The sequence below is a fragment of the Pan paniscus genome, chromosome 9 (genome assembly GCF_029289425.2).
Source record: "Pan paniscus chromosome 9, NHGRI_mPanPan1-v2.0_pri, whole genome shotgun sequence".
NCBI lineage: Eukaryota > Metazoa > Chordata > Mammalia > Primates > Hominidae > Pan > Pan paniscus.
The window spans coordinates 66494417-67015434 of NC_073258.2; the positions used below are offsets into that span (position 1 = coordinate 66494417).

The following is a 521018-nucleotide window of genomic DNA, read 5'->3' on the forward strand; positions in this document are numbered from 1 at the left end:
TGTGAAGCCACCACTTTAGCCCTGGGCTACCTATCTCTGAAATTATTTTATCTGACGAGAGAAATAAACTTCTATTTTGTCTCAGCTACTATTGTTTTAGGACTTGGCTATGTCACAGATCTAAAACCCACTTGATTTACTCCTGCAATCAAAATATTATATTGACACAGAAAAGACAACAAATAAATCAGTGGAATAAAACAGAAAATCCAGAAACAGATTCAAGTGTTTATGGGGACTTGATACATAAAAGATCACAATTCAAGTCAGTTGAAGAATGTTTTATTTACTAAGTATAACTGCTGACATGCTGGCTGTTTGTCAGGAATAAAACAAAGCTAAATCCTTCCTCACATCACAAATAAGATTAATTATAGGTGGATTAGCGAACTAAAGGCAAAACGTAAGTAAAATTAATAAAACAAAACTTGGAAGAATATTTGCATAAGCTTATGTCGAGGAGACCTTATTAAACAAAGCAGGAAACCTAAAACCCATACAGGAAAAGAATTGCACAGTGTTGTGTGGTAGAAAAAAAACCCCACAAAGTTACAAGACAGGTTGGGAAAAATATGTATGTAACACATTTGATATCCATTGGTTATTGCTGATGGTGGGAAACTGCAAACATTTTCTGTAAAGAGCCAGAGAGTAAATATTTGAGGCTTAAGGGTGTGAACCCCAAAAGAGGTTCATGATGGATCCGGAGTGGCTAACTAGGCCTAAATTCAAAATACAGCCAAGCAGCCATTGGCTGACTAGAGGTCACACATACTTCGGTTTTTGTTTGCTTTTTTTTTTTTTTTTTTTAGGCGGAGTCTCGCTCTGTTGCCCGGGCTGTAGTGCAGTGGCACAATCTCGACTTACTGCAAGCTCCGCCTCCCGGGTTCACGCCGTTCTCCTGCCTCAGCCTCCCAAGTAGCTGGGACTACAGGTGCTCGCCACCACGCTAGGCTAATTTCTTTTTTTTTTTTCTTTTTTTTTTTTTTTAGTAGAGACGGGGTTTCATCGTGTTAGCCAGGATGGACTTGATCTCCTGACCTCGTGATCCTCCCGCCTCGACCTCCCAAAGTGCTGGGATTACAGGCGTGAGCCACCGCACCCGGCCTTTGTTTGCTTTTTGAGACATGATCTTGCTCTGTCGCCCAGGCTGGAGTGCAGTGAGGCGATCATGACTCACTTCAGCCTCGACCTCCCGAACTCAAGCGCTCCTCCAGCCTCAGCCCCCAGAGTGGCTGAGATCACAAGAACCCGCCACCACCGCCCGCTAATTTTTTGTAGAGAAGGGGTTTCGCCACGTTGCCCAGGCCGATCTTGAACTCCTGGGCTCAAGTTAAGGGAGGAGACCACCCCTCGTATTGTCTTACGCCCAATTTCTGCCTCCAAAGAAAGAAAAAGTAAAACTAAAAGGCAGAAATGAAATCCACAAGCAGACAGCCCGGCCTCACACCCTAGGCTTGGTAAAGATGGACCCCTGACCTAATCGGTTATGTTCTCTATAGATTACAGACACTGTATAGAGAAGCACTGTGAAAATCCCTATCCTGTTTTGTTCTGATCTAATTACTGGTGCATGCAGCCCCCAGTCACGTACCCCCTGCTTGTTCAATTGATCACGACCCTCTCAGGCGCACCCCCTTAGAGTTGTGAGCCCTTAAAAGGGACAGGAATTGCTCATTCGGGGAGCTCGGCTGGTGAGACAGGAGTCTTGCCGATGACTCCAGCCGAATAAACCCCTTCCTTCTTTAACTCGGGTGTCTGAGGAGTTTTGTCTGTGGCTCGTCCTGCTACAAAGTGATCCGCCTGCCTCGGCCTCCCAAATGCTGGGATTACAGGCGTGAGCGACCGCACCTGGCCTGGGATGGACATTTTTAAGGTTCCTGATACATATTGCTAAATTGTTTTCTCGAAACGCTCTATACCATCCCACCAGCATTGTATGACGCCTACGGTTGAGATTTTTGGCTCAAAGAATTACGGTGTATTTCAAGGGGAGAACCCTCTTCTCATCTTACCCCTAAACTCTATCCTTGAGTGACCTACCTTCACTCCCAAGCCTCCAGTCACCCACTGGGAATCTCTACCTGGAAATCCCAGAGGCACTCAAACTTAACGTGTCCAAAACTAAATTATCCGTCACCGTCTCACCTCATATCCCCCCAAATGCCCCAGATTCAGAAAACATACCCATCACTGTGGCTGGCACCACGGTGATAAGCACGATAATAACCATGGCAACCAGATTCCCTACTGAAGCCATTCTTTTAGGATGAACCAAGGGCACAACAGGCAGAGATGACAAGGGGAATGGAGAAGGGGGTACAGTAAGTTTTAGTCGAAGGCACGCGCACGACAACGCCTGCGCACCACGGAACAGGGCAAAAGGGTGACAAACATGCGCCACTGAGCTTTATCGAGCAGCCGATGCCCAGAAAACAGGCATCCGCACACAGACTCAGTTTCCTTGTAGGCAACTCCCGGGCGTTGCGAGTCACAACCGGCATTCTCGCGCCGTGAGAAAGAACTGCGCAGCTGCTGACTGGCGGGCCGCCAGGCGCGTGCGTAGAGACGCCCACAGGCCCGCTGATGCGCACGCGCCCTGGGCCGCGCGTGCGCGCGTGGGGTTCCGGAATGAGCCGGGGAAAGCAAGGGGAAGGTTTGGGGTTGGTTCCCGGTTTTGCGCATGCGTGCACTGCACAAACCATTTGGCGGGTTTTTCCGGCCACTCTGTTCTGCCACCGTCACTGAGAAGCTCAGCGGTAGCTTTTGGGAAGCAGGACGTTCTCACCAGGAGAGCGTCCTCTCGAGATTTCTGCTCCCTCCATTCAGGGCGTTTGGGAGCCACCCCTTCATTTTTAAAAAAAAATATTTCTCTGTGACCGACGGCCGGGGCCTTCTGACGGTCTGAGGTCCTGCTTGGGCCAGTCACCTCCAGTCACGGTCCGCGGAGGGGGGAAGGATAAGAGGGCGAGGAGCTCATCGCTCGCCACCCCCGTGGGCTTCTTGGGCGCAGGTCGGAGCTGGGTGGGCCGGCTCCCCGGTCCCTGGCTTGGGCGACCATGTCCGCATCCGCCCAGCAGCTGGCGGAGGAGCTGCAGATCTTCGGCCTAGACTGCGAGGAGGCTCTAATTGAGAAATGTGAGTCCCGCACCCCTCCCGCCCTGCAGCCGTGCTCCACGCTCTCGCCCGAGTTCCTCGGCGCCTAGAACCGAAAGTGGAGCGCTTCCAATTTCCACTTCCCCTGGAGCGGAGTTCTCGGTGGCTGTGAGATGAAGAATCAAACTTGAGTTTTGAGATTTAGGATGTGGGGACTTTGAAATGCCCACCGGGTACCGCTTGGATGCCAAATCAAAAATAGGAATATGCAGCACGATTTTAAACCAACTCGAAGTTCCCGAAAGGCGGAATTGGGATGTGCTAGATCGAGACTAGGCACTGGTGGCACCTGAGTTTGGAAATTGTTGAAGCCCCGGTAACAAAGCAAGAGATGTGGGGGTTTTGAAATGTAGCTTTTTATTCTTGGCTCCTCCCTTTCCAGCCTACACCTTAAACCTCTGCTGATCCATCAGTTATTTTATCATAGCTGTTGGTGGTCTGTGCAAATATGAATCCCTTGAGGTAGGTTCCTAAAATTGAATTTGAGCTGTGGAAGGAGCTTTAGGGAGCTTTACAGATGGAGAAACAGACAAAGAAAGCTAATTGCCTGAGCTGTCTGTGAAGCCAGGTGTCCTGCCTTGGAGTCCCGTGCTGCATCATACGGGTCCATCGTGTTGGTCAAGCTGTAGAGCAGTGTAAGGAGTCATTTGAAGCAAAGCCTGGGAGATGTGGAAGTTCTAGAATCGGTATGAATGTGCACCTGCCTTAACCACTCAACACTTTGAACTTCTTATATACAAAAAGATAACGAAACGTTAATTTATGGTGAGAAATTCCTTTCAGAAACCAGAATACTTCAAGTCTTCATGCCCAGTGCCTTCTCTCTCTCTCTCTCTCTCTTTTTTTTTTTTTTTTTTTGACAGTCTTGTTTTATCACCCAGGCTGGAGTGCAGTGGTGCAATCTCGGCTCACTTCAGCCTCCGCCTCCCAGGTTCAAGCGATTCTCCTGCCTCAGCCTCCCAAGTAGCTGGGATTACAGGCGCCCGCCACCAGGCCCGACTAATTTTTTTTGTACTTTTAGTAGAGAAGGGGTTTCACCATGTTGGCCAGACTGCTCTCGAACTCCTGACCTCAAGTGATCCACCCACCTTGGCCTCCCAAAGTGCTGGGATTACAGGCATAAGCCAGCAGGCTCGGTCCTTCTCTTTTTAAAAGAAGACTAGCCAGGCGTGGTGGCTCACGCCTGTAATCCCAGCATTTTGGGAGGCCAAGGCAGGTGGATAACCTGAAGTCGAGAATTTGAGACCAGCCTGACCAACATGGAGAAACCGTGTCTCTACTAAAAATACAAAATTAGTCGGGCGTGGTGGCGCATGCCTGTAATCCCAGCTACTCAGGAGGCTGAGGCGGAAGAATCGCTTGAACCTGAGAGGCAGAGGTTGTGGTGAGCCGAGATCACACCATTGCACTCTAGCCTGGGCAACAGGAGCGAGACTCTGTCTCAAAAAAAAAAAAAAAAGACTTAAGTGGAAAACCTGATCATAGTCAGAAATGTATGTGGTAAGCATGAAATCAGCATGAGAGAAATTAGTTATGTGAACCAGATTTGTAAAGGCTTCAGGCCAAGATGCCAGTTGCTTTCATCTCATGGCAATGGCTTTGGAATTGTGGACTTTGGATCATCAGTAACTTCAGTGGCACCTTAATGTTTCCTGACAGTCAACCGTATTTCCCTTTTTTTTGTTGTTGTTGTTGTTGTTTGTTTTGTTTTTTGAGATGGAGTTTCTCATTGCCCAGGCTGGAGTGCAATGGTGCAATCTTGGCTCACTGCAACCTCTGCCTCCCGAGTTCAAGCGGTTCTCCTGCCTCAGCCTCCCGAGTAGCTGGGATTACAGGCTCCCGCCACCACGCCCAGCTAATTTTTTGTATTTTTAGTAGAGATGGGGTTTCGCCATGTTGGGCAGGCTGATCTCGAACCCCTGACCTCCAGTGATCCTCCCACCTCGGCCTCCCAAAGTGCTGGGATTATAGGTGTGAGCCACCACACCTGTTCTACTTTTTGTATTTTCAGTAGAGACAGGGTTTCACCATGTTGGCCAGGCTGGTCTTCAACTCCTGACCTCAGGTGATCCGCCCACCCTGGCCTCCCAAAGTGCTGGGATTACACTGCGCCAGGCCCCTGGTCTCTTTACTCTGAGTCTTCCAGATGATTGTTTTCCACCTTCTCCTGTAACATCCTTCTGTCCCACCCTCACTGTCAGCTGACAAACTTCTATTATTTGCTGAAAAAAATAGAAGCATTAGAAAACTTCGATCAGCTACCACCATTATGTCTCACTGACCCATATCTGTGGCATATACCTAGCCTTCTTTCCTATTATAATGAATAAGCTTTCCGTATTCCTAGCAAAATCCAAGCCCTCCACTTGAGTCCTAAACCCCATTCCTTCTGAGGCAATTAAGGACATCACTGGTAATTCTCCTGTCTTACATATTTTCTATTTTCCTTGCTACAAGATTTTTTTCCTACTAGTATAGAAATGTGCTTCCAATCTTACCTTTAAAATACTCTGTTGACCCTACTTCCCACTCCAGTTCTCTCCTTCCCAATTACAGCAGACCTCAAAAGGGTCGGCCGGGTGCGGTGGCTCACGCCTGTAATCCGAGCACTTTGGGAGGCGGAGGAGGGCGGATCACAAGGTCAAGAGATGGAGACCATCCTGGCCAACGTAGTGAAACCCGGTCTCTACTTAAAATACAAAAATTAGCTGGGCATGGTGGCGCATGCCTGTAGTCCCAGCTACTTGGGAGGCTGAGACAGGAGAATCGCTTGAATCGGGGAGGTGGAGGTTGCAATGAGCCGAGATCGTGCCGCTGCATTCCAGCCTGGCAACAGAGTGCAACTCTGTCTCCAAAAAAAAAAAGGGGGGGGGGCCTTGCCATCTTTAAATATTTCCTCCTTAAATCCATTTCAGTAAGTTCTTTTGTTGCCACCACTTCACCAAAGCTGCTCTACTCAAGGTCACCAGTGACCTTCACCTTGCTAAAACCAGTGATGAATTTTCAGTCCTCATCTTGAATTGAATTAGCACTGGCACTTGACACTGTTTGTCATTTTTTCTTTTTTTAAACACATTTTTCTTTTAGCTTCTTGGACACTACTAGTTTTTCTTTCTTTTTTTTCTGAGACAGGGTCTTGCTCTGTTGCCCAGGCTGGAGTATAATGGGCAAATCACAGCTCACTGCAGCCTCAACCTCCTTGGCTCAAGCAATCCTTCCACCTCAGCCCCCAAGTAGCTGTAACTACAGGCACATGCCACCAAGCCCACCTAATTTTTGTATTTTTTATAGAAACGGTTTCACCCTGTTGCCCAAGCTGGTCTCAAACTTCTGGGTTCAAACAGTCTGCCCACCTCAGCCTCACAAAGTACTGGATTACAGGCGTGAGCCACTGCACCCGGCTTACTCCTAGTTTTTCTTCAGCTTTGCTTGTGTCACCGCTTCTCAGGCTTTGCCGATTCATCCTCAGAGGCCCTAAGGCGCCCCAAGACTCAAGCCTGGGATCTTTTCTCCCTTCTAGATACGCTCACTCCCTTGGCGATCTCACCTGGGGTCTCATAGCTTTATATCCCATGTATTTACTGATGGTTCCCAAATTTATACCTCCGCCCACAACCCTTGCCTGAACTACAGGCTGGTTTGTTCAGCCTGCTGTCTCCAGTTGGATGTCTAAATGGCACCTCAAACTCTGCATGTCTAAAACTAAGCTCCTGGTATCTCCTCTCTCTCCTCAGAGTAGTTCCTCTGGCTCTTTTCCCCATCTCAGTTAATAGGGACCCCACTCTTCCTGTTGCATAGGCTAAAAATATCAGCATCATCCTTGACTTTCTTTTTCTCATACCTTACATTCAGTTAGCAGATCCCACTGGCTTCACTTCCAGCATGTAAAGTCCTATCCAGAGTCCAGCCATTTCTCGCCATCTCCACTGCCACCACCTTGATCCAAGCCACCATCATCTCTCACCTGGGCTTTTCCATGATTCTTTAATTGGTCCCCCTGATTCTGCCCTTATCCTCTTCTGTCTCCCCCCAGTGGTGAGCTTTGTAAGGACAAGGATGCTTCTGTTTTCTCATTGCCCAAAACAGTGCCTGGCACTAATAGATTCTGAATAAACATTGATGGAGTAAACCAGGATTATTTTTGCTTTTCTAGGTGAAACTTCGAGAAATGAACTAAGTTTTTACTTGTCCAATTTTCCTTTCTACAGTGGTAGAGCTTTGTGTTCAGTATGGACAGAATGAGGAGGGAATGGTAGGCGAGCTTATAGCCTTCTGCACCAGCACACATAAAGTTGGCCTTACCTCAGAGATCCTGAACTCTTTTGAGCATGAGGTAAGAACAAAATGAAAGCAAACTAATAATGTGATTCTCCATTTCTGCTCTACAGGGGAGGCATTGTGATATATTGAGAGGAGTGTGGGCTTTTGAGTCAGGCCTGGATTCCAGTCCCAGTGTGAGCTTGGACAAACTATGTCCCTGAGCCTCAGTTTCCTTTTCTGACATTGGGTCTAATAATCTGTATTTTTTATGATTGTTATAAGAATTAAATGGGGCTGGGCGCCGTGGCTCACGCCCGTAATCCCAGAACTTTGGGAGGCCAAGGCAGGCAGATCACAAGGTCAGGAGTTCAAGACCAGCCTGGCCAATGTGGTGAAACCCTGTCTCTACTAAAAATACAAAAATTAGTTGGGCATGGTGGCAGGCGCCTGTAATCCCAGGTACTCGGAAAGCTGAGGAAGGAGAATCGCTTGAACCGAGGAGGTGGAGGTTGCAGTGAGCTGAGATTGCGCCACTGCACTCCAGCCTGGGACAGAGCGAGACTCCGTCTCAAAAAAAAAAAGAAATGAGAATGGACATAAAGCACTTAAAACTATGCCCAGCAGGTGATAAGTCTTCACCAAATAATTGGTATTGTTAGGATTGTTATATGTTATAGACAGTCATGGGATGTCTGTGTTTTTAGTCTGTGTGTATCTTAATTCTTTGAGGAATGTTAGATCTTTGATTATATTTTGAATACCTTTTATTATCTCAAGGCTTTTGAAAACACCTCTGCTATTACTTGACTATGAAGTACTGTATTCACTATCTTTTCTTTTTCAGTTTCTGAGCAAAAGATTATCGAAAGCCAGGCATAGTACCTGCAAGGACAGTGGCCATGCAGGAGCTAGAGACATTGTTTCCATTCAAGAGCTGTATCCTTTTCTGCTGAAGGTCTTTGCACCAAGCTACATGTTGTATTTTATAATTTGTCTGTAGTCGCATGTGTAATTTAAAAACAAATAATAATAAGGCCGGGCACGGTGGCTCAGGCCTGTAATCCCAGCACTTTTGGAGGCCAAGGCAAGCAGATCACTTGAGCCCAGGAATTTGTGACCAACCTGGGCAACATGGTGAAACCCTGTCTCTTTCAAAAGTACAAATTTTTTTTTTTTTTTTTTTTTTTTGAGTTGGAGTTTCGCTCTTTTTGCCCAGGCTGAAGTGCAATGGTGCAATCTCAGCTCACTGCAACCTCTGCCTCCCAATCTCAAGTGATTCTCCTGCCTCAGCCTCCTGAGTAGCTGGGATTACAGGTGCACACCACCACACCTGGATAATTTTGTATTTTTTTTGGTAGAGACAGGGTTTCACCATGTTGGCCAGCTGGTCTCGAACTCCTGACCTCAGGTGATCCGCCTGCCTAGGCCTCCCAAAGTCCTGGGATTACAGGCGTGAGTCACCGTGCCTGGCCAAAGTACAAATTAAAAAATAATAATAATAAGCTGGGTGTGGTGATGTACGCCTGTAGATCCAGCTAGTTGGTAGGCTGAGGTGAGAAAATCTCTTGAACCTGGGAGGTGGAAGTTGCAGTAAGCTGAGATCAGGCCACTGCACTCCATCCTGGACGACAGAGGAAACCCCATCTCAATAATAATAATTGTAAAAATTACCTAATATTGAGATTTCTTCTAGTAATCAGCCCTTGCCTTATATGAAAGTTTATTATTATTATTATTATTATTTTTTGAGATGGAGTCTCGCTGTGTCGCCCATGCTGGAGTGCAGTGGTGTGATCTCAGCTCACTGCAAGCTCCGTCTCCTGGGTTCATGCCATTCTCCTGCCTCAGCCTCCCGAGTAGCTGGGACTGCAGGCGCCCGGCTAGTTTTTTGTATTTTTTTTAGTAGAGACGGGATTTCACTGTGTTAGCCAGGATGGTCTCTGTCTCCTGACCTCGTGATCCGCCCATCTCGGCCTCCCAAAGTGCTGGGATTACAGGCATGAGCTACCGTGCCCAGCCATTATTATTTTTCTTAACCAGTGTTCTTAGAATTGAAGTGGAAGAAGAAGAGGAAATCCTCTTGAACTCTTACACCACACCTTCAAAGGTAAGTAAACAGTGTTTGGACATTGCATTTTACAAGTAACATTTTAAAATAGTTTCACAACATTTGAAGATCTGAGGGAAAAAATCAACCACTCTCATGCATTTCCTACTATATTTCCACTTATACATCTTCCTTTCTGATCATATGTCTAAATGTTTTACATAATGGCAGTCCTTATAAACATATAGTTATCCTGCTTTTCTCAGCACAACATAAAACATTTCTATAAACATAATTTCTCCATAATTGCCCTTTTTGAATAGTTTCATAGTTTTATACTATAATTGAATAATTCAGTTCTGTGTTGGATCCCAGTGTGAAAGGTCAAGTAGGGTAGTGGAAAAGCATTGCCTTCAAAGTCTGAGTCAGAAGACCTAGGTGACCTGGAGTGAGTTGTTTTATCTCTCTGAGACAGTTTCCTTATCCATAATATCAGGATTCATTCATTCAGTTATCCAGCAACAACTATGTGGCCAGGCGCAGTGGCTCATGCCTGTAATCCCAGCACTTTGGGAGGCTGAGGCAGGCGGATCACGAGGTCAGGAGATCGAGACCATCCTGGTTAACATGGTGAAATTCTGTCTCTACCATAAATACAAAAAAAAAAAAAAAGAAATTAGCCGGGCGTGGTGGTGGGCGCCTGTAGTCCCAGCTACTTGGGAGGCTGAGGCAGGAGAATGGCGGGAACCTGGGAGGCAGAGCTTGCAGTGAGCCGAGATCGCGCTACTGCACTCCAGCCTGGGCGACAGAGCGAGACTCCGTCTCAAAAAAAAAAAACAACAACAACTATGTACTGCACTAGACATTGAGTAAACAATGGTGAATGAAACAGACATGGATGGGCTCTGCCCTCAAGAAGCTGACAGCCAGTGCACAATATCCCCCATCTTGGAGGGCTTGAAGAGGAAATAAATAGGTAAAGTATCAGGCCCTATGCAATGTATTCAGTAATGGTAACTATTCTTTATACTAACTAAATAAGTTTGTAGACATTCATAAACATGGAGTGAGCCTTAATTATTCAAAGTAAACTACATCATAAGAAAGAGGTAATTTACATTGCCCTATGCAATGTATTCAGTAATAGTAATTATTCTTTTTTGTTGTTGTTGTTGTTTTGAGATGGAGTTTTCCTCTTGTTGCCCAGGCTGGAGTGCAATGGCACGATCTTGGGTCACTGCAACCTCTGCCTCCTGGGTTCAAGCAATTCTGCCTCAGCCTCCCGAGTAGCTGGGATTACAGGCATGTGCCACTACGGCCAGCTGATTTTTGTATTTTTAGTAGAGACGGGGTTTCACCATGTCAGCCAGGCTGGTCTCGTACTCCTCACCTGCAGTGATCCACCCGCCTCGGCCTTCAAAGTGCTGGGATTACAGGTGTGAGCCACCGTGCCCAGCCCAGTAATTATTCTTTATACTAACTAAATAAATTTGTAGAAATTCATAAACATGGAGGGAGCCTTAATTATTCAAAGTAAATTACATCATAAGAAAGAAGGTAAGGGCTGGGTGCAGTGGCTCATGCCTGTAATCCCAGCACTCCGGGAGACCAAGGCAGGAGGATCAGTGACCAGAGATCATGCCGCTGCTCTACAGCCTGGGTGACAAAGTGAGACCCTGTCTCAAGAAGAAAGAAGGTAAATAGTTTAGATATGCCTGTGGAGAATAAGAGGGCCAAAAATGTGCCCCATGAAGTTGCTAACACAAAACCAGGTGCATATAATATTAAAAGAAATAATTAGGTGTTTGTTAGAGTTTCTTAAAATTGGATATAACTCATTTGATTTTCCTCCTAAAGTGGTTTTCTGAGTCCATATCCCAGTGAAGGACACCTCTGTTCTTCCATTGGCTCAGGCCAAGAACCTTGGAGACCTCCTTAAATCCTTTTTCTCTCACACCCCACATCCAACTTAGCTACCAGTCCTGTCATCCCTCTCCAGGATATGGCCACCTCTCACCATTTCCACTGCCACCACCAGGTCCACAGCATCATTGTCTCCTGAATGATTGGGACAGCCTCCTAACTAGTCCATTGGCTTCTTTCTGCCATATCCACCTCTAACCACCTCTCCACCCAGCAGCCAGAGTGCTCCTTTCCAGCAAGAGGTCAGGTTTTCTTGCTCACATCTCTCCCACTGGCTTTTCGTCTTTCCTCCTGATATGCAAAGTTTGAACCAGCACGTGTGAAGTTCTGTAGGAGCTGGCCCCCTCCTCCTTCTGTCCTCTTTCCCTGCTCCCCTTTGCTCTCTGCTTCTGCCATGCCAAATATGGGTTCATTTCCTATGTCTCCTTGTCAGGGAACAAGCCTGCCTAAAAGAACAAAGCCCTTCTTCTGTTTTATTTTCTTGCTTTATTTTTCTCCTTATTATTCTCTTGCTTTATTACCACCAAACATGTTATATACTTACTTTTTTGTTTTAGTCGGCCTTCCCTCCATTAGATGGAAGCTCCTTGAGAATAGAGACTTTGTTTTTACTTGCTGCTGTTTTCCCAGCACCCTGGCATGTTAATAGTTGTTGAAAGACCTCTGAATAAGGGAGTGTGGTTGGCTCTCTCAATTGCAATACCAATGGGACCACCACGGTTTTATCTGGTTAACAGCTTCACAGATCCAGAATTTTATGTAATTTGTCTGTGTATCCAGAATTGATCATATTCCGGAGTCTGACTCATGGTAACCCAGCTGTTAGTAGACTGATGCGTAAGCCAGGTGCAAATTTGTTTACTTTACTATTGAAGTAGATACCCTTCCAATGACTGAAATCCCATATTTAGGATACCCCATTCCTGCTATGGAAATACTTAGGAGACTAAATTGTGAATCAAAGTTTGTGACTGTGAGGCCGAGTGCAGTGGCTCACACCTGTAATCCCAGCACTTCGGGAGGCTGAGGCAGGTGGATCACTTGAGGTCAGGAGTTCAAGACCAGCGAAACTCCATCTCTACTCAAAAAATTAGCTGGGCATGGTGGTGGTGCCTATAATCCCAGCCACTCAGGAGGCTGAGGCAGGAGAATCGCTTGAACCCGCGAGGCGGAAGTTGCAGTGAGCCAAGATCACACCACTGCCCTCCAGGCTGGATGACAGAACCAGACTCCGTCTGAAAAAAAAAAAAAAAAAAAAAAAGTTTGTGACTGTGAATTCCACGCTAAATGAGTTGGAGTGAAATGTTGAGCAAACAATATGTCCGGGCTAGAGATACGTAAAATGCTTAGAACAGTACTTATCACATGGAAATTGTTCAGTCACTGTTAGGCCATGCATCAATGGCAGCATGATAAAATAGTCAAAGTGTGGCCAGGCATGGTGGCTCACACCTGTAATCCCAGCACTTTGGGAGGCCGAGGTGGGAGGATCACTGGAGGTCAGGGGTTCGAGACCAGTCTGGCCACCATGGTGAACCCCCATCGCTACAAAAGTACAAAAATTAGCTAGGCATGATGGTGGGTGTCTGTAATCCGAGCTACTCGAGAGGCTGAGACGGAAGAAACACTTGAACCCAGGAGGCGGAGGTTGCAGTGAGCTGAGATCATGCCATTGCACTTCAGCCTGGGCGAGAAAGTGAGACTCCATCTCAAAAAAAAAAAAAAAAGTGTGAATGTTGGCCTTTCCATACAAACAGTGCCAGGCTGAGGTTGCCTGACCCTTGTCAGGTCTTGGGAACAGGTGTCCCTCTGCTATAGAGGTAAATATGATATGTCAGTGATTTTAGCTTATCACTATTAAATATTTCACCTGTACAATTGACAGCTGTTCTTTTGCTTCCGTGTTCACCATAAATCTGCTGATGATTTGGCTGCCATGTCCCTAATGGAGAGAATGTGTTAGCCTGAGGACTTGACGTTCCCATACCCTTGGCAATTATATTTCTAGTAAATTAATAAACTGGCATCCTTGGTTATAATTTGATTTTCTCTGTGAGTGTGAGAATGTGCTTACCCTAGGATATGAAAATATGGTACCATTGGTGACTACATTTCTGATTAAAAATGATGAAACCGGCCACTGCGGTGGCTCACGCCTGTAATCCCAGCACTTTGGGAGGCTGAGATGGGTGGATCACCTGAGGTCAGGAGTTCAAGACCAGCCTGGCCAACATGGTGAAACCCTGTCTCTACTAAAAATACAAAAATATTAGCTGGGCGTGGCAGCGGGCGCCTGTAATCCCAGCTACTCGGGAGGCTGAGGCAGGAGAATTGCTTGAACAGAGGCGGAGGTTGCAGTGAGCTGAGATCGTGCCACTGCACTCCAGCCTGGGCAATCAGAGCAAAACTCCATCTCAAAAAAAAAAAAAGATGAAACTAGCCAGGCGCAGTGGCTTATGCCTGTAATCCTAGCACTTTGGGAGGCCAAGGTGGATGGATCACCTGAGGTCAGGAGTTCGAGACCAGCCTGGCCAAAATGGCAAAACCCCATCTCTACTAAAAATACAAAAATTATCCCAGCATGGTGGCACATGCCTGTAATCCCAGCTACTCAGGAGGCTGAGGCAGGAGAATTGCCTGAACCCAGGAGGCGGAGGTTACAGTGAGCTGAGATCATGCCACTGCACACTCCACCCTGGGCAACCCTCTGTCTCAAAAAACAAAAACAACAACAACAAAAAAACATGATGAAACTGGCATTAAGTGTTAATAATGAATCGTATGAGCTTGGTTAAAGGGAGCGCATCCTTGAGAACTGGTACTGGAGTTGGTGAACACTATTGGATTTCAGCCCTGAGGCTGAGGACTAGAACACCAGACTGTGCCTTGTTTACCAAAGTGCTGTCACCTTGCCGCGTCTTGCGAGACAGACTGTCATTCTCTTAAAATATCCCTGCCCCACAACACTGGCCGTGGAGTGTTGTAGCCCACTGTATATTAGGAGAATCTTTTGGAGGGATAGTTTGAGAAAATGTGTTAAAATTATAAAATCTTTTTTTTTTTAATTATAAAAAAAAATAAAGGCAGGGTGTCACTATGTTGCTCAGGCTGGTCTTGAACTCCTGAGCTCAAGTGATCCTCCTGCCTCAGCCTCCCAAAATGCTAGGATTACAGGCACGAGCCACCATCCCTGGCCAAATTCATAATATCTTTTTCTATCCTTTGACCCAGTAATTCTCCCTAGGGGGAAAAAAAAACTCTTCTGAAGAAATAATTCAAATTATGGGAAAAGCTGTATGCATGAAGATATGCATTTTAGCATTTTTAAATTTAAAATCTTAATTTGCCAAATCACTTTTCACCTGAGACTCAGCATTACTTGTAATCACTGAAAATTACAAGCAACCCATAATCCAGCAATAGAGAAGTAATTATGTAAATCATTGTAGGTCAGTTTAATTAAATAACACAGCTACTAAAAAGGATAAAGACCTGTAATCCCAGCACTTTGGGAGGCCGAGGCAGGTGGATCACCTGAGATCAGGAGTTCGAGACCAGCCTGACCAACATGGCGAAACTCACATCTCTACTAGAAATACAAAATTAGCTGGGCGTGGTGGTGCATGCCTGTAGTCCCAGCTACTCAAGAGGCTGAGGCCGGAGAATCACTTGAACACGGGAGGTGGAGTTGCAGTGAGCTGAGGTTGCAGTGAGCCGAGATCGCACATCGCACTCCAGCCTGGGCAACAAGAGCGAAGTGAAATTCCGTCTCGGAAAAAAAAAAAAAGGGAAAAAGATTGGGTCAGGTGCAGTAGCTCATGGGTGTAATTCCAGCATTTTGGGAGGCCGAGGCAGGTGGATCACTTGAGGTCAGGAGTTTGAGACCAGCCTGGCCAACATGACAAAACCCCATCTCTACTAAAGATACAAAAATTAGCTGGATGTGGTGGTGGGCACCTGTAGTCCCAGCTACTCGAGAGGCTGAGGCAGCAGCATCACTTGAACCCAGGAGGCAGAGGTTGTAGTGAGCCGAGATCTTGCCACTGTGCCCCAGCCTGGGTGACAGTGACTCCATCTCAAAAAAAAAAAAAGATTAAAAATGTAACAGTGTGGGAAAATGTTGATAATTAATATAGAGTGAAAAAATTCAGCACATAAAATACTTAGGTTTATATTTAAACTAAGATTATGACTATAATTTGTATATTCTAATTTGTGTATTTGTAATCTTAATATACAAATTATAAGGCACCACGCCTGGCTTTTTTTTTTTCCTCCTCAGACGTGAGGTCTCGCCGTTGCCCAGGCTGGTCTTGAACTCCTGGGCTCAGGTGATCCTCCCACCTTGACCTCCCAGAGTGCTGGGATTACAGGCATGAGCCACCACCCCTGGCCTAGAAAAATATTAAAATACTATTAAGGAATATTCAAAACTGGTTATTATATCAGGGTAGTAGAATAAGGGATTTTTTTTTTTTAATCTATTTTCCATTGCAGCTGGTCTTGATGGTTTTGAATCTGTTCTCTGGCATTCTGTCCTGCAGTTGCCACCAGCTGACCACTCTGCAATATAACTTCTTAAACTTGCAGCCAGGAGGAGCCCTAGGGCAGGGAAAGCTGCAGACTAGCTGGCTTCCTGGCTGCTATCCAGGCAAGGATTTTGTTTTCTCTATTACAGTCGATTATCCTAGACTTTAGGGAGCAATAGGTCTCTGGACTGTAGGTTTCAGCCTCCGTTCTGGGCTTATCTTTGGATTCTTGTTGATGAGTCAAAAAAAAAAAAAAAAAAAGGAGTGACCATCAGATGTTTGCTCACTCTTCAAGTATGAGCTCAACCTTGTTATCTGCCTGGAGTCATTTCCTTTGAAAATGTGTGGTAGACTTTGCCAAAGTAAGTAGTAATGTCCCATTCCTTCTCAGGAAAATGTGTACACATAGATCAAAACTATGCATTGTAAAACTCATATCTGTTTGAAAACATAGAGGTAGGGACAGAAAGTAAACATATGAAGGATTTGACAGGACACATTACCAGCCTGGTGGTCCTTTTTGGAAAATGTTTGCTTTCTCGTAATTGCCTTCAAAATAGGGACAGTGTCCTGAATGTTGGTTACAGTTGTTGAAGATTTCTTTTTGAGATTATGCTTGGATGATGGGGCCTTAAGAAGAGAACCCACCCAGTCCTATTTTGTGCCTTCGTTTGGACATGTTCTCCCTTTTCTTCCAAGGTACTATACACTTAATTAGTATTGGGTCTAGTAGGACTGAGATTTTGTTTTCCTTTTTTTTCCCTAGGGTTCTCAGAAGCGAGCTATCTCTACCCCAGAAACCCCCCTAACAAAAAGGAGTGTGTCAACTCGTAGCCCCCATCAGCTACTCTCACCGTCAAGTTTCTCTCCAAGGTATGGATCATAATTCATTCAAGTGCCATAAAGCTGGCCTCCTCTCCCCTTTCTCTGGCTATCTGAGGAAGGCTAACAGCAGAGTTATTAATTAACTATAGGTGGGCATGTACCTCTGCAGTGAATTGGCTTGAAAGCCTATTCCTCTCTGCCTTCCTTGCTCTCCTTTTCTTTGTGGAAAATTACTGTTTCTTACGGTAATTAAGGAAACTCACTTTCCACCCACTTTTCTAGGGCTCATTTCCTAGATCGGGAACTGATATCTTGTATTGAAAACAACCTGTCTATTCAGAAGTCTAAGAGTCTTAACAGGTCTTGTCAGTAGAGGCAAGTAGGTTTCCACCTGCTTCTGTTTGTGTTTTGTTGGGTTTCTTTTTCTTTCTTTTCATCTAAAGTTTTTTTTTTTTTTAAAGAAAAGCACATATCTTTGTTCATAATGTTTCTTAACCTGTTTATTGTTTCCAAGTCAGGTTAGAACTAGTTTCTGAGAGTTTTCTTGTCACTGTGACTCTGCCCTGACTTAATTGGTATTTTGTCCCTCTGCCACCATTGCACATAAATCCACAAAGATCATATGTAATTTTTTGAAATCCGTAAATGACACGTCTCGTATTAGAGAATTCCATAGGCAAGTGCTCTGCTGAGTAGATGGGTTTTTAGGAGTTTCCACATCAAGATGAGGCTCCAGAGCAGTAGTATTAACCCTTCAGGGAAACACCAACTGCCAGGAGTCATTACCTCTACTTTGGATCACTTCTAGATGAACCAGAGCTTAAGATTGTTCAACTCTATCACTTTTTTTTTTTTTTTGAGATGGAGTCTCACTCTGTCACCCAGGCTGGAGTGCAGTGGCACCATCTTGGCTTACTGAAGCCTCTGCCTCCCGGTTCAAGCGATTCTCCTGCCTCAGCCTCCCGAGTAGCTGGGTCTACAGGCGCTCGCCACCATGCCTGGCTAATTTTTGTATTTTTAGTAGAGACGAGGTTTCGCCTGTTGGCCAGGCTGATCTTGCACTCCTGACCTCAGGTGATCCACCCGCCTTGGCCTCCCAAAGTGTAGGATGTCAAGCATGTGCCACTGCTCTCGGCCTTTTCAGCTCCATCACTTTAGAAAGGTGGTGATAGAAGCTCTGTAGTCATTCAAGGTGAGTGGTCATTGGATTTTTTTTTTCTTTTCTTTCTTTTTTTTTTTTTTTTTAAGATAGGCTTTTACTCTGTTGCCCAGGCTGGAGTGCAGTGGCACAATCATAGCTCACTGTAGCCTTGGCCTTCCAGGCTCAGGTGATCCTCCTACCTCAGCCTCCTGAGTAGCTGGGACTACAGGTGTATGCTACCAAGCCCAGCTAATTTTTGTAATTTTTGTAGAGACGGGGTTTTACCATGTTGCTCAAGCTGGTCTCGAACTCCTGGCCTCAAGCAATCTGCCTGCCTTAGCCTCCCAAAGTACTGGGATTACAGGCATGAGCCAGCATGCCTGGCAGTAATTGGATTTTGAAGGACAGTTTTACTTTAGGGTAGTCTACTGCTGCTTTGGGGAGTTCTCAGGCTTTTTGGAAGAAAGCTTTCTAGACTTAAGAGCATCTTTGCAACCTGGTATATAGGGATGGTTCTTATAGACGTGCCAGCACCATTGCAGGAGTTATATTCTCCAAATGTCAGTACAATGCTCTGAAACCTGTAGATCTGTTTACAACTGTCCTCATGTGAGCATCTTGCTGCATTAAAGGGCCTGCTGTAATGGATGGCTCATGGAGCTTCCCAGGGAAGAGCTTGGAGAAGCTGGCAAAATGCTGCCTAGTCATTTTTTAATGCACACTAATAAAGCTGACAGCAGAAACTGGTTTTGTAATGTATGAAAGTAACTTCTAAACTATTCACGTAGAGGCGGCACTGGAGATTGAGATAATTAATTGAGCTCATTTTCTGTAGGCTGTGAAAAGAAAGAATGATGGCATTAATTGCGATGGTGCCCCACATAAAACTGGTTCCCGGAGAGTTTCAGTGCATTAAACAAAGCCTGTTTTAAATAGACCTCTCTGTACGGCGTGTTTACAACCAGAGGATTAGAAGACCTCACTGTCATCTAAGCAGATCAGCAATATCCATGTGTTCTTAGAGGTATAATTTACCAGTCCGGGAGTGGAAACGTGAGAACTTGGCAGTTGAGCCTAGAAAAATGGGAATGTTTGCACATCACCAGACTGTTAATTCATTACTTACCCACCTCCATAGACACTGGGGAAAGTTGATTAATTTTAATTTCATTTTATTGTTGTTTCTACCTTGAACCATATTGTGAGTTTTTATATATGCTCAGCAAGTTTTAGCTTATCCACAGTTGCAGGCTCAGATGATGTTCCAGTAAATGCTAAAAATTCATGAGAAGAAAAAAATGGGACTTAAAGTTTGCCTTTTAATCAATTCAGAATCTGGGGATCTTTTTGCCTTGCTTAGTTTTAATGCCAAGAGAACGACAACTTTTTAAAATACGTTTCTGTCTCTAAACTTCTCTAAAAATGTTTGGTATTCCTCAGCCTGGTATTCCTCAGCCCTTCGTTCCTGAAATTCCTTAAAGGTCTGGGTATGTCCAACCCCATTAAACTGATTCAATTTATAAACTATGAGGCCACCTTCCTTTTCTCCAGTCCCCATTTCCAAAGGTAACCTCATTTTATTCTTCTCTTCCTTTAGATATGAACACGGTAATATTAACCTGTTTTGCTTCCAATTAGTGCTACTCCCTCCCAGAAATACAACTCACGAAGTAACCGAGGAGAAGTGGTTACCTCCTTCGGCTTAGCACAGGGAGTATCTTGGTCTGGGAGAGGAGGAGCTGGAAACATCAGCCTGAAGGTCTTGGGATGTCCAGAGGCACTAACTGGGAGCTACAAATCCATGTTTCAGAAGCTCCCAGACATTCGAGAAGGTGATTGTTTTTCCCTTTGAAATTCTGGTGGATATAAAACCACCTAGAAGGGTGTAGAGTAACAAAGCTTCAGCTAGGCTGGTAGAACAAGTTCCAAGGTTGCCTTTCAATGTATGAGTTGGTAGATGTCCTCATGGAAGCCCTAGTAATGGAGGGACACTGGCAATACTATCAGTGATTGCTCCAAGTCACTTCCCTTTGCTAAAAAGCGCATAACCATTCCCAGCAGCAAAAACTTGAACGATGTAAAGGAATTCAACTTAAAGATATTCATGGTTCCTTCGTTAGAAGCCTTCTTCAGGTTGGCCTTGACTTGCCTAAAACCTCAGTGAGGACTTGAGTAAAGGGCAGACTTGGAGATGGGGTGGGGTTCATGCTGATTCCCTGGAATTGTGCTATGGGGTCTCCTGTGGCCAGATGGAAGGCCAGATTCAGCAACCAAATATCGGAAAATTGGCAAAGGTTTTAGAAGGTTTAAACTGGCCAGATGTCCAGGCACCCTTCCTGCTTCTGTAAAATGACTGACTTTAATATTTTACAATGTGCTGTATTTTCTCTTCTTGGCAAGTGAAATGTCTTAAACATAATACTTTTTTTCCACTTCTGGGATTGTAGTTCTGACCTGTAAGATAGAAGAACTTGGCAGCGAACTCAAGGAACATTACAAGATTGAAGCTTTCACTCCTTTGCTAGCCCCAGCACAGGTAAGAGTTGTTCTAATAGTTCTCACTAATTAATATTACGTTTTTAAATCGATGACCAAGAGGCATCCTTCTTGCTTCCTTTTTCACTTCTTGTCTGTGTTCTAGTTTGAACATCTATCTTGGTTGAATTTGGGAAAATGGGCCCTTCTGAAGAAAGATTTGTAAGTGCTGTCTGGTTTTGTGGCCAGAGAGTGATTTTCTTCCCACTTGGATTAGAGTCTTGCACATAAGCAGAGACTGAAGGCCTTGTTTCCCTTGGTGGTGAGTCAGGTAGCTCCCCGGGGATTTCCCACAAATAGAAGCATTCACGTATCGAGATAAAAGGACAGCAGCGACAGTGGGGTTTTCAGAATCTTGTTCTCTGGACAATGACTCACAGTCTCTCCCCTGGTTTGGTCTCTTGTTATAGACAAACTGCTGCCAATAGTATCTTTATATCATAGTTTAATCTGGCATATATACCAGTGCTTTCTCTCTAGAATGTTTTCTAATCTAAGGGGAAATATATTCTAGAAGTTTCTTTAAAGTACCTTTGTCAATGTTTACATTCAAAGAATGATCAGTTGGGGAAGTGATGCAGAACTGTGTCATAGAAGGAAGTGTTAGAGGACTTGGAAGGAAGTAATTGAGGGAAGGCAGGGAGGCACAATCACTGGGAAAGATGAGACTTCCTCTGTTTTCTCCCAAGAGTGGGAACAGAACAGAGGAAGCCATGGGGACAGAGATTTTAGCTCAATTAATAAAGAACTTCCTGTTAAGAGGTTGTATGGTATGTGGCTAAGGATATGGCTCTAGAGCCAAATTTCGGGTTTCAAACCCAAGCTTCACCCACAGTTTGACCTTGACTAAATTATCTAACCTTTCTGTTGCTTGTTTTCCTCATCTGTAAAATGGGTACAGTAATATCCACCCGATGGTTGTTGCAAGGATTAAATGAGTTAATACATATAAAATGCCTAAGAATACATTTTAGAACAGTGCATGGTATTTAGTAAGCTCAAGAAATGTTAGCTATTATTAAGTAGTTATAGCTGCCCAAAGATGCAGTGGGCTGCCCTGGGGTGGTGAGGACAGGGTGGGGTAGGCATCCAGGGGCAAGTTCCCCTACACTAGAGATGCTCACACTTAGGCAGCCTCCTAGGAAGGCTCAAGTGCTGGGTGGATGGGTGGACAAGATGCCCTTTCAGAGTTCTTCCATCCTGAGAGTCAGTGATGACGCGGTAGTCACCTCAGGGTCAAAGCAATGCCCTGCCAAGAAATGTATTTGTTGTTTGCAGTTTGTTTTGGTATTCACCCTATCGACTTCAGATTTTGAGCTCCTGCTCCAAAGACTGTCATTCTTATGCTGTGACCTTCCTTTGGTAGGAGCCTGTCACTCTGCTGGGCCAGATTGGCTGTGATAGCAACGGGAAGCTGAACAACAAGTCAGTGATTCTCGAGGGAGACCGGGAACATTCCTCGGGTGCTCAAATTCCAGTGGATTTATCTGAGCTTAAGGAATATTCTCTGTTTCCTGGACAGGTGAGATTGGAGGAGTTCCACCAGAATGCAGGCGCACTCTTTACCCCTGTAGTGTAGGTGCTGTGCCATGCACAGCTGCTCCTCAGTTCCTGTCTCTGCTGCCATGGGGTGCGGCTGGAGCACATGCCCCAGAGCAGACACCACTGTTGGGATTCCTGTTTCCCCCATGCTCTGACCGAGGCTCTGGGACCTGACTGCCCAGCCTCAAATCCCAACTCCCCGCTCCATGAGGTGCATGACTGTGCACAAGGTACTTAACCATCTAAACTACAGTGTCTTCACTCACAAAATGGAAATAATAATTCTTACCTCATAGGATTGTTGTGAAAATTAGATCACTTATATAGAGCATAATTATTATTACTAATGCAACGCCCTTAATTCGTTTTCTGCAAAAATGCCCTAAGTTTATGATTACAGAATGAGAGTAGTTGGACAATGCTTTTAACTGCCTCAAAATAATGTATTCCAGACCTCATTGATCTCCACTGCTTAGCAATCCTGTTTGTTTTTGTCTTTCAGGTTGTAATTATGGAAGGAATCAACACCACTGGTAGGAAACTTGTTGCCACCAAACTCTACGAGGTACACAGCGGTACCCCCACTTGCCTCTTGGTTTGCTTCAGACAAAGTATGTCTGGAAGCTGTCTGTTCTAGAAACTGGTCCTTTTTAGGAGCCCATTTATTTGTTAGTCAGTTCTCCATCTGTAAGTGGGAACCCACCCCTAGGCCAGGGGTGAGCAAACCCTTTCTATAAAGGGCCAGACAGTAACTCTTTTAGATTTTGTAGCTATATGGTCTCTGTCACAATGACTCAATTCTGCCTTTGTCTACAAAAGCAGCCATAGAGGACTCTTAAACAGATGACTGTGGCTGTGTTCCAATAAAACTTTATTTAAATAGTGGGCTGCAGCCAAATTTGGCCCAGAGGCCGAAAGGTTACCTATCCCTGCTCTAGGCAACAATCCTCCAGAGATTTTCATAGAATGCCAGGAAAAGTAGCAAGAAACCATTCTCTCCCATCCTTGCCTAGAAGTACACTGATACTTTAGGCACCTGTTTTGCTCCCACTTGTTGCTGGGTGTTTTATGACAATTGAGTAGTGACCTCCCATTACCTGGGTTTCTTTGCCCTCTGAGCAGTATAGAAAAATGGCAGGTCCCATCAGATCCAGGGAGCAAGACAGAGGCACATCCTTCCCCTGCCCTCTCGCTCCTCCCCACTGTCCTCCCATCACACACCTGCACCACCCCCAACCCGGTGCCCTCCCCTTTCCTTACCAAGGTGATGCCTGGCGCAAGACCTTACTTGAGCTTTTCCCCTGTTTTTAGGGTGTGCCACTTCCATTTTATCAGCCCACTGAAGAGGATGCAGGTGAGTTTCGGTTCAAATATTGTTTTGCCAACAATGAGGGTGGTAGACATGAGTCCAGGAGTGCAGTTTCCCGAGCCCAAGAAAGCTGCAGAAGCTGCTGAAGATCAATGTGACCAAGCAGTGAGGGTGGCACCATCATGAGTTCGTAGGTTTTTTGTCACAAGAACCCTGGTCTGAGCCCAGTGAGCGTTGGTCGTGCTGTCGCCTGAGTTCTGCCTACATGAAGCATGTTGTTTAAAGACTAATGTTTAACAGGTATTTTTGAAGGTTGCCTTGGAAAGGAAAAAGATGTACGATTTCAAAAAGAATTTATTTACATGCAGCGTGGGCAGATGCGGTGGCTCACACCTGTATTCCCAACACTTTGGGAGGCCAAGGTGGGAGGATCACCTGAGGCCAGGAGTTGGAAACTAGCCTGGGCAACATAGGGAGACCCTGTCTCTACTAAAAATTAAAAAAAAATTAGCTGGGCTGGTGGTGCGTGCCTGTAGTCCTAGCTAATCAGAGGCTGAGACAGGAGGATTGCCTAAGCCCAGGAGTTCAAGGTTGCAGTGAGCTATGGTAACACCATTTTACTCCAGCCTGTGTGACAGAGCGAGACTCTGACTCTTAAAAAAAATTAAAATTAATTAATTTTTTGAAAGTATAATGTGGCATCCTGGATTGGATCCTTGAAGAGAACGGGAACATCAGTGGAACAACTAGCAACATCTGAATAAAGCCAGGAATTTACTTTTTTATTTTTCTGGCTCTAACACTCAACCTCGAGAATCCAGGAATTTAGTTAACGGCGATATACCAGCATTAATGCCTTAATTTTAACAAATGTTCATGGTTACCTAACATGTTAAGATTAGGGGCCACTGGTGAAAGACACACAGGAACTCTGTACTATCTTCGTAACTTCTCTACAATTCTAAATTTGTTCTAAAGTGAAAACTTAAAAATAACTTCCTTTTTTTTTTTTGAGATGGAGTCTCGCTCTGCCCCCCAGGCTGGAGTGCAGTGGCAAGATCTTGGCTCACTGCAAGCTCCGCCTCCCAGGTTCAGGTGATTCTCCTGCCTCAGCCTCCTAAGTAGCTGGGATTACAGGCGTACACTACCACACCCGGCTAATTTTTGTATTTTTACAAAACCCCATAGTGATGGGGTTTCACCATGTTGGTCAGGCTGGTCTTGAACTCCTGACCTTGTGATCCGCCTGCCTTGGCCTCTCAAAGTGCTGGGATTGCAGGCATGAGCCACCATGCCCGGCCAAAAAGAATTTCTTTAAAACCCTAGTGTTATGTGGTAACTAATCTAGTTGTGGAAAGGCAAAAAGAAAGTTTGACAAACTTTGCTTCTAAATATTTCAACATAATTTCAGCACTTCACAGGGCTGAGGTGGGAAGATCACTTGAGCCCAGGAGTTTGAGACCAGCCTGGGCAATATGGCGAAAACCTGTCTCTACAAAAAAAAAAAAAAAATTAGCTCGGCATGGTGGCATGTGCCTGTGGTCCCAGCTGCTCAGGAGGCTGAGGTGCGGGGATCACTTGAGCCTGGGAAGTCAAGGCTACAGTAAGCCGTGATCATGCCACTGCACTTCAGCATGGGTGACAGAGTAAGACACTAGATAGATAGATAGATAGATAGATAGATAGATAGATAGATAGATAGATAGAATTTATTTATTTCAAGGTGGCCAGGTGTGATGGCTGACTTCTGTAACCCAGCACTTTGGGAGGCCAAGGTGAGAGAATTGCTTGAGCCCAGTTTAAGTTTAGCCTCCCGGCACATAGTGGGTCTGCATCTCTACAAAAAATAGAAACAAAAAAAATCAGCTTGGTGTGGTTGTGCACACCTGTATAGTCCCCACTACTTGCGAGGCTGAAGTAGGAGGATTGCTTGAGCCCAGGAAGTCAAGGCTGCAGTGAGCCATGATTGTGCCATTGCACTCCAGCCTGGGTGTCAGAGTGAGACCCTGTCTCAAAAAAATATATGTATGTATTTATGTATTTCAAGGCATTGTTTTTTTTCTTTTTCTTTTTCTTTTTTTTTAGACAGAGCTTCACTCGTTGCCCAGGTTGTAGTGCAAGGCGCCATCTCGGCTCACCGCAACCTCCACCTCCCGGGTTCAAGCGATTCTCCTGCCTTAGCCTCCCAAGTAGCTGGGATTACAGGCATGCACCTGTAATGCCTGGCTAATTTTCGTATTTTTAGTAGAGATGGGGTTTCTCCATGTTGGTCAGGCTGGTCTCAAACTCCCAACCTCAGGTGATCTGCCCGCCTCGGCCTCCCAAAATGCTGGGATTACAGGCATGAGTCACCACACCCAACCCTCAAGGCATTTTTGTAAGCACAGTGGAGCACTGTTAAGGATTAGCAACCAGATCACTGATACTAGCATGTCGTCAACACCCCATGCATGTAACAGTGGCCAGAGCCATTCTTGGAGATGACCTAGAATCAGGAGTGAAATTTAGGACCTTGTGATATTGCACATTTTATCAGAAAACACAAGTTTGGCCGGGCGTGGTGGCTCATGCTGGCGCAGGAGGATTGCTTGACCAGGAGTTTGAGAGCAGCCTGGGCAACATGGTGAAACCTCATCTCTACAAAAAGTACAAAAATTAGGCCAGGCGCAGTGGTTCACCCCTGTAATCCCAGCACTTTGGGAGGCCGAGGTGGGCGGATCACACGGTCAGGAGATAGAGACCATTCTGGCCAACAAGCTGAAACCCCATCTCCACTAAAAAATACAAAAATTAGCTTGGCTTGGCAGCGTGTGCCTATAATCCCAGTTACTCAGGAGGCTGAGGCAGGAGAATCGCTTGAACCTGGGAGGTAGAAGTTGCAGTGAGCCGAGATCGCCAATGAACTCCAGCCTGGCGACAGAGCTAGACTCTGTCTCAAAAAAAAAAATTAGCTGGGTGTGGGCATGGTGGCATGTGCCTATAGTCCCAGCAACCTGGAAGGCTAAGGTGGGAGGATCACTCTCCTGAGTCCAGGAGTTCAAGGCTGCCATGAGCCATGATCATACCACTACTGCACTCCAGCCTAGGAGTCAGAGTGAGATCCTATCTCAAAAAAAAAAAAAAAAAAGAAAAAGAAAAAAAAGAAAATACAAATTTATAGGGGCAAGGGTGGCATGCTGGTATTAGGTCAACTTCAGGTAATGAAATCAACCTGGCTGAGATACCAGGAGCCTGAGCTGTGTACCAGGGAAGCCTTTGGAAACAGTTTAACAGGTTGTTAATGAACTTTTGTACAAGGAATTAAATGAGGCACTCATGGAGATACAGAATAAGACATGGCCCTCGCCCTCCAGAGACTCACTGCTTACACTGGGGCTCACATCTCCTGTAGGCTTCTCAGAGCCAAACTTAACTTTGTCCCCTACCCCACCACCACATGAAACCTGCTCTTCGCCTTGAATGCTCTGTCAGTTCATGGTATTATTACCATGATAGACTGAATCATAGCCCCAGGAATCCCTGGAACCTGTGAATATTTTACCATTTGTGGTAAAGGAGACTTTGCCCGTGTGATTAAGTTAAGGCTGTTGAGATGGGGGATTAGCCTGGATTATCCAGTGGGTCCACTATAATCACAAGGGTCCTTATAAGAGGAATGGCAAGAGAATCAGAGTCAGAGCTTAGAAATGTTAGGCTGCTGTGATTTGAGGAAGCCTAAAGAAAAATTTTATTTCAAAATAGAGAAATCTTAGGCTTCTGGCTTTGCCGCTGCAGGTGGGGCCATGAACCAGGGAATGCAGGTGGCCTCTGAAAGCTGGAAAAGGCAAGGAAATGGATTCTTCTCTAGAACCTCCAGACAGGAGGAACTCAGCCCTGCCCACACCTTCAGTTTAGGATTTTTGACCCCTGGAACTGTAATATAATAAATTCGTGGGCTTTTTTTTTTTCTTTTTTTTTGAGACAGTCTCACTGGAGTGCAGTGGGCATGATCACAGCTCACTGCAGCCTCAACCTCCCAGGCTCAAGCAATCCTCCCACTTCAAGTAACTAGAACTATAGGCTCAGGAGGTACGCACCACTCTGCCCAGCTAATTTTTGTATTTTTTGTAGAAACAGGGTTTCATTATGTTGCCTAGGCTGGTCTCGACCTCCTGAGCTCAAGGGATCCTCCCGCCTTAGCCTCTCAAAGTGCTGGAATTACAGGCGTTGAGCCACCACACCCGGCCAAATTCGTGTTGTTTTAAGGCACTAAGTTTGTGATAACTTGTTATAGCAACAATAGGAAACTAACACAACAGCATGTTAAGAAGCCAGGGATCTTTGGATTTTGTTGTTGTAAGCCACAGAAACTGACTCAGACTAACAAGAAAGCAGGAATTTGTTAGGGGAGATCCAGGTAGCTCACAGACTGGACACGTGGCTAGAAACCGAGGCTTGGAACCAAGATGAGAGCCCAGGAACTCTAGCATCCAGGTAGCAGGAATTCCCCAGCTGTCTCATCTGGGCACCTCGGCTGGAATAGGTTAGCTCTAATCTTTTTTCTCTCCTTGGATCGTTCACCTCAAGATTGCAGACCCTGGGAGGAGAGTGTGAATGGCCTTGTGCCATTCTGGGTCATGTGCTGCCCTTGGCTAGAGGAAGACAGAGCACCCAATTTACAGCCCCATATAGACTGCCTTGTGGAGGGATGGACTGATTCTCCAAAAGGAAAGCAGCTGCTGTTAGGAAAAAGGCAAAGCGTGATGGGTGGCCCCTGCACCCCATCACCCTGGAGTCTCCCGTTCCAGTCTCCCATTCCCCGGCCTGTCTTTCTGGGCTCTTCAGTACCCCACATTCTCCAGCCACACTGGACGACCAGACATTTCCTAACACTGAGCACACTCAGGTCTCAATGCTATCCTGTACCCTGCCTTGCCCTTGATCCCCAAAAATTCTCAAACGTGTTAGCAAATTCCACCTTGGTAAATTCTTTCCTGACTGCCACTTTCCTCGAATCTTTCATGTGCACAGCTCATAAAGTTTCTACTGCGTGTTCTAGGTATTCGTGTACCTGCCTGTCTCTGTCTCTATCACCTAGTGGAGTGTTCTTGGAGGGTGGACATGAGGTCTTCCTTACCTTGGGTCCCCAGAGTTTCACACATAAAGGACTCAATGAGTTAAATCCTGTGGCATTTCCCATCATTGTCCTTTCTCCTCCCACCATTCTAATACTAGTCCTCTTCTAATCAAGACCTATAACCTCTGTCTTAGACTTTGAGCAAAGCATGGTCCTGGTTGCCTGTGGACCATACACCACGTCTGACAGCATCACGTATGACCCCCTGCTTGACCTGATTGCTGTCATCAACCATGACCGGCCAGATGTCTGCATCCTGGTAAGAGGCACCAGTGGGAAAGCTGAGGAGTCAGCCTTGGAAAATGGCTTTAATGAAGTTCTAAATTTTTAGGAAGCATGTCAGTCCCTCCTCCTTTTAGAAAATATCTTTTCATTCTTAATCTACATCTTTGGAGAGGTATATATATCTATGGGCCTTTGCTAGATTTAAAAGCCCAACTTTGGCCGGGCGCAGTGGCTCACGCCTGTAATCCTAACACTTTGGGAGGCCGAGATGTGTGGATCACTTGAGGGCAGGAGTTCTAAGCCAGCCTGGCCAACATGGTGAAACCCCGTCTCTACTAAAAATACAAAAAAATTAGCTGGGCGTGGTGGCAGGCACCTGTAATCCCAGCTACTTGGGAGGCTAAGGCAGGAGAATTGCTTGAACCTGGGAAGCAGAGGTTGCAGTGAGCTGAGATTGCACCACTGCCCTCCAGCCTGGGCAACAGAGTCAGACTCCATCTCAAAAAATAAAAATAAAAGCCCAAATTTTTTTTTTCCACCCTTCGTTGATTTTACAGTATTCTTACTTCTTTCTCATTACTCCAACTTCTGAACTAATCTCTTTTTAAAGCTCTAAATACTATTATTAGTATGGTGATCAATTTACCTTGCTAGATTTAGAAAGTCAGAAAACCCAGTGTGCATTTTTATTGTTCGTTTGTTTTTTATTTTTTTTTTTTGGGACAGAGTTTCACTCTGTCACCTAGGCTGGAGTGCTGTGGTGCGATCTCGGCTCACTGTAGCCTCCACCTCCTGGGCTCAAGTGAGCCTCCCCTATCCTCCCTGAGTCTTCCGAATAGCTTGGACTACAGGCACACGCCACCATGCCCAACTAATTTTTGTATTTTTTTGTAGAGAGAGGGTTTCACCATATTGCCCAGGCTAGTCTTGAACTCCTGGGCTCAGGCAATCTGCCCACCTCAGCTTCCCAAAGTGCTAGGATTACAGATGTGAGCCCAGTGTTATAGTGGTTATGGGGCTCTGGGAGCCTCCCTCCATCTGGGGCACACGTGTTTCTGCCTGTGAAATTGGCTTGGCGCGCCCGCCAGCCCATCTGCTAACTGTCCCCAGGCTCTACAGGCAGCCTTGGAGGGACAGATGAGCCCTCCACAGAGAACTGCCAGAGGAGGTATCTGAAGTCATTCACAGACACAAGTGATTCTGATTTGTTCTTTTGGTGTCTTTGTTTCTCCCCTTGCAGTTTGGCCCTTTCCTGGATGCTAAGCATGAACAGGTGGAGGTGAGTGGGCTGGGGTGGGAAGGGGTCCTGGGTACTTGAATCCAGTCAGGCTCTCACTTTTCATTTTTTAGTGTTTATCCCACATCTGTAACAAACACATTAAGTCCTGTGGCTAATCAGAAAATCATTTTAGCAGAGCACTTTATTAATAAAGATCTGGAATCCAAGGGCCTCCTTTCACCAGAATACAAGGCTGTCTGGAAGCTGGGGGAGGGACATATAAGTCCTAATGTTCCTTTGTTTGTGATGCCTGCTGCTAAGGCACAAGAGCACTAGCACAAATGCAGGTGTCTGGCAGTCACGGGCTGCCCTGTGAAAGAACCTGTCCTGGCCAATACCCCAAGCTTATAACTCATCTTGCTGTCCTTTGCATAAAACACGAATGGTCCTTCCTGGGACATCTCCATGGCTGAGGTCTGGGACCTCCAATCCTTTGTCTCACGATACTTTACCTTCCATGGAAAATATTTCAAAGTACTCTTTCTTTTAGTCTCTCTCAGATTGCATTCAAGAGGGTTAATTCCCACATCTCCTATCCTCCCTTCGACTAGACTTAGCTCCTTAAGACAAAGACCATGTCTTTTTCATCTTTGCGTCTCCTTCAGCTCCTAGCCCAACAGCTGACATCTATGGGTCACCTAACAATGTTAAACAAGTGAATAAACACCAAACATCTGCCGTCTAAATCTGTCTCCTTTCCTTTCTTGCAGAATTGTCTACTGACAAGTCCATTTGAAGACATTTTCAAGCAGTGTCTACGAACAATTATTGAAGGCACAAGAAGGTCAGATTTCAAAATACTGGACAGAACCTTAAGCTTCTTAGGTTTCTCCAGAGCTTCCCATTAAGAAACTGAAACTGCTTAAAAGTCGTGGCAGGGCCAGGCTCAGTGGATCACACCTGTAATCCCAGCACTTTGGGAGGCCGAGGTGGGCACATCACCTGAGGTCAGGAGTTTGAGACCAGCCTGGCCAATATGGTAAAACTCTGTCTGTACTAAAAATACAGAATTAGCCAGGCGTGGCGGTGGGCACCTGTAATCCCAGCTACTTGGGAGGCTGAGGCAGGAGAATCACTTGAACCTGGGAGGCAGAGGTTGCAGTGAGCCAAGATCGTGCCGTTGCACTCCAGCCTAGGCAAAAAGAGCGCAACTCCATCTCAAAAAAAAAAAAAAAAAGCCGGGCGTGGTGGCTCACGCACTTTGGGAGGCCAAAGCAGGCGGATCACCTGAGGTCAGGAGTTCAAGACCAGCCTGATCAACATGGTGAAACCCTATCTCTACTAAAATTACAAAATTAGCTGGGCGTGGTGGCACATGCCTGTAATCCCAACTACTGCGGAGGCTGAGGCAGGAGAATCTCTTGAACCCAGGAGGCAGATGTTGCAGTGAGCCGAGACCACACCATTGCACTCCAGCCTGGGCAACAAGAACAAAACTCCTTTTCCAAAAAAAAATCATGGCAGTTCCTATTCTTTCCTTCCTTTTGAACTACCGAGATCAGCTAGAACCCTTGAACTTCAAGTGCAAGTTAAGGGGCATCTCTGTAAAACACAAAGATAAACATACTTGAAAGGACAAGGCTGCATCGGCTCTCACTCTTTGGTTGCTCTTTCTCTTCTATACTTAGTTCCTTTTCTCACTCCCTTTTGTATAAACTAATATTCCACGGGAATCTTCCCAGGATGGTTTTGAGAAGTGTTTGATGACTTACGCAGTGAAATCCTGTGAGACCCCAAACATCTTGTTGTGTAAGTGATTGTATTGGGTAAGCCCAAGTTCCTCCCAAGTCAGTGCTTCCCCAGGGTGCGTGGGAAGCCGCCAGTGGCTACAGCTGGTGGTGATAGAAACTCTCAGTGAGGGTGGGGCCTTGAATCCTTGCCATAGACCAAACGGAAGGAACTGTGAGAGGTTACAGCAGTGATGAGAGAGCTGTGCAGTTCTCATTTGAGAGGAAAGTCACTGTTCCAGGAAGAGGCTAAAGCCGGAAGTGGAAAGTTATTCAGAAATCTGACATCCTCCATTCCTGTCCCTTTTCCCCAGTGCCAGGGTTTGAAAGAAGTTGGTATAGGTGGTAGATCTCCTCACAAGATCTGCATGCTTGTAGCTGAGCTAATAAAATACAAATATTCCTGAGGCTAAGCATTTAAAAACGAGTCTGTCACAAAGGTGGTTTTTAAAATAAGATGTCTAACCTTCCGTCTTTTAGCCATGAGAACTGATCCCAGAATCAATAAGTTGTAACACTACCTTCTTGTACCAGCAGTGTGGGCCAGGATGGTAGATGTCACAGCTGGAATAAAGAACATCCCCCAACTCACCCCAGAATCAGAGACTTGGGTTGTGCCAGTGACAACCATGGCTGGTTCTGCCCTTTCCTCCCCTGCCTCCCTCAGATGAAGGTGATGCAGGTGCCTTCCCTCTTCCCCAGATTTGCTGTGATCCTGGTCAAGTTCATCAGGCCTGGAGAGTGGTTGGAACTCCTCAGGAGATAGACCCCCAAAACACAGGAGCAGGGCTGTGTTCTCCTTTTGTCAGCCCTTGGGGATAGGCAGGGACTGTGTCGTAGTGCCCTAACACTGGCTGGGTGCTTTCAGTTTGAGGTCGGGTTCTGTTTTTGGTTCCTTACCCCATGTGGTATTGACAGCAGTGATAGAAATAAAGCACAGATGAGGCATTGTCACACTGGGGATGAGAGCCCAGCACCACCAGGCACTTTCATCTATGGCCAGTGTGTGCCACAGGGCAGGGGGAGCTGCCCCACCCTTCTAGAAACAGTATATAAACAGTTCTTGGGCAGAGAATTTCTTTGTATTCCTGAGAGGTCAGAAATGCAGAGCATTAAGCTGAGTCATCATTAGTAAAAGTCAGAGCCAGGCTAAGCACAGGGGCTCACGCCTATAATCCCAGCACTTTAGGAGACTGAGGCGGGCAGATCACTTGAGGTCAGGAATTCAAGACCAACCTGGCCAACACGGCGAAACCCCATCTCTACTAAAAATACAAAAATTAGCCAGATGTGGTGGTGGGTGCTTGTAGTCTCAGCTACTCGGGAGGCTGAGGCAGAATTGCTTGAACCCAGGAGGTAGAGGTTGCAATGAGCCGAGATCGCACCACTGCACTCCAGCCTGGGCGACACAGCAAGACTCCATCTCAAAAAAAGAAAAAGAAAAAGAGCCAGTGAGAAAGCACCTCAGAGAAAGCGAGCAGAGCCCGCGGTTCTCGTCCTGTTTGCGGGAGCAGCTGGAGGACCCTCCCGCTGTGACGTACGAGGTTGTGCAATGCTGAGCATAGTTGGGATGTTTTTCTGATCCCTCCTTCTATAGCCGCTTTCTAACCATGAGCAGGAAGGCTATTTCCTCCTTAACTATTGCCCTTCCAAAGCCTACACTGAAACAGGGCAATTTTGTCCCTTGAGAGCAGCCAGCTGCACCTCAGTCCTTTGTGTTTATCACAGACGTCAAGCCCTTGAGATGTGGAGCACAGATTGTCCCATTCAAGTTACCCTGTGGCCTGTTTGCCAGACCCTGGCACCCAAATGGTGGACTGGATCACCCTAGTGAGCCTCTCAGTGTCAAAGGGACAGTAATGAATATGCAAACACCTTTGGTCTCAGGATTCTGATTTTCTGTTATAGACATCTCAGTTCACACTCTGAGAGGACACCACAAACAGTGATAAGGGTGACAGCTGTCACCAGCACCTTTTCACATGTGAAAGTGTATGTATGCCTGAGAAGTCCACATGTTTTAAGCAAGAGACGGAGATGGAAGTGAGAGCTATTGGTGGATTTTCAACATGCCCGCAAAGTAATACCTTATGCCTATTTGATTTATAAACGGCCCCTCTGCCAAGGTCATCTAAGGGAACCAAGGAAACGGGGCTTTCTTTCTCTTTTGTGTGGCTGGGAAAAATAAATAGTTGGCCCCCAGAGTTACAACTTTCTTCTTCACTTGTATGTTGTAACCCTAGAGATTCTCCTGCTCCATCAAAGGAAACATCTGCTGTCATCTGTGCTTTTACTGTTGCTGTTAAATATTTCTTTCATTTTTGCATGACAGCCTGCTGAGAAATAGAAACTCAGGGCATTATTTCCATGTGTGAGAGGGGAGGGATGCGATGGCTCAGGGAGGGGCCGCTTGGGCTTTTCTGCCTCCCACTGGAAATGTCTGTGTCTCGGTTGTCCAGTAATTATGGCCCAGTGTTCAGTCAGTCAGAGGGTTTCAGCTGGATCTTCTAAATACGAAGCCAGGCCAGGTGTGGTGGCTCACACATGTAATCCCAACACTTTGGGAGGCCAAGGTCGGTGGATCACTTGAGGCCAGGAGTTTGAGACCAGCTTGGCCAACATGGTGAAACCCTATCTGTACTAAAAATACAAAAATTAGCTGGGTGTGGTGGTGTGCACCTGTAGTTGTAGCTACTCGGGAGGCTGAGACACAAGTATCACTTGAACCCAGGAGATGAGGTTGCAGTGAGCCCACATCATGCCACTGCACTCCGGCCTGGGCGACAGAGTGAGGCTCTGTCTCAAAAAAAAAAAAAAAAAAAAAAAAAGCAGTCTCAGGGTCTTTTTAGTATGCCTGCCTTCTCCCTAGGAAAAATGCCCCAGCTCCATGCACCCTACCAAGGTGTGGCAGGGACACTGTTTAATGCCTGCAGGCTACACCTGCTTAGAAGGTGTAATGAGTCCAAGCTGTGGTTTAAACTCTGGCTCTGAGGCTGTGATTCTTTATTCACATCCTTGTCTTTCTAGACTTTCTAGATCTCCGTTTCTTTGCCCCTTTTTCTGCCAAAAAATAGTCTCCATCCTCTCAGTAGAAAGCCACACAGAGCAACAAGAAAGTGTCCCAGGCAATCGAAGCCTGTCCAGATGGATGGGTGTGAAGTAGAACAAACTGTCCTTTACTCCCAGTGTCCCATGGGAAACAGCGTCTCTGTTCATAACAGAGTGCAGTTCTGAGCTGCCTCCCTGGGGGTGGGATCTGCCTCCAGCCTGAGGCATCCCGCCTGTTGCGCAGCTGTTCTAACTCAACTGCACTCACTTTTCTCACTTTTCTGTTTGTTCTTTTGCCATACTAGCTCCGGCTCCCACCTTGTCTTTGTCCCGTCATTGAGAGATGTGCACCATGAGCCTGTGTACCCCCAGCCGCCTTTCAGCTACTCCGATCTGTCTCGAGAGGACAAAAAGGTAGCAGCACCCACTCCTTGACCAGCAGGCAGCCAGAATCCAGCATGCCTCTGCCACTAGCTCTGGCCCCGAAGGGGAGGGTGGAGAGGCCTCTTTAGGGTGTGCGTACAGCCTGAATCTTAAACTCCTTTTTTTAAACAGGCAAATGTGTCCAAAAGCTTGATGTATGTTGGTTTGGTCCCCCTTTCCGTGGTCTCCCCAGCCCTGAGACAACCCCCACTTTCATGGGAAGATGTTTCTAGCTTTGGCATACAAATGTTTGTTTCAATCCGTTCTCATTTTAGCAAGTACAGTTTGTGTCCGAGCCCTGCAGCCTCTCCATAAACGGAGTGATCTTCGGCTTGACGTCCACAGATCTGCTTTTCCACCTGGGGGCCGAGGAGATCAGTAGGTAAGAAGTGTGTTCCAGGCCCCAAGCAGGATGACTGGCTTTCTGGTCCCAGCCCTTTCTGCAGCCAAGAAAATCAAGGGGCTGCTTGACGGTCTTGACCAGAGAGAGCTGAAAGCAGCAAGCTGTGCCAGACCCTCTAGCCATCTGAGTTACTCTGTACCCAAGGCGAGGGGTTGGATGCATTAGTTTCTGTTACCACTTCTCTAAACTGCGTTTGAGACCCCAAAGAACCACGTCCATTCTGTCTTTGCACTTAAAGGCATCAAAATTCATCTACATTTTCTTTTCTGCTCCCCTTTTTTTCATTTCCCAAATTTGTGACCTGAAAACAAATGTGGACATCCTGTTTGTGGAGGATAAACTGGGAATTTTCTCTGAAGGATTTTCTTCACTACCAGTACAACATCCAGCTCTGCAGAGAATCAGGCCCTGACAAATTTGTTGAGTTGAAGTTGGGCAGCTCCATTCTGCCGTCATCCTTGATGGGAAGGGGCGTGTGAAGCGACTCGCGTGTGAAGCGAGACGGGTGCGGCTCCTTGGCTGAGGTTTGAGATTCAGGTCAGCCTGGCTACACACCCGCCTCATGATGGTGCCAACTTTGCATCCTCTTGCACAGTACAGTGCTGGCTAATGGCCTTCCTTGATCTTGATTATGAGGGATTCCTGTGCTTTCCCTTCTCAACCTGGTGTCCTGCGTCCCTCCTCATGTGGGGACAGACTGAGCTCCTTGTGGGTGGGTCTTTAAACTTCCCCAGAGGCATCCTCCTCTTGTTGCTGTGCCTTGGCCATTTACCTTCTCTCTGGTTTATTAAATTCTCCAGTCCTCCCTGAAGAGAAATGGGCTGAAAAACAGGGTTCTGTGTTCATGCTTTCTTTTCTTTCCCAGTTCTTCCGGAACTTCAGACAGATTCAGCCGAATACTCAAGCACATCTTGACCCAGAGGAGGTGAGCTTGCCGCTGGGACCCCCGACTGTGGAGAGAGTGCCTTGGGGTCATGGAGCTATGACAAGCATGACTGTAAGAGCCTTCACCAGGTTACCAGCAGGGAACTTTACCCTGTGATGACAAGCCTGCATTCTGCCCTACACACACAGAGAAAAAGTCAGTCTGTGGACGCCAGCAGCACGAAAGCCAGTACCTAGGGGAACGCTGTCTGAGAAGGGGGCCCCCCGGTCAGCTAGTGCTGACAATTTCTCTCTGTCTCTGTAGCTACTACCCACTCTACCCGCCCCAGGAAGACATGGCCATTGACTATGAGTCGTTCTATGTTTACGCACAGCTGCCTGTCACCCCAGATGTCCTCATCATCCCGTCAGAGCTGAGGTACTTTGTGAAGGTAGGTTTGAACTCTGCTTTTTCCCAGAAACACCAGAACCCAGTCTTTGACTTGCCCTTCTAGACCACCCGGCACTCACCCCTCGTGGGTCTGCTGATGGGGATGGGGCCTCTAGCACCCTGCCCTGTGGCCTTGTTTCTTTGGGGAGGTGGTGGGACCAGAAAACAAACAACTCTGTCAGTAAAATGCTTGAGTAAACAGTGTCCTCTCCTCCCTCCCCAAGAGAACGAGAGCCCAGGTGACTAGGAAGGCCCTCAAATGAGGGCTTTCACCAGGCCACATAGAGGTGACCTGGGGAAGATTTCATATGTACACTTGCCTGTCCTCTGCCTCCCAAATTCTGATATGACCTCCAAGTGGGCTCAGCTGGGAATACCTTGAAGAAGCTATTGGGTCATTTTGATCTCTCCCACCCTTTAGCCCTGCCTGCCTTGGAGTTAGGTCCCTTACAAGGAATCTGCCTAGACCAGTCCTCCTCTTGCCAAACAAGAGTTAGTTCAATCTCAAGAGGTTAAAAAAAAGTTTTTCACATGAGAAAGCAGTAAACAGCTAGATCAGGTTTGTCTCCAAGTTTAGGAGTTGATTGTCATTCTGCCAAGTCACCTCATTCTTCTGTTTGAAAGACTTAAAAGGAATTCAAAGCTTTCTAGTGACAAGTTAACATATGTGACTGAGGCCGGGCGCAGTGGTTGACAATTGTAATCCCAGCACTTTGGGAGGCCGAGGTGGGTGGATCACCTGAGGTCAGGAGTCTGAGACCAGCCTGGCCAACATGGTAAAACCCCATCTCTACTAAAAATACAAAAATTAGCCAGGCATGGTGGTGTGGGTGCCTGTAATCCAAGCTACCTGGGAGCCTGAGGCAGGAGAATCGCTGGAACCTGGGAGGTGGAGGCTGCAGTGAGCTGAGATCTCACCACTGCACTCCAGCCTGGGCAACAGAGTGAGACTCCATCTCAAAAAAAAAAAAAAAAAGTGACTGAAAATGTGTCTGGTGGTTTGGTTGCCTTCGTTTCCATTTTCTAAAACCCTCTTTGGGGTCCAGCCATCTGATGGCACTTCTTTTTCACATTGGTTCCCAGTTAGTTGAGGCTCTCCAAACCTGTCACCTCTCCTCTCCTCCCCAGGATGTCCTCGGCTGTGTCTGTGTGAACCCTGGGCGCCTTACCAAAGGGCAGGTGGGAGGCACCTTCGCCCGACTCTACCTTAGGAGGCCGGCAGCGGACGGGGCAGAGAGGCAGAGCCCATGCGTTGCTGTGCAGGTCGTCAGGATCTGAGGCTTCTGTCCTCTGCTGTTCTCTGCTGTGTGGGCCCTTAAAGTCTTAGCCAAGAGCCAAGACATAGCCCTGTGACAAGGTGAACAGTTGGGTGGGAAAGGAGAGAGGAGCCAGCCAGGGAGGGGCAGCTGCAGTGACCAGGCCCAGCAGGGAGGACTTGTGCAGCCGGGCCTGCCTGTGAGTGGTGCCTCTCCTGGAAGGAAGCTCTTGCTTCTCAGTCCATGCTCCATGTCCAGAAGTAAGCCAGCTGTGGATCCCGCCCACTCAGAAAAGGCGAGAAGGCTTTGTGATTTTCTACATGAATCAAACACAGAAACAACTTTTGGAGAAATTAAATTCTGAGTGTGACTTCTGAGTTTGACCTTTCTTCTATTTTCTTTTATTTATTTATTTTGTTTTTAGACGGAGTCTCGATCTGTCGCCCAGGCTGGAGTGCAGTGGTGAGATCTCGGCTCACTGCAAGCTCTGCCGCCCGGGTTCATGCCATTCTCCTGCCTCAGCCTCCTGAGTAGCTGGGACTACAGGCGCCCACCACCACGCCTGGCTAATTTTTTGTATTTTTAGTGGAGATGGGGTTTCACCATGTTAGCCAGGATGGTCTTGATCTCCTGACCTTGTGATCTGTCCGCCTCAGCCTCCCAAAGTGCTGGGATTACAGGCGTGAGCCACCGCGCCCAGCCCCTTTCTTCTATTTTCTTTATCCTGGTAGTAGACAAAGAATGTTGCCTATTTGACCTATGTCCAGAGAAGGCAGAGTGTCAGTCACACTGGGTTTCTGTCCAGCCCCAGTCCTGTCCAGTGGGTAACTCTCAGCCCCACTCCTCATCCCCCAAAGGCCCCAGCGACCTCTATGCTGCAGAGGTGCACTGGGTGGGCCCTAGAGCTGGGCTGCAGAGCAAGCAACTGGCCGCATGCCTGGGCCTCCCTGCGCAGTTCCTCACATGCATGCTGTGGTCCCAGCCTGACCTCTCCATCTGGAGGGGGCCGCCTTGCTGGGCTGTTCCAAAGCTGGAGTCCTGGTGGCAGCTGCTTTGCCAAGTCGCGCAGTAGCCAGGGCTTGCCTGCAGCCCAGAACACTCAGACAGGGTCAGGCCTTCCAGGGTTCACAGCACGTCCCATGCCCCTATGTCCTGGCATCTGGGGAAAAGCTGTCACGGCCAGACGTGGAGTGGCTTCCTGCCCTAAGCTGGCAGGCTGTCCTGCCTCACATGCCAGAGCCAAGACCGGCAAACCCCAGCTGTCAGGGCAGGGAAGTGGGCAAGGGGGCAGCAAGCTGCTGGTGTCTATGCCTTGACTCCGAGATAAATAGATGACCTAACAGTGGCCAACTCTTGCCTCTCACCTTTCTGACGGTGAAATGGAATCGAGCCCCAGACCTGACCAGGGTACAGTAAAAGGTCTTCCTTTAAACACAAGGAGCAGCTGTTTTATTTCATTAGTTTTATAGGCACCTCCCCTGAGGCCAAGAATTAGAAACTCATCCCTGCGTGGGGAGTGGATTTTTCCGTTCTCCCCCAGCTCCTCCACACATGAAGCAGCCAGCTGTATTCCACGGGGGCACCATGACTTGTCAGCCTCCGGATGTGGAATTTTGGGAGCCCAGGCAATGGTTGCCTGGATACCAGTCGTGTGACTGTTGGAAATGATCTGGGAGGGCCGGGAGGGCTGGAGCAGGCATTTAAGAGTCAGACAAAGAGAAAGCGGGATGCGAACACCAGAGCAGACAGGTCTGGCAGGCGTGCCTCTGCCACCAGACAGTTCCTTTTTGCTCTTGTCAGGAAGGTGCCAAGTGACTGCTGGCTGACCGTCCCTAGACCCCACTTCAGCTGTGTCACCAGTTTCCCCAGGCATCTGTCATCCCAGGCATTCTCAAGCAGGCTCTGGGGGCGTGTCAGTGACGGAGGGTGGAGGGTGCCCAGGAGGTCAGGCCCGTCTGCCTCAGCCCCCTTTGGTGGCCTCTCCCTGATCTGGTCATGGCCCCTGCCCTTGAGACACCAACTAGACGGCCCTGAAGAAATAGTCCCGAGCTCTTGCCAGGATTTGCCTCCCATGCCCATGCCCCCGCCCTGCCTCTGCCCTGGCAGAAGGAGCCGCCCTCCCTTACCCGCCTCGTGGCTTCCCTTTAGGGTTCCAGTCTCTGAGAGGGAGAGGGAGAGCTGCTGAGGGAACAGAAGCCACTCCTAGTTGCTGTTCCTGGGAACCCAAGTGGGTGCCAAGAATGCAGCGAGGGAATTAGGGCCTCGAGGGGCACCCAAGGTTGGGGGCCGGCAGGGCCATGGCGCGGATCCTCCATCCAGCTCTGCCTTCTGCAGCCACTGGGGCTTGGGGTTTCCTTTCCTTTGACCTCGGGGCACCCGGCCCAGCTCAACCTGGCCTTGCTGCTTCACTACTGCTGGGAGTAGCCATCTGCGCTGATTTCTCACTCCACCAACCCCACCCCGACGGAGTCTCACTCTGTCGTCCGGGCTGGAGTGCAGTGGCGCGATCTCGGCTCACTGCAACCTCCACCTCCCGGGTTCAAGCGATTCTCCTGCCTCAACCTCCTGAGTAGCTGAGATTACAGGCGCCTGCCACCACGCCCAGCTAATTTTTGTATTTTCAGTAGAGACGGGGTTTCGCCATCTTGGCCAGACTGGTCTCAAACTCCTGACCTCAAGTGATCCACCCGCCTCAGCATCCTAGAGTGCTGGGATTATAGGCGTGAGCCACCATGCCCATTTTAAAGTGTACGATTCAGTGGTTTTTAGTATGTTCGTGGTGTTGTGCAGGCCTCGCCACCATCTAATTCCAGAGTATTTTCATCACCCCAAAGGAAACCCTGCACCCATTAGCAGTCTAATCCCATCCCTTGGCAATCATTAATCTAATTTCTTTTCTGTAGATTTGTCTATTTTGGGCATTTTGTATAAATGGAATCATACAATACATCCTCTTTTTTTTGAGACAGAGTTTTGCTCTTGTCACCCAGGCTGGAGTGCAGTAGCGCAATCTCGGCTCACTGCAACCTCTGCCTCCCGGGTTCGATGGATTATCCTGCCTCAGCCTCCTGAGTAGCTGGGATTACAGGTGCCTGCCACCATACCTGGCTGATTTTTATATTTTTAGTAAAGACAGGGTTTTGCCATATTGGCCAGGCTGGTCTCAAACTCCTGACCTCAAGGTTCAGCCTCCTGAGTAGCTGAGATTACAGGTGTGTCTCAAACTCCTGACCTCAGGTGATCCACTCGCCTCGGCCTCCCAAAGTGTTGGGATTACAGGCATGAGACACCGTGCCTGGCCCATGCTCTTTTCTGTCAGGTTTTGTTTGTTTGTTTGTTTGTTTGTTTCTGAGACAGAGTCTCACTCTGTCACTCAGGCTGGAGTGCAGTGGCACGATCTCTGCTCACTGTAACCTCCACCTTCCGGGTTCAAACGATTCTCCTGCCTCAGCCTCCTGTGTAGCTGGGATTACAGGCACCCGCCACCGTGCCAACTGATTTTTGTATTTTTAGTAGAGACAGGGTTTCACCATGTTGCCCAGGCTGGTCTCGAACCACTGACCTCAAGTGATCCACCCACCTCGGCTTCCCAGAGTGTTGGGATTACAGGCGTAAGCCACTGCGCCCGGCCTGTCAGGTTTGTTTCACTTAGCATGATGTTTTCAAGGTTTGTCCCTGCAGCAGCATGTATCAGTCCGCCATTCTTTTTTATGGCTAAGATCCCACTGTATGGCTATACGGTATTTTATCAGTGCATCCACTGTCGGGTTTTTCCCCTTGTGGACTATTATGAATAGTGGACGCTTGTGTGCAAGCTTTGTGTGAACACCTGCTTTCAGTTCTCTTGGGTATGTTCCTAGGAATGGGGAGGGGCTTTAGATTTACGAAGGAAGACAAGGCAAAGAGAGGGAGGGAGGAGGGACAGAGGGCGAGAGAGGGGTAAAAGAAAAGAGGGAAAGGGAAGGGAGGCAGTGATGGGCCCGGAATGGTGCTTCAGAGCCAGATTGTGAAGTCTTGCTAAGGCATTTGGACTTGATTCTTTCTGCCCCAGAGAATCTTGGAAGGGTTTGCCTCCCACCCCCTGTGCCTCACCCTGACCACCCAACAAGGACCAACTTAAGAGGAGTCCCAGGTGCAGCCCCAGTACCTGGTAGCACGTAGCAAAGGGGTGGTTTGAGGGGAGAGGGGCTCAGGGGAGGGGCCTGGGTCTGTTGGGGCAGGTCGGGAGGAAGAGGGGCACCAAGTGGGCCATTGGAATACTGGAAGCAGCACTCCAATGAGACATGGGCATTGGAGGGGTAGATGTGGGAGTCACTGCAGTCAAAAGCCACAGAACTGGGTGCTGCGAGGGTGGCCGAGAGATGGATGGGCAACATCCGCACCATGGAGAGGACTCTGGCCAGCACTTGCACTTAGCATCACTGATCAACAAGGCAAAGGGTGGGACTGGCCTGGGGGCAGGGGAGGGAAGAGGGATGGCAGCAGAGAGGTGCTGGGATTTCTGGCTAAAGAGACCAGAAGACACCCATGGTTGTTCATGGCAAGACTCCCAGCTGCATTCAGGCATTTGGGACCTTCTGTCACTGTCCTTGGTCATTCTGGGTCTTCAGTCCCCAAGCGACCATGCCTACTGCTGCTTTCTTGGGTCAGCCCTGGAAATGCCCAGGGGCCTAGGGGCTGGCCTGCCCTCAGACCCAGCTGGACTGCCGCCGGCTCTGAATTCCTCCATCCTGCCCCGCCTCTTCCCGGGCCTCTAGGCTCCTCCCCACCCAGAGCCTGCCTGACAGCTGAGGCCCTGCAGCTGCCCAGGCCAAGGGGCCCCTGGGAGGTCTCAGGGACAGCTGCTGCCCATAACCCTGCTGACCCTGGCCCCTGCACACTGCTCCCTGAGATTCCAGGCTTCTGCCCAGCAGCCAGCAGGACCCTACCAAGCCCCATCTTCTCTGCTCACTCCCATCGCTCCCAGATCTTCCCAGGGGCTGAAGCATTTTGGGCTGAGCATTTTCGTGCTGAGTCAGCAGGCCCCACCCAAAGAGTGAGAAAAGCTGCTGGGTAGAGGCACCCCTAGCCCCGCTCCTGCTTCAGAGGAAGTGCCTTTCAGGGGTGGATGAGGGGTACACCTGCCTCCGTCAGGCAGGCTTGGCCCTGTTCAACAGGGTGGGGACCCTGCCCTCCCACCACCTGCCTCCCACCACAGAACAGGGCACAAGGGTGACACAAGGGGAAAAGGGAGAAGGCACCATCACTCCTGATTCCCAGCGAATAGGGGGAAAAGGCATACTCACTCCTGATTCCTGGCAGCTTCTTCCCTTGAAGGTCCACTTTCCTCCTGAGGACTTGAGGCCCCTTCAAATTGCCCCTTAGAATGTTTCTAGTAATAGTAGTTGCCTCTGGGGACGGGTGTCCAAGGGCTAGGGGTCAGGAGTAGGAGGGCTCGGAGAACGATTTGTCATGTCCACACTCATCCTGTTTGAATTTTTTTTTTTATTTTTTTGGAGACAGAGTCTCACTCTGTCGCCCAGTCTAAGTGCTGTGGTGCCATCACAGCTCGCTGCAGCCTCAACCTCCCAGGCTCAAGTGATCCTCTCGCATCCGCCTCCTGAGTAGCTGGGACCACAGGTGTGTGCCACCACACCCAGCTAATTTTTGAGTTTTTGATAGAGACAGTTTCGCCATGTTGCCCAGGCCAGTTCAAGCAATCCTCCTGCCTGAGCCTCCCAAATTGTTGGGACTACAGGCATGAACCACCACACCCAGCTGTGTTTGAAATTTTTTACCATGTGTCTGGATTACTTTAAAAGAAGGTGGGGGCCAGGCGCGGTGGCTGACGCCTGTAATCCCAGCACTTTGGGAGGCCGAGGCGGGTGGATCATGAGGTCAGGAGATCAAGACCATCCTGGCTAACACGGTGAAACCCCGTCTCTACTAAAAACACAAAAAATTGGCCGGGCATGGTGGCAGGCACCTGTAGTCCCAGATACTCAGGAGGCTGAGTCAGGAGAATGGCGTGAACCCGGGAGGCGGAGCTTGCAGTAAGCGGAGATCGCACCACTGCACTCCAGCCTGGGCAACGGAGCGAGACTCTCTTCCAAAAAAAAAAAAAAAAAAAACGAAGAAGGTGGGGATGGGCACAGTGGCTCATGCTTATAATCCCAGCAATTTGGGAGGCTGAGGCAGGAAGATCACTTGAGCCCAGGCAGTGGAGATTGCAGTGAGCTGACATTGTGCCACTGCGCTCCAGCCTGGGCGATAGAGCAAGACTCAGTCTCAAAAAAAAAGAGGGGGTAGGGTGGTGGGAATAGACATATACAAATGTTTATATGTCGATCCAGCTTTCTGTAAGCACTCCACACCCCACAGCTGTTGTAGCATCCACCTCCTTGGGAGGCAGGCTCTCAGAATCCCTGCTCCCTGAGGGCAGGGAGTGTCATGTTCACTGTTGTCTCACTGGTCCCTAGACAGTGCTTGGCACATAGTAGGCCCACAAAGAAACTCCTGCAGAAGCAGTGCCCTCCTATGACATGCCTCCTCTCCACCTTCCAGAAGCAGGCAGCTTGGAAAGAAAAGAGGTGGGAGGCCCTTAGCAGGGACAGCACAACACCTGCTAAGGGCCCTGCAGGTTGGGGGTCTCTTCTCGGCAGCGGGATGCAGAAATGAATGAGCGGACAGAATCTCTGCTGCCACCCAGAGCTGCCACTCCAGCACAGAAACCTGTTAACAGTGGACACTGCAGAGCATCAGATGGAGTCAAGTGTGTCAGATGGAGAAAACCAGAGCAGGCCAAGGGCAGAGGTGCCTGGAGTTGTGGTGGGTGCTGCACAGAGAAGGGGTCACCAGCTCCCAACTTTTATTTCCTAAACATGTGTCTCCCATACACCCTCTTCTTGCTATCCCCAGCATCCTACCATCCACCCATCCGTCCACCATCCATTTACCTAACCATCCATTCTTCCATCCATCCGTCCATCCATTCATCTACCCACCCACCCATCTATCTATCCATCCACGTAACCATCCATCCTTTCTTCCATCCATCCATCCTTCCATCCACCCACCCACCCACTCATCCATCCATCCATCGACTTAACCATCCATCCATTCATCCATCCACTCATCGACCCACCCGTCCACCCACCCATGAACTTAACCATCCATCCTTTCATCCATCCATCAACCCACCCATCAACCCACCCATCCACCCAACCATCCACCCACCCACCCATCCATCCACTCATCCATATTCACTGGGTGCCTACCACATGGCACACACTCTGGGGGACTGGCTATGATCCAATGGAAAATGGACATGAACCACATGACAACGGCACGGAGAGGTCCATGGTCCAGAGTTTCCCACGGTATCACAAGGTGACCCAACATCAATGGGGGTCCAGAAAGCTTCCCTGAGGGGAGACATCACAGCTGAGAGCCACAGGAGGCATGGGGGTGGCCAGGTGAGGTGGAGGGAGCAAATCGCAGGGCTCATGGAGAGCATGTGCAGGGACCTAGCCCTGGAGGCTGGGCACCGCCGACAGCTGACAGGCACATGTTCAGGGCAGCAGGCATGGAGCACTGGCTGGAGGCTGAAGAGGCTAGCAGGGGCCCTGCTGCAGGTTTGTGGCCATGGCAGCACACGAACAGGGCACGTGGCAGTCAGAGTGGTGTTTTTGTCTATCACCATGTGGTGTGGAGAATAGGCAGGCAGCACATCATCCTGGCCCCCAAAACCCTTGCGGGCTCCATTCTCCCCCCACCCCAACCCTGTCACCCAAGTTATAAGCCTGGACTGGGCCTGACTCCCCTTTCTTCCTCCATGGCCCTCCATGGGGGCTAACCTATCACCTAATCTCAGCCTTTCAACTTCATCATCTCCATCTCCAGCTCTCACACCACTCTTCAGGACCAAATTTTCTCTCCCTTCTACGCTAACTGTCCCCAGAAGTGGCCTCTGCCTCTAGTCTGGCCTCCCTCCAGGCTCCCCTCTCCAAAGCTGCCCGGCACCACCTCTGCAGAAATTCTGCAGTTCATTCACCAAAAAGAAACACATGTGGCTCTTAAGCAAATGAAAAGGTGACCAGCCTCACGCATCGTAAGAGAAACGCAAACTCTAACTACACCCAAATTCCTTTGTTTTGTTTAGTTTTTGCCTTTCAGATGGACAAAAATCAAAATAGGTGGAAACCAGGGGCTGGTGAGCCTGAGGAGAAACAGCCCTGTTGACTGTGTGGGGGCCTGGTACCTGGCACAGTCTCCGAGAAGGACAAGCTGACAGAGCTGACAAAATGACCACTGCAAGCTGGGCACGGTGGTGCGTGCCTGTAGTCCCAGCCACGCAGGAGGCCAAGGCGGGAGGATGGCTTAAGCCCAGGAGGTCGAGGCTGCAGTCAGCTATGATGACACCATTGTACATTGTACTCCAGCCTGGGTGACAGAGCAGGACCCTGTCTCTAAAATAACAATAATAAGACACCACTGCATGTATCTTTTGCCCCCCAGTCCTCCCAAGTCCCTTCTGGGAATGTATTCCGCAGCAGCGCTCGTGCATGTGTGAAAGGGCTTTTGTACAGATGACTCACTGCGGCACTGCCTGTCTTGAGAAAGGGCTGGAAGCAACCTGAAGGTCCCTCTGCCAAGAAGTGCATCTGTAAATTACCATACATCCTTGTGCTGGAATACCGTGCAGCTGTGAAAATGAGGACACACTCTATGTATTGATGTAGAGTGGTCTCCAAAATATAACGTTAACTGGAAAACGCAAGGTGTCAAACAGCATGAACAGCAGAGGCTCAATGAAAGGGCTTCTCACAGTCCCGAGCAGGACGGCCCTCCGCCAGCTACCACCAGGGCCTGCAGTACTTTGGAACTCTACTTGTCTAAATATTGACATTTGTGTTAAAAAAAAAAAAAAAATGAGAGGGGCCCTGCTCGTTCATGCAAGAATATCCCTAGAAGTGTTTACAAGAAACTGATAACACCAGTTGGCTATAGCAGAATGGAGAACTGTCCCTGGGGGATAGGGATGAGACTTCTTGCCTCTTAGGACTTCAGAATTTCTTTTTCTTTCTTTCTTTTTTTTTTTTCTTTTTGAGACGGAGTTTCACTCTGTCGCTCAGGCACCCAGTACAGTGGTGTGATCTTGGCTCACCACAACCTTCACCTCCCAGGTTCAAGCGACTCTCCTGCCTCAGCCTCCTGAGTAGCTGGGATTACAGGCACCCACCACCATGCCTGGCTAATTTCTGTATTTTTAGGAGAGACGGGGTTTTGCCATGTGGGCCAGGCTGGTCTCGAACTCCCGACCTCAGGTGATCCGCACCCCACCCCCTACCTTGGCCTCCCAAACTGTTGGGATTACAGGTGTGAGCCACCATATCCAGCCAACTTCTGAATTTTGAATCACATGAAAGCATTACCTCAGCCATGCGCTTTGGCTCACCCTTATAACCCCAGCACTTTGGGAGGCCGAGGCAGATGAATTGCTTGAGCCCAGGAGTTCAAGACCAGCCTGGACAACATGGCGAAACCCCGTCTCTACAAAAAATACAAAAATTAGCAAATGGCATGTGCCTGTGGTCACAGCTACTCAGGAGGATTGCTTGGGCCCAGGAAGTTGAGGCTGCAGTGAGCAGTGATCACGCCGCTGCATTCCAGCGATAGAGCAAGACCCTATCTCAAAGAAAGAAAAAGAAAAGAAAGAGCATTACCTAATCAAAAAGTAATTATTATTATTATTATTATTTTATTATTTTGAGACAGAGTCTCACTCTGTCGCCTAGGCTGGAGTGCAGTGGCACAATCTTGGCTCTCTGCAACCTCCGCCTCCCAGGCTCAAGAGATTCTCCTGCCTCAGCCTCCCGAGTAGCTGGGACTACAGGCACGTGCCACCACGCTTCGCTAATTTTTGTATTTTTAGTAGAGACGGGTTTTCACCATGTTCCCCGGGCTGGTCTCGAACTCCTAACCTCAGCTGATCCACCCGCCTTGGCCTCCCAAAGTGCTGGGATTACAGGCGTGAGCCACCGCACCCGGCCTCAAAAAGTAATTTAAATGAAAGAAAATGCAGTTCTGATGGTGTTGTACCTCTACACACAGATCATCGTTGCCTTTCCCACAGCACTCGGCAACTCTCATGAGTGATCACCTGCCTTTAGCTATTCTGCAATGGGCCCTTCATTCTCAGTGGCAAGTGACAGACCCAACCCTAACTGTATTAAGCCAAAACTGGAATTTGTTGGCTCGTAGAATAGAAACTGCTTCAGGCATGACTGGATCCAGGAGCACAGGCAATGTCATTGAGATTCATTCTCTTGGTGCTGTTTTCTTCTATGTTGGCCTTATTCTTAGGCAGGCTCCCCCCTTAGGGTGGCAGAGCTGGCCACCAGCAGTTCTGGGCTGGCATCTTGACATTTGTGACCCTAACAGTCCCAGCAAGTTCCTGGGCTGATGCTCTCTGATGTCATATGCCAGAGCCATTCCCATGACTCAGACTGGCTAGGCACAGGACTCAAACCCACTTTTAGAGCTTGAGGGTTGGGGGCCAGTCACACTGGAGACTAGAAAACTGAGGGACAGTCACCAGAGTGAGAGATGGATGCTGGGCAGGGAAAACAGTGCTTACCCACTATCCTCTTGGCCTGTCCCCTCTCCTATGCCATGGGCAACTGGACCTCTCTTGTTTTCTGCTCATACCATGACTTTACTTGCAATCCTCCTGGCCTTTGCCTTGCCAGGCCTCTGCCTGCTTCCCCTGGAATGTCCTTCCCTTTCTGTGCCTGGCAAACTCCTATTCATCCATTTATGCCCTGTTCACATATCACCTTCTCCTTGAAGCCCTTCTCACTCTCCCATCTGCTTTCCCACCCGTAGCAGACAGATCTCATGGCTGTTCTCTTTGGTTTTTCATTCAATTCCCAGTCATTGGCTGAACCCCTCCGTGCTGGCCCGGGAGGGATAAAGGGCAGAATCAATTATTTGTTTCTCACGCAGGTTATCTGTTCCCTGAGGGCTGGGTCCAGCTTTGGCCACTTGTGTCTTCTCTAGTCCAGCATAGCCCTAGGCACAAGAGAGATGCAAGCCTAGGTTTTCAGAATGAGGAATGACAGGATACCTGGAAGGCACAGAAAGTGTGGAAGACAGCCTCTGCTGACTCCAGAATTTACTCCCTACGACAAAATGACAGCCTTGGGGCTGGGACACTCCCAGGGGGCTCTGGGAGGAAGTGCTTGGGCTGGTCCCTGCTAGGACAAGGCTGTCACCACTCTGGAAACCCCCATAGCCCTGGGCCTGAGGCCAAAATCCAGATGCGAAGGGAAGTGCCCCCAGCAAGGCCCTGCCACCCAACTCCCAAGGAGGGGTCCCAGGCAGAGGCAGCAGCTGGAGCCAACTCCGAGGGTGACCTCTCATCTCAAATCCCAGCCTCCAGTGGGTCACAGTTCTCTGAAGTGGGGTGAAGAGCGAGGAGGGCAGGGCTGGAGTTGGCAGGAGTCCAGGGGAGGAAGGAAGCAAGAAACAAGGAAAAAATCCAACCCAGGTCTGGGGTTGGCTCAGGCCACAAGGCCCTGCAGGCTGAGCTCAGGCTGGGACGTCGGAAGCTTCCGGAGGGTGGCTGAGCACCTTCTCAGCTCCCTGCCACCCTGCATCCCAGCAGAGGGACTGGGGCACCTCCAGAGACCCCTGTCACTTCTTAGCACCTCCCCTAGATGCACCCCCAAGATGCGCCTCCCCTAGATGCCACCCTTCCCTGTGACTCTGCTCCCAGACCCCAAGTCCCTGTCATCTCACCTGCCCCCCAGGGTCCTGGGTTCCGGGTTTCGTGGCCATGGAGAGCTGGCTTCAGCCTCTCTGGGGGTAGGAGGGAGCTTCCCTGCTGGTCCCTCCAATCTGGCCAGTGTTGCCGGAGGGGGCTTCCAACTCCATCCCCCAGGTCCCATGGGGGTGCTATGGCCGCTGGTGATGGCAATTTCCAGGAAGGAGAGGCTGGGAGGGGAAGGAAGGGCTGAGTCAGTCCCTGTGTAGTGATCACAGTCGGGGAGGCGGCTGTGGGGTTGGTTGGGGAGCCTATTGGGCCCATCTCAGGACAAGGGAGAGGCTCCAGGCTGAGGAGACAAGCCAAATACCCTGCTCTGGGTGTTTCTCCATCGTGGCCTGCTCTGCCCCTCCCAAATGCCCCTTTTTTTGTTTTTTTTTTTTTATTTTAGTTTTTATTTTCTTAGACGGAGTCGCGCACTGTCGCCCAAGCTGGAGGGCAGTGGTGTGATCTCAGCTCACTGCAAGCTCCGCCTCCTGGGTTCACGCCATTCTCCTGCCTCAGCCTCCCAAGTAGCTGGGACTACAGGCACCCGCCACCACGCCAGGCTAATTTTTTGTATTTTTAGTAGAGACGGGGTTTCACCGTGTTAGCCAGGATGGTCTCGATCTCCTCACCTCGTGATCAGCCTGCCTCAGCCTCCCAAGGTGCTGGGATTATAGGCGTGAGCCACCGTGCCCGGCCTTTTTTTTTTTTTTTGAGACAGAGTCTTGCTGTGTCACCCAGGCTAGAGTGCAGTGGTACAGTCTTGGTCACTGCAACCCCTGCCTCCCAGGCTCAAGCAATTCTTCTGCCTCAGTCTCCCAAGTAGCTGGGACTACAGGCGTGTGCCACCACGCCTGGCTAATTTTTGTATTTTTAGTAGAGACGGGGTTTCACCATGTTGACCAGGCTGGTCTCGAACTCCTGACCTCAGTTGATCCGCCCACCTCAGCCTCCCAAAGTGCTGGGATGACAGGTGTGAGCCACCACATCCAGCCCCAGATGCCCTTTTGGATCCTGCCCCTGAGGTAGCAGGGTGTCCAGGAGCCCTTCTGTCCAGGACAGTCCAGGCCCTGGCTGAGGCATCAGACCCTAGGGTCCAGGCTGGGGGATGCTGCGCTTGGCCTGAGTGTCTTGGGTCAAAATGGAGGCCACGCTTCCCCGTGGCTCAGGCTATTCCAGCCTCCCTACCCACACCCCAGGCCCCTACATATAGCCTGAGAACTTGCACAAAAAAGCCAAGTTTAGTAAATGAAATCCTGTTTTATACATGGCCTTATGAATGGCAGGGCTCCCATGGCGATGCTGGGTGTGCACACAAAGATCCTGTCCATTCAGCAGAACCTCCTCAGGGATCCCCTGGGCCCCAGCCAAGTGACAACCGCATCTGTGAATGGGGAGAAGGAAGCGCCCTCCCTGCATGCTTGCACAGCGCAGAACCCAGGGCCAGGCGCCGATCACTCCTGCGATGTGGACTTGGTCGGGCCCCCTGCTCTGAATGACAGCAGGAATGGATTGAGCGGCAAGGGGACTGGCACTGGGCGGAACACGTCACATCCAGGTGGGTTGAAAACAGTCCCCAGAGTGCAGATAGCATTTCTAGTCCTGGTTGGAAGGCTCAGGGAGGAAAGCAGGAGCTTGGACCAGGTTTGCGGGCTCTGCTGCTCTCTATCCCTACCCGAGGGACCCCTAATCACCCACCCCCCACAGAACTTCTTCAAAGAGCTCCGGGGTTGGTCCCCAGCTGTGTGTGGCCTTGGGTGAGAGGCTTTGTTTCTCCATCTTCCATCCCTGTAACTCTGTTTTGTCCCCAGCTCTGAATGGAGTGCCTGACCCTTCCCTGACCCCTACCCCCCAATGGAGGACTCTCAGCAGATGGGCAGGGGATGAGGGCTTGGCCTGAGCCTCATTCCCGCAGGCTTAGGTGGCTTCATCATTACAGCCATTCCGATCAAGCAGCACAGCCAGCTGGCCAGGCCCCAAAGCTCTTGTCTAATGGTTCCGTGAAACAATGCCACCTGAGGGGCTGCGTATTCCCATGAACAAAATACATGCATGTCCATCCCTTATCTGGTTTGGGACTTGCCTGACCTGATGCTACTACCCCATATTATAGGCAAGGAGACTCTGGAAGGGAAAGTCCTTTGCCTGTGGCCACAGAGCAAAGCAGCAGCAGAGACAGCTCAGAATCTGACTGATGGCTCAGAGGCCGGGGCTCAAGGCACTCAGCTGCCCCTCCTCTCTGAGAGCTGTGTCCTGGGGATGGGCAGGAATGATGCCTGTGGGGTTAGAAGCCTGAGAGGAGAAGCAGGGGCCAGAGCCCACATGCCTTGCCACTTCTAGGCTCAGCAAATCACTGTCGGTGCCCTGAACTTTAGTTCCCATCTGTAAAATGGGGATCGTGATTCAGGCTCTGGCCACGTCACTAGGCACCCCCAGGAGGATGTAAAGAATTCAGGAACACGAAGCAATGGGTAAAGGGCACAGGGCGGCCTGGCAAAGTCCCATGGCAAGAATGGGGAGAGGCACACCCTTTACTCACCCCCACCACAGCTTGGCCCAGGGCCATCATCGCCACTTACTCAATGGTCCAGGCCTGTTTTCCTCCCAGCTGCCAGGCCATTCCTGGCAGAATCCACCTGACCAATACTCCCTGCAGAGTTGAGGGCACACTCAAGATTAAAACCTGAACCTCCTTGGATTCGTTTTCTATCACTGCTACAACAAATTATCATGGAATAGGTGGCTTAAAACAACAGAAATTCGTGATCTTACAGTTCTATAGGTTAGAAGGTCAACATGGGGCTGAGTGAGGTGGCTCATGCCTGTAATCCCAGCACTTTGGGAAGCCAAGGTGGGTGGATCACTTGAGGTCAGGAGTTTGAGAGCAGCCTGGCCAACATGGTGAAACCCTATCTATACTAAAAATACAAAAATTAGCCAGGCATGGTGGCGGGCATCTGTAACCCCAGCTACTCGGGAGGCTGAGGCGGGAGAATCGCTTGAACCTAGGAGATGGAGGTTGCAGTGAGCCGAGGTTGCACCACTGCACTCCAGCCTGGGCAATAGAGCAAGACTCTATCTCAAAAAAAAAAAAAAAAAAAAAGGCCAATGTGTGAGTCTCACTGAGCTAAGATCAAGGTGAGGAGGTGAGGGCAGGGCTGTGTTCCTTCTGGAGCCTCTAGGGTAGATAGGGTAGAACCTGTTTCCTTGTATTTTCCAGCTTCTGAAGCAGTTCCTTGGTTTGGGGCCTCTGCCTCCATCTTCAAAGGCAGCAACACATCATTTCTCTGGCCCTTCAGTCATCACATCTCTCTCTTTTTTTTTTGAGACGGAGTCTTGCTGTGTCACTGCAGCTAGAGTGCAATGGCACAATCTCGACTCACTGCAACCTCTGTCTCCCAGGTTCATGCGATTTTCCTGCCTCAGCCCCCCAAGTAGCTGGGACTACAGGCACGTGTCACCACACCCGGCTAATTTTTTGTATTTTTAGTAGAGACGGGGTTTCACCGTGTTAGCCAGGATGGTCTCGAACTCCTGACCTTGTGATCCACCCATCTCAGCCTCCCAAAGTGCTGGGATTACAGGCGTGAGTCGTGAGCCACCACGCCCGGCCTATCACATCTCTTTCTCTGTCTCCTGCTTCTACTTTTAAAAACCCTTGTTATTACACTGGCCCACCCAGATACTTCAGCATAAGCTCTCTATTTTAAAGTCAGCTGATTTGCAACCATAATTTCATTGGCAATTTTCTTTTTTTTCTTTTTTTTTTTTTTTTGAGACGGAGTCTCGCTCTGTCGCCCAGGCTGGAGTGCAGTGGTGCGATCTCGGCTCACTACAAGCTCCGCCTCCCAGGTTCATGCCATTCTCCTGCCTCAGCCTCCTGAGTAGCTGGGACTACAGGCGCCCGAGTAGCTGGGACTGCAGGTGCCTGCCACCATGCTCGGCTAATTTTTTTTTTTTTTTGTATTTTTAGTAGAGACGGGATTTCACCATATTAGCCAGGATGGTCTCGATCTCCTGACCTCGTGATCCACCTGCCTTGACCTCCCAAAGTGCTGGGATTACAGGCGTGAGCCACGGCGCCTGGCCCTCATTGGCAATTTTCATTTCCATTTCCCATGTAACAAAACATATTCGTAGATTACACAGGTTCGGATGTGGGCTTTTTTTCTTTTCTTTTTTTTTTTATTACATGGGTTTTTGCTCTATTGCCCAGGCTGGAGTGCAGTGGCGTGATCACAGCTCACTGCAGCCTTAACCTCCCAGGTTCAAGCAATTCTCCCACCTAAGCCTCCAGAGTACCTGGGACTACAGGCTTGAGCCACCATGTCCGGCTAATTTATTTGTTGTAGAAACAGGGTCTCACTATGTTGCTCAGGCTGGTGTCAGTGACAAACTCCTGGACCCAAGCAATCCTCCCACCTTGGCCTCCCAAAGTGCTGGGATTATAGGCATGAGCCACAGCACCTGGCTAGATGTGAACATATTTAGGGGGGCTGTTATTTTACCTACCATGATCCCCTTCTTCCCATCCGGACCTCCCAGCTTGTCTGGCATCTTCCCCCACCCCCAGCATCCTGCCTCCCCCACTGAGGTCTTCCGGGCTCTGCCTCCCTAAAAGCCCTTCCCACACTGACAGCATTGAAGCCAACCATCCTGGTCACACTGAGCTGGCATAGCTGTCATCCTCTAGAAAGTGAGGTCTGTCCACCCCGTCACTACCCACCACTTCCTCTGCCCCACTCTTCTTAGCACTTACCCACCTGGAAGGGTATCATGATGTACCTGGGAACTTGGATTTCCCCCATTTCCCTTCTCTGGGCTGCAGGTCCCAACCCAGAGGCTGAATCCCCAGGGACAAGAACAGCGCTAGGCACTTGGTAGATACTCAACAAATCTCTCTTGAGTCACTGAGAGGTGCAGTTTCCTTCAGTCTGTCTCCAGCACCCTGTGCGGTGCCTGCCCTTCAAAACATGTTTCTGGGCCGGGCGCGGTGGCTCACGCCTGTAATTTCAGCACTTCGGGAGGCCGAGGCGGGCAGATCACTTGAGGTCGGGAATTCGAGACCAGCCTGGCCAACATGGAGAAACTCCGTCTTTACTAAGAATACAAAAATTAGCCGGGTGTGCTGGCACATGCCTGTAATCCCAGCTACTCGGGAGGCTGAGGCAGGAGAATCTCTTGAACCCAGGAGACGGAGGTTGCGGTGAGCCGCACGCCATTGTACTCCAGTCTGGGCAACAAGAGCGAAACTCTGTCTCAAAAAAAAAAAAAAGTTTCTGGCCCTGTAGGAATGACTGACTGACTGACTGAAAGAATGAATGGACCAGGAACTAGTCTGAGTATGAGCCCCACCTTCACTCTGGAAGCCTGACAGCAAAGACGGGGGTCCAGGCCACGCGGCCTCCGCCTTCCCATACTCTCTTTTCTAGTGGGAGGTAAACTGATCAACTAGCTTGTAAGTTTGTAGTATTCTAACGTAGGCGCTTCCAAGGAAGTCGCTGAATATACTTGTGCCGGCGCTTCCCCGACGCAGCCCTGCAGGGAAGGATCCGGTCCAAGGTCTCTCTGCGGTTTCTGAAGAATTCGGTCTTCCCGGAGCCTCTCCCCCGGCTCTTCTAGAATCGAAGGTTTTAGTTCCCATGGGCACAGCCGGAGTCCCCGGAGGCCGCCTGCGCCACCCGGCCCTCAGCCGCCAGAACCAGGACAGGACTCCAGGGCGCGCGCGACCGCTGGACCCGGGAGCGGAACCTCCCACGCCGGGAGCCCCGGGCGGTGCCCGGAGTGGGGCGGGGCCTGGGCGGGGATGGGGAGGGGCTTGGCTGGCGCGGCCCCGGCATTGGCTCCGCGGGCCGGGGCGGGGCTGCGGGGTCCGCGGTGCACTCTAAGTTCACCGCCGGTCGGGTCCGGCTGCCGCGCTGTCCAGCTCCTGAGACCTTGCTGTCCGCCGGTCCGCCGTCTGCGCGCCTCACGGTGAGTTCGGGCTGGGATTTTCGCAGCTTCGCGGGGGTCCCCCGAGAGGCCCATCTCTGTGGCGCCCCGCCCCAGCTCGCGCCCTGGCTCTGCCTCTCACCTCACTCAGTTCCTTTCGAGGGCTCCTAGGGCTCCATGGGGCTTCCCGCCCGCATCTGGGTTCCCGCAGCCTCGCCCGTGCCCGCCACGGTCCGTGGGGGCGCAACGCATCCCGACCCCGAATTCCCCGTTCTGCCCTCCATTTTGTATCCGGGCCCCCGCCCCCCTCCCGAGACCCAGGGGTGCCCCGCCGCCCAGCATCCCCACCGGGGCTGGGGGCCGTATTTTTAGCCGATGGTGAGTTGTTCTCCTATCTTTAGCTGCGGCCGCGAATGTCCTGAAACGGATCCGGGCTGGGCTGGGCTCCGCCCGGGTAGGAGTGGGGAGGGGTCGGCGCAGGAACCCGAGCCGGAGCTAAGGAGCCGGACCCGTGGGAGGGGCGGGGGCCCGCACGTCCGAGCTCTGGCCCTGCGCCGAGCGGACACTAGGACATCGCCCAGGCCGGAAAGCACAGGGGGGAGGCTCCTCCCAGAGCTTGGAGACTAGGGCAGGGTCCCCAATCGCGCCCTTTTTCCCGATTGTGGGACCAGAAACCCCGAAGCAAAAATATCTCGCAGGTAATCCCCATCTGGTACTTGAACGCGCAGCTCTTTGGGGACCGCCTGCCTGGAGCCCGGGGGGAGGGGCCCTGGAGACCCCGGTGCGCTCTCGGAGTCCTCCGGGACACGAGGCGATCAAGGGAGCACGCGCGCCACCTGGCGGCCGCGGAGCCGGGCACCTCTCCGGAGGCACCGGGACCCCGGGAGACCCAGCGGCCGCTAGAGGGTCTCTGCATCCGCGAGGTCTAGGAGGGCGGGAGGAGGTGGACGCCTGGGGTCAGGAGCCCTTCGTTTTTGGTATTGTTCAAAGCACTGGCCCCGGAGAATCGAAGTGCTTGAGGAAGGAAGGCCTTGTAGATATTTGCTGAATGAATGATAGAACCTACAGTGACCCGCTGAACCCCGCTATTGTACATTGGCGCTCTCACCTGCAATATTGCAGTGGGATCTCCAGTGGCCCTTTAGTGGTGGCTTCGTTGTCAGCCCATTTTATAGATGGGAAAGGTGAGACCCAGAGAGGAGAGGCGTCTTGCTGAAGGTTACTGAGGAAGTCCCAGGTGGAGCTGGATTTAAGGACAGTCTCCAATCACAGAGAGCTAGGATGCTCCTATCTGCTCCCCGACTGCTGCAGGGAGCTCCCCTCCCAGCTCCCCACAGCCCTGTCCTGATGGAGACCTCATTCTCATATCTCTGGACACATGAAAGTTGGGCAGACGGGGGCAGCCAAAGGTCAGGATGTAGATGGAGGAGGTCTGGGAAGCCACTGTTCCCAGCCTAGCTGTGAGCCCGTTTCTCTCCCGCTCCCCAACCATATTATGGAAGTAGGCGTGGCCCACTGCATGGGAACCACATGGACCAGGCTGGGTACCCACTCTTCCACTTCCTAACTGGATGACGTCGCCAATGTTACTTAACATCTCTGAGGTTCAGCTTCGACTTCTGTAAAGGGCCGTAATGACCCCACCATGCCGTGACTGGGAGCATTAAGATGAGAAACTGTGCGTGGCAAGCTGGATCCTAGGGTCTTGCAGTTGCCAAATCTAAATTCCTGGGGCGTGAGGGTTGTAATTCCCAGCTCTCCCCTGGGCCGCTGATGCTGGCCTCACCCTCGATTCTCCCCACATCTGGAATTGGGTGTGTACATCTGGCTGTGAGTGAGACAGCTGTCAGGGACGCCCAATTTGTTGTGGAAACACTCAGGCTGTCTTGGCGCCGCCGTGTGATGGGGTTGGGGGTGCGGGGAGGACCTGGCCCAGGCTCTGGGTACATCCCACCAGTCAGCCCCACGCTCCATGAGTGAAAAGGAAGACAAGCCCCCCCCAGGACTTCTCTCCTGACGAGCGACAAATTGCATGTTTGTCAGCATGGCCCCCAGGCCTGGCATGGTTGACACAGGATGAATGCGTGACGGGATTCCAAGACCTCAGGGTGCCCATGCGTCCCCACCCTTCCCCCAGCTCCTTGCAAGCTGAGCTGGATTTCCACCACGGGAGAGTCATTCCTTTGTTTCCTGTTAAGCTCCAGGTGCTCTGGGAGGGGTAAGATGTCCGGCCTCTGTGGCTCAGTACGACTGACCCGGGTGTCCGGTCCTGGGGTGGGGTTTCCTGAGCAAGGGCCTCAGCTGGTGGGGGGAGGGGGGCAGTTGGACTCTGCTTCTCCTGCATCCTCCTTCCTCCTTCCTGCTCCCGCTTCCCAACCCCCTCACCCCCACCCTCACCCTGCCCAGAATGAAAACTGAGGCAACGAACTGGCAAGAGCCACCTTTGGTGAGCCCCTGGCTGGGCCTGGGGAGGGAGTGGTACAGGAGGGTGGGCTCATCTGGCTTGAATTCCCATGCTGCCCTTACTCACTGGGTGACCTTGGACAAGTTTCTCTCTTTGCCTTTTATGCTGAGTCTACATCTGGGCTCATGTGTACTGGACCAATCAGGTCCCATGTGCATCCCCCACCCTCAAGCAGAGGGAGTGCTTGCTTCATTTCTTTTTTCTGTTAAATCAGTATGACACCCCTTCGTAGCTATTTATTTTTACACATTAAAAATAGCTTAATTTTTTTCTGACTACATAAATATTATGTGCATATAAATAATACATTGCTTATTAGTAAGAATTTGAATTCATAGAGGTCTGAACAAGAAAGGAAACATCAACCTGAAATTCTACCACTTTGAGAAAACCACTGTTCTATCTTTTCATATTTATATATATTACACACATTTATCATGTCATAGTCATGGGACCAAAATATTATGGGTTATTTTTATTGATGACTCCTTTCCTCCCATATCAGTGACCCCACCCCCCATCCCTGCTGTGTACCCTAGTCAAGGTAGCCCATATGACAACCTAGGGCTGGCCTTCTAGATTTTTCTCTGTGTTTTTAATTTTTTTTTAATTTTTTTTTTTTTTTGAGGCGGAGTCTCACTCTGTCACCCAGGCTGGAGTGCAGTGGCACGATCTAGGCCCACTGCAACCTCTGCCTCCTGGGTTCAAGCAATTCTTCTGCCTCAGCCTCCCGAGTAGCTGGTATTACAGACTTGTGCCACCACACCTGGCAAATTTTTTTTTTGAGACGGAGACTCTCTCTGTCGCCCAGGCTGGAGTGCAGTGGCGCGATCTAGGCCCACTGCAACCTCTGCCTCCCGGGTTTAAGCAATTCTTCTGCCTCAGCCTCCCGAGTAGCTGGTATTACAGACCTGCGCCACCACACCTGGCAAATTTTTTTTTTTTTTTTTTTTTTTTTTTTTGAGATGGAGACTCTCTCTGTCCCCCAGGCTGGAGTGCAGTGGTGCGATCTCAGCTCACTGCAAGCTCTGCCTCCCGGGTTCACGCCATTCTCCTGCCTCAGCCTTCCGAGTAGCTGGGACTACAGGCGCCAGCCACCATGCCCGGCTAATTTTTTGTATTTTTAGTAGAGACGGGGTTTCACTGTGTTAGCCAGGATGGTCTCGATCTCCTGACCTCATGATCCGCCCGCCTCGGCCTCCTAAAGTGCTGGGATTACAGGCGTGAGCCACCGCGCCCGGCCTAACACCTGGCTAATTTTTGTATATTTAGTAGAGATGGGGTCTCCACATGTTGGCCAGGCTGGTCTCGAACTCCTGATCTCAGGTGATCCGCCCGCCTCGGCCTCCCAAAGTGCTTACAGAAGTGAGCCACTGCGCCTGACTTTTTTTTTTTTTTTTTGTATAGGACAGAATTCTACACAGACCTGTACCCATGCAGTTACACAACATGCATATATGTCAGAGCAGGGAGGCAGGTAGGTAGTCAATGCTTTCAATAAATGGATGATCTATATTATGTTTTTGCATTTTGCTTCTCTCTCTCTGCAATGCCCTGTGGAAATCCTCCAAAATTTTTCACCTGTAGGTTCACCTCAGGTTCAATTTTGAATTTTGACACCTCTGATTTTTTTTTTTTTTTTGACGGAGTCTTCCTCTGTAGCCGAAGCTGGAGTGTGGTGGGGCGATCTCGGCCCACTGTAACCTCCACCTCCGGGGTTCAAGCGATTCCCGTGCCTCAGCCTCCCAAATAGCTGGGACCACAGGCATGAACCACCACGCCTGGCTAATTTTTTGTACTTTTAGTAGAGACGGGGTTTCACCATGTTAGCTAGGATGGTCTCGATCTCCTGACCTCGTGATCCACCTGCCTCAGCCTCCCAAAGTGCTGCGATTACAGGCGTGAGCCACTGCACCCAGCCCCAACACCTCTGATTTTTAAATAGGGTTGATAATAGGGTGGTTGTGTTGATTAATTGAGATGTGTCTGCAAAGAGCGCAGAAGAATTTCAGGTACAGAGCAGAGGCCCCCTCAACTAAAAAATATATGTACTCCCCACTCCACCTTCTCTTTAGATGCCAGGGTAGGGAGGAAGGCCAGAAAGTATCCTAGACTCAGCCCCTACCCATAAGGAACTCTTAATAGGCAGAGGAGAAAACACGACCCCACCTCCAGGTGGGACATGATTGGGTCAAATGGGAAGTGCCAGCCACCCACCACCCTTGGCCAAACACCTGCTGTGCTCCAGGTCCCCGCCAGGCTTGGGCAGGAGAGACAGTGGTCACAAAGCTCTCTGTCCTTGGTCAAGTAGGGAGTCAAGGCCATTTGTGAGGCCTCCCACAATCTGGCACTTACATTGTGGGGCACAGGTGATGTGCAATGGAGGTGGGGGGTATGGCATAAGTACCTGGATAAGGGTGATGAGACCTACTTTGCCGGGGACCCAGGGCAAGAGAATAGAGCAGGACTTTCTGTGCGACTTTGGACCTGTCATTCAGGTTCCCACCTCAGTTTCCCACCTGTAAGGGGAGGAGCTTGGCCCTGGTGGTGAGTCTCTAAGATGCAGTAGGTCTTAGAGTGAAGACATGCTTCTCCCAGTACAATTCCCTGCAAGGGGAGTGCCCCACCCCCTCAGGATCCCATGGCTACCACAAGAGGCCCAGAAACAAGATAGATGTTTCTGGCCAGGCACGGTGGCTCACACCTGTGATCCCAGCATTTTGGGAGGCCGAGGTGGGCAGATCATTTGAGGTCAGGAGTTCAAGACCAGCCTGGCTAACATGGTGAAACCCTGTCTCTACTAAAAAAAAAAGCAAAAATTAGCCAGGCATGGTGACACGTGCCTGTAGTCCCAGCTACTGAGGAGGCTGAGGCAGAAGAATTGCTTGAGCCTGGGAGGCGGAGGCTGCAGTGAGCTGAGATTGCGCCACTGCACTCCAGCCTGGGTGACACAGTGAGACTCCATCTTAAAAATAAAAAAGACGTTTGCATCTGACCTTGGTCCCGCTGTCTCTGACAGGTGTGCACCCTTTGTGTTTCAGCTCCTCAGCCCTGGACCGGGGACAAGTAACCCTCGGTGACAAGACCAAAGTGCACTGCTGCCCACACAGTTCCTACCTTTCTGGCTTCAATTCTTCAGAAGAGTTTGCCATCCTTTGGGGAGAACGTGATTTTCGTTATCTCAGCCCACTGACTTCATTGATCTCTAATCTTTTTTAATTCCTTGGGCCAACTTTGTTCGTGCCCCCACACTGTAGCCAGAAGCCCGTTGGCGAGCTCTGGCACCTGCAAACCACCCCGTGGAATGAGTGTTTCCTCTGGCTGAGGGTTGGAGAGGAGGTGTGGTCTCAGCAGGCGGCCCGTAGCCTCACAGCCAGGCCTGGTGGTGAGGTCACCATGTCCACCAAGGTGCCCATCTATCTGAAGCGTGGCAGTCGCAAGGGCAAGAAGGAGAAGCTTCGGGACCTGCTGTCCTCGGACATGATCAGCCCACCGCTGGGGGACTTCCGCCACACCATTCATATCGGCAGTGGCGGCGGCAGTGACATGTTTGGCGACATCTCCTTCCTGCAGGGCAAGTTCCACCTCCTGCCGGGGACCATGGTGGAGGGGCCTGAAGAAGATGGCACCTTCGACCTCCCCTTCCAGTTCACCCGCACCACCACCGTGTGTGGGCGGGAGCTCCCGGACGGCCCATCCCCTCTGCTCAAGAACGCCATCTCCCTCCCGGTTATCGGTGGACCCCAGGCTCTCACCCTGCCCACAGCCCAGGCTCCACCCAAGCCCCCTCGCCTGCACCTGGAGACCCCTCAGCCTTCCCCACAGGAGGGAGGGAGTGTGGACATCTGGAGGATTCCAGAGACTGGCTCCCCCCACAGTGGGCTGACCCCGGAGTCAGGGGCCGAGGAGCCCTTCCTGTCCAATGCCAGCTCCCTGCTGTCCCTGCACGTGGACCTGGGGCCTTCCATCCTGGATGATGTCCTGCAGATCATGGATCAGGACCTGGACAGCATGCAGATCCCCACATAGGACACGAGGCTGCCTAGGCTGGGGTCCCAGGTGGGGCCCAGCCAGGAGGTGGGGTGTGGACCCGGCCCTGGCGGCGGAGTCAGGGTCCCAAGATCCCACCTGTGTGGTCGCTGGCCAGTGATTCTCCTTCTGAGCCGTGTTTCCCCTCTCCCTCCCTCTCCGCGTGGGCAGGGCAGGCCCCATCGCTTTCCTCTGATAACCACATGGACACGTCCTGAAGTCAGCCCAGGCGCCCTGAGCATCTTGGGGCACCTGGACCCCATCACAATACTCCTTCTTCCTTCAGGTCCCTGGGTGAAGGCTTTGCTGAAACCGACCCCCCTTTTCACGTCCCTTCTGCCTCTGCCCCGTTGGATGCCCTGACTGGGGGCAGGGGAAGAGACAGGGCACAGCTGGCCACAGGGCTCAGCCACTGGGCAGGCTGTTCCGGGCCTTTGGCTTTGCATCCTGGACGGGGAGTGTCCTGTCAGGGACCAGATGTGTCCTGCCTCATCCTTAGCTCCAATCCCTTCCCCACGTGACCGGGGATTCTGGTTGCAATAAAACATGCTGCTGCTGGTGGCGGAGCTCCCTGTCCCTTTGCCCCAGGTTTCCTCCCGGAGGCAGACAGTCTCCCAGAGCTGAGGGCTTGCCTCTGGAGACCCCAGCCCCAGAGGGCTTTGTGGAGGACAGGCCTTGCCCTCAAGAACGTCGTACCTGACGCTGAGCCTGTCGTGAGAATGCAACAGGAGCAAACCAAGTGTTGCTGTGACATTGATTCAGATGTTTGGCAAGAGGTGGCTGAGCACTTGGGTGGGCTTGGCACTGTGCCAAGCCTGGGGCCAATCCCTGCCCAGTCAGCTGGGGTCTGGTGGGGGACACCCAAGAATAAAAGAATAACCACAAAGTATGCAAGGGACCAACAGCTTCTCCAGCTTAAGAGCACCGAGGGAGCATGCAGGAGGGATGCTTGGAGCTGGGAGGGTCTAACAGTGCTGCTTCAAGATTCATTCCATCCACGGCTGTTTACTGAGCATCTCCAGTACACAAGGCACGGCTCCGGGTGCTGGGGATACAAGGCAGATGCCATCCCTGCTCTCTAAGAGTTTAAATTCTAGTTGGAAGGGGGATATTAAATTGGTAAACAAATAAGAGATGATTTCCAGCAGTGGTAAAGGCTATGAAGAAAACAACGTGATCAGGAATGCCTAGCAGGGAGGTCAGAGAGTGTCAGGGCTCATTAATGTGATCAGATGTGATTCTGAGCCAAATCGGAGCTACCAGCCAGATAACTCATATGTAAGCACAGGCACTGAGGAACCAGACTGAAGACAGAGCAGACACCACACAGCAAAAGAGCGTGGACCTCCGAGTTGCACCTGGCCTGAGACTCAGTTTCCCCATCTCTAAAATGGAGCAGGCCAGGCATGGTGGCTCACACCTGTAACCCCAGCACTTTGGGAGGCCAAGGTGGGTGGATCATGAGGTCAGGAGATCGAGACCATCCTGGCCAACATGGTGAAACCCCGTCTCTACTAAAAATACAAAAATTAGCTGGGCATGGTGGCACGTGCCTGTAATCCTAGCTACTAGGGAAGCTGAGGCAGGAGAATCACTTGAACCCGGAAGCTGGAGGTTGCGGTGAGCCGAGATTGCGCCACTCCACTCCAGCCTTGGTGACAGAGTGAGACTCTATCTCAAAAAAAAAAAAAAAAAAAAAAGAGCCACTGATAGCTACCTCACAGGGTTATTGAGAAAACTAGGGATAACATTTATACTAGCCACAGGGAAGGGTTTTTTGTTGTTGTTGTTGTTGTTTTGTTTTGTTTTTTTCTTTTGAGACGGAGTCTCACTCTGTTGCTCAGGCTGGAGTACAATGGCACAGTCTCAGCTAACTAACCTCTGCCTCCCGGGTTCAAGCTACTCTCCTGCCTCAGCCTTCCAGGTAGCTTGGATTACAGGTGCACGCCACCATGCCCGGCTAATTTTTTGTTTTGTTGTCTATTTGTTTGTTTTTGTGTGTGTGACAGAGTCTCACTCTGTCACCTGGGCTAGAGTGCAGTGGCACAATCTCGGCTCACTGCAAACTCCGCTTCCCAGATTCAAGCAATTCTTCTGCCTCAGCCTCTCGAGTAGCTGGGATTACAGATGCCTGCCACTGCTCCCAGCTAATTTTGTGTATTTTTAGTAGAGACGGGGTTTCACCATGTTGGCCAGGCTGGTCTCGAACTTCTGACCCCAGTTGATCCGCCCGCCTCAGCCTCCCAAAGTGCTGGTATACAGGCATGAGCCACCATGCCCGTCCAGGAAAGGTGTTACAAATGGTTGCAGTGTGTGATGAAGGAAAGAACTGGGGCTCGGGAAGGGCGGGACTGTGAAGCTGGAACACAGGCTGGCGGCAGCAGGGAAGAGTTTCGCTGACCAGGCTGACGCTGAGGCGATGGGGTGCTGCTGAAGGACGTGAAAGCAGAAGAGATAGGTGGTCAGATCTAGACCTGAGGAACGACATCACCCACGCCAGGTCGGGGATGGAGGTAGCCATGGCAGGCATGAGCAGGAGGACTGGACCCAGGTGAGGATGGTGCATACAGAGAGGAGGGGAGTGGCCTAAGGTGGGGCCCGGTGGCCCCTTCTTCCACCCTCAGCCAGTTCTTTTCTACCTGTGTGACCTTGGAATCCCAGACACCCACCACTCCCCCAGCCTTTCACAAACATTACACAGTGTGTGTGTGTGTGTGTGTGTGTGTGTGTGAATGCATTTTTTTCTTATTATTTCTGGACATTTTATTTATTTATTTATTTATTTCGAGACGGAGTCTTGCTCTGTCGCCCAGGCTAGAGTGCAGTGGCACGATCTCAGCTCACTACAACCTCCGCCTCCCGGGTTCAAGCGATTCTCCTGCCTCAGCCTCCCGAGTAGCTGGGATTACAGGTGCCTGCCACCATGCCCGGCTAATTATTTTTGTTTTTGTTTTGAGATGGAGTCTTGCTCTGGTGCCAGGCTGGAGTGCAGTGGCACGATCTCAGCTCACTGCAATCTCCGCCTCCCGGGTTTAAGCGATTCCCCTGCCTCAGCCTCCCGAGTAGTTGAGACTACAGGCATGCACCACCACGTCCAGTTAATTTTTTGTATTTTAGTAGAGACAGGGTTTCACCATCTTGGCCATGTTGTGATCCTCCTGCCTTGGCTTCCCAAAGTGCTGGGATTACAGGTGTGAGCCACCGCACCCGGTGCCCAGCTAATTTTTGTAGGCCAATTTTTGTATTTTTAGTAGAGACAGGATTTTGTCTTGTTGGTCTCGAACTCCTGACCTCAGGTGATCTGCCCACCTTGGCCTCCCAAAGTGCTGGGATTATGGACGTGAGCCACTGTGCCCGGCCTTATTTTATTATTATTATTTTTTTGATATGGAGTCTGGCTCTGTCGCCCAGGCTGGAGTACAGTGGCACGATCTCGGCTCACTGCAACCTCCACCTCCTGGGTTCAAGAGATTCTCCTCCCTCAGCCTCCCGAGTAGCTGGGATTGCAGGCACATGCCACCGTGCTCGGCTAATTTTTGTATTTTTGGTATAGATGGGTTTTCACCGTGTTAGCCAGGATGGTCTCGATTTCCTGATCTGATCCACCTGCCTCGGCCTCCCAAAGTGCTGGGATTACAGGCGTGAGCCATCGTGCCCAGCCTTTTCTTTTTATTTTTTGTAGAGATGAGGTTTTGCCATGTTGCCCTAGCTGGTCTCAAACTCCTGGGCTCAAGTGATCCTCCCGCCTCGGCCTCCCAAAATGCTGGAATTACAGGTATGAGCCACTGCACTCAGCCCGCATTTTTTTTTATTGTGGTAAAATATATATAATATAAAATTTACCATTTTAAGTATACATTTCAGTGGCATTAACTACATTTACGTTATTTTGCAACAATCACCACCATCCATCTCCAGAATTGTTTTCATGTTTCCAAACGGAAGCTGTGTCTCCATCAAACATTAGCTCCCATTCTCCCCACCCCCTAGTCCCTGCAACCACCATGCTACTTTCTGTCTCTATAAATCTGACTACTCTAAGTACCTCATTGTTAGCATCATGTCCTCAAGGTTCATCCATGTTGTAACGTATGTCCCAATGGCCTTCCTTTTTAAGGCTGAATAATATTCCATTGTATACATGTATATACTACACTTTGTGTATCCATTTGTTCGTCCATGGACACTCAGGCTGGATGTACCGTTTAGCTATGGTGAATAGTGCTGCTATAAACAAGGGTGCACAAATATCTGTTCAAGACCTTGCTTTCAGTTCGTTTGGGTAAATACCCAGAAGTGGAATGGCTGGATCACATTTTTAATTTTTTGAGGAACTGCCATATTGTTTTCCATTGTGTCTATACCAATTTACATTCCCACCAAACTTTATGTTTTTGTTTCCCTGTTTTTTCTTTTTTTGAGACAGAGTTTCGCTCTTGTTGCCCAGGCTGGAGCGCTATGGTGCAATCTCCACTCACTGCAACCTCCACCTCCTGGGTTCAAGCGATTCTTCTGCCTCAGCCTCCCCAGTAGTTGGGATTACAGGTAACTGCCACCATGCCTGGCTAATTTTTTACATTTTTAGTAGAGACAGGGTTTCATGATGTTGGCCAGGCTGGTCTTGAACTCCTGACCTCAGGTGATCCATCCATCTTGGCCTCCCAAAGTGCTGGGATTACAGGCATGAGCCACCACTCCCAGCTAACTTTTTGTTTTTCACTTGAATTTTTTGTCATCACATGGAGACTGGAGATTTGATATACTATCAGGAATGGGATTTAAACCCAGGTCTGTGGGACCCCACAGCCTGTATTTGACTGCATCTCTCTGTCCCTACAGGGGTTCAGCTTCAGGCCCTGGTAACGTTTGTGAAGACAGAGGGTCGGGGAACTGAAGGGCCAGCACCTTCTTACCTGTGGGGCCCCTCAGCACTTGAGTGGTTTATCTCCTGCTCTCTGGGGAGGGGAAGACAAGAAAAAAGGACACCATCCTTAGAGCTTCACCCAGTGGAAGGCAGCAACTCACCCTGGACCTGAGCTGAGGCCAGAGTAGCCATGGAAGGAGGAGATTCTTGTCCTGGGTCCCCAAAGTGCTCTCAACTCACCCTGCATCAGGCACCAGCCACAGGGCCCTGGGAAACCACTCGGGGCTGGTCTGCCCTGTTGGGGTGGAGAAAGGGAACTAGGCAACAGAACTGAAGCACTGGATTAGCAGCTCAGGATACCGCCTTCAAACAAGGTAGCTGGCCGAGCGTGGTGGCTCATGCCTGTAATCTGAGCACTTTGGGAGGTCGAGGCGGGTGGATCACCTGAGGTCAGGAGTTCGAGACCAGCCTGGCTAACATGGTGAAACCCCCTCTCTACTAAAAATACAAAAATCAGCCAGGTGTGGTGGTGCGTGCCTGTAATCCCAGCTACTTGGGAGGCTGAAGCAGGAGAATCACTTGAACCTGGGAGGTGGAGGTTGCAGTAAGCCAAGATCATACCACTGCACTCCAGCCTGGGTGACAAGAGCGAGACTCCGTCTCAAAAAAAAACAAAAAAACCCAAACCCTCCCTTCCGCCCAAAAAAAACAAAGTAGCTAAGGTAGAGAGAAGGACCTTCCCACTTCGGCTTATCTAGACACTATACTGCACAAACACACCTACAAAGGAATTCCCCAAAATAGGCAGAGAAGTTGTTGGACAATCAACAAAATGACAAATGCCCCCGCGGTGCACTGTTTTACATGCCCAACAGTCATCTATATCCCATTCTCTGTCTTCAAAAAACAGCAACAACATATCTGGCCTATGTAGTATAGTGACTCTATCCCTCTTTCTGTCAAAAATACATTCACTCGGCCGGGCACGGTGGCTCACGCCTGTAATTCCAGCACTTTGGGAGGCCGAGGTGGGTGGATCACCTGAGGTCAGGTCAGGAATTCAAGACCAGCCTGGCCAAGATGGTGAAACCCCGTGTCTATTAAAAATACAAAAATTAGCCGGGCGTGGTGGTGGGTGCCTGTAATCCCAGCCACTCAGGAGGCTGAGGCAGGAGAATCGCTTGGACCTGGGATGCAGAGGTTGCAGTGAGCAGAGATCATGCCACTGCACTCCAGCCCAGGCAATAGAGCAAGACTCCGTCTCAAAAAAAAAAAAAAAAAAAAAATTCACTCTCTCCGAAGGGAGACAAGTCAAAGTCTTGCTAATTATCATATCCACTCCCAAGTCTAGCATTTCTGGATGATGTCCATTCCTCCTGCAATTCCCTTATCATCCATCTCAACATTTTGCAACCTATGAACTGTATCGTAAAGTTAATTACTACCAATACACCCTACGTACAGGAGCAGAGGGAAATAAAGAAGAATGAAGAATTAAAATCTATTAAAGGCCAGGAGAATGGCTCACACCTGTAATCCCAACACTTTGGGAGGCCACGGCGGGTGGATCACCTGAGATCAGGAGTTTGAGACTGGCCTGGCCAACGTGGTGAAACCCCGTCCCTACTAATAATACAAAAATTAGCCAGGCGTGGTGGCACGTGCCTGTGATCCCAGCTACTCGGGAAGCTGAGGCAGGAGAATCTGGGAGGCAGAGGTTGCAGTGAGCTCAGATCATGTTATTGCACTCTAGCCTGGACAACAAGAGCAAAACTCCTTCTCAAAAAAAAAAAATCTATTAAAAATATACTAACTGAGTGCAGTGGCTCACGCCTGTAATTCTGACACTCTGGAAGGCCGAGGCAAGCAGACTGCTTGAGTTTAGGAGTTCGAGACAGCCTGGGCAACATAGCAAGACCCCACCTCTACTAAAAATACAAAAAAAAAAAATAGCTGAGCATGGGTGTGCAACAGTGGTCCCAGCTTCTCTGGAGGCTGAGGTGGCAAGGATCCCAGGAGGCAGAGGTTGCAGTGAGCCAAGATTGCACCACTGCACTCCAGCCTGGATAACAGAGCAAGACTCTGTTATCAAAAAAACACAATTTTCTTTTTTTAATTCAGCTGGGTGTTGTGGTACATGTATGTAGCTTCAGCTGCTTGGGAGGCTGAGATGGAAGGATCGCTTGAGCTCAGGAGGTCGAGTCTGCAGTGAGCCAAGATCGCACCACTGCATTCCGGACTGGGCAACAGAGAGAGACCACAGCAAGAAGAGCAATAATATATGGAGAAGCTACAGGCCAGGCGCAGTGGCTCACACCTGTAATATCAGCACTTTGGGAGGCCGAGGTGGGCGGATCACCTGAGATCAGGAGTTCGAGACCAACCTGACCAACACAGCAAAACCCCATCTCTACTAAAAATACAAAAATTAGCTGGGCGTGGTGGTGGGCACCTGTAATCCCAGCTACTCGGGAGGCTGAAGCAGGAGAATCGCTTGAACCTGGGAGGCAGAGGTTTCAGTGAGCCGAGATCGCGCCACTGCACTCCAGCCTGGGCGACAGAGCAAGACTCCATCTCAAAAAACAAACAACAACAACAACAAAAAGAAATAATTTGAGGCCTAGGATTACAGTACATTCCTTCAGGAAGGATGTTACTTGGTACCAAATATGCTTGCTTTTGTCAGGTAACTGGGAACATTTCAAAAATGGGTCCATCTTGGGCCAGGAGGGGTGGCTCACGCCTGTAATCCCAGCATTTTGGGAGGCCAAGGCAGGTGGATCATGAGGTCAGGAGTTCGAGACCATCCTGGCTAACATGGTGAAACCCCGTCTCTACTAAAAATATAAAAAATTAGCTGGGCATGGTTGCTCGTGCCTGTAGTCTCAGCTACTCAGGAGGCTGAGGCAGGAGAATTGCTTGAACCTGGGAGGCAGAGGCTTCAGTGAGCCGAGATCGTGCCACTGCACTCAGCCTGTGCGACAGAGACTCTGTCTCAGAAAAAAAAAAAAAGAAAAAAAAATGGGTCCACCTTAATCCAAGTTCAAGGCTGAGCTTTCCTCTCCCCCTTTCCTGGACCAAACAGATAATAGGATTCTGAACTATAAGTCCATGGAAATTGATTTGTATCTTACAGCACATACGTGTCAGTAGTGGGGTATCTGACTTCCTACTTTGAGCAAGCTCTGGGTTTTTATTTTCGTCCCTCCCCACAAAGACTGCCAAACAACAGTTTAACTTCATGGTTATATCTTCCAGATCAGTAAATGCCTCCAGGACAAAAACTGCTTCAAAAGCTGAACTTACCTCTCTGGGTTTTAGCTTCCTCAATGTTGGCACAATAATTCTTCACTGTACTATTAGCTTTTCAATGCTTTTAAGATTTTTTTTTCACTTCCTCTTCTTTTTTTAATTTGTCTTCAGAGGGAAGGTTGGAATCAAGTATCTAATCAGGAGCCTATCTCCCCTTACCTACCCGAATAAAATATTAAGAAGAGCCATCCCAGGGGAGTTCCTTGGATTTTTCTCCCTGCCCCCACTGGGTAATAGCAATCTTAAGCTTTACAATTGGAATTGATCGCCCCAGCCAACAGTGGGACCCGCTTTTTATTTTCTTGCCTAGTGGCATGTGGAGTGAAATATGGCCTACTGACGATCTGATCGTGATTTAGAGAAACTTACTGCGCCCCCTGGTGGAAGCATTATTCCCTTGGGTCTTAAAAGCTCTAAATCAGCCAGAGCGCAGAGTTGAGATTCCAAGAATGCGCATGTAAAATTCCTACTCCGTGATTCCTGTCTGTCAGAGAAACACTACATATACTGTTTTCTATATACAGAGAGTACCTGTTGTTCGGCGACGTAACATGTCTTTCTTTCTTTCTTTTTTTTTTTTTTTTTGAGACAGGGTCTTGCTCTGTCACCCAGGCTGGAGTACAGTGGAGCCATCTTGGCTCACTGCAAACTCCACCTCCTGGGTTCAAGCGATTCTCATGCCTTAGCCTCCCAAGTAGATGGGATTACAGGCACCACCACCACGCCCGGCTAACTTTTGTATTTTTTGTAGAAACTGGGTTTCACCATGTTGGCCTGGCTTGTCTCGAACTCCTGGCCTCAAGTGATCTGCCAGCCTCAGCCTCCCAAAGTGCTGGGATTACAGGCGTGAGACACCACGCCCAGCCCGTAACAGCATTATGTGTAATAGCTCCAAACTGGAAATAACCCAAATGCCCATCAGCAGTAATATGGATTAAACAGCAATGTAAGAACTATTACCACAAAAGGACATGAATGAATCTCAGCCAGGCATGGTGGTTCGCGCCTGTAATCCCAACACTTCAGGAGGCCAGAACGCAAGGAATGCTCAAGGCCAGCCTGGGCAACATAGTGAGACCCTGTCTCTATAAAAAAAAAATCAAAAATTAGCTGGGCATGGTGGCGTGTGCCTATAGTCCCAGAGAGGCTGAGGTGGGAGGATTGCTTGAGTCAGGGAGGTAGAGGTTGCAGTGAGCCAAGATTGCGCCACTGAGATTTTTTTTTTTTTTTTTGAGACACTGTCTTTTTTTTTTTGAGACGGAGTTTTGCTCTATTGTCCAGGCTGGAGTGCAACGGCACGATCTCAGCTCACCACAACCTCCGCCTCCTGGGTTCAAGCAATGCTCCTGCCTCAGCCTCCCAAGTAGCTGAGATTACAGGCGCACACCACCACGCCCAGCTAATTTTTTTGTATTTTTAGTAGAGACAGGGTTTCACCATGTTGGTTAGGCTGGTCTCGAACTCCTGACCTCATGATCCACCCGCCTCGGCCTACGAAAGTGCTAGGATTACAGGCATGAGCCACCATGCCTGGCTGACGCTGTCTTAAAAAAAAAAAAAAAAAAAAGATTAGTCAGGGTGTAGTGGTGCGCCTGTAGTCTCAGCTACTCGAGAAGCTGAGGTGGGAGAATTACTTAAGCCTGGGAGGTCGAAGCTGCAATGAGCCATGATTACACCACTGCACTCAGCCTGGATGACAAAGTAAGACCCTGCCTTAAAAAAAAAAAAAATCTCAAAAATGTAATACTGTAGACAAAGCACTGTGGGGGCTGAAAAAAAAAGGAAAAAATTAATATTGAACAAAAGAAGCCAAATTCAAAATAGGACATATTGTATGATTCCATTGACATACAGTTACACAGACACACTAATCTTTAGGGCTAGAAGCATGAGATGGCTACTGAGGTGCTAGTGATGTCTTTTTCTTCATCTGGGTAGTGGTTACACAGGTTTGTCTATTTTGTAAAGATCAATCAAGCTACAATTATTTTGCATGGTATACCTGCATCAAACCATCTCGTGTACCCATAAATATATACACCTACTATGTACCCACAAAAATTAAAAAATTGAAAAAAATTAGTCAAGCTATGAACCCAGAAGGCGGAGGTTGCAGTGAGCCGAGATCACGCCATTGCACTCCAGCCTGGGCAACAAGAGGGAAACTCCATCTCGAAAAAAAAAAAAAAAAATTAGTCAAGCTACATAAGATCTATGTGCTTCTCTTTATGTATATTTCAATTAAAAGTTTGAATTTAAAAATAGTACTAATAATAAATAGGCTAGTTGCATATAATTGGAAAGGCAGCTTATGAACCCAGCATCAATAGCTTTCAGTTCTTTTAGGATTGTTTAAAAAAAGGTTACATCAGCTGGCCGGGCGAGGTAGCTCATGCCTGTAATCCCAGCACTTGAAAGCCTAGGCGGGCGGAACACATGAGGTCAGGAGTTCGAGACCAACCTGGCCAACATGGTAAAACTCTGTCTCTACAAAAAATACAAAAATTAGCTGGGGGCACCTGTAATCCCAGCTACTCGGAAAGCTGAGGCAGGAGAATCACTTGAACCCAGGAGGTGGAGGTTGCAGTGAGCTGAGATAGTGCCACTGCACTCTAGCCTGGGCTGGAAGAAAGAATTTGTTAAGGAGCGACAAGAGCAAAACTCCGTCTCAAAATAAATAAATAAATAAATATAAACAAATAATGTTGTTACGAACATTCTTGTACAGCTTTTTTTTTTTTTTTTTTTTTGAGACAGAGTCTCGCTCTGTCACCCAGGCTGGAGTGCAGTGGCGCGATCTTGGCTCACTGCAAACTCCGCCTCCCAGGTTCACGCCATTCTCCCACCTCAGCCTCTCCAGTAGCTGGGATTACAGGCGTCCGCCACCATGCCCGGCTAATTTTGTTTTTGTATTTTTAGTAGAGATGGGGTTTCACCATGTTAGCCAGGATGGTCTCGATCTCCTGACCTCGTGATCCGCCCATCGTGGCCTCCCAAAGTGCTGGTATTACAAGCGTGAACCAATGCTCCTGGCCTGTTTTTTTTTTTTTTTTTTTTAAGAGACAGGATCTTGCTATGTTGCCCAGGCTGGTCTTGAACCCCTGGGCTCAAGTGATTCTCCCACCTCACCCTCTCAAGTAGCTGGGATTACAGGCATGAGGCATTGCACTCAGCTTCTTGTACAGCTTTCTTGTGTGTATATCCAGGAGTGGACTTTGCTGGGTCATAGGGTATGTGTATTTTCAGCTTTAGTGATTATATTTATATATATATACATATGTATATATATACATATGTATATATGTGTATATATGTATGTATATATATACATATGTATATATGTGTATATATGTATGTATATATATACATATGTATATATGTGTATATATGTATGTATGTGTATATATGTATATATGTGTATATATGTATATATGTGTATATATGTATATATGTGTATATATGTATATATGTGTATATATGTATATATGTGTATATATGTGTATATACATATGTGTATATATGTGTATATACATATGTGTATATATATATGTGTGTGTATATATATATATATATTTTTTTTTTTTTTTTTTTTCTTGAGATGGAGCCTCGCTCTGTTGCCCAGGCTGGAGTGCAGTGATGTGGCTCCAGTGGCTCACTGGAGTCTCAAACTCCTGGGCTCAAGTGATCCTCCCACCTCAGCCTCCCTAGTAGCTGGGATTACAGGCATGCACCACCATGCCCAGCTAATCTTTTTTTTTTTCTTTTTTTCCTTTATTTATTTATTTATTTATTTTTTGAGAAGGAGTCTCGCTCTGTCGCCCAGGCTGGAGTGCAGTGGCGCGATCTCGGCTCACTGCAAACTCCGCCTCCCGGGTTCACGCCATTCTCCTGCCTCAGCCTCCCGAGTAGCTGGGACTACAGGCGCCCGCCACCACACCCGGCTAATTTTTTGTATTTTTAGTAGAGACGGGGTTTCACCGTGTTAGCCAGAATGGTCTCCATGTCCTGACCTCGTGATCCGCCCGCCTCGGCCTCCCAAAGTGCTGGGATTACAGGCGTGAGCCACCGCGCCCGGCCCCGGCTCCTGCTCCTCTAAATATTAGAGGCAAGCCTCGAACCGGAGCTCCGGGATGCAGGCCAATCTCCGGTTGCGCCTGCGCGTCGGGCTCCCGTGGGGTCCACGCATTTCCTACCCGGCCGCCGCGAACAGGCGTAAAGCTCTTTCTTCAGTGCTCGCTCTAGTGCGCGCGCCCGGACGGCGCCTGCGCAGAGGGCAAGGAACCTGGTACCCCGGTGCGGTCCCGGCGCCTGCGCGCTGCGGACTGTGGGGCCTCTCGGCCCGAGGCAGAGGAGCTGGGAAGATGGCGGCTGTGGTGGAGAATGTAGTGAAACTGTGAGTGGTCGTTTCTTTCTCTCCTAGGGCGGCAGGTTTTGTAAAGGGCCTGGGAGTAGGGGGCGGTGGGGGAAGGGACTAGGCGGAGAGAGGGACATCCCCGGGAAGGCCATGTTGCGACTCCTGGTGGGGAGGGCAACAGGAGACTCCGGAGAAGACGTTGCGCTTCTTTGGAAACTTGTGGAGGCCCTGATGGGGGCACACTGGAGCCCCGACGGGCGGCATCCCTGCGGGGCTGTGTGGCCTCAGCGTTCCTCGGGGCTGACGGTTTCCAGAGCATGGCGCCCTGCCTGCACGCGAGACTCACCGTCCCGGTCCTCTCCCGAGACGCCTCAGTCCGGAGGAGCGGGGCCGAGGCCCGGGCGGCCCTACGGCTGGCCCGCCGCCCACCCCGCCCCGTCCCGTCCCGTCCCGTCCGCTGCAGCGACAGGCTCGGCGGCCCCTGCGGAGTGCACTGCGGGGCTGGCTGTTTCAGTTCCAGGCAGCCCCGTGATGTTTGGGAGGATCTTGGGTGGCAGGTACCTAAGACTACAAATATTCTTGGGAAGAATTTGTCGAGGAGCGGATCCAGAAGGGAAGGAACTTCAGGGGAGTGGGCCTTGGCCCCGTCCAGTAGCAGCCATCAAAAACCTGCAACTGGACCGAAGCCGTTCAGGACAGCTTAGCCTAAAGGGGCATCTAGGTGGGCATTCTTCCTATTATACGATACCATTGTGCTGGTCAGATTTCAAGCAAAGTTAAAGTTAATAGCTGTTGGGGCCATGGACGCTGGCCTATGAACTGCTTCCTGTGAGTTAAAGATGCTTTGGGACTTGATTTATTCCTACAGAAGAATCAGAATGAGTTTTAGATTGGGTTAATGCACGGTGGGCGAATAGAGCTTCTTTTAATGGGTATGTTGGGCTTGGTGCAAGGGTGGGAAAATTGAGTGGTGTCTAGCTGTCCAGTCAGGGTTTTTGCATTTTGACTGGATGACGAGGTAAAGGTTCGGTAACTTCTAAGGGACTCACAGCTTCTCATCTGTCTTTGTCGTGGCCTGAGCCCCACTCTTCCTAAGAGCCTTTTTAAAGAGTAAGTTGCTTCTCCCTCCTGCCTGAAGCCTTTTCTTTGAGAATGCTTTCCCACTTCCATTAAGCTAAGTGCCTTTCCTCCTCTTGTGGTTTTTTTTTTTTTTTTTTAAGTTGCTTTCTGCTCTATTCTGCTGTCTCTTTCAGCCACCCCTCCTCCCAACACTATTGTCTTTCTCTCTGATCTGCCCACTCCAGTTTCCCCAGCTCTTTCTTCAGGCTGACATTTTTCTCAATTTAGAAATGACACTGTTGATCTACCATTTATCCAGTTATCCTTCCTGACTCAGATGTTCTTTCTTTGTTTCCCTGCGTCTTTGTTGACTTCCCTCATCCCATTGTAAGGGGATGTTTTACACAGGTTTCTCCAAAAATAAAAAGAAAGATTCTCATTGTACTGGGGGAGTATCAGACTTGCCTAGGTTTTGAGAGTTAGACGTAGTGAGGTTCTTCGTGTTGGAAGATTTTCCTCAGAGAAATAGGGTTGCCAGTGCTTTCAAGTTGTGTCATAAGTGAGGGGTTGCCCATTTAAACAGAGCGTGACATCTTGTTTCTCTTTGAAAAACTGTGGAGATTGTGAGCATCACCAGCCACTAATTCCTGAATGCCAGTAATGAGAAACCAACTCTCTCCTCCTCATTTCTAGCTGCACAGGGCCTCAGATCACAATTAATACGTACTCCCGCAGAATTATCCCTTTAAGAAGGGGCTTCCATTCTTCCAGTTCATTTGGAGATATGGCACTTCTCTTGATTATAGTGTGCCTAGTCTTCTGACAGCTGATGTTATACATTGAGTACATTCAGGTCAGGACCACTAGCTCATCTTTTCTTTTTTTTTTATTTTTTTAGACAGAGTCTCACTGTTGTCGGCCCAGGCTGGAATGCAGTGGCACGATCTTGGCTCACTGCAACCTCCGCCTCCCGGGTTCCAGCAAGTCTCCTGCTTCAGCCTCCCGGGTAGCTGAGATTACAGGTGCCCACCACCACACCTGGCTAATTTTTGTGTTTTTAGTAGAGATGGGGTTTCACCATGTTGGCCAGGCTGGTCTTGAACTCCTGACCTCAGGAGTTCACCCGCCTCGGCCTCCCAAAGTGCTGGGATTATAGGCGTGAGCCACCACGCCCGGCCCCTCATCTTGTATGACTTGCATCTTGTCCTGGGAAAAGAATTTTCTTATTTGTAAATTTCTATCCCTTCCGAATGTGATGTCAGAAATGAAAGTCTTGGCTGGGTGCAGTGGCTTACGCCTATAATCCCAACACTTTGGGAGGTTGAGGCAGGCAGATCGCTTGAGGTCAGGAGTTCGAGACCAGCCTGGCCAACATGGTGAAACCTCATCTCTACTAAAACTATAAAAATTAGTTAGGTGTGGCGGCGCACACCTGTAGTCCCAGCTACTTGAGAGGCTGAGGCACAAGAATCGCCTGAACCCAGGAGGCAGAGGTTGAAGTGAGCTGATATCACACCACTGCCCTCCAGCCTGAGTGACACTTTTAAGACTCTTTCTTAAAAAAAAGAAAGAGGCTGTTGGGCGCGGTGGCTCATGCCTGTAATCCCAGCACTTTGGGAGTCCGAGGCGGGCAGATCACAAGGTCAGGAGATTGATACCATCCTGGCCAACATGGCGAAACCCCACTCTACCAAAAATACAAAAATTAGCTGGGCATGGTGGCGTGTGTTTGTAATCCCAGCTACTCAGGATGCTGAGGGAAGGGAATCACTTGAATCCAGGAGGCAGAGGTTGCAGTGAGCCAAGATCGCACCACTGCACTCCAGCCTGGCAACAGAGCAAGACTCCATCTCAAAAAAAAAAAAAAAAAAAAAAGAAGCCGGGCACGGTGGCTCATGCCTGTAATCCCAGCACTTTGGGAGGCTGAGGCGGGCGGATCACAAGGTCAGGAGTTTGAGACCAGCCTGGCCAAGGTGGTGAAACCCGTCTCTAGTAAAAATACAAAAATTAGCTGGGCATGGTGGCGTGCACCTGTAGTCCCAGCTACTCAGGAGGCTGAGGCAGAAGAATCGCTTGAACCCAGGAGAGATCACACCACTGCACTCCAGCCCAGGCGACAGAGCGAGACTCAGTCTCAAAAAAAGAGAGAAAGTCTTTAAGCGTTCTTACTAGGAAAGTAAAATAATAGTATAGCTGTAGCTGCTGATTGGTTTTGAAACTTTCTAGGCAAAATCTAGAGGCAGGGCGCGGTGGCTTACGCCTGTAATCCCAGAACTTTGGGAGGCCGAGGTGGGCGGATCATGAGGTCAGGAGTTCGAGACCAGCTTGGCCAACATGGTGAAACCCTGTCTCTACTAAGAATACAAAAATTAGCTGGGCGTGGTGGCGCATGCCACTCGGGAGCCTGAGGCAAGAGAATCGTTGGAATCCGGGAGGCAGAAGCTGCAGTAGGCAGAAGCTGCAGTGAGCCGAGATTGCACCACTGCATTCCAACCTGGGCGGCAAAGCAAGACCCTATCTCAAAAAAAAAAAAATATATATATATATATATATATATGGAGAACAATGTTAATGTTAACTTGACATTTCTTGGTATCGGAGCCTTAAGTTTTTGTTATTGCTTTTTTTTGTTTTAAGAGACAGAGCCTCCCTCTGTCCCCCAGGCTGAAGTGCAGTGGTATAACCTTGGTTTACTGCACCCTCAACTTCCTAGGCTCAAATGATTCCCCTACCTCATCCGCCCCAGGGGCTACGTGGAACCACAGGCATGCATCACCAAGCCTAGCTGATGGTTTTTTTGTTTGTTTGTTTTGTTTTTTTTAATGTTATTTTTTTTGAGACAGAGTTTCGCTCTTGTTGCCCAGGCTGGAGTGCAATGGCGCGATCTCGGCTCACCGCAACCTCCGCCTCCCAGGTTCAAGCAATTCTTCTGCCTCAGCCTCCCCCGTAGCTGGGATTATGGGCATGTACCACCACGCCCGGCTAATTTTGTATTTTTAGTAGAGACAGGGTTTCTCCATGTTGAGGCTGGTCTCGAACTCCTGACCTCAGGTGATCCGTCCACCTCAGTCTCCCAAAGTGCTGGGATTACAGGCGTGAGCCACTGCGCCAGGCCTTTTTTATTTTTATTTTTTAACGTTTTGTAGAGATGGGATCTCACTATGTTGCCCAAGCTGGTCTCTAACTCTTGGTCTCAAGAGATCCACCAGCCTTGGCCTCCCAAAGTGCTGGGATTATAAGCATGAGCTACTGTGCCCGGCCTCCCTTAAGTTCTTAAGAGCTCACTGTCATGCTGTCTTGTTCTCTCTTCATGAGATTCTCCCCCCACACTTCAGTGTTTCATTCCCAGCCCTTTTACCCCCAAGACTGTTTGCCTGCCTTACGTAGCTCACAAGAGCCCTGACAGAACATCTCTCATTCCCCTCAAAACTGTTTCCAGCCTCCTTGCTCTGACTTTGCAGCACTCGCCAGCCTGGCCCTGCCTTCCATTTGACTTCCAGTGTCCGTATCAATTCCCATCAGCAGAAACAAAGGAGCTGCCGCACTCAACCTTGTTTATCCAATTTTATTCTGTGTGGTGAAGACGTGGCTGCCTCCTAAAGGTGAGCCCACAGAGGCAAGGCTGCCTTCTCCATTCTGCTCTCCAACGTGAGATTCGTGCCTACCTCAGATTACAGTCATTACAGCTCATTGAATTACGCCAGGCTATATTTGTGGCATTGCCGTCTCTGTGTGTGGTATGTGTCTTTTTTACTTGCTGGGCACATGCTAAGTTATGCAGTGGTCTACTGTGGCTGCTCACTGAAGGACCCTGTCACATTCTAGAGCAGGGTTTGTTGGTGTAGCCCGAGTTACGGACAGAAACCACAGAGACTTAATCTGTTTGCTGTCTCATCCCCAGGCTGTTTCTTGTAAAATGCTGATATGTCAAAGCTCATTTGGTCCAACCTCCTCAATCTATAGAAGAGTAACCAAGGTCCACCTGGGCTGACTGAATGTCCATGTTCATGTGGTGACTTGCAGGCAAGCCAGGTCTTTTTACTCTCAAGTCAAGTCTGACTGTATCTCAGACATCGTCATGAGTATTAGGGATACTATGAGAAATAAATCAATTCTGCCCTTGGTTTAAGATTGATTGACGCCAGGTACTGTGACACATGCCTCTATTCCCAGATACTTGGGAGGCTAAGGCAGGAGGATCACTTGAGCCAGGAGTTTGTGTCCAGCTTGGGCAACATAGTGAGACCTTGTCTCTTAAAAAAAACAAAAACACAAGATTGATTGAATATAAGATCGAGTTTGTTAACCTCCATTACCAAAGTCCTTGTTAAACCCTGCAAGATGAGAACAAGATAGGTTCTATATACACGCTTCTTAGAACCAGATAACTCCTGGCACTGTGCAGTTTTCCACTTAAAGGTTTACCCTTGATTCAGATTTCAAATTGAGTCTTTTGAGACCAAGAAGATTTTTTCCTATATAATTTTATTTTGTGAGAATGGAGAAGAACCCTAAGATGGGCCTTAGAGCAAACAAGTTTCTTATGAGTGATGGTGCTCAATAAAAGCTTCAAGGAACTTCAGGTACTTGTAGACATTTTCCATAAATGTAAAATTAATTAGTTGATTAAAAACCTAGTTCAAAATTCAAAAGATATAAAAAGGCATATGGAAGGAAGTGGCCTAGTCACCCACTTTTTCTCCCCGCTGACCTGCAGTTTCTTTTCCATTTTGTTACATAAATGATAGTTTTATTTGACGCTTCTCAGCAGTGTACCTTGCTTTGCTTTTTGTCCCTAGTTAACTTGAAATTGTTTAATATCAGTATGTGAAGAGCTTCCTTCTTATGGCTAAGTAGAATTTCATTGTATGGATTTACCATAGTTTGCTAAATACATTTTAATAAGTCCCCTAGACTTTGAACTCTTTCCCTCTGGAGCAGACCTTGGGGCAAGGATGTGGGAGCATGTAGTTTATTTGGGAGGTGATTGTAGGAAAGAGGGAATAAGGAGGAACTTAGGAGGGACTGTCATCTGCTTCTTAGCCTCATAAGGGTTAAGAGAAATAGCATCTTAACTAGCACAGGGCTGGGCTTGTGAGACACGTGGAGTGAACATTCTTTCACCTCTTTGGGGGTTAAACTTAAGTCTGATTAGACATATGATGAAATCATGTGTTCCTGATGGTAATTTATTTGTAAAGTAATTCCTCATGATGGCCTAGAAAAGGGGCTTCGTGTCCCATGAGGCAGAAGTGGAGGCAAATAGAACGGAAGAGACAGCCTCCCAGTCCCTTGAGCCTTCTAGAGAAGCAGATGGCAGGGGAGAGGAATAGCTCAGCACTCTATGCCCCCTGCTCCAACATACACGCCTGATTTCTATCTTCCCTGCAGCCTTGGGGAGCAGTACTACAAAGATGCCATGGAGCAGTGCCACAATTACAATGCTCGCCTCTGTGCTGAGCGCAGCGTGCGCCTGCCTTTCTTGGACTCACAGACCGGAGTAGCCCAGAGCAATTGTTACATCTGGATGGAAAAGCGACACCGGGGTCCAGGTGAGGGTCCAGACTTGGGAGAAGGGGACTCAGGAGCATAAGGAGGAAGAAGCCTCCTCATCTTAGGTGATGAGACAGTTGATAGGGTTTTCCCTACTGCCTTCCACCTATGGATGAATATGGTCTTCCTGTGATTAGAAACCCAGGGAGGATGAAGCAGATGTTTGATAGCAGCATCTTTGTTTTCTGCCCTGCTGAGGCCATTGTGTGTCTGGAGAACTATGTGTTAGCCAAGGCCCCGAAGCTTATATATCTATTTTTCTTTTCCACAGACTATTCCACCTAACCCCCTAGGCCCTCACTGTCAGAATTTCTCCCTTGCTCTAGAACTCAAAGGGGGGCCTACTTAATTAGAAAGTGTTTGGTATTATTTTCTAATACTGGGTTAGGGCCTGACTTCTATCTTTCTTCCTGCCACAGGATTGGCCTCCGGACAGCTGTACTCCTACCCTGCCCGGCGCTGGCGGAAAAAGCGGCGAGCCCATCCCCCTGAGGATCCACGACTTTCCTTCCCATCTATTAAGCCAGGTAAGGCACATACTTCCTGAGCAGAGGCGTGGCCTGCTGCATGGTGAGAGCCTGCTAATCACTGTGATATACCAGGCCCAGTACTAGATCCCAAATATACTCAAATGAATATGATGTGATTCTTTCCTTTAAGGACCTCAGTCTAGAAGGGGAGACAGGTAAACAGATAAGTTATGGTGCCAAGTGAACTAGGGTGTCTTAATTCCTGGGCGTGCAGAGAACAAAAGATAGTGACAGACCTTTGGTAAGCCCCAGCATTATGTGGACTTACAGCAGTCTGCTTTCAGCCCTTCTGAGCCTTGCTTTATCCTGACCTTGCTTGCAGACACAGACCAGACCCTGAAGAAGGAGGGGCTGATCTCTCAGGATGGCAGTAGTTTAGAGGCTCTGTTGCGCACTGACCCCCTGGAGAAGCGAGGTGCCCCGGATCCCCGAGTTGATGATGACAGCCTGGGCGAGTTTCCTGTGACCAACAGTCGAGCACGAAAGGTACAGGATTATCCCTGTGGCTAAGGGAGCTTTGATGGAAATCAGCCTCCTCTTCACTGGGGGCCACCTAGTTTCTAGAACTGAAACAGAAGCTGGAGTCCAGGAAGCAGGCCCCTGCAGTTCTGTTCTTACTTCAGTCCCTGATTATTGTCAGGTACTGACTGGCTTCTCTGTTGCTTCTAACTATAGACTCTCATTCATTCACTTTTATCACAGAAGGTTATTATTATACACATATATAATTTTCATTAAAAAAATTAAAATAGGCCAGGTGCAGTGGCTCATGCCTGTAATCCCAGCACTTTGGGAGGCCAAGGCAGGAGGATTGCTCAAGTCCAGGAGTTCGAGACCAGCCTGGGCAACAAAGTGAGACCCCATCTCTACAAAAAATAATAATAAAAAAAAATAGCCAGGCATAGCGGCATGCGCCTGTTGTCCCAGCTACTAGGGAAGCCGAGGTGGGAGAATCACTTGAGCCTATGAGTTCGAGACTGCAATGAGTCGTGATCATGCCACTGCACTCCAGCCTGGGCAACAAAAAAAAAAATTAAAACCAGAAGGTGCAAGAGTAGTACAATGAAATACCACATACTCTTTACCTAGATTTATCAATTCCACATTTTGCCACATTTGCCTTATCTGTCTTTGCTAAACTATTTGAGAGGAAACTTCAAAAACTTTTCAGTCTAGGCAACATAGCAGGACCTTGTCTCTACTAAAAATAAAAATAAAAAATTAGCTGGGCATGGTGGCACATGCCTGCAGTCCCAGCTACTCAGGAGGCTGAGGTGGGAGGATTGCTTGAGCCCAGGAGATTGAAGCTGTAGCTCTGCTTATGCCTCTGCACTCCAGCCTGGGTAACAGGGGGAGACCCTGTCTGGGAAGGGAGGGAAACAAACTTTTATCCCTAAGTGCTTTACTCTTTTATCACAAAAGTTTGTGTCACAGTTTTTTGGTCCCTGAGGTTACACAGTGAAGCACACTTAGTCTCTGCCAACAGAGAAGATAAGAATACATGTAAAAATAACAGCTATAAATATGCCAGTATTGGGTTAGTGCCTTTTCATGCCCTTTCTCCTTTAGTCTGTACAACCTTATGGGGTAGGTCCTGTGTTCCCCATTTCACACAGAGGCTGAAACAAAGCAGTTTAAAAACTTCCCATGGGTTGGGCACGGTAGCTCACGCCTGTAATCCCAGCACTTTGGGAGGCCGAGGCAGGCGGATCTCAAGGTCAGGAGATCGAGACCATCCTGGCTAACATGGTGAAACCCCGTCTCTCCTAAAAATACAAAAAAATTAGCCAGGCGTGGTGGCGGGCACCTGCAGTCCCAGCTACTCAGGCGCAAACCCGGGAGGCAGAGCTTGCAGTGAGCCGAGATTGCGCCACTGCACTCCAGCCTAGGTGACAGAACGAGACTCCATCTCAAAAAAAAAAAAAAAAAAACTTCCCATGGCCGGCCACGGTGGCTCACGCCTGTAATCGCAGCACTTTGGGAGGCCGAGGCAGTTGGATCACCTGAGGTCGGGAGTTCGAGACCAGCCTGACCAACATGAAGAAACCCCATCTCTACTAAAAATCCAAAATTAATCAGGTGTGGTGGCGCATGCCTGTAATTCCAGCTACTTGGGAGGCTGAGGCAGGAGGATCGCTTGAACCCAGGAGACGGAGGTTGCGGTAAGCCAGTATTGCGCCATTGCACTCCAGCCTGGGCAACAAGAGCGAAACTCTGTCTCAAAAAAAAAAAAAAAAAAAAACTTCCCACAAGGTCACACAAATAAGCAACAACATTTTAATTTAAACTAGGAGGCAAGTGTCAGGACAGAACCACCAATAATGTGCTCCCAGGGTGGCCAATCAGAGGCAGGAGAGGGCATGGCTGCTTGTGGCATCAGGGCAACCTTTTGGAAGCATGCTATTTGATTTGGCCATGTGGCATGGTGGGGAAAGCATTTCAGGCTAAGGAAATAACGTGAAGCACAGGGGAAAGATATCCCAAAGTATGGAAGGGAGCAGGAGCAGGATTATAGCATGCTTGAAAGGCGTTGGTGAGGAATGAGGCTGGTGTGGGTGGGACCACGTCACAGAGGAGGTTCTGGGTGGCCTTGGCCAGTCTCATCATAGGGGAGCTTTTGGATGCACATATTTCTACCCATGCTAACCCTCCTGTCCACTCAGCGGATCCTAGAACCAGATGACTTCCTGGATGACCTCGATGATGAAGACTATGAAGAAGATACTCCCAAGCGTCGGGGAAAGGGGAAATCCAAGGTGAGGGGCCAGCGTGCTGCCTGCATCTTGGGACAGGGTGGCCTAGGGAATTCCTTATTTTATTTCAAGTGAGATTAGCAGCCACTTCCAAAAGAGTCTAACTCCTCAGGCCCAGCTACCAAAATAAGGGTGTCTCTTTGCTCTTCTTGGCAGGGTAAGGGTGTGGGCAGTGCCCGTAAGAAGCTGGATGCTTCCATCCTGGAGGACCGGGATAAGCCCTATGCCTGTGACAGTGAGTGCCTCACAAGTGGGTGGGTAGACCTTGCCTTGGACCCAGCTCCTGCTCAGGATATGAGAGGAGGGAGGGTTGTGTTTTTGCCCAGAGTATTAAAACAAACCTGGGCTCTTGTCCTGCCTGCTGACTGCTTCCGTCTGAGACCCCTGGGAGGCCTGGGTCCCTGCTATATGACGGGTGGGACCTGCATGCTCTGGGAAAGATTTCTGCCATCCTCTGGGGTGGGGTTGCTTGTGGGGGCCACAGCAGGCAGGGTTGGCCTCTCAACAGATGGCCTGCAGGTCTCCTGGCCTCAGTTAAGCCAGGGCCCCAGGGGTCTGACACTGAGTTTTTCAACGTCTGTTCTCTTTTTCTTTCTGTCTGCCTTGCCCCACTTCTGTCCCTCTACCCTGGGAGCACCATCGCCGCTGGGGTTTCTCTCTCGTTTGCTCCGCTTTCCTGCTGCTGCTGCTCCTGTCTCAAGTGTATCAAGGCCTTCTTCTCATGACTTTTCTTTCTGTCTTTCAGATAGTTTCAAACAAAAGCATACCTCGAAAGCGCCCCAGAGAGGTAGCTCTCTCAACTTTTCAGACTTGTGGTTTTCCTTTCCCTTTTTCCCTCTTCCCTTGTTCCTCCTGCCTTTCTCATTTCCTGGGATGCTAGCTTTAAAATCTCTGGAATGGCATGGGGGTAGGAGCAGTGGAATTTCTGCTGTGCTCTACTCCTCAAAGTCCTGGAGGCTGCCTTTACCACTGCTTGTCTCCCACAAACCTGCTCCTAGAGCTGCTCGGCCCAGTGCATGGGGTGGCTTCAGAAGCATTATCAGGAGCCCATTACAATCAGACCCTTCCGCTCCCTTCCCAGACCAGGCACCTGGTGGTCAGCTCATGTTCCCCACTGCCCCACCACCTCCTCCTGCCATCCTCTCTCCCCACTCCTTTCCTGCTGGCCCCCTTGCCCTTCTTGGTGTTACTTCTCAAGGTGACAAAATGCCTCATGGGGATCTGCTTTCCTTGCTGATTGGCAGGCCTGGACAGGGCAATTACGTGGGAGTGTGCTTGAATTTCTTTGGGGACCAACTGCCCAACTGGCTTCATTGATAGGCTATCCCCAAGAAACCCATCCCCTGCTTGTTTACCCACATTCAGGGGAGATGGGCTCCATGGTGTGTGTGGGGTAGCATGAGCCTCCCACATTTACTGAGGGGTAAAAAAGTTTGGAGTCTTATCCACTTTTCCCCCTTCCTGCCACCCCAAAGATACAGGAATATCCTTCCCTTTCCTGACCTGGAGCGTCCCAGACTGTTAGTATATCCCAGAGCAACTAACTGGTGATGGGGCAAGGGCTAAGCCCCCCAAAAGTCAACATGGAAGAGCAGTGGTGACCATGGGGTTGGAGTTCAGGAGGGAAAAGAGCCCCAAAAGCTAGAGAGCCCCACGGCCTGATGCTCCTGGCTGAGGGGAAGTGGCCGTCACTCAAGGCCTGTCCCAGAGTGGAGCTGCTAGGGGAAGGGATGGTTGCCCTCTGCCTCAGGTGGAGCCCCCACAGCTTGCAGGGATGGGGACATGGCACTCTTGTATCCTAACACCTTTCTCTGCAATCTTCTTCCCACTCAGTTTGTGGAAAACGTTACAAGAACCGACCAGGCCTCAGTTACCACTATGCCCACTCCCACTTGGCTGAGGAGGAGGGTGAGGACAAGGAAGACTCTCAACCACCCACTCCTGTTTCCCAGAGGTCTGAGGAGCAGAAATGTAAGCTGAGGTGTCAGAAGTGGTGGGCAAGCAGAAGTTGGCCTGGTTATGAAAACCACTCCTTGCATGGGTGTTGAGTGGCTCAGGGACCCCCATGGGTGTCATCAAAACTCTTTCTCTCTGTAGCCAAAAAGGGTCCTGATGGATTGGCCTTGCCCAACAACTACTGTGACTTCTGCCTGGGGGACTCAAAGATTAACAAGAAGACGGGACAACCCGAGGAGCTGGTGTCCTGTTCTGACTGTGGCCGCTCAGGTACTGCCTCCCGTGAAGGCTGCTGCTTTGCCCAGTCCCCAAGGGGCTCTTGGCTTGCTGGCCTCTAGGGCTGTCATAACCAGCCCACCTCGCTTTTCCTAACCAAGAGAAGATGTAGCCACAGGCAGGAGCTCCTCTCTTCCCCCCGCGTTTCCGACTGTCTGTCTCACTCACCTCCCCCACTACAGGGCATCCATCTTGCCTCCAGTTTACCCCCGTGATGATGGCGGCAGTGAAGACATACCGCTGGCAGTGCATCGAGTGCAAATGTTGCAACATCTGCGGCACCTCCGAGAATGACGTGTGTATCCCGCCCCCTCCTCAGCATGGCTCCTTCTGGGCTTTTACTGCTGTTTGCACAGTTCCCTCTAAAGTGAGCTTTCTTTTAAAAAGGGAGCAGGATCCCTCCCACATGCCACACGCCCCTCCCTAGCATCTCAGTCAGAACTCTGATTTGTTGCCAGATATATATTGAGTGCTGATTTTATGTCAGACACTGTTCTAGTCACTAAAGATGCTAAAGACAAACAAGGTCCCTGCCTCATGAGATTTACATTCTTACAGGAACAACAATAAGCAAGGATGTAAATGAGATTTGTATAATGTGCCATGAAAAAAACGAAATCAGTACTGTGGCAGAGAATAATTGCATAAGTGATCTATTTTGATGGTCAGGTATGGCTCTTCTGGGAGGGTGATGCTGGTGTTGAAATTTTGGTGATACCAAGGAGCCAGTCAAGATTTGGAGGTAGAGGAATCCCAGGAAAGGAGCAGCCAGCGCCAAGGCCTTATGTTGGACAAGCCAGATGACAGGGCATGGGAGAGTATGGCGGGCAATGAGATGAGAGAGGCAAGCACTGCCAGATCTCTGGGGCCTCGGGTTTTATTCTAGGTACAACAGGACACTGTTGAAGGGTTTTAATCGGGAAGTGACATGGTTATTTATGTATTTATTTATTTACTTTTTTTTTTTTTTGAGATGGAGTCTTGCTCTGTCGCCCAGGCTGGAGTACAGTGGCACAATCTCGGCTCACTGCAACCTCTGCCTCCTGGGTTCAAGCGATTCTCCTGCCTCAGCCTCCCAAGTAGCTGGGATTACAGACACGTGCCACCACACCCAGCTAATTTTGTATTTTTAGTAGAGATGGGGTTTCTCCATGTTTGCCAGGCTGGTATCGAACTCCTGACCTCCGGTGATCCGCCTGCCTCAGCCTCCCAAAGTGCTGGGATTATAGGCGTGAGCCACTGCACCCAGCTATTTATTTATTCTTTATGTATTTATTTATTTATTTTGAGACAGAGTCTCTCTGTCACCCAGGCTGGAGTGCAGTGACGCGATCTTAGCTCACTAAAACCTCTCCCTTCAGGCTCAAGCAGTACAATCCTCCCACCTCAGCCTCCCGGGTAGCTGGGACCACAGATGCACACCACCATGTCTGGCTACTTTTTTATATTTTTGGTAGAGACAGGGTCTTGCCATATTGCTGAGCTGGTCTCAAACTCCTGAGCTCAAGCAGTCCTCCCACCTTGGCCTCTCAAAGTGCTGGGATTACAGGCATGAACCCACCATGTCTGGCCTTGTCTTATATTTTATTTTATATTTATTTATTTATTTCAAGATGGAGTTTTACTCTTGTCACCCAGGCTGGAGTACAATGGCGCAATCTCGGCTCACTGCAACCTCTGCCTCCCAGGTTCAAGGAATTCTCCTGTCTCAGCCTCCCAGGTAGCTGGGATTACAGGCGCCCGCCACCACGCCTGGGTAATTTTCAGTAGAGACAGGGTTTCACCATGTTGGCCAAGCTAGTTTTGAACTCCTGACCTCAGGTGATCCACCTGCCTCAGCCTCCCAAAATGCTGGTATTACAGGTGTGAGCCACCGTGCTTGGCCCTTGTCTTCTATTTTAAAAAGATGACTTTGGGTGCTGTGTGGAGGGTAGACTGTAGGGACAAGGATGGAGGCTCATGCCTGTAATCCTAACACTTGAGAGGCTGAGGCGGGAGGATCACTTGAGCCCAGGAATTCAAGACCAGCCTGAGCAACATAGGGAGATCCTGTCTCCACAAAAAAAATAAAAACTTAGCCAGGTGTGGTGGCACACACGTTAGTCCCAGCTACTTGGCAGACTGAGGTGGGAGGATTGCTTGAACCCAGGAGTTTGAGGCTGCAGTGAGCCATGATCACACCACTGCACTCTAGCCTGGGCAACAAAGCAAGACCTTGTCTCAAAAAGAAATAGTCACTGGGCATGGCGTCTCACACCTGTAATCCAAGCACTTTGGGAGGCTGAGGTGGGAGGATTGCTTGAGCCTGGGAATTCAGGACCAGCCTGGGCAACGTAAGGAGATCTTGTCTCTCCAAAAACATTGAAAAATTAGCTAGGTGTGGTGGTGTGTGCCTATAGTCCCAGCTACTTGAGAGGCTGAGGTAGGAGGATCACTTGGGCCCAGGAGGTCAAGGCTGCAGTGAGCCGTGATTGCACCACTGCACTCCAGCCTGAGTGACAGCAATACCCTGTCTCAAAAAAATATACCATAGAGCTTGGGCTTTAGGAAAAAAAAAAAAAAAGTGGAGGTGATTTGATCAATTAGGAGCTCTGAAAGGACCCAAGTGAGAGATGACAGTGACTGGATCTGCGGTGGAGAGGGGCAGCATGGTTTCCCACATAAGATTCTCACATCTGTTCTTACCTGCTACCTACCCCTCTTGGAAATAGCAGTGTCCTGTAGTGGCCTGAGGCACATCAGTTATTCAGTCCCCATCCTCTTCCCTCTTGCCTACTTCAGGACCAGTTGCTCTTCTGTGATGACTGCGATCGTGGCTACCACATGTACTGTCTCACCCCGTCCATGTCTGAGCCCCCTGAAGGTAAGTTACTCAGATCTTTTACTCAGAACAATTACTTTATTAGTTACTTGGAAAATACTGAGTTCTATGTTCTTTATGTTATCACTTATATATTCTTCCAAATTAGGGAGTAAAGCACCTTGCCTTGGCTCAGTTTAGAATGCCTTCCTAACATTTCAACTTAAAGGGTTTAGTGTTTGCACATTATCAGCTACATTTACAACAGAAAATCAACAGCCCGGAAGAAAGCAGATGCTGAGCCGAGATCGGTCACCCAGAAGGAATGATTTATTTTCTTCCAACCAGTCCAGAAAACTCAAGTGGTAGATTATCTGATGTGAAGCTTCTGCAGTCAACTCTTGAAATTTGATAGATTTGAGCATTTATTTCCTATCCCTTCCCCTTCTGAACTGGGAAGGGACTTGACTTTGGAGCCTGAATGGGTCAGTCTGCTTCTCCCATAACTTACTGTAATAATGGTCCAAGTTTATTAAAGCTATTCACTGAAACCAGTGGTGGCACCAAGAATTGGTTGCATCTCCACAAGTCCCTTCCAGCTGGATTTCTGTACATAAACACCTCCTGTACAGAAATTGAGTAGCAGCTGGGCGCGGTGGCTCAAGCCTGTAATCCCAGCACTTTGGGAGGCCGAGGCGGGCACATCACGAGGTCAGGAGATTGAGACCATCCTGGCTAACACGGTGAAACCCCGTCTCTACTAAAAATACAAAAAAATTAGCCGGGTGTGGTGGCGGGCGCCTGTAGTCCCAGCTACTCAGGAGGCTGAGGCAGGAGAATGGCGTGAACCCGGGAAGCGGAGCTTGCAGTGAACCGAGATCATGCCACTGCACTCCAGCCTGGGCAACAGAGCGAGACTCCATCTCAAAGAAAAAAAAAAGCCAACAGAAATTCAGTAGCTTACTCAGAACACAAATGCCCAGGAGCTGTTACTGTGCACAATGGATGTGGGCCAGCATTACAGTCAAGAGAAAGTGTTTCATTGTGTGATGTAAGCTGACTTGTAACATATCGGTCAAACTGCTGTCACCCCTCTAGAGAATGAGGCCACTGACAACGTCTAAGAGTCCTTTAACATATCGGTCAAACTGCTGTCACCCCTCTAGAGAATGAGGCCCCTGACAATGTCTAAGAGTCCTTTAGCAGCTGTAGGGGAGTACTCAGCTTCTGTCAGGCCCAGTTTATGAATCTGCTTTGGGGAGAAGTCGCATGTTTATGTTTTGTTTTGTTTTGTTTTGTTTTTTTAAACCATCAAACAGATGATCTATGTTACAGAATGGCTTTCCTATTAAAGTTCTGTGGGACATCAAGGTAGTGGAGAGCTGCAGGCCCGAGTGTCCTTACTGTAGTGTTAAGGCAGCTGAGGGGCAACCCCTAGAAGTATCAGATGTTCTAGGTCAGGGTCAGCAAGCTACAAGCTAAAACCTGTGGACCACATCCAGCCACAGCCAGCTTAAATAGCTTGCAAGCTATTTTCTTTTCTTTTCTCTTTTCTTTTTCTTTTTTTTTTTTTTTTTGAGACAGTGTCTTGTTCTGTTGCCCATGTTGGAGTGGAGTGGCATGATCTCAGCTCACTGCAACCTCCGCTTCCCCGGGCTCAGGTAATCTGGTAATCCTCCCACCTCAGCCTCCTGAGTACCTGGGACTACAGGCATGCCACCACACCTGGCTAATTTTTGTATTTTTAGTAGAGACAGGGTTTTGCCATGGTGCCCAGGCTGGTCTCGAACTCCTGGGCTCAAGTGATCCACCCACCTCAGCTTCCCAAAGTGCTGGGATTACAGGTGTGAACCACTGCGTCTAGCCTGAAGAAAATCCCCTTAAAAATGTAAAAACTGGCTGTGCACTGTGGCTCGCGTCTGTAATCCCAGCACTTTGGGATCTCTTGAGCCCAGGGGTTCAAGACCAGCCTGGGCAGCATGGCAAAACCCCATCTTTACTAAAAATACAGAAATTAGCTGGGCGTGGTGCTGTGTGCTTGTAATCTCAGCTACTATAGAGGCTGAGGCAAGAGAATTGCTTGAATCTGGGAGGCAGAGGTTAGAGTAAGCTGAGATCACACTGCTGCACTCCAGCCTGAGCAACAGAGCGGAAACTCTTGTCTCAGAAAAAAAAAAATGGAGTTAAAAAAAAAATGCATGAGACTGTATGTGGCTCACACACCCTAAAATATTTAACACTCTGGCTCTTTACAGAAAAGTTTGCCAACCGTATTGACCTTTGGGTTAGAAAGGACTTACATTTTTGAGTCACCTATTTCTGAAGAGCTGATAAAAGCTGTGGATCCTTTCCCCTAGAATAATGTCCAAATGCGCATAGGTATAATTTTGCTTATCATTTCAAGGCATTAAGGACTAATTTTATTCAAAAAAATTAGAAGAATTCAGCCAAAGTCAATATTAATAAACAAGGAATGACCCAATTGTTTTTCATATAAGGGACAATTATTTTGTGTTTTTTAGTGAAACTACACAAGTCTTAAAACTGAGGTGCTTGACAAACTTCTGTCTTCCCAGGCCCTCTTCCTACTCCCAAAACTTCTGATTTAATAGGGCCAAGAGGGCCTGGGCATCAGTATTCTGAAGTCCTCTAGATGATTATTTCTTTCATCTCCATAGAGGATGATATTTCACAATATTTGAAGACTTAGAGGTTTATCCCAGCTCAGGAAACCATGGAACTTTCCTGCTGCAGAGCATCCCTCGTCCTACCTGTAGCTGATCCTGCTATAGAGATGGGGTATCAAGAGCAGAGGAATTGCAAGCAGGTGGGGATTGTGTGGGACCCATCCTGACCCCATTTTGCCTCTCTGCAGGAAGTTGGAGCTGCCACCTGTGTCTGGACCTGTTGAAAGAGAAAGCTTCCATCTACCAGAACCAGAACTCCTCTTGATGTGGCCACCCACCTGCTCCCCGACATATCTAAGGCTGTTTCTCTCCTCCACTTCATATTTCATACCCATCTTTCCCTTCTTCCCCCTCTCCTTCACAAGTCCAGAGAACCTTGGGGTGGTTGTGCCAGCCTGCCTTTGGCAGCTGCAAGCTGAGGTGGCAGCTCTGACCACCTCTGGCCCCAGGCCCTCAGGGAGAAAGGAGCAACACACTGCCCCTAGGCGTGCGTGTGGCCCAGTTTCTCTCTGCTCTCCATTAAGTGCATTCACTCTGCTTGCCTTGGGCCCAGGCCCTGGTGATCACAGGGTTCAAACAGTGTCCTCCTAGAAAGAGTGGGAGAGCAGCTCACTTCTCTGTGTTCTGCCTCCCCTCTGGTCTCCAGAGTTTTCCTGTCCTCTAGAGGCAAGCCAGGCCGGGGAGCTGGGAGCGAGCAAGCTGAGGCCACGTCCACAAGGAGCTTTTCATGCCCCTGTGCCGCATAGCCTCACCTCTTTCCTCCAGAGTGGCTCTCTGCGGCCCTGTGTTCCTGCTACAGAGGGTTCTTTTCTGGAGTCAGGATGTTCTCGGTCACCCTCCTGGTTCTGCCCTGTCCCACTCCACCCCACCCCAGGGGGAACAGTAGCTTCACCTTGTTATTCCCATTGATCTCCTGGCTCTTATGGGCAGTCTCCAGTGACTGAAGCATTCCCCACCCTTGGAATTTCTCATCTTCTGCCTCCCTTCCTACTCCTTTTGGTTTTGTGGGGAGAGGGGAAGGATCAGGGGGCCAGGCCAGCAGCTCGGGGGCCACAGGGAGATGGATAATGTGCCTGTTTTTTAACACGACAAAAAAGCCTACCTCCAAAATCCCCTTTTTGTTCTTCCTGGACCTGGGCATTCAGCCTCCTGCTCTTAACTGAATTGGGAGCCTCTGCCACCTGCCCCGTGTATCCTGGCTCTCAGCTCATGGGGAAGCCACATAGACATCCCTTTCTTCCCTTGCACGCTCGCTAGCAGCTGGTAAGGTCTTCACACCCTGATTCCTCAAGTTTTCTGCTTAGTGGCACTGACATTAAGTAGTGGGGGGACAGTCCATGCCAGGACACCCTGGAGTAGCCTTCCCCCTTGGCCGCGGGCAGGCCCTAACTCACTGTCGCTTTGGAGTTGAGGTGTCTTTTTTTCTTTCTTTCTTTAGTTCCTGTATTCTAAACATTAGTAAAAATAAATGTTTTTACACAGAGCCCTCTGCTGGATGGTTTATCTCCTGCCTCTCTCCATTAAGAAGGCCATTTCATCCTAAGATTTCCATGATGGTGGTTTTTTTTTTTTTAATGTTTTGAAATACAGCTTTTTTCCCCCCAAATTAAAATTTTTTTGTGAAACCCCAATATGTAAAACGAATATAAAATTGGTTATTTTGTTTTGTTACATAAATTCAAGTTTATAACAATTCTTTGTTACAAAGAACAATGAAGCTGTTTTGATCAATACAAAATTTGGGTTAAAATCAACTTTAACATCTATTTTTGTGTTTCAGTTGATTTGGAGAATTCTCCTAGTCTTGGATACATAGATGGAAGTGATGACAGGTTTATAACAGTTGACCTTGCAATCTCAGACATTTAAAACAGGACCAGAAGTTTATATAAATATAATTAATAAGCAAACTAATGACATCACCATGGGACACACACAAAAGTTCTTGCAGGAGCAGGGTCTGTGTGGCTTCAGTTGCCTGCAGCGCTCCCAGGCCAGAGCAAGTGCTCTAGGATCTGAACTGCCCGCAGTGCAGCCCTGCAGCCTTTCCCAGGGCACGTTGATGTGCACACAGTTTCCCGGAAGGCATAGTGAACATGTGGAGAGCTTACGTGGCAGCGCGTATGTCTTCAGTGTGTGTTTTAGAAGTCCAACTGTTGGCCGGGCGCGGTGGCTCACGCCTGTAATCCCAGCACTTTGGGAGGCCGAGGCGGGCGGATCACGAGGTCAGGAGATCGAGACCATCCTGGCTAACACGGTGAAACCCCGTCTCTACTAAAAATACAAAAAATTAGCCGGGCGTGGTAGCGGGCGCCTGTAGTCCCAGCTACTCGGGAGGCTGAGGCAGGAGAACGGCGTGAACCCGGGAGGCGGAGCTTGCAGTGAGCCGAGATCGCGCCACTGCACTCCAGCCTGGGCGACAGAGCGAGACTCCGTCTCAAAAAAAAGAAGTCCAACTGTTGTTTTTATGTTTTTAAAGGAAAGATTTGAATCAAGCAGTTATGGGCCCCCTGAAGTATCCTTTTTTCTAGAACATTCTGAAAGTCATCCTTGCCTATGGGAAGCCTAGGCCGGCCTGCACTGTTATGTTCAATAAATAAGCAGGGTGCTCTGGGCTGGGGATTGTGTGAGGAGCAGAGCGCAGCCCGTCCTCATGCTTTTCCACTGAAGTAGGCCAGGCGGAGAGGGAGTACAGCAATGGATGCGCTTTGGCAGCTGAGTAGTCCGAGAGCCAGAAAAGAAATGTGGAAAATAAGAACGCTGTAGCAGGCCTAGGTGAGGAAATTTAGGAAGGGTTTGCGGGAGGTAGGATTTGAGATGGGTCTTGGAGAGTTGGACAGTGTCAGCCGGTAGGACGGGGGTGCGGACGGAAGCCTGTGAGGAAGGCAGAGGATGCGGAGCTGTGAGCGGAGGGAGCAGCGAGGCTGGAGAGCAGCTGGGCTGCGGGTCAAGACGTCTGCGTTTAATTCGGGACTGAAGGTTAGCAGGGAAGGGAACGATGCCAGATCTTGAGTTTAAGAACTTGAATCTTGTACCAAATCTAATAAAATACTCGTCCTAAATCATTACTGGCCCAAGGATGCAGTGTTTCCGTGGCCGACAGACTCGAGCCAGCGCTGTCCATGGTAACCAGCTTTTGTGTGGCTTAAAGCTTGCATCCATTTTCTCCTTTCATCGTTTTCCCAAAACAATTCCGTGAGGGCTGTTAGCCCTGCTTGGTAGACGAAGAAGCCGATGCGGCCTAGGGTCACGGCCAGGGAGGCTTTGGGACGCCAAGTCAGCTCGGCGGTCACACCACCTACAGGGCTCGTCGGGCCCTCGGGGTCGGCGGCTGCTGGAGGCGCCCGGGGGAGTCCTGCTGGTTCCTGGCTCCGCCTCCCGCCCCTCCGCGCTAGAAGCCCCGCCCCCAGAGGGGCTCGACGAACCGCCACTTCCGCAACGTCCAATGAAACTTAGCCAGGGGAGGGACGGGGCGCCACTGAGGACCAATCTGCTTGGGGTGGGGCGGGGCTGCAGCGGGTGGGTGCAGAGGGGCCGCACGGCGGACTTCGCAGCCGGGAGAGAGCCCGGCGCGGGCGGCGCGTACGGGACTCTGCTGTGCGCGCGCCCGCCCGCCCGCCGTCTGCGCAGGCCCTCGGTCCGCTCTGCCCTCGGGGTCGTGGCGCCCATCCCTCCCCTGTTCTGCTGTCGCCGCCCGGACAGGGGCTCGGGAGCCGGGCTGGGGGCAGGGGCTGGAGCCGCGGGACCAGCGCCTGAGGTGGGTGCGGAGCGGGAGGCCGGGCGGGCGGGCGCCTGGGGCCGCCCCGCCGACATACTCCGGGTCGAGGGGGAGTGACCGGCCAGGGCACGGAGTCCGGCTGCCGGCCTGCCTGGGTCCGGGCGTTCGTTCCCGCGCCCTGGGACCCTCCCAGGCCACCACCCTCCCCGCGGGGACACCCCGCCCCTCCGCTGCCCGCAGCCTCCTCAGGCCTCCCGCCCTTTGTCGCTCGTGCACCCGCGCCCTCGGCCCTGCCCTCTCGCTCCCCTCAGGACTGACCGTCGCCTAGCCTCCCTCTCAGGACCCGGCAGGAAATTAGCCTCGCTCCTTCAGACACCCTCTGTCCCCTTTGTCGTCTGTACACCTGTCACCTCAACTCTGTGCATCCACCCACCTCCCGCCCCTCAGCGGCGTCATCTGAATCCAGCCCAAGCCGCCTCCCACTCCCTCCCGGGGGCTCCTCCCCCGCAGCCCCGTAGCCCCACACCTGCCCCCTCGGCCCCAGTCCCAGGCCCTCGCCCGTCCGTACGCCTTTGTTATCTCTGCAGCTGTCCCCTGCACTTTTCATCCTTCTTCCCGAGTGAGGCCAGACCCCAGCCCAGACTCGCCTGTCCTTCTGAGTGGAGAGACGCCCCCTCCCCAGCTCTGCCCTGGCATCCTGGGGACGGGGCCAGCCGGCTTCCACTCGGCCTAGCCACTTCCTCTTTCGGCGGGTCCAGTCTCACCCGGTGCCTGCGCAAGTCCTCATCTAATCTCTTTTCCCTCCTGCGCTCCTTTCCTAGCTCTTCCGGCCTCAGATTACTCTACCCGCTCAATCTTTCCTCCCCGCACAGGTGCCCCAGAGAGGCCATGGAGCTGAGCAGCAAGAAGAAGCTTCACGCCCTGTCCCTGGCCGAGAAGATCCAGGTGCTGGAACTCCTGGATGAGTCCAAGATGTCCCAGTCGGAGGTGGCCCGGCGCTTCCAGGTTTCCCAGCCCCAGATCTCGCGCATCTGCAAGAATAAGGAGAAGCTGCTGGCGGACTGGTGCAGCGGCACAGCCAACCGAGAGCGCAAGCGCAAGCGGGAGTCCAAGTACAGCGGGATCGACGAGGCTCTGCTCTGCTGGTACCACATTGCCCGGGCCAAGGCCTGGGACGTGACGGGGCCCATGCTGCTCCACAAAGCCAAGGAGCTGGCCGATATCATGGGCCAGGACTTCGTGCCCAGCATCGGCTGGCTGGTCCGCTGGAAACGCCGAAACAACGTCGGCTTTGGGGCCCGCCATGTTCTTGCGCCTTCATTCCCCCCTGAGCCACCTCCCCCGGGGCTCACATCCCAGGCTCAGCTGCCTCTTTCCCTAAAAGACTTCTCTCCAGAGGACGTGTTTGGCTGTGCTGAATTGCCCTTGCTGTATCGGGCAGTGCCCGGCAGCTTTGGTGCATGTGATCAAATACAGGTGCTGCTGTGTGCCAACAGCAGGGGCACCGAGAAGCGGCGTGTACTGCTGGGTGGGCTCCAGGCTGCCCCGAGATGCTTCTTTGGGATCCGCAGTGAGGCTCTGCCTGCCTCCTACCACCCGGACCTGGGCATCCCCTGGTTAGAGTGGTTGGCACAGTTTGACCGGGACATGGGACAGCAGGGCCGACAGGTGGCTTTGCTGCTGGCTGCCCGAGTGGTGGAGGAGCTGGCAGGCCTGCCTGGGCTCTACCACGTGAAGCTCTTGCCTCTGGCCGCCTCTAGCACCACGCCTCCCCTGCCCAGCTCAGTGGTCCGGGCCTTTAAGGCCCATTACCGACACCGGCTGTTGGGCAAACTGGCTGCCATCCAAAGCAAGAGGGATGGCACCTCGCTGGCCGAGGCCGGGGCAGGCATCACCGTGCTGGACGCCCTGCACGTGGCGTCTGCCGCCTGGGCCAAGGTGCCTCCTCAGCTCATTTTCAGCAGCTTCATTCAAGAAGGGCTGGCTCCCGGCAAAACGCCCCCGTCCTCGCACAAAGCCTCTGAGATGCCACCAGTCCCCGGCGGGCTGAGCCTGGAGGAGTTTTCCCGCTTTGTGGACCTGGAGGGTGAGGAGCCAAGGTCTGGAGTATGTAAGGAGGAGACAGGCACTGAAGACGAGAAGGGGGACAGAGAGGGTGCCTTTGAGTCCCTGCCCACCAAAGCTGATGCCCTCCGGGCCCTGGGCACCTTGAGGAGGTGGTTTGAATGCAACAGCACTTCTCCTGAGCTATTTGAAAAATTCTACGACTGTGAGGAGGAGGTGGAGCGGCTTTGCTGCCTATGAAGGCGCCTTCACTGCTTGCCAGAGCCCCTTCCTCTCTTGTTTCCCATGGAAACGTCCTCTTCAGAAGGCAGATCGGGCTGTCTCTTTCCTGTGGAAATAGAACTGTCGTAAAGGTGTAGAAGGGAGAGAAGTTGGGACACCAAGTCTGAGCTTGGAGTGGCAGTCGTCCAAACCCCAGGAAGAGAGCTCTAAAGATGGGGCTTCGGGGGTAGGAATCCAGGATGCTTAGTTTCTAAACCCTGCTTGAAAGTTCTAGAGCCTTTGAAAGGGAGTTAGTCTAGAGGCAGCCACTTAGAAAGGTGGAATTTGGGCTTTTTGGACAGACTGCTTCCTTGAACTTTGTGTTAAAAACAGTTCTGCTTCTGAAAATAAAGTTTTTAATCAGAAAAGAGGCCAGGGTGTTATTTTCATGGGAGAAGCGTAAACATTTTCCATTCAGATTTGGAAAATTAATTGCTGATGGTCGCTGCGGTGCAGCTGTCTGTCCATGACCAGTAGGGATCCTCCTTTTCCGGATATTCAGCAGCAAGGACTCTCAGGGCATGGGCACTGCTTGTGGGCTACCCTCCTGAGAGGGAAGCTCCAGGACAGACAGATCCCAGCTACTGCCCCAGATAAGCTGCAGCTCCAATAGTTTCGCTCTCAGATTGTGTGTTTGGGGTTGGGCAGGCTACGGACATGTCAGGGAAACAGAAAGGAGCCGGAATTGGAATGGAATAGTCATTCATTCATTCTTTTTTTTTTTTTTTTCATTTGCTCATTTCACAACATCACTTCAGCAAGGCCTCCTATGTGAACAAGGTTGCAAAGATGATGTCTCTTCTGGACAGAACCTTGCAGCCAATGACAGTGGAGTGTGATTAAGGCTGTGATAACGGCTGTGCAAAGTGCCTGGCCCCATAGAGCTAGGGAGACTCCAGGGGGAGGTGAGCTTTGAGCTGCAGTTTGAAGGGCGTCCCAGGCCAAGGGACAGCGTGTGCAGAGTCTGATTGGAGTGAAGGAGCACAGTGTGCTGGGGGCGGGGGCAGGCAGTTCTGCCAGAGCATAGCATACTTGCGGAGGTAGGGGCAGAGTACAAGGAGAGACCTGGAGAGTAGGAAGGGCCTTTAGCCAACCAGGCTTAGGGGTAGGACACCATCAGAGGGTTTTAGGTAGGCAGGAACAAGTCATTCTTGGGGTTCTAGAATAACGGAGTCTGTGTAGGGTATGTCAAAGATGTGAAACCTAGAGGCAGAAAGCCTCTGACTGATCCAGGTGAGAGAAGGTGAAGCGTGAGCCAGATCCTGGGAGTAGGATGTAAAGAAAATGGTTTACCAGCAGGGCGCGGTGGCTCACGCCTGTAATCCCAGCACTTTGGGAGGCCGAGGTGGGTGGATGACCTGAGGTCAAGAGTTTATAAGACCTGCCTGGCCAACATGGTGAAACCCCATTTCTACTAAAAATATAAAAACTAGCCAGGCGTGGTGGCACATGCCTGTAATTCCAGCTTCTCAGGAGGCTGAGGCAGGAGAATCGCTTGAACCCGGGAGGTGGAGGTTGCAGTGAGCCAGGATGGTGCCACTGCACTCCAGCTTGGGCAACAAGAGTGAAACTCACTCAAAAAAAAAAAAGAAAAGAAAAGAAAAGAAAATGGTTTTACCTGGAAAGGATATGGGCTTTGGACGCAGATAGACTCTAGCTGGTAAAAATACAAACTGCAGGCCGGGCACAGTGGCTCATGCCTGTAATCCCAGCACTTTGGGAGGCCGAGACTGGTGGATCACTTTAGGTCAGGAGTTCAAGAGCAGCCTGGCCAACATGATGAAACTCTGTCTCTACTAAAAATACAAAAATTAACCAGGCGTGGTGGCACACACCTGTAATCCCAGCTACTTGGAAGACTGAGGCAGTAGAATCACTTGAACCCACGAGGCGGAGGTTGCAGTGAGCGGAGATCGCACCACTGCACTCCAGCCTGGGTGACAGAAAAATAAAATAAAAATACTGGCTGGGCACGGTGGCTCACGCCTGTAATCCTAGCATTTTGAGAGGCCGAGGCGGGTGGATCACCTGAGGTCAGGAGTTCAAGACCAGCCTGGCCAACATAGTGAAACCCCGTCTCTATCAAAAATACAAAAACTAGCCAGGTGTGGTGGCGAGCGCCTGTAGTCCCAGCTACTCAGGAGGCTAAGGCAGGAGAATCGCTTGAACTGGGAGGTGGAGGTTGCACTGAGCCAAGATCGCGCCACTGCACTCCAGCCTGGGCGACAGAGCGAGACTCCCTCTTGAAAAAAGAATAAATAAAATAAAAATACAGGCTCCAGGCCAAAATCCTAAGGGTGACCTTTCAGGCTTCACCATTGGCAGTCACAAGACTTTTGCCTGGCAGTCCTCATGGAGGGAAGCTGCTCTCTCACCCCAGCTTGGTGCATCGCCTGTGCATTGCAGGTTTCCGGAGAGAGTTGCAGTCAAGGACTCCAGGCCCCCAGACTGCCCTGTTCCTAAGCTCACCTGCATTCCTAGCTGGGCACCTCCATTTGGGGACCTGGGCTGAGGCAGTTTCCAACAGCCTTTACCAAGACCTCCTTACTGGGAGCAATGACTGAGATCCTTTCTCCGCTTCGACTCAATACCTCTCATTCCATCCTTTCTCCGCTTTGATGCAGTACCTCTCATTCCATCCTTTCTCCGCTTTGACTCAGTACCTCTCATTTCAGCCCTTCTCCCCTGCCTCCCTACAGCCCACTTCAGGTCAGGTCTGTAAAAAGGCAGGAGCTTTTATTCTTTTTATTCTGAAACTCCTTGACGGTGAGACTGTTCCTGTTTGACCCTTGTCTCGTGCTGCTCTGTAAAATGGAACGCTGGGGAGCTGGGGCCTGTTTTTGCCCCTTGCTTGTAGGTTTTAGTGAATGAAAAGAAGCTTTTGTGTTACTTTCAGCTTGCTTCGTTGTCCTAATTGACCAACTCCACACCTGGCAGCTCGAACTAACAACTCCCTTTCAAACACTTATGAAGCCACCTGCGGGCCTATCATTTTCTAGGCTGAGATCCTAAATCATCTAGCCTTTCCTCACAGAAGTCTATTTTTTCTACCCTGAATTCATATAAATTGTTCTTTTCTGAAACCTTTCCAGTTCTGACGTATCTCATTTTATTTTATTTTATTATTTTATTTTATTTTATTATTTTTGAGATGGAGTCTCCTTCTGTCGCCTAGGCTGGAGTGCAGTGGCACGATCTTGGCTCACTACAACCTCCGCCTCTCGGGTTCAAGTGATTCTCCTGCCTTAGCCTCCTGAGTAGTTGGGATTACAGGTGTCTGCCACCATGCCCAGCTAATTTTTGTATTTTTAGTAGAGACAGGGTTTCACCATGTTGGTCAGGTTGGTCTCAAACTTCTGACCTCAGGTGACCCGCCTGCCTCGGCCTCCCAAAGTGCTGGGATTACCCAGGCGTGAGCCACTGCACCCGGCCTATTTATTGTTTGTTTGTTTTGAAATGGAGTTTTGCTTTTGTTGCCTAAGCTGGAGTGCAATGGCACGATCTTGGCTCATCACAACCTCTACCTCCTGGGTTCAAGCAATTCTCCTGCCTCAGCCTCCCGAGTAGCTGGAATTACAGGCACCCGCCACCACGCCGGAATAATTTTGTATTTTTAGTGGAGACGGGGTTTCTCCATGTTGGTCAGACTGATCTCAAACTCCCGACCTCAGGTGATCCGCCCGCCTTGGCCTTCCAAAGTGCTGGGAATTACAAGCGTTAGCCACTGCGCCCAGCCCATATCTCTTTTTATTTTATTTTATTTATTTATTTTTTGAGACGGAGTTTTGCTCTTGTTGCCCAGGCTGGAGTGCAGTGGCGCGATCTTGGCTCACTGTAACCTCTGCCCCCAAATTCCAGCGATTCTCCTGCCTCAGCCTCCAGAGTATCTGGATTACAGGCACGCGCCACCACGCCCAGCAAATTTTGTATTTTTAGTAGAGATGGCGTTTCTCCATGTTGGTCAGGCTGGTCTCAAACTCCTGACCTCAGGTGATCCACCCACCTCGGCCTCCCAAGTGCTGGGATTACAGGCGTGAGCCACTGCGCCTGGCCCTATATCTCTTTTTAAATGTTGAAATCAAAATTACAGGCTGGGCGTGGTGGCTCACACCTGTAATCCCAACACTTTGGGAGGCCGAGGCGGGTGGATCACCTGAGGTCAGGAGTTTGAGACCAGCCTGACCAACATGGAGAAAACCCCGTCTCTACTGAAAATACAAAATTAGCCGGGCGTGGTGGCGCATGCCTATAATCCCAGCTACTCAGGAGGCTGAGGCAGGAGAATCACTTGAACCCGAGAGGTGGTGGTTGTGGTGAGTCGAGATCACGCCATTGCACTCCAGCCTAGGCAACAAGAGCAAAACTCCATTTAAAAAAATAAAAAAATACACAATCTCTACAGGTCTTACCAAAGCAACAGAGAGCAGATAGATTAGCTCTCTGTCCTCAGGTGCCCCACTCCTGTCAGAGTAGCCGAATATAACACAATGCTGTACAGCTGGCCTCTTCCCGGAGCTTTTTAAAAAGAGCCATAATTAATCTCTCCTTCCTTGAATCGCTATCATATGGCAGACATTTCCCAATTGCAGGTAACTTCATCTGCTCGTGCAAGCAGTATTCCCGAATGCTTAGCTTGTGGCTCAGGCCCTATTCTGGGACCTTAAAGTCAATGGTGAACAAGACAGAGAGGATCCCGTCTGTCAGGGCCCTTACTTTTTTTGTCGTTGTTTGTTTTTTGTCTTGTTTTGTTTTGCTGTGTTTTTTCAGACAGAGTTTTGCTCTCGTTGTCCAGGCTGGAGTGCAGTGGCGCCATCTCAGCTCACCACAACCTCCGCCTCCCAGGTTCAAGTGATTTTCCTGCCTCAGCCTCCTGAGTAGCTGGGATTGCAGGCGTGCGCCACCACACCTGGCTAGTTTTGTATTTTCAGTAGAGACAGAGTTTCTCCAATGTTGATCAGGCTGGTCTTGAACTCCCAACCTCAGGCGATCAGCCTGAGTCGGCCTTCCAAAGTGCTGGGATTACAGGCGTGAGCCACCATGCCCAGCCAAGGCCCTTACTTTTTAGAAGAGGGAGAGCAAGAGCAGACATTAAACCCACGAGCACAGTCATTTCAGACAGCGAAAGGTGTCAAGATGAAAATAAAATAATGATGTCAGAGAGAGTGACAGGGTGCGTAGTCAGGAAAATGACCTGTGAGCTGCGTTGTGAATTTCTCTGCAAAGGGAACTGTGGGTACCAATCCAGGTGGTTAGAAACAGCTTCACAGGGTTAAGAAACAGAAAGCAGTGCCTGTGGCCGCAAGTGAGGGAGGCCAAGGAGGGGAGGAGGTCAGAGAGGTGGACAGGGGCCTTTCACCAGGGAGTGTTTAGGTTGCATTCTAAGCAAAATAGGAAGTTGGTTTGCCTTTTTTTTTTTTTTTTTTTTTTTTTTTTTTTGCAGGGTGGGTTGGGGCTGTGTGGTTTAGATAAAGGAGGAACAAGATATTTTTTTTGTTTTGTTTTTTGTTTGAGACGAAGTCTCACTCTGTCTCCAGGGCTGGAGTGTAGCGGCGCAATCTCAGCTCACTGCAACTTCTGCCTCCCGGGTTCAAGCGATTCTCCTGCCTCAGCCTCCTGAGTAGCTGGGATTACAAGTGCCCGCCACTAAGCTATTTTGTGTGTGTGTGTATTTTTAGTAGAGACAGGGTTTCACCATGTTGGTCAGGCTGGTCTCAAACTCCTGACCTCATGATTCGTCCATCTGGGGCTCCAAAAGTGCTGGGATTACAGGCGTGAGCGATCGCGCCCAGCCGCAAGATATGTTTCATGTGTGTGTTTTTGGTTTTTTGTTTTTTCTTTAGAGACAGAGTCTCACTTGGGTGCCCAGGCTGGAGTACAGTGGCACAATCATGGCCCACTGCCACCTCAAATTCCTGAGCTCAAGCAACCCTCACTTCTCAGTCTCCTGAGTGGCTGGGACTACAAATATACAAGTGTGCGCCACCATACCTGGCTAATTAAAAAAATTTTTTTTTGGTAGAGAGGGTGTCTCTCCATCTTGGCCAGGCTGGTCTCAAACTCCTGGTCTCAAGCAATCCCTCAGCCTCCCAAAGTGCTGGGATTACAGGTGTGAGCCATTGCGCCCAGCCTATGTTTTTGTTTTGTTTTGTTTTGTTTTGTTTTGTTTTGTTTTTGAGACGGAGTTTCACTCTGCCACCCAGGGTGGAGTGTAGTGGCCTGATCTCGGCTCACTGCAACCTCTGCCTCCCTGGTTCAAGCGATTATCTTGCCTCAGCCTCCTGAGTAGCTGGGATTACAGGCACACGCCACCTAGCCTGGCTAATTTTTTGTATTTTTAGTAGAGACGGGGTTTCATCATGTTGGCCAGGCTGGTCTCGAACTCCTGACCTCAGGTGATCCACCTGCCTCACCTCCCAAAGTGCTGGGATTACAGGCGTGAGCCACCACACCTGGCCTATGTTTTATGTTTTTAAAAAGTCTCATTCTAGTTGCTGCGTGAAGAACAGATCGGGAGATGGGGAGCAAATGTGGAAATTCAGGACCAAGTAAGTTAGGAAGCTCCCACAGTTGCTTGGACATCCTAAGAGGTGGGATAGAAAGGAAAGAGAGGCAGCAAAGGCAGCATCTACTATTCCCAACAGACCTCATCTTTTATCAAGGCCAGGCAATCCTATCCAATTATGCAAGTGTTGCCACATGCAGAGCAAGGCAGGGGAGGGAAGGACAAAGACATTATGTGTTATTTCAGTGTATTTCCAAGCCTCTAATGAACACCCTCTATGTTCAGATGGCACCTAAGGCTCCCAGGCAACAAAGATAAGGAAGACACAGTCCTGTTCCTAAACTGCCCTCAAACTAGAGAGAGAAATAGAAAATTACCTGTAATATACGTCAGAGAACAAGACAGGATCGCTCCTCTTAAGGCCCTTTAAACAAATCAATATTTCTAAAGTGCTTACTACTGGCCAGGCACTGTTTTATTTATTTATTTGTTTACTTATTTATTTTATTATTATTATGTTTTTAGATGGTGTTTTCCCTCTTGTTGCCCAGGCTGGAGCGCAATGGCGCGATCTTGGCTCACTGCAACCTCTGCCTCCCAGGTTCAAGTGATTCTCCTGCCTCAGCCTCTCTAGTACCTGGGATTACAGGTGCACACCACTACGCCCAGCTAATTTAGTAGAGACGGTATTTGACCATGTTAGCCAGGCTGGTCTCAAACTCCTGACCTCACATGATCCACCAGCCTCGGCCTCCCAAAGTGCTGGGATTACAGGCATGAGCCACCATGCCTGTCTTTTTTTTTTTTTTTTTTTGAGACAGAGTCTCACTCTGTCTCCCAGGCTGGAGTGCAATGATGCGATCTCGGCTCACTGAAACCTCTGATTCCCAGGTTCAAGCAATTCTCCTGCCTCAGCCTCCTGAACAACTGGGATTATAGCTGCCCACCACCACGCCCAGCTAATTTTTGTATTTTTAGTGGAAACAGGGTTTCACCATGTTGGCCAGGCTGGTCTCAAACTCCTGACCTCAGGTGATCCACCTGCCTCCGCCTCCCAGAGTGCTGGGATTACAGGCATGAGCCACAACGCCTGACCCAGTCCCTTTAAATATATACCCAGAAATGGAATGGCTGGATCATATGGTAGTTCTATGTTGCATTTTTTGAGGAAATTCTACGCTGTTTTCTGTAACAACTGAACCAAGTACGTCCCTACCAACAGCCTGCAAGGGTTCCTTTTTCTCCACACCTTCACCAACACTCGTTATCTTTTTTTTTTTTTCTTTTTTTTTGAGACAGAGTCTCGCCCTGTCGCCCAGGCTGGAGTGCAGTGGTGCGATCTCAGCTCACTGCAAGCTCCACCTCCCAGGTTCACGCCATTCTCCTGCCTCAGCCCCCCGAGGAGCTGGGACTACGGGCGCCCGCCACCGCACCTGGCTAATTTTTTGTATTTTTAGTAGAGATGGGGTTTCACTGTGTTAGCCAGGATGGTCTCGATCTCCTGCCCTCGTGATCCGCCCGCCTCGGCCTCCCAAAGTGCTGGGATTACAGGTGTGAGCCATCGCGCCCGGCCGCTGATTTTTTTTTTTTTTTTTTTGTATTTTTAGGAGAGACGGGGTTTCACCGTGTTAACCAGGATGGTCTTGATCTCCTCACCTTGTGATCTGCCTGCCTCAGCCTCCCAAAGTGCTGGGATTACAGGCTTGAGCCACCACGCCCGGCCTATCTTTTCTTTTCTAGGCCGATGGAAGGTAATATTGTGGTTCTGATTTCCATTTCTCTGATGATTGGTGATGTTGCACACTTTTTTGTAAACTTGTTGGCCATTTGTATGTCTTCTTTCAAAAAATATCTGTGTAGTTCCTTTGCCTTTTTTTTTTTTTTTTTTTTTGAGACAGTTTTGCTTTTGTTGCCCAAGCTGTAGTGCAATGGTGATCTCAGCTCACCGAAACCTTCACCTCCTGGGTTTAAGTGATTCTTCTGCCTCAGCCTCCCGTGTAGCTGGGATTACAGGTACGTGCCACCATGCCCAGCTAATTTTTTGTATTTTTCGTAGAAATGGGGTTTCACCATATTAGCCAGGCTGGTCTTGAACTCCTGACCTCAGGTGATCTGCCTACCTCGGCCTCCCAAAGTGCTGGGATTACAGGCATGAGCCACCTGGCCACCCATTTTTAAATTGAATGATTTGGTTTTTGCTATTGAGTTGTGTGAGGGAATTTTTTATTAGTTGGACTTAATCTCTGGAAAACCCGAAGATCCTGATTTAGAATGCGTCCTGTTTGAAAAATGTGTAGTTGCCGGGCGCGGTGGCTCATGCCTGCAATCCCAGCACTTTGGGAGGCTGAGGCAGGTGGATTACCTGAGGTCAGGAGTTCAAGACCAGCCTGAGCAACATGGTGAAACCCTGTCTTTACTAAAAAATACAAAAATTAGCCAGGCATGGTGGCGGGCACCTGTAATCCCAGCCACTCGGGAGGCTGAGGCAGGAGAATTGCTTGAACCTGGGAGGCAGAGTTTGCAGTGAGCCAAGATCGCACCATTGCACTCCAGCCTGGGTGACAGAGCAAGACTCCTTCTTGGAAAAAAAAAAAGAAAAGAAAAAGAAAAATGTGTAGTTACTCCCACGAGACACAAGGGGACACTACTAGCATGATACATTCGTTTCCTAGAGGCCGACATCCCAGACCTGAAGGGAGTACAGGGAGCAGGCACGTGGTTCTGAATTCATGGGTCCAAGTATTCCTAAGTTTTTTCCACCACAAAGGAAAGGGGCAGGGTTTGTTTATCAATTCCCTTAACTGGTGGGTGGAGGTTTTCTGGTCTACCTTTCACTGCATGGGTAGCCCCTTCCAGGATCCATAGGAATCTACTATGAGCCTTGGTTTCAGCTGCCCCACCATATGTGGACTCAAGGTCTAATTTGTTCCCCGTGGTTCCTTAATCTCCAAGGTCATGGAGTTATCAGCATTTGGCCCAGGGGCTGCCCCAGTTCCAACACCCTGATTTACACCCTTTCTTGTTTTGAAGGGATCCTTGGGAAGTTCCCTTACTTTTTGCAAAGTTAGCAATGGTTTTAAAACTATGTTTGTTTGTTTGTTTATTGAGACAGGGTCTCCTTCTGTCGCCCAGGCTGGAGAGCAGTGGCAAGACCACGGCTCACTGCAGTCTCAAACTCCTGGCCTTAAGCAATCTTCCTGCCTCTGCAGCGGGATAATTAAGGAATCAGAGAGACCCAGGGGTTGAAGAGGATTTATTTAATTATTTAGGTGCACCGACCCAGTCGGATTAACATCCAAAGGACTGAGCCCCGAACAAGGAGTCCGGTTACCTTTTAAGCATTTAGTGGGATGGGGGGAGATTTGTGCAGGGGGAAGCATATTACAGAAACGAGAAACAAAGACAGTTATTTAAGACATGCATTACATTATTTCTAACTTTTCAAGGAACAGCATGTTTTATGACCTGAGATTATCTGTTTAGTGACCTTGCAGCTGCACAGCTAGAGAAACAGAGTTCACAATGCCTGGGAAAGGGAGAGATAAGGCTCACTAGCCACAGAAAAACAGGCAGTCAATTTTTTTTTTTTTTTTTTTTTGAGGTGGAGTCTTGCTCTGTGGCCCAGGCTGGAGTGCGGTGGCGCGATCTCGGCTCACTGCAAGCTCTGCCTCCCGGGTTCACGCCATTCTCCTGCCTCAGCCTCCCGAGTAGCTGGGACTACAGGTGCCCGCCACCATGCCCGGCTAATTTTTTGTATTTTTAGTAGAGACAGGGTTTCACCGTGTTAGCCAGGATGGTCTTGATCTCCTGACCTTGTGATCTGCCTGCCTTGGCCTCCCAAAGTGCTGGGATTACAGGCTTGAGCCACCACGCCCGGTCTACCAGCTAGAGTTTTGACAAGAGCTAACACAGGGGTCTCTGCTTCCCAGACCTCATAGTTTAGAGGAGAGACAGATATAACCCAAGGGTTACACAAATGAGAGTGTGTCATTATAGAATGATGAAGGGGGACAATGTGAGAACATGGGCCAGTGGTTCTCAAGGCGTTGCTCTCAGCAGCAGCAGCAGCAGCATCTGGGCAACATAGTAAGACCCTATCTCTAACATAATGGAAGGCAAATCTTGGACCTGCCCCAAGCCTACTGAACCAGAAACTCGAGGGTGGGACCCAGCAATTTGTAGTTTCACAAACTCCCCAGGTGATTCCAAACAACAGGCATAAGTCAAAGGAATGTGATCAAGGTTTCCATAAGGAAGTGTGGCTGAACTGAGAGCTGAAGGCTGGGTGGGAGGCACACAGGCAGGCAGAGGGCATGTGCGGCTGGGCACAGTGTCTCATGCCTGTAATCTCAGCACTGTGGGAGGCCGAGGCAAGACGATCACTTAAGCCCAGGAGTTCAAAAACAGCCTGGGCAACATAATGAGACCCCATTTTTACAAAAAAAAAAAAAAAAATTAAAAATTAGGCTGGATGCAGTGGCTCATGCCTGTAATTCCAGCACTTTGGGAGGCCGAGGCAGGCGGATCACCTGAGGTCAGGAGTTTCAGACCATCCTGGCCAACATGGTGAAACCCTGTCTCTACTAAAAATACAAAAAATTAGCCAGGCTCGGTGGTGGGCACCTGTAATCCCAGCTATTGAGGAGGCTGAGACAGGAGAATTGCTTGAACCAGGGAGGTGGGTTACATGAGCCGAGATCAAGCCACTGCACTCCAGCCTGGGCGACGAGCAAAACTCTCAAAAATAAATAAATAAATAAATAAAATTAGGCTGGGCATAGTGGCTCATGCCTGTAATCCCAGCACTTTGAGAGGCCGAGGTGGGCGGATCACCTGAGGTCAGGAGTTTGAGACCAGCCTGACCAACATGGAGAAATCCCGTCTCTACTAAAAATACAAAATGAGCCGGGTATGGTGGCACATATCTGTAATCCCAGCTACTCGGGAGGTGAGACAGGAGAATCACTTGAACCCGGGAGGTGGAAGTTGCGGTGAGCCAAGATCACACCATTGCATTCCAGCCTGGGCAACGAGAGTAAAACTCTGTCTCCAAAAAAATAAATAAATAAATAAAATATAAATAAAAATTAGCTGGGCAAGGTGGCACACACTTGTAATCCCAGCTACTTGGGAGGCTAAGGTGGGAGGATACTTGAGCCTGAGAGGTTGGGGCTGCAGTGGGCTTTGATCCTGCCACTGCACTACAGCCTGGGCAACAGAGCGAGACTGTCTCAAAAAACAAAAAAGAAGGGCATGTGCAAACGTCTTGTGGTGGGAGGGAGCCTGATGTGCTTACGGAACCAAGAGAAGGTGCACGCCTGCAAGCCTTGCAGGCTGCGGGAGGGAGCTTGCCCTGGTTCTGCAGAGGACTGGGAAGCCACTGAGGAGCAGGGAGACTTGGGGAGAATTGTACTGCCAAAAGTTAAAGTACGTGGGCCAGGCGCGGTGGCTCACGCCTGTAATCCCAGCACTTTGGGAGGCCGAGGTGGGCAGATCATGAGATCAGGAGTTCAAGACTAGCCTGGCCAAGATGGTGAAACCCCATCTCTACTAAAAATACAAAAAATTAGCCGGGCGTGGTGGCGGGTGCCTGTAATCCCAGCTACTCGGGAGGCTGAGGCAGAGAATTGCTTAAACCCAGGAAGCGGAGGTTGCAGTGACCCGAGATCTTGCCACTGCACTCCAACCTGGGCGATACAGCAAGACTCTGTCTCAAAAAAAAAAAAAAGTTAAAGTACATGTTCAGATCTGAGACAGGACCAGGGCTGTGCTGTTAGGATTGGTAAAGAGGGAGTCGAGGCCAGATGCGGTAGCTCATGCCTGTAACCCCAGCACTTTGGGAGGCTGAGACAGGAGGATCACTTGAGCCCAGGAATTCGAGACCAGCCTGGGCAGCATAGTGAGACCCCCATCTCTAAAAAATTGGGAAGGAGTAGAAATCTTTCAAAGGGTTAAGAGGAGTTAGAGACTCTTTTGGCATGGCGGGGGGGAAGAGGGAGAGCTCCTCTGAGGCATCGGCCTGGGCTGGGAGCTGAGGGCAGCAGGGCGGGCTGGGGAACTTGAGGTGCCTTTGGGACATCCAAGGATGTGTGACCAGAGACAGCAGTGTGGGCCTGGCACTCAGGAGCCTGAGCAGGCTGGAGACACCAGTTAAGTCACATTCACAGCATGGACCCCCTTGGCTCAGCTGTTTCCTGAGTCTGGTCAAAGTTATTTAAGCCAGAGTCATCTCGTGGTTGTGTCATTTCCCCCTTTCCCTGCGCATGTAGCTTTCCCCAGGCTGGAGTGTGCTGGGGAAAGCCACAGGGAGTGTCACTATACACATAAGTTAGTCTCCTGGAATTTCTTCAGCTGTGGTCATTGCTAAAAAAAGAAGTATGACGCTGGACAACAGGAGTCCAATGGGACTTTATTTAACATGTTTGCTCAAGTTATCAGCTCTTTGCAAGTGACTGACAGACACCACCTCCTTTGTAACCTCAAAGCAGGTTCACAGACTATCTCCTGGTTCTTAGGGATTTCTTCTGTCGAAAAGAGTTCTCAAAAATAACAGCAACCTGAGATACCATCTGTTAAATCCTTAAGCAATTTCGCATGCCTTATGAGACCCTGCTGATTAAAAACATCTAGTTTTGTTTTCTTTTTTTTGAGACGAAATCTCGCTCTGTCATCCAGCCTGGAGTGCAATGGCGCGATTTTGGCTCACTGCAACCTCCGCCTCTCTGGTTCGGGTGATTCTCCTGCCTCAGCCTCCCAAGTAACTGTGACTACAGGTGCGTGCCACCATGCCCGGCTAATTTTTTGTATTTTTAGTAGAGACGGCGTTTCACTGTGTTAGCCAGGATGGTCTCGATCTCCTGACCTCGTGATCTGCCCACCTTGGCCTCCCAAAGTGCTGAGATTACAGGCATGAGCCACCAAGCCCGGCTAAATTTTGTGTTTTTTGAGATGGAGTCTCTCTCTGTCACCTAGTCTGGAGTGCAGTGGGGCAATCTCAGCTCACTTCAACCTCCACCACCCGGGTTCAAGAGATTCTCCTGCCTCAGCCTCCTTAGTAGTTGGGATTACAGGCATGTGCCACCACGCCTGGCTAATTTTTGTGTTTTTAGTAGAGATGGGGTTTCACCATATTGGCCAGGCTGGTCTCGAACTCCTGACTTCAGGTGATCTGCCCACCTTGGCATCCCAAAGTGCTAGGATTACAGATGAGAGCCACCATGCCTAGCCAACATCTAGATTTTTAGAATCTCTCTGGCCCCTTCCTGCCCCATCTTTGTCTTTCTGCCCTCCCCTCCAATAGTGGCATCTCCTCCTGGGGCCGCTGTGCAGGAGTGAGTTATTTGCTCACTAATCACACCATACTAAACCCTAAACTCACTCCAGGACTGTTCTCCCAGCCCAGTGGGTAGCCTTTGCCACGGATTGGTGGAAGGAACTTGGGCCTGGAACTCCCTGGTCCCACCTGAGTCTGGCCACTCTCTCTGGCTGTAAAGGTGGAGTTTAGAGGACGGGCACTCCAGGCTCTTTAGGAGACTCCTCTAGATAGAACCAGAGAGGGAGAATGGGAGCCCATTTAACTAAAGCCAAAAAAAATAGATTTTTTTCATTTTACTCCCTTGCTAACTGTTTTGTTGTTGTTGTTTTGAGTTTAGGAGCAGAGGTTTAATAGGCAAAGGGAAAAGGAGAACAGCTCTCTCTCAGACAGAGGGGCACCCAAATGGGAATTCCCGCTAACTGGTAATTTGATGAGAAATAGCAAACAACAGAGGACCACTCTGACCTGCCCTCCTGCCTACTTCCTGCACTGTTTATAGGAGCCCACCTCCTCCTCCTCATGCGTCCTGTTTGCTTCCTTCCAGCCACGGGCTGCCCAGTGGTGTTCTGACACCTGCTGTACCATCGCTGCAATGTCCATCCTGGAATCCCTGGCGCTGCGGTGGTGCTGGATGGGCTCAGAGATGGTCCGATCAGAAGGGATCACAGAGGAAAGCTGGGGGTGGTGGCTCACGCCTGTTAATCTCAGCACTTTGGGAGGCTGAGGCGGGTGGATCACTTGAGGTCAGGAGTTCCAGACCAGGCTGGCCAACATGGCAAAACCCCGTCTCTACTAAAAATACAAAAAAATTAGCCGGGCATGGTGGCATGCACCTGTAGTCCCAGGCAGGAGGATCACTTGAACCCAGGAAGCAGAAGTTGCAGTGAGCCGAGATCGTGCCACCGCACCCCAGCCTGGGTGACAGAGCAACACACCATCTCAAAAGAAAAAAAAAAGGGATCACAGAGGAAACTGAGGCACAGGAAGGGCAGTGCCTGCCTCAAGGCACCTGGGAACCGGCCTCAGGTGGACCTTGTGTTTTCCATAGGAGGAGCAGAGACTGCTAGAAACTAGGAGTTCGAGTCTCTTCCACCATACACCTTTCTCAGCCCGAAAGGGCAGCACATTCCCACGATCAGGAGCCCCCAGAACACCGATTCTTAAACTTTAGCATGTGTAGAAATCCCTGGGAGAGCTTTTCACAACACAGATTCCTGTGCCCCATCTTCAGAGATTCTGATTTGGTAGGTCTGGGGTGGGGCCTGAGATGCTGCATATCTTTTCAAAAATTATTATCATTATTATTATTTGAGACAGAGTCTTGCTCCATGACCCACGCTGGAGTACAGTGGCGCAATCAAGACTCACTGCAGCCTCAACCTCCCAGGTTCAAACAGTCCTCCCACCTCAGTCTCCCAAGCAGCTCTGTCTACAGGCACAGTGCCACCACACCTGGCTAATGTTTAAATTTTTGGTAGATACAAGGTCTCACTATGTTGCCCAGGCTGGTCTTGAACTCCTAGCCTCAAGTGGTCCTCCTGCCTCGGCCTCCTAAAGTGCTGGAATTACAGGTGTGAACCACTGTGTCTGGCCAGATGCTGCATTTCTAATAAGCTTTGCTCCATGGACCACACTTGGATTACCACTGACTTAGAAACTCACAGTACCTTACCCACTGAGTCAGGGTGAAGCTTGCTAAACTGTTGCAACAAGGGCCTAAACTGTTGCAACAAGGGCAGAGCCAGGTGCCTCACGCCTGTAATCCCAACGCTTTGGGAGGCCAAGGCGGGTGGATCACATAAGACCAGGAGTTCGAGGCCAGCCTGGCCAACATGGTGAAACCCTATCTCTACTAAAAATACAAAAAGTAGTTGCAGATGGCCTCCAGCCATCTGCAGCACATGATCTGGTGAAGGAGAGCTCTGATGAGCACGTGACGGAGTATGGTCCCGGCAGGTCTAGCCCAGGGTGGTGTGGGGGGAGTTGAACTTAGGTGACTCGCAGAAGACCCCCATGTGCCCAGGTGGAGCAGGGTAGCTAAGTAACTGGACACTGTGGCTGGAAGCTCAGAGGCATCTAAGCAAATTGTATGACTTACCCGCGGTGTGACCTAGGACAAGTTACATAATGTCTCTGAGCCGAGGCTGCCTCTCTATCAACTGTGATCATAACACTGTGATTGTTTCTACAGGGAGCCCCCAGTAAATGGCAGGAATTCAGGTCACCATGAGGTGGACTCACGTTGATCTCAGACCAGATAGGGACATTAGTGGGTACAAATGGCCCTTGATGCTCAATTTTGTTGTCAGTTAAAAGAACCCTCTCAGCCAGTTTTTAATTCCCACTGAGCAAGTGAGATGGGTAAAGAAAACAACAGTGGCTCACACCTGTAACTCCAGCTCTTTGGGAGACCAAGGTGGGAGGGCTATCTGTGCTCAGGAGTTCAAGACGGCCTGGGCAACATAGTGAGACCTCCTCTCTACAAAACAATTAAAAATTAGCCAGGTGCGGTGGCACACACCTGTAGTCCCAGCTACTCAGAAGACTAGGGTGGGAAGATCGCTTGAGTCCAGGAGTTCAAGGCCACAGTGGGCTATAATGGCACCACTGCACTCCAGCCTGGGCAACAGAGTGAGACTCTGTATCTAATAAAAGAAAAAATAGAGAAAAAGAAAAAGAAAAAGAAAACAAGCACCATTGGCTGGGAGTGGGCAAAGCAGACAGACCCCCAGCTCCCAGCATCCTCCACTGCAGGTGACCTCGAGAAGGGTCAGAGCAGGAAAATGGGGGCTGGGAGGTTCAACAGAAAGCTGTGTGGCAAGACCAGGGAAGCAGGTGTGGCAGCTGGCGTGAAGAGACAGGTCAGGAGTGCAGCGGCATCATTTAACGAGCATTTATTGCACACGTCTGTTCAAGCACCAGGCTCAGGCTGGAAACCATCCAAAGCGCAATCCCTGACCTCAGGCAGCTCACAGTCCAGTGGGGAAGCCGAGAAGCAAATTAATGACTCTGAAGAAGCGCAGGCAAGTGCTATGATCAAGGCATGTGTGTGGGTAGGGTGTCTGGGAACCCCAAAGTCAGCCTCAGGTAGGGAGGTAAGTCAAGGAAGGGTGAGGAGACTGGGCTCAGCCTGGGTCTCGGAGGAGAGCGGGGCCAGCCCCGGGGATGGTAGAGTCAACCTGCCAGGCACTGTGCACTGCTGGCCAGGCCCGGCCAATGAGAGCACAACTTGTTCAGGGTCCAGGAAGCAACCCCAGGAGAACAAAGCCTCGTGGGGAGGGAGGAACCTGGAGGGTGGAAGGAGTTTGGGCTTTTCCTGAAGGTGATGAGAGCCACTGAAGGATTCTGGGGGAGGAGACATAGGGTTATCCTGGGTCATGGGGGAGAGAGCTTTGAAAGGCAGGGAGGTGGGAGGCCGCAGGGACTCTCAGAAGCGGAGTCTCAGAGCTCCTTAAGAGGTGAAGGCGGCCGGGCGCGGTGGCTCACGCCTGTAATCCCAGCACTTTGAGAGGCCGACGCGGGCGGATCACAAAGTCAGGAGATCAAGACCATCCTGGCTGACATGGTGAAACCCTGTCTCTACTAAAAATACAAAAAATTAGCTGGGTGTGGTGGCGGGCGCCTATAGTCCCAGCTACTTGGGAGGCTGAGGCAGGAGAGTTGCTTGAACCCGGAAGGTGGAAAGGCGGAGGTTGCAGTGAGCCGAGATCACGCCACTGCATTCCAGCCTGGGTGACAGAGAAAGACTCCATCTCAAAAAAAAAAAAAAAAAAAGAGGTGAAGGCACAGGACAGGAGCTGGGATGTCACCAGCACCACTTGCCAGCTCACTTGTGCCTCATGCTCCCTGTTTCACAGATGTGGGAGGCAAAGGAGTCAAGGCCAGCTACACAGGGAGGCTGCACAGGCCCCCTGGCTTCCGGCTCCCACAGGTGTCTGCCCAGCCCAGATCTGCGCGGGTGGGAGGCACCTTGGTTAGGAAGGGCTGAGCCTCTTGCACTGATTTGCAAGCTTTCAACCTGGCCTCCAATCTCAAACTGGCCTCCGGGCCGTGGGCCTGATGGGGAGCTGCTGGCATTGCCGCAGGGCTCATCCCCACCAGCGGAGGAGATATTCGTAGCTGAGGAAGGTGACAGCATTGACGGGAAAGGCGCGGGCACTGTTGATGGTGACCCCCCGGAAGAAGACCCCCAGTCCTTCCTGCCGGACGCTGCTCACCATGCAGTCCAGCATCCCCTGGTACACTCTGCGTCTCAGTCCATCCATCTGCATCCGGGACTTGATCACGTCTAAGGGCGTGGCTGCCACCCAGGAAGCAATGCCTGCAAAGCCTCCTGCCACCAGCACCGTGGCTGAGCCTGGGGCAGAGAGAGCCCAGAGCAGGGGTCAGACCCAGAACAGAGCATCCTCCCCAGACCCTAGTTTCCTTCCCCAGTCCCCGCTGGACCCTGCCTGCTACCCACACCTCTGTCCCCCATCCTCTCACGCCACTTTACTTACTGGGATTCTGGCCTTCTGGTGTGTACTGGCGACAGAGCCCTTCATAGGTGATGAAGTAGATCCCCACCGTGGGGGTGTCCCTCAGCGTCAGGGCCCAGGCTCCTCGGAACAGCCCCCGGGGCCCCTCCTCCCGGAAGATGGAGGCTGCACAGTGCACGGGCCCCTGGTACCGGGGTGGGGGGCTCCCTGGCTGGGCCCTTGGCTCTGTCTGGTTTTGTAGCCGGACTTTGATGAGGTCAAAAGGAGCCAGACAGTAGGCCTGTTGGTAATGAAACATGAGGGCCCCGGGTGGGGCTTTGGGCTGGGAACTGGCCCCTTATATTCACAAGAGGAAGGAGGCAGGCAGGGGGCCACATCTTCCAGTCCCTCAGGAACCCTGCCAGCACCCAGCCTCTCACGTGCATGTGTGGCTGGGATGGCCAGGATGTCTGCATGCGACCGGGACAGGCTACCTCCCTTGGCATCAGGCCCAAGAGTGAGAGGCACTGCCCCCTCATGCAACAGTGACCAACTTGCCTGGCCTGCAGCAGGCACTCAGAACAAGCCTGGATTCTTTTTGCAGGAGCAGGTTGGTTTCTGGCCTCCCTAAAGCCGGCAGTGAGCATACCTGTACGGTGGGCAGGGCCAAGTGAAGGATTCAGCCTGTGACTGTGAAATAGCAAAGAAACCACCCTTTCCCAGGGTGAAGGAGGTCCCCTCGTGAGTGCTGTTCTCCTGCGCCCACCTCTCAGAGGCCCGGAGGGGCACAAGGCCAGCCCCTCCTGCCTCCAGAGAGGCAAGACTCCTTCCCATTAGCATCCCACCAAAGAGGCTTCTGAGTGTGGGAAGGTGGGTAATGGGGGGACTTGGCAGGTGCTAGGGCTCTTAGAATCGGCAGAAGCAGATGCTACACAGATTTGGGATGGAATTGGGGCTGGAGTCCTGGTGAGGGTCAGTGCTGGGGGGATGTAGAGGGCGATGGGGGCAATTAAGGTTTGGGTCAGAGATGCCACTAGGTCAAGATAGCTTTTGGAGTCCAGGTGAGAATCGGGGTCCATGTCAAGGCTAGCCTGTCTCTGAGGGATTTATCTGTTTTTTGCTTGTTTGTTTTGTGACAGGTACATGGGCTCAGTTCCTCAGCCCTGGAGATGGCTGATGGCAACGGGGGCTGGCGGTCGCCTCCGGTGGTGGGTGGTGGTACTTAGGGTGTGGCAGGCCAAGTCTTCGCTTGTTTACTTTGGCCCCAGGAGTAAGGGTCGTAGGTTAGGTACCATCCCTTGGGAGATGGGGCCTTGTGCCACCCTCCAGAGCGTGCTGGCAGGGCTGAGCTCAGGGCTTCAGGAGGTGTTCTGAGCCCTGAGCTCCTGGGGGCTGAGGACAGGGCTAGGCTGACACCAGGTGACAGACACCCCCACAGGGGTGGTGGAGTGTCAGATGCCATTTCAGAAGATCAGCTTCGGCGAAGACCAGGGCAACGTCTGTGCCCGTCAGAGGCTGTCAGTCCCTGCCTCTTCTTCCCACTCCACACTAAAACACATTTTTCCTTTAAGACTCTGTTAAACTAAAGCCACAGGTTTGACTGTAAACCCAGGCTCCATCAGCGGCCCTCACAGTCCCCACTTCTGCTTTCCAAAGAGCTGGAGGGGGCAGGGTGACTTAGAAGCTGGGCCTGGCCACTTAGCTTAGGGCTTCGGTTCTCTTCCTTGTGTTTGTGGGATGTGGCTCGCGGGGCTCAGGAAACCTATAGGTAGCGCCTCGCACAAGAAGGGGCAGAAGAAAAGCCGGGGCCTCCGGGGGTCTCATTAATCATTAATTCATTTGAAGGAGCAGCCTGACTTTGTCCTTTGTCCTTGCTCTCTGCCCCATGAAGTGTGACAAGGAACTGGGGGCAGCTGCCCAGGAGAGGGCGACCCTGGCTTGCGGCTGGGGTGTCAGTGGGTGCCGGGCGCACCCTCTCCCTGCTTATGCTCACAGGACCCATTCAGCACCGGCTCCCACTGGCAGCGGCTGGTCCCTTTTCCCTCCATCCGCCCCTCTAAAGCCCAAAGCCCAGATGACGGCAGTGCCTGAATGGTTAATGCCCTGCTGGGCTGGGCCTCAGGTGAGGCTCCCAGGTCATGGGCACCCAAGCACTGCAGGCAAAGTGTAGAGCCAGGCGGGGCCAGGGGAGTGTCAGGACCTCATCAGGACCCGGCCAGAGGGGTTGGGCTCACAGCTCTGCGGGGTGCTGGTGGTTCTCCAGGGTCAAAGGTCTCCTTGGGGAGTGGGCTCCCCACAGCTCTGAGGCTGGCAGACCCCTCTGGAGGGGGGCAAGCCCCATCAGCTGGAGCGAGTGGCCCAGGCTGCTTCTCCCAGCACCCTCTTGGCACTGCCCACCAGCTGTCTCTGCCTTTTGCCCCCTCTGTTCCCCACAGCCCTCCCCCAAAGGCCTGCAGCCTGGAAGGCCATAGCACAGGCCTCTTGTTCCCCTCCAAGAGGCCTGTGCCTCCACAGCTGTGGGTCGCCAGGGCAGGGTGGGAGAGGACAGATCGAGTTGACCATCCCTATGACACCTGTGTGTGCCCACTCACTGCCCCCTCACCTGCAGGAACCCCCCGGTGCAGCCCGCTAGGAAGATGTGCGTGTAGCTGGGTGGCTGGGCCCGCCGCTCCTGGTGGGAGGTGGCCGTGAGCACCAGCAGGGTGTTGCTATAGACCCCAAACAGGACAGAGTTGACCACAGCTATGCTGGCAATGGGGAAGCTCATTCCCTTGAAGAAGCCCAGGAGCTGCAGAGAGACACAGTGGCAGCGGAGTAGGCACCGTGGGGCCTCCCCTTTGTCCTCTCCACCCCTGGCAAGGCAGCCTCTGGCTGGAAACTGCTCCCAAGTCCTGCCACAGGGAAGTGGGGACAGGCAGGGACGGGCTGAGGCTGTGCCTCTGGGGTGCTAAGCTACCACCCAGGCCCCCCAAGGATCCCAGACTTGGTCTTCTCTCCTCCAGGAGCAGAACCCTGCTGGAGAGGGAAGCTGGTACCAACAGCCCCAGATGCCTCCCCGAAAGGGGAAGGACCCCAAAGGAGTGGGCCACTCACGGACTCATGGCGGTAAATCTTGACCATGCAATCAACGATGCCCCGGTAGGTGGTCTGGGTCTGCAGCCTCACCTGGGTGGGAGGACAGAGCAGGTAGGGTGGCGGGATGGGCAGGTGGGCCAACCTTTCCCTCTGCCCCCTCAAGCGGGATGCCAACCAGCAGGAGAGGCAGGAAAGGCAAGATTAGCCAGGCCTGATCTCAGGGCACCCTGACATTTGGGTCAGGTGAGATCTTTCATTCCTCTGGCAGCTCTCCTAAACTCACCTTTACAGTGTCAAACGGGTGTCCCAGGACCAAGCCCAGAGCGCCTGTGGTGACAAGAGGGTGCTATGAGTGAGGGCCCTCGTGCCAGGCCCAGGAAGCAAGTCTGTGCCAAGAGGAAAGAGGGGTTCAGGCAGGAGGAAGGAGAGCAGGGCCATCTCAGACACATGCAGCCACCTTCCTGCCAAGCTCTAGAGACTCCAGCTGCCCCTGCCACCCCCTCCACACAGGCACTGGGCCAGGAAGGCACTGGGACAAGGGAGTAAGACCCCAGGCCCCACCTGAGGATGCACACCCAGGAGGGAAGAGCCAGCCAAAGACGTACGTGTCCTCGCTGGAGCCCATACCCGGGTATCCCACCACCTATGAGCCGCGGGACTCTGGGAGAATCACCCAGGTTCCCACCTCTCCGAGAGCTTTACTCTTGTTTCTTCAACTCATAATGTCGTCGCCGGGATCCAGAGCAGGCCCTGCTGCCAGCTGGCCACACAGAACTGCAGGGCCCTGATGGGGGTCATGCCTGGGCACCTGCAGAGGAGCTTCTCCCCTCCCCTCCACCTGCCCACTGCCTAGCCCTGCCCTCCACAGCAGAGGCTGGTTCTGGAGTTTGGGGGAGGTCGCACCCCCAGGAGGCAGGTTCAGAACGTCCCTCTCTTTCTCCTAAGAGGAATGCCACCCAGAAGCTAGGCTGGGACCACAGCACAACAGGCCTCAGGGCCAGGGACTGCGGCCCACAGCCAGGTGGGGCAGAGGCCCAGAGGGGACTCAGGACAGCAGGTGAGGTCAAAGGTGAACTTCCTTTGTAAGCCCAACAGGGTGGGCCTGGAGAGCAGGGCTCAAGGTATAGGGTGTTCACCTGGCTCTCCCGCCCTCTGCAGGTGTCAGGCAGAGTGGCCTTGGAAGGCAGAGGCAGCACCCTCCCACCTGTGCCTTCCTCTCTTCTTCCCATCGGCCACTCCCCGGAGGACTGGGGACAGCTGGCTCTGGGGTGCTCCACGGAACCCAGACTTTTTTTTTTTGACACAGGGTCTTGCTGGTGTTGTCCAGGCTGGAGTGCAGTGGCATGATCATGGCTCATTGCAGCTTCAACCTCCTGAGCTTAAGGGCTCCTTCCACCTCAGCCTCTGGAGTAGTTGGGACCACAGGCGTGCGCCACCGCGCCTGGCTAATTTTTGTATTTTTAGTAGAGACGGGGTTTCACCATGTTGGCCAGGCTGGTCTCGAAATCTTGACCTCATGATCCACCTACCTCAGCCTCCCAAAGTGCTGGGCTTACAGGCATGAGCCACCGCGCCCAGCCTCTCATTTCTTATAGAGACAGGGTCTTCCTATGTTGCCCAGGCTGGTCTCAAACTCCTGGCCCCAAGTGATCCTCCTACCTCAGCCTCCCAAAGTGCTGGGATTACAGGTGTGAGTCACCATGCCCTGATTCTTTTTTTTTTTTTTTTTTTTGTGGCAGGGTCTCATTCTGTCACCCAGGCTGGAGTGCAGTGGTGCAGTCATAGCTCACTGCAGCCTTGAACTCCTGAGCTCAAGCAATCCTCCTAAGTAGCTGGGACTACAGGTGTGAGCCACCATGCCCAGCTAATTATTTTGATTTTTTTGTAGAGACAGGGGCCTCCCTATGTTGCCCAGACTGGTCTCAAACTCCTGGGCTCAAGTGATCCTCCCGCCAGGCCGGAACTCAGACTTTGGTCTCTGCTCCTCCCATGTCACCCATCTTCCCCAGGAAGTGACCTACCATTGGGTGTGATGTGACAGAAGGAAGAAAAATGTCTCACCAGAGATCCAGCCAGCCACAAATTCCTCCACCGGCATTGTCTGGGCTTGCGGGAACTGGCGGCTCCAGCAGAGGAGACAGAGTTGAATTCCCCCCTCTCCCTCCCCTGGCCCACGCTGATAACCTCCCACTAATGTTTAACCCTGGCGGGAAGGTGAGAATTGGCCTGGTGCCCAGACCTCCGGCAACTGGCAGAGGAGAGCGAGCCAGTTCCGGTGACCCTGGCCACCTGGAGGAGTCGTGCAGAGTACAGTCTCACGGGCCAGGCGTGCCGGGACCACAGAGGCCCTGATCCCCGAGCCCGGCCAATGATCCTCGCTCTGAGGATGGCAACTGGGTTCCTGCCCCATGGTCGGGCCCCTCCAGGGCTGCCATAGTCAGCAAGAGGCAAGCCCCTGCCTGCCCAGCCAGCCCAGCTCCACTCCCATTCATCTCCACCAAGGGGCACGGCCGCCCCCATGCCACAGAGAGAGGCCGGGTGCGGAGGGAGCGTGGCCACCAGGGGGTAGGCCCAGCCCGCAGTTGCCGCTGCGTGGCAGGGTGGGGAGGAGCCACTCCCAGGAGTGACTCACCAGGCCTGGCTGTTCTCTTCAGGGTTGTTTACGACTCCCCCGACTCCCCCGTGTGAGTCAGAAACACAGCCTTCCTCGGCCTCCTCCTTCCCAGGGGAAAGATAGGGGTTTTGATTATTTAAAGTGCGTGTTGATCTGCAATGGCACCATTATGCTCAGTCAAAACCAAAACCCTTTCAAGGATCTGTGAGCCACAGGGTGCCGCCCATTCTCCTCTGACCTCACGTCCTGCCACCCACCCCCTTGCTTTCTCTGCTGCAGCCACCCGAGCCTCCAGACTCTTCTTCAGTCAGCCTTCTGTCTCCAGGCCTGTGGACTGGCTCTTCCCTCTTCCTGGACACTCTTACCCTGGCACCCCTCCAGCTGGGGCTCAAATGTCACCACCTCGGTGAGGTCTGCCCTGCCTCCCCAGCCGGAGGCACTGCTGGCTCTTCCTCTCTTTCTCCATCACAGTTATCACCCCAACATACGATGGGAAGAACTTGTCTGTCTGGACAGGGATCTCTGGGTGTTCTGTGCACAGTGGGTGGCACGGGGTGGGCTCTCAATAAATCCTGAGTGACTGAATGAACGGAAATGTCAGCCAGCAGCATCAGCGGCAGCCTGGGGCTCCAGTTCCCTCTTCCCATCACCAAATGGCCCTGGGGAACATCAAGGCCCAGTGACACCTGCACCCTCCCCTCCAGATCTCCCCGCAGCTCCTAGTCTCCCATGGGGGACGCCCAAGGCCCAGTCCTTCTCTCCCTTCTCCTCTCACTGTGGCCAAGGCAGAACCCAGCCACCCCTGCTGCTTTCTCCCGGGTGGACAGATTCGGGAAACAGGACCTCCTACCTCCTGCCTCTGGAGCTGCCTGGGGCTCCTTGGGCCACCCCCAAAGATCATCCTAAAAGACCATCCCCAAAGACTGGCCTCTCGTGGTGGCTTGGGCTGCAGTCCTGGTTCTGCTTCTTATTCCTGAAACTGCCTTTGCAAAAACTATAACTGATACAGGCCGGGCGCAGTGGCTCACGCCTGTAATCCCAGCACTTTGGGAGGCCGAGGCGGAAGGACCACCTGAGATCAGGAGTTCGAGACCAGCCTGACCAACATAGTGAAACCCCATCTCTACCAAAAATACAAAAATTAGCCGGGTGTGGTGACGGGCGCCTGTAGTCCCAGCTACTTGGGATGCTGAGGCAGGAGAATCGCTTGAACCCGAGAAGCAGCTGTTGCAGCGAGCCAAGATCATGCCACTATACTCCAGCCTGGGCAACAGAGCGAGACTCCGTCTCAAAAAAAACAAAAAAAACAAAAAAAAAAAACTCCTGTCTCTCGTACAGCCAGCTCTGCATGAATTAAACTCTCCTTATTGCAATTCCCGTCTTGACAAATTGGCTCTGTCTAGGCAGAGGGTAAGGTGAACCCAATGGGCGGTTACATTATCTCCCTCAGTGATGTTGAGCAACCTATTCTGTGGGCCTTGGGGTCTATTATTGTTTGCCAAAGTAGGACAGCAGTCGGGCTAATTGATGTCTAAGCCTCTCAGCTCTAAAGGCTGGAGGCCGCCTCCTCCCTCACTTCAGAATGGGTCTCATTCTCTTTTCCAATCTCACCGCCTCACCCCAGTTCGAGAAAGACCCTCATTCCCACTTCCCTACAGCCTTGCTGAAGGGAAGCCCACCTAAGCATGGCGTCATCTTGTGAATCTCTAGCTCACAACCTCCAAAATGTTCTTACTGTCTAACACGCCTGCCCCGTATCTGTCATCCTGGGGTTCAAGGCCTCCCCCATGGTGCCACCCACCTGCTATGCTCTCACACAGCGGGGGTCTTTCCTGGGGTCCTAACCATGCTCGTGCAGTTCCCACTACCTGGAATGCCTTTCCTTCCCCACCATCAGCCTCCCGGACTCTCTCCCAGTGCCCCTCCTTGACTAGACCCGGGTTCTAGCCTCCCCACCACCACCGCAGACACTCCCAGGTGTCAGTCTTTGACATAAAACAGAGATATGATACTCACCTCTTAGTGAGTTCTAAGGATTAAAGCACTTTAAAAGGTGGCTGGCACGTAAATGGCAACTGCTAATACTTATTTCCACTCTCAGGACGCATGAGAATGACACAGGAAACAGGGGAAAGGGCCTGGCCCAGTGCCCCACACACAGCAAGTGAGCAGAGACTTTTCCTGCCTGTAGCATTTCATAGTTCTTAAGGCAATGCTGTCATCTTCTGTGGTTTTATTTATTTTTTTGGAGACAGAGTCTCACTGTTGTCCAGGCTGGAATACAGTGGCAGGATGGCGCTATCAGAGCTCACTGTGAGCTCACACTCCTGGGCTCCAGCGATCCTCCCACCTCAGGCTCCTGAATGGCTAGGACCACAGATGTGTGCCACCACACCTGGCTAATTTTTGGGTTTTTTACAGATGGCGTCTCACTATGTTCCCCAGGCTGGTCTTGAACTCCTGGCCTCAGGCGATCCTCCTGCCTCGGCCTCCCAAAATGCTGTGGTTTTAAATGTGCTGTTCTCCTGGGCTTCTTTCTCTTTCCCCTCTTCCTTAACTCACCAATTAAACCACAACAGACACTTTCTGAGGGCAGGGCCACGTCTCCCCTCAGTCTCCATCCCCTGACCTAGCACAAGCCCCGCATCCAGTAAGCATTCAAAACAACACTGAACTCTTCTGCTCCCGCTTCACTCCAGCTGGGTCAAGAGGCCATGGAGATACAGTGTGTCCTGGTCTGAGGGTCCCAGAGCTGAGAACCAGGAAGGAGATGCCTGCCCCCACTGGACACCCTTCCCTGCAGCCCACATCTGAGCTTCCTCAAGTCCTTAAGTCACATTGGCAAGGCAGATGTGATGTCATGGGCTCAGCTGTGGGGCAGTGTGGATCATAGGAGGGCAGGCAGAGCTGGTTCACATACCGAAGAAGGCTGGACTGGGTCAGGAGCTAGAGCTGCTTTCCAATCCCAGGGAACCAGGGCAAAGTGAACCCACTGCCCTCTGTTCCTGATCACCAAGCCCACTGCTGTCACTTGGGACAACTTCTGGTTCCTCTGGCCCCAGAAGGTGCCCCATGGACTTATTTTTCTCCCTGAGTTCCACATCTCAGATGCACACACGTTGCATTACCAGGACATGTCAGTGACATGGCCCTGAGGGTAGGTGGTTTCACACCTGCCTCTTTGGGGCCCCAAGTCTCCTCCCAGCCTGGGAAAACCTCAAGGTCTCCCAGGCTGTTGTGTAAGATAGTAAGGGCTCATGTCACTGCTCCCTGGAAAAACAGAGTGTCTGTCCTGGTTTTCTGATATAGACATATATATATATAAATTTTTTTTTTTTTTTTCAGACGGAGTCTCGCTGTCGCCCAGGCTAGAGTGCAGTGGTGTGATCTCGGCTCACTGCAGGCTCTGCCCCCTGGGGTTCACACCATTCTCCTGCCTCAGCCTTCCCGCGTAGCGGGGACTACAGGCGCCCGCCACCTCGCCCGGCTAATTTTTTGTATTTTTAGTAGAGACGGGGTTTCACCGTGTTAGCCAGGATGGTCTGGATCTCCTGACCTCGTGATCCGCCCGCCTCGGCCTCCCAAAGTGCTGGGATTACAGGCGTGAGCCACCGCGCCCGGCCGACATAGACATATATTAATAATCATTTAGAGAATAGGGATAGTCCTTGGGGGTCATTCAGTTCAACCACCTCATTTTACAGATGAGGAAAACTGAGGCCCAGAGGAGAAGGGACTTGTCCAGGATGAGTCTGGGCCAGGACTCATTCTCCTGACCACTGCCGAGAGCGCCACGGTACAGGCCGCTGCCAGCGCCGCATGGATCCCTGGCATGTGCCAGGAAGTGTCCATTTCACAGGCAGGGAACTAGCCCGAAGACCCAGCGTGGGCATGCCAACGCCCCTAGCCTGATTCTCGAATCTTTGCCAAACCCTCTTACAGGCCAACAGTCGGGGCCTTTGTGAAGGGAAACTCGCCCTGGGTCACTCTGGTGGTGGCGGGGCTGGTACGTGACGAGGCCACCCCACGGGCGTGATGAGACACGCGAGGCTGGCGTCCGGGCATGCGCGGGCCGCGCGGGGCGGCCCTGGGCTCCCATTGGCTCCCCCGGGCCGAAGGGGCGGGGCCTCGGGCGCCGCGCTTCCTCCCGCCGCGGCTTCCGCGTCGCTTCCCGGTCAGCTGCGTCCTTAGCGGGAGCCCGAGTGCGGGCGGTGGCGGGCTTGGCGGCGGGGCAGGATTCCAGGCAGGAGCCTTGCCTCTCAGGTGGCGGGCTCTGCGACCCTGCGAGGTGAGAGCACAGCGACGTCTGGCCCCGGCCTCCGTCCCCGGCTGGGGGTGCGCCTTGCCCTGCCTGGGCATCCGGGTCGACCCCCGTTCTTGACCGTAGCAACCCGCACCCCTCCCACCAGCGCCCGGTCTGCACTCTTGGCCCCTCCAGGCAGCGCCGCTCAACCTTGCGGAACCAGCCTGGGATCCCTTACCGTACTCACCGAGAGCTTGAGGAGACCTCCAGCCCCCCATCCCTGGCTCCCGGTAACTGCTGTTCCTCTTTGCCTTTGCAGATGGACGGGACGGAAGGCAGTGCCGGGCAGCCCGGCCCCGCTGAGCGATCCCACCGAAGCAGCGTGTCCTCCGTGGGAGCCCGAGGTGGGTCCCGCCCGCATCTCCTCTTCCACACCCTCCTGGGACCCCAGCCCTGGAGAAGTAGCTCTGGCTTGTCTTCTTTTTCATTAAAGATAATTTATGTATCGACTAAGAAATAATAAGGTACATTCAGATGTGGAAAACTCACAGAAGTCAGAGGCTTTGTCACTAGTTTACTGGCCAGGTTGGGTCCTCGCTCTCATTTGTAAAATGAGCTTGTTTAACATAGCTGTGAAATTCAAATGAGATTATATGAATGAAAAGTGAAGGCTGATGTGGTTCACGCCTGTAATCCCAGAACTTTGGGAGGCCAAGGTGGGCAGACCACATGTGCCCAGGAGTTCGAGACCAGCCTGGGCAACATAGACAAAAAAGAAAGTGACACGTTCACTTTCTTTGTGTCATTTCTTTTTTTCTTTCTTTCCTTTCTTTCTTTCTTTGACAGAGTCTCCCTCTGTCGCCCAGGCTGGAGTGCAGTGGTGCGATCTCAGCTCACTGCAAGCCCCGCCTTCGGGGTTCACGCCATTCTCCTGCCTCAGCCTCCCGAGTAGCTGGGACTACAGGTGCCGCCACCACGCCTGGCTAATTTTTTGTATTTTTAGTAGAGACGGGGTTTCATCGTGTTAGCCAGGATGGTCTCGATCTCCTGACCTCGTGATCTGCCTGCCTCAGCCTCTCAAAGTGCTGGGATTACAGGCGTGAGCCACCGCACCCGGCTGTGTCCTTTCTTTCTCCCAAACAGCCTTTTGAAAGCAGGGATCAGGCTGGGCGTAGTAGCTCACACCTGTAATCCCAGCACTTTGGGAGGCCGAGGCGGGCGGATCACTTGAAGTTGAGAGTTCCAAGAGCAGCCTGACCAACATGGAGAAACCCCTGTCTCTACTAAAAATGCAAATTAGCTGGGCGTGGTGGCACATGCCTGTAATCCCAGCTACTCAGGAGGCTGAGGCAGGAGAATGACTTGAACCTGAGAGGCGGAGGTTGCGGTGAGCTGAGCTCGCACCATTGCACTCCAGCCTGGGCAACGAGGGTGAAACTCCGTCTCAAAAAAAAAAAAAAAACAGGGATCATATCATGATCTTCATTTGATAGGGAGGAAACTGGGCCCTAGGGAGGTTAAGTCCCAGGCAGGCTGTGGAAGCTCTCCAGGTGATTACATACTGCAGCTTCTGGTGCCTCAGTTCTTGCCTGAGAAGTAGATCTGAACCTGAGCCTCCTCGAAGTGATTTTGTGATCTCTGAGAGTAGCTGCTGGAGCATAACAGACTGGGGGTCCAAGGAGCACCTTCTCTTGTGTAGATGAGAAACCGTGCCCTTCCCTTCCACACACTCTTGGAGGGAGGAGTATTAGCTCTACTTTTACAGATGAGGCAACTGACAACTTAAATTGACTCGCTGAAGTTGGCCAGCGACCAGGCAAGGATGGGAACCCGAGTATGTCAGCCCCAAACTCCAGTGTTCCTTCACCATGCCTGCAGTCTCAGGGATGGGGATTTGAATCTGGTTGCTCTTCCAGGTGTCTCCATTTGGCTCTGGAACCCACAAGTTGTCACAAGGGAACTCTCAGCTATTTGGGCTGTTCTTCCCTAGCCTGCTTCGTATTGACTCCTGAGGCTTAAAGAGTCCTCAGACTTAAAGAGTCCCAAGGAAGCTGAGACCTGGAACTTGCTTTAACCTGGGTGACCTAAAGAATCCTCTCTTGGCATCTTAGCCTCAGTCAGAGAGAGACTTGCCTAAGGACAGCAGCGGGTTACCAGCTCTCGCTCCTGCCAGCCAGCCAGACTAACTGCCATAGCCTCAGGATGGTTTCAGCCTCTCTATGCTGTGGTTTCAGCCTCTCTGTGCTGTAGTTTCACATCTGTGGCATGTTCTTGTTCAGGGCAGAAGAACAGCTGAATCCTTGGGGCAGCTATGGTGGTGAGGGGCAGGTTTGCAATGGCCAGGCTTAATTTGAATCTTGGGGGATTGCGGTGGGGCTGGTCTCTGGGCAGGAGTTACTGGGTTTCTGGGTGGTTTGAGGGTGTCAAGGAAGCACTAATAGATAGCACTCGTGATAGGGTCTTTTGGGGCTGCTGGGGCTCTGCCTCTGGCGAGGACTCTGTCTCAGGAGCGTAGCCCTGGTCACCCCTGAGGGGTGTAGGGTGGGGGCTCCAGCCCCAGTGGGTGGTAGAGGGTGCCTGGTTGGCCTGGCCTGGCTGTGCCAGGCAGAGGCCTCAGCTGAGCCTGCCTGGTCTCCATCACAGCGGCTGACGTGCTGGTATACCTAGCGGATGACACGGTGGTGCCCCTGGCTGTGGAGAACCTGCCCTCGCTCAGTGCCCATGAGCTGCACCGCGCTGTCCGCGAGGTCCTGCAGCTTCCAGACATCGCCCTGGATGTCTTCGCGCTCTGGCTGGTCTCCCCTCTGCTGGGTAAGGCTTGGCAGTGAGGAGCCCAGGCTGGAGGGTTGGAAGGGCACTGACCAGTACAGGAGGGAGGGGGCAGTGTTTGGAGCCGCTGGGGAGCCGCTGGCCACTGCCCATGGGGAAAGGTGGGACTTGGGTTTATCCTGAGCTGTCCACCTGTCTGAGCACCTAGAGCCCTGAGAAGGCCCCCGCTCCTGGCCCTGCTGTCTGTCTTTCTGCTGGTGGTGGAGGAGTGGACACGCCTGCCCCCCAGGTCGTGCTGGGACTGGGTGGTCCAGGAACAGTACCGCAGGAGGGAGGGAGGAAGGGGGCCTTGTCTGCCGAGCATAACCTTTGCCACAACCTGGGTGGTGTTTGGGAACCATGATTTCACCTTGTCCTCAGGCCTAGGCCAGTCTTGCAGATGGAAGTTGTAGTTAGGGTGGTGAGACCACTGTGTGGCAGGAGCAAGACAGACCCAGGCCTGAGTGGCTTCCCGGTCGGCCTCTTTGAACTGTTCCTGTTCCTTGGGGACAGGGAGGAGAAGGGACATGGCTCAGGAAGTAGGCCCCTCTGACCCTGAGGCTCTTAGTGAGGGTGGGAAGAGTAGAGACTTGACTTCTCTGGGAGGGGGGTCTTCAGCCTCCAGCCCTGCCTGGCTGGCCTCGTGACCACCCACATCCTGCCCTTTCAAGCTGAAATTGCAAGATGGAGGGACTTAAGGGCGGTGGCTCTCTAGACACTCAGCCCAGGGTCCCTCAGTGAACAGGGTCTCTGAGCCTGCTGGTTCGCACAGGAGGGGGCCAAGGGAGAGGCTGCCCCATGTTGTTTAGTAAATCGGTGCCATGGGCCGGGCGAGTTTTCTTAGCTTACACATTCCCTTCGTTATAGAGGAATGCAGGCAAGAAGAGGGTGACCAGTCCCATTGAGGGAGTGCGTAGGACAGCCTGGGTTAGGCCCAAGGGGCCCCCAGCAGTTATGTCTTCTCCTGAGGCTGCTGGTTGGGGGAGAGGGAACATTTGGCACCCCTGCTCCCCACCCTCATCCTTCTCTCCACCCCCTCCCCCCTGCCAGTAGGAGCTTCCTGCTCAGCTGCTGCTGGGAGGTGCTCGCCCACCCTCTTCCTGCTGCCCCGGCTCCTCGGCCACCTCATGCCCAGCCTGGTCACCTCTCTTTCACCTCCGGGCCTCGAGTCAGGACTGTGGGCCCCTTGGTTTGTGTCTGAAAGCTGGGGGTACAGTTCTGCATGGGTTGGCCCCTGCCTTACCTCGGGAAGCTCCCAGAGCCTGCTGGGCAGCCTGCCTCCTCCTCTCACCTCCTCCGTCTCCACTCCCTCCTCACCACATTCCGGCTCTCCCACGGCCGGAGGCCGTGAATGGGCTGCTTTGTTGCCCGGCCCACACAGGAGGATGGTGGCAGAAGACCCCAGCACAAAGTCAGCACCCACTCTGTTCCCAGGCTGGGTTCAGGGAGGCTGAAAAGCCACTTCAGCTGTGACTTGGGCCCCCCCAGAACCCTTTTCCCCCGACCCCTGTACCCCTGATGGGGTGAACCGGTGACAGATGCCCCAGGGCCGTGAGTGCCCTGCAAGGGCAGGGAGGGGCGCCGTCTTCTGGAGCTGCCCTTCATGCCGGATGTTTTGGCAGGGCTTAGCCTTCTCAATGTCGTTGTCACTCTGCATGGAACAGGGCTCCAGGGCCCTTCCGTCCCATTTGGATAACAGCCTCCAGGCAGGAAGGCCCCATCTGGAAGTGTCTGGGACTGCGGGAGTTCTGAAGACAGGAAGAAGTCTTTTGAGCTGCTGGGGCTTGGGGTTAAGGCTGGTCAGGGCTGGGCTGTAGGCAGCAGGAAGGACATCGTTGTCTCCAGGGTGTCCCTAGGCCCCATCTTGTCAGTTACTGTGCTTGTTCCACAAGGACGTGCAAAGCCTCTCTCAGGCCACGTGGTATTCTAGATGCTGGGAATACAGGAGGGAAGACCCTGGTGGAACTTAATTTAACTTAATTTTATTTATTTTTTATTTTTTTGAGACAGAGTCTCACTCTGTTGCCCAGGTTGGAGTGCAGTGGTGCAATCCCGGCTCACTGCAACCTCTGCCTCCTGGGTTCAAGCGATTCTTCTGCCTCAGCCTCCCGAGTAGCTGGGATTACAAGCAAGCGACACCACGCCTGGCTAATTTTTGTATTTTTAGTAGAGACGGGGTTTTCCCACGTTGAGCAGGCTGGTCTCGAACTTCTGACCTCAAGTGATCCACCCGCCTCAGCCTCCCAAAGTGCTGGGATTACAGACATGAACCACCACGCCCGGCCACCATTGGAATTTTAGAGCCTAAAGGATGGTAAAGGGGGGTTTAGGAAGCAGAGCTCTGTTCCTGGTTTAGCCAGTAGCCCCATGTGGCCTCAGGCACTGTGCCTTCCCCAGCTTCAGTTTCCCTGCTGTAAAGTGGGTGATCTCCATGTCCTCCAGCCCTTTGAGTTCCCAGACAGAGAGAGCATGAGGACCCCATGAGGGGCTCAGTGGCCAAGTGAGGGGAGTTAATGGAGCCCTTTCTGGAGGGAGTGGGGAGGCGACTATTGGGGGTAAATGGTGTTTCCCTACTGGAGGTGGTGACAGATGGGTGGGGCCCAGGGTCTAGGTTGTAAAGGAGGGCTGTGGGGCCTCTGGGAAATCTGGACCAGAAATGTTGGGACGAGAAAGGGCTGCAGAGGCTGGATGCAGGGGTGGGTGGAAGGGCTGTGGGCAAGGGGGCCCGTGTGGAGCTGTGGCTGCTCTTCCAGGTGGAAGGTCCAGATGGCCCAAAGAGCAGAGACAAGGACCCCTGGCCTCAGGCCAGCAGGAGGGGCGATTGGCCATCAGTGGGGACTGCCTAAGGGTAGAGCAGGGAGATGTGGATCAGGCAGCGCTCGGGAAGCTTGGAGCAAGCGCTGGCTCCTGCACCCCGGTGACGGACATCCCCGTACATCTCTGGATGAACTTGGAAGTGGCCTCACACCTCTCAAAGGCAGAGAACCCGGTGGCCACTGTTTTTTGGTGGGCGCTGGTGTGTGAGCTGAAAGGCTTTGTCCCTCCTGGCCTGAGGCATTGAGTCCTGGGTCCAGAGCAGTGGTGGCGTGGGGCAGCCTGGAGTTTGAGGGGCTGGACTGCTGCACTTGGTCATTCTGCCAACCCCTGGCGAGGTCACTGCGCCCCAGGGATACAGCGGTGGACAATTCTGCAGCCCCTGTGGGTGGCAGCAGCGAGGAATGTCAGGTAGTGATCAGCCTGTGAAGGCAAACAGATGTGGTGCCATTGGGATGATGGAAAATTTTGAGGAGGTGCTGCCTTAATTAGGGGTCCAGGGAAGGTGGCCCTTGAACTTAGACCTGAATCAGCCAGCCACGGGAGGATCTGGGGCAAAGGAGTCCAGGAAAAGAAGAACAGCAAGCGCAGAGGCCCTGGCACAAGCCAGCTGGGGATGATTTAAGGAGATTTAAGAAGGCCAAGGTGGCAGGAGCAGAGTGGGAGAGGCAGTGAGAGAGGAGATAAGGTGGGAGGGCCAGGCAGGAGCTGGGTTGCGTGTGGGCCACGGAGGTGCAGAGCTTGCAGGATGGAAGGTCAGCTGGAGCTCCTCAGAGATGTCGGAGGTGGGCAGTGACGACGGGGAGGCCCAGGCTCTGCCAGTGGGGGGGCAAGGTAGCCCCTCGGGCCTCTGGGCCCCAGTTGTCAATTTCCAGTTCTGCTTCCTGATGGCACTGAGGGTTCCTTTGTGCCCCAGCACCTTCCATCGGCCAGTCTCCAGTTTCAGCTTGCCGTGGGGCTGCAGTGAACACTTAGTGGCTGGCTCTGCCTGGAGCCAGACCCCCGTCGCTTGCTGTGTGACTGTGGACAAGGAACTTGGCCTCTCTGAGGCTGATTTGCTCTATGGGTGAAATGGGGGATAGGGTTATTGCAGAGTAAATGGCTCTGGACCCTTGGCGCCTGCTCAGTTACTATTGGTTGCGACTGTCGTCATGCTGTGCGGTGTGATAGGTGGAAGGGCAGCCGCTGGACTGGCCGGAGGCTACATGGGCCACTCCCCATCTCGTCCTGCAGAGGTGCAGCTGAAACCCAAGCACCAGCCCTACAAGCTGGGACGCCAGTGGCCGGAGCTGCTGCTGCGCTTCACCAGTGCCCCGGACGATGACGTGGCCATGGGTCAGTGCTGCTGCCTGTCTGTCCTTGCCTCGGGACCACCTGAGTCTGCATCTCTGGCTCCCAGCCCAGCCAGGGCCCTGCCAGCAAGGAGCTGCCCTGGCTGAGGGGCAGGGCCTGCGTCTCCCCCAGGCTCCGTCAGCCACCCCTGGCAGGGGAGGAAGGGGTCCCTGAGTGAAGCCCCATTGGGGGATGGGCTGGGAGCTGCCGGGGCACGTTGGGATGAGCTGCACACTCCACCCTCTGCACGGCCCTCCGGTTTTCTCAGCCCTGGTGGGTGAGGTTGGTGGCCGGGGCCTGCGCCAATCGGGAGAGGGGAGGGCTAAGCAGAGTGGGGATGCCCGGCAGTGACCCAGCCTCTCTCCCCAGATGAGCCTTTCCTGCAGTTCCGAAGGAACGTGTTCTTCCCAAAGCGGCGGGAGCTCCAGGTGAGGCAGGAGCCCTGGTGGCCCCACCAGGCCTGGCCCCTTGTGCCCAGCCTCCCTGTCCCTAGACCCCTGGACATTCGCACCTTGCCCCAGCCCAACTGAGCAGCTCTCCCTGCCCCAGCCCAGCTGAGCGGCTGTCCCTGCCACACCCACCTGCAGATCCATGATGAGGAGGTCCTGCGGCTGCTCTATGAGGAGGCCAAGGGCAACGTGCTGGCTGCACGGTACCCGTGCGACGTGGAGGACTGCGAGGCTCTGGGCGCCCTGGTGTGCCGCGTGCAGCTTGGGCCCTACCAGCCCGGCCGGCCGGCAGCCTGCGACCTGAGGTGAGGGCCTGTGTGACTTGAGGCGGGGGCGCTGGGTGGGGGAGTTTGTCCTTGGAATGGAACTTACAAGCAGTCTTCAGTCTCGCAAGGTTGGGGCAGGGTCCTGGAGTCAGGAGGCCTCAGCCCCGCAGGCTCACTCTGGCCCTGGGCAGTTGTTCCGCCCCTCAGCCTCCTTTTCCTCACCTGCCCTGGGCTGGAGCCTCAGGTGAAGTGAAGTCTGGGAGAAGAATCTGGAGCCCTGCCTCCTGCCGGCCAGGGTCAGAGGAGCTGGGCTTTTGGAGTCACAGCCAGGGACCACCCAGATACTGACCCTTTGTCACCAGTAACAGGCCAGCTTAGTTCCAGACTCCTGGGGTGTTCCCCAGGCGGTCGGCAAGCTGGCTGTCCACCTCCCAGCCCTCTCCAGGAGCCGAGTTCTCTGCTGTGTAAATTAGCAGGGCCTTGGGTGGCGAGGATTGAGTCTGCCCTGCCAAAGCCCAGGCCGGTCTCTGGTCTCCATGGAGGATTATCCCGAGGTTTAGAAATAATTCCAGTGAAGGGGCCGGACACGGTGGCCCAGGCCTGTAATCCCAACACTTTGGGAGGTCAAGGCAGGCAAATCGCTTAAGGTCAGGAGTATGAGACCAGCCTGGCCAACATGGTGAAACCCCATCTCTACTAAAAACACAATAAGTAGCCGGGTGTGGTGGCGCACACCTGTAATCCCAGCCGTTTGGGAGGCTGAGGCAGGAGAATCACTTGAACCTGGGAGGTGGAGGTTGCAGTGAGCCAAGGGCATGTCACTGCACTCCAGTCTGGGTGACAGAGTGAGACTCTGTCTTAAAAAAAAAAAAAAAAAATGCCAGGTGCGGTGGCTCACGCCTGTAATCCCAATACTTTGGGAGGCCAAGGCGGGCAGATCACCTGAGGTCAGGAGTTCAAGACCAGCGTCAACGTGGAGAAACCCCGTCTCTACTAAAAATACAAAATTATCTGGGCAAGGTGGTGCATGCCTGTAATCCCAGGTACTCGGGTGGCTGAGGCAGGAGAATTGCTTGAACTTGGGAGATGGAGGTTGCAGTGAGCCGAGATCGAGCCATTGCACTCTAGCCTGGGCAACAAGAGCGAAACTCCGTCTCAAAAAAGAAAAAAAAGGACTGAGCGCTCCAACTGCAGCTTATCTGATGGCTGGTCCACAGCCCACAGAGTACCCGCTGCCTGAGGCGGGGAACCAACTGTGGGTATGCCAGGGCCTCTCCTGCTTCATGTGGGGCGGGGGAGATGCCCTTTCTTTTGTGAGCCTGTGCTAGTTGTAGGTTGGCGTTTTCACGTTTTTATCTGGCAGAACAAAGCATTGAGAGCATTAAAACCCCTGCACCAGTTTTGGTTATAAAAGTTCCACCAGTTCAGAAATCCCAACAGTCCTGACTTGGTGACACAGATGTTGCTCTGAAACCCTCCTGCTGCAGTCTGATTCTAGGCAGGTGGGGGCTCTTTGTTCGGCCTCCAGACCTTCCCTCAGCCTCTCACCTCTGCTGTGAGCTGCAGACCTGGGCCCATCTCCTGGCCCTCCTTCACTCGCCTGGCTGCCCTGTGTGTCTGTGTGCCTTCGCAGGTGGGGGTCAGGGACCTCTGCAGTGCCGGGCACACTGCGGGTGCTCAGGGTGGTGGGTTCCTTCCCTTCTGGGGGTGAAGAGGGGCCTGGTGACTCCCCGTGTCTTTCCCTTCGGCTCCTATGAGTTTCCTGGGTGGACACGTGGTAACCAACCAGGCAGGAGGCAGGAAGGGTTGGGTGACAGGACCAGGCCCCATGGGGGCTCTTGGTGCACATGGGGCTGCAGTGCAGAGGCTGCCGGCTCAGGCAGGACTGGTGGGAAGTGCAGGAAGGTGGGGCCCGGGTTCCTGTTCCTGGATGGAGATGCAGGCATCTGGAGCCGCAGGATGAGCCTTTGGCTTCAGACGGTGACCCCGGGTCAGACGGGCAGAGGGACAGCCCCAGGTGGGCCTCATAGGGAGCCCCATCACAATCCTTGGCCTGCACCTGGAGAGCTTGTCAAGTTTTAGGGCCGGGGGAGCTCACCTGGGACAGATGGGGGTGTCACCATCCCCACTCTGCAAAGGAAGCAGGCGCAGGACAGGAGGTGCCTCTCACCAGCTGTACAGCTGCTCTCGGCAGAAGCAGACAGGCTGGCCCTGGAGTCTGCCCTTCGGAGAGGGGCTGAGAACTGAACCCCCTCTGTCTGGTGCCTGGGTCTCCCCTCGTGGGCTCCTTACCCAGCCTCTGACTTGGAAGTAGATGTGTGTCTGCTTCCTCCAGGCAGCCTTGCTTCCCTCGCCCTCCCCCTTGAGCCTGGCACCTCTGGTTGGGCCGCTAGCACCTGTCTTCCTTCCTCCACAGGGAGAAGCTGGACTCCTTCCTCCCTGCCCACCTCTGTAAGCGGGGCCAGAGTCTCTTTGCTGCCCTCCGGGGCCGTGGGGCCAGGGCCGGGCCGGGCGAGCAGGGCCTGCTGAACGCCTACCGCCAGGTGCAGGAGGTCAGCAGCGACGGCGGGTGCGAGGCCGCCCTGGGCACCCACTACCGCGCCTATCTCCTCAAGTGCCACGAGCTGCCCTTTTATGGGTACGAGCCACAGCCCCGCAGTCCCCCACCCCCTCCACAGGCTGTTCTTGGGCTTTGCTAGCACAGCTGCCAGTGAGCCCACCTCTGCTCCTGCTGAGCTGTGTCCCCATGAAGTGGTGTCTTGTCACGAGCACCTCAGGCCCCACCGTTCCAAGCTGGGCACCTGTCCTCCCCTTCCTCCTGTCAGGGGCTGGGACACCTTGGATGGGTCCTCTCCTTCTACCTGGCACAGTCACCTCGTCACTGGCCCAGCCGACCTCGCCTTCAGCCAGCTGTCTCTGTCACGCAATTGTTGTCTAACAAACATCTCTGTGCACCTACTGCACACGCGCTCCCTGGGCACTGGAGGTCCCCCTGAGCCAGAGACACCGTGCCCCTGCCTGATGAAGCTGATGTTCTAGTGGAGAGAGACGAGAACACAGAGGTTTAGGAGAGCCTGTCATTGGGCACAGGCGGCAGCCAGGAGACCAGAGGATGGGGTGTGGCTTGGGCCTTGTGGTCAGAACAGGTGAGATGGTCAGATGCAGGACGTTCTGAGGGCAGAGTGACAGGATTTGCCAGATGGATGTGCAGTGGATGAAGCGAAGGAGAGGAGGCAGAGAGGACTGGCCTAAGCCCCTGGCAGATGGCGTTGTCCTCTGCTGAGCTGGGGGCGGCACTGTGGAGTGGTCAGGGAAAGTTTAGGAATTTGGTTTTTTGTTTTTGTTTTGAGACAGGGTCTTGCTCTGTCACTCAGGCTGGAGTGCAGTGGCACAATCGTGGCTCACTGCAGGCTCGACTTCCTGGGCTCAAGCAAGCCTCCTGAGTCGCTGGGACCACAGGTGTGCAGCACCATGCCCGGGTAATTTTTTTTTTTTTTTTTTTTTGAGATGGAGTATCGCTCTTGTTGCCAGGCTGGAGTGCAATGCCATGATCTCGGCTCACTGCAACCTCTGCCTCCCAGGTTCAAGCGATTTTCCTGCCTCAGCCTCCCAAGTAGCTGGGACTACAGGCATGCACCACCATGCACGGCTAATTTTTGTATTTTTAGTAGAGATAGGGTTTCACCATGTTGGCCAGGCTGATCTTGAACTCCTCACCTCAGGTGATCCGCCTGCCTCGGCCTCCCAAAGTGCTGGGAGCCACCATGCCTGGCCTAATTTTTGTATTTTTTGTAGAGACGGGGTTTTGCCTGTTGGCCAGGCTGGTCTGGAACCCTGGGGTCAAGTGATGCTCCCGCCTCAGCCTCCCACAGCACTGGGATCATAGGCATGAGCCACCGTGCCTGGCTGGGAGCTTGCTTTGGACATGTTGATTTTGAGATACTTGTTAGACGCCCCACTGGCGACTTCGAGTGGGCATCTGGTATCTAGTGCAGTCTGAACTGGAGCTCGTATTTGGCGAATCCTATGCATATGGATGGCACCTGAAGCCTGGAGAGATGCTGGGAGGCAAGTGTGGGCCAGGTGAGAAGGGGCCCTGGGCCCCCCAGCAAGGCAGGAGGGCTCTACCCGCAGCAGCTCCTAGCGCATGCCCCGCTTGTCCTCCTGGCAGCTGGCAATGGATGTGGGCTCCAGCCTGGTGGGCGAGCGTGAGCAGGGATGGAGACAGTGAGTGTGACCAGCTGTCACAACTCTGCTGTAAAATGGGGTCAAGCAACGGGTCTTGTAGTGGTTTTGAGGGGGAGGTGACAGCCCATGTGTGCTGACCGGCAGGTGGCCCTCTCCTGGCTGCTTCGGTTTCCTCAGTGAAATCGGAGGGCTGGCCATCAGCTGAGCTTGGGGGACAGAAGTCTTCCAGAGGAGGCTGGAGCAGGACGGCCCCAGGAATTCAAGGTGGCCCGTGCTGGTCTCCAGCCCCATCCCGTCGCGTGGAGAGAGCGGGGTTTAACTTGGGCTCTGGCTCAGTGGGTGGTGAGGGCAAGGGTGAGCCTGAGGGACAGGAGAAGGCAAGGCTGCAGGAGGGACAGGTGGCAGCTCTTCTCAATGTTTTTTTTTTTTTTTTTTTTTTTGAGATGGAGTCTCGCTCTGTTGCCCAGGCTGGAGTGCAGTAGCACGATCTTGGCTCACTGCGAGCTCCGCCTCCCAGGTTCACGCCATTCTCCTGCCTCAGCCTCCGGAGTAGCTGGGATTACAGGTGCCCACCACCATGCCCGGCTAATTTTTTTTGTATTTTTAGTAGAGATGGGGTTTCACCCTGTTAGCCAGGATGGTCTCAATCTCCTGACCTCATGACCCGCCTGCCTCGGCCTCCCAAAGTGCTGAGATCACAGGCATGAGCCACCGCGCCCAGCCTCTTCTCAGTTTTGAGCCCTGGAGCCACTCCCCTCACCTCCTCGTGCTTCCCAGCAGGTCCCTGCTGCTGAAAGGTCTCCGCCTGGACAGTGGTCAGCAGGCTCTCCTGGCCACCTCCAGCAGCCCTGGCCCCCAGACCAAGTGCCAAACCCACATGACTGGCTTTGCTCCACACCTGGGGCCACGCGCTTCCCTCCGCCTGCAGTGCCCACCCTTCTCTGTGTCATCAGGCCCTTCTCCCTCCGGTCGCACACTGCCAGCTCAGATGCTGCCACCCCTACGAAGCCTCCCCTTCATCCCACCTCTGTTTCTCCCTTCCCTGGGGCGGGTTTCAGTCACCCAAACAGCAGAAGTTTCTCAGAACCCAGGTTGGGGCCTCGAGCAGCCTCCCTCAGCATTTCTGGTGCTGGCCGGAGGCTGACCCCAGTCCCCTCCCCAGGTGTGCCTTCTTCCACGGTGAGGTTGACAAGCCGGCCCAAGGCTTTTTGCACCGTGGTGGGCGCAAGCCAGTTTCTGTGGCCATCAGTCTGGAAGGCGTGCACGTCATCGACAGCAGAGAGAAGGTACTGCCCCCAGCTCCTCCAGGGTGGAGAGGATGGGAGGGGGCTCCTGACTCAGGTCTTCCTGGTTCCTCTGGGCCTGTGGGGGCCTGGGGGCAAGGTGGATGGACTGTCTGGGAGGGACCCTGCCTCCGTCGGATGTCCTCGTAGCCCCTGAGGGTGATCCTGGGTCCTCTTGCCCAACATGCTAGGCTGTGGGGTGGCCGGGGCAGGGGAGGCCGCAGCTGGGACTTCACTGCTGAGTGGAGGGAGGGCAGCAGGGCCTGCTGCTCTGCCTGGCTGATGGCTGGAGAACAGCCTGATGCTCCAGAAGACCCTGCGACGGGAGCCCTCTTGGGCTGACCGTGTCCTCTTCTTTCTGCGTTTGGTGGCCAGCCCTGGGTAGAGAGCCGCATCAGCAGCCAGCCCTGTGGGGCAGATTACCTGTCCCTGGGCAGAAATTTGCTCCTAAGCCAGCAGAAGAGTTTTGGCTGGCTTCTGGTTGTCCCGGAAGAGGGACCCCAGCCCCTGCTGCCATCTGTGTCCTGGGAGGCAGGGCCCAGCTCAGCCTCATGGTAGATGCCACCCCCGACCTCATAGAAGAGACTCCGCTTCCCCACCTGCCTCCTCCCCCACGTGCCTCCCCCGCTGTCAGGGGCTTGGCCTGCTGGTGGGACTGTTGTGGGAGAGGGGATCTCAGCTTCCCTGGACCACAGCCCCTGGCAGGCTCTGATGAAAGCTGAGGCTCTCTCCTTACAGAAACACATGAACAAATGTAGACTCAGCCTTGGAGAGGCACACACCCTGGCCAGGTGTCTGAGTGGGATGGGGTGGGGAGCAGACCTCTGCCCAGGGGTCAAGCCTGGCTCTGTGTCTCCTGCTGGCCAGCATGTCCTGCTGGGCCTGCGCTTCCAGGAGCTGTCGTGGGACCACACCTCCCCCGAGGAGGAGGAGCCCATCTTGTGGCTGGAGTTCGACGGGGACAGCGAGGGCACACCTGTCAACAAGCTCCTCAAGATCTACTCCAAGCAGGTAGTGCGGGTGGTGCCTGCACACGGGTGGGGAGGCTGGGCCCAGGTACCCTGGGTCCCAGACAATTAGAGGCACCAGGCTGGCGGGCAAGGAGGTGAGAAGCTGCCTTGGGCCTGAGGATGAAAGCGGCCTGGGCACAAGGGGTGCCTTGAGTCCTGCTGACCCGGAGCTGCCCTGGGAGGTCAGGAGGCCTGGTCTGCAGACTCCACGCCGGTGGTGGTGGCAGCTGTGGGGTTCGGGCAGCTGTTTGTTGAGGGCTTGTTGAGTGCTTTGAGACCAGCCTGCGCCCTCCCCTCCTGTCCCCAAGACCAGTGCTGTTGTGACCCTATTCACAGTCACCTGCGGTGGGCGTGGAAGCGTTGGGCCTCTCCAAGCCTGTGTTTGATTTTCCCCTTCATTCATCGTGTTTTACTCAGCACCGAGCACCTCCTCCACCCCAGCCTCCCTCCCCAGCCTCCCTCCCCTGCCCCTCCCTCTCCCACTTGGGTCACATCAGAGGCCCCTCCCTCCCACAGGGCCCTTTCAGGACTGTTCCCACCCCTTCCTCCTTTCATCTCGGGTCTCTCTGGATCCTTCATTCCACACCTCTCCGGCTTCCTTTTGGTGCCCTTCACCCCTCCCTTTGCAGCCAGACCCCACCCCTGCGCCTCCCATGCTGGGGGCTTCTTCTAGCCCCATCGGCCTCTGCTTTGCCACAGGAGGGCCCCCTCCCCCTTCTCAGCTTAACTACATGCTCCTGGAAGCTTCTTTCCGCCCCCACCAGCCACCTTCTCCCCCAGCTTCCCCTGCTGCTCCCCATTTTCCTGGCCCCCCTCGAGGGCACTCCTCTCCCTGCCTCATGGCTTTGAACTCCAAGATATTCTCACCTTTATGTTCAAAGTTCACAATTTTCTTTTTTTTTTTTTTTTGAGACGGAGACTGGTTTATGCTTTTTGTTTCCTAAGAAATTTTGCCTAACCCAAGACCACAAAGATTTTCTCATGTTTTCTTGTAGAAGTTGTATAAATTTAAGCCTCCCAGCCATCCCAAAGTCGATATTTTACATCAGGTGTGATATACAGGTCAATGTTCATGTTCGTGTTTACAGATTCTCAATTGTTTCGGTGTCGTTTGTTGAAAAGACATTGAATTGGCCGCATGGTGGATCACGCCTGTAATCCCAGCACTTTGGGAAGCCAAAGTGGGCGGATCTCTTTAGGCTCGGAGCTCAAGACCAGCCTGGCCAACAAGGTGAAACCCCCATCTCTACTAAAAATACAAAAAATTGGCCGGGTGTGGTGGCACACGCCCGTAATCCCAGCTACTACTTGGGAGACTGAGGCACGAGAATCACTTGAACTGGGGAGGCAGAGATTGTGGTAAGCCGAGATGGTGCCACTGCACTCCAGCCTAGGCAACAGAGTGAGACTCTGTCTCAAAAAAAAAAAAAGAAAGACATTGAATTGCCCTGACATCTTTGTTGAAAATCAATTGGCTGTACATGTGTGGGTCTGTTTCTGGATTCCCTCTTCTAAACCACTGATATATGTGTGTCTTTCACTGATAATCACACTATATATTGATTTTTGAACCTTTATAATAAGTCTTGAAATCAGGTAGTCTGATATCCAGAACTTTGTTCTTTTTAAAATGGTTTCCATAGAAGTTTTAGAATCAGCTTGTTGATTTGTAGCATGCTCCCCTATCCACCCCCCAAAAAAAGGCTACCTAGGATTTTTATTGAGATTGCATTGATTACTTCGGAGGTCATTGACCTCTTAAGTCTTCCAGTCCATTTATTTCTGTATCTCCATTTATTTGTCTCTGATTTCTTTCATTAACATTTTATAGTTTTCAGCATACAAAGCTTCTGCATCTTTTGTTAGATTTATCCGTTTCTTTTTTTTTTTCTTTTGGTGCTACTGTAAATGGCACTGTTTTTAATTTCAATTTCCAATTGATCATTTCCTTATATAGAAATATAATTGTTTTTGTCTTTTTTTGAAACACTCTTGCTCTGTCACCGAGGCTGGTGTGCGGTGGCGCAATCATAGCTCACTGCATCCTTGACCTCTGGGCTCAAGCTATCATCCCTAGCCACAGGTGTGCACCACCATGCCAGGCTAACTTTATTTTATTATATTTGTAGAGACAAGGTCTCACTATGTTGCCCAGGCTAATCTTGAACTCCTGGGCTCAAGTGATTCTCCCACCTTGGCCTCCCAAAGTGCTGGGATTACAGGCATGAGCCCCTGTGTCTGCCTTTTTTCTTTTTTTCTTTTTTTTTTTTTTTTTGAGACAGAGTCTCACTCTGTCGCCCAGGCTGGAGTGCAATGGCGCGATTTCAGCTCACTGCAACCTCCGCCTCCTAGGTTCAAGCGATTCTCTCACCTCAGCCTCCTGAGTAGCTGGGATTACAGGAGCCTGCCACCACGCCCAGCTAATTTTTGTATTTTTAGTAGAGATGGGTTTTCACCATGTTGGCCAGGCTGGTCTCAAACTCCTGACCTCAGGTGATCCACCCGCCTCGGCCTCCCAAAGTGCTGGGATTACAGGCATGAGCCACGGCACCTGGCCTGGCCTGGGACTTTCTATGTGGACAGTCGTGTGGTCTGTGAGTTGGGACAGCTGGGTCTCACTTTCCAATCTGTGTGCCTCTTGCTTGCCTTGCCTGACAGTGCTTCTGACCCCCAGTGTAGGATGGATAGGTGTGCGCAGGCGTCCCTGACGCACCTGGCCTGAGAGAGAACGTTGTCTTTCACTGAATAAGTGGGATTTCGCTGTGGGTTCTTCAGAGATGCGCTTCATCAGGTTGAGGAAGTTCCTTTCTGACCCTGGCTTGCTGAGTTTTATCTTGGACAGATGTTCAGCAGAGCTTCCTCTTTCGGCTGCATTTGAACAGCAGGCTTCCTGAGCCTCAGAGGCATGTTGCTGTGCAGGAGTTTTTGTTCTAGGAAACTTAGTAGGCTTCCCTGTTATGGTTGCACTCAGGACTCTGTCCCCACCGGCTGCCGTCCCCTCACCAGCCCACTGCCCTTTGGCTGGTGGAGTCCACTTGGTGAGGAGAGGAGTGTGGGTGGACTGAGCTGAGGGCAGGGAGCGTGGAGAGCCCACCAGGCCTCTGCTCTTCCTTCTGGGCCAAGCAGCGGTGCCCACCCGCCCAGCCCAGAGGGATTGTAGCTGCCCTGTGGAGAGGCAGGAGCCAGGCCAGTCTCCGCAGGGCCACTCCCAGCGTCTGACCCAGCCCCACCAGTCAGGAGCACAGGTGGCCATTCCTGTCTACTTGGCCTCACCTTATCCCAGGCCTGCAGCAGTGCTTGGCACGTGGGAGGCACTCAGGAAATACCTGTGTCCTAAAGGGTACCACCCTCTTAACACCCTCTGCGACTCCCTCAAACCCCTGAAGGCCCTGTCCTTGGTGCCCAGCTGTGCCCGCTGGCACCTGGCTGCTGCATCTTTTCTGTCAGTGTGCCTCATGCTTCACACCTGTTGAGTAGGAGTCACTTTTGAAGAACGTGCTGGCAGGGAGCCGCCCGCCCCTGCCCTGGTGACATCGCGCCCCTTCCTCCTGGCTGCAGGTTTTCCTCCCAGCCAGCACCACCCGCCTCCCCGCCCCGCTTCCCCACTCTTCATCCTCTCTGCAGCAGCCGGCTCCCTACCCCCTCCCTCCCCACCTGCTTCTGCCCATGGAGTCAGCCTTCCTGGGCTGTGCCTTCTGACCAGAATGTTCTTTCTTTCCCACCTGAACTCCCAGATCTGGAGATCCCTCCTCATCCACCAGGACTCACCTTCACAGTCACCCAAGTGGGACACCTCCCCTGCCTCCCTGCTCCCTCCCTCCTGAGTGATGTGTGTCCCCTTCCCCGCTTCCCCAACCAGAGAGCAGAGCTCATTTCAGGCTCAGCAACAGGCATGGAAGGGGGGCCTGGCCAGGCCTCACACTGCCCCCTCCTCCCCAGGCCGAACTGATGAGCAGTCTCATTGAGTACTGCATCGAACTGAGCCAGGCGGCGGAGCCCGCAGGCCCCCAGGACAGTGCGACTGGCTCGCCCTCGGACCCCAGCTCCTCACCGGCTCCTGTTCAGCGCCCCAAGCTACGGAGGCAGGGCAGTGTGGTGTCCAGCCGGATCCAGCATCTCTCCACCATCGACTACGTGGAGGACGGTGAGCAGCCCTTCTGTGCATGTGCACACACAAACACGCATGCGCGTGCACACACCGGGGGGAGTTCCTGAGGACAGGGCATTGCAGAGCAGCTCCAGACCCAGTGTGAGCTGGCCTCCATCTCAGGACACAGCTGTGAGCAGGCCGAGCCCGGGCCTTGGCCATAGTGCCTTTCCTGTCCCTTCTCACTGCTGCATCACAGACGTTCTGCAGCATTGTCCAGGATGTGATCCGGGAAACGACTCAACATTTGTTACTGAAGTGTTGGGTAGGTGGGGCGCGGTGGCTCACGCCTGTAATCCCAGCACTTTGGGAGGCCAAGGCAGGAGGATCACCTGAGGTCAGGAGTTCAAGAACAGGCTGGCCAACATGGTGAAACCCTGTCTCTACTAAAAATACAAAAAAGGTAGCGAGGTGTATGGCAGGCGCCTGTAATCCCAGCTACTCGGGAGGCTGAGGCAGGAAAAACGCTTGAACCCGGCAGGCAGAGGTTGCAGTGAGCCGAGATTGCATCATTGCACTCCAGCCTGGGAGACAGAGCAAGACTCCGTCTCATAAATAAATAAATAAATAAATAAATAAATAAATAAATAAAGCGTTGGGTAAATCACTGCTGTGACCACATCTTGGGGTGTTCAGTGCAGCTGGTAAAAATACAGTACCCAGGCCGGGTGCAGTGTCTCACACCTGTAATCCCAGTACTTTGGGAGACCAAGACAAAGAGGATCACTTGAGCCCAGGAGCTCAAGACCAGCCTGGACAACAGAGTGAGACCCTGTCTCTACAAAATAAACTTAGCTGAGCACGGTGGTATATGCCTGTAGTCTCACCTTCTTGGGAGGCTGATGAGGTAGGAGTATCTCTGAGCCCAGGAGTTGGAGGTTTGCAGTGAGCTACGATTGTACCACTGCACTCCAGCCTGGGTGACAACAATGAGACCCTATATATATATATATATTTTTTTTTTTTTTAAATTAATTAATTAGTTAATTATTTTTGAGACGGAGTCTCACTCTGTCGCCCAGGCTGGAGTGCAGTGGCATGATCTCAGCTCACTGCAACCTCCGCCTCCCCAGTTCTAGTGATTCTCCTGCCTCAACCTCCCGAGTAGCTGGGACTACAGGTGTGTGCCACCACACCCGGCTAATTTTTTTTTTTTTTTTTTTTTGAGACAGAGTCTCACTCTGTCGCCCAGGCTGGAGTGCAGTGGGCGCGATCTTGGCTCACTGCAAGCTCCACCTCCTGGGTTCACGCCATTCTCCTGCCTCAGCCTCCTGAGTAGCTGGAACTACAGGCGCCCACCACCATGCCCGGCTACTTTTTTGTATTTGTAGTAGAGACGGGGTTTCACCGTGTTAGCCAGGATGGTCTCGATCTCCTGACCTTGTGGTCCATCCGCCTTGGCCTCCCAAAGTGCTGGGATTACAGGTGTGAGCCACTGCACCTGGCCCTAATTTTTTGTGTTTTTAGTAGAGATGGGGTTTCACCGTGTTAGCCAGGATGGTCTCAATTTCCTGTCCTTGTGATCCACCTGCCTTGGCCTCCCAAAGTGCTGGGATTACAGGCGTGAAACACCACACCAAGCCCGAGACCCTGTTTTTAAAAAGGAATACCCTGGCCGGGTGCAGTGGCTCACGCCTGTAATCCTAGCACATTGGGAGGCCAAGGCGGGTGGATCACCTGAGGTCGGGAGTTCAAGACCAGTCTGACCAACATGGAGAAACCTCTTCTCTACTAAAAATACAAAATTAGCTGGATGTGGTGGTGGTCGCCTGTAGTCCCAGCTACTTGGGAGGCTGAAAGCAGGAGAATCGCTTGAACCCAGGAGGCGGAGGTTGCAGTGAGCCAAGATCACGCCACTGCACTCCAGCCTGGGCAACAAGAACGAAACTCCGTCTCAAATAAATAAATAAATAAATAAATAAATAAATAAATAATAAAAAGGAATACCCTAAATGCATCTTGTGTCAGATCCTGGAAGAGAGGACATTTGTGGAAAAACTATTGAAGTCCAAAAGAATTTTAGTTAACAGATACCGTGTCAGTGTTCATTCCTTAGCTCTGATGTGGTGACAGAACATGCTGTCATTGGGAGAAGTTGTGGCGGTATTCTGGAACTCTCTACACCTTTACAGCTTTCCTAGAAATCTAGAATTATTCCATGATAAAAAGTTTTTTAATGCAGTAACAAAGATCTACATTCATTTATTTATTTATTTATTTATTTATTTTGAGACAGAGTCTCGCTGTGTCACCCAGGCTGGAGTGCAATGGTGTGATCTTGGCTCACTGCAACCTCCGCACCCTGGGTTCAAGCGATTCTCCTGCCTCAGCCTCCCGAGTAGCTGGGATTACAGGGGTGAGCTACCACGCCCAACTAAGTTTTGTATATTTAGTAGACACGGGGTTTCACCATGTTGGCCAGGCTGGTCTCAAACTCCTGACCTCAAGTGATCTGCTCACCTTGGACTACCAAAGTGCTGGGATTACAGTGTGAGCCACCGCACCCGGCCAGAGATCTACATTTTACATGGCAAGATGTTCACAAAATAATATTCAGTAAAAAGAAATGGCCAGGCGTGGTGGCTCACGCCTGTAATCCCAGCACTTTGGGAGGCCAAGGTGGGCAGATCACAAGGTCAGGAGATCGAGACCATCCTGGCTAACACGGTGAAACCCTGTCTCTACTAAAAAAGAAAAAAAATACAAAAAATTTAGCTGGGCTGGTGGCAGGGCCTGTAGTTCTAGCTACTCAGGAGGCTGAGGCAGGAGAATGGTGTGAACCTGGGAGGTGGAGCTTGCAGTGAGCCGAGATCGCGCCACTGCACTCCAGCCTGGGCGACAGAGCGAGACTCCACCTCAAAAAAAAAAAAAAGAAAGCAATGGTAGGCCAGGTGCGGTGGCTCACACCTGTAATCCCAGCACTTTGGGAGGCCGAGGCGGGCAGATCACGAGGTCAGGAGATCGAGACCATCCTGGCTAACACGGTGAAACCCTGTCTCTACTAAAAATACAAAAAGAAAAAAAATTAGCCAGACGTGGTGGTGGGTGCCTGTAGTCCCAGCTACTCGGGAGAATGGCGTGAACCTGGGAGGCGGAGCTTGCAGTGAGCGGAGATCGCGCCACTGCACTCCAGCCTGGGCGACAGAGCGAGACTCTGTCTCAAAAAAAAAAAAAAAAGGAAATGAGTAACAGGACAGCATGTGTGCAGCCATGCGCATGAGGAGGGCGGGCCCAGCTGTGGCCGTCAGCGGCTGTAGCTTTGACTTTTTCTTTGTACTTCTTGGAGCACGTAAATCTGTTACAATGAACATGTCATTTTTATAGTCTTGTAATTTTTAGAATAATTGTTTTTTCTTTTTTTTTTTTTTTGGAGACGGAGTTTCACTCTTGTTGCCCAGGCTGGAGTGAAATGGTGCGATATCGGCTCACCGCAACCTCCACCTCCCTGGTTCAAGCGATTCTCCTGCCTCAGGCTCCCAAGTATCTGGGATTACAGGCTTGCACCACCACGCCCAGCTAATTTTGTATTTTTAGTAGAGACGGAGTTTCTTCATGTTGGTCAGGCTGGTCTCCAACTCCCGACCTCAGGTGATCCGCCCGCCTTGGCCTCCCAAAGTGCTGGGATTACAGTCGTGAGCCACTGCGCCCAGCCCTAGAATAAGTTTTATAATCAGAAAAAGCAAACTTTTTCTACAATGTAATTTGGACCACTGTGTGGCATTCCTTGGCATGGTTTTTGCACACTCATTTTGACCCAGTCCTCTGCTTGTGGGCATTACAGTTTTCAGCATTCAGCTCTTCTAAACAGCACACCTACAGCAAAGTCCTTCCTTAGAATCTGAAATGTTTCCTCAGGATACTTTCCTAGAAATGGCCTTGCTAATGTAAAAGTGTGCAGATTTTTTTTTTTTTTAAATAGGATTTCACTCTAGTGCCTAGACTGTAGTGCAATGGCCTAGTCAAGGCTCACTGCAGCCTCAACCTCCCGTGCTCAAGCAGTCCTTCTGCAGTCTCCTGAGTAGGTGGGACTAAGGTCATGAGCCACCACTCCTGGCTAATTTTTAAATTCTTTGTCAAGGCAGCGTCTTACTATGTTGCCCAGGCTGGTCTCAAAACTCCTGGGATCAAATGATCCTCCCACCTCAGCCTCCCAAAGTGCTGGGATTACAGATGTGAGCACCGTGCCTGGCCGATACGCTGATTTTGAAGAGGCTTTTCATACCTGCCACCTTCCAGAGAAGTTGTGCCCAGGTGTACCCTCCCCAGCAGAGAAGATGGTGTCTGCCTCCCATGCCCTCACCCACAATGGGTGTAATCATTCCGAGCCAAAGGGAACTTGTCTTGGCTGGTGTTTGAACACAATGAGATTGGAAATTTTTTTTTTTTTTTGAGAAAGTCTCGCTCTGTTGCCCAGGCTGGAGTGCAATGGCATGATCTCGGCTCACTGCAACCTCTGCCTCCCGGGTTCAAGTGATTCTCCCTGCCTCAGCCTCGCAAGTAGCTGGGATTGCAGGTGCCCACCACCATGCCCGATTAATTTTTGTATCTTTAGTAGAGACAGGGTTTCGCCATGTTGGCCAGGCTGGTCTCGAACTCCTGACCTCAGGTGATCTGTCCGCCTCAGCCTCCTGAAGTGCTAGGATTACAGGAATAAGCCACCGTGCCCAGCCGATTGCAAATTTTTACGTGCTTGATCATATTTAGATTTCCTTCCTGAATTACTGATGATTTCTTTTGCTCATTTTTCTTCTGTTGCTTGACTTTTTAAAATTAACAATCTGGCCAGGTGAGATGGCTGTAATCCCAACACTTTGGGAGGCCGAGGCAGGCAGATTGCTTGAGTCCAGGAGTCCAAGACCAGCCTGTGCAACATAGCAAGACCGCATCTCTATTTAAAAGATTAGCAGGGCATGGTGGCTCACGCCTGAAGTCCCAGCTAGTTGGGAGGCTGAGATGGGAGGATCACCTGAGCCCAGAGGGTTATGGCTTCAGTGAGTTAGGATCACAACACTGCAGTCCAGCCTGGGTGACAGAGTGAGACCCTGTCGCAAAAAAAAAAAAAAAAAAAAAAATTAACGTCTTGGCTAGGCTCACACCTGTAATCTCAGTACTTTGGGAGACAGAGGCAGGAGGCTCACCTGAGGCCAGGAGTTCAAGACCAGCCTGGGCAATCGAGCAAGACCCTGTCTCTACACAAACTAAAAAAACCTTAGCCATGGCTCACACCTGTAGTCCCAGCTATTGGGGATGCTGAAGTGGGAGGATCACCTAGGCTTAGGAGGTAAGGCTGCAGTGAGCCGTGATTGTAACACTGCACTCCAGCCTGAGCAACACAGCTTGTCTCAAAAAAAAAACCACAAAGGCGGGACATGGTGGCTCACACCTGTAATCCCAGCACTTTGGGAGGCCAAGGCAGGTGGATCACGAAGTCAGGAGTTTGAGAGTAGCCTGGCCAATGTGGTGAAACCTGTCTCTACCAAAAATACAAAAATTAGCCAGGCACAGTGGCCCACGCCTGTAATCCCAGCACTTTTGGAGGCCAAGGTGGGTGGATCACGAGGTCAAGAGATCGAGACCATCCTGGCCAGCATGGTGAAACCCCGTCTCTACTAAAAATACAAAAATTAGTGTGCGTGGTGGCGCACACCTGTAGTCCCAGCTACTCAGGAGGCTGAGGCAGGAGAATCGCTTGAACCCAGGAGGTGGAGGTTGCAGTGAGCCAAGATCGTGCCATTGCACTGCGGCCTGGGTGACAGAGCAAGACTCCATCTCAAAACAAAACAAAAGGCCGGGCGCAGTGGCTCACGCCTGTAATCCCAGCACTTTGGGAGGCCGAGGCAGGCAGATCACGAGGTCAGGAGATCGAGACCATCTTGGCTAACACGGTGAAACCCCGTCTCTACTAAAAATACAAAAAATTAGCTGGGCGCCGTGGCGGGCGCCTGTAGTCCCAGCTTCTCGGGAGGCTGAGGTAGGAGAATGGTGTGAACCTGGGAGGCGGAGCTTGCAGTGAGCCGAGATAGTGCCACTGCACTCCAGCCTGGGCGACAGAGCGAGACTCCGTCTCAAAACAAACAACAAAAAAACAAACCCAAAAAAACCCAAAAACTAACATCTTACAGCAATATGGTACTTTTGTTTTAATTAATGACCCGGTATTGCCATTATTAGCCAAAGTGCCTACCTTAGTCAGATTTCCATAGTGTTTTCCAGACATCCCTCTGTGCCAGGATCCCACCAGGACCCCACATTGCATTTAGTTGTCACGTCTCCCCAGGCTTCTCTTGGCTATGAAGGACCCTCCTTGTTTGTGATGACCTTAGGTCGGCAGTGTTAGGGAGCGCTGCTCGGGGTATACTGTAGCATGCTGAGGGGAGCTGAGGCTCGGATGAGGGGAGCTCAGTCTGACCAGGCTCTGGAAGGAGCCGTCGCGCTGGAGCCAGAACCTGGCTTCCTGGGCCTGAGCCCCCTCACACAGGGACAGCGCCTCTGCTCAGTGTGCCCTCCCATTCCCTCGCAGGCAAGGGGATCAGGCGAGTGAAGCCGAAGCGCACCACATCCTTCTTCAGCCGGCAGCTGTCCTTGGGCCAGGGGAGCTACACCGTGGTGCAGCCCGGCGACAGCCTGGAGCAGGGCTGAGGACGCTGCACCCGGCAGGAGGAGGGCGACTGGGGGCCCTGGCCCGGCACTGTCCTCCTGAGGGGCAGGCGCCGGCTGCAACAGTCTCATGGGTCACCACGTGGGGAGGGCTGCCTCAGCAGGTTTCTCAGACCATGGAGAAGTGACTTTTGGGCCCGGGGCCATGCCCGGGCTGTGCAAAGCTGGCCAGGGCCTCCTGTAGGGCTCCTCTGCAGCCTGCCCTCCCTTCCCACCTTCCCCCGGACGCTGGGCCCTGCTGCTCTCTCAGGACCATCCGATCAAGCTGCAGCTGCCACCCTCACCTAGAAACATGCCTTTGTGCCCACCTCAAGATGGGCAGTGTCCCTGTTCTGAAGTGCCCAGTGGCAGCTCCAGTGGTAGAGGACCAAGGATTGAGGGTTGGGACCTGAAGCTCCAGTGTGTGCCTTTGGCCTCTTCCCTGGACTTGGGTGACCAGTCTCCGCCTTCCTCCTGCTAGTGCTCCACCCCCTGGACTTGGATGACCAGTTTCCCACCTTCCTCCTGCTGGTGCTCCATCCCCCAATACCAGGCTGGGCCACCACTCTGAGGAGGGTGGGAGGGGCCTCCCTGGATTGAACCGGGACAGAAACATAGTGAGGGCCCCCACCACACCTCCCTGGTTGAATCAGGAATGGAGGGAGCCAGGCAGGGCCCTACCTGGGGTCCTGTGCCCCTCGTTCTGGTCTCCTTTGCAGGCACGAGATACCAGAAAGAGCATGCCTTTCTGATAGCCTTTGGTGATGTCACTGCTGGGAGGTGGCTGTCCTGTGGACCACCTGGCCTCCAGACCCACACTCACAGTCTGTGAAAAACTGAAAATCCCCTGGTGGGTACTCCCTGGAGCCCAAGCAGCTCCCCTAGGGGACTGACCGGACCTGACCTCTCCTCCTGTGTCTGGGTCTTCAGGTTTTAGTTTGGTCTTTGTTCATCTGAGTTGTGCTGGGGCAACGCCAGGAAGTGCCCTGGGTAACCTCTGCTGTGCGCTCCTTCCCAGGTGGCGCCATGGATTCCTCTGGGGGCTGGCGCGTGCCCGGAAAAGCCTGGGCCACACGGGACACTCTCTTCTTTATCGAGGACACTTGGAAAGGTGACTGATATGGGTGCTTGGCTTCTCTGGTCCCAGCTTGCCCTCCGGGGAGCAGGGGCTCTGTCTCGTCCCAGATGAGCTGAGAGCCCCTGAAAGGAGGGCTTTCCCAGCCCTGGGACCCTCCGAGGTGGGTGTGCGGGTCTCACAGGTGCTTCCTGGGACTTCCTGTGGCTGCACAGGGCTTGGCTTTGTCTTCGTTCCCGGTGGAAAACCGTGGGAGAGGAAGCTTGGGCCTCTACTCCAAGTATCAGAGCCTGTTCACCCTCCTCCCTTTGGTAGCTTGTGAATGTGCCAGGTGTTTTGAGGTAGGCTTGCCTTCTGGCAGCATGGACTTTGTTAAAATAATAGGCGGAAAGAAGAGGCCTGGGAAGGGCCCCCAGTCTTTTGGAATGTCCTGGTCACAGGGTCATGTCAGCTGCCAGTTCTCGTCTCCCGTCCTGGAGTTGCTCGGTCTTGCGGAGCTGCCCGCCTGCCTGTTCTGGCGGCTCCAGCGCAGGCTGTCCCTGCTGCTTTGATTCCAGGTGATTTTATTTTTTTTATTTTTTTGAGACGGAGTCTCGCTCTGTTGCCCAGGCAGGAGTGCAGTGGCGCATCTTGGCTCACTGCAACCTCTGTCTCAAGCGATTCTCCTGCCTCAGCCTCCTGAGTAGCTGGGATTACAGGTGCGTGCCACCAGGCCCCGCTGATTTTTGTATTTTTAGTAGAGATAGGGTTTCACCATGTTGGTCAGGCTGGTCGTGAACTCCTGACCTCATGATCTGCCCACCTCAACCTCCCAAAGTGCTGGGATTATAGGCGTGAGCCACCGCCCCCAGCTGATTCCAGGCGAATTCTTCTCTGATGGGCGGGCGAGGGTGTGTTCGTGTGATGGGTTGGAGTGTGTGTGTCTGAGTACACAGATGATGTGTTTTCCCTTCAGCTTACGTTTTCTGAGCATCCATTGTGCCTTAACATTTTCTGCTTGTCGTTTGGGACAAAGCAGTATTTTACTCATTCTTTGAATGTTCTCATTCTTTTGTATCATGTGACTTATTAAAATCAGTTTCTAACAAACTCTCGGGCAGCTCATGATATGAAATAATGAGGGTGTGTCCATGACAGTCCAGGAGTTGATTACAGGCTGCATGTTTGGTTTTCATGAAACGTACGTCAAGGTGTGCAGCCCTCAGGCCGGCCAGGTTGATGCCCACGGAGCACCCGAGTGAAGCTGTCTCATCTTGGCGGCTTGTACTCCCAGCCCCACGTTGCCCAGGAGGGGCTCTGGGGTTCCTGTGGGGACCAAGGTGGGTAACTGCAGATGCTCATGCCCTTCCTGAGGGCACCTCATGCTCCAGGCCTAGCAGGAGGCCGTTTGTTTCCCACAGATTCTGCTGTCAACACCTACCTGGGAGGGAAGGGACAGTAGCAGACCCCTGGAGGACTCTGAGCCCTGCAGCAGCCACCCAGGACCTGGGCCTGCAGGATGAGCACCACTGGGGGATTGGGGTTCACAATGTTTCCAGAGATGGGAGGAGTAAGCCACCTGTCCCTGTGGCAGCGTAGTCCTGGGAACAGGGCCGTCTCCTTGGGTGTCCATGACAGTGAGTGGCACCTTGTCCTCTGTGTGATCATCTTTGCCTGGCAAGGCAGCACAATGCCATGACCATGGGCACCTGTGACCTTTCGTGGGAATAACAGTGCCCAGGCCAGGCACAGTGGCTTGCTACTGTAATCCCAGCACTTTGGGAGGCCAAGGCGGGAGGGTCACTTGAGCCTAGCCTGGGCAACATGGCGAAACCCCATTGCTACAAAAACAAAAAAAATTAGCCAGGCATGGTGGCACAAGCCTGTCGTGCCCAGCTGCTTGGGAAGCTGAGACTAGAGGATCGCCTGGGCCCAGGAGGTCGAGGATACAGCGAGCTGTGTTCACACCACTCTGCACTCCAGCCTGGGCAACAGAGCAAGACCCTGTCTCGAAAAAAAAAAAAAAAAATCCGAAAAAACAACTCACTTCGGCCAGGTGCAGTGGCTTACGCCTGTAAACCCAGCACTTTGGGAGGCCAAGGCGGGCAGATAACCTGAGGTTGGGAGTTTGAGACCAGCCTGACCAACGTGGAGAAGCCCTGTCTCTACTAAAAATACAATATTAGCTAGGCATGGTGGCGCATGCGTGTAATCCCAGCTACTAGGGAGGCTGAGGCAGGAGAATCGCTTGAACCCGGGAGGCGGAGGTTGCAGTGAGCCGAGATCGTGCCATTGCACTCCAGCCTGGGTGACAGAGCAAAACTCTGTCTCAAAAAAAAAAAAAAAAAAAAAAGTAAACTGATTGTCTCACAGTTCTGGGGGCTACGAGTCCAAAATCCGGGTTTCAGCTCAGCAGGGCCGTGCTCCCTCTGCAACCCATAGGGGAGGCCTTCCTTGCCTGCTCCTAGCTTCTGGTGCCTTGCTGGCCGTTCAGGCATTCATTGGCTTGCGGCTGCACAGCCAGTCTCTGCCTATGTGGTCATCTGGCATCTTCCTTAGTGTCTGTGTCTTCACATGGCTGTGTTCTTACAAAGACACCAGTCAGATTAGACTAGGGGTCCACCCTACTCCACCATGACCTCATCTTAACTAATAACACCTGCAATGATCCTGTTCCCACATCATGTCACATTCTGATGCAGTGAGGGTTAGGACTTCGACATATCCTTTTGGGGGAACACGATTTAACCCTTACCACTACCCTACAGATGATTGTCTTGGACTTCTTTGGGGTTCTTTAATGCCGGAACAGCTGTTATCTTCAAATCCTAGCTACACTTGGGTTGCACGGGGCAGCAGGAGTGACTTTGCCACCTGCCAGCCTGGCACACACAGCCTGGCTCAGCCAGCACCTGGATCCAGAGGCCCGAAGACCTGAAGAGGCTCTGCCCAGACTGCCCCTGAGGACAGTGCAGTGGGACGAGGTCTTCACAGTCCCCAGTCCCCAGACGCTCCCTAACTCTTCAGAATGCAGGAAGCAGAGGTGACCAGAACAGTCAACACATGCGATCCTACTGTCCCTTCTGAGGCTGGGGTTTCCAGGTCATTCTCCACTTACAGCAGCAGCTGGGGCATTCCTGCGAGCTTCCCAACCCGGGGCTAGCTGGACACAGGAGGCTCCAGCCACAACCTGAGCCCAGCAAGAGGCTTGCGCAGACCCACAGCTGAGGCTTCATGTGGCCAGCCCCCAAGCCAAGTGGCAGTGCATGGAGAGACCCACGGGAGGCCAGAGGTGCTGCTGGGACTCAGAAAAGCCACAGCGACCAAGGCGACCCAGGACGCTGTCATGCTCAGTCTGAAAAAACAGTGGTGCAAGGGGCACAGATAAAGCTGGGAAGGAGAGGGCTGGGGTGGATGTGCCAGGGGCCTCTGACACTTGTCAGGGAGCAGGAGTTCCAACTGCTCCCCGCACACAGGGTTGCAGGATTAGCAACGGAGTTACCCATGGAGACATCAGCTCAGAGTCCAGGCAGCTTTTCAGATGACACCGGGGATAAGAACATAAAGACCAGGAAAATGGGTCACTTTGCACACACGTGATGCCCCAACAGATGTGCAGGCCACCACCCAACACAAAGACAGACAGACAATAGACTGGGAGGGGGAGCAGTGATCAAACAAGGCTTCCTGGAGGAGGGGGCCTGACAGGCTCAGTAGGATACAGGTAAATGCAGCAAAGAGAGAGGGCATGGGATGGAGCAGGGACAGTCAACCAAAGCCTGTGACTTTGAGCCTAAGGGACACTGACAGTGCTGAGCCTAAGGGACACTGACAGTGCTGACCCAAAGGAGGTGCAGGCCTCGGGACAGATTCTTATCGCTTATTCTTCTCCTTTGTGCAGAGGACTTTTAGAGCTACCTGGCATTTTTCTCCCTGTCCTAATCCACCCCACATTTCAAAGAAAGTAGGCAGACTACCCAACTTCACCCAGAATGGGGGTGCAGGGCTGGGCCTGGGTCTGAGGACTTCAGTTTTAAGCAGCAAGTCCAGTGCCGTGTGGTGGCCCGGCTCCTCTCGCCCCCACTGGGCGGACAGCGTGGGTGGGGCGGAGCCTACTCCCATCTGCAGGTTGCTGGTTCGGCTGCGGCCAGCAGGGGGCAGCTGAGCTCACCCTTTCCTCCTGCCGGGCTGCAGGGACAGTGACAGCAGCACCGCCCGCCCAGGCAACCTGGAACCAGGGTCGTGCCCCACGACAGAATCTCGGGGGCCTTGGGTCTGGCGCTGCGGGCTCACCCGCTCTCAGAGTGGGAGTCCTGGCTCCTGACTGCCCTGACCTTCTTCCTGCCACTGGGCCCACGATGGGGGTCCCCAACTTTCAAGAACACAGGGTAAGGGGTTTGTTTCCCTGGTGGTGGGCGGGGGCATTCCTCAGCTTTGTGATGGGTCCTGAGTTTTCCAAAGGTCAGGATCCATGTCCTGGAAACAGATTCTGCTGTAGATGTGTGCTTTTCTGTGAAATGACAGCTTAGTAAAAATACTTAAACTGGGGCTATTTGGAGACATCTAAGAGGTGGAGTGAGCACAACCTGGCACTAGTCGCCTCCCTCCTGAGGCAGTTGACTGTCCAGCCTCTGCCCCTGGGCCCTTCCTCCTTCCCAGCTGCCCTGAGCCGTCTTCCAGCACCTCCTGTCCCCGCCTCACACACTAAGTCTTCCTGCTATTTTTAACTATTTGACATAATTTGCAAAAGAGAGAATAATAGTCCCAGCTCTTCCCAAGGACTTCTTTGTCCGGTGCCCATCTGACCTTGGCACTTTGTTGTGGGGGTGGCAGTGACCCTGACAAGTTCTCCCAGCCAGCGAGCGCACAGGCCTCCCATACAGTATTGTCAAGGTCAGCAGCCTCCCGGGCAGGGGGGTTCTACTCCCCGCAGAAGCCCTGGCACCATGGCCAACTTGCTCACAGAGGGCACTCAGTCAGACCAAGGTGGGTTGGGGCAGAAAAGGCTCCTTCAGAGATTCAAGGACACTCACAACTGGTGCTGTGATGGGGCCACCGGGACAAGCACAGTGCAGGCCATTCCCATCAGCAGGGACCCAAGAGGAAGTGGTAGGCTCTGGCAGTGGGGGCGGCTGGCGGTCCTGAAGACAGAGGGCTTTGCAAACCTAGTGGTGGAGGTAGTGGGATGTCAGCACCTGGGCTCCCTGCTCAGAGGAGCTGGCGCCAGGATTCCCAGTGGGTGGCCTTGGGGAGGAGGCTGGAAAGGTTAGCACAGGCGAAAGTGTGGGGCCTAGGAAAGCTGGGCTCGCTTATTTGGCCAAGGAGGGTGGGGAGGGTTGGAGGAGGTCTAGGGGCCGCTGGAGGTGCAGGGCAGCCCGGGGAGGCAGGGCTATGGGGCCCAGCCACGCATTCCACAGGCCTTCTCTCTGCGGGAACAGGAGTGAGGACACAGGCGCTCAGCGTGGCAGGGTGGGAACAGGAAGGTCTCGTGAGCGCTGTGACAGGATGGGGCTACAGGAGACAGAGGTAGCAGTGAGCTGGTGAAGAGGCAGGAGGAGGCAAGGAGGACAGGGTGTTCTAGGGTGCCAGCTCAGGCAAGGCTCCAAGGAGTGGGTGCGTGCTCAGGAGGACGGGGGACCAAGGCCTGGGGTAAGGGGCAGGTGCCCAGGCACTCTAGCATGGCAGGGAACAGGGGACAGTCCCAGGACATCCGGATGCAGGGGGCTGACACCGCAAAGTTCTTTCCTGTAAAGTACAGCCCGAGGCCTGGGGCTTGGCCCTGGGCAGAGGAAGCCCCCCTTAGATCTGCCTTGGCAATAGTGAGGAAAGGGCGTGCACAGACCCCACACAGCCCGAGGTGACGGGTCAAATGCAAGAGTGAGAAGCCCCCTCCTGAGGGTCCTCCCCTGCCTCGCCTTCCTGGTGGGCGGCCTGCTTTCCAGCACATGTGGTGGACCAGCCCACATTAGGTCAAAGTGTTAAAAATAGCCGGAGGGCTCAGTATGTCTGGGGGGGATGGGAGGTGCTGAGGGAGGGCCCAGGACAGTTGGGAAGGAGGAAGGGCCCGTGGGGCTGGGGTTGGGACAGTCGGCTCCTGTAGGTGCAGCAGCCCTGGGGCATGCTCACCTCACCTCACCTCAGCTTTGTAAACCAGGGCCATGGGAGTCCCCCCTCCCTCTGATGCCCTCTCCCTCAAATGCCTTTGCCAACGTGTGGCTGAGAGTGCGCCCCAGTTCCCCTTGGCCACCCCAGGCAGTCCCAGTCCACTGAGAGCAGCCGCTGTCCTTCTTCCCTCTGCTGCCTCCTGACCTGGCACCCCACAGAGCTGGGCCTGTCATCACATTTATGGGGTCGCAGCTGACCTGGGAACTCCCTTCCTCAGTCAGTCCACAAATATTTACCCAGAGCCTCAGGGTGCTCAGTGACCTTTACAAAACAAAGTGCAGAGTCACGTGCCAGGGCACAGCAATCCCGGGCAAAACAGACCGAAACCCCTCCCTCGAGGAGATCAAGTTGGGGCGGCGCTTTAGAGTTGTGGTCAGGAGGCTGGCTGAGTGGTGACCTTAGGGCAGAGGCCTGAAGGAGCAGTGGAAGTGGACTAGGCAGCAACTAGGTGAAGAGTGTTCCAGGAAACACTACACTGTCAGAATCAAGAGATGTTAGGGCCGAGAGGAGCCTCAAAATGGGGGAAGCAAGGCTGGGAGCGGTGGCCTACCCTGGTCACATGAGAGGTGGGGGCAGAGCAGGCCAGAGCCTCACAGGAAGAGGCCGGTTAGAGTTGGGGGTGGGGCCCAGCTTGTGTTTCCTGCACTGGCTGCGAGGCATGAAAGGCGGGCTCCCGGCCAGCACACAGTGACAGTGCAGTTTCCAGACCCAGGCCCTGAGCTGGGGGGCCTCAGGGCTCAGAAAGGGCCTAGGCCTCAGATCTCTGGTGAGCGGGGAGCCCAAAATGGCCCTGGAGGCCACAGCTCCAGAACTGGACCCGTGGAGAATGGAGGGCTGGGGCCCTGCACATTCTCAAGCAGTAGTAGCAACACTGTCATTGTCCTGCCCTTGGTATAAGCCTGAAGAACCACCCTTTCTTACCCGGCTTCTGCTCCCCTTTTCCAGGGGCTCCTGTGGGAAATCCCGGGTACTTCCTGGGACTGGTCTGTCTATATGTTTGGAAACCACAGAGCTGACCTGGCTTCAGAACAAGATGTGGGGGGGCCAGGCACCTGGGAGACCAGTGACCCTGATTGGCAATAGCCGCAAGAAAGGGCTTGGAGACAGGGGCCAGGCGCGGTGGCTACCCCTGTAATCCCAGCACTTTGGGAGGTCAAGGCAGGTGGATCACTTGAGGTCAGGAGTTGGAGACCAGCCTGGCCAATGTGGTAAAACCCCGTCTCTACTAAAAATACACACACACAAAAAAAATTAGCCAATGTGGTGGTGTAAGCCTATAGTCCCAGCTACTCGGGAGGCTGAGGCAGGAAAATCACTTGAACCCAGGAGGTGGAGGGTGCAGTGAGCAGAGATCACACCACTGCACTCCAGCCTGGGCAACAGAGTGAGACTCCATCAAAAAAAAAAGAAAGAAAGAAAGGGCTTGGAGACAGGGCCCTAACCCTGGAATCCAGATGTTGCCAAAGCAGCCCCCTCCTGTTCCTCTGTCTGCCTGGGAAGAAGCAGGAGGTGGCCACCCACACAGGCAGGGCGGGCCCTTCACCACCCAGCCCCACACCGGAATCCAAGGGCCTCTGTTTGCTGCTGTTTTCTGGAACAACTTGTTTTGATCTAGAGAAATCTGCTGACACCGGCCTTCCTGCTCTCACCCTCCAGCTGGGCAGAGGTATTTTTAGACTTATTTGTAGAGGAAGAGAGCAGAACCCAGGCCCGATGTGTACCCTCCTTACTGTGGGCACAGCTTTGGCCCCTTAAGGCAGGACAGAGATATCCATGTGGTTGTCTACCCTCAGCTCATCTCTCCTTAAATACATTCCTTTCCCGAGAAAAACGAGCTGTGTGGAACTTGGAGGCCAGCAAAGCTTCCACATAAGGACCCTCTGAAACAGTGCCCTTTTGTCCTTGAAAACCCAGGGTGGCAAAGGCAGCTCCAGATACAAGGGCACAAAGGAGACTTGGTTCCCTTTGTGACAGGGAAGCCTATGCGTTACAGAATCCTATGTTTTGTATGTCAGTAATTCTCTCTACTTAAAAAAAAAATCTATATATATATATGTATTAGAAAGGGTCTCACTCTTGTTGGCCAGCCTGGAGTGCAGTGGCACAATCATAGCTCACTGCAGCCTCAAAATCCTAGGCTCAAGGGATCCTGCTGCCTCAGTCTCCCCAGTAGCTGAGACTACAGGCAGTCATGTGCACCTGGCTTTTTTTTTTTTCTTTCATTTTTTGTAGAGACAGGGTCTTGCTGTGTTTCCCAGGCTGGTCTCGAACTCCTGGCCTCTAGGCAATCCTCCCACCTTGGCCTTCAAAAGCGAATGGATCCCACTCTTTTTTGAAAAATAAAATCTACCATAGTTTGTTTCTGGGATTTGGGAATGATGTGTGTGAATTAGAGAGATTTTGAGACCTGAGATAGAGAAAAGCAAGTTAAGACATCAACTGGGGCCCAGAAACAGCACTACAGCAGGGACGACCCACCTCTCAGATGCCTGGTGAGATAAAGAAAGGTCTGGCTGACTCCACTGCCCAGTACTGTGAAGCAGCAGTGAAGACTCCTCCATTGGTTTCATAAGCTGCCCAGCTTTCTAGAACATTTTGACAGACAATTCCCTCTTTCCACACGGTTCTTTCAGGCCAAATCACCCCACCCCAACCCACCCCTGGAGATACAGTCAGGACGAGACTGATGGGGCAGATCCTGGAGGAGGCCGCACTGCCGGAATCTTCCCCTGGCAGAGAAACAGGGCTAAGCAGCCGCCAGGGAGCAAGCCTGGACTTGCCATATCACCACCTTCTGTGCTGAAGGTCAGATGACACACAGTCACCAGTTTTCCGAGAAGCACAGGGAGGGGTGCATGTCAGGCCCAGCCCTGCCTGCTGATGCCACCTCACAGACACAGACGAAATGTCTTCACCAGCTTCCTCTCGGTTGCCAAGGGGGCCTGTTTTTAAGGGGTTGTTTTGTATGGGGTGTGGGTGTTAACCAGGGAGAGGTTCCTGGCAGGAGTTCCTGTCAGATGCCATTTTCCATTCTGGTTACTTGAACCGGGGTCCTTTTTTATCCTCTACCTCAGGGGCCAGAGCTTCCTCATCACCCTGCACCCCCTAGCAAGGGAGGTGCCCGCTACACGGTCCAAAGTCCTCTCCAGACATTCGGGCCCTGCCCGCCTTGCTGGAGGGCTCAGGAGTTCACCAGGTTTGCTTCCAGAAGAGCCAGGCTGGAGATGCCTGCTTGCAAATGCAGCAAATAAAAAATAAATAAATAAATAAAAATCACCTTTCTCCCCACCCCACCCAAATGTAAAATGAGCCGACAGCCTGTCCCTCGGCTATGTCAGATACTGCTTTCCGCACAATATCTTGGTTTTACATTATTTTGCAACGGCCTCTTCCCACTTAATCCATCCTGAACACACTTCTTGAATGTTCTACCCCGGCAGGGATGCGCATTCTCAGGAAACACGTCCCCTCGCCAGGCCCCTGGGAAGAGTCAAAACCACGATGCCTGCCCCTGAAGCGCCCGCGCGGCTCCACGGGGCTCCATGTTGTCACCCACTAGCTCCTGGACGCTATCAGCCCGCAGCAGGGTTTCCTGGCCAGAGAAACCGCCTGTTGGGGTGCGGAGCGTTCCACGTCCCCTCGCAGCACCCCGCTGGCCTTCTGGGCCGCCCCGCCCCCAACCCGCGACCGGGCGCTGACGTCATCGGCCGAGCCCAACTCGGAACCACCGCCCGAAAGTCACGCGCGCCTCCCGGCGGGACGCGCCCTCTGCAGAGATCCCTCCGCCGCCGCCTGGAATTTTCCAGATGTCCTGCCGGCCCTTCTTTCGGGCCTCGGCTGGGCGTGGTGACCTCAAGCGACCCCGGCGGCTCCCGTCGCCCGCTCAAGAGGGCGCCCCCGCCCGCCACGCCCCCAGCCCGTCTGGGGGAAGCACGTCCCCCGCCCGACCTCAACAACATCCGGGAAGAAAAGGGGTCTTCTTCCTCATGGCATTCGCCTCCCAAATGTCACCTTGAGCGCTGTCCGCGATCCCAAAAAGCACTGTTAAAGAGAAGCGCGGATACACTGGGGTCCTTGCGTGGGGGCCGCCTGGGAGACCATGCACCGCCCGGGAGTCTCTCCGGGCAGGGTCGGGGAGGGACTTTTTTTCCGGTGGCCGTGGAGGAATCGTCCCGTTGAGCAATGACCCCGGTGACGCGGCTGAGGGCTATAAAAGCAAAAGTTGTGGCCGGTCCAGCAGGAGTTAGCGACAGGGAGGGATGCGCCCCTGGGTGTAGTTGTGGGGGAGGAAGTGGCTAGCTCAGGGCTTCAGGAGACAGGGAGAGATGACTGAGTTAGATGAGACTAGGGGGCGGGCTGGGGGTGCGAGAAGGAAGCTTGGCAAGGAGACTAGGTCTAGGGGGACCACAGTGGGGCAGGCTGCATGGAAAATATCCGCAGGGGCCCCCAGGCAGAACAGCCACGCTCCAGGCCAGGCTGTCCCTACTGCCTGGTGGAGGGGGAACTTGACCTCTGGGAGGGCGCCGCTCTTGCATGGCTGAGCGAGCCCGGGTGCGCTGGTCTGTGTGGAAGGAGGAAGGCAGGGAGAGGTAGAAGGGGTGGAGGAGTCAGGAGGAATAGGCCGCAGCAGCCCTGGAAATGATCAGGAAGGCAGGCAGTGGGTGCAGGGCTGCAGGAGGGCCGGGAGGGCTAAGCTTCAACTTGTCCATGCCAGCAGCCCCTTTTTTTCCAGACCAAGGGCTGTGAACCCGCCTGGGGATGAGGCCTGGTCTTGTGGAACTGAACTTAGCTCGACGGGGCTGACCGCTCTGGCCCAGGGTGGTATGTAATTTTCGCTCAGCCTGGTGGAGCCTGGTGGAGCGTCCAGGTCTGGGTGCGAAGCCAGGCCCCTGGGCGGAAGTGAGGGGTGGTCTGAGGAGTGATGTGGAGTTAAGGCTCCATCCTCACCGGTGACTGGTGCGGCACCTAGCATGTTTGACAGGCGGGGACTGCGAGGCACGCTGCTCGGGTGTTGGGGACAACATTGACCAACGCTTTATTTTCCAGGTGGCAGTGCTCCTTTTGGACTTTTCTCTAGGTTTGGCGCTAAACTCTTCTTGTGAGCTCACTCCACCCCTTCTTCCTCCCTTTAACTTATCCATTCACTTAAAACATTACCTGGTCATCTGGTAAGCCCGGGACAGTAGCCGAGTGGCTGTTGGAGTCGGTATTGTTGGTAATGGTGGAGGAAGAGAGGCCTTCCCGCTGAGGCTGGGGTGGGGCGGATCAGTGTTGCTTGCCTGCAGAGAGGGTGGGGAGTGAATGTGCACCCTTGGGTGGGCCTGCAGCCATCCAGCTGAAAGTTACAAAAATGCTTCATGGACCGTGGTTTGTTACTATAGTGTTCCTCATGGCGAGCAGATGGAACCGGGAGACATGGAGCCCCTGGCCAGTGTGAGTCCTAGCAGTGCAGGAGGGGAGACCCTGGAGGAGAGAGCCCGCCTCAATTGATGCCTGCAGATTGAATTTCCAGAGGCTTAGGAGGAGGAAGTTCTCCAATGTTCTGTTTCCAGGCCTTGCTCAGGAAGCCCTGTATTCAGGAGGCTACCATTTAAAGTTTGCAGATGAGCTTATGGGGGGCAATCTTAAAAAGTCCACAGCAGATGCATCCGGCTCGAGGGGCCATCAGCTTTGAATAAATGCTTGTTCCAGAGCCCATGAATGCCAGCAGGCACCCCTCCTTTCCTGGGGTAAAGGTTTTCAGATGCCGCATCTTCTAAATTGAGCCTCCGGTCATACTAGTTTTGTGCTTGGAACCTTGCTTCAAGAAGATCCCTAAGCTGTAGAACATTTTAACGTTGATGCCACAACGCAGATTGATGCCTTGTAGACGGAGCTTGCAGATGGAGCCCCGTGACCTCTCACCTACCCACCTGTTTGCCTGCCTTCTTGTGCGTTGCTCGGAGAAGTTCTTAGCCTGATGAAATAACTTGGGGCGTTGAAGAGCTGTTTAATTTTAAATGCCTTAGACTGGGGATATATTAGAGGAAGCAGATTGTCAAATTAAGGGTGTCATTGTGTTGTGCTAAACTCTGGGAGGGTACAAGTTGGTCATTCCTAAATCTGTGTGTGAGAAATGGCAGGTCTAGTTTGGGCATTGTGATTGCACTGCAGATTACTAGGAGAAGGGAATGGTGGGTACACCGGTAGTGCTCTTTTGTTCTTGCTTCGTTTTTTTAAACTTGAACTTTACTTCGTTAGATTTCATAATACTTTCTTGGCATTCTAGTAAGAGGACCCTGAGGTGGGAGTTGTGGGGGACGGGGAGAAGGGGACAGCTTGGCACTGGTCCCGTGGGCGTTGCAGTGTGGGGGATGGGGGTATGCAGCTTGGCACTGGTACTGGGAGGGATGAGGGTGAAGAAGGGGGGGAGAGGGTTGGTTGGAGATACAGTGTGGGTGGTGGGGGTGGTAGGAAATGCAGGTTGAAGGGAATTCTCTGGGGCTTTGGGGAATTTAGTGCGTGAGTGAGCCAAGAAAATACTAATTAATAATAGTAAGTTGTTAGTGTTGGTTAAGTTGTTGCTTGGAAGTGAGAAGTTGCTTAGAAACTTTCCAAAGTGCTTAGAACTTTAAGTGCAAACAGACAAACTAACAAACAAAAATTGTTTTGCTTTGCTACAAGGTGGGGAAGACTGAAGAAGTGTTAACTGAAAACAGATGACACAGAGTCACCAGTTTTCCGAGAACCAAAGGGAGGGGTGTGTGATGCCATCTCACAGGCAGGGGAAATGTCTTTACCAGCTTCCTCCTGGTGGCCAAGACAGCCTGTTTCAGAGGGTTGTTTTGTTTGGGGTGTGGGTGTTATCAAGTGAATTAGTCACTTGAAAGATGGGTGTCAGACTTGCATACGCAGCAGATCAGCATCCTTCGCTGCCCCTTAGCAACTTAGGTGGTTGATTTGAAACTGTGAAGGTGTGATTTTTTTCAGGAGCTGGAAGTCTTAGAAAAGCCTTGTAAATGCCTATATTGTGGGCTTTTAACGTATTTAAGGGACCACTTAAGACGAGATTAGATGGGCTCTTCTGGATTTGTTCCTCATTTGTCACAGGTGTCTTGTGATTGAAAATCATGAGCGAAGTGAAATTGCATTGAATTTCAAGGGAATTTAGTATGTAAATCGTGCCTTAGAAACACATCTGTTGTCTTTTCTGTGTTTGGTCGATATTAATAATGGCAAAATTTTTGCCTATCTAGTATCTTCAAATTGTAGTCTTTGTAACAACCAAATAACCTTTTGTGGTCACTGTAAAATTAATATTTGGTAGCAGACAGAATCCATGTACCTTTGCTAAGGTTAGAATGAATAATTTATTGTATTTTTAATTTAAATGTTTGTGCTTTTTAAATGAGCCAAGACTAGAGGGGAAACTATCACCTAAAATCAGTTTGGAAAACAAGAGCTAAAAAGGGAAGGGGATGGGGATTGTGGGGAGAGAGTGGGCGAGGTGCCTTTACTACATGTGTGATCTGAAAACTCTGCTTGGTTCTGAGCTGCATCTATTGAATTGGTAAAGTAATACCAATGGCTTTTTATCATTTCCTTCTTCCCTTTAAATTTCACTTGAAATTTTAAAAATCATGGTTATTTTTATCGTTGGGATCTTTCTGTCTTCTGGGTTCCATTTTTTAAATGTTTAAAAATATGTTGACATGGTAGTTCAGTTCTTAATGACTTGGGGATGATGCAAACAATTACTGTCGTTGGGATTTAGAGTGTATTAGTCACGCATGTATGGGGAAGTAGTCTCGGGTATGCTGTTGTGAAATTGAAACTGTGGAAGTAGATGGTTGAAAGTACTGGTATGTTGCTCTGTATGGTAAGAACTAATTCTGTTACGTCATGTACATAATTACTAATCACTTTTCTTCCCCTTTACAGCACAAATAAAGGTTTGAGTTCTAAACTCATTAGAATTGTTGTATTGCTATGTTACATTTCTCGACCCCTATCACATTGCCTTCATAACGACTTTGGATGTATCTTCATATTGTAGATTTAGGTCTAGATTTGCTAGCTCCAAGTAAGTAAGGCCATGTAGGAGAGCATGGTAACCACAGATAGAACTGGTATTATCCCAAGTGGTCTGCAGACTGCTGAGTGGGGATGGGATCTGCTCTCTGTTGAGAGTTGGTAATCATTGGTTTGAAATGTGATGAAACCACTCAAGCCAATGAAGGTGGGCGTGTAGGTGGGGAGTACTTTGCCATAATATTTTAAAACATTACCTGGTTGGAGTTCTAAGTGGTACTTATTTTTGTTTGGTTAGGGGAAAGCCTGAATAAAAACAGAAATGGACACATAATATGCATATTCCATAGTCTTTGGGAGGCTGGGATTTGGGTCTAAGTGTATGCGTAATTCTTACCTCACTAAAGAATTTGCCTTGTTTTTTTCCTTTTGGTGAGTGACTAAAACGTCTGGGCTTCCCTGTGTGCGTGCTACAGTAAGCAAGCAGAGGCTGTGCAAAGGTGTGAGCAGGATCACGTGGAATCTGGAGGATACATCTTGGCTTGCAAACTGCCTCTGTGTCCTGGGTGGGACTGTTCTGTCCTTGCACTGCTGTTCTGTGTTACCTCTTGGGGTGTAAGGTTTTGCTTACAGGAGACAAACTTTGGGCGTAGAATGGAAGCCACTGCCAGCCTCTGTGCTGAGAAGGAAGGTGCTTGTTTCAAAGGGAGCAGCAAGGGAGGCTTGTTCTACTCACCTGGGCCTGTCTGCCTGAGAAGGGGAGATAAGGGCTGAACTGGGACTAGCCACCACACAAATGGTGGGGGATCATTGACCTGAAGGATTCTTTCCTTCCCATGAGCTGCGGGACTGGTTGCCATCCTTGCAACTGTGTCTTGTTTGCCTGTGCCGTTGTATCTTGGTGACCCCTCCACGTGTACACTACTGACAAACGGGTGGAGTGCTGGGGAGAAGTCACCGTGCCGCCCACCTAGTAAACCTTCTGTCTGTGCTCATGGCACCTCCAAGATGGGGCACTGCTGTGTGCAGAATCCAGGGTCCTCTTTCTGCTTGCAACTCCTTTCCCTGGATGCCCCAGAAACAATCCAGGCCTCCTTTCCTATCTTACCCCTTTGCTTTTTACCCCAGCACCTCTATAACCGCCTTCTCTTCTTTTCAGAACTCCTTGTTTCTCGTCCTGTTTTTTATGATTACAAAACTCTTGCTTCCACCCTGGAAGATAACTGCTATAGATGCCTGTATGTAAATGGTGCTGTCTCCAGCAACTGGCATGCTGAAGAAGAATTGATTCACGGGGTATAAATGTCGGGGATTGGAAGTGGGGATGAAATGGCACTTGTTGATACAGGAGCAGAGAGGTGAGGCCGACTGCTGAAGACAGCTCACCACCCTCCTTGCCTCCACTCCAATCCAGGGGCTGGGGCCACATTCTTTGCCTTCATTTATCCTCAGATCGGGTGAGATCGACAGGAGGTGTTGATGGCAGTGCCAGCAATTATTGCTAATCCGTTTGCATCCTTATGCATAGATCTGAATTCAGACTTTGTGAATTTCCAGAGGCGTGGGTAGTATAATAGAATTCAGTGAGTGGGCATGGCTGATCTTGTGCAAATTAGAAGTTATGGAGCATAAGAATAGCAAAAGTTGAACTTGAGCTTCTTTTAAAAAGGAAAGTACCCTGAGAGCCAGTATTGGTTGAGGCTCTTCAGTATGCCCAGGTTGGCGGCACTGAGAACCGCAGGAACGGCCTGTTGTTACAAAAAGGAGATTGACTCAGCTGCCCTTGGTGCATCTTACTGACTATGACTGCTGAGAGATTCCAAGGACCCTTAATGCCAGGGCTAACCTCTCCATGTGCAGTGAGACCTCTGGAGGAAGTGTCATCCTCTGGCTTTGTGTGGTACTCATTATGGTGCAGTGCGGGCATGAAATGAAGACACCCAAATAGGCTTACAGATACTTACGATATGTTTTAAATGTTCGTATTTAACAAAAACATACTGACGCTGTTTGGAAATGGCAACAGGAAGATAGCAAAATGAATACTAACATTACGAAAAGATGAACAGGTACATGTTCCAAGGCAGGTGGCTGTGAACTTCCTCTGAGTGAAGGCATCCCCTCCAGCACCTTTCAGCCTGCTAGTTAGGATGACCTGCTGCCACCCTCCAGGACCTCCAGCCCTGCACTGCCTTTCCTCTCTTTTAAATAATTCTTCATTGAGTTCTAATATGTAAAAAAAAAAAAGTTTACTGTAAAGTTTGCAAATAAGGAAATTTTTTATAAAAGTCCTCAGTAATCTTACCAGTAACAATTGTTATGGGCACATTTGCTTTTGGAGGATTTCTTTTGTATGCATGGGATAAGTACATTTTTAAACAAAAATGGGATTATGCCATAGATTCTATTTTGTGACTTTAATAAATAGTGAACACCTTTTTTAATGATGACGGGATGTTCCCTTGCATGGCTGTATCAATTTAAACAATCTTGTTTCAATGGACATACAGGGTATTTTCTAGTTTTTTTTTCGTCTTAGAAAATAATACTTGTGATGACTTTCCTTGTAGCTCAGACTTTTTCACGTCTGTTGTTATCTCTTTGGGAATGCTGAATACATACATTTCGAGAAGGAAATGACTGTTAAACTCTTAAGACTTCAGGTTCATATTGCTAAACTGCCCAGCAGGGAGGGATTTTTTCAATTAGTGTTCTCACTGGTGAGGCAAACCTGATGCCTTCCCCTCTTCCTCAGAACCGGCTTTATTCCTCCGACGGATTGAGTCTGCTTTCCCTGTGGATGTGAGCATTGCTTTGTCTGCTGGCGACTGAACATCTCTACCCTGTGTCAATTGGCCATTTGTGGTGTGTGTGTGTGTGTGTGTGTGTGTGTGTATGATTTTCTAATTCCTAGTCATTTTTCTATTGATTGTTTTGCAAAAGCCATTCACATCTTAAGGATATTGATAATCTTTTGTTATATTTGATGCAAATATTTTTTTCCAGTTTATAGGTTGCCTTTTAATTTTGTGTTTCAGGTAGATAAAAGTTACACGATTTTCTTAGGTTAGTTTATCACTGTGGTTTCTGAACTTGTTATGTGTAGATCTTTTCCACCCCAAGAGTACATAAATATTAATCCATACTTTCTTGTGGAACTTGTATGGTTTCGTTTTTTACATTTAAACCTTCTTCCCCGTGGTGTGGGTTGTGGAATCTGTGTTTGTGTGAGGAGGGGCATGGTGCTCTCAGAACCCACCTCCTGTGGCCAGAGAGCCCTGTCCTGTGAGGGTGGTTGTCACAGTGGCAGGGTTCAATTCAGAAGACCTTGAGGGCAGGCTGATGTTTCCTGAATGGGCCCCTGGTTGTTGCTTGTCCCTGACTCTCCATTTCCCCATCTGAGTGGATTTGGACCTAATAGGGCACTGGAGCTGGTTCGAATCCTGACTGGACTACTTGGCAACTTTATGTCTGGGAGCAAGTTACTTAACCTCCCCAAGCCTGTGTCTGTGAAATGCGGGTAAATGAATGTAGATGTTTGGCAGCAGCTACTCCTTGTTGAGCTCTCACAGTGAACTCTCCTGCCTCTGCCCTCCTTCCCCGCCTCCCCTGGTGCCTAGCGTCAGGTCTAGCCACTTCCTCCTGGGCCCCTCTCCCTTTTCTGTGGCTGGCTGCCTGCCCGCCTGGCGCTGGACCTTTCATGTAACGGGAATCAGCATGTATATTCTGGTCTGGTCTGTTTCTACACTTAATTTTGTTTCCAGTAGTATTTCCCTGTACCGGCAGAGTTCACAAACACATTTGAAGAGGCTTTTTCTCAGGATTCTTAACCTTCCCAAAGGAAGTCCCATGGATGGGTTTCTAGAAGTCTATAAATGCTCTGAAATTGTATTTTTCTGTGGAAAGCATAACTTTCATCTGCTTGTTCGTGCTCAAAAAAGATCATGAATGAATGATTGCATGATTTTATGCCATTGTGCTTATACTAAAGGATATGTAGCCCATCTCTTGAGTTGTTAAACGGTTTTGACTACTTTAAATCGTGCAGCTGTGAGCATCTCTGTAAATTTAGTGTACACGTGTATCCCCTGGAGTGGCATTGCCTCAGCAGTGAGCACTTACGGTTTTATAACTCTCTTCACAGACTCAAATGACTCCAGAAAGCTACGCTTCCTGTTGTGAGTATATGATATCCATTTCCCTACATAGCCACTAACATCAGGTTTTTACAATTTTATTTATTTCTTGCTACTTTAAGAAATTTTTGTGGTGAAATACATATAATAGAAGTTGACTATCTGAATCATTTTTAAGTATACATTCAGTAGTGTTAAGTATGTCGCCATTGTTGTACAACCAATCTCCAGAACTTTTTCATCTTGCAAAACAAACTCTGTACCCATTAAATAACATTAAACATTCCATTCCCTCCAGCCTCAGCAACCCCATTCTACTTTCTGTTTCTGCGAGTTTGACTATTCCAAGCACTTCATATCAGTTAAATCATGAAGTATTTGTCTGTCTGTGACTGGCTTACTTCTCTGAGCACAGTGTCCTCGAGATGCGTCTATGTTGTAGCATATGTCAGAATGTCCTTCCTTTTTAAAAGAGCCGAATAATATTCTTATTTTATATCTTTTTTTAATCCATTCATCCATTAGTGGACACTTGGGTTGCTTTTGGCTATTGTAAATAATGGTGCTATGTACAAATATCTATATTATTGTATTTACAAGTATAATGCTGTAATGTACACACATCTTTTTGAGATCCTGCCTTCAGTTCTTTTGAGTATATAGCCAGAAGCGGTATTACTAAATCTTACGGTATTTCTATTTTTAATTTATTGAGGAACCACGGTAGTTTTTCATAGCAACTGCACCATTTTACGTTCTCACCAAGAGTGCACAAGGGTTCCGAGGTTCCCACATCCTCCCCAACACTTGTTATTTTCTGCTTTTTTAAGATTGCAGCCATCATAGTGGGTGTGAGGTGACATTTCATTGTGGTTTTGATTTGCATTTCCCTAATGAGGAGTGATGCTGAGCATCTTTTCATATGCTTACTGGTCATTTGTATGTTGTCTTTGGAAAAATGTCTATTCAAGTCCTTTGACTATTTTAAAAATTGGGTTATTAGAGTTATCGTTGTTGTTGACTTGTAGGAGTTTCTTTCTATATTCTGGATACTAATCCCCTATCAGATATATGATTTGCAAATATCTTCTCTTATTCCATAAGGTTACTTTTTCACTTTGTTGATTGTGTTCTTTGATGTATAGAAGTTTTTAGTTTTGAAATAGTCTAATTTATCTGTTTTTACTTTTGTGGTCTGTGCTTTTGGTGTCATATCCAAGAAATCCTTGCCAAATCCAACGTTATAAGGTACTTTTAAGGTATTTTAGTTGTCTTAGTCTATATTTCTGTACTCACCTTTCTTTATCCACTCATCAGTTGATGGGCATGTAGGTTGGTTCCATATCTTTGCAATTCTGAATTGTGCTGTGATCAGGTGTCTTTTTAGTATAATGATTTATTCTCCTTTGGGTAGATACCCAGTAGTGGGATTGCTGGATCGAATGGTTTTTATAATTTTCTATTTTACCACAGTTTCTCTCTGCATTTTTCCTCTTTGACCACTAACCATGTGAAATTCTCATATTGACCTTTATAATGATCATGAACTCTTAGTATCATTGGGAAGGCCACATTTGCCACTTATGATTGTAAACCTTATCCTCCATTTTTCCTGTTATTGTTGGTGCAAAAAGCACCTATTATACCAGGACTTTAAAAATCAGTCTGATAAGTCTTTGATAAGTCTAATAATAATAACTGATAAGTCCATTGAATTTGCTTCTGATTACTTTTTCTTTAGTAGCTAAACATGTATGTACTCCTATGGTTACAATGAACACTCCTCTCCATTTAAATTAATTATTTACATTGATGAAATAGCAAAATTTTAATGACTAAATACTGTCTTGGTTTTTTTGTTCCAGGTCAGTCAATATTAACTTCTTATAATTTTCTTTTTTTTCTTTATGTGTGTGTGTGTGTGTGTGTGTGTGTATTTTTTTTTTTAATTTCAATGGCTTTTGGGGTACAAATGGCTTTTGGTCATATAGATGAATTCTACAGTAGTGAAGTCTGGGATTTTACTGCACCGGTCACCCGAGTAGTGTACATTGTACCCAATATGTGGTTTTTTATACCTTGCCCCCCTCTTACCCTCCCCACTTTGAGTCTCTAGTGTCCATTATGTCACTCTGTATACCTTTTTGTACCCATAAGTTAGCTCTCACTTATAAGTGAGAACACACAGTATTTGGTTTTCCATTCCTGAGTTGCTTCACTTAGAATAATATCCTCCAGCTCCATCCAAAATTGCTGCAAAAAAAAAAAAAACACAAACATTATTTTGTTCTTTTTTATTGCTAAGTCATATTCCATGGTGTAGAGATACCACATTTTATTTATCCACTCACTGGTTGATGGGTTGGTTCCACATCTTTGCAATTGTGACTCATACTGCCATCAAGTGTCTTTCTGGTATAATGACTTCTTTTCCTTTGGGTAGATACCCAGGAGTGGGATTGCTAGATCAAATGGTTCTTAACATTTTCTGTCTGGATCTATTTCTGGAAATTTTAGGCTCCAGTTTTTGTTGTTGTTGTTAATAAAATGCAATGGAATGTAATGATCATCACTTTTCATTATGCTTTAAAATCTGGTAAATGGAGGCTAGAACACTCCCGTAAGGCAAGAATATTCTCTCTCTGTTGGAACTCAAATACACAGAACTGGGTAAATCTCAATCTTAATCTTTGATTCAGGACACAACATGGCTCTCTTTTACTTGCTTTCTTTAATTGTTTTTTAATAATGTGGTAAGCATTTCTGAATCTCCTATCCAATACAAAAACTAGGACAATACAGACAGTAACTCCTATGGTTACAATGAACACTCCTCTCCATTTAAATTAATTATTTACACTGATGAAATTGAAATAGCAAAATTTTAATGACTAAATACTGTCTTTGATTTTTTGTTCCAGGTCTGTCAATATTAACTTCTTATAATTTTCTTTTTTTTCTTTATGTGTGTGTGTGTGTGTATATATATATATATTTAATTTCAATGGCTTTTGGGGTACAAATGGCTTTTGGTCATACAGATGAGTTCTACAGTAGTGAAGTCTGAGATTTTACTACACCTTCCACTTATGTGGTCCCACACCACCTGCCTCCCCTGCCGCCTCCTGCCACCCCCTAGGCCAAGGTAATAATCATCCTGAATCCTGGGTTTATCTCTCACTTGCTTTCTTTTCATATAATTTTGCAAAAGAATCTGATCTAAATGTGTTTTTCAGAGTATATATTTATATTTTAGTTGTTCTTAGAGAAAATTTATTATTTTGCATGTAATCTTATGGAACATTCTCATTTAATACCATGGTAAGATTCAGCCCTTGCCCAGGGGATAGTTCATTTAGTTTGTTTACTGGATAGAGCTCATCATGTGACTATACCTCAGTTAGTTTATCAGTTCTCCCATCCATGGTGACTAGGTTGCCTCTCAGCCTCTCAACAACACTGTTTCTCAGTGTCCTTGTAGAAGTGATATGTGGGTGTTTTCTCCTTACACAGAGTTGAAAGGTGACGACAACAACGTTGGCACTACCAATCCCCCACCCTCCAGAGGGGTAACCAGTGTTACCAGTTTGCTGTGTTTCCTGCTACACCTCGCCTTATTCACTTCCATTTGTATCTGAAAAACGTGTTGCATGGTTTCTTTTCTATAGAAGTGGTAAAATGCTATTGTATCCTGTACATTATTGATTACTTTTTTTCATTTAACAGTAGGGAGATGCCTGGGAGTACACAGAGAACTGCCCTCATTGTTTTCAACTTCTGCACTGTATGTCTGTGAGTTTAGCCATTCTGCTGTTAATGGAAATTTACAGTATTCTAATCTTTTGATATTACAAACAGTACTGTGCGATCATCATACACAACCCCTTGTGCACAATGCATGAGTGTTTCTCAGGGTAAGTACCAAGAAGTGAAATTCCTGGGTCATAGAGCGTGAGTCCGACATTTTCCTCCATTCTGCCCTGTTGCCCTCCAGAGTGGGTGTCCAGCTTTGCATACCTAAGTATGAGAGTATCTGTTGTTCATATCCTCTACGACGCTCCATATATGAAACTTAAGTTTCTGCTAGTTGCCGTCTTTGATCTATCATGTATGCAGTGACCTACTAAGACTGTAATTGGTAAAGTAGATTCTTGTCATCTGTGTGTGAATTTAGCATTCATGGGCTTAATGCTGACAAGGCCCCCAGGGTCCAAGACATATAATCATGTATAATTTTGTCAAGGTATAATTTTTTAAATTGCTCTTGTCATGTGTCTGCTGGGGATGCCCAACCCAGTGCTCTGCACCCAGGTCACACTGTGGCTTTGTCCTCTGCTTATGCCTGCATTGCAGCAACTGTCCTGAAGAGACCAAAATTATGCAGATTTAGGTAAGTCCATGGCTAATGTTATTATATTATGTGCTATTGTAATGGATGGGGCTGTGGAGTGTATGAATTTATAAATCACTGGTCTTGTAATTAAAATTCAAACACTATAGAAAAAGGCCATGTAGAAGATAAAAGTTCCTTTATAATCCCGGACCCCTAAGATAACTACTAATGACAACTTCATTTATATTCCTTCAGACATTTTCTGGCTGTGGATGTACTAAAATGTATCCTATTATTCTCTGCCCTAAAATGGAATCATACAAGGTGTACTGTTATTTTTATGGCTCTATAACATGTCATATTGTACGTGTTGGTATGGTCATTTTAACCATTTTTCTAGTGATGGCTTTGAGGTTATTTGCAGTTTCCTAGCCATCTCAAAGTGTGCTGCGGGGATCTCTTTTGCATCCCTCTGGGTGCAGAGCTGAGGCACCCAGAGGCAGTGTCCAGAGGAGGCAGCATCTGTAGGTGTCTTCACCTGCTCTGGCTCTTGGCACATCTGGTTGGTGACACTGTTTTGTGAGATGGGTTGAAAGCACGTGCTGCCAAAATAGAATAATGTTGGTCCTCTCCTCATGTGCCGTGGAACTGGGGTAAAACTGCGTAGTGGCTGCAGCTGCCTGTCCATACCGGAATCGAGTATAACACGGTGCCTGGCTTAGCGCAAAACAGTAGTGGGTCCTGCAGGCCCCAGAGTCTAATTCCTGGTATTCTTTCCCCTACGCAGATTAAATAAACCAAAAACAAACTATTCTAGGAAAGCGTCTGTGACATTTGTAAAAAGTGGTATTTAATTATCTTTTATTCACTTGTCTGTTTAGTTTGTTGAAATCTTAAGTGGCATCCTGGTCTGGGAAGGAGTGCTGTCTGCGCCTGCCCTCCGCTGGGCACAGCGTGGCTGCTTCAGGGGCTAAGCACACACTTTCTGTCTTCTAAAGGGCCGCCACATGCCAGGAGCTCAGGTGTGAGCCCGGCTCTGGCTCTTACCTCATAGGGTCACTCATAGGGGCACAGGGAGCTGAACATTGTACACAGCGAGGCACCACCCGGCTCGGCATCTGCCCCGGTGGACTTCCTACCTCTAGAAGGAAATACCTGAGTTCCTCTGGCCTCAGCTCCTAGAGTGACTGGTGTGCTGTCCCTCTTACTCTTCTGTCAAGGTGACAACTGTGTGACCCATCATCTGTGTGTCAAAGCAAGGCCCTACCTGGGCCTCTGCTCCTGTGCTGACCCCAAAGGCAAATGCTTTGCTAGTTTCCTTCCAGTTAATTTCACCTATGAATAGATGTGTGAAAACTGTTCAAAGCCATACATGCACATGTTCGAACTTCAAACCCTGTGGGTGATTCAGTGGCATCTTTCTCTAACCCCCAGCCTCCCTTCCCACAGAGGCCACCGTCATGGCCAGTTGCTGCAGTTTCTTTCCAGAGAACCTGTGTATGTGTAAAGCTGTACAGGCGTGGGTACACCACACAGCCTGTCTTGCACTGTGGACTGTTGAGTTACTAGTACATCTAGGTAAGCACCGCATATCTGTATTCATGTCTGCCTTGGTCTTTTCAACATGTGTGTGGTAGCCGTGTTTGAATTATCCATTCCCTTTTTGGGGAACCATTAAGTTGTTTCAGCAATTTTTACTGTAGATAAGGCTATACCGCATATCTGTGTACATGGGTTTTTATGTACATGGGCAAGTATATCTGTGAGGGAAAAGTTTCCTCAGGAGGAATTCTGGGCACAGCATGTGTAAATTTCTAAATATGATGGACACCCCCAGCTTCCACCTCAAGGAGGTTGTTCCCATTGACATTTCCCCACACCTTCACCCAGGCTGTGCCCTTAAACTTGGTTATTCGTCAATGTGAGAAGTGGAAAATAGTATTTAATTGTAGTTTGGATTTGTATTTCTATTGGGTTGTATACTTACTGATTAATAATAAGAGCTCTTTACATATTAAGGAAATTAACCATTTTCAAATACATTCCTATTTCTCACTAATCTTTAAGTTTTATTGTAATATTTTGCTCTTTAGTTTATATATATATATATATATATATACATACACACACACACATATATATACTAATTTTCTTTTATGGTTCCTGGATTTTGTGAGTAGTTTGAAAAGGCTAATCCAGCTGAAGATTTTGTTGTTGTTGTTAAACCCCATGTTTTCTCCTAACTCTTTTTATTTTTATTTTGGAGGACTCTATCTGGACTTAATTTTAGCATAACAAGTGACAGGGTTAGTTAGCCTGTTGTCCTTACACCATTTTCTGGCTAATACAGCTATTAACTATTGATCTGTCTATTCACGTGCCAGTTCCTAATGGTTTTACATAGTGTAATCTGCACTTCAAAATAGCGAAGGGAAGCCCTACCTCATTATTCTACTTTTCCAGAATTCTCCTGGCTATTCCAGGCTGCATGTTTACCTTAACCTTCCCTGTGATGTCTTCATGCTGTTGTCTTCTTATGCAAGAATAAGGTACGTCTTTCCATCCACTCACGTCTGTTTAATTTGACTTTGCATTACACAGAAAGCTGGTCTTGGTCTGTCTACCTCGGCATCTAGTTGTCCTCACTGCCCCCTAGCCGACCCCACCCCATCTGACTGACTACCCCATCACAGAGTACTTTTATTTACGTTTTGCTCTGCCTAATGGTTACTTGATACTGTCACGCCGACAGTGTCCAGTTCAGTGGTCTTTGCAGTTGAAATGCTCCTGTACACACTGTCTTGTTAAAAATGCCAGTAAGTTCATACAAACCCAGCTTGCACCCAAGGTCACATTCAGAGAGCGTAGGGCTGGGATGGGTTGTTTTCCAAGCTTCTGCCACTGTGTGGCTAGCTCTTCCCACTGGGAAGTTCTGTGTACCCGGAATGTCGGAGTGGAGTCCTGTTCTAGTGTCCAGCACCTGACCCTGTGCCCAACCCCTCAACAGCCTATTCCTGCTGTCCACAGCCTGCTGGAACTTTTTACAAAATATGTTGCCATGCTGGACCCTGGGCACTGGACATAAGCCCCCTGGCAGCCTTTTTCATGTCACCCAAAGGGGTAATTGTCCTACTGGTGGTCTGTAAGATGAGTTAGGGTGACTTGCTAATAGACATTGTAAATCTTAATATTTATGTATGTATTTTATTATTACCGGTTTTCCATTTATGATGGTAATATTGTTTCTTCTAAGAATATTTATTTTTCCTTCTAAATATTGAGATAAAATTCATGCTTTTGAAATGTTCTATTCAGTGGCTTTTAGTATATTTGCTATGTTGTGCAACCATCGACACTATCCATTTCTAGAACTTTTTCGTCATCCCAAACAGACGCTCTGTATTCATAAAAAAATAACTTCCTACCTGTCTCTCCCCCTAGTCTTTGGTAACCTTTGTTATACTGGTAAACTTTGTTGTGCTCTCTGTCTGTGTGAATTTGCCTATTCTAGGGGCCTCATATAAGTGTAATCATACAGTATGTGTCTTTTTGGGTCTGTCTGATTTCACTTAGCGGGTTTTCAGGGTTCATTCATGTTGTAGCATATAACAGTACTGCATTCCTTTTTCTGGCTGAATAATATTCCACTGTATGGATAGACCCCATTTTGTTTATTCACACATCATTTGGACATTTGGATTATTTCTGGTTTTTGGCTATTATGAACAATGGTGCTATGAACAGTTGCGTACAAGTTTTTGTGTGAACATATGTTTTCAATTCTCTCATTATATACCTAGGAGTAGAATTACTGGGTCATATGGTAACTGTATATTTTTGAGGAACTGCCAAACTATTTTCCCACGTCCATGCACCATTTCACATTCCCACCAGTAAGTAAGAGGGTTCCAATTTCTGCGCATTCTTGCCAACACTAGTTATTATCTGACTTTCTGGTTATAATCATTCTAATGAGTGTGAAGTAGCCTCTGGTGTCATTTGGATTTGCATTTCTCTGATGAGTGATGCTATCAAGCACCTTTGCTGGTGCTGTTGGCCATATGTGTATGTTCCCTGGAGAAGTGTCTGTGCTGAGCCTTGGCCCACTTTTTAATTAGGCGTTTGTCTTTTTATTACTGAGTTGTAAGAGTTCTTTATATATTCTGGATTCTAGACCCTTATCAGATACATGGTTTGCAAATATTTTCTCCCATTCTGTGGGTTGTGTTTTCACTTTATCGATAATGTCCTTAGACATATAATAAATTTGTATTTTAAAAGTGACTTGATTTGGCTGTGCAAGGTGGCTCACGCTTGTAATCCCAGCACTTTGGGAGGCTGAGGTGGGTGGATCATATGAGGAGGCTAGGAGTTCGAGGTCAGCCTGGCCAGCATAGCGAAAACTTGTCTCTACTAAAAATACAAAAATTAGTCAGGCATGGTGGTGCACGTCTGTAATACCAGCTTCTCGGGAGGCTGAGGCACGAGGATCACTTGAACCCAGGAGGAGGAGGTTGCAGTGAGCTGAGATCATGCCAGGGCAACAGAATGAGACTTTGTTTAAAAAAAAAAAAAGTGACTTGATTTAAGGGAAAAAATGACTGGCTATATTCAGTCAGATATGGCAAAAAGTCTCAAGGTGTTAATGTGAATGATTAAGGTCTTGGGGGGGGTGTCCCCTATCAGACTACAGGTGTTTAGAGGCACAGAAAAAGGTGCAGTTGGGTTCTTAATGTGAAATGATGAGAAGCACAACTCCAGTGTGTCTCTTTGTGTAGAATGTCAGCAGACACCCCCTGCTAGATGTGCTGGATCATGGGAAAGCATTTCCATTTGTTACTAGATTGTTCAGAAGTTTTAATTTATGATGGGTGCGGTGGCTCATGCCTGTAGTCCCAGCACTGTGGGAGGCTGAGGCAGGAGGATCATCTGAGGCCAAGAGTTCAAGATCAGCCTGGGCAACATAGTGATACCCTATCTCTTAAAAAAGAAGAAGAAGTTTTTAAATTTGAAATAATAATAGGTACTGGATTTATGCAAATGTCTTTTCTGCGTCTTTTGAGATGAGTATCAGGTTTTTTTTTTCTTTTATCATCTGATGATGAACTTAATGTTTCCGTTTGTATTAATGGAATACTAAGTCCCTCTGTGATTTCTGAACCAAGCTATTCCTAGGCCTGAGTTTTATTTTGTTGACACAGAAATAAATTAGAAGGCCAAGCGTGGTGGCATGTGCCTGTAGTCCTAGTTGCTGAGGTAAGAGGATTGCTTGAGCCCAGGAGTTCAAGGCTGCAGCAAGCTTTGATTGCACCATTGCACTCCAGCCTTGGCGACAGACTAAGACGCTGTCTCAAAAAAAAACAAAAACGACAAAAAAAAAAAAAAAAAACAGAAAAAATAAACTAAGGCAATGACAGTCCCTGGCAAATGCTGGGAGGGAGGCAGCAGTGGTCAGGGAAGGTAACCCTGAAGCAGGACTTGTAAAGCAAATAAGATTGGGAGGCCAAAGTGGGTGGATCACGAGGTCAGGAGATCGAGACCAGCCTGGCCAACATAGTGAAACCCCATCTTTACTAAAAATACAAAAAAATTAGCCAGGTGTGGTGGTGGGTGCCTGTAGTCCCAGCTACTTGGGAGGCTGAGGCAGGAGAATCTCGAACCCAGGAGGCGGAGGTTACAGTCAGCTGAGACCGCACCATTGCACTCCAGCCTGGGTGACAGAGCAAGACTCCGTCTCAAAAAAAAAAAAAAAAAAAAACCAAGAAGAAAAGGAATGAATTAGAACTTCTTCTGCTTGGACTTAAGGGCATCATCAGGCAGGTTTTGGGTAGGATAGCAGGGGAGGCAGAGACACAGTCGGGGTCAGTGGTCATGAGTGTGGCTTTGAGCCCAAAAACTTGGTTTCTGTTCCCTACTTTGCCACTCAGTAGTGCATGACTTTGGCCAAATTTCTTAAATTCATGAAGCAAGTTTCCGGGTGAATGAAATGGGGATAAAAATAGTGTTCAAACCTATCCGTTGGTTTGTGTGAAACTGAAATGAATAGTATCGTGCAGGTACTTGTGAGCAAGGGGAGCTGCTGTTTCCTGTCCCTTTATGATGGGAAATATCTAGACAAGTTCCCAACCCTCTGCACTGCAGGCTGCATGGCACGGAGGGTCTTGTAACACCAGCTGGGGCTGGCCTTCTTTTAGGAGCTTCAGTGGTTCTGAAAACTTTTATTTGTTTGTTTGTTTTAGTAGATGTGGGGTCTTTCTGTGTTGCCCGGACTGGTCTCAAACTTCTGGACTCAAGTGATCCTCCCCCGCTCAACCTCCCAAAGTGTTGGGATTACAGGTGTGAGCCACTGTGCCCAGCCTTGAAAACTTTTTCAGGTTCTTCCAGGGTTACTGGGCTATTAAATATTTCTATTTCATTATAAGTCAGTTTTTCAAAGTTATATTATCTTAATTACCTTTTTTATATGTATTAGTGTAGAGTAGCATTTTATATTTTGATATCCTCCTTATGCATAGTTTTTCACTTTTTATTCCTAGTTTTTCGTTTTTAATAAGACTTTCAAGAAATTTATTTTATTGGCCTTTTGAAAAAAGCAGCTTTAGATAAAGTAAGCAGTTCTGCTTTCATTTTATAATTTATTTCTACTTTTGTTTCATTAATCTTTTCCTCCAGCATGCCTTGGATTTTGTTGTGTTACTCTTTTTCTAGAGGCTCGCATTGTGTGTCTGGTTCACTTATGATCACGCTTGCCTACTTTTAAGAATGGAAGAGGGGAGGTGGAGGGTGGCTACGCAGTCGAGGGTGTGAGGCAGTCTTGCTCTAGCCCCACCATGCCCTCAGCCCGCTGTGGCCACGCTGGTTCCTCAATTGCTGGGGCATGCAGTGTCTGTAAGGGAGGCTACTGATGCCATCCGAGGAAGATGTAAGGTTTCGTGTGGGCAGCGAGAGCCTAGCAGGCATGTGGGGTGCCCAGCAAAGGGAAACAGTGGACAGTTGTTGCCTCATTCCACAGAGTTTTGATTTTTTTTTTTTTTTTAATGGTCACTCCATCAACATCCCCCATGGCCAGAGCCTGAGCTGGTCCCCAGAGACACAGGCATTCAGCTGACAGCCTCGCCTTCACGCTGCTGCTGTTCTCATGGGGGACAGGCCTCAGGTGGCAATGCACAAATCATCAGTTAAGGGCAGTTGTGACAGTTACCAAGGAGTGTAGTCCCCCGCCCCCCCGCCCAGTGAAAACAGCCCTAACCAGGGGTGGGGACCTTTGGGCTCTGACCCGAAGGGTAGGAGAAGCTGGAAGGACAGCATTCCTGTCTGCGAAGGCAGGAGCAAAGCTGCCAGGCTATGAAGGAAATGGCTGGAGCCTGAAGTCGTGCAAGCTGGGGCTGGCAGGGACAGGGCCAACTTCCAGGCCTGGGGGCCACCATGAGGATTCAGGACGTGACCCCCAGGGCACATGAAGGCCTTCCATCTGTATTTAAGAAAAGACTTTATCAGACGAGTACGGTGGCTCACGCCTGTAATCTCAGCACTTTGGGAGGCTGAGGCGGGTGGATCACGAGGTCAGGAGTTCAAGACCAGCCTGGCCAATATGGTAAAACCCCATCTCTACTAAAACTACAAAAATTAGCCAGGCATGGTGGCGCACACCTGTAGTCCCAGCTACTCGGGAGGCTGAGGCAGAAGAATCACTTGAACCCGGGAGGTGGAGGTTACAGTGAGCCAAGATCGCGCCACTACACTCCAGCCTGGGTGACAGAGTGAGACTCCGTCTCAAAAAAAACCAAAAGACTTTATCTTATTTCCTATATGTTTGTGGTTTCAGTCCTGATGTATAATTTGACCCTAGTTAGAATGGTTATCTGAGGAAGTGGCCTGTACGATTTCTGCTTTTTTAAATGTGTGGCTCCCTTTCTTCATTGATTAACGTATGATTATTTTTATAAATGTTCCATGGCAGTGGGAAGGGATTCTCTGTCACATTCCACATCTGGATCAGTTCCTCCCCATTTTGTTGGTCAAATCCGGATCTGCCATATCCTGTGTAATGACAAGTGAGTTGCATTCTCACCGTCACTCCTGGGGTCTCTCCGCTTCCCCTGAGCTGGCTCAGCAGTCTGCTCCATGTGTTTTGATGCAGGGTGACCCATTGGTATTTCCGACACTAACGCCCCCGTCTGTGGACTGCTTGCTGCTTGGGCTTCACTGTGTCTGGTGTTGACAGTGCAAACCTAAAGGTGTGCACACACACTCCGCTGTCTTCTTGTTTGCACTGGACTTAAATATCTATGAGGGTTATTTTCAACTGCTGAATTTGGAATGATTTTTATATCTTTTCTGCTTTCTGCCCATGTACATGTGTTTATTTTACACTGTTGTGATTGGTAGTTACTATGTGGGGGCACAATTACTTGGGCTGAAATAATCCACCTGTTCTGGTTGGGGTCCTCTGGGGCATTCCAGGGTGAGAGGTTGTCACTGCCACCTGGGCCATGTGGGCCGGCACCAGCATTTTGTGGTTACGAATTGTACAGTCACAAATATCTTTGGGCAAATCCCCTTCTATACCTCAAGGCAGCTTTTGGTTTGCAACCCCACTGGCCAGAGGGAAGGGCCAGTCACTTGGCTCTCTCACTGCCCTGTGCCCCAGATGGTTCTAGGGCTGCTGTTTTCCCTTGGCCCTGCCAACACCACTGTTTTTACTTCTGCTCATTGGCTGAGTGCAGTGGTTCCTGGAAGCCGGTGGCACGTTTCCCCGCGTAGCTCGCTCATCCCACAGCACACACCCGAGGGTTCTGTTGCTAACACGCTGAATTAATTCTTTGCTCATCTTACAGAGTGTGTTTTGACTGCCCCCATTTCTGAGGCCTTGTAAGGCCAGAGCTTTGTTGCTTCATCGGCAGGTTGGGACTTAGATGGCCGTGAACGTTTCCTCTCTGCTGCTGCAGTAAGTAAGTGCCCGCACCATAGTGTGTTTGGGGGCTGAAGTTGAAGCGAGGCTGTGAGGGGAGATGGACGTGTGAGGAGGGATGATGGGGCTTGAGCAAAGTGGGGGAGGGGCAAAGGCAGTTGGCCCAACACATTCCCCACCCCTTTGAGAGGTCTGAGGCCTGCAGACCTGGCTCGGAGCCCACCTGGTAGTCCTCAGACCGTGTGTGTGTGTGTGTGTGTGTGTGTGTGTAAAAGAGAGAAGTTGTGGAGAAATAGGGGGCTGATTCTGCTCAGATTCATCAGGACGAGTAGAAGGCACCCAGCTCTCACCCTGGCCTGACATGTGTGTCCCTGAGCAGGTTACAGCCCTCTCTGAGCCTCTGCTTCCCATCTGGACCCTGCTGGGCAGGGCTTCTGAGCTCCTTAGCACTAGCAGGAGGGGCTCCAGGGGCCCTCCCTCCATGGCAGCCAGGACAGGACTCTCAAATGAGGACAGCAGAGCTCGTGGGGGGCTCCCACGGACCCACCGTGGGCCCAGGGGAGGCAGAGCCTGAGCCAACAGCAGTGGTGCTGTGGACCGTGGATCCTGAGGGTGACCTGGGGCAAGTACCGGCTGAGGGTCCAGGTGGGCTTTGTGTACCTTTGGGTCCTGGGGCCCTGGTGACTTGGACCCGTCCTCCCCAGAACTTGGACTCCAGGTTAGAGTCAAGTGACAGGAGAAAGGCTGGTGGGGCCCTGTGCTTCCGACTTCATTTCGAGTGATGGCAGTTCCCAGGAAGGAATCCACAGCTGACGGTGGCTGACAGATCAGAGAACGGAAGGCAAGGCAGGCGGGCGTCTGCGTGACCTCAGGTGCTTGGGGCCCAGCAGACCCAGAGAACCATTTCCACTAGGCCAGGGTGCCGGAAGTGTCCACAGGTCTTAGATTCCCTGTTCAGATGAAAAGATTTGTGCCTTTAATGATAAAAGTGATCTGCATAGAGTCAAAAATTCAAGCCATGGGTATAAAATGCAAGTAAAATCCCTGCCCTCACCTATCCCACCCTGCTACACAGAGATGTCCTCTCAAGTTTCCTAGACTCACTCTGGAAATTTCTGTATACACACAGAAGCTTGTGCCTCTGCTCGTGAAGGCAGAGGGAGGGAGAGCTGAAGGACCAGCACCTTCTCACCTGTGGGCCCCCTCAGTGCTCGGTCCCAGAGCATGCAGGACTGTGCCTCGTGTTCAGTTTGCTGGTCTGACTTCATGCTCCTTGGGCGGGATATGCATGTGCCATGCTAGGAGACATGTGGATGTGAAGCTGGGGGACACTGTCCCCTGGCTATGCCTTTACAAGGGAAGTAAGGAAGGTAGGAGGTGAGCCTGGGAGGGAGGGAGGGAGGCGCGGAGCCGCCGCAGGTGTTTCTTTTACTGAGTGCAGCCCATGGCCGCACTCAGGTTTTGCTTTTCACCTTCCCATCTGTGAAAGAGTGAGCAGGAAAAAGCAAAAGGCGCTGGTGGTGGCACGTCCAGCACGGCTGGGCCGGGGTTCGAGTCCCCGCAGTGTTGCTGCTTCCTTCCAGCTCCCTCCTCCAGGCCTCTCCTCCCACCCCACCAGGGACATCTTGTCTCCTAGAGGGGTAGCATTGGGTGGGGCACCCCAGGCCTCTCCCAGAAGCCCTCCTGCCCTGCTATCCCCTCCCTCATCCTCTGGGGCCCTGGGAATACAGCAGGGGACGTGGGGCCACAGGCAGCTGATAACTTAGCCCCCTCAGCCACTCCTGTGGGAGGGGGAGGGGGACAGCTTGGCGGCTCTGCACCCAAAGCTGTGGGGCCTACCTGGAGTGTCCCCACCCCTCAGGGCATACTCCCCACTGCCCTCTTCTTCCCAGGATCAACTCACCGCTACCCTCCTCTCCACATCTGAGGACCAGCGTGGCTCTTCCAGGGAGGGCTTGGGGAGATGAGGTCCAAGGGGAGAGGCCAGAAATCCTGAGGCCTGGGCTGGAGATGGGTGGGCAGACAGGGCCCAACGAACCGGCCCTTGGGCAGGAAGGCCAACAGCTGGGACCACAAGGTGCCGGGTGGGACAGGGAAGTCAGCCTGTGCTCTCCAGGCACCTGGGACCCAGGAGATCCCCCCGGCTCAGCACCAGCAGAGGCAGCTGCTGTGATCCTGGGCAGGCAGTGTCCTCCTCCCTCAGTCTCTGCCCCCTCCCATCCCCAAGAGGGAGGCCAGGGGCTCACAGTCCATTTCATGGGCCATGATACTGATGCTGTCTGCAGTTGGGGCAGCTTGCCTGACCACAGGGCTCTCTAGGGAGCCCCTGCCAATCACTATAATAATCTCCTTTAACAAGTCAGGCCCCATAAGGAACAGCCAGAAGCAGGAGAGAGGTATGCAGAGCTGGCCTATGGAGGCTTGCCATCTCTTCTGACCCCACAGAGCCCACTCAGAATACCACGCCCTAGTGGGTCTTCCCAGCCCAAACTCAAGTCACAGGATGGCACAGGTCCTCTAGGGAGAGCTGGGCTCCCATGGGGTGGAGGGAGCCCCAAACCTCAACAAGGCTGAGGGGATGCAGTATGCAGGGCCAGGGAAGGGAGCCAGGAGACAGAGGGGCCGAAAGCCAGTCAGCTTTGGTGGAGAGAACCCTTCATGAGGAGCCCTGGCTTGGGCCTCCTGGTCAAGGAGTGTTTGCAGCAATCTGTAGTCCCTTAGCCCCTGGCAAGTTCTGGTGCCAGAAAATCCCCTCTGGAGCTGGTGTCTCTCTCATTCAAGGGGTGAGAAGAGGCAGCGTGAAGCCGAGGTCTTGGCCGGCCATGCCTGGGTGGTGAGGCCACAAGTCCACCCCTGCAACTGCAAGGGCAGCAGGGAGGAGCTGCAGGATCTGCTGTCCTTGGATGTGATCAGCCTGCCACTGGGGACCAACAGGCCTAGACTCATACATGAGCCAAGGCACAGAGCCCAGGACTGAAGACAGAGAGGAGCCACCACACAGCAAAAGAGCATGGACATCTGAGTGCCACCTAGCCTGTGTGAGACTCCGTTTCTCTATCTCTAAAATGGAGTCCGCCAGGCGCAGTAGCTCATGCTTGTAGTCCCAGTTACTCAGGAGGCTGAGGTAGGAGGATCACATAAGCCCAAGAGGTTGAGGCTGCAGTGAGCTATGATTGCACCACTGCACTCCAGCCTGGGTGACAGAGTGAGACCGTGTCTCAAAAACAAAAACAAATAAATAAAATGGAGTCACTGATAGCTACCTCACAGGGTTGTTGAGAAAATTCGGGATAACATTTACTGCTTGCCACAGGGAAGGTATTAAAAAGTTACATGTGGGCACGGTGGCTCATGCCTGTAATCCCAGCACTTTGGGAGGTCGAGGTGGGCGGATCACTTGAGGTCAGGAGTTAGAGACCAGCCTGGCCAACATGGTGAAACTCCGTCTCTACTAAAAATACAAAAATTAGCCAGGTGTGGTGGGGTGCGCCTGTAATCCCAGCTGCTACTCGGGAGGCTGAGGCACAAGAATCACTTGAACCCAGGAGGCGGAGGTTGAGATCGTACCACTGCACTCCAGCCTTGGTGACAGAGCGAGACTCTGTCTAAAAAATTATAAAAATTAAAAAATAAAAATGATTACAACATGTGACGAAGGAACTTGGGGCTCAGGAAGGGCAGAACTGTGAAGCTGGAACACAGGCTGGCATCAGTGGGAAGGGTTTTGCTGGCTAGGCTGATGCTGAGGTGATGAGGTGCTGCTGAAGGATGTGAGAGCAGGAGACAGGCAGTCAGATCTAGACCTGAGGAAGGACACCACCCAGACCAGGTAGGGGATGGAGGTGGCCATGGCAGGCATGAGTAGGAGGACTGGACCGAGGCAGGGAGAGTGGACAGAGAGGAGGGGAGTGGGCTAAGGTGGGGCTTGGGCCAATGCTGGCTCAGGTGGTCCCCTTCTTCCACCCTTAGCCAGTTCTTTTCCATCTGTGTGACCTTTGAATCCTAGACCCCCACCTCTTCTTTGACCCCAGTCCCTGTGGCAAAAATTTCATAGCAGAAGCTGAGTTTGACCAGGAGACATTTTGCTTGGTCCAAACAGCTTTTTACAAATACATTTTTTTAACTTTTTTTTTTTCAAAGTCTCACTCTGTCACCCAGGCTGGAATGTAGTAGTGCGATCTCAGCTCGCTGCAGCCTAGACCTCCCAGGCTCAAGTGATCCTCCCACCTCAGCCTCCTGAGCAGCTGGGACTGCAAGAGCAAGGCACAACGCCTGGCTAATTTTTGTACTTTTTGTAGAAACAGGGGTCTCGTCACGTTGCCCAGGCTAGGCTTGAACACCTGAGCTCAAGCAATCTGCCCGCCTTGGCCTCCCAAAGTGCTGGGATTACAGGTGTGAGCTACTCCACCCAGCCTCCTCCTGTTTTTTAATTTTTAATTTTTGGTTTTTAGTGTCTTGTCCAAGACAGGATGTTTCTTGGAAACTATTCACAATAGTTTGACTGTTGTGAATAATGCAGCTATGAACATTTGGATACGAGCATTTGTTCAAAGTCCTTGTTTCAATTCCTTCAAGTACATATATAGGAGTGGAATTGCTGGGTCAGATGGTAATTTTAAGATTAACTTTTTGAGGAACTGCCAAACTGTCTTCCACAGCAGCTGTATCATTTTTTATGCCCACCAGCAATTTCTCCACATTCTGACCAACACTTGGAATTTTCTGTTTGTTCTTTTTTCTTTTGAGACAAAGTCTCGCTCTGTCACCCAGGCTGGAGTGCAGTGGCGCAATCTCGGCTCACTGCAAGCTCCGCCTCCCAGGTTCACGCCATTCTCCTGCCTCAGCCTCCCGAGTAGCTGGGACTACAGGCGCCCACCATCATGCCCGGCTAATTTTTTGTATTTTTAGTAGAGACGGGGTTTCACCATGTTAGTCAGGCTGGTCTCGATCTCCTGACCTCATGATCCGCCTGCCTCGGCCTCCCAAAGTGCTGGGATTACAGGCATGAGCCACTGCGCCCGGCTGTTTGTTCTTTTTTTCTAACAGCATCCCAGGAGATATGAAGTGATATCTGCTTTTTTGTTTTTTTAACCTGAAATGTTTGTCTTCTCTTGGAGATTGAGGATTTCACTGTCTGAAGCTGGATTTGAAGCCACGTCTATAGGAATTGACTGCAACCTTCTGTCCCACAGTGGTTCAGCTTCAGGTCCTGGTAATGCTTGTGAAGGCAGAGGGAGGGAGAGCTGAAGGGCCAGCACCTTCTCACCTCCGGGCCCTCTCAGTTCTTGGGTGGTATCTTAGTCTGTCTTGTGCTGCTATAACAGAATACCTGATACTGAGGCCGGGCGCGGTGGCTCATGCCTGTAATCCCAGCACTTTGGGAGGCCGAGGCGGGTGGATCACAAGGTCAGGAGATCGAGACCATCCTGGCTAACACGGTGAAACCCCGTCTCTACTAAAAAATACAAAAATTAGCCGGGCGCAGTGGCGGGCGCCTGTAGTTCCAGCTACTCGGGAGGCTGAGGCAGGAGAATGGTGTGAACCCAGGAGGCGGAGCTTGCAGTGAGCCGAGATCCCGCCACTGCACTCCAGCCTGGGTGAAAGAGCGAGACTCTGTCTCAAAAAAAAAAAACAATACCTGATACTGAAATTTAGGTCTCACAATTCTGGAGGCTGGGAAATCCAAAATCAAGGTACAGGCATCTGGGGAGGGCCTTCTTGTTGCATCCTCACATGGTGGAAGAGCAGAAGATGGCAAACCCACTCCCACAAGCTCTTTTATGTTTTGAGATGGAGTCTCTGTCACCAGGCTGGAATGCAGTGGCACTATCTCAGCTCACTGCAGCTTCCGCCTCCCAAGTTCCGCCTCCCAAATTCTTCTGCCTCAGCCTTCCGAGTAGCCGGGACTACAGGCGTGCACCACCATGCCCAGCTATTTTTGTATTTTTAGCAGAGACGGGGTTTCACCATGTTGGCCAGGATGGTCTCAATCTCTTGACCTCGTGATCTGCCCGCCTCAGCCTCCCGAAGTTCTGGGATAACAGGCATGAGCCACCATGCCCAGCCACAAGCTCTTTTTATAAGGGCCCCAATCCATTTGTGAAGGAGGAACCCTCATGACCCAATCCCCTCTCAGAGGCCCCCTTTCCAGTATGTCATCTTGGTGATTAGGTTTCAATGTGGCTTTTGGAGGGAACACCACATGCAAACCATAGCAGGTGGCTTGTCCCCTTCTGTCTGGGGAAGAGAAGAAAAAAGCACACCTTCCTTAGAGTTTCACCCATTGAAAAGCAGCACCTCACCCTGGACCTGAGCTGAGGCCGGAGTAGCCGTGGAAGGAGGATATTCTTGTCCTGGGTCCCCAAAGTGCTCTTAACTCACCCTGCATCAGGCACCAGCCACAGGGCCCTGGGAAACCACTCCAGGGTGCTTTGTCAGGGCAGAGAAAGGGGACCTGAAGTCAAAGAGACTTGTGGGGGTCACCCCATGACCCATCCCCTGCCCTGAGGCAGGACCTTGCTGCCAGAGACAGAATGGGGCCCCTCCATTCAAGGGGGGCTGTTCTCTGGGCATGCCATGTGGGGCATGGCCTCAGTCACATCTATAGAAGTGAGATCACAGGGACAAGGTGGCCTAGGAGGAAGGGGTGTGAGGCCCGCTCCCTCCCAGCACCACACTCACTGCCAGAGTCTAAATCTGCCTCCTGCTGGAGTAGGACTGAGATATATGCTCCCATCAGACAGAGGGACTGGTCACCCTATCTAGCCTGAACAGCTGAGCCCAGGGACCCCCATGAAGCAGGAAGGAACTGGACAAAGGAGCCAGCCAATCTCCTAATTGACAAAGGGTCCAATCCGTTGCCAGACTGCTCCTGGTGGGGCTCCACAGACAACAGCAGCCTTGCTGTTGACTCCGCCCCCATCTTCCCTCCTCCTGCTGACACCTCTTCAGGTTCCCACCCCCACCCTTCTTTTAGGGCAGGCCTGGTCTCAAAGATCTCCACCTACTATGCTCCAGGAGCCATGGTTTCAGCACCTCCCCCATTCAGAGGCCCCTGGGGGCCTGTCTATGGGAGACACTGTGATGCAGGCTGCTTGGCCACTTCAAAAGCCCTTCTCTAGGGATCAGGACATAGCTACCCTCAGCCAGCGCAGTCCGCATCACCTCAATGATCTGAGTGATGGTATCAAACCCAGTACTGCACTGAGGAAGCCCTCCATGTTTTTCTGCAGGGCCAGAGAAAGGGGGGTCAATAGGGCCCAGCAGGGGCCTCATCCCTCCAGAGGACAAGAAGGGCAGCCCCTCCCGGGCCCTCACTCCCTCAGCCCAAAAGGGCAAAGACCAGAGTCTGACCCGCCCACCCACCTCCCAGATGTCTCCCCGTCTTCTCATCAAGGGGGGTGATGTTATACGCATCTGGGAGCCCCGCAGAAAGCAGCGCAGATTGGATGGAGGACTCTGCAGAAGATAAGGATTATAAGCTAATTCTCCTGAGGCCTCAACCCCGCCAGCTGAGGAGCTGACTCCTCAAAGTCTGCAGAGGGTCAGTGTACCTAGCTGGCCAATCCACCTCAATGCTCCCAAAGTACACATGTCTCTTCTCAAGGTCTTTCCCCAACACCCCCCAACCACAAGCCCAGATGTGAAGGTAGTTTTTTTTGTTTTTTTTTTTTTTTGAGACGGAGTCTCGCTCTGTCACCCAGGCTGGAGTGCGGTGGCACGGTCTCAGCTCACTGCAACCTCCGCCTCCCAGGTTCACGACATTCTCCTACCTCAGCCTCCCGAGTAGCTGGGACTACAGGCGCCCACCACCACAACCGGCTAATTTTTTATATTTTTAGTAGAAAGGGGGTTTCACCATGTTAGCCAGGATGCTCTTGATCTTCTGACCTTCTGATCCGCCCGCCTCGGCCTCCCAAAGTGCTGGGATTACAGGCGTGAGCTACCGTGCCCAGCCAGCTTTTTCTATTTATTTATTTATTTATTGAGACAGAGTCTCACTCTGTCGCCCAGGCTGAAGTGCAATGGTGCGATCGCTGCTCAAGGCAACCTCCATCTCCCAGGTTCAAGCAATTCTCGCACCTCAGCCTCCCGAGTTGCTGGGATTACAGGCACGTGCCACCACGCCCAAGCTAATTTTTGTATTTTTAGTAGAGACGGGGCTTCACCATGTTGGCCAGGCTGGTCTCAAACTCCTGACCTCAAGTGATCTGCCCACCTCAGCCTCCCAAAGTGCTGGGATTACAGGCATGAGCCACCGTGCCTGGCCAATTTTTTATTTTTTTAAATAGAGATGGAGTCTCACTACATGACCCAGGCTGATCTTGAACTCCTGGGCTCAAGTGATCCTCCATCCTCAGCCTCCCAAAGTGCTGGGATTACAGGTGTGAGACACCCTCCCCAGCCTTTTTCTTTTTTTTTCATTATAGATTCAGGGGGTCCATGTGCAGGTTTGTTTTACGGATATATTGCATAATGCTGGGGTTTTGGCTTCTGGTGAACCCAGCACCCAAACAGTGAACATGGTACCCAATATGTAGTTTTTCAACCCTTGCCCCTCCTGCTCTGTTCCCACTCTTGGAGTCCGCAGTGTCTGTCGTTTCCATCTTTATGGCCATGTATACCTATTGTTTAGCTCCCACTTACTATATAAGTGAGAACATGTGGTATTTGTTTCTGCATTAACTCACTTAGGATAATGACCTCCAGCTGCATCCACTTGCTGCAAAGGACGTGATTTCATTCTTTATGGAAGAGCCCCACCCCTACACCCCATGGTCCGCTGCGTCCGACTGGTGGAAGCAGGATCTGTGGTGAGATACCTCAGCACAAGCATATGCAGGCCTGTGGTAGAGGCCGGAAGTAGGGCCCTTTGTCTCCAAGAATGGGCAGACTCTCAACAGGTGAAAGAAAAACAGTACTCCAGGTAGGGGCCAAGCAGAAGCAACAGGTCAAAGAAAGGCCTGGAAGTGGAAAAGCCCTGGGTTCAGTTTGCTAAGAGCCCAGGAGACTAGCTGGGTACAAGGCCGGAAGAAGGGTGGGGCTCTGATGCACCAGCTTCTCCAATCTTCCTGGCTCCAGGGAGGAGATGCATTTGAACAATTCTGAAAAACTTTTGGATCCCAAGTCTGACTCAACATTGTGATTTGCTTACTCCGTGTCACTCTTCTAGATGCTTTTGAAATATATTATCATGAGTAAGTTCTATTTCCATTCTCAGAAAAGAAAACTGATTCAAGATTGTGTAACTTGCTGCTTCTGGTTGGTGACATTAAAAAAAAAAAAAGATTATGTAACTTGTTCAAAGTCATATGGATTACAAACTATAGCACAGGGACTTAATTTCAGTCTGGCTCCAAAATCTGAACTATTAACAATATTTAAAAGTGCTGGGTGGGTGCGGTGGCTCATGCCTGTAATCCCAACCCTTTGGAAGGCTGAGGTGGGTGAATCACTTGAGGTCAGGAGTTCGAGACCAGCCTGGCCAACATGGTGAAACCCATCTCTACTAAAAATTCAAAAATTAGCCGGGCGTGGTGGCATGCACCTGTAATTCCAGCTACTCAGGAGGTTGAGGCAGGAGAATCGCTTGAACCCAGGAAGCGGAGGTTGCAGTGAGCCAAGATCGTGCCACTGCACTCCAGCCTGGACCACAGAGTGAGACTCTGTCTCAAAAAAAAAAAAAAAAGTCTGTCTTGACCAGGCGCAGTGGTTCCTGCTTGTAATCCTGGCACTTTGCGAGGCCAAGGAGGTTGGATCGCTTGAATCTAGGAGTTGGAGACCAGCCTGGGCAACGTGGCAAAACCGCATCTCTACAAAAAATACACACACACACACTAGCCAGGAGTGGTGGCGCATGCCTATAGTCCCAACTACTTGGGAGGTTGAGGTGAGAGGATCGCTTGAGCCCAGGAGGCGGAGGTTGCAGTGAGCTGATATTGTGCCATTGCACTCCAGGCTGGGTTAAAAAGCCTCTCTGGGGCTGGGTGCGGTGGTTCATGCCTGTAATTCCAGCACTTTGGGAGGCCGAGGTGGGCGGATCACGAGGTCAGGAGTTTGAGACCAGCCTGGCTAACATGGCAAAATCTTGTCTCCACTAAAAATACAAAAATTAGCCAGGCATAGTGGCGTGAGCCTGTAATCCCAGCGTCTCGGGAGGCTGAGGCAGGAGAATCACTGGAACCTGGGAGGCGGAGGTTGCAGTGAGCCAAGATCACACCACCACACTCCAGCCCAGAGTCTTGCTCTGGGCAACAGAGCAAGACTCCTGGGGGGCGTGGTGGGGAGCGTCTCTGGGACAGTGTTTTCCCAGCTTTCCCGTTTTGGCTTTCTGCAGACACACTCATCACTGTGTTATGTGACAGTCCATACATTTCTCGAAATCTTTCAAGTCAATAATTATTTTTACCCAGCATTACATAATTGAAAAGTTAGGCTCAGAAAGGGCAAATTCTGATTTGGGCTTCAGACCTAGATTTTTTCCTACAATAAATGATGTAACTATTCTGCCTTAAGAATCTTCTAGCATTTCTCTTTCCAACACGACAGCCAGGGCTGGACTAGCCCCGAGAGTTGCAACGGAAGATGGGCTACAAAGCGGGATGTAATCCTAGGCCGCCCCAACATGCCCCGCATGAGCCGAACCGAACGGCTGGCTCCTTGTAGTTGGGGCCACCTACCTGGGACCTCCCCTTCCCTGTTTGCGACCTCTACACCCTGGCCACACTTGGAGCACCGCCGCACAGTCTGTGGGCGACCCCTCGCCACCTCTATTGCTCGGCACTCCAACCCTGTCTATGTTTAAGCACAGATGTCCAGAGAGCAGCCGCTCTCAACATCTACCGCATCCCACCGTCTAGCAGGAAGCCCGCTCTCTCTCCAACTCCGCGGGACCGACTAGAGTACGATGAGGACCGACTAGAGCACAGTGAGGACCGTCCAGAGCGCCCCCTCGGAGAGCCCCAGGGCTTCCAGGACGGCGCCCGCACATGCGCGGACGCCGACGGGCGTGGCGAGGGGCGTGGCTAGGAGGTGGGGCTGCTGACCTCAGTCTCCTCTGTCCTCAAGTCGCCTACATGCGCGCCCGGGAGCTGCACACTCTTGAAGTGACCGGCCTGGAGACGGTTGCCCAGAGCAAGGTAAAGATAATGATGTATCCCTGATCATCCTTACCCCAGCCACTACTTGCCTTTCCTCCTGTGGCTTCCCCAGACAACACTCTTGACTCTCCCTTTCCTTTGAAGGCCCATGTAGCATCCCTGGAGGGCCTCATCTCTGAAGATAAGGTCGTGCTTCTGGCAGGTTCTCCCTTACAGAATGAAGCCACCCTGGGTCAGTGTGGGGTGGAAGCCCTGACGACCCTGGAAGTGGTTGGCCGCAGGCTAGGAGGTGAGTGGGGCTACAGGGGCCCCAAACTGGTGTCCAGGGGCAATTCACGACACTTAGACTTACTTGGTTTGCCCTGCACGGTGTGTTACTTTTTTTTTTCTTTTTTCTTTAGTTCACAATGTCTAAAAGTCAGCTGATTTTGTGTTAAAATTCAGTGTCTGGCTTTGCTTCAAAAATTGGGAAGATCGGCCGGACGCGGTGGCTCACGCCTGTAATCCCAGCACTTTGGGAGGCCGAGGTGGGTGGATCACGAGGTCAGGAGATCGAGACCATCCTGGCTAACATGGTGAAACCCTGTCTCTACTAAAAATACAAAAAAAAAAAAAAAAATTAGCCGGGCGTGGTGGCGGGCGCCTATAGTCCCAGCTACTCCGGAGGCTGAGGCAGGAGAATGGCGTGAACCCAGGAGGCAGAGCTTGCAATGAGCCGAGATCGCACCACTGAACTGCAGCCTGGGCAACAGAGAGAGACTCCGTCTCAAAAAAAAAAAAAAAAAAATGGGGGAGATCAGGTGACATTGGGCCTGTGTTCCCACATACCAGCAATCTGCCCTAGCTGAGTGGTGGCTGTCCCTTTGGAAGGCTCTACAGTTTGCCACCATCTCCACACCTCCCTCTTCCAGGGCCAGCCACCATTTATCATCAGGCTTGCGCTGTTGTTTCTCTTAAAGAAAAGTGAATTCTCTTTTTGTTCCTATGTCTCTATCAAAAGTGGGAAAATGAAAGATGGATTGATAGCGCCGCGTGTTTCAAGAGAAGTGGGAGCAAGCATATTTCTTTGTGGAAGTATAGTCCTATGTGTTTAATATGTAACCAAACTTTGTCTGTGTCAAAAGAATACAACTTAAGATGCCATTATGAAACAAACCATGGTGAGAATTTTGACTGGTTTACAGAAAAGATGCGTGATGAAAAACTCAATGAACTTAGAAAAGGACTAAACTTTCTACAGCATTAATCATCGAATACAAATAAAATAAGTGATGCTGCTGTGAAATGCAGTTACATAATAAGTGAAAAAATTGTCCGTGCTTCAAAACCTTTTACAGATGGTGAGTTTATAAAAGACTGTCTATTGAGTGCAGCGGAAATCATGTGTCCTGAACAGAAAGAAGCATTTGCAGACATAAGCCTAACCAGAAATACTGTTGCTCAGAGAGTAAAAGATATGGCTGAGAATTTACAGGATAAGTTGTGAGAAAAAGTGAGATCATTTGTGACATTTTCTATTGCAGTTGATGAGTGCACATATGTAAATAATACAAGTCAGTTAATTATGCTTATCCATGGTGTTGCTGAGAATTTTGATATCACTGAAGAACTTTTAGACATGGTACCTATGGCAGATCCAACCACTGAAAGTGACTTATTTTTGTATGTTGAAAAAAGTCGGCTGGGCACAGTGGCTCATGCCGGTAATCCCAGCATTTTGGGAGGCCGAGGCAGGTGGATCTCAAGGTCAGGAGATCAAGACCATCCTGGCTAACACGGTGAAACCCCATCTCTACTAAAAAAAAAAATACAAAAAAATTAGCCAGGCGTGGTGGCGGGCACCTATAGTCTCAGCTACTCGGGAGGCTGAGGCAGGAGAATGGCATGAACCCAGGAGGCGGAGCTTGCAGTGAGCCGAGATCACGCCACTGCACTGGGCGACAGAGCAAGACTCTGTCTTGAAAAAAGAAAAAGAAAAAAAAGTTTCAAAAAGTTTAATGTTGACTGGTCAAAATTAGTAAGTGTGACCACAGATGGTGCCCCTGCAATGGTCTGTGATAACACTGGACTTGTTGCAAAACTTAAATCCAAGTTCAAAATGTTTCAAAAAGATACAGAACTGAAATCCATTCACTGCATTAGTCACCAGAAATTGTTTTGTACTGGAAAGTTAAAACTAGCTGGGTGTGGTGGCTCACGCCTGTAATCCCACCACTTTGGGAGGCCGAGGCGGGCAGATCACCTGAGGTCAGGAGTTTAAGACCAGCCTGTACAACATGGTGAAACCCCATCTCTACTAAAAAATACAAAAATTAGCCAGGCGTTGTGGCGGGCGCCTGTAATCCCAGCTACTCGGGAGGCTGAGGCAGGGAGAATTGCTTGAACCTGGGAGGAGGAGGTTGCAATGAGCCGATATCACGCCACTGCACTCCAGCCTGGTCGAAAGAGCGAGACTCCCTCTCAAAAAAGAAAGAAAGAAAGAAACTCCGTGTCTATTAAAAATACAAAAATTAGCCAGGCGTGGTGGCATGCACCTGTAGTCCCAGCTACTCGAGAGGTTGAGGCAGGAGAATCACTTGAACCCAGGAGGCAGAGGTTGCAATGAGCCAAGATAGCGCCACTGCACTCCAGCCTGGGTGAAAGAGCGAGACTCTGTCTCAAAAAAAAAAAAAAAAAAAAAAAAAAAAAAAATTCCTCCCTATTCAAATTATTGTGTGTTTTTTTTCTTTGCTGATTGGACCCAGACTGATAATGGTCCTGTTTCTTATCTGTCCTGGGATTCCCCTGAAAGAAGATTTGGATTTGGGGCAACAAAGAGGACAGATGTTCACATACACAGGACTTTGCCTTTCCCTGGGTCAGCAAGGCACCTAATGGAGAACAAGTGTCCCTGGCCCAATAACAGGCATACAGGCTGTTACCATGTTAATTCACGTTGGTTTTTTTGGGGTTTTTTTTTTTTTTTTTTTTTTTGAGACAGTCTCGCTCTGTCTCCAGGCTGGAATACAGTGGCGTGATCTCGACTTACTGCAACCTCCGACTCCCTGGTTCAAGCGATTCTCCTGCCTCAGCCTCCTGAGTAGCTGGGACTAGAGGCACGCACCACCATGCCCAGCTAATTTTTGTATTTTTAGTAGAGATGGGGTTCCACCATGCTGGCCAGGATGGTCTCGATCTCCTGACCTTGTGACCCGCCCACCTTGGGATCCCAAAGTGCTTGGAATTACAGGCGTGAGCCACTGCGCCCGGCTATGTTGATCTTAACTAATCACCATTGTGCCTCAATTTTTAGTTAATGATAGCAGAAAAAGGATGGGCCAATTCAACAAATATTTGTGGAGAATGTACCATGGGCAAGGCTCCTCTCTGAGGGCAAGTCATTTCTGTCACTTGTTTATTCCGTGACCTTGACCTGGTCATCTTGCCCTCTGAGTTTTGCCTTCATCCATAAAATGAGGCTAGTATCACATGTATTATCTATTGCTGCATAAAAGTTACCTCAAAGTGTAGTAGCTTAAACCAACAAATTTTTATTATATCTCTGGTTTCTGTAAGTCAAGAACCTGGGAGTAGTTTAGCTGGGAGGTTTCAGCTCAGGGTCTTATTTTTGTTTTGTTTTGCTTTCTTTGAGACAGAGTCTCGCTCTTGTTTCTCAGGCTGGAGTGCAATGGTGCAAACTTGGCTCACTGCAACCTCTGCCTCCCAGGTTCAAGTGATTCTCCCGCCTCAGCCTCCCGAGTAGCTGGGATTACAGGTGTGTGCCACCATGCCAGCTAATTTTTTGTATTTTTAGTAGAGACAGGGTTTCACAATATTGGCCAGCCTGGTCTCGAACTCTTGACCTCAGGTGATCCACCTGCCTCGGCCTCCCAAAGTGCTGGGATTACAGGCATGGGCCACCGTGTCTGGCCCAGGGTCTCTTAAGAGATTGCAATCATTTGAAAGCTTTGAGTTAACTTGTACGCAGCAATAGATAACTTACACATGTGGTCGTAGCCTCATCACTGGGGTTAGAGGATCCACATGAGAAAGAGCTCATTCACACAGCTGTTGGCAAAAGGCCTCAGCTCCTGGCAACATGGAAGCTGCCTTTCCCTGGAACAAGTGATCAGAGAAAGAGAGAGAGCACACTGATCAGCACTGTATCTATATAACCTAGTCTTGGAAGCGATACATCAACACTTCTCTCATATTCTATTGGCCACTGTATTAACCATGTCTTTGATTTTCTTTATTCTGATGCTTTGACATCTGGAGCCTTGCTGACCCCACTGGAGGGACCACCTCTCCCAAGCTTCCAGTTCTTAGGGATAGAGAACAACTCACCTGAGAGTGTGCTTTTCAAATGCAAACCAACCAGTCCAGAGCGCGCATCCCCCCACCATCTCCTTTATCATGCTTTCCCACTTCAGGCTGCCGGTCACTACCCTAATCACCCCAGGGCGCGGTACCAGACTAAAGGGACAGCCCCTATGCCCCAGAGCCTGAAATTGACCAATCCTGAAACTAGCCAGTCCTAAAACTGTTATCCTGTCCTGCCCACCCCTTCCCTCAGAAACCACAAGAAAGGCTCTTGCAGGTCAAAGCGCAGTAGCTCATGCCTGTAATCCCAGCATTTTGGGAGGCTGAGGTGGGCAGATCACGAGGTCAGGAGACTGAGACCATACTGGCCAACATGGTGAAACCTTGTCTCTACTAAAATACAAAAACTTAGCCGGGCGTTGTGGCTCACACCTGTAGTCCCAGCTAATTGGGAGGCTGAGGCAGGGGAATTGCTTGAACCCGGGAGGCGGAGATTGCAGTGAGCCAAGATCGCGCCACTGCACTCCAGCCTGGGTGACAGTGCAAGACTGCATCTCAAAAAAAAAAAAGAAAAAAAGAAAAAAAGAAAGGTTCTTGCACAGCTCCCGTCTTCCCCTCTTTCCCCTCTGACTCTTGACGAACAGCCTCCTCCACCATGGAATGCATGCCCCTTCCTTTTGAGAAATGCAACAAGCTCTCCAGTGGTCATCTCCTGATCTGTTGGCCTTACTGGCCCTCAAATTTCCTATTCATGCATTACATATTTATTTATTTACTTTGAGACAGGGTCTCCCTCTGTCGCCCAGGCTGGAATGCAGTGGTGCCATCTAGGTTCACTGCAACCTCCACCTCCCGGGTTCAAGCATTTCTCCCACCTCAGCCTCCTGGGTAGCTGGGATTACAGGCGCACACCACCACACCCAGACCATTTCTGTGTTTTTAGTAGAAATGGGGTTTCGCCATGTTGGTGTTGGCCGGGCTGGTCTTGAACTCCTGACCTCAAGCGATCTTCCCACCTCAGCCTCCCAAAGTGCTGGGATTACAGGTGTGAGCCACCCACCATGCCTGGCCTATTCATGCATTACATTTTAGAACCATCACCAATCAACTCGGTTACAGCGTGGGAGGGGACTACACAAGGATGTCAATACCAGGAGGTGGAGAATCACTGGAGCTAGAAGCTGCCCACCACACCACCTATTTCCCGTGGGAAAAATAAAATAAGATAAATATATGTAAAAGACCCTCCTAGTACAGTAATCCAAACATGCAGTTAAAAGAAGTCTGAGGCCAGGCGCGGTGGCTCATGCCTGTAATCCCACCACTTTGGGAGGCCAAGGCGGGCAGATCACCTGAGGTCAGGAGTTCAAGACCAGCCTGGTGAACATGGTGCAACCCTGTCTATACTAAAAATACAAAAATTATCTGGGCGTGATGGCAGCTGCCTGTAATCCCAGCACTTTGAGAGGCAGAGGCTGGTGGATCACTTAAGGTCAAGAGTTCGAGACCAGCCTGGCCAGCATCAAAATCCTGTCTGTACAAAAAATACCAAATAGCTACTAGGGAGGCTAAGGCATGAGAATTGCTTGAACCTAGGAGGCAGAGTTTGCAGTGAGCCAAGATCGCGCCACTGCACTCCAGCCTGGGCGACAGAGTGAGACTCTGCCAAAAAAAAAAAAAGTAATTTAGCAATGTGGCAAGTTGTAAGATCAATACAAAAATCAATATTATTTCTATATACTGTCAATGAAACACTGGAAATTGAAAATTTTAAAACATAATACAGCCAAATGTGGTGGCTCATGGCTATAATCCTGTACTTTGGGAGGCTGCTGTTGGAGGATTGCTTGAGGCTGGGAGTTCAAGCCCAGCCTGGGAAACATAGTGAGACCCTTGTCTCTACCAAAAAGAAAAAGAAAAAGAAAAAAATTATAATTCTGTCTCTCAGCAAAATCATAATTTTTTTTTTTTAATTTGGCCAGGTTTGGTGGCGGGCATCTGTAGTCCCAGCTCCTGAGCTGAGGCTGAGGTAGGAGGATCGCTTGAGCCCAGGAGTTTGAGGCTGCAGTGAGCTATGATAATGCCACTGCACTCTTGCCTGGGGGACAAGACTGAGACCTTCTCTCTCTCTCAAAAAAAAAAAAAACAAAAAAAACCATATATATATATATATATATATATATATATAGCCACTTACAATATCATTTAAAAATGAAATACTTAGGAATGAATTTGAAAAGCAATTGACCTGTTCTCTGAAAATTACAAAGCATTACTGAGAGATTACCAGATAGAGATTTACCATCTCAATATTGAGCTGAGATATACCAAACTCAATATTGTTAATATGATGATTCTTCCAAAATAAACTATTCAATGCAATACCAGTCAAAATCCCAGTAGGCTTTTTAATACAAGTTAACAAGCTCGTTCCAAAATTCTTGTGGTAATGCAAAGGACCTAGAATAGTCAAGACAATGTTGAAAATAATAAAGCTGGAAAAGTTAAACTACTTGACTTATATAACCAAGACTTAATATAAAATTACAGAAATTAGCCAGGTGTGGTGGCTCACGCCTGAAATCCCAGCACTTTAGGAGGCCGAGGTGGGCGGATCACCTGAGGTCAGGAGTTCAAGACCAGCCTGGCCAACATGGTGAAACCCCGTCTCTACTAAAAATACAAAAATTAGCCGGGCATGGTGGTTGGCACCTGTAATCCCAGCTACTCGGGAGACTGAAGCAGGAGAATCACTTGAACCCAGGAGGCGGAGGTTGCAGTGAGCTGAGATCGCGCCATTGCACTCCAGCCTGGGGGACAAGAATGAGACTTCGTCTCAAAAAAAAAAAAAATTATCTGGGCATGGTGGTGGGCACCTGTAATCTCAGCTACTTGGGAGGCTGAGGCAGGAGAATCGCTTGAATCCAGGAGGCAGAAATTGCACTGAGCCGAGATCATGCCATTGCACTCCAGCCTGGGCAACAAGAGTGAAACTCTGTCTGGAAAAAAAAAAAAAAAAATTACAGAAATTTGGGTGGGCATGGTGGCTCACGCCTGTAATCACGGCATTTTGAGAGGCCGAGGTGGGCAGATCACCTGAGGTCAGGAGTTAGAAACAGACCAGCTTGGCCAACATGGCGAAAGACCATCTGTACTAAAAATGCAAAAATTAGGCCAGGCACGGTGGCTCAGGCCTGTAATCCCAGCATTTTGGGAGGCCAAGGCGGGCGGATCATGAGGTCAAGAGATCGAGACCATACTGGCCAACATGATGAAACCCTGTCTCTACTAAAAATACAAAAAATTAGCTGGGCGTGGTGGCGCACACCTGTAGTCCCAGCTACTCGGGAGGCTGGGGCAGGAACATCACTTGAACCTGGGAGGTGAAGGCTGCAGTGAGCTGAGATCACGCCACTGCACTCCAGCCTGGCAACAGAGTGAGACTCTTGTCTCAAAAAAAAATAAAAATTAAAAAAAAATAAAAATGCAAAAATTAGTTGGGCATGGTGGCGAGCACCTGTAATCCCAGCTACTCAGGAGGCTGAGGTGGGAGAGTCGCTGGAACCCAGGAGGCAGAGGCTGCAGTGAGCCAAGATCACACCACTGCACTCCAGCCTAGGTGATAGAGTGAGACTCAGTCTCAAAAAAAATAAAATTACAGAAATTGGCTGGGCACGGTGGCTCATGCCTGTAATCCCAGCACTTTGGGAGGTCGAAGTGGGAAGATCACTTGAGGCCAGGAGTTTGAGACCAGTCTGGGCAACATAGCGACACCCAGTCTCTAAAATAAGTAAATAAATAAAATTACAACAATCAAGATAGTGTGGTATTGGCACAAATTAGACAAAGGCCGAGGCAGGCGGCTCACTCAAGACCAGCCTGGCCAACATGGTGAAACCCCGTCTCTACTAAAAATCCAAAAAAAAAATTAGCCAGGTGTGGTGGTGGGCACCCTGCAGTCCCAACTACTTGGGAGGCTGAGGCACGAGAATCACTTAAATTCAGGAGGCAGAGGTTGCAATGTGCCGAGATCACGCCACTGCACTCCAGCCTGGGTGACAGAGTAAGACTGAAAAAAAAAAAAAAAAAGAAAAAAAAACCCAAAAGAGAAATAAGCCATGTGGTGGCTCATGCCTGTAATCACAGCACTTTGGGAGGCTAAGGCGGGAGGATTGTTTCAGTCCAGGAATTTGAGACCTGCCTGGTCAACTAGTGAGACTCCATCTCTACAAAAAATAAAAGTTAGCTGGGTGTGGTGGCATGCACCTGTAGTCCCAGCTACCTGGGAACTTGGGAGGCTGAGGCAGGAGTATCACTTGAGCCCAAGAGTTTGAGGCTGCAGTGAGCCAAGATCACACCATTGCACTCCAGCCTGCATGACAAGGTAAGACCCTGTTTTGTTTTGTTTTGTTTTAAAAAAGATAGACAAATAGATTAACAGAACAAAACAGAAAGTCTACAAATATATCCATACATATATGATTAATTAATATTTGACAAAAGTCAAAGGCAATTTAGTGGACAAAGGACAGTGTTTTCTTTTTTTGAAATGGAGTTTCGCTCTTGTTGCCCAGGCTGGAGTGCAATGGCGCGATCTCAGCTCACAGCAAGCTCCACCTCCCGGATTCAAGTGATTCTCCTGCCTCAGCCTCCCTAGTAGTTGGGATTACAGCTGCCTGCCACCACACCCAGCTAATTTTTTCTATTTTTAGTAGAGACAGGGTCTCTCCATGTTGTTCAGGCTGGTCTCAAACTCCCGACCTCAGGTGATCTGCCCGCCTCGGGCAACAGAGCGAGACTCTGTCTCAAAAAAAAAAGTTTAGGCATGGTGGTGGCACACGTGTAGTCCCAGCTACTTGGAAGGCTGAGATGGGAGGATCACTTGAGCCTGGGAGGTGGAGGCTGCAGCAAGCTATGATTGTGACACTGCACTGCAGCCTGGACGACAGAGTGAGACCCTGTATCAAAAAAAGGAAAAGAGAAAGAACTTCTGTTCTTCAAAAAAAAACATTTTTAAGAGAATGAAGACGGCCAGGCGTGGTGGCTCACGCCTGTAATCCAGCACTTTGGGAGGCCAAGGTGGGTGGATCACGAGGTCAGGAGTTCAAGACCAGCCTGGCCAAGATGGTGAAACCCCGTTTCTCCTAAAAATACAAAAATTAGTCAGGCGCTGTGGCAGGCACCTGTAATCCCAGCTACTCAGGAGGCTGAGACAGGAGAATCGCTTGAACCCAGGCAGCAGAGGTTGCGGTGAGCCGAGATCATGCCACTGCACTCCAGTCTGGGCGATAGAGTGAGACTCTGTCTCAAAAAAAAAAAAGAATGAAGACAAGCCACAGACTGAAGAAAATATTTGCAAATCAAATATCTGATCAAGAACTTGTGTCTATAATATATAAAGAACTCTCAAAGCTCTTTGTGAACTCACCATGGCTATATCTTGAGAATTTGTCACTTTGGACTGGGCACGGTGGCTCACGCCTGTAATCCCAGCACTTTGGGAGGCTGAGGAGGGCAGATCACGAGGTCAGGAGTTCAAGACCAGCCTGACCAACATGGTGAAACCCCATCTCTACTAAAAAATATTTAAAAATTAGCCAGGTGTCATGGCGTGTGCCTGTAATCCCAGCTATTCAGGAGGCTGAGGCAGAAGAATCGCTTGAACCCAGGAGGCGGAGGTTGCAGTGAGCCAAGATCGTGCCACTGCACTCCAGCCTGGGCGACAGATCGAGATTCCCTCTCAAAAAAAAAAAAAGAATTTATCACTTTGAGTGGAGCTACTAGCTTCTGGCAGTAGCTAGAATCAGAGCTCAGGAACTATGCCCTTCCTGAAGTTATGGAATCACTGATCCTAAAAGGTTTTTTTTTTTCTCTCTCTCTCTCTCTTTTTTTTTTTTTTTTTTTTTTTGAGACGGAGTTTTGCTCTTGTTGCCCAGGCTGGAGTGCAATGGCGCGATCTCGGATCACCGCCACCTCCACCTCCCGGGTTCAAGCAATTCTCCTGCCTCAGCCTCCCGAGTTGTCGGGATTACAGGCATGCGCCACCACGCCCGGCTAACTTTGTATTTTTAGTAGAGACAGGGTCTCTCCATGTTGTTCAGGCTGGTCTCAAACTCCCGACCTCAGGTGATCTGCCCGCCTCGGCCTCCCAGAGCACTGGGATTACAGGCATGGGCCACCATGCCCGGTGATCCTAAAAGTTTAAATAGGACTTGTCCTTCAGGGTCACAAGTGCTGTGCTCTGATCTCTGCCAGCAGAGGTGATGGGCTTAGCTTATATCCCAACTGTTCCTTCAAACCCTGGAGGATGTGTTGCCATCCCCATCAAAGACTCCTTTCTGTTCCAAGTGCTTTTTCATTTAGCTGGAGCGGTGGTAGCCAGGCCAGCAGTGGACTCTATACCAATACCTTCACTCCGGCCAAAGCCCGAGTCTGGGAGGAAATCTGGAGAAGGAACTGCTTCCAACCCTGATGCTCTGGGCCCTGTGAAATGACCTTGACCATCTCTCATAGGTAATAACTGCCTCTCACTGCAAGTCAACCCTGTACAACCAGCCAGATATTTGTGGACAACACTTCACAGCTCAAAACAAGGTGAACCTAACTCCTCAGCAAACCACAGATGCTCCTGAAAGTCTCCAAGGCCAGAAGAAAACCCCTAAACATATACCACACTGTGGCAACCGTAGCCTAGAAGGTAACGAATGAAGAACACAGCAAATATCTGAGAGTTGCTGCCTGAAGACACAGGACAATGACCTCAGAAGGGTGGGGATGGGCTGGAAAACCTCTGGTCTCTACCCTCCTTACAGCTGTGATTTGCTTCTCCCTAGGAAGGTCCTGCTTCCATGCTTCTCCCCATACCCCACTCACTTGAGTGTCTCACACGGGATGGTAACTAGATGTAACACTTGCCAAGGGGTCATTATCACCTACTAAATACAAATAGATGTCTAGCTTGTCTGTCCACAGAGAGGTGAATGATGAGAGAATTCAATCTCCTGGAATCAAAAGAACTTTTTGGCATGTATTCTACAAATTAAAAACTCAATGACCAGCCGGGCATGGTGACTCACGCCTGTAATCCTAGCACTTTGGGAGGCTGAGGCAGGCAGATTGCCTGAGCTCAAGAGTTCGAAGGCCGGGTGCGGTGGCTCACGCCTGTAATCCCAGCACTGTGGGAGGCCTAGACGGGTGGATCACCTGAGATCAGGAGTTTGAGACCAGCCTGACCAACACGGAGAAACCCTGTCTCTAGTAAAAATACAAAAATTAGCCAGGCGTGGTGATGCATGCCTGTAATCCCAGCTACTCTGGAGGCTGAGGCAGGAGAATCGCTTGAACCTGGGAGGTGGAGGTTGCGGTGAGCCGAGATCGTGCCACTGCACTCCAGCCTGGGCAACAAGAGCGAGACTCCATCTCAAAAAAAAAAAAAAAAGTTCGAGACCACCCTGGGCAATATGGTGAAACACCGTATCCACTAAAATACAAAAAAATTAGCCAGGTGTGGTGGCGCATGCCTGTAATCCCAGCTACTCGGGAGGCTGGAGCAGGAGAATTGCTTGAACCCAGGAGGCGGAGGTTGCAGTGAGCTGAGATCGTGCCACTGCACTGCAGCCTGGGCAACAGAGTGAGACTCTGTCTCAAAAAAAAAAAAAAAAAAAAAAAAAAACCTGGATGACTAAATGAGATATCACTGCACACCTATTTGAACAAATAAAATTAAAACAATGACAATACCAAATACTGGCAAGCAGGCAAAGAAACTAAATCTCTCATACTTTGTTTGTGGAAACATAAAATAGTTCCGCCACTCTGGAAAATAGTTCAGCAGTTTCTTAAAAACCTAGACATATAATAATAATTATTATTATTATTTTGAGACGGAGTCTCGCTCTGTTGCCTAGGCTTGAGTGCAATGGCGCCACCTCGGCTCACTGCAGCCTCTGACTCCTGGGTTCAAACAATTCTCCTGCCTCAGCCTCCTGAGTAGCTGGGATTACAGGTAATTACAGATAATTTTTTTGGTATTTTTAGTAGAGACAGGGTTCCACCATGTTGTCCAGGCTGGTCTCAAACTCCTGACCTCAGGTGATCCACCCTCCTCGCCCTCCCAAAGTGCTGGAATTACAGGCGTGAGCCATCATGCCCGGCCAACATATAATTATTATACAACCCAGCCACTGCACTCTTGGGCATTTATTCTAGAGAAACAAAAACTTATCCCCACTCAAAAGCATGTACGTGAATGTTCCTAGCAGTTTATTTTATAATGGTCAATATCTGGAAACAATCCAAATGTCCTTCCATTAGTTAATGGTTAAAATAACTGTGGTGCACCCATACCATGGAATACTGTTCAGCAATAAAATGGAATGAAATGACCTGAATGGATCTCAGGAGAATTATGCTGCATGAAAAACACCCATCTCAGGCCGGGTGTGGTGCTTGCAGTGAGCTGAGATAACGCCACTGCACTCCAGCCTGGGCAACAGAGAGAGACTCCATCTCAAAAAAAAAAAAAGAAAGAAAGAAAGAAAGAAAAACACCCATCTCAAAAGGTGACCTGCTCTATGATTCCATTTGTATACCTCATGAAATGATAAAAGTGTAGAAATAGAGAACAGATGAGTAGTTGTCAGGGGTTAAGGAGGAGATAGTATGATAGGATTATGGTGGTGATTACACAGATCTACGTGAGATAATTACATAATATTACACCCAGCCAACTACATTTTTTAAAAATCTTTTTTAGAGGCCGGGCGCAGTGGCTCACACTTGTAATCCCAGCACTCTGGAAGGCCAAGGCGGGCGGATCACCTGAGGTCAGAAGTTCATGACCAGCCTGGCCATGGTGAACAAGTACACATGCACTTGTAAAATTTAAATCTAAATAAGATTCCTCGGCCAGACACGGTGGCTCACGCCTGTAATCCCAGCACTTTGGGAGGCCGAGGAGGGCAGATCCCTTGAGGTCAGGAGTTCAAGACCAGCCTGGCCAACATGGTGAAACCCTGTCTCCACTAAAAATACAAAAATTAGCTGGACATGGTGGCAGGCACCTGTAATCTCAGCTACTTGGGAGGCTGAGGCAGGAGAATCGCTTGAACCCGAGAGGCAGAGGTTGCAGTGAGCCGAAATTGTGCCATTGCACTCCAGCCTGGGCAACAGAGTGAGACTCCGTTGTAAAAAAAAAAAAAAAAAAATCTAAATAAGATTTCTGGGATGTACCAATGCAAATTTCCTGGTTTTGAAAATATACTATAGTTATGTAAGATGTTCCCATTGGAGGAAACTGGGTAAAGGTTACCAGCCTCTCTTATTTTTGGAACTTCCAGTGAATATGATAATTTCATTCCACGTTCACATTGAATGACAGCTCAAGCTCAGCTGACCTGAACCGGTTTCTCCTGCAGTGCCTGTCCACCTGCAGGCAGGGCCTCCTGATCACACCCACCTGTGGTCCACAGCACCCTCTGCAGCTCTCCCACCACTGGAAGCCTCCTGGTCCCTAGAGGGAGGCCAGCTTGAGGAAGCCCTGATTTCATAGACTCATCTTGCAGCCTCATCTCCTCCCCATGCCTTTATGAGCTGACAGTTTGAGGGGTTTTTTGTTTGGTTGGTTTTTGGTTTGGTTTTGTCTTGTTTTGTTTTGTTTTGAGATGGGGTCTCACCCAGGCTGCAGTGCAGTGGTGCTATCACAGCTCACTGTAGCCTTTACCTCCCAGGCTCAAGCAATCCCTCCTGCCTCAGCCTCCTGAGTAGCTGGGACCACAGACATGTGCCAGGATGTCTGACTAAAAAAAAAATTTTTTTTTTCTGACAGAGTTTCACTCTTGTTGCCCAGGCTGGAGCACAATGGCATGATCTTGGCTCACTGCAACCTCTGCCTCCTGGGTTCAAGCGATTCTCCTGCCTCAGCCTCTGGAGACGCTGGAATTACAGGCGCCTGCCACCATGCCCAGCTAATTTTTGTTATTTTTAGTAGAGATGGGGTTTTGCAATGTTGGCCAGGCTGGTCTTGAACTCCTGACCTCAGGTAATCCAACCTCCTCGGCCTCCCAAAGTGCTAGGATTACAGGTGTGAGCCACCGCACCCGGCTGACTAAATTTTTTTAAAATATTTTTTAGAGGCCGGGCGTGGTGGCTCATGCCTGTAATCCCAGCACTTTTGGAGGCCGAGGTGGGTGGCTCATGAGATCAGGAGATCGAGACCATTCTGGCCAACATGGTGAAACCCCATCTCTACTAAAAATATAAAAATTAGCTGGACGTGGTGGCACGTGCCTGTAATCCCAGCTACTTGGAAGGCTGAGGCAGGAGAATTGCTTGAACCAGAGAGTCTGAGGTTGCAGTGAGCCGAGATCACACCACTGCACTCCAGCCTGGCGACAGAGTGAGACTCTGTCTCAAAAAATATATATATATATATTTTTAGAGGCCGGGCGCAGTGGCTCACGCCTGTAATCCCAGCACTCTGGAAGGCCGAGGCGGGCAAATCACCTGAGGTCAGAAGTTCATGACCAGCCTGGCCATGGTGAAACCCTGTCTCTACTAAAAACACAAAAAATTAGCCAGGTGTGGTGGTGCAGTGGTGCGCGCCTGTAATCCCAGCTACTCGGGAGGCTGAGGCAGGAGAATCGCTTGAACCCGGGAGGCGGAGGTTGCAGCGAGCCGAGATTGCACCATTGCGCTCCAGCCTGAGCAACAAGAGTGAAACTCCGTCTCAAAAATGTGTGTGTGTGTATATATATATATATATATATATATATATATATATATATATATATTTCTTAGAGATGGGGTCTCCCTATGTTGCCTAGGCTGGTCTCTTAACTCCTGGACTCAAACGATCGATCCTCCCACCTCTGCTTCCCAAAGTGCTGAGATTAAAGGTGTGAGCCACTGTGCCTGGCAAATAAGCTGACATTTTGCTTGACACCTCCTGAGCCAAGGACACAGACACCCAAGGGAGAGATGTCCACAGGCTGCAGAGGTCCAGCTCCTGTGACCAGGCAGCAGCCTCAGTGGAAGAGCACATGTTCCTGGGCCCTACCACAGGCTGATGTGGAGAGTCCCTCTGATTGAAAATGCCCAACTCAGGCCACTCCTGCCCGGGGGTGACTCTGTCTTGCAATAAGATACAGGGCCAGAAGGATCCAGGAACACAGGAAGAGTTCGGCAGGGCTCAACAGGAAAACAGAAAAGAACTAAAAGCAGAGACACCATGCAAACATGAGGCACACACGCAACAGGAGACAGAGCAAACTGCAGGAAAAAAGAAGGGCCCTGTTAGCCACACACCGGCCTGTGGGCTACAAGCCCTCCAGTTACAGAGCATGGGAAATAAGGCCAGGTCATGCCTGTCCTCACCTTTGAGTTAGGGCCGAGCTGGGCAGAGAATCTGATTGCCCTTCCCTCCCTCTTCAGTTCCTGCAGATCACTTGGTTCTTTTGTGTTTTTTGCTTTTTGTTTTTTTTTTTTTTAAGACGGAGTCTCACTCTGTTGCCCAGGCTGGACTGCACTGGCTCGATCTCAGCTCACTGCAATCTCTGCCTCCTGAGTTCAAGCGATTCTCCTGCCTCAGCCTCCCGAGAAGTTGGGATTACAAGTGTGTGCCACCATACTTGGCTAATTTTTGTATTTTTAGTAGAGACAGGGTTTCACCATGTTGGCCAGGCTGGTCTCAAATTCCTGACCCCAAGTGATCCACCCACCTCAGCCTCCCAAAGTGCTGGATTACAGGCATGAGCCACCGTACCTGGCTGGCTTTGGGTTCTTGAGGGGAAAAGAAAAAGCCCCATGGCAGACCGGACCTGACTGACGGGCAGGAAATCTCAATTCCAGACCTGCTTTCACCTCCTCACTGCCGGACCTGGAGCCAGGGCTGGCTGTCTCAGGGCCTCTGCCTACCATTGCCAGGAACTCTCTGTTGCCAGTCTGTATTTGGAGAGGCTGAAGGGATGAAGGTCCTACTTCACTCTGGAGCCCTCCCCACAGGGCCCCAGCTTGTACCTCGTGCACCAGCTCCTTAGGGGGCAGTGTGCACCCCTGGAAGGACTCCCAAGGTCTGGGACTTGTGACTCAGGACAGACCATTCCCTGCAGATCATTCATCTGCCAATTTAAGAAATGGGAGAGAGACGGAGGCCCGTCTGCCTCCCCTGCCAGCTCCTGCTGATTGCTGGTGGCTGCCTCCTGAGTTCTGGGGTCCCTCTCTTGACAGTGGTAAGAGTGCCAGGAACGGAGCGCGTTTGCTGCACACCATTTGCCATTGGTGCATCGAGCACACTCCCAGCTCCAGGATTATGGGAAGACCTTTTTGGGGTACAGACTTCCCCTCCCTGCAACAAAGAGGAGCTCTTCCATGGCCCCCACCCTGAGGGGCACAGGAGGTCCACGGCCTGGAAACTTCCTATTTCCTGGGGCTGGCCCAGGGCTTCTAGTCTGGCCTTCCATAAGGCATGGGCCAGGATGCTGACCCTGGGGGCCTCTCAGCTCAGCCCCACGTGCCCCTCTGTGGACTCTCAGTCTCACGTTTGTCAGGGTTCTGCCATTTAGAAATGATCAGCCCACCTCTAGACCAAGTGCCTGCCTGGAATGTCCTGTCCAACTTATCCACCAGCTCATCCTTCCGGGCCTAATTAAGGCCCCACTCCATCTCTGAAGCCACCCCATGCTCATGACTCTCCCTGACGCAGGTTCCCGACACACCGGGTGACTCAGCTGCAGTGTTTTTCACAGTCCGTGATGCGTCACAGCTATTTATAGGTGTGCTTAACTCCCTGTGAGGAAGCACTTCAACCCCTAAACGCAAGTTCCAGAAATATGCTCATAAAGATAAAGATAGAGAAAAGCTCTGGAAAAATACACAGTGCTGTTGCTTCAGGCAGAGTCCGTGTGTGTGTGTGTGTGTGTGTGTGTGTGTGTGTGTGTGTGTGTGCTTTCACTTTTTGCCTCATACATCTCATTGTTTATAAAATGTATCAATATTACAAAGTTGTAAACAAGGTTATTTAAAAACAACAAATTGGCTGGGCACGGTGGCTCACGCCTGTAATCACAGCACTTTGGGAGGCCGAGGCAGGCGGATCACCTGAGGTCAGGAGTTTGAGACCAACCTGGCCAACATAGTGAAACTCTGTCTCTACTAAAAATACAAAAAATTAGCCGGGCATGGTAGCAGGCGCCTGTAATCCCAGCTACTCGGGAGGCTGAGGCAGGAGAATCGCCTGAATCTGGGAGGCGGAGGTTGGAGTGAGTTGAGATCATGCCATTGCACTCCAGCTTAGGCAACAAGAGCGAAACTCTGTCTCAAAAAAAAAAAATTAATAAATTTCTACACAAAGTCTTGCACATTCCTTTAATTTATTCATAGGTATTTTATAGTTTGTGTTGCCATGTTAGCAGTTACAAAGTGGCTGGGCACAGTGGCTCACACCTGTAATCCCAGCACTTGGGGAGGCCGAGGCGGGTGGATCACAAGGTCAGCAGTTCGAGACCATCCTGGCCAACATGGTGAAATCCCATCTTTTCTAAAATACAAAAAATTAGCCGCGTGTGGTGGTGCACACCTGTAGTCCCAGCTACTTAGGAGGCTGAGGCAGGGGAATTGCTTGAACCCAGGAGGCGGAGGTTGCAGTGAGCCGAGATTGCATCACTGCACTCCAGCATGGTGACAAAGCAAGACTGTTTCAAAAAACAAAAACCAAAAAAACAAAAAACAAAAAGAGTGAGGTCCCCCTGAGTCACATAGCAAGACCCCATCTCTACACAAAATATTTAAAAATTAGCCAGGCATGGTGGTTCGTGCCTGTGGTCTCAGTTACTTGGGAGGCTGAGGCAGAAGGATTGCTTGAGCTCAGGAGGTTGAGGCTTCAGTGAGCCAGGATGGTGTCACTGCATTCCAGCCTGGGAGAGACAGCGAGACCCTGTTTTTGTTGTTGTTTTTTTCTTTTTTAAAGAAAACAAACACCAAAACAATAAAAAGAGTGAGGTAGGTAGGACTCATGTCCCAAAATAGTTCTCCCTTTTTAGTTTTTTAATTTTTAATTTTTAAAGAAAGTTTCATTCTGTTGCCCAGGCTGGGGGGGGGGTAGTGGCATAATCGTAGCTCACTGTAACCTGAAACTCCTGTGTTCAAGGGATCCTCCTGCCTCATGCTCCTGAGTAGCTAGGACTACAGGCCCACGTCACCATGCCCAGCTAATTTTTATTTTTATTTTTTGAGATGGAGTCTCACTCTGTCGCCCAGGCTGGAGTGCAATGGCGTGATCTCCACTCACTGCAACCTCCGTCTCCCAGGTTCAAGTGATTCTCCTGCCTCAGCTTCCCAAGTAGCTGGGATTACAGGCGCCTGCCACCACGCCTGGCTAATTTTTGTATTTTTAGTAGAGATGGGGTTTCACCATGTTGGCCAGGCTGGTCTTGAACTTCTGACCTCAGGCAATCTGCCTGCCTCGGCCTCCCAAAGTGCTGGGATTACAGGCGTGAGCCACCGCGCCCAGCCAATTTTTTTAAAATGTCTTGGCAAGATGGAGTCTCCCTATGCTGCCTAGGCTGTTCTTGAACCATTAAAATGATGTATTTCAATTATGTATATACTATTTATACATATATTAGGATATATCTACATGTGTGATATGAATATATATACACATTCACAAGCACATTATAAATGTTTGTATGTGTATATATACATACATAGTCATGTACTGAATAATGACATGTCCATCAATGATGGACCACATATATGACAGTGGTCCCATATACTACCATTTTTTTTTTTGTTTTTTTGTTTTTGTGAGACAGGGTCTGGTTCTGTCACCTGGGGTGGAGTGGAATGGGGCATCTCTGCTCAGTGCAACCTCTGCCTCCCGAGCTCAAGCAATCCTCCCACCTCAGCCTCCCCATTAGCTGGGACCACAGGTGCATGCCACCACACCTGGCTAATTATTGTATTTTTAGTAGAGACAGGGTTTCGCCATGTTGGCCAAGCTAGTCTCAAACTCCTGACCTCAAGTGATCTGCCCACCTCGGCCTCCCAAAGTGCTGGGATTACAGGTGTGAGCCACTGTGACTGGCCAGTAGTCAACTTTACAACAGGCCTAGGATGGGAGGTGATTGTCCAACCAACTTTAACTTTACTGTTTGAATTTTAAAAGAAAATACCCATGTACTTGGGTATTATTTGTTTGTTTGTTTTTGAGACGGAGTATGCCTCTGTCACTCAGGCGAGAGTGCAGTGGTGTGATCTCGGCTCACTGCAAGATCTTTGCCTCCTGGGTTCAAGCGATTCTCCTTCCTCAGCCTCCCAAGTAGCTGGGATTACAGGCGCCCGCCACCACACCTGGCTAATTTTTGTATTTTTAGTGGAGACAGGGTTTCACTGTGTTGGCCGGGCTGGACTCGAACTCCTGACCTCAGGTGATCCACCCCCCCCCCTCAGCCTCCCAAAGTGCTAGGATTGCAGGTGTGAGTGACCACACCCAGCTGTACTTGGGTATTATTAAAAAAAATAATAAGTCACAGGATGGAGCCAGGAAGCCTGAGGCAGGTGAACCTATGAGGCAAATGTCACGTGCAACAAAGTGTAATTGGCTCTGGCAGCCAAAACCAATTGAACATCTTGGTGAGACAGTCTCCAAATGTGTCACAGGATATAATTTCCAAAGTTATAAACATGACTGTCTTTAATGTATGTACCAAAGGTTACTTCAGGTGTTAAGAAACTACTATAATGGTGGAAACACTAGTTCAAAAGGAACTGGAGAGACTGAAATACTCAGAGGCACTGAAAAAACAATGCTGGAATAAGATTGCTGAGTTACATCCAAAAGTACCTGCTGCGCTGCAGGGTAATAAGCCCATTATCTTGGGTCATCTTTTCTACCTGACAGAAGCTAGCTATATCTTATCAATCTACTCATCAGAGCCCAGCCTCATCAATGGTGAATAAGTCAGAGAGGTGCCATGCCTAGAGAATCCCAAAGGTCATCCTATGGCCACCTTTTGGGACTGGTCTTCATTTTGCCTTTTCAAATTTTTTTTTTTTTTTGAGATGGAGTCTCGCTCTGTTGCCCAGGCTGGAGTGCAGTGGCGCGATCTCAGCTCACTGCAAGCTCCGCCTCCCGGGTTCACACCATTCTCCTGCCTCAGCCTCCCGAATAGCTGGGACTACAGGCGCCCGCCACCATGCCCAGCTAATTTTTTTGTATTTTTAGTAGAGACGGGCTTTCACTGTTAGCCAGGATGGTCTCGATCTCGTTACCTTGTGATCCATCCGCCTCGGCCTCCCAAAGTGCTGGGATTACAGGCATGAGCCACCGCGCCCGGCCCACGCCCGGCTATTTTTTTTTTTTTTTTTTGTATTTTTAGTAGAGACGGGTTTCACCATGTTAGCCAGGATGGTCTCGATCTCCTGAGCTCGTGATCCGCCCGCCACAGCCTCCCAAAGTGCTGGGATTACAGGCGTGAGCCAACGCGCCCGGCCAATATGTTTCTCTTAATGGAGGAGTATCCGCAGGGCGCGGTGGCTCACGCCTGTAATCCCAGCACTTTGGGAGGCCAAGGCAGGTGGATCACGAGGTCAGGAGATCGAGATCCTGGCCAACATGGTGAAATCCCGTCTCTACTAAAAATACAAAAATTAGCTGGGCGTGGTGGCACATGCCTGTACTCCCAGCTACTTGGGAGGCTGAGGCAGGAGAATCGCTTGAACCCAGGAGGCGGAGGTTGCCGGGAGCCGAGATCGCGCCTCTGCACTCCAGCCTGGGCGACAGAGCAAGACTCCGTCTCAGAAAAACAAAAACAACAACAAGAAAAAGAGGTGTGTTATTTAACCTTTTCTTAGAAGCTTCTCTGCTGCCCCCAATCTTTCTCAGCAATCCTGAGCCTTGCTCCAGTTACTGGTTAGAGCTGGGCCAATAGTGGTCTGACCACACGTGGTGGCAGCATTCTGAGCTCTGAGGAGACAACCTGGGCTCTTGTCTTGAGGCCTAAACTGGGCCTGAGAGAGCAGGAACAAATCAGCCCTCTCCCTAAGCTCAGGGAGTCCACAGCGGGACCCTCACACCCAGTCTAAGGAGACCACTGGGCAGAGCTGAGATCTTAAGGACAAGCTGGAGTTCCCTCAGTTTTGGGAAAGGAGTTCTGGGGTGAGCGAGGAACATCAGGAGAAGCTGGAACAGAAAGGGGCAGCCAAGTCCTGAAGGGCCTGCTGTAACCCAAGAGAGAGGCCTGGCTTTATCCAGCAAGGCCAGGGTGCGGTCGGAGCAAAGGTTGTTTTATTAAAAGCTTCCTATGGCTGGAGCCCAGGAGTTCGAGGTTACAGTGAGCTATGATCACACTACTGCACTCCGGCCTGGGCAACAGAGCCAGACCCTGTGTTTAAAAAAACATCCTAAAAAGCCACAAAACTTCCTGAATGCAGACAATGTAGGGGTTCAAGGAGCTAGGGAGTACAGCGGAGACAGTGTTTGAACAGGCCCAGGCCTGGGCAGGTGGCTGCCTTGGATGCCCGAAGGGAAAAACAGAACAAAATCAGGAGGAATTGGAGCCTAAGTGAGGGAGCAGAGGATGAAGGGCGAGAAGGAGGCATGGGGCTGACAAAGCCGGGGTGGCAGCCCGTCCCACCCCACTCAGTGTGGGTTCCCGCGGTCTGTTCGGCGCAGCCACAGGGTCCTCCCACCACCCTCGCGGCCCTTCGCCAGCCCAGATACCGTTTTCCCGACTTTGGAACGGAGACCACAACACCCGCCCCGGAACTACTGAAGGCTCAAGTTAGGTCAACCCGGCAGGAAACCGGTTCCCAAATCCCAAGGCGGACCCAGGCCCGCGGTTCCCTCCCTCAAAGCTGGAACAGCGCGCAGTGGCCACCGCCGCCGGGTCTCCAGCCCCCAGGAGCGCGGCCTCCTCCCGGACTCTCTCCGATGCGGTCCTGCCCTGGGGACACGGCAGGAAGAAGGGACCTGGCTGGGGGAAGTGGCCCCGGCGCGGGGGCAGGGGAGGCAGCGCGGGACTCCCAGCGGCCCCTGCGCGGGTGCCCACCCGCCGTCACGTGACACGCCGGGCGCTGAGTCACCGGGAAGCATCTGGCTGGGCGGCCGGGCTTGGCCAATCTGCGGGACCGTCTGGAGCGGAAGGGCGGTGGTAGCTGGCCCTGCTTCTCCCTCCCCAGGATCTCTGCACTGGCCTTACGAACTGGGGAGTCCAAGGGGTTCCAGGACGGGAAGGGGAGTTTGAGACCAGCCTGGGCAACCTGGCCAGACCCGGTCTCTATTAAAAATACGCAAAACACACACACCACACACCCCACCCCACACAGCCCACACACCCCACACGGCCAGCAGCCCTTTCTGTCACCGACTCCGTTCCCCTGGCCAGTGAGCTCTCCGTCCCCTTTTCCTCCCTTTTCGCACACGTGCCTTTCCTGCCTGCTCCCACCTGGTGCCTGAGGCGTCTCTGCGCCTCAGCACTGGCTGTTCGGTTTGCGCTACGGAGGGCAGTGTAGGTTTGAAAAGGAAAGTTTCATTATATAGAACACTACCAAGGCAGGGCGCGGTGGCTCACGCCTGTAATCCCAGCACTTTGGGAGACCGAGGCGGGTGGATCACTTGGGGACAGTAGTTCAAGACCAGCCTGGCCAACATGGTGAAACCCTGTCTCTACTAAAAATACAAAAATTAGCTGGGAGTGGTGACACGTGCCTGTAGTCCCAGCTACTTGGGAGGCTGAGGCAGGAGAATCGCTTGAACCCAGGAGGCAGAGGTTGCAGTGAGCCGAGATCCGGCCACTGCACTCCAGCCTGGGAGACAGAGTGAGGCAAGACTCCGTCTCAAAAATAATAATAATAATAATTAATAAAAAAATAAAAATAATTAAAAGAAAAAGAAAGCACTACAGAAGAGTGCAGAGGGGCGCCTCAGCTAGAGGACTTAGGGATTTTCCTTAGGGGCATTTATGGACCTTAAAGAGGGAGCTTAAGGGTAACTTGGACCACACTAGCCACATAGGTCATGATAAATGATTACATTTGTAGACATTTTGGTGCCTAATGCCAGTCAGCAAGGGTTATTGCACAATGAGTTTGGACAGGCATGCATTTGCAGAGATGTATAGAAATTCTAATTACTTGGAAATTTTGTTGGACCGGAGCTAGGAACCAAATGGTATAGGGAAGTCTCATTACTTCTGAATTCCTCAGATAAAGAGTTTTGCCTCTGCCTGGTCTGCTCGATGGCCACCAGGTGACCTTTGCTCTCCTCAGGGGCTGCTGTGGGTCCAGAGCTGGAAGGAGAATGGGCCGCATCCTTTCCTCCTTCCCTTCCGGCAGCAGCAGGGGCTCTGGCTGCGGGGGCGGGCTGAGCTCCCTCCGGGGTGATGCGGAGGGGGTCATGCCGAGGGGGTGACTCCCAGCTTGCACTGCGTCCCACAGTGGCGCCTCGCCTCGCCTCCCGGAGCCCGAGTCTTCCAGGGGCGCTGGCAGCTGCGTCAGCTCCCGCTGCCCGCCCCAAGCGTCCAGAGCTAGGAGGGAGTTACGGGGCGAGGCCCAGGGCTTTTCAGGGCCGGGGGTCGTGCGGCCAGGCGCGGGTGGACTAGGCCAGCGGCCACTGAGGGGCAGAGAGGTCTGGGGTTCTAAGTTTAGCCCACTCCGCGAATGTGGATTGCTTTGTTTGTATGTGATTCCCTTTCCAGGTGACTGTAGGTTACCCCCACACTGCCCTGGCATGGAAGGGATTTAGGCTGTCCTAGGCCTTCACCCTTCCCTAAGACGAGAATCCAGAGGAGGAGCCATTTAACAGCTCCCTGGCTTCTCTCACTTACAGGGAGCTCACTACTACTACTAAAAACATTTTGAAGTTAACACCCCCTTATGCCTGGCTCATTCATGCATTCAACAGATGTTTACTGAGCACAGACTGTGTGTTGGAGACTGGCCACTGGTTTACATAACGAGCTGTGATAAAACAAAGTCCCAAGCCTCTTGGTTGATGTTCTCAGGCTTTTTTGAGGTGTGAATCACTTCTCCCTGGAAGCCCTCCTAGCTATGCCACCCTGGCTTAAGACTGACTTTTGTGCTCTAGTGGCCCCTCAGGGATTCCCCACATCAGCACTGACTAAATGTCCACTTCCATGAGCTAGAGAAGGTGGCGCCTCTTATTTGGCCTGGAGCAGGGAGCTAGGGCTCCTGCAGCCTCCAGATCCCTTACTGGGCGTCAGCTCAAGGGTGGGAAGGCCGGGGGCCTGCACCCCCTGGGAAAGATGCGGGCATTTGTTTCAAGGCAGGTGGTGGTGGCTGAAGTCTGGAGGCAGGGAGAACGGCTGCGTATTTCAAACTTGTAAGCAAAGGACAGGGGACCTATTACTGGGAAATTTCCCACATGTGCCAGGGAGAAGGAACAACCCTCTCCCTGTGGAAGGTGGGGGGAGCGAGCTCACCTCCCAGAGAGACAATCTGTCACTCTGGCGCCTCTGCCCGCCCTTGTTCTTCCCTCCATCTGAAATCTTCCCCTCTTCTCAAAGCTGGTGTATTCTCATCCTTTAACTCTCCACTCAAATGTCACCTTCCTTGTCAACCCTTGTCAAAATTGGTCCCCTCCTCTGTTCCCTTTATTCCATCACCTATATTTTCTCAGAACATGTACAGTGCTCATTCACTAGGATTGTTACCCGAATCCTCTGCTAGAATGTAAGCTCCAGGAAGGTGGAATTCTTGCCTTTTTCCTGCCTTATTTTTACTAGCTGTACCTTGCATAAAGGGTGTTTGTTGAGTGAATGAAGTTCTGTCCTAGATCAAGTTAGGAATTGAAGCTAGAAGTCAGGAAAACTAGGTCTTTCTCTGCTACTAGTATTTTTTTTATTTTTCTTTTCTTTTTCATGTTTGTTTTTGGTTTTCGTTTGTTTGGTTTTTGTTTTGAGGTGGAGTCTCAATCTGTCACCCAGGCTGGAGTACAGTGGCGCCATCTTGGCTCACTGAAACCTCTGCCTCCTGGGTTCAAGCAATTCTCCTGCCTCAGCCTCCTGAGTGGTTGGGATTACAGGCATGCACCACCATGCCCGGCTAATTTTGTATTTTTAGTAGAGTCGGGGTTTCTCCATGTTTGTCAGGCTGGTCTCGAACTCCTGACCTCAGGTGATCTGCTCGCCTCTGCCTCCCAAACTGCTGGGATTACAGGAGTGAGCCACCACACCCAGCCTCCCTTTAACTCTTTATATCAATCATTTACACAAAGAATTGGAGTCAGCTTGTCAACATACAATGAGATTGAGAGAGAGAGGTAAAAATCAAGCAGAGATGGCCAGGCACGGTGGCTCACACCTGTAATCCCAGCACTTTGGGAGACCGAAGTGGGCGGATCCTGACTTGAGGTCAGGAGTTCAAGAACAGCCTGGCCAACATGGCAAAATCCCATCTCTACTAAAAATACAAAAATTAGCCAGGCGAGGTGGCGTGCACCTGTAATCCCAGCTACTTGGGAGGCTGAGGCAGGAGAATCGCTTAAACCCAGGAGGCGGAGGTTGCAGTGAGCCGAGATCGTGCCACTGCACTCCAGCCTGGGCGACAGTGTGAGACTCCGTCTCAAAAAATAATAATAATAAAAATAAAAATAAGCCGGGCGTGGTGGCTCACACCTGTAATCCCAGCACTTTGGGAGGCTGAGGCAGGTGGATCACAAGGTCAGGAGATTGAGACCATCCTGGCTAACACGGTGAAACCCCGTCTCTATTAAAAATACAAAAAATTAGCCGGGAGTGGTGGCCGGTGCCTGTAGTCCCAGCTACTTGGGAGGCTGAGCTGGAGAATAGCGTGAACCCGGGAGGCGGAGCTTGCAGTGAGCTGAGATTGCGCCACCGCACTCCAGCCTGGGCGACAGAGCAAGATTCCGTCTCAAAAATAAATAAATAAATAAATATAAAATAAAATAAGAATCAAGCAGAGAAAATTCATGCATACCTAAAAGATAAGACCAAGGAAAAAGGCCAGAGTCCTGTACGACTGCCAGAGTTGTGCCTCAGTTATTGCTTTGAGCTTCTGTGAGCCAAAGAGAAAGGAAGAGGAACAAAGGTAGTTGCATGATTCTTCTTGCCTCTAGGGAAAAAGCATCCCAGTTCCTCAGAGAAAGGAAATTTTTTGCTGGCAGTTAATATCTAAGGAATTTCTCATACAGTTCTCCATATAGGGATGTGGTGGCTGATGAGAACAGACTGCAGCTTTCCTAACTAAGGGCATTGTTCACTGAGCATCCAAATCAGCAGCATCAGCAGAGAGTGGGATGCCAAGGAATGACTCAGCAAGGGCAGCTCTGCAAGGCTACAGAAGAGCTTTGTGGGGGCTCTGGCCAGACCCAGGGGCGATGGCTAAAACCAAAGAGGAATGGATGTACTGAATTCCCATCAGAGAAGTGTGGCTCCCGGCTTTCTGGTTTACATTTTTTTTAATCGAATGACTTCAGCATCATCTATAAAATATTCTTTAAAAAAAAAAAAAAAGCCTGTAATCCCAGCACTTTGGGAGGCTGAGGCAGGTGGATCACCTGAGGTCAGGAGTTCCAGACCAGCCTGACCAACATGGAGAAAACCTGTCTCTACTAAAAATACAAAACTTAGCTGGGTGTGGTGGTGCATGCCTGTAATCCCAGCTACTTGGGAGGCTGAGGCAGGAGAATTGCTTGAACCCAGGAGGTAGAGGTTGTGGTGAGCTGAGATTGCACCATGGCACCCCAGCCTGGGCAACAAGAGCGAAACTCCATCTCAAAAAAAAAAAAAAGAAAAAGAAAAAGCAGCCTGGGCAACATTGTAAAACCCCATTTCTACACAAAATACAAAAAAAAAATTGCCAGGCTTGGTGGTGGCGTGCGCCTGTAGTCCCAAATATTTGAGAGGCTGTGGTAAGTGGGAGGATCGCTTCACCCTGGAAGGCTGAGGCTGCAGTGAGCCATGATTGTGCTACTACCCTCCAGCCTGAGTGACAGACCAAGACCCTGTCTCAAAAAAAAAAGAAAGGGGAACCCTGGTTGGATCAAGCCTCTAGATCTAATCACTTGTTTATAGGAAATGCAGAGGGAACAGAAGACTATGTCATACCACACCACAGGGATATGATGGGCAAAATCCAGAATGTGGAAAATTCCAAAGGCAAACCACCCAGATTCTTCAGCAAATAAATTTCAGGGGGAAAAAAGGTGGGGAGAGGAAACCTATAGAGTATGCTAGAGTCTTAAGAGACATGGAAATCCAGGGAAATGTGCAGATTCCACTTAGGTCCTGATTGAACAAACCAACTCTCAAAAAATATTGAGGCAAACTGTGTATTTGAAGATTAATACTAAAAAAAAGTTTTCTGTTTGTTTTGTTTTGTTTTGTTTTCAGGCAGTCCTTGAACCAGAATAGGTTCAGAGAGGCTCCCTGGTTAATTTTTTTAGGTGTGAAAATGCTAATAGGGTTTTGATTATATAAAAATTGTTTTGCAAATTGAAAAAATAATAAAAATAGGCCGGCTGCAGTGGCTGACGCCTGTAATCCCGGCACTTTGGGAGGCCAAGGCGGGTGGATCACGAGGTCAGGAGATCGAGACCATCCTGGCTAACACGGTGAAACCCCAGTCTCTACTAAAAAAAAAAAAAAGAAAGAAAGAAAAAAAAATTAGCCGGGCGTGATGGCGGGCGCCTGTAGTCCCAGCTACTCGTGAGGCTGGGACAGGAGAATGGCGTGAACACGGGAGGCGGAGCTTGCAGTGAGCCGACATCATGCCACTGCACTCCAGCCTGGAGGACAGAGCGAGACTCCTTCTCAAAAAAAGAAAAAAAAGAAAAGAAAAATAGTTATGGTTTGTTTCAAAATACTCCAGGTAATGGGGGTTACAAAGAAAGAAGAAACACTTTCTTCCACCCTCTTACTGCCTGGCCTGAGAGCTTACATATCATTTTCAAGATAGCAGTACATCGTGAAGATGTGAGGCAAAGGGAAAACGGTTTTAAGCTTCTGGGGGCTACAAAACCGTGGGATGGTAAATATATGGGGAAAACTAGTGGAAGATCACTCTGAATTTAGTAAGATTTGTTTGTGCAGTTTCATCTCAGTGCCGACTGTCCTTTTTTTTTTTTTTTTTTTTTTTTTTGAGACGGAGTCTTGCTCTCTCGCCCAGGCTGGAGTGCAGTGGCATGATCTCGGCTCACTGCAAGCTCCGCCTCCTGGGTTCACGCCATTCTCCTGCCTCAGCCTCCCGAGTAGCTGGGACTACAGGCACCCGCCACCACACCTGGCTAATTGTGTGTGTGTGTGTGTGTGTGTGTGTGTGTGTGTGTGTGTGTGTAGTAGAAACGGGGTTTCACTGTGTTAGCCAAGACGGTCTTGATCTCCTGGCCTCGTGATCTGCGCGCCTCGGCCTCCCAAAGTGCTGGGACTACAGGCGTGAGCCACAGTGCCTGGCCTGACTTTCTGTCTTCATGGCCATAAACCTTCCTGGAAGAGGATATTTATGGCAGTCCTCATTTCTAGGAGTTTTTGCTTGTAGTCAGATAAGGAAAGTTCCAGAAAGGCTCTCTCTGCATCTCTCCGATCTCAAATGCCTCAGTTCAGAATTATCCTTATACCAAAGTAGCATTTGGTGGGGCTGAGATATTCTGATCCCCTTCAAGGGATTGGGAGTTTAGATGGAAGGGAAGTGGCAGGAGTTAGTAACTGTTGGAGCTGGGTATGAATAACATGGGGATTCATTAAACGATTCTTTTTTTCTCTCTCTCTTTTTGAGACAGAGTTTTGCTCTTGTTGCCCAGGCTGGAGTGCAGTGGCACTATCTCGGCTCACCGCAACCTCCGCCTCCCGGGTTCAAGCGATTCTCCTACCTCAGCCTCCTGAGTAGCTGGGATTGCAAGCATGCGCCACCATGCCAGGCTAATTTAGTATTTTTAGTGGAGATGGGGTTTCTCCATGTTGGTCAGGCTGGTCTCGAACTCCCGACCTCAGGTGATCCACCCGCCTCAGCCTCCCAAAGTTCTGGGATTACAGGCGTGAGCCACCGCGCCTGGCCCTAAACTATTCTTTTTACTTTTTATTTTATTTTTTGAGAATTTTTTTGAGACGGAATCTTGCTCTGTCACCCAGGCTGGAGTGCAGTGGCGTGATCTTGGCTCACTGCAAACTCCGACTCCTGGGTTCAAGTGATTCTCCTGCCTCAGCCTCCCGAGTAGCTGGGATTACAGGCATGCACCACTATGCCTGGCTGATTTTTGCATTTTTAGTAGAGATGGGGTTTCACCATGTTGACCAGCTTAGCTCGAACTTCTGACCTCGTGATTCGACTGCCTCATCCTCCCAAAGTGCTGGGATTACAGATGTGAGCCACCACGCCTGGCCTTTACTTTTTTATGTTTGAAATTTTCCATAACAAAACATCTTTAAGTATTGGAAATACTGACAAACGGTGAGCCAACTTTTCCCAAATACAAAATTATAACAAAATTACCCTGCACTGTCACCACCGTTTCATAAGAAAAAAGTCTTTATAACATCAAAGATACAAGAAGGGCTTGTGAACCCAAAATATCTGAGACAGGTCTCAACCAATTTAGAAGGTTTATTTTGCCAGCCGGGCACGGTGGCTAACACCTGTAATCCCAGCACTTTGAGAGGCTGAGGAGGGTGGATCTTGAGGTCAGGAGTTTGAGACCAGCCTGCCCAACATAGTGAAACCCTGTCTCTACTAAAAATACAAAAAATTAGCTGGGCATGATGCTGGGCGCCTGTAATCCCAGCTACTTGGGAGACTGAGGCAGGAGAATCGCTTGAACCTGTGAGGTGGAGGTTGCAGTGAGGCGAGATCGTGCCACTGCACTCTAGCCCGGGCGACAGTGCAAGACTCCATCTCAAAAAACAAAAAAAAAGAGAAAGTTTATTTTGCCAAGGTTAAGGACACACCCATGACACAGCCTCGGGAGGTAGATAAGAGACAAAGAGTGGCACTCTTTTCTTTTGAGTTTCTGATTAGCCTTTCACCTAATACGCAATTTACATTTGAGAGGAGGGCAGAGGAGTAGTCACTTTTGCTTTAGTCTGGTTTAGTGAAATCAGAGGTCAGGGGAAGCAATCCGATATGCATTAGTCTCACGTGAGCCTCGGAGGGATGATTTTGAGTTCTGTCTGTCCTTTGTCCACAAGGAATTTCCTCGTGGGCAAATTGTGAGGGAGGCATGTAGTTTTTTTTTTTTATAAATCTTTGTAGCTATCTTATTTAGGGATAAAATTGGAAGCAGGTTTGCCTGACATAGTTCCCAGCTTGACTTTTCCCTTGGCTTAGTGATTTTGGGATTCCAAGATTTATTTTCCTTTCACAGGCTTAATCTCTGAATAAAGGACCCTCTTAAAGTGGGATGTAGTTAGTTTTCTGGAAAAGTCACAGCCGACGCTCCCAGGGACTGTTTCTGGTTCACGGGCCCTAGGTTCAAACAACCCTTCCCAAACCTTGTTTGTTTCAAAGGTTGAGATCAAAGCTAGTGGGTAGCCAGTGAGGCTGTGCTTGTTCACTCTGTGACTCGGACAAGCTGGCACCTGTCTTCTCTGGGCTGCTTTCTCTCAAAGACTGAGAGTGTTTAGTGCAGAAAGGCCCTCAGAGATCTGGGTTAACCTCTTATTTATTTATTTTTATTTTTTGTTTTGTTTTGTTGTTTTTGAGATGGAGTCTCACTCTGTCGCCCAGGCTGGAGTGCAATGGCACGATCTTGGCTCACTGCAACCTCTGCCTCCCGGGTTCAAGCGATTCTCCTGCCTCAGCCTCCCAAGTAGCTGGGATTACAGGCGTATGTCACCACACCCGGCTAATTTTTGTGTTTTGAGTAGAGACAGGGTTTCGCCATGTTGGCCAGGCTGGTCTCGAACTCCTGACCTCAGATGATCTGCCCACCTCGGCCTCCCAAAGTGTTGGGATTACAGGCGTGAGCTACCATGCCCAGCCGGTTAACTTCTTATTTTTACAGATGGGAGAACTGAGACAAAGAGAGGAAGAGTGACTTGCTGGAGGTAACAGGGTGCCACTTAATGGCACAGCCTAGGGTAGAACCCAGGGCTGCTGGTGCCTCGTCCAGGGTTTGCTCCACTCAACGTTTTACCTGCTATGAACTGACCCATGTTGTTTTCGTCATTCTAGTCAGTACCTAGAAAGACAGCTGTGTGGACTAGCTGCTGGACCACCAGGCTTTAAGTCTTGACATTGCTATTTACTGGCTGTGCAACCTTGAGCGTTTACTTAACTTCTCTGGGCCTCCATTTCCTCATCTGTAAAATGGGTAGGTGCTGTAATCATGACAGTTATCTTCTGTGAAAATTCAGTGAATGCATGTGCCGCAGTGCCTGCCATGTAGAAAGGACTCAGTGCAGCATAGCTGCATTTTCACCTCCTATATGGATGGTAAGTTCCACAGATTTATTATGGAAAGCAGGCTGGCCTTTAACTTAGGGTCATGGAATGTCAGAGCTGGAAGGGGCCTCTTGAGGTAACTAGAGAGGCGTCCTTTTACAGGAGAAAATGAGTCCCTGGGGGCCTGCGTGACCTGCTGAAGGTCCCAGGGGCTTTTGGTGACAGAACAGGAATCAAACTCCAAAGGGGTCCTCTGTCCTGGGGCTCTGGGCTTGTTGAACAAGTCAGCTGCCCCATCCTCCAATTTATAGAGCCATTAGCCCAAGGGAGTGTCAGTGTTGGTCAAGTAAAGACACGTGGAAGTGCACGGAGCTCTACAGTTTACTAACAGCATTTGCAAAGTTGGAGCCTTACTCCAGCCTAGAAGGTGGTGAGTGCTGGAATGAATATTCCATTTCACAGAAAGAAACCAAGGCCCCCAGGGATGAGTTGGTAACCAAAGCCATGGGTAGAGGCACAGAAATTCCTTGACTACTCTGGAAAATGAGGGAGTTCACCTTCAAGAGAAGAAAGTTAGGTCAGTGTAAAATGGCTGACAGCCTCTTCTGCCTTCAGAAAAGTACTTCAACTGCAAAGTCAACTACTAACTTCCAAGGAGGTCAGGAAGGAAAGCAGTTGCTATGGCAACATCTTTGGCAGCTATTTTCATCCTTCTCTGGTTCAGAACAGCTTCCAGCAGGTTCCTGTGGGAGGGATGGGGGAGAAAGGGAAAGGCTAGCTCCAGCCCAGCAACTGTCCTCAGCCAATCTCCCACCAGATTCCGGTGGCAAGAGGAAGGTGGCAGCCAATGAAGAGGCTCGGAGCTTGCATCATCCTCCTGACCAGGGTGGAATAACCAGGAGGCAGGCGCACGTGACCGTTTCCATGGTGACCTCCCTTAGCAACCCTGACTGGTCCTGTTTATGAACGCTGGAAAATTCCACCCAGCCTCTGTCCTGATTTTTTTACCTACTCTGCCTCCGCCTGCTCCAATGCAGGGGTGAAGTCACTGCCAACGTTTAACCCTTTCCCCACGTGGGCCTGGCTCCAGTCAGATCCAGGGTCTGGGAGGGCTGCAGGGATCTCTCAGTCGCCAATGGTTGCAGACAATCCACTAACCCACAGCTGTTACTTGCTGCACTGAACCCTGCCTGCGCTGAGTACCAAAAGCAGGAGGGAAGGTAGCCACATCTCTTGAGCCAGGCGCTGTCCTAAGCTCCTGACATCCCCACAGGCCTGAGAAAGGGGCACCACAAACAGGAACCAGGCTGAGACTGAGCCTGTGGACCCTGGTAGCAAGGGCGCCCTCTCTCTAAGAAGCCCTCTGTCATGCTACCGATGTTGCAGAACACCTGGGGTGGAGTAGGGAGTGCCAAAGCACAGGGGATGAGTGCACAGCAGGGAGACTTCTATGGTCTGCAGGTGAGCTGAAGGCAGGCCCCTGAGGAGGTGGACATTTAGGCTGAATGGAGGACAGGGAGGTAGCAGGACCTGCTGTCTCCAGGACCCCCAAGTTTCTAGGCCAGAGCTGACGGCTGGTGGGTGCAGTCAGCCAGGCTCCAGGGAAGGCTGCTCCAGGCAGGGCTGAGTCTTCACGGTTCAGCTTTTAGAACTGGCCAGGTTGGAATTCTGGCTGGGGGCAGACAGGGAGGGCAAACCACAAACACTTCTGCCTGATCTGGCTGGGGAATCCACAGAGACCACCAGCTGGGACTGGGGTGAGCCTCTCAGAGCCCCTAGCACCAGCCCAAGGCTGCATGGGCTGACTGTGTGGGCGGATGCTGCCTAAGTCATGTGCAGAGCCGTCCTGAGCTGAGGCAGAACTATAAGAAGACATGAACTCTGTTTTCAAGACAGGTGACAATGACAAACAGCAATAAAAGCCACACACCATAGCTCAGGATAACAAGAGCTGAGATGCGTTTGGACAATGAGAAGAAAATAAAAATAAAAAAACCAGCTGATTCACCAAATGAAGGGCACAGTCCCAGGCGTGCTGGTGACGTCACTGGGCAGGGAAGGCTGCAGGAATCTGCAGCATGGACTGACTGTTCAGGTTCAAGGGGTCTTGACCTGGCTCCTGAAGTTAGGGGGCTCCCACTGCCAGGAGAGTGGCCAAGACTGTGGGGAGCAGTGGAGGGAAGTCAGTGCAAGTAGGGAAAGTAGGGATCTTGCTGCCACAAACAGTGGGGGTGGGGGTGGGGAGGGCAGGAACAGAGGAGGCTGGACTGCATGAGGTTTATGGCCTTGGCTCAGGGTGGGGCAGTAGGTGATAAAGAGCCCAGAGAGAGGAAAAGTGACCCTTTGTGACCTGGGCCCTGGTCTCTGTTGACATCTTGGGCCTCAGCTGCAGTCTTTGCTTGAGCAGAAGAGTCATGGAAATTTCCACCCAGATTCCTTTCCCAGCACTCAGTCCCCAGCTCCACATTCTTCTAGGCCCTGCTGGGCTGAGTTCCGCTTGTGAGGGCTGCAGGCTTGAAGAGGCCGAGGACAGCCTCCAGGTCACGGGGACAGCCACAGAAGGCCAGTGGAGTGGACGCATCAGAATTTCAGGCATGTGGGGCATTGAGCTGCCATGAAATACCAGAGCCATCCCCCGTGCCTGACAGGTCCCAGACGCCCCAGGGTCCCTGCTCCTGGGAGGGCAAAGAGGAGGAGTAACAGCCTCCTCCGTCACAGCAGTACTCGAGTCAGATCAGCTCATCACCAATGTGCCTCCCCCAGAGTAAGGGCAGCAGGGGTGGAAGAAGCCCAAGGGCACCTAAATATTGTGGGTTCAGCACTTCTGCTCTCCAGAAATGATCCAGGTCCACTGTTTTCTCAGGGGGAGTATTTTATATGTCTATCTCTAGAAGCTTCCAAGGGGAAAAAGTGACTTCAAGGGGAAAGAGGAGCTGGGAAGACCTTGGCAGCTCCTTCCCCTTGCCCGGCCTTCCTTTCCCTACTCTGGGCTCCAGGCTCCACCCCACCTCCTGTTAGGCCTTCCTGAACAGCAGCAGCAGCTGGGAATGCAAAATGACATCCCTATGATGTCCCTGCCCTTTGTCCAGGGTGAGAGGGACCCTCCCTCAGTGGAGTTGACACAGACCTGCCTCTCTCTCATGTCTGTACTGGGAGTGAGCCTGAGGCCTCCCTGCCAACCGGACTGGAAACTCTGGAATCCCCTTTGTCCCCTTTGATCCTCAGAGGAGCGAGGGAGCCCTGTTAACAAACACATAGTCATCCGAGAAAATGTACGCTGCCTTGGGACAGAGACTACTGATGGGGTGGTGATAAGTGGCGACTTTGGATACAGTGGCCAGAGGGGTCCTGTGCAAGGAGTGCCCTGTGGTCAGGGTGACGAGGAGTCTGCCTTCTGAAGAGCTGTAGAGGAGCATTCCCAGAAGACGAGCCAAAGACAGCAAAGACCAGGAATCTGGAAGGGCCGGGGCACTAAGAGACAGGAGGGAGGGGGCCCGCATTGCGGGCACAGGCAGCTTCAGGCCACTCTTTCACAGCCCTTCCTTTCTCTTGTCCCATGGCCACCCCCCCACTCCCAATCCAGGCCCCATGACCTCTGGCCTGGGCTATGGCACTGGGCCTCAGTGCCCTCCCCTCTGCTGCTTCTCCCAGCTCTGCCATCCTGCCCAGAGCAGCCAGACAATGCTTCCGGAAGCCAGGGCTTCTCCCAGCTCAGAAGCCATCCTTCTGCCCTAAGAGCCATGTCCATGGCCCTCTCCAGGTGTCCACGCCAGCCCAGACCTCACTGCAGTCTTCTCTTGCTTTCCTGCCAACAGCCGCACCCAGCACCCACCTGGCCAGTCATTTCCTCCTCCCCGCACAAGCCTTACCAATTTGGGGTGTGCAGGTGCAGGGCCTCTGTTTACCTATTCTGTCTGGGATATTCCCCACCCCTGCCCCTCATAAAAGTCTATTAAATCCTACACATCCTTTTTGTTGTTGTTGTTGTTGAGATGGAGGCTCACTGTCGCCCAGGCTGGAGGGCAGTGGCGCAATCTCGGCTCATGGCAACCTCCGCCTCCCGGGTTCAAGCGATTCTCCTGCCTGCCTCAGCTTCCCGAGTAGCTGGGATTACAGGCGCCTACTACCATGCCCGGCTAATTTTTGTATTTTAGTAGAGACGAGGTTTCACCATGTTGGTCAGGCTGGTCTCGAATTCCTGACCTCAAATGACCTGCCCACCTCGGCCTCCCAAAGTGCTGGGGTTACAGGCGTGAGCCACCACGCCCAGCCTGGCTTCTGGAATTTTCTAGCCAGAACACAGTCTCTCCTGGGCCCTGTTCCTGTTGTATCACTTCCTGTACTAATCTGTTCCCCTCATGGCTAGACCGAATGCAGCCTGACCCCTTGGATAAGCTTCCAGGAGAAAGCCCACAGGATGGGCAGCCAGGGTGTGAGTGTCCCTACAGCTAACTCAGGGAGATGTCCGGGGCCCAGAGGCCATCTGCCTGCATCTCTAAAAAGTGCTGTGGGAATGTAACTTTTCTGAGTCTTAGATTCTTCAATTGTAGCATGAGGGGCTACTTAGAATTATGGATTTTCAGGATTGGAAGAAAAATCTCAAGTTTTCTTGACCAGCTTCTTCGCAATGCAGGAATACTGCGGAACCCTAGGAAGGTCACCCAGCTTCCAGAGGATACCTGCGGGAATGGGAACTTGCTACCTAGAGGTTTATTCCACTCAAACACTGGGTGGCTCTGATCCACTATTACCAGTTCAGGAGAAGGCCCTGTCATTCTGCGGGCTTCTGTTTTAATCCGGCACTGTTGAGAAACACACCCCGACAAAGTGCCTGAAACCTTGTGGCCGCTACCCCCTTGTCCCAGGAGATGTGTGTCTGTGGGATGTGGGCCACACTTGCATTGAGGAAGAATGAATATACGTGTGTGTGTGTGTGTGTGTGTGTGTATGTGTGAGCATGCTCATGGAGGATGTTTAATCAGCCTCATGCTGGGTGTGCCAGGCCAATACAAACATCTGCCAGGGACCTGAAGCATGACTGAAAAGATCAGGGACACAAGAACGCGGCTGCGACTCCCTGAGAGCTTCATTGTTCCTTCAGGCCACTTGGGAAGGTTCACTCAGCAGGCGTCTCCCGCGGTGACTCATCATGGGGCAAGGACAGCAAGGGCTGAGCCGGGCTCACTACCCTGCACTGGGCAGGGGGCGGGTAGGAGGTAGAGGGGTGAATGCTCCATCAGAGCTGCATGGAAACCACAGGTGGCCTCCGGGTTTTCTCCCCTGTCTCTGTGGATGGCAGTTGGTTCAGAAGTTCTGAACAGACCTCCAGAGCAAAGCAGTTCCCAGTTTCCCACGCAGTACAGCTAGCTCAGTCCCATTCCACTCCATCCTGATGGGCATTCGAATTTACGTCAAGTCTAAATCCGTTCTGTTCCTGTGGAATGATCTGTTCCTGTGGAATGATCTGTTCCTGTGGGAGCTTTTCAGTATTCTGGTTGTGTGTGTGTGTGTGTGTGTTACAAATTCCAAAAAAGATACTATTCCAAGGTATTCATTGAGTCATTACTCAGTAGACACACATGGAGCTTCTACTGTGTGCCAGGCTCTAGTGATCTGGCAAATGACAGCTCTTTGCCTCAGTTTCCTCATCCGTCTAAGGGGAGAGCAACACCACCTCCCCCACAGGGCTGTTGTGAGGCACAGCACTCAATACACGTTACAGAAAATAAAGATGCACATGGAGGGGATAGACGGTTCTACAGACGCGGCCCCCAGGAAGGCATGGGGGACAGCCCGGTTGTGCCCCTCGATGTCAATCTGTCCTCCTACAGCCCACAGTGCTACAGCTGGGCTGCCACAGCCAGGCCTCTTGGAAGGATCCACCAACAGGCTTCAGGGCCCAGGGCCAAGTACATTACGCAGCAAATAGACCAAGGAAGGAACTAGGAGCCTGGAACTCTCAGGCAGGGGGTGGGGAATTGCTTTCTTAAGACACTTTCTCCTAAGAAAGAACAACAACAACAACAAAGACACTTTCTCCTTTATTCCCCTCCCCGAAAGAGAATTTATCTAACAAGGAATGCTTGCTAGAAGTAGAGGTGGGTACATTTAGAAGATGTTTTCTTGTTTCAGGAAGAGAGAATCTGTTTCCCCTACCCTCCTGCCCTGGTGATTCAAGGCTGCGATGGAAGAGGCCCCAGCTGCCTCTTCCGCATATCATTTTGGGAAGGTCAATGACACAGCCACTTCTAGTTTCTGTAACTCATTCTTGCTGGAATTGCCCTCAGCTCTCTGTGAAGTGACGGGCCTGTCTGCTGGGTTTCAAGGGATAATTTTACATGTTCTACAGGGTAAATTATTAGCTGTCCAAAACCCCCTAGAAAACAATGCTCTGTCTTCCATATCATAGAGCTCTGAGCTGCATCATCTCTGTAGGTTTTTTCCTGCTGTGGGGGCGGTCACAGTAGGTGAGGGAGCCTAAGTTTGTGCAGCAGCTACAGAAGGTCACATTGTTCCAGAAATCGGCTCTGGGAAGGTGGGCAGCCAGGGGACGGGATTGGGAACTGCAAATTCCTAAAATCTTTAGAAAACAAGAAAGTTTGGGCCGGGTGTGGTGGCTCATGCCTGTAATCCCAGCACTTTTGGAGGCAGAGACAGGCGGATCACTTAAGGTCAGGAGTTCCAGACCAGCCTAGCCAACATGGTAAAACCCTGTCTCTACTAAAAATATGAAAACTAGCCGGGCATGGTGGCAGGCACTTGCAATCCCAGCTACTTGGGAGGCTGAAGCAGGAGAATCACCTGAACCCAGAAGGCAGAGGTTACAGTAAGCTGAGATCCTGTCACTGCACTCTAGCCTGGGTGACAAGAGCAAAAAACTGTCTCAAGGAAAAAAAAAAAAAAAAACCAAGAAAGTTGTTTTCTTGGGACTGTCTTTGCCCTTCATTTCTGACCTGCATTTCTAGAGAGCTCTAGAAATGCAGAATTAAAGAAAAAATTACAGGATTAGATAAAATCAAAGGAGGCCTGGGAGGAATCCAGGTGCCATGAAGACTCAGCCATTGTGGCCTCTGGGCTCCAGGGCCGTAGATGAAGGATCTCTCAGAAGCTTGTCTCTTGACTAAGCCTGACTGGACTTGCTAATCAGGGAAGGGGTGGAGTGGATTCTGGCATTCTCTGGAGGTTTCTGGCCTGGCCTGAGTCAGGAGGATTAAGGTAGGGCCTTGCTGACTGTATGCTTGGAGGCTGGATGCAAAATTTTTGCCCTTTTCAGCACCCCGCCTTCTCGAAGGTACAGCCAGGAGGCCTAAGATCTTTCCTTTTTCTTTTTTTTTTGAGACAGTCTTGCTCTGTTGCCAGGCTGGAGTGCAGTGGCACCATCTCAGCTCACTGCAACCTCTGCCTCTCGGGTTCAAGCGATTCTCTTGCCTCAGTCTCCCGAGTAGCTGGGACTACAGGCGCCCTCCACCACACCCCAGCTAATTTTTGTATTTTTAGTAGAGATGGGGTTTCACCATGTTGGCCAGGGTGGTCTCGATCTCTTGACCTGGTGATCCGCCTGCCTCAGCCTCCCAAAGTGTTGGGATTACAGGCATGAGCCACCACGCCCGGCTCCAGCCTAAAGTCTTTCATGTCCTCTCCCCAACCCTTTGTTTACTATATTTTATAGAATCAGCATCATGGCTTCTTGCATGGAATCCTCTCATTTTACATATCTCAGTTGCTACTGGGAAGTTATTTGGGTTGGTGCCTGAGGTCACAGGGCTGTTTGTCAGTGGAGTAATTGCCAGAAACCAGAACCAAGGGCCTTCTATTTTTAGCCTGGGCTTTTTTGAGGGGAGCATGAGATGACTGGCTAAAACAAATTTGCCCTCTTGTATTTGTGTCCTTAGGCCCAAATGAAGTCTAGGTTTGAGACTAAAGTGAAAGGGAACAAACATGATATTAAAGGACTAGTGGAGGGGGCAGCTTCCATCAGACATTATGAAATTAAAAGGAGCACAGATGCAGTCCAGAGAAAAGGTGCTTGAAAAAATTCAGTGTTATGTTAAAAAGATCCTTAGTTCCAAGAGTGCTGAGAAGGCCACATAATCAAATATATTATTAATCTCCTCACTAAAGTACATGGCAATTTTAGGCTTTTTTTATTATTTCATTTTTTAGAGTTTTTTTTTTTTTTTTTTTTTTTTTTTTAGCCGTTGTCTTGCTCTGTCGCCCAGGCTGGAGTGCAGTGACACGATCTCGGCTCACCACAACCGCTGCCTCCTGGGTTCAAGTGATTCTTGTGCCTTAGCCTCCTGAGTAGCTGGGATTACAGGCGCACGCCACCACACCTGGCTGATTTTTGCATTTTTAGTAGAGACGGGGTTTTACCAAGTTGGACAGGCTGGTCTGGAACTCCTGACCTCATGTGATCCAACCGCCTTGGCCCCTTTATGGGTTTTCACATTTGTGGATTCAAACAACTGTGAATCAAAAATATTTTTAAAGGCCGGGCATGGTGGGTCACACCTGTAATCCCAGCACTTTGGGAGGCCAAGGGAGGCAGATCATCTGAGGTCAGGAGTTCGAGACCAGCCTGACCAACATGATGAAACCCTGTCTCTACTAAAAATACAAAAAAAATTAGCCGGGCGTGGTGGTGCGTGCCTGTAATCCCAGCTACTCGGCAGGCTGAGGGAGGAGAATCGCTTGAACCTGGGAGGTGGAGCTTGCAGTGAGCCGAGATCGCGCCATTGCACTCCAGCCTGGGCTACAAGAGTGAAACTCCATCTCAAAAAAAAAAAAAGAAAAAGAAAAAATTTTAAAAATTGAATCTGTATTGAACATATACAGACTTCGTTTCTTGTTATCACTCCCTCATTAATACAATATAAAAATTATTTACGTTGTATTAGGTGTTACAAGCAAACTAGAGATGATTTAAGGGATATGGGAGGATATCTGTAGGTTACATAAGGAACTTGAGCATCTTCAGATTTTAGCATCCGAGGAGAGGTTTTAGAACCAAGGCCCCATGGATACCAAGGGATGACTGTACAACATTCTGGCGGCTGGGCGCAGTGGCTCAAGCCTGTAATCCCAGCACTTTGGGAGGCCGAGGCGGGCGGATCACGAGGTCAGGAGATCGAGACCATCCTGGTTAACACGGTGAAACCCTGTCTCTGCTAAAACTACAAAAAATTAGTCGGGCGTGGTGGCGGGCGCCTGTAGTACCAGCTACTCGGGAGGCTGAGGCAAGTGAATTGCTTGAACCAGGGAGGCGGAGGTTACGGTGAGCCGAGATCCCGCCACTGCACTCCAGCCTGAGCGATAGAGTGAGACTTTGTCTCAAAAAAAAAAAAAAAAAAAAAGAAACATTCTGTAATCTGTCAAGGTAATGGAAATTAATGCAGTGACACTGACAATAATTTAAAGCATTTTAGGGCTCTTAACGTTCATCTCACTCGCTCTAGAGTGAAGGAGAGAGCAGAGAGTACAAAGCAGGTCCTAGGTCCTCCCCCAGATATAGAAAAACCGCAGTTGGAGAGACTGACAGAAGTGCTGGAGAGGAAGGGAGGCAGCAGGACGTGGAAAATCTGGGATTCAAGAACAGCTTCTGCTATTAATTAGCTGTGTGTCATTTCAGGCAAATCACAAAATCTCCAGGCCCCCAAATCCCCATTTGCGAAACGAGGTGACCTGCCTCAGTTTTCCTTCATCCAGCGATAAAATTCTACTAAAAAATTTCCAACCCCAGAGCAAGCATCAGGACTGTGCCTGAAGGGATCCGGCTGCATCTCAGTAATATTCCACTCTTACAGGCTTAAAAAAAAAAAAAAAGAAAACAAAAGAGAAGAAGAACAGTTTCACCAGCGTCAATTGAGAACAGCTGCTTCAACAGGCCCTGCTTTATGTGGGCAGGTGGGGACAGGGAGTTGGCCCAGAAAACAGGACCCTCATTTCCTGGAGCCCCCACGGCAGCTCCCCAACACCTTACACAACCTGCATCATTTACAGGAGCCAAAGGGGTTTTAGAAATCAACTTCATAGAGTTGCTGTATCATTGTGTTAGTTACCATCCTAACCTATACAGCGTCACTAATCTCTCCCCTCGGAGTTGACTGCCTAAAAACAAGCCATGGATACAGGTTCTAAAGACCCGGGGGTGAGGGAGCGGAGAGGGTGGGTGTCACCACCCCGTCCAGCTCCAAGCTTTGTGTGCCCTGGAACTCTCCATTTTAGGTCATTGCTTCAGTTTCTTTTCTAAAAAATTAGGCTGCTGCAAGGTCAGCCTGAGACCACTTCTGCCCCGAGAATTCTAGACTAGTAAGACCTGGTGACATACAAACGACGAAGATATTTTACAATAACGCCATGGCCCTTGATAGCTACACGAGGGTTGTGTTCTGATTTTAAATTAATGGATGACGTCGAGACTATATGGAGGAAATGACAAAGGACAGGAGAGAGGTGGGAAAGGAAGACCTAGACCGAAAATGGAAGTTGGGCAGCAGCTCCACGAAAGAAAGACCAGCCCCCAAGTGCAGTGACAGCGCAGAGTAGCGACCGAGAAGTTCCCAGGCCAGCTGCCACCCCGCCCCCATGCCATTCCCCAGAACAGGCACAGGCGTTAGGGCGGGGCGCGCGTGCGCAGTCACGCGCTGCGCCAACCGCCACAGCTCCGGGAAGGCGGCCAGGACCGGCTAGAGCCGGTTAGAACCAGTGGCGCCCGCCCACGAGCCAGCGCCTCACAAAGGGAGGGCGGCTCACGGCCCTCGCGTATCCCTGCGCGGCGCTCGCGAGCCGCCCCTCCCCCGGCCTTTGTCCCTGACGCAGCCCCACCGGTTGCGCAGTCCCTCCCCGCCCCCGCTCTCCCCTCCGCGGCCTGCAGCCCGAGACTTCTGTAAAGGACTGGGGCCCCGCAACTGGCCTCTCCTGCCTTCTTAAGCGCAGCGCCATTTTAGCAACGCGGAAGCCCGGCGCCGGGAAGCCTCAGCTCGCCTGAAGGCAGGTCCCCTCTGCTGCCTCCGGGAGCCCAGGTTTCCCAGAGTCCTTGGGACGCAGCGACGAGTTGTGCTGTTATCTTAGCCGTCCTTATAGGCTGGCCATTCCAGGTGGTGGTATTTAGATAAAACCACTCAAACCCTGCAGTTTGGTCTTGGGGTTTGGAGGAAAGCTTTTATTTTTCTTCCTGCTCCGGTTCAGAAGGTCTGAAGCTCAGACCTAACCAGGCATGACACAGAATCTGCAAAACAAAAACCCCTAAAAAAGCAGACCCAGAACAGTGTAAACACTTCAGGGTGTGTCCCTGACTGGCTGCCCAAGGTCCCTGTGTCTTCGGAGATAAAGCCATTCGCTTAGTTGGTCTACTTTAAAAGGCCACTTGAACTTGCTTTCCATGGCGATTTGCCTTGTGAGCACTTTCAGGAGAGCCTGGAAGCTGAAAAACGGTAGAAAGATTTCCGTGCGGGCCGTGGGGGGCTGGCGGCAACTGGGGGCCGCAGATCAGAGTGGGCCACTGGCAGCCAACGGACCCCGGGGCTCAGGCGGGGAGCAGCTCTGTGGTGTGGGATTGAGGCGTTTTCCAAGAGTGGGTTTTCACGTTTCTAAGATTTCCCAAGCAGACAGCCCGTGCTGCTCCGATTTCTCGAACAAAAAAGCAAAACGTGTGGCTGTCTTTGGAGCAAGTCGCAGGACTGCAGGCAGTTGGGGGAGAAAGTCCGCCATTTTGCCACTTCTCAACCGTCCCTGCAAGGCTGGGGCTCAGTTGGGTAATGGAAAGTAAAGCCCTGAACTATCGCACCTTAATCTTCCTTCAAAAGGTGGTAAACTATACCTACTGTCCCTCAAGAGAACACAAAAAGTGCTTTAAGAGGTATTTTCAAAGTTCCGGGGGTTTTGTGAGGTGTTTGGTGACCCGTTTAAAATATGATTTCCATGTTTCTTTTGTCTAAAGTTTGCAGCTCAAATCTTTCCACACGCTAGTAATTTAAGTATTTCTGCATGTGTAGTTTGCATTCAAGTTCCATAAGCTGTTAAGAAAAATCTAGAAAAGTAAAAGTAGAACCTATTTTTAACCGAAGAACTACTTTTTGCCTCCCTCACAAAGGCGGCGGAAGGTGATCGAATTCCGGTGATGCGAGTTGTTCTCCGTCTATAAATACGCCTCGCCCGAGCTGTGCGGCAGGCAGTGAGGCAGCCAGCGCAGGGGCTTCTGCTGAGGGCGCGGGCGGAGCTTGAGGAAACCGCAGATAAGTTTTTTTCTCTTTGAAAGATAGAGATTAATACAACTACTTAAAAAATATAGTCAATAGGTTACTAAGATATTGCTTAGCGTTAAGCTTTTAACGTAATTTTAATAGCTTAAGATTTTAAGAGAAAATATGAAGACTTAGAAGAGTAGCATGACGAAGGAAAAGATAAAAGATTTCTAAAACATGACGGAGGTTGAGATGAAGCTTCTTCATGGAGTAAAAAATGTATTTAAAAGAAAATTGAGAGAAAGGACTACAGAGCCCTGAATTAATACCAATAGAAGGGCAATGCTTTTAGATTAAAATGAAGGTGACTTAAACAGCTTAAAGTTTAAAAGTTGTAGGTGATTAAAATAATTTGAAGGCGATCTTTTAAAAAGAGATTAAACCGAAGGTGATTAAAAGACCTTGAAATCCATGACGCAGGGAGAATTGCGTCATTTAAAGCCCAGTTAACGCATTTACTAAACGCAGACGAAAATGGAAAGATTAGTTGGGAGTGGTAGGATGAAACAATTTGGAGAAGATAGAAGTTTGAAGTGGAAAACTGGAAGACAGAAGTACAGTAAGGCGGAGAAAAGAATAGAGAAGATAGGGAAATTAGAAGATAAAAACATACTTTTAGAAGAAAAAAGATAAATTTAAACCTGAAAAGTAGGAAGCAGAAGAAAAAAGACAAGCTAGGAAACAAAAAACTAAGGGCAAAATGTACAAACTTAGAAGAAAATTGGAAGATAGAAACAAGATAGAAAATGAAAATATTGTCAAGAGTTTCAGATAGAAAATGAAAAGCTAAGACAAGTATTGGAGAAGTATAGAAGATAGAAAAATATAAAGCCAAAAATTGGATAAAATAGCACTGAAAAAGTGAGGAAATTATTGGTAACCAATTTATTTTAAAAGCCCATCAATTTAATTTCTGGTGGTGCAGAAGTTAGAAGGTAAAGCTTGAGAAGATGAGGGTGTTTACGTAGACCAGAACCAATTTAGAAGAATACTTGAAGCTAGAAGGGGAAGTTGGTTAAAAATCACATCAAAAAAGGACTGGTGTAATTTAAAAAAAATCTAAGGCAGAAGGCTTTTGGAAGAGTTAGAAGAATTTGGAAGGCCTTAAATATAGTAGCTTAGTTTGAAAAATGTGAAGGACTTTCGTAACGGAAGTAATTCAAGATCAAGAGTAATTACCAACTTAATGTTTTTGCATTGGACTTTGAGTTAAGATTATTTTTTAAATCCTGAGGACTAGCATTAATTGACAGCTGACCCAGGTGCTACACAGAAGTGGATTCAGTGAATCTAGGAAGACAGCAGCAGACAGGATTCCGGGAACCAGTGTTTGATGAAGCTAGGACTGAGGAGCAAGCGAGCAAGCAGCAGTTCGTGGTGAAGATAGGAAAAGAGTCCAGGAGCCAGTGCGATTTGGTGAAGGAAGCTAGGAAGAAGGAAGGAGCGCTAACGATTTGGTGGTGAAGCTAGGAAAAAGGATTCCAGAAAGGAGCGAGTGCGATTTGGTGATGAAGCTAGCAGGCGGCTTGGCTTGGCAACCACACGGAGGCGGCGAGCAGGCGTTGTGCGTAGATAGAGGATCCTAGACCAGCATGCCAGTGTGCCAAGGCCACAGGGAAAACGAGTGGTTGGTAAAAATCCGTGAGGTCGGCAATATGTTGTTTTTCTGGAACTTATGGTAACCTTTTATTTATTTTCTAATATAATGGGGGAGTTTCGTACTGAGGTGTAAAGGGATTTATATGGGGAACATAGGCCGATTTCCGGGTGTTGTAGGTTTCTCTTTTTCAGGCTTATACTCATGAATCTTGTCTGAAGCTTTTGAGGGCAGACTGCCAAGTCCTGGAGAAATAGTAGATGGCAAGTTTGTGGGGTTTTTTTTTTTTTTTTTTACGAATTTGAGGAAAACCAAATGAATTTGATAGCCAAATTGAGACAATTTCAGCAAATCTGTAAGCAGTTTGTATGTTTAGTTGGGGTAAATGAAGTATTTCAGTTTTGTGAATAGATGACCTGTTTTTACTTCCTCACCCTGAATTCGTTTTGTAAATGTAGAGTTTGGATGTGTAACTGAGGCGGGGGGGAGTTTTCAGTATTTTTTTTTTGTGGGGGTGGGGGCAAAATATGTTTTCAGTTCTTTTTCCCTTAGGTCTGTCTAGAATCCTAAAGGCAAATGACTCAAGGTGTAACAGAAAACAAGAAAATCCAATATCAGGATAATCAGACCACCACAGGTTTACAGTTTATAGAAACTAGAGCAGTTCTCACGTTGAGGTCTGTGGAAGAGATGTCCATTGGAGAAATGGCTGGTAGTTACTCTTTTTTCCCCCCACCCCCTTAATCAGACTTTAAAAGTGCTTAACCCCTTAAACTTGTTATTTTTTACTTGAAGCATTTTGGGATGGTCTTAACAGGGAAGAGAGAGGGTGGGGGAGAAAATGTTTTTTTCTAAGATTTTCCACAGATGCTATAGTACTATTGACAAACTGGGTTAGAGAAGGAGTGTACCGCTGTGCTGTTGGCACGAACACCTTCAGGGACTGGAGCTGCTTTTATCCTTGGAAGAGTATTCCCAGTTGAAGCTGAAAAGTACAGCACAGTGCAGCTTTGGTTCATATTCAGTCATCTCAGGAGAACTTCAGAAGAGCTTGAGTAGGCCAAATGTTGAAGTTAAGTTTTCCAATAATGTGACTTCTTAAAAGTTTTATTAAAGGGGAGGGGCAAATATTGGCAATTAGTTGGCAGTGGCCTGTTACGGTTGGGATTGGTGGGGTGGGTTTAGGTAATTGTTTAGTTTATGATTGCAGATAAACTCATGCCAGAGAACTTAAAGTCTTAGAATGGAAAAAGTAAAGAAATATCAACTTCCAAGTTGGCAAGTAACTCCCAATGATTTAGTTTTTTTCCCCCCAGTTTGAATTGGGAAGCTGGGGGAAGTTAAATATGAGCCACTGGGTGTACCAGTGCATTAATTTGGGCAAGGAAAGTGTCATAATTTGATACTGTATCTGTTTTCCTTCAAAGTATAGAGCTTTTGGGGAAGGAAAGTATTGAACTGGGGGTTGGTCTGGCCTACTGGGCTGACATTAATTACAATTATGGGAAATGCAAAAGTTGTTTGGATATGGTAGTGTGTGGTTCTCTTTTGGAATTTTTTTCAGGTGATTTAATAATAATTTAAAACTACTATAGAAACTTCAGAGCAAAGGAAGTGGCTTAATGATCCTGAAGGGATTTCTTCTGATGGTAGCTTTTGTATTATCAAGTAAGATTCTATTTTCAGTTGTGTGTAAGCAAGTTTTTTTTTTAGCGTAGGAGAAATACTTTTCCATTGTTTAACTGCAAAACAAGATGTTAAGGTATGCTTCAAAAATTTTGTAAATTGTTTATTTTAAATTTATCTGTTTGTAAATTGTAACTGATTAAGAATTGTGATAGTTCAGCTTGAATGTCTCTTAGAGGGTGGGCTTTTGTTGATGAGGGAGGGGAAACTTTTTTTTTTTTCTATAGACTTTTTTCAGATAACATCTTCTGAGTCATAACCAGCCTGGCAGTATGATGGCCTAGATGCAGAGAAAACAGCTCCTTGGTGAATTGATAAGTAAAGGCAGAAAAGATTATATGTCATACCTCCATTGGGGAATAAGCATAACCCTGAGATTCTTACTACTGATGAGAACATTATCTGCATATGCCAAAAAATTTTAAGCAAATGAAAGCTACCAATTTAAAGTTACGGAATCTCCCATTTTAAAGTTAATTGCTTGTCAAGCTATAACCACAAAAATAATGAATTGATGAGAAATACAATGAAGAGCCAATGTCCATCTCAAAATACTGCTTTTACAAAAGCAGAATAAAAGCGAAATGAAATGAAAATGTTATACTACATTAATCCTGGAATAAAAGAAGCCGAAATAAATGAGAGATGAGTTGGGATCAAGTGGATTGAGGAGGCTGTGCTGTGTGCCAATGTTTCGTTTGCCTCAGACAGGTATCTCTTCGTTATCAGAAGAGTTGCTTCATTTCATCTGGGAGCAGAAAACAGCAGGCAGCTGTTAACAGATAAGTTTAACTTGCATCTGCAGTATTGCATGTTAGGGATAAGTGCTTATTTTTAAGAGGTGTGGAGTTCTTAAATATCAACCATGGCACTTTCTCCTGACCCCTTCCCTAGGGGATTTCAGGATTGAGAAATTTTTCCATCGAGCCTCTTTAAAATTGTAGGACTTGTTCCTGTGGGCTTCAATGATGGGATAGTACACTTCACTCAGAGGCATTTGCATCTTTAAATAATTTCTTAAAAGCCTCTAAAGTGATCAGTGCCTTGATGCCAACTAAGGAAATTTGTTTAGCATTGAATCTCTGAAGGCTCTATGAAAGGAATAGCATGATGTGCTGTTAGAATCAGATGTTATTGCTAAAATTTACATGTTGTGTTGTGATGTAAATTGTGTAGAAAACCATTAAATCATTCAAAATAATAAACTATTTTTATTAGAGAATGTATACTTTTAGAAAGCTGTCTCCTTATTTAAATAAAATACTGTTTGTCTGTAGTTTAGTGTTGGGGCAATCTTGGGGGGGATTCTTCTCTAATCTTTCAGAAACTTTGTCTGCGAACACTCTTTAATGGACCAGATCAGGATTTGAGCGGAAGAACGAATGTAACTTTAAGGCAGGAAAGACAAATTTTATTCTTCATAAAGTGATGAGCATATAATAATTCCAGGCACATGGCAATAGAGGCCCTCTAAATAAGGAATAAATAACCTCTTAGACAGGTGGGAGATTATGATCAGAGTAAAAGGTAATTACACATTTTATTTCCAGAAAGTCAGGGGTCTATAAATTGACAGTGATTAGAGTAATACTTTTTCACATTTCCAAAGTTTGCATGTTAACTTTAAATGCTTACAATCTTAGAGTGGTAGGCAATGTTTTACATTATTGACCTTATATAGGGAAGGGAGGGGGTGCCTGTGGGTTTTTAAAGAATTTTCCTTTGCAGAGGCATTTCATCCTTCATGAAGCCGTTCAGGATTTTGAATTGCATATGAGTGCTTGGCTCTTCCTTCTGTTCTCCTAGTGAGTGTATGAGACCTTGCAGTGAGTTTATCAGCATACTCAAAATTTTTTTCCTGGAATTTGGAGGGATGGGAGGAGGGGGTGGGGCTTACTTGTTGTAGCTTTTTTTTTTTTACAGACTTCACAGAGAATGCAGTTGTCTTGACTTCAGGTCTGTCTGTTCTGTTGGCAAGTAAATGCAGTACTGTTCTGATCCCGCTGCTATTAGAATGCATTGTGAAACGACTGGAGTATGATTAAAAGTTGTGTTCCCCAATGCTTGGAGTAGTGATTGTTGAAGGAAAAAATCCAGCTGAGTGATAAAGGCTGAGTGTTGAGGAAATTTCTGCAGTTTTAAGCAGTCGTATTTGTGATTGAAGCTGAGTACATTTTGCTGGTGTATTTTTAGGTAAAATGCTTTTTGTTCATTTCTGGTGCTGGGAGGGGACTGAAGCCTTTAGTCTTTTCCAGATGCAACCTTAAAATCAGTGACAAGAAACAAATTCCAAACAAGCAACAGTCTTCAAGAAATTAAACTGGCAAGTGGAAATGTTTAAACAGTTCAGTGATCTTTAGTGCATTGTTTTTGTGTGGGTTTCTCTCTCCCCTCCCTTGGTCTTAATTCTTACATGCAGGAACACTCAGCAGACACACGTATGCGAAGGGCCAGAGAAGCCAGACCCAGTAAGAAAAAATAGCCTATTTACTTTAAATAAACCAAACATTCCATTTTAAATGTGGGGATTGGGAACCACTAGTTCTTTCAGATGGTATTCTTCAGACTATAGAAGGAGCTTCCAGTTGAATTCACCAGTGGACAAAATGAGGAAAACAGGTGAACAAGCTTTTTCTGTATTTACATACAAAGTCAGATCAGTTATGGGACAATAGTATTGAATACCAGCTTTATGCTGGAGTAACTGGCATGTGAGCAAACTGTTGGCGTGGGGGTGGAGGGGTGAGGTGGGCGCTAAGCCTTTTTTTAAGATTTTTCAGGTACCCCTCACTAAAGGCACTGAAGGCTTAAAGTAGGACAACCATGGAGCCTTCCTGTGGCAAGAGAGACAACAAAGTGCTATTATCCTAAGGTCAAGAGAAGTGTCAGCCTCACCTGATTTTTATTAGTAATGAGGACTTGCCTCAACTCCCTCTTTGTGGAGTGAAGCATCCGAAGGAATGCTTTGAAGTACCCCTGGGCTTCTCTTAACATTTAAGCAAGCTGTTTTTATAGCAGCTCTTAATAATAAAGCCCAAATCTCAAGCGGTGCTTGAAGGGGAGGGAAAGGGGGAAAGCGGGCAACCACTTTTCCCTAGCTTTTCCAGAAGCCTGTTAAAAGCAAGGTCTCCCCACAAGCAACTTCTCTGCCACATCGCCACCCCGTGCCTTTTGATCTAGCACAGACCCTTCACCCCTCACCTCGATGCAGCCGGTAGCTTGGATCCTTGTGGGCATGATCCATAATCGGTTTCAAGGTAACGATGGTGCCGAGGTCTTTGGTGGGTTGAACTATGTTAGAAAAGGCCATTAATTTGCCTGCAAATTGTTAACAGAAGGATATTAAAACCACAGCTAAGTAGCTCTATATAACACTTATCCAGTGACTAAAACCAACTTAAACCAGTAAGTGGAGAAATAACATGTTCAAGAACTGTAATGCTGGGTGGGAACATGTAACTTGTAGACTGGAGAAGATAGGTATTTGAGTGGCTGAGAGGGCTTTTGGGTGGGAATGCAAAAATTCTCTGCTAAGACTTTTTCAGGTGAACATAACAGACTTGGCCAAGCTAGCATCTTAGCAGAAGCTGATCTCCAATGCTCTTCAGTAGGGTCATGAAGGTTTTTCTTTTCCTGAGAAAACAACACGTTTTGTTTTCTCAGGTTTTGCTTTTTGGCCTTTTTCTAGCTTAAAAAAAAAAAGCAAAAGATGCTGGTGGTTGGCACTCCTGGTTTCCAGGACAGGGTTCAAATCCCTGCGGCGTCTTTGCTTTGACCACTAATCTGTCTTCAGGACTCTTTCTGTATTTCTCCTTTTCTCTGCAGGTGCTAGTTCTTGGAGTTTTGGGGAGGTGGGAGGTAACAGCACAATATCTTTGAACTATATACATCCTTGATGTATAATTTGTCAGGAGCTTGACTTGATTGTATATTCATATTTACACGAAAACCTAATGTAACTGCCTTGTCTTTTTCAGGTAATAGCCTGCAGCTGGTGTTTTGAGAAGCCCTACTGCTGAAAACTTAACAATTTTGTGTAATAAAAATGGAGAAGCTCTAAATTGTTGTGGTTCTTTTGTGAATAAAAAAATCTTGATTGGGGAAAAAAGATGGGTGTTCTGTGGGCTTGTTCTGTTAAATCTGTGGTCTATCAACACGGCTCCCATAATTACAGCATAATCTTCAAGTAGGGTACGGACTTTGGGGGATTGGTGCGAGGGTAGTGGGTGAGTGGCCTACTAAAAAGCCCAGTAACCCCCACAGGAAAATAGGGAACTTCTTTTTAAGTAGCCTCCTTTCCACTATTTAGTAATTGGCTGTGAGCTGGGCTGGGGGAGAAATGGGGTGGGGTGTGTGTGTGTGTGTGTCATTGGAAAGCTCTCTGTAAGTTTTTTGTTTTTTTGAGACAGTCTCACTTTGTTGCTCAGGCTGGAGTGTAGTGGCATGATCTCTGCAAACTGCAACCTCCACTTCTGGGGTCCAAGTGATTGTCCTGCTTCACCCTCCCTGTAGCTGGGACTACAGGTGCACACCACCACGTCTGGCTAATTTTTGTATTTTCAGTTAGAGACGTGGTTTTACCATGTTGGCCAGGCTGGTCTCAAACTCCTGACCTCGTGTGATCCACCCGCCTGGGCCTCCGAAAGTGCTGGGATTACAGGTGTGAGCCACCAAGCCTGGCCGATCCTTTTAAGTTTTTAAACCAGTTAAGCTCTTTGGTTCCCCTTCAGAGTCCCAAGATCCTGGGTCACTCAGGATCACATTTTCCTTTAATCAGTTGTCACTGGTCCCCTTTTGTCCCTTTGAACGTGCTGTGGGATTAGTAGCAGCATCTGGCTGTTGGAAGGACTGGCTGGGATCTCAGGTGAAATACCCTCCCTGGCCCTCCTTACCCTTAAGATCTCCCTGAAAAGTCAGACCTTGCTTATTGGAGTTTGAGATGCATTCTAGTAAACCCAGACCTACCACAGAGAGGGACCCACATCTGAAGAATCTTCCAGCCTGGGGAACCTGTGACTGGCCACATCCTTAGCCTAATGGAGGGGCCTCAGAAGCAGAACTACCTTTTTTTTTTTTTTTTTTTTTTTAATGGTATTACATTTTGCAAATGGAGAGGTAGACTCTGATTGGGCCCCTTTTGACAACGCAGCAGAGCTGAGGTTTGAATCCTAGTCAACACTTCAACCCCTATGTTGCTGTTTCTTCAATGTCTAGAATGTTCTGATAGATGAAGCAATGGCCCGGCAGGTCAGCAGCACACCAACCCCCAACCTACCCAGCCTGTGTAGGCCTTGGCCACAGGAGCTTTCTCTTCCCTTGAAGTGATCTAATGGGGGATGGGGTATCTGTCTCGCTGGTTATGAAAGAAGCTGAGCTAGGTGCTCTCCTAAGTTGCTTAAGTGTCTTCTGAATTGATGCCCAGTCAGTTTCGTATGGAGAAAGGTCTCTGTTTTTCCAAAGCAGAAGGTTCTGTGGAAGCACAAATACTTTACTGGAGAGCAAAGGAGTACGAGTAGGAATTGGGGGCCACGCACAGTGGCTCACGCCTATAATCCCAGGACTTTGGGAGGCCGAGGTGGGCAGATCACCCGAGGTCAGGAGTTCGAGACCAGCCTGACCAACATGGAGAAACCCCATCTCTACTAAAAATACAAAATTAGCTGGGCGTGGTGGCGTATGTCTGTAACCCCACCTACTTGAGAGGCTGAGGTAGGAGAATCACTTGGACCCGGGAGGCGGAAGTTGCAGTGAGCTGAGATTGCGCCACTGCACTCCAGCTTGGGCAACAAGAGCGAAACTGTCTCAAAAAAAAAAAAAAGAAGAAGAAAGGCTGGGCACGGTGGCTCAAGCCTGTAATCCCAGCACTTTGGGAGGCCGAGGCGGGCGGATCACGAGGTCAGGAGATTGAAACCATCCTGGTTAACACGGTGAAACCCCGTCTCTACTACACACACACACACACACACACACACACACACACACACACACACACACAATTTGCTGGGCGTGATGGAGGGCGCCTGTAGTCCCAGCTACTCGTGAGGCTGAGGCAGGAGAATGGCGTGAACCTGGGAGGCGGAGCTTGCCGTGAGGTGAGATCGGGCCACTGCACTCCAGCCTGGGCGACAGAGCGAGACTCCGTCTTAAAAAAAAAAAAAAAAAAAAAGAGTAGGAGCTGGGCATTCGCCAGGGGCTACGTAGTTCCTGGAGTTGAGGAAGTTCTCCAGGATTGAAAAATGTAAAGATCAGACACTGATCACAGCAACAGGAGGAGGCAGAAAAGTAGGCCGGAAGTCATTTCCACCCTCTGAGCACAAAATGGAGAGCATAAATTCCCCAAAAGCTCCTGTCCAAGTCAAGGGGACTGCGCTTTTTTTTTTTTTTTTTTTTTTTTTTTTTTTGAAACAGAGTCTCCCTCTGTCGCCAGGCTGGACTGCAGTAGTGTAATCTCGGCTCACTGCAACCTCCGCCTCCTGAGTTCAAATGATTCTCCTGCCTCAACCTTCCGACTAGCTGGAACTACAGGCGCGCCACCACGCCCAGCTAATTTTTGTATATTTAGTAGACGCGGGGTTTCACCATGTTGGCCAGGATGGTCTCGATCTCTTGACGTCGTGATCCTCCCGCCTCGGCCTCCCGAAGTGCTGAGATTACAAGGATGAGCCACCGCGCCCGGCCGACTGCTCTTAATAATATAAACAAGCCCTAGGCATTCCCCATATGTACTCCTCCAGTTGTACACAGGGACCTCAGTTTTTCTTTTTTTTTTTTTTTTTTTCTTTTCTTTTCTTTTCTTTTTTTTTTTTTTTTTGAGACGGAGTCTCGCTCTGTCGCCCAGGCTGGAGTGCAGTGGGGCAATCTCGGCTCACTGCAACCTCCACCTCCCAGTTCAAGCGATTCTCCTCCCTCTGCCTTCCGAGTAGCTGAGACTACAGGCACACGCCACAACGCCCAGCTAATTTTTGTATTTTTAGTAGAGACAGAGTTTCACCATGTTTGCCAGGCCAGTCTGGAACTCCCGACCTCAAGCGATCTGCCTGCCTTGGCCTCCCAAAGTGCTAAGATTACAGGTGTGAGCCACCGATCCCGGCCCACAGTTTTGGATTTCATCATCCTGATAATCCTGAGTTCAAGGGGCAGCTCCACCATTCCCCAACCCCTCTAAAACCTACCCTCTCAAGCCCCTCAGACCGAGGATCAGGGGCTGGTTGGTATGGACCTGTGTGAGATTTGGTTTGTTTTTGTTTTTGATACAGGGTCTCACTTTGTAGCTCAGGTTGGAATGCAGAGGCACAATCTAGGCTCGGCTCACTGCAACCTCTGCCTCTCAGGCTCAAGTGATCCTCCCATCTCAGCCCCGGGGTAGCTGGGATTATAGGAACACCTGCCACCACACCTGGCTAATTTTTTTTTTTTTTTTTTTTTTGAGAAGCAGTCTTGCTCTGTCACCCAGGCTGGAGTGCAATGGTGCAATCTCGGCTCACTGCCACCTCCACCTCCTGGGTTCAAGCAATTCTTCTGCCTCAGCCTCTGGAGTAGCTGAGGCTACAGTTGTGCGCCACCACACCTGGCTAATTTTTTTGTATTTTTAGTAGAGACAGGGTTTCACCCTATTGCCCAGGCTGGTCTCAAACTCCTGACCTCGTGATCCGCTGTTTTCGTTTTGTTTTGTGGTTTTTTTTTTTTTTTTTGAGATGGAGTTTCATTCTTGTTCCACAGGCTGGAGTGCAATGGCGCGATCTCCGCTCACTGCAACCTCTGCCTCCCGGGTTCAAGCAATTCTCCTGCCTCAGCCTCCTGAGCAGCTGGGATTACAGGCATGCGCCACCATACCTGTCTAGTTTTGTATTTTTAGTAGAGACGGGGTCTCTCCATATTGGTCAGGCTGGTCTGGAACTCCCGACCTCAGGTGATCCACCCGCCTCAGCCTCCCAAAGTGCTGGGATTACAGGCTTGAGCCACCACTCCTGGCCTAATTTTTGCATTTTTATTTTATTTATTTATTTATTTATTTATTTTTGAGACGGCGTCTTGTTCTGTCGCCCAGGCTGGAGTGCAATGGCGCGATCTCAGCTCACTGCAACCTCTACCTCCCAGGTTCACGCTATTCTCCTGCCTCAGCCTCTTGAGTAGCTGGGATTACAGGCACTCACGACGGTGCCCAGCTAATTTTTGTATTTTTAGTAGAGACGGGGGTGTCCGCCATGTTGGCCAGGCTGGTTTCGAACTCCTGACCTCAGGTGATCCGCCTCCCTCGGCTTTCCAAAGTGCTGGGATTACAGACTTGAGCCACTGCACCTGGCCCGGGCCGAGTACTTCCGACTTCAGGAAATGGATGAAATTACCAGACTTAGGGGAAGGGAACAGTGTGGGGAAGAGATCTGGGAGGGTTCTCATTCATGGGTTGTTGATTTGGAAGACCAGAATCCTGGCTCTGACAAAGCAGTGTTCTTTACGCCTCTGTTTTCCTATCTTTAATTGGGGACAGTGCTCTGTCAGTTTACTGTGACAAGCAAGAGTAGCCACAGTAGACCCACCTGGAAGCAACTAGAAATGACTTGGCTCTTGCTGCCATCTAGTGAACAAATTGGGGCATTGCATGCGTTAGCTTTGGAATACATTGTAATACACTTGTTCAACAAACTTTTTTTTTTTTTTTTGAGACGGAGTCTCACTCTGTCACCCAGGCTGGAATGCAGCGGTGCCATCTTCACTCACTGCAACCTCCGCCTCCTGGGTTCAAGCAATTCTCCTGCCTCAGCCTCCTGAGTAGCTGGGATTACAGGCTCCCACCACCACGCCCGGCTAATTTTTGTATTTTTAGTAGAGACAGGGTTTCACCATGTTGGCCAGGCTGATCTCGAACTCCTAACCTCAGGTGATCCACCTGCCTCAGCCTACCAAAGTGCTGGGATTACAGGCGTGAGCCACTGCACCCGTCTCAACAAGCATTTTTATTGCTGAGTAATACTCCCTTGTGTGGATATACCATGAAATTATTTTTAAAAATATTGGCTGAGGGCTGGGCGCGGTGGCTCATGCCTGTAATCCCAGCACTTTGGGAGGCCGAGGAGGGTGGATCACCTGAGGTTAGGAGTTCGAGACCAGCCTAGTCAATATGGAGAAACCTCCTCGTCTCTACTAAAAATACAAAAATGTAACAAACCTCACATTCGACACATGTATCCCAGAACTTAAAGTTAAAAAAAAAATTATCTGAGTGTGATGGCACATGCCTGTAATCCCAGGTACTCGGGAGGCTGAGGCAGGAGAATTGCTTGAACCAGCAAGGCAGAGATTACAGTGAGCCGAGATCACGCCATTGCACTCCAGCCTGGCCAACAGTGAGACTCCATCTCAAAAAAAAAAAAAAAAAAAATTAAGGCCAGTCTCGGTGGCTCACGCCTGTAACCCCAGCACTTTGGGAGGCCAAAATGGACAGAACACTTGAAGTCAGGGGTTTGAGACCAGCCTGGCCAATGTGGTAAAACCTTGTTTCTACTAAAAATACAAAAAAATTAGCTGGGCGTGGTGGCACACATCTGTAATCCCAGCTATTCGGGAGGCTGAGACATGAGGATCACTTGAACCCAGGAGGTAGAGATCACGTCACTGCACTCCAGCCTGGGTACCAGAGTGAGACTCTGTTTCAAAAAAATAAAAATTAAGAGTGGCTGGGCATGGTGGCTCACGCCGGTAATCCAAGCACTTTGGAAGGCTGCAGAGGGTGGATCTCTTGAGGCCAAGAGTTTGAGACCAACATGGCCAACACAGCAAGACCAAAAATATACAAAAATTAGCCGGGCGTGGTGGCTGGCTCCTGTAATCCCAGCTATTTGGGAGGCTGAGGCATTGCTTGAACCCAGGAGGTGGAGGCTACATTAGGCCGAGATCGCACCACTGCACTCCAGCCTGGACAACAGGGGAGGAGGGGAGGGGAGGGGAGGGGAGGAGGGGAGGGGAGGGGAGGGGAGGAGGGGAGGGGAGGGGAGGGGGGAGGGGAGGGGAGGGGGGGAGGGGAGGGGAGGGGAGGAGGGGAGGGGAGGGGAGGGGAGGGGAGGAGGGGAGGGGAGGGGAGGAGGGGAGGGGAGGGGAGGGGAGGAGGGGAGGGGAGGGGAGGGGAGGAGGGGAGGGGAGGGGAGGGGAGGAGGGGAGGGGAGGGGAGGGGAGGAGGGGAGGGGAGGAGAGGGGAGGAGGAGCGACAGAGAGAGAGAGAGCGAGAAAGGAGAGAGAGAAACAGAGAGAGGAAAGACAGAGAGGAGAGAGAGTAGAGAGAGACAGAGAGAGAGGAGAGAGACATAGGAGAGAGATAAAAGAGAGAGAGAGGAGAAAGAGAGACAGAGAGGAGAGAGACCAAGGAGAGAGACAGGAGAGAGACAGAGAGAGAGCAGAGAGAAAGGAGAGAGAGAGATGGAGAGAGAGAGGAGTGAGAGTAGAGAGACAGAGGAGAGAGACAGAGAGAGAGGAGAGAGAGAGACAGAGAGAGGAGAGAGACAGAAAGGAAAGAGAGAGAGAGAGAGAGGAGAGAGAGAGAGAAGCTGGGGTAGGTTGGAGGGTAGTTAGGCCCTAGGACAGCAGATGAGTTAGGGGCTTGCCCCTGGGGAACAGATGGTGAGACTGATGATTCTGGCTGCAAGGTGGGGGATGATCACACTCAGTTCTAGCCACGTGCAGTTTGAGGAGGCTGGGCTGGGCGGGGGTCTGGGCCACGATGGGGGTGTAACTGATTTCTGAGTGGGAAATTCTGAGAGTCTTTGTTTGAAATATCTTTATTTTGCTCTCAGTTTTCATGACAGCTTAGCTGGGAATGGCATTTAGGTAGTGGTTGCCACTTGAAGATGTCTTTATGTTTAAAAAGTTATTGTTTTGTTTTGTTTTGTTTGAGACAGAGTCTGGCTGTGTTGCCCAGGCTGGAGTGCAGTGGCATGATCTTGGCTCACCACAACATCAGCCTCCCAGGTTCAAGCGATTCTCCTGCCTCAGCCTCCTGAGTAGCTGGGATTACAGGCACCTGCCACCACGCACAGCTCATTTTTGTATTATTAGTAGAGATGAGGTTTCGCCGTGTTGGCCAGGCTGGTCTCAAACTCCTGACCTCATGTGATCTGCCTGCCTCAGCCTCCCAAAGTGCTGGGATTACAGGTGTGAGCCACCTCACCCGGCCAGTTTTGTTTTGTTTTGAGACAGGATCTGGAATGGCTTGCTCTGTTGCCCAGGCTGGAATGCAGTACCGTAATCATAGCTCACTGCAGCCTGAACTACTGGACTCGAGCAATACACCTGCCTCGGCCTCCCAAGGAAATGGGACTTTAGGCATGCACCACCACAACTAGCTGATTTTTAATTTTTTTTTTTTTTTTTTTTTTTTTTTAGAGATAGGATCTCACCGTATTGCCCAGGCTGGTCCTGAACTCCTGGGCTCAAGCCATTCTCCTGCCTTGGCCCTCCAAAGTGCCGGGGTTATAGGCATAAGCCGCTGCACCTGGCCTGAACTTCTTTTCTTAGATTTATTCCTAGTAATTTATTCTTTCTTTATGTTATTAAAAATGGAGCCAGACGTGGTGGCTCACCTAAGTAAAACTTCACAGATGACATAATCTTGTATACAGAAAATCCTATGGAGTCTTTGAAAGCTATTAAAATTAATGAGTTCAGCAAGGTTGTAGGATACAAGATCAACATACAAAAATCACTATAGCAGCGAACAATCTGAAAACATTCTTTTTTTTTTTTTTTTTTTTTTTTTTACCTGACGACTCACTCTGTAGCCCATACTGGAGTGCAATGGCACGATCTCGACTCACTGCAACCTCGCCTCCCAGGTTCAAGTGATTCTTCTGCCTCAGCTTCCCGAGTAGCTGGGATTACAGGCACATGCCACCATGCCTGGCTAATTTTTTTTTTTTTATTAAGTAGAGGTGGGGTTTCTCCATGTTGGCTGCTCTTGAACTCCTGACCTCACGTGTTCTGCCCACTTTGGCTTCCCAAAGTGCTGGGATTACAGGTGTGAGCCACTGTGCCTGGCCGGGTTCAGGTGACCTTCACGCCTCAGTTCAGACTACAGGAATGTGCCACCATGCCTGGCTGGTTTCTTTTTTCTTTTTACCGTGAAAGACTGGTGGATTGGCCCGGGCCCGGTGGCTCATGCCTGTAATCCCAGCACTTTGGGAGGCCAAGGCCAGCAGATTACCTGAGGTCAGGAGTTCAAGACCAGCCTGGCCAACATGGCGAATCCCCGTCTATACTAAAAATACAAAAATTAGCTGGGTATGGTGGTGAATGCCTGTAATCCCAGCTACTCGGGAGGCTGAGGCAGGAGAATCGCTTGAACCTGGGAGGTGAAGGTTGCAGTGAGCTGAGATCGCGCTACTGCACTCCAGCCTGGGTGACAAGGTGAGACTCTGTCTGAAAAAAAAAGGAAAGACTGGTGGATTTTGTTAATTGCTTTTTCTGCTTCTATTGAGATGATCAGGTATTTTTTTTGTTTTGCTTTTTATTCTATTAATAGTATGTATTACATTAATTAATTTTCAGATGTTAAACCAACCTTGTATTCCTAGGATAAATCCTATTTAATCATGATATAGAATTTTCCTTTTTTTTTTTTTTTTTTTTTAAGACAGAGTTTTGCTCTTGTTGCCCAGGCTGGAGTACAATGGAGCGATCTCAGCTCACCGCAACCTCCGCCTCCCAGGTTCAAGCAATTCTCCTGCCTCAGCCTTCCCGAGTAGCTGGGATTACAGGCATGTGCCACCATGCCCGGCTAATTTTGTATTTTTAATAGAGACGGGGTTTCTCCATGTTGGTCAGGCTGGTCTTGAACTCCCAACCTCAGGTGATCTGCCTGCCTTGGCCTCCCAAAGTGCTAAGATTACAGGCATGAGCCACCGCACCCAGCCTTTTTTTTTTTTTTTTTTTTTTTTTTTTAACACAGGTTCCTGCTCTGTTGCCTAGACTAGAGTGCAGTGCTGCAATCATGGCTCATGTCTCACGGCTCACTGCAACCTCAACCTCCTGGGTGGGCTCAAGCAATCCTCCTGCCTTAGCCTCCTGAGTAGCTGGGACTTCAAGCATGTGCCACCATGCTGGGCTAATTTTTTTCGTAGAGACTGAGTCTTGCTATGTTGTCCAGGCTGACCTCAAACTCCTGGCCTCAAGCAAGCTAACCACCTCAGCCTCCCAAGTGCTGGGACTATAGGTGTGAGCCACTGCACCGGCTAGAATTCTCCTGACTCAGCCTCCTGAGTAGCTGGGATTACAGGCACGCCTGGCTAATTTTTTTTTTTTTTTTTGTATTTTTAGTAGAGACAGGGTTTCACCGTGTTAGCCAGGATGGTCTGGATCTCCAGACCTTGTGATCCACCCACCTCGGCCTTCCAAAGTGGTGGGATTACAGGCGTGAGCCACCCCGCCTGGCAGCTTGAAGTTATTCTTACATGCTTTTGCAGATGTTAAAATGTTTGTTTTTTAAAATTCTCAACATTTAGATCTAGGACAGAGCACAATTTAAATACTTTCTAAAATTAAATTTGGCTGTTACATAAGATTCAGCATTGTTTACAGCAGCTTTTCTGTTTCATGCGTTATAATATAAGATAAAGTAGAAAGAACACCAAAGGTTTTCCTATGGTAAGTCATCAACAAACTAAATGTGGGCCATTAGCAAGTAGCTCTTGATATCTTACAGTGGGCTGAACAACAAATACTTTCTCTTGAAGAATTTGGATCCCTGTTAGCTAAGCTTAAAGTTCCCACTATTTTATTTTATTATTTTATTTATTTATTTATTTTTGAGACGAAGTCTCACTCTTGTCCCCCAGGCTGGAGTGCAATGGCGCAATCTTGGCTCACTGCAACCTCCGCCTCCCAGGTTCAAGCAATTCTCCCTCAGCCTCCTGAGTAGCTGGGATTACAGGCATGTGCCACCACGCCAGGCTAATTTTTTTTTTTTTTTTTTTGAGACAGAGTCTCGCTCTGTTGCCCAGGCTGGAGTGCAGTGGTGCGATCTTGGCTCACTGCAAGCTCCGCCTCCCGGGTTCACGCCATTCTTCTGCCTCAGCCTCTGGAGTAGCTGGGACTACAGTCGCCTGCCACCACGCCCGGCTAATTTTTTTTGTATTTTTAGTAGAGACGGGGTTTCATTGTGTTAGCCAGGATGGTCTCGATCTCCTGACCTCGTGATCCGCCCGCCTCGGCCTCCCAAAGTGCTGGGATTACAGGCGTGAGCCACTGCGCCTGGCCACGCCTGGCTAATTTTTGTATTTTTAGTAGAGACGGGGTTTCACCATGTTGGCCAGGCTGGTCTTGAACTCCTGACCTCAGGTGAGCCATCCGCCTCGGCCTCCCAAAGTGCTGGGATTACAGGCGTGAGCTACCGTGCCCATCCAAGTGCCCACTTTTTTTTTGAGATGGAGTCTCGCTCTGTCGTCCAGGCTGGAGTGCAGTGGTGCGATCTCGGCTCACTGCAACCTCCACCTCCCAGGTTCAAGCGATTCTCCTGCCTCAGCCTTCCCAGTAGCTGGGATTACAGGTGCCCACCACCACGCCTGGCTAATTTTTGTGTTTTTAGTAGAGACGGGGTTTCAACATATGTGTAGGGTCCAGCCCTACGGGGCTTAGCATGTGTTCTCCCCCTGCGTGGAGACTAGAGATTGTAATAAATAAAGACACAAGACAAAGAGATAAAGAGAAAACAGCTGGGCCCCAGGGACCACTACCATCAAGACGCGGAGACCGGTAGTGGCCCCAAATGGCTGGGCTCGCTGATATTTATTGTATACAAGACAAGGGGGCAGGGTAAGGAGGGTGAATCTTCTAAGTGACTGACAAGGTGAAGCAGGTCAGGTGATTACAGGATAGGGGGCCCTTCCCTTTTAGGTAGCCGAAGCAGAGAGAGAAGGCAGCATACGTCAGCGTTTTCTTCTCTGCTCTTACAAGAAAGATCAATGACTTTAAGACTTTCACTATTTCTTCTACCGCTATCTACTACGAATTTCAAAGACGAACCAGGAGTACGGGAGGAGCATGAAAGTGGACAAGGAGCGTGAGCATTGAAGCACAGCACCACAGGGAGGGGTTTAGGCTTCTGGATGACTGCGGGCAGGCCTGGATAATATCCAGCCTTCCACAAGAAGCTGGTGGAGCAGAGTGTCCCCTGACTCCTCCAAGGAAAGGAGACTCCCTTTCGCGGTCTGCTAAGGAACAGGTGCCTTCCCAGACACTGGCGTTACCGCTTGACCAAAGAGCCCTCAAGAGGCCCTTATGCGGGCGTGACAGAAGGCTCACCTCTTGCCTTCTAGATCACTTCTCACAATGTCCCTTCAACACCTGACCCTATACCCGCCGGTTATTCCTAGGTTATATTAGTAATGCAACAAAGAGTAATATTAAAAGCTAATGATTAATAATGCTTATAACAATGATTGATAATTGTTCATGACCATCTCTATATCTAATTTGTATTATGACTATTCTTATTCTAACTATTTTCTTTATTATACTGAAACAGTTTGTGCCTTCAATCTCTTGCCTCCGCACCTAGGTAATCCTCCGCCCACACATATGTGGGGGAAAGGAAGCGAGATCAGACTGTTACTGTGTCTATGCAGAAAAAAAGAAGACATAAGAAACTCCATTTTGATCTGTACTAAGAAAAATTCTTCTGCTTTGAGATGCTGTTAACCTGTAACTTTAGTTCCAACCCTGTGCTCACAGAAACATGCGCTGTATTGAATCAAGGTTTAAGGGATTTAGGGCTGTGCAGGATGTGCCTTGTTAACTATATGTTTGCAGGCAGTATGCTTGGTAAAAGTCATCGCCATTCTCCATTCTCTATTAACCAGGGACACGATGCACTGTGCAAAGCCACAGGGACCTCTGCCCGAGAAAGCCTGGGTATTGTCTCCCCGACTGAGACAGCCTGATATGGCCTTGTGGGAAGGGAAAGACCTTACCATCCCCCAGCCCGACACCCGTAAAGGGTCTGTGCTGAGAATTAGTAAAAGAGGAAGATCTCTTTGCGGTTGAGATAAGAGGAAGGCCTCTGTTTCCCGTATGTCCCTGGGAATGGAATGTCTTGGTGTAAAGCCCACCAGTCATTCTATTCTGAGATAGGAGAAAACTGCCCTATGGCTGGAGGCGAGATATGCTAGCGGTGATACTGCTCTGTTACTCTTTGCTACACTGAGGTGTTTGGGTAAAGAGAAACATAAATCCAGCCTACGTGCACATCCGGGCACAGTACCTTCCCTTGAACTTATTTATGACGCAGATTCCTTTACTCACATGTTTTCCTGCTGACCTTCTTCCCACCATCACCCTGTTCTGCCGCAGTCCCCTTGCAGAGATAGTGAAAATAGTAATCAGTAAATACTGAGGGAACTGAGAGACCAGCGCCGGTGCAGGTCCTCGTATACTGAGTGTGCCGGTCCCCTGGGCCCACTGTTCTTTCTCTATACTTTGTGTCTTATTTCTTTTCTCAGTCTCTCGTCTCCACCTGACGAGAAATACCCACAGGTGTGGAGGGGCAGGCCCCCTTCAAACATGTTGGTCAGGCTGACCTGGAACTCCTGACCTCAGGTGATCCTCCAGCCTCGGCCTCCCAAAGTGCTGAGATTACAAGCGTGAACCACTGTGCCTGGCCCTCACCCCAGTTTATAGATGGGGGACCTAACGCACCCAAAGGGAACTGTGTGAGTTCTCACATCCAATGAGGGGCTGAACCGTGATTGAAACCCAGCAACGTCTCACTGTGGCATCTCTGCCCTTGAGTTATCTCCCAAAGGCATCCCAACCAGACTTTTCATAACCGGTCCCAGAATCTCACCAGTGCTCCATAGCTGTGGTTGAGGCACTGTCCCCAAGCCTGGGTCCTGAGACCCTACCAGCAGAGGAACCACTGCCTGTCCAGCCCCTCCTACACAGCTCAGGGGCTGGATCCCCACCAGTGTGATGTGCTGATTGAGCTAACACCACTCCATGGCTGTCTACACAGGCACTGAGAGATGCAATCCGTTGGCTTGAGAGCCGGGCAGCTGAGCCCAGGAGAGCAGGGTCCCCTCCCAGCCCTTTGGCCTCTTCCAGACTTGCCCAGTTGCTCCTTCTCCCTCCCTCCTTTCCTGGGGTCACTTCTTCTTCCCTCCTCAGTCTCTCCTTCCTCCATTCCCTGGGTGCCCGCCCCTGCCCCGGGGTTCTGGACCTCCTTGGAACCTTGGATTCACTCTCTGCCTCTCACCCACGCTCTTTCTCTGGGGCGTCTCCTCGTGCTTTTCTCATGGTCACTTCACCAGGACCGACTCCTCCCCGGAGCCTGGAGGCACCCACTTGCTGGTGGGAGAGAGTGTCTGGCGTGGGGCCAGTCTCCCTCTCTGGGTCTCTGCCTCACTCCTCACTGCACCCTCTCATGCCTGTCAGTCTTTCTACCTCTCCCCCTTTTTGCCTCGGTTTCCCCATCCGTCTGTCCCTTCTTAAGCTCTCATCCTTACAGTACGCTAGACGGCAGGCTCTATTATCCTTTAGGATTTAGGCCTCTTTAGATAAAAGGGCTCACAGGCTTGGAGGGTTTTAAGTGACTTACCCGGCGGCGGAGTACTGATCTTAGTACCGCCCGCCGCCCCGGACTGCCCCGCCCCTCCCTAGCCCCCCATCCCCGCCCCTCCCTAGCTCCCCCATCCACGCCCCTCCCTAGCCCCCCCATCCCCGCCCCTCTCCCGCCCCTCCCTTGTCCCCGCCCCTTCCCGCCCCAACTCAGGTTCTGCCCCACCCCGCCCCAATTCACGTCCTGCTCCGCCCCGACGTAGGCCCCGCCCTGGCCCCCGGGCCCCGCCCCCGTCCGACGCAGGCCCCGCCCCCTCTCCGCCCCGCCCCGGCTCGGGCGGCCGGAGGACCCGGAGCTAAGGCGCCCGAGCCCGCGGCGGCGGTGGGGACGATGTGGTTCTTTGCCCGGGACCCGGTCCGGGACTTTCTGTTCGAGCTCATCCCGGAGCCCCCAGAGGGCGGCCTGCCCGGGCCCTGGGCCCTGCACCGCGGCCGCAAGAAGGTGAGTGCGGCCGAGCTCCGTAGGCCGCGGTCGACCTGGGCCTTGCCTATTCCGCGCCGCCGGCCCCGTCGCGTCGCGCCCGGCCTGACGTGGCGGCGGAACCAAGGGGTAGCAGGCCGGGGAAGGGGCGGGCAGTGCCTACGTGGCGGGCGGAGGGACCGCGGGACCGACAGGCGGACAGGGCCGGGGTCACGTGGGCCCGGCGAAGTGTCCCTAAGGCTGACCTGGAGAGAGACCTGGCTGCGGGCCCTTGTCTTCCGGCCACACAACAGCTCTGGGACCATCTCAGGCCCCGCTGCCCTCCCCTAGGCCACAGGCAGCCCCGTGTCCATCTTCGTCTATGATGTGAAGCCTGGCGCGGAAGAGCAGACCCAGGTGGCCAAAGCTGCCTTCAAGCGCTTCAAAACTCTACGGCACCCCAACATCCTGGCTTACATCGATGGACTGGAGGTACCTGCTGCCTTGCCTGCCCGTCTCTGCCCCTCACGATGTCCTGGTTACCCACTCCTGTCTCCCCTCCTGCCCTGTTTCCACCCTATGTGCCCCAGCACCCCCAGATTTGGTTTCCTCTTCCCCATCTCTCCCAACTTCAAGTCGCTTATGTCTCCTTCCTCTCTGCCCCTCCGTCCTTGATAACCCTGCGTCCCCTTCCCCAGACAGAAAAATGCCTCCACGTCGTGACAGAGGCTGTGACCCCGTTGGGAATATACCTCAAGGCGAGAGTGGAGGCTGGTGGCCTGAAGGAGCTGGAGATCTCCTGGGGGCTACACCAGATCGTGGTGAGGTGGGGGGCAGTGGTGATGAGAGCAGGGATGGGGGCTTGCAGGTGCTGGGGCGTGATGGCTCCTTTTGCCCCCAGAAAGCCCTCAGCTTCCTGGTCAACGACTGCAGCCTCATCCACAACAATGTCTGCATGGCCGCCGTGTTCGTGGACCGAGCTGGCGAGTGGAAGCTTGGGGGCCTGGACTACATGTATTCAGCCCAGGGCAACGGTGGGGGACCTCCCCGCAAGGGGATCCCCGAGCTTGAGCAGTATGACCCCCCGGAGTTGGCTGACAGCAGTGGCAGAGTGGTCAGAGAGAAGTGGTGGGTGACTGGGGGCAGCACGCCCCAACCTGCCCTGTCCTGGAGGCCCCTGCAGCCTCAGGACTCCTAGACTAGTTGGCACTCCCCTGTTCCCTGCTGCCTGGCTGGGGAGGGAATCAGTGTCCCAGGAGTGAGGGACACTCCTCTGCCCCCAGGGTCCTCAGGGCGGTAGGGCAGGATGGACACAGCATTCAGGGTTGGGTGATTCTGAACTTGAAAGCTCTGTGACCTGGACAGATGTGCCTAGTTCTCTGAGCCTTGGTTTTTTTAATCTGTTAAGTGAGGCTAATGAAACCTGCCTCTTGGGACTGATGGCTCAGCTGAGGGACATAGCCAGGCCCTGGCATGCAGTGGGTGCCTGGTGCCCAAGGCAGGCTGGAGGCCTGTGCAGGTGGTTGGTGGGGCCCTAAGAGCTCTGGGTCACTGCCACAGGTCAGCAGACATGTGGCGCTTGGGCTGCCTCATTTGGGAAGTCTTCAATGGGCCCCTACCTCGGGCAGCAGCCCTACGCAACCCTGGGAAGGTAAGTTTCTTGCCCCTGGCTCTTTGCCCTGCCTCAGCCCCTCTGCCAGCTGGCTACCCCTGCCCTGACACTGACCCCTCCCCTACAGATCCCCAAAACGCTGGTGCCCCATTACTGTGAGCTGGTGGGAGCAAACCCCAAGGTGCGTCCCAACCCAGCCCGCTTCCTGCAGAACTGCCGGGCACCTGGTGGCTTCATGAGCAACCGCTTTGTAGAAACCAACCTCTTCCTGGAGGAGATTCAGGTGAGCCCCCAACCCACCCTGGGCTTCGACCCTATCTTTTTCATTCTGCCCCTACCCTGCTTTTCAGGGTACCTCACAATTGACCCTCAGGAGACAAGCATGGACTGTGGAGTTAGGCCAATCCGGGTTCAAACCCAGGCTCCAGCTCATACTCACTCTGTGACTTCCCTTGGCTGAAGTTCAGTCCCAATAATAGTACAGGTTGAGCATCCCTAATCCGAAAATGCATGATCTACTCCAAAACTGGAAACTTTTTGACCACCAACATTACAATCCAAGGAAATGCCCATTAGAGCATTTTGCATTTCAGATTTTTTTGGATTACAGATGTTAAATTGGAGCCAGGCGCGGTGGCTCATGCCTGTAATCCCAGCACTTTGGGAGGCTGAGGTGGGTGGATCACCTGAGGTCAGGAATTCTACACCAGCCTGACCAACATGGAGAAACCCCATCTCTACTAAAAATACAAAAAATCAGCTAGGCGGGCACCTGTAATCCCAGCTACTCCAGAGGCTGAGGTAGGAGAATCACTTGAACCCAGGAGACGGAGGTTGCAGTGAGCCGAGATCGTGCCACTGCACTCTAGCCCGGGCGACAGTGTGAGACTTCGTCTCCAAAAAAAAAAAAAAAAAAAAAAAGATGTTGAATTGGTATAATGCACATATTTCAAAATCCAAAAACATCTGAAATCTGAAACACTTCTGGTCCCAAACATTTTGGACAAGGGAGACTCAACCTGTACCTACTTCAAAGGGACCCAGTGAGGAGTCAGAATTGAAAATGTGTGGTATAGTGTTCTGTGCCCAGCAGGCATTTAGGGCCAGCTCTGGTTACTCCAGTCACTCCACGTGTACATTCTGGCTCTGGTCCCCAGGGGTGTAACACCCTGTACTGGCTGCAGGGGGGTGGGCAGCACGGTGTGGAGGAAGGTGAGGCGGACCTAGATCACTGTCCTCAAGAATCTAGCAAAAAGTAAACAGACCAGATCCCCACCCTTGGGAACTCTTGCTGGGGAAGAGACAGAAAACATAAAAACCATAAATAAGAGCCAGGTGCAGTGGCTCACGCCTGTAATCCCAGCACTTTGGGAGGCTGAGGCGGGTGGATCACCTGAGGTCGGGAGTTCGATACCAGCTGACGACATGGAGAAACCCCATCTCTACTAAAAGTACAAAAATTAGCCGGGCGTGGTGGTACATGCCTGTAATCCCAGCTACTCAGGAAGGCTGGGGCAGGAAAATCGCTTGAACCTGGGAGGTGGAGGTTGCAGTGAGCCAAGATTGTGCCATTGCATTCTAGCCTGGGCAACAAGAGCAAATCTCTGTCTCAAAACAAACAAACAAAAGAACACCATAAATAAGAAAACCAGCCAGTGCGGTGGCTCCCGCCTGTAAACCCAGCACTTTGGGAGGCCGGGGCTGGTGGATTATTTGAGGTCAGGAGTTTGAGACCAGCCTGACCAACATGGAGAAACCCCGTCTCTACTAAAAATACAAAAAACTAGCCAGGCATGGTGGCGCATACCTGTAATCCCAGCTACTCCAGAGGCTGAGGCGGGAGAATAGCTTGAACCTGGGAGGCAGGAGGTTGCAGTGAGCCGAGATCGCACCATTGCACTCCAGCCTGGGCAACAAGAGCAAAACTCAGTCTTAAAAAAAAAGAAAAGAAAAATCCAGTGCAGGAAGGAAAGTACTGGAGTGGGTATTCAGGGATGGGCTCTCTGAAGTGTGACATTGGAGCTGGGGCCTGAAGGACGTGACTGTGGGAGCCAGAGGGATGGTACCTGGAGTAAGAGTTCCAGGCAGAGGCGACAGCACGTGGAGAGGTACTGAGGAGGGAGCCCTCTGCTTTGCCTCTGAACCTTGGTTTCCACATATGTATAGTGAGGAGCATCTGGGTGCACTGGCCTGCAGGGTTGCTGTAGGGAGGAGGGAGGGAGGCTCTGCTCTATGCAATGCCCGGCCCCAGCCGTGTGTGGGGAAGACAGCGGGGGCTGAGAATCAGAATCAGGAGCAGGGGAGGAGAGTGGCAGACACTCCACAGACCCTGACCCAGCAGAGGTCATGGAATCTTGACTCAGATGCTGTGGGGCGGGGAGGGCCTGTGGAGGGTGGAAACCTGGAAGGAGAAGCTGCTGGAAACGCTGAGACCCCGTTGCCTCCTGGGCAGTGTCGGGGCAGCAGGAACTTTGTTACGTGGAGTTCTCCTTGTACGGCTGGCTCTGCCAGGCTACCCTTCTCCTTAAAGTGTACCCCATAGGAAATAGGGTTTCGGGAGCCTCCAGGAGAACATGGGAGGGCAGTGCCCAGGGGCCCCTCTTCCCATTGTTAGGTGGAGTGGTGGGGAGAACCCAGCTGCTACTCTCTTGATGTATGACCTTGGATGTGATTTAGCCTCTCTGGGCCTTGGCCCCGCTGAACCATGTGATCAGAGCACCAAGCCGGCCTCCCACGCTGGTCTGAGCTGCTCAAGGGCCATCTAGGTCCTCCTTGTCCCAAGCCAGAGGTCGCCTCTCCCAGGCCAAGCCGCGGCTATGGGGGTGATGGTACAACAGAGAGCACAGGGACTTTGGAACACAACACTGGGTCATGACCCCTGCCTGGCCACTCTTGGCTGCTGACCTTGACCCTCTGTCTCCTCCTTTGTGAATGGGGGGAGTGACAGCATCTTTTGAAGGGTACAGCACAGGAGAGGTGCCAAACCAGTGAGTCAGACCCTCCTCTGACTGCTTCTTAGCTGTGTGACTTTGGACAAGCTCCTTGCCCTCTCTGTGCCTCAGCTTCCTTGTTGGTAAAATGTGGATTACATTAGCACCTACCTGGTAAAGTTGTGAAGAGGACTGAGATAATCTGTGTAAAGGTTTTAGCACATAATCTGTGCCCCAGAAATATGAATTGGGGGTATTATGGCCTCAAAGGGGGGTTAGGAGGACTAAAGGAGACCGTTGAGCTTACAGGCTGGTCCATTTTGGCTCAGTGGGAGGATGAGGTCTGGGAGTAAAGTGTACCTAATCCTTGCCTTCCCACGGCCTACCAGGAACTTCCTGCCCAATCCAGCCAGGGCAGGGGAACCAAGTAAGCCCCTTCACCTCTTTGATCTTCAGTTTCCTCCTCTGTGCTCACATCCTGGGTGGCGAGCAGTAGAGGCAACACCGATAAAGGGCCTGATGCCCTTAGTGATGCCTCTGCTGCCCCTAGTGGCTGCTCTCCCAGCAACAGGTCAGGTAGCCGCAATGGCAGCAACAGTCCCTAACCCACCGAGCATCTGCCGTGTGCCAGCCTGTTCTGCAGCTTTTATGTGCATTTTCTGGTTGAATCCCAGAACTATCCCGTAGATGGTAGAGCTGTTATCCCATTTTACATGGCAGGTAAGTGGGACAGTTGGGCTTTGAACCCAGGCAGCCAGGCTCCAGAGCCCATAAGGCCCATAAGCATCACTTCTCCTTGTCTTCACCCATGGCTGGGTTTGGGCTGCAACCAGGCTGGTCTCTTCCCCGGGTCCCGTCCTCACTCCCCCAGATCAAAGAGCCAGCCGAGAAGCAAAAATTCTTCCAGGAGCTGAGCAAGAGCCTGGACGCATTCCCTGAGGATTTCTGTCGGCACAAGGTGCTGCCCCAGCTGCTGACCGCCTTCGAGTTCGGCAATGCTGGGGCCGTTGTCCTCACGCCCCTCTTCAAGGTGAGTGGAACTGTGGGGTCCAGAAGGCTGGCTGGGTGCACAGGAACTGCCAAAGAGAAGGCCCTGGGGTAGGGCAGGCTGTTTAGGGCAGACCCAAGCCCATATGAGCAGGAACTTCCTGCCAGTGTCTATAAACAGGTACCTGACCAGCTGTCCCCTGGGGAGGAGAGACTCTGCCGCTAAAATCCTTTTTTCCACAAACCTCTGGCTTCACAACCCTCAGCCCTTCCTCCATTTCTCCGGGTCTGACCTGTGCACCTTGGTTCCCAGGGCCCAGGGGATTACCTACTCACCACCCCACTTTGCCATCCTCCCTCCTGACTGCTTAGCACTCAGCTCACCTGACTTCTGGGGGCTGGATCTTCCACCCTTTCCTCAGACCCCAGCCCGCCTTTTTATGGGCACCTGGCATTCCCTGCCCTCCTCACCTTGGGGAGAACCCTTTCATCTGAAAGACTTGCCAGGAGGGGAGAAGACAACAAGCAAGTCCTGTATAGCTGAGAACCCCCAGAAATTGCAGGCAGAATTTCTGCATATGGCATAAAGGTACCTGTTTGTAGGGAGGGGCCCAGAGCTTTCATCAGCCTCCTGAAAGAGGCCTTGGCCCAGAAAGGTTAAGGGCAAGGCTGAGATGGAATATGGGTACAGGAGCTACTGAAGAAATGCCTGCCCCCCCACTCCGCCATCACTTCATTCCCACCCTGGGATATCAGCCCCAGGAATTTAGATGAGCCCAGCAAAGTCAGCCCATTCCTGTGAGCAGCTGAACCCATCTTCCTGCCCTTTCAGGTGGGCAAGTTCCTGAGCGCTGAGGAGTATCAGCAGAAGATCATCCCTGTGGTGGTCAAGATGTTCTCATCCACTGACCGGGCCATGCGCATCCGCCTCCTGCAGCAGGTGAGGCCTCTGTACCAGACTCTGTGGTGGTCCACCCAGACCCCACCCTGGTGGCTGGGGAGGCACCTGCCCTGGCTGCACAGGGACCCCAGAAACCCCACCCCTGAACATACACACAACTGAGGGACCCACTGAGGCCAGGCTCTCAGAAAGTTGGCCACATACAGGGCTCCTTGGCAGTTTTGGGAATGGCCAGCTTGCCCAGGCTGCAGCGCTCTAATGCCCCCTCCTCTCCTGGCTCAGTCACTCTGGCCCTCTAGAGTGGGGATACAGTCTTTCTCCTGCAACCCCAGGGCAGCTGGGAGCATCAGACAGGATGGATGGGATCTAGGAAGTACCAGTGGCTCCCAGTGCCATTCCCTCTGTGACCACCAAACACACCAGTCCTCCTCGTGGCACTGTGGGCAGGTGGGGAGGAGCAGGGCAGGGGTGATACCCTCGTTTATAGAAGAGGCTCAGGCTGGGCGCAGTGGCTCATGCCTGTAATCCCAGCACTTTGGGAGGGCCGAGGCAGGCAGATCACCTGAGGTCAGGAGTTTAAGACCAGCCTGGCCAACTTGGCGAAACCCTGTCTCTACTAAAAATACAAAAATTAGCCAGGTGCGGTGGTGGGTGCCTGTAATCCCAGCTGCTCAGGAGGCTGAGGCAGGAGAATTGCTTGAACCTGGGAGGCAGAGGTTTCAGTGAGCTGAGATCGCGCCACCGCACTCCAGCCTCGGCGACAGAGCAAGACTCTGTCTCAGAAAAAAAAAAAAAAAAAAAAAATAGAAGAGGCTCTGAGAGGGTGGCCAGATGAGCCGGACTATGAGCCAGGCCTTCCTAGCGCCCTCCTGGCCTTTCCTCACTCCTCCACCTGGGCCTGAGGCCAAACACCTGGGTGGTGGCTCAGGAGGTTGACCTGGCTGGCCAGTGCCTGCTGGGTGGAAAAGCTAAGCCAGGAGTGGTTCCATGGCTATGGGGATAGAGTGGGAAGGGCTGACCATGTTGACACATCCCAACCTGGGCCACAGATGGAGCAGTTCATCCAGTACCTTGACGAGCCAACGGTCAACACCCAGATCTTCCCCCACGTCGTACATGGCTTCCTGGACACCAACCCTGCCATCCGGGAGCAGACGGTCAAGGTGGGTGTGGCCAGGCCCAGAGTGGCTACCCCTGGTTTTCCAAGGCTTGGAGGGGCTCACCCTAGACACAGAGGCCTTGGCTTTGGCCCATGGGTCCAAGCAGACACTGTCCTTGCTGTGTGGGTTCAGGCCGTGGGTGCAGCTCGGCAGCTGGCGGGGGAGCACGTCCTCCATTCAGCAGACAACGAGCATCTGCCTGTTCCTGGCCCAAGCCCCATGCTGGGAGGCAGCATGCATGAGGTGCCCAGCCCCCTGCACTCATGGAGCTTCCTTTCCAGGGCACAGAGGGTGGGCTTGCCAGACAATACAACAGAATTAGAAAATATGTATTGTTGGCTGGTCGCGGTGGCTCACGCCCGTAATCCCTGCACTTTGGGAGGCTGAGGCAAGCGGATCACCTGAGGTCAGGAGTTCGAGACCAGCCTGACCAACATGGCGAAGCCCTGTCTCTACTAAAAAATACAAAACCATCTGGGGATGGTGGCGCATGCCTGTAATCCCAGCTACTCGGGAGGCTGAGGCAGGAGACTCAATTGAACCTGGGAGGCAGAGGTTGCAGTGAGCCGAGATCATGCCGTTGCACTCCAGCCTGGGCAACAAGAGGGAAACTCTGTTTCAAAAAAAGAAAGAAAATATGCATTGTTGGAAAGTGTGGGGAGAAGAGTTTGTGGTTTTAAAAACAGTGGTCAGGGGCTGGGCGCAGTGGCTCACGCCTGTGATCCCAGCACTTTGGTAGGCCGAGGTGGGAGGATCGCTTGAGCCCAGGAGTTGGAGACCAGCCTGGTCATCATGGCCAAACCCCATCTCTACAAAAAAATACAAAAGTTAGGCACGTATGGTGATGCACGCCTATAGTCCCAGCTACTCGGGAGGCTGAGGCAGGTAGGTAGCTTGAGCCCAGGAGGTTGAGGCTGCATTGAGCTGTGATCGTGACACTGCATTCCAGCCTGGGCAACAGAGTGAGACCTCATCTCAAAATTTAAGAAATTATTTTAGGCCGGGCGTGGTGGCCCATGCCTGTAATCCCAGCACTTTGGGAGGCCGAGGCGGGTGGATCACCTGAGGGGATGGGAGTTTGAGACCAGCCTGGCCAACATGGTAAAACATGGTAAAACCCCATCTCTACTAAAAATACAAAAAATGGCTGGGCCCGGTTGCTCACACCTGTAATCCCAGACTTTGGGAGGCTGAGGTGGGCGGATCACAAGGGCAGGAGATCAAGACCATCCTGGCTAACATGGTGAAACCCCGTCTCTACTAAAAGTACAAAAACAATCTAGCCGGGCATGGTGGTGGGCGCCTGTGGTCCCAGCTACTTGGGAGGCTGAGGCAGGAGAATGGTGTGAACCTCGGAGATGGAGCTTGCAGTGAGCCGAGATCGCGCCACTGCACTCCAGCCTGGGCAACAGAGCAAGACTCCGTCTCAAAAAAATAAAATAAAATAAAAATACAAAAAATTAGCTGGGCATGGTGGTGGGCGCCTGTAATCCCAGCCACTCAGGAGGCTGAGGCAGGAGAATTGCTTGAACCCAGGAGGCAGAGGTTGCAGTGAGTAGAGATCACACCACTGCACTCCAGCCTGGGTGACAGAGTGAGACTATCTCAGAAACAAAAAAGATACGGAGACGAGAGTGGCTCTGAGGCTTGTGGCCTGAGCAACTGGAAGGTTAGGAGTTGCTATTTACTGAGATGACACAAGCATGTTGGGCCCCATCGTGGCTGTTTCTGTTAGGCAGCTGGATGGAGATGTCGAGTTGGCCACTGGTTATGCATGTGTGAAATTTAGGGAAGTCTGGGCTAGGGGTATGTGCCTGGGGGTTGTCAGCTCACAAGATGGCATTGAAAGCCATGAAATGGCTGAGATCACCTAGGGCAAGAGTGTTAGATAGAAAAGAGCCCTCTAGATTGGCTCCGGGTGTGTGAACGTTAGAGTCTCAGCAAAAGGAGCAGCCAGCCAGGTCAGAGGAGAACCAGGAGGGGCTGGTGTCCTGGAAGACCAGAGACCAAAGTTTCAGGGAGGGAAAACTCAGGGGTGTCAGAACTGCTGAGGGTCAAGTTTGGTGAGGATGGAGAACTGGCTGTTGAAATTAGTACCAGGGAGGGCATCAGTGACCTCACCCTGAGCCAGTTTGGCAGAGTGTGGGGCTGTTTGTGTGAGTCTAGGTAGAGTGCCATCAGGAGAGCAGAGCAGAGGAAATGGGAGACAGGAGTGCAGATGGACTTTGGAGGTTTTGCTGTAAAGGGGGACAGAAATGGGGTCCCTTTCTTCAACATGCTGGACAGGGCCAGGCCCAGGCTGGGAGGTGGCCTTGCGGGCTTTGATGGGTGTGCTCTGGGATGAGGGCTGCCAGGAGGCTGTTCCTGCACAAGGCCCTTTGCCCGCCACAGCCCACAGTTCCCACTCATTTCTGCCCCACAGTCCATGCTGCTCCTGGCCCCAAAGCTGAACGAGGCCAACCTCAATGTGGAGCTGATGAAGCACTTTGCACGGCTACAGGCCAAGGATGAACAGGGCCCCATCCGCTGCAACACCACAGTCTGCCTGGGCAAAATCGGCTCCTACCTCAGTGCTAGCGTGAGTGTCCTGCACAACTGCTGGAGCCCGGTCCCTGTCGCAGGACCACAGCCTCCTCCAGGGCCAGGAGTCTTGTGTGTGGGGGCCTTCATTCTCCCAGAGACTTAGACCCTGCATGCTGTTGGCCCCATATCTGGGTTCCCAGAGGAGGAGTGAGTTGGCTGAAGTCACACAGCCAGGAGGGATCTGGGATCTGAATCCAGGCGTGCTTGGCCCCATGGCCTGTGTGCATACCTTCAGCCAGGGTTTGTAAGTTCAGTTGCTTGCCGTGCCCAGACAGTTAACAGGAATGAACGGTCAGCTGGGCAGGGAGGAAGGGAGCCTGTGTCTGAGCCCTGGGGACAGCTGCTGTTGTGGTCCCATGCCCTGAGGCAGTGTGGAGCCCAGTGATTTGGGAAGAGAAGCCCAGGTCCAGAGTTTTAGGTCAACTCTCCCCATTTAAGTGATTCATTCACATTTTTCAGATTCTGGGGACCTATGGGTGGTCCCATTCTGGGAAGTAAGGGCTGGTGGTTCTGGGTCCCAACATTGACCCTACACTCAGGAGCCCTCTTTCCTGCCCCATCGTAGACCAGACACAGGGTCCTTACCTCTGCCTTCAGCCGAGCCACTAAGGACCCATTTGCACCGTCCCGGGTTGCGGGTGTCCTGGGCTTTGCTGCCACCCACAACCTCTACTCAATGAACGACTGTGCCCAGAAGATCCTGCCTGTGCTCTGCGGTCTCACTGTAGATCCTGAGAAATCTGTGCGAGACCAGGTGAGGCACAGCTGGGCCTGGGCCCTGGGCTGGGGCTGTAGGGGATGTCAGGCCCTAGCTGGCCTGGTAGGTTCTTGGGAACCCCAGAGACCCCAGCTCTGCCTCTTGTTACCCCACAGGCCTTCAAGGCCATTCGGAGCTTCCTGTCCAAATTGGAGTCTGTGTCGGAGGACCCGACCCAGCTGGAGGAAGTGGGTGAGTGGCCTACACTCGTGTTCCCTCTTTCCCTGCCATGTCCTTGACTGTGACCTGTTTGTGTCCCACCCCCACTGGAGTTTCTGAAAGGTCCTAGTGAGCAGACTTGACTCAGCTCCCCCTTCACAGATGGGAGAAATCAGGCCTGGAGAAAGGAGGGGCAGCTGCAGGGCACTGTCAGTTCCTGCTGTCCTGTCACCCATGGGTGCCTGACGTGCCCATACCCACCTCTCTCTCATGCCACTGCCCAGAGAAGGATGTCCATGCAGCCTCCAGCCCTGGCATGGGAGGAGCCGCAGCCAGCTGGGCAGGCTGGGCCGTGACCGGGGTCTCCTCACTCACCTCCAAGCTGATCCGTTCGCACCCAACCACTGCCCCCACAGAAACCAACATTCCTCAAAGACCCACGCCTGAAGGTGAGTGTCCTGGCCTGGCTCCATCAGTGGCTGAGAGGGCTGAGAGCTGCAGGCACCCAGGAACTCTTACTGTCTGACTCCCCCGGGGATGGTGAGGGGGATATAGGAGCTGGGTAGGCTCCAGTCACCCTGTGGGCTTCCTTGGTGCCCCTTCCCCCCAGTAGCCCCCTTCCCCTAGCAGCCTCTGCCCTGTCCCAAGACCCCCCTGAAAGCTCAGTGAGCCTCTGCTCCCCAGGAGTTCCTGCCCCGGCCCCCACCCCTGTTCCTGCCACCCCTACAACCTCAGGCCACTGGGAGACGCAGGAGGAGGACAAGGACACAGCAGAGGACAGCAGCGCTGCTGACAGATGGGACGACGAAGACTGGGGCAGCCTGGAGGTGTGTGGGGCTGAGGGAGCCTCCCCAGGGGACCCCAGCTCAAATCCACAGGCTGCCATTCAGGGAGCTTCTGTGGGGCCTGGCTGGAGTTGGCCTGTCCTCATCAGCACAGCATCCCTGGCACGTAGGCCTCATGGAGTGGCCATTGTAGGCCAGAGCCAGCAGCAGGCCCCATTCAACCCCAGCGGCCCCAGGGAGCAGGCTGGGCAGATGGTGCCTGGGGCATTCCCTGAACTTCCTCACTCTTACCCACACCGTCCCCCTTCCCCCTCCTCCAGTGCCCACCCAGCCATGGGGGTCAGCAAGGAGAGGCCACTCCTGGGTCTAGAACCAGACCAGTTCTGCTTGGGGGATGGGCTCAGGTTGGGCTGAGGGAGGACTGGGGCTGTCCTCAGAATGGGGCAGAGCTGGGGGCCCAATTTCCCCATCTGGCTGACAGCAGCAGTTTCTGGCCCTCAAGGCTGTTGGAAGGGGCATCTAGATCTCATTCCCCAGCCTTAAAGAGGGGTGAGGGCAGGCCAGGGTCAGCGTCCATTTAATAGATGGGAAACAGGGCCTGAGGAGCAAATGAGGAGGAAGGCAAAAGACAGTGGTGGGGCCCGTGGCTGGGATGATGCTGGGGCGGGCTCACTTGCCCTTTAGCATGGGGTAGGAGTCAGTGGTCCCTTCCCACACTGCAGCAGGAGGCCGAGTCTGTGCTGGCCCAGCAGGACGACTGGAGCACCGGGGGCCAAGTGAGCCGTGCTAGTCAGGTGAGCTGGGTCTGGCGGGGAGGTGTGTGTATGGGGCTCTTTCCTCCTTGGGCCCAGGGCTACTTCCCCCTCCCGCTCTTCTACAGGTCAGCAACTCCGACCACAAATCCTCCAAATCCCCAGAGTCCGACTGGAGCAGCTGGGAAGCTGAGGGCTCCTGGGAACAGGGCTGGCAGGAGCCAAGCTCCCAGGAGCCACCTCCTGACGGTACACGGCTGGCCAGCGAGTATAACTGGGGTGGCCCAGAGTCCAGCGACAAGGGCGACCCCTTCGCTACCCTGTCTGCACGTCCCAGCACCCAGGTACCCAGCACAGGTCTGGCGAGAGGGTAGAGATGGTGAACCTCAGCCAGAAGTGGGCCCCACTGCAGCCCACACTTCTCTTTACAGCCGAGGCCGGACTCTTGGGGTGAGGACAACTGGGAGGGCCTCGAGACTGACAGTCGTAAGTGCTTCCCCTGGGTGGGCTGAAGACTAGGGCTCCCCGACTAGCCCGCCCCTACAGGCCCCCGGCAGGCACTGGCTGGAGAGCTGAGACCGGGGCTCCCCTTCCTGACGCCAGGACAGGTCAAGGCTGAGCTGGCCCGGAAGAAGCGCGAGGAGCGGCGGCGGGAGATGGAGGCCAAACGCGCCGAGAGGAAGGTGGCCAAGGGCCCCATGAAGCTGGGAGCCCGGAAGCTGGACTGAACCGTGGCGGTGGCCCTTCCTGGCTGCGGAGAGCCCGCCCCGCAGATGTATTTATTGTACAAACCATGTGAGCCCGGCCGGCCCGGCCAGGCCATCTCACGTGTACATAATCAGAGCCACAATAAATTCTATTTCACACCCCTTGTGCCGGGCTCAGTCTAGCCCCTGGGAGGCGGCTGGGGTCTGGCGCCGCCCTGCGCAGCCCGCGCCCACGTCAGACGTGAACATCAATTTGCTTCGAAAGCCAAGGGTAAAGAGGCACGATCTGATTTATCAGTTTCTAGGAAACACCCTCTGGGAGGAAGGCAGGCAGCGCCCGCCGGAGACCTTACAACCGCCCGCTAACCGGGGAGGGGGGCCGGTAGGGGCGCCTCGGGTCTCAAGGCGCCGGGAGGGTCTGCGGGCCCCGAAGGTCCCTGGGTCCGAGCCACAAGTCGGGGCAGAAGTGAGGCCGAGCTCGCGGAAATCCCTCAGTGATCACCGAGGTCTGGGCCGAGGGCGGCGTCAGCGGCGGCGCTGGGGAACGCAGGCCCCGTGCGGGCGGCTGCGCGCGAAGCCGGCTTTGCAGACGCAGCGGAAGGAGCCGCTGGTGTTCACGCAGCGCTCGCTCTTGCACAGCAGCCCGCGCTGGTTCAGCTCTCGGCACTCGTCGATATCTGAAGGTGAGGGCGACGGGTGCGGCTTCGCTGAGCCTCCAGGCGGCTCCTCACCGGCGGCTCCTCACCACCGGCCCCGCCCCTGCCCCTGCCCCCACCCCCGAAGCCCGGCTCACCCACGCAGCGGGCGCGGGAGGCGTCGAGCTGGAAGCCGCCAGGACACTCGCACACGGCGCCGCCCGGCCGCGGCACGCAGCGGCCACTCACGCAGCGACACTCGTCTGAATCCTCCTCTGAACTGTCCTCATCTGCGTGGCCCGGAACAATATGGACTTCAACACTGAGCCCCGGCCAAAGGCTACCAACCCCGCCACCGCCCGACCCGGCAGCACTCACCTCTTGGGGGCTTCCCCAACAGCAGGGGGCTCGTGTCCCAGAAGGAATTGCTCTCGCTCTGCGATGTCGGGCAATGGGACCCTGGGAGGAGCAGAACTGGTCAGCGACGTCCGGGTCCCCGGGCCCTGGCCCCCATCCTCGCTCCCGGCCAACTCCTCCCCGACTGCCTTACCCGCGCCGCGCGGCGGGCACGGTCGGCATTGGGCGCCCCAGCCGCGGCCCTGGCGGCAGCAGCAGTCGTCGAAGGTGAGGGCAGGCCCGGCCAGGGGGCCAGCGCACATGCCGTCCTCTCCGCGCTGGCTCCAGCACACGTCGCGCCGCTCCGGGGCACGCTCTGCGGAAGACACCTGGCATCAGGGGAGGGGCCCAAGGCAGGAACCGCCCGCCTCCGCCCCCGCCCCACCCCACCTGCGCGGGGGCCACGTGACGGACAGGGCCCCGGGGTCGGCCAAGGCCAACCCTCGCCCTCACCGGCCGGGCTCTCGGGGAGCTGGCAATCGCGGCCGGAGGGCCCGGGCACCCAGGGCGGGCGACACTCGCAGCGGTAGGAGCCCGGCAGGTTGACGCAGCGGCCAGGGCGGCAGGCTGCCGGGTCCTGGCACTCGTCCACGTCTACGAACAGCGAGGGGGTGGGTGGGGGCCGTCACACCTCGGCCCGGGCCCCGCCCCTCCCGCGTACCCCACTCCCCGGCCCGGGCCTCACCCATCTCTTCCGGGCTCAGGCACTGGCGCTGCGCGGGACTGTACTCGGCAGGGGGCGTGCAGGCACAGCGGTAGCCGCCGCGCGTGTTCTCACACACTCCGTTCCGGCAGTTGGACTCGTCCAGGCACTCGTCCACGTCTGCAGGGAGGAAAAGCGTGGGTAGCAGGGGCAGGCCCGGGATGGGCGCGGTGGCGCGTGTCTCCCTGCCGCTTCCCCACGGCCGCCAGGGGGCGGAGCTCACCCACGCATTCCAGCAGGTTCCCGTCGTAGTAGAAGCCCTGCTTGCAGTAGCACTCGTAGCCAGGCTGCGTGTTCACGCACTTGCCCTCCTTGCAAATCTCCGACCCGAACAACATGCACTCGTCGATGTCTGCGGGGTGACAAACACTGGCCGCTCCGGTCCCGCAGCTGCAGCCCGGAGGCGTGGGCTGGGCGCACCACCGGAGCGAAGCCATGCCCGGGCGGGGCCTACAGGAGGGGCGGGGCCTACAGGGCGGGGCCTGCGAGGAAGGTGCGGGCGGGGCTTACCCGGCGCGGGCAGCTGACCCAGCGAGCCCCGGCGGGATCCGGGCGAGCCCAACCCGGGGTGAGAGGGCGCGGGGCGGGCGGAGCCGCAGGTCGCTTACCACGGTGGGCTGGGATGCCGTAGTTGACGATATTGTTGTCCTGGGTGTAGCCCTTTCCGTCTGGGCAGAGGCTGTGGAACTCGGCTGCAGGGGCAGGGCGGCCGTGGGGAGGGAAGAGGCAGGACTGAGCGCGCGCGTGGGCTTAGGGCTGCAGCCCGCCGCCTATTTCCCAACTGCCAGGGGGCGCCATTTCCCACATTTGGCTTCCAGATGAAGAAACTGAAGATCTGGGAAGGGCCCTGCCCGGCTCCTGACCTGAGCTGTAGACTGGGCAGGGGTAGATTTCGCAGTGGTCGCCCCAGCCGGCCCCCAGAGAGCAGCAGCACTCCTGCTGGGTCACGTTGGTGGCCAATACGCTGTCGCAGAACACTGTGTCATCGAAGTTCAGGTAGCACTCCTTCTTGTGGTGGGGCTGCTCCACCTCTGAGGGGCGGACGGCAGCTCAGGGTCGTGCACAGACCCCCCTTGGCCCTGTCCACCCTGCCCACCCACCACAGGTCTTTCCCCCCACATTCCCTGGCTCCCCTTAGCCTCCTCCTGAGAGTTGGCTCTGTTCTCAACGTGGTGTTCTGGGCCCTTCATGGTCTGGCCCCACCAGACTCCCCCAGCCAAAAGGGATTTCTTCCGGTTCCCCAAATTTAGGAGGGTGGGGCCAGGACACATCTCTGAATCCTAGCTGCAGCTCAGGGGAGTTGTCCAGTCCGAGGGAGGAGCTGGGAGGACACTCACCCTCACAACCGTGCTGGTCCTGGGTGGGAGTGAAGCCCTCATCGCAGACACACACATAGGAGCCCTGAAGGTTCTTGCAGGCCCCATGGGGAAGGCACAGGCTCGGGTCCTGGCTGCACTCATCTATGTCTGCGGGGCAAGAGTAGCGCAGCTGGAAACCCAGCCCCTCTTTCCCTGGGGCTGCACCTCAAGGGCCTCACACAAGTTCAGAACCTGAATTTCCACTTTGGTTTCAAAGTATGTACAGCAGGAAGTATGCTGTGTCTGTGCATGTGTCTGAATGTGCATGTGGACATTAGCTGCTGTCCTTCATAACACCTTCAGTGGCTCCCACTAACCTTACAAAACCTAAAAGTATCAGAAGCCCAAATGGAAAGGCCTCAAATTGCATTTGAGGCCTTTCAAATTGAGCTTCCCATACCTTTAGGTCTCATCACGCCTTACTCTAGACCACCCTCCACTCCCCAACTCTGTGCTCAGGGCACCCTCCCCTCCTCTGTAAACACAACTAGCTCCTTCCAGATCTCTATGCTTTGCAATTACTGCTCTTTGGTCCTGGAATGACTTCTCGTGCCTTGCCTTTCCCATGCCTAGGGAACTCCTACTTACGTTTCAGTCCAGTTCAACATTCACCTCCCCATTGCAATTAATCATTAGTCTATACCTTTCTTGGCACCCAGGACCCTGAACTGTCAGAATCAGTTTACATGTCGGCCTCCCCTAGCTGGGAGCCCTGGGTGATTGCTGATTACCTAGTACAAAGCACAGAACCTGGAAAATAGTAGGTGCTCAATAAACTTTTTCTTTCTTTTTTTTTTTTTTTTGAGATGGAATCTCACTCTCTGCCCACGCTGGAGTACAGTGGCGTGATCTCGGCTCACTGCAACCTCCGCTTCCCATCTTCAAATGATTCTTCTGCCTCAGCCTCCCGAGTAGCTGGGACTACAGGCGTGCGCCATCACGCCTGGCTAATTTTTGTATTTTTAGTAGAGATGGGGTTTCACCATATTGGCCAGGCTGGTCTTGAACTCCTAACCTCATGATCCGCCCGCCTCAGCCTCCCAAAGTGCTGGGATTACAGGCGTGAGCCACCGCCCCCAGCCTGAGCCACTGCACTCAGCCTAAACTTTTGTTGGATGAATGCATGTGTATGGGTGAGTTGATGGGGAAGACCAATACATTAATATCTGTAAAGAGCTTAACAGAGTGCCTGGCACATAATAAGCACCACAATAGCACTAACTGTCATGTTTACTGTGATCATTGTTATTCTAGGTGAAAGACCGGAAGGCTGAGCAGATGGATGGGTGGGTGAGTGGAAGGATGAATGGAAGGATGGATGGATGGAAGGATGGAAGGATGGAAGGATGGAAGGATGGATGGATGGATGGATGGATGGATGGATGGATGGATGAAGGATGGAAGGATGGATGGTTGGATGGATGGGTGGATGGGTGGGTGGGTGGGTGGATGGATGGATGGATGATGGAGAAAGGCCACAGTGTGTCTAGGGAATTACTGCTCCCTGCCACATCCCTCAGGAACCCTCAGCCAGTCCCCCATACCTTGGCATTTCCTGCCACCCACCAGCCGATGCCCCTGGGGGCAAAGACATCTGTAGGAGCCATTGGTATTGATGCAGTCACCCCCAATGCAGGCTGCAGGGAAGTCACACTCATCAATGTCTGTAGGGGATGGAAGGGGTGGAGAATCTCAGGGGCTGATCACCAACCCCAGCCTGAGGCAGCCAAAGCTTTCTCCCAGAGCCCTGGGTCAGTCCCACGCCCCTATGCCCCAACTGAGATCTGGATTAGGACTGGACCCTGGGGGGTGGGGGTCCTGGGGTAGGGAGGGACAGGTCAGCACCCCAGCTCTAAGATCCCTCACCCTCGCAGTGGCTCCGGTCCCTGGACAGATGGTAGCCAGAGAGGCACTGACACTGGAAAGATCCTGGCGTGTTGCTGCAGATGCCATTGTCACACACGTCCCCAGCCTCACACTCGTCCACATCTGCAGGGCACAGGGGATGTCAGAGGACCAGGCTGGGTGGTCTTGGGTTTCTACTACTGTTTTCTCACTTCTGCGCATGGCCTGGAGCACCAGAGCTGAGGCCAGCAGCACTCAGAAGCACAGGCCTCACCCTGCTTCTGGGTGGCACACAGTGCCCTGACGACCAGGTCAGGTGCTGCCAGGGTCCCTAGGCCAGGTCTGATGCTAAAGAGCCTTCCCAGCCTCCCCCGCCCTCTCTCCCTGCCCCAGCCGCTTTCACTGCTGCTCCCACCCTTCCCTCACCTGCCATGGCTCCCTTTTTCCTCTGGGGATAAACTCCCTATCCTTGTTCTTCCCACTTTCTTCTGCTCATGCAGTAAAGGAACTTGACCCTCCCCCGGGACACACTTTCCTGAGGCCTCTCTGGTGGAGCCAGTTGTTGCCCACATCCCAGACCCCTCCAAGCCTGAGCTCAGCCTCTGAGGTGCCGCCGGCCTCCTGCAGCCTCAGTCCTCCTGTGGCTGTCAGCACCCACCTTCCTCATTCCTCCTGCTCTGTTTTTCTCTCCATCCTGGGAGTTTCGAACATCCGCGTGGACAACCAGGTCAGCCTCTGACCTCACATTCCTGGATCTCTCAGCTTCCGTGACCTTCCCCTCACTCTCAGGGTCCCAAGGGGATTTTCATCACTCAGATCTGCTCCACCCTGGGGCCCTCAGAGGCTGCCTTCTTTCCACTGTTCTCAAGTCCTCACCTCCACCTTCTCTCTCACAGGGCTTGGTGGCCTCCCTCTCAGTCCTCCGAGCTTGCCTGACACCCCCAGACTCTGATAGTTCCCAGCTGGAGCCCAGGGCTTATCATCCCTAGGACTCCCATCCCTGATCCATAAACACCTCTCCTTCCTCCTCACTGTCTGGCAATGCCCAGTCTCTGGTCAGAGCTGTGGCCTGTGGATCCTGGGTGCGGAGTGGGACTGGAGCAGCCACCAAGCTGAGCATGCTGGAACATACCCACAGGCTTCAGCCTCAGTCCAGCAGAGCCTCGTGTGGCTGGCACCTCCCTCTCTGACTCCTCTAAAGCTTTGACTTCCATAAAGCCCCTAGGCAGCCCCATGCCCTGGGATACTTCCAAACCGCCACTGTTCTCCTGAGTCCCCTACTCAACCCAGGCCCTTCACTGTGTATTGAGAGAATTAAAGGTAATCCCCCTTAACCCACTGAACATCGTTATCTACATCCATTCCCCTCCTGCTCCTGTTACAGCAAGAGATGTCCCTTCCGCTGGCTCTCCTCCCTCCTCTCCTGACCCTGCTGCCCTCGTCTCCTGGTCCACTCTCCTGGCATCACCTCCTCAGCCTATACCAAAGCCCCACTTTGGAAGAGCAAGAGTCCCCAGGTCTTGTTCTTCTTCACTTTCTGCCCACATATCTCTGGCCTTTGTCCCTATCATATCCCAAAAGCTACCCTGCCAAGGCTACCAGGGACCTTCTTGCCAAGGAAGGCATCACTAGGATTTCCAGGTAGGATTAGGGGGCAGACCCCTAAGTCTTGTCCTAAGACTTATTGTCTCACCAGTTATTATTTTACAAGAACCTCTCTACTGCACTTGGCTCATCCTCCTCCTTCCCTGGAAATATGTCTTCCCCAGCTTCCCAGATGGTGCCCCTCAGGCGCCCCTGCCATCCCTCCCCCACCATCTCCTCCAACGCCTTCCCCAGCCTGCCCCTGAACTGTCAGTGTCCACAAGGCTCTGCTAGATGCTCTGCTTACCCAACCCACCTTGGGTTGGCTAAGCAGGCCCACCCAAGACTCCATAGCTCCCCCGGTCCATGGTCCATCATTCCAGGTGGGTATGCTGGCATCTCCTGCTGAGAGGCTCACAGGCACAATCCATTCAATTTGTCCAATGTGGAGCTCAGCATTTTCCCTCCCAAACATGCCCACGCATGAGGACCCATTCCCAGTGAGCAGCACCACCCCCTCACTCACCCAAACTGGAAACGGGGAGGGGTCATTATCACCCTCGCTTTCACTTGACATCCAGTTAAAAAACCCAGGAGGTCTAATAGTTCTCCAATATCATCGTCTCATGGCCATCCTGAGCCCACCACTCATCCTGTCCACCACTGTCTCCGCCCTAAGTCTCTGCAACAGACCTCCCTCCACAATCAGCAGCAGGGAACGTTCTAAAACAAATGGCAAATCTTGTCACTCTTACACTTAAAATGCTTCAGGTGCCCTCTAACACCTTCTGGGTGAAGCACAACCTCCCAGGCAGGAATTAGGGGGCCCTCCAAGGGATGGGGACCTATCCCTCCCCGGCCAGCCTCAGCCCCCATAGCCTGATCATTCCTTACAGTTCCCCAACACCCCATCCTCTGTCTCACCTCTGATCTGCCAGTGCCAGCCCCTGTGTCTGCCATGCTGTTCCTCTCCTCCTTTCTTGCCCAATTCCTAGTGATTCTTTAAGATGACCCAGGCCTCCTTCCTCCCATCCCGCTGTGTCTCCAGGAAGCAGCCCAGCTCCATCCAGGCCCAGCACTGCATGCTACAGTCTGTCTTTCCTTCTCCAGTTTTCAATGAGTCCCAGCCCCCAGCCCCGCCTCTTGGCGTATAATAAACAGGAGTGCAGGGGGGAGTACTATCATCTGCCCTCATTCTTTGATATCTTTTTTCCTTCAAATTTAAGTAACATGCTTTGCAAACGCAGCTTCGAGCTCTACTCCCTGAGACCCTTCCTACGTGGAAATTCTAGTGGTGCCTTCCTTGGCAAGGTTCGTTGAGAAAATGAGTGAGCAGAGTCACCTGGGGATGAATGAGCCACCTTCCACCCACTGTTTACAGACAGCGTGACCCGCTCCCCGGCTTCAGCGCGTAGGGGGCGGCGGAGGCCCGGGGCGGGGGTGCTGGCGCTCACCCAAGCAACTGCGGCCGTCGGGCGCCGGCGCGTAGCCCTGGGCACAGGTGCAGCGGAAGGAGCCCGGGAGGTTCTCGCACCAGCCAGGCGAGCAGGGGCTGCCCTCGGCGCACTCGTTCACGTCTGCGGCGGAAAGACCTAGCCTCAGACTCTGCCCCACCGGAAGGCGGACCGCGCACCTCGCGGGGGTGTGGGTCTCTTCCCTGGAACGCGGGGTTGAGAGGGCAGCCTCTACTCCCGGAAGGCCCCGCCCCCAGACGCCAATCACCACCGCTACCCCGCCCCGCCCCCAGCGGAGCCAGACTGGGGAAGGCACCCGACGGCCCCACCCACTCGGCTCCGGGCCCCGCCCTCACCGCGACAGGCCCCGCCCCCCTGGCTGCGGTAGCCAGGCTGACAGGCGATGCACTTGAAGCTCCCGGGCTTGTTCTCGCATTTGCCATCCGGGCAAGAGCTTGGGTCCCGGCACTCGTCGATGTCTGCACGGGAGGGAGAAGGAAGAGGACCCATCTGGGGACAACGCGGGTGGCCCGGCTCCCAGCGTCCACAGCAGGGACTTCCTCCCACACAGATCAACGAGGCTCCCGGACCCCAATCTCTGAGAGGCCCAGAGCCGAGCATACAGGCCGGGTGCGGTGGCACACGGCTGTAATCCCAGCACTTTGGGAGGCCGAGGCGGGTGGATCACCTGAGGTCAGGAGTTCGAGACCAGCCTTGCCAACATGGCGAAACCCCGTCTCTACTAAAAATACAAAAATTAGGCGTGGTGGCAGGCGCCTGTAATCCCAGCTACTCGGGAGGCTGAGGCAGGAGAATCGCTTGAACCCGGGAGGCGGAGGTTGCAGTGAGCCAAGATCTCACCACCGCACTCCAGCCTGGGCGACAGAGTGAGACTCCGTCTCGGGAAAAAAAAAAAAAAAAATGCAGGCACCCCAGCCCCACCCCAGGTGGAGAGACAGCTAAGGAGCCCCTTCTTTGGTCTGAATGGGGTCCCCTCACCTTCGCACACAGGAGGCCGGGAGGCTTTGAGCCGGTAGCCGGGGTAGCAGTTGCACTTGTAGTGACCGGGAAAGTTGATGCAGAAGCCGCCGTCGCCGCACAGGTGGGGCTTGGCGCATTCGTTCAGGTCTGTGCGGGAGGAAGGGGCCACGAAGGGGGTGTAGGAGGCGGCGGGCAAGGGGAGGGATTACACGGCGGTCTGGAGGAGAGCCCGTCCCACCCAGGGCCGCCTCCGCCCTGGCGGCGCTCACCCACGCACGAGCGCCCCCCGGCGCCCACGTGCAGGCGGTAGCCGCGGTTGCAGTGGCAATTGTAGGAGCCGCCGGTGTTCATGCAGATGCCCCTCCCCGGGCCACAGGGCTCTGCCTCGCACTCGTTCACATCTGAGAAGAACGGGTAGGCCGAGAAAAGTCAAAGGAAGCGTCGTTATCTGGGGTCCCCCCCCACCCACCTGCACGCCCGCTGCCTGCCCTGCGCTCACCCACGCAGTAGCGGTGCTGGGGATGTGACCGGTAGCCGGGGTTGCAGTGGCAGGAGTAGTCAGGGGGGCCCGGCACGCACTCTCCGTGGCCACAGATGTTCTGGTTCAGTCGGCACTCATCAGTCTCTGCGGGCATGGCCAGGTCAAGCGGCGGAGCAGGGAGCGCTCACCTTCTGCCATATCCCCAGGGCAGACCTCAACACCCCAGTCACACCATGACCTCAGGTTCCTGTACGCCCATACTCCAACTCCAGGATGTCCTATTTCTCTCTTTTAGATAACCCCAATATCAAGACCCCAGAAAGCTCCAAACTAGGACTCCAGGCCCCTGACAGCCGTATCACCCCACGCCCAGGCCCGGATACTTCCATTCCCGGTTCACTCCAAGACCCTGACCCCACTCACCTCAAACCAAACCACATCCCCTCAGGGCCCCTCAGTCGTCCCAGTACTCCCACCCAAGGGACTAAAACTCCTTTCTCCCCAGTCGCCTCAATACCTTAAACTCTATAGCCTCGGTCACACCAGTGTCCTCTAGCCCAGTGACTCCATAAGCCCTTGCCCCAGGGACCCGACCCCCTATTCCAGAAGGGTTGATTACCCCCTCCCAAGACTAGCAGGAGCTGGTTTCCTGGGAATCCTAACTAGTGCCAAAGCTGTGCACAGGCAGTCAGATCCAGGAACCACCCCCCTCACTCTCTTTGACACCAAGCCCAGGACTCCCTGCCTCCAGCCTCTCCCTCCTTTGGATCCTCACTGCTCACCAGTTTCATTTCCCACACCCCTTCCCCCTCACTCCTGCCATGCAGCCTGGGCCATAACAGTGAACTCTGCTCTGCCCCAAACTCACCTGGCCAGTGGGCTTTGCAGGCTGTTCTCTTTGCCTGGAGTACCTCTCCTTAGGCTTCCTTAACAGCCCCTCCTTTGAGGGGCCTTGTCCACATTCCCAAAGCCCCCAAGAACAGCCATCTCCCACCTGAGCCCTAACCCCAGGAGCTCATGGAGGATCAGGGTTTCAGCTGGGTTGGCAGTTCCCTTGTGCTTTTGAAGCCCACACAGGCATGGGCTTGAACACGGCTCAGCTGTGTGACCTGGGGCAGGTTACTGAACCTCTTTGAGGCTCAGCTTTCTCATCTGGAAAACGAGGCTAACAACGCTCACTTTGCAGAGTATGAGAAGGTTAAATGGTATTTAGAACGTAAAACTCTTCAGACAGTACCTGGCACAGAGGGACTGCTCAGTCTGAGCTAGCAATTATGATGCTCAAAATCCTGCAGACACTGCCCATAGCCTCTGGCATTAAACTCAAGCCTCCTTGACAAGGCTCAGTGCACTGGACTTCCCCTGGTTCAGAGACACTGGCCTGTGTGTGGGTTCTCCCTCCTCCACCAGTGTTTCATGCTTCCATGCCTTTGCCCAACTTAACTTCCCTTGTGATATCCTTTTCCCAACCTGAATGCCCCTCCCTTCCTCATGTCTCTGGCATTTCTAACCATCTTTCTTTTTTTTTGAGATGGGGTCTCACTCTGTCCCCAGGCCGGAGTGTAGTGGCACGATCTCGGCTCACTGCAACCTCTATCTCCCAGGTTCAAGTGATTCTCCTGAGTAGCTGGGACTACAGGCATGCACCACCACGCCCAGCTAATCTTTTTTTTTTTTTTGTATTTTTAGTAGAGACTGGGTTTCACTATGTTGGCCAGGATGGTCTCAATCTCTTGACCTCGTGATCCACCCACCTCAGCCTCCCAAAGTGCTGAGATTATAGCTGTGAGCCACTGCACCCTGCCACAGTTTCCCAGTTTTCACAGGAAAACTCCCCAGGCCGGAAAAAAAAAAAAAAAAAAAAAGAGCATGGTGGCGCACACCTGTAATCCTGGCACTTTGGGAGGCCAAGGCTGGAAGATCACTTGAGCCCAGGAGGTCAAGGCTGTAGTGAGCCATGATCCTGCCACTGACTCCAGCCTAGGTCACAAGGTGAGACCCTGTCTCAAAAAACAAACTAAACAAATAAAAAGAAAGAAAGGAACCCAAATATTTCTTGAGCACCTACTATGTGCCAGGCACTGTTGAGGTGCTGGGGATACTGCATGAACAAAAACAGACAAAAATTTCCTGTCCTTGCAGAGCAGACAGGCAACAAGCCGATCAATAAGCAGAATCTCCTATGTCTTATAAATGCTATGAAAAACTAAATCAGGGCCAGGCGTGGTGGCTCACACCTGTAATCCCAGCACTTTGGGAGGCCAAGGCGGGCGGATCACAAGGTCAGGAGATCAAGACCATCCTGACTAACATGGTGAAACCCCGTGTCTACTAAAAATACACAAAAAAATTAGCCGGGTGTGGTGGTGGGCGCCTGTAGTCCCAGCTACTCAGGAGGCTGAGGCAGGAGAATGGCGTGAACCCGGGAGGTGGAGCTTGCAGTGAGCCGAGATCGCGCCACTGCACTCCAGCCTGGGCGACAGAGCGAGACTCCGTCTCAATCTCAAAAAATAAAAAATAAAAATAAAAATAAAATCAGAGTAGAAGGAAGGAGTTCTGAGGGTTGTGATAATAAGTAGGGTGGCAATGATAGAAGGCTTTCTGAACAGATTTTGAAAGATGGTTATGGGCTGGGAACAGTGGTTCATGCCTGTAATCCCAGCACTTTGGAAGGCCGACACGGGCGCATCACGAGGTCAAGAGATCGAGACCACCCTGGCCAACATGGTGAAACCCCGTCTCTACTAAAAAAAAAAAATTAGCTGGACGTGGTGGCGCATGCCTGTAATCCCAGTTACTCGGGAGGCTGAGGCAGGAGAATCGCTTGAACCCGGGAGGCGGAGGCTGCGGTGAGCCGAGATTGCGCCACTGCACTCCCGCCTGGCGACAGAGCAAGACTCCGTCTCAAAAAAAACAAAAAACAAAAAAAAACTGGGAAACCTGCTAGACAAATTCTAAAAGACCTGTAACACTAATAAGTATTTGTTGAATGAATGAAATCCCTCAGAATGGGCTAACCACCATGCTACCTGGATCGTTTAGGGCAGTGGGATCTCTGGTGCTCACCAGGCTTCCCCAGTGCTCAGCCCTGGATACACGCTAGCCTATTAGCGCTAGGGAATGCCAGGGGGCGGGAGGGAGGAGAGAAAACTAAACTGGGGGCGTGGCCTAGGCAGGGGAGGCTTTGCTGGGCGGGCCTTACCTGTGACCTGAGTGGGAGCGATCTCTACGGCGCTGCGGGAAGGAGGCAAGTCCGGCAGGAACCAGCGCATGGTCGGGGGCGAGGGACGGGAGATCAGCTCTGCGGGCGGCAGTGCACTCTGGTCAGAGACGATATTGACTGAAGCCTCCCTTTCCACTTCAGTCTTGGCCCGGCGCCCCACCCCAGCTTGACTGTCCCCGAGTACTTAAACTGTGAACTCCCCGCCCACCCAGTGATTCAGCCCTTGAGGACTCATCCCTACAGTGCCCAGCTCACCTGGGTAGGGCCGGGCAGGAGTCGTGGTGGCAGTTGGGTGGCTCTGCTGCACTGACCTCTCCTCACTCACCGGCTGCGGGTGACAGCAGCATGAGCCCTCCTGTCCCTCGCCTGCCCACCCCTCCCATCTGGGTTCTCATACTCACTGAGTCCGTGGTCACCCCTAAAAGGGAAGAAGATGGGGCCATGAAGTGTTGGGGCGGGAGAAGGGAGTCAGATCTGGGATCAGCAGCTGAGTATTTGCAGTTAGGGTCTCTGGGAGTTCAACAATCATGTCTCCAGGTCAAGGGTCAGAGGTTAGATTCTGGGGTTAGGGTGTGTTTGCATAGTAGTCACATGATGAGGTTGAATGGCCTTGGGTTACAGGTCAGGCTGTAGAAGGCTTAGGAGGTTATAGCTCAGGGTCAAATATCTGGGTCAGGGGTCAGAGGGTCAGGTGGGAGGTCAGTGGATGGGTCAGGGATAAGGAATTGGGGGTTAGACTGTGAGGTCAGATCTGTGGATCAGGGGTCAAGGGGTCAGGCCTAGGGGCTTGGCATGGGTCAGGGATCAGAAGGGGTCAGGCTAGACCTCTCTCTTCCTCGGTGTCCTCAGGTGGTGGAGCCTGGCTAGGGCTCTCCGGAAGCTGCTGGGGCTTGGGTGGCCCGTCAGGGTGCAGGAAAAGGGAAAAGTCACTCTCGCCCTGAATGGTGAGCGTCTGGTGGGAGGTGAGAATGTGGTATCCCTTCCCAGCTGGGCAGATCTCCTTGAACGCAGCTGCAGTCAAGACAGCAGACACAAAAGTGAGCATTTCCTGGACAGGTGCATGGACCTATGAACCCCTACCCCCGGGTAACCCTGACTCACCGGTGCCATCTGTTGGGCAGCGCTGACACCGCGCGCCCCAGGCCTTGCCGACACTGCAGCAGCAGAGCTGGCGGGTCAGGCGGGTGGTCAGTGGGTGCTGGCACTGGTGCTCAGGGCTCACCAGGCGGAAACACAGGCTCTTCTCCTCCGGTTTGTCTGCTGCAGGGGCCAGTGGGGGGCATGGGCACCTGAGCCTGCACATTGCCCACGTCCCTCTGCCCAGCTGCTGCAGATCTTGCCTCTCCGGCCCAGACAACCCTTGATCCCCCATGTGGTCTCTGACCCCATATGACCCTGAACTCATGTGACCACTGACCCCATTGACTCCCGATTCTAGCTATCCTGGACTTCACCACTCCTACTCATCAAGCCTATGTTCTGCATGACTCTGACTCTATGTAATCCCTGACCCCAAGTGACTGCTAATGGCAGATCTCATGTGACCCCGGACCCTGCTGATCCCTGATCCTATTGGCTCTGGGCCTTGTTCCTCCTGCAGTCAACCCTTAACCCCACTCTGATCTCTTGCGATCTCTGATCCTTGCTCCCACCCATGCCTTGTGACCTCCCAGGAACCTGAGCCCCAGGTCTCACCAATGCACTGTGTACGGGAGGGGCCTAAACTATGGCCAGGTGGGCAGACACAGCGATAGGAGCCAGGGTTGTTGAGGCAGTCACCATGGCGACACACGCCCGGCATTGCGCACTCGTTGATGTCTGTGGTAAGTGGAAGTTTGGCCCCTCTGGTCTGGGGCCATGGGGTGACAGCAGGCTGCTCCAAGAACCTCAGGGTCTTGCCCCAGCCCCACCTCCTCTCTCGCCCACCTTGGGACCCTCCCCACCCCCAGTGATGGCTGGCCTGCCCCTCCAGCCCACAGAATCTCCTAGCTGGCCATACCCTGGCAGTGGGTGCTGTTGAGCCTCTTGTAGCCCTGGGGACAGTCAGCGCCCACTTCCCCACGTACAGGCCCTGGCTTCTGCACTCCTGTGTCTGCAGAGAGAGGATAGCTTGGCAGGGGAGGGTGAGGAGGGAACTGGGGAGGGGCAGAGCAGATGTAGAGAGGAATCTGGTGACCTGGGGACTCCCACTGCAGGGACGGGTGGGGTGGGTGGGGAGGGGCCACCAGATAGGGAACGCCCCCTGAGCCCAAGCACTCACACTGCAGCTGGGGACACTTGTGGCACTTGCTCTGGCCCCAGGCAGTGCCGATGCTACCGCAGCAGTCTTCCTGCTTGGTGAGGCCGGGGAGGGGGTTGCTGCCACACTAGGGGAAGGAGGGGGAGGTGGGGTCACAGAGCACCCCGCCCCGCTGCCGCCTGTTAGGGTTGGGCCTTTTCCTCTTCCCCCGCCCCTCAGTTTTCTGCTATCCGAGTGAGTTGGGGCAGAGCAACCCTGAGAGAAGGAAAGGCCGATCCCGACTGTGGATTCACTCACGGGCTGCTTGGGCAGAGTGTCCTGGAAGCAGCGGCCCAGGGGCTTCTGGGTGGGCGGCCGGGGGTGCGAGGGCTTGGGGTGCGGCAGCAGGTGCTGGGAGGGGGCTGCGCCCTCGGCGTTCGAGCTCTCAATGCGGTGCACCTGGACCGAGGCCTCGGGCGGGTGATGGACGCGCACATTCACCACGGGGGGCGGGGCCTGCACTGGGGGCGGGCGCAGTGGCCTCAGGGCTGCCCGCACCGCGCCGCGGGTCACCGCGCTGAGCTCCTCCAGGGCTGAACCTGCCCTGCCCTGGCCACCCTAGTGCCCACCCACTGGCGACCTTCCCGGGTTTGCCAGTTGCCTGGTACCTTCTGCTGAGATCTGTCCCGGGCCTAGGGGCACCAGGAAGGCTGCGTGCTGGGCAGGAGGCCCCTCCCCGGGCCCAGGAGGGTCAGCGATCACCTGGACGGCGTAGATGGCGTGCTTGCTGGCCACAGAGTCGCCCTCCGGAGCCAGGGGCGGCAGCGCCCCTGTGGACAGGGCCCCCGCCCTGCTCAGGCCGGGGCCTGAGCCGCCGGTACCCCCACCGGCTCCTCCTGCGGGCACCTGGCAGAAGCGCCCAGTGAAGTCCGGGGGACACAGGCACTGGTTTCGCGAGGAGCACTGGCCGCCATTCATGCAGGGGAGAGGGCACACCACTGGGGAGAAGAGTGGGGTCAGGCCCTCACCCACATCCTGTCTCTTTCCCCTCCTCCCTACTTCCTTGCCACCCACTGGCTCTGTCCTCTTGGGAAGCCAGGTTTTGAGATACATCCTACATAGGGAAACTGCCCTCTCTAGGTTCCCCAACATCCTTACACCCATGTTGGGTTCTGGAGTCTCAAGTCCAGGATTTAAATCCTCACTAAGCCATGTGCCAGCTGTGCGACCCTGAGCAACTCACGCCCCCTCCCTGTGCCCCAGCGTCCTCATCTGTAGAGATGTGTGGGTTAGATGAGGTAAGGGCTGTACAAATGCTTACCCCAGGAGGGCCTGGTACACAAAGGGTGCTTAATAAGTGGTAGCAAATAATTATGGTGATCTGGCTTTCCCCTTGGGCCTTCCAAAGGTATTGGCTCCGTCCCTGGCGCCTCCTCCTCTTCTCCCATAAACCCTTCCCTCCTTCAGGCCTCAGTCCTCTCTGCCTGCTCTCCACCCTCTCCCTCTTCACCATCCTGGGGCGCCCACCTCACCACTGCCAAAGATGTCCACATCTCAAGACACAGACACAGCCCCCAGCCTTTCCAGGGCTCTCTCAGGCACCTCTGCCCAGGACATACTGTCAGAAGTCAGCATCCTGCCTCCCCACCTCCTCTTCACCTGGCCACCAGGCATCCACAGCTGAGCCCCCACGGCTCCGTCCCTCCTGCTCTCCCCTGCCCAGTTACAGCCTCTAATGTCCCATGAACCTGCCTCCCCTCCTCCCTAGGGCCACTGCTCCTGCCCTGGCCCAGGCCTGGCCACCCAGACCCCTCCTTGGCTTCCAGCCTCTCCTGCTGGTCCACAATCTCAGTGTCCCAGAGAAACTTGCCTCAGGCAGAAGCTCACTCCATGGACCAGAACCTTTTCAGCCCATCCCCCTCTGCTCCTTCCCTGTGCACTGCACACCCCAGGACCCATCTCCCTCTTGCAAATGTGCCTGCCTCCTGCCTCCTGGCCTCATCCATGCCCTTCCCTCCACAACAGGGCCCCAGGTCCCCCCCTCTCTACATATGCAGATCTCATCCTTCCTAGCTCAGTGTCTCCACCAGGAGGGAGGCTTTCCTCCTATCCGGCCCCCCTGAGCTCCCTCTCCTGCCTTACCACCCACTGGCCAGCTCTGCCTGACACCTGCTTGGCTATGTTCTTGTCTGTCTGCCTCCTTATAGAGGGTGTTCTGGAAGGCAGGGCCAGGCTGGCCTCAGCTCTGGGTCCCACAGGGGGTTCGGGGGAATGAATGAAAGAATGACTGAGGGAGAGGATGGGACCTCTGTCTGTTTCTGTCCCATACTCACCTTCAACCTGTGCTACTACCAGCCTTGGGGCTCTGACTTATCCCAAAGCCCCAGCCCTTCTCCTGCCCATCCCATGGCTGCCCTCACTTCCCAGGGCAGGAGGGCAGGAGGGCGGGGGTGCTGCTCTCCTGGATGCCAGAAGGGCCTCACAGGGACAGCCCATATCCATGGCCCTCAGGGTCAGGCTAAGCACATCCCAGCCCAGCCCATCCTGCCTGGCCTCTTGGGGCCAGGCCTCACAGAGCAGAGGGGTGTGTCCTGGGCGGGGGGAGGTAGGATTCTCTTTTTCCTGTCTCCCAGTGAGTCACTCATAGCGGTGAGAGTGACCTCCCAATGACACCCGCCCACTGTGGCCTGGGCACCGAGCCTGGGGGATGTGGGCAGCACAGATGGAGACAGCAGCCTAGGCAGGATGGCCAGGGAGCCTGGGAGATGGACACACGTACACTCACACCCACAGTCCTCTTGTCACACACACACAGAGACTCATCCTGACACCAACACAGGTTCACATAAACATTCCCATACATTTGGCCGGGTGCAGTGGCTCACACCTGTAATCCCAGCACTTTGGGAGGCCGAGGCAGGTAGATCACTCGAGATCAGGAGTTTGAGACCAGGCTGACCAACATGGTGAAACTCCATCTCTACTAAATACAAAAAAATTGGCCAGGCGTGGTGGCGCATGCCTGTAATCCCAGCTACTTGGGAGGCTGAGGCAGGAGAATCACTTGAACCCAGAAGGCGGAGGTTGCAGTGAGCTGAGATTGCGCCATTGCACTCCAGCCTGGGTAACAAGAGCAAAACTCCATCTCAAAAACACAAAAACAAAAACATTCCCACATACTCTCTAACAGCGACTAGAGACACACACCCAAGACAACACAAAGACGGGTACTTCACAGTATGCCACGCCATGCCCATGGCATGACCCCAGACACAGGGGCAATATGCGCACAGACACACGCACGCATACCCCATCTCATGACAAATGTGAGCCACATGAGTGGGGTTCCTTAGCTCTGTGAGTGGGCGAGTGAATATAGGAATGTGTAAGAGGGGCTGTTTTGCTGGTGCCATCCTGGGCCTGGCCTAATTACCCTGTCCAGGAGGGTAATTACTGCTGGGACACCTCCCCGAGCCTGGCCCACGGGGCCTAGCAGGAGGATGACTGAGCCCCAGGCCTGGCCCTTTAAAGAGAGATGCTGGGGAGGGGGTGGACTCCAAGCTGAACTGGGGAGGGTGTAGGGGCTTGGGGGAGGATGAGGGGGGCCCTGAGGGCCTCTGAGGCAGGATGTTAGGAGCTTATGGGGAGGCATTGGAAAAGGAGAGGCTGAGAACCCCGAACTAGTCCCTACCTTCAGGCCTGCACCCTACTTTTAGGCCCCAACACCCTCCCTACTCAGACCTTGCCAGCAGCCGGCTCCCATCCCCAGCCCTGACCTTAGCTCCTCCTCCCAGGGAATGCAGGTGTCTACTCTGGCAGGCCCTACTTTAGACATTTTGTAAAGACTTTTCTTGTTTCTTCCAGCAAGTCTGCTTCTTGGGGGAATATTTAGCCCTTCTCTGAGGCTTCCTGTCCCCGGCTCACATTCCTCAAAAACCCTGTGTGCTCCTGCTCAGAACTCAGCACCTTCTGGGAAGCCAGTGTCATCCAGGACCTCTGCATTTCCCCACCCCTTAGGCCCCAACCCTAACGCAAAGCTTCAAAGTCCAGGCCTCCATGCAGCCCTCCAGCTCTGGCCCCCAGAGTTCCAGCCTCCCAAGTTCCCTGAGGCCCCTGGTCCCCCAGGCCCTCGGATCTCTGCCCTTTATACCCTCAGCCCCCAGTCTCTAAGGCCAAGACCCCACTAGCTCTCCCACCGGGCCTGGTGCCTGTCCTTCCCCTGCCCCCAGCCGTGCCCCCGGCCCTCACCCACGCGGAAGCCGGAGCCCGTGAGCGTGTCTGTGCTGTGGCCGTTCTCTCCGATGAGCGTCATGTTGGAGCCCTGCTGACAACTGTCCCGACACTGGCCCTTGAGACAGGTCCGCTTGCAGATCACCGGCGCAAAGACCACCTTGAAGCGCTCGCGGGCCAGCGCCCCGCCCCCGCCTGCGCCCCGCTCGCCGGCCGGCCCCCCCTCGACCCTGCCGCCCAGGCCCAGCAGCAGCAGCAGCAGCGCCAGCAGCCCCGCCGCCCCCGCCCCGCGCATCTCAGGGGCCAGGCCGCCAGCAGCCCCTCGGGGCCCGGGCATCCGGGGCCGCAGGACCCGGGGGAGGGGGGGCGCGCCCGGGCGGGGCGAGGGGCCCGCGCCCGAAGGGAGTAGAGGGCCGGGAGCCCCGGGAGAGGGTAGGGGGCAGCGAGGGAGGGCAGCGGGGGAAGCGGGCGGGAGGGGACCGCGGGGGCCCGGCGGGAGGCGCGGAGATGCAGACTGGACAGCGGGGAGCGCAGAAACTTCCCAGCCCCAGGACGAAGCCCAGACCAGGCCCCGAACTCAGGCAGGAGCGAGGAGGCCGGAGCAAGTTGAGGCGGAGAGGAGGAGCGAGGGAGAGGAAGGCCAGGCGGCCGGCCCGCTCCGCGCCTCCCCCTGGCCGGGCTCCTCTCCCGCGGCCGCGGGGAGGCAGGGAGCGCGCGGGGAGGGCGCAGGGAGAAGTGAGCAGTTGTTTTCCCTGGCTGGAGCGCGGCGCGGCGGCGGCGAGGGGGGCTGGGACGCTGGCCCCGGGCCAGGGACACAGTTTTTTTTTGTTTGTTTGTTTAAAGCGTCGTCTCTGCCGCCTGGAGAAGCGAGGGTGTGCAGGCTGGCGGAGGCTGGGGGGTGGGGGGTGGCGCGGGGACAGTCCCCACCCCAGATGCCCGCCCCCGCCGGAACCCGCGGCCGCGCTGGGCCCTTTCCAGAGGGCCCTCACCTGGGACCGTCGGGCCGGCCGCGGATTCCTCCGGGCGGGGCGGGGCGGGGCGGGGAGGCCTGCGTAGAGCGAGATACCGAGGCTGAGGGAGAGAGGTGGCCCTGCCGGGTCACACTGACGATGGAGGCCGGGTGGAGCCGGAGCCCAGGCCTTCCAGCTCTTTCCCAGCCTCCCTTGCAAACGCGGGGGTCTCAGGGCCCCAAAGTAACTTCTCGTTAGTGCTGGTCCAATCCCCTCTGAGGAAAGGGCTAAAGGGTGGGGACAGCCTTTGGCCAGGGCTCACGGAGGTCCCAGGAGGAAGTCTGTGGGGTCCAGAAGAGGAGCAGAAAGAACAAAGCTAGAACCCAGCTTCCCTGCCAGCCCCCTCGGAATGGCTTCCTGGTGCCCACCCTGCCACCTCCCCCCTTTCCTTTCGTGTGGCCGTGCTGGCGGGGCTGGCTCTGGGCCTCAGACACTCTGGAATCGCCAAGGTCTGAGCTCAGGGCCTGGCCCCCTTCCCAGGCTAACAGCCGGGAGGAGGGGGGCGCTGTTCGAGGGCCCAGGGGCTGGAGAGGGGCACAACAGAGCCCCAGGGCAGGGGCTGGCAGCGGCTGGGGGTGGGGGTCTTCAGGTTGGCCATGGCTGGAGAGGAGCATAGTTCCAGACCAGGCTTGTCCACTGGTCTGGAAGGAAAGGCTGCAACGTGCGGGGGCCCAGGCCTTACTGTGGGGCCTGCCAGGAGACCCCAGGGTTCCGTCTCTGACTCACAGAACTCAGCAGGAGGTGGGGACGGCTAGGGCACATCCAGGAAAAGCGCTGCCAAGTCAGGGCGGCACCAGACCCTCTCCCGGACAGCACCCGGGGCAGCAGTCTAATTGGGGAGAGGAGGTTCAGGGACTCACTTTCAGGCACACCTGTCCAAGGAACTCTGTTTTTACTTTGAGCGTAAGTTGATGTGGGTAGCTTTAGGGGGACGCTTAGTAAGTCCCCCTTACTAAGCGGTGCAGGGCTGGGAGGGACAATCACATGTCCCCAGGGATCCCTGCTGCCGGAATCCAGGATGGGGTGTGAGGGGCAAGCCCCCGCTTCTTGGGGCCCTGGTCCACACGGAGGCAGGGAATAATGCTAGGTGCTGACCACCTGCCAGGCACAGGGCTGAGCATTGTATACTCATTTTTTCCTAACACTCATCTGAACCTGTCCTGACTCTGCCTAGAGCTGGCTGTGGCTCACCATGGAGCACAGCACAGTCAAACAGTCCAGGGTTGGATTCTTACTGTCTCTAAGCCCCAGTTTCCTTGCTTGCGAGATGGGTATCTATTCACTCAACATCTATGTTCAACTACTGGTAATAAAAAATAAAAAATTAAAAAATAAATGTAAAAAATTCACTCAACAAACTGAGACTCCACCACGTCCTAAGCTCTTGGCCACAAATAGAACCAGTCCTGCCTTCCTGGAGCTGCTGTACTAGGGGAGCTGGATATGTGCCAGATCAATTCACACAGAACTGTGGCTACAACAGAGGCTGGTACGGTGACAGAGAAGGGCAGGGAAGCAGGACAGGAGAGGGCTGGGACCTGGGAGACAAAGAGAGTCTTCCACTGGAAGCTGGAAGATGAGTAGGAGTGAGTCACACCTGTGGGCATCTGACCTCAGGGGAGGCTGCAGGGGGAGGCTATACAGAGAACTGAGGGAAGGCCAGTGGAACAACAGGGTGTGGTGGAGAGGGAGAGCCGAAGGTGTAGTGGTGGTGGGAGGGGCCAGCCATGGTGAGGAATTTGCTTTTATTCTCATTGCAGTGGGACTGTGTCAGGGCAAGAGCGGGCACTCTGCCTTCATCCCAGGAGAGAGATCTCACTTGGCCCTGGGAGAGATGTATTTGGGAGGGGAGATGTAAAGACTGGGTGAAGTAGGGGTGCTGGAGAGGTAGGTGGCATGAATGGCCCCCAGATTCCTGGCCTGATCTCTGGATGGGCGAAGAAGAGGGGAGGCAGAGGAGCTGGAAACATGGGGCAGGGTCCACAGCTCTGTTCTGGTCCTGCGAGTTTGAGATGCTTGTGAGTCATCCAAGTGGAGGTGCCCGAACCCGGGAGTCTGCAGCTCAGACAGGATGTCTGGCCTGGAGACAGAGGCTTGGGGTTATACAGGGGGCATCTATGACAGCGGGAAAGGGTGGGCTTACTATGGAGAGAAGAGAGCCCAGGGTGCCCAGGGAGATCACTGTTCCCGGGTCAGGGAGAGGAGGCGGAGTCAGGCAGGGAGAGGAGGCGGAGTCAGGCGAAAGACCAGAAAGAGCAGCTGGAGGGAGCAGAGAGGAAAACCAGGAGTGTGGTGGGGAAGAGCCAGGAGGACGGTGTGGCCCTCGGTGTCTAAAGCTGCTGCCAGTATGATGGGGGGATGACAGCCCTTCTTCAGGGGCTGATGAGGGGACTCAGTGAGAAGGATCAATGAAAGTGTCCAGCCCAGTAATGATGCCCAACTCAAATGATATCCAACCAAATTCCTTCAGCTCTCAGGGCCTCCGCAGGAAATAGCTGAAACCACTGGGGCTAGCAACAGAGGGACATCACTCCAGTGCACATTGCTCCACTGGCATAACCAGGGAGGGTGCCTGAGAGGTGTGGCCTGAAGCAGAGCAGCAGCCCCTGGCCCTCTGCAGCCTGCAGGGAGGGCACTGGGGGAACAATTATCACCCTAATCTCTTCCTAGCCACGGGTCTCCAGCTGGGCCAACTGTGGGCTGAACCCAGAAGAAAGCCTGTGGGCTGAGGGGCCTGGGGGTACAGCAGGTGGAGCTTAGCTTTCCAGCTCAGCAGGGAGGTCAGGAATGCAGAAGGGGTCTGCAGGGCAAGCTGACAAAGCCCAACACACATGGTCTCTTTGGCCTGAACATCTTTTCTAACCTCATCACTACATGTGGTACCTCATTTGCCTAGAATCTGCCAGCACACTTTTTTTTTTTTTTTTTTTTTTGAGACAGGGTCTCACTCTGTGCCAGGGCTGGAGTGCAGTGACATGATCTTGGCTCACTGCAGCCTCAACATCCCTTAAGCAGCCTCGAGGGATCCTCCCACCTAAACCCCCCCCTCCCACCGCCGCCTCAGTAGGTGGAACCATAGGTGCACAACCACGCTTCGCTAACTTTAGGATTTTTGGGGTTTTTTTGGATTCTTTTGGAGACAAGCTCTTGCTCTGCTGGAGTGCAGTGGTACGATCTCGGCTCCACTCTGCAACCTTCATCTCCCGGGTTCAAGCGATTCTCATACCTCAGCATCCCCAATCAGCTGGGACTACACGCTCATGCCACCACATCTGGCTAAATTCTTTTGTATTTTTAGTGGAGATGGGGTTTCACTATGTTGGCCAGACTGGACTCAAACTCCTGACCTCAAGTGAGCCACCTGCCTTGGCCTCCCAAAGTGCTGGGATTACAGGCGTGAGCTACCATGCCCAGCTGCCGGCACACTTTTATTCCTCCATGATGTACATTCTCCTGTAAGTCCAAGGAGACCATGATCTTCCTGATTACTTCAGATCATTCCTGGCAATAACAGGTCTTCCCACTGCTACTCTGCATCATCTGGTCCCTCCTCCTCCTGGTGCCGGAGTCACCTTTCAAAACCTAATTCCACCATGACTCTCCTCCTTAAAATACCTCCAGTGATTTCCCTTGCTCACCCGAGCCTGCCAGATCCACTGTGCCTCAGAGTGGCTGAGCTCATTCCTCTGTCTGGGGATGCTCTTCTGCCAACTTCATGGTCCTCATGTCAGGGTTCCTGCAGATGCTTTTCTCTAAAACAGCCATCCCTTGGCCAGGTGTGGTGGCTCACGCCTGTAATCCCAGCACTTTGGGAGGCCTAGATGGGCAGATCAGTTGAGGTCAGGAGTTTGAGACCAGCCTGGCGAACATGGTGAAAACCTATCTCTATTAAAAATACAAAAATTAGCTGGGCTTGGTGGCGGGCGCCTGTAATCCCAGCTACTTGGGAGGCTGAGGCAGGAGAATCACTTGAACCCGGGAAGCGGAGGCTGCAGTGAGCTGAGATCACACCACTGCACTCCTGCCTCAGTGACAGAGCAAGACTGTGTCTCAAACATAAATAAAATAAAAATTAAAAAATTTTAAAAAATGAAATAGCCATCCCTAGCCCTCTGGGTCATATCACCTGTGTTTTTCCCCGGTATTCCACAAAATCTGAAGCATTCTTTGTGGATTTGTTGACTTGCTTATTGTCCAGCTTACCACCCTCTCAGGGAGGGACAACCTTGTCTCCAGATCCCAGAACAAGGCTTGGCACAGATAGGGTGCCGAAGTTTGTTGATTGACTGCACAGAGAGGCCACAAGAGTGCCTGCCATCTACCATGCACTTTACACTGTGGGGTCACGTCATCCTCCCAGTGACCCTGCAAAGGGAAAACCAAGACTCTGAAAGATGAAATGGCTAGACTCAGCTGGGCGCGGTGGCTCACGCATGTAATTGCAGCACTTTGGGAGGCCGAGGCAGGCGAATCACGAGGTCAGAAGATAGAGACTATCCTGGCTAATACGGTGAAACCCCATCTCTACTAAAAAAAAAAAAAATACAAAAAAATTAGCCGGGCATGTTGGCGGGCGCCTGTAGTCCCAGCTACTCGGGAGGCTGAGGCAGGAGAATGGCATGAACCCGGGAGGCAGAGCTTGCAGTGAGCCGAGATAGCGCCACTGCACTCCAGCCTCGGTGACAGACCGAGACTCTGTCTCAAAAAACAAAAACAAACAAACCAACCAACTGGACTCAGGTCACCTGGTGATTGAACCCAAGCCTGCCTGATCCAGAACCTATATATACAATGATCCTGGGGAGAGGAATGAGAGGTGTCTTGAAGGCATAAGGAGCCCTGACATTTGTTCACAAATGTCCTGAAGATAGGTGGGTAGGACCCTGAGGGCAATGAGGGGCTTTGCTGGAATGGGACAAGGAGGAGGAATAGGACCCAGGCCCAGGGAATGTTCGGGCTAGTCAAATGTTCTTGAGGTTCTTGGGTTCTTGAAGCCCAGAGAAGATATGGGACTTGACGAAGGTTACACAGCCAGCCATCAGCAGAGCCAGAACCTGAACTCAGGGCTCCTGATGCCATGTTAAGGGATTGGCTGGACAGGGTGACAGCAGCTGCATGATGAAAGTTCTGTCTCAGGAGGCAGCATTGCAGTGGTTGTTTTCTAGCATTAGATCATACTGGCTGTGTCATGCACCAGCTAAGTGAATTGGGAAAATTCTTCAACTTCTCTATGCCTCAGTCCTCAACCCCCTACCCTTCCTTTTTTTTAGAGACAGTCTCTGTATATTGCTCTGTCAATATAGAGTCAAATTCTTGGCCTCAAGTGATCCTTCCCGCTCAGCCTCCTGAGTAGCTGTGATTACAGGCACACGACCCTGCACCTGGCTTTCCTCATTTTTAAACAGGGAATGAGGCCAGTCTCAGTGACTCATGCCTGTAATCTCAGCACTTTGGTAGACCGAGGCGAGCAGATTGCTTGAGGCCAGGAGTTCGAGACCGGCCTGGCCAACATGGCGAAACCCTGTCTCTGCTAAAAATACAAAACATTAGCTGGGTGTGGTGGCGCACACCTGTATTCCAGCTGCTTGGGAGGCTGAGGCACAAGAATCGCTTGAACCCAGGAGGCAGAGGCTGCAGTGAGCCGAGATGGCGCCACTGCACTCCAGCCTGGGTGACAGAGTGGGACTCTGTCTCAAAAAAAAAAAGGCCGGGCACGGTGGCTCATGCCTGTAATCCGAGCATTTTGGGAGGCCGAGGCGGATGGATCACAAGGTCAGGAGATTGAGACCATCCTGGCCAACATGGTGAAACCCCATCTCTACTAAAAATGCAAAAATTAGCCAGACGTGGTGGTGCGCGTCTTAGTCCTCAGGAGGATGAGGCAGGAGAATTGCTTGAACCCAGGAAGCAGAGGTTGCAGTGAGCCGAGATTGCGCCACTGCACTCCAGCCTGGCAACAGAGGAAGACCCCGTCCCCCCTACCAAAAAAAAAAAAAAAAAATTAACAGGGAAGTCCGGGTGTGGTAGCTCACACCTGTAATCCCAGCACTTTGGGAGGCCGAGGTGGGTGGATCACTTGAGGTCAGGAGTTCGAGACTAGCCTGGCCAACATGGTGAAACTCCATCTGCCAAAAATACAAAAATTGGCTGGATGTGGTGGTACACGCCTGTAATCCCAGCTACTCAGGAGGTAGAGGTTGCAGTGAACCGAGATCGTGCCACTGCACTCCAGCCTGGGCGACAGAATGAGACTCTGTCTCAAAAATAAAAATAAAAATAAGCAGGGAATCAGTGGGCTGATATTTATGAAGCCCTTAGCAGATGCCTGCCAAATAGTAAGCACTCAGGATATGTGAGACCTTTTCATCATTGTCTGGATCTGCAAGCCAAGATGGGCAGGGTGGTGAGAGACGGGCTGCTGGTGGAGAGCCACCGTGCCACGAGGGCTGACTGTGTGTCAGAGGCTGTGCCGCCTCCATGTGTTGTCCCTCTGAGTTCTGAATGTCTTTGGGAAGCTTCTGGGCTCTGAAGAAAGAAATGGCTCTTGGCGAGGGGGTGGGTGGGTAGAAGGGAAGGGGGTCACACTCATCAGTTTTTTTTTTTTTTTTGAGACAGAGTCTCACTCTGTTGCCAGGCTGGAGTGCAGTGGCACAATCTCAGCTCACTGCAGCCTCCACTTCCTGGGTTCAATCGATTCTTGTGTCACGGCTTCCTGAGTAGCTGGGATTATAGGCAGCCACCACCACCACTCCCAACTAATTTTTGTATTTTTAGTAGAGATGAGGTTTCACCATGTTGGTCAGGCTGATCTTGAACTCCTGGCCTCAGGTGATCTGCCCGCCTCGGCCTCCCAAAGTGTGGGATTACAGGCATGAACCACTGTGCCCGGCCTTGCTCATCAGCTTTAAAGATGAGGGATGGAAGTGATGAAGGCCTGGAGGGGACGAGGTTGCCCTAAAGCATTTCTCTCCAAAGACACTTTACTGAAAGTGGCTATTAAACCCCTCTAATGTGCCACTTACTGTGGGTAGTAAAACGATGGACACTGAGAGTTGGGATTGGAAATGAGATGAAACTACCTTCACGCTTGATAAATCAGGGGGCCCTTCTGCCCTGCCACTCTTCCCCGCCTTTTGAGCACGGGAGAAATCTACTGGTAAGAGCTCAGGCTCAAGAGGTGCACTGGCTGCCAGCCGGGAGCCCCAGCCCTGCCACTCCCAACTGGGTGACTGTGGATACATCTCTCACTACTCCAGGCCTCAGCCTCCTCATTTGCAAATTGGGAATGATGATAAGACCTAGCTGCCAGTGTTGTCCTAAGGAATAAGCGAAATACTTCATAAAGAGCTCTTAACACAGTGCCTGGCCCAAAGAAAACACACACACCAAGTTGAGTGTGATTATTTTTATTGTTGTATCATCCAGCCACTTCCTGTTTCACAGAAATGTCAAGGTGATTCACATTGCAGTGAAAACCAAAAAAAAAAAAAAAAAAAAAGAATAGCTGACCCCTTTTCAGTACCTATGTGAAAATACAAATGATAAGTTACGTTTTTCAGAGGCACAGCAACATGGCATAGGCCACTTGTTGCCATGTGAACCATCCCCACCAAATCAGCCAGCCCAGGGGGAGCTGTAATTGAGCTGTGCATGACTGAGCTGCTGTGGGGTGCTCTATCACCCAGAAAAGAGCCTAACTACAGCCATGTCATCAGTGCCACAAGGAGGGACCAATTTGGACTGGCTCACATGAAACTGTGATTCCCTTCCCTCCCCCTCCCCCTCCCCCTCCTCCTTTCCCTCCTTTCTCTTCCCTGACTCCATGCTCTGTTGCCCAGGCTGGAGTGCAGTGGCAGGATCTCCACTCACTGCAACCTCCGCCTCCCAGTTCAAGCAATTCCCGTCTCAGCCTCATGAGTAGCTGGAACTACAGGCTCGCACCACCATGCCCAGCTAGTTTTTGTATTTTTAGTAGAGACGGGGTTTCACTATGTGGGCCAGCTGGTCTCGAACTCCTGACCTCAAGTGATCTGCCAGTCTTGACCTCTCAAAGTGCTGGGATTAAAGTTGTGAGCCACCATGCCTGGCTGAAGGTGTGATATATTGTCGGCAAGGGAAGGGTGTGAAAGAGCCCAAGCCCATTGCTCCACAGACACTGGCCTGTCCACTGTGACTGCTGCAAATAGGTTTTACCACCAACACCTGTGAGCACCTTCTATGTCAAGGACTGTGAAGCATCTGAGATCTTACCCACTTGCAAGCTACCAAGGTAGCCCGTCAGGTTCAAGAATGCTGGCAGAATACAGGAGAGTCCTGGGTCAGAGACAAAGGACTTGATCGCTGTGCAGCAAACAGCATGAGCACCAGCATATTTCCGTTAGTTCCTTTTGACCCTAAGTCCCATGGGGGTGATGCTGATGGGCTCAGGCAAGTGTGGGCACACAGAGTGAATTACATTGTGGGAGAGGATCCTAAGCTTAGGAAACTCAAAGCCAGTAAGCATGGCTGTCCTTTGCTCTGGAGGGAGACACTATCTCCATCTTCCATAGCTGTTCCCTAGATAAACATCTTTGAAGCTGGCGCGGTGGCTCAGGCCTGTAATCCTACCACTTTGGGAGGCTGAGGCGGGCAGATCACCTGAAGTCGGGAGCTTGAGACTAGTCTGGCCAACATGGTGAAACACCGTCTCTACTAGAAATAAAAATTTAAAAAATTGGCTGGGCGCGGTGGCTCATTCCTATAATCCCAGCACTTTGGGAGGCCGAGATGGGCGGATCACGAGGTCAGGAGATCGAGACCATCGTGGCTAACACAGTGAAATCCTGTCTCTACTAAAAATGCAAAAAAAATTAATCGGGCGTGGTGGCAGGCGCCTGTAGTCCCAGCTACTTGGGAGGCTGAGGCAGGAGAATGGCGTGAATCCAGGAGGCAGAGCTTGCAGTGAGCCGAGATCGCACCATTGCACTCCAGCCTGGGCAACAGAGCAAGATTCCGTCTCAAAAAAAAAAAAAAAAATTAGCCAGCTGTGGTGGCGCATGCCTGTAATCCCACTCCAGTGGGTGAGGCACAAGAATCGCTTGAACCTGGAAGGTGGAGGTGGCAGTGAGCCGAGAATTGCGCCACTTCACTCCAGGTTGGGTGACAGAGACTCCATCTCAAAAAACAAACAAGCAACAAATAGGCATAAGTGGCCCCATTTTTATTTTGAGTCAGGGTCTCGCTCTGTCACCCAGGTTGCAATGCAGAAGCCTGATCATGGCCCACTGCAGCCTGGATCTCCTGGGCTGGGAGCAATCCTCCCACTCAGCCTCCTGAGTAGCTGGGACTACAAGTGCATGCTACTGCACCAGCTAATTTAAAAAATACATATATTTTTTAGAGATGGGTTCTTACTATGCTGTCCAGGCTGGTCTCAAGCAATCCTCCTGCATGTCCTCCCAGAGTGCTGAGATTATAGGTGTGAGCCACCACACCTGGTCTACTGGCCCTGTTTTACAGATGAGAAATTGAAGTCCACAGCGATGAAGTAAACTACTCCAGGTGATACAGTAAATAGATCCAGGATCAAACCCAGGCCTGCCTCATTCCAGTTCTGCGTCTTGTCCACCCTACAGTGGAACTTAAGATGGTGAGAGGCCCTGAGAGGAGAAAAGGGACAAGAGTCCTCTTGAGCAGTGGGAGAAAAGGGATGCAGGAAGGATGGGAGATGTGTGTGCATCTCTCTATGTGTTGTCTGGATTTGGGGGGTCAAGGACCAGATTTATAGGACCTTGGAGACCATAACAAGGACTTTGGATTTTTGTCTAAGTGTGATGGGAGATGCCAAATGGCTTTTTTTTTTTTTTTTAGATAGAGTCTCACTCTGTTGCCCAGGCTGGAGTGCAGTGGTGTGATCTCGGCTCACTGCAACTTCTGCCTCCCGGTTCAAGCAATTCTCCTGGTTCAGCCTCCCTAGTAGCTGGGATTACGGGCGCCCGCCACCACATCTGGCTAATTTTTGTATTTTTAGTAGAGAAGGGGTTTCACTGTGTTGGCCAGGCTGGTCTTGAACTCCTGATCTCAAGACATCTGCCCGCCTCGGCCTCCCAATGTGCTGGGGTTACAGGCGTGAGCCACAGTATCGGGCAGCCAGATGGTTTTTAGTACAAGAACGACACTGTATTTTAAAATAATTATTCAGTTTCCTGCTTATGTGGGGATATATAAGGTTGTCATGAGGAGTAAATTGGAGAGATTAAGTGAGAGGACTCATGTAAGGCTCTTTGTAGGTGCGAGGCAGAATAGACAGTTGAGTGGATATTGGCCATGATGGTGACATAGTCGGCGCACTGAGGAATTCAGGGTAGGGCTGGGAGCTGGAGACGGTAATAACCTGGGGGTCTGTGCATACAGGCTGGAGTCCAAGACATGGTTCAGAGACAGTTCCTCTAGTCAGCCTAAGGCTAGGTGCTGTGGCTCTTCGCTGTAATCCCAGCATTTTGGGAGGCTGAGGTGTGAGGATCACTTGAGTCCAGGAGTTGGAGACCAGCCTGGGCAACATGACGAAACCCCATCTCTACAAAAAATACAAACCAAACCAAACAAACACACAAAAAACGGTGGCTCTATTCAGCCTGATAGAAACGACTTGTGGTACAGACCCTAAGTTAGGTACGCTGCTGCCCAAGAGCCTGACTGGTAGATGGAGATGTGAAAGGGACACAGGGCTCTCCAGGTAAGCAGGAGGCAGCAAGAATGACAGTTCCAGGGGTTCTAAGTGGAAGGAAGAGGGGGCCAGGAGGAAGGGACTTCAGGTCAGATTGAGGGGGCATGTGCCATCCGAAAGAGGAGAATGTCGATGTAACTGTGAAAGTCCAAGTCCTAGCTGCTTTTCCACTGCCCTGGTGTACAACCTCAGGCCCTGCAGACTGCACATCTGAGGACCCCTGCCTGCCCTGTCTGGCTTCTCTGAATCTAATATGGGAGAAGATGCGTTTGAAAAAGAACACGGAAGAGGGAGACAGAAAAAAAGCACCAAGGTCCATGTTCAGAGAGCCCTGGTAATTTTAACTTGCAACTCACCCAAGAAGAGCCTAATGGTCGCAAGAGTATGTAGGAAGGCCCCAACCCGACCCGGCCCAGCACGCAGCACCCAAGGGCGGCTGGAAGCGCAATGCGCGTGCCCAGTACAGCGCTATTCAGTCTGCAGGCTTTTTGAGGATTTCAACTTCAAAGAACGGTCGGCTTCGGGGCGAACTTTGCTTCAGTCCCAGGCCTCGGGAGGCAGCGAGGAAACAGACTGGGACACCGAGCATGCAGAAGGGGAGTGGTCTTGAAATACGCGGAAAGCGAGAATGCACCCCTCCTGGCCAGCCTTGCCGGGCGAAGTGAGAAGTACTGAGGCCTGAGAAGGCTCCACGCGTGCGCAAAGGGCCGCTCGCTGTGATTACTGGGGTGGCGATGGTTGTGATGACGCCGCTGCCCCGCCTGCGCCGGAAGGGAAACCCCAGGGGAGGCGGAGGCCAGCGGGGATTTCTGAAGCCAAGTGGTCCCCTTCATCCACGACGGACAGGAAGGGCGACCCCCTGAGGCCACTTCCAGGTCTTGCGACCAGAGGAGAGTTACCAAGGAGACGCTCCTCCCGAGGCCTCGCGCGTCGGAAGCTTCTGTCCCCTGGATTCCGGTTGACGGACGCGTCCCCCGAGCAGGTTCTCGGTAGCAGCCGACACGCCCCACTCCGGGCACAGCGAGGTCTGAGGACCACGCTAAGGCATCACGTCCGCCCTGATCCGCGGCCGCTATGGAACGGGCGGAGCCGCAGCGGAGGGCGCTCCGCTTTGACGTCACTTCCTGTGAGCCCGGCGGTGACAACGGCAACATGGCCTTGAACGGAGCTGGTGAGGACCTGGGCGGCAGGGGTTTGTGGCTGTGAGGTACGGGAGGCAGCCCGCTCCGGCAAGACCCCCAGTCCCTATGCCTCTCTTCCCCAGAAGTCGACGACTTCTCCTGGGAGCCCCCGACTGAGGCGGAGACGAAGGTGCTGCAGGCGCGACGGGAGCGGCAAGATCGCATCTCCCGGCTCATGGGCGACTATCTGCTGCGCGGTTACCGCATGCTGGGCGAGACGTGTGCGGACTGCGGGGTGAGGCGAGACTCGGACGAGTGACCGGGGATGGGTCCGCGGGCCAGGCCACTCAGCCCTTCCCCGGCCCTCCCCTCTGGACCCCATTGCCGGCGTCTCATTCCGGCCCCGTGTGCTTTTTGGTCCGTAGACGATCCTCCTCCAAGACAAACAGCGGAAAATCTACTGCGTGGCTTGTCAGGAACTCGACTCAGACGTGGATAAAGATAATCCCGGTAAGAGTAAAAAATAATCCGGGAGAGGGGCCGGATATGCTTAGGGGGGAAGCGTGGTTAAGTGGTGATAGAGGCCCGAGAACAGTAGGGCTGAGAGGTGACAGTGGAGTCTCTGGGTGGGGTAGAAGTAAAATTATTTCTCCTTTAGGCTCTAAAGAGGACCCTTAACTCAATAAGAGCACCAAGCACCTCCTGTGTGCCAGCCACTGCGCGAGAGTCTGAGTTCAACCAGGCCCAGTACTGATGGAGAATTGAAGCTAGGGCATAAATGTGATACAAAGTAGAAAGTGGATGAGTTGCCTTATAGAGGGACAGGGAAAACACCTCAAGCACAGAAAGAGCAGAGCAGAAAAGGAGATGGCTCAGGGCTGAGGTGGGCCAGGCATCCTGACCATTCCACCCACTTTCTCCTCTTTTTAGCTCTGAATGCCCAGGCTGCCCTCTCCCAAGCTCGGGAGCACCAGCTGGCCTCAGCCTCAGAGCTCCCCCTGGGCTCTCGACCTGCGCCCCAGCCCCCAGTACCTCGTCCGGAGCACTGTGAGGGAGCTGCAGCAGGACTCAAGGCAGCCCAGGGGCCACCTGCTCCTGCTGTGCCTCCAAATACAGATGTCATGGCCTGCACACAGACAGCCCTCTTGCAGAAGCTGACCTGGGCCTCTGCTGAACTGGGCTCTAGCACCTCCCTGGAGACTAGCATCCAGCTGTGTGGCCTTATCCGCGCATGTGCGGAGGCCCTGCGCAGCCTGCAGCAGCTACAGCACTAAGAGAAGCCCCTGAGAAAAACCCTCTAGAAAAACAGCTGTTCCTCTGTGTGGTTTGTTCTTTTCCTGGTTCCAAGTGTGCATGCCAGCCCCAGCTCCACTCACCTTTTTCCAGCTTTTGGCCTCTTCACCTCTCCACTCTCTGCTCTCCTTGACGCCCTGAGATGAGTTGAGCTTGTTTCTTCTCAGTTTCCCCAGTCAGGATGAGGGAGTAGGTAGAGGACTATGTGATGCCCCTTTTCTAAGGAAGAAGCCATAGCCTTTTCAAAGGTAGCAGTCAGAGGGGTGGACCCTAGCCTTGTCTCTGGCAGCACCTCTGCAGCCTCTTCCGCCATCTGGTGTCCATTCCCCACCTGGAAGTGAGGTTTTGTGTTCCGATCCCCTTGATAGATTCCCCTCCTTCCCCTGAGCATCCTGACCCTATCAGCCTATCCCATCTCATGCCCACCCCAGGTACTCAGACACCGACAGGAGTTTGTGGTGACCCCAGCGTCAGGTGGCACGTTAGGCACCAAGTGTGGACTTGCCAGTCTCCTGACTCCACTGTTAGATCATTTTCCTTGGGAGGGTAATGGGCAGAACACTGTGTGGGGGCGGGGCGGGGCGCGGCGGGGAGACGGGGTAGCAAAAAGAACCCTGAAGAAACCACGCCTGCCCCCTTCAGCCTTTTCCCCCCTCCGCCGCATTTTTCCATCTCCCCTTGAGTGAGTGGATGTCCCGTTGCCTTTTCTCAGCTTTGCGCGACGTGGTCCCACAACCGTTGCCTTTTTAAGAGAGGCCCGGCCCATCCAGAGGGGGTGGGGCAGAGGCGGAGTCTGAGGAGCTGGGGAAGGAACAAAGCGAGGCCTGCGGGCGGCGGCTGGGCTCCGGCGGGGCCGCGGGGTGCGGGGCCTGCGGGCGGCGGCCCGAGCGGAGCGTTGGAGGGAAGGAGGTGGCATCGCCGTCCGCGCCGGCCCCGGCCATGAACGGGCTGCCCTCGGCAGAGGCGCCGGGCGGGGCGGGCTGCGCTTTGGCCGGGCTCCCACCGCTGCCGCGCGGCCTCAGCGGCCTCCTTAATGCGAGCGGGGGCTCGTGGCGGGAGCTGGAGCGCGTCTACAGCCAGCGCAGCCGCATCCACGACGAGCTGAGCCGCGCCGCCCGCGCCCCGGACGGGCCCCGCCACGCCGCAGGCGCCGCCAACGCGGGACCCGCAGCCGGCCCGCGTCGTCCTGTCAACCTCGACTCAGCTCTGGCCGCGCTGCGCAAGGAGATGGTGAGTGGGTGGGCGCCGGGCCAGCTGGGCGGGGGGCTGACGCGGAACGCAGGGGACTGGGACAGGCGGCCTGGGTCTCAGAGGACTTGCAGGCACCAGTTGGGTTGCAAGGGTTATGGTAACAATAATTAGTGATAGTTACCAATTATGGCAGTAGTTACCATATATTTTCAAATGTTGCTGACGTTACTTCATTTCATCCGGCTAAATGGATAACCCTATTTTTTGGGTGAGGGTCATGACTAAAGTTGCATAGCTTGCAGGTGGTGCCCGATGTCCACAAAAACTTCGTTTAGGAAGGTGCGGGGAAGATGGGCTGGGGCCCACTATTCCAGGGGGCGGGGCGGGGCTGGGGTGGCCTGGACCCCAACTCCAGCCCACCCTCAGTTGTCTGCAGGTGGGGCTGCGGCAGTTGGACATGTCCCTGTTGTGCCAGCTGTGGGGCCTGTACGAGTCAATCCAGGACTACAAACACCTGTGCCAAGACCTGAGCTTCTGCCAGGACCTGTCATCCTCCCTCCATTCGGACAGCTCCTACCCACCGGATGCGGGCCTGTCTGACGACGACGAGCCTCCCGATGCCAGCCTGCCTCCTGACCCGCCACCCCTTACTGTGCCCCAGACGCACAATGCCCGTGACCAGTGGCTGCAGGATGCCTTCCACATCAGCCTCTGAAGAGCTGGGGGGCAGGGGGCATGCACCCATGCAAAAGGCTCAGAAACTCCCCCTCCGGCAAGCCCTCAGACTGCGGAGCCTGCGCCTTCCCCCCTACCGCCTCACCTCACAGGAGGGCCAGGCATGTATTCCTCAGAGGCGAAACTGCCAAACCCTTTCTCCTGTCTTGGGTTGGCTGGCACTGGGGTGGGCACCTAGGGTACAGCCTCTGCTCATGGCACTGGGCCTCCAGTTCTTCCACATGTGTGCACCCCCAGCTTGGCCAACCCTCAGCCTTGCGGTGGGGCCTGAAGCATCTTCCCTTCCGCTTGGTGTCTCTGGGATTGGGATGAGTGCCTGGCTCCCATCTCCTCCTCACCTTTTGTTGCTATCGGCAGCTGCTGGCTCAGGGGCATCCCACCTCCGGGCTCTGGGTTCCTCTGCCCTGGAAGGGCTCCAGGACCCGTCCCAATAACCACCCACGGCCAGGAGGGCCAAGGCCCCGTGCTGGATATTTAAATTTAGGGGCCGGTCTCCAGGGCGCGTAGATAAATAAATACACTCAGCGTCGTTGTGCTCTGCCTGGCTGGCTCTGGGGCGGGAAGACCGCGGTGTTTGTGGCAGGTGCGGCCCCGCGCTCTGCCAGCAGGTGGCGCCCGAGACACCCTCCCCCCCGCCCCGCGCCGAGTGAAGGCCCGGCAGTCCCGCCGGGGCGGGGCTGGGGGCGCTGCCTGCTGGTCGAGCCTGGCTCAGCCGCCGGGTGACTGCGGTCGAGTCACTTCCCCTCTCTCGCCCGCGACCTCCGAGTACCCCGCTCCCTCCTCCCAGTTCGCTTCGGGCTTTCCCTGCCTGCCGGGAAGGAAGGAGAAGGAGCCGCCCACCTTGAGGAGGGAAACTTTCCACCCCGCGCGGGGCGGGGTTGAGGCGGCGCAGGAAATGGGTGGCCGGAGTCGGCGGAGCAAGGGGCCCCGGCGGGGGCGGGGGAGGCGCCTCCGGGAACGGCCTGGGACCTCACGCCCCGCGGGTGGGAGGGAGGGGTGGCAGAGGCCGAGGGGAGTGAAGTCGCGGCACCTCGGGCCTTCCCGGAGGCCAGGCATGAGACTCCGCGGCGGTGAAGTTTGATTGGGGTTCCAGGGACCCGTATTCCCCGCTCAGTCTGTGAAGACCGCCGGCTCTCCCCACAGCACTAGCGGTCTTTACAGTTATCTGTGGAAGGTTTCTTAGGAAACCGGGGACCCACACCGCTGGGACTGAGAACCAAACCCAGTTGTCAAGCCCACCGGAAGAAGCCAGCACGTTCGGAGACAGTGGGTACTCAGCCCCCTACACGCGCACACGACACCTCACAACCTCCTGAAAAGAGGTGAAGCCGCACACCGAGGTGTGCGGACGAACAGCACATCCCCGCGCCCTGCTGCAGCCATTTGCCTCCTGGAGATGCAGCCCAGATGGCAGTCCTGGCACTCAGACATCCCGTTAAACCAAGTAGCAGTCACGCACCGGGCTCCTGTCCATTTACACACCTTGCAGAGCAGCGGGAAGGAACAAACTGACCTGTTGCCCCAGGGCAGCTGACACCTGCAGAGGCTCATTATCATGCAGGGCGGGTGGGTAGGCGATAAGGGCTCTAATCTAGGGGTTCACAGCTGCTAACGCTCCAGGCAGGCTTTCCTGGGGAGGGAGAGTAAACATACACAAAAATGACACGTTTTCCCCATCCATTATAGCGCATCCCATTTAATAAGGAGGCATGGCAAAATCAGCCAGGCTTTCCGATAAATGCCTTCTGAGGTTCATCCTCTCAGGGATTCCCTAAAAGGCGGAACTACAATTATCCCCATTTAATAGACGTTGAAACTGAGGCTCAGAGTGTTAGCGCTTTGCCCAAGGTCACACTTGGTTGGAGGTCAGTTATGATTCTCCAGCTACTTGTCGGGGTTTGGGATTATCTTCCCACTTGACAGCAGAGTCAGGTTCTGAGGTTGGACCACCGAGGTTACTGACGCCTTCCTGCTCTGGTTAAGACGTGGGTGGCTGCACCTTGGAGTTGAGAGCTGGTCCTCGTCCACATTCACAGTATGACTCTGAGCAAGTCCCTTCCCCTTTCTGGGTCTCAGTTTTCCCAGTCGGTGAAAGGGGGCCAGTAGTACGTACCTCCCAGGGCTGCGGGCAGGAAGGAAGGCGGCCGGGCAGCGCTCTCTAGGGTGGCACCAAGTTGCTGGTTGCCCTCTCTCCACGCAGCCTCTGCGCGCACCGAGCGGGCACTGCGGTCGGGCGACACCCCTTCCACGCCCCCCTCCCCCGCCCCCGCTCCCGCTCCCGGGTCGCGGCGCGAGGCCCCGGAAGCCGGGTCGCCCCGCCCCCGCGCTCCTGCCCCGGCCCCCGCCCCGCGCCGGAGCCCCGCCCGCCTTCCGACGGGGGTGCGGCTCCAGGAAACGGCGCGCTCCCAGCTCCGCGCTCGGCCACCCGACGCGCCCCAGGCGACCCCGCAGACTCAGCCAGACCACCCTGCGGGCCCCAGCGGCGGCAGCGGAGAGCGCGGTCCCGGGTCGGAGCCTGGGACACCTCCGCACGGACGGGGCGGGCGGCGCGGACAGGCCATGGGGACCCGGGCCGGACCAGCGGTGGCGGGCCAGCGGGAGCCCCGGGCCTGAGAAGTGGGCGGCGGGGCGGCGGGGGCCATGACCTCGGTGTGGAAGCGCCTGCAGCGCGTGGGCAAGCGGGCGGCCAAGTTCCAGTTCGTGGCCTGTTACCACGAGCTGGTGTTGGAGTGCACCAAGAAATGGTGAGTGGGAGGGAGGCGGGGGGGCTCCCCCGAACTTGCTGGGACCTCATCCGGCCCTTTGAGCCTGAGAGGACTCTGCCCCCCAGCCCAATGACCAAATGGGCCCCCACCCCAGCTTGGGCCCTGGTTCCGTTCCCAGGCTCGGAGATTCAGAAGTGCCCTTGCAATTTGTGGGACCCCTGGAGTTGGGGGCGTGGGCAGCTTTCCCTGCGCGGGGGTCAGGACTTTCAGGCCTGAGGTTCTGCCTGTGTCCACTCCTTCCTCAGCTGCGGTCAGGGCTGGGGGAGGGAGGCCGCATGTCTTGTGCCAGAAAGGTGGTTCAGGGTGGCATTGGAAAAGGGATCAAGTTTTGAGGTCTGCAGGTGGCTAGGGCTGGGGCAGGAGCCTCCCTGACCTTACTTAGTCCAGCTAAGAACAGAGATGTTGCCCCCTCCTCCCCTGCCATCTTGTTGAGCCAGAAGAACCCCTCCAACTCCCGCCTCTTCAGCCAGAGTGCTGGGAGGCTGGAAACATCTCCACAATGTCCTTAAAAGGGGAAACTGAGTGCTGGGAGGATTGAGGAGGGAGGCGGGGAACAGCTTAAAGGGGCCTGAGGACCTAGGAGGTTGTGGGTCCGGGAGGAGAGGGTTGCGGAGGGCAAGGTGGCAGGGTGAGGGGTGATTCACGAGAGGGTGCAGGCCCCAGCCCGGACTACCAACAGGTTCAGGGGCATCTCGTTCACATGCCGCCACCCATAGCTGCCCAGGCCCCTGTGTCACACCCTAAATATACGTGCTTGCTGGTGTCAGCTTCCCTTGGCTGGATTAGGGCACAGCTGTGGGGGCCTCACCCGCCAGGCGGGGCTAAATTTAGGCTCCCCAGGGGAAGGGCTGGGGCAGGAAGGGACCATGGGGTCCAGGGGGAGGGGAGTAAGCAGGAGGCTGGGGTCCCTTGGGCAGCTGCCATATCCTTGGCCTTGCCCACACTGGGCCTGCTAGAGGGCCATTCACATCTTTCAGCAGAGCCTGGGAGAACTCTGGCCTCTGGCTCCTGCTCCAGCATCCTGCGGGAGGCCAGGGAAACACTGGGCACAGCAGGCTGAGGGTGCCGGCAGTGTCAACGCAGCTGAGTCACAGGCAGCTGTGGGTAGGGCCTCCTGGGCTGCTTAGCCTGGAGCCCAGGCCGGGAAGCTGCCCCTGCCCAGGTTGCAGCTTCCCAGGAGGGCGTGCCCAGCCTGAGTCAGGCTGCCCAGCCAAGCCCTGCCCTCCCTAGGCACCCCCTGTCCGCTTCCCCTTTCTGGGAAGGCCCCTTAGTTACCCTTGCTCTGCCATCGCTGGCAATTTGGGCTTGGGGAAGGGAACTTGGCTCTGGGCTGGAGGGCTCTAGGCTCAACCGTGTAAACTTGTTTGGCTCCAAACCTCTGTGGGCCTCAGCATCCTCAGGGTTAACAGAGAGGCACTTATCCTGGCTTGGCCTCAGACGAACAGTGAGCTGGGCAAACCCCAGCATCACGAGAGGGTGCAGGCATGGGGCTGGGTACAGGCAAGGCCAGTTTGCGTGCTGCCCTCGGCCGGATCGTCCCCTCAAGCATCACCCCTCCTGGGCAGCAGTTGAACATTCTAACCCCAAGGGGCCCTCTGCCCCCAGGCCCAGCCATGAGTCCGCTCAGTGCCTGGGAATGGGCCCTGCGCAGCCATCTCTGTCCTCTGGCTTTGCCTCTGCCTCTCCTCCATGTCTGACCTGGCATATGCTGTTCAGCTTAGATGTCACCCCCTGGAAGTCTTTTCTGATTGCCCTCCAGGCTCCACTGTCATCATCTTGCCGAAAGCTGATCCTCCTTGGGACCCCTGCGCCCAGCAAAGGGCTGGACATGGTGGGCGAGGGATGGCGGTGTTGGTTAATGACAGGCTGACCCTCTGCTGCTTCTCCGGCCTCACCCGCAACTCTCTGCCCCTCTCTCTGATGTCACCCTCCAGCCGCAGACCCTTGGACTTGCCATTCCCTCTTTCTCCAGATCCTCACACAGCCCATCCCCCTGCCACTCATCTCTGCCCAGACACCCAACCTCAAGGAGACCCCCAAGGGGTTTCCTCACATCACCCTGGAGTTCGCTTGTTAATTTATTTTCCTTCTTGACTGGTAGTCTGCCCCCACCTCCATTGTCCTCACCGGAAAGGTCTTGTCTCTCTTTTGCCCTCCTCTGTCCCCAAAACTGGGCTGGGTTTATGGTGGGCGCTCCACAAACATCTTTGTGCGAAGGGACTTCTTTTATCCCTCGTCTTTGTCTCTCCCTGTGTTGGAGTCTGCGTGTGTGCACGATGCTCACATGTGCATCTGTGTCTGGCATCTCTTGCCAGGTCCTTGTGTTTCTGTGTGTCTTGGTCTCTGTATGTGCCTGTCCCTTTCTCTCTTGCTGTCTTTCCTCATAGTCCCTGCCTGCCCACACTCTCTGGGCCTTTGCCCTTCTGCTCTGGCCCCACCCTACCTTAGCAGCTCCACCCTGCACCCTGTGGCCCCAGATAAGGGGCTGCCCAGGCCCTCTCCTGGAGGAGGGGGAGGTGGGCAGAAGGAAGACCCTGAGGGAGCTGGGGGAGGAGGAAGAGGAGATGGGGAGGCAGGTGAGCCTGACCAAGCAGCCTGCTCCCTTTCTCCCTCCCCTTCCCCCTCCCCCAGGCAGCCAGATAAGCTGGTGGTGGTATGGACCCGTCGGAACCGACGCATCTGCTCCAAGGTGGGGAAGGATGGCAACTGGGGATCCAGGTTAGGGATAGGGGCCGGTGGGAGGCTGATGGGGGCTGATGGGGGAGTGGAGTGAGGTTCAAGCACAGATCAGAATCCACAGAGGGGAGGGGAAGATGGTGTCAAGGTTGGTGATAGGGGGTGCAGGTGGGAGGGAAGAGTTAAGATGGGGGGAGGACTCAGATTGTCCCTTGTAGGCCCACAGCTGGCAGCCGGGCATCCAGAACCCATACCGGGGCACCGTGGTGTGGATGGTACCTGAGAATGTGGACATCTCTGTGACCCTCTACAGGGTGAGTCTCTAGCCCTCCAGCATGGATGGCAATTGCAACACAGGCAGTTGCAACAATTGCAACACAGGTCTCCTGGTAGGTTGTTCATCCAGATAGAAGAGGATGCGGGGGGTGAGGCCAAGAATTAGGGGGGCCTGCTCAGCATCACTGGCCCAGGAGGTCTCCTTGGAGGAGGCAGCATTTACCCAACACATGCAGCATGAGAGGCAGCTGGGACCAGAACTTGGGGTGCATCCCAGGAGGAGGTAGCAACCACCGCGTGCACCTGTAATCCCAGCTACTCGGGAGGCTGAGGCACGAGAATTGCTTGAACCTGGGAGGCAGAGGTTGCAGTGAGCCAAGATCGCACCCCTGCACTCCAGCCTCGACGACAGAGGAAGACTCCATCTCAAAAAAAAAAAAAAAGCCACCACTACCAAGCACCTCCTGAGCCAGACAAGCTCTGCTCCCTTTGCTGCTGCCCCAGCAGCCCTGTACTCACCAGCACCCTTCTTCCCAGGACCCCCACGTGGACCAGTATGAGGCCAAAGAGTGGACATTTATTATTGAAAATGTGAGTGTCTGGAGTGGGCTCAGGTCTGGAATCTTGGGGACCCTGGGACAGCACTGATGCCCCTTCTCCTGGTCTCTCCCCTGGCCCACAGGAGTCTAAGGGGCAGCGGAAGGTGCTGGCCACGGCCGAGGTGGACCTGGCCCGCCATGCAGGGCCCGTGCCTGTCCAAGTCCCACTGAGGCTGCGGCTGAAGCCGAAGTCAGTGAAGGTGGTGCAGGCTGAGCTGAGCCTCACTCTTTCCGGGGTGCTGCTGCGGGAGGGCCGTGCCACGTGAGTGCCTACCTGCCCTCCTTGATCCTGGCCTGTGACCTCTGACCCCACCCTCACCTTTAACCTCTGCCTCCCAGGGACGATGACATGCAGAGTCTCGCAAGCCTCATGAGTGTGAAGCCTAGTGATGTGGGCAACTTGGATGACTTTGCTGAGAGTGATGAAGATGAGGCTCATGGCCCAGGAGCCCCGGAGGCCTGGGCTCGAGTCCCCCAGCCAGGTGGGCTCACAGCCTGCTGTGGATCGAGACTGCCAAGACCTGGGGAGGGAGGGTTACCCGGGCCACCAGCCACTTGCTGTGCCCGCCCTGTGATGGGAACTCATTACTGCCCAGGCAGTCCCAACCAACCCAGCAGCCTCAATTGTCCCAACCTGGCTGCTGGTCCCACGATAGCCTTGGTCTTCAGCTGAGTCCTGGAGGATGGGTTCCCAATGTCTCGCTGGGCTCCTGGGTCCTCTCCTCATCCCTTTGTGGTGCTTGCCAGGCCCGTACCTGACCCAGGACAGCTGGGTCAGAAGCCCGGCTCCTGATCCCTCACCACCAGCCCTCCTGGGCCAGCTGGGGCTTCCTCATCCCTCCCTGCTGCTTGTCCAGGCTTTTTCTCTGTCCACTGTTGAGGTTCTCTCTCTCTTTCTCTCCACATCTGTGGGCCTGTCTCTTCTCGCAGGCCGGGGCGGTGCCCTGAGGCCAGGGCGTTTCCCAGGTAGGACCTGCACTGTAGTTGGGGGAGGGGGTCAGGCCTGTGGGGCCCTGCCCTGGGCTGACTCTGCCCTTCTCCCATCTCCTACCATTCCCAGATCCCTCTCGAGAGCTGAAGACGCTTTGTGAGGAGGAGGAGGAAGGCCAAGGACGACCCCAGCAGGCAGGTGAGACCCAGGCTGGGGTTGGGGGTGGAGACTGGACCCCAGGTCACTGGGCCCAGGCCACAGTGTCCCCCTCTTTCTTCTCAGTTGCCAGCCCTTCTAATGCTGAGGATACCAGCCCAGCCCCTGTGAGTGCTCCTGCACCCCCAGCCAGAACCTCCCGAGGCCAGGGGTCAGAACGAGCTAATGAAGCGGGGGGCCAGGTAGGCCCTGAGGCCCCAAGGCCCCCGGAAACCTCACCAGAGATGAGGTGAGCTTTGGAACCAGCCGCACCCCCCATTGCCCCCTGATAGGAGCTGCAGTCCTCACCCCCACCAACCTGTCTCCAGGGCCCCAACAGTCTGAAGGGTGGCAGATGGTGCTGAGAGTTGGGGCCAAAGCAGCCCCCCAACTCCCCCTCCTGCTCTCTTCTCAGGTCTTCAAGGCAGCCAGGCCAGGACACGGCCCCCACCCCAGCCCCTCGGCTCCAGAAAGGCTCTGATGCCCTCCGGCCCCCAGTCCCCCAGGGGGAAGATGAGGTCCCCAAAGCCTCAGGGGCTCCTCCAGCAGGATTGGGCTCTGCTAGGGAGACCCAGGCCCAGGCATGCCCTCAGGAAGGGACAGAAGCCCATGGAGCTAGGCTGGGCCCGAGCATTGAGGATAAAGGTTCTGGAGACCCTTTTGGAAGGCAGAGACTCAAGGCTGAAGAGATGGACACTGAGGACAGGCCAGAGGCCAGTGGGGTGGACACTGAGCCCAGGTCAGGAGGCAGAGAGGCAAACACTAAGAGGTCAGGAGTCAGAGCTGGGGAGGCTGAAGAGAGTTCAGCAGTTTGTCAAGTGGATGCTGAGCAGAGGTCAAAGGTGAGACATGTGGACACTAAGGGACCAGAGGCGACAGGGGTGATGCCTGAGGCAAGATGCAGGGGGACCCCTGAGGCTCCTCCAAGGGGCTCTCAGGGGAGGCTGGGAGTCAGGACCAGGGATGAGGCTCCCTCAGGCCTGAGCCTGCCCCCAGCGGAGCCTGCAGGGCACTCTGGGCAACTTGGTGACCTCGAGGGGGCCAGGGCTGCTGCAGGCCAGGAGAGAGAGGGTGCAGAAGTGAGGGGCGGAGCACCTGGTATTGAGGGGACAGGCCTGGAGCAGGGCCCTTCTGTTGGAGCAATAAGCACCAGGCCCCAGGTGAGCAGCTGGCAGGGGGCCCTGTTATCAACTGCCCAGGGGGCAATATCCAGGGGTCTGGGAGGCTGGGAGGCAGAAGCTGGGGGTTCAGGGGTCCTGGAAACAGAGACTGAGGTGGTAGGGTTGGAGGTGCTGGGAACCCAGGAGAAAGAAGTTGAGGGGTCAGGGTTCCCAGAGACTAGGATACTAGAAATTGAGATATTGGGGGCCTTGGAGAAAGAAGCAGCAAGATCAAGGGTCCTGGAGTCAGAGGTTGCTGGGACAGCACAGTGTGAGGGACTGGAGACCCAGGAAACAGAGGTGGGGGTCATAGAGACCCCAGGGACAGAGATTGAGGTATTGGGGACCCAGAAAACAGAAGCTGGGGGTTCAGGAGTTTTGCAGACAAGAACTACGATAGCAGAGACTGAGGTACTGGTGACCCAGGAGATATCTGGGGATTTAGGGCCACTGAAGATAGAAGATACAATACAGTCTGAGATGCTGGGGACCCAGGAGACAGAGGTGGAAGCTTCTAGGGTACCAGAGTCAGAGGCTGAGGGGACAGAGGCTAAAATATTAGGGACCCAGGAGATAACAGCTAGGGATTCAGGGGTCCCAGAGATAGAAGCAGAGATAGCAGAGTCTGACATATTGGTAGCCCAGGAGATAGAGGTAGGACTTTTGGGGGTTCTGGGAATAGAGACTGGGGCAGCAGAAGGTGCGATATTGGGGACCCAAGAGATAGCATCTAGGGATTCAGGGGTCCCAGGGTTAGAAGCTGATACAACAGGGATCCAGGTGAAAGAGGTTGGGGGTTCAGAGGTTCCAGAGATAGAGACTGGGACAGCAGAAACTGAGATATTGGGGACCCAAGAGATAGCATCTAGGAGTTCAGGGGTCCCAGGGCTAGAATCTGAGGTAGCTGGGGCCCAGGAGACAGAGGTGGGGGGTTCAGGGATCTCAGGGCCCAAGGCTGGAATGGCAGAGGCCCGAGTACTGATGACCCGAAAGACAGAAATTATAGTTCCAGAGGCTGAGAAGGAACAGGCTCAGACTTCGGGGGTCCAGGAAGCAGAGACTAGAGTTGGGAGTGCTCTCAAATATGAGGCTTTAAGGGCCCCAGTCACTCAGCCAAGAGTTTTAGGATCCCAGGAAGCAAAAGCAGAGATTTCAGGAGTACAAGGGTCAGAGACTCAAGTTCTGAGAGTCCAGGAGGCAGAGGCTGGGGTTTGGGGGATGTCAGAGGGCAAATCTGGGGCTTGGGGGGCCCAGGAAGCAGAGATGAAGGTTTTAGAGTCTCCAGAGAACAAATCTGGTACTTTTAAGGCCCAGGAAGCGGAGGCTGGGGTCTTGGGAAATGAGAAGGGGAAAGAAGCTGAGGGAAGCCTCACAGAGGCCAGCCTGCCTGAAGCACAGGTGGCCAGTGGGGCAGGGGCTGGGGCGCCCAGGGCCTCTTCCCCAGAGAAGGCTGAAGAGGACAGGAGGCTGCCGGGCAGCCAGGTAGGGATGGGGGCCGCCGAGGGCCCAGTCTGCTGCTTCCCACTAACCTGGGGCTGAGCGAACGGCGGCTCTGCACGGACCCACCTGGTGGAATGGGATCGGGTGGGGTGGGGGGCTCAGCTTGAAGGAGCCCCCTCATCCCCTCCTCTCTCAGGATGCCCTGGCTCTCTTACCCCATCTTCCCTGGGCCGCATGGAGCTAGACACCTCTAAGCTGATTTTCTGGGCTGACTTTGAGGTGTGGCTGCTGGTGACCTCTGATCTTGTCTGGGGGCCACTGACCTTTTAGGTGACCTTGGCAGATAACCCTGGATCTGGAAACCCTTTTACCTGGCCCCAAGGCTCTAGCCAGTGGTCTCTGGTGACCCCTGCAAGCTCAGAGATGGGGCTGTTGTGTGCCAGGCATGAGCTTCCCCAAGAGGCAGAGGGCACACATCCCATTTATACATTCCCTAAGCCCACCCCTGTGTCCTCAGGCACCACCTGCCCTGGTCAGCTCCAGCCAGTCCCTGCTGGAGTGGTGCCAGGAAGTCACCGCTGGCTACCGTGGCGTCCGCATCACCAACTTCACCACATCCTGGCGCAACGGCTTGGCCTTCTGTGCCATCCTGCACCGATTCTACCCAGACAAGATGTGAGCTGCCAGAGGGGTGGGAACGAATGGGGGAGCCATCAGGGAGGGCAGTGTGGACCCAGCCTCTGACCAGCACACTCTCTGCAGTGACTATGCCTCGCTAGACCCACTCAACATCAAGCAGAACAACAAGCAGGTGAGATGGGGTGGGGGGCTGCCTGGAGGGAAGGAGGGTCTGGAGAGCCAGGCTCTCAGTGTCAGATTTGGAGAAAGTGGACTGCCGGGCCCAGCAGTGGCTTCTGGAAGTTCTGCCACCTTTTACCCCTTTGGTCATTAAATTTTTTGTTTTCCTTATTTTCGTTTGTTTGTTTTAAAGCGTTTTTCCTCCCTTAGATGGTTTTTCCAAAACCACCCTTTGGTAACGGGGTGGACGGTGTGCCGTTGCTAAGCAACGCGAGGGCGGGCCCTGTTGCTGGATTTCCCTCGCTAGGAGGGGGCGGTGTTGCTAGGCAAAACCCGGGGTGCCAATCCCGGGGACCCCCTCCGTGGGGCGGCACCGCAGCGTTGCCGGGTGGCGCGGGCCACCGCCGCCGCTGACCCCGAGTGCACCCTTCCCCTAGGCCTTCGATGGCTTCGCGGCTCTGGGAGTGTCGCGGCTGCTGGAGCCCGCGGACATGGTGCTACTGTCGGTGCCCGACAAGCTCATCGTCATGACGTACCTGTGCCAGATCCGCGCCTTCTGCACCGGGCAGGAGCTGCAGCTGGTACAACTGGAGGGCGGCGGCGGCGCTGGCACGTACCGCGTGGGCAGCGCCCAGCCCAGCCCGCCCGACGACCTGGACGCCGGAGGCCTGGCGCAGCGGCTGCGCGGTCACGGGGCCGAGGGGCCCCAGGAGCCCAAGGAGGCCGCAGACCGCGCGGACGGGGCGGCCCCGGGGGTGGCCTCCAGGAACGCGGACGCGGGCCGCGCCTCCAAGGACGGCGGGACCGAGGCCCCCCGAGAGTCGCGACCCGCGGAGGTCCCGGCCGAGGGGCTGGTGAACGGGGCGGGGGCACCGGGCGGCGGCGGCGTGAGGCTGCGACGGCCCTCGGTCAACGGGGAGCCCGGGCCGGTGCCCCCGCCCCGCGCGCACGGCTCCTTCTCCCACGTGCGCGACGCCGACCTGCTCAAGAAGAGGCGCTCGCGGCTGCGGAACAGCAGCTCGTTCTCGGTGGACGATCCGGACGCGGGAGCCGCGGGAGCTGCGGCTGCAGTGAGTGTCAAGGCTCCTTCTTTCTTCCCCCGCCGCAGCGCGGGGTCCCGGGAAGATGGGCAGAGAACGGGCGAGCCCCCAGGGGCCCCAAGGACAGAGCTGGCGCGAGGGTGACGGTTTCAGAGTGGCGGGGCTCGGCTGGACCCAGGAGGGGCTATCTGATCAGAGGGACCCTGGTGCTGTGGAAGAGTCCTCTGGTGTGGTAGTGAGCTCCCCGTTAGGGGACGCATTTGAGCCAAGGCCCACCAGGCAGGGTCCCCAGCTTTGCGGCCAGCCTGGGATAAGTGCTGAGGGTTTTTAGTGCTTGGCACTTGGTGTGGGGAATCAGGCTGCAGAAGTTCCCGGAGCATCCACATTCCTGGCACTCTGCCCAGTGCTTGGTAGGCTGGAAGGTGGGTTTGGGCATTTCTTTCCCTGCAGGTGGCTCATCGTTAACCAGCAGCCACCCTGCCCCATGAGCTGGGTGCAGACTATCTGTACTCAAGGGGGATTCTCCAGGGCCTCCCAGCCCCAGGACTCTGGCGTACATCTTTAACCCCAGATGCTGGAGACCAGTCTCCTCTTTTCTTACAATGGAAGGTTGGAGATGTGAGATCGTGAGGGCCCGTGTCCCTGCTGTCATCCCCTATGGGTTGTAGGTCATCTCCTAGAGTGTCGTGTCACTGTGCTGAAGGGGACATGGTCCCAGAAAGAGCAGGGATTTGCTCAGTGACCCACAGCTGCTGGAGTCCAGGACACGGGCTTTCCAGCTGGAGTCCCAGCACTGCCCCATCCTGCCTGTCAACCAAGGGGCAGCTCTGTCAGGCTGCTGCAAACCTTCAGCTGTCCAGGAATGACCCCTGCATTTGAAGGAAAGGAGTGAATTCATTGGGAAAGTCTTTCTGGAAGAAGCCACCATTTGAGCTAGGTTGATAAGATGACCAGGTTTTTCCCAGGTGAAAAATGAGTGGGGTTCTCAAATGGTGGGAACTGCATTAGCAAAAATGTGGCAGCAGGAAAGTTCAGGCCTCGTTTAGGGAACAGCCAGCCATCTCCCGGAAGGTCCATAAGTGGCAATGAGGCCAGGCTGAGAGCAGGAGTCCTGGGTGTAGGGTCAGAGGCACAAGCATTGAGCCTGTGAGTGAGAGACAGAGGGCATGGGTGACACCCACCTGTAGAAGATGTGATACGCAGGAGTCAAGAGGACAAGGCCAGCTTTGGCCCATCTGTTGGCCTCATTAATGTGTGTCAGTGGCTCTTTAAATCTTAAAGGTGAGGTGCCCCCTCTGGGCCCAAGTTCCAGCATCTGGTCTTTCCAAGTCAGGCCTTCCCCCAGCTCTTGTCTCACAGGAGATATCTGACCCATGGGGCTGGAGGGGACTCCTCATTGGCCACCCCCATCCCTCATGCCCATTGTGTGCAGTGGGAGGTGGTCTGGCCTGGCCCGGCCCTTGGGAGCTCCCAAAGTCCTGGTCTTCCTGGAGGAGGGGCCAGGCATGAGGGTATTGAAAGAGGAATTTGAGGCTGGGCACCGTGGCTCATACCTGTAATCCCAGCACTTTGGGAGGCAGAGGTGGGCAGATCACGAGGTCAGGAGATCAAGACCATCCTGGCCAACATGGTGAAACCCCATCTCTAGTAAAATACAAAAAATTAGCCGGGCATGGTGGTACAGGCCTGTAGTCCCAGCTACTCAGGAGGCTGAGGCAGGGGAATTGTTTGAACCCCGGAGGCGGAGGTCTCAGTGAGCCGAGATTGTGCCACTGCACTCCAGCCTGGCGACAGAGCAAGACTCCGTCTCAAAAAAAAAAAAAAAGAGGAATTTGAGTTAGACATGAGGAAGCACTGGAATTCCCACGAGGCCTGGCATGCGGAAGCTCTGCGCTGCTGAGGCTGGATTTCTCCACTCTCCTGCCTCTGCCTGTCCCGTCAGCTCAGCACTCTTTATGTGCCTGGCCTGCCCATGGACTCTTAGGGTGTGTATGAAAGCATTTTGCAAGGTGGCATTGAGGCCCCCTGCAAGTTGCTGTCAAAAAAGGGGAGATGTGTGTTTCCCTAGATTCCTTTCTAGAAGCCCTGCAGCATCCAGGTCACACAGGGCTGGGCTTTCTCCCATTTTACATACAAGGACACAAACAGAGGCCCCAAGGGTGTGACTGGCCCCGAGGCACACAGCAAGTTGGTGGCCAAGCTTGGGAACAAACTGCTGGGTTAGACAACCCTGGGCCCTAGACCAGACCCTTTAGGAGCCTCATCTCTGACCCTCAGTTTCCTCATCTGTAAAGTGGGGAGGGTCGTGGTCCCTGCCTTACAGGGCTGTTGGGAGGATTCAGTGAGTCAGTGCACATAAAGTGCTTTAAGTGCCCGGCACAGAAACACTTGGTAGATATTAGCTGCTGTTATTAGTCAGTGTACCCTGACTGTATTTTTTGGGCCCAGCTCTGTATAAGGGGGAGACATGGGAAACCAGCAGCTGTGACGGGGTGAGTGGGGGTTGGAGCTGTGATGGGGGAGGCCATGGGAGCAGCATCTGCCCAGCCTGGGGATCAGAGGAGGCTTCTGGAGACATGGAAGTCAGGGAGGGAGGTGGGAAGAGTGTGGGGGCCCCGGCAGGGGGGTCTCTGGAGGAAGTAGGGCTGGGCTGGGTTGTGGAGGTCACGTTGGTACCAGGCAGCCCAAGATGGAGGCTGACTCCAGGCTGAGAAAGCTATTTTGGGAACTGAAAGTCGGCCACTGTGGCCAGGGGGCGGTGTCTAGGCGTGGCTCAGGGTGGTAGGAACATTGAGGCTGGGGCTGCCTGAGGCTTTGGCATGAGGCTGGGGGGCTGAGGAGAGATGTGAAACAGTTACACCGGGGGTGAAGGTGTCAGAGAGGCCTCTCAGTTTCAGCTTGAGTCAGCAGGCAGGCCATGGTGGTGGCTGGTGGGGAAGTCACCACTGCCCCAGGCCAGAGAGGATGGCCTCTGAGCCAGGGATGTCCAGGGCTGCCTCTGAGAGAGGTACAGGTGGGAGTGGACACGGGCAGGTCAACCACTGTCCCTGCCCCATGACCCTGACACAGGTCAGATGACCCAGATGTGGGGGGCCAGGGCAGGAGCAGTTGAGGGGCCAGGCTATCAGCTGAGTCGAAAGTTGGGGACCCCCAGGGCTGACAGTCCCAACAAGTCACTAGGGGCGGGCAGGTACATGGGGTCAGCCCTGCCCTTCCAGGCTAAAATTCAAAGATCCAGCCAGCCTGGCTTGTCCTGTGTGTGTGAGCATGCAGCAGCCGCTCCTGGGTGTGGGAACTGAAAAGGCAGCAGGGCACCCCCTTTTGGCCAGGAGGTGGAGGTGCTGGCTCAGGAGGGTCCAGGTCTGGGGAGCCCTGAGGACAGAAGGGGAGGGAGCCTGGTGGGGCCTCTGCAGGAGGCAGGGCTGGGCTGGGTCACACGGATGGGGCCATGTGGGGCAGTGCAATGGTCACTGCATGGGGCCCTGGCCATGACGGAGAAGCCAGCACTAGGTGACAGAAGTCAGAGGTGGCCTGAGGGAATTCCATGGAGGAGTAGTTGAGGCCGGGCGTGGTGGCTCACACCTGTAATCCCAGCACTTTGGGAGGCCAAAGTGAGCAGATCACCTGAGGTCAGGAGTTCGAGACCAGCCTGGCCAACATGGTGAAACCCCGTCTCTACTAAAAATACAAAAATTAGCTGGGCGTGGTGGCGGGTGGCTACTTGGGAGGCTGAGGCAGGAGAATCACCTGAACCAGGAGGTGGAGGTTGGAGTGAGCCATGATCCTGCCACTGCACTCCAGCCAGGGCGACAGAGCGAATCTCCATCTCAAAAAAAGAGAGTAGGGAGGAAAGGCCTGGGCTGGGCCCTTCACAGGCTCTCATCCTGTGAGGCCGGAGCTCAGCCCAGCCCCAGGAGGGGAATTGGGAGGCTCGGAGCCTGGGCGTGGATGGGCCCAGGGCCACAGGGCCACAGGGCCAGGAAGGATGAAGGCTGTGGCCTTTGCTTGAGGAGGCATTTCCCTTGGAAGGAGGTGGGCCCGGGGGTTCTGTGCATGCAGGACTAGAGGAGGGGCAGGGGCGGGCAGGAGCTGGGATCAAGGACCCCTCCTCCCCTCTGTATGAGTGGCTCTGGCTGGCCCCAGGCCCAGGCTGGTGGGAAACCCCTCCCAGCCCTCACTGGCCCCTTCTTCCACAGGAAGGCCAGGCCCCTGACCCCAGCCCTGCCCCGGGCCCACCCACAGCTGCAGACTCTCAACAGCCCCCTGGTGAGTAGCAGGAGTGGTGACCATCTCAGTTCAGGCTGCTCACAAAGCCTGGACTGGGGACTTCCTGGGGGTGGGTGGTGGTTAGGGGGTGCCTTATCATCATCTCTGTCTGCAGGTGGGAGTTCCCCCTCGGAGGAACCACCCCCAAGCCCAGGGGAGGAGGCTGGGCTGGTAAGGAGGGCTAAGTGGGAGGAGCTGATGGGTGAGCACCACCTATTCAGGGCCTGGGCTGAGTCCACCCTGTTCTCTGCCTTTTCCACCCCCAGCAACGGTTCCAGGACACAAGTCAGTATGTGTGTGCAGAGCTGCAGGCCCTGGAACAGGAGCAGAGGCAGATAGATGGGCGGGCAGCTGAGGTGGAGACGCAGCTGAGGAGCCTCATGGAGTCAGGTGGGGCATACATCTGGGGATCCCTTCCCCAACACATGCCACTAGGTCTGTCCAGCCCTGCAGCTGTTCCTGACCTTGGGAGGAGCTGGGAGGAGGCACGGCTGGCGTCAGCGTTCCCATTTTACAGCCAGGCATGCTGAGGCCCTGAAGTGGCTTCCTCGAGGCACACAGTTCTGGCTTCTGGGATGTCACAAGGGAGCAAACCCCCTCCCCCAACCCCCAGCTGCCCTACCCTGACACTAGGGGCAGGGGGCAGGCCTGGTGACTGTCCCTGTCCAATGCAGGTGCCAACAGGCTGCAGGAGGAGGTGCTGATCCAGGAGTGGTTCACCCTGGTCAACAAGAAGAACGCTCTCATCCGGAGGCAGGACCAGCTGCAGCTGCTGTGAGTGCTGGCCCCGGGCCAGGAGAGCAGAGGGACTCTTAGCTACTTTGGTTAGAGTTCTTCACTACTTTCTTCTTCCTACAGAGATCTTTTTGACAAACGATTCCTCTTCCATCTTACTGTTTTTGTCCTAAACAAATTGCTGTTTAAAGTGTAAAACTGGCCAGGCACGGTGTCTCATGCCTGTAATCCCAGCACTTGGGGAGGCCGAGGCAGGTGGATCACCTGAGGTCAGGAGTTCAAGACCAGCCAACATGGTGAAACCCCATCTCTACTAAAAATACAAAAATTAGCCAAGTATGGTGGCACGCGCCTGTAATCCCAGCAACTTGGAAGGCTGAGGCAGGAGAATCGCTTGAACCTGGGAGGCAGAGGTTGCAGTGAGCTGAGATCAGACCATTACACTCTAGTCTGGGCAAAAGAGTGAGACTCTGTCTCAAAAAATAAAAATTAAAACAAAAATTAAGGGTAAAACTCTTAAATTAGAACTATTTTTACTAATAAGAAAACCGGCCGGGCGCGGTGGCTCACGCCTGTAATCCCAGCACTTTGGGAGGCCGAGGCGGGCAGATCACAAGGTCAGGAGATTGAGACCATCTGGTTAACACAGTGAAACCCCGTCTCTACTAAAAATACAAAACATTAGCCAGGCGTGGTGGCGGGCGCCTGTAGTTCCAGCTTCTGGGAAGGCTGAGGCAGGAGAATCGCTTGAACCCTCCCGGGGTTGAGAGATTGCAGTGAGCCGAGATCGTGCCACTGCACTTCAGCCTTTACAGTAAGGAAAACAGAAGCCCAGAGAGATCTGATCTGGTTCCCATGTGGGGTCCGAAGCCACTCTGCTGCCATTGCCTTTGTCATCCTGCAGGGTGGAGACAGCTTTGCCTCCCTTTTGCGTTTGGGATCATTTTTCAGAATAACTGTAGCCAGTGCTTCCTGTTTATGAGTACTGTTCATCCAAATAATCCTTCGGGGGTCCTTCTGGGGGGGTGTGTGGGAGGAGCAACACAAACACCCAGCAATTGGAGAAAACAGAAGAAAAGCGATAATGTGGTCTGGAGACGAGAGGATAGCTCTGTGGTCAGCCCTGCCCTCGGGAACTGCTGGGGAGGTGGGATGGGGTCAGGGAGTGGCCAGAGCCCTGGGCACTCTCTCCCTACGCCCCTTTTCCTGAACTGCCACCCCCCCGCCACCTTCCAGCATGGAGGAGCAGGACTTGGAGCGAAGGTTCGAGCTGCTGAGCCGCGAGCTGCGGGCCATGCTGGCCATCGAAGGTGGGACATGGGCTCAGGGGCCGGGAGGCAAGACAGAGCCAGGGTGGAGGCGGCACAGCCCTGGGCCCGCGCCTCCTGACGCTTAGCCGCTTCGACCCTCAGACTGGCAGAAAACGTCCGCTCAGCAGCACCGAGAGCAGCTCCTACTGGAGGAGCTGGTGTCGCTGGTGAACCAGCGCGATGAGCTAGTCCGGGACCTGGACCACAAGGAGCGGATGTGAGTGGCGCTGGGCGGCGCTGGGAGTTGGGAGGGTCCGGGACTTGCTCCCGCAGAGGGCTGGGTGTGGACCCCGCCCAACGGAGCGCTGACTCGAACCCGTTCTCCCCAGCGCCCTGGAGGAGGACGAGCGCCTGGAGCGCGGCCTGGAACAGCGGCGCCGCAAGCTGAGCCGGCAGTTGAGCCGGCGGGAGCGCTGCGTGCTGAGCTGAGGCCGCCAGCCCGGGTGGCCCATAACTTCTCGCGTCCCCGGCGTCCGCCGCCGCCCCGGGCCTGCGCTGCGGACGACCCGGCCGTCCCGGAGGCCGCGCGCGTGTCCGCTAGGGGCCGCCGGCGCCCTTCCCCGTACAGGGCAGGGCGGATCCCCGACCCCACGGGCGGGGCGGCCGCCGTATTTATTTGTCACCGAGGGTGTGTGCGCGCTCGCGGCGGGTGCGGGGTCCTCCCCGACGGCCCGGCCGGGCCGGCGGCCTCGGTGAGAGGGATGCCTGGGCACTACCGCCCCGCGCTGGCTTGCCCTCCTGTTCTCCAGAGCAATAAAGTTGGACGAGACTACCCCAGCGCCGGCCTTTTCTCCGCTCCACCTGGGCTCTCAATAGGCGGAGGGGAGTGCGCCGAGGCTGAGGCGGGCGGCTCTGCCATCCTAAGCCGGAAGGTGCGGTTTCGAGGTTCCCAGGGCCAGCGGAGGCTGGACCTCGGCCTTCCCGGGATGGTGGCCGGTGGCTCAGGGAAGTCCCATTCGAAATAGTTGAAAACAGCCGAAGTCGTTGCTCATTTTATGATTAACAGTATTCCCTGAGGCCTCCCGCCCACCCCCACCGCGGCCCCATCTCCAGATTCTTCCCCAGCCACTCCTGGCTGCTTCCTCCTCAGGTGCCGCCACCTTACGGAGCTGAACTCGGTCACCTGACGCTTCAGCAAGCAGGGGCTTGTCCTGAAGCTGGGGCCGCGGGCGGCAGGGTGCTCAGAGCCAGTTCATCCTGCCCTAGGATGCCACCTTGGTCCTCAGCAGTCACAGAACCACTGGGTCTGAAGAACTTCCCCATGGCACGGACCTGCGGCAGCTCAGAGAAGGTCTCCACTGCCAGCAGCATGGCCAAGAGTCCTAGAAGCAAGTAACCTGGGGAGGAGAAGGTGCTGGGGCAGCGCCTGGGTTCTGGTGATGCTCCCCGCCCACCTCCCAGCGCAGTGACTTGCCCTGGCAGCTGGCACCACTCACCCCCTTCTCAACGCTGCCACCAGAGCTCTTCGACTACCCCTCCCACACCGTGCCCTGGAGTGGGGTCCCTCCACCTGCAAGGCCCAGCCCCCCAGTGATTTATGGGAGTCCTAGTCCAGGCTCCTCTTCCCCCTTCCCCCACACGCTGTTAGGTGGCTGGACTTACCAAGAAGTGCGAGCTGGCCCAGGTGGTAAATCACGGGGTGCAGGCTGCGGCCGCGGCCGGGCAGCAGGTCCTCCAGGCCAATGGTGCTGAGCGAGCTGAAGCAGAAGTAGACGGCCCCCAGCAGGCTGCAGTCGCCCCAAAGGCCCCACAGCACCAGCGCTGGCAGCAGCACAAAGCTGCTGGCCACCAGCAGTCCCAGTGCAACTGCCTGCAGCAGCGCAGCCCTGGCCGGTGACAGCTGCCAGTGGACCGCTACCCAGGCACGTGGGCGGCTGAGCACAGGCAGCAGGCAATGGCGCAGGGTGGCCACGAGAGCTAAGGAGGCTGGCAGCCCCAGGGCTGCATAGACCATGCAGAAGGCCTTTCCGCCTGGCGATAGTGGGGCCATGTGGCCATAACCTGGAGAAGAGAGAGTCAGTGGACAGTGAGAGCTCTGAGTGCCATGTCTGCTGGGGTCCCTGCCTACCCCAATACTGCCTTCCGCAGAAGGCTGCCCTCTGGTGGCCTTGAACGGGCCAGGCCCAGGTTGTAGCTGGCTCTGCTCCTCTTCGTCAGGGGATCCCTTACCCTCTCTAGGCCATTCTTTTCTTTTTTGGAAAATGAAAGGATGAAAGAAGACAGTTCCTCAGGCCTTTTGTAGCTGGGACAATTCTGAGAACTGCGCTGCCCTTAACAGATACTCCCGATTCCACAGCTGGTGGAATATCATCCACTCTTTCCCCAAATGTGTGTCATGTCCTGTGTGCCAGGCTTTGTACTGGGATCTGAATCAGCCCAGGCCCTGCCCCTTCTGGTGGGGGAGTCGGGCAGGCAAATCATGAAGGGCTGCAAAGAGGCAGCATGGGCGAGAGAGAGGGCATGTGCCAGGCGGGGAGGGGTGGGAGCGCGGGGTGTGCTGGGAGAACAGGATCAGCTAATACAGAGCTGCAAACGCACATGCCTACCGGAGCCAGATGGGAGACAAACAGGAGTGGTGGGGACAGGGGTACACTGGAGAGTGTGAGCTGTATCCAAAGGGCAGGCCCCATTCTGCTCCAGTCAGGATGTTGCCTTGCAGGGATTCTGGCTCAGTGTGAGTGGGTTTCCTGATTTTCCAAAAGAAGTTGGAAATATGGGCTGGGCACAGTGGCTCACACCTGTAATCCCAACACTTTGGGAGGCTGAGGCAGGTGGATCACTTGAGGTCAGGAGTTTGAGACCAGCCTGGCCAACATGGCAAAACCCCGTCTCTACTAAAAACACAAAAATTAGCCGGGCATGGTGGTGCATGCCTGTAGTCCCAGCTACTCAGGAGGCTGAGGCAGGAGAATTGCTAGAACCCGGGAGGTGGAGGTTGCAGTGAGCCAAGATCGCGCCACCGCACCCCAGCCTGGGTGACAGGGTCAGACACCGTTTCAAAAAAAAAAAAAAGTTGGAAATACAAATTCCAATTCAAAAAATACTGAGACACTTTGTGGGGCAAAAAATATGAAAACCCAGGGCTGTGGGTCTCATTGCTACTTTTCCCTGGGCCTGTGCCCACGCGATTTCTCTGCAGGACTCCCTCATCCCTGTCTGTGCCCTCCTGATCCACAAGCATCTCATGCCGACTTCCTCCCCTATCTTCCCTCACTCCCCCACCCGAGGCCATGGTCCTGATCTGTCCTTCCCAGGTTCATTCTATTTGCTTCCATCCAAGAATCCATCCCACTGTATTGTATCCCCCATCTGGCCACAGGCTGTGGCATCTGGGCAGCTCTCCTGGGTCTCAAAGGGTGCCTGGGGTGGGACTGGGGAGGCCACACCCTTCCTGGCAGTTGAAGTGGAGGCACCAGTTGGGGTGTGTTGGTGGGGAGCCCCAGCTGTGATGTCAGGCCTCACAGGGCCTGGGCTCCATCTGGCTCTCTGGGGCTGAAGGAAGGGCTGCATGAACCCCAAAGCCCCCAGGGAGCCATGGCCTCTTGGAGCCGCGCCCCCCGACTTGGCTGCCTGGCTCTCTTACCTGTGGTGGTGAGGATGCTGGCAGCGAAGAGCAGGGCTGAGGGAAGGTCCCAGGTCCTGCCCTCTGAGCTGTTGCCCAGGGTGGAGACCCCATGGGCCTGGGTGGCCAGGGCAGTGCCCAGCAGCTCTTCCAGAGCTCCGGGTGGCAGGCAGGCCCTATGCTCTGCCTGGAAGGCTGCCAGCTCTGCCCTGAGCTCAGCCTGAAGCCTGCATGCAGGAGGCCCCTCCAGGGCCTGGAACACCACAGCCCCAAGCCCCAGGGCCAGCAAGTGGGCCACAACCAGGAGCCCGTATCGGGACCAGGGCCTTAGACCCCCCATGGCAGGCCGCTGGGGTGCTGTGGGAACTGGCGGCTCCACCTCAGGCACCTGGGAGGGGCTGGGCAGGGCGGGGCCAGGAGGAGGTGCTGTGTGGGTGGCTGGGACCCGGCTGGGATGGCTGGGGTGGCTGGGGTGTGAACAGGAGGGAGGTGAGCTGCATCACCCTTCCCAGGTCCTGGAGGCAAGACATTTGCCCATTTCACAGCAGCTGGGATGGTGGGGATGGGTGGAGGAAGGCGGCTGCGGTGAGGGGAGGAGGCGGAGGAAGCTGAAGCCTAGAGAGGACCTCACACTTATTCAAGGTCCTCCTCGCTCAGGCACCCATACCGCATTCATTCATTCATTCATTCATTCATTCAAGTGCTTAGGGAAGAGGACAGGCACAGGTCCTTTCCTTCCTGGTGTTTACACAAGAAACCTCTTAGCAAAGAAACATGGCAACCTCACATTGTCATGAGTTCCATGAAGGAAACACCCTGGGTGATGGGAGAGCTCTGCGGGGAGCGGGGGGGTTATCTCACTGGGAAAGCTCTGCTAAGGAGGTGATATTTCAGCTGGGGAGTAAGAGGCCAGTGAAGGTAGGAATGAGCTTGGGGTGTGAGAGGAACAGAGGGCTGGCTGTGGCGGGGGACAGTTGGGGGTGAAGGGGGGATAAGGACACAGGCCCTTGAGGACAAATGTGGTCCAGGGAGACCTACACTGGGCTACTGTAGGCGTCATGGATGGAGTGATTTTGGCCTGGGCGGTGTGGTAGGAGAGGAATGGTGGCAGCTGGGAAGGATCAGGTGGGGGTGGGAGGTGGGGAGAGGACTCCAGGGTGCCCAGAGCACCCGGGCAGATGATACCCTTGCGCCCGATTGCCAGTTCTTCCTGAGAACGCTTTGTGCCTGCCCTCCTGACTCCCTGCCCCTGAACTGCAGACACAGAGTCTGGGCTGCCATGGGGCACCTGGGAGAGGGGAAGGGGGAGCCTGGGTTCCAACTCCTCTAACGTCAGAGGGGCTGAAGACAGAGGCCAAGGAAGGGACCCTGCCCTAGGGTATGGTGTGGGAGTGCCAGAGCCCCCATGGCAGTGTGAAGAGAATGGACAGAGGCCGAGGGAGGGACCCTGCCCTAGGGTATGGTGTGGGAGTGCCAGAGCCCCCATGGCAGTGTGAAGAGAACTATCAGGGGTGCCAGATGCCATGGCAAGTCACCATACTGGGAGGTGGGTGGAACTTACTACTCTTTTTTTTTTAGATGGAGTCTCGCTCTGTCGCCCAGGCTGGAGTGCAGTGGTGCAATCTTGGCTCACTCAACCTTCGCCGCCCGGGTTCAAGCTATTCTCCTGCCTCAGCCTCCCGAGTAGCTGGGGCTACAGGCACCTGCCACCACGCCTGGTTAATTTTTGTTTTTTTTTTTTTTTTTCCAGTAGAGACGGGGTTTCACCATATTGGCCAGGCTGGTCTCAAAATCCTGACCTTGTGATCTGTCCGTCTCGGCCTCCCAAACTGCTGGGATTACAGGCGTGAGCCACCATGCCCGGCCTACGGTTTTTGTTTTTGTTTTTTTTTTTTTTTGAGACGGAGTCTTGCTCTGTTGCCCAGGCTGGAGTGCAGTGGCGTGATTTTGGCTCACTGCAACCTCCACCTTCCAGGTTCAAGCAATTCTCCTGCCTCAGCCTCCAGAGTAGCTGGGACTACAGGCATGCACCACCACACCTGGCTAATTTTTGTATTTTTAGTAGAGATGGGGTTTCACCATGTGGCCAGGTTGGTCTTGAACTCCTGACCTCATGTGATCCGCCGGCCTCGGCCTCCCAAAGTGCTGTGATGACAGGAGTGAGCCACTGCACCTGGCCGAGAAGAGCCTTGAATGACTGACCAAGGCTGGTGGATTTGGTCCCAGGAGAGGCATGCAGTACAAGGCATCCAACTGCCTATTGTTGGGGCATCAGGACACCAGGGTTGTATGATAGGTTGGGTCACCTGGTTACCTCCAAGAAAGGTGACAGGCTACATGTGGGGAGACAGCTTTTGAGTTTATTTGGCTTCTGGCTTCATTGGATCCCGAGGCTAAGACTCCAACCCTGGCTGGGGCAGCAGGAAGGCACCCAGAGAGCCCTGGCCCCAGATGACCCCCAGGGCAGGAGGTCCATGCTCTAAGCCCTAGGGCAGGGGCCGCAGTAGCAGGACTTGGTCAAAAGTGCTGGTGACAGCTGAGGCCGGCCCCTCTTCCCTGCACCTCCCCTCCTCCCTGCATCACCCCAGCAGGCAATTCCCTGAGACAGGCTCTGGTCCTCCCAACCAGCTGGGTACAGTGTCGGGCCCCAGTAGGGCAGGTGAGCTGGGGGGACCTACAGGTTTCAGGTGTGGGGGCGCAGGTCCCCCTTCCAGTGTGAAGGCTTCCTGTGCAGTGTAGTGTTCCTGACCCCCAAAGGGGGGTGGGGTCCCTGGGGAAACTGAGGCAGCTGCAGAGGCTGACCCAGCTCCTGTTCCAGTGTATGCTGTGACTCCTCCTAAGGCAGCTGGAGCTCGGGGGAGTGGCCTGGCCCACTCAAGGCCCCGCCTCCGGCACCCACGGGGCCTGGGCACCCATGTCTTTGGTCTGTGCCCTGCAGTCCTGGGGGCCCCCCCGGAAGGGGTTGGCAGGTGGGGAGTCCCAGAAGGGGTCTGAGTCCGGGAACAAGGTCCAGGGTGCCCGGCGGGGTGCAGGCTGTGGTGATGGCAGGGGAGAAGGCCGTGGCCCAGCTGACACAAAGCTCCAGGGATCAATGCGGCTGCGAAGGGGCGAGGGCCGAGGTCGGCTGATGAGGCCCAGGGGTGGTGAACGTGGGGTGCCTGGGGTGCCAGGAGCAGAGCGTGATGTCCCCGGTGGGGGTGAGACAGTGCCTCCTGTGAGGATATAGGAGGGGCACAGGGTCAGGCAACCCCCAACTGCTGAGGTCCCCAAGACACTGTCCTGCTCTGGGCCTCAGTTTTCCCATCTGCACAGTGACCTACTTGACTCAACTTCCACTGCCCTTCCTGCTCCGCGGTGCCTCTGTTTTTTGTAATAGTTAGGAGTGAGGCCTCTGCAGCAGGCTGGCCTGGATGTGGATCCCGGCCCTGCCACTTACTAGCTGTGGGAGCTGTGGGTCCCTTAATCTCTGTGCCTTAAATTTCCTCATCTAAAAATGGGCATCTAGGAGCGCTTAGTTCTCTGGTTGTTATGACTAAATGAGACCATCTCGGGAAAGCCTTGCAAACAGTACTTGGCACAAGTAAGGAGCCAGGAGTTTGCTACGATTATGATTACATGTATGCTGTGTCGCCCAGGCTGGAGTCCAGTGTCATGATCACCGCTCACTGCAGCCTCAACCTTTCAAGGCTCACGTGATCCTCCCAGAGTGCTGGGATCACAGGCGTGCACCACTGCCTGGCCCGATTACTTCTGTTATTTCACAGCAGGCATTGCCCCCACCTGCCTGGACCACCTGATAGCTGAACTTAGAACTCTGCTCCCTACATGCGTCTTCAGTACCCCGAGTGCCTGGTTCAGGGTCCAGCTGATGACTGTGGTCTCGGCCTTGCCTCCTTGCATGTCCCCACCAGCCACTCCTCCCTCCCTGGGAACCCCCGTCTCCCATATGTGAAGCAGGCCGGCTTCAGGCCACTCACCGCGGGGCTCCTCCTCACGTCGGGGGCTCTTGGCTGACCGCTGGCCCGCAGGGATACCCAAGTCCAGCAACAGGGGTGCAGGAGTGGGCGGGGAGTCGGGCGTCTTGAGCGAGAAGCGGATGAGCGGGGAAGGGGGCGGCTCGGTCGGGCAGGGCGCGGGCGTTGGCGTCGGGGGTGTCGTCGGGGACTCCCCGCGCTCGCGTCCTGGGCCTCCCGGCGGCTGCAGGTCGCGGCCAAGGCCCAGCGAGGCGAGCAGGGCGGTGCCGCGCAGCAGCGCCCGCTGGATCAGCTTGGGCGTCCCAGAGCTGCTACCGCGCTCTGCGGGGACAGGCCTCTTGGGCTCCTCGGGCTCCAGGCTAGGCCGCGGGGGGTTACCTGCGGGCAGAGGCGGCACAGGTGAGGGTGTGGCTGGTGCATATTCCGGGTGAGGGCCCAAGACCTCTCCGTGGTCTTGGAACAAGGACTGAGTTCCGCCCTCTACTAGCATCTTCCCTTGTCCCACAGGTCCCATGGCCTCCCCATCACATACCCACATTCTGGCCTTTCACAAGATGGGCACTGGGAGGGGAGGGCAGTGCAGGTGGAGGAAGCGGCAGCAAAGCCCAATGGCAGCCAGCGACCCCAGACCCGAAAGATGGATGGGCAATCCCAGTGGAGGCAGGCTGGGGCCAGGTCACGGTGGGCCTCCGTGGCCTGCCAGGGGCAACCTCCAGGCCCAGGGGCATGGCAGGTCCCACTGACTGGGACCGGCGCCCTGTGCTCTGTGCCCACCAGCTTCCTGGCTTGGCAGCCCTGCCCCTTCTGCCCACCCACCCCCGCTCCAGCTGTAGCTTATAAGATGCACACAGTCAACTCTCAGGTACATGGCAGCCCTGAGGGCATAAATCCCTGTCTCTATTCTAGAAAGGAGGAAAATGAGGTTCAGAGGGGTCAGTACCTTGCCCAAGGTCACAGCTAATTTACAGAGTATGTATTTGTGCCAGGCCTGAGCTGAATGGCATAGGGGCATTATGTTGTCTGATCCTCATGCCCCAGGGGTTCCAGGCTCAGAGAGGTTGAGGGCTTGTGTGGAGCTGTACAGCCAGTGAAAGGTGGAGCCGACCTCACCCCAGGCAAGGGCTGGCCTCACCCCAGGCAAGGGCAGTAGAACCTTTGCTCTCCACCATTTCCCAGCCAGACTCTGCCCCAGATTTCAAGACACTAGTGTCCTACCTTCCAGTCTAGGGTTGGCCTGACTCCATTCTAGACCACTTGGGCAGGGATGGGGAACCCCTCATTAAGGACAAGGGACTCTAGGATGGGCTCTCACAAGCCCTGATTTTGTCAGATCCCTCCTTGGCTCTAGAAACTGCTGTGGCTCTCCACTGTCACTAGGAGAAAGTCTGGCCTCCTTGGCTGGTCCTCTGAAGCCCTCCCTGGCCTTGTCCCTCTGCCTTTCCCCTCCTGCCTGGAGTGCAGCAGCGGGTTGGATGTCGGGAGGAAGAAATACAAGGCTGGGAAGAATGAGCTTCTACTATGAACCAGGACTCAGCTCACAGTCCCTTCTGTCAGCCCCAACCCTTACTCAGACTCTCTGCCTCTTACCTCACCCAACTCCCACCCCGGCCACTGCCACTGAAGGGACAAGGGCATCCTTCTAAAATGCAAACCTGTTAAAGACAGGTCTCCGCTTAAAAACTACCCATCACTTCCAGCTTCATTCACTCATTCATTCAATCAACATCTACTGACCCATGTGCCTTGGCCCCTGTCCGCAGCCCCAGTCCTGAGACTCCTCGGCTCTCAACTCTTCTCGGAGTTCAGCCAGGTTGCCTTTTCCTTGGGTATGGTGAGCTGCATGCCTGCGCACACACTATTCACTCTGGGTGGCTGACCTTTCCCACCTTGGCTTTCAGTGACCTCTTATGCACCATCCAAGACCAACTGGGATGTCACTTCCTCTGTGAAGCCCTCCCAGAATCTCCCTGAACCTACACAGTTATTGCTCACGTTATGCCTCATACAGGTGCTACTGGACTTGTTTATGAGTCTGCCTCCTTCATCATATGAGGTCAGGGCAGTGTTTAACATGTTGATGCCTGGCTCTTAAAATGCAAATCCCTGGGCCAGGCGCGGTGGCTCACATGTGCAATCCCAGCACTTTGGGAGGCCCAGGTGGGATGATCATGAGGTCAGGAGATCGAGACCATCCTGGCTAACACGGTGAAACCCTGTCCCTACTAAAAATACAAAAAATTAGCCAGGCGTGGTGGTGGGCGCCTGTAGTCCCAGGTACTCAAGAGGCTGAGGCAGGAGAATGGCATGAACCCAGGAGGCGGAGCTTGCAGTGAGCCAAAATCACACCACTGCACTCCAGCCTGGGCAACAGAGCGAGACTCCGTCTCGAAGAAAAAAAAAAGCAAATTCTTGTTTGATGAAGAATCCATTTTTATAATCCTTGCACCAACCACGAGGTTATCATTATCACCCCCACTTCGCAGGTGAAGAACTGATCATTTACAGTGAGTTTAAACAGAAGAGGGGAAATCATGTTTAAAAAAAAGAAAGAGTTGGCCGGGTGCGGTGGCTCACACCTGTAATCCCAGCACTTTGGGAGGCCAAGGTGGGCGGATCACGAGGTCAAGAAATCGAGACCATCCTGGCCAACATGGTGAAACCCTGTCTCTACTAAAAAATACAAAAATTAGCAGGGCATGGTGGCACACACCTGTAGTCTCAGCTACTTGGGAGGCTGAGGCAGGAGAATCGCTTGAACCCAGGAGGCGGAGGTTACAGTGAGCCGAGATCCCGCCACTGCGCTCCAGCCTGGGTGACAGAGTGAGACTCCATCTCAAAAAAAAAAAAAAAAGCAAGAGAGGCTGGGAGTGATGGCTCAAGCCTATAATCCCAGCACTTTGGGAGGCCAAGTAGGGCAGATCACTTGAGGTCAGGAGTGCGAGACTAGCCTGGCCAACATGGTCAAACCCTGTCTCTACTAAATACAAAAATTAGGCCGGGCATGGTGGTTCACGCTTGTAATCCCAGCACTTTGGGAAGCTGAAGCAGGTGGCTCACTTGAGGTCAGGAGTTCGGGACCAGCCTGGTCAACATGGTGAAACCTCATCTCTACTACAAATACAAAAATTAGCCGGGCATTGTGGCACATGCCTGTAATCCCTGCTACTTGGGAGGCTGAGGCAGGAGAATCACTTGAACCTGGGAGGTGGAGGTTGTAGTGAGCCGAGATTGCACCACTGCCCTCCAGCCTGGGCAATAGAATGACACTTCATCTCAAAAAAAAAAAAAAATTAGCTGGGCATGGTGACACATGCCTGTAATCCCAGCTACTGGGGAGGCTGAGGGAGAATTGCTTGAACGTGGGAGGTGGAGGCTGAAGTGAGCTGAGGTCACACCACTGCACTCCAGCCTGGGTGACAGAACAAGACTCCTTCTCAAAAAAAAAAAAAAAAAAAAAGAAAATAGCAAGAGCAAGCCGGGTGTGGTGGCTCACACCTGTAATGCCAGCACTTTGGGAGGCTGGGGTGGGTGGACTACTTAAGCCCAGCCCAGCCTAGGTAACATGGCAAAACCCCATCTCTACAAAAAATATAAAAATTAGCCAAGCATGGCATGCACCTGTAGTCCCTGCTACTCAGGAAGCTGAGGTGGGAGGATCACTTGAGCCTGGGAGGCAGAGTTTGCAGTGAGCCATGATCGTGCCATTGCAGTCCAGCCTGGGTAACAGAATGAGACTCTATCTTTAAAAAAATAAAAGACAGAAATGAGACAAAGGGAAGAGAAGATAGGGTCCAGCAGACAAAATAAGAGTGAACAGAAGTTCCTGCAGTCAATGGCCTGAGAAACTGAGGTTCTGAAGGGTAAGGGACTTGGTCAACATAATCCAGCTAGGATTTGAATCTGCCTCTAAGCTTCCTGGCAGCAAGAGTTAGCAACTCTGTTGTTTAGGAGAAAGCTGCGTGACTTTTCTTGACCCAAAGATAGATAGATAGATAGAGGCGAAACTGCTTCCGTGAGGTCTCACAGGGAGGACATAGCCACGTAGTTATTGGCTCTAAGGCAACAAGCTTCACAGGGCAGTTGCTATCAGCGTAGCTGAGTGCACCCTGCCAATGTGCCACTCCTTGCAGCCAGCTCTCCAGGGACCAGAACAGCCCACTGGGGACAGGGTGAGGGTGTGTGTGACTCTCCAGTGGTGTGGCTTATGCCGGGGACCATCTCACAGGGTCTGGGACCTCTGTGAAGCCCCATTATTTGATTCTTAGCTGGGTTTCTGGGGGTGGCTGTGAGGTCAATGTCATGTACTTTCATGGACCCAGATGATGCGTGGAGTGTGGGATTGGGCTAGGGGAACCAGATGCTCAGCCAGCCACTGAGCTGGGCAGCTGACATCCTTTCGGGGCAAGTGGCAATCCATTTCTTCATCAGCCAGGAAGGGCATTGGTGTTGAGGCCGACATACTTATCAAGAACAGTAACTACCATGGTTTCCAGTGCTTTCATGAAACCTCAGACATGTGGCCTTCTGGCCACACATCTGCAATTTCATATTGTGGGAGCATTCACTGTATCCCTGGGGGCTGCGGCTCTCTCAGTTTGCTGGGGCTGGACCAAGAAAGAAGGCATTTCAGATTTCTATGGGCACAGATGTCTACAGAAGTTATGATGCCATGAAATACTTCGAGGAGATGAGGAAGGCTGCTATCTCTCAGAATGCAAAGTGATTTTGGAATATGAAGAATTTCTATGGGTTGAATTACTTAGAAGTTTGTCACTGACCTGAACTATTCATGAATATATGGGCTAATAAGTAGTTTCTCTTCATAAATAATTAACAAATTCTTTGGATAAAAAAACATGGGGCAAGCTTGAGAACGATGGGGCCCAGGCCCCTTGTGCCCCTGCTTCTGGGAGCTCAGGGCCAGAGAGTTCTGTGGAACAGTCAGGACCTGCTTCAGCCTACACACCTGGGTTGACAGGCTCTCAAGTTCTCCTTTGGCCCATCTGGCCTGGTACAATTTAGAGCAAGTGAATTCAAGAAGCCTCCTTGGCCTTCCAGCTCTCAGTTCAGTCCCTGCAGGACAGATGCTGGGGGCAGTGCAGCTGCTGGAGTAGCAAATGGCGGGGCGATGGAGGCCCAGGGCTCTGCCTCTGTGGTCAGACAGGCAAGAGCAGATCAAATCCCTGCTCTACTGGTTGCCTTACATCAAACCACTTAATCTCTCTGTGCCTCAGTTTTCTCTGTTGTAAAATGCAGGCCAATACTACTACTCCCCTCACAGAACTGCTTGGCACATAGAAGAGAACCAACAAAGGTTAGCTGTTGTTACAACTATCAAGTGTAGCTCAGGGAATGGTAGAGGCGATGGGCTGGGTGGGATGGGAGGAGTGAGTTTAAACGGCTTGCTGAACAGGACTCTTCTGAGAGCAGCTAAGCGGGTCCTACATTCTGGCTGTGAGCAGCAGGTGTGGGGGCTCTGAGGATGGTCCCTAGGTTGGCACAGGGACCCACAGGCAAGGGAGGCCATAACTCTCTGGCCTCAGTCAGAGCTGGGCAGTGTTGAGCTGAGTGAGCCCTCCTCCCTGCAATGCTGGAGCCCTGCCTTCTGCCTGACCCTCTGGCTTCCTAAGCAGTCTATACGTGAGAAGCCCTTTCTTCAAGTGAAAGCTTCTGAGCTCACTACGAGAGCATTGGAGCTGAAGCCTCTCTGGGTTCAAATCCTCAGCTGGGGGTTTGAGGTAGGTTACTTCACCTCTCAGAGCCTCAGTTTCCTTATCTGCAAAATGGGGTAATAGTAGCCCCTCTTCATCAATGCTTAGAGGGAATGCCTGGCACAGTAGGGCAGTTACCGTCGTGGAGAACAGAAAGGCCCCGAGCTATCCTGGATGTGGTGAGAATGGGTCCTGGATCCTGCCTGCTCGGCCTTCTCATTCTCTTCTTCACCTACAGGCTCCCAGAAGGGGCTCTGAGAAGCACAGTGTGGCTGACACTTGTTTGGCTCCACCCCACACAGGCTGATTCCTTCCCCCATCTGGGTCCAGCTTCCCTTGGGTACCAAATGCCAGGTGGGCTTCCTGTCTTTCTTTTCTCCCTGGAGCCTGCTAAAGGCACAGGGGCTGCCATGGGGCCAGGGAAGAGGCTTCTTGCAGGCCAGGTCTGAACAAGGGGATGAGACTCTGGGCCCCGAGCTGAGGCCTGGGCTGTATGCTGCTTGGTCGTGGGCCTGCAGGTCAGACCTGGGTTCCAGGATCGGCTCTGTCTTGTCTCAGCCTTGGTTTCCTAGTCTCTAGAATGAGAGCAACCAGGGCAGGACTCCTGCTTTGCCTACTAGCCTATTGTGGCCTCCCCAAGGTGCCCACGGAAGGAGCTCAGCCAGATCCTGCCGGGGGAGGAAGGCCACTCACCATTGAGTGCTGGGGGTGTGGAAGGAGATCCTAAGGGGGATGAGTCATCTGAATCCAGGTACCATGTGGCTTCGTCCATGCGGGACCTTCTCCTGGTGATGGGAGGGCAAGGAGGGGTGCTTTAGGAATTTCAGGACTTGGGGAAAGCAGATGATGCTGGGTCTGGGGGGCACTCAGGTACTCACCTCCCATTCTGGGCTTCCCCAGGCTTGGGGGAACTAGGACCCCAAGCCCAGCATGCTCGCCGCTCTCCATTGCTTGAGTCCTCCAGACGTCGGGGGGACTGGCGGCCCCATGCCTGGCCTGGCTCTGCAGGCTCCACTGCAGGGGAAACCGATGAAATCGGAGATAATCTTTATTCTCCCTCCATCATCACAGTCAGGCTTCAGGGATAACCTTTAGAGTATGGGGAGCAGGCTGGGCCCTGTACCATTCCCAGGGTGAGCTTTGGGCAAGATAGATGGGTTTGGGTCTTGGGGCCAACAGTGGGGTGGGGCATCTCATCTAGCCCTTCAGCTGAAGTTTGCTGCTTAGTAATTAGTACAGACACTGACACCAACTGCCTGAGTTTGATTCTGGCTCTTCCACTTATTAACTGTGTAACAAGTTACTTTTTTCACTTTTCTCATCCATAAAACTTAAATTAACAATAAAAATAACTACCAAATAGAATTATTGCAAGAAATTAATATTAGCAAAGCATTTAGAAAATTAGTAGTACATAGTGTCATACAATTATTTGACTAAAAAAAATAAGTAAAATTAATGCTGCTTGGGGAGTTCAGAGGTAACAGGCTAGACCTAAGGCAGGGAGCCTGGGGGCGGGGAGGAAGAGGGGATAGTGAGTGGGCTCCGCCTCCAAGAATAAGGTCTGACAGACAATAAGGAGCTGGGGGGCGGAGAGGGGCATGAGAGGTGAAGTTTCTTACACTGGATGGCTCGGAACCGGGGGAAGGTGGGCGAATCCCCAGGCCCGACCTCGAAGACGTTTCTCCTCCGGTCAAGGCCGGGTGAGGCCTGCACGGTGATGCGGTGCTTGAAGTCTGGGATTTGGGTTGGGGGGAGCAGGGTTCAGGTTTGTGATGAAGTAGAGCCAGGACCCCAACCTGCAGGGGCCCAAGGCCAGCTCCCAGGCCACATAGGGAGCGGCACGGTGGCTGTGAGACTGTGACCAGCCTCACTGCTTTCTTGAGCCCTTGGGTCTGGATAAGGAAAGCTACTCGTCTGAGTCGGAGATGCCCTGCCGCCGGCCGGCCCCGCCCCCTAGACCTTCCCAGAACTTTCGTGAACCCCACCCCTTCCCGATCCCAGCCACTCCCAGACCGACATGCAAATACTTCCGCCAGAACCCGCCCACAGACAGAAAAAAACCACTCCTGGCTCCACCCCTCCCAGCCTTCATCTCACGGGCCCACCCACAACACCCTAAACCAATCCCAGCGCGGTGAGTACACAGGCCTGGCTCCACCCCCACTCCCGCAGCCAATGGCGGGGGACGCCCCGGGGCCCGCCCCTCACCGAGTGGCATGCTGATACGCTCGCCGCCGTCGCGCGCCCGGAGCTTGCTGCGCTTGAATGTCCCGCGGCGGCGGCGCACGTGCGGTCGCTCGCGGTCCACCTGCTGCAGCAGCAGCGTCAGCTCGCGCTCGAACACCTCTAGCTCCCACTGGGCCAGCAGGTGCTCGCGCCGCCGCAGCTGCTCCGCCTGTGACCGCTGCTCGCGCGCCGCTCGCGTCAGCTCCTCCTCGCGGCTCAGTAGTTCCTGCGCCCGAGACAGCGAAGGTGGAGAGGTCAGCCTGGCACCGATCCCGGCAGCGCCCGCCCCGACTCTGCCCCAGGGAGATCGGGGAGACACTCCTTCCAACGCTGGGTCCCTTGATTCCTCGCACCTTTTCCTTGGCTCGCAGCTCGTCGAAGAGACCCTGGATCTCGCGCTTCCAGCCTTCCTGCATGGAATGGAAGGAGTCCCGCGGCATTTCCCGTAGGACCTGTGCCTCCAGCGCCTCCAACTGCTGCAGGATGGAGGCGAAGTCGGGCCTGCGGTGGGGGTCCTGCGCCCAGCAGTCTAGGGGCACGGCGTGCAGCGGGGACAGAATAAGAAGGGGTCCGTGGGTGGATGTGTCCTGGGCCAGGGAGCTCTGTACCTCACCTGCCCTCCCTGTCCTCTTACCGGCCATAAGCTGTGCGAAGGGCTCGGGGCAGGTGGATGGGATGGGCAGTGTGAGCTTGTTAACAGCTACGCCATAGGCCACAGCAAGGCAGTCAATGCCACGGTATGGCACCTCCCCGGTCAGCAGTTCCCACAGCAGCACCCCAAAACTGTGGGCGAGACAACAGGTCTGTGTTCCCTTTTCTCTCCCAACCCCCACCCCCTTACTGCCACTTCACCCAAAAGCAACTAGGAGCCAAGTGGTTTGGGTCCCTGTCCCTGGACTTGGCCCAGCCCTAGATTTAGGCAGCCACCTCTGCCCTCTGCAGCCCCGTAGCAGCCCGTCCAGCCCCACCGAGGGCCGCACCTCCAGACGTCACTGCCCTTAGAGAAGGTAGAGGCCTTGATAACCTCAGGAGCCATCCAGGCGTAGGTGCCCGCGGCACTCATTTGTGTGGTTTTGTGCCACTCTCGGGCCAGGCCAAAGTCGGTGATCTTCAGGGTCTTGTGCTCCATGTCGTCACCCTCAATGGGCTGCAGCAGCAAAACTAGAGAAGAGGGGCCAGATTGTGGATGCTCCAGGATCAGGTGGTGGGGACAGGGTAAGAGCTGGGAGCAAACTCATCTGACGGACATCCTGGCTGGGTCCTGGGGGCACAGAGGTGACTTGGTCTAGATCTTGAGGACCTACTTGAGGTCAGACATTTCTTTTCTTTTCCTTTTTTTTTTTCTTTCTTAAGATAGAGTTTTGCTCTTGTTGCCCAGGCTGGAGTGCAATGGCGTGATCTTGGCTCACTGCAACCTCCACCTCCTGGGTTCAAGCGATTGTCCTGCCCCAGCCTCCCGAGTAGTGGGATTATGGGCATGTGCCACCACGCCCGACTAATTTTGTATTTTTAGTAGAGACAGGGTTTCTCCATGCTGGTCTCGAACTCCCAACCTCAGGTGATCTGCCCGCCTCGGCCTCCCAAAGTGCTGGGATTACAGGCCACTGCACCTGGCTGAGGCCAAACATTTCACACTCAACCCCAGCACTCAAAACCATTTATGAGCTAAATAATATTTTTCATGTTTCACAGATGAGGAAACCAAGCAGGGAAATGACTTGGCAGAGGTCATACAACAAATACAGCAGAGATTACAACCTGGTCTGTGTGGCTCTGAAACCAGTGTTCTAGCTTTTCCCTAATACTACACTGAAGCAAAACTGGCAAGGTGGCAGCTCTGGGCATTTATGGCTTTGATTTCAAGAGAGATCTGTGAGTCTCCTGTCATTTTGTTGAGGCAGGAGCGTGAATCAGAACCCCCCTTGGAGTGGGGAGCAAGAGGAAAGCTCTTGGTGAGAAAAGAAGCCCAGCAGGTACCACAGGCCCCTAGTGCCCACATCACACTGTGGCAAGTGCAGCCACTCCCAAAGCAAAGACTCCAAAAGATACCTACCAATGCAGCTGGAAGGGAAGAGAAAGGGTGGGGTCCAAGAAAGTGATGGTTCTTGGCCACAAAGGAGGAGCTTGGGGTAAATGTAGGCGTGGATGGTCAGACTTGGCAGGGGCTCATGGCTTTAACCCAAAAGGGGCCACCGTACTTGGTACAAAGAGGAGAAGCAGCAACTTGCATATCTCTCACCAGGACAGGAATGGCTCAAATGAGAGAAGTTTTCGAGGAATAGAAAGAGGACAAAGTCATAGAGTCATGAAGGGTCTGAAGGGCCCCTCTACTTTTCAGGTTACAGCCAACTGCACTGTGGAAGAGAAGCAATATCAAGTCAACCATGTTTCTGGACCCATGTCAGGGCACACCTCTCAGCTCTCCTGCCCTGTATGACACGGCTGTCATGGGGGCAGCATAGGGCACAGGGGGTGGGGCAGATGGGAAGGGCACCTAATACAGCCTGGTGAGTCAGGGAAGACTTCCCAGAGGAGGTGGCAGAACCAGGGTGCTCATTTTTCAGGGCTTAAAGCAACAAGCCCTGATCCTGCTGCTGGCCAGGCCACCTGGGCCTTGAGGAGGCATCTGGCACTGCTGCCAGCTGTCCCCGCTGCCAGCTGTCCCCGCTGCCCCACCATCCTCAGCCTCCACAGCCCCTGGCTGCTTGGCTCTGTTTCTGTGTCCTCCACCTTCAGCCATTTCGGCGCTGGTGCTTCTCAGAGCATGACCTCTCCTCAACCTCTGCCCACTGCCCCTGGCTGACTCAGCCTCTTCCAGGTACCAGCTCCCTCTCCCCACTGGCATCTTCCACATTTGCAACTCCAGGCCAGACAAATTGGTTCAGCAGCTCTACCTGATGTCCAGGTGCCCTCCATGACCACCTTTACTATCCCGGCATGCCCAGTAGATTTTCCTGCAATTTTTCCTAATCCAGAGAATGGTCTCAAAATCTACCCACTCCTCTGAGCCAGACCTTGGAGCTGAGTCCTGAACACTTCATCAAGCTGAGGATGACAACAAAACCCTCCTCAGATGGCTGTCACGAGCATGAAACAAGACTACACTTTTAAAGTTTTTGCATGGGGGCTGCCACCTGGCAGAAGCATCCTAAAGGCCAGTTGTCCTAAAGCACTTATCGTATCTCTGCCCTCCTCTCCCTCTTCTGTCACTCCTTACTGCCAACTTCAAAACAGCCTCTGGTCTGGCTGCTGGAGGCTGGGGACCTGAGCGTTTAGCAAGCCCCCGACGACAAGCTCATTCCAAAGGGGAAACACAGCAGGCTGGGGCAGTGGGTGGAGTGGAAATGGGCACCTCCCCTGGTGCCAGGGCCCACCTTCCCCTTTGAAGACCAACACTTGCTGCTTCTTGGCCTGTCTCTAGCCACTTGTGGCACCCCAGACTGGCAAAGTGCTGTTCCAGTATCTCAGGCCGGGTGGCCACTCTCCACCTTTTTCAGGTGGGGAATCTGAGGCCCAGAGAGGGGCAACAACTCACCCAAAGTTTCAGGACTTCTTTGTACTTGTGGTCTTTCTGCTACCTCCCCGCTCCTGGCTCTGCCAGCTGCTAAGCCCCATCCTCTGCTTTCTCTCCAAGCTCCTCTCTGTGCTTTCAACTGTCCCAACTCGAACTGCTGTTCTGGTGTCTGATGTAGATCCCAGGCATGGGAGGTCAGGGGTCACCCAGAGGAGAATGGGCCAGAGACCCCGAAACTGGGGGAAGCTCTCAGTGCCCCTTTAGGGCTCCCTGGCCTCTGACAGGCACCTGGCCACCAGCTCCCTCCCTGGGCTGGCCTCTGTGGGGCTTGGGAGTGGCCTGGGCAGCTCACGCCTCTTCCGCTTCCCTCCCGTGGTCCCTACTTCTCCTTTCTGGGAGGCCTGGGCCAGGTCTCCCACTTGGGAGGGGGAGTCCTTTTGGGGAGAACTGGGGGAGGTCAGGCCCAGGCCGGGCTGGCTGGTCAGTCCTGTGACTCGTGGGCCTGGAGAATTCCCCCTCCTCTCCCCGCCAGGCTTCCTCACAAGGCCCCCATTGTCCAGGAAAATCATGCCATTGTTTCCTGCCTGTGCCCCCCCCAGCCCAGGGACTCCCCCCACCCCAATCCTGCAGACAGCAACTTGGGCCTAGGACTGGGGTCTCCGAGGTTAAATGCCAGGCTCAGGGAGGCTGAGGGCACCTTGCCTGCCCTTTACCACCACCTCCCAGACTCTGAGAGGGAAGCAGGGGAACTAGAGGGGAGTAGGGGAGCAGTTCCAGGCTCCTTCCTCCCGCAAGTCCTCCACCCCCAGCTCTTTCCTCCCCTGCAGGCAGCTGGGCTAGGGAGGGAGCAGGGGCTGGAGCAGGGACAGGAAGCCGGCTCAGGGGCAGCAGGAAACGCAGGAAGCAGTGGGGAGGGTGGAGAGCAGGGGCCTGGGCTATTGTTCCATTTTTTCTGGAAAGAAAACGGAGGAAAAACAGAAGATGGGAGTCCCCTCCCCCTGTGCCTTCGGGGAATCCCCCTCAGATTGGGGCAGGTAGTGGGGGTCCCTAGATAGTTAGAGCCCAGGGTTGAGGCTGAGAGGTGGGAACCGCACCCTACCAGGGATGAGAAGAGTGGGTAGAATGGTTGGCAGGCCTCCCCTGGCTCCCCCAGTCCTGGCAAGAACTTGGATATCTGGGGCTCAGCACTGTTTCCTGCAAGCCCCTTGTCCATGGTCAGCCCAGGCCAGGAGGCTCAAAATATCCACGCTGACCCCCCTCTAAGAATGTCTCATGCTTTTCCAGTGACCCCACTGAGCCTGGCCCCTCCTGCATTTCCTACTGCTGCTCTCCAGCCTGCACTCTGGGCTCTAGGAGGCCCCTGCTCCTGGTCCCTGCTGTGTGCTCGGTCCTGCTTCCATGCCTTCTCTCTCTAAATGCTGCGTGCACCAGGAAACCCTCTGAAGCTGTCACTCACTTCTCTTGGGCCATGATGGGCAGCGTGTCGGGGGCTTGAAATGATGGGAGATGGGGTCTCCCTTAGCCCAGCACTCCCATCCCAAGCACTGATTTCAGGCTAGGCCCTCTTGGCGATCCAGCCCTCAAATGTCCATCTCCATGGCTGAGGACCCGCTGTGGGTTGGGGATCGCAGGTCGGGCTTGCCCAAGCTGTTGAGCTGTTTCACTCTCCCTTTTTACAGATTCTGAAATTGAGGCTCCGAGTTGGAGTAACCAGCTAGAGGTCATGAAGCCAGGGAGGGCTAGGCCAGAATTCCAGCCCTGGCCTTAGCCTTGACTGCCAAGGAGGGCTTCCCTCTCTGAGATATCTGTTCTGGAGGAGCTGCCCATGACGACGGGAGGGGAGGACAGAGCACCAACTCCACGAACATGAATTTAGGGGAGGAGAAGATGAGGAGCACGAGCTTCCAGAGGACTTCCTTGAGGTGGGAGCCATGGCTGGGCAGGATGCTTATGGCCCACCTGAGAGATACCAATTTCTTAACTCGTCCAAACCGCAGCTGCAGGCTGGGGTCAAGGACTTCTGAAGCTGGCGCAGGAAGACTCTGCTGGGTGCCTGGGGCTCTGTTTGGGGGCTAGCTTGAGCCCATGGGCACCCCTGGTCAGCTGGGACCCCCTAGGGTGGGAGCTCCTACCTGCAGTAGACCCTAAGCTAGGCTCAGTGGAAGGTTGGGAGCAGGTGTGTACCAGAGCCATGCCACCCCCAACCATGCCCCCAGAAACTCACTGTTGTTGGACTTGAGATCACGGTGGATGACGGGCACCAGGGCCTCGCAGTGCAGGTAGTGCATCCCACGGGCAATCTGCACAGCCCAGTTGACCAGCACATGCGGAGGCACGCGCCGCCCAGCCAGAGCTCGGCTGAGGGGCCCACCGGCTGCATACTCCATCACCAGGCACAGGTTGGGCTCCTCCAGGCACACAGCCTTGAGGGCAATGATGTTGGGGTGTGCCAGCATGGCGAAGAGCCGGGCCTCCTGGCGAACGCTCTCGGCTGTCACACTGATGTCCTCATCGGGGTCCTGGCGAGCTGCCTTCACAGCCACCAGCTCACCTCGCCAGCTGCCCCTGTACACCTTGCCAAAGCCTCCAATGCCGATCACCTCCTCCAGCCGCAGCTCCTGGAAGCTGGCCACCTCGCAGGGGGGTGGGCCGCCACCCCGAGACACATAGTTGGACGGGAAGATGCCCACCTGGCCACCCACCTGGCCCGCCCACCAGCCCTCGTCTCCTGAGATGGCTGCGTCCCGGGACAGCACCTCCACACGGTCACCCTTCCTCAGGGCCAGCTCATCCTGCCCACTGGGCTCGTAGTCGAACAGGGCTGTCCACACCGGGTTGGCATAACCCGCTGCCTTTGGAGACCCCTCAGGCTGGCCTCCTCCACCGCCCCCACCACCCCCGCTGCCACTGCCATTCCATGACCCTAGAGGGCTCTTGAGGAAGAGGCTCTTCAAGGGCTCCATGGCCGGGAGCCGGCGTTGGGATGTGTGGAGGACCTTCTCTGGGTGCCCGTGGTCCCCACCCCCCGCTGGCTGCCGAGGCCCTAGTCCCGGAACCTGGGCATCCGGGCCCTGGCCCTCAGCCCCAGACCCACGCCTCTCTGGGGAGCCAGGAGTGTTGTCTCCCGGCCCCCCGCATCTCGGGCTTCTGGAGGAGGGCACCCAGGGCAGTGTGGTCAGGCCGGGGGGGTGGGGCCCCGGGGCCTCCGGCGCCTCACCATGGCTAGCTTGGAGGGACCCGAGCTTCCCTCGGTTCTGGAGCAGTCCTGGGAGCCTGGCTCCGGCACCCGCCAAGTGTAAGGTGGGGCCTTCAGGGGCAGCGCCTCAACTCCGGTTGGGTCTTTTTGCGCAGGGGGTGGAGGGAGCGTCCGCAGTTGGGCCGAGACTGCCTGTTCCTGGCCCCGTCTCCTTTGGCCCCGACGGCTCCGACCCCGCTCCCTTCTTCCTCCTCCCTTTGTACTTTGGCCCCGGGGGCGGGAGGCAGAGGTGGAGGGTGGAGTTTCACTTTTTTCCGCTCTTCTCCCTCCTGCAGGAAACAGCATCAGATGACGCGGGCGGCCTGCACCGCTCCCCTCCCAGAGGCTCCAGGCTGGGAGTTCCCGGGTAGGCGGGCCAGGAGAGGCAGAGAGGGAAAGGGCAGAACCAGATCCCCCATCACAGCAGGCTTTTGAGATCTAGAAAGAAAAGCCCCCAGCTGCGTGCTCTGCTGCCTAGGGTGGAGGTTGGTCTCTGCTAAGGATGGGCCATCTCTGCCCTCTGCATCCGCATCGGCGTCAGCAAAACGGGGTTACAGAACCACACTTGGGAAGGGGGTGAACCCGAGTCTGGTCTTGGCTGCGAAGTTGTGGGACTGTGCGATCCATCGATTCTGAGCCTCATTATTTTCTTTCTTTTTTTTTCTTTTTTCTTCTTTTGAGACGGAGTCTTGCTCTGTCGCCCAGGCTGGTGTGCAATGGCGCAGTCTAAGCTCACTGCAACCTCCGCCTCCCGGGTTCAAGAGATTCTCCTGCCTCAGCCTCCCGAGTAGCTGGGACTACCGGCGCGTGGCACCACGGCCGGCTAATTTTTGTATTTTTAGTGGAGACGGGTTTCACCATGTTGGCCATGCTGGTCTCAAACCCCTGACCTCGTGATCCTCCCGCCTCGGCCTCCCAAAGTGTTGGGATTACAGGCGTGAGCCACCGCGCCCGGCCATTCTTTTCATATATGAGTACGAGAAAGCTCTGCCTCGTAGAGCTAGTAGGATGGGGTGGGGAAGACTGGAGGACAGACGGAACTGGCTGCACCTCAAGCTCTTGGAGTGGATTGCCTAAGGCTCTCCTCTTCTCCTCACCTGGGAAACAATCCGCTTCTTCATATCCCTTCCCCATTGGCAGAAACCTGAGACTTGTCCAGAACTTTGCCCAGGATTGGATTCAGAATAGCTGAGTCGCCCTCACAACTTCTGGATAGGGCTGCCCCAATTGCTTTGAGCCTGTCACTTTAAAGACGACGCTATCCTATTTCGACTATTCCTGCCTGTTACGGAAGGTTGTTCTCTACACCCTAGGTCTGAGCTCTGACCCGGAAGTAGACGCCGATGGGAGCGAAATCGGTCGTGACGTACGAGGTCCAGCATTAAAGGAGGCGGGCCGAGAGGGGCGTGCTTCGGTAGTGCAGAACTCTCGCTGCTACTAGGGGAGTCCACGCCTCCACCTTTTCCCCGCCTCCTGTAACTCATTGGAAGAGCTGTGCGCCAATTACTTTGCCGTTACCCAATGGCTACTCAACTGTCTCTTTGGTTCCGCCCAGTCGTCTACCCTGGGTTGGCAACGCCTGGGTCTACGCATGCGCCCAAACGCTTTTACGCTCGAACTTGTTTTAGTCCTGGACTCTGCGCACGCCCAAAGGGCACCCCTCGCGTCCTACCGTGCCATCACTTTTCTGCGCTTGCGCATTCATGCCGTCAAGTTTTCCTTTTCCGGGTCCCAATTGGAACCGTTGGGCGCATGCGCCACTGCAGGCTGGCGGTTCGCGGCTCCTTCTTCCGGCCGCCTCCTTAGGCCGGCACCAGCAGAAGCCGGGCGAGCGCGGAGCCCCAAGCAAGTGACCTGCGACCCCGAAAGTGGACCCCAGATCCTGGGGTTCTCCCTGGTCCGGAGACTAGGGAGCTGTCGCCTGCACCCCGGGAGCACCCACCCCACGCCCACCTCTGGATGCCGCCGACGGGTACCCGGCCTGTGCCCCGCGCCTGCCTGCCGGCTCGGCCCCTCGGAGCAATTCTGGGCCAGGAGTGGGGACCCGGACCCCGCCCCTGATGCAGCCCCACCCCCGCGTCCGGGCCTTGCACCGCTGACTGTCCCGGCCGGCCCCGCCCCCTGCTCTCATCCTCGCGCGGCCGAACCCCACTCCCCCGCTGGGGGAGGCCATGGCGTGAGCGTGAGGCCGGGCCCCGGGGCCCTCAGGCGCCAGACGGGGCATGGGCCGGGGGCCGCCCCCATGAGGGTCCCGGGAGGGGGGCGCGGGCAGCAGCGGCGGGGCCATGGGGTCGCAGGTGTTGCAGATCCTGCGCCAGGGGGTGTGGGCTTCGCTCACCGGCGGTTGGTTCTTCGACCCGCACCAGAGCACCTTCTCCAACTGCTTCCACCTCTATGTCTGGATCTTCCTGCTCATCTTTCCCTTCTTACTGTACATGGTGAGACGCCACGGCCACCTGTAACTCCAGCCGGGAGAGGGAGGGCAGCCTGGCAGGGATTCGGGGCAGTGCCCTGGGCTCTGGGACGTGGAGAGAGAGGAATCACTGCAGAGTTTGGGTCTGTGTGGAAGAGGGGCCAAAGTCTTCCTTTTTTGGATCGAGTGACCTTGAACCCTACACTTAATCTCATCCAGCTAAGCAGAATACAGAGCTCTTTGTCGAGGTCTGTGTACTGGTTGTGTGGAGAGGTGATGAAATTTTCTTGTGAGTCTGTGAATCCCAGCTATGATGTTGATGGCAGGTACATCCTGTGGGGGCGAGGCTTTGTGAAAAGGGACTTGGCTTACTTTCATCTTCAGGTCCTGCCTCCCAGCTTGATGGTGGCCGGAGTGTACTGCCTCGTGGTGGCTGTCATCTTTGCTACTATCAAGACTGTCAATTATCGGCTTCATGCCATGTTTGACCAGGGCGAGATCGTGGAGAAGCGCAGCTCTACCATGGGGGAGCTGGAGGAAGAGCCTGCCCAGGGGGACAGCAATCCACCCAGGTGGGTGGGGTAGGGGCTGTGCTGGGGATTGAGGGTTTTTGGTGCCTGGGCCGGAACCTTGCAGGGTGGAGTAGGGGCTTAGGGAACATTGGCTCTCTGAGTGATTGTGAACACTTGTCCTGTGTTAGCCCTGGATTGTAAAGTGATTTCTGAAGAAGAAGCAGTGACAAAGATGGGAGGAAGTAGCATACACAGAGGAGAGGTTAGCTCAAAGCTGCTGCTCTTTTTCACCGCCAGGGACCCCGGAGTGGAGATGACAGTGTTCCGGAAAGTCAGTTCCACACCCCCGGTGCGCTGCAGCTCCCAGCACTCTGTGTTTGGCTTCAACCAGGTCTCGGTGAGTGGGCCAGGACCTCAGCTTGTCCTCCTGTCCCTCTGTGAGCCAGTCCCTACTGTGGGTGCATCCTGAGCCTACTTCTTGCCTTGTTTGTTCCTTCATGGCTCTCTCTGTCTACTCAGGAGCTGCTGCCCCGAATGGAGGACTCTGGGCCCCTTAGAGGTAGGTGGCTGCTCTTCAGGGTTGGAGCATAGTGCTGTGGAACAGGGGCTGGCGTGCTGTGCCAGGGGGTCCTGCTGACACCTCTGGGGCCATGGTTGCAGACATCAAGGAGCTGGTGCGGGAGCAGGGCAGCAACAATGTGATCGTGACTTCTGCCGACCGAGAGATGCTGAAGCTCAGCTCGCAGGAGAAACTGAGTGCGTGGGCCTTATGGGGCCGAGGCTTGTGGGCTAGACCAGCTGTTTCGTTGTTGAATCCCCTCAACTTTGGCTCCATCCTGGGTCTCCTCTGTATTCCTCTGTGGGACCTCTCCAGTGTGCTGCTGTGGCTGGGCTCTCAGGGAAAGTACAGGGCATAAGACCTCCCTTAACCACTAGTTTCTTTTGCAGAAAACCCTTTTTTCATTTTCTGTCTCCCTTTATTTTGGCAGTTGGAGACCTTCCCCAGACGCCTCCAGGGGCTGTCCCAGACCCCTCTCTTCCCAGTACAGACTCTTCAGAGCCTTCTCCCCTGGCTGGAGATGGAGCGCCCTGGAGTGGGAGCAGCATGGCTGACACTCCCATGAGCCCCCTGCTGAAGGGGAGCCTCAGCCAGGAGCTGAGCAAGAGCTTCCTGACCCTGACCCGGCCTGACCGGGCCCTGGTGAGGACCAGCAGTCGACGGGAACAACGCAGGGGGGCAGGTGGCTATCAGCCCCTTGACCGGCGGGGCTCAGGGGAGCCCACGCCCCAGAAAGCCGGCTCCTCAGACTCCTGCTTCAGCGGCACTGACAGGGAGACATTGAGCAGCTTCAAGAGTGAGAAGACCAACTCCACCCATCTGGACAGCCCCCCAGGGGGGCCAGCCCCTGAGGGCAGCGACACAGACCCACCCTCTGAGGCTGAGCTGCCTGCCTCACCAGACGCCGGGGTCCCCTCAGATGACACGCTGCGTTCCTTTGACACGGTCATTGGAGCAGGGACGCCACCGGGCCTGGCTGAGCCGCTCCTGGTCGTGCGGCCCAAGGACTTGGCCCTGCTACGGCCTAGCAAACGGCAGCCACCCCTGCGAAGACACTCTCCACCTGGCCGTGCCCCTCGACGGCCCCTGCTTGAAGGTGGGGGCTTCTTTGAGGATGAAGACACCAGTGAGGGCAGTGAACTGAGCCCGGCCTCCAGTCTCCGATCGCAGCGCCGCTACAGTACTGACAGCTCCTCTTCTACTTCCTGCTACTCCCCTGAGAGCTCCCGGGGTGCAGCAGGGGGACCCCGAAAGCGGAGGGCCCCCCATGGGGCTGAGGAGGGAACTGCTGTGCCCCCCAAGCGGCCATATGGGACCCAGCGGACGCCTAGTACCGCTAGCGCTAAAACACATGCCCGTGTGCTGAGCATGGATGGGGCTGGGGGTGATGTTCTGAGGCCCCCACTGGCTGGCTGCAAGGCAGAGCTGGAGGCCCAGGTTGGGGTGGAGCAGGCTGCTAGTGAGCCTGTTGTGCTGCCTGCTGAGGCGCGAAGGGGACCCGCTGCCAACCAGCCCGGCTGGCGGGGGGAGCTGCAGGAGGAAGGTGCTGTGGGGGGAGGTGAGTGCTTGCTCTAGAGGCAGGGGCTGGGGGACGTGAGCTACGGGCTTGGGGTTGGGCAAAGGGCAGGTAAGAATGGACCTGGTCAGTGTCAGCTCAGCCTCGGTCGTAGGCAGCAGATGGACGTGGGCCTGGTGGTGATTGACATTGTCTGCCAAACCTCTTAGACATGGGGCTCAGCCACCTGGCTCCACATCCTTGATTAGCACCTGAGTCTCTGTCCCCTGAGGACTCTCATCATCCACACTCATCCTCCCACCACCAGTGGGGTGGGGCAGGGCCGATCAGTGTCATCCTTGTTTGCAAGTAAGGAAACTGAGCATGGGGCTGTGTGACCTGGCTGGGCCTCAGAGCCGGGGCGTGGTTGTACTAGGCCTTTAGCTCCCTGGCGGAACACCGTCCCCAGCCTTACTCCCCCAGCCTTGTCTGAGTATCTGTCACTTACACTTGGGGGCCTCTCTCTGGGCAGCGGCCGAGGAGACTGGCAGGCGGGACTGCTCAAGCAGTGTGAGGCGGACCCAGGCCATTCGGAGACGCCACAATGCAGGCAGCAACCCCACCCCTCCAGCCTCTGTCATGGGCTCGCCGCCCAGGTGAGCACCTTGCCAGCTGGGCCGAGGGGCACCGGTGGCTGGGGAGGGCCCGCAAGCTCTAGCTGGCGCTGACCTGGGTCTGACCCTCTCCAGCAGCCTGCAGGAGGCTCAGCGGGGCCGGGCTGCCTCCCACTCCCGGGCGCTGACGCTGCCCTCTGCGCTGCATTTCGCCTCTTCACTGTTGCTCACCCGGGCCGGTGCCAATGTGCATGAGGCCTGCACCTTTGATGACACCTCTGAGGGTGCTGTGCACTATTTCTACGATGAGAGCGGTGAGCCTTTCCCAAGCCCGGCGGCCCGGTGCCTCCCCGCCTTCCCCCAACAGCCTGAGTCCTCCCAGCAGTGGTGCTCGCTCGGCCCTGTGGCAGGTACACTGCTAATGCTGCCAGACATCATCCTTGCAGCCTCTTTGAGGCACGGTGTCTCTGTCATCTTTTGCTCTGCTGTTGAGGAAACAGAGGCTCAGCTTACAGTACAGGGGAGATCTAAAGCTAGGACAGGTGACTGCCGCGCCCAGGCTCTTGACCTGTAGGCCCTTTCCTCTCCAGAGGCTGGACTGCCCTCTCAGAGGACACAGCACAAGGTTCTGCCTCATTTGATGGGTCTGGTGCCCACGTGAGCCGGGCCTTGGTGCTCCTGTCTCTGCCACGCTGCCTCATCTCCCATACCCTGCCCCAGGTGTGCGGCGTTCCTACACCTTTGGCCTGGCTGGAGGCGGCTACGAGAACCCTGTAGGGCAGCAAGGGGAGCAGACAGCTAATGGAGCCTGGTGAGTTCCCAAGCCTGGCCTCCCAAGCCATTGTCTTGGTGGCCTGCATCTCTGGGAAGTTCCCTGAGCCTGGAGTTTGCTCTCTTCCTGCTGGGCTTGGGCAGGGGCAGCTCAGATCTGCAGGGAGAGGATGGGGAGCAGCAAAGGACAGACCTCCTGGGGTCCCTGGCTCCATGGCACTCCGGGCAGGAAGTTTCTAGGAAGCCCAGGGCACAGCCTCGACACTCGGGCCAGGGTCTGGGAGGGAGGCACTTCTGCCACCTGACCCCAGCACTTGTCCCTTGGGCCCTGGTTGGTCTCGGCACAGACAGCCCTACCTGCCTGGCCTTGGCCTCGGCCTCGACCCCACCCAGCCCCAGGGCTCGCCCGTGGGGGGATCCTGATGGCTGCTGTTCTCACAGGGACCGACACTCGCATTCCTCCAGCTTCCACTCGGCTGATGTCCCTGAGGCTACAGGCGGCCTGAACCTGCTGCAGCCGAGGCCTGTGGTTCTGCAGGGCATGCAGGTGCGCCGGGTGCCCCTGGAGATCCCGGAGGTGAGGAGCAGCCGGGGAAGGGCCGTGCTAGTGGGGTGTGACGGGGCGGGCAGATCACTGAGTCCGGCCTGCATAGAGAGCTTGCCCAGGCGCCCCAGGAGGGACGGGCAGTGCTGAGTGAGCGCTCCAGGGGCCCTACTGTGTCTGTCCTGATCTTTGTTGTTGGCAGAGACTCTGGGTCTGAATGGCTGGAGAAGTCATTTATTTGCTTACTACGAATTCCTTTGGAGTACATTCCTAACTCTGGAGGGGCCCACAGTGAACAGGGGCCATGGGTGTTAATGATGATACTTGCGGAAGTGGCAGTGTTCTGTTGGCAAGCAGGGACCCTGTGGTGACTGTGCTGCCCTGCATACACTGTGCATGTGTGGCTGCTGGGGTGCTCTCTGTTAACGCTTCCTGTCTCAGTATACTCATTACCAGTGCTCTGTCACTCTTAAGAATATCACAGTTTGGACAGTAAATTTATATACTTAATCTATTAACACCAGAAGCGCTAAAAATGCGTGAAACGCCATCTCAGAGCTTAAAGAATGATCATAAAAGGGTACCCGGCACCTGAACCTCAAGGCCACAGATAGGTTGGGCAACCCCCAGAAGCTCCCACCTGCCTGCTTCTGGTTCATTTCTTCCTTGTAACCATGTGGGGTGGAAGCGTGGCCGGCGGCCGCCTCCAGAGGGAAGGGTTGCGTGCCTCTGGCTCGCCATTTTATCCTTGGAGCCCAGGGCAGGGCCGGGCCCATAGCTGGGGCCCCACAAGTGCTTGTTGAGTGAAGGATACAACAAACGAGAGGTCAAGTCATGTGCCCAGGGCCTCAGGGCTGGCATTGGCACCTAGGCCTGTCCTCAAGGCTGAGCCCTGCATGCATGCTCGGATGGGGTAGTCAGAGTGACAGTGACAGGCCCTGTCTGGGAGGAGGGTAGCATTTGTGCCAGGTCCCAAAGGACAAGTGGACTTCCTTGAGCTTCAGAAGAGGTGGGAGAGTTTGCCTGACTGGGGAAGACAGGCGTGGGAGCGGGTGACTCTAGGCAGCCCCTGCAGCCACTGGGCGACGTCCTGGGAACCTGGAGAGAGGAGGAGCCCTTTCGGATGAAGGGTTCTGGTGGGGTCCAGGGCCGCTAGACAGGGGCCTTTATGTGCTGATGGAAATGGTCAACCAGACCGGTGTGCTGAAGGGGGGTAACAGTAGACCGTGTGGGGGGGTGGCGGGGCTGACGGCCGCGGCTGTGGGGACTGCAGTTTGACCTGCTGGACCAGGACTCCCTGCACGAATCCCAGGAGCAGACACTGATGGAAGAAGCGCCACCCCGGGCCCAGCATAGTTACAAGTACTGGCTTCTCCCTGGCCGCTGGACCTCTGTGCGCTATGAGCGGCTTGCCCTGCTGGCTCTGCTGGACCGGTGAGTGTCCCGCGGCCTTGGCCCCCAATTCTTGGAAAGCCCCTGGACCTTGGCTCCCCAGACTCTGTGCCTGTGGAGGCAGTCATGGCAGCAGAGAGCCTGACTCGGGGGAAGCTGAGGGCCTGTCGTTGGCTGGAGTCTGCAGTGGTGGTTTCTATGGTTCATTTGTGCTGTAAAGGGGTGGCCAAGTGGGTGGTGCTGTATTAAATCTGTTTGTTCCAAAGTCCTGCTGAAAAAAACTTTTTTTGAGACGGAGTCTCTCTCTGTCATCCAGGCTGGAGTGCAGTGGCGTGATCTCGGCCCACTGCAAGCTCCGCCTCCCAGGTTCACGCCATTCTCCTGCCTCAGCCTCCTGAGTAGCTGGGACTACAGGTGCCCGCCACCACACCTGGCTAATTTTTGTATTTTTTTTTTTTTAGTAGAGATGGGGTTTCACAGTGTTAGCCAAGATGGTCTTGATCTCCTGACCTTGTGATCTGCCCGCCTCGGCCTCCCAAAGTGCTGGGATTACAGGCGTGAGCTACCGCGCCTGGCCATCCTATTCACTTTTTTTTTTATTAGCTTCTGTTGATTTGAAAATCGAGTGCTGTAACCTAGAAAAGCTCACAGACCAGTTATCTCACCTTTCCCATTTCTCAGAGGGGACACCGAGTCCCAGAAAATCCAATAGAGAAGTCAGATGACTTCTACCCAGTGTAGAGAACTTGGGCCTAGAGCCCATGTGGCTTCCCGTCCATCCGGGTTTCTCTAGGCACAGGGACTGGGTGCTGGTCCTGTGTGCATAGCGTGGCACGCCTAAGGCAGCATGCACGATGTAGCCATGTGCAGTTAACTCAGTCTCAGCTGGGGATGGATGAATCCCGGGAGTAATGGCACCCTGAGCTCTCAGCCCTCAATGTCCAGAGCAGGCAAAGATTGGGAAGGAGAGAGCAATACAATGGTCGCTGGAGCAGGTGCTGCCGGGCCGCGTCTTCGCAAAGTTATAGGTGTTCACATCTTCAGAAGACAAGGGTCTGGCATGGGCACGGTCCCAGAGCTGGGCCTTTAGGGCAAGATCCATCTTCCCCACTGCCCCACTGGAAGGTGAGGCAGGACGGGCACGCCCTGACTAGGCTGTCCCTGCAGGACGCGGGGAGTGCTGGAGAACATCTTCGGCGTGGGCCTGAGCAGCCTTGTGGCCTTCCTGGGCTACCTGCTGCTGCTCAAGGGCTTCTTCACTGACATCTGGGTCTTCCAGTTCTGCCTGGTCATCGCCTCCTGCCAGTACTCCTTGCTGAAGGTCAGGCCGGGCTCTCTCTGTTTCCTTCCCCACCCGACTTTTCCCAAAATTGCCCTTCCCACAACTCCAGTTTTAAGGAGTATAAGCTGAAAGGTAGATAATTTGTCTAAGGTTCCCTAGAGCTGGCCAGCTCTTTTATAAGCAAGAAAACTGAGGCTCAGGACAGTTCGGGGGCCTGACCTGGTCACTCATAACTGCCTAGTGGTGGAGCTGAACAGGTCCGGGGCCTCTGACCATCCCGTGGGCATCGGCTCTAGTTGCCAACGTAGCCCTGTCTCTTCCAGAGTGTGCAGCCTGATGCGGCGTCCCCCATGCACGTGAGTACCCATGGAGCAGCGCCTCTGGCCAGGAGGCCCCGGGAGGGGCTGAGACCAGGTGGGGAGGAGGGTAGGGCATGGAGGGCTGGGGCTCCCTCACCACCCCCATCGCCCCGACCTGGCCAGGCTCTCCAGCTTGGACCCAGGGCCAGGCCTGGGGCCCTTGAGTGTGTGCATGTGTCAGAGGTGTGGCCAGTCGGGGAGACCCAGCTCCTCATGGGCTGACCCCTCAGGGCCACAACTGGGTGATCGCGTACAGCCGTCCTGTCTACTTCTGCATCTGCTGTCTGCTCATCTGGCTGCTGGACGCCCTGGGCTCAGCTCAGCCCTTCCCACCTGTCTCCCTCTACGGCCTCACGCTCTTCTCTGCCTCCTTCTTCTTCTGTGCCCGAGACGTGGCCACTGGTGAGGCTGGGGCAGGGATGAGGTGGCCCAGGAGAGTGAGTCCCCGAGGGTGGGCCGCGGAAAGCCAGCAGGCTGACCAGGCCTTCGTGTCCCCTCCCTGCCAGTGTTCACCCTGTGCTTCCCCTTCGTCTTCCTCCTGGGCCTCCTGCCCCAGGTCAACACCTGCCTCATGTACCTGCTGGAGCAAATAGATATGCACGGCTTCGGGGGCACAGGTATGATGCCCACAGGTGGCTCAGGGATGGGGCCCGTGTGGAGGCCCAGGAGGGCCCTCGGATTGGGTCCTTGGCTCCACCCTTGCGGAACCTTCTCCTGCGTCTGTACTGCAGACTCAAGGTTTCTGCCTTCTCCCCTCTCCTTCCCTCCCCAGGCAAGTGGTTTATATCTGAGAATCTTGGAAGCTCTGAAGGCCGCTTGGGGCTTGGGGCAGCAGAGAACAATGGGCTGGGGGTGCCTTTCCAGGGAGGCCAGCCTCTGGGAGTTGAGGGGAAGCGCGGCTAGGGTTGAGGTGGGGTACCTGCAGGTGAGAGCTGGGCTGTACTTCTCCCTTCCACACAGCTGCCACCAGCCCGCTCACGGCAGTCTTCAGCCTCTCCCGCAGCCTGCTGGCTGCTGCCCTGCTCTACGGCTTCTGCCTTGGGGCCATCAAGGTAGGGGTGGCTTGCGAGGTGGGGGCATGCTGCAGTGCGTAAGGGTGGTTGGGGCGGGGCTGTGAACTGGGCTCAGCAGTGGCTTCTCACACGGGGGCAGCCCGGGCCCCATGCTTACCTCACCTCCCCTGACCAGCATGGATTCTCTCCGCAGACTCCGTGGCCAGAGCAGCACGTCCCTGTCCTCTTCTCAGTCTTCTGTGGCCTCCTGGTGGCGCTGTCCTACCACCTGAGCCGGCAGAGCAGCGACCCCACCGTGATCTGGTGGGTGTGCTCCGGGTCGTGTGTTTGTGTCTGCCCAGTAGGGGTTTGTGGTCTGTGCATGTGCCCGTGACTGGGGCCGGGGGGAAGGAGGGGCGGCCTCCTCCTGACTCTTCCTCACCCCCAGGTCTCTGATCCGGAGCAAGCTGTTCCCTGAGCTGGAGGAGCGCAGCTTGGAGACAGCCCGGGCCGAGCCCCCGGACCCCTTGCCGGACAAGATGCGCCAGTCGGTGGTGAGGGGGTGGGGGGTGGGGGTCTGTGGGGAGGTGGTGACAGGTCCTGGGGGTCCTGGGAGGGGCACGTCCAGCTTGGGCTGCTGGACAGCTGAGTGTCTCTCCTGGCCGGGCAGCTGAATGTCTCTCCTGGCCCTGCAGCGTGAGGTCTTGCACTCCGACCTGGTGATGTGTGTGGTGATCGCCGTGCTCACCTTCGCCATCAGCGCCAGCACCGTCTTTATTGCCCTGAAGGTTTGTGTGGCATGGGCCGCTGCTGCCTCTCGCTGTCTTGGCGGGAGCCTGCTCAATCTGAGCGCCGTGGGCAGCCCCTCCCCGGCCTGTGCCAGGTGGCCCTCTGTGGTCCCTTGGCCTGCTCCCATCAGCTGAGCCTCTGGCCTCTCCCTCCTGCAGTCGGTGCTGGGTTTCGTGTTGTACGCACTGGCTGGGGCCGTGGGCTTCTTCACACATTACCTGCTGCCACAACTCCGCAAACAGCTGCCCTGGTTCTGCCTGTCACAGCCCGTGCTGAAGCCGCTGGAGTACAGCCAGTATGAAGTGCGCGGTGAGTGCCCACCCCTGATGGCCAGGCCTGGGCAGTGGTTCGGGCTGCAGCCTGGCTGGTGGGAGCTGTGGTCCTCACGGCTTAGGAGTGCCAGCAGGGGGCACTCGCCGCCCACACTACCCTTTCTGCACCCTCCCTGCCCTCTGTGTCCGTGTTGCCCGGCTGCGCTCTCCACCGACTCTTCTCCTCGTGCCCTGCTGTGCCCTTCCCTTGCCTGTGTTGCCCTGGTCCTGCCCTCCTTCCTGTCTGTGAGAAGACGGAAGAATTAGAACCCCAGGGCCCTGAAGGGATCTCTTGTCCAGAATTAAACACTGATCACCAGTGGACCAGAGCTGCCTGGAGCACATCTTCACTGGGCTGCATAATGGTTTTTAAAAAATCCTGGAGCCTGTATTTTAGCATCTTGATTTGAGATATGAAGATCCATGTTTCTTGAGTTTTTCTTAAACGACAGAAGATTTTGCTTCCCAGACTAGCATCCCTCTGTGGCTACAACCAGCCTGAACCGAGGGGTCTGCCCTTTAGAAGGGCCCAGCTCACGGGCTCACTGTGCACTCAGGCCCTAGCCAGCCTGCTGTACGTAGGTGTTTGCGATTTCATCATTGGCCTTGTTTTAACAGACAGCAGAGCAGAGCACCTGCCATAAAGCAAGCCTTGATGTGCTAAGTGGCATGTGGAGCCCTTGCCCTGCTGGGGCTCGCTGCTCCCATTTGAGCTGCCACAGATCAGCCCCTCCCCCCAGGGTCTCCGAGGAGTCAGGACCGCACAGCCTGCCCTCCTAGGGAAGGACTTCCTCAGGGAAGGCAGGCATGTGGAAGCCAGGTGCTGAGTCCTGGCCTCTCCACACAGGTGCCGCCCAGGTGATGTGGTTTGAGAAGCTGTATGCTGGCCTGCAGTGCGTAGAGAAGTACCTCATCTACCCCGCCGTGGTGCTCAACGCCCTCACGGTGGACGCCCACACAGTCGTCAGCCACCCGGACAAGTACTGCTTCTAGTGAGGACCACCCCACCCTCAACGATCCCATCATCCGCTTTCCCTTTTGATCCATGGGGAAACTGAGGCCTAGAGAGGGAATGAGTCATGTCTAAGGTTGTTTAGCAAGCTAAAGCAGGACCCCAGCTCCTGACACGCCATCCCAGGAAGTGGTTGCTTCTTCAAAGGCAAATGTGTTCCCACCACTCCCTTTGGAAGAGCAGAGACTAAGAGTCACGGGCCCAAAAGAGCAGGGACCAGCCCAGCAGAGCAGAGGCCAGGGGTTGCTCTCCGGCCAGAGTAGGTGAGGGATGGGACACCTATACCCACTGCCCCGGTCCCCTACCAAGCACCCGATGCCTGCCCCTTGCCCACAGCTGCCGGGCGCTGCTGATGACCGTGGCTGGGCTGAAGCTGCTGCGCTCAGCCTTCTGCTGCCCCCCACAGCAGTACCTGACGTTGGCCTTCACCGTCCTGCTCTTCCACTTTGACTACCCGCGCCTCTCCCAGGGCTTTCTGCTTGACTACTTCCTCATGTCCCTGCTTTGCAGCAAGGTGAGTTGGTGGCTGTGGCCCAGACCCCAGGCTGTCCAATGGGAGCAGAGCCAACTTCTGCCTGGGTGGGAAGAGAATTTCCTGAGGGCCTGTGGCCACCGCTCTGTATCAACCCCGTGGGCCTTTGCAGCAGCCTCTTAAGGAAGGGGTTACTTCCACCCTCTACAGAGAGGAAGCTGAGGCTGAAGGAGGTTGAGGGACTTGCCTCAGGCTTCCAGAGAATTGGTGGTCAGCCAGGATTTGAACCCAGGCCTGTCTGACCCCACGACCACCTCCTCAGAAATGGTTAGGGTAATCAGGACCTGGCCTTATCCTCTGGACGCAGACCTCTGAGTTCTGCGTTTTTTTGCCACCCTGGATCCAGAGCAGTCCGAGCTGAGTTTCAGAAGCCCCTAGTGCCTGGGCGTGTATAGGTGCTCTGCCGGCTGTGGCATTGCCACGGCTTGGGGGGCTCTTTGAACTAAGGAACCATGCTCCTACACTCTACTGGAGGCCAGCAGTGGTACCTGGAACCCCAGGCAGGCCTGAGCCTTTTTCTTCCTCACGTGGGCATTCTGTTCTTGTTTTCTGGCCTGGCCCAGGATGGCGGTCATCCACACTGCGTACCCTCTGAGGGCAGGGCCTGTGGCTGTCCTCAATTTTCAGTACTATAGTCTAGCTTCAGCCTCACCAGTGACCTAGTGGCGTGACCTGAGGAAGTCATTTATCTTCTCTGTCTTCACTGAACCTCAACTTTCCCATCTGTGAAAAGGGGCCAGCAATAGGAATAAGAAGCTCACAGGGTACTTGTGTGAACTAAATGGCCACCGCCCCCTTTGAGCTCAGGCAGGGGTTGCTAATGGCATCAGGTGCCTTGAGCCATGTCCAGAGCACAAGGGCTGGCAGTGACCTTGAGTTTGGCCCCCGTGGGCCAAGCCAGTGCGATGACCCAAGCCTCTGAATGGGGCCTGGCATCCGGGGGCTTCCATGAGTGACCCTGCATGTCTTTTTTCTTCTCCCTCTTGGCCCTGCCAGCTGTGGGACTTGCTGTACAAGCTGCGTTTCGTGCTGACCTACATCGCGCCCTGGCAGATCACCTGGGGCTCGGCTTTCCACGCTTTTGCCCAGCCGTTTGCCGTGCCACGTATCCAGCCTGTGTTTGGGTGGGGGTGTGCAGGGAGGGCTGTGGCCTGGGGCAGTGGGGGGTGGTGGGGGGCTGGGAGGTCCTGTTGCCCGCCGCCTCCTTGACTGTGGCTCAGACTCGGCCATGCTGTTCGTCCAGGCCCTGCTCTCGGGGCTCTTCTCCACGCCTCTCAACCCACTGCTAGGCAGTGCCGTCTTCATCATGTCCTACGCTCGGCCCCTCAAGTTCTGGGAGCGCGACTACAAGTGAGTCTCACAGGAGGCGGGAGCATGCCCAGCAGGGCAGGAAGGGAGAGGTTTGGAGCCCAGGCTGGAGGCCACCCACAGAGGGGCCCACAGCAGGTATGGGAGGGCTTGGTCACAGTGGGGACACATGAGGTGGCAGATCCGATGCAGGGAGAGCCTGCACCAGGCCAAGGCCTCAGGCTCACAGCTTGGGGATAGTGGGGTCTGGGGATGAGCTTAGCCTCCCAGCTTCTTGGCTGTGTGTCCTGTGTGAGTCCCTTTATGTACTTGAGCCTCAGTCTCCTCATCTGCCTGCATAACGGGGCTGTCCTGGATGGCGTTGACCTTGTGGCACAGGGAGAGCATGAGCAGGGTGCACCCTCTCTTCACCTTCTCGGCCAACCGCCTTGTTGCACTCTCTCTGAACAGCACTAAACGTGTGGATCATTCCAACACCCGCCTGGTCACACAGCTGGACCGGAACCCTGGTGTGTACCCAGCCATCCAAGGGGCTTTAGGGCAGGGCCTCCCTGGGGAGGGAGCCTCGCTAACTTGTCACTTTGTCCATTTGCCCGTCTGTTCTGGGTCTTAGGCGCTGATGACAACAACCTCAACTCCATCTTCTATGAGCACTTGACACGTTCGCTGCAGCACACACTGTGTGGGGACCTGGTGCTGGGCCGCTGGGGCAACTATGGCCCTGGTGACTGCTTCGTCCTGGCCTCCGACTACCTCAACGCCCTGGTGCACCTCATCGAGGTTGGCAATGGCCTCGTCACCTTCCAGCTGCGTGGCCTTGAGTTCCGGGGTGAGCCGCAGGACCAGGCTCGGGTGGGCAGGCACGGCTCGGGCCTGATGTGGGAGCTGTGTTCAATAGCACGTGCGAAGGAGGTCCAGTTCAGCTCTGTCCAGGCTGGCGGGTGGCCTTGGGCAAGGCACTCCTCCTCCCTGGGCCTGCGTTTCCCAGTCTGAGCAATGAGGTGGCAGGGTCTCTTGGCCAAGCCCTGTGCCTGCCCCAACTTTAGGTCCCAGTGACTCTACAGGTCACTGCAGTGAGGGCCTGGGCCTGGAGGTCTGAGTTCTCACACCCAGCCTGCTCTGTGGTCTCAGGCTTGGCCCATGGGTTGGGCGCCATGAGTGAGCCAGCTCCTTCCTCTCAGGAAGACGTGTGTGTTGGATGCCCGAGAGTGCAGAGGGGCCAGACCGTGTCCCTGCTCCCTCCCGCCCTGCCCTTGGATGCTGGGAGTTGGGAGGAGAAAGGCAGGCGCTCTTTCGTGAATCTTGGCATCCAATAAGGTTGACTCCCCTGGCGTCCAGGGGGGTGAATGGCAGCAGGCCTCTGATGCCATGTTCGTCACTCTCCCAGGACAGGGCAGGTAGGGATTGTCCTAGCAGCCCCTGACTGCACACCCCTCCTGCACAGGCACTTACTGCCAGCAGCGCGAGGTGGAGGCCATCACCGAGGGTGTGGAGGAGGACGAGGGCTGTTGCTGCTGTGAACCTGGCCACCTGCCACGGGTCCTGTCCTTCAATGCTGCCTTTGGGCAGCGCTGGCTGGCTTGGGAGGTAACAGCCAGCAAGTACGTGCTGGAGGGCTATAGCATTAGTGACAATAATGCTGCCTCCATGCTGCAGGTTTTCGACCTCCGCAAGATCCTCATCACCTACTATGTCAAGGTACGGTGGGCAGGTGTGGCCGGGCAGCAGGGCCCTTGCGGGTGAGCGCTCGCTGACCAGAGGCCCCAGTACCCCCTTTCTGGGTTGTTGGGAGCCTGTTTTGTCCAAGGGAAGCTGAGGCCTCAGAGAGTTTAAGTGTCCCCTGAGGTGCCACTGCCAGACCTCAGGTTGCAGGGGCCTCTGTGCCCATATGGCTCTGATAGGTGCCTAGGCAAGGAAGGCTTGCTTTGGGCAGTGAGTATGGGGCAGGTGGGCAGTTGCAGAGGCCAGCCTTTGAAACCACCAGCCCCTGCCCCCAGCTCACCCAGCACAGAGCAGTGGTAGAGCTAACAGTTGTCACGTTAACGATCATCATGGGAGCAGCTGCTTGAGCAGTAACATTTACCACGGGTGGGCGCTATGCTGGGCATCTCTCCTGAGCTGGGTGGAGTCCCCCACCCTTTGAGAGGGGCCCTGCTATCTCACAGATGTGGAAGTTGGCTTGCAGAGGTTCCAGAATCTGAAGAAAATGGCCAAGCCAGGCCTTGAACCCAGGCTGGCCCTGAGCCACAGAGGTTTCCTGCCTTAGCCTGGGGGCTCTGAGCCAGGCCTGAGGATCTTGAGACCTCTTGGGGGTGGGAGGGGGTTGGTGAGGCAATGTGGGGTACATAAGGAGCCCTGGAATGGGGGTTCTGATCAGCCTGGAATGTTTCTTCCCTGTGTGCCTCAGCTTACCCCTTGAGAAGTGGGGGTTATTGCAGTTCTCTGAGATGGCAGAAATGTTGAGGCTTGGCCAGGCGTGGTGGCTCATGCCTGTAATCCCAGCACTTTGGGAGGCCGAGGCAGGTGGATCACTTGAGGTCAAGAGTTTGAGACTAGCCTGGCCAATGTGGCGAAACCCCATCTCTACTAAAAATACAAAATAATTAGCCGGGTGTGATGGCGGGCACCTGTAGTCCCAGCTACTTGGGACGCTGAGACAGGAGAATCGCTTGAACCTGGGAGGCAGAGGTTGCAGCGAGCTGAGATCGTGCTACTGCACTCCAGCCTGGGCAACAGAGCAAGACTGTCTCAAAAAAAAAAAGGAATTTTGAGGCTTGTGGTGCTCAGAATAAGGGTACTGGGAGTGGGGTGGCCTGCTGATCACAGTGCAGGCTCCCACGTGCCTTCTTAGGATCTACCCTGGCGCTCCCTATGTTGGGCTCGGTGGGTGGCCTACTGGGGCCCAGGTGAGCCTGCCACCTAGGTTCTCTCTGGAGTAGTTTCACGAGGCCCTGGCTGTCCTTCTCCAAAGGAAATCCTGTCCACACCACATATCAGAGGAGCTGTCATTTGTCATTCCTTCTGCCCTCCCAGCCACTCCTAGGCAAGGATTTGTGAGACCACCCCCCTTTCATCAAGAAGGAGGCTGTGTCTAGAGAGGGACATTCCCAGTCCCAGGTCACCGAGAGGTCATGGCCCGGTCCACCTTCCGGTCCCATCTTGAGAGAGGTGCCCTTGCCCAGGTTGCCCTGCTGTGCCTGCTAGGCTAGGGCCAGCAGGTTGAGATGCGCCTGGCCAGGTCTCTTGTCCCATGGGGAAGCTGACTGGCCACATCTAAGGCTGCCTCAAAGGCTGGGCAGAATTTGAGTCTGGAGGAAGTGCTTGGAGGACCTGGGGTGGCTCCGCTGAGGATGTGGACTGAGGGTGAAGCTTGGAAGGACAAGTCAGGGCTGCCAGGGGTGGGGCGGGGGGAGGCGGGTGTGCTGGGGAGCCTGGTGCATCTGGGGAAGTGTCCCAGCTGCAGGGATAGGTCCTTTCCAGCCTTCGAGGTTGGCCAGTCGAGGCGGAGCCCCTCCCGTTAGCTTTGCCCTTCCCGTGGGAGTTACTGGGCTCTCAGACCTGCTTCTGCAGCTGGGAAGGGCCACAAGAGCAGGAAAAGGCACCATGGCTTGAGGCTGCACGGAGTCTGGGCAGTGCTTCCTGGGAAGTACCTTGGGCAGAGCCCAGCTCGCAGTGAGCGCTCACAGGCGGAGCGGCTGCTGGTATTGCCCCCTGTCTTCATTTTCTTCCTGAGATGACCGTGAGTGTTGTGTCAGAGAAAAGGATGGCACTGGTGAAGGTTAACCAAGCACCTGATATGTGCCAGGCCAGCTCCTCTCCCTGTCCCTGAAGCTTTTCTTTTTTTTATTTTTTTTTGAAACAAGGTCTCATTCTGTCACCCAGGCTGGAGTGCAGTGGTGCCATCTGGGCTCACTGCAGTGTCCACCTCCCAGGTTCAAGTAATCCTCCTACCTCAGCCTCCCAGGTAGCTGGGACTACAGGCATGCACCACCATGCCTGGCTAATTTTTGTATTTTTTGTAGAGATGGGGTTTTGCCATGTTGTCTAGGCTGGTCTTGAACTCCTGGGTTCAAGCGATCCTCCCACCTCCACCTCCCAAAGTTCTGGGATTACAGGTGTGAGCCACCCTGTCTGGCTGAAGCTTTTCTTTTCTGGGTCTTTTTAGCAGCTCTGGTGGTGCCTGGATTGTAGAGGCGAGCTATGGGCAAGAAAGTCAGTCTGGAGCGGGTCTGCCCTGGCAAAGGGCCTGCCCCATTAGCTCGATCTTAGGGTGGCACATGGAATCCCCATCACCTCACTGGCTGCCCTGCCGGCCTTAACCCGCCCGTGCATCCTGGCCATGCCAGCTACCTGTCTTCCAAAGCTCCTGTACTTTTGCCCAACAGGGCCTTTTAACAAGAGGTCCAGGAACCCCCAGCTTTGGGTACCACATGTGCCCGTGGCTTTTTTCTGAGGCGAGGCCTGATGGCTGTCATGCTTCAGCTGCCTAAAGGGACCTGTGACCCAGGCGCTCTGAGGCAGGCCCACTACTTCAGCCTGCCCTTCCGGCCCCGAGATCTGGATCCCACAATGTCATGATGGGGGAGGTCCGGGGTTCAGGCGGCAGTTCAGTCTGTTCTGCCCCACTCGCTCCCCGCCCCCTGCCCATGTGACATCTGGATGCTCCCGCGCTCGGGGTTATGTTTGTGCAGGAACACCAGCTCCTGCTGCTACCTGGCCCACGGGCTGCACAGGCACTGAAGGTTCACCTGAGGGCCACACCGTAGTGTTGGGGCCAGCCAGAGGCGGGTGGGGGACAGGGTTCAGGGCAGGTGGGGCCAGCTCCACCTTGATGACTTGGAAGCTGAGGTGGTAAATGTTGAGTGTGATGATCTTGTTCTCGTTGGGGGCTGCCATTTGTTTGAGCCTCAATTTCTCATACAAACGGGGCATATTCTAGGGCAGAGGCAGGCAGATGCTGCTTGTGAGTGCTAGCCCCAGCACAGGACTTCCTGCTCTGTAAGTGGGTGCTTCCTGGCGGCTTTGTCACTCCTCCCTGGCCTAGGGGAAGGAGCCAACTTGCCTGGTTGCTCTTGAGAGCTGAGATGGCTCTAGGAGCGGGGCATCCCAGAAAGCGGACTTCAGCTCAGTCTTGGGGAGGAGCCTCTGAACCTCCATGCTTTCTCCTCCAGTGGCCAGGGCTGGGACCCCGGCCTGACGCCTGCCCCTCCTCTCCCAGAGCATCATCTACTACGTGAGCCGCTCACCAAAGCTGGAGGTATGGCTCAGCCATGAGGGCATCACGGCAGCCCTGAGGCCTGTGCGGGCGCCCGGCTATGCCGACTCGGATCCCACCTTCTCGCTGAGCGTGGATGAGGACTATGACCTCCGCCTGTCTGGCCTCTCGCTGCCCTCCTTTTGTGCTGTGCACCTCGAGTGGATCCAGTACTGCGCCTCCCGGCGCAGCCAGGTCAGGCTCCACTACCTGAGGCTGCCACCTGGGGCTGTGGGACCTGGGCTTCCCTGCTCCCCTTCTCCCCATTTGGTTTCCTCTCACTCTGAGCCTCCCTTAGCCTGAGCCCCAGCCCCCACTCCAAGGTCCCTGTCCCAGGTCTGAGCTGGGCTCTGGGATGGGGGTCCTTATGCCACAGCCCGTGGACCAGGATTGGAACTCCCCGCTGGTCACGCTGTGTTTTGGCCTGTGTGTGCTGGGCCGCCGGGCCCTGGGGACAGCCTCTCACAGCATGTCTGCAAGGTGAGTGCTCGGGTGTCCCGCGGGGCCTACTGCCGTCCCCACCCCACCTCTTCCACGAAGAGCACTGTGGTCTCTGGCCGCAGTGGCCACAGAAACTGCAGTGGCCCTTCCTGTTGGGGTACCTCTTCTCCCACGGGCAGGGCACTTCCTGGTCATGACCTTGCCTGCTCCTCAGTGCTCTGTGAGAGACATGGGCAGAGATTGGCCTCTTTGTCAAGATGGGGAAACTGAGGTTCAGCGTGAGGAAAGGCCTCTGCTTGGATCACTCTGAAGCCTTACCCCTGAGTCCTCGATACCCCTCTCTCCCCTCCCTGTTTTTCCTCCCACTTAGCCTGGAGCCCTTCCTCTACGGCCTGCACGCCCTGTTCAAGGGGGATTTTCGCATCACCTCCCCACGTGATGAGTGGGTCTTTGCCGACATGGACCTGCTTCACCGCGTTGTGGCGCCTGGGGTTCGCATGGCCCTCAAGCTTCACCAGGTTGGGGAGGGGTGTGCCCAGCAGCATGGGCAGGTGGGGGACGAAGCCTCTCTCCAGGGCAGGGGCCACTGACCCCTGTTCCCGTCTTCTCTACCAGGACCACTTCACGTCCCCAGATGAATATGAGGAGCCAGCAGCCCTATACGATGCCATTGCGGCCAACGAGGAGCGGCTGGTCATCTCACATGAGGGTGACCCAGCATGGCGCAGCGCCATCCTCAGCAACACGCCCTCCCTGCTGGCGCTGCGCCATGTCCTGGATGATGCCTCCGACGAGTACAAGATCATCATGCTCAACCGGCGCCACCTCAGCTTCCGAGTCATCAAGGTTGGGCCGGCCCCACCTGCCCTAAGCCCTGCCCCAAACCCCCTTGGGCCGGCCCCCTGACCCTGGCGTGTGGCTCTCAGGTGAACCGGGAGTGCGTGCGCGGCCTGTGGGCCGGGCAGCAGCAGGAGCTGGTGTTCCTGCGCAACCGCAACCCCGAGCGTGGCAGCATCCAGAACGCCAAGCAGGCGCTTCGCAACATGATCAACTCCTCCTGTGACCAGCCGCTTGGCTACCCCATCTACGTGTCGCCTCTCACCACCTCGCTGGCTGGCAGCCACCCCCAGCTACGGGCACTGTGGGGTGGCCCCATCAGCCTGGGTGCCATTGCCCGCTGGCTCCTGCGCAGCTGGGAGAGGTGAGGCCTCGGGAAGGGGTGACGTGTGGCGCGGGAGGAAGCTGAGGTGCAGTATGTCCCTCCTGGGTCTCAGAGGGAGGACGTGCTGGAGCCAGGGCTTGAATCCCGAGAGATGACCCCCTCCCAGAGCTGACCTGCCCCTCCTAGATGTCACCTTACCCCCAGAGCTGACAGTGGCCTTTAGTCATCAAGCACTGTTGACAACGCACCCTCAAAAGACTCTGCAAAGTAGGTGGCAGCTTCTTAGAGGGGAGGATCCTGGGGCTCAGAGGTGTTAGATGACTTGTCCTGGGGCTGAGGACTCATGCTTGTGAGGCCTCTGGCCTCAGCCGTGTCCCTCCTGATCCCTTTTCTACCTCTCCACCCCCAGGCTTCACAAGGGCTGTGGCGCCGGCTGCAATAGTGGCGGGAACGTGGATGATTCAGACTGTAGTGGGGGCGGTGGCCTGACCTCCCTCAGCAATAACCCCCCCGTGGCACACCCCACACCTGAGAACACGGCAGGTGAGCAGGCGAGGCTGGGCTGAACCCGTGAGTGAGGAGTGCAGCCCAGCTGAGGTCTCTGCTGTCTTATCTGTCTCCTACAGGCAATGGTGACCAACCCCTCCCACCAGGCCCTGGCTGGGGGCCGCGGTCCTCCCTGAGTGGCTCTGGTGATGGGCGGCCCCCACCTCTGCTGCAGTGGCCTCCCCCTCGGCTCCCTGGACCACCCCCTGCATCGCCTATCCCCACAGAGGGTCCCCGGACCTCACGGCCCCCTGGCCCGGGTCTCCTCAGTTCTGAGGGCCCCAGTGGGAAGTGGAGCCTGGGGGGCCGGAAGGGGCTGGGAGGATCTGACGGGGAGCCAGCCTCAGGGAGCCCCAAAGGAGGTACCCCCAAATCTCAGGTAAGGCACCTGTGGGAGGGTTGGGTCCCAGAAGGCTAAGGCCTGCTCACCCGCCAACCTCTCTCCCTTCCCCCAGGCGCCTCTAGACCTCAGCCTCAGCCTCAGCCCCGATGTCAGCACTGAGGCCTCACCCCCCAGAGCTTCCCAGGACATTCCTTGCTTGGACAGCAGTGCCCCTGAGAGTGGCACACCTATGGGTGCCCTGGGCGACTGGCCTGCCCCTATTGAGGAGCGTGAGAGCCCGGCAGCCCAGCCCCTGCTGGAACACCAGTACTGAGCTACCTGGCGCCCACTGGACCTCCTCCTAGGATTCAGTAACGGACCTGCTCTGCTGCCTCTCTGCTGGACCACAGAACTGAGTGGCTTTGGCCTACATGTCTGAACCCTGACCTTTGGCTGCCTTGGCCAGAGTGCCAAAACTGAGTGACCCAGACCTCTGACCTTGACCCCTGATCTCTCTCATCCCCAGTCCAGGGCCTGGGCTCCCCAGATGGAGGCAGTCAGCCTCCCAGCCAGGCCCTAAGAGCCAAACCATGGGCTGGTCCCACTTGGAGCCTGTGGCCAGGACCACTTCAGCCCCTGGGCCTGCACTGCCTGCAGGGGTGGCCCCCTTGGCCTGGACCTGGGGCCTGAATTGTGGGAAGGGTGGTTTCTTTCTTTCCTTTTTTTTTTTTTTTTTTTTTTTGGTTCTTTTTTTTTTTTTTTTTTTTTGTGCTTCGGAGACATCAGAATTAATAACACTATTTTTGATTTTGGTTGGCAGTTTCTTTTTCTACCTGGGAATGGGTACATGATAGTACAGGCGGCCAAGTTGGGATGGACAAGCACGCAGAGGGGTGAAGGATGTGGGGCTGAAGTCTAGTAGAGATCAAGGGCAGACCAAGGTGGGGTTCAGGTAGAACCGGGTCCTCTTCACCGCATGGCTGCTCCCTTTTCAAGCCTTTATCTGAAGGATATTGTCTGCCATTTCCCACCTTATGGTCAGACTTCCAGGTCTGGTGGCTCCTACATTTATCAGGCTTGTTCTTGGCCAAAGCCTTTCTCTGGACCTCAGCTGCTCCAGGGCGTAAAGAGATGACACCTATCTAAGGTGTTTTTAGAATAAATGAGAGCGCGCTAGTGGAATGGTTGCCCAGGGCCCAGTGCTTAGCAAGTGCTCCATAAAATAGTGGCAGACTCTTGAGCACCTGCTGGCCGGGAGCTGGACGCTAGGTGGCCTCCGCTAGCCCTCCCGGTTGGTCTGGAAGGCAGGCACAAGTTTCTCAGGAGAGGAAATGGCCTTAGAATGAGCACTGCTCGGTGCTGACCTCCGCCAGGCCTGGAATCCCCGCTGCTGCGCTTCCCGCCGCAGACAGCTCCCGGCCGGCCCCGCCTCCCGGCATGGCCCCGCCCCCCAGCATGGCCCCGCCCCCAGGCGGAGCCGGCGCCGGGAGCGGTAGCGGGAGAGCGGCAGCGGGACCCCAGCGCGGGCGGCGGCGGCTGGGCGGGAGCCCCAGAGGTACTGGCGGGAGCAGGGGACGGGAGGCACTACTGTCGGGCCCGACAGGGGAGAGGTGGCCTAGCCGTGGGCCCGGGTGATGTGTATGGGAGTGGGGTCCTCGCCACGTTCGCCGCCAGCACCCTCCCAACTTCCCTCCGGGCTCCAGCTCAGTCCCGAGTCAATATGTCCAGCCCCCTGTCTCTGACCAGCCATTCCTACTCTCTCTGTGTGACGGCTTAGCCTGGCCAGCCAGCCGGTGAGTGGAAGCGGCGGCTCCTGACTCCTGGTGGCGGCACTGTGACCCCTTCCCCCTCAACACTGCAAGTGTGTGCGGGGCTCCCCCTTATTCTGAGGCTCCTCTTCTTCTTAGGCGGCCTCCACCCCAGTCCCTGGCCTGGCCTGGGAGGAAACATCTGTCGCGCCCCCTGGCAGCCGAAATGGGGTCATGACCTCCAGATGTGCTGGGAAGTGGCCAGCTCCTCCTCCTGGGGCAGCCAGGCCTTCCGGATCTGTGGGGGCGGGGCCGGCCCTTTCCCCCCACCCCTAGTGACACAGGCCTGGAGGAATGTCCTGGCCTCAATGGACCCTGTGTGAAGCTTCAGGGTGGGGGGCAGAGCCCGAGAACACCCCTCAAGGCAGCGCCAGAGCCTGGCACTGGGCCACAGCAAGAGGCAGCGCACAGGCTGGGTGCACACATGCACAGATCTCACTTCCAAGCGTGCAGAGCTCAGCCCACACGGAGCGGGGCTTGCACAGACCCCCTCCCTCATGCCCTCCTACTCCTTCACACACTATAGCCCAGGCCCGAGCGCTGAATGTGCCCAGAGCTTGGCTCATGGAGCCAGGGGCTACACCCGTCACACACACACATAGCTAGCGACACTCACCTCACTCTTCTCAGTCTCTCAGCAGCCTTGGGAGGGGACAGAAATAATTAAACCCAATTTTTTTCTTTTTTTTTTTGAGACAGTCTCACTCTGTCCCGCAGGCTGGAGTTCAGTGGCGCAATCTCGGCTCACTGCAACCTCTGCCTCCCAGGTTTAAGCGATTCTCCTGCCTCAGCCTCCTGAGTAGCTGGGACTACAGGTGCGCACCACCACACCCGGCTAATTTTTATATTTTTAGTAGAGACAGGGTTTCACCATGTTAGCTAGGCTGGTCTTGAACTCCTGACCTCAGGTGATCCCCCCGCCTTGGCCTCCCAAAGTGGGGATTACAGGCCTCAGCCACCGCACCCGGCCAGTTAACCCCATTTTAGAGATGAGAAAACAGAGGCTCAAGGTCAGCATGGGAGTTTATTCAGGAGAAATCAAGGTAGAAGCACCTGGGCTGGGGAGCCGACTCTTGCTTGGTTCTGGAGGCCCCAGACGAAGGGTGTGTGGAGCCCCTCCTCCACCCCCCTCCGGCCCAGCCCTGCATGATGTTGCTGGATGCTGCATGAAGACCCACCATTAGATGCCTGTACCCCCAGTGAGGTTCCCCAGCTCCCTGTCCTCACTGCCTACTCCATCCAGGGCTTGCCTGGGCGTGGCTTCCCTCAAGTTCTCACACCACCATTTGCACCTGCCTCTGGCGTCACATTTCCGCACTTAGCAGGTCCCTGGGGCTTTGGGTGTTTCAATCTTGCATCCTGTGAGACCTTGAACCTCAACCCAACACCCACCCCCCAAAACCTACGCACACAGACAGCAGTGGGCAGGTGCAGCCCTGCTTAGGGCCTGGAGATGGGCAGACCCAGGCTCACATCCTAGCTCTGACACGGAATTGCTTCAGGCAAGAGCATCTCCTCTGGACCTCATCTGACCATCTGTCACATGGGGTTCAGACCTCCCTGTCTGCATCAGTGAGATCAGGTAGGCAGAGGTCCCTATGGGTCCCTGTCATTGTGACTCCTCTTGCCCCCAAGCCTGGGCACAGTAGCCTGCAAGAAGGTGAGTTGGCCTGTCCTTCAGGGCAGGGTGACTGGGGTCCCATGACAGCTGCTGTGACCCCAGCACCTTCCTCAGGATGTGGGGGCCTGGCAGAGGGCTGGGCCCACAGTTGGGGCTACTTCCTGTGCTGAAGGAAGTCCTCTTGCCATTCCTGCTGCCCTGCCGCTGCCCCCCTGGGAACACATGTGTCCTTGTGGTATTGAGGCCTTGAGGTCCAGGGCACTGAGATCAGACCTCTCTGGGTGATCAGCTCTCCAGGGACCCTGAAGGAAGTGGGAGGGGCAGGGAGGAAGGTCTCTGGGGACAGGACGTCCTCCCTTTGTTAAGTGGGCAGGACCCAGACACCAGTGGCCCCTGGGTTTCCCGTCCCAGCCAATACAAGTCATCTGTGCAGTTGGGCTAGGTCCTGGTGGGACCCTTACTCTGGGCCCAGGCCAAAGCTAAGGTGTGTGGGTGGCGACTGGGGGACCCTGGCAGTCCCAGGGCTGCCCAGGCTCCAGGACCCTCAGGACCAAGACCCAACAGCCCAGCCTCTAGCCCTGCCCAGCTAAGCTGGGGAGGGGGCTGGAAACTTTAGCCCTAGGCAGACAAGGAAGTGGCCTGGAAAGCGGAAGCAGCTTTGATGGTCTCGGAGGGGGCCGGAAGCCAACACGGGTGGTGGAGGACCAGGCTGGGGGCCTGGGTTCCTGTTTTCTGCCCAGGCCCCTCTGAGCAGCCCCCTCCTCCTTCAGGGCAGGAACTGCTGCCACAACCTCAGGCTGGGCACCAAACACCCGTGCCCGCCAATGCGGCCCAGCCCCCGGAGAGTCAGGCCCACAGAGCATGCCCATGTGGGCCGGCGGTGTGGGGAGCCCTCGGCGGGGCATGGCCCCTGCGTCCACAGATGACCTCTTTGCCCGCAAGCTGCGCCAGCCAGCAAGGCCCCCGCTGACACCGCACACCTTCGAGCCGAGGCCAGTCCGGGGCCCGCTCCTGCGCAGCGGCAGCGATGCAGGCGAGGCCAGGCCCCCCACGCCAGCCAGCCCCCGTGCCCGTGCCCACAGCCACGAAGAGGCCAGCCGACCTGCAGCCACTTCCACCCGGCTCTTCACTGACCCGCTGGCACTGCTGGGGCTGCCAGCAGAGGAACCAGAGCCTGCCTTCCCACCAGTGCTTGAGCCTCGATGGTTTGCCCACTATGACGTGCAAAGCCTGCTCTTTGATTGGGCTCCGAGGTCTCAGGGGATGGGGAGCCACTCAGAGGCCAGCTCTGGGACCCTGGCTTCAGCCGAGGACCAGGCTGCCAGCTCGGACCTGCTGCATGGGGCACCTGGCTTTGTGTGTGAGCTCGGGGGTGAGGGTGAGCTAGGCCTGGGTGGACCAGCATCCCCACCTGTGCCCCCTGCACTGCCCAACGCGGCCGTGTCCATCCTGGAGGAGCCACAGAACCGAACCTCGGCCTACAGCCTGGAGCATGCAGACCTGGGTGCTGGCTACTACCGCAAATACTTCTATGGCAAAGGTGAGGAAAGGCAGTTCCAGGGAGTGGAGGAGGGGGGCTGAAGAAGAGGTCCCTGTCACCTGCAGTGCACACAGTAGGGCTCATGAACTGTCCATTTCCTGTAAAGTCCCTGGCCCTGGGAGGGCTCAAGAGCTGAGCTGGGGTCCTCCTGAACCTACTTTCAACCACCTTCTTAAGGCTAATCCCTGGCTCCTCACCCCGAGCCAGGGCTGGTCCCTCTGCCTCCGTATTGGTTCATCCTCCATCTGGTTCAACCTGCCAGGCTGGGGAGAGATTCCCTATGGGCTTTTCTGTGGGGTGAAAACTCAGGCCTCAAATCCCTGCATCCGTGAACCTTGTTCGCACCAGCACTGCGGAGAGAAGGCTCCAGGACATAGAAGGGAGAATGAGGGCGTGGTGGGTGGAGCCAAGGCAGGATTTAGGCCTGGGAGCTGGCCGCGTGGGTCTAGGTCTGGGTCTGGGTCCACCTCTGGGTCAGGGTTGAGATCAAGATATTGAGCTCGGGGCTACAGAGGGGCGGGACTTAGTCTAGGGTCAACACTTTGTGGTGAGATGAAGCCTAGGGCGGGGCTTAGTGATGCGCGTGGTCGAGCGGGGGCGGGGCTGCCAGAGGGCGGGACCCCTGGCAGAATCGTTTTCTTCGGCGCGGTCCCCCAGAACATCAGAACTTCTTCGGGATGGACGAGTCGCTGGGCCCGGTGGCAGTGAGCCTGCGGCGGGAGGAGAAGGAGGGCAGCGGAGGGGGCACCCTGCACAGCTACCGCGTCATCGTGCGGACCACGCAGGTGGGCCGGGATCGCGGGATCAGGACGTGGGTTGCCTCCCCGACACCTTGTATGCATCCTGAGTGCCCTTACACCCCTTCCTCAGCTCCGGACACTCCGTGGCACCATCTCGGAGGACGCGCTGCCGCCGGGGCCCCCACGGGGTCTGTCCCCAAGGAAACTTCTGGAGCACGTGGCGCCGCAGCTGAGCCCCAGCTGCCTGCGCCTGGGCTCAGCTTCACCCAAGGTACCACGGACGCTGCTCACACTGGATGAGCAAGTGGTGAGTGGCGGGCCGCGGAGCCCCCAGCCATACAGCTGGCCCCAGTCTGAACCCAGCCTGCCCAGCTCCCAAACCCCTAGCCTTGACCCTGATCCTGGGCTGGGTGGTGACCCCAGAAGAGCTGGCTTTTCAGAGACAGGGCATCAGAGGTCATCTGGAGCCTTTCGTCTCAAAGTGAGCTCTGTAGACCAGTAGTATCCACATCATGTAGAAATGCAGATTCTGGGGCCCCACCCCAGACCATCTGAATCAGAGTTTGCACTTCATTTATTTATTTATTTATTTATTTATTTATTTATTTATTTTGAGATGGAGTCTCGCTCTGTCACCCAGGCTGGAGTGCAATGGTGCAATCTCAGCTCACTGCAACCTCTGCCTTCCGGGTTCAAGAGATTCTCCTGCCTCAGCCTCCTGAGTAGCTGGGATTACAGGTGCATGCCACCACGCCCAGCTAATTTTTGTATTTGTAGTAGAGATGGGGTTTTACCATGTTGGCCACGCTGGTTTTGAACTCCTGACCTTGTGATCTGCCCACCTCGGCCTCCCAAAGTGCTGGGATTACAGGCATGAGCCACTGCCCTTGGCCCAGAGTCTGCATTTTAAAAAGATATTTGCAGCCCTAGATGCCCTGGTCTGACTCACCCCACTGGTCCTGCAGTTCCCGCATCATTCCTGGCCAATTTCCCCCACAGCCCCTGCTGGGTTTCCTCTAACATGTGGTGCTCACAGCTTCCTGGAGCGGCTCCTTCCATCCCCCACTCCATGCTGAAAGCTGCCCATTGGCTGAGTCTTCTCCTCTGTATCATTCAACCCATCAGTCATTCAACAAACATTTCTTAGACCTTTTTGGTGCCAGGCCTCAGACTGGATGCTGGGGACAGGTCTAGACCAGGTGCTTTGCTTGAGTAGCTCACAGCTGGGTGGGAGAAAGAGACCCACAGAGAACTGCTGAAACACAGGAGCAGTACTGGAACACTGAAAGGGAATGTTGAGGGCTCCCTGGGCCACGACGGTAGTGATGAGAGCCCTTCCTTGGCCAGGGTTTTCCAGCATGGAGAACACAAAAGGGCTCAGGCCCGGATAAGCAGGTGTTTTCTGGTCAGAAGGAATAACTTGTGCAAAGGCTTGGAGAATGAGAGCATGGCACATTAGGCAGTCAGTTCAGCGTGGCTGGGGTTGGGATTGTGGGGAGGGGCGGGGGAGAAGCTTGCATTTGTTCCCGTGGACACTGGGGAGCCATGGAGGGATACGGTGCAGATCTGAGAGGGGCAGCTCTCTGGCTGCAGCATGGGGACTAGACTGTACGGGGCGGGGATGCCAGGCTGAAGGCTATTGCAGTTGCCCAGGCTAGACACAGTGGCAGCGATAGTGGAGGTGAAGAGGAGGTGACTGTCCAGGAAGGACTGGGTAGTCATGTGGCTGACTGGAAGGGGTGAAGTGCTAGGATTTCCCAGCTTCTTGGCCCCCAGGAGTGGTGCTTTAAGGAGGAGGAGCAGGATGGGGGAGTCACAGCAAGGTGAGACATTAGGCAGCCGGAGAAAAAGGCCCGGGGTTTGGTAGGCCGGTCTGAATGGGAGGCGGAGATGAGGGTGTCATCCTTGCTGCAGCCAGGGAGGGGGAGGAGCATGGGTGGAGAAGAGGCCCAGGCAGAAGAGGGCGGGGTTCCTGGGGCCCTAGGCAAGGTGAGTTTCCAGCTATCCCCAGTGCCACCTATGGCTGAGAGGGTACCAGGATGAGGCCACATCTGGGGGCCATATGGGGAGTAGGGGGTGCAGGGGGTTGGGAGGAATGAAATCGAAGTGGGGACTGTAAGTGCAGACAAGTTTAGTTGTAGAAAAGGGAGGTGACCGCTGGAGGGGAGCCTGTGCTGTTTAGAGGAGTTCAGAGCACCTTGAGCTGGGCATGGTTATCCAGTTATCCGCAGAGGGAAGAGCTGGGAAGAGGGCACAGAAATGGGAGCATGGGGGGCAGAGGTGGTGCCTGGCCTGCAGGGGCTGGGGTGGGGGTGCCTTGGATTCAGGGGTGCAGAGGACAGTCCAGCCTTGAGATAAGGAGGATGATAATGTGTATGTTTATTGGAAGGGTCCTTTCTGTGAATCACCTTCTCTACTGCCACATGGGAACCAGCCTCCTCCCATCCCTTCCTACCTGTGCCCTCCCAAGCACGAGGAGCACAACAGACTGTACTCACCTGACAGGCAAGGGCACAAGTGGCTCAGAGAGGGCTGGTGCTCAGCCCCAGGCCAGCGTCCCATCCATTCCCTAAGAGCTGGTGGGGTGGGGCTGCAGAGGACTGAGACCTATGCCTTCTGTCTCCCACCCACAGCTGAGCTTCCAACGCAAGGTGGGCATCCTGTACTGCCGGGCGGGCCAGGGCTCGGAGGAGGAGATGTACAACAACCAGGAGGCGGGACCGGCCTTCATGCAGTTTCTCACCTTGCTGGGCGATGTGGTGCGGCTCAAAGGCTTTGAGAGTTACCGGGCCCAGCTAGACACCAAAAGTGAGGCCCAGGGGCAGGAGGGGTGGGAGCAGATCTGTGCTGAAGGGGTGAGCACAAATTGCCTTGTCACTCCTTTGTCCGTACAATCCTGGGGCTGGGGACTGGAGAGTTCTTTGGGTGAGCTAAGGATCTGAGTCAGGGCTATGAGGGCCAAGCTATGGGCTGAAAAGAGGGTCTGGGACTGTCCCTCAAGGCCCAAGTACCCTACTGCCTGAGCTGGGGCTAAAGTGGTTTGGGGGCACTACCCCTCCACCAAACACATTCCAGCAGCTCAGCCTCGTGGAAGAGAGGTGCCCCTACCTCCCTGGTGGAAGGGGCCCCAGGACCCCTGGGAGGTGTTGTACTGAGCACCCCCTGCCTGCTTTTCACTTTCCCAGCATGCCACACATGCTTGGGCCTGGAGTGACACCTGTCCTCCTAGGACACCTGACCCTGCCCTCCCTCTGAGACCACTTCTCATTTCTGTCTTCATTCTATTTCAACTCTCCCATCCTGACCCCCCTTCACTCTGGCATGGGGCTGGAGCCTGTGGAGGGAGAGGAGGAGGGGCACCCAGGGCTGAGGCCCTTGAATCTCGCTGGCTGGGCATTGGCTGGTGGCATGACTGGTTGTCCACCTGCTGTTTGGGGCACAGAGGCTCCTGTGTACAGGCAGGAATGGCAAGTTCAAGCCACTTAGATTCCCCTTGTTTTCTCCTTCTGTGTCCCTAACTCCCTGGCCACAGCGGATTCCACAGGCACGCACTCCCTCTACACCACGTACCAGGACCACGAGATCATGTTCCACGTGTCCACGATGCTGCCTTACACCCCTAATAACCAGCAGCAGGTGTGAGGGGGACCAACGTGGGGGTGGGGCTTCCGGGAACCATGGAGGACCCTGCATGGTCCATGACGTTTGAGCTTTGGCCGGAGCTCTGTTGGCCCCAACAGCCCGCCCCTCTGGTGGCCCCTTCCCAAAGACAAACACCCTAGGTCTTCACCAGGGGCAGTGGGGGAGCCATTGGTGCCTTGGCTTTCTCCTGCCTGAATGAGGAGGGGTTTGGGGCACAGAAGGCCTCATCACGAGCCCCTACTATCCAACCCCTAGCTCCTCCGGAAGCGCCACATTGGCAACGACATTGTGACCATCGTGTTCCAGGAGCCTGGCAGCAAGCCCTTCTGCCCCACCACCATCCGCTCGCACTTCCAGCACGTGTTCCTAGTGGTGCGGGCACACACACCCTGCACGCCACACACCACCTACAGGTGGGCACCGGAGTGGTCCCAGGTCTCCCGTGGGCATGGAGTCCTGCCGCCCCTCACTAACGCCTCCCTCCCCGCAGGGTGGCCGTGAGCCGCACCCAGGACACCCCTGCCTTCGGGCCAGCTCTGCCTGCTGGCGGAGGCCCCTTCGCAGCCAACGCCGACTTCCGGGCCTTCCTGCTGGCCAAAGCGCTGAATGGTGAGCAGGCGGCCGGCCACGCGCGCCAGTTCCACGCCATGGCCACGCGCACCCGCCAGCAGTACCTGCAAGACCTGGCCACCAACGAGGTGACCACTACGTCGCTGGACTCGGCTTCACGCTTCGGCCTGCCCTCCCTGGGTGGGAGGCGCCGGGCGGCCCCTCGGGGCCCAGGCGCCGAGCTGCAGGCAGCGGGCTCACTGGTGTGGGGAGTGCGCGCGGCGCCCGGGGCGCGGGTCGCCGCCGGGGCTCAGGCGAGCGGCCCCGAAGGCATCGAGGTGCCCTGCCTGCTGGGCATCTCGGCCGAGGCTCTGGTGCTGGTGGCGCCGCGCGACGGCCGCGTAGTGTTCAATTGCGCCTGTCGCGACGTGCTGGCCTGGACATTCTCCGAGCAGCAGCTGGACCTGTACCACGGCCGCGGGGAGGCGATCACGCTGCGCTTCGACGGGTCCCCCGGCCAAGCCGTGGGCGAGGTGGTGGCGCGCCTGCAGGTGAGCCGGAGTGGTAAACTGGGGCCCCTGCGCGCGGCGGGGCGGAGCCTGCTTTGGACCTCTCCCTCCCGCCGCCTTTGTCCCCTACTCCTGCGGAAGGGAAAGTCGAGGAGGGCAGAGCCAGCCCCGGGGCTTGGCAAGGCCGGAACTGGTGCCCTCGGGTAAGCGACTTCTGGTCTTCATCTCTCGGGCGGTGGCACACGCGGCCCTCGGGGACTGTGGAAAGTTCCGTGTGGCCTGGGACGCAGTCCAGGGGGCGGGCGCTGGGGCGGCCCCACCTCCCGGCAGCCCCGCCCACTCGTCCCGCCCCGTCCGCAGCTGGTGAGCCGTGGCTGCGAGACCCGCGAGCTGGCGCTGCCCCGCGACGGTCAAGGCCGTCTGGGCTTCGAGGTGGACGCCGAGGGCTTCGTCACGCACGTGGAGCGCTTCACATTCGCCGAGACGGCGGGGCTGCGGCCCGGGGCGCGCCTCCTGCGCGTGTGCGGCCAGACGCTGCCCAGCCTCCGGCCCGAGGCCGCTGCCCAGCTGCTGCGCTCGGCGCCCAAGGTCTGCGTCACCGTCCTGCCCCCCGACGAGAGCGGCCGGCCCCGCAGGTCAGGGTGCCGGGGACGCGGGGAGGTGGGAGGGCCGGCAGTTGGCCACCGCGCAGTCTGCGCCTCCCGGGTCGCCATCAGCAGTTTCAGGAACCCAGTGTGGATACCTTTCCTTCTGGAAAGAATCTCCCGTCTCTTAGCCCGTCTGAGCCTGTCTCTTCCTGTCTCTGTCTCTCTCTCTTTCTCTGTCCTTCCTTCCTCTCTCTCTCCTTTTTTTTTTTTTTTTTTTGAGACGAAGTTTCGCTCTTGTTGCCCGGGCTGGAGTGCAATGGCGTGATTTCGGCTTACTGCAACATCCGCCTCCCAGGTTCAAGCAGTTCTCCTGCCTCAGCCTCCCTTGTAGCTGGGATTACAGGCATGCACCACCACGGCCGGCTAATTTTTTCTATTTTTAGTAGAGATGGGGTTTCACCATGTTGGCCAGGCTGGTCTCGAACTCCGGACCTCAGGTGATCCACCTGCCTCGTCCTCCCAAAGTTCTGGGATTACAGGTGTGAGTCACCGCGCCCTGAACCTCTATCTTCATATGTAGAATGGGACCAGTTAAGCGCGTTGCTCCCACTGCTTAAAAGATCAAATAGCAGCCCCCACTATCTTTTTTTTTAAGTATTGGCACCCGCCCACCCAACACACACACTACACGCTATTGATAACTTCCTGTGCTAAAGCCAGGGGTAGGCAAACATTTTCTGTAAATGGCCAAATAATAAATATTTTAGGCTTTCTGGACCATCTGGTCTCTGCCGCAGCTACTCTGTCGTAGGTAAATGAATAAATAAATGTGCCTGTGTCTCGCTAAAACTTTATAGACACTGAAATTTGGATTTTACATGATTTTAACTTATCATGAAATATTCTTTTGATTTTTCCACTAGTTAAAAATGTAAAATCCGGACCGGGCGCGGTGGCTCATGCTTGTAATCCCAGCACTTTGGGAGGCTGAGGCGGGTGGCTCACCTGAGGTCAGGAGTTCGAGACCAGCCTGGCCAACATGATGAAACCCGTCTCTAGTAAAAATACAAAAATTAGCCGGGTGTGATGGCAGGCACCTGTAATCCCAGCTACTTGGGAGGCTGAGGCAGGAAAATCACTTGAACTTGAACCCAGGAGGCGGAGGAGGTTGCCATGAGCTGTGATCGCGCCATTGCACTCCAGCCTGGGCAACAAGAGCAAAACTCCATCTCAAAAAAAAAAAAAAAAAAGTAAAATCCATGCTTAGCTCGCAGTACAGAAACTGGCACATCTGCTTTAGAAAAGAAAAGGAAAAGGCACAGGCTGGATTTGGCTACAGACAGTAGTTTTGGGATTTAAGCAATTTACACGTGTTATTTAAATCCTCACAGCACACTATGAGGTTCGTACTATTATCCCCATTTCACAGATGGAGAAATTGATGTTCAGAGTGATTTGCTTGGGATATACAGGGGCAGCAATGGAATTTGAACCATGGTCTGGAAAAATGGCCAGTAACCAGGCAGACATTTTTCACTGTTGTCAGGAAGCCGGGGAGCTCTCCTGCTCCTGGAAGTGAGCCTGGCGGGCTGGGGGTGGGGCTAGTGATGCAGGACGCTGGGGACTGGAGAAGTCCTGCCTGACCCTGTCCCACCCCACAGGAGTTTTTCGGAGCTGTACACGCTGTCGCTGCAGGAGCCTAGCCGGCGGGGGGCCCCAGATCCTGTGCAGGATGAGGTCCAGGGGGTGACCCTGCTGCCCACCACAAAGCAGCTGCTGCACCTGTGCCTGCAAGATGGTGGCAGTCCTCCAGGGCCTGGGGATCTGGCCGAGGAGAGGACTGAGTTCCTGCACAGCCAGAACTCGCTGTCACCACGCAGGTGCACACTCTTGGCCTTCCCTCTCCTCCAGGCCTCTGGGAAAGCGGCTTCCCTTTCTGAGCCACCCCTGCTCTCCCCAGCTCTCTGTCGGATGAGGCCCCAGTCCTGCCCAACACCACCCCGGACCTCCTCCTGGCCACCACAGCCAAGCCATCAGTACCCAGTGCTGACAGTGAGACACCCCTGACCCAGGTGAGCAGAAACCAGGCTCTGGAGCCCAACAGCACAGTGGTGACAGTGGGCATCACTGAATCTGTATCCACTTCTGTGGCACAGGACAGGCCAGGCAGTCCCAGTGGCTCTGAGGACAAGGGCAACCCGGCGCCGGAGCTGAGGGCCTCCTTTCTGCCACGTACCTTGTCTCTGCGGAACTCCATCAGCAGGAGTGAGTCTGAACCCAGGAGAGCAGGGGAGGGGTCGGGGGGTGCTCCTGGGCTTCCCTAGCTCAGCCTGCTCCTTGTGCCCACAGTCATGTCGGAGGCGGGCAGTGGGACCCTGGAGGACGAGTGGCAGGCCATCTCAGAGATTGCGTCCACTTGCAACACCATTCTGGAGTCGCTGTCCCGAGAGGGTGAGGCCACCAGGGTGCTGCGGTAAGCCTGGGCAGTGCTCTTGCCCCCTTTCTGACCTGCCCACCTGATCCCTTTGTCCCCACAGGACAGCCCATCCCAGAGAGTGGAGACCCTAAGGGAACTCCAAAATCTGATGCTGAGTAAGCTCCCCAACTCCCCACAGCCGCTTTACCTGCCCACATGACCCCCCCTTCGTGCCTGTCTGCTGGGGTGGAGCTCTGTCCTGGGCTCTGCTGCCACATATGCCTGGAAGACCAGCGGGGCCCCTCTCATTAGCTGGGGCTGGGAGTCAGCTGGTGCACTGCCCCCTGCGTTGGTCCTGCTGAGTCTTAACCCCCATGTCTTCAGGCCAGAGCCTGGGAACCTCTCAGAGAAGGTCTCTCACTTGGAGTCCATGCTCAGGAAGCTGCAGGAGGACCTGCAGAAGGTGAGGGGTGGGCTGAGCTTGGGGGGAGTCACAGGGCTGCCCCAGGAAAGGGGCTGGCGGCTCTGACTCCTGTCTCCCCGGCACCCCAGGAGAAGGCGGATAGGGCGGCCCTGGAGGAGGAGGTGCGGAGCCTGAGACACAACAACCGGCGGCTGCAGGCGGAGTCTGAGAGTGCAGCCACACGCCTGCTCCTGGCCTCCAAGCAGCTGGGCTCACCCACCGCCGACCTGGCCTGAGCCCCGACCTGGCCTGAGCCGTCTGGAACCACCTGGGCCCCTGAGGGCACTGTGGTCACACTGGGCCCTCCTCAGGAACTCTCCCTGTGCAGAGGCGTGTCTTAGCACTGCCCCCCTCCCTAGCCCCTTATTTGGTGGCGGAAGTGGCCTCTACCCCTTCCCTGTTTGTAAATATTCTGTGGAGAAAAGAGGACTTCAGGGAGTAAAAAAGCCACTGATGTCTGTGTCTGAACATGTGTCCAAGACAGGGCAGGGCAAGGGGTTTTGCCTCCAGAGGCCCCAGCCAAACTCCTCGGACCAGTCAGGACAGGCCCTGGGAACACTGGCTCAGAGATGGGCTGGCACTCACTGAGGGGTCCCTGAGGCCAGGCCACTGCTTGGCTTCTCTCCCATAACGTTTATTTGGTTCTGCAGGGAAGCAGGTGGCCACACCCGACAGCTACCCTGGCCATGCATCACAAGGCCCTGTGCCTCAGTGCAGGCCTCACTCTTCTCTCTGAAGCCACTGAGCCCCCAGGCCTTGTCCTCTCTCTACCCACCTGGCCACTTCTTGCAGGGCCCAATTCCAGAGGCGGTGGCATCTCCGCCTCAGTTGACTGGGGCTGTTTCTATGTCCTGGAGGAAACGGGCCCTTGACCCACTTCCCTCCTCACCAGCCTATGGTCCTCTCTGTTCCTCGCGAGGCCAGGCCTTTCCCCGAAGTGGCATCATCAAGTCCAAACTTGGGACTTTGTCTAAATCCTTTGGTTTCTGGACCTGAGGCCCAGATAGGGCAGACTTGCCCAGCATCTCATGCCTATTCCAGTCCCTTCCCTAGGCTGGCTGAAGCTCCATGGTGAGACCTAGGCCCTGGGTCTGTTAACTTAGGTGCTGGCAGGATGAGCTAGGCTCGGAGAAACAGAGCATCTGAGGATCAGGAAGGCTTCATGGAGGAGGTAATATGAGGGCTGAGTTTTGAAGGTTGGGTAGGAGTTCACCAGGCAGAGACGTCAGAGGTATCCTGGTAGGACCAGTCTGGCTGAGGCCTGCTGGACTAGAGCCAAGGCACACCCAGGAACCCAGCGTCAAAGAAGCCGGATCAGAAAGGGTTGTAAAGGTGCACTAGGGATCCTGGGTTAGCAGTTTCCAAGACTGCCACTTTTTCCTGGTTGTGGACTAGTGTGGAAGGCTGTGGTCACTGAGGGTGTGTCTGCAGAAAACTCGGATCTGGTCTTGTGGTTGATGTTTGAAGGGAGATTGATGGGGTGAGATCTGGATGTCAGAGCTCTTTGGCTGCAGGGAGGCGGCTGTAGCCGCAGTCCAGTGGGAGGTCTAGTGGTGACTTAAACTCAGTGATAGCGGTGACAGCGGGGAGAAGTGGGCAGATTTTCCAGGACCTCGTGGAAGGACTGGACGCAAGTTACTAAGGGAAGAGGCGGCATCTACGGTAGTGGCCAGGTTTCCGGCTGGAGCCCTTGGAAGGTGGCAGGGCCAGGGCTGACAAGGAAAAGGAGAGGCAGGCTGGGGATGGCTGAGGTCATTTGGAACAGGATGAGTTTGAGAGGCCCGAGGACGTCAGAGTGGAGATGTCCAGGGGCTGGTGCGCAGGGGAGAGAGATCTGGGTTGGATACGAGGACTTGGAGCTGCTGAGCCATGAGCATGATGGGGTCATTCACGAATGAGAGAAGAACCAGGAGAGGTCTTCGTGGGTCACGGGAGGTCGCGGGACCGAGAAAGCCAAGATGAGGGAGGCGCAGCCTGGGCTGCAGGGCCTTGGCTCCCTGGTTTCCCTCTGGGCCTCGGGTCGCGGACCTCCGGTCGGGGTCCCTGCGCAGCTCAGCCGTCGGCTTCCTCAGCGTTAGGAGCCTTCTCACCCCGCCCGCTTCCTCCCCGGCCCCGCCTCCCAGGCGCTCCCCGGCAGCTTCGCCTGGGTCCTGACCTGGCCACCGCGAGCCCGGGCTCCGCCCCTCGCGTGGGAGTTCCGCCGAGGCCCGCCCTCGCTCCAAGCCCCGCCCCTGGCCGCCCCCCCGGAGCCAGAGCCCCGGGGAAAACGCCACTTCCTCGACGGAGTTGGCCTGCCGTCTCGCCGGCGCCGCCCGTCGGAGCCTGCACCCAGGGCCTTTTCTGTTCCTAGGAGACTCGCTGAATTTTGGGACGCGTCCCGCTGACGATAACTCCTTTTCCCCTGCTATTGTCCTCCCGCGACGGTGCGAAGCCCAAACGAAGACGCCATCGGCCTCGGCGGGGATTTTCCCCAGACGCTGGACCCGGCCTCCGGTTGCTGAGGGCTCCTTGTGCGCCTGCGCAGTCGAGAAGGGGGCCCACGCCGGCCAGCGCTTTTTGCGGCTGCGCTTGCGCTGGGGCAAAGCGGAAGTACGTCCAGCTGTAGCCCTTGTGGGCTGCCGCTGGGCCTTTGTTTTTGGCTTCCTGAGGCTGTGGATTGAAGATTTCACCGTTCCTCCCAGAACAGAGTATCAAAGCATCGGTGGGCCGGGTAGATCTTTACCTGGCACCACACATTCCCCAAGAGAAGCACACACTCCCTGGGCCACCCAAGGAATTTGGCCCCATCACATCTTTCGAACATCGTTTCTCTTACCTCTGACGCTGGCTAGTCCCTCTTTGAGATCCACTCTCAGCTGATCTAAGACCTGGAGCTAATGGGGCCTCTTGGAAGACTCCTGAAACTGCTCCATCCCCACAGCCAGCGGGCTCTACTAGGCTCTCAGTGTGCTAGGACTCTTGCCTTAGCTGCCCGTTTTCATCCACTGGACGGTAACTCGGGGTTTCCAAGGGCATTCTCAGACTGCAAGCTCTCAGAGGACAGTACACGCATTCACCCAGCTCTCTACCACCAATGTCTGGCCTGATGTGACTAGCAAAATGTGTGCTCAGTGTTTGCTGAAAAAAAGCGGATCTCTAGCCAGCTTGGCAACAGATTTATTAGTTCAGAGTAGAAAGAGCAAGAGTCCAAGTGCTTTGATTGTTCAGTAAAAACTATGCCTCCTGACTGGAGAGCTGCCAGCCTGCTCTCCCCCACTCTTAACAACTTACCCTACTATTAAGGCACTTGAGAAGAGGGAGAGCAGGGAAGTCCCAGACCAAACCCCTTCTGGATCCTGGAGAGAGCCAGTGCTGTTGCACTGGTTTCCTTCAGCCATGGTTGAGCAAGGAGAGAGCCGGCAGAGACCTCTGTAGGGCAGGAAGGCCAGCCCCTCAAACGCTGGTGTTAGGCACAGGGACAATGCCAGTGCCATACAGGGGCTGGTACCTGGGGCGTTATTTTGATTAAGCTGTAATGAATCCATGATGGAAGACACTTGATAAGGCTTTGTGGGCTCAAAGGCCTTACCTCCAGCCTGCTTCTGTCTCTAGGAGAGTACCAGAAGCTGGAGGATGGGGATGGGGGACCCCAGAGTTCCCTACAGAGAAGGGAGCTGACCATCAGGACAGGGGAAAAGTTTGAGTTTCCCCAGCTCCCCCCTTTCCAGAGAAGTTAATGCTTCTGCTTAAGCACCTCCAAAAAGAGAGAGAGATACAGATACTGACAATAAAAGAATAAAATATGCCTCCCCCCTCCAAGGAAGACATCCACAAAGTTGGGGGCAGTTGGAACACACCCCACCAGAATCCGTAAGTGCTTTTGGAGGGCTTCAATCCCCTGCAACCCAGTGCTCTGGGGAGGGCAGGCGTCACCCCCTTAGGAGCTGATCTGACTCAGCAGGGCTGAGAAGTCCATGTCCGCAATGGAGGAGAAGTCTTCATCTCCTGAAAGGAGGCCATTGGGGAGCCCCGGGGCCCCCAGTGGAGCAGGAGCTGGGTCGGGGGGCCTCTGGGCCCCTGTCACTAGGCGAGTTATAGCCTCAGGGTACTCCATCAGCATGGGCTCAGTTGTGTGGGGGGCCACAGGTATGCCCTGGTTCAGCAGCTGCTGAAACTCGGAGTTGTCGACGGATGCCAGGTCTGTGAACACAGCTGGGTCTGTGCTGTTGCCAAGCAAGGCCCCCAGGTCTTCATCATCAAACTGCAGCTGCAGCAGGGCCTCTGACAGCGTTCCTTCCCCAGCCTGGGTGGGCTTGGGGGCAGGTGGGGCCACAGCCTGAGGAGGGCCTGGGGCTAGGACTGGGACAGGGGCTGGGGCCTGGGCCAGAGCTGATACCATGGCTGGAGCAGGGGCAGGGGCTGGAGCCTGGGGCAGGACTTGGGGAGGGGCCGGGGCCAAGGCCGAGGCCTGGCTGATCTGCCCGGAAGGAAACACCATGGTGGGAAACTCATCATAGTTGATGGTGCTCAGGGATGACGTAAAGGGATAGGGCTGGGGTGCTGGAGGAGAGAGAGAGAGAGGCAGGGGTCAGAGAAAGCCCTAGAGATCCACCCCGTCCTCTGTACCCCAGCCCCTCTTCATGGTGCTTAGGCTCAATCCCTCTCTAGGGAGTCACTGCCAACACCCTATCTCCTTCCTCCTACCCCATCTGACCCAGCCTGTAGGGTCCAGTTCTAGCCACACCTCCACCTTGGAGTCCTCCCTGACTACTCAAGCCCACGAAACTCTTCCAGCCTTTTAGAGGAAGGGACACTTGGAGAGATAAGCTGGACTCCTCAGTTTACAGCTGAAAAACTAAGTCCTGAGAGGCAATGAGCCCATGGAGCACCAAGTGAGCAGCGGCCTGAAGTGCAGAGCTTGTCAGTTTTTGAGCCTCACACCGGCACACACATCTTGCTAATTTAGAGGTGATTTTTGTTCCCCCAATTCAAGTGAGAGATGAGAGCAGAGATTCTGCATTTTTAACTTCTGATTCCCAAGATACCCAATATAGAATTTAAGTGGCACGGTGGTTCCCAGGCTTCAGTGTGCGTTAGCATCCCAGGAAGTCGCTGGTTCCTGCGCCATCCTTTCAAAGCCTCTGATTCAGTAGGTCCGTAATGGGGCCCAAGAGTCTGCATCTCCACTGCTCCTCAGCTGAGCAGAGCTGAACCTGTCGTTCCAGTGGGACAAAAGGAAATCCTTACCTGGCTTGGGGACAGAAGCTGAGCTGCGGGAAGGCACAGCAATGCGTCGAGGTGGAGGCCGGGGGTCGGTGGGTCCTGTAGGGCAAGGGCTAGGTCAGTTCTCAGCCCCAGGGTGTCCCCTCCCTGCCCGCTGCCTTCCTCTCTGGCTTTCCCAGTCCCCATCTCACCGCTGAAAGGACTCTTCTTCATGATGCTCTTGAAGGTCTCATATGTCCTTTTACGTTTCTCCTCAATCCGGTGACGATCGTCTGGGAAAGTAAGGGGGAGAAGTGGGACTTGCTCTCCTCAGGTGGGCCCCCGACGCTCTCAAAGGTCCCTCAGGAGGAAGGCGAGGAGCCAGGCTTTCCCAAGACCCATTCTCCCAACCTTCTCTGCCAATGAGAAGGGATGTGTGACACTCAGCAGTTCTGAGAATCCCACAGCTTTTGGAGGCCTCTGTTGGCTGAATCTGCCCCTCTAAGACCACATGGTGAGGCCGAGTACAGGGGCCATGCTCTGGGCAAAGAGGAGCCCTGGGGGGCCCCAGCCTCCAGCTCACACCTTCCTGCACTGCTCACATGCTGGCTCATTGTCAGCCTCCACCCAGGCCTGGCGAGAATTTCTTGGCAGTCTGGGGCAGCTGAGGCACAACTGCCTTAAGACTTCAGCAGAGACTCTTATTCTTATCTCTAATGGTTTCATATTTTAGTCAGAGCTTTCAGAACTGTCTTTCTAATTACAGTGGTACTTCAGTAGCTCCAAAGCACTTCAATTCCATCAATTCAAAGACAACCTCATCATCCCTCAAAAACTAGGTTCTTTCTCCTGCATTCCCTGACCATCCATCTGCCATCTGCCCTGTCACCAAAGCTAGAAACCTTGGAATGATTATCTTCTTTTCTCTCACTCCCCACCAGTAACTTGACACATATTTATCAAGCACCTACTATGTGCCAGCCCCCCTTCTAGACACTGGGGATGTGGCCGTGAGTATGCACACAAGGTGTCTGCTCCCAAAAAGTTGGCATCCTAGTGAAAAAGTGAGAGGGACACAACCATATATACAAACCAGAAAATCTCTGCCAGGCGTGGTGGCTCACGCCTGTAATCCCAGCACTTTGGGAGGTCGAGGCGGGTGGATCACGAGGTCAAGAGATCGAGACCACCCTGGCCAACATGGTGAAAACCCCGTCTCTACTAAAAATACAAAAAATTAGCCGGATGTGGTGGCGGGTGCCTGTAGTCCCAGCTACTCGGGAGGCTGAGGCAGGGAGAATCACTTGAACCCGGGAGGTGGAGGTTGCAGTGAGCCGAGATTGCACCACTGCACTCCAGCCTGGGCGACAAGAGTGAGACTCTGTCACAAACAAACAAACAAACAAACAAAACAAAACCAGAAAATCTCAAGTGACGGTGGTCCAGGGACGATATGGTGATATAACAATACTGGAAGTGAGGTCAGGACAGTCTAAATGTAGAGGGAAGGACTAATTTAGAGGTCAGGGAAGGACTGGCATGAGCCACTTGCATTAAAACCTTGGGCATTCCAAGCAGAGGCAACAGCTAGACACAGGTCCTGAGGTGAGACTGAGCTTGGTCTATAAGACGCAAAACGGCTGCAGGGCTGAAGGGTAACTGAGGACAGTGGTGGAGATGTGATCTTGCTCTGCTATTCCTTCTGTAAGGTTTGTGCCGCATCTTCTCTTCCTGGACTACAGCAACATTTCCAGAATGGCCTCCCTGCTTTGAGTCTCTCTGTCTCTGATCTTCTACACGTGGCCTCCTGAGTCAACTTCCAAATCTGCTCCTGTCACCTCTCTGCTTAGAGGCCTTCAGCTTAACCAGGCCCTCCTATCTCTGAGCCTGCTCACTGCCCAACATCAGCTCAAACCACGAAGGTGGCCCTGAACAGGCCGTGCAGTTGCCAACACCCCTTCCCTTCCAGGTGCTGGGCCACCTGCCTGGAGAACACACTTCCGTGTCTTTCTCCAGCTTCAATGCCACCTTCTCCATGCAGCTGTCTCCAGCTCCCTGGAGGCCACCGTGCCCCCGTGCTTCTCTGCGCACACCTCCATTTCACATTTCATTCCGTGACTTAAGGATCTGTTTTGCACATTTGTCTTCCTCAAGTGACTGAGACTCTGAAGGGCAGGGAGCATGTCTTACTCATTTTTTGTATTCACAATACCTGGCACAGGCCCTGGTACCAAGTGGACACTCAAACCTCGACCAAAATGTGGCTGGGCTGTATGGTAGTGACAAGACAACCAGTGTGGCAAAAGGATCCTGAAGCCAGATGGCCTGGGTTCCAACGCTGACTCTGCTAGACTCTGCTACTTACTAGCCACGTGAACCCAGGCAAGTTGGACACTATCTCCTACTTCAAAAGGGTCATGAGATTAAAATCAGGTAATCCAGTGAAGTGCCTGGAATAGGGGCAGATGTGTAGTACTAGCTCAATGTCTGAGGTATCATTATTATTAAATGAGGCAAGAAATGGATTCCAGTTTCTTGGATCCCAAGCTCTGACTCCAGCTTCTGGCCCTCAACTACAGCCCCAGACATGCAGTCTTGGCCTCTCTCTCACGGCACAGAGCCCAGCTGCCCTGATGCTGCCACCCCAGCTGTGTACCTGTATCTGGCAGGTACTGGAATTCCATGGGCTCACTGAGCTCCCGGTCGGAAGGCCGCCGCAGCTGCATGGAGACACGCACAGGAGCCTGCAGGCTGGGGTCTGCGTAGGGAGGGGTCCGGAACACAATGGCCACTTGTCGGTGCACGTCAGCTTGCGAAAAGGAGCCTCGGGCCTCCCAGCCTGGTCCCGTGAAATACACCTCAATGTCCTCTGCAGGAGATGCGGTGGCAGTGTGGGTCAGTGTGTCTAACCCTCCATGGTCTCCCCCTCAACTTCTGATGCTTGTCTTCTGATACATCACCCTTCGGCCCACCTGAGGCCCCCGAGGCACAGGAGGAAGTATTCAAAGCCAGTTACCTGACACTCCACTTCTCTGCTCAGCTTCACCCCTTGCTCCCAAGAGCCCACCCCTGCCTCCTGATGTATACCTTTCTGCACCTTGTCACACAGTAGGAAGATCTCATCCCCACCGAGGCAGCTGCCAGAGTTTCGGTTCACTCGGCAGATCTTGAGCTCGGCAGTGTTGGGGGCACCTGAGGCAGTGAAAACAAGGGAGGATGACCTGAGCCACGAGAGGTCCCCAGGGTGGCCTGCAGGAGATGCAACTTCCCTGCCCAGCCCAGAGTCAAGGTTGCCCAGAGCTTGCCACCTACACCTTTGTAGCCAAAGTCAGACCTTCTTATTAGCTCCTCACCCCAACCGATTCAACAAGTATTTGCCTACTGTGCGCTCAACACTGATCTAAGCAAGAATACGACCACACACAAAACCCAAACCTCTCTGCTCTCCCGGAGCTTATAGTCCAGTGGGTGCCAATCTGATCACACTCTTTCTCCACCTGACCAAAGCGATCTTTAAGGCCAGTCCATACCCACCTTGGCAATGAGCCCTTCCCTCCTGACCCCCAGTTTATCCTGGCTTCCCATCCTTGGGGCTCCAGATTCGTTTTATTTCCATTCATCCTGCTGGTTACTTAATTAAAGACTGCAGCTGATCAGTCAGCCCAATTCATCTGTGGGCTTCCATCACTGAATCATCATTCTCGAACACTATCTTGTTCCTGGGAGTTCATTTCCTAGAGTCATTATCGCAGTTGTGGGCACACCACCTTCTCATCACACAATACTGAAAATGCCCATCTCCCATCAGACTCTCTGCTAGACTTCCTGCCAGGCCAGAGCTACACCTCAAGGACAGCTCTGGGTCTTCTTTGCCCTCTCTCCCCAGCCAACAAAGAGCTGGGCAGAGAAGAGGAGACAAATACGCAAGATGATTGAATGAAGCCAGAGCGCCTCTTGCAGGCCACACTCACCCCAACCCCCTTCCTCCTATTCAGGCCCACCCTCTCCCCTTCCTGCGTCTCCCTCGCTACTCACGATTGTCAAAGATGGGATGAGAAAGGACAGGCGGCAGGCGGAGGGGCCTGCCTGATGGGTCCCGCACTGTCACCTGGAAGCAGAGCCGCACAGCATTCAGGTCGTAGTCCCCACGCTGCTCTTCTATAGGAACTGCCAAGAAAACAGGCGATCAGGAGAGCAGGGGAAGTGGGGATATAGGTGCTATCAGTGGGGGCAGGGAGCTCTGCGCTGGGAGGGCCGCTGGTGCGTGTGTGAAACACAAGTCCTAGAGGAGGCAGAACCCAGCACTGACTCCACTGTGGCCTGAATGTCATGTCCCCTCCTGGGACTCAGTTTCCCAATGGTAAAGTGGGAGAGTACTGAATGGGCACCAAGATTCCAGCTTTACTGTGTCTTGGCCAGTGAGGGAGATGCAGGAAAGGCGGGCTGGGGAGGGTGACAGAGGGTGCGGGTGTGGCAGGCAGGTTTGCCCTCACCTTGGAAGGGGTTGTTGTTGGTCTGGATGCGCTGACTGATAGCCTGCTCCAGGTCCCGCTTCTTCACACACTGGATTCCCAGGTTCTGGAAACTGAGCGCCCCCAGTCGTCTGTCCCACTGTCTCTCACAGAGCCCGGACCTTCCTGCCTTGCCCAGTCTGCTCCTTCCTACTCTGCCCACCCCTAGATCATCGCTCCATGCCTAACCCTCTCCAGTGGCTTCCTACTGTGCTGCAACGAACCCTGTCCCTTCACTCAGCTGACAAGCACCTCCGTGCCCCTGCCCCTGCCAGCCTCCCTGTGGGCTCCCTGCTTACAGCCACCGGGGCTCCTTTTCCACTCTCTAAACACAGGACACTCATTCCCACCTCAAGGCCTTTGCACTTGTTTGGTCGGCTTGGAATGTTCTTTTCCTACTTCTCTCCTCCTTCTCACCATTCAAGTCTTAGCTGAGGGAGGCCTTCCCTGACCTCCCAATCTAAAGTCATCACACACCAGCTCCCCTAACTCCCCCACCCCAGGTTATCCTTCTATCCTATGACCTCGTTTTATTTTCAGGACTGAAACTGTTACTCTGACAGCACCTTGTTTATTTATCTGTGTATTTATTTATTTTTAAGAGACACAGTATCGGGCCGGGTGCGGTGGCTCAAGCCTGTAATCCCAGCACTTTGGGAGGCCAAGACAGGCAGATCACAAGGTCAGGAGATTGAGACCATCCTGGCTAACACGGTGAAACCCTGTCTCTACTAAAAAATACAAAAACTTAGCCAGACGTGGTGGCAGGCACCTGTAGTCCCAGCTACTCGGGAAGCTGAGGCAGGAGAATGGCATGAACCCGGAAGGTGGAGGTTGCAGTGAGCTGAGATCGCGCCACTGCACTCCAGTCTGGGGACAGAGCAAGACTCTTGTCTTAAAAAAAAAAAAAAAAAAAAAGACAAGGTGTCGCCCTGCCACCCAAGTGCAGTGGTGCAATCATAGCTTGCCGCAGCAGTCACCTCCTGGGCTCAGGCGATCCTCCCACCTCAGCCTCCCTGGGACTATAGGCGCATGCCACCATACCCAGCTAATTTCTTATTTTTTGTAGACATGGGGTCTCACTATGTTGCCTTGGCTAGTCTTGAATTCCTAGGCTCAAGAGATCTTCCTGCCTTGGCCTCCCGAAGTGCTAGGATTATAAGCATGAGCCACTATGCCCGGCCTGTATATTTTTTTACAGCCTGTCTCTGTCAACTGCAATGCCAACTCCAGGGGAGAGTGCTGGTTCAATGGTTTTCTTCCTCAAACAAGAGACGTGACTCTGAGGGACTTGTCCTTCCAGCTACAGGGGTCAGGAATTCAGAAGTGATTAGGGACCCATCCGTATCCCCTGGAACTCATCTGCTAGAGTAAACGTACAAATAGATAATTTCAAGACAAAGGCAGTTTACTTGCAGAGCTGAGTCAGGGCAAGGAGTGAGGAATTCTGCCCTGTATCCAGAAAGGAGTAACACTGTAGCGGCTACTTCATAGCCCACCTCCTGTCCCCTCATGCTGGGCCTCCTAGCCTGCAGGGACCTCACCTGTGGATGCAGCGGTCCGGGCAGAGCTCAGCCTCATAGAAGCCATCCCGGCAGTCCTTTCCTACAAGCTCGTGGGGGTGAGGCCGGTGAGGAGGGTCCTTGGTGACCAGGGAGATGCGCACTGTCCCTGGTCCTGTGTAGCCATTGATCTGTCCAAAGTACAGAGGCCCAGACATCCAAACCTGACTCCCAAACACAGAGGGCTGGGGTTCCACAGTCCCTTCCCCGCACACCCTGGCGCAGTGCTGACCTTGATGGTGGGGTGGGTCTTGGTGGTATCTGTGCTCCTCTCGCCTGGGATGCTGCCCGCGGAGCGCCCCTCGCACTTGTAGCGGAAGCGCATGCCCCGCTGCTTGGGCTGCTCAATGATCTCCACATAGGGGCCAGAGGCCTGGGCTGGCTCTGCCAGGGGACACCGCAGCCCCATTAGGCGGCTGCCCCCACTGCCCTACCCCAGGGAGCACCTCCCCGACCGCCGCGGGGGCCACTTACCTGCCGGGAAGATGAGGGGGAACAGTTCTGAAAGGGGAGGGAGATCAGGGTCAGCACACACCCAATGCCCATTCTCACAAGGGGGAATCTGCTCTCCACGGAGAGGAGAAGCCAGGCTCCCTCCCAGGGGAACTGAGTCAGGACCTGCTCCCTAGAACCTGCGGTGAAACTAAGAGGTGGAGGAAAGGAACCAGAAACACCTGCTTCTTGAGGGAAAACGGGGTAAGGAATCCTTCTTCTCCCGAGGGAAGCTGAATCAGGGCCTGTTGTACTTTCTTAAGGAAAACTGAGGGGGAGGGCACGCCCCACCTCCCTCCAGAGAGGAAACTGAATCAGATGCGTTCTCCCCTAATAGGGAAACGAAGCCAGAGCTGCCCCCATGGACGGTGTGGAGGGAAACTGAGTCAAGGTTCCCTCTGCTCCCCCACCCAGGGAGGATGCTGAGTCAAGGGCCACCCCCTCCACCCAGAGGGGAAACTGAGTCAGACCCCTCCCCGCCTGCCCCGCCCCGCGCCACCATCCGGCAGGCCGACCGCTCCCTGCGCAGCGCCCGTCGGCGCAGGAAGGGGCGGAAAGCGGCGCGGGGGCTCCCGCCACAGCCGCGGCGGCCCCGGCGATGCCACCCCGCGGGGTCAGAGGGCGACCTCACCGTCCATGGCCGGGGTCCCGGGGGCGGGGCCGGGGTCGCAGCTGGGCCCGCGGCGTGCACTACAGACGAGCCATTCGCCAGAGGCGGAAATGCGCCGCGCGCGCCCGCCGTCGCGTCACTGCCCGGAATCCGGCCGCGCCTGCGCGCTGCCCCGCCGCCGCCCGGCGCAGGGGCCGGGAGCAAGTGCACGCCGCGCGGAGGACGAAGAGGCTGCACGCACAGCCGCTGCCGGGGGTCGGGGCCAAGTGCGCGCCTCGCCGAGGACGAAGAGGCTGGCGTGCCCGGTGGCTCGGCTAGCTCCCGGGTCCCGGCCCCGCCTGGAGGGTGGGTCCGCCGATTACTCACTTTGTTTTTAGGGGATTTCAGGGCCCCCTCCCGCCGATCGGCGGAGTTTGGTGATGTCACTCTGGGCCGGGTCTGGAGCAAAGCCAGGGCTACTGGGCTGCGGCCGCCCGCCCCGCGCAGGGAAAGGCCCGACCGGGACTTCTGCTCCGCAGAGGCCGGTTGGTTGAACTCCGCGCGGGTTTCCTAATCGCTAAAGGTGCCTTTCGGTGGTGGCTGTCTCAGAAGCACGTTAAAATGTCCTACCCACCCCAGTCTAGATGCGGCTGTGGGGGAATGGGAGCGGCCGGACCTCCCAGCCTGACAGTGCATCAAGAGCTTTGCGGAGCCTACAGCCCGGATGGGACGACTGAGGCCCTCCCGCTGGCGAGCTGGCCGAGGGCTCGTCCCTCTCCAGCTAAAGCGCCAGCTTACGATACAGCCAAACTGCCAGCTCTCATCGGCTGTGGGAGCAGGAGGCCCCCAGGGGTAAATCCCGGAGCCTCGTCTCTGAAGCCTGGCGCTTGTGTCTCAGAGGGTGCGGGACCCACAGGGACACTTGAATCAGCAGGCTCACGACCCCCCACCCCCCTGCCCCCGCCTGTGTTTGCCCTGGACCTCCAGCTAGGGCTGACCACTAATTCTGTCATGTGACCCCACAGTGCAGGTAGCTCCCCCAAGACCAAGCCCAAGGCGCGTCCGTGTGGAGGCTGGGGCTGACGCACCCCCACCCCAGGCCTCATCCCCAAAGGAGGATGCTCCACTGCAGGGGGCGGAGTCTTCTCCAGATGGAGAAAGACTTTTTTATTTTCTCTGAATTCGTCTTAAATTAGGAAATCATGTGGGAATTGGAAAAGATTGGAAATTCTGACTTGTTTCCCAGGCTCTGAAGAAACAGGAAGAGAAAAGTGAAAATAGAGTTAGCACCCCACCCACTCATTTCAGTTTCTCCAGTGGCTGGCCCTGATTAGAAAAGTGTTTACTTTTGGCAGGGGGCGAGGGAGGCCGACTTCAGTTGACAGAATGGATTAATTAAAATCTTTGGTTAATGATATACAATTATCATTGAACCTTGCATGGATCCTCTTCTTAAAATTCATGTATATTTATAACTTTTAAATTAATACGATAAACACCCATGTACCCATTGCAAAACTCAAGGGGCCACCACCATCCAGAATTCTGTATTGTATTGTATTGTATTGTATTGTATTGTATTGTATTGTATTGTATTGTATTGTATTTATTTATTTTTTGAGACACGGTCTGTCTCTGTCGCCCAGGCTGGAGTGCAGTGGCACAATCTCGGCTCACTGCAGCCTCTACCTCCTGGGCTCAAGCAATCCTCCCACTTCAGCCTCTTGCATAGCTGGGACTACGGGAGCACACCACCATGCCCGGCTAAGTTTTTGTATTTTTTGTAAAGAAGTGGTTTAACCTTGTTGTCCAGGCTAGTCTTGAACTCCTGAGCTCAACTTTCCTCCCCGCTTGGCCTCACAAAGTGCTGGGATTACAGGCGTGAGCCACCACGCTGGGCCAGAATTCTGTATTTTTAAAATTAATTAATTTATTTATTTATTGTAAATAGAGATGGGTCTCACTGTGTTGCCCAGGCTGGTCTCAAACTCCTGGGCTCAAGCGATCCTCCCACCTCAGCCTCCCAAAGTGGGATTACAGGCATGAGCCACCACGCCTGGCCCAGAATTCTGTATTTTAAAGAAAAAAAAAGTTATATCTGCATGCCTACACAATATATCTTTTGGTTTTCCTTAGTTTTGAACTTTTTTTTTTTTTTTTTTGAGACAAAGTCTCACTCTGTCGCGCAGGCTGGAATGCAGTGGCATTCTGCTTACTGCAACCTCCACCTCCTAGGTTCAAGCGATTCTCCTGCCTCAGCCTCCTGAGTAGCTGGGATTAAAGGGGCCAACCACCACGCCCAGCTAATTTTTGTATTTTTTTAGTAGAGACGGGGTTTCACCATGTTGGCCAGGCTGGTCTCGAACTCCTGACCTCAGGTGATTCGCCAGCCTCTGCCTCCCAAAGTGCTGAGATTACAGGTGTGAGCCACCGTACCCGGCCAGTTTTGAACTTTTATGAAGAGGGCATCATATGATTTGTTGTCCTTTGTTACTTGCTTTTTTCACTCAACCTGTTACTATGATTCATGTTTCACAGTTAATTCACTTTTTCACTGCTGTATACTATTTTGTTGTGTAAATATACCACAGTTTGTTTATTCATCCTGAAGATAGGCATTTTTATTTTTATTTTTTTGAGATGGAGTTTCTCTCTTGTGGCCCAGGCTGGAGTGCAATAGCACCATCTCGGCTCACTGCAACCTCTGCCTCCCAGGTTCAAGTGATTCTCCTGCCTCAGCCTCCTGAGTAGCTAGGATTACAGGTATGCATCACCATGCCCGGCTAATTTTGTATTTTTTTTTTCTTTTGAGACAGAGTTTCGCTCTTGTTGTGTGCAATGGCACAATCTCGGCTCACAGCAACCTCTGCCTCCTGGGTTCAAGTGATTCTCCTGCCTCAGCCACCTGAGTAGCTGGGATTACAGGTGCCTGCCACCATGCCTGGCTAACTTTTTGTATTTTTAGTAGAGACGGGGTTTCACCATGTTGGCCAGGCTGGTCTCAAACTCCTGACCTTAGGTGATCCACCCGCCTCAGCCTCTGAAAATGTTGGGATTACAGGCATGAACTACTGCATCCAACTAATTTTGTACTTTTAGTAGAGACAGGGTTTCACCATGTTGGCCAGGGTGGTCTCTAACTCCTGACCTCAGGTGATCTGCCCATCTCGGCCTCCTAAAGTGTTATTACAGGCGTGAGCCACCGTGCCCAGCCATGGGCATTTGGACTTCTAATTTTTTGCTGCCATAAGCTTTAGAGCACTGAGCTAATATGTAAAAACAGCAATCATGTAGTTTTTAAAACTTAGTCTGGGGTTAAAGAAGTATGTAAACAACTATGTTTTCTTAAAGATTTACAGGAGCATTGTGACTGGACCAAGGACAAAGAAGTTCCCAACCTCCTCGGACCCTCGCTGCTGCCCAGATGTCTGCCATGGGGTACTTCTTGACCACACCCTCCTTCTCTTCCCTGCCCTTAACATAGAAAGAGCCTAAGATTGTACTGACTTAAAATGGTACTTTAGAACGCTAGTACACCATCCTCTCAGTCTTGCTGGCTTTCAGAATAAATCAGTAAACCTACTTTTTCTCCCACCAACGCCCCTATCAGTTGGGATCCTCTTACCTTGGCCTCCCAGGTAGGGACTATAAGCACTCACCACCACACCCAGCTAATTAAAAAGAAAACAATTTTTTGAGGCAGGGTCTCACTCTGTCGCCATGCTGGAATGCTGTGGCATGACTCGTTGCTCACTGCAGCCTCAAACTCCTGGGCTCAAGCAATCCTCCCACCTTAGCCTCCCAAGTAGCTAGGACTAACAGCGTGCACCACCACACTCAGCTAATTTCTTTTTTTTTAATTTTTAGTAGACACAAGATCTTGCTATGTTGCCAAGGCTGGTCTCGAACCTCTGAGCTTAGGCGATCCTTCTGTCTCAGCCTCCCAAAGTGTTAGGATTACAGGCATGAACTACCAAACCCGGCTGAGTTTTTTAAAATCTTAATGAATGCATGGATTTAAATATATTAGCTGTGTTTTAATCAAATATAGTTATTGAAATTCAAATTATTCGTCTTTGGTTAGGGAGAACTTCTTCAAGTTGGTTGTTCTTCAGTCCTTTTGACACAATTCCAATATATGAGTCTTGGTGGCTCATACCTGTAATCCCAGCACTTTGGAAGGCTGAATGGGGAAGACTGATTGAGGCCAGGAGTTTAAGACCAGCCTGGTCAACATGGCAAGATCCCTATGTCTATTAAAAAAATAATTTAAAAAAAGCAATTACAGTAGCCTGTGATAGCTTCTTTGCTGTCTGGTATGAAAAGATATTTCTTTTCTTTTTTCTTTTTTTTTTTGAGATGGAGTTTCGCTCTTACTGCCCAGGCTGGAGTGCAATGGTGCAATCTCGGCTCACTGCAACCTCTGCCTCCCGGGTGCAAGCAATTCTCCTGCCTCAGCCTCCCAAGTAGCTGGGATTACGGGAGTGTGCCACCACGCCCAGCTAATTTTTGTATTTTTAGTAGAGATGGGGTTTCCATATTGGTCAGGTTGGTCTCGAACTCCTGACCTCAGGTGATCCACCTGCCTTGGCCTCCCACAGTGCTGGGATTACAGGCATGAGCCACAGCGCCTGGCCTGAAAAGATATTTCTAGACTCATCTAGTAAATTTTCTGCCCCAGATCTGGAATCAGACAGCTTTCCAAGGAGTCCTGATTTCTCTTAGTAGGAAATGATATTTAAAGACTACAGCGTGAGTACTTCGGATACTTATTGCTACTGAGTCAGTCATTGTAGATGTTTTCGGTGAATAGTTAGTACTTTTTTTTTTTTTTTTTGAGACAGAGTTTCACTCTTGTTGCCCAGGCTGGAGTGGAATGGCATGATCTTGGCTCACTGCAACCTCCGCCTCCCGGGTTCAAGTGATTCTCCTGCCTCAGCCTCCCGAGTTGCTGGGATTACAGGCATGCGCTACCACGCCCAGCTAATTTTGTATTGTTAGTAGAGACAGGGTTTCTCCATGTTGGTCAGGCTGGTCTCCAACTCCTGACCTCAAGTGACCTGCCCGCCTCGGCCTCCCAAAGTGTTGGAATTACAGGCGTGAGCCACCATGCCCAGCCAGTAATTTTTTTAAAAATGGGAGTCTTGCTCTGTCATCCAGGCTGGATTGCAGTGGTGGTGTGATCATAGCCCATTGCAGGCTCGAACTCCTAGGCTCAAGTGATTCTCCCTCCTCAGGTCCCCCAGTAGCTGGGACTACAGGCACACACCACCATGCTCAGCTAATTTTTTATTTTTTAGTAGAGAAGAGGTCTCACTATGTTGCCCAGGCTCATCTTGTACTCCTGGGCTCTAGCACTCCTCTTGCCTCAGCCTCCCAAAGTGTTGGAATTACAGGCATGAGCCACTGTGCCCAGCCTAGCTGGTAATTTTTTTTTTTGAGATGGAGTCTTGCTCATTCTCCAGGCTGGAGTGCAGTGGCGCGATCTCGGCTCACTGCAACCTCTGCCTCCCAGGTTCAAGCAATTCCCCTGCCTCAGCCTGCTGAGTAGCTGGGACTACAGGCACGCGCCACCACACCCTGCTAATTTTTTTGTATTTTAGTAGAGACGGGGTTTCACCATGTTGGCCAGGATGGTCTCGATCTCCTGTCCTGACCTTGTCATCTGCCTGCCTTGGCCTCCCAAAGTGCTGGAATTACAGGCGTGAGCTACCGCACCTGGCTGTAATTTTTTTTAAATACGAAATGCATCAGGAGTTCATACTAATGTTTCATATTCAAATTTAGAATTATAGGGTTTTTAAATTTTATTTATTTATTATTATTATTTTTTTTTGAGATGGAGTCTTGCTCTGTTGCCCAGGCTCACTGTAACCTCTGCCTTCTGGGTTCAAGCAGTTCTCTGCCTCAGCCTCCTGAGTAGCTGGAATTACAGGCACCTGCCACAATGCCTGGCTAATTTTTATATTTTTAGTAGAGACGGGGTTTCACCATCTTGGCCAGGCTGGTTTTACACTCCTGACCTCGTGATCCACGTGCCTCAGCCTCCCAAAGTGCAGGGATTACGGGTGTGAGCCACCGCGCCCAGCTAGAATTACAGGGTTTTAACTTAACCTTAGTCACTTTACATGTTTCTCCCATGTCAAAAATCTTGATTTTCTTTTGAGGGAATAGAAAAATCCACTCTTAAATTAAGTCCATATGGAGTCTCAAGGGACCCAAATAACCAAAACAATCTTAAAAAAAAGAAACAAAGGTGGAGGACTCATACTTCCTGATTTCAAAACTTACTACAAAGCTACAGTAATCAAAACAGTGTGATTCTAGCATAAAGACAGACATATAGGCCGGGCGTGGTGGCTCACGTCTGTAATCCCAGCACTTTGGGAGGCTGAGGCGGGAGTTCAAGACCAGCCTAACTAACATGGAGAAACCCCGTCTCTACTAAAAATACAAAATTAGCCGGGCATGGTGGCCCATGCCTGAAATTCCAGCTACTTGGGAGGCTGAGGCAGGAGAATCGCTTGAACCCGGGAGGTGGAGATTGCAGTGAGCCGAGATTGAGCCATTACACTCCAGCCTGGGCAACAAGAGTGAAACTCTGTCTCCAAAAAAAATAAAGACAGACATATGACCAATTGAACAGAATAGGGAGCCCATAAAAATAAAACCTTTCCATATACGGCTGAATGATTTTCAACAAGGGCGCCAAGACCATTCACTGGGGGAAAGGACAATCTTTTCAACAAATGGTTTTGGGAAAATTGGGTATCTACATGCAAAAGAATGAAGTTGACCCTTACCTAACACTATATACAAAAATTAACTCAAAATGGATCAAATGGCTGGACCTGGTGACTCACATCAGTAATTCCCGCACTTTGGGAAGCCAAGGCGGGAAGATCACTTGAGCCCAGGAGTTTGAAACCAGCCTGGTCAACATAGTGAGATCCTATCTCTACAAAAGAAAAAAAAAAAAAGAAAAAAATTAGCTGGGCATGGTGGTGCATGCCTGTAGTCCCAGCTACTCAGGAGGTTGAGACGGATTGCTTGAGCCCAGGAGTTCGAGTTCACGGCAGTGAGCCATGCCACTGCACTCCAGCCTAAGCGACAGAGTGTGACGCTGTCTCAAAAAAATAAAGAACTGGGGCCGGGCGCGGTGGCTCATGCCTGTAATCCCAGCACTTTGGGAGGCCGAGGCGGGCGGATCACGAGGTCAGGAGATCGAGACCATCCTGGCTAAAACGGTGAAACCCTGTCTCTACTAAAAATACAAAAAAAAATTAGCCAGGCACGGTGGCGGGTGCCTGTAGTCCCAGCTAGTCAGGAGGCTGAGGCAGGAGAACGGCGTGAACCCGGGAGGTGGAGCTTGCAGTGAGCCGAGATCGCGCCACTGCACTCCAGCCTGGGCGACAGAGCGAGACTCTGTCTCAAAAAAATAAATAAATAAAATAAAGAGCTAAAAAGGGACCAAATACCTAAATGTAGGACCTAAAACTATAAACTCAGAAAAAAACATAGTGCCCCATGTTTTTGATTGCTTATATGTTATTATTTATGTTTTTATTGTTTATATGTTATCATTTATGTTGTATAATATTCATGACATTGAATTTGGCAGTGATTTCTTGGATACAACATAAAAGCACAGACCACAAAAGAAAAAAATAAATTAGGCTTATAAAAATTAAAAACTTTTGTACATCAAATACAATATACTGAAGTAAAAAATCAACCCACAGAATGGTAGGAAATATTTCAAATTACATATCTGATAAGGATTAATACCCAGAACATATAAAGAACTAATAATAGGCCGGGCGCCGTGGCTCACGCCTGTAGTAATCCCAGCACTTTGGGAGGCCGAGGCGGGTGGATCACGAGGTCAGGAGATCGAAACCATCCTGGCTAACACGGTGAAACCCCATCTCTACTAGAAATACAAAAAATTAGCCGGTCATGGTGGCGGGCGCCTGTAGTCCCAGCTACTCGGGAGGCTGAGGCAGGAGAATGGTGTGAACCCGGGAGGCGGAGCTTGCAGTGAGCCGAGATCGCGCCACTGCACTCCAGCCTGGGCAACAGAACGAGACTCCATCTCAAAACAAAACAAAACAAAAAAACAAACAAAAAAAACACACAAAGAGATACCACTTCACACCCATTAGGATGGCTGTTATCAGAAAAATAAGGTAACAGCTGTTTGCTGAGAAATATGGAGATGTGGAGAACATGTGGAGAAATTGGAACACTTGTGAATTGCTGGTGGGAATGTAAAATGGTGCAGTCGCTCTGGAAAACAGTATGGCGGTTCCTCAAAAGAATTAAACCAGAATTAACACATGATCCAGAAATTTCATAGTACTCAAAACTACTGAAAGCAGGAACTCAAATTGATATCTGTACACCAGTGTTCATAGCGGCATTATTCACAATAGCCAAAAGGCGGAAACAACCCAAATGTCCATTGACGCATGACCAGTGTGATAGTTAATTTCATGTGTCAACTTGACCAGCCCAGGGAATACCCGGATAGCTGGTAGAAAATTATTTCTGGGTATGTCTGTGAGAGTGTTTCTGGAAGAGGTTAGTATTTGAATCAGACTGAGTAAAAGGATCCACCCTATCCAACATAGGTGCCATCATCGAATCCACTGAGGGCGCAAATAGAACAAAAAGGTGAAGAAAAGGTGAATTCTCTCCTTTCTTGAGCTGGGACATCCAACTTCTCAGACATCAGAGCTCCTGGAGGCCTTCAGACTCCGAGACATTACACCATTGGCTCACCTGGTCCTCAGGTCTTTGGACTTGGAATGAATTACACCATTGACTTTCCAGGTCTTCCAGCTTGCAGATGGCAGATTGTGGGATTTTTCAGCCTCCATAACTTTGTCATCCAATTCCCATAATAAATCGCCTCTTATATCTGTATCTGTTTGGTTCTGTTCTGGAGATCCCGGATTAATGCAAATGGATTAAAAAAATGCGGCCGGGCACGGTGGCTCATGCCTGTAATCCCAGCACTTTGGGAGGCCGAGGCGGGTGGATCACTTGAGGCCAGGAGTTCAAGACCAGCCTGGCCAACATGGTGAAACCCCACGAAACGCTGTCTCTACTAAAAAAAAAAATACAAAATTAGCTGGGTGTGGTGGCGCACGCCTGTAATCCCAGCTACTTGGAGGGCTGAGGCAGGAGGATTGCGCGAACCCAGGAGACAGAGGTTGTAGTGAGCTGAGATCACACCACTGCACCCAGCTTGGGTGACAGAGTGAGACTCCATCTCAAAAACAAAACAAAACCAAACCCCAAAATGTGGTATATACATGCAAGGGAATATTATTCAGCCTTAAGGAAGGGAATTCTGATACATGCTGTATTGAGGAGCCTTGAAGGCAACATGCTAAGTCAAAGAATCCAGACACAAAAGGACAAATGTTATATGATTCTACTTATGTGAGATACCTACAATAGTCAAATTCATAGAGAAAGGAAGTAGAATACCCATTACAAGAAGCTGGAGAGAAGGGGAAATGGTGAGTTAATGCTTAACAGATGCAGAGTTTATGTTGGGGATGATGAAAAGATTCTGGAGCAGGATGGTGGTGATTGATGGTAGCACACAGTGTGAATGTACTAAGTGCCATTCAGTGGCACACTTATAAATGGGTAACATGGTAGATTTTATGTTATATATATTTAACCACAATTTTAAAAATCTCAATTCTTTCTCTGTTTTTTTATTTAATTTTAGAAATGGGGTCTTGCTCTGTTGCCCAGGCTGATCTTGAACTCCTTGGCTCTGGGCTCAACCAATCCTCCCACCTCAGCCTCCCAAAGTGCTGGGATTACAGATATGAGGTACTGCACCCAGCCTCAGTTCTCAGTGACACCAACCCATTACTCATTTGCTTTATCTCACACTGTATACAAAACAGTTTCAGAATAATGATACCAACTCTACCTCCATAATGATTTCTTTTTTCTTTTTTTATTTTTCATAAAACTTATGACTCAACATAATAAGATTTCTGAAAATATATTTTTGTAGTTCTTGTCCTTAGGTTATAGCCTACTAGGGATGATAGTCAGATAACTTTGTTTTGAATCTCTTTGAATAGTTAATCTCCATAAAGTTATACCAGCAAATTGATACATAGTTTTATTTTCCCTTTTTAGGAATTGCTTTTTAAAGTTTTATTTTTCTTCATAATGATGTGAAATATTATATCGTTCCAAAGTCAAATCTATGTAACAAGATATATTAAAAGAAGTCTTGTTTCTATCCCTGTCCTCTCCAACCTGCTGTCTCCCTTCCCCTATAGGTAACTAATTTTTTTTTTTGAGACGGGATCTTGCTCTGTTGCCCAGACTGGGGCAGTAGTGCAATCATAGCTCACTGTAGCCCCAAACTTCTGGGTTCAAGGGATCCTCACCCTTCAGTCTTCAGAGGAGACTGAGGAGACTGAGGCCTGAGACTACAGGCACTCACTATAACACCCCACTAATTTTTTTATTTTTATTTTTATTTATTTATTTATTTATTTATTTATTTATTTATTTGAGATGGAGTCTCGCTCTGTCGCCCAGGCTGGAGTGCAGTGGCGTGATCTCGGCTCACTGCAAGCTCCGCCTCCCAGGTTCACGCCATTCTCCTGCCTCAGCCTCCTGAGTAGCTGGGACTACAGGTGCCCGCCACCATGCCTGGCTAATTTTTTATTTTTTATTTTTTTTTATTTTTAGTAGAGATGGGGTTTCACCGTGTTAGCCAAGATGGTCTCAATCTCCTGACCTCATGATCCACCCACCTCAGCCTCCCAAAGTGCTGGGATTACAGGCGTGAGCCACCACGCCCAGCTAACACCCCACTAATTTTTTAAAAAAATTTAGTAGAGATGAGGTCTCGCTTTGTTGCCGAGGCTGGTCTCAGACTCCTGGGCCCAAGTAATACTTCCACCTCGGCCTCCTCCCAAAGAGCTGAGATTACAGGTGTGAGCCACCACACTGAGACTGATAACCACTTTTTTCTTTTTTTTCCTTTTTCTTTTCTTTTTTTTTTTTTTTTTTTTTTGAGACAGAGTCTCGCTCTGTCATCCAGGCTGGAGTGCAGTGGCGCAATCTTGGCTCACTGCAAGCTCCACCTCCCGGGTTCACGCCATTCTTCTGCCTCAGCCTCCTGAGTAGCTGGGACTACAGGTGTCCGCCACCATACCCGGCTAATTTTTTGTATTTCTAGTAGGGACGGGATTTCACCATGTTAGCCAGGATGGTCTCGATCTCCTGAGCTTGTGATCTGCCCACCTTGGCCTCCCAAAGTGCTGGGATTACAGGCGTGAGCCACCGTGCCCGGCCACTTTTTTCTGTTTCATCATGTGTTTTCTTCCTTCTCCTTCTTTTTTTTTTTTTTTTTTTTAAGATGGAGTCTCACTCTGTGGCCCAGGCAGGAGTGCAGTGGCATGATCTCGGCTCATTGCAACCTCTGCCTCCCGGGTTCAAGCAATAATCGCTCCTGCCTCAGCCTCCCAAGTAGCTGAGACTACAGGCGTGCACCACCATGCCCAGCTAATTTTTGTATTTTTAGTAGAGGCGGGGTTTCACCATGTTGACCAGGCTGGTCTTGAACTCCTGACTTCAGGTGATCTGCCCCTCTTGGCCTCCCAAAGTGCTGGGATTACAGGTGTGAGTCACCGCACTCGGCCTCTTCTTTCTTCTTAAAAAATATATTTTATATCCAGAGTTTCTTAGATAAATTGTAGTATGAGGATGTCTTCTGAGGAACAGAAATCCTGAGTTTTAATATGGTAAAATTATTCAATTTTAAATGAATTTTTGTGGGCTGCACCTGGCCCACAGTTTATTAATCCATTTGCATTAGTCCAGGGTCTCCAGAAAGAACCAAACAGATATAGATATATAAGAGGTGATTTATTATGGAAATTGGTTGACAAGGTTATGGAGGCTGAGAAGCCCCACAATCTGCCATCTGCAAAAATTTTTAAATGAATGCTTGAACCTGGGAGGCAGAGGTTGCAGTGAAAATTCTTCTATAAGAGTTCTCTAATCAAGATCAGAAAGACCGATCTTGATTGAATCTCCTAGACTTAAGTGATCCTCCTACCTTGGCCTCCCAAAGTGCTAGTATTACAGGTGTGAGCCACCACACCTGGCCAATTTCTTTAATATACATGAATATTTAGTATTTATAGGATTATTCCATTTTTCTTGAGTCAATGGAATATTACCATTCCGGCTGCTATAACAAAATACCTTAGATTAGGTAATTAACAAACAACAAATTTATTGCTTGCTTTCCAGAGGCTGGGAAGTCCAAGTCAAGGTGCCAGCAGGTTCAGTGTCTGGTGAGGGCTTGTTCTCTGCTTCAAATATGGTGCCTTCTTTTTTCCGCCCCCCCCAAGACGGAGTCTTGCTGTGTCGCTCAGGCTGGAGTGCAGTGGCTCGATCTCGGCTTACTGCAACTTCCGCTTCCTGGGTTCAAGCAATTCTCCCTGTCTCAGGCTCCCGAGTAGCTGGGATTACAGGCGCCCACCACCACAGCCGGCTATTTTTGTTTTCTTTTTTTCTTGTTTGTTTGTTTTGAGACAGAGTTTCACTCTTATTGCCCAGGCTGGAGTGCAATGGTGCGATCTCGGCTCACTTCAACCTCTGCCTCCCGGGTTCAAGCAATTCTCCTGCCAAAGCTTCCTGAGTAGCTGGGATTCAGGCATGTGCCACCACCTCCAGCTAATTTTGTGCTTTTAGTAGAGACAGGGTTTCTCCATGTTGGTCAGGCTGGTCTCGAACTCCCAAATTTAGGTAATCCGCCCGCTTCAGCCTCCCAAAGTGTTAGGATTACAGGCGTGAGCCACTGTGCCCAGCCAATATGGTGCCTTTTTACTGTGTCCTCAAGCGGCAGAAGGGGCAAAAGTATCTTCTATTAATATAAGGGCACTAATCGCACTCTCAGGACTTAATCACCTCCCACTTCTGATCACCTTGGGGTTTAGGTTTCAGCAGGGCACTAGGTTTTCAAATTTATTTGTGTTAAGGACAGTTCTCATATGTTTTTAGCATCTTCGGCTAGACATGGTGGCTCACACCTGTAATCCCAGGACTTTGAGAGGCCGAGGGGGGAGGATCGCTTGAGGCCAGGAGTTCGAGACCAGCCTGACCAACGTGGAGAAACCCCATCTCTACTAAAAATACAAAATTACCCGGGCGTGGTGGCGCATGTTTATAATCCCAGCTACTCGGGAGGCTCAGGCAGGAGAATCACTTGAAGCTGGGAGGCGGAGGTTGTGGTGAGCCGAGATCATGCCATTGCACTCCAGCCTGGGCTACAGAGCAAGACTCCATCTCAAAAAAAAAATAATAATAATAATTAGCTGGGTGTGGTGGTGCATACCTGTGGTCCGAGCTACTCAGGAGGCTGAAGTGGGAAGATCACTTGGGCCAAGGAAGTCAAGGCTGCAGTGAGTTATGATTGTGCCACTCCAGCCTAGGTAACAGAGTGAGACCCTGTCTCAAAAAAACAAACAAACAAACAAACAAACAAACAAAACCCAACACACACACACACACACACACACACACACACACACCCCATCTGGCCGGGTGTGGTGGCTCACGCCTGTAATCCTAGCACTTTGGGAGGATGAGGCAGGCAGATCACCTGAGATCAGGAGTTCAAGACCAGCCTGGCCAATACCACAAAACCCCGTCTCCACTAAAAATACAAAAATTAGCCGGGCAAGGTGGTGCGCACCTCTAATCCCAGGTACTCCAGAGTCTGAGGCACGAGAATCACTTAAACCTGTGAGTCGGAGGTTGCAGTGAGCTGAGACGACACCACTGCACTCCAGCCTGGGCGACAGAGTGAGACTCCATCTCAAAAAATAACAACAACAACAACAAATCTGCTATATCTGTGATTACATTTCCCTTTCATTCATTAGAGTATTGATTTGTTCTTACTCTTTTTATTGTCAGAGATTTGAGGGTTTTTTTGAGAATCTTTTCACATGTTATTTCTTATCCATGTATCTTTTTTTTTTTGAGACATACAACCTTGCTGAACTCACATATTAGTTCTTATACCTCCATTTTTTGTAAATCCTTAGGATTTTCTACATAGATGATCATGTTATCTGTAAATAAAAGCAGCTTTACCTTTTCCTTTCCAATCTGAATGCCTTTTAATTCTCTTTTAAAAACAAAACAAGCTGGATGCGATGGCTCATGCCTGTAATCCCAGCACTTTGGGAGGCCGAGGCGCGGGTGGATCACAAGGTCAGGAGTTTGAGACCAGCCTGGCCAACATAGTGAAACCTCGTCTCTACTAAAAATACAAAAATTAGCTGGGCATGGTGGCAGGCGTCTGTAATCCCAGCTACTCAGGAGGCTGAGGCAGGAGAATTGCTTGAAACCGGAAGGCGGAGGTTGCAGTGAGCCAAGATCACGCCACGGCACTCCAGCCTGGGCGAAAGAGCAAAACTCCGTCTCAAAAACAAACAAACAAACAAACAAAAAAACCCAAAACAAAACTACTCCATTGGTTAGAACTTCTAGTACAAGTTTGAAAAGAAGTGGTAACAGTGGACATTCTTGTCTTTTCCAGATCTTATAAGAAAAGCGTTCTTGTTCCTCATTAAGCTGTTAATTGCAGGTGTTTCATATATGCCTTTAATAGGCTGAGGAATTCCTTTCTAGCTCTAGTTTGCTGAGAGTTTTGATTGTGATTACTGGATTTTGCCAAATGCCTTGTTTATTTTATTTTATTATTTATTTATTTATTTATTTTTGACACGGAGTTTCGCTCTTGTTGTCCAGGCTGGAGTGCAATGGTGCAATCTTGGCTCACCGCAACTTCTGCCTCCTGGGTTCAAGCGATTCTCCTGCCTCAGCCTCCCAAGTAGTTGGGATTACAGGCATGCGCCACCACACCCGGCTAATTGTGTATTTTTAGTAGAGACGGGGTTTCTCCATGCTGGTTAGGCTGGTCTCGAACTCCCAACCTCAGGTGATCCGCCCGCCTCGGCCTCCCAAAGTGCTGGGATTACAGGCATGAACCACCGCGCCCGGCCCAAATACCTTAATATGTTCAATATGGTCTTACTATATTACGATAATATTGAACATATATATTTGACTCAATAAAGTCTTAATGTAAGACACTATCTTAACTGCTCTACTCACAACCCTACAGCAAAAGGGACTTTAAAAAACAGTTTGGCTTTGAGAATAGAAACGTTATCTGAAACGTTAGTCCTTTCAAATAATCAGGCCCATTGGCTGGCTGGGCATGGTGCCTCACACTTGTAATGCCAGTGCTTTGGGAGGCTGAGGTGGGAGATTGCTTGAAGCCAGGAGTTCAAGACCAGCCTGGGAGACATAGTGACCTCCATCTCCTGAAATTTTTTTTTTTTTGAGACGGAGTCTCACTCTGTCCCCCAGGCTGGAGTGCAGTGGCTCGATCTCAGCTCACTGCAACCTCTGCCTTCTGGGTTCAAGTGATTCTTATGCCTCAGCCTCCTGAGTAGCTGTGATTACAGGTGCCTGCCACCATGCCTGGCTGATCTTTGTATTTTTAGTAGAGATGGGGTTTCGCCATGTTGGCCAGGCTGGTCTGTAACTCCTGACCTCAAGTGATCCATGGGCCTTGGCCTTCCAAAGTGCTGGAATTACAGGTGTAAGCCACCGAGCCTGGCCTCAGGTTGACAGTCTTTATCTTACCACTCATGATCTACATAGACTTGTAGCTGAATTTTGCAGATTCACTTTTGTTTTAATTAAATAAATTAGACATTGGCCAGGTGCAGTGGCTCACACTTTTTATTTTAATTTTTATTTTTTAAGACAGTCTCGCTCTGTTGCCTATGCTGGAGTGCAGTGGCGCAATCTCTGCTCACTGCAACCTCCGCCTCCCAGGTTCAAGCGATTCTTCTGCCTGCCTCAGCCTCCCAAGTAGCTGGGAGTACAGGCACATGCCACCACACCCGGCTAATTTTTTGTATTTTTAGTAGAGATGGGGTTTCACTGCGTTAGCCAGGATGGTGTCCATCTCCTGGCCTCATGATCCGCCCGCCTCGGCTTCCCAAAGTGTTGTGATTACAGGCGTGAGCCCATGCCCGGCCATTTTTTTTTTTTTTTTTGAGATGGAGTTTCACTCTTGTTGCCCAGGCTGGAGTGCAATGGCACGATCTTTGCTCACTGCAACATCTGCCTCCGAGTTCAAGCGATTCTCCTGCCTCAGCCTCCCGAGTAGCTGGGATTACAGGCATGCGCCACCATGCCTGGCTAATTTTTTGTATTTTTAGTACAGACGGGGTTTCTTTTTTTTTGAGACAGAGTCTCGCTCTGTCACCCAGGCTGGAGTGCGGTGGTGCAGTCTCGGCTCACTGCAACCTCCGCCTCCCAGGTTCAAGCGATTCTCCTGCCTCACCCTTCCAAGTAGCCAGGACTGTAGGCATATGCCACCACGCCCAGCTAATTTTTGTATTTTTTAGTAGAGATGAAGTTTCACCATGGTGGCCAGACTGGTCTGAAACTCCTGACCTCAAGTGACCCGCCCGCCTCGGCCTCCCAAAGTGTTGGGATTACAGACGTGAGCCACCATGCCCAGCCAAATATTGGGCTTGATTAAAGAAGGTTTTACTGACAGTAACAAAACAAAACAAACAAAACTAAGAAAATAACACTGGCTGGGTGTGGTGGCACATGCCTATAATCCCAGCACTTTGGGAGGCCAAGGCAGGAGGATTAACCTGGACAACATACTGAGACCTCATCTCCACAAAAAATTTGAAACATTAGCTGAGTCTGGTGGCCTACAAAAAATACTAAACTTAGCTGCGTGTGGTGTCACACATCTGTAGTCCCAGCTAGTTGGGAGGTGGAGGTGGGAGGATTGCTTGACCCTGGGTAACAATGTGAGACCCTGTCTCAAAAAAAAAAAAAGGGATGAAGGCACTCTTTATTGCAGAAATTCCCTCTGTTTGCATTGCTAGCAATGTTTCCTAGCCAGTCCTGGAGCGAGAACAAATTCTTCCCTCCATTCACCTCTCCTTCCCTATTTCTCTTAATTGATTTTTTTTTTTTTTTTTTTTTGAGACGGAGTCTCGCTCTGTCGCCCAGACTGGAGTGCAGTGGCGCGATCTCGACTCACTGCAAGCTCCGCCTCCCGGGTTCACACCATTCTCCTGCCTTAGCCTCCCAAGTAGCTGGGACTACAGGCGCCTGCCACCACGTCCGGCTAATTTTTTTGTATTTTTGGTAAAGACGGAGTTTCACCGTGTTGGCCAGGCTGGTCTCGATCTCCTGACCTCGTGATCCGCCTGCCTTGGCCTCCCAAAGTGCTGGGATTACAGGCGTGAGCCACGGCGCCTGGCCTCTCTTAATTGATTTTTAACAAGTTTTCCAAGGAAACTTAATGGGGGAAAGTTTAATATTTTTGAGAAATGGTGCTGGAACAATAGGGAAAAATAGTGAAACTTGGTCTTTCCCTTATGCCATATACAGGAAGTTGTTTCTTGTTTCTGCTGATATGCACTCATGGTCGTTTACCTTCGTGGGTTTGGTGGGTGGTTGTGAGGTCAAATAACAGTTCTGTGGGTTCACCTTGGGAACGCTTCCTTCCACAGAGGGCTTGTTTCCGCTTCTGCTCCATCTTCTGCCATTAGGACTGGTAGGGTGAGGAGGTATGGGAGCACTGGATCCATTTTGGAACTAATTTGACCTCTCTTGTGAGTTTAGCTCTAAATAACAGTCTCAAAGTCAGCATTTCATCATTGTTCTTGTTCTGGGAATTTACAAACATTGGCCTAAGGTTAACTACATTTGCTCTTTTATTTATTTATTTTTTTTTGAGACAGAGTCTTACTCTGTCACCCAGGCTGGAGTGCAGCGGCATGATTTCCGTTCACTGCAACCTCCACCTCCTGGGTTCAAGTGATTCCCCTGCCTCAGCGTCCTGAGTAGCTGGGATTACAGGTATGCGCCACCATGCCCGGCTAATTTTGTTGTTGTTGTTGTTTTGTTTTGTTGTTGTTTTTGAGACAGCGTCTCGCTCTGTAGCCCAGGCTGGAGTGCAATGGCGTGATCTCACTCACTGCTACGTCCGCCTCCCAGGTCCCGGTTCAAGCAATTCTCCTGCCTCAGCCTCCCAAGTAGCTGGGATTACAGGTGCGTGCCACCATGCCCAGCTAATTTTTTTTGGATTATTAGTAGAGACGGGGTTTCACCATGTTGGCCAGGCTGGTCTTGAACTCCTGACCTTATGATCCACCTACCTCGGCCTCCCAAAATCCGAGGATTACAGGCGTGAGCCACCACGCCGGTCCAACCCGGCTAATTTTTATGTTTTTAGTAGAGACAGGGTTTCACCATGTTGGCCAAGCTAGTCTCAAACTCCTGACCTCAGGTGATCTGCCCACCTCAGCCTCCCAAAGTGCTAGGATTATAGGCATAAGCCACTGTGCCCGGCCCACATTTTTTTTTTTTTTTTGAGATGGAGTCTTACTGTGTCGCCCAGGCTGGAGTGCAGTGGCGCAATCTCGGCTCACTGCAAGCTCCGCCTCCCAGGTTCACGCCATTCTCCTGCCTCAGCCTCCTGAGCAGCTGGGACTACAGGCGCCGACCACCACGCCCGGCTAATCTTTTGTATTTTTTGATAGAGACGGGGTTTCATCGTGCTAGCCAGGATGGTCTCGATATTCTGACCTTGTGATCCACCTGCCTCGGCCTCCCAAAGTGCTGAGATTACAGGCGTGAGTCACTACGCCTGGCCCCATTTGCTACTTTTTTTTCTTTTTTCTTTTTTTGAGACGGAGTCTCGCTCTTTCACCCAGGCTGAGTGCAGTGGCACGATCTCGGCTCACTGCAAGCTCCGCCTCCCGGGTTCATGCCATTCTCCTGCCTCAGCCTCCCAAGTAGCTGGGACTACAGGAGCCCGCCACCACCCCCGGCTGATTTTTTGTATTTTTAGTAGAGACGGGGTTTCACTGTGTTAGCCAGGATGGTCTCGATCTCCTGACCTTGTAATCCGCCCACCTCGGCCTCCCAAAGCACTGGGATTACAGGTGTGAGCCACCGCGACCGGCCTTTTGCTACATTTTTAAAAACTGTTGGCCAGGTGCAGTAGCTCATGCCTGTAATCCTAGCACTTTGGGAGGCCAAGGTGGGCAGGTCACGAGGTCAGGAGATCAAGACCATCCTGGCTAACACGGTGAAACCCCGTCTCTACCAAAAATACAAAAAATTAGCCAGGCGTGGTGGCGGGCGCCTGCAGTCCCAGCTACTCGGGAGGCTGAGGCAGAAGAATTGCTTGAACCCGGGAGGCGGAGCTTGCAGTGAGCTGCGATCACGCCACTGCACTCCAGCCTGGGCGACAGAGACTCCATCTCAAAAAAACCCAAAAAACAAAAGCAAACAAACAAACAAACAAAAAATAAATAAGTAAGTAAAAAACTGGTGAGCCAGGCACAGTGGCTCAGACCTGTAATCCTGTAACTGAAACACAGGTTCGGTTGCTCACTGCTTGCAGAGTCCAATTAATAAGAATGAGGTCTGTTATAAAGAAACTGACTTTTTATTCCAAAGCCAGCTAGGGGAAGAAGTACAGGCTTCCTGCCTTAAGGGTACCACTTTGCCTTCAGAGCAGAAAGCTGATGCTTTTAAAGATGGGGGTGCTGGCATGCTGGCATGAAATGCACGCAGGGGAGGAAGCAAACAAGTAGGGGTTCGCGTACTCGCTTCAGTGCCTCATCTACCAGGTGGTCAAGCTGGTGGCTGCTGGTGCCTTTGTGGGCAGGACTAGATTGTAAAAGTGGCCCAAAACTCTCCAAATGGGAGAGATTTTTGTAGTGGGCATACTTTGGGTTGTAGATGGACTATTGTTGTAATGTAGGTTCTTGACGCAACCTCCTGGTGGGAGAGATTTCATAGCGGGTACACTTTGGTTTGTAAGTTGACTGTTATCTGTTGAGGCAGTCCCCTGGTCGGACGGAGTTCTGTCCTGGAGCTTCTAAGCACCTAGTTAGATGAACTTGCCCTGTAGGGAGTGTGTGGTGAAGTGGAGGTAAAGGTTTATAATTGCATTTCTAAAGGGCTACATAGGAAGTGGGGAATGGGGGAAATGGAGAAAACAGAAAATAAGATAAAATAATTTTAAAATAGTAGTAATTCATTATCTTTTTCTTTGAAAACTGGGGGTACTTGTTTACAATTCCTCACCGTCAAGTTCCGTTCCATTTCTTTGGGATTTAGACACCATATTCATTCTGGCTACTTCCTGGTGAAAGGGGTTGTAGGTCATTGGGTGTCAAAGAGGAACTGAACTATTTGAAGTTGGAAATCTTCACAAATGCCCGGTCTTACAGATGATATTTGCTGGAACATTATGGTGCAAGGTGTGGAAATTCTCTGGGAAAGCCTGTCATGCAGTCTCATACAGAGGATGCCACAGCAGTAAAATCCACACTGGAGAAGTGTACCTGTTTTTGCAACTAGGGCTAGAGTAGTAAGTAGCTTCCATCCCCAGGATGGTCCTGACCCGAACCAGGATGCCATCCATGGATCTAACGACCATGTGGGGGCAGACATAGCTTTGATTTGCTGGTGCATATCTTGCAGGGCTATCTGAGACATTTCCAAATTATCTGGGATGTATACACAGCAGTTAGTCTTAATTATAAGGCAGGTTCCCCACTATCCATTGTAACCAGACATGATGACAGGTTGGCTAAATATGGATTTAACAGGTTACAGGAAAAGCTATAAACACTCATGAAGGTGATCATAAGTCCTGTCTAGTTCTTGAGAATGGATCAGTTTGGTTAAATAGTTGCATCCCATCCAGGAGGTGGCATTGCAGATGGGCTAGGCATTTACATGTGATGAAAGCAAATGGATTTTTAATAAGAGGCATTTCTGGCCAGGTGCAGTGGCTCACACCTGTAATCCCAGCACTTTGGGAGGCCGAGGTGTGTGGATCACAAGGTCAGGAGTTCGAGACCAGCCTGGCCAATATGGCGAAACCCTGTCTCTACTAAAAATACAAAAATTAGCCGGGCGTGGTGGTGGGCACCTGTAGTTCCAGCTACTTGGGAGGCTGAGGCAGGAGAATCACTTGAACCTGGGAGGCAGAGGTTGCAGTGAGCTGAGATCAAGCCACTGCACTCCAGCCTGAGCAACAGAGTGAGATTCCATCTCAAAATAAAAACAGGCATTTCTATGAAAACAGAAGAAAAACAAAGGTTAATTTTGGGCACAATTTTTCCAGATGTTAGCCTCTATGGAAACAGAAGAAAAACAAAGGTTAATGTTAGGCACAATATAACCAGATGTTAGATTCAAAGCATCTTTAATCACAGAGGAGGAAGGGGGTGGCCATCTGATGTGTTTTTCTCACCTGTATTACAAGGAATAATGTAGTAGTACTTTCATTGAGTTCAAATCAGAACAATGGAAGAATAATTTGAAAGCATTAATTTAATAACCTGTAGCCTACAAAGAATTCAAGATTTAATCCAAGTTGTGGAAAATTATAAAAACTCAAAAACAACAGACAAGACTAGAATCTAACAACAGGTTTACTATACTTTTTTTTTTTTTTTTTTGAGACAGAGTATCGCTCTGTTTCCCAGGCTGGAGAGCAGTGGCACAATCTCGGCTCACTGCAGGCTCTGCTTCCCAGGTTCAAGTGATTCTCGTGCCTCAGGCTCCTGAGTAGCTGGGATTACAAGCGTGTGCCACCACACCCAGCAAATTTTTTGTATTTTTAGTAGAGATGAGGTTTTACCATGTTGGCCAGGCTGGTCTCAAACTCCTGGCCTCAAGTGATCTGCCTGCCTTGGTCTTCCAAAGTGCTGGGATTACAGGTGTGAGCCACTGCTCCCGGCCTATAGTTTTTTTCCAAAACATAATTTTTATCTCTCTAATCCCAATTTTGCTAAAGACAAATCATAGTAGGACAAATTTATTTGCAAAATAAGTTTTAATCTTATTTTACGAAGTATTTTAACTTCAGACCTCTTGTTTGATGGAGAGACACATAGAATGCTCACTCATATTATCAACTTAGGCCAGGTTCAAAAGCCCTTCAAGCTATGGAAATAAAATATTGCCTCCTTCCACAAGAGAAATAATTACCCCCACCCCTTCAACCAGGAGGCTTAGTCTTACTAAAAATGTGGAAAGAAGGAACCCCTAAGGATCAATTACAACCAAAATGGAAGGGACCCTAACAGGTGTTGCTAAGTATCCCCACTGCTGCTAAACTTCAAGAAATAACTTGCTGGGTACACCTATCCAGGATTAAACCTGTTTTTTTTTGTGTTTTTTTTGAGAAGGAGTCTTGCTTTGTCGCTCAGGCTGGAATGCAGTGGTGAGATCTCAGCTTACTGCAACCTCCGCCTCCTAGGTTCAAGCAATTCTCCTGCCTCAGCCTCCCAAATAGCTGGGATTACAGGTGTGCGTCACCACGACTGGCTAATTTTTGTATTTTTAGTAGAGACAGGGTTTCACCATGTTGGCCAGGCTGGTCTCGAACTCCTGACCATAAATGATCTGCCTGTCTTGGCCTCTCAAAGTGCTGGGATTACAGGCATGAGCCACCATGCCCGGCCTAAACCTGTTCCTTATGAGTTGCAGGCACAAAAGCCAAGATCATGCCACTGCACTGCACCCTGGGTGACAGAGTGAGACTCCATCCCCCAACCCAAAAAAAGAAAAAAAAAGAATCAACACTCAGCCAGAAATGGTAATGTGATGCTGTGGGTGGGAATAGGAGCATTCATTTTTCTCTTCTTCCTGACTGTAATACTTCTTTTCTACTGCTTTTGCCAACTGCCTCCTCCTAGGAAACACCTACTTTGTCTTCATTGGGTATAGATGTCACTCTAAGGCTTTGCTCTCCTAGTTACCCTGATTGACTGTGACTGGGAACAAAATTCCATAGTAAGTATTTCAAAAATTATAGCATCAGGGAATCATCTTCACGGTTGATGGATTTGTCATCAACATCCCCAGGAGAGAGAGTTGTACCTTCTGTCCCATCCAGAAAATCTATCATCTCCCCAGGCTTCCTAACTAACCATAGCAATCCCAAAGTACCTAGAACCCCAACTTGTTAGGTGGAACTCTCCTCCACTTGACAGATTCCACCTGAATCCCCCTACCACTATTGCCTGGACCTGGGAAGTTGGGTATGTCTATCTCCAGTGCACTAATGATTCCGTCTTTTGCACTCACTGTTGTGTTAATGACATAAAAGCAGAAGTTTCCCTGCAATGCTCTGATCCAACTGTAGTTGCCAAGTTCCCAAGTTCCCAAGGCCTCAGCGAGATAAATGGGATTCCACTTGTAAGTGAGGAAACCATATATGGTGCCTTCTCCCAGATGAGACCACACAGGGGAAAAACAACTGCCTGGTCTAGGAAGGGGGAAGTACTGGCCGGGCACGGTGGCTCACGCCTGTAATCCCAGGTGCTGGCACTTTGGGAGGCTGAGGTGGGTGGATCACGAGGTCAGGAGTTCGAGACCATCCTGGCCAACATGGTGAAACCCCATCTCTACAAAAATACAAAAAATTAGCCAGGCGTGCTAGTGTGTGCCTGTAATCCCAGCTACTCGGGAGGCTGAGGCAGGAGAATTGGTTGAATCTGGGAGGCGGAGGTTACAGTGAGCTGAGATCATGCCACTGTACTCCAGCTTGGCGACAGAGCAAGACTCCGTCTCAAAAAAAAAAAAAGAGGGGCGTATTGCCCTTTCTGGAAAACAGAGATTGTTTGGCCACTCCTATCGCAGCAGGGGAAAAATATCTCTATAGACCCACTGGGCAGCAAAGGGTTAACATCACACCCCATAGGGCTTCTGTTTGTGACCCAACTGGTTTCATTTTTGTGTGTCAATGACTGGGAAGAAGTCAATCCTGTAACCACTCCTGAGTCCCAGGGAGTCACCTGTTCTTTTAGGAGTAGCTTTCCTTTGTATATCAAAAACTTGGAAGAGAGAGGAATGTACATTGGCTACCCCTGCCCCTCCAGGGGTCACAGTCTATAGCCCCATGAGACCTAGGAATACCAGAAATAAATGAGCAATAGGATTAATTCTGGTAGGAATTGGGTGGCAATAAGACTAGTGGCACCCTGGGGCAGCTTTGCTTACCACCCTAAAGAACTTGACTCAGGCCGGGCGCGGTGGCTCACGCCTGTAATCTCAGCACTTTGGGAGGCTGAGGCGGGTGGATCACAAGGTCAGGAGATCGAGACCATCCTGGCTAACATGGTGAAACCCTGTCTCTATTAAAAATACAAAAAAATTAGCCGGGCGTGGTGGTGGGCGCCTGTAGTCCCAGCTACACGGGAGGCTGAGGCAGGAGAATGGCGTGAACCTGGGAGGCGGAGCTTGCAGTGAGCCAAGATTGCACCACCGCACTCCAGCCTGGGCGACAGAGCGAGACCCTGTCTCAAAAAAAAAAAAAAGAACTTGACTCAAACTCTAGAATCCCCAGTTACCAACACAGGTGAGGCATTAAAGGGAAGTCAAGAGTCCCTAGGCTCTTTGGCAAATGTAGTTCTTGGAAACAGACTAGCATTGGATTATTTACTAGCTGAACAAGGTGGAGTCTGTGCAACTATGAATAAAATCTGCTGCACATATATTACCAACTCTGGACAGGTTGAGATTAACATTCAGAAGATCTATGAGCAAGCTACCTGGCTACATAAACAGGGCACTGACCCCAATTCTATCTGGTTGACTATCAAAAATGCTCTCCCAAGCTCACCTGGTTCTTACCTCTCCTAGGACCTCTGATAGCTGTCTTGTTATTACTAATCTTTGGCCCTTGCTTGTTTAACCTCTTAGTAATGTTTGTGTCTTCTAGATTACAGAAGTTCCAGGTAAAGACAATGCTGGCACAAGGCTTCCAACCCATCCAACTTCTGACCTGGAGAATAAAAACATCCTGCCTTTTGGCCCCTTAGATCAGGTATCTGGAGATTTTTACCCTTCCAGTACTAGGCAGGGCCTATGCCCATCAACTCAGCAGGAAGTTTTAATAGTTACAGAAGACGGACCTCTACCCTTCTGTAGCCCCCTTAAGAGTAAAGAGGAGTATCTAATCTCTGAGGGGGGAATGAGGTAGGAGTCAGGACTTGACTCCCGAGGTGGGGCTTGAACTCTGGACCAGGCTGAAGACCAGCTGAAACAGGGAGGAGGCAAAAGCACCTCTCCATAAGACACACTCACCAGTGCCATGTCACTTTACCATTGCCATGACTGCACCTGGAAGTTACCACCCCTTTCCAGAAATACCACCCCTTTTCTAGAAAATTCCAAATAACTTGCCCCTTAATTTGCATATAATTAAAAGTGGACATGTATATGTCTGCAGAATTGTCTCTGAGCTGCTGCTCTCGACACACTGCCTATGGGGTGGCCCTGCTCTGCAGAGCAGTTATGGAGTGGTAACACTGCCACCTCAGTAAAGCTGTTTTCTTCTACCACTGGCTTCTCTTGAATTCTTTCCTGAGCAAAGCCAAGAACCTTCCCAGGCTAAGCCCCAGTTTTGAAGCTTGCTTGCCCTCCAACGGTTTAATATACCAACTAGGCCGAATATGTCTCTTTAGGTCTTTAGGGTACCTAATATCAAAAAGCGTTAACCAGATAAAAACAAGACTTAATTTAGAATTTGACTTTGGAAAGTTTGTCATATATCAAAGGTTTAAACACTTGATATTACAAAATAGAATCCCAGGTCATTAGAAGTCATTTATGTAGCCAAAATGATAACTCAAAAAAATTTTAAAGGCAAAAATCTTTACTTCTTGACTGATGGTAGACTCAACTTTCCAAACAAGACTCTAAAGACAGCATGAGGCCAACCAGATCTGTCTCTTTTCCCTCCCCTTTTTTTCTGTTGTTTATTCAAATGACAAACAATGTTTTGGGTTTTTTTGTTGTTGTTGTGACAGGGTCTCACTCTGTCACCCAGGCTGTAGTGCAGTGGTGTGATTTTGGCTTTCTGTAGCCTCAACCTCCCAGGCTCAAGCAGTCCTCCCGTATGAGTGGCTGGAACTATAGGTGTCTGCCACCATGACCAGCTAATTTTTGTATTTTTGGTAGAGACAGGGTTTCACCATGTTGCCCAGGCTAGCAAAATGTTTTATTACCTTTTAATATTACACAAAAATTTGTTCAAAAGAGCAAGTCAAATTTCACCTTTGCTTTAGTGTACTATTAATGTTAAACCCAATTCTTTTTTTTTTTTTTTTTTTTTGAGATGGAGTTTCGCTCTTGTTGCCCAGGCTGGAGTGCAATAGTGTGATCTCGGCTCACTGCAACCTCCACCTCCCGGGTTCAAGTGATTCTCCCGCCTCAGCCTCCCAAGTAGCTGGGATTACAGGCAGGCGCCACCATGCCTGGCTAATTTTTGTATTTTTAGTAGAGATGGGGTTTCACTATATTGGTCAGGCTGGTCTCGATCTCCTGACCTCAGGTGATCTGCCCACCTTAGCCTCCCAAAGTGCTGGGATTACAGGCGTGAGACACCGCGCCTGGCCTGTTAAACCCAATTCTTAATAAAACCTTATAAACAAATCTATCTAATATTAATTAGTTTTAATAAAATAAAATTTTGGGCCGGGCGTGGTGGCTCATGCCTGTATTCCCAGTACTTTGGGAGGCTGAGGCGGGTGGATCACTTGAGGTCAGGAGTTCAAGACCAGCCTGGCCAACATGGCACAACCCCATCTCTACTAAAAATACAAAAAATAGCTGGGCATGGTGGTAGGCACCTGTAATCCCAGCTACTCGGGAGGTTTTGGCAGGAGAATTGCTTGAACCCAGGAGGCGGAGGTTGCAGTGAGCCGAGATTGTGCCATTGCATTCCAGCCTGGGCGACAGACTGAGATGCCATCCCAAAATAAACAAACAAGCAAACAAATAAATAAATAAAAAAGAGGAAGGAGGAACAGACAGGAGTAAATGGAGAATCAGATAGGATTCCATTGACTGAGGAGTTTTTAGAGGGACAGCAGGGGCTTCAAGGCACTATCTGTACACATATGGCCCAAATATCAGCTTTAATTAAGTCAGTTTCTAACTATAGAGCTCTCAAAAGAAAAACCCTTTTTAAATCTTTTATTACCAGATTTTAGCCAGCACAAATGACTGATATTTCTGACTTTTGAACTTTTTTTTTTTTAACTAAAGGTAACCTCCTACATGAAATCAATAAGCCTTAACTAAGGGTATGACTTAACCACAGGTGCACAAGGTATTTTCAAAGAGATGGCAAGCGTTTTTTTTTTTTTTTGAGATGGAGTCTTGCTCTGTTGCCCAGGCTGGAGTGCAGTGGCACGATCTCGGCTCACTGCAAGCTCCACCTCCCGGGTTCACGCCATTCTCCTGCCTCAGCCTCCCAAGTAGCTGGGACTACAGGCGCCCACCACCATGCCCGGCTAATTTTTTGTATTTTAGTAGAGACGGGGTTTCACTGTGTTAGCCAGGATGGTCTTGATCTCCTGACCTCATGATCCACCCGCCTCAGCCTCCCAAAGTGCTGGGATTACAGGCATGAGCCACCGCGCCCGGCCATGGCAAGCATTTTTTCCATGATCTAGAGTTGCCCCAGAGGTAGCTCAGAGAAAGAAAAATTTCAAGACAGGAAATCAGAATCTGTCCACGGAGGGAAAATGAATCAATAAATGGCAAAGGTCAACAAATAACAAACCAGAAAAGACTCATTCCCTAAATCATGAATTGGACCCAGGCTGCCATTGTGAAAGGCTGAACCTTAGCTACTGAGCTACAGCATGGGGGAGACACCATTGTTCTTCCCAGAAGGAGCCTAGAGCAGGCACTGGTGAGCTTGCAAAGGATTTTAACTCCTCAAAAGAATTAAGGCGGAACATGACATTATCATGTGCCCTTTTCAGACCCAAGAGTCAAAGCCCTGTGACTTAACAGCACAAGGGATTTAAAAGCAATACAGAAGGTTACATGGATGTAATAACCTTTCCAAGTCCATAATTTAAATTAGATTTTTTTTTTTTTGAGACAGGGTCTTGCTCTGTTGCCCAGGCTGGAGTGCAGTGGTGCGACACGGCTCAGTGCAGCCTCGACCTCCCAGGTTCAAGTGATTCTCCCACCTCAGCCTCCCAAAGTTTGAGGATTACAGGCATGAGGCCCCGCACCCAGCCTGAATGAGCTTTTAGATAACTTTTGAATTAGACAAAATTATTCTTCTTCTCAATAAGAACACATCTTCTTTTTTTTTTTTTTTTTTTTTTTTTTTGAGATGGAGTCTCACTCTGTGCCCAGGCTAGAGTGCAGTGGCGTGATCTGGGCTCACTGCAATCTCCACCTCCTGAGTTCAAGTGATTTTCCTGCCTCAGCCTCCCGAGTAGCTGGGACTACAGGTGCGCCCCATCAAACCCAGCTAATTTTTGTATTTTTAGTAGAGACGGGGTTTCACCATGTTGGCCAGGATGGTCTCGATCTCTTGACCTCATGATCCACCCGCCTTGGCCTCCCAAAGTGCTGGGATTACAGGCGTGAGCCACCGCGCCCGGCTAAGAACACATCTTCTTTGGCACATTTTATATAAACTTGGGAAGCAAGAAATCCTGAACTGCCTATCAGATATTAGCATTTTATAGATGAGAACCATTCAACAACTTTTGGAACATTTTCCATACGATTACCCTTTCTTAATTGGAAATGACATAGACATACGATAAGCGTCCAACATGATTTTAAGATTTTAAATTATACAAAAGTTTACTTACAAGAATGTATCTCATTTGTATGTACCCAATTTTCCCATTTTTAATCGTTTATTTAGATTACTTCTGAAAACTGAGATATTACACAAAGGTGGTCATTATTTAAAATTATTTCCCTGTTAACCATTTTTAAAGGCTGTGAGCATTGGGTGTTTAAGAATCTTAAAGTCAAACACATAGGCATTCTGTTGATAACTCAGAAGATTTAGCTGTTTTCATTGAACTAGTAATAACAAATTAGTCTCATTTGTTAAAAAAAAAAATACAGACTCACCACTTTATAAAAGATAGCTGAATCCACACTATTCTTTCATGAAATTGGAATGTTTACATAGCTAAATAAACTTTGTTCACCCTGGTATATAATCCAATGAAAGCTATGAACTAAAATTTGGGTAGGCCAGGCGTGGTGGCTCACGCCTGTAATCCAGGCCATTTGGGAGGCTGAGGTGGGTGGATCACAAGGTCAGGAGTTCAAGACCAGCCTGGCCGATATGGTGAAACCCTGTCTCTACTAAAAATACAAAAATCAGCCGGGTGTGGTGGCATGAGCCTGTAGTCCCAGCTACTCAGGAGGCTGAGGCAGAAGAATCGCTTGAACCTGGGAGGTGGAGATTGCAGTGAGCTGAGATCGCACCACTGCCCTCCAGCCTGGTGACACAGCGAGACTCTGTCTCAAAAAAAAAAAAATTAATTAAAAAAAATTTTTGGGTAAAGCAGTCTCTGTGGCGGTTTGGTCTTTAAAAACACCTCTTTTGCCCGTTTTTCCTTCAGTTTCAAATTCGTTTCTAGCATTCACATTCTAGCTAGTCCGCAAACAATGAGTCTTATCTCAGCACCAGCAGCTTAGTAACAGCAGATGTAAAGCAGGCAGAACAGAAGACAGAGAAAGCCAACCTGGCAGGCCTCTGCATAGGAGCCGGGATTCACAAGTGGGACACGAGAAAGAAAGGGGAGGAAGAAAAAAAGGTAAAGTGACCGAAAGGAAACTCATGAGCCTTCCAGCCACCATAGTTAGTAGACGTTGGCTCAGCCTTTCGCGAGCGCCTCACTTCTCACTTCCTGGACAGGAAGCACAGCAGGTTTATCCAGATGAACTGAGGTCAGGTGGTGCGGGGAGGGGCAGGGAGATGGCCATCCAGAATACCACTGCCCCCCAAGCCCGGGGCTGAGATGAGCGAAGATGTGCCTCTGTTGGGGACCAGGAGGCGGGTATTCAGGAATGCTACCTGGCACCTGGCTGGAAAAGAAAAGCCAGTTCCCTGTAAGGAGTGTTCCCAATGTTCTGTCTGTGATGGCCTTGTTATTTTATTACCTTTAGAAATTGAGTCCTGTTCTTGTTACAGCAGTCACACTGCTGGGAAGTGGCTAAATAGTAATATCAATAAATAGATGAGGCCGGGTACGTGGCTCACGCCTGTAATCCCAGCGCTTTGGGAGCCGAGGTGGGCAGATCACCTGAGGTCAGCAGTTTGAGACCAGGCTGGCCAACATGGTGAGTCCCCGTCTCTACTAAAAATACAAAAATTAGCCAGGCATGGTGGTGCATGCCTGTAATCCCAGCTACTCGGGAGGCTGAGACAGGAGAATTGCTTGAATCTGGGAGGTGGAGGTTGCAGTGAGCCGAGATCGTGCCACTGCATTCCAGCCTGGGTGACAGAGTAAGACTCTGTCTCAAAAAAAAAAAAAAAAAAAAAAAGAGTCCTCTTGGAAAACAAAACAACCAAAACAAAACAAAAACCCCACCATTCTTGTTTGTCTTCCATGAGGGAAAGTCTCCGTAGCCCATGTGGGCAGCTCTCCTGGATAATCAGGAGGGTGAAACTGAAGGTAGAGAGTCAAGAAAAGGGCTAGAGCCCACACATGGTCATACATTCACATTTGCAAACAAACAGTGTGCTTCCCAATGAGTCTCCAACTGACGGGCTGGGTAAGGCCCTGAATCCCCCTCCTCAGATCCAAATGGCTTCATGGGCAGTTGAGTTTGAGCTAAGCAAAGCTCTTATGGTTCCACATGCACAAACAAATATAAATGCATAAAATGCTCAAATGGTGTCAACAGCAGCCAAATCTTAAGTAGAGCAGGGCCCCCAGTGACACTGCAAAAGAGGTAAAGGGTGGTCAGATGCACTCCAAATAACTCACCCAGTTCCAAAGTTTGCTGTCTTCTTCAGAGGTCACTTGCTTTGTACCAGTGAAACACTGAAGGTGGCAGATGTCATGCTGGGAGGTGAAAGGAAGACTCTTCCAAAAACAAAAGCATTTTTGGCAGCTGCCGGGAAGTTCCATGATGTTCCTGTCACTAGCTATGAGCGGCTGGCACTCACAGGTGACCCCATGCCTCACCCAGGAGCATAACTAGGCTATCCAGCTCAGACTCACCTAGGGCGGGCAGCACTTCCCCATATGGGTCACCAAAATTGTAACTGAAATGCAGGTTCAGTCGCTTGCTGCTTGCAGAGTCCAGTTAATGAGAGTAAGGTCTGGTATAAAGAAAGAGACTTTTTATTCCAAAGCTAACTTAGGGGAAGAAGTACAGGCTTCCTGCCTTAAGGGCAGTACTTTGGCTTTGGAGCAGAAAGCGGGCTCTTTTAATGTGGGAGAGGAAGCAAGCAGGTGTGGGATCTGCTGACTCCCTTTGGTGCCTTATCTACTGGGCAGTCACGTTGGTAACTGCTGGCATCTTCATGGGTTGTAAAAGTGGCCAAAGACTTTCCAGGTGGGAGACAGTCTTGTAGTGGGCATACTTGAGGTCGTAGATGGACTGTTGTCTCTGGAGGCAACCTCCTAGTGGGAGAGAGTTTCATAGTGGGCATACTTTGGGTTGCAAATGGACTGTTATCTCTGAGACAGTCGCTTGGTGGGAGAGCGTTCTGCCCTGGAGCCTCTAAGCACATGGTTAGATGAACTTGTCCTGTGGGGAGTGTCTGGTGAAGGGGAGCTGAAAGGTTATAATTGCATTGCTTAATTAGGAAGTGGCGAATAGGAGAAATGGAGAAAAGAGAAAAGAAGAGAAAAGAAGAAAAAAAAATAGTAACTTATTCTCTTTTTCTAAGAAAAATGGGAATACTTGGTTAAAATCACAGTACTTTTTTGGGAGACTGAGGCAGGCTTGGTGGCATGCAGCTGTAATCCCAGCTACTCAGGAGGCTGAGGTGGGAGAATCACTTGAGCCTGGGAAGTTGGGGCTCCAGAGAGCTGTGATTGTGCCACTGCACCCCAGCCTAGGTGACAGAATTAGACCGTCTCAAAAAATAAAATAATAAAAAACCCTGAAAGTTTATTGTCATTATTGATGTACTTACTATTTCCACAAATGATCCAGTTTAACACAGAGTTTAGGTTAATAAAACAATGTAAGTATTGTCAGTAGCACAATCTAGAGAGCTTTTTTTTTTTTTTTTTTTTAGACAGAGTCTTGCTCTGTTGCCCAGGCTGGAGTGCAGTGGTGTGATCTTGGCTCACTGACACCTCCACCTCCTGGGTTCATGCGATTCTCTTGCCTCAGCCACCCTAGTAGCTGGGATTACAGGCGCCTGCCACCACGCCTGGCTCATTTTTGTATTTTTAGTAGAGATGGGGTTTCACCATGTTGGCCAGGCTGGTCTGGACCTCCTAACCTCAAGTGATCTGCCCGCCTCAGCCTCCCAAAGTGCTGGGATTACAGGCATGAGCCACTGTGCCCAGCCCCAAATAGCTTTTTTGTTGGAGATGTTTGTTCTAAGAGGGAAGAAACTAGGCCTGAAGCCTTTCTGTGTGCATAAGCGACTTGGAATCAAGATATCTGTCATTTTGTATTTAACACAAATGAGAAACATCGGTACCAGTTATGGATTTAATATCTGTTTCTGCAGCTCTTTTAAAAATACCACCTTTTGCATCTCTGGATATTGCTCTCCACTCCCCATGATTATTTGGAAGTATATGAATCCAAATTGTATGAAATTGCTGGGCACACCCCCATGGTGGCAAACGTCTACAGTTCTAGCTACTGGGAAGCCTGAGGTGGGAGGCTCGCTTCAGCCCTGGAGTTCTAGGCTACAGTGCACTATGCCCATTGGGTGTCTGCACCAAGTTCAGCTTCAATACGGTGACCTTCTGGGAGCAGGACCACCACGTTGCCTAAGAGGGGTGAACCTGTCCAAGTCGGAAAGGAGTGGGTCCAAACTCCTGAGCTGATCAGTAGTGGGATCGTGCCTGTGAGCAGCCGCAGTACTCCAGCCTGAGCAACACAGCAAGACCCTGTCTCTTAAAAAAAATTATATCATACTAGAAAAGTGCACTTTGGGTATCTAAAGAAGCACTCACGCACCTTTCTGTCTGCCAACCAGTTTGTTTACTTTACATGTGGTCCGTCCTGGTTCACTGGGCCCTAGGAACCAGCCCCCTCTGGCCCATCTCCAGCACAGTAACAATAGCCAATGTTTATTGAGTCTAGGCTGTGTGCCAGATGTTGATCTAAAATAGATGTTGCTCTAAATAATAGGCTATTGTTTGAGGCTGAGTGCAGTGGGTGATGCCTATAATCCCAGCACTTTGGAGGTCGCAGCGGTAGGATTGCTTCAGGTCAGGAGTTTGAGACCAGCCGGGGCAACAAACTGAGACCCTGTTTATACAAAAACAAAGAAACCCAGAAATGAGCAGGGCGTGGTGGTGCACATCTGTGGTCCCACCTACTCGGGAGGCTGAGGTGGGAGGATCGCTTGAGCCCAGGAGTTTGAGTTTGCAGCAAGCCACTGCACTCCAGCTTGGGTTACAGAGCAAGACCCGGACTCAAGGGGAAAAAAAAAGGTTATTATTTGAGTCTAATTCTTACAGCCAGCCTTTGAGGTGATACCATTAGTACCTTCACATTGTAGATGAGGTAACAGGTTTAGAGACATTGAGTAGCATCCCCAAATCATGCAGATTAATGGAGGACCCAGGATTTAAACCTAGATCTGTCTGACTGCCATCTCTCTCTCTCTCTTTCACATTAAAAAAAAAAAAAAAAAAAAGGAGACGGGGGATGGCTATGTTGCCTAGGCTGATCCTGAAATCCTAGGCTCAAGCGATCCTCCCACCTCAGCCTCCCGGGTAGCTGGGACTACAGGCCCACACCACTATCCCTGGCTAATTTTTGTATTTTTTGTAGAGATGGGGGTTTTTACCATGTTGCCCAGGCTGGTCCTGAACTCCTGGGCTCAAGCGATCGTCCCGCCTTGGCCTCCCAAAGTGTTGGGATTACAGGTGTGAGCCACTGCTCTTGGCTGAGAGCTGCCATCTCAATTGCCATTACCTACCACAATGGGACCCAGAAGCCTAGTTCTGGACACAGTGGCTGCAAGGACCCTCAGGGGCCCTTCAGGTCTGCTTGAAGTAAGCCATTTTCCACAGTGTCATTCCGGGTCCACCCCTGGCCCCAGCATGGTCAGCTCAGGTGACACGATGCTGTCAGCAGCTCTGGCTGGTCAAGGCCCTTTCTGTTGTAGGGCGGAATCCATCCCCCTTTAGCTTCCATGGGATGGTCAGCCTTCTGCCCTTTGGGGCTGTAGAGAAGACACGTGGCTCCTTCTCACCCTAGGGAATCCCTTCAGATCCTGGCTCGTTCACTCAGCAGATATTTACTGTGTGTCCACAGTGTGCCCAGGATAGAGGAGTGGACAAGAAGAAGTCATAAGGCCTGGTGGAGTTGATATTTTAAAGAGACAGAAAGTAAGTCCCATGTTGGCAGAGACAGGCCCCACCCCCTTGATCTAGAGCCTCTCTGGATCATTCCAGCTTTCTAGATCGGAGACCCATTGGAAATGTGGTCCCAGATAAGGTAGCCACATGAAGAATAGGGCCATGGGGCTGGCTGGGGTGACCCCACATAAGAAGCCTTGGCTGGTCCAGGGTTTGGAGAGGCCATATGTCCAGGGCAGTCCTAGAGCTTAATCTGGCCAAATTCCAGTGAAAAGGAAAAAAAAAAAAAAAATCCTGCTTCCCCATCACCAAACACTAAATAAGCAGACAGCGAGACAGGCCCAATCCACTGGCCTCCCCACCTCCTCCCAAACTCCAGAGCTCCCTCCCTGTCTGCTGCCTCCTTTAGCCAGCGCCCGTGGGCATTTCTGACCAAACTCACATTCTGCCTTCTCTAGCCTGAAATCTGGCTTATCTATTCTCTCTCTCTTTTTTTTTTTTTTTTTTTTTTTGAGACAGCGTCTCGCTCTTTCGCCCAGGCCGGACTGCAGTGGCGCGATCTCGGCTCACTGCAAGCTCCGCCTCCCGGGTTCACACCATTCTCTTGCCTCAGCCTCTCGAGTAGCTGAGACTACAGGCGCCCGCCGCCGCGCACGGCTATTTTTGTATTTTTAGTAGAGACGGAGTTTCGCCGTGTTAGCCAGGATGGTCTCGATCTCCTGACCTCGTGATCCGCCCGCCTCGGCCTCCCAAAGTGCTGGGATTACAGGCGTGAACCACCGCGCCCGGCCATGGCTTACCTATTCTCAAGACATATTCCTCCCCACTCTCAGACTCTCCCCCTATCTCAGGCCTCTTTTACCTCCCAAATCTCTCTCCAGCCCTGCCAGGGTCCAAAATCAAGCATCAGCGCTGTTCCCCGCCCGACTTCCACCCTCCCTCACTCCCCTCAACCCGATTCTAACAGACACCCAAACAGGAGAACACAGTGTGAGATTACATCACAGCACACACACACACACACACACACACAGACGCACAGACACACACACAGACACACACACATTTCCTGTTGTCCTGTGACCCTCCCACTCCAGTCCCTGACTCAGGACACAGTAGAACAAAAGAACTCACGATGCCGGTTTCAGTGTCATAAACAATAGATATGGGCCGGCACAGTGGCTCATGCCTGTAATCTCGGCACTTTGGGAGGCCAAGGCGGGTGGATGGCTCGAGGCCAGGAGTTCCAGACCCACCTAGGCAGCATGGCCAAACTCTGTCTCTATAAAAAATACAAAGATTAGCCAGGTGTGGTGACATGTACCTTTGGTCCCAGATACTTAGGAGGCTGAGCGGGGAGGATCACCTGAGCCCTGAAGGTTGAGGCTGCAGTGAGCCATGATCACACCACTGCACTCCAGCCTGGGAGACAGAGTGAGATGCTGTCTAAAAAACAGAACAAAACAAAAACTCCCCCAAACCCAAAAAGATTTGGAAGAATAAATGCTCAGATATTGAGCCAGTCACCTTACCACTGCCCACCAAGGTGATTATGAAAGGGTGAGGAAAGGGGAAGAGAGGAACAGCAGAGGTTGTAGAAAGGAGCAGAGGAGTTGGGGTGTCCCCAGGAAGAGCCCATGTCCCAGCCCCCACCACCTCACTGGCCAATGAGAGTCCTCACACCAAATGTCAAAAACCCTGGACCATCTGGGGGGTGGCCAACAGTGAATCCCAAAGACCAAGTCAGGGGCATAGAACAACTTTTTGCAGGGTCAATACAACAGAGACCTCCCACAAGCGAGTGTCCTGCTTTAAACAATTGCCCAAATATAGTTAGTGGGGATTCAAAGCAAACACTACAAAAGATATATATATTTCAGAGTGGAAAATAAAATGAAATAAAATGGCCAACAGAAAAATTAAATGGCATGAGAGGAGAAGGGACCAAGAGAAGGGGCAACAAGGATGCAATTGGTCAGGCACGCTTTGAGGGACTTTGAATTGACTATTTAGCCAACAGCCTTATTTCCTGGATCACCTGATATGGAGGAGAGGAGGCAAAGGGGACAGTCACCTGTCCGCAAGAGCCAAAATGGTGCTGGCCAGTCTCTAACATGGGGCCCAGTGAAGGTCTCCTCCCCAGGTTTCCCCAGCTTGGGCGAGCTTGGCTGCCAAAGGGGGATCAGCAGGTATACTAGCAACATGCCAGCTGGAATATTGGGTCCCACAGAAGGCAGTGCTGCTATGGCTGCTCGTCCATCTGCTTGGCTCCACTGGTTGCCAGGAAAGACAGTGGCTCTTTTTTTTTTTGAGACAGAGTCTCATTCTGTTGCCCAGGCTAGAGTGCAGTGGTGCAATCTTGGCTCACTGCAACCTCCACCTCGTGGGTTGAAGTGATTCTCCTGCCTCAGCCTCCTGAGTAGCTGGGATTATAGTTGTGCACCATCATGTCAGGATAATTTTTGTATTTTTAGTAGAGATGGGGTTTCACTATGTTGGCCAGGCTGGTCTCAAACTCCTGACCTCAGGTGATCCACTGGCCTTGGCCTCCCAAAGTGCCGGGATTACAGGAGTGAGCCACTGCGCCCGGCCAAGACAGTGACTCTTAAAAATGAACCTTTGGGCTAGTGCTACACCTCCGCAGTGTTAGAAGCTCTGCAGCTTTGATTGCTTGTAGCACTGATCACCTGCTGTCTCTTGCTGATCACTGTCTTGACATCTCTCGCCAGCTCTCTCCAACTGCCACCTCCTGCCATCTCTCTGCTGTCTCACTGTCTTGCCAGTTGCTCTCACCACTTCTCTCTAATTGCTATCTATTGCTATCTTTCTGTCCTGTCTCACCATCCCACCAATTGCTGACCAACAATTGCCAATTTTCTCCTTTCTACTGTCTTGCTGCCTGTCTGCTAATTGCCAGTCGCTGCCATCTCTGTTGTCTTTGTGGTCTTCATGGTCACCACGTGATGCAGAACAGGTGAGCCCCAAAATTGGGGCTTAGCCTGGGAGGGTTCTTGGCTTCACACAGGAAGGAATTCAAGAGCAAGACAGTGGTATTAGAGAGCAGTTTTTTAATTGAATGGTACTGCTCTTTGTGGAGCAGGGATAACTCAGGCAGTGCACATGCAGCAGGCAACCTATGGGCTCTTGGCAATGGTATTTATATTCGCTTATACTCATTTTTAATTATATGCAAATAGAAGGGTGAGTTAATGCAAATTGATGGAGGGGTTATTTAGAACCTTTTAGGAAAGGGGTGGTGACTTCTGGGTCATTGGTATGGAAAGATGCGGTAACTTCTGGGTCTTTGCCATGGCATTTGTAAACTGTCATTACACTGGTGGGAGTGTCTTATGCTAAGGAACAATGAGGGCAGCTAGGGATTGCTTTTGTCACCATCTGCTGATTCTTTCCAAACAAGACCTGCTGGTCCCCTTTCTCGATTTTAACACTATTAATTCTCTGATTTCATGTGTATGGGATGTCTTCCCATTTGTTTGTGTCCTCTTCAATTTCTTTCATCAGTGTTTTGTAGTTTTCATTGTAGAGATAGTTCACCTTCTTGGTTAGATTTATTCCTAGACTTTTTTTTTTTTTTTTGCAGCAAGATAAATGGGCTTCTTCATTTCTTTCTGAGCTAGCTCATTATTGGTATGTAGAAATGCTATTGATTTTTGTATGTTGATTTTGTATCCTGCAACTTTACTGAATTTATTATTAATTCTAAGAGTTTTTTGGTGGAGTCTTTAGGTTTTCCTAAATATATGATCATATCATCAGCAAGGAGGGATAGTTTGACTTTGTCTTTTTCAATTTGGATGCCACTTATTTCTTTTTCTTGCCTGATTTCTCTGGCTAGGATTTCCATCACTGTATTGAATAGGGGTGATGAAAGTGGGCATTCTTGTCTTATTCCAGATCTTAGAGAAAAGACTTTCAGATTTTCCCCATTCCATGTGATGTTAGCTATGGGTTTGTCATGTCAATAAATTGTTATGAAGTAAGTTCTTTTTTTTTTTTTTTTGAGATGGAGTCTCGCTGTCGCCCAGGCTGGAGTGCAGTGGTGCGATCTCAGCTCACTGCAGGCTCCGTCCCCCGGGGTTCCCGCCATTCTCCTGCCTCAGCCTCCTGAGTAGCTGGGACTACAGGCGCCCACCACCTTGCCCGGCTAATTTTTTTGTATTTTTAGTAGAGACGGGGTTTCACCGTGTTAGCCAGGATAGTCTCGATCTCCTGACCTCGTGATCTGCCCACCTTGGCCTCCCAAAGTGCTGGGATTACAGGTGTGAGCCACCGTGCCTGGCCGAAGTAAGTTTTTTCTATTCCTAGTTTGTTTAGAGGTTTTATCATGAAAGGATATGGAATTTTATTAAATGCAATTTCATAATTGTTTCAATTGAGATAATCATATGGTTTTTGTCTGTGTCTCCTGGGCTCAAGTGATCCTCTTGCATCAGCCTCTTGAGTAGTTAGAACTACAGGCGTATGGCACCACACACGGCTAATATTTTATTTTATTTTTGTAGAGATGGGGTCTTGCTACATTGCCCAGGCCATTCTCAAATTCCTGCCTCAAGTTATCCTCCTGTCTCAGCCTCCCAAAGTGCTGGGATTACAGGTGTGAGCCATTGAATTTCTGTATACCATTTAGAATCAGCTTGTCAATTTCTACCAATCCAGTCTGCTGAGATTTTGATTGGTATTCTTGTTTGAATCTATAAAACTGAATCTCAATTCTCAAAATGAGAAAGGCTTCTTGGAAGCAGTACATATTTTAATCAAATGTCTATCTAGAATATGTCATTAACTGTTGCCATGGAGCAATGTGATATAATCTGAACAACTGTTAAAATCAAACCCTTAATTCCAAAAAACGAAAGATAAGCTGTGGTGAGAATGTGAAGAAATTGGAGCCCTAGTGCCTTGCTGGTGAGCATGCAAGAAGGTACAGCCACTGTGGAAAACAGCCTGGCAATTCTTCAAAACTTTAAACACGGAACTATCCTATGATCAAGCAATTCCAATTCTAGGTATATATCCAAAAGAACTGGGCCGGGCCTGGTGGCTCATGTCTGTAATCCCAGCACTTTGGGAGGCCGAGGCGGTGGATCACGAGGTCAGGAGTTCAAGACCAGCCTGACCAACATGGTGAAACCTCATCTCTAATAAAATACAAAAATCAGCCCAGCGTGGTGGTGCGTGCCTGTAATCCCAGCTCCTCAGGAGGCTGAGGCAGGAGAATCACTTGAACCTGGGAGACAGAGGTTGCAGTGAGCCAAGATCGTGCCATTGCACTCCAGCCTGGGCCATAGAGCGAGACTCCATCTCAAAAACAAAACAAAACAAACCAAACAAACAAAACAAAACAAAACCTGAAGGCAAGAACTTCAACAGATATTTCTACACCAATGTTGATAGCAACATTATTTACAATAGCCAAAATGTGGAAACAATTCAAATGTCTATTCACAGATGAACGGAGAAACACGATGCAGTGTTTACATACAAGGGAATATTCTGTGGCAATCTGAAGGAATGAAACTTTGGCATATGCTACAGCATCGATCAACCTATGTCACATTATGCCAAGTGACATAAGCCAGACACAGAGGGACACATATTGTGTGATTTTACTTATATGAAGTACCTAGAATAGGCAAATTCATAAAAACAAAAGTAGAATAGAGATTACCAGGGGCTGAGGGGAGGGGAATGGGAAGTTTTGCTTAATGGATACGGAATTTATGTTGGGGACAATGAAAAAATTCCAGAGCTGGAAAATGGTGATAGTTACATGACGTTGTAGATGTGCTGAATGGCAGTGAATTGCACACTTAAAATCAGCCAGAGAGGCCAGGTGCGGTGGCTCATGCCTGTCTGAAAGGAATTTCTCCTTTCAGTTCTGTCAGTTTTTGCTTCATGCATTTTGAATTATTGAATGCATACTGTTATGACTTTGATGTTTTCTTAATGAAATAACTCCTTTATAAAGATAAAATATCTCTTTTAATTCTCAGTAGTATTCTTTGTTTCTCATATGGCACTCACCCATCAAGTCAAATGACTGATGTATCTCCAGGTCATCCTGTCCTTGCCCTCCAGCTCCACCTTGGATGGGAGTCTACATCTCAAAAGTTCCTGAGATTATGTTCCCTACCGCCCTAGGCATGATGGATCTCAAATCAGAGATTAAGTTTAGTTATGGAGAAAATAAAGAAATAAAATTAAGAAAGTAAAAGTTCTCTGCTTTGTTGTGTTATGACTACTGGCTGGAGGCTGCATGCTCTTTAATGTCACAGACAAGTGCCACTCTGTTCCTCCCATGCTCCCTGCATGCCAGCTGGTCCCACAGTGTCTTTCTTTCTTTCTTGGCTTCCTTTTTTTTTGTGAGGCAGGGTCTCACTCTGTCACCCAAGCTGGAGTGCAGTGGCACGATCTCAGCTCACTGCAACCTCTGCATCCCCGGTTCAAGTGATTCTCCTGCCTCAGCCTCCTGAGTAGCTGGGACAACAGGCATGTGCCATCACACCCAGCTGTTTTTGTATTTTTAGTAGAGATGGGGTTTCACCATGTTGCCCAGGCTGGTCCTGAACTCCTGACCTCAAGTAATCCGCCTGCCTCAGCCTCCCAAAGTACTGGGATTATAAGTGTGAGCCACCACGCCCAGCCACATGTGGCATTTTAATTCGGCAGGAAAGGGTGGAATTATGTAATGAGAGGCGCTGCAGTCAGCTCACTCCCTATCTGGAAGAAAATGCACCTGGGCCTGTCTCTTACACTAGCCCACAAAACAAATTCCAGAAGAGATTTATTAAATAAAAAAAAAAACCATAATATGAATCTTGTAAAAAAAAAATGTAAAATATGAGAAGACCTTCTCAACCAAGACTGGAAACGCAGAAGTTATGAAATTTGACAATTTATTTATTTATTTATTTATTTTGAGACAGAGTCTTGCTCTGTTGCCCAGGCTGGAGTACAGTAGCCCAATCTCGGCTCACTGCAAGCTCCGCCTCCCAGGTTCACGCCATTCTCCTGCCTCAGCCTTCCAAGTAGCTGGGACTACAGGTGTCTGCCACAACGCCCAGCTAATTTTTTGTATTTTTTAGTAGAGACAGGGTTTCACCATGTTAGCCAGGATGGTCTCGATTTCCTGACCTCATGATCCGCCTGCCTCAGCCTCCCAAAGTGGTGGGATTATAGGCGTGAGCCACTGTGCCGGCCGAAATGTGACTATTTAAATGTATGCATGCCAAAAGAGGATGGAGACAAACTATAGGGACAAAGGAGAAACTCAGAAAAAATGTTTACACAGCTGAAGGCAATAGCAGCTTAATATCACCCCATAAAAGGGGTTTTTGCAAATCAAGAAGTGGACAACGCAACAGAAAAGTGGGCTAAACATACAGAGGAGCAATTCACATAAGAAAAGTTCCAGTGGCCAACAAACAAAAGAAAAGGTGCTGCTTAATCTGGCTAAAAGATTGGGGAATGCAAAGTAAAGTTATACTACTATACCCATCAGCTTGGCAAGAATTAAAAAGGCTTTGTGGCCAGGCATGGTGGCTCATGCCTATAATATTAGCACTTTGGGAGGCCAAAGCAGGAGCATTGCTCAAGCCAGGAGCTGGGGTACATGTTCTCAGGACCTCCTGAGACTGCGCCTCAGGACAAAAAAAAATACATCTATATCTATATATGATATCTATATGATATATAGATATAGATATATGATATGGTTATATATGTATGATATATATATATATACTATATCTATCTATATATCCTATATATAATATATGGTTAGGCTTTGTATTCCCACCCAAATCTCATCTTGAATTGTAATCACCAGGCGGAGGTAATTGAATCATCGGGGCAGCTTCCCCCATGCTGTCCTCATGATAGTGAGTGATTTCTCATGAGAGCTGATGGTTTTATAAGAGGCTCTTTCCCCTTCGCTCGGTGCTTCTCCTTCCTGCTACCTCATGAAGAAGGTGCCTTGCTTCCCCTTCACCCTCTGCCTTGATTGTAAGTTTCCTGAGGCCTCCCCAGCCATCCTGAACTGTGAGTCAATTAAACCTCTTTCCTTTATAAATTACCCAGTCTCAGGCTGTTCTTTATAGCAGCATGGAAATCGATTAATACTATATATATACTTATATATGTTTTATGTATAATATACATATATATATGAGCTTTAACATCTATTAATGATGGGGATATGGGGAGATGGAAATTTTCATACTTTTTTGTGGATAAGAGATGTTAATTTTTTAAAACTTAGCTGATATCTAGTAAAATAGAACGGTCTTACATTTTCAGCCCAGCAATCTCATTCATGCGACTCCATCCCTTAGACCCTATGAGGAATTTATTGTTCACGTTGTCATAAAACTGGGAATAAAGCAAAGGCCCACAGAGAGCCACATTCCACACTGTGGAGTATTAAAGCCATTAAAAACAGCGGAGAATGTTCCACAAGCTACTGTTGAACAAGAAAAGTGCATTTGGTAAAAGCAATTGTGACTAAAAACAAAACACTAGACACATCCCATGTATATACATTTACAGAGACTCCAATTAGATATAGGTTTATTCTTACTTATAAGAGTATGGGTAAAATACAGAAGATACATATCAGGGTGTTAATCTGGGTTACCTAGGGATAGAGTGGGAAATATGGGTGGAGAGAGGGAGAAGTCAAGCAAGAAAGACAAAGAAAAAACAGACTGCATTAAAAAACATGTATTATGAGCTGGGCGCAGTGGCTCATGCCTGTAATCCCAGCATTTTGGGAGGCTGAGGTGGGCAAATTACTTGTGTGGGCGGCAAGCCACCCAGGCGATGAGGCAAGAGACAGAGGACACAAACTGTTCCAGCATAATAAAATATAAAACATGAACAGTTATACCAGATATAGATCTTAAATATGATTATATATATCATTAATTAGTTTGTAGCAATTACTTTTTATTCCAATATTATAATAATCCTCGCTCTATAATCATAGCCTAGGAAAAACCAGGCCATACAGAGATAGGAGCTGAGGGGACATAGTGAGGTGTGACCAGAAGACAAGAGTGCGAGCCTTCTGTTATGCCCGGACAGGGCCACCAGAGGGCTCCTTGGTCTAGCGGTGACACCAGCGTCTGGGAAGACGCCCTTTGCCAGGCAGATCGTGGTCTAGCGGTAGCGTAAGTGTCAAGGGAAAACACCTGCTACTTAGCAGACCAGGAAAGGGAGTCTCCTTTTCCCCGGAGGAGTTTAGAGAAGACTCTGTTCCTCCACCTCTTGTGGAGGGCCTGACATCAGTCAGGCCTGCCCGCAGTTATCCAGAGGCCTGTCTCCCTGTGATGCTGTGCTTCAGTGGTCACACTCCTAGTCCGCCTTCATGTTCTATCCTGTACACCTGGCTCTGCCTTCTAGATAGCAGTAGTAAATTAGTGAAAGTACTAAAAGTCTCTGATATGCAGAAATAATGGCATAAGCTGTCTTTCTCTCTGTCTCCTCTCCCTCTCTGCCTCGGCTGCCAGGGAGGGAAGGGCCCCCTGTCCAGTGGACACGTGACCCACGTGACCTTACCTATCATTGGAGATGACTCACATTCTTTACCCTGCCCCTTCTGCCTTGTATCCAATAAATAACAGCGCAGCCAGACATTCGGGGCCACTGCCGGTCTCTGCGCATTGGTGGTAGTGGTCCCCCGGGCCCAGCTGCCCTTTCGTTTATCTCTTTGTCTTGCGTCTTTATTTCTACACTCTCTCGATGCCGCACACGGGGAGAGACCCGCTGACCCTGTGGGGCTGGTCCCTACAGCTTGAGTCTAGGAGTTCAAGACAAGCCTGGCCAATATGGCAAAACCCCATCTCCACAGAAAATACAAAAATAAGCCAGGCATGGTGGTGCATGACTGGAGTAGTCCCAGCTACTCCAGAGGCTGAGGTGAGAGGATCACTTGAGCCTGGGAGGTGGAGGCTTCAGTGAGCCAAGATGGCACCACTGCACCCCAGCCTGAGCAACAGAATGAGACCCCGTCTCAAAAACAAACATGTATTATGACCATATATTCATCAGAGTTCAGAGAAACAGAAGCAATGGGAGATTTTATATAGATATACATGGAGAGAAAGAGAGAGACATATATGAAACTGGTCCACGCAATCATGGCGGCTGAGGCTGGGGAGTCCCACAATCTGTTGTCTGTAGCTGGAGACCCAGGAAAGCTGGAGGTGTAAGTTCCAGTCTGAGGTTAGGAGATTGGTGTCCTAGCTCCAGCAGTCAGACAGAGAGAGAAAACGCTCTCTTCCTTCACCTTTTTGTGCTATTCAGTCTCTGACTATGATGCTCACCTGCACTGGGGAGGGTCCTCTGCTTTCCTCAATCTATCCATTCAAATGCTAATATCATCTGAAAACACCCCACAGACACACCCAGGAATAATGTTTAATCAATTATCTGGGCACCCCATAACCTAGTCTATACTTAAAATTAACCATCAAGACTATATATGCATTTATAGAAAAATATATATGAAATGTATCTAAAAACATTTTAAATTTAAAAGTCTGCCCTCCCTCAGAGTGGTCTCACCCCACGGACAAGGGAGTTTACCCTCCAACTCCCATCAGGCATTGGCTGAGAGTTGCTTCAGGAGGTGTTAACTCGTCACACTTCTGGCCTTCCAGATGCATAGGCTGGACACACTCCTGCAGCTAGGGGAAGCCCCAAACAAAGTTGCAGGTATATGTGTGAGATACCTTGATCAGGGATGTGGGGGTTGGGGGCAGAGCACTATCAGACATGTTGCGTTTTTGCAACAATGGGCATAAGAAGGATATTTGAAAATCTTCAAGCACACTATTAGTGGTTAAGAAGACCTATTGATTTTTGGATGCCCATCATGTGCTGAATACCATGCCCGACCCCCAAGTGCATCATCTCTAGGTGTTACCATGATTGTCCCTATGATAAAGCAACCAATGTGTCTCCGTGAATTCTGCAAACTCTGCTGAAAATGGCAAAATAGAGCTGGGGTCCTCTGTGCTGGTGACATTTAGAATGGAAAGCAAGTGCTATTTTGAAGATGACTCAGTCTGAGGAGGCGCTAGTTTTCTCAAGCAAACACTTTTGTAACACCCTTCCAGCCAAAACTCTGAGCTAACGTAGAAGGGTGAGTCCTGTCTTTCTCTTTGCTATCCACTTTGCATGTGGCCCAGCAGGGATGGTGACATTGCTGAGGGTGGACAATCTATACCTGTCCTCTTCTCTCCCAAACTCCAAAAATGTAAGCGCCCTAAGGGCAAGAGGTCTTTATTTATTTTGAGACAGGGTCTGTCTGTCACTCAGGGTGGAGTGCAGTGGCACGATCTCGGCTCACTGCAGCCTGGAACTCCTAGGCTCAAGCGATCCTTCCTCCTCTGCCTCCTGAGTAGCTGGGAACACAAGCGAGGGCCACCGCCACGCCTGGCTAATTAAAAAAAAAAAATTCTGTAGAGACAGAGTCTCGCTCTGTTGCCGAGGCTGGTCTGTAACTCCTGGGCTCAAGCGATCCTCCCACCTCAGCCTCCCAGTGTTGGGATCACAGCCGTGAGCCACTGGACCAAAAAAAAAAGAAACCTAATATACAAAACAATGGCAGGGTGCGGTGGCCCTAGCACTTTGGGAGGCTGAGGCAGGCGGATTGCAGGCAGGAGTTTGAGGCCAGCCTGAGCAACATCTTTTTCTTTTCTTTCTTTCTTTATTTTATTTATTTATTTTTTGAGACGGAGTCTCCGTCTGTTGCCCAGGCTGGAGTGCACTGGCACAATCTTGGCTCACTGCAACCTCTGCCTCCTGGGTTCAAGTGATTCTCCCGCCTCAGCCTCCTGAATAGCTGGGACTACAGGCAGATGCCACCACGCCCAGCTAATTTTTGTATTTTTAGTAGAGATGTGGTTTCACTATATTGGCCAGGCTGGTCTCGAACTCCTGACCTTGTGATCTGCCTGCCTTGGCCTCCCAAAGTGCTGGGATTACAGGAGCGAGCCACTGCGCACGGCCTCTTTTTTTCCTTCTGAGACACAGTCTTGTTCTGTTGCCCAGGCTGGAATGCAGTGGCACAATCTTGGCTGACTGTAACCTCTGCCTCCTGGGTTCCAGCGATTCTCTCGCCTCAGCCTCCTGAGTAGCTGGGATTACGGGCGGATGCCACCGTGCCCAGCTAACTTTTATATTTTTAGTAGAGACGGTGTTTTACCATGTTGGCCAGGCTGGTCTTGAACGCCTGACCTCAAGTTGTCCGCCTGCCTCGGTGTCAGAGGTGCATGAACCAGAGCAACTCTATCTTGAATAGGAGCTGGGTAAAATGAGGCCGAGACCTACTGGGCTGCATTCCCAGACGGTTAAGACATTCTAAGTCACAAGATAAGATAGGTCGGTACAAGATACAGGTCATAAAGAACTTGCTGATAAAACAGGTTGCAGTAAGAAAGCCGACTAAAACCCACCAAAACCAAGATGGCCACTAGAGTGACCTCTGGTTATCCTCACTGCTGCACTCCTACCAGTGCCATGGCAACAGCAGGAAGTTACCGTATATGGTCTAAAAAGGGGAGGCATGAATAATCCGCCCCTTGCTTAGCAGATCATCAAGAAATAACCAGAAAAATGGGCAACCAGCATTGAGTTCCTTTACTTTCCTAACAAACTTGCTTTCACTTTATGGCCTCGCCCTCAATTCTTTTTTTTTTTTTTTTTGAGACGGAGTCTTGTTCTGTTCCCAGGCTGGAGTGCAGTGGCCTGATCTTGGCTCACTGCAACCTCCGCCTCCCGGGTTCTCCTGCCTCAGCTTCCCGAGTAGCTGGGATTACAGGCGCGCACCACCACGCCAGCCTAATTTTTGTATTTTTAGTAGAGATGCGGTTTCATCATGTTGGTCAGGCTGGTCTCGAACTCCTGACCTCAGGTTATCCACCTGCCTGGCCTCCCAAAGTGCTGGACTCGCCCTGAATTCTTTATTGCACGAGATCCAAGAACCCTCTCTTGGGGTCTGGATGGGGACCCCTTTCCTGTAACACTGGGATTATAGGCGTAAGCCACCATGTTCAGCCACCTTTGAGGCAGGAAAATAGGGTCTGGAGGCAGGGAACATATAAGGCGGATTCACACTTCAGTTATGACGGGAAATATCCTCTCCTTAGGGAGTACACCCTAAATGACTTTGTAACTTTACTTCATCCTCTTCATTTACATATGGCATATCCCAAATAACCAATGGAATCCTCCAAAGGGTATTTAAACTCCAACAAATTCTGTAACTGGGCCCTTGAGCACCTATGCTCAGCCGGCCCCAACACTGGAGTGTACTTTCATTTTCAATAAATCGTTCATTCCTTCCTTGCTTTGTGCATTTTGGCCAATTCTTTCTTTTTCTTTTTCTTTGAGACACAGTCTTGCTCTGTCTGGAGTGCAGTGGCGCCATCTCGGCTCACTGCAAGCTCTGCCTCCCGGGTTCACGCCACTCTCCTGCCTCTGCCTCCCGAGTAGCTGGGACTACAGGCGTCTGCCACCACGCCCAGCTAATTTTTTGTATTTATTTTTAGTAGAGACAGGGTTTCACCGTGTTGGCCAGGATGGTCTCAATCTCCTGACCTCGTGATCCGCCCGCCTCGGCCTCCCAAAGTGCTGGGATTATAGGCGTGAGCCACCGCGCCCAGCTGTTTTGTCCCATTATTTTAGATGCCAAGAACCTGTACACCCTCCACCGGTGACACCTTCACAGTTTTGAGGAGTATTCATGGGGTATTTTGTAAAATGTTTCTCAATTGGGATTTGTCTGATGTTTTTCTCATGATTAGACTGGAGGCAGCTGGGATTACAGGTGTGAGCCATCATGCCCAGTCTCCAAACCCTGTTTACACAAAAATTTAAAAAAATTAGCCAGGCTTGGTGGTGCGCGCCTGTAGTCCCAGCTACTGGAGAGCCTGAGGTGGATCACTTGATCCCGGGAGGGGGAGGCTGCAGTGAGCGGAGACTGTGCCTCGCTGGCTGCACTCCAGCCCGGGCGAGAGAGCCAGACCTTGTCTCAAAAAAAAAAAAAAAAAAAAAAAAAAAAAAAAAGCCTAATATGGCTGAGGGCGGTGGCTCACGCCTGTAATCCCAGTACTTTGTGAGGCCGAGGCGGGCGGATCACGAGGTCAAGAGCTCTAGACCATCCTGGCCAACATGGTGAAACCCCGCCTGTACTAAATATACAAAAATTAGTTGGGTACTCGGGAGGCTGAGGCAGGAGAATCGCTTGAACCCGGGAGGCGGGGGTTACAGGGAGCTGAGATCGCGCCACTGCACTCCAGCCTGGCGACAGAGCGAGACTCCGTCTCAAAAATAAATATATACAAATTAAAAAAGCCTAATATACAAAATAAAGCTAGGAATCTTCCCTGAGTCCTCTTGCCTACGGAATGAAGTCCACAGACTTGGGGGAGCGTTCGAGCCCTTCTAAGCCCACTTCCTTTCTCCAGCCTCTCGCGCCCAGTTGACTCCCGGCAACACCTCCCACCGCCACAAGGAGACGCCCGAGGACTTCCCTCCGTCAAAGCCAAAAACGGTATTGCCACGTGACCCGCTCCGCATACACGTGACCAGCTTCGCACCCGGTGGGCGTCACGTGACGGACTCAGTAGACCGCCACTGGCTGTGCACGTTATGGGGTTTCCACCTAGGGCTCGGCCTGAGGCTTGTAACACTCCGTTTTCCCCCGAGTCACAGGGGCAGTCTTGCCCCTCGCAGCTGGGTCGCGGTGTCTCTCAAAGGTCCCCCTCTACAGGGGCTTCGTGAAGCCCGGGCCCACAGGGCGCTCGGTCCCGGAAGTGACGTCTCCCAGAGGGGCCGGAAGTGGCGGTGGAGGGAGGGAAGATGGCGGAGGTGGTGAGTCCGGTGCCCGGGGCGGGGCGGAGGGAGCCAGGGGAGGTGGGTAGAGCCCGAGGCCCCCCAGTAGCCGACCCTGGCGTCGCGCTGTCTCCCCAGGGGGAGATAATCGAGGGCTGCCGCCTACCCGTGCTGCGGCGGAACCAGGACAACGAAGATGAGTGGCGTGAGTGACGTTGGGGGGCGGGACTAAGGAACCTGAGGGCGAGGGGCGGGAGGGAGTCAACTGAAATCCCGGGTTGGGGAGGGGCCTCTGGAATTATGGGGCGGGCGAGGCGCAGATAGTTTGATGAAGGGGCGTGGCTCTTAGCTGCTCCGAGAGGTACAGGGCGGGGCCTGGAAAGGGGTGGCACTTGTGACTGAAGGCGGCTTAGGAGAGACCTAAGTGCTGGAGCTTAGGGATCCGGCCTGGGGGTGGAGTTCAGGTCGTGGAAGGGTGGAGTCTCATAGCCTGGCCTGTCTAAGGCCCCTGTCTATGCTATTCTCATAGCCCTGGCCGAGATCCTGAGCGTGAAGGACATCAGTGGCCGGAAGCTTTTCTACGTCCATTACATTGACTGTGAGTTCTGGGCCTGAGGTGGGGCATCAGGGTAGGGTTGGGGGACAGTCTTTGGCATTCTGTCCTGAGCCATCCCCACTGCTACAGTCAACAAACGTCTGGATGAATGGGTGACGCACGAGCGGCTGGACCTAAAGAAGATCCAGTTCCCCAAGAAAGAGGCCAAGACCCCCACCAAGAACGGACTTCCTGGGTCCCGTCCCGGCTCTCCAGAGAGAGAGGTGGTGAGTAGGTCCCCCACTTCACCTTTTCTCTCCTGCCTCCTATTTCTCTTGTCTGTTGGCATTAGGGGCTCCTGGATGGGCAGGAGGCGGCTCCCTCTCACCCTGACTTCATCTTGCAAAGGATGGGGGCCAAATTGCACATGTAGCTCCCAGAGTCCAGTAGCTAGTCCTGTGTCCTTCAGAAGGCGAGGGTGGGGTTTGATAATTTTGAGGTGAGGGACCCCTCTTCCCCTTCCCCATCCCACTGCCATCCCCGCCCCAGAGGAAGACCCTGGACCTATCTCTACAGCCGGCCTCGGCGCAGGCCAGCGGGAAGACCTTGCCAATCCCGGTCCAGATCACACTCCGCTTCAACCTGCCCAAGGAGCGGGAGGCCATTCCCGGTGGCGAGCCTGACCAGCCGCTCTCCTCCAGCTCCTGCCTGCAGCCCAACCACCGCTCAACGGTACCCTCAGCAATTCCAGGGACCTTGCTTTCTTCTCAGGTCCCACCTTCTCTACCTTCTGACCCACCTTTGTTGGTTTCTCTCTGCAGAAACGGAAGGTGGAGGTGGTTTCACCAGCAACTCCAGTGCCCAGCGAGACAGCCCCGGCCTCGGTTTTTCCCCAGGTGAGTTCCCCAAACCATCTCTTGTTCCCTTCCTCTCTTCTACTCTCTGGTGGCTTCTTTCAGGCTCATTTCACAGCCATCCCTTCTTTTCCTACTATCTCGGCAGAATGGAGCAGCCCGTAGGGCAGTGGCAGCCCAGCCAGGACGGAAGCGAAAATCGAATTGTTTGGGCACTGATGAGGTGGGTCTGGGTAGCAGCAGAAGGGAACTGGGTGAAAAGGAAGGGATGTAGGCAGGGTGGAGAGTTATTTAGTGATGAGTTTAAAAATAAAGAAGGGGTGGTGGGCAGAGCTAGTGTTGGTGGGATTAGGAGACAGGCAGAACATGGTTCAAATGAGTCATTGGGGCCGGGCGCCATGGCTCATACCTGTAATCCCAGCACTTTGGGAGTCCAACCAAGGCCGGCGGATCACCTGAGGTCAGGAGTTTGAGACCAGCCTGGCCAACATGGTGAAACCTTGTTTCTACTAGAAATACAAAAATTAGCCAGGCGTGGTGGCGGGTGCCTGTAATCCCAGCTCGGAAAGCTGAGGCAGGAGAACTGCTTGAACCCCGGAGGTGGAGGTTGCAGTGAGCCAAGATCGCGCCACTGCCCTCCAGCCTGGGCGACAGACTGAGACTCCATCTAAAAAATGGGGTCATTGGGTGATCTTTTCCACATCATCGATCCTTTAGGGTTTCAGGTTTTTTATCTGGAAATTGGGGATTATGGTACCTCCCCCTTAGGGTTACTGTTAGGCTTGAAGGAAACCTGTCAAAGGGCTGTGAGCTGTGGTGTCCTGCTGAGCTGTCTCTTACAACCTGGTATTTTCCACTGGCCCTGGGCAGGACTCCCAGGACAGCTCTGATGGAATACCGTCAGCACCACGCATGACTGGCAGCCTGGTGTCTGATCGAAGCCACGACGACATCGTCACCCGGATGAAGAACATTGAGTGCATTGAGCTGGGCCGGCACCGCCTCAAGCCATGGTACTTCTCCCCGTACCCACAGGAACTCACCACATTGCCTGTCCTCTACCTGTGCGAGTTCTGCCTCAAGTACGGCCGTAGTCTCAAGTGTCTTCAGCGTCATTTGGTATGAGGGGTCCAGGGAGGCTGCCTTCCCAGCACCCTCCACGTTGCCCTTGTTCCTGATCCTCCTCTCTTCCCCAGACCAAGTGTGACCTACGACATCCTCCAGGCAATGAGATTTACCGCAAGGGCACCATCTCCTTCTTTGAGATTGATGGACGTAAGAACAAGGTTAGTGCTTGAGAGGCAGTGAGGCGCTGGGGTGAATCAAATGACAGCTTCTTCTTGCTCAGGTAAACACTGACCAGTCAAGCCAGCAGATCAGTCCAGCCCATTTTTATTGAGTTCCTGCTGTCTGGCAGGTGCTGGTAGCCAGGAATGAGAGAGTCTCTGTTCTCTGACAGCTTAGTCCATGGGAGAGACAGTCATACCAATGATCTCTAGCTCCCAGTGTCCTAAGTGTCATGAAACAGAGGGTAGGTTAGCAGGACCCAAAGGAGGTGGTCAGCAGAGCTTCATAGAGGGTTACCTTTCAACCTCGGTGGATGACAAAGTGGCTGAGGGGATTTCTTGCAGTGGTGTTCTGAGGAGTAGGCATGGATGCACAAAGGTGGTCTTTGTGAAAGGCAGAGATCATTCTGGCTGGGAGGCAGAAAAGGGAGGATGAGGGAAGGCTCGTACACGGGACAGAGCTTAGGTGATGAAGATGCTGTGTTAACCACTATTCTGTAATTGTTAATGTGGACCTGGGCATCCAAGTGGCAGTACCCAGCAGCAGGCGGTTAAAAAGCAATTCCTGGGCTGGGCACGGTGGCTCACACCTGTAATCCCAGCACTTTGGGAGGCTGAGGCGGGCGGATCACAAGGTCAGGAGATCGAGACCATCCTGGCTAACACGGTGAAACCCTGTCTCTACTAAAAAGTACAAAAAATTAGCTGGGCGTGGTGGCGGGTGCCTGTAGTCCCAGCTACTCGGGAGGCTGAGGCAGGAGAATGGCGTGAACCCAGGAGGCAGAGTTTGCAGTGAGCCGAGATTGCACCACTGCATTCCAGCCTGGGAGACAGCAAGACTTCGTGTAAAAAAAAAATAATAAAATAAAAAGCAATTTCTGGCTGGGCACAGTGGCTCATACCTGTAACCCCAGCACTTTGGGAGGCCAAGGTGGGCCAATCACTTGAGCCCAGAATTTCGAGACCAGCCTGGGCAACATGGAGAAACCCCCAGGTACTCAGGAGGCTGAGTTGGGAGAATCACCTGAGCCTGGGAAGTCAAGGCTGCAGTGACCCATGATTGCATGATTGCATCACTGCACTCCAGCCTGGGTGACAGGAGTGAGACCCTGTGTCAAAAAAAAAAAAAAAAAAAAAAAACCCACAATGTCTGAAATGCAGGAGAAATCATGTGCAAAGCAGCAGGATTCATAATTTTGCTGGGGTAAACCCTAAGGCAGTTATTTTGTTAAATTCCAGAATTCCTTAACTCTGTTGTAGAGTAGCAGATCAGTTCCCAGGAGGTGTGACTGTGGATGTAGAATGTTAGGTTTTTTAACAGCTAGACTCCCAAGACTGTTAGATAGGGAGTCAGTGGTCAGAGTCTCACTTTGGACACATTAGTTCGTTGGCTGCTGTTAAAAAACATTAAAAGGCAGTGGTCTCTCCTGGTCAGGCTTAGAATGGAGGTGTGTGGAGCAAGGCGGGAAACTTGCCTGACTGAGCAGGGAGGCACTCAGACACCATCACACATCTGGCACACAGGCTTTTCAACACTGAGGAGCAGCCCTGCCTAAGCTGCGGGCTGGTGGAGTGGGTCAGGCCCAGCCAGGGAAGAACACTCATCACCTAGCAGCCTGGGGCATAGCATGAACAGTGAAGCTCCTGGTCGACCCTGAACCACTGGCCAGGCTCAAGGCGGGATACCCAGAGTGGTGACAAGCCTTTTCTCTTGCAGAGTTATTCCCAGAACCTGTGTCTTTTGGCCAAGTGTTTCCTTGACCATAAGACACTGTACTATGACACAGACCCTTTCCTCTTCTACGTCATGACAGAGTATGACTGTAAGGGCTTCCACATCGTGGGCTACTTCTCCAAGGTCAGTGCCTGCCCAAGCTGTCCCTGTGCCCTGTCCTGAGCCAGATCCCCTTCCCTGACACTCACCTGCCCCCCTTCTCCAGGAGAAAGAATCGACGGAAGACTACAATGTGGCCTGCATCCTAACCCTGCCTCCCTACCAGCGCCGGGGCTACGGCAAGCTGCTGATCGAGTTCAGTGAGTATGTGTGCTGCGGCCAGGGGGTAGTGGACCCACCATCGGTGCCTCACAGGCAGATGGGCCAGGCTACTGTGATTCTCAACCCTGGCTGTGCAGCCCAGCCTCTAGGGGAGCCAGCCAGAAATAACAGTGGCACTCTCCCGGGGTTCTCTCCGTTCAGGCTGACTGCCCTGCTTATCTGGGGTAGGTTCTCAGCCCCCCAGTTTGCTCCTTGGCCAGGGTTCTAAGTGCCACTCAGCTTTCCCCAAATCTGACTTACATGCTCCTGCCTGGAGCCATGGGCAGAAGGTTAGTGAGCCGCTGGTGCTGATGTATCTGGTAACGTGTGCCATGATACGAGTCCTGGGGCAAGGACCAGTGGCTAATGTCCCCAGTTGTCGCCTGAGCCTTGCAGGCAGGTATCCAAAATGCTGTCAGCAGATAGACGTAAGCATGTTGTCCCTCGCTCCTTGTGTCCAGTGAGGTCAGTCTCTTAAAGCCAGAAGGGACTCTGACCTTCATCACACATGGGCTCTTCAGTGCCCTCCCCAACCCTGAGGCCCCTTCTTCCCAGCCTCTTACTCCCCATCACCCCCCATTCTGTCTATCTCACCACTCACTTGGAATAACCAAGCTCTGACCTGAGAAACAAGGAGGAAGTTCTAGCTGTTGACCTGGTGAAGACACAGAGGCTTTACCTGATCAAGGTTATGGTCCATTTGAGAAATTTTATTGGTTAAATGATGCCCAGATGGGGTCACATCCTCAGAACTTCTCAGCCTGGTAGCACAAGTGGATGCTTGAAGAAACTCAGTCTTGGAGCTCAGACAGCAATGGAGACGGATGTGAGTGGGACCAGCAAGGGGCTAAGGTCCATTATGAGGGTGAGGAAGGGCTTCTAGAAGTAACAAACATCCCAGGTCCCTGACTGGGGAGAATGAAGACACTGACCAAGAGATGTGAAGCCACTCAGGGCTGTGCAGGGTCTGAGGATCTCACTGGGGACGGCCTCCCAGCGGCCAGCTATCAGCACGAGTTGGAGGGAAAGAGCCATGGTGGGGGTCAGTCACCTGGCTCCCAGGAATGGTCTCCCCGACTTAGGAAGCACCTTGGTGCACCTTTTCTCCTTGCATCCTCACAACCACCCAGTCAGGCCACTCAGGTCTTACAGCAGGTGACACTCCCAAGGTCCCAGCTAGGAGGACTTTGAGAATTCAAGCATTCTCAGGTCTGGATTAGAGACAGGAATCTGTCTCCACTTCCTTACATGGCTAGACACAGAGCCCGGGATGGCAAAGGAAAATCGGAGGCCCCTTCTTCCCATGAGCCATTTTCTCTGCATCCCCCGCCCATAAGCCTTCACTGGCCTCTGATCACCCTCATGGTTGACTGCAGCTGCTCCTCTCAGTGCCCTCATGCCCTCCACTGTGCTCAGCGCACCGGAAGAGTGAATACTCAGTTCTTCCTGAGGGAACTGAGGCACAGAGAAGTGGAGGGCATAGAACTGCCAAGTGGCAGGGCCATGATAGGAACTAGGCAGCCTGCCTTGGCAACCTGTGTTTTTAAATGTTGCTTATGTTCATCTGTGACCTCTTACTCACCCTCTCCTGCTCCATTGCTTTAGGCTATGAACTCTCCAAAGTGGAAGGGAAAACAGGGACCCCTGAGAAGCCCCTCTCAGACCTTGGCCTCCTATCCTATCGAAGCTACTGGTCCCAGACCATCCTGGAGATCCTGATGGGGCTGAAGTCGGAGAGCGGGGAGAGGCCACAGATCACCATCAAGTGAGCCTGGTGCTGTCTACCTGGGGGTGCATGGCATGGCTTGTCTGTTCTGGGCTTTCTCTCTCTCTCAGGGCTCCTGGGGACAGATAAAGGTCCTCAGGGAACCTGACCTGTGCTCTCCCACAGTGAGATTAGTGAAATCACCAGCATCAAGAAGGAGGATGTCATCTCCACTCTGCAGTACCTCAATCTCATCAACTACTACAAGGTAGGGAGGCAGGCAGGGGAGACAGGTGTGTGGGATGCAGAGTGCAGTCCTCTGTGGGCTGACCACCTGCTGAACCCATCTCCTCTGCCCAGGGCCAGTACATCCTCACACTGTCAGAGGACATCGTGGATGGCCATGAGCGGGCCATGCTCAAGCGGCTCCTGCGGATCGACTCCAAGTGTCTGCACTTCACTCCCAAGGACTGGAGCAAGAGGGGGAAGTGGTGACCAGACACTGCCCACTGCAGTGCCAAGACGGCAGCAGGACTGGGGCTGATAGCCCACCCCGCCCCCACTGCAGCTCCCACAAAGCACTCTAAGGGAGATGGGGCTGAGGACAGCTCAAAAAGGAGAAGACAGGCCTGGCAGGGGCCCACTGGTGCCCAGCACCAAGGCGAGCTCTGGGCTCAGACCAACTCCAAGGTCAGCTGGCCACAGGCCCAGGCCTGCTCTGAAGCAGGGACCAGAGGGAGCCAGGCAGCTGTGTACAGTGAGAAGGGATCCGGATGGGGGAGCTCTGTACAGAGGGCTGGTGATTGTAAAAATTTCTTTTGTAAAGTAGAAGTTGGGGGTGGGGTGGGTGCTGGCTGCAAAAATTTCTGGCTTCTCTTACCCCTATTGCCCCCGGCAATAAATTGTTTCTATATGCCAGAGCCATGCAAAGTTCTTGGGGGGGAGGGGGAAAGGGCCCATGCTGGCTTAGGGGCTCTAAGGCGCCCAGACTCACAGGTGCTGTGAAGAGCTCCTTTATTGGGGTGATGGAATCGGTTCCAAAGAGCTGGTTTACTGCTGTGAAGGGATCGCAGCTTTGAATTTCAAGCTCTGGTTCTCAGTCCTCGGGCACCTGTGCGTGAATCTGCAACAGGAGTCGCCTCTACTGTTGGACTTGTAAGACAGGGCGGCAAGCTGGCCCCCATACCCGAGGAAGGACCCAGCTGTTCAGAATAACCGCTTCTAGACATGCTAGGAAGAGTGGTCAGGGAGCTACGCTTCCCACACACTACCCAGTAGAATCCTCCGGGCTCCGTCTGCGCAATTGTGCTCCCCAGCCTATCCACCCGGGGGCAAGACGGAACTCCTCGTCTACTCACCGCTGCCGCAAGGCTGGGCCAAGTTAAGGCCCCACGCACTTTGGCATCCGGGCCAGGGATGGTCTCCAGACCCCACAGGGTGAAGCGGCTGAAGTTGGCAGTGGCTCCAATGAAGCGGTCCTGGGGAAGGGGCCTGGCTCAGCATCGGGACTACAGCTCCCGCCCGCACCCCCTTTCAACCCTATCCCTTTGCTCACGAAGTCCCGCTCCAGCGGCTCCTCCTCTTGGTCGTCAGTCCCGGAATCCCGCAAGGGGTCTGGCTTCCCCATCGACACCTCCTTCTCTTCCGTCACCATCACGTATCCCACGAGGCCAGGCGGCACCGCCACCTCCTCTCCCCGTAGACAGCGGCCCCGAAACGACACTTCGAGTCCTGGAGTGGGAGGCGCAAAGGGCCTCAGGCAGGACCCACGCTGGGTCGAGCCCGGAGCTGCCCTCCCGCCACCTCCGGACGGACCACGATCCCCAGGAGCCCAGGCGATGAGAAGCGCGCAGGCCGGCGCGGGGGCTGCCGGGAGCCGTAGTCCGGCCGCAGCGCTCACCCTCGGGGCCCTGGCGGATGGCGGGCGTGAAGAAGCGCCCCACCGGGGCGGGCCCGTCTACCGCAACCTCGCAGGGCAGCAGATGCAGTGTGGCGGGTACGGCGTCGCGCAATGTGGCGGAGCGCAAGTGGACGCGGTGCCTCTCGATGGCCGCTTCGTCGCCGCTCTCCATCCTCCCTCCTACGCGACGCCAGGGCTCGCGAGCTGACACTGAAGCTGGCGCGGAAAGCGCGCAGGGCCTCTCAGGAAGCCTCCGCGGGGCCTCACGGGAAGCCGCCGCGGAACTTCACGGGAAGTGTAGTCCCCTTACCCCCTAACGCTTTCCCTGGGTTCAAGTCCTAGGGTTTTCCAGTTGTGTTTTGTTTTTTTCCTTCCTTCCTTCCCCTCTCCTCTCCTTCCTCCCTCCCCTCTCCCCCCTCCCTCCCCCTCCCCCCTCCCCCTCCTCCCTGCCTCCCTTCCTTCCCCCCTTCCCTTCCCTTCCTTCCCCCCTTCCCTTCCCTTCCTTCCCTTCCTTTCCTCCCCTTCCTTCCCTTCCTTTCCTCTTTATTTCTTTTTCTTATTTATTATTATTTTTTTTGACAGAGTCTCGTTTTGTCGCCCAGGCTGGAGTGCCAGGCACGGTCTCAGCTCACTGAAACCTCCGCCTCCCGGGTTCAAGCGATTCTCCTGCCTCAGCCTCCGGAGTAGCTGGGATTACAGGCGCACACCACCACGCCCACCTAATTTTTGTATTTTTAGTAGAGACTGGGTTTCGCCATGTTGGCCAGGCTGGTCTCGAACTCCGGACCTCAGGCAATCCTCCAGCCTCGGCCTTCTGAAGTACTTGGATTACAGGCGTGAGACACCGCGCCCAGCCGGGTTTTTTTCTTTTATTGTTTTTAATGGCACATGTCGTTGTAAAATCTAAAACGATTCTGAAGAGTACTCTTTTTATATTGATTAGTAGGTAGGTTATTCATTTTTAGTTTATTAGGGACATCAACCCTTTTCTTAAATGCATTGAAAATGTTTTATCTGTGGTCTGTCTTGCAAACCTGTGTAAAGGTGATTTTTGCTGGACAAGGACTTATTTTTGTTGTTGTTTGTCTGGTCTTTTAGACAAGGTCTCACTCGCCTAGGCTGGAGTGCAGTGGTTTGATTGGCTCACTGCAGCCTCGACCTCCCACGCTTAATCCATCTCCCAGCCTCAGCCTCCTGTGTAGCTGGAACCACAGGCCTGCGCCACCACGCAGCTAATTTTTGTATTTTTGGTAGAGGCGGAGTTTTGCCATGTTGCCCAGGCTGGTCTTGAACTCCTGGACTCAAGTGATCTGTCCGCCTTGGCCTCCCAAATCACGCTGGAATTACAGGCGTGAGCCACTGCACCCAGGACAAAGACTAATTTTTTGTAGTCAAATTTATCAACATTTTTCAGTCTTTTAGATTTCACAATTTTCTCTCTTTGGTTTCTCAGCTCTTCTCTAATGTTTATTTGTTCAGACACCCAACTTAGATATATTTTTTCAAGTTCTCACATAAAACAAACACAAAACTGGAAATTTAGATTTAAATTGCGTTTAATTTATACATCCCTGCACATCTGGGAGCTGGCCTTGGTATTCTGTTGAATATAAACAATTTCAGAGAACATCAGCATCGGACAAGGTCATTCTGTGACCGTGAGGGAGCAAGACAGAAACAGAACCACTCCATCGTCACATCTGAATGCTGGCAAAGGTGAACACTGTCCAAACCACAAAAGGCATGAAACATCCCTCTTTCTCCCATAAGAGAGTGACTGTTGTTTCCTTACCAATTACAGCATTAGCCTCCAACTAATCTTCTCTCCTTCTGGGCAAGACTCATTAAGACAGTCCGTCATAGACATACCCCCACCTCTGGCAGCATCCAAGCCAGAGAGAAGCCTGGCTTCCCTAAACCCTGACTGAAATCACTGAACATGGGCACAAATCCTCCTATAAGTCCTTTCTAGCACCCTCTTATTGAAATTCCCCAGAGTGCAGGAGTAATATACCCAATTTGTTCAACTGCAGATGTATTCCTGGTGCTCTTTCACTAGAGTGGCAGATTAATTTAGAAAAAGGCTTGCTTTAGTTTTCTATCAGGAAAGACATAATTCAATTTATTCACATCTCCTTGGATATCTGTACAGTTGTGAGGTTTTGTTCATATATAATAGTTATTAATACATATTGTAAAGTTTATTTCTTCCTAGCTTATATTAATAATTGTTTCTATTAAGAACTGAGGGGCTGGGCATGATGATTCACACCTGTAATTCCAGTGCTTTAGGAGGCCAATATGGGGGAGGATTGCTTGAAGCCAGGAGTTTGAGACCGGCCTGGGAAACATAGCAAGACTCCGTTCCTACAAAGAAAAAAAATTTTTTAAACATGAGTGGGGCACAGTGGCATGTGCCTGTAGTCCCAGCTACTCAAGAAGCTAAGGTGGGAAGATCATTTAAGCCCAGGAGTTTGAGGCTGCCGTTCAAGTCACGATTGCACCACTGCACACCAGCCTGGGTTTACGGAGGGAGACCCTTTCTCTAAAAACCAAAATTGGGGCTTTTATTTTTTTCATTTTATTTTCTGACTGATTTTCTTTTTAATCTATAGCAGGGGTTGGCAAACTTTTTCTGTAAGGGGTCAAATAGTAAATATTTTAGGTTTTGTGGACTTTATGGCTTCTGTTGCAGCTACTCAACTTCACCGTTATAGCATGAAAGCAGCCATAGACAATACATAAATGAATGAGCGTTGTTGTGTTCCAGTAAATCTTTGCAGAAACAGACAAGGGGTTGGATTTGAACCACAGGCCATAGTTTTCAGACCCCTTGTCTATAGCAAACCTGTTGATTTTTATATGTCCATTTTTAAACTAGATATCGACTGAATTATTTTGTCCCTAATGATTTTTATTTTATTTTAAGATCCCCAGAATTAGTCACCTCTCTTTCAAATAATGACAATTTTTACCTTACCATTACATCTTCTTTTTTTTTTGTTTTGTTTTCATTACACCTTGTAATTTGTTTTCTTTTCTAATTGCCTTGGCCAGTACTTGCAGAACAGTCTCTCAAATGTTACTGGTATCAGAGGACAACATTGTCTTTTTCCTGAAACTTTCACGGGAGTGCTTCTGCTGTTTCACCAATAATCATGAAACTGCCTTTGACTTGTTATATATGTCTCATTAAAGCTGTACTACTAAGAGCTTTTAAAAATTGGGAGTAGATGTTGGATCTTATTTTTTATTTTTATGTTTTTGGTTTTGCAAGTTTCCTGTAGTCTGGATATTAGTAATTGCATTCCTATAGTGTCAAGGTAATCTATACCTGTATTTTCTGTAATTACATCTAGAAGTTTAATTCGATTCTTTGGGGAGGGGAGAGGGCAAGACTACTTCATGGGTGGTTTTGTGTTTTTCCCTCTTTTTGTGAGGTTAGCAGCCATAGATGATCATTGCCTAGATCCTTTAATTCATTAGAGGTTAAAACGCGTGTGCACGCACACACACACACAGATATTTTTGGGACAGAGTCTCACCTGGTAGCCCAGGCTGGAGCGCGGTGGCGCGATCTTGGCTCACTCAGCTCAACCTCTGTCTCCCGGGTTCAAGCAATTCTCCTGCCTTGGCCTCCTGAGTAGCTGGGATTACAGGCGCATGCCACCATGCCAGGCTAATTTTTGTATTTTTAGTAGAGATGGGGTTTTACCATGTTGGCCAGGCTGGTCTCCAAATCCTTACCTCAAGTGATCTGCTCCCCTCCCTTGGGCTCCCAAAGTGCTGGGATCACAGGCGTGAGGCATGGTGCCCAGCCTAAAACTGATATTCTAAGTCCTCTCATTTCTTCTTCATTTACTAGCTGAAATAGGTCTATAAAGAAAAACTCTCCCCATCAGCCATTTGATTGCCTGTTGGTACAGTGAGTATAAGAAAGACAAAATAATTAGGCCGGGCACAGTGGCTCACACCCATAATCCCAGCACTTTGGGAAGCTGAGGTGGGTGGATCACTTGAGGTCAGGAGTTCTAGACCAGCCTGGCCAACACGGTGAAACCTTGTCTCTACTAAAAAATACAAAAATTAGCCGGGCGTGGTGGCGCATGCCTGTAATCCCAGCTACTCAGGAGGCTGAGGCAGGAGAACTGCTTGAACCCGGGAGGTGGAGGTTGCAGTGAACTGAGATCGAGCCACTGCACTCCAGCCTGGGTGACAGAGCGAGACTGCATCTCAAAAAAAATCCTTTTATTTTCCAGTTCTTAAAATAATGATTTGTTGCCCTAGCATATTTCAATGGTGACCTTTTAAAAATGTTAAATAAATATTAAATAAATAAATATAAATAAAAATAATAAATAATGGATTAACACTTTTATGTTTCACATAATTGTGGTTATTATTCTTACTGAGGTGCAAATTTCCCCATCTTCTGCCAGTGGAAGCCTCTTCAAGTTATCTCCTGAATCTTTCGATATGACCCTAGTGATCTTTTATACATATCTTTGTTTTCCAGTACCACAAGATGTTCCTGGCTCATCTTGTACATTTCCTGCCCCAGACTTGGAATTATACATCTCTCCAAAGATCGCTGGTTCCCTTCAGTGGGAAATGATATTTAGTAATCCAATCTGATACTAGATGTATTCATTGCTACTGAGTTAGCCTTTGTTTCTAGATATTTCCAGTGGACAAAGCTAGGAAATATGCATTTTTTTCCTCTCCTTTTTTTTTTTTTTTTTTTTTTTGAGACAGAGTCCGCTCTGTCAGCCAGGCTGGAGTGCAGTGGCACAATCTCGGCTCACTGCAACCTCCGTCTCCTGGGCTCAAGCAATTCTCCTGATTCTCCTGGCTCAGCCTCCCGAGTAGGTGGGATTACAGGCGCCCACCACCATGCCCGGCTGATTTTTTTATATTTATTTATTTATTTTTGAGACGCAGTCTCACTCTGTCAGCCAGGTTGGAGTGCAATGGTGAGATCTCGGCTCACTGCAACCTCTGCCTCCCAGGTTCAAGCAATTCTCCTGCCTCAGCCTCCCGAGTAGCTGGGACTACAGGCGCCCGCCACCACGCCCGGCTAATTCTTTGTGTGCTTAGTAGAGATGGGGTTTCACCGTGTTAGCCAGGATGGTCTCGATCTCCTGACCTCGTGATCCGCCCGCCTTGGCCTCCCAAAGTGCTGGGATTACAGGCGTGAGCCACCGCGCCCAGCCAGGAGGCTTAGTCTTAATAAAAACTTGGAAAGAAAGAGTCCCCCGAGGATCAATTACAACCGAAATGACAGAGCCCCTATCAGGTGTTGTTGAGTATCCCCTCTGCTGCTAAGCTTCAGGGAATAACTTGTTGGGTACACCTGTCTAGGATTAAACCTGTTTCTTATGAGTCACAGGCACAAAAGCAGGATACCACGACCTACATCTGTGAACCTTTGGAGGACCTCTGCTACCTGTTTAAAAGAATCAATATTCAGCCATAAGTGGTAACGTGACGCCGTGGGTGGGAACATTTTTCTCTTCTTCCTGATTGTAATACTTCTTTTCTGTCGCTTTGGGCAACTACCTCCTCCCAGGAAACATCTCTTGTCCTTGTTGGGTGTAGAGGCCACTCTAAGGCCCAAGTGGATACCATGTGCCACTGTTAATCCTGTTTGCTCTCCCAATTAACCTTATCCTGTGTAAGTGGGAACAAAACTTTATAGTAAATATTTCAAAAATTATAGCTTTAGGAAATCATCTTCATGGTTGCTGGATTTGTCATCAACATCCCCAGGATAGAGAATTTCACCTTCTGGCCGATCCAAAAACTCTCTTGGCTAACTCCCTAGCCCTCTTCACCATCCATAGCAATCTCAAAGTACCCAGACCCCGACCATTAGGTGGAACTTTCTCTCGTGCACTTGATGGATTCTACCTGAAATCCCCCACCACTATTGCCTGGACCTGGGAAGGCATGTGTCTAGATCTCCAGGGCACTCATGATTCTATCAAGGCATGTATCTAGATCTCTAGGGCACTCATGATTCTGTCAAGGCATGTATCTAGATCTCCAGGGCACTAATGATTCTATCTTTTGTAACCACTGTTGTGTTAATGACACAAAAGTGGAAGTTTCCCCACAATGCTGTGACCCAACTCTAGTTGCCAAGTTCCCAAGGCCACAGCAAGATAAATAAGATTCCACTTGTGAGCAAGGAGACCATATACAGTGCCTTCTCCCAGATCAGAACATACAGAGAAAAAAACAACTGCCTAATCTGGGAAGGTGAGATTACCGCCCCCTTCTGGAAAACAAGGGCTGACCTAGAGGAAGCTTCTCCATCCTTGAATCTACATCTGGTTCGGCCTGCCTACCTCCACTCCTGCCTCCATCGTGTCCATCACGGTGACCCAGAAGCCCTACAAGGCATCCATCTCTGGCCCCTGGGCTTTCAGCAGCCACTCCTACACCAGCGGTCCCGGTGCCCACATCAGCTCCTTGAGCGTCTCCCAAGTGGGCAGCAGCAGCAGCTTCTGGAGTGGCCTAGGCACCAGCATGAGTCTGGGTGGTGGCTATGGTGGGGCAGTGGTATGGGGTGGGGGTGGGCGACACAGCCATCATGGTGAACCAGAGTCTGCTGAGCCCCCTTAAGCTGGACCTGGACCCCAATATCCAGGCTGTGCATACCCAGGAGAAGGAGCAGATCAAGACCCTCAACAAGTTTGCCTCCTTCATCGACAAGGTGCAGTTCCTGGAGCAGCAGAACAAATGCTGGAGACTAAGTGGGGCATCCTGCAGCAGCAGAAGACAGCTGGGAGCAACATGGACAGCGTGTATGAGAGCCACATCCACAGCCTTGGGCAGCAGCTGGACACTGGGCCAGGAGAAGCTGAAGCTGGAGGCAGAGCTTGGCAACACGCAGGGGCTGCTGGAAGACTTCAACGATAAGTACCAGGATGAGATCAACGAGCGGACAGAGATGGGGAATGAATTTGCCTTCATCGAGAAGGATGTGGATGGAGCTTACATGAACAAGGCAGTGCTGGAGTCTCACCTGGAAGGGCTGACTGACAAGATCAACTTCCCCAGAGAGCTGTGTGAAGAGGAGATCTGGAAGCTGCAGTCCCAGATCTCGGACATGTCTGTGGTGCTGTCCATGGACAACAGCCGCTCCCTGGACGTGGATGGCATCATCGCGGAGATCAACGCCCAGTACGAGGAGATCGCCCACTGCGGCCAGGCAAGGCTAAGAGTCTGCACCAGGTCAAGGATGAGGAGTTGCAGACACTGGCTGGGAAGCACGGGGATGACCTGCGTCGCAGGAAGATGGAGAACTCTGAGATGATCTGCAACATCAGCGGGATCCATGCTGAGATTGAGGGCCTCAGAGGCCATCGCGGATGCTGAGCAGCGTGGGGAGCTGGTGGAGCTGGAGGCTGCCCTGTAGCAGGCCAAGCAGGACCTGGCGCCGGCCAAGCAGGACCTGGCGCCGCAGCTGCTTAAGTAGACAGCTGAGCTCGGCCTCCCGGGGCCTCACAAGCCCTGGCCTCAGCTACGGCCTGGGCCCCAGCCTTGACTCTGGCAGGGATTTCAGCTCCTTCAGCCGCACCAGCTCCTCCAGGACCATGGTTGGGAAGCTGGTGTCCGAGTCCTCTGATGTCCTGCCCAAGCGAACAACTATGGCAGTCCCTCCCAGCCTACCCCCTCCTGCAGCTGCCCCAGAGCTTGTGGGGGAGGCTGCTGTGCAGGAAAGCGCAGGGAACAGGAGACCCACTTGAGGCTCAGCCCTCCTCCACAGCCCACTTGTGTGGGGTAACTCCCTTGCCCATGCCTCCATCACAAAACAATTCCACTGTTTTGTTTTGTTTTTTCAAGATAAAGCCTCAGCTAGCTCTGCCAACTGTCAAAAAGCAAAAAACAAACAAAACCCAGAAAACCCTACCAGGGTTGTTTGGTCCTCCCCGTTGGAATGGGGGGAGATATCTTGTATCTCCACAGACCCAACTTAGTGGCTAAAGATAGGCATCACACCTCACAGGGCCTCTATGGCACCCCAAATGGGTTCGTTTTCATTTGTGGTCATAAGTGGGAAGAAGTCACATCCCATAACCACTCCTAACTCCCCAGAGGACCTCCTGTTCTTTTAGGAGTAGCTTTCCTTTGTATATCAAAAACTTGGAACAGGGGTGAGTGTATGTTGGCCACCCTTTGGCCTTCCGGGGGTCACCATATAAAACCCTGTAAGACCGAGGAATACCAGAAATGAATGATCAATAGGATTAATTCTGACAGGAACTGGAGTGGCATTAGAACTAGTGGCCCCCTGGGGTGGCTTCGCCTACCATGAGTTGGCCCTAAAGAACTGACTAAAACCCTGGAATCATTAGCCACCAACACAGGTCAGGCATTAAAAGGAATTCAGGGATTCCTAGACTCTTTGGCAAATGTAGTTCTTGATAAGAGACTAGCATTGGATTATTTACTAGATGAACAAGGTGGAGGCTGTGCAGTTATGAATAAAACCTGGACAGGTTGAGATTAACATTCACACGATCTATCAGCAATCTATCTGGTCACATAGATGCTGGGTCACTGACTCCAGCTATATCTGCTCGATTATCAAAAATGCCCTCCCGGCCGGGCACAGTGGCTCATGTCTGTAATCCCAGCACTTGGGAGGCCGAGGCAGGTGAATTGCCTGAAGTCAGGAGTTCGAGACCAGCCTGGCCAACATGGTGAATCCCTGTGTCTACTAAAAATACAAAAATTAGACATACGTGGTGGCGGGCGCCTGTAATCCCAGCTACTTGGGAGGCTGAGGCAGGAGAATTGCTTGAACCCGGGAGGCAGAGGTTGCAATGAGCTGAGATCGTGCCATTGAACTCCAGCCTGGGCAACAAGAGCAAGACTTCATCTCAAAAAAAAAAAAAAAAAAAAAGCCCTCCCAAGTCTCACTTGGTTCTTACCTCTCCTAGGACCTTTGATAGCTGTCTTGTTATTACTAATCTTTGGCCCTTGCTTTTTTAACCTTTTTTTTTGAGATGGAGTTTTGCTCTTTGTTGCCCAGGCTAGAGTGCAATGGCACGATCTCAGCTCACTGCAACCTCCCCCTCCTGGGTTCAAACGATTCTCCTGCCTCAGCCTCCCGAGTAGCTGGGATTACAGTTGTGAGCCACCACACCTGGCTAATTTTTGAATTATTAGTAGAGATGGGGTTTCACCATGTTGTTTCACCATGGGCTGGTCTCGAACTCCTGACCTCAGGTGATCTGCCCACCTCGGCCTCCCAAAGTGCTGGAATTATAGGCATGAGCCACCACTCCCGGCCTGCTTGTTTAACCTCTTAATAAAGTTTGTGTCTTCTAGTTTACAACAGTTCCAGGTAAAGACAATGCTGGCACAAGGTTTCTAACCCATCCATCTTCTGACCTAGAGAATGAAAGCATCCTGCCTTTGGGCCGCCTTAGGTCAGGTATCTGGAGATTTTTACTCCTCTAGTGCTATGCAGGGCCTATTCCCATAAACTCAGCAGGGAGCAGTTACAGAATATGGACCTCCACCCTTTTGCAACCCCTTTCAGATTAAGGAGGAGTATCTGATCTCTGAGGGGAGAATGAGGTAGGAGGCAGGTGGGACTCGACTCTGGGCCAGGTTGAAGACTGGTTGAAACTGGGAAGAGTCTGTGTGTGGTGGCTCACGCCTGTAATGCCAGCACTTTGGGAGGCCGAGCCGGGTACATCACTTGAGGCCAGGAGTTCAAGACCAGCCTGGCCAATATGGTGAAACACCGTCTCTACTAAAAATATAAAAAATTATACAAAAATTAGCCAGGTGTGGTGGCGGGCGCCTGTAGTCCCAGATACTCAGGAGGCTGAGACAGGAGAATCACTTGAACCTGGGAGACGGAGGTTGCAGTGAGCTGAGATTTCATCACTGCACTCCAGCCTGGCTCCATTTCAAAAGAAAAGAAACTGGGAAGAGACACTGAAGGCACCTTTCCATAAGACATGCCCACTAACGCCATGACTATTTACCATTGCCATGGCAACACCTGAAAGTTACTGCCCATTTTTGAGCTATTTTAAAATAACCGACCCCTTAATTAGCATACCATTAAGACTGGGTATAAATATAACTGCAAAAGTGCCCCTAGGCTGCTACTCTCAGCACACTGCCTATGAGGTAGCCCTGCATGGCAGGAGCAGTCACGGAGCTGTGACGTTGCCACTGCTTCAATAAAGCTGTTTTCTTCTACCCCCGGCTTGCTCTTGAATTCCTTCCTGAGTGAAGCCAAGAATTTGCCCTGCCTCACCTTGAGATACCATAAACATTTTAGGATGGTTATTTAAGAAATGTCAGTGAAAAACATCATCATGACTTTGATAGGGATTGCATTGAATATGTAGATTGCTTTGGGTAGTATTCACATCTTAGCAATATTAACTCTTCCAATCCACAAACATGGGAAGTGTTTCCATTAATTTATGTCTTCTTTAATTTCTTTCAGCAATGTTTTGTAGTTTCTATTGTATAAGTCGTTTACCTGTTGGTTAATTCCTAAATATTTTATTTTATTTTATTATTTGATTTATTTTATTTTATTTTATTTTATTTTTTGAGATGGAGTTTCCCTCTTGTCGCCCAGGCTGGAGTGCAGTGGCACGATCTCGGCTCACTGCAACCTCCGCCTCCTGGGTTCAAGCGATTCTCCTGCCTCATTCTCCCGAGTAGCTGGGATCACAGGCGCCTGCCACCATGCCTGGCTAATTTTTGTATTTTTAGTAGAGACAGGGTTTTGCCATGTTGGCCAGGCTGGTCTTGAACTCCTGACCTCAGGTGATCCACCCGCCTCAGCCTCCCAAAGTGCTGGGATTACAGGCATAAGCTACCGCACCCGGCCAATATTTAATTCTTTTTAATGCATTGTAAATGGAATTGTTTTTAAATTTCCTTTTCAGATTGTAGCACATAGAAATGTGACTTTTTATGTGTTTACGTTGTATGTGCTACTTTGTTGAAATCATGTATTAATTCTAACAGTTTTTTTTTTTTGATGTGTGGAACCTTTAGAATTTTCTGCATAAAAGATCATATCAGGCCTGAGCCTGGTGGCTTATAACAGTAATCATAGCAAATTGGGAGGCTGGGGTGGGAGAATCACATGAGGCCAGGAGTTTAAGAATGCAGTGAGCCATGATTGTGCCACTGCACTCTAGCCTGGGTAATAGAGTAAGACCCCAACTAAAAAACAAAGGATCAATATAATCAGTGAACAGAGATGATTTTACTTCTTCCTTTCCAGTGTGGATGCCTTTTATTTCTTTTTCTTGCCTAATTGCTCTGGCTAGAATGTTCAGTGCTATGTTGAATGGAAATAGTGAAAGCAAGCATCCTTGCTTTGTTCCTGATATTAGAGGAAATGTTTTCAATGTTTCACCATTGAGTATGGTGTTCACTGTGGGTGTTTAATATATGGCTTTTTATTATGGTGAGGGTGTATACTTCTATTTCTAGTTTGTTGAGTGTTTATTTTTATCATGAAAAGGTGTTGAATTTTGTCAAATGCTTTTGCTGTTAGAAGGGGAAGGGTCTGTATACCGAAAACTATAAAACACTGATGAAAGAAATGGAAGGAGGCTGGGCACGGTGGCTCATGCCTGTAATCCCAACACTTTGCAAGGGCCAGGTGGGCGGATCACGAGGTCAGAAGTTAGAGACCAGCCTTTCTAATATGCTGAAACCCTGTCTCTACTAAAAATACAAAAAGTAGCCGGGCGTGGTGGCACATGCGTGTGGTCCTGGCTACTCAGGAGGCTGAGGCAGAAGAATCACTTGAACTCAGGAGGTGGAGGTTGCAGTGAGCTGAGATCGTGCCGCTGCACTCCAGCCTGGGTAACAGAGTGAAACTCCATCTCAAAAAAAAAAAAAAAAAAGAAATGGAAGGAAACACATATAAATGCAAAGATATCCCATGTTCATGGATTGGAATAATTAGTATTGTTAAAATGTCCATAGTAACCAAACTACCCAAATCCACAGAATCAATGCAATCCTTATCAAAATTCCAAAGTCTTTTTTTATAAAAAAGAAAAAACAATCCTCAAAAGAAAAATCAATCCAAGTCCACATGGAACCACAAAAGACCCCAAACAGTCAAAGCAATCTTGAGCAAAATAACAAATCTGGAGGCATCATACTCCCTGATTTCAAAATATATTATAAAGTTACTGTAATCAAAATAGCATGGTACTGCCATTAAAAAAAAGATATATCAACACATGGAACAGGATATAATGCCCCCAAAATAAACCCATACATTTATGGCAAATTGATTTTTGACAAAGATGCCAAGAATATACAATTTGAAAAGGATACTCTCTTCAATAAATGGTATTGAGAATGCAGAAGATGAAACTAGACTCTTATCTTACACTATATACAAAAATCAACTCAAAATGGATTAAAGACTTAAATATAAAACAAACTGTAAAACTACTAGAAAAAACATAGAGGAAAAGATCCATGACATTGGTCTGAGCAATGAATTTTTGAAAATGACCCTGAAAGCACAGGCAACAAAAGCAAAAATAGACAAATGGGATGGTATCAAACTAAAAAGCCTCTGGGCAGCAAAGGAATCAATTAACAGAGTGGAGACAAAAACAGAATGGGAGAAAATATTTGCAAACCATATATCTGATAAGCAGTTGATATCCAAAATATATAACTCAAACAACTCAATGGCAAGAAAACAAATAACCCAGTGAATTAATGGGCAAAGGACCTGAACAGACATTTCTCAAAATACATATGAATGGCCAAAGGTATATGAAAAAATGCTCAACGTGACTAATCATTAGGGAAATGCAAACCACAATGAGATATCACCTCATATGTGTTAGAATGGCTATTATTAAAAAGATGAGGCTGGGCACGGTGGCTCATGCCTATAATCCTAGCATTCTGGGAGGCCAAGGCAAGCAGATCACCTGAGGTCAGGAGTTCTAGACCAGCCTGACCAACATGGTGAAAACCCATCTCTACTAAAAATTAAAAAAAAAAAAATTAGCCTGGCATGGTGATGCACACCTGTAGTCCCAGCTACTTGGGAGGCTAACGCAGGAGAATCACTTGAACCCGGGAGGCGGAGGTTGAAGTGAGCGGAGATCTCACTACTGCACTCCAGCCTGGGCGACAGGGTGAAACTGCGTCTCAAAAAAACAAACAAATAAATAAAAATAAGAAAATAAAAAAATAAAAAGATGAAAGAAAAAGTGATGGCAAGGATGTGGAGAGAAGGGCACTCTTGTACACTGTTGGTAGAAATGTAAATTAGTGCAGCCCTTATATAAAAGAGTATGAAGGTTCCTAAAAAACTCAAAATAGAACTACCATATGATCCAGCAATCCCGTTGTTGGGTATATATTTAAAGGAACTGAAATGAATATGTTGAAGAGACATCTACAATCTCATATTCATCACAGCATTATTCACAATAGCCAAGATATGGAATCAACCTATGTGTCCACTGGTGGATGAAAGAATGAGGAAAGTGTGGTGTATATAAAAAACAGAATACTAGTCATCCTTTTTTTTTTTTTTTCGTAAAAAGGGAATTCTGGCTGGACGCGGTGGCTCATGCCTATAATCCCAGCACTTTGGGAAGCCGAGGTGGGCAGATCACTTGAGGTCAGGAGTTTGAGACCAGCCTGGCCAACTTGGTGAAACTCTGTCTGTACTAAAAATACAAAAATTAGTTGGGCATGGTGGTGCGCACCTGTAATCCCAGCTACTCAGGAGGTTGAGGCACGAGAATCACTTGAACCAGGAGGTAGACGTTGCAGTGAGCCAAGACCATACCACTGCACTCCAGCTTGGGAGGCAGAGTGAAACTGTGTCAAAAAAAAAAAAAAAAAAAGGAAATTCTATTATTTGCCACAACAGGGATTAACCTGGAGAACATTATGTTCAGTGAAATAAGCCAGGCACAGAGAGACAAATACCACATGATCTCACTTATATGCAAGATCTAAAACTGTCTACCTCATAGCTAGCTGCAGTGGCTCATGACTGTAATCCCAGTGCTTTGGGAGGCTAACATGAGAGGATTTCTTTTTCTTTTTTTTTTTTTGAGATGGAGTCTTGCTCTGTTGCCAGGCTGGAGTGCAGTGGCGTGATCTTGGCTCACTGCAACCTCCACCTCCTGGGTTCAAGCGAGTCTCCTGCCTCAGTTTCCTGAGTAGCTGGGACTATAGGCACGTGCCACCACACCCAGCTAATTTTTGTATTTTTAATAGAGACGGGGTTTCACCATGTTGGCCAGGATGGTCTCAATCTCTTGACCTCATGATCCACCCACCTTGGCCTCCCAAAGTGCTGGGATTATAGGTGTGAGCCACTGCGCCCAGCTGTGAGAGGATTTCTTGAGGCCAATAGTTTCAGACCAGCCTGGGCAACATAGTGAGACCCCATCTCTACCCCCCCAAAAAAAATTAGTCAGGTGTGGTGATGCACACCTGTAGCTCCAGCTACTGGAGAGGCTGATGCAGGAGGATCACTTGAGCCCAGGAGTTCAAGACTACAGTGAGCCATGATTGTGCCACTACACTCCAGCCTGGGTGGCAGAGTAAGACCCCATCTCTAATACAATACAGTAATATAAAAATGTTGTAGAATGCAAAGTATTGTTCCTGGGTGTGTCTGTGAGGGTGTTGCCAAAGGAGATTAACATTTGAGTCAGTGGACTGGGAGAAGCAGACCCACCCTTAGTCTGGCGTGGCACCATCTAATCAGCTGCCAGCACAGCTAGATTAAAACAGGCAGAAGAACATGGAAGGACTTGACTTGCTGAGCCTTCCGGCTTTCATCTTTCTCCCTTGCTGGATGTTTCCTGCCCTCGAACATCAGACTCCAAGTTCTTCAGCTTTTGGACTCTTGGACTTACACCAGTGGTTTGCAGCTCTCGGGCCTTTGTTCACAGACTGATGGCTGCACTGTTGGCTTCCCTACTTTTGAGGTTTTGGGTCTTGGACTGGCTTCCCTGATCCTCAGCTTGCAGACAGCCTATTGTGGGACTTCACCTTGTGATCATGTGAATCAATACTCCTCAATAAACTCCCCTTCATATATACATCTATCCTATTAGTTCTGTCCCTTTAGAGAACTCTAATATACCTGTCTAACTGAAACTTTGTACCTTTTGAGCAATATCTTCCCATTTCCCGCTCTCCCATGCCCCTAGCCTCTGGTAATCTCTGGATACCTGATCTAAGGGGTCCAACAGGATATTTTCATTTTTCAGGTCATAAGACGGGATGGGTTGAAACCTTGTGCCAGCATCATCTTTATGTGGAATCTAGAAGACATAAACTTAAGTAGGAGGTCAACAGGAAAATTATAATTTGGAGGATGAGAAAATTAATGCATCTATGCCCATGGCATCATGTTTTTTATCTTTGTGTTTGTGAAACAACAGCTTTAAGTCTTATAGGAGCTCACAAGTGTAAATCATGGTGTCCTCCTCTTATGCCGTCAGGGATTCATAGGAAACAGATTTAATCTTGGACAGGTGAACCCAACTAGTGATTCCCTGAAGTTTAACAGCAGGGAAGGTACTTAACAATACCTGATAGGGGCTCTTCCATTTGGGTTGTAATTGATCCTCTGGGGATCCTTTTTAACAAAAAGTTTTTTGTAAGACTAGGTGTTCAGGTTGAACAGAGGAGCTATTTCTTTCCTATGTGGGAAAGGGAAGTACTTTGTTTTTATAATTTTTGAAGGGCCTTTGTGCCTAGCCTAAATTCTAAGGGGTGGCACAGTGAGGCATGTTTGGCCCGCTGTTTCCTGTCATGGTCTGACTTCTTTTTTTTTGAAGGCTTCTTTGGAATTCCCTTTGGCTAAGGGACTTAGAGTCAAAAGACTTATAGCCAATTAAACATCCTAGGTCAGAAGGAAATGGAGGTGAGCAGGCACTCATTTGCCCTTAAAATCTTTTAAAGCAATATAAGAGTCAAAAACTAAATGCCAATAATAAGGTTATATGTAAAAAAAAAAAAACCAGCATTGAATCAAGCTATATTCGGGGAAAACACTGTTTTCGCAGACCTCTAAGACAAAACATTTTAGTACCAGGGCCCAATAGTCAGAACCAGAGGAAAAAAAGTCACAATGTTGATGAAAAGGTTGATGGAAAGAGCCATCATCCCAGGCCTTCTTAAAGGGAGAAAGAATTGAAAGTAGTGAGACACAACAACAGTTGAATCTCTGAGACATGAATCCAAGACATTTTAAAATAAACCAGGTAGATTATTAAAAGCAAAACTTCCTGTAATTTAGCAAATCAATACCTTAAGAAAACCTGTTGCCAATATATAGACCATTCTCTAGAAAGTCTACCACAGTTTTCCTTTAGTCATAGTCAGCTTAAGCTTAATCATACACAAAATTCCCCTTCACAAACCCCATCATGACCCACATGGACCATCTACAACATGCTTGGACTTTCTGACTTGTCCTATAGGACCCCTTCCTTAAAGAACTAATCATTTTACTCTAGGATAAGAATTTACTACACAAGATCCCTCCTCATATAAAATAACTTTGTATCCTTCCTTGTATCCTTCTTTATATCCTTCCTTGTATCCTTCTTTGTATTCTTCCTTGCAAAAAGTACATCTATCCATAACTTTCTTCATATCTCTCTTTTCTACTTACTGGTTCCTTCATATTTTGAACCTCTCTTTTAATAACTTCCAAATTAGACAAAAATTATTATTTTTCCCAATAAAAAACACACTTTCTTTGGCTTATTTTATATAAATCTAAAGAGCAAGAAATTCTGAACTGCTCATCAGACATTGGCACTCTATAGATGAGAACTATTTCACAACTTTAAGATTTTCAACTATACATAAGCTCATTGTTTAAAAGCCATCCTAACCATTCTAAAGGCTACAAACATCAGAGGTTCATCTAGGTAAAAATCTTAAAGTTAAATTTTAGAAGACATAACATTCCCTTCAAACTAATAAATTTAGACTAGTCTTATTTTTTAATTTATGAATTCTCTTTTATTTATAAGCCAATTTGATAGTATGCTAAACACAACACACATCACACAAATGAAGTGACCTACACAAGACAGATGGATCCAAGTTACTTATAAAATTGGGACCTGTCTATCTCAATACATTTTGTTTGCCCAGATACGTAGGGAAGACAGGAAGAGGCAGAGAAGGGATCCCATAGCATCAAATAAGGAAGGGAGGTGGTAAACCGTGTTGCTCAAGGGGAGGTCTCAGAGTCCTTGAGCTACCAGAGCATCTAGCAGTGGAGACACCAAAGAAAAATGTTCTGGTGGCCACTTGTCTTCCACTGCAAAAAGCTGTCCATTGGGTCAAGGGTCCAGGAATCTGAGTAAATTTACTTGAGCAAGGTGGCTCATTGGGACATATGGAAGAAGGTTAGTTCTAATATTGACGGGGAGCTTTTTCCCTCGTTTGCTGGGGATGGTTAGGACATTCTCATTGTGAATGGTCCTTTTGCTTATAGTAGGCACATTGATTCTGGACCAGGAGCCAGTGAGTTGGGGGCTCTCATCTGGGCATCCCAGATGGTGATCTTGTGACACTTTCTCAGGATAGGTCATTCTAAGGTGGCAGGGGACTTAAAGTAACAGCTAACAATTGCACTTTTTGGCTATTTCTTTTCTTTTTTGAGACAGGGTCTCACTCCAGTTGCCCAGGCTGGAGTTGCAGTGCATTATCTCAGCTTACTGCAGCCTCAACCTCCTGGGCTCAGGTGATTCTCCCACCTCAGCCTCCTCAGTATCTAGGACCACAGGCATACACCACCATGCACAGCGAATTTTTTGTATTTTTAGTAGAGACAGAGTTTCATCATGTTGCCTGGGCTAGAGCTATTTCTTTTGTCTTTTTTTTTCAACTCTTTTTCCGTGTCCCTATTGTTGTAAATTCTAAAGGCCAAGTTTAAATATTGGCTCATAGGGGTTTGAGCTTCCATTGTTGCTTTTTGTAGCTTCCTCCTAATGTCAGGGGCAACTTGAGTAATAAAATGCATACCCAGAAGAGTTTGCCTTTCTGGGGAGTCTGGGTCTGCGTTAGTATATTTCCTGAGTGCCTCAACCAAACAACTTTGAAACAGAGTGGGATTTTCATCTTTTCCCTGAGTTATTTCTCTAACTTTGTCATAATTGGCTGGCTTAACTACACACTTTTTCCTCCACTTTTTTTTCCAGCATGGCACAGCAGGGAGACAGCAATACTTGCAAGTCATGGCAAGTTAAATTTAAAAAATTGCCAACAAATTCTTCCATAAACTTTTCTAGGTTTTCTGAAAACTGGCCAAATTTTTTGCATAAAGCCAAATCTGACATAGAAAATGGAACATGTATTCTAAGTATCACCCCATTTCCATCAGTTACCTCCTACAATGGACACAAGTTTTATTTTAGAGGCTAATATGGGGCCCCACTCCTGGTGGTACTGGTTGGGCTTACTACCTTGGGAAGTGAGGAATATGGGCTGGGGCTAGTTGGATAAGGGTGCCTGATAAACTTGGGGTGGACTTCCTCAGAATTGGGGGACTGAGGAGACTCCAGGAAAGATGTAGGCCTTCTAGTGGGAACAGCTAGGAGGGAAACCCTTAGGCATGGCTTCCGGGTTCCTGGGAGTAATATGAGCCAATAAAGGACCATAAAAGCCTGTACATAAAGGACCTCCTCCCATTTTCCTTATTTTATATAGAATAAGTCCAATTGTAAAATAGCGTCACAATATATAGAACCAAATCTATATATTAGGCCAAATCTCTTGGTTTTCTAATTTGTTTTGGACCCAAGTGGTGCTACAATAGAAAATGAGTTTCTTTTTCTTTAGGTTGAATTTGAATTTGCTCCAACAGCCTAAAAGACACCCTAGTGGTAAGTCTTCTGGGATGTTCATCATTGTCTCCATGTCTAACAAGGATTTATACTGGACATAGAAGTTTTTCTTTTCTTTTTCTTTCTTCTTTTCTTTTCTTTTCTTTTTTTTTTTTTTTTTTGAGATGGAGTTTCGCTCTTGTTGCCCAGGCTGTAGTGCAATGGCACAATCTTGGCTCACTGCCACCTCCGTTTCCCAGATTCAAGCAGTTCTCCTGCCTCAGCCTCCTGAGTAGCTGGGATTACAGGCGTGCACCACCATGCCTGGCTAATTTTGTATTTTTTTACTAGAGATGGAATTTCACCATGTTGGTCAGGCTGGTCTCGAACTCCTGACCTCAAGTAATCCACCCGCCTCGGCCTCCCAAAGTGTTGGGATTACAGGCGTGAGCCACTGCGCCTGGCCAGAGGTTTTCCTAAGTCTAGTGAGAGGGAAAACAACTGGGCTCTCATTATTTTTCCCTTTTAGATTCTCACTTCCTGCAGAGGTATAAGCAAGGCATTATGAAAGTGGATTATAGGCATTTTCCAGTGGATGAAGTACGACAAATAAAGTATTTTTATCAAGCAAAATGTAGAAGGAAAAGTGTAAATGAAGTGACAAGAAAAGAAAATGCTGTTACAGAAAATAACTTTAACTTTAAGGCAGAAAACAAGAAAAGGCAAGACCGAGATTCCCCTAGGGTGGGCCTCTATCCCACAATCCTGAGAGACAGTACCAATGCCAAAACCCTTGGAGTGCCCAGGGGGCAGCCAGCAGTGAACCTCAAAGGCCTGGTTGGGGCCACAGAACAACATGACTCTGGTGTCCCAGGGTCAACACAACAGGGGACCTCTCAAAGACAAGTGTTCTGCCTTAAACAACTGCCCAAATACAGTTTATCAGGGAACTAAAGCAAAAACTACAAATGAAACATACATTTCAGAGAAAAAATTAAAATAAAACAAAAGGCTGGGCATGGTGGCTCATGCCTGTGATCTTTGCACTTTGGGAGGCTGAGGCAGGTGGATTGCTTGAGCTCAGGAGTTCGAGACAAGCCTGGGCAACATGGTGAAACCCTGTCTCTACCAAAAATACAAAAAATTAACCAAGTGTGGTGGCATGCACCTGTGGTCCCAGCTACTCAGGAGGCTGAGGTGGGAGGATCGCTTGAGCCCAGGAGGTGGAGGTTGCAGTGAGCCAAGATCATGCCACTGCAGTCCAGCTTGGATACAGAGTGAGACTCCATCTCAAACAATGAATACATAAATAAAAAGAAAAAGAAAAATATTTAAAATAAAAAATAAATGAAATGGCAATGGAAAAATGAAAAGATGTTAGGGAAAGGACCGAGAGAAGGAGTGACAAGGATGTAGTTGGTCAGGTATGCCATGGGTGACTTTGAAATGACAATCTAGCCCAAAGCCTTATTTCCTGGATTACTCAATATCAAGGGGCAGAGGGGACAGTCACCCATCTGCAGGAGCCAAAATGGACTAGTCAGTCTCCAACCTGGGGCCTGGGTTAAGGGCTCCTCCCCAAGTTTCCTCAGCTTGAACAGGCTCAGCTACCATGGGGGGTACTGGCGCACAGGCCAGTGATCTGCTGGTCAGAGTGGTGGGTCCCACACAAGGCAGTGGCTCTGTGGCTGCTCACCTGCCTACTTGGCTCCACTGCCTGCCAGGAAAGGTAATGGCTCTTAAAAGAGCCTTTGGCTAGTCTTACAGCTCTGCAGCTTGTATTGCTGTAGCACCAATCACCATCTCACCTACTCTCATTCATCGCTGTCTTGCTGCCTCTCATTGCCTCTCTCTTATTGCTGCCCCTTCCCTGTCCGCCGCCTTGCCAATCTCTGTCTAGCTGATCGCCATTTCTCACTGTCTCTCATCGTCTCACCTCTCTGCCAATCGTGGATCACCAGTCTCACTGTCAATCACTGTCTCTCACCATCTGTCCACTGATTGCTGCTGTCTCTGCTGGCACATCACTTCTCTGCTGATCGCTGGTCACCACTATCTCACTGCCACTTCACCAGTCACCAATAGCTGTCATCTCTGCTGTCTTTGTCGTCTTTGTGGTCACCAGATGATACAGGACAGGTAAGCCCCAAAACTGGGGCTGAGCTTGGGTGAGTTCTTGGCTTCACCCAGGAAAGAATTCAAGGGTGAGCCAGTGGTGTTAGACAGCAGCAACTTTTACTGAATGGTGCTGCTCCTTGCAGACCATGACTAACTCATTGGCAGTGCACCCAGAGTAAGAAATGTATGGGTTTGGCCAGGCATGGTGGCTCGCATCTGTAATTCCAGCACTTTGGGAGGCCGAGGCAGGCACATCACTTGAGGTCAGGAGTTCCAGACCATCCTGGCCAACATTTTGAAACCTCGTGTCTACTAAAAATACAAAAATTAGCCGGGTGTGGTGGTGAGCACCTGTAATCCAAGCTACTCGGGAGGCTGAGGCAGTAGAATCACTTAAACTCAGGAGGCAGAAGTTGCAGTGAGCCAAGATGGTACATTGCACTCCAGCCTGAGCGACAGAGCGAGACTCCGTCTCAAAACAAAACAAAACAAAACAAAAAATGCCAGGCATGGTGGCTCACGCCTGTAATCCCAGCACTTTGGGAGGCTGAGTTGGGTGGATCATGAGGTCAGGAGTTCAAGACCAGCCCGGCCAACATAGCGAAACCCCGTCTCTACTAAAAATACAAAAATTATCCAGGCGTGGTGGCGGGTGCCTGTCTCAGATACTTGGGAAGCTGACACAGGAGAATCTCTTGAACCCAGGAGTCAGAGGTTGCAGTGAGCCAAGATCACACCGCTGCACTCCAGCCTGGATGACATGGTGAGACTTTATCTCAAAAAAAGAAGAAGAAAAAAAAAGAAATGTATGGGGTCTTGACAACTGTGTTTATATTCACTTAAATGCATTTTCAATTATATTCAAATTAAGGTGTGAGTCAATTCAAATTGAGGGGCTGGTTATTTAGAACTTTCTAGGAAAGGGACAGTAACCTCCAAGTTGTTGGCATGGAAAGGGGTGGTAGCTTCCAGGTCATTGCCATGGCATTTCTAAATGGTCACAGTACTTGTGGGAGTGTCTTATGCTAATGAATAATGAGGGCAGCCAGGGATCACTTTCCTTGCTATCTGCTGGTTCCTGCCAGTTTCCTCACTTTATCCTGTCTAGATCAGATCCTGTTTTGGTCAGCAGTGTTGTGATCAGAAAACAAGTCCTACTGGTCTCCTACCTCAGAAAGAGCATAGGATTGGCTAATTTGAATAACTCTGGTGGGTTTGGGGGCATAGGGGCTGTCCCTTGTTGTCTAGCACCTGGCCCTGATTTGATTCAGGGCAGGAGAAATATTGGTTTGGTGTTTGAGGGTTACATAAGAAAGTAGTTCAGAGTATGGGCTCTGGATCACAGGAAAGATGGAAACAACTTTAGCCATTAGTTTGGCCCTTAGGTTAATGGATGCCAAATAGACAAATACAGAATCTAAGTAATTACAGTACAGTGCTCTGAACCAATGACCTATATGTGATGTTTTTTCTCTTTTGGTCACAATACAACAGTCTAGGAACCAAGGGTTAGAGGTGGGAGTGGCTTCTCTTACTTATATACAATGACCATCTGTCTTAGTCTGTTTGGGCTGCTAAAACAAAACCTCATACACTGGGTAGTTTATAAACAACAGAAGTTTATTTCTCACAGTCTGAAGGCTGGGAAGTCCAAGATCAAGACACTATCAGATTCGGTATCTGCCAAGGACCCATTTCCTGGTTCACAGATGGCGCCTTCTTGCCGTATCCTCGCATGGTGGAAGGGGCAAGGCAGCTTTCTTGGCCCTTTTTTTTTTTTTTTTTTTGAGACGGAGTCTCGCTCTGTCACCCAGGCTAGAGTGCAGTGGCGTGATCTCGGCTCACTGCAAGCTCTGCCTCCCGGGTTCATGCCATTCTCCTGCCTCAGCCTCCGGAGCAGCTGGAACTACAGGCGCCCGCCACCACGCCCGGCTGATTTTTTTGTATTTTTAGTAGAGACGGGGTCTCACCGTGTTAGCCAGGATGGTCTCGATCTCCTGACCTTGTGATCCGCCCGCCTCAGCCTCCCAAAGTGCTGGGATTACAGGCGTGAGCCACCGCACCCTCTTGGCCCTTTTAAATAAGGGCACTGATCTCATTCATGACAGTTCCACCCTCATGACTAATCATCTCACCCCAAGCCCTATCTCCTAGTTCCATCGCCTTTACGGTTGGGATTTCAACCTGTGAATTTTAGGGAGACAAACATTTAGACCATACCACCATCTCATTACTTTTCTCAACTCTTATTGAACATAGTTTTGGACTTAGAGAGAACTTGCAAAAGTAGTACAAAGAGTTCTTAAATATTCCTCACCTGGTTTCTCCTAATGGCAGCGGCAGCCCGTCGGGAGCTACAGCTGCGAAGATGCAGGCTGCAGCGTGGGAGTCGCAGAGGAGGAGGCACAGCCGGGGTTGTGTGGCCCAAGGGGCCAGCGGGAGCTGGGAACAGGTGAAAGCCTCACCCCCTGCCGAGTTGGCAGGGCAGGAGCCAGTGCCCCTGGTGCAGCCGCAGCCACCCAGCTGCAGCTCCAGACCCCAGCATCCCTGCGCTCTTCAGGGCCCAGGAAGCCTTTTGCCCCCACAGGCTTAAAAGTGCCTGCTCCCGCTCCCTGGCCTCTCCCCACTCCTGGCACCCGCTCTGGGGTGGAGCAAAATTGTGGCCCAGCCTGGGTGCTGTTGCAACCCAGCTGGGTGTGTGCACACTCGAGGTGGCATTGACATGCCAGCCCCCTGCCACCTTGGCCACCTCCAGATTTTGGGCACTGATAAGCATGGGAGGGAGGCCAAGGCGGGGCTGGGTTCGGGCCTGCAGTCTCCCCTCAGCATGAACAGCCTGGGCACCATGGACAGGACAGCATGTTGATGGTGGCAGGAGGCAGACAGGCTCCTGGGCGGAAAGGGGTGGTCCCGGTGAAACCCTACCTTCAAGCCAGAAATGGCCTGAAGCCTGGGAGCTGGGCTGCCAGTTCTGGGTGGAGTCCGAAGTCCTGAGTGAGAATTTACGGTGCTTTTTCCAGGCCCGCCCATGGCCGTCCATGGGCCAATCAGCACGCACTTCCTGCCTTCTGATCCTATAAACACCCAGGACTCAGCCAGACTCCAACCGACTTCGGGACTACCAGCAGAGGGAAGCAGCGGCCCACTTCGGGCCTCCTGGACTCTTCAGGATGACCTGTCTGCAGAAAGGAGCTACCCACTGGGGGTCTCTCCTCTGCTGAGAGCTGGTCACTCGGGGAACAACCTGCCTGTAGAAAGGAGCTACCCATTTCGGGTCTCCTGAGAGCTGTTCTGTCGCTTAGTGAAGCTCCTCTCCACCTTGCTCACCCTCCAGTTGTCCATGTACTTCATTCTTCCTGGTCACACGACAAGAACTTAGGACCTGCCAAATGGCAGGACTGAAAGAGCTGTAACACAAACAGGGCTAAAACACGTCCCTGCCGTATCCCCCAACCCTTGCCATGTTGTGAGAGACGAGGAGAGAAGAGCTGAGGCCCTTCCGGGACCCCAGACCTAGGGGCTCCCCAAACCAGGGGCTGTGACAGCCTCTTTGGGGCTCTGCAGTTCCTGGCATCTCCAAGCTTCTGGGTGCCACTGTGTTCCCCTCGTCCAGACACAGGTGCCCGCAGCGGAAGCTGTGTGTGTTACATCTGGTCCAGCCGCAGCCTCGCATGGAGCCGGCACCTGTGCTGACACCCAGAGCTGCCTGCCCTGCGGCAGCGGCCGGTGTGCCTGTTCCGCGCGGTGGCTGGACCCCACACTCGCTGGTTCACACACCCCTGGCTTGGCCCTTGGCAGGTGTGGGATCTGTGCTGGTAGCACTAGCCAAATGCAGCCTCCCAGGCCGGGTGTGTGGAATAAGCCCAGTGGGTGCAAAACCCAAGGACAGGCGCCGCGGGCCATGGAGGTTTCCAGCTGGCAAAGCGACACCCTAAGGATACTGTGACACTAATGTTATCATCTTCCATATCCATAGTCCAATGATCAAAACCAGGAAACCTGCACTGATAAAATAAGACTAACTGATCTGTAGTCGTTACTAGAATTTTGCCAGTTTTTCCGTTAATGCCCTTTTTCTGTTACAGGATTGACTCCAGGGTCTCACATTGCGTCTAGTTTCCGTGCCTTCTAGTCTTCTGTGACAGTTCCTTTGTGATTCTGTGATGACTGTGACTTGAGCACTGACCATTATTTTGTAGAGTATCTCTCCATTAGGATTTGGTTGATGTCTTCTCCTAATTAGATGGTCGGTATTTCTGGCAAGAATGTCACGTAAGTGCTCTTGCACCCTTCTCAATGCAGCACATTACTGCTCCTATTCCTGGTGCTTTGATCACTTGCTTAAAGTTGTGTCTGTCTTCTGTCAGAGTTCTCCACTGTGAAGTTACTAGTCTTTATTTTGTAATCATAAGTGTCTTGTAGGGAACTATTTTGAGACTATGCAAATAACCTGTTCCTCACCATGCTTTTGCCCACAGATTTGAGCATTGATTCATGATTCTTGCCTGAAACAATTATTATTATGGTGTTTCCCTAATGGTGATTTTCTATTTCCATCATTCTTTCTACATTTCTTTTCTTTTTGGAGATAGCGTTTCACTTTGCTGCACAAGCTGGAGTGCAGTAGTGCAATCATGGCTCACTGCAGCCTTGACCTTCTGGGCTCAAGCAATCCTCCTGCCTCAGCTTCCCAAGTAACTAGGACTACAGGGACACAATACCATGCCCAACTAATTTTTAATTTTTTTTTTTTTTTTTTGTAGAGATGAGGTCTCATTATATTGCCCAGGCTATACATTTTAAAATTTGCATTCTGGGGCTGTTCTTTCTCCCTAATTTATTTATTTATTCAATGATTTATTTACATCAACATGGGCTCATGGATATTTACTCTAAAGATTTTAATTTAGGTCAGGCGTGGTGGCTCACACCTGTAATCCTGGTAATTTGAGAGGCTGAGTTGGGCAGATTACTTGAGTCCCGGAGTTTGAGATGAGCCTGGGCAACATGCTGAGACCCTGTCTCTACTAAAACTACAAAAAATTAGCCAGGTGTGGTGGTGCAAGCCTGTAGTCCCTGCTACTCAGGAGATTGAGGTAGGAGGATCACTTAAGCCTGGGAGGTCGAGGCTGCAGTGAGCCCTGATTGTGCCACTGCACTCCAGCCTGGGCGATAGAGTGAGACCCTGCCTCAAAAAAAAAAAAGATTTTAATTTATTACTCTCATTATTTATTTTGTTGCTCATCTTGTTCCAGATTTGGCCATTGAGATGTCTTTCAATTTTGCTGCTTTTGTACATTCATCATTAAAAAATTTTTATATCAATATTTATTTCACCTACCATAAAATTCTCCCTTTTAGTTGGGCATGGTGGCATGCATTTGTAGTCTCAGCTACTCAGGAGACTGAGGTGGAAGGATCACTTGCCTCCAGGAGTTCAAGATCAGTCTTGGCAACATAGCAAGACCCCATCTCAAAAAAAATTCCTTTTAAAGTGTAAAATTTAGTTATTTTAATATAAGATTCTGGAGTCATCACAACTATCTAATTCCAAAATATTTTCACTACCCCCAAAGGAAATGCCATATTATTTCTCACAGTTTTTTGTTTTGTTTTGTTTTGTTTTGTTTTGAGACAGAGTCTCGCTCTTTCACCCAGGTCACTTCCATTTCTCATTTTCCCAGCCTCTGGCAACCACGAATTTACTTTCTTTATGGATTTGCCTATTTTGGACATTTCACATAAATGAAACAATATAATATGTGGCTTTTTGTGTCTGGCTTCTTCTTTCACTTAGCATAATATTTTCAAGGTTTAACCATGATGCAGGATGTATTAGTATTTCATTCCTTTTCATGGTTGAATAATACGACATTGTATGGCTATACTACATGTTGTTTATCCATTCACCCATTGATGTATATTGGGTTGTGCTATGGTTAGAGCATTTGTGTCCCCTCCAAACTTCATGTTGAAACTTAATCCCTGATGCAGTAGTATTGAGAGGGAGGGTCTTTGGGAGCTGATTAGGCCATGAGTGCACTACCAAGGACCCAACAATAAGGTGCCACCTCAGAAGCAGAGACTGGACCTTGCCAGACACCATGCCTGCTGGAGACTTGATCTTGGATGTCCTAGCTTCCAGAACTGTGAGAAATAATATGTTATTGTTTATAAATCACCCAGTCTGTAGTATGTTGTTATAGCAGCACAAGTGGACTAAGACAGGTTGTTTCCACTTTTGGGTCTTTGTGAATAATGCTATCATGAACACAGATATACACGTTTCTGTGTGAATACACATTTTCAGTTATCTTGGGTATATACCTAGGAGTGTGTATCAGTTTGCTAGGGCTGCCATAACAAAATACCACAGGCTGGGTGACCTAATAAACAGAGATTTCTTTAATCATAGGTCTAGAGGCTAGAAATAGATCAAGATCACGGTTAATTTCTGGTGAGATCTCTCTTTCTGGCTTGTAGACAGTCACCTCCTCACTGTGTCTTCACATGGTCTTCTTCTCTGTGCATGTGTGGAGAGAGAGCTCTCTGGTCTCTCTTCAGTTTCTTATATGGACACCAATCCTACTGAATTGGAGCCCCATCCTTATGATTCACGTAACATGAATCACCTCCCTAAGGGCCCTGCCTCCAAATATAGTCACATTGGGGGTTAGGGCTTTAACATATGAATTTGGGGTGGGGGACCAAATCAGCCTATAACAGGGAGTGGATTGCTGGGTTACATGGTAACTTTGTTTAAGTTTTTGAGGAACTACCAAACAGTTTTCCAAAGCATTTTCATCATTCTATATCACCACCAGCAATGTATGAGGGTTCCAATTAGTCCATGTCTTCACCAGTACTTGATACTGTCCGTCCTTTTAATGGTAGCTATTCTAGTGTTTGTAAGGTGCAATCTCATTGTGTTTTCCTATCTTGCATTTCCCTAATGAATGATTTTGTGCATCTTTTCATATTCTTATTGGACACTTGTACATCTTTGGAGAAATGTCTATTCAAGTCGTTTGCTCATTTTTTGATGAAATAATTTATCTTTTTGTTGTTGAATTGCAAGAAATCTTCCTTCATGTTTTCCAGATATCAAACCCTTAATCTGTTTTATGATTATCAAATATTTTATCCCACTTTGCAGGTTGCCTTTTTATTGTTGATAGTGTTCTTTGATGCACAATTTAATATTTTGATGGAGTCCAATTCACATATTTTTATATTTTTTCTTTTGTTGCTTATGCTTTTGGTATCATATCTAAGAAACCATTGCCAAATCTAAGCCCATGAAATTTTACCCCTATTTTTTATTCTAAGCACTTTATAGTTTTAGCTCTTATAGTTAGGTCTTTGATCCATTTTGAGTTAATTTTGTATATGGTGTGAGGTGGGGGTCCAATTTTATTCTTTTGAATATGGATATCCCTTTGTCCTAGCTCCATTTGTTGATGAGATTGTTCTTTCACCCTTAAATAGTCTTGGCACCCTTGTCAAACATTAATTGACCATAAATGAGTGTTTATCTCTGGGCTCTCAAATTTTTTCCATTGGTCTATATGTCAATTTTATGCTAGCAACACTGTTTTGATTACTGTAGCTTTGTAGTAAGTTTTGAAATCAAGAAGTGTGAATCATTTTTCTAAATTTTTATTTTTAGAGCAGTTTTAGATTCACAGCAAAATCAAGCAGAAGATACAGAGATTTCCTATAGACCCTCTGCTCCCACACATGCACAGCCTCTCCAACTATCAATCCCCCACACCAGAACACCAGAGTGGTAGTTTTTTATCCTGGTGGATTCGAGGCTGGAGTTGCCCCAAAAGCTGAGGTATGGGAATTGCCCCAAACTGTCAGTTAGAATCCAAAGAAAGAAGAACTAAATGCTAGGGTGGTTAGTCCATTTCCCAGGGAAACTTACAGAGTGCTGCAGTGTATCATCACAACAGACAGCAAGAAAAAAGGATGGTCTGTCTACCTAGGCATGCCTGCAACAAGGGAGTTGCTGTATGAGTTTATATGTTGGTTTAAAGAGCCTGGCTCAGTGCTTGGGCTTGTTTCCTTCAGGGTTTTGAGCAATAACCTAAACACCTTATTCAGTGCCTGGGAATATTCAAGTCCCCGGCTTGGGGTCAAGCCAGCAGGGAAAAACATACAGATGCCAAGGCACTCTGTTTCTCTGTCAGAACAAGAGAAAAAGTGAGGGGGAACTGGGAGGTCTTACATTAGTTACAATTGATGAACATACGTTGGCACATCATTATTATCCAACATCTATAGTTTACATTGAGGCTCACTCCAGGTGGTGTACATTCTATAGGTTTTGACAAATATATAATGATCTGTATCCACCATTATAGTATTAGATAGCGTAGTTTCACTGCCCTGAAACTCCTCTGTACTCCCTGTATTCATCCCTCTTTCTCCCTTAACCTCTGGCAACCACTGATCCTTTTGCTGTTGCATAGTTTTACCATTTTCAGAATGTCATGTAGTTGGAATCCTACAGCATGTAGCCTTTTCAGATTGGCTTCTTTCACTTAGTGATACGCATTTAAGGTTCTTTCATGTCACTTAATGGCTTGATAGTACATTTCTTTTTAGCAATGAATAATATTCCATTATCTGTTCACCTACTGAAGGACATCTTGGTTGCTTCCAAGTTTTGGCAATTATAAATAAAGCTGCTAAAACATCCATGTGCATGTTTGTGTGTGTGTGTGTACACAAGTTTTCAACTCATTTGAATAAAAGGAGTGCAACTGCTGGATAATATGGTAAGAATATGTCTAATTTTGTAAGAAACCACCAAATTACTTTCCAAAGTGGCTGTACCATTTTGCATTCCCACTTGCAATGAATGAGAGTTCTATTACTACACATTCTCACCAGGTTTGGTGTTGTCAGCGTTTTGGGGTTTTGCCATTATAATAGGTGTGGGGTGGTATCTCATTATTTTAATTTACAATTTCCTAATGACATATGAGGTTGAACATCTTTTTATATGCTTATTGTCATTTGTATATTTTCTTTTGAGGTGCCTCTTCAGGATATTTTGCTCATTTTTAAATCAGGTTGTTTTTTTTCTTACTGTTGAGTTTTAAGGGTTCTTTGTATATTTTCTCTTCTTTTCTTTCCTTTTTTTTCTTTCTTTTTTTTTTTTTTTTTTAGATGAAGTCTCGCTCTGTCGCCTAGGCTGGAGTGCAGTGGCACGATCTCTGCTCACTGCAACCTCTGCCTCCCAGGTCAAGTGATTCTCCTGCCTCAGCCTCCTGAGTAGCTGGTACTACAGGTGTGTGCCACCATGCCTGGCTATTTTTTTGGTATTTTTAGGAAAGACAGGGTTTTGCCATGTTGGTCAGGCTGGTCTCGAACTCCTGACCTCAAATGATTTGCCTGCCTTGGCTTCCCAAAGTGCTGGGATTATGGGCATAAGCCACCACGCTTTGTATATTTTCCATAACAGTACTTTTTCAGAAATGTCTTTTGCAAATATTTTTCTCCCAGTCTGTGGATTGTCTTCTCATTTTCTTGACATTGTATTTTACAGAGCAGGTTTTTAATTTTAATGAAGTCCAACTTATCAATTATTTCTTTTGTGGATCAGGCCTTTGGTGTTATATCTAAAAAGTATTTGCCATACCCAAGGTCATCTAGATTTGTTCCTATGTTATCTTCTATGAGTTTTACAGTTTTGTATTTTACATTTAGGTCTATGATCCATTTCAAGTTAATTTTTGTGGAGGGTTTAAGGTTTGTGTCTAGATTCTTTTTTTCTTTTTCTTTTTTTTTTTTTGCATGTGATGCCCAGTTGTCCCAGCACCATTTGTTGCGCAGACTATCTTTGCTCTATTTGTATTGCCTTTGCCCCTTTGTTAATGATCAGGTGGCTATATTTATGTGAGTCTGTTTCTGGGCTCTTTATTCTAGTCCATAGATGGATTTGTCTGCTCTTTTGCCAGTACCACAGTGTCTTGATTACTGTAGCTATATAGTAAGTCCTGAAGTTGAATGGTGTTAGTCCTCTGAGTTTGTTCTCCTTTAATATTGTGATGGCTACTCTGGGTATCTTTGGTGGTGGTGATGTTTGTTTTAAATGTCTCCATATAAACTTCAGAATCAGTTTGTCAATATAAGAAATAACTTGCTGGAATATTGATTGGGATTGCATTGAATCTATAGACCAAGTTAGGAAGAACTGATATCTTAACAATATTGAGTCTTCCTAACCATGAACATGGAACATTATTCTATTTATTTAGTACTTCTTTGTTTTCTTTCATCAGAGTTTCATAGTTTTAAAAAAATATATAAATCTTGTACATATTTTGTTAGATTTGTACTTAAGTATTTCATTCTGGAGGGAGCTGATGTAAATGATACCGTGTTGTGTGTGTGTGTTTGTTTTGAGACAGGATCTCAATCTGTCACTGAGGCTGGAGCGCAGTGGTGTGATCATAGCTCACTGAATCCTCAGCCTCCTGGGCTCAAGCAATTCTCCCATCTCAGCCTCCCCCGTAGCTGGAACTACAGGCATATGCCCCATACCCAGCTAATTTTTTTTGGTAGAGATGGGGTCTCATCATGTTGCCCAGGCTGGTCTCAAACTCCTGGGCTCAAGCAATCCTCCTGCCTTGGCCTCCCAAAGTGCTGGGATTACAGGTGTGATCCACTGTGCCCAGCCTGCATTTTGTATATTTTTTATTTTTTATTTTTTAGATACATAGTAGGTGTATATATTTATGGGTTACATGAGATGTTTTGATACAGGCATGCAATGCATAATAATCATATTCAGGTAAATAGGGTATTCATCACTGCAAGCATTGAACATTTATGTTTCAAACAATCCAATTATACTCTATTAATTATTTTTAAATGTACAATTAAATTATTCTTTGCTATAGTTATCTTGTTGTGCTAGCAAATAGTAGGTCTTATTTATTCTTTCTAACTATTTTTTTGTACCCATCAACCATCTCCCCTTCCATCACCAGCCCCCACCGCCAACTACCCTTCCTGGTCTCTGGCAACCATCCTTCTCCTATCTCCATGAGTTCAATTGTTTTCATTTTGAGCCCCCACAGATAAGTGAGAACAGGTAATGTTTGTCTTTCTGTGCCTGGCTTATTTCACTTAACATAATGTTCCCCAGTTCCATCCACTTTATTGCAAATGACAGGATCTCGTTCTTTTCTATAGCTGTATGGTACTCCATTGTGTATATGTACCACATTTTCTTAATCCATTTATCTGTTAATGGACATTTAGGTTGCTCCGGAGTCTTAGCTATTGTGAATAGTGCTGTAATAAACATGGAAGTGCAGACATCTCTTTGAAATACTGATTTCCTTTTCTGCGGGTATATATCTAGAAGTGGGATTGCTGGATCATATGGTAGCTCTGTTTTTAGTTTTTTGAGGGACCTCCACAATGTTTTCCACAGTGGTTGCACTAATTTACCTTCCCACCAACAGTGTACAAGGGTTGCCTTTTCTCCACATCCTCGCCAGCATGTGTTATTACCTGTCTTTTGAATAAAAGCCATTTTAACTGGGGTAAGGTAATATCTCATTGTAGTTTTGATTTGCTTTTCTCTGATGATCAACTATGTAGAGCACCTTTTCATATGCCTGTTTGCCATTTGTGTGTCTTTTTTTGAGAAATGTCTATTCAGATCTCTGGCCCACTTTTAATCAGATTATTAGATTTCTTTTCTACAGAGTGGTTTGAACTCCTTATATATTCTGTCAGATGGTGTGATGGTTAATATCGAGTGTCAGCTTGATTGAAGGATACAAAGTATTGATCCTGGGTGTGTCTCTGAGGGTGCTGCCAAAAGAGATTAACATTTGAGTCAGTGGGCTGGGGAAAGCAGATCCACCCTTAATCTGGTGGGCACAATCTAATCAGCTGCCATTGAATATAAAGCAGGCAGAAAAACGTGAAAAGGAGAGACAGGCTTCGCCTCCCAGCCTTCATCTTTTTCCTGTGCTGGATGCTTCTTCCCCTCGCACATCGGACTCCAAGTTCTTCAGTTCTGGGACTCAGACTGGCTCTCCTTGCTTCTCAGCTTGCAGAAAGCCTATTGTGGGACCTTGTGATCATGTAATAAACTCCCCTTTATATATAGAGAGAGAAAGAACACTGACTAATACAGATGGGAAGTTTGCAAATATTTTCTCCCATTCTATGGGTTGTCCCTTCACTTTGTTGATTGTTTCTTTTGTTGTGCAGTAGCTGTTTAACTTGACGTAATTCCATTTATACATTTTTGCTTTGGTTGCCTATACCTGTGGGGTATTGCTCAAGAAGTATTTGCCCACTTTGATGTCCTGGAGAGTTTCCCCAGTGTTTTCTTTTGGTAGTTTCATAATTTTCAGTCTTAAATGTTTTTAATTCATTTTGATTTGATTTTTTTGGCAAGAGATAGGGTTCTAGTTTCATTCTTATGCATATGGATATCCAGTTTTCCCAGCACCACTTATTGAAGAGACTGTCCTTTCCTCAATATATATTCTTGGAAACTTTGTCAAAAACAAGTTCGCTGTAGATGTATGAATTTATTTCTAGGTTTTTGATTCTGTTCCACTGGTTTATGTATCTGTTTTTATGCCAGTGCCATGCCGTTTGGTTACTATAGCTCTGTAGTATAATTTGAAGTCAGATAATGTGATTCCTCTAGTTTTGTCCTTTTTGCTTAGGATAGCTTTGGCTATTCTGGGTCTTTTGTGATTCCATACATATTTTAGGATTTTTTTCTATTTCTGTGAAGAATGTCATTGGTATTTTGACAGGAATTGCATTAAATCTATTGGACATTTTAACAATGTTGATTCTTCCTATCCATGAACATGAAATATCTTTCCATTTTTTGTGTCCTCTTCAATTTCTTTTCTTTTCTTTTTTGAAATAGGGTCTCACTCTGTCACCCAGGCCAGAGTGCAGTGGTGTGATCATGGCTTGCCAAAGCCTTGATTTCTCAGGCTCAAGTGATCCTCCTGCCTCAGCCTCCTGAGTAGTTGGGCCTGCAGGCGCGAACCACCATGCCCAGCTAGTTTTTCTTTTTTGTATTTTTTGTAGAGTTGAAGTTTCACCACGTTGCCCAGGCTGGTCTCAAACTCCTGGACTCAAGAGATCCACCTACCTTGGCCCCCCAAAGTGCTGGGATTACAGACTTCAGCCACCATTCCCAGCCTCACTTCAGTTTCTTGCATGAATGTTTTATAGTTTTCATTGTAGAGATCTTTCATTTCTTTGGTTAATTCCTAAGTATTTTATTTTATTTGCAGCTATCCAGCCTGTGTTTTTAATTTCAGATTCCACTTGTTCATTGATGGTATATAGGAAAGCAATTGATATTTTTATATTAATCTTGCATGCTGCAATGTTGCTATAACTGCTCATTAGTCCCAAGGGTTTGTTGTTGCTGATTTTTCCAGATTTTCTACATAGACAATCATGCCATTTTTACCACCTTTCTTCCTTCCCAATCTGTATACTTCTATTTCTTTTTCTTGTCTTAGCATTAGCTAGGACTTCCAGCATAATATTGAAAGGAGTGGGGAGAGAGGACTTTCTTTCCTTTTTTCTGATCTTAGCAGGAAAGCTTCTAGTTTCTCACTGTTAAGTAAAATATTAGCTATACGGTTTTTGTACCTTTTAAAAATCAAGTTGAGGAAATTCCCCTTTATTCCTAGTTTACTGAGAGTTTTTTTAAATCACAAATGGGTGCTGAATTTTTTCAAATGCTTTTTCTGCATGTATTGAATTATCATTTGATATTTCTCTTTTAGACGTGATGGATTACATTAATTGATTGCATACCTGGGATAAATCCCATTTGGTCATGGCATATAATTATCTTTATGTATCATTGGATTTGATTTGCTAATATTTTGTTGAGGATTCCTGTACCTATGGTTATGAGAGATATGGACCTGTAGAGTTGTTCTGGTAATGTCTTTATCTGGTTTTAGTATTAGATGCTGACCTCATAGAATGAATTAGGAAGTGTTTTCTCTGCTTATATCTTCTGGAAGAGATTTCACAGAATTGGCATAATTTCTTTCTTAAATGTTTGGTAGAATTCACCAGTGAACTCATCAGGCCTGCTGCTTTCTGTTTTGGAAGATTATTAATTATTGATTATTATGGTCTGAATGTTAACAAAATTCATATGTTAAACCTAATTACCAATGTAATAGTATTAAGAGGTGGGCTCTTTGGTCTTTAGGAGATGATTAGGTCATAAGGGTGGAATAGAACTAATGCCTTTTTTTTTTTTTTTTTGAGACAGAGTCTTGCTCTGTCGCCCAGGCTGGAGTGCAGTGGCGCAATCTCAGCTCACTGCAAGATCCGCCTCCCGGGTTCACGCCATTCTCCTGCCTCAGCTTCCCGAGTAGCTGGGACTACAGGCGCCCACCACCATGCCCGGCTAATTTGTTTTGTATTTTTAGTAGAGACGGGGTTTCACCATGTTAGGCAGGATGGTCTCGATCTTCTGACCTTGTGATCCACCCACCTCGACCTCCCAAAGTGCTGGGATTACAGGCGTGAGCCACCGCGCCCGGCTAGATGTCAACTGTATTCTGTTAACTGGCAGTGCTGTTGAATTCAACTACATCCTTACTGATATTCTGCCTAGCAGATCTGTCTATTTCTGTAGAGGAGTGCTCTTTTTCAAGATTGTTTTAGCTATTTAGGACCCCTTGCAATTCCATGTGGATTTTAGGATCAACTTTTCCATTTCTTCATAAAAGACCATTGGGACTGTCATAGGGATTGCATTGCGTTTATAGATTACTTTGGGGATTACTGCCATCTTAACAATACTAAGTCTTTCAATCCATGTACATGAATGTCTTTCCATTATTTATGTCTTCTTTATTTCTTTTAGCATGTTTTTTAATTTTTGGTATACAACTCTTGTATTTCCTCAATTAGATTTATTCCCAAGTATTTTATTCTTTTTGCTGCTATTATAAATGTAATTGTTTTTGTAATTTCCTTTTGGAATTGTTCATTGCTAGCATATATTATAGCGATACAATTCATTTTTGCCTATTGATCTTATATCCGAAAACTTTGCCGAGTTCATTTATTAACTCTACTAGTTTTTTGTGGATTCTTTAGGACTTTTTCATAAAAGATCACGTCATCTGTTAAGAGATATTCTTACTTCTTCCTTTCTGATCTATATGCCTTTTATTTATTTTCCTTACCTAATTACTCTGGCCAGAACTTCCAGGACAGTGTTGAGTAAAAGTGTTAAAAGTGGACATCCAGGCCGGACACGGTGGCTCACCCCTGTAATCCCAGCACTTTGGGAGGCCGAGGCAGGTGGATCACGAGGTCAGGAGATCGAGACCATCGTGGCTAACACGGTGAAACCCCGTCTTTACTAAAAATACAAAAAATTATCCAGGTGTGGTGGCGGGCTCCTGTAGTCCCAGCTACTCGGGAGGCTGAGGCAGGAGAATGGTGGGAATCCGGGAGGCGGCTTGCAGTGAGCCGAGATAGCGCCACTGCACTGCAGCCTGGGTGACAGAGCGAGACTCCGTCTCAAAAACAAACAAACAAAAACAAAAACAAAAAAGTGGACATCCACTGGGCACGGTGGTTCATGCCTGTAATCCCAGCACTTTGGAAGGCCAAGGTGGGAGGATTGCTTGAGCCCAGGAGTTCTAGACCAGCCTGGGTAACATGGTGAGGCCTCATTTCTTTTTTGTCTTTTTTTTTTTTTTTGGAGATGGAGTCTCGCTCTGTCACCCAGGCTGGAGTGCAGTGGCGTGATCTTGGCTCACTGCAAGCTCTGTCTCCCGGGTTCACGGGCACCACACCCGGCTATTTTTTTTGGTATTTTTAGTAGAGACAAGGTTTCACCGTATTAGCCAGGATGGTCTCTATCTCCTGACCTTGTGATCCACCCGCCTCGGCCTCCCAAAGTGCTGGGATTACAGGCATGAGCCATTGCGCCTGGACAGAAGACCTCATTTCTATTAAAAAAAAAAAAAAAAAATCAGCCAGGCATGGTGGTGTGTGCCTGTGCCTGTAGTTCCAGCTACTTGAGAGTCTGAGGTAGGAGGATCATTTGAGCCCAGGGAGATCCAGGCTGCAGTGAGTTTTTAATTTAATTTTATTTTTTGAGACAGGATGTTGCTCTGTTGCCCAGGTGACAGAAAGAAAAAAAAAAAAAGACATCCTTGTCTTATTCCTGATCTTAGGCAAAAAGTTCTCAGTCTTTCACCACCGAGTATGAGTTGTTTTTTTTTTTTTTTTTTTTTGAGACAGAGTCTTGCTCTGTTGCCCAGTCTGGAGTGCAGTGGCTCCATCTCGGCTCACTGCAAGCTCTGCCTCCCGGGTTCACGCCATTCTCCTGCCTCAGCCTCCCAAGTAGCTGGAACTACAGGCGCCCGCCACCACGCCTGGCTAATTGTTTGTGTTTTTTAGTAGAGACGGGGTTTCACCGTGTTAGCCAGGATGGTCTCGATCTCCTGACCTCATGATCCGCCCGCCTCAGCCTCCCAAAGTGCTGGGATTACAGGCATGAACCATGGCGCCCGGCCGAGATTTTTTTAATAAGTGCCTTTTATCATGTTGAAGAAGCTCTCTTCTATTTCTAATTTGTAAAAATTTTTTTTATCATGAAAGGGGGTTGGAGTTTATCAAATACTTTTTCTGCATCAGTTGAGATGATCATTGTTTTTTTTCCTTAAGTTTTAAGAGTTCTTTAGCCCTTGGTCTGTTGTAAATATTTTCTCCCATTTCATCAGTTGTCTTTTTATTCACATGTAGTTGTAAGTAATAATACAGATCTCTTTACCCTTAAACCCGTTTCCCCCAACAATAACATCTTGTAAGACTATGGTATGATATCATAACTAGGATATTGGTATTGATACAGTCAAGATACTGATCATTTCCATGATCACTTCCCTCTCACTCACACCCACTCCTTAACCTCTGGCAATCACTAATCTGTTCTCCACGTCTACGATTTTTGTCATTTTGAGAATGGACCATAAATTGAATCATATAGTTTGTAATATTGTAGAGTTCCCTTTTTTTCACTCAACATAATCCCCTGGAGATTCATTCAGGTTGTCATGTGTATCAATAGTTTGTTCCTTTTTTATTGCTGAGTAGTATTCCATGGTGCAGATGTACCAAAATTTGTTAACCATTCACCCATTGAAGGACATCTGATTTGTTTCCAGTTTTTAGCTATTATGACCAAGGATGCTATGAGCATTCATGTGTGGGTTTTTTGTTAATATGTTTTCATTTCTCTGGGATAAATGCCCAAGAGTGTAATTGGTTGGTTGTATGGTGGTTGCATGTTTAGCTTTATAAAAAACTGCCAAGCTCGGCCAGGCACCATGGCTCATACCTGTAATCCTAGCACTTTGGGAGGCCAAAGTGGGTGGATCACTTGAGCTCAGGAGTTTGAGTCCAGCCTGGACAACATGGCAAAATCCTGTATCTACTGAAAATACAAAAATTAGCCAGGCATTGTGCTGCATGCCTGTGGCCCAGCTACTTGGAAGGCTGAGGTGGGAGGATCACTTGAGCCTGGGAGGCCGAGGTTGCAGTGAGCTGAGATTGCACCACTGCACCCCAGCCTGGGTGACAAAGCGAGACCCCGACTCTAAAACAAAACAAAAAACCTACAGATCAATTTAGGGAGAATTGAAAATTGCTATGTTACATCTTCAAATACAGGAACACAATATGCCTCTCCATTTATTTAAATCTTTTCTTTCATTAGCACTTTATAATTTTCAATTTTCAGCATATATATCCTACACATATTTTGTTAGGCTTATACCTGAGCGTTTTATTTTCTTTGGAATGATTGTACATTGTTTTGTGTTTTACATTTTGGTTTCCATATGTTCATTGTTAGTATGTAAAAATGTGAGTGATTTTTATGTTACTCTTCATCTGCAACTTTGCTGAACTCAATTAGTTCTAAGAGGTTTTCTGTTTTCTTTTTAGTTTGTTTATGGTGATTTTTGCCATACAATTTAAAAAATATAGTCAAGCTATCATTCTCTTATTTTATTGTCTGTGGATTTTTTTTTTTTTTTTGAGACAGGGTTTCCCTCTGTCACTCAGGCTAGAGTGCAGTGGTGTAATCTTGGCTCACTGCAACCTCTGCCTCCTAGGCTCAAGGGATCCTCCCACTTCAGCCTCCTGAGTAGCTGGGACCACAGGCAGAAACCACTACGCTCAGCTGATTTTTGTACTTTTTGTAGAGAAGGTGTTTCACTGTATTGCCCAGGCTGGTCACCAACTCCTGGCCTCAAGTGATCTGCCCACCTCAGCCTCCCAAAGTGCTGGGACTACAGGTGTGTGCCACTGTGCCTAGTGGATTTTATTTTTTTAACATGAAGTCTTACTCTGTTGGCCAGGCTGAAATGCAGTAGCGTCATTTTAACTCACTGCAACTTTGAACTTCTGGGCTCAAGCAATCCTCATGCCTCTGCCTCCCAAGTAGCTAGGACTACTGACATGTGCCACCATGCCTGAATAACTTTTTAATTTTTTGTAGAGACAGGATCTGGCTTTGTTGCCTGGGCTGGTCTCAGGCAACCTCTTGACCTCAAGTGATCCTCCCACCTCAGCCTCCCAAAGTGCTGGGATTACAGGCGTCAGCCACTGCATCTGACCTATTTGTTTTAAGCAGTCAGAAATTCAGTGGATATATTTTGTATTAATGTCTGACAGAGCTAGTCTTCACCATAGTTATTCCTTTTTTTTTGGTATTTTTCTGGGTATTCTTGCATTTTTTTCTATGTAAATATTAGTTATCAATTACATAATGCCATATAAAAGCTTATTGGTATTTTTATTGGGATTGCATTAAATTTATAAAGTAACTTAAGAAAAGCCAACATCTTTATAATGTTGAGTTCTACCCATTTATGTAAGTCTATCTTTGTGACTTTCAGGAGTATTTTAAAATTTCCTCATATAAGTTTTGCACATTTCCTGATACTTTTATTTCTAAGTATTCAATCTTCTTCAATACTATATAAACAAATTTTATCATTATGCCCTCTGATTATTGTTTGTATGAAAGTTATTGATTTTTGTATGTTAGCTTTGTATGCTGTCACTTTACTGAATTTTTTAGTTAATTTTATTTTTGATTTGAGTTTTTCCAGCATTGTTGGCAAATAGAGATAATTTTACTTCCTCTTTATCAATCTTATGCTTTGAACTGATTTATCATGTTGAATTGCAATGGCTAATACCTCTAGACAATGTTGAATAGTAGCAGAGATGGTGAGCATCTTTGTGTTGTTCCTGAGCCAAGTGAAAAATGCTTTTAGTATTTCCCTATTAAGTAAGATGCTGGCTAAAGCTGTGATGTTGGGATATAATAAGAAATTCTGTCCCATTTTCTGGCATAGAACTTCTAATCCTTTGGAATTTCCTGAGCTATAGGAGCATGTATTTTCCCCTAAAATCTATTTATTAGGAAGAATGAATTTTCATAATTCTAGTAGCAAATCATACTACAGAAGTATCAGATAGAATTCTCATAGCCTTGATATATTGTCTCAATGTTATAAGAAGTTGACCTCCAAATCAACAATCATAGTCAACTGAAAAATATCATTTGTTGATATCTTTCAGAGGCCAAGACATGATTTTCTGACTTTTTTTTTTTTATCATTCCATTTATAGGAAATTTCTTTTTTCTTTTCTTTCTTTTTTTTTTTTATTGATCATTCTTGGGTGTTTCTCGCAGAGGGGGATTTGGCAGGGTCATAGGACAATAGTGGAGGGAAGGTCAGCAGATAAACAAGTGAACAAAGGTCTCTGGTTTTCCTAGGCAGAGGACCCTGCAGCCTTCCGCAGTGTTTGTGTCCCTGGGTACTTGAGATTAGGGAGTGGTGATGACTCTTAACGAGCATGCTGCCTTCGAGCATCTGTTTAACAAAGCACATCTTGCACCGCCCTTAATCCATTTAACCCTGAGTGGACACAGCACATGTTTCAGAGAGCACAGGGTTCGGGGTAAGGTCATAGATCAACAGGATCCCAAGGCAGAAGAATTTTTCTTAGTACAGAACAAAATGAAAAGTCTCCCATGTCTACTTCTTTCTACACAGACACAGAAACCATCCGATTTCTCAATCTTTTTCCCACCTTTCCCCCTTTTCTATTCCACAAAACCGCCATTGTCATCATGGCCCGTTCTCAGTGAGCTGTTGGGTACACCTCCCAGACGGGGTGGTGGCCGGGCAGAGGGGCTCCTCATTTCCCAGAAGGGGTGGCCAGGCAGAGGAGCCCCCCACCTCCCGGACGGGGCGGCTGGCCGGGCGGGGGCTGACCCCCCACCTCCCTCCCGGACGGGGCGGCTGCCGGGCGGAGATGCTCCTCACTTCCCAGACGGGGTGGCTGCCGGGCGGAAGGGCTCCTCACTTCTCAGACGGGGCAGCTGCCGGGCGGGGGGCTCCTCACTTCTCAGATGGGGCGGCTGCTGGGGGGAGGGGCTCCTCACTTCTCAGACGGGGCGGCCGGGCAGAGACGCTCCTCACCTCCCAGACGGGGTCACGGCCGGGCAGAGGCGCTCCTCACATCCCAGACAGGGCGGCCGGGCAGAGGCGCTCCTCACTTCCTAGATGGGATGGCGGCTGGGAAGAGGCGCTCCTCACTTCCCAGACTGGGCAGCCAGGCAGAGGGGCTCCTCACATCCCAGACGATGGGCGGCCGGGCAGAGACGCTCCTCACTTCCCAGATGGCGTGGCGGCCGGGCAGAGGCTGCAATCTCGGCACTTTGGGAGGCCAAGGCAGGCGGCTGGGAGGTGGAGGTTGTAGCGAGCCGAGATCAGGCCACTGCACTCCAGCCTGGGCACCATTGAGCACTGAGTGAACGAGACTCCGTCTGCAATCCCGGCACCTCGGGAGGCCGAGGCTGGCGGATCACTCGCGGTTAGGAGCTGGAGACCAGCCCGGCCAACACAGCAAAACCCTGTCTCCACCAAAAAAATACGAAAACCAGTCAGGCGTGGCGGTGCGCGCCTGCAATCGCAGGCACTCGGCAGGCTGAGGCAGGAGAATCAGGCAGGGAGGTTGCAGTGAGCCGAGATGGCAGCAGTACAGTCCAGCTTCGGATCAGCATCAGAGGGAGACCGTGGAAAGAGAGGGAGAGGGAGACCGTGGAAAGGGGAGAGGGAGAGGGAGAGGGAGAGCGATTTTCTGACTTTTAAACCTTTTATTCTCCACTTAGTGGCATAAAGGAATCTCTATTATGCAAAATTAATCTGAAAGTGAATAGTTATATAGTGGCTACAGAAAATTTTACTTTTTTTTTTTTTTAGACGCATCCTCCAGGTTGGAGTGCAGTGGTGTGATCTTGGCTCACTGCAACCTCTGCCTTCCAGTTTCAAGCAATTCTCCCGCCTCAGCCTCCTGAATAGCTGGGATTACAGGTGCATGCCACCACACCTGGCTACTTCTTGTATTTTTAGTAGAGATGGGGTTTCACCATATTGGCCAGGCTGGTCTCGAACTCCTGACCTTGTAATCCCCGGCCTCAGCCTCCCAAAGTGCTGGAATTACAGGTGTGAGCCACTGGGCCCGGTCGAAATATTTTCTATATCCATATTAAATGTGATTCTCTGTTCATTGCCTGATTCTCACCAAATAGGGCAAGTAATTAAGGTTTCGCAAACACCTTGTTAGAATGGGCAACATTACATCAGAGGAGAATCATCACGTTATTTGAAGTTGGTTTATCACTCTGCACCTCACTCTTATGTAGAAACTTGACTGACCACAAACACAAATGTTTTAACATTTAAATATCTGTGTATTCATTTTTATACTTCTTGAAAGTACTTCTAGGAGTACAAACATGAACTGCTAGCAAGTCCTTTTTCCCCCAGATAGCAATATTATTGTGGGGGTAGGAGCATCTTCTGTCCTAACAAGAGGACCGGCTCTTGCTGGCTCCTGGATGAGGCCTGGTCGCCAGAAAGATCAAGCCATAATGAGAAGCTTGGACCTTTCAGTCCCACCCCCCATTCTTCAGGAAGGGGAGAGAGGCTGGAGACTGAGTTAATAATCAACCATGCCTGGGTGATGAAGCCTCCATAAAAATCCTGGAACTACAGAATCTGGAGAGCTATTGGGCTGCTGAACACGTGAAGGTGTCTAGATGGTGGCACATCCCAGAGAGGGCAGGGAAGCTTAGCGGGTCTTCCCACATGCTTTGCCCTGTGCATCTGTATTCTGTTTAATAGTCTTTAGAATAAATGGGTAAACGTAAGTAAAGTTTCCCTGAGTTCTGTGAGCTGGCCTAGAAATTATCAAACTCCAGGATGGGGTTGTGGGAACCCCTATTTATAGCTCATTGGACAGAGGCACAGGTCACAGCCTGCGGCTTGCGACTGGCTTCTGAGGTGTGCACAGTCTTGCAGGACTGAGCCCTTAACCTGTGGGTTCTGACTGTAACTCCAGGTAGATGGTGTCAGAATTGAATTAAATTATAAGACACCTTGTTAGTGTCCACTAGAGAATTGTTTGGTGTGTGGGTTTGATCACCCACACATTTTGGTGATCAGAAGCATTCTATGTTGAGTGTGAATGTAGAAGGAAAAACAGTCCATTGTTTCCTAACTCATACAAAGGCTAAGGTGCTGTATGTGGGCAGTCTTTGCTTTGCCCAGTCCCCATATGGACATATTTGGCTTACCACATTTTAGTTTAATAACTCCAGTCCTCCCCACCAGCATGGTTCAAACTTCATTTACCATGGAATTTTAACGAATTGTGTAAGGTGCAAACCTTGCTGCTGGCTCTTTAGTCCAAAAAAATGACATAAATAACAGATGGGCATCATGATTAGGACATCACTGCTTTCGAAGACTAGTGGTGATTGGCTGGTCAGTGCCGGTGTGTTATTCAGCTCATGCAGACGTCAGACAAGTGTATAGGTGGGTTGCCTCCTCATCTCTCAGTGATCAACAGATATAACATTTTATGAAATTCAATGATTGGGCTGGGCGCAGTGGCTCACACCTGCAATCCCAGCACTTTGGGAGGCTGAGGTGGATGGATCACTTGAGGTCAGGAGTTCAAGACCATCCTGGCCAACATGGTGAAACCCTGTCTCTACTAAAAATACAAAAATTAGCCAGGCGTAGTGGTGGGTGCCTATAATCCCAGCTACTCGGAGGCTGAGGCAGGAGAATCACTTAAACCTGGGAGGCAGAGGTTGCCGTGAGCCGAGATTGTGCCACCGCACTCCAGCCTGGGTGACAGAGCGAGACTCCATCCATCTCAAAAAATAAATAAATAAATAAAAAATAAATTGGATGGATAATTGGAAAGGGGAATGGCTAACAAATATAAAAGTGCAGCCAAAAAAAATGAGGATGATAAGACTGGAAGTGAAATTGTATATGAAGCTGTGGCATGAACTATATCGAAAGTCTGATGAATATCATGATATGGTTTGGATGCTTGTCCCCTCCAATTCTCATGTTGAAATATGACCACCCCAATGTTGGAGGTGGGGCTGAGTGGGAGGTGTTGGGCTATGGGAGTGGATCCCTCAGAAATGGCTTGGTGCCCTCTTCGAGGTAATGAGTGGTAGTAAATTCACACAAGAACTGGTTATTTAAAAGAGTGTGGCAGCTCCCCCTCCCTCTCTCTTGCTCCCTCTCTTGCCATGTGATACACTGCTCCCTCTTTGCCCTCTGCCATGATTGTAAGCTTCCTGAGGCCTCACCAGAAGCAGGTGCTGGTGCCATGCTTCTCGTACAGACTGTAGAACCGTGACCCAAATAAACGTCTTTTTTGTATAAATTACCTAGTCTCCAGTGTTCCTTTAGAGCAACACAAAATAAACTGATACATATAATAAACAAGGTAAAGTTGCTTCAACATATTTTTTTTTAATTTTTTTCTTTTAATTTACTTTTTTTTCTTTGTTGCCCGGGCTAGTCTCGAACTCCTGAGCTGAAGCAATCCTCCCACCTCAGCCTCCCAAAGTGCTGGGATTACAGGCATGAGCCGCCACGCCCAGGCTGCTTCAACATCTTTTAGTTTAAATTGCACTGGAAACAGAAGTCGTTCGTGGTTGAAATGGAATGTTTACTTCTATGTTGAACTGAAGACTGTAATTTGTTAACAATCCCCATTGGTTTGGCCAGCATTCAGGCTGAAGCATTGAAGTTAATTGCCACATTGACAGAAAACAGTAATTTCAAGGAGACTGCAGAAACTTTTACTAACGGTAAAGAGTGGTTTGTTTCATCATTTCAGAAGTTGGCATGAATTGATTAATGTGAAACTGTCAAGCACAGATGAGGATGTTGCTGTGAAATCTATCCCCAGATGTCAAGGATTTTTTTTTTTTTTTTGTCAGTGTCTCGTTCTGTTGCCCAAACTGTACTGCAGTGGCACAATCATGGCTCACTGCAGCCTCAAACTCCTGAGCTCAAGCAATCCTCCTGCCTCAGCCTCCCAAGTAGCTTAGATGCTAGGCATGTGCCACCACACCCAGCTAGGTTTTTACATTTTTTTAGAGGCCAGGGGCGGTGGCTCATGCCTGTAATCCCAACACTTTGGGAGGCCATGGCTGGCGGATCACCTAAGGTCAGGAGTTTGAGACCAGACTGGCCAACATGGTGAAACCCCGTCTCTACTAAAAATACAAAAATTAGGCCAGGCGTGGTGGCACACGACTGTAATCCCAACACTTTGGGAGACCAAGGAGGGCAGGTCACCAGGTCAGGAGTTCGAGACCAGCCTGGCCAGCATAGTGAAACCCCATCTCTACTAAAAATACAAAAAAAAATTTTTTTTTCTAGAAATGGGGTCTCACTATATTGCCCAGGCTGGTCTTGAACTCCTGAGCTCAGGCAATCCTCCCGCCTTAGCCTCCCAAAATGTTAAGGACTATAGGCATGAGCTACCACATCCAGCTGATTTTGTTTTTTTAACTAACCACTATACTAACGAGGATCAAGGATAATTATTACAGCAGGCAGTGGTTACAAAAAGGATAAAGATATCCTAGAAGAAATGCCGCTGGCAAAAAGTTTAAAAGAACTTGGAGATATTTCACAACGTTGGAAGTACAAAGGATAAGATGTTGAAAGTTGATCCAAACTTAGGAAGGAGTATGACAATTTGCCAAGGCATGGAAAACGTGTTTTTTTTTTTTTCTTTTGAGACGGAGTCTCGCTCTTGTCACCCAGGCTGGAGTGCAATAGCGCAATCTCGGGTCACTGCAACCTCCACCTTCCAGGTTCAAGTGATTCTCCTGCCTCAGCCTCCTGAGTAGCTGGGATTATAGGCGCCCACCACAACACCCAGCTAATTTTTGTATCTTTAATAGAGACGGGGTTTCACCATGTTGGGCAGGCTGGTCTTAAACTCCTGACCTCAAGTGATCTGCCCGCCTTGACCTCCCAAAGTGCTGGGATTACAGGCATGAGTCACTGTGCCCGGCCTTCTTTTTCTTTTTTTTTTTTTGAGACAAGGCCTCACCCTGTCACCCAGGCTGGAGTGCAGTGGTGTGATCATGGCTTACTGCAACCTTGAACTCCTGGGCTCAAGCTGCCATCCTCCTGCCTCAGCCTCCTGAGCAGCTAGGACTTCAGGCATGCGCCACCACATTTGGCTGTTGTGTTTTTTCTTTTTCTTTTTTTTATTTTTGTAGAGACAGGGTCTCACTATGTTGCCCAGGCTGTTCTCAAACACCTGGCCTCAAGCTATCTTTCTACCTTGACCTCCCAAAGTGCTGGAATTACAGGTGTGAGCCACCATGCTCAGCCCATATATAGTATTTATAATCGTTCTCTTTGGTGTGGATGAAACACATCTCTATCAGACTGGCTCATGGGTGCAGAATTCCATAGGTACTTACTGAAAAACAGAAAATTGTTTCCTATAATCATGATATTTGAAGGATAGTTTGTCTGAATATAAAATCTGGCTCACACTTGTAAAGGTGTAATGTCTAAAACCTGCTGCTCCATTGCTGTCTTGCTTTGTATGCTGGTTTAAAAAGTCTGCTGTTGGCCTGGCGCAGTGGCTCACGCCTGTAATCCCAGCACTTTGGGAGTCGGAGGCCGGCGGATCATGAGGTCAGGAGATTAAGACCATCTGGCTAACATGGTGAAACCCCGTCTCTACTAAAAAAAAATACAAAAAATTAGCCAGGTGTGGTGGTGGGCACCCGTAGTCCCAGCTACTCGGGAGGCTGAGGCAGGAGAATGGTGTGAACCTGGGAGGTGGAGCCTGCAGTGAGCTGAGATCGCGCCATCACACTCCTGCCTGGGCGACAGAGCGAGACTCCGTCTCAAAAAAAAAAAAAGTCTGCTGTCATTCTCATTATTTCATTATTTTGCCTTTGTGAGTTATTTGATCTTTTTGCCTGGAGTCCTTGAGGGTTTTTTTAAAAGAGTCTTTGAGGCCGGGCACAGTGGCTCACACCTGTAATCCCAGTACTTTGGGAGGCCGAGGTGGGCAGATTACCTGACGTCAGGAGTTCCAGACCAGCCTGGCCAACATGGCGAAACCTCGTCTCTACCAAAAATACAAAAATTATCCAGGCGTGGTGTCAGGTGACTGTAATCCCAGTTACTCGGGAGGCTGAGGCAGGACAATCACTTGAATCCAGGAGGTGGAGGTTGCAGTGAGCCAAGATCATGCCACTGCACTCCAGCCTGGTTGACAGAGTGAGACTCCGTTTCAAAAAAAAAAAAAAAAAAAGTCTTTGAAATTAGAGTTTTACTAGGATATGTTTCAAAGTTGATCACACTGAGTGAATCTGCCCACATTCCCAATGGGCTCTTCCAATGTGCAGAGTTTTTGCTCCTGGACAGTTTTCTTACAGTGTTAAATATTAGTTGTGGTTTACTTGTTTATTTTTTCTTTAGGGACTCCAATAATACACATGTGATTCCTTCTTTGAGTATATTCTGTTTCCATTACTTTCTTTGGACCCAGCCTACTTCTTTATCTCATTTTCATTCTCTTGCTTGGTTACCTGTATTCCTTCAATGCCCCTTATTAAATTTTTATTTGAATTTATTCTCCCTTGGGCATCTTGTAATTTAATCTTTACTTCTAGATAATTTTGTCTGTTTATTCCATTTCTTTCCTGAGTTCAACCAAATCTATTTTCATTTCTTCCTCTATTTTGTCTATTTCTGTTCTTTGTTTTTAAATTTCCCACCCAAAATGGTTTTGCATGTCTTCAAATGCTTGTTTTGCATATATTTGGCTCTGTTTAGTGTTGTATTACAGCTTTCTTCTTCTTCATGGCTATTGTTTCAGAGGTTTGTGTGAATTTTCCTTGGTTCATATGTGATGAAATTCATTTTCTGATATTTTGCAATAGCTGTATGAACCTATCTTTTCATTATTCATTTTTGTGGTATTGGGTGTTTTACAAGATCCCTAGATAACGCGCCCTCTTCTGGCAACATTGTGAAGTCCAGATGCTTTAGTGAATTTGTTTTTGCAGGGGTGGGGGTTGTGGGCCTTCTTTTTTTTTTTTTTGTCTTGGAGGGCAATTAAACTTCTCCATTTGCCTCTCTCTTCACACCCAAATGCCAAAGGACACTTTTCCTTTCTTTTGTGGGTAGTTGCTCCCCAAGGATCTATGTGTTTCCAAGACTGTGGCTTCACATTTCACGTATAACTTTTTTTTGAGACAAAGTCTCGCTCTGTCATCCAGGCTGGAGTGCAGTGGCACAATCTCAGCTCACTGCAACCTCCACCTCCTCGGTTCAAGCGATTCTCCTGCCTTAGCCTCCTGAGTAGCTGGGACTACAGGCACATGCCACCATACCTGGCTAATTTTGTATTTTTAGTAGAGATGGGATTTCACCATGTTGGCCAGGCTGGTCTCGAACTCCTGACCTCAGGTGATCCACCTGTCTTGGCCTCCCAAAGTGCTGGGATTACAGGCGTGAGCCACCATGCCTGGCCTCACGTGTACTTTTAACCCACCCCCACCTATTGTCCCAGCTCTGACACTACTGCAGACACTTTTGAACATTTTCAGGCTCAAGGTGTACTTAGTGTTTTTGGTGAGGTCTTAGATCAAGCTTAAGCCCCATTACAACTCCCTCCTCTCCTTTGCCCCAGTTTTCCTCAGCCAGTCTTGTGGCAGGTGGGGCTGGAATGGGTGCGTGGGAAGGAAAGTCTGAGCTGTCACTTGTTTTTCCTTTTTCTTTCTTTTCTTCTCTTCTCTTTCTTTCTTTTTTCTTTCTTTCTTGTCTCACTCTGTCACCCAGGCTGGAGTGCAGTGGTGCAATCAAAGCTCAGTACAGCCTGGACCTCCTAGGCTCAAATAATCCTCATATCTCAGCCTCCCAAGTAGCTAGAACTGCAGGTGCACACAACCACACCCAGCTAATTTTTGTATTTTTTGTAAAGACAGGTTTTCGCCATGTTGCCCAGGCTAGTTTCGAACTCCTGGGCTCAAGGAATCTGTCCACCTCAACCTCCCAAAGTGCTGGGATTACAAACGTGAGTCACCACGCCCGGCCAGGTAATTTCTATGTTATTTGTTTTTCTTGTTCTTTTTAAGTTTGAGCATTCTTGTCTCCAAGTTATCCTGAGGGCTTGCTGTTGCATAATTTTATCTTTTCTCCTCATTCCATATTGTTTTTCTAGGCGACACTGGAGACCTACAGTGCTACCATTGTCCTCCTACCTGAAAGCCTCTGACAAAATATTGTCTTCCCATTCCATTGAAGGTTCAGAGGCCTCAGTGTCCAAGGGAGAACGCCGCCAGGAATGGACACTGCATAGCTTTTTTTGAACTGGAAGTAAAGGCTGCCCCGCTGTCGCTTTGCCTCAGGACCAAGAGCTCGAAGAGGAAGACTGACCCTGACTGTCCACCGAGAAGCTGTTGCTGCCATACAACGGAGACAAGGAGTCCATCGTATCCAGGGGATCCCCTGAAATATCTCTGAGGATTGCCAGGTTCAGTGACAGTGTTAATGAAAGCCTCAAGTGACCCAATACAAACAGAATAACCAAGGACTCAGACCCTTCAGGAATGAAGTTTGGGTCACCTTATGAAGTAAAGGAACCAAAGGAACATAGAATGGGTATGGAAGAAAGAAGTTGTAAATATCAATCCAGGGTTAACAGATAAAATACAGGATGCTCAGTGTTAAAAGGAAAACTTTAGCTCAGGTAAGTTTCACAGTGTTTAACTGAGCAAAGAACAATTCAAGAATCAGGCAGCCTCTCATGCCAGAGTGGGCTCAGAGACTCCAGTGCAGCCATGTGGTGGAAGATTTATGGACAGAAAGGAAAATGAAGTACAGAAAACACAAGTGAGATATAGAAACCAGCCAGATTGGTTACAGATTGGTGTTTGTCTTATCTGAACACAGTTTGAACAGTTGGCCACCTTTGATTAGCCAAAACTCAGTGATTGCCACAAGCGTTGGCTACAGTCTGTTTACAAGTCCATTTAGGTTATAGTTTACGATGTACAGAGAAACCTTTAGGCCAAACTTAAAATATGTAAGGAGGCAGCTTTAGGCTAAACAAGATTTAACACTGGTTATAGCCCGGGCACAGTGGCTCACACCTGTAACCCCAGCACCTTGGGAGGCTGAGGCGGGTGGATCACTTGAGGCTAGGAGTTGGAGACCAGCCTGGCCATCATGGCAAAACCTTGTCTTTACTAAAAAATACAAGAATTAGCCAGGTGTGGTGGCACATGCCTGTTATCTCAGCTACTCAGGAGGTTGAGGCACAAGAATAGGCTGAACTCAGGAGGCGGAGGTTGCAGTAAGCCAAGATCACACCACTGCACTCCAGACTGGGCAACAGAGCAAGACTGTCTCAAAAAAAAAAAGAAAAAAACAAAAACAAAAACAAAAACCCACCACTTATATCTGAACCTTGGAGAAACAACTACTGGTTTTTTAGTGTAAGTATGTCCTATTAACAACTAAAAAATTCATTGCTTCTCCAAAATTCAAACTTAAATGAACATCCTATATAATATTTTTATTTGCTAAACCTAGGAACCCTAATTAGGGCCTCGTAACGCATTGCACAAAAGATTCATACTTTCTTCCTTGCATGAAAAATAGAGATTAACCGATATCTTTCCCCATCTTTTCCCTTGTTTCATATAAAGTGTATTATTGATAATTGTTAATGAAAAAAATAAAAGATACACAATTTATAAATTTTGAGAGGAGGAGACTTTATTTTTTATAAAGGGTTAGGCTGGGCCTGGTGGCTCACACCTATAATCCCAGCACTTTGGGAGGCCAAGGCAGGAGGATCACTTGAACCCAGGAGGCCTTAACCAGCCTGGACAACATAGTAAGACCCCATCTCTACAAAAAATTTTACAAATTAGCCAGGTGTGGTGGCATGCACCTGTAGTCTTAGCCACCCCGGAGGCTGAGGCAGGAGGATCACTTTTGCCCAGGAGTTTGAGGTTGTAGTGAGCTATGATCGCACCACTGCACTCCAGCCTCAGAAAGGGAGTGAGACCTGCTGGGAAGCATGTCTCCAGCCAAGACCAGAGACAGGCACTTCAAAGAAGGAGGGGTTAGGGTAGGAGCTTCATGCTCAATGGATTGACTAAACATACACATTCAACAGGTTACATGAGGAGCTATGAATATTCATGAAAGTGGTTCTGACACATGCATATTGAACAAACATGCATGCAACATACAACCCATGGTCACTTTGGGGTGGAGACGTAACATTTAAATGTATTATAATTAGGCCCTATATGGCAAAAGGTCTTTTCAGGACACAAAGACATGCAAGTGCAGGAGCTCTGTAAGCCAGCCAGAACCAGTCCATGATGGGTGGTCACCTTGTCAGGAAAAAGTTACTGAAATCAGTCACTTGTCCAACCAAAGCTGTAGTTATGGCTGGTGGAACAGTGGTTGGAGGTCAGTTAGTCAGCATCTGATGAAGCTGAAAATGTTTTTAATATTGCTTATCTCAAAGCCAGTGCTTGGACCGGGTGCGGTGGCTCACGCCTGTAATCCCAACACTTTGGGAGGCTGAGGCGGGCAGATCACCTGAGGTCAGGAGTTCAAGACCAGCCTGGCCAATATGGTGAAACCCCATCTCTACTAAAAATACAAAAACTAGCCGGGTGTGGTGGCGGACACCTGTAATCCCAGTTACTCAGGAGGCTGAGGCAGGAGAATCACTTGAACCCGGGAGGCAGAGGTTGCAGTGAGCCAAGATCATGCCACTGCACTCCAGCCTGGGCGACAGAGTAAGACTCCGTCTCAAAACAAACAAACAAACAAAAAAAAGTGGTTTTTGTTTTGTTTTGTTTTTAAGCTTTTTAGCTGCTACAGGGAAAAAAAAACCAAAAACAAAAAACCTTGTGCAGTTAGAACATAGTTTATTCATACGTTGGGGGCAGGGGAGGCGGGGCATGAAGGCAGGCCCTACATGACTTAACACTTGCTTGGCATGGCCTTAGGTCCTGTTTACAATTTGGTATCTTATTGCCACAGAGTCTGTTCTGCCCATCTCATGATCCCTATTTTGTTCATTCATGCTGGGCAGCTGTGTCTAAACCATAAAGGGATGGGGTATAACAAGTTGCATCTGACCTCCCAACCCATCAGGGCCAGGAATTGTTTTAAGTTTTTTCTGACATTCCCTTGGCCACAAGGTGGCATCTGTTCAGTCGGTGGGGTTTTAGGATTTTTAGTTTACATAACTGATTTGATAATCCAGGGCATTTGTTACAGCGTATCCAGGTGAGATTATGACTCAACTATTTAGCACCTCCATCTCAACATGTACTTCCCCAACGGTCATGGCAGAGGAAGAGAGGGCTGGAAAATTGAGCACTGGCAATGACATATTTTGCCCCAAAACTGACCCCTTCACATTTCTTTTTTCTTTTTTGAGACGGAGTCCCGCTCTGTCATCCAGGCTGGAGTGTAGTGGCCCAATCTCAGTTCACTGCAACCTCCACCTCCCGGGTTCAAGCGATTCTCCTGCCTCAGCCTCCTGAGTAGCTGGGATTATGGGCACGCCACCACACCCGGCTAATTTTTGTATTTTTAGTAGAGACGGGTTTCACCATGTTGGCCAGGCTGGTCTCAAATTCCTCACCTCAGGTGATCAACCCGCCTCGGCCTCCCAAAATGCTGGGACTACAGGTGTGAGCCACCGCCCCCAGCCCTTGACTCCCTTCACATTTCATTAGCCAGAGCTGGGCTTGTGGCCAGACCTGCCTTGAAGGAGGCAAGGAAGGGTATGTGAACATGAGCAACGTCCACACAGGTGGACAAGGTGACCCATGTGACTTTGGTTCCCTCTCTTTAGGAAGAATTTTTGGTTGTACTTGGGACAGTTACAGGCATGCTGCTATTGCCATGATCTTCGGGAAGCTGAAGTGATGAGCAGCAGTGTGTGATTCTGAGGACACAGAGGGCTGGGGTCTAGGAGCTATCTCAGGTGGGCTCAGTCAGTGCCATCCTCCCTTTTGGTGCCTCCCTAGAAGTGCTGAGAAGATGCAAAACCAAAAGCTTTTACTCCAACATTGCTTAGCCAAGCTAAGCACATGCATTCCCTATGATTCAGCAATTCTGCTCCTAGCATGTATCCCAGAGAATTGTCCCAGGGGTCCATAGGGGCATATAAGAATGGCCATTGCAGCAAAGTTCTGGTTGGGGTAGGGGGAGCTGAAGGTCATCTGGTGTCCACAACTGGAGGAATGGATGGATAAAATGGGATGGACGCACAAGTGGGCAGACAGATGGGTGAAAGGATGGTCAGTCCTTACATGGACCAGTTTCCTTATTCTTAGGCTAAGGATTAGCATCTCCAGGCAAAAAGAAAACGTTTCTGGATTCCCTTGCCACTGGAGTTCCGTGGAAGAGAGAAATGGAGTCCACTAATGAGGTGTCCTTTGAAGGATATGGATGGAGGACACAGGGCCAAGGAAATTTGCTCTGCGGGCCCAGCCTTGGAGATGTTCAGTCCTTCTGCAGCAGCACCACGCTTCTGGCTTTGTGGGTGTCAGGAGGCAGGAGTGGCAGTCCCACCCCATGTCCCAGGGCCCAAGCCCAGCTTCCTGGGTGCTTACAGGGGATGGCAGGCAGGACAGTACGTTCTGATCCCAGCTCCAGTGGGAGCTTCCTGGAGGCGACTTCTCCAGCCTTCCCATGTACTTTAAGTACCCTGATTCCCTTAAATCCCCTTCTGCCAAAAACAGCTGGAGAAGTTTCTGTTTCCTGAAACTGACCCCTTCCTGATTTGGAAATGACTTGCCGAGGTGACAAAGTTATTGCCACATCTCAAGTTTGAGACAGGCCTCCTGACTCCACCTATTAACAGTACCACTGTCCCAGGCCCTTCCTTTTTTTCTTTTTTTGAGACAGAGCCTTGCTCTGTCGCCCAGGCTGGAGTGCAGTGGCGTGATCTCGGCTCACTGCAACTTCTGCCTCCCAGGTTCAAGCAATTCTCCTGCCTCAGCCTCCCAAGTAGCTGGGATTACAGGTGCCCGCCACCACGCCCGGCTAATTTTTGTATTTTTATTAGACACAGGGTTTCGCCATGCTGGCCAGGCTGATCTCGAACACCTGGCCTCAGGTGATCCACCCGCCTCAGCCTCTCAAAGTGCTGGGATTACAGGCATGAGCCACCGCACCCAGCCCAGGCCCGTCTTTTCTCTCCTAGTCTGCCCCAATCAGAAGGATCAGGAGGGGTAAAGCTGGCCCATGGGGAACCTGTGGCTGGGAGCCCATGAGGCAGGGGCAGCAGAAGAGGGCAGAGACGGTTGGGACCTCTGTGGCCCTGGCTGAGGTCTGCTCTGATGGCATGGTAATGGAAACCTGCTACCAGATGACAAAACACTATTACCAAACAGCTGGGTGACCTTAGGAAAATCACTCAACCGCTCCTGCCTACGGATTTCCTCATCTGCGGGGCCCTGCAGAGCTGTTGCAAGGATGAAATGAGGCAACGTACATGTGCCTGGCAACACAGCTGACCCCACACAGCTCAATCCTCAGTGTTTGCATGTTTGGGAAAAAAAAACAACAACTAGAGGAACTAGTTCTTCTTACCTGGGAAGATTCCTAAGCACAAATTAGGTTTCTTAGGGGCTGAGATTAGAAAAAACTTGGTCTCAGACCCTAGACCTTATTAGCAGGCCCTTCCTAGAGCTGGCTCTAATCGGCACAGCTTGGGAAGCTCTCCACCTGGCCACTGCAGTCTTTCTGTTTCTGGCTTAGGCCCACTGGCCTGCCTGGCGTGAGCTCCCTGGGGCAGGGAGCTTGCAAACCTTGGGAGTTGAGAAGCGCTGGCTCGGCCAGGTGTGGGGGCTCACACCAGTAATCCCAAGACTTTGGTGAGGCTGAGGCAGAAGAGTCATTTAAGCCCAGGAGTTCGGGACCAGCCTAGGAAACAGGGAGATCCTGTCTGCAAAAAATACAGTGGTGACTCACACCTGTAGTCCCAGCTACTCGGGAGGCAGGCTGAGATGGGAGGATCACCTGAGCCTGAGAGGCAGAGTCTGCAATGATCCCTAATCACACCACTGCACTCCAGAGCGCCAGAGTGAGATCCTGTCTTTAACCCCTCCCCGAAAAAAAAAGAAAGAAAAGTACTGTCCAACAGGTCAGGTCCACACTCTAGCTTCAGTCTTCTTCCTAAATCACTGAGTGGCCTTGGGCAAGGCCAGACCCTCTCTGGGAAGCAGAAAGGAGATTTTTCCCCTGCCTCCCGGGCAGAGATTCTGGAGAGCGCTAGTGTGTCTGGGTGAGAAGGAACTCTGTAGCTCTGCAGTGCCGGGTTCTGTCTGGAAGCCTTCTTGAGGCCTATGACCCTGCTATGGTTTGAATGTTTGTCCCCTCCCACGCTCACGTTGAAATGCGATTGCCACTGTAACAGTATAAGATTAGACCCTAAGAGGTGGTCAGGCCACGAGGGCTCTGCCCTCCTGCATGGACTCAGGCCGTTATCTTGGGAATGGGTTCGCTCTCTCCCCTCACTCCTGTCACTCTGTCCTCTGTCATGGGAAGATGCAGAAGGGTCCTCACTGGGCTCCAGGCCCTCCACTATGGACTTCCCAGCCTCCAGAGCTCTGAGCCAATACATTTCTGTTTATTATAACTTACCCCGTCTCAGGGATCTTGCTAGAGCAGCAAAAACAGACTAAGACAGACCCTCACCCCCAGGAGCCTGCTCCCAACCGGGGCCCAAAAGAAAACAAGCCAGTGAGGGCACTGCGGAATGCAGGGTTTTGGCGACAGAGCTACAGGAGTGTGCCTTGGCCCCCACAAGGGCCACAGTCCTGCCCCCACCTGGTCTCCCGGGGCTCAGACAGCAGCCGCCAACCCACGGAGGTAGTCCCCCGCCAGGGGCAGCACGGCCCAGTCATCGGTCCGCAGGGCCACAGGCACTCCATCTGCCAGGGCCGCCTCCAGCCGCAGCAGCAGCTTTGAGTCCGGGGGCAGGTGGATCGCTACACAGTAGCTGGTAGGAGGCTGGGCCACCACCACAAAAGGCTCCAGGTGGCGGGACACCAAGCCCTCCAGGCCCTGTGGCCCAAGTGGACACCACACACGACTCTCAGCACCCTCTGGCAGGCAGGAATCCCAGAGCTCCTCAAAGAAGCCCAGCCCGGCCCCCTCTGGAGGCTGCGGGAAAGGCAGAAAGAGGTCGGCAAAGTTCACGAACAGGGGTGGCAAGTGGGCATGGCACGTGAGACCAGTGGATGTGGTGTAAAGGGCATGGACATCCAGCCGTGCAGGGGCCGGGCATCGGGGCTGCAGCGGCAGGAGCAGAGGGCGGGCAGGGCGGCCAGGGCACAGGCAGGGCACATGGACAGCCTCCAGGGGTGCATACAGCTGTCCTTCCACACGGAAGCGCAGCTCCAGAGAGTAGATGGGCTCCAGCGCCTCCGGCTGGAGCTTCAACACTGGGAGTGGGCCCTTGACCCGATGGGACCCCACGCTCAGCCGTACCAGGGCCGGTGCCTCCTGCACCATCAGTGCTGCCACAAAGCCCTGGTTCTCGGCCACCAGTGAAGAGGCCAGTGCAGGTGCGGCAAGCGAGGGGCCCAGGGCCACCCCCAACTTGGGTGCTGCCAGGTGTGCCAGCAGGATGTAGTAGAGGCGGGCGTGGTCACGCCCATCAGGGTCCTCCAGCTGCCTGGCCAGCACCTGCAGCAAGTCGACCAGGCCGCCCCTCACCCCTGCCCGCAGCAGCGCCCGGCAGACCCGCAGCAGGCCCTGCTGTAGGTCCCAGTTCGTGCAGTGGGCAGCCGCGGCCTGTAGAAAGTTGAGGGTAGCACTCTGGGCATCTCCATCTGCCACCTTTGCCAGCATTTGCAAGTGCCAGCAAAGAGCTTCATCCCTGCCCGGCCTGGACACCACCACCTGCCGCAACACCACCTTCAGGGGCTCCCTCAGCTCAGAGTCCACCTGATCCAAGAGGTCCACAAAGTGGGGAGCCAGCATGGGCCGGGCTTGGTACAGCTGGGCCAGTCCGTGGATCAAGGGGGTCAGCACCGTAGGTTGCCCAGCCAGGCAGCTGGCCACCAGATATGAGGCCTGGAAGCAGAGAGTGGCCAAGGCCCGGGGGCCCCCATCCAGGGCTGCCCGCTGCCGCAAGCCAGCCAGCAGCTCTTCCAGGTAGTGCCGTGGGCTTGGAAGCTGGCCTTTCTCCTCTTCTTCCTCCTCGGCACAGAGCAGGCACAGTAAATGCAGGCGGGCCAGGAGGGCCATTGGGTCATGCAGGAGACTGGGCAGGAGACCACGGCATAGCTGGGGCCCTAGCAGCAGTGGGGCAGCCTCCTCACCTTCAGGGCCCAGCGGCCAGTTCTCAGGGAAGCTCAGGACGCAGTGCAGGTAAAAGAGATGGGTGGGCGGAGGCAGAGCAGGGTGCTGGGCAGCCAAGGTGAGCCGGCGGAGCAGCAACGCTTCATCCTGGGCTGTGAACAAGGCCTCACCAAAGGCCGCCTTGAGCGCAAGCACGGCGTGCAACAGTGTCAGCTGTGCTGTGCCTAGCAGCCGTACCAGCTGCGGCTTGAAGAGTGCCGGTGGCTGTCCCTGCAGACCCCGCAGGGCCCAGCCCAGCAGCCACAGGAGCTGGGCCTGGGCCACAGGAGTGAGCAGATAGGAGGTGTCCAGAAGCTGGATCACCGCAGCCCGCAGCTCGCGCGCCTCCTCAGGGCTGTGCTCTCGTGCTGTAAGGCTACGCTCCCCCTCTCCCTCCTCAGCTGCCGGCCAGCTGGGTGCCTGGGGCTGAAGGCGTCCATCGCCCTCCTCCACTAGTGTCCAATCCCAGGGACCACCCCCAGTTGGGGAGACCTTATCTGTGAGCAGTCCCCCCAGGCCAGCCCCAACCCGGAACTGGAGCACCAAGGTGTTGCGCAAAGCGAGGGCCAGCAACAGGCTGAGTGGCTGGACAGGGCCTTCCTGCCCCAGCAGGCCCCGCAGCAACCCCAGGGAGCCCCCCAGCAGCCCGGGCTTGCAGCTCTCTAGCTCTCGCAGGCACTCGCAGGCCGTGGCCTGCAAGGGGCGCTGTTCCGAGGCGGGGACAAAGCCTCGCCCCGGATCGCTACCCGCGGCCAGGCCGAGCAGTAGGGGTAGGAGCCGGCAGGAGGCGCCCGAGGTGGGGCCCAGCGCGCCGCCCGCCGCCAGGGCAGTGGTGGCCGCCAGCAGCAGTGGCCGACGGAGAGCTGAGGGCCGCGGGGGTAGGAGGACCAAGGTGTCCAACAGGGAGGTGGCGGCCACCTCGGCCGCAGAGGCGTCGGGCCACAGCTGCGCAGGGTACTCCATGCTCAGGGCCAGCAGGGAAACCTGGATGGGGGATTAGGAGGGAATCACGAAGATGAGGTTCATGACGCGGCGGGCTGGGGTGACCCTGCGGAACGGGGCAGGGGACGCGTGGGGGCCTACCTTGGTCTGTTCGCTCAGCTTCTCACTTCTCAGGTCGCTCAGCAGGTCGCGACCCAAATCCTCCCCCTCGGGACCTGCCATGAAGGCAGACGGGCTGGCCCGGAAGGCCCCCAAGCGCTGGGCCCAGGCGTCCCGGCTCAGGGGCCCCATGGTGAGGCTCGCGGGCCCCTGCGCAGGGAAGAGGGACCCTCAGGCCGCAGCCACCGGGAGCGCGGGGCCCGCTGCCGACCCCGAGGGGCTGCGGTCACCCCCAGACGCCGCGCAGATGCCGGCGGGACCCGCGCCCGGCTCCCACGGTGAGACCAGGGCTCTCGGGGCCGACGCCAGAGCTGGGCGCCGGGGCCCCCGTGGGACGGGACAGGAGCGGGGCCGGGGAGGGTGCGTGCCGAGAGCTCGTTAGGCCGCCTCCCTCCCGCCCGCGGCCCGCACCGAAACCACAGCGCCACCCCGGCCCCCGGCGCCGGCGGTAACGGGCCGCGCTCGCCGCCTGACTCAGCCGCCGCGGGCGCTCAGGCCGGCCGGCTCCTTCCGGGCTGGCGGCGCGGGGCGGGGCGCGGCGCGGGGGCGGCCGAGTCCGGGCGGGGAGGGGCGGGGCGTAACGGGGCCACCGCCTCCCGCAGGTGCCGACTCGCAGGTTTCGCGGGGGCTGACTAACTGTCCCGCCGCGCAGGCCCCCTTCCCCCAAACCGCCGCAGGCCCGGGCAGGAAAGGCGGAGGGGAGTGGGTAGGGGTGGCGGAGCGGGGTGGGCCTGGGCCCCAGATGCCGGGTACCGCGGCGCAGGGCTGCGATCCCGCGGCCCTCGGCGGACAGCGGCCCGGTCCCACCAGCGCCCGCCAAGCCGCGCAGGGCGGCAGCCAGCGCGCCCCCCGCCGGCGCCGGGGCACACCGCACCCTGCGCCAGACGCGCGGCCCCGGGGGGCGTGGGTGCGGGTCCTGGGGCTCCCGGAGTGGCCGCTGGGGGTGAGCAAGGTGCGGTCGCAGGGCGCCCGCAGGAAAAGCGCCCCAGCTGAACCGGTCCGGCGGGCGCCGCAGGGCTTGGCTTCGCTTCCCTGACGCCTGCCCGGGCCCCCAGCCCGCTCGGCTTGGGGGCGAGGAGCCGGCGCCGCGGTTGCGGCCAGCCAGGAGCTTCTGACCTTTGTTTGCCCGAGGCCGCGCTGGCGGCCCGCAGGGGTCGTGACGGCGAGGGCGGGGCAGGGCCCTAAGTCGAAAACAACGGGATCCATACTCGGGAAGTGCGGGCTGTCAGGGCCTGGCCGGTCACGGGGCTCGAGGCATGCCTAGCGATGGGGAAAACAGGCCCGGGAGTAGGGCGGCCTTGCCAACCGAGACCTGGGGCCAAGCCGGGCCGGAACCCAGCACTCCTGACTTCAGTGGGCTGGATTCTGGCTGTTTGGGGGCATTCGGGGGTCTGGGCCGCGGTCTTTCCCAGGCCAGAGGCCCAGGTTGCAGGTGCCCCACAGACCACCGGTTTCCAGGGCACAGAACCGCCGGCGCCCAAACCCCACCACCCCTCTGGCTCCAATTAGCCGCTTTGAAGATGAAACAGGCCTGAGCCCCCATGCAAGCCAGTGCCAGCTGGCCTCTCCCTACCCCATCCTGCTCCAGATGGGAGGTGGTGGAGAGTTGAGGGGTGGAGAATGCCAAAAAGGAGGCTGTCTGGGTGCCCTTGGGGATGGAGAGATAGAGACCCACCCGGAGGGACAGGTCCAGCCAGAAGGCCCAGTCCCGGCTCCTCTAGGCCCTGGCTCCACAGTTGACTCACAGGCGGCAGCCCCAAACTACTTCCCTCTAGGTGCCTCAGTTTCCCCATCTATAAAATGGGAGTGATAACTCCCACCCAAGAGGCTGTGGGGTGAGGCAGCCTGGCTAATTAAACCCAAGATGAAAGAGGCAGGATGAGAGCAGCCCTGGGGAGGGGAGGCAGCCTGCAGTAGGAGCCAGTCTGGTTTCTCTGTCTGAGCCCAGAGGGTGCTGGTAACTGCACATCCCCGGCCCTCACAACCCTCACGGTGAGGCAGGAATGATCATTAAACTTCCTGCAGAGTTGAGAAGACAGGTTTCCAAGGATCAGGGGGCCTGACACTGGCTCTGGCCCCGGCTCAGCCTCTGACAGCGTGGCCTCTGCACACCTCCTGCCTGAGTCTTGACTCCTTGAGGCTGAGGGTCTGGAGGGAGGGAACCCACTTGTCTCCAATACTGCAGTGGACGAATCCGCATGGACTTACTGAGGCTCACAGCAACCCCAGGTACCGAGAGTGGGTATCAGATGAGGAAAGGGAAGCCCACAGAGGTACGGTCTCTCAGTCACAGAGCCCCTCAGAGGTGGAGCCTCGACTTCCACAAACAGCCCCTTGTTGCATCTGACCTGGTCCTCCCCCCACACCAGGTACCCTCAGCCCTCTTGGGTGTCCAGGTCCCTGGATGGGCCCTGTTCTCACCTGTCTGCTCCCCTATTGGCGGGTGGTGCTGGCTCTGTCCCTGGCAAGGCCAGGCATGGAGCTGAGCTCAGACTGTCATCGGACTCACCCGGGACAGCAACATCCCAGTCGAGGGCCCAGGTGTGGGCCACTGCCGGATGCTGAGCTGGGAATTCCCCACTCCATGCCCTCCCTCATTTCTTCTCCTGCTGAGTTTCTGTCCTCCCCATGCAGCCCAGTTGTGGGCAGACACTAAACACAAGGCTTGTAAAAGGGAAAGTCAGCTTCCCAAGGGGTCCTGAGCCTCAGTTTTCTCATCTGTAAAATCGGGCTACAACAAACACACCCTGGCAGCACTGGCTGCTGGGGATACAGGAAGGCTTAGGAAAGAACGAGTCAATAGGCAAAGCCATGGAGATAGAGCAGATAGTGGGTGCTGGGCCAGGGGGAAGGGAGACACAGTGACAGCTAATGAGTACAGGGTTTTCTTTGGGGCCATGAAAATGTTCTGAGATTTAGTGATGATGGTTGTACAGCTCTGTGAGGTTACTAAAAACCAGTGAATTGTACATCTTATAAAAGGGTGAATTTGATGGTATATGAATTCTATCTAAACAAAGCTATTTAAAATGGTGTTTAAAAAGGGGTCCCACCCCAGACCAGCAGGGGCACAAAAAGTAAAAATAAAAAATAAGGCCAGGCACGGTGGCTCACTCCTGTAATCCCAGCACTTTGGGAGGCTGAGGCGGGCAGATCACGAGGTCAGGAGATCGAGACCATCCTGGAGAACATGGTGAAACCCCGTCTCTACTAAAAATACAAAAAAAATTAGCGGGGCATGGTGGCGGGCGCCTGTAGTCCCAGCTACTCAGGAGGCTGAGGCAGGAGAATGGCGTGAACCAGGGGGTCGGAGCTTGCAGTGAGCCGAGATCACGCCACTGCTCTCCAGCCTGGGCGACAGGGAGACTCCATCTCAAAAAAAATAAATAAATAAAAATAAAAAAGTAAAATAAAAAGGGGTCCCTCAAGTTCAGAACTTGCACTGGTAGGGAGGAGAACCAACAATAAACAAGAAAGACAAACGAAACGCCACGGAGTCAAAGTTGTGGCAAAGAAAATAGGATAGTGGGACAGAGGTGGCAGGGGACAAGGATTTAGCTGGGGTGGATGGAGAGGCCCCTCAGAAGAGGGGACATTTGGTTGAAACCTGAATGAAGAAAGGTGGCCAGTAATCCAGTAGGGAAAAGTGTTCCAGGCAGAAGGAGCATTGGGAGGAGGAGCCAGAGCTGGGAACAGGCCAAGGCTTGTTCAGGGGACGCGGGAGACAGCAGTGTGGCTGGCATACAGGGACCCAGCTGAAAGGGAATTGGGAGGTCAGCGGTGGCCCCAGCACGCCAGGCCTCAGGCTCTTATTCCAGCTGCAGTGAAGCCACTGGAGGGTGTGAGCCGAGGGGAGGCCTGGCCTGGGTTTTAACAGCACCTCGTGTGGCCCACCTGCCTCTCCAACCTCAGCTTCCCTACCCTCTCTTCCCCCCACCGCACGGCCAGGTTGCATTTGGGTTTGTGGTACACACTAGGCTCACTCCTGCTCAGGGCCTTGGCATCAGCTGTTCCTTCTGCTGGTCATGGTCTTCTCCACTCTGCACAGCTGGCTCCACCCTCTCATTCAGGCCTCAGCACCCCTACCTGCCACCATCACATTCTCTCGCCAAATGTTCTCTGTGCATCTTAGGCTTCTGCTTACTTGTTTCCTTGTTTCTTTGTCTGCCTTGCCTTGTAGAATCTCAGTGCCTGGCACAGCAGGTTCTCAGGAATTAAGGGATGAATTACGGGATGAATGAACGCCATCTAGCTGGCACTGTGCTGCTAGATGAACAGAGATGTACTGCTAGATGTGGTGAACAGAGCACAGGCCGCCAGCCTTCGTGACACTCACAGTTCAACTCCGTGTTTCCCCGCCGTCACATATATCGTCTGTCTCCTGAGCTGCCCGTGAAGACAGCCACACCACACACCGCGGCCTGTGGGTCAAACCTAACCCACAAAGGTGTTTTGTTGGATCCATTCCATGTTTTAAAATTTTTTGATTAGCTGGGTGTGGTGGCAAACACCTGTAGTCCCAGCTACTCAGGAGGCTGAGGCAGGAGGATCACTTGAGCCCAGTAATTCGAGATTGCACCACTGTGCTCCAGCCCAGGCGACCTGGTGAGACCCCAACTCTTAAAATTATTTTAAAAATAAAAAAATTGAGCTAACATTTAAAAATTAGTTGATTTCACTTACAAATCTGGACTTCTGGCTTCTCTTGGAAAATGGAAAGCTGTGGCCACGTGGGGTTTGTGCACCTGAATGACAGGATTGTGACTGCCGTTTAGATAGGCACATTCTCTCCCGTCCCCCCAACTCTGTTCTCCCCGACGGCCAGGGCCAGTTGTGTTTTATCACTGAATTTGTAGTATTGTCTTCCCATATCTATGTCTCCACCAAAAGTTGGACTGTGAAAGGTGAATGGGTCACAGGAGTCAAGAAAAGAGGATATTCATTCATTCAACAAACATTTATTGATAACCCACTTTGTGCCAGGCACAGCTGTAGATGCTGGAGACATAGCAGTAGACAACACCGCCTCCCACCTGGGGCCCCATTCCACATCCTGTAACTCACTTGTGCAGGGAGGGGTTCCCCTGGCTGGCTTCACTTTATTTACCCAGTGTCCTGTCCCTCTGGACATTGGAGTTGCTCCCTTGATGGGGAAGACTGCCCCTTGTGTCTAGGGACATCTGTGAAGACTTCACCATAGTATCCACCGAGCACCCACTGTGTACCAGCCCATCAGGGCTTGGCACAACAAAACTGCTCAACCAATATTTGTTGAATGAATGAACTAACTGCACCTCTCTCCTAGACAGATTGTGTTTAAGGTTGTTTCTCCTGGATTCACCTCAAAAGATAGGCACATACCAGGTGTTCACTTAATGTCAGTTGAACTCAAAGGTCTGGCTGGGATCAGAGTGGAGGTCACAGCCCTTAGAAAGGCAGGGGAAGAGGCAAACACGAACGCCCCATCCCTGCCCTTAAGTAGGTCAGCGAGTGAAGGAAGCCCAGCCAGCGCCCAAGTGTCACGATGAGAGTGTGGGCTTCATGGAGGCCTCTGAGGAGCGGGGGCATCCCTCCACGTGGGCCTGGGGCCTGAGGAGAGTATGAAGAGTGGCTGGGGGCGCGGGTCCCAGGCTGAACCTCAGCCCAGGGCAGGCCGTGGGTAGGAAGCTCTCCGCGGTGGCCGCAGCAGGGCAAAGGCGGCTGAGCCTTTCCCGGTCTGAGGTCCCCAGCCCTCCGCGCTCCACCAGCCTGGCTGCACCTGAAATCCACCCATTTGGGACAAGGAGGAGTTTTTTTTGAGGATGCATAAGTCCCACTGGCCAAGACACGGGGGTCTGTCGGGCTCTCGGCGCACTCCGCGCAGTTGAAGCCACTTCCTCCGTGAAGCCCTCCGGGCAGAAGGCGGGTTCTCCGACGGGTACTCGGTCGCGCGGTCCGTGCCTCCCCACACACCGGCCGGGGCCGCTCCTGCGGCCCTGCGTGCCTTTTCGCACAAAGCCGGCGCCCAGCAAACACCTCCCCGGCTGAGCCACGAGTTGCTCAGCCAAGCCTTTGGGATCCCGCGCCGCCTGGGCCCAGGCCCGGTTCAACAAGTGCGGACCGGGCCGCCCGTTCCCGCCCGGCGGCTTCGCGCCTCCCCAGGAGCCTCGGGCGCGCCGGGTTGGGCCGGCCCCAGTGGGGCGAGTTTCGTGTCATCACCCGCGGAGCGTGCCAGCGCCGGTGCAAATAACGTTGCCCCCTCCCTCCCGGCTCCGCTCGCTCCGAAACT

At 51.8% G+C, this 521018-nt stretch overlaps 19 protein-coding genes, 3 long non-coding RNA genes, 1 other non-coding gene and 2 pseudogenes across 88 annotated transcripts; 16 read left to right on the forward strand and 9 right to left on the reverse strand.

The window, feature by feature from the left end:
- The first annotated feature begins 484 nt into the window (after positions 1–484).
- On the forward strand, positions 485–46335 carry POLA2 (DNA polymerase alpha 2, accessory subunit). Of its 4 annotated transcripts, none has more exons than XM_034932989.3 (18): positions 485–3138; positions 7365–7489; positions 8261–8352; positions 9466–9523; positions 16682–16788; positions 19520–19713; positions 20329–20417; positions 21783–21938; positions 22461–22523; positions 23270–23312; positions 28518–28642; positions 29849–29887; positions 30598–30671; positions 34968–35076; positions 35361–35467; positions 36354–36413; positions 36678–36804; positions 46200–46335. In XM_034932989.3, exons 1-18 carry the CDS (start codon positions 3060–3062, stop codon positions 46326–46328), a joined length of 1776 nt encoding a protein of 591 aa, XP_034788880.1. In that variant the 5' UTR covers positions 485–3059; the 3' UTR covers positions 46329–46335. The 4 variants fall into 4 exon arrangements, with proteins under 4 accessions (XP_034788880.1, XP_054950484.1, XP_003828668.2 ...); XM_055094509.2 differs by lacking the exon at positions 46200–46335 and adding an exon at positions 38484–39491 and having other exon boundaries at positions 486–3138; XM_003828620.5 differs by lacking the exon at positions 46200–46335 and adding an exon at positions 37932–38436 and having other exon boundaries at positions 1217–3138.
- Positions 46205–55626, reverse strand: LOC106635286 (uncharacterized). The gene is made up of 4 exons (XR_008620201.2): positions 54614–55626; positions 49841–50035; positions 49042–49111; positions 46205–46742 (listed from the first exon to the last, which is right to left on the reverse strand). It is a non-coding gene; the product is annotated as an uncharacterized LOC106635286 (long non-coding RNA).
- Positions 55627–55676: 50 nt separating this feature from the next.
- CDC42EP2 (CDC42 effector protein 2) lies at positions 55677–63163 on the forward strand. Of its 3 annotated transcripts, XM_034932991.3 has the most exons (3): positions 55704–55823; positions 59653–59722; positions 61287–63163. In XM_034932991.3, the coding sequence occupies exon 3, from the start codon at positions 61642–61644 to the stop codon at positions 62272–62274; it is 633 nt and encodes a 210-aa protein (XP_034788882.1). In that variant the 5' UTR covers positions 55704–55823; positions 59653–59722; positions 61287–61641; the 3' UTR covers positions 62275–63163. The 3 variants fall into 3 exon arrangements, with proteins under 3 accessions (XP_003828669.1, XP_034788883.1, XP_034788882.1); XM_003828621.5 differs by lacking the exon at positions 59653–59722 and having other exon boundaries at positions 55677–55823; XM_034932992.3 differs by lacking the exon at positions 59653–59722 and having other exon boundaries at positions 55689–55823; positions 61265–63163.
- Positions 63164–74080: 10917 nt separating this feature from the next.
- Positions 74081–93901, forward strand: DPF2 (double PHD fingers 2). Of its 3 annotated transcripts, XM_034932993.3 has the most exons (13): positions 74753–74843; positions 79325–79465; positions 81255–81415; positions 81836–81943; positions 82269–82432; positions 84610–84702; positions 84856–84934; positions 85445–85486; positions 86533–86670; positions 86797–86925; positions 87114–87226; positions 89713–89794; positions 92607–93901. In XM_034932993.3, the coding sequence occupies exons 3-13, from the start codon at positions 81283–81285 to the stop codon at positions 92681–92683; spliced, it is 1158 nt and encodes a 385-aa protein (XP_034788884.1). In that variant the 5' UTR covers positions 74753–74843; positions 79325–79465; positions 81255–81282; the 3' UTR covers positions 92684–93901. The 3 variants fall into 3 exon arrangements, with proteins under 3 accessions (XP_003828671.4, XP_003828672.3, XP_034788884.1); XM_003828624.7 differs by lacking the exon at positions 79325–79465 and having other exon boundaries at positions 74688–74843; XM_003828623.7 differs by lacking the exons at positions 79325–79465; positions 85445–85486 and having other exon boundaries at positions 74081–74843.
- A 662-nt stretch (positions 93902–94563) lies between these two features.
- TIGD3 (tigger transposable element derived 3) lies at positions 94564–98831 on the forward strand. Its single transcript, XM_003828625.5, has 2 exons — positions 94564–96175; positions 97009–98831. Exon 2 carries the CDS (start codon positions 97025–97027, stop codon positions 98438–98440), a length of 1416 nt encoding a protein of 471 aa, XP_003828673.1. The 5' UTR covers positions 94564–96175; positions 97009–97024; the 3' UTR covers positions 98441–98831.
- A 16328-nt stretch (positions 98832–115159) lies between these two features.
- On the reverse strand, positions 115160–124471 carry SLC25A45 (solute carrier family 25 member 45). Of its 10 annotated transcripts, none has more exons than XM_055094511.2 (7): positions 122443–124471; positions 121872–121926; positions 120094–120137; positions 119338–119523; positions 116778–117036; positions 116496–116635; positions 115160–116030 (listed from the first exon to the last, which is right to left on the reverse strand). In XM_055094511.2, the coding sequence occupies exons 2-7, from the start codon at positions 121906–121908 to the stop codon at positions 115821–115823; spliced, it is 876 nt and encodes a 291-aa protein (XP_054950486.1). In that variant the 5' UTR covers positions 121909–121926; positions 122443–124471; the 3' UTR covers positions 115160–115820. The 10 variants fall into 10 exon arrangements, with proteins under 10 accessions (XP_054950486.1, XP_057155159.1, XP_063464271.1 ...); XM_057299176.2 differs by adding an exon at positions 119829–119900 and having other exon boundaries at positions 115160–116635; positions 122443–124465; XM_063608201.1 differs by lacking the exon at positions 122443–124471 and adding an exon at positions 119829–119900 and having other exon boundaries at positions 115160–116006; positions 121872–122417.
- Positions 124472–126532: 2061 nt separating this feature from the next.
- FRMD8 (FERM domain containing 8) lies at positions 126533–153764 on the forward strand. 12 transcript variants are annotated; one of them, XM_034933026.3, is made up of 11 exons: positions 126538–126712; positions 126987–127071; positions 129311–129478; positions 133460–133624; positions 133991–134049; positions 134209–134375; positions 136753–136974; positions 139687–139810; positions 140675–140818; positions 144757–144961; positions 152619–153764. In XM_034933026.3, exons 2-11 carry the CDS (start codon positions 126987–126989, stop codon positions 152717–152719), a joined length of 1440 nt encoding a protein of 479 aa, XP_034788917.1. In that variant the 5' UTR covers positions 126538–126712; the 3' UTR covers positions 152720–153764. The 12 variants fall into 12 exon arrangements, with proteins under 12 accessions (XP_063464631.1, XP_034788917.1, XP_054950492.1 ...); XM_034933025.3 differs by having other exon boundaries at positions 126542–126712; positions 151485–153764; XM_055094514.2 differs by having other exon boundaries at positions 126542–126712; positions 133523–133624.
- Positions 153765–157362: 3598 nt separating this feature from the next.
- On the forward strand, positions 157363–207455 carry LOC100981043 (uncharacterized). 7 transcript variants are annotated; one of them, XR_010113435.1, is made up of 3 exons: positions 157448–195347; positions 195453–195597; positions 195710–207455. It is a non-coding gene; the product is annotated as an uncharacterized LOC100981043 (transcript). The 7 variants fall into 7 exon arrangements; XR_010113437.1 differs by having other exon boundaries at positions 196309–207455; XR_010113439.1 differs by having other exon boundaries at positions 206124–207455.
- Positions 207456–233190: 25735 nt separating this feature from the next.
- LOC103783329 (uncharacterized) lies at positions 233191–242990 on the forward strand. Its single transcript, XR_008620204.2, has 2 exons — positions 233191–238818; positions 239053–242990. It is a non-coding gene; the product is annotated as an uncharacterized LOC103783329 (long non-coding RNA).
- A 17330-nt stretch (positions 242991–260320) lies between these two features.
- On the forward strand, positions 260321–273973 carry SCYL1 (SCY1 like pseudokinase 1). 14 transcript variants are annotated; one of them, XM_034933020.3, is made up of 18 exons: positions 260324–260523; positions 260833–260973; positions 261180–261302; positions 261383–261609; positions 262042–262132; positions 262221–262376; positions 265895–266053; positions 266843–266950; positions 267961–268074; positions 270494–270649; positions 271220–271408; positions 271528–271603; positions 271855–272019; positions 272255–272397; positions 273078–273149; positions 273236–273451; positions 273539–273593; positions 273711–273973. In XM_034933020.3, the coding sequence occupies exons 1-18, from the start codon at positions 260413–260415 to the stop codon at positions 273833–273835; spliced, it is 2427 nt and encodes an 808-aa protein (XP_034788911.2). In that variant the 5' UTR covers positions 260324–260412; the 3' UTR covers positions 273836–273973. The 14 variants fall into 14 exon arrangements, with proteins under 14 accessions (XP_063464633.1, XP_034788911.2, XP_034788912.2 ...); XM_034933021.3 differs by having other exon boundaries at positions 273081–273149; XM_034933023.3 differs by having other exon boundaries at positions 272306–272397.
- Positions 273974–274086: 113 nt separating this feature from the next.
- On the reverse strand, positions 274087–293893 carry LTBP3 (latent transforming growth factor beta binding protein 3). 5 transcript variants are annotated; one of them, XM_008954066.5, is made up of 28 exons: positions 292941–293892; positions 289361–289690; positions 289011–289213; positions 288735–288840; positions 288474–288566; positions 288170–288292; positions 287576–287734; positions 287300–287485; positions 286876–286892; positions 286730–286802; positions 286454–286552; positions 283270–283395; positions 283040–283171; positions 282789–282917; positions 282146–282268; positions 281790–281912; positions 278773–278895; positions 278451–278570; positions 276886–277014; positions 276412–276579; positions 276157–276240; positions 275772–275900; positions 275531–275668; positions 275299–275439; positions 275000–275161; positions 274828–274908; positions 274608–274739; positions 274087–274491 (listed from the first exon to the last, which is right to left on the reverse strand). In XM_008954066.5, the coding sequence occupies exons 1-28, from the start codon at positions 293257–293259 to the stop codon at positions 274340–274342; spliced, it is 3900 nt and encodes a 1299-aa protein (XP_008952314.2). In that variant the 5' UTR covers positions 293260–293892; the 3' UTR covers positions 274087–274339. The 5 variants fall into 5 exon arrangements, with proteins under 5 accessions (XP_008952314.2, XP_034788907.1, XP_008952313.2 ...); XM_034933016.3 differs by having other exon boundaries at positions 292945–293074; XM_008954065.5 differs by lacking the exon at positions 288170–288292 and having other exon boundaries at positions 292941–293893.
- Positions 286183–286225, reverse strand: LOC112441259 (U7 small nuclear RNA; annotated as a pseudogene).
- Positions 293894–303528: 9635 nt separating the features above from the next.
- On the forward strand, positions 303529–307066 carry ZNRD2 (zinc ribbon domain containing 2). The gene is made up of 4 exons (XM_003828632.7): positions 303529–305808; positions 305902–306053; positions 306184–306268; positions 306689–307066. The coding sequence occupies exons 1-4, from the start codon at positions 305712–305714 to the stop codon at positions 307030–307032; spliced, it is 678 nt and encodes a 225-aa protein (XP_003828680.4). The 5' UTR covers positions 303529–305711; the 3' UTR covers positions 307033–307066.
- Positions 305997–309506, forward strand: FAM89B (family with sequence similarity 89 member B). 2 transcript variants are annotated; one of them, XM_003828793.4, is made up of 4 exons: positions 305997–306053; positions 306184–306268; positions 307764–308281; positions 308679–309506. In XM_003828793.4, exons 3-4 carry the CDS (start codon positions 307991–307993, stop codon positions 308955–308957), a joined length of 570 nt encoding a protein of 189 aa, XP_003828841.3. In that variant the 5' UTR covers positions 305997–306053; positions 306184–306268; positions 307764–307990; the 3' UTR covers positions 308958–309506. The 2 variants fall into 2 exon arrangements, with proteins under 2 accessions (XP_003828841.3, XP_063464642.1); XM_063608572.1 differs by lacking the exons at positions 305997–306053; positions 306184–306268 and having other exon boundaries at positions 307203–308281; positions 308669–309506.
- A 1839-nt stretch (positions 309507–311345) lies between these two features.
- On the forward strand, positions 311346–327940 carry EHBP1L1 (EH domain binding protein 1 like 1). Of its 4 annotated transcripts, none has more exons than XM_034933004.3 (19): positions 311354–311721; positions 314374–314431; positions 314637–314732; positions 315232–315285; positions 315377–315555; positions 315633–315775; positions 316354–316422; positions 316507–316669; positions 316835–319061; positions 319537–319694; positions 319782–319830; positions 320255–320887; positions 325054–325123; positions 325239–325294; positions 325390–325513; positions 325798–325897; positions 327095–327168; positions 327271–327385; positions 327498–327940. In XM_034933004.3, exons 1-19 carry the CDS (start codon positions 311618–311620, stop codon positions 327595–327597), a joined length of 4572 nt encoding a protein of 1523 aa, XP_034788895.1. In that variant the 5' UTR covers positions 311354–311617; the 3' UTR covers positions 327598–327940. The 4 variants fall into 4 exon arrangements, with proteins under 4 accessions (XP_063464643.1, XP_034788895.1, XP_054950493.1 ...); XM_055094518.2 differs by having other exon boundaries at positions 311360–311721; positions 316835–317579; XM_034933009.3 differs by having other exon boundaries at positions 311362–311721; positions 316835–317261.
- Positions 327941–328084: 144 nt separating this feature from the next.
- KCNK7 (potassium two pore domain channel subfamily K member 7) lies at positions 328085–332953 on the reverse strand. The gene is made up of 3 exons (XM_003828636.6): positions 330752–332953; positions 328771–329169; positions 328085–328505 (listed from the first exon to the last, which is right to left on the reverse strand). The coding sequence occupies exons 1-3, from the start codon at positions 331068–331070 to the stop codon at positions 328300–328302; spliced, it is 924 nt and encodes a 307-aa protein (XP_003828684.2). The 5' UTR covers positions 331071–332953; the 3' UTR covers positions 328085–328299.
- A 117-nt stretch (positions 332954–333070) lies between these two features.
- MAP3K11 (mitogen-activated protein kinase kinase kinase 11) lies at positions 333071–349947 on the reverse strand. 2 transcript variants are annotated; one of them, XM_034933018.3, is made up of 10 exons: positions 348383–349947; positions 343625–343805; positions 343279–343427; positions 342998–343173; positions 342627–342870; positions 342038–342151; positions 341294–341429; positions 341109–341200; positions 334708–335082; positions 333071–333942 (listed from the first exon to the last, which is right to left on the reverse strand). In XM_034933018.3, exons 1-10 carry the CDS (start codon positions 349119–349121, stop codon positions 333605–333607), a joined length of 2544 nt encoding a protein of 847 aa, XP_034788909.1. In that variant the 5' UTR covers positions 349122–349947; the 3' UTR covers positions 333071–333604. The 2 variants fall into 2 exon arrangements, with proteins under 2 accessions (XP_034788909.1, XP_063464644.1); XM_063608574.1 differs by lacking the exon at positions 333071–333942 and adding an exon at positions 340941–340990 and having other exon boundaries at positions 334861–335082.
- A 1540-nt stretch (positions 349948–351487) lies between these two features.
- PCNX3 (pecanex 3) lies at positions 351488–372815 on the forward strand. Of its 4 annotated transcripts, none has more exons than XM_034933000.3 (35): positions 351488–351831; positions 352191–352378; positions 352616–352715; positions 352838–352877; positions 352979–353074; positions 353308–354435; positions 354905–355028; positions 355122–355300; positions 355707–355797; positions 356199–356334; positions 357575–357735; positions 358861–359014; positions 359299–359331; positions 359565–359736; positions 359841–359951; positions 360295–360386; positions 360541–360650; positions 360775–360880; positions 361022–361114; positions 361274–361424; positions 362274–362418; positions 362775–362952; positions 363967–364075; positions 364191–364320; positions 364729–364787; positions 364892–365107; positions 365723–365976; positions 369497–369727; positions 369909–370012; positions 370344–370491; positions 370589–370819; positions 370900–371174; positions 371545–371678; positions 371762–372060; positions 372137–372815. In XM_034933000.3, the coding sequence occupies exons 1-35, from the start codon at positions 351679–351681 to the stop codon at positions 372335–372337; spliced, it is 6132 nt and encodes a 2043-aa protein (XP_034788891.1). In that variant the 5' UTR covers positions 351488–351678; the 3' UTR covers positions 372338–372815. The 4 variants fall into 4 exon arrangements, with proteins under 4 accessions (XP_034788891.1, XP_034788893.1, XP_003828681.2 ...); XM_034933002.3 differs by having other exon boundaries at positions 357593–357735; XM_003828633.7 differs by having other exon boundaries at positions 357614–357735.
- A 640-nt stretch (positions 372816–373455) lies between these two features.
- Positions 373456–386328, forward strand: SIPA1 (signal-induced proliferation-associated 1). 2 transcript variants are annotated; one of them, XM_055094521.2, is made up of 17 exons: positions 373470–373558; positions 374529–374626; positions 376203–376972; positions 377630–377757; positions 377843–378019; positions 380346–380520; positions 381245–381348; positions 381610–381767; positions 381845–382454; positions 382773–383047; positions 384661–384879; positions 384960–385071; positions 385156–385264; positions 385349–385450; positions 385537–385591; positions 385800–385878; positions 385968–386328. In XM_055094521.2, exons 3-17 carry the CDS (start codon positions 376294–376296, stop codon positions 386112–386114), a joined length of 3129 nt encoding a protein of 1042 aa, XP_054950496.1. In that variant the 5' UTR covers positions 373470–373558; positions 374529–374626; positions 376203–376293; the 3' UTR covers positions 386115–386328. The 2 variants fall into 2 exon arrangements, with proteins under 2 accessions (XP_003828682.2, XP_054950496.1); XM_003828634.5 differs by lacking the exon at positions 374529–374626 and having other exon boundaries at positions 373456–373558.
- Positions 386329–389018: 2690 nt separating this feature from the next.
- On the reverse strand, positions 389019–398417 carry RELA (RELA proto-oncogene, NF-kB subunit). 2 transcript variants are annotated; one of them, XM_034933033.3, is made up of 11 exons: positions 398256–398417; positions 397607–397633; positions 397365–397516; positions 397115–397263; positions 395553–395644; positions 395095–395226; positions 394147–394251; positions 393716–393928; positions 391272–391352; positions 391105–391179; positions 389019–390417 (listed from the first exon to the last, which is right to left on the reverse strand). In XM_034933033.3, exons 1-11 carry the CDS (start codon positions 398260–398262, stop codon positions 389795–389797), a joined length of 1656 nt encoding a protein of 551 aa, XP_034788924.1. In that variant the 5' UTR covers positions 398263–398417; the 3' UTR covers positions 389019–389794. The 2 variants fall into 2 exon arrangements, with proteins under 2 accessions (XP_034788924.1, XP_034788925.1); XM_034933034.3 differs by lacking the exons at positions 393716–393928; positions 394147–394251.
- A 26-nt stretch (positions 398418–398443) lies between these two features.
- LOC106635280 (uncharacterized) lies at positions 398444–407139 on the forward strand. The gene is made up of 4 exons (XR_004665121.3): positions 398444–398579; positions 400879–400976; positions 401565–401651; positions 406847–407139. It is a non-coding gene; the product is annotated as an uncharacterized LOC106635280 (long non-coding RNA).
- Positions 407140–423092: 15953 nt separating this feature from the next.
- On the forward strand, positions 423093–454850 carry KAT5 (lysine acetyltransferase 5). Of its 5 annotated transcripts, none has more exons than XM_055094524.2 (14): positions 423093–423192; positions 447151–447556; positions 447656–447722; positions 448047–448115; positions 448203–448339; positions 448874–448948; positions 449055–449129; positions 449777–450025; positions 450103–450192; positions 451910–452050; positions 452133–452226; positions 453833–453992; positions 454119–454200; positions 454293–454850. In XM_055094524.2, exons 2-14 carry the CDS (start codon positions 447545–447547, stop codon positions 454425–454427), a joined length of 1386 nt encoding a protein of 461 aa, XP_054950499.1. In that variant the 5' UTR covers positions 423093–423192; positions 447151–447544; the 3' UTR covers positions 454428–454850. The 5 variants fall into 5 exon arrangements, with proteins under 5 accessions (XP_054950499.1, XP_003828687.1, XP_008952321.1 ...); XM_003828639.6 differs by lacking the exon at positions 423093–423192 and adding an exon at positions 448629–448784 and having other exon boundaries at positions 447241–447556; XM_008954073.5 differs by lacking the exon at positions 423093–423192 and adding an exon at positions 448629–448784 and having other exon boundaries at positions 447303–447722.
- On the reverse strand, positions 452917–459715 carry RNASEH2C (ribonuclease H2 subunit C). Of its 2 annotated transcripts, XM_003828640.6 has the most exons (4): positions 455833–459466; positions 455488–455663; positions 455291–455410; positions 452917–455055 (listed from the first exon to the last, which is right to left on the reverse strand). In XM_003828640.6, the coding sequence occupies exons 1-4, from the start codon at positions 456002–456004 to the stop codon at positions 455029–455031; spliced, it is 495 nt and encodes a 164-aa protein (XP_003828688.1). In that variant the 5' UTR covers positions 456005–459466; the 3' UTR covers positions 452917–455028. The 2 variants fall into 2 exon arrangements, with proteins under 2 accessions (XP_003828688.1, XP_063464646.1); XM_063608576.1 differs by having other exon boundaries at positions 452917–455410; positions 455833–459715.
- A 2441-nt stretch (positions 459716–462156) lies between these two features.
- LOC100988770 (keratin, type II cytoskeletal 8-like) lies at positions 462157–471061 on the forward strand (annotated as a pseudogene).
- A 40849-nt stretch (positions 471062–511910) lies between these two features.
- On the reverse strand, positions 511911–515565 carry AP5B1 (adaptor related protein complex 5 subunit beta 1). Its single transcript, XM_034933037.3, has 2 exons — positions 514733–515565; positions 511911–514633 (listed from the first exon to the last, which is right to left on the reverse strand). Exons 1-2 carry the CDS (start codon positions 514880–514882, stop codon positions 512147–512149), a joined length of 2637 nt encoding a protein of 878 aa, XP_034788928.1. The 5' UTR covers positions 514883–515565; the 3' UTR covers positions 511911–512146.
- Between the last annotated feature and the right edge of the window lie 5453 nt (positions 515566–521018).

Excerpts from the sequence above, each read along its gene's own strand:
- POLA2 (XM_003828620.5), top strand. The coding sequence starts at position 3,060 with ATGTCCGCATCCGCCCAGCAGCTGGCGGAGGAGCTGCAGATCTTCGGC. Across the intron at positions 35,468-36,353 it reads GGGGCCGAGGAGATCAGTAG|TTCTTCCGGAACTTCAGACA; the intron begins GTAAGAAGTGTG and ends TTTCTTTCCCAG. Across the intron at positions 36,805-37,931 it reads AGCTGAGGTACTTTGTGAAG|GATGTCCTCGGCTGTGTCTG; the intron begins GTAGGTTTGAAC and ends TCTCCTCCCCAG.
- CDC42EP2 (XM_003828621.5), top strand. The coding sequence starts at position 61,642 with ATGTCCACCAAGGTGCCCATCTATCTGAAGCGTGGCAGTCGCAAGGGC.
- DPF2 (XM_003828623.7), top strand. The coding sequence starts at position 74,581 with ATGCAGGCCAATCTCCGGTTGCGCCTGCGCGTCGGGCTCCCGTGGGGT. Across the intron at positions 74,844-81,254 it reads GTGGAGAATGTAGTGAAACT|CCTTGGGGAGCAGTACTACA; the intron begins GTGAGTGGTCGT and ends TCTTCCCTGCAG. Across the intron at positions 81,416-81,835 it reads AAAGCGACACCGGGGTCCAG|GATTGGCCTCCGGACAGCTG; the intron begins GTGAGGGTCCAG and ends TTCCTGCCACAG.
- TIGD3 (XM_003828625.5), top strand. The coding sequence starts at position 97,025 with ATGGAGCTGAGCAGCAAGAAGAAGCTTCACGCCCTGTCCCTGGCCGAG.
- SLC25A45 (XM_063608201.1), bottom strand. The coding sequence starts at position 121,908 with ATGCCGGTGGAGGAATTTGTGGCTGGCTGGATCTCTG. Across the intron at positions 119,901-120,093 it reads ACCCGTTTGACACTGTAAAG|GTGAGGCTGCAGACCCAGAC; the intron begins GTGAGTTTAGGA and ends CCTCCCACCCAG. Across the intron at positions 116,007-116,495 it reads AGGGGATGCTGGACTGCATG|GCTGGAATGCAGTGGCGTGA; the intron begins GTGAGCAGCGTC and ends TCTGTCACCCAG.
- FRMD8 (XM_034933025.3), top strand. The coding sequence starts at position 126,987 with ATGGACGGGACGGAAGGCAGTGCCGGGCAGCCCGGCCCCGCTGAGCGA. Across the intron at positions 134,376-136,752 it reads CCGGCAGCCTGCGACCTGAG|GGAGAAGCTGGACTCCTTCC; the intron begins GTGAGGGCCTGT and ends CTTCCTCCACAG. Across the intron at positions 140,819-144,756 it reads TCAAGATCTACTCCAAGCAG|GCCGAACTGATGAGCAGTCT; the intron begins GTAGTGCGGGTG and ends CCTCCTCCCCAG.
- SCYL1 (XM_063608563.1), top strand. The coding sequence starts at position 260,413 with ATGTGGTTCTTTGCCCGGGACCCGGTCCGGGACTTTCTGTTCGAGCTC. Across the intron at positions 262,133-262,220 it reads CCCTACGCAACCCTGGGAAG|ATCCCCAAAACGCTGGTGCC; the intron begins GTAAGTTTCTTG and ends CCTCCCCTACAG. Across the intron at positions 268,075-270,493 it reads TCCGGGAGCAGACGGTCAAG|TCCATGCTGCTCCTGGCCCC; the intron begins GTGGGTGTGGCC and ends TCTGCCCCACAG.
- LTBP3 (XM_008954066.5), bottom strand. The coding sequence starts at position 293,259 with ATGCCCGGGCCCCGAGGGGCTGCTGGCGGCCTGGCCCCTGAGATGCGC. Across the intron at positions 278,571-278,772 it reads GGACCGGAGCCACTGCGAGG|ACATTGATGAGTGTGACTTC; the intron begins GTGAGGGATCTT and ends CATCCCCTACAG. Across the intron at positions 274,492-274,607 it reads CTCCCGCGCCCGCTGCGTGG|ATATCGACGAGTGCCGAGAG; the intron begins GTGAGCCGGGCT and ends CCTCACCTTCAG.
- ZNRD2 (XM_003828632.7), top strand. The coding sequence starts at position 305,712 with ATGGAACGGGCGGAGCCGCAGCGGAGGGCGCTCCGCTTTGACGTCACT. Across the intron at positions 306,054-306,183 it reads AGACGTGTGCGGACTGCGGG|ACGATCCTCCTCCAAGACAA; the intron begins GTGAGGCGAGAC and ends TTTGGTCCGTAG. Across the intron at positions 306,269-306,688 it reads CGTGGATAAAGATAATCCCG|CTCTGAATGCCCAGGCTGCC; the intron begins GTAAGAGTAAAA and ends TCCTCTTTTTAG.
- FAM89B (XM_003828793.4), top strand. The coding sequence starts at position 307,991 with ATGAACGGGCTGCCCTCGGCAGAGGCGCCGGGCGGGGCGGGCTGCGCT. Across the intron at positions 308,282-308,678 it reads CCGCGCTGCGCAAGGAGATG|GTGGGGCTGCGGCAGTTGGA; the intron begins GTGAGTGGGTGG and ends AGTTGTCTGCAG.
- EHBP1L1 (XM_034933004.3), top strand. The coding sequence starts at position 311,618 with ATGACCTCGGTGTGGAAGCGCCTGCAGCGCGTGGGCAAGCGGGCGGCC. Across the intron at positions 315,776-316,353 it reads GGCTCGAGTCCCCCAGCCAG|ATCCCTCTCGAGAGCTGAAG; the intron begins GTGGGCTCACAG and ends TACCATTCCCAG. Across the intron at positions 325,514-325,797 it reads GAGGAGCCTCATGGAGTCAG|GTGCCAACAGGCTGCAGGAG; the intron begins GTGGGGCATACA and ends TGTCCAATGCAG.
- KCNK7 (XM_003828636.6), bottom strand. The coding sequence starts at position 331,070 with ATGGGGGGTCTAAGGCCCTGGTCCCGATACGGGCTCCTGGTTGTGGCC. Across the intron at positions 329,170-330,751 it reads CAGCATCCTCACCACCACAG|GTTATGGCCACATGGCCCCA; the intron begins GTAAGAGAGCCA and ends TCTCTTCTCCAG. Across the intron at positions 328,506-328,770 it reads GGGCCAGCTCGCACTTCTTG|GTTACTTGCTTCTAGGACTC; the intron begins GTAAGTCCAGCC and ends TCTCCTCCCCAG.
- MAP3K11 (XM_034933018.3), bottom strand. The coding sequence starts at position 349,121 with ATGGAGCCCTTGAAGAGCCTCTTCCTCAAGAGCCCTCTAGGGTCATGG. Across the intron at positions 343,174-343,278 it reads CTTCGCACAGCTTATGGCCG|ACTGCTGGGCGCAGGACCCC; the intron begins GTAAGAGGACAG and ends CCGTGCCCCTAG. Across the intron at positions 342,871-342,997 it reads AGCTGCGAGCCAAGGAAAAG|GAACTACTGAGCCGCGAGGA; the intron begins GTGCGAGGAATC and ends TCTCGGGCGCAG.
- PCNX3 (XM_034933000.3), top strand. The coding sequence starts at position 351,679 with ATGGGGTCGCAGGTGTTGCAGATCCTGCGCCAGGGGGTGTGGGCTTCG. Across the intron at positions 356,335-357,574 it reads TGCCCCTGGAGATCCCGGAG|TTTGACCTGCTGGACCAGGA; the intron begins GTGAGGAGCAGC and ends TGGGGACTGCAG. Across the intron at positions 360,387-360,540 it reads TCTGCCTTGGGGCCATCAAG|ACTCCGTGGCCAGAGCAGCA; the intron begins GTAGGGGTGGCT and ends TTCTCTCCGCAG.
- SIPA1 (XM_003828634.5), top strand. The coding sequence starts at position 376,294 with ATGCCCATGTGGGCCGGCGGTGTGGGGAGCCCTCGGCGGGGCATGGCC. Across the intron at positions 378,020-380,345 it reads TCACACTGGATGAGCAAGTG|CTGAGCTTCCAACGCAAGGT; the intron begins GTGAGTGGCGGG and ends TCCCACCCACAG. Across the intron at positions 381,768-381,844 it reads ACGCCACACACCACCTACAG|GGTGGCCGTGAGCCGCACCC; the intron begins GTGGGCACCGGA and ends CCCTCCCCGCAG.
- RELA (XM_034933033.3), bottom strand. Across the intron at positions 397,264-397,364 it reads AGACCCACCCCACCATCAAG|ATCAATGGCTACACAGGACC; the intron begins GTCAGCACTGCG and ends TACTTTGGACAG. Across the intron at positions 395,227-395,552 it reads CAACAACAACCCCTTCCAAG|TTCCTATAGAAGAGCAGCGT; the intron begins GTGAGGGCAAAC and ends TTTTCTTGGCAG.
- KAT5 (XM_008954073.5), top strand. The coding sequence starts at position 447,545 with ATGGCGGAGGTGGTGAGTCCGGTGCCCGGGGCGGGGCGGAGGGAGCCA. Across the intron at positions 448,116-448,202 it reads CTACGTCCATTACATTGACT|TCAACAAACGTCTGGATGAA; the intron begins GTGAGTTCTGGG and ends CCACTGCTACAG. Across the intron at positions 452,227-453,832 it reads CAAGCTGCTGATCGAGTTCA|GCTATGAACTCTCCAAAGTG; the intron begins GTGAGTATGTGT and ends CCATTGCTTTAG.
- RNASEH2C (XM_063608576.1), bottom strand. The coding sequence starts at position 456,004 with ATGGAGAGCGGCGACGAAGCGGCCATCGAGAGGCACCGCGTCCACTTG. Across the intron at positions 455,664-455,832 it reads CATCCGCCAGGGCCCCGAGG|GACTCGAAGTGTCGTTTCGG; the intron begins GTGAGCGCTGCG and ends CTCCCACTCCAG. Across the intron at positions 455,411-455,487 it reads AGCCGCTGGAGCGGGACTTC|GACCGCTTCATTGGAGCCAC; the intron begins GTGAGCAAAGGG and ends CCCCTTCCCCAG.
- AP5B1 (XM_034933037.3), bottom strand. The coding sequence starts at position 514,882 with ATGGGGCCCCTGAGCCGGGACGCCTGGGCCCAGCGCTTGGGGGCCTTC. Across the intron at positions 514,634-514,732 it reads AGCTGAGCGAACAGACCAAG|GTTTCCCTGCTGGCCCTGAG; the intron begins GTAGGCCCCCAC and ends TCCCCCATCCAG.